This window comes from Bombyx mori, chromosome 5 (genome assembly GCF_030269925.1).
Source record: "Bombyx mori chromosome 5, ASM3026992v2".
NCBI lineage: Eukaryota > Metazoa > Arthropoda > Insecta > Lepidoptera > Bombycidae > Bombyx > Bombyx mori.
The window spans coordinates 6,868,469-7,356,055 of record NC_085111.1 but is presented as its reverse complement, the minus strand read 5'-3'; the positions used below and the strand labels follow the sequence as shown (position 1 = coordinate 7,356,055).

Here is a 487,587-nt window from a genome sequence, read left to right as displayed (position 1 = left end):
CAATAAAAATAAAAACATTACATACAAGCCATGCAACGTTATGTTGCAGTTGTTTTCGTTGGTAAAAGGAGTTATTTGTTCGTCGGGATAAGCTGAGCTCATACGTCTTAGCGCCGAACAACACACTGAGAATACTTAAGTTTTTTCGACTTCTCCAGCAGAACCGAAGTAGGGAGTTTATAGGATAAGTTTTCCGTTGCGGGGCTTGTGAAATATTCAACTAGTTAGCGAACTACCGATGAAGCCAGTGAAAAGAATCAATAAGCAACTGACTGTTAATTGAATTGAAGTTTTCCTTTCGTTATTGTAAGAGTTCACAGTTCGATTAATAAATACTATAAGGTAATGCAGGTCTCTGTGCTTCATGAAATACGTGCTATTCTTCAGTTTACTTACAAAAGATACCAAGTTATATCGTATTTAATTTGGTACAAAAAATAAAAATAACAAATCATTGCGCATTGTAACGTGTAGCACACGAAGGAGCTATACATACAAAAGATTCAAAAAATTCCATTAGCAATGTACACAATGTGTACGCAGCAATTCATTTGAAGTTCAAGGAAGAAAAAAAAACAATGTTGGAAATTGCAAAGATAACCACAGTTCCCGTCTTTTATGTTTCATCGTATCCCATACGTGTTTGACTAGGGAAAGTGCCGATTCAATCCATGTTCAATCAATTTGCATGTGCCCTACATCGCTGAGTTTCGACGACAAACTTCCGAAGGGATACCCTTTTTATTCGCAAGTTATGTGATTGAGCTCATTGGTATTCCTTTCGCTGTTTCTCAAGTTTTATACTTAATAAAGGACACGCACACGGCACAAACAATGAGGAGGCTATTTCCCTTAGCTATAATACTTTTTGCTTTCGACGAAAAAAAAAAAAAAGAACCCAAATGAAAAAAGGAAACAAGGGGCGCGTTTATAAATGAATGTCACGATTTATTATTATCAAACTTCCCGCTTTTTTGGACCGGTAATATCAGAATTATGAATATTATTTGAAACAAAACATAATAATAATTATAAACAGTATACTTCTCATGTTATAAATGATTTAGTGAAACAGAAGCGCAAAATGGGAGAGCTCTGTAATGATCCTTGTCGTGGTGTTGATTTTTGGTATTTGTATATTCAAAGATGGCCCTGACTGACGATGTCTATATTTAACTTCAATAAGCATGTCTTTATAGACGTTGTGCAATTATTTTATTTCTCAGTCAAAAACCTAATTAGCATTTTATCTTTTTCTCAGTCAACAGGGAAGCTGAATGCAAAAAAAAAACAGAAAATTAACTAAATTCAGCCTGATAATCATTTGCAATTTACTGACCAAAATACAAAGTCAAAAATACAAGGTAAGCTGAAGTAGAGAAACTGGGTATTGTTGCTTTTCAAAGTTATGCCTACAGCTATCGAACTTTAAGCCGACCTAGATAAACTCAAACAGCTCGGATTCAAGAGAGAAAATTTCATGCTTGTAAAATTCTAAACCAACATTCAGGAACATCCGTTGGAAAGTCGAGTATAAATTGTGTGCTGTTCGCAAAATGAGCAAAGAACTAATTTAAATTTCGAGGCTCTGTTACGCTGTAGAAAGATTTCTAGATGAGTTCTGTTTTTGCGCACGCGATACGTTCGAGCGTAAAAGAGAATTACATAGTAAAACGATGCTTACTCTTTTACGGTCCAAAGATCGGGAAAATAAAGTTCTTTTTATTGCCTCCTGTTTTACAGCTCTGGTAATAGGCGAATTCGAAAAATTCTTAGAGGTAATGCAATGCGAGTCAGGAAGCGTTTTGTCGGGTTTTGCGCGGTCCGGCGAGTTCTTTTTTTTTTCTTTACGTCCGTTTAATACTGTGCCATTTTTGTATTTATCTGATTTGTTATTCATAGAATTTTAACGGCAACCGCTTTTTTGGACTTCAGTTTCGCAATTTTCTACGAAAATTGCTCTTTAGTTTACTTAGCAAACGGCAGTAACACAATTTCAGTTTCAATTATAGTAATCAAATAAAGGGACCATTTGCGTAGTGAACCTAGGCTGTGTGCCGGTTAGTTATGAAATTTAATAACTGAGTGCTAGCAGCAAGTACATATGATTAATTAAAGTCGTAGCGAAAAGCAAACAGTGAGCCGATACAACGAAGCTATTTCAAATTATATTGAAGTTAGGTCAGAGCCCGGAGCGTCGTGTAGAAATTAAATTTAAGTACTCATTGGCTTGGAATGAGACTCACATAATCAATAGATTCACTAACAAGATTACAATAACAGTGTTCGATTTGAACATTGCTTTATGCCGGAGTAAAATATATTGATTGTATCGTAAACATGTATGTTTTAGGTTTTCTTGTTGTTCTGGAAAATCCGATATTTAGACATTGTGTACTTGTAATAAGGAAAACTTAAAAGTGAACTTTTTATGTTTTTTTTTTAATGATTCAACCGATTATCATGTTTCTGTTAGATGTAGTTTTTGGCCTGAAAATTGCTTATATCTCAAATATTTTCTATTATCTATATTAAAATGAGTGTAGCTAAAATTTTATTTTCTAAAATTATAAGATTCGATATTAATATTCAAAATAACTTTCTTAACACATATTGGCGTTTTTACTAACGTTATTACTTTAAAGCCTATTTCTGCGATGCATTTTGATTTTTTTTTGTATAAAAACCAGTTAGCAATTTATCTAAGACTTCAACCTCAAAGTAAGTGCTTTATTAAATTTTTTCAAAATATTCTATTCATAATGTATTCAGTTCTAAGGTATTTTGTTAGCATGACTAAAAACATGATATGTATATGCGTCTAACAAAAGAATATGCTGTCAAGTAGAAAAATGAGTTACCATCGAAATGTGAAGGAGCATGCTTGACGCGCTTTCAAGTATTTGCTTTTCGGATTAAATCAATCGGAAAACGTAAAAGGGTCAGAACATTCGAGATATTTGGACAGAATTTTGTGTAACAATCGATTCAAAGCGACTGTAATACAGTAGTTGTAACGCGTATCTCTTTCCACTTGATAAATAACATGTTATTGTACTCAAGTGTGTGTTACAGTAAGTTGCGATTAGTATATATGAGCTATTGAGGGTTTTCAATGATAAACATTCGCAATTATAAGGTCTAATTAAAAAAAAAATACATTCAAGTTGTAATGTCTATGGCCTCCGTAAGCATTTAAAATCAAGTGGGTCGTGGCTTACTTCTCTTGTCTATGCGTTACAAAAATCAGTCTTCCATGACCACGAAAACTGAAAAAGTATTCGAAACGTCGGTAATAATGCAATGATGATAAAAAACGAAAAACGAATCTGTAAAATTAGTTTTAGTTAAACATATATAAAAAGCTATAAGTAATCATCTGTATTTTGAAGAAATTGTGAATTCAGTATTCCTTGTTTAAAAATTTACGTCTTTGCCTTACGAAATACAAAAGGTTTGTTAGAATAAAAAAAAATGTGTGCGTGTACTAGTGTACACACGTAAGAAGTGAAACTTATTTATGGCCTTATTTTTCGAAAAATGATCTACATGCAACTTTCTAGAAATTGGTTAAATAAAGTTAAATTAGATAAAGTTTAAACAAAAGGATTTTATTATCATAGACATGAATACAAAAAAGTTAAATTAGATAAAGTTTAAACAAAAGGATTTTATTATCATAGACATGAATACAAAACAGATGGCGCGTAACGGAAAAATGTGACGCGTAACCGAAAAATGTGACGGTAAATTTTTTTCCAACGCCGATAAGGAAGTTTCACTTCAATAAATCTGCTATCGTTTTACCCGTGTACGTAATTTAGTTTAAGTATAATAGAAGTATGCTTAACAAATTAATAAGAAATCGTTCCTTGAACAAATTGCAAAACTTTCGAGAAGCTAATCTGAACCGCCGCTTCGTGTATCCCTGTGTAAATACAGTTTGAACAACTCATCTTAAAGAACAATTTAGTAACTTAAGAACGAAATTCGGCAACAAAAGTGCTACCTCTGATGCGCTGAATCTGTTAGTCTGTAATAAACTGTTACTAGATGATGACCGGTTTTTTTTTTTGATAACGCCATTTTGTTGTGTCTTTAAAGCGGTTAGTTGCCCTCAATTAAGAAAAATATTATTATTATTTGCCAATATATGTCGGGAAGAGTTGATTATTGAAAACACGAATAAAACAAAATTTTCTGAAAATAAATCGTAGCTAGATCGATTTATCGCCCCCGAAATCCCCTGTATACTAAATTTTATGAAAATTGTTGGAGTCGTTTCCGAGATTCAGATTATATATACCTAGTCAGGTCGTAAATTCTGTCACATGTAGGTCACTAGGTATATACCTAGTCAGGTCATAAATTCTGTTACATGTTTAATGTAAAATAATTGAAACAAGTTTATTCATTATGTAACCATTCATATACCAAAATGAACTTAACAAAACATAGATTCTTATGACACTAAAGTTTATTCAAAATGACCTCCGTGATTTTGAATACAGGCCTTCAATCTGCGCGGCCAGTCGTCTATCGCAGCACGAACGAGGTCCATGTCAATATCGGCGGCTGCCTTAATCAAGGATGTCTTGAGTGACTCCAAATTGGGATGAGGCTTTGAGCACGCCTTTTCCTCCAAGTGTTGCCATATCTTGTAATCTAACGGATTCAAATCTGGACTGGAGGAGGGCCAGTCTTCGTGCCGGATGAAGTCGATTTCACGCGCCGCCAGCCAGTCTTGTGTGCTCTTCGCTCTATGAGCTGGCGCCGAATCTTGTTGGAATACCCAGTGCCTGTTATTGAACATGGTATGAGAAACAGGTTCCACAAGGTTCGTCAGGACTGTATTTTGATACACAACTGCATTCGTTTTTACACCTTTCTCACAAAAATGTACCTCTGTTAAGCCCCAATAAGAAACTCCCAACCATACCATGAGCGAGGATGGAAAATGACCTCGTTAGACACGCGGAATACGGTTGCTCGCTTCTTCACTACTGTGTGCGTACACCTTATCATTTTGTTTGTTGTAGCTCTCTTCTACGGTAAACATTTTTTCATCCGAAAAAAGAATTTCTCAATATTTTTTTCCCGCGTACCGCTTCAACAAAGCGCGGTATTTCTTCAGTCTCAGGTCCATTAGACGAGCATTCAAACGATGTCCTGTTTTTCTTCGATATGCCTGAAGCCCTAAGTCTTCATTTAACACCCTTTTCACCGTGGTTCTGCTTAACCCCATCTGAAGGGCCAACAGTGTCTGCTTACGTTTGGGATTTCTTTGAATTCACGCCTTCACAGCTTTTATCACTGCTGGAGTCCTAACAGACCGAGGGCGACCACTTCTTGACCTGTCATCTACACTAAAGTCTTCATTGTATCGTTTGATGGTACGATAAACGAATCTTTTGGTTATATTCAAATTTTTCAGTATGTTAAAAATTTGAATTGGCGCGTAACCGCAACGATGCAACGCAATAACTGCAACACGGTCTTCTTTAAGCGTCTACTGCAGATTTAAAAATGAGTAAAATTCTAAAAGTATACATTTTTATTTTCATGAACAATTCGAAATTCGAATTCAATAAACTTTTTTGTGGCCAGCATTCTAAAAGAAAAGTTTTTACTGTGTGACAATACTTATGACCTGACGTTATAAATATACAAGAATTGCTCGTTTAAAGGTATAAGATAAGATAAGATTTAGATTAAGAACAACACTGGAATGAAGTTCTGTGATAAAGTCGTGAACTTAATCACCTTTTAAGTCAATCAAAAATATAATTCTGAAAAATTTTTGGTTAATCATTGTGCTCTGAGCGTCAAGGAAGTGCCCTGAGGAAATGTTTGAGATGATCTCGACATCTCATCTCATCGTTCATCTCATCCATACTATCTAGGATCACTGCGTTTATTCACAGCGCGTTTCCAGAGATCTCATTTGCCATGTACGACCTTGCGTTTGGAATGAAGTTCCCTCCACGAATTTACTTCCTGTTTCCTGAGCTCCAGGAAATATCCTTTTTCAAAAGAGGTTGGCGGAGAGTATTAAGGTAAGCAATAAATAAAAAATTATATGAAATTGTTACAAAATTGTCGTTACAAAAAACGTTCGATCTAAATGAGAACTACCTCTTCTTGTTTTAATTGGTAAATAATAATAATTTGAAACGATTTTTCTTGCAAAATTATTTAATAACGTGTTCCTTAGCAGCTTGAGTTGACGAAATCGACTTAATTTGAATGAAAGCGGTGCTGGGGCACCTTCTTTGATTTCCCCCGAGTCTTGACTAACAGGAAATCTTTTGGTTTATGACAAGTCCCGCTCATTTTTTGTAGATATAACTTATTTTAGTGCACCCATGACGAATTTTGAGTCAAGAAATAACAGCTCTCAACATGCTTGTTATATTTTTAAGACGAACAAAAGAATTTTAATTTGATGATCTCCGATGAACTTTCAAAAAATTACCATAGATTCTTACCAAACCTATTTCTTTAATTTGAAAACCAGTATTAATTTAAAAGTCGTCGTGGCCTAAAGGATAAGACGTCCGGTGCATTCGTATCGAGCGATGCACCGGTGTTCGAATCCCGCTGGCGGGAACCAATTTTTCTAATGAAATACGTACTCAACAAATGTTCACGATTGACTTCCACGGTGAAGGAATAACATCGTGCAATAAAAATCAAACCCGCAAACTTATAATTTACGTAATTACTGGTGGTAGGACCTCTTGTGAGTCTGCACGGGTAGGTACCACCGCCCCGCCTATTTCTGCCGTGAAGCAGTAATGCGTTTCGGTTTGAAGGGTGGGGCAGCCGTTGTGACTATACTGAGAACTTAGAACTGTTTCTCAAGGTGTGTGGCGCATTTACGTTGTAGATGTCTATGGGCTCCAGTAACCACTTAACACCGGGTGGGCTGTGAGCTCGTCCACAAATCTAAGCAATAAAAAAAAAAAAAAAACACCGTAATATGATCATCAAGTTTTTGATGTGATGTTAATTATCGGTAATAGAATCGGTAAAACTCGGTCACGTCCTACTGTGACAATTACGAAATGTTATGTTATTTAAGTTGAAACCACACTACAGGGCCAGTTTTTTTTCATTATCAATTAAATTATCTGGCATTCAAGCACCTGATGGAAAGTAGTCATCGCGAATGAACTATATCGTTGCCTACGTATAGTCTTCAATACTTTTAAGACAAAACAAAATTGTTACCCTCATTGTTCTCTTAACTTTATTCATAAATATTAAAATGTTTCCACGCAAGTGAGTCTAAATATAAAGATTGTTGAATCCACTTGAAACTTAAGTATCTCGGATGGTAGCAGAGATGGTGTGGTGTCTATAGGCTCCGATAATCAATTAATAAGAAATAGGTTGAATGTGCGTTCACATATCTACGCAATAAATAAACAACTTCGTTTAGAAAGCAGAAATAAGTCATGACTTCCAGGAAAAACTTGAGGGAGTTCATCTCACACTTTTAAGGTATGAGAAGAAAAACGTTTTGGGCTTATTTATAATTCAATCAATTCATACATACTTATTTATGACATTTTATGAATTGTTTCGCAGTAATTCGATTTGTTTCTATAAATGAAGGTGTAGTTGCTATAACCGACACAAAATGGCTAATTTTGTAAAAAACTAAGACGTGGCTCTTTGTAATAATAAAGCAATGTTAAGGTTTCATAGAATTGTGTTGTATTTTCATTGTAATAGATCTTATGTGTGAAAATCCTGGCGTACCGCCGACACGCACTTATGATTCCGCCGAGCAATATGCGCAACTATAGGGTTTTATATTTATTAGGATTTATATTATATATATGTAGTTTAAAATAGGCACACTTAGATATCAAACCGAACTAACAATGGATTTCGTATTTTTTATTTTATTCATACTGATCAGAATATTAGGGTGAAATTATAAAATTATTGGATTGACATCGATCTTTAATGCATGTGCAATTTTTTTACTTAATCTGACGTCTTGAAGCCGGGTGAAGATGGATGACCTATATACAACACATGTATGTACGTATCAAGCTAATGAAAGCATGGACATGAAAATATGGACAAGAACAATCCATTTTAGATTTTTCATGTCCACATTTTGTGCTACTAAGTACAAAGTATGTACATGAGATAGTACGCAGATGACTTTGGATTTAGTAAAAATAGGTGTACGCATTTCAAGTTCCGTACAATCGATTATGTTCACCTAGTTTAAGCTATGATTCGATTTAAGAGTTATTTTTAAAGTCGTATTTCTTCATATTTTTTAATTTCCCAAACCATTATACCATATTGAACCATCATATGCTTGAATTGCAAACGTAATCGCTCGTTCAGCACATTCGAATTCGAATTCAGCACGGATCCTTTGTGGGATTCTAAAGGCGGCAATTACCTGATGTCGCGATTTCTGTAATTGCAGTTTTCCGCTGTCGAGGGCTGCGAAGCCCGCTTATATTCAGTTCCGTGTAAATAGGAATTCTATATTGAAGTGAAGCCTCATTTGAATCATATCTTTTACTGGCGGTTGTAATATAGGTAACGAACAGCGGTGTATTATATAAAAACTGCGATCGGAAGGTGACTGTCATTTTGTCTATTACGGCCATGGAGCAGCCATGCGATCCGGTTTGAATGATCGGACAGCTGTTGTAGAAAACAATTTAGATTTCGACCTCAGGACAGTGACTTCGCGAAGCAGCTGCTCTTGAGTTGTTAGGTCTCCTATGGAGGCGCTCGGGTAGCTGTAAGCAAATCCCATCTCTCCTGTGTGAGCTTTTGCTCGCACACCTGTCCTGGTGAAACTAGAAAGGCCTTCGGGCTAACAATAATCCTCCCTTCCTAAAAAAAAGACAAACAGGTGACAGACATTTTGTGATTTACTAGTTTCAGTAACTATATAACAACAGGTGAGCTTGTTAACACATTCATTCTAATAAAAAATAATTGACAATATATTTTTGAGTTAAACCAATCAGTGCTCTTTTTACTTACTTACTAATAAATGACCTTTTTTTATTGCTTATTATTATTATAATTATATATTTATAATTATTGCTAGATGAGTGGACGAGCTCACAGCCCGCCTGGTGTTAAGCGGTTACTAGAGTCCATATACATTTGCGACGTAAATGCGCCACCCACCTTGAGATATAAGTTCTACGGTCTCAGTATAGTTACAACGGCTACCCCACCCTTCGAACCGAAACGCATTACTGCTTCACGGCAGAAATAGGCAGGGTGGTGGTATCCACCCGCGCGGACTTACAAGAGGTCCTACCACCAGTAAAGCTCAAGACAATATCGCAAATCTGCCTTCGACAATTGTGTTGAGGGTCAATTGAAAAAAGAAGAAAGACACCTCAGTCGTAGCGCTCCGGAAATACATTCAAGCCCATAGAAATAAGATTATCTTCGCCATCATCATTAGCAAGGAATGCTTTATTGATTCTTACCGAATAATATTTTAAATAAAACTCTTTGAATAATCTCATGATTTGTTTGGGTTTTAGTCGACCTTGCGTAGATCTAGACTACTTAAAGCTTTTAGGAATCTCCATTAGAATGTAAGGTTTACTGTTTTTTTTTCTGTCTAAAAATTAAGAAAGTAATACACTCAGACTTTAAGTTGTTGTTTAAATATAAGTACAGTGATACGTTTGTGCTTTACAAAACTCTATCACCTTTTTTTTAAATAGGAGCCCATAGGTATGCCAACTTAAACGACGCTACCTACATTGAGCCGTAAGATGTATGTTTCAAATTTATTGTCGTTAAGTTAAGCGATAGCCTGAGTACATAGAAAATGACGTCTATACTGATAATTATAATAGAACAGAAGATATTTGTGGAAAACATCATTCGCGTTAGAAAATTATCAAGAAAATCCTGCAAGTTACAGTCGGCCTACCGAGCATCAGAAGATCTTCCCTTTGTGGTTCTTAACAAGCTGGTTTATCTGATATAGCTACAGCCTTCATACTACAAAACTAATATGTCGTCTATATTAGCTATTTTAACTCCTCCATCGAGCAATTCAAATCAAGCCATCAACACGAGTCCTTTCACAGCAAATCAGCATTGCACCTTACTCACCGCTCTTCCTGATCCTACGATACGCTCACTTTCTGATTACACAGCTGCGGTCTATACTAATCTATGACCAGATTATCAGTGCTCATGACCCCAAGTTCCCGTGATCTTTCCTTTTTCGTACCTTATAAATTCAATGTTAAGAGAAGCGTGAACATTAAAACAATTCATTTAAATCGTACCAGTATCGCCTCAAACTGCGATATACGCACACATACATATACATACATATATACATATACATAAATGAAACCTACTATCCTCCACCCAACATTCAGATGCGTGAGTTAATCGAATTGTAGGAATGACTATACATGTAGGTATAGGTAGAATGGATAATCAATTTTACTGTAGTCATTTAAACCTGATTGATTCATGGAGTTTTAATTGATCCGGAATGTATTAAGATTTTTTTTTCTAATGATATGCGTACTTAACAAATGTTTGCGACTGACTTTTCCGGTGAAGGACATTATCGTGTAATAAAAATCAAACCCGCAAAATTATAATTTGCGTAATTACTGGTGGTAGGACGTCTTGTGAGTCCGCACTTATAGGTGCCTATTTCTGCCGTGAAGCAGAATGCGTTTCCGTTTGAAGGGTGAGGCAGTTGTTCTACTATTAAAACTGAGACCTTAGAAATCAAGTCTCAAGGTGGGTGGCGGCATTCACGTTGTAGATTTCTATGGGCTCCGGAAATCACTTAACACCAGGTGGGCCGAGAGCTCGTTCACTAATCTAAGCAATAAAAAAAAGATTTTCATTTAAGCAATAAATAACGACACTCGTGTTTTAATTTAATATTTATATTTGTATTAATGAACAGCATGCGCTCGGTGCACACCGCATAGAACAAAGGATGCAAAAGTTGCCTCAAAATTTAAATCATAAAGAAACTGTTATTTCGAGTATATACAATGAAAATGTGGGATTAGTTCCCGGTAGAATGTCGGCTTTTGTAGTCACTGTTGTTGTTCCATAGTAAATATTTTCACATTAACTACGTTTCAATGTTTATGATGACAAAAGGATTAGATGACAAATGTTTCCGACCGCACAATAAAATTCTTACTATCATTATATTTCAAAGGTCTTCGAACTTAGCCTTTTTCAATTAGATTTTGCCATTTTAATTCTGAACAGACGTTTGCTGAAGAAAAAATAAAATAAAAAAATGAGTGGTGTCGTGGCCGTGGGACACCGGATAGGAACAAAGTTCCTTATTATAAAAATATTAATTTTAAGTTCTATTCGAGGTATAATGAAAATAATTATTCGGGTATATATTTTTTATTATGATTTTTTTATTGATAAAAAAATGTTATTTTTTATACGTTATTAGAAAGTTAAGTCGTACACTGTGTCCATTACTAATTTGTACGTTATTACAAAGTTAAGTCATACACTGTGTGTATTACTAATAAAAATCTTACGTTACGGACGTTTTTTCCCGGTTAACCCCTCCGCATCGCCCCATAAGGAACTTCGTTCCAAAAAAAAAGTCGAAACTCCCTATTACATGCTTAATTAAGTAACCATGTAAAGCCTGATATTTGGTAGCTAAATCAGTGTTAGCAATGGTATTAACATTGTGCGGGGTAAAGCTTCTGCCCATTATTCTGTCACATTCGGAATTTATGATCAATGTTTGGCTACAGCAGCTACTTTGATGCAACACGGAAATTAATCTGCATAATTAGTTAATCGTGTTATTAGTTCGGTGATTATGTATTATTTAAATGGCTAGATTTCTAAATACTTAAAGAAAAATGACATGATGTATACAGGTATAGTATACATTTATAACTTTTTCTTTTTACCTTTGTCTGTGGACTTATACTCATTTTATTTGTAAGTTTTAGTTTTGTTCGTAATTTTCATGCCTATTTTTTCTTCTTGAATTTTATAATGGTGTGTATGAATACAAAATTTTATATTTTTTAAATCTAGTTAAACATATAACTTGAGTCTAATTCTAGAACTTTATTTTTGACAATAGGTCAATAATTAAAAAAATAATTAGAAAATGTACTGAAATAAGATACGTGGTAATTATATGGCATAACCCCTTGAGGGTAACAGCATATAGTAAAAAAAAGTATGTGTTTAGATATTTAACATTACAGAACCTTTTAAATCAGAATTAGTTGCTGAATTATCTGTCTTCCTGTTCTTTCTTCTCTTTTATAAAGTAGACATTTCTCTATTATAAAATATATGCCCAATTCCTTTCCTCCATCCAGTAATCCGCTAAGACGAGGAAAGTGAAACAATCCCATTTGCGACCCTAATAAAATGTGCCGGATAATAAATAATCGTGCGTCAGTTCTCGGACGGGACTGTAAATGCATTTTAATGCGACCACACGTACGTGGGTACGTTTTATGAGCGGTTTTTGTAGCGGTTTTAATGGGATTTCGTTGAAGCTACATCAATTTCATTTATCAATTCATGTGAACAGTACATACGTACACAGACATAGAACTTATAAGGCACGCCTTATCTTAAGATCTACGTAAATTAACGTACGTAAAATTTGCGGGTTGAATTGATGTTGTGAGTGAATTTTACGTCTAGGAGGCAATTCCTTTTAATTATCTTATTGACTTGCCTAAGAGTCTGTATTATGACAGAAGAGCAGAGGCCGGGCAAACATTTCACATGTTGTGACCGAAAGTTACGCGAATCCAACAACAAAATGAAATAGCAAAGTTTAAACACATCAAAAAAAGGTAGACACAAAAACTATATCCATTTAGTGTAACTGCCTCGTCAAGGCGAGGAAGCTAAGTAGTTAAGTCGTAGCTAAAGACTAAAAGAACAACCGAGAGGTCCCCCGAGTGTCCTCTACTTCGCGAAAAGTTGTGTCTATATACTTTTCATGCTGGAGGATTGATTGAGAGAGAATCGGGCCACGAGATCGTTCAATGGGGAATGCCGCTGGAACAATATAAAAATGCTGAAATAATCTATCGCGAAAAATTAATCATTTTCATTTGACGCAAGTCCAAACATTGTAAAAATATACTTAAATTTTGTTTTAGTCTTCTATTATAGTTAACACTATATATTCGAAGTATAATAAAAAAAAAAAACTTGTGGTAGGCCGGTTTGTGAGCACGGAAGACTAGGTACTACTTAGGTAGGGCTAGTATCCTACTATATTGCCTATTTCTGCAGCGAAGCAGTAATGAATTCAGGCTTGAAGGATGGGACAGCCGTTATGTTATACAAGTGAGACTCGAACCTGATATCGTTGTAATGTCTATAGGCTTTGGTACCGCTTAACACTAGTTAAACTGTGAGCTCAATAAGTCGTATTTGCAACATATGAATAAGTGAATATGAATAAAAATGTAGATTTATAGTCGACTCCAAAGTCGCATTTTTATATTGCTCCGTCTTTCCTTTTGTCTTTGTAGTTGTTTAACGTCCCACCAAAACTACTCAATCGACTGTTACCTGTGTTTAAAAGTGAGTGAGTGAAGTGAGTTTCTGGGAGTCTCGTACATTGCGCAACTCATTAATACAAGTTTTTTTATTGCTAAGTACCTAATAGTAATTTAAAATTCCTTTGATTACAAACCAAATGCTTATTTTAAATTTACCTAATGTTTTTTTATCACAATCACGCAGTTCATAAAACTTTTGAGGTACTTACGTCTAAGCAAATACAAACATTCGTCTCGTTAAAATATTTATAAACGTACTATAGGATTGTTGACACGTAAAGATGAATTTTGAGATAATAATATTAATTTTTGTTTGTTTTGTTGTTGCATGAATTATTTACTTTTCGTTGCTCCTCACATTTTAGTGATATAATAAAAAATGCAGTCCAATGAATAAATAAAAGAATCGAATCAAATTCATTCCGGCTCAAAGATGAGGTTCAGAAAATTAAGAATCAAGATGCTCGCACTGTGGAATTTTCAATAATGGGATACCTGACAACGTTAAGAAGTTCGGTAGGCTTTGAGTATTTGGTCTCATTTTGGGTTTATCCTAAAACCGGTCGGTTAGTTTCGTATCTTATCTTACAGTTGCGTAGTGGGGTGCGTAACGAGTAAACGCCACGCCTCCCACGGCGCCTTCAACGGGCCGGTTATTTAAGATGCGCGCGCAGTAGAAATTCTCTTGTAAAGGTGAGATCACAGTGATTGATCTTTTCAATGAGCTGCGTTTGAGCGAGCCACTTTCCAGAATGACGGAGTAGCATACATGTACACGTGTTCATTATCAATGTTAGACGATATTACAAATTTGAGAAGTATTTTAATCTTAAAACGATTACACAGAGTATGAAGTAACCTTTCTCGAAGCCAAAATGAAAAGAATCGATTACGCTCACATGATGAGAAAACCATAATTTTTTATTTAGTAAATCATAAATACTGTCGGTACTAAATGCTAAATTCAGTAAAAAGCAGATAAAATTGACGGATGGCTCCTCCGTCGCAGAAGACAGGGAATAGTTAATTTACGAAGAAAAAAAATTAAATTATTTCAATTAGGATCATATTTATTTCAGATATTTTTATGGATCATTGTGAGGATGCCTTTAGGAAATAAAGTTCGCGTGGTGCGTTGGAAAAATCTGTAGCGAGAATGAGCAGCGCAGCGCCACGATTCGGTCGCGGTAACCATACTGTACTGTACGTCACGCATGCGTCACCGCCATCTAGCGGCAAGCTCTGTAATCGTGTATCACCTGCCTGCCTCTGTCTGACTCGCACGACATTTCTCCGTCGCGCTCGCACCACTGGCACGTACAATTAACCTCAAAGCGCTCTTTGCGTACACCAAATCATAAAATACTGTCCTTCGATGCATTAATAACAGTGACATTGACTGTACAGACACAAAACTGAGTTGTGAACGTGACATAACCTCGGTTCAAGCAAAATTTTGCAGAACAGTGTCTAACAAAAGTGGTATTGTTAAAATCGAAAGTTTCCAGCGGACGAATGTCCCTTTTCGTGGGCTGTCAACGGGCAGCCCAAAATATTTGTGGCAAAATGTGGTGGTTTATATGTTTTTTATGTGTTATAAACGTTAAAACATTTGGAGCTGCAGCGTCTAACAATACCAACGTAGTATCTGAAAGTAAGTACTCAGATTTTGTTTTGATATATTTTTATAGTGTTTATAAAAGCAGATTAAAAAGAAACCAAAAATTTTAAAAAACATCGTCACAAATTAGTAAGTTTAAAATATATGCTGTGTTATTGTAAAGTATGTAAACAAATATAATAATAAGAATAATCGATAGATTTCATTCTATGCTTTTTAACAGCTGCGAACACCTGAGCGTGTTCCTATTAAGATTTTATTTATTCCTACACCCACCGAGAACTTGTTTGTTACGTGTTACGTAGTTCCAGTACCGTCATTCAACGAACGCACGTGTTTATACTGCTTCTCGTAAAATTCGTTGAAATGTTTACAATGTATGATTCTCGTTTACATTGTCGTATATGATAAAATAGTTATTTAATTATGGAATCGCCAGATCCAAATGGTCTGCATTTTGATAAAATACTACAAATGTTTGAGATTTATTGATGACGCATGATTATTTTTAAATAATGTCTACTCCTGTAATGATTAACATTTGGATGGTAATGATTGAATAGGTCATTTACATGTAACATCTAATGGAAAGTTTATGTGGATGAACTTACGTCGGCGAAGATGATAAGAACAAGGATCTTGCAAGGAAAATGTAATTGATGGGTTTGTTTTCAAATATATTGCAAGCCCAATATATTTCAAGGCTTCAATAAAAAAAAAATATAAAATAGATATCCAGGCAGTTCTTATTTTTTTGTATTACGGCGCAATTTTCACAAAATACTACCAAGCGTAATTTCATATTTGCTACGTCATATGGGGCCAAAATAAATGAGAAAACCTATCCATTAATACACAACGCTTAGCTACTACTACGACAATTAATACTACTGGTACTGTTAACCACTTTCTAGATAATTTTATTTTTTATTTTGCCTGCAAGGGTCAACTATACAAAATATTCTTATTTTTGAGGCAAATTGTTTGCCGCTTTTTAGATTGTTACCGTATATTTCACCACATGAATACCTCCCAAATTGTAACCTCGAATCTCAAGACACTTTGAAATTTGAGACTGAATCGGAGTCTCAATTATAATGTATATCGGTTGTCCTACCATTCAAACAGGAACTCATGACTTTCGCGGCAAAAATACGGCTGGACGTTGCGCTTACTTGTACGCCTTACCACAAGTAAATCAAATTGTAGTGTTACGCTTTTCAGTCTGAATTTTCAGTCAGAAACAGTTTCTTTTCATAGTAAAAATGATAAGAGTTTTTTCAGCAAATTATATTCACGCTTTATTACATTTTTATTACCAAATAACAAAACATCACATAAGTACTACTTAGTCTGGCCATAAATTCTGTTACAATTAAAAATATTTGACTTTGGAATCTGTCATTTTTATATGATTGCTCATTGGGTTTTCTCATTTTGGCGCCAATACATTGTACAATATTTTGCGATATTAAAATGTAGTGGGGTGATAAAGAGAACCGAATCGCTTTGATTGCATTACACAAAGTAGGTATGGAGCCAAATGCAATTTTTAAAATATCTCCATAATATCTCCATACGCTTGGTATTAGTAAAATGTTTGTGTACCGGGCTATAAATAGGTGCAATGAGACCTCCTCTGTTAGTGACAGAAAAAAATCTGGCCGTCCACGTAGTGTTCGTACGAAAAAGGTGGTCAAAGCAGTAAGGGAAAGAATTCGAAGAAATCCTGTCCGAAAGCAAAAGATTTTAGCTCGGGAGATGAAGATAGCACCTAGAACCATGTCGCGTATTTTAAAAGATGACTTAGGATTTGCAGCCTATAAGAGACGTACTGGTCATTTCTTAACAGATAATTTAAAAAAGAATAGGGTGGTAAAATCGAAACAACTACTGAAGCGGTACGCAAAGGGAGGTCATAGAAAAAATTTGTTTACGGATGAGAAATTTGTTACAATTGAGCAACATTTTAACAAACAAAATGACCGTATTTATGCTCAAAGCTCTAAGGAAGCTTCCCAATCAGTCGACAGAGTGCAACGTGGGCACTATCCGACTTCAGTGATGGTTTGGTGGGGTATTAGCTATGAAGGAGTGACTGAGCCATACTTTTGTGAAAAAGGTATCAAAACATCGGCACAAGTGTATCAAGATACCATTCTTGAGAAGGTAGTGAAGCCCCTTAACAAAACCATGTTCAATAATCAAAAATGGTCCTTCCAGAAAGACTCGGCGCCAGGTCATAAAGCTCGGTCTACGCAGTCTTGGTTGGAAACGAACGTTTCGGACTTCATCAGAGCTGAAGACTGGTCGTCGTCTAGTCCCGATCTTAATCCGCTGGATTATTAATTATGGTCAGTTTTAGAGAGTACGCCTTGCTCTAAACGCCATGATAATTTGGAGTCCCTAAAACAATCCGTACGATTGGCAGTGAAAATTTTTCCCATGGAGAGAGTGCGTGCTTCTATTGATAACTGGCCTCAACGTTTAAAGGACTGTATTGCAGCCAATGGAGACCACTTCGAATAAGCTTTTTATACTTTAAATTGCTTTATATTTATGTATTAAACTAACACACTAAAAGTAATAAATGTTATTGCAATAAATAAAAAATTCCTTTGTCTCAGTATCTGTCGCAAGACTAGTATATTGTTTAGGTGTAGTAATTAACTAAATTATCGGTTGTATCAGACTACTACTACTCTTCAATTTGTGACAATGTAGGACTTTGTACAATAAATGATGTATTCTATTTTTGTGAATAATTTTGAAAACATATTTCTGTTTATAGTTTATTGTAACTTATCAGATTGCTCAATGTTCGTCGTCGAATTTCAGCACAACATAAGTAATGACGTGTACGCCTGCAAATTCGATTTGTGCCAAGGTACAGAAATAGAGAAGAAACAAATAGCCGAAAGTGACCGAAGACGTTACTTTTCCTGAATCAGTACAAAGTTCAACTGTAGTGGCGGAAAGCCAATATACCGTACGGATATTTTCGCATAGTTGTTTACTCCTTTTTTTTCCGACGACACTGCCCCTTACGAGGTAAACGTTAACGCTCTTTACCGCACGAAGTGCCTGATTGCTGAAACAGTAAATTACAATGAAAGACAATACGATTTTTGGACCAACAAGCTGACGCGCCAAACGTCCCGCTGATGAAAGAGCACAATTACATTGTGAGGGCCACAAAACGACCATTGTGTTCGAAGGAACCATCATTATGTGGAAAATGAAAAACGAATCGCCCTTGTCATATTTCAGCTCAAATTAATTTGGGGCTATTTGATTTTATTCTCTTTGAACCTTTCTTTGAAATTGTCAATAGATCCAAGGGAATCAATCAATCATTCGTTTTAAAGAACAATAAATAAGTCAATTAACGTATCTTCAATTAATACAACTTTTTAGGTTTAATTTAGGACGTTTTATAAACATGAAATTCAAATAATACGAGAACGTAATAAAATAACTGGCTATCAGATAAAAATATCATTATCGAAGACAGCTGACGTACAACGGCCAGTTTTGAATTTTATCAATATATTATAACATTAATATAATATTAATAATTAATAATTAATTAAAGTATTAATAATATTAAGTAATAATATAATATTATTAAGTAATATATGTATCTAAATTTGACAAATTCACAACAGCTCGAAACTTGAACTCATACTAATTGTCCATGTTAGTATCATTTCACGCATACGTCGTTTAGCCTCAAATAAATGTCGGAAACTTGACTCCTTCATCCTCTTCCAACGTATGCAAATAAAAGGGAGATAGTGAGTTTCCGGTCTCTGTCGTAAGTACAGAGTTGCGTATTTGTTTAGTTTACAACAAAACAACTTCTGTCGCGCTATTTTCGTATCCAAACGAAATGCGCGTTTACTGCGGACGCCAAGTCGCTCTTGCGATGTCGTAAATTGGTGTTTAGAGACGATTACTATTAGATTTCCTGGTAAATGGTAACAGTTTACTATCATCCTGTGACATTACATCTTACCTGTGACAAGATTTCCGTATTCGATAGCAGTTATCTAACCTTTTACCCATGTTTAACTATTAAAACGAACTGCCGAGAATATTGATCACCATCTATTATGTAGGCTTTGATAGCTTTTATAATTAGGTTTACGTACTTAAAAATTAATCAGCTGAGTTCAACGTTTTGATTTTCAAAGTTTTTCTTTGCAGATCACGCAGTTTATCGACTTGAAGTTGGTCAAAATTACGTTTAAATATTCTTTTAAATAGACAGAAACAGGTTAAGATAATAAACATATTGTCTTAAAAATTAATCGAGCTAGTAGAACATGTTTTATTTCTAATTTGACTGGTTAAGACATGACGGTTACGTAAATGGATTTTTATTATGTTTTATTGAATGTATTGAAAGTAGTACAAGTTTTATATTAAAATGAGTTTTTTTTTATTGCTTAGATAGGTAGACGAGCTCACAGTCCACCTGTTGTTAAGTGGTTACCGGAGCCCATAGACATCTACAACGTAAATGCCACCACCCACCTTGAGATATGATAGGAGTTCTTCAAACCGAAACGCATTACTCCTTCACGGCTGAAATGCAGGGCGGCAGGGTGGTAGTGCCTACCCGTGAGGTCCTACCACAAGAGGTACTACCACCAGTAATTATGCAAATTATAATTTTCCGGGTTTGATTTTTATTACACGATGTTATTCCTTCACCGTAGTTTAGGTTAGTAAGCAGCGGCTTGGTTCTGCCCCTGGCATTGCTGAAATCCATGGGTGAGTGGTTACTCACCATCAGGTGGGCCGTATGCTCGTCTGCCTACAAAGGCAATAAAAAAAACCGTGGAAGGCAATCGTGGACATTTGTTAAGTACCTTTTTTATTAGAAAAATTGGTACTGGCCTGCGGGATTCGAACACCAGTGTATCGCTACGCGAACGTCTTATCCTTTAGGCCACGACGGCATCATGAGCGCATAATGGTACTTATTGGTAGAAAAACTAATTAACTATGTGCAGATTCAAAATACGCCCCACGATCAGCAAGCTACGATAACATTACAGATTCGATGACTAAATTGGTTGCAAATAATTTTGCTAAAGAAAATGTACTACTGTATAGGATAAAATATATTAAATAATTCACCCAAAAGCAATCACTAAGCGTTAAATACGCACCACATATTCAAGGGAAAGTTATTACAATGAAGTACCCTTATGTTATATATTCAGCATATGCTGTGGATTTAGGTAGAACAGTAAATAATGAAACTACCCAAACACTTACAGTTTAGTTACTCTCTCTCTTGTATTATTACAAAGTTGTTTACTAACTTTGTTTTCCGGTTTACTTGTATAAACGTGTCCGGTTTTAACAGCATTACTAAATTCTTTGTAATTAATTATTCTATTAAATCTACTACAGTAATGTAAGTGAGTACTATAATTTAATTATGGATGAGCTTCCTCTGCCTAGAGTACACTGTTAATCGTCTTATCAAAAGTATAAAATTATATTATCTACATCTTTAAATTATTAAAGCATATTTGTAAGTTCCGATTTTAATAAAATACGTCTATTACAAATTAATTTCTGTCTAACTGTGAAAACTACATGATAATTCCTTCAGTAGTCACAAAAAAAATATCTAAAAAAATGGTTATTCATGTTCTATTACCCTTCTTTACCCTTTCTATTTCCTTCTTCTATTCCTCTCCTCAATGTCCGGAGACATCGGATTCAACTGTTTTAATATTTTTTATTTATATATCGATTTACGATAATCAAATCGAATCATACGATGTTCATAAGATCAACGAATCATAATTTTAAATACAGAACCTTATGTAATAAAGTTTATGTACTCGTCATTATTATATAACCATCGACTCATGGAGATTATAATGTAAAAAGGTGTATATAGAAAATATATTATGTAGTTCAATACATGTTTTATTTGCCCAATTGGTAAATATTCTGTTCATACTATTTCCGTATTCATACATACATAGATCAGCGGTATTCTTACATCTTTATTGTGTGCTACTTCACAAAATAGGAGACTGCATCTACATTTTGGTGTTGGCAGTCTTCGGTTTCCATTCGAGACAGGGTCAGCCGAGATGGTTTTTTCTAATGAAAAAGAGTTAGTTGTATAGTTATATTTATTATAAATAAAAATCTCTCATGGCTGCAGTTGACAGGTCGTTTGAAAAGAAACCCGTCGTATTGATTGAAAATCTACATGTGGTTCCAATTTGAGGAATAATTCCATAGATTATCCATTGTACACTGGAATGCGTATGCAATAACGGCTCAATTAGGGTCCGCTGCCAAGTCCAATGCGACACTTACCGTTGACCTCGATCCTATTGAACCGTTGTCATTAAGCCTCACTGCTGCTGTATGCTATGTTGCTGATACAGACAGACGGCGTCCGATAAACGAGGGTTAGATCTCAGCCCTGGAATTCAATATCGAAACTCACATTTGAATTTGACCACTCACTTAAACGGTGTAAGATCTAATGTCCTTTGAAAGGGGATTTACTATATTTCGTTATGTGTGTGCGACACTTATTGGCTCGCAGCGAGTATTAATTGCGAATGCTGCGGATATGCAAGCGACCAGTGCCAATCGAATGTTATTGTTGTTTTTGTGCTGTTGTTTGTGTATTAATATTTCAATGTCTAGCCCGTTTTAGTTTATCAAAAGAATTAAAAAAATAAAATAAAAAACTGTGGCTAAAAGCAATGTCAGTGCTGGGACACAAAACTAATTTGGCACATTAACACATTTAGCATCTAAGAATTCATAGTCGCAAGGTTTTGTCGCATTTAATGTCGCATTTGATATTTCGTATTAAGTATGTCAATTAATTTTGGGTCTGTTTTCGTTCACTAATAATTAAATTTACTTCCAATAGTAACAGTTCTTAAATATGAATAAAGACCAAATAACAAAGTTTTATTCTGTGATACGTCTTTATTACAAAACTTTCTTCAATATTACTATTATTTGTTTAGTTCCTGAACTTTTCTGCTCTTTTGTCAATATCATTTAGATAGAGATCTAACTTGAAATTAATACCATTCATTTATTCTTTATATTTATTTTCCAGCTAAACGTGAATATTCTATTTGGTAATTAGTAATTAGTGGTCATAGAGGCACGTATCATTCTAAAATACACCTTTTTATTGAATTAAATCGCATCGCATTATGGTATGATACTACTAATATAACTAATGTACTGTGATAGAAATCTTACCTTGCAACTTGTGGGTCTTTTCTTTGAAAAAGCGGTGCGTCACGGTAATCGTGACCACAACGAATGTAGCCGCCTGCAACTACATATCCAACCCAAGCGACGGGGCAACGCAAAGCCGCCGTCGAACATAACATGTCTTGTCAGATCATTTAGGATCCACTCTCAGTGCTTGTAGGATCTCAAGTACCGGTCAATGTTCTCGTGGAACTCGTCGAATACGACGGAGAGTTCAACCTGAAGACTAGCCCATTGACACAACCCACTCTGTTTCTCGCCGTATGTTCTCAATGGGTCGCGATTCTGATCCGGTGGTAGATTCAGCGAAGCACTGCTCTTACTAGGGCAAGTGTTAAGAAATTCTCTGAAGTTGAACCCGTGAGCTCACTTACCCGCGCGTTCCTGGAATAGATCATAGACTAATAAATAGTGTAAAAAAATGTGGATCTGGAGGGGTTCTTTGATTATCCCTCAGTTTTATATCGTAATCGTGGCCGTCGTCGTCTCCCGGATGTCATTCGGAAGAGTAACCCGGTCGGCGGTGGATCGCGTTGTAATCCGGTCGATCTCGGATTAACACTGCGAGGCTGGTTGTGCCGCTGTCTGGAAGTGTTGACCGCGGAAACCCCCCTACTTTGACCGGATTTTGACTCGGGACGTAGATCGGACGTCTGAGAGAGAGTGCAAGGGGAGCCACTTAGTTGGTAGTGCCCTAAAAACCGTCTGCAAACCGTCAAGATCCACATACCCTGCGCCCCCTAGGCGCGGAAACCTCAAATGAGGATGGGCGCCCTGCCCGGAAAACAAATTATAATAATAATTTAGTTCTAGAATGAACTTCCCTCCACAGTGCTTCCCAAGAGCTATACCTTTTTAAAACGAGGTTTAAAAAGATCTAGATTGAAAAGAAAAGATCTATAAGGAATTAGGTATATATCTAATAAAGACAATGTCGTATACACTTCAAAATGATTGTTTCACGTAAAGTTACACATTCATAATGGTCTAATAGTATGACTCCCTCTGGGAAAGTTCTCGATTAACATATTCACACAAATTCAATGGGACAAATTTCCGGCACGCTTGTTCATATGTATAAGCAACAACACATCGGTTATATGTGAACAATGAAATGAGTTGTCAATTCATTGAAATCAATTATTGGTGTATTTCTGGGAATTTGTATTCATGCTGTAATATATATTATTATGAAGCCGTGCTTTATTTGTTTTGACTGATCTTGAAGGTATGGCTAGTTGTCACAAGAAGAAAATGTAGTTTATGTACATATTTGAAATGTATACGTCTACGTTAATCAATATACGAAATCTAACTTCTGACTTTGTAAACATAAATACAATGTACATGTAAATATAATATTGTAAGTAATTATGAGGGAGATTTGTAATTAGGTAACCTAGATTAGGTTCGTTCAAAAACCAGTGAGCGCAGTAGCTTTATTTATTTATTTCTTAGATCGCTGGACGAGCTCACAACCCACCTGGTGTTAACTGGTTACTGGAGCTCATAGACATTTACGTAAATGCGCCACCCAACTTGAGATATAATTTCTAAGGTATCAGTATAGTTACAACGGCTGCCGCACCCTTGAAACTGAAACGCATTACTGCTTCACGGCAGAAATAGGCGGGGCGGTGGTACCTACCCGTGCGGACTCACAAGACGTCCTACCACCAGCAATTACGCCAATTATAAGTTTGCGGGTTTGATTTTTATTACACGATTGTATTCCTTCACCGTGGAAGTCAATCGTGAACATTTGGTTAGTAGGCATTTCAATAGAAAAATTGGTACGCGCCTGCGGGATTCGAACACAGTTGCATAGCTAGATACGAATGCATCGAACGTCTTAGCCTTTAGACCACGACGACTACTATCCTACTATGCTAGATGAACAGAAGATTAAGATATTAACATTTTTGGCCCCGCCTATAACATCTTCGGCCACCGAATCCCGTATAAATCGTGGGCCACATATAGGAAAATAAAATAAAAGCATACCCAATTCTCTCACTAATAAAAGCGAGTAGAAGTTTTTCTCTAAGATTCATTCTAAATATCGTTTATCTAGGTACTGAAAGATAATCAAAGACAAGCAAAAACAGTCATAATGCGTCTGTCAGTAATAATACTAATAATGTACGTTACATAATTTTCCATACAATGTACACAACAAAACAGCGCATATAATCCTGCGCGTCTGTACCTCTGAAAGTATTATTTATATCTAAATTATGTTATTAATATATTAAATTATAAATATGTTTGTCTGACACGTTTTTATATCCAAAGTACAAATTTTTTTATGCCGCCCTCCCCAGTGAAGTAATTCATTACTGGAGTCTATAAAATGACTAAGTGAATTTGGCCACCCATCTTGGGTCATTAGTTTTTTTTTATTGCTTAGGTGGATGGACGAGCTCACAGCCCACCTGGTGTTAAGTGATTACTGGAGCCCATAGACATCTACAATGTAAATGCGCCACCCACCTTAAAGGACTTTACTGTATGATACAATGGCTATCTCACCTTTCCCACAGGAACGTACTATAGCTTTTCAACAGAGATAGTAACCTAGCCGTGTGAGCCCACAAGACGCCTTACTAAGAACAAAAAAAATTTTTACATGTTTAATTTTATACAAATAGTTTCAACCCTGAAACATAATATAAGTAACTTTTTCACGGTACTGCGGGGCACGGGTCTCCGTCTGTGCGATATAAATTGTACCTGTAGGCGGAGCTGCAGGGGAAAGCTAGTTCGTTAATAAAGGTAGATGAAAATAGAGTAAATAATGCAGAGCATATTAGTGGTTGCTATCGGTGTATGATATGTGATATGGAAGGAAATAAAGTTGGTTGCACAACAATAATTGAAATAAAATAGGAATAAGTTAAAACCCGATATAAATTTATGTCTTGCACACAATCAACTAAGCTAAGTGAGTATTCTGCAATTATTCTTGAAATGCTCCTAAGGGTAAGCCGCTTGACGGGAGAAGCATAGCTTAGCTTACGTAGCAACGGATTGGCATGCTTAGCTGACCCAAACTCATATCTTTCGGCTAATTCGCATAGCTTAGGTTACAAAATTTACGATCTGCATAAAAGTATGAAAAATTACCCCAGCCGTGCGAGTTAAGCTGTTAACTAACTTAACTTGCGTTATGCATTTTGTTTTCTAGAATACTAGTCCAAAGTTGATAGGGCAAACTATGTTACAACTTATTTAATATTTATTTAGTGCTCTTAACGCTAATATCGGGTAGCGGTACCTCGAGGTATTGGTTCGAAATCTCAATTAAATTCGATTACGGCTGTCCCACCCTAGAAAGTATATTGTGTACACTCTTATTCTGTATCTTTCTTAAACAAACGCTGGATGTTTATATTCGTTCGTAAACACGTACAATGTACTGTTGTGAGTAATAAAAAGTTACATTTAAATAAAACACATCCCATAATTCGTCTCTAACTTCGCAGCAATAAACTCTTCACCGACACATCTCCGTTGCTCATCACTAAGCTTACCTACTTTTTATGGAGTCTCATGAAATTTTGAACGTTGCTCGAGAGGCGCGTTGGCGTCTCTGATGCGGAAAGTTTGCGCATTAGCGCGACCGGAAAAAGGGGATGAAAAAGTTAAGGAAAGTTTTGCGTTCGTAGACACTAAAACCGGATTTCAACTTTCTGTGCTCGGTTAAAAATTTAACTCTTGAATCGGAGTAATGGACGCTGTTTCTAGGTTTTTGTTTGTAACGTAACGATCTTTATTATACTTACTGTATGATGGAACTAAGTGGGAAACTATTTCATCATCATCTTAGGCCTTACAGCGCAGGCTGGGTCTTAGCCTGGTCCAGTATGTTTCTCCAGATTGCTCTGTTCAAGGCTTTCTGCCTATTTATACCCAGTAAAATCAACATCCAACTACGTTTTATATCATTTTTAATAGCTGAGATTGAAAAACGGCTCAACTATTTTTGTAAAACATCTTTCTGACATAACATTATACACCGTCCTTAAGTAATGCTTAAAATTTTCGATACTTTCATAGAATCAATCTTGGGAATGCCTAAGCCAGTTTCAAAATTGATGAAAGACTGGATTACCGAAATACGATTAGCATTAAATCGATAGGATTAGTTTTTGAACAAACTGAAAATGCAGATATACCGAAAATGAGCAACTAACGAGAATAGTTAAACGGGTCTGTAATTTACATACAGATTGGCTTCAGGGATAAACGCTCGATTTGTATTCAAACAGAGGAACCCGGCTCAGTGGTCGAGGAGTATTTATCCAATCCAGGATTTAAATCGGCCTCACTATCATCTGCTTATCAAAGTCGCTTACTTTTATTATCATGGCTACAAGGGACACACATAAATACAGTATTGTTATCCTAGGTACTCAAAGCCTCATTTTTAACCCTCAGTATATTGACCACGTTTACATTTTTATCTTGGATAGATACATGTACGGCTCGTCAATATTTTCCGTAAGCTATAGGTAACATACTCCACCTTGCGAGATAAGGTTCAAGTTATAATTGCACGGTTTAATGGATTTCGTAACATTGAACTCTTTTTGGTTTAAATTTTTGAAATAAATGTTCATATGGTAAGGAATTCTCGTGAAAACCTTCTTGACAGCAGAATGAGTGTGTGTACAGAATACCAATTCAATAGGAGATCATGGAGTTGCGAATTAGACAGCTATGGAAGGAACCGATATCTTACAAGTATTAAGATCCGCTCATTGTTGTATTAAAAAACCCATGGATCCGCTAGTGAACAAACGTTTTCTGTTCTTAAGCGTGACAAAACTATAGTTTATAATATCTTCGTAAAGGGGACGGCCCATTTCAGGCCCAAAGCGGACAATAGATTAGAGAAAAAATACTTAGTGCATTAATTTTGTCATAAATAAATATGCATTTACTTTCTTCCAAATAAGCGCCACTACAGTTTACAATAAGTAGTTTAAAAAAAGTAACTCTGTTGAAAAAAACAAGATTTTTATTTTTGCGGGAAAAATATTGCCAGCATCAAAATCTTTTACGTATTAAGTAAACTTTTTAAGTATATAAAAAAAAAAACATAAATAAATTATTTTAAGTATTATCATTAATCAATCGATTTTAATCGATTATAAGCACATAAAATAACATCAAAGACATATCCATTGGACTATACTTGAGATATACTTGGGATCTAAGAACTTATATCTCAAGGTGGGTGGCGCATTTACGTTGTAGATGTTTGTGGGCTCCAGTAACCACTTAACACCAGGGTGGCTGTGAGATCGTCCACCCATCTAAGCAATAAAAAAAAAACTTAACTTGTATTGTTATTTAATTATGGACAACTACAACAAAAACATAAAAAAAAAATGTGTACTCGTAAAAAAAAGATTAAGAAATAAATCAATTATCGGTTATTTAAAAATAATCGATATATGAATTTCATGTAATTATTTTTCTTTATACTGACAACACTGACTTTAATCTGACTGACTGACACTTCGCTCGCTGCTTGTGCTTGCGTTCAAAATGGATGTGTTTTGATTTTTCTTCGATTTATTTTGCTTTTATCAATAACGTTTCATACTACGACTGAGAAATATTGTGTGAATTGTGATTTTAACCTGACCGAGATTTAAAACCGTGTATATGCTCTCCTGTGCTATTTTTAGATGATTTACTAATTTTGTATGAAGATGAAGTAAATATAGATATTTAAAGAAGTATGTGTGTTTTTTATACCTTAATAACTACAATTGGATAAAAATACATTAGGAACATCTTAAACATTATAAAAAGAAAAGTTCTTGAAGTATTTATATAGAAAATCAACCTCAAAATGAGTTTTTATTTTTATTTTATTTTTTATAATAGTGGCGTCAATTTCAATATATTTTTTAGATATCTAATACATTTAAGAATTTGAATCAGTCAATTTTTATAGTAATATTTGATGTCCACCTTGGGCCTAGCACACTATGGAGAGTGGTCATTCCCCTTTTACGGTAAGCACTTGAGATGAAGTCTGTTTGTTGAATTCTTGCTGCGGTTAAATGTGTACCGTGAATCGAAGGCATTGAAAATTAGTCATCATGGTTCATTCCTATTTGTGTTGCGCATGATGTATAGCGTTGACTCATTTACTGAATCTATGAATACATTCATGACACGGACAAAAACAGGTGACAATAAACACAGTTCATGTAATATCGGTACAGAGTGCTGCAGAAAAGTCATAGTTTATTCCAGAGAATTCGATTTGTGAGAGTATAGAATGCGATTATACGTTGTCTGGCTTCAAATTGTTTTGGATGGATCATATTCCGATGATGCAATGAAAACCGAGCACTCTTCTTAGAATTTACTAAAGAAACCTTTATGCAACAATCACACAACGCTTATTCTTAGAGTGATTTTGACAAATTTTACAAACACACAAAATATAGTGTCACAAGTAATTTTTGTCAACCTCAAGACATGAGGTCGAAGACTCATTTGTATAGGAGTAATTATTCTATTCTTCAAACCATATTGCTCATCGATAGTATCTTCTGGACGATTGAACCAACCAAACCTTCCCACAATCACACGACCACCAATAACAGCTTAATGAAAAAAAGCCGTAGCTTGAGGCATTACTAACTACAAAGTCACAACTTCAGTTAACATTAACTGTTTGTTACAGTGATATAATAATAAAGTTGATAAGTAAGATCAAAAATATTTCTGGCCTAGGCAAAAGTCAACAAGATAAAGGTTAAAATTATGACAGACGTGCAACTCACTCGCGATAGCGTAATTCTTGAGCGTTCGAGCCAAGACTCGCTTTCTTATTATCATATAATTTCAAACAACTTATAAAAGTGATTAAAGCACCAATATTGTGTTATGGAAAATCGTAATTGTCTGCTCATTTTAATTAAAAATTATTTAATATAAATTCTTGAGCGAGTCCCCTTTTGGAAAGCCAATAAGAACTTTCCGGGGATTAGTATTGTGCTCTGTGGAGAAACTTCGTGCCGATCAAAAGACGAATTCTTGTGAATTACTAATTATAAATCAAGATAATTTTCAGTTGAAATTATTGGATTCTAAAAAAGAAACATTGTCTTATTGACGTAACATTGTATTCACCAAAATACAGACAAGTCAAAAGGAGATCTACTTACTCGGTAGGCAGCGGCTTGGCTCGGCAGGCAGCGGCTTGGCTCTACCCCTGGCATTGCTGAAGTCCATGGGCGACGGTAACCACTCACCATCAGGTGGGCCGTATGCCCGTCTGCCTACAAAGGTATTAAAAAAAAAAAAATCAAAATTTTGCTTAACACCTGGCACTTGTGTGGAACAATTTTTTTTTTGCTTAACACCTGGCACTTGTGTGGAACAATTTTTTTTATTCTTTACGAAGTATTGATAATTTAGCGTGTGATTTGATTTACCGAATCTAGATTTGAGTATGATATTAAGGAATTAAATAAAGGTATTTTTCATCGCAGCCGAAAATACAAATAACAGTTTTACCATTGTTAGGTTACCATATCTCATGAGAGACTTCACTACAATTTTTGCGTTTAATAAAGACATCATAAGTTTTTTAATTGCCTAATCTACTATTTTTATTCAATATTGATTCCTCAATATTATTACCTTTAATTCATATTAATTACAAACATGTCGATATCGCGTAGAAGAGTGTGGTTCATGTAAACCCAACCTACAAATTCAGTCCAGTTCGGTCGATTCGCTCTCAATGAGACAGACATGAGAGCTCTGCACGCAGATTGGATGTCAGTCTGCTTTTAACGCAACAGCCCTCCAGATTAAAGTAATTACTGTCCTTTGGCTGGAACTAGACTATGTCATAAAGGTATTCTTGCTTTAAAATTCTGATACTGCATTTTCATTAAATTTTACGTAGAAATAAACCGTTCATGTTATAGAATATCACACATAATTACAACTATGGATTTAATACTTTTCTTACACATTAAGCGAGTTTTAGTCTTTGTAAAAAATAAGATTATTCCATAGAAACAGTGGCGAATTGTCAGTCTGCCATTGTTTATGTCCAAAAACGGTGTTTAACGTTTCGTATTAAGTGACTGGCACCACGCAGGTGCTCACTGGGCATGGTTGCTTCGGTGAGTTCTTGCACCGGATCGGAGCCGAGCCGACGGCAGAGTGCCACCATTGTGGTTGCGACTTGGACACGGCGGAGCACACGCTCGTTACCTGCCCCGCATGGGAGGGGTGGCGCTGTGTCCTCGTCGCAAAAACAGGAAACGACTTGTCGTTGCCGAGTGTTGTGGCATCGATGCTCGGCGACGACGAGTCGTGGAAGGCGATGCTCGACTTCTGCGAGTGCACCATCTCGCAGAAGGAGGCGGCGGGGCGCGTGAGAGACGCACAATCCCGCCGCCGTCGAGCGGGGGCCAGGGAGGCGGATCTCGCCCAAGCCCTGGCCCTCTAAGTGTTTCGGGTCCCCCTCACATGTCGGTCTGGGGACCGGCGAAGGGGGCCTAAGAAGACGACGTGCAAGCTGCTCTGCACGCGTTTTACGCACGAGCATCCGGGTGATGGAAGGCCGGCTATCCTCGACTCACGCTGGTTCTGGTCCAGCGGGGTATTCCGTAGGATAGCTCACTCTAACCGGCGCCATCTAGGCGGGCTTCGGATAGCCTGCCGACCGAGAGGGCTGGTGGTCGTGGCGCCGACGACCGCCGGTCCGGCGTCCCGAGGGGGAGGGTGATGGGAGAGATGTGCTCCGCACTAAACGCTTCACTTTCCCCCCTCTGCCTCTTCATGAGTTCTGTCTCATGCGAGGTTTGGACGTTGGTTGTTGAGCGACAGGAGGTTTTAGTCAGTTCGACTCTGACATGCCCCGCCCTCCATCCCCAGTGGAGGGCGGAAGTCCGGCGATTTCCTCCTGACAAAAAAAAAAAAAAAAAGTGACTGACACAATGATTTTTATTTTACTAACATTAACAAAAAGTACGTCTTAGTGGGGATCACCAGTTACCTGTTGACAAAGAAGTTAACTCAAGGTGTAGTTTTGGAATGAAGTAGGAAGCGATCTGTCGTTGCCGGCCGTAGTACGGAGGATGGTCGGCAGCGCAGAGTCGTGGGACGCGGTGATGTCCTTCTACGACGACGTGATGTCGCAGAAGGAAACTGCGGAACGGGAGAGGGAGATCTCGACTCCCTTCCCCGGCCGCAGAAGGCACACCGGGCGCAGGAGAAGGGCAGACAACGCCCTTTTCCGCCCCCCATGAATAGGTCCAGGGGCGAGGGACTTGGAAAAGCCCCCGCCCCCTATTTGATGGACCCGAGACGGAGGTGCGTGTGGGTATCGGCGCGTGCCTCTGAGGCGATGCACGGGGTAGCTGAACGCCTCACTACCCCGTGCAGGAGACGAGGTCTGAACAGACCGACCAGCACTGGTGTGGGGCTGCGGAAGAATTGCGATTCCCGCGGCCCCGCGTGTACGTGTGTGGAAACACCGGGGTGGTTTTAGCCGGTAGGAGTCCGTCATGCCCCTCCGCCTATCCCCAGGCGGAGGTAGTACATGAAGATTTCCCTCCGAAAAAAAAAAGATGTAGTTTTGGCAGCGCCGTTCGAGGAGGATACACAAATACATGAGATTTTTTTGTATGCCTCACAATAATTAAATGAAAAGAGACTATTGAATATACAAGGCTACATAATAGTTTAAGAAGTGATAATGGGTTCGAAACACTGCGCACTTAAATGAAATTATGTTTTAATTTCTACGCTACGAAACTGTGTTTCGGTCCAGTTATGTTCCAAGAGAGACCAAAGTTTGTTACGTTCATTAAGATTACGAGACTAATTCCACACGATGCAGTTCTGAGAGATAGCTGCGGTTGTGTAATGTTGGTACAATGTACTGTTTGAATGGTTTGCTTTCAATATGAGTTATAAACGCTAATTAGGTGTCGGGCAAAGTTTTTAGCACAATCAGCAAATACAAGATTAGTGCTGCTTTCATAGTTTTTCTTCTTGGTACAGTTAAGCATGAATGATCAGACTGGTTAACAGACTTTTTTAATATTTAATTTTTATTTATTTATTGCTTAGATGGGTGGACGAGCTCACAGCCCACCTGGTGTTAAGTGTTTACTGGAGCCCATAGACCTCTACAACGTAAATGCGCCACCCACCTTGAGATATAAGTTTTAAGGTCTCAGTATAGTTACAACGGCTGCCTACCCTTCAATCCGAAACGCATTACTGCTTCACGGCAGAAATAGACAGGGCGGTGGTACCTACCCGTGTGAACTCACAAGAGTAATTACGCAAATTATAATTTTGCGGGTTTGATTTTTATTACACGGTGTTATTCCTTCACCGTGGAAGTCAATCGTGAACATTTGTTAAGTGCGTATTTCATTAGAAAAATTGGTACCCGCCTGCGGGAGTCGAACACCGGTGCATCGCAAGATACTAATGCACTGGAGGTCTTATCCTGTTGTAAAGCCTTTATTTATTGAAATCTAATTAAGGGTATCCACTTTTCCCCCCTACATATTCCCTTGACATTTATTCACACGATTAGTTTGCGCTAAAAACAGGAAAAACCTATAGTCTTCATTAGTCCCGTTCATCGGTCACCTTTTTGAGGGCCTATGGTTGGGCCTATGGTTATCCTGAGTACTTTTTGGACCATCCCACCGTTCTATAATCAAGGTATTTTTCGATTGCTAATTCTCGTGAACCTCCTCATTTCTGAATCGATCTTGCAGGAAAATTCCAAACCATACTCTTAGTGTATATTTGTAGGTGCTATAAAACGAATTTCCTTGTTTTTGGAATATAATACTATCATTATAGTAAATGTTAACACCGCGGATGTTGCACACAATGTAAGCAAAATATGTAAAGGTAATAAAACAAAACATTTTTTTTTTTTTCTAAAAAAAAGCAGCCTATGACTTATATGCACAGCAAAAGATAGCCTGTATTGTGAATTGCTTATGGTAACGCTGAATGGTGTAGATGGGCTCTGACGGGTCAGAACTAGAACGGTACCTATTGCTACTAAGTACGGTCCGTCGGTCTACCGACCTATATCAACCGCTCGGTGGAAGATCTTCTTTTGCCCACGGAGTTTCTCGCCGGATCTTCTCAGTGGGTCGCGTTTCCGATCCGGTGGTAGATTCTGGTTAGCACTGCCACTGCTAGGGCCAGTGTTAGCAACACTCCCGGTTTGAGCCCCGTGAGCTGACCTACACGTCAAGGAGAAGCTGAAATAGGTTCTCAAGGCTATCAGCATAGGTAGGGAAACAAGTACTAACTCGAGTACGAGTAAACTGCTCTGTATACGTCAGCTATAGCCGACAGAGACCTGGTGGTCTTTGGGCCCAACGCCGTAGCGTCCTGTGGGTGTAAGTTGGCAATGAGAAATGTGCTCCGAGTGAAACTATTTAAATTATAATAATATGGGGTTTTAGTCAGATTAACCGCGTCATGGCCCGCTTATCGCCCACAACACGTGAGCAATAGGAAGTTTGGTGATTTCCTCCTCACCCAAAAAATAAGTCAATGTTATGGCTTCACCTGAATAATTTATAAAAGCAAACATGTATCTAAAGGGCAATGTTATTGAAAGCCAAAATAAACATGAAACAACTTTTAATCGTATTCAAAAGTAATTGTTGTGTCTCAGGTGTTTATTTTCTAATGCTTTACAAAACATGTAACTTGCTCGCGAAAATTAATAAAGTATTACCAAAAAGCAATTAGAAACACACATACACTACACACACTTTTTTTGTTTTTCTTTGGCTGAACCACTTACGTGTGTATAGCTTTTCTAGGAAATTCCGAGTCAAACTTGATCAACTAGTAGACGTTATGTAGCAATGTGATAATGTTTTTAATGCGTTTAAATATAACAACGAACTCATTATATGAATTCAGAATGCTTATACTCGTAGATATTACAAAATGTCGCATCAATCCTACTAAGATATAAGATCTAAGTTTCAACATAGAAAAAAGTTTAAGTCTGTCAGTGCAAGTGCTGGTCAGTATCTACGGCGAATGGCACAAAAATTCCATCCCAAGCTCTTGCAGCTTAGAGACCGTCTGTTGTGCTGAAGCAGCTGGGATGAGCGATTAACTAGGACTGGTCGGAGATTCACCACCGTCTCGCAACGTTGCGGCCAGTTCCTCATAGTACACTTAGACAGTAATGGTGCTGAAAACTGGTAGGACCCTGTGGTGAATTATACCACCGTTAGACCACCAAGCAGTGACCATGACTTCTTTAAGGTTTGTACGGGCCAGCGCGCACATCATATAGCATACCGATGCATTTTACATCAAAGTCATTCATTTTTCGAGTCAGTTCGTGTACCGCCATCAGCAAGGCGTCGCGTACTCGCATAATGCCATTTTTATCATATAAATAATCATAATCAGTGTAATCATACTCGTATCAATAAACAATTAATCAGTATTGGAGTTGTTATCATTATCACAGCGGAGGGTTGTGTGGACAAACCCGTACAAGGTTAGTTCTAGGGTCAAACCAACATGATGACTGCTTACGATTATCAAAAAGAATCCATTATTCATCGCAAGTGACAGTGCGGTTCAGAATCCTTTCGCTTGTGTGTCTGTTGAGCAATACAAGGCACACCAATGCGCATTGCTAACAGGAAGGAACTCTTATTCCATAATTACTAGTTTTTTTAATCGTGTTCATTAAAAAGGGTAAAATATAGTGAATACAAAACAATAATTAATAAACCAATAATTTAATTCGAAAATAGGATTACATTTTTTATTTCAATAAAATTCATTTAAATTTAGTATTTTGTTATAAATTACATTTCAAATGGCCAGTATTGTAAAGCGGCACCTTCATAGGTTTCTTCATAGCTTCATAGGTAGGTAAACATATTATTACTGAAGTTCTTTTTAGAAATTGTTTTTAAATCGAAAAACAACGATTAAAATCATTGACATAAATTTTATTTACGGCGACATCCGATAGCCCGTAGCATACAATTGGGACGGTCTTCTCGAAAATATTGCAGCATAAATCAAGGACGAACAGAGCAGCTCTGGCTATTGTATCGACCAGTCCAATTCCTTTCTGTCCATTACATAATGGACTTACAAAGACTGCTTAGGATCATGGAAATGTATGTCCGATCGCGTTCTCGACGTTACAGCCTCGTTTGAGTTATAAGCGAAGTTTTGATAGCCTATTTCCTTCTATTATGTTTTTTTATTATCAGTATGTACATTGGGCGTGTTCTGCTTTTAGGCTTCTGAATAGAAAGATTAATGTCTTAATTTTGCCTTTTTTTATTGTCGTCTTGAGAATTGATTCGGGTAAAGTGCAAACGATAATGCTATTTATCATTGTATTGATGGGTGTGCCAACTCACAGCCCACCTGATGTTAAGTGGTTACTGGAGCCCATAGACATCTACAACGTAAATGTCGCCACCCACATTGAGATATTAGTTCTAAGGTCTCAGTATAGTTACAACGGCTGCCCCACCCTACATACAAACCGAAACGCATTACTGCTTCACGCCCAAAATAGGCAGGGTGGTGTGGACCCGTGTGGACTCACAAGAGGTCCTACCACCAGTAATTACGCAAATTATAATTTTGCGAGTTCGATTTTTATTACACGGTGTTATTCCTTCACCGTGGCAATCAATCGTGAACGTTTGTTAAGTACGTATTTCATTAGAAAAATTGGTACCCGGCATCTCGTCTGGTCGTCTTGACCCCTTGTGGGGGGGGGGCACTGGTCGGGCCTCGGGAAAATTCCCTTTACGCGGACTGGCCATCATACCAACCACTCATATTTATTTATGCTACATACATAAGCGCTTGCTTATTTATATAAACAAAATTGAATCAATTTTACTGATCAACGCTTAAAACTGTCAATGCGATAAATTCATTCATTAAAGTGTTTAATTTCCTCATATTGTAATGATTGCAATGTTTGCTTCAGATGGCGCATGTCCAATGAAGCAATTCCAGTGCGCGAACGGGAAATGCATACCGATGACTTGGGTGTGCGAGGGAGACGACGACTGCGGCGATAACTCTGATGAAAGCATAGAGGAATGTAAAGGTATGTAGGTGTTCTCATTTTAACTCCCGTATTTGAGGATCTCTAATATGTCTTGTTTACAGTACCCGATCCCAATTCGCTGTTACTATCAAGAAACATGATACATTTGCAGATACATTTGTTGCAAATTCTCATCACTCGTCATGTCGGCAGTTATATGAGAAGTGTCAATCGCAATAACTAATTATACAATTTAAAAGAATAAATGATGAGCAAAAGCATGAAAATCAGATAAACAAAGATAATTTTTAACATAATCATCATTGGTAGTCGTCTAATGCTGGACATAAGTATCTCCCAATTTACATAATTGAGCCCGGTGTTCGGCTCTCTTCATTCATTTATTGGCAGTCAACCTTCGAAAGTCATCGCTCCATCTAGTTGGGGTACGTTACGTTTACCAAAGCGTGGTTTTTATTTTTTATTTGTTAAGTCAGTACAGGATCATCTACGTAGCACTATGACTAACGCAAAATATTATATCAAATCAAAGATCAAACTACATACAGTCATTTCTTGATACTATTCGCGCGCCATATTGTTTACAGCTAACCGTGAGAATACACACACATACACGAATTCTTTTGATTAGGTACATATATACAAACATTGGACTGGCGGCAGTCCTTATAAGCGGTCAGTATTCGAAAGTCGATCATGCCAGCTCAAGGTTCAGATTTGGTATATTATTATATTCACAAGAGAAGAGAAGAAGGCTCCGAAGTATTTTACCTGTTTTATTTATATATAAATTTTGTTTTGTTTTGCTGTCGTCGTATTATTGAGATTGTTGACAAAACATTATATTCATAAGTAATCAAGGTCAAATCAATTTAACTCTCAGTTATAAATCACAGTTGGCGCGCCTCCTGCTACCTTTATTGAACATAATACGTTTTCAGTGTAAGTTGATAAACAATTCATAGAATTTCGATTTTCAATTTTCAAAAGTTGCTTCTTGACTAAATATTTAATGAAGGGCAATAAATATTTGATACACAGAGTCTCTACAGAATATCCAGTTAGGTGAATCCGCTATTAAGATTCTCTAAACAAATTGTCCCAATATTCAAAGATCATTAGCGTTAAAATATGAAAAATACGGTTGAACGAAAAATATGTTTAGAATATTATCTATAACATATTTATAATATTCTCTAATTAAACAAGAGTATACTGGTAACAACGTATTCTACAAGCCAGCAAAAGGTACAGAACCAAAAAGTGACACATGTGTCTCAAGTTGTTGCTTAAAGAAGCAACTTTGAGCTAATTAATCCCGACACTTCATCATCATCATCATCATCATCATCAGCCTGCGGCAGTCCACTGCTGGACATAGGCCTCCCCCAAAGCTCTCCACTGAACCCGATCTTCGGTTCTACGCATCCAGTTACTGCCAGCTGCCCTGCGCAGGTCGTCGCTCCATCTAGCAGGAGGGCGTCCTACACTACGTTTGCCGGTTCTTTGTCTCCACTCCAGAACACGTCTACCCCAACGGTTATCGGTTCTGCGACATATGTGACCAGCCCACTGCCACTTCAGCTTACTAACTCTGCGAGCTATATCGATCACTTTGGTCTTTGTTTATTATTATTTTTAGCGATAGGTATATTTTCACTAGTATAAGTGAAAATATACCTATCGCTACTATTGTATCAAACTAAAATACGATAGTTAAATATATTAATAAAGTTCGAGGATTCTGAATAATAAGTGTACACGAGACGCAGATCAAAGACCTTTCGCGTCTACCACTAAGTAATATGAGACTGCCAAGTTTAATTACTAGGCGACAAAGATTCTCTCTCCGTACACACATAGTTATCGTAAAATACGGTATTGCAAATTATTCTGTGTGTGGTAAAGTATACACAAAGAGATTCCTCTTTACATAACAAAGGAGTCTTGTCAGCAAAAGATTACTGAAGTGAATGGTCTTTGTTATTAACAGAATTCCAATTGAAGACAAAATCGATAATCCAAATTTAGTAAAGAGGGTAGTTATTATATATAAAATAAACAATCAATTGTCAAACTTTTATGAACTTTTGTAGTTTAACGTCGGAAAGGCAAAAATTCATTAAGAAATTTCGTTGGTATAGAAGAGAAAAGAAATCGTTCGATTTATTAGAATCTACATTAAAAAAATGTTTTGTAGATTTGAAGTTTCTTTGTTGTTATACAAGATTGCGTTTGTTTGTGTTTTGTTTGTACGACTGAGTTGTTAAACTATGTGGTTGTTGTTGGCACTTCGGGGAGGTTTTATGGCGTAGTATGTTGACGAGTAAGGGTATGCGATTTGTCTCAACCGTACATATGTATGTAAGTATACATATAATTTAACGCTAGCGCTGTTTATAACAAAGTCTATTATTTGGAAACTTTACCAAGGATTTTTATTTTTTTATTTTCTACCTATTCTGATAGCCTTGAGAGGCTATTTCAGTTTCTACTTGACGTGTAGGTGAGCTCACGGGGCTCAAACCAGGAGTGTTGCTAACACTGGCCCTAGCAAGAGCAGTGCTACGCAGAATCTACCACCGGATCGGAAACGCGACCCACTGAGAAGATCCGGCGAGAAACTCACTGGGCTGTGTCTATGGGTTAATTTACTCGTCGTGCCCTCCGTGGCAAGCGACGGGTTCGGCGAGAACGGTGATCGGCCAAGAAATTACAGACCTAAGTTATATTTATATTAATTCGTCAGAAAAAAAATCGCTTTACATCACGGCCCACCTCGCATTAAATGGTGGGCACAGACACCAAAATATGAATGACGTCATTCGCCCTGAGACATGAATCGATCGAATGCTCAATCAACGGCTGTCCTACCGCTTGAATCGGAATGCATGACGCTTCGCAGTGGCAATAGGCAGCTTAACGGCCTGGCCACGGGGATCGGCGGTGCGAACAGCGAAGCGGTGGGCGAGGCGACCATTCGCGCAGCACCGTTTGCAGGCCACGGGTACTCACGTTCGCCGCCGCGACTAGTAAGGAAGTCCGACAGCGAAATGTCTATATCGAAATTATCTCGATATTGCTTACAAATTAATAGTTTTTTGGTTCAGGACCTATTATTTGGAAAAGATTGTGAAGTACATGATTTGAATAAGAATCGGAGTATACCTATAGATGGAGAATTCCACAAGAAGTACGAGAAATACTTTGGGTGGCTAGACTTCCAAATAGCTGGTCTAGCTAGTATTTCAGCTATTTTATTTTTTTATTGCTTAGATGGGTGGACGAGCTCACAGCCCACCTTGTGTTAAGTGGTTACTGGAGCCCATAGACATCCACAACGTAAATGCGCCACCCACCTTGAGATATAAGTTCTAAGGTCTCAAGTATAGTTATAATGGCTGCCTCACCCTTCAAACCGAAACGCATTACTACTTCACGGCAGAAATAGGCAGGGTGGTAGTACCCACCCGTGTAGACTCACAAGAGGTCCTACCACCAGTAATTACGCAAATTATTATTTTGAAGATTTCATTTTTATCACACGATGTTATTCCTTCACCGTGGAAATCAATCGTGAACGTTGAGTGTTGTTGAGTACGTATTTCATTACAAAAATTGGTACCCGCCTGATATTCGAACACCGGTGCATCGCTCAACACGATTGCACCGGACGTCCGTTAGGCCACGACGACTTTAAAAATATAAAATAAAAAATAAATAAAAAATATAAAAATTTCGGCGTTAATTTTTCGCGGCGAAAACAACTAAACTCATTTAATCACTGCACTATTCGCCGCGACTACCGCTCGACTCCGTGGCTCGCGCCGTCCGTATTCATGCATTTGTTTTGCTCGCCCGCCGCATCGCGCGATTCGCTCGGTACATTTCGCCGGTCGCTTCGCCGGTCGCCGGTGCGCGTGGCTTGTTAGGTACATTTCTATGCGCTTGTTTTAGTCGCTAGACGCTTCGCCGTTCGCACCGCGCGAATATTCGCATCGGCGAATGTCCCGTGGCCAGGCTGTAAGTTTCCATTCGTGCGGATACATAATATAAATACTATAAAATAACAGATTTATAAATTTTACTGGGCAAACTACACGATTTTATTCGTTGACCACGTGGACCACGACCAAATCATTTTCAATTCGTTAATTATTTTTTTATGCAGACTTACCACGGGGTTGGCATTATTGACATGTCAATTGTATTTAATATCGAGATACTTACATACTCGTCCAATAGTACTTTAGATATCGCGATAGACAACCGTTATATTCGCTATTCATTGAAGATTTGCTTCAGATGGCGCATGTCCAATGAAGCAATTCCAGTGCGCGAACGGGAAATGCATACCGATGACTTGGGTGTGCGAGGGAGACGACGACTGCGGCGATAACTCTGATGAAAGCATAGAGGAATGTAAAGGTATGTAGGTGTTCTCATTTTAACTCCCGTATTTGAGGATCTCTAATATGTCTTGTTTACAGTACCCGATCCCAATTCGCTGTTACTATCAAGAAACATGATACATTTGCAGATACATTTGTTGCAAATTCTCATCACTCGTCATGTCGGCAGTTATATGAGAAGTGTCAATCGCAATAACTAATTATACAATTTAAAAGAATAAATGATGAGCAAAAGCATGAAAATCAGATAAACAAAGATAATTTTTAACATAATCATCATTGGTAGTCGTCTAATGCTGGACATAAGTATCTCCCAATTTACATAATTGAGCCCGGTGTTCGGCTCTCTTCATTCATTTATTGGCAGTCAACCTTCGAAAGTCATCGCTCCATCTAGTTGGGGTACGTTACGTTTACCAAAGCGTGGTTTTTATTTTTTATTTGTTAAGTCAGTACAGGATCATCTACGTAGCACTATGACTAACGCAAAATATTATATCAAATCAAAGATCAAACTACATACAGTCATTTCTTGATACTATTCGCGCGCCATATTGTTTACAGCTAACCGTGAGAATACACACACATACACGAATTCTTTTGATTAGGTACATATATACAAACATTGGACTGGCGGCAGTCCTTATAAGCGGTCAGTATTCGAAAGTCGATCATGCCAGCTCAAGGTTCAGATTTGGTATATTATTATATTCACAAGAGAAGAGAAGAAGGCTCCGAAGTATTTTACCTGTTTTATTTATATATAAATTTTGTTTTGTTTTGCTGTCGTCGTATTATTGAGATTGTTGACAAAACATTATATTCATAAGTAATCAAGGTCAAATCAATTTAACTCTCAGTTATAAATCACAGTTGGCGCGCCTCCTGCTACCTTTATTGAACATAATACGTTTTCAGTGTAAGTTGATAAACAATTCATAGAATTTCGATTTTCAATTTTCAAAAGTTGCTTCTTGACTAAATATTTAATGAAGGGCAATAAATATTTGATACACAGAGTCTCTACAGAATATCCAGTTAGGTGAATCCGCTATTAAGATTCTCTAAACAAATTGTCCCAATATTCAAAGATCATTAGCGTTAAAATATGAAAAATACGGTTGAACGAAAAATATGTTTAGAATATTATCTATAACATATTTATAATATTCTCTAATTAAACAAGAGTATACTGGTAACAACGTATTCTACAAGCCAGCAAAAGGTACAGAACCAAAAAGTGACACATGTGTCTCAAGTTGTTGCTTAAAGAAGCAACTTTGAGCTAATTAATCCCGACACTTCATCATCATCATCATCATCATCATCAGCCTGCGGCAGTCCACTGCTGGACATAGGCCTCCCCCAAAGCTCTCCACTGAACCCGATCTTCGGTTCTACGCATCCAGTTACTGCCAGCTGCCCTGCGCAGGTCGTCGCTCCATCTAGCAGGAGGGCGTCCTACACTACGTTTGCCGGTTCTTTGTCTCCACTCCAGAACACGTCTACCCCAACGGTTATCGGTTCTGCGACATATGTGACCAGCCCACTGCCACTTCAGCTTACTAACTCTGCGAGCTATATCGATCACTTTGGTCTTTGTTTATTATTATTTTTAGCGATAGGTATATTTTCACTAGTATAAGTGAAAATATACCTATCGCTACTATTGTATCAAACTAAAATACGATAGTTAAATATATTAATAAAGTTCGAGGATTCTGAATAATAAGTGTACACGAGACGCAGATCAAAGACCTTTCGCGTCTACCACTAAGTAATATGAGACTGCCAAGTTTAATTACTAGGCGACAAAGATTCTCTCTCCGTACACACATAGTTATCGTAAAATACGGTATTGCAAATTATTCTGTGTGTGGTAAAGTATACACAAAGAGATTCCTCTTTACATAACAAAGGAGTCTTGTCAGCAAAAGATTACTGAAGTGAATGGTCTTTGTTATTAACAGAATTCCAATTGAAGACAAAATCGATAATCCAAATTTAGTAAAGAGGGTAGTTATTATATATAAAATAAACAATCAATTGTCAAACTTTTATGAACTTTTGTAGTTTAACGTCGGAAAGGCAAAAATTCATTAAGAAATTTCGTTGGTATAGAAGAGAAAAGAAATCGTTCGATTTATTAGAATCTACATTAAAAAAATGTTTTGTAGATTTGAAGTTTCTTTGTTGTTATACAAGATTGCGTTTGTTTGTGTTTTGTTTGTACGACTGAGTTGTTAAACTATGTGGTTGTTGTTGGCACTTCGGGGAGGTTTTATGGCGTAGTATGTTGACGAGTAAGGGTATGCGATTTGTCTCAACCGTACATATGTATGTAAGTATACATATAATTTAACGCTAGCGCTGTTTATAACAAAGTCTATTATTTGGAAACTTTACCAAGGATTTTTATTTTTTTATTTTCTACCTATTCTGATAGCCTTGAGAGGCTATTTCAGTTTCTACTTGACGTGTAGGTGAGCTCACGGGGCTCAAACCAGGAGTGTTGCTAACACTGGCCCTAGCAAGAGCAGTGCTACGCAGAATCTACCACCGGATCGGAAACGCGACCCACTGAGAAGATCCGGCGAGAAACTCACTGGGCTGTGTCTATGGGTTAATTTACTCGTCGTGCCCTCCGTGGCAAGCGACGGGTTCGGCGAGAACGGTGATCGGCCAAGAAATTACAGACCTAAGTTATATTTATATTAATTCGTCAGAAAAAAAATCGCTTTACATCACGGCCCACCTCGCATTAAATGGTGGGCACAGACACCAAAATATGAATGACGTCATTCGCCCTGAGACATGAATCGATCGAATGCTCAATCAACGGCTGTCCTACCGCTTGAATCGGAATGCATGACGCTTCGCAGTGGCAATAGGCAGCTTAACGGCCTGGCCACGGGGATCGGCGGTGCGAACAGCGAAGCGGTGGGCGAGGCGACCATTCGCGCAGCACCGTTTGCAGGCCACGGGTACTCACGTTCGCCGCCGCGACTAGTAAGGAAGTCCGACAGCGAAATGTCTATATCGAAATTATCTCGATATTGCTTACAAATTAATAGTTTTTTGGTTCAGGACCTATTATTTGGAAAAGATTGTGAAGTACATGATTTGAATAAGAATCGGAGTATACCTATAGATGGAGAATTCCACAAGAAGTACGAGAAATACTTTGGGTGGCTAGACTTCCAAATAGCTGGTCTAGCTAGTATTTCAGCTATTTTATTTTTTTATTGCTTAGATGGGTGGACGAGCTCACAGCCCACCTTGTGTTAAGTGGTTACTGGAGCCCATAGACATCCACAACGTAAATGCGCCACCCACCTTGAGATATAAGTTCTAAGGTCTCAAGTATAGTTATAATGGCTGCCTCACCCTTCAAACCGAAACGCATTACTACTTCACGGCAGAAATAGGCAGGGTGGTAGTACCCACCCGTGTAGACTCACAAGAGGTCCTACCACCAGTAATTACGCAAATTATTATTTTGAAGATTTCATTTTTATCACACGATGTTATTCCTTCACCGTGGAAATCAATCGTGAACGTTGAGTGTTGTTGAGTACGTATTTCATTACAAAAATTGGTACCCGCCTGATATTCGAACACCGGTGCATCGCTCAACACGATTGCACCGGACGTCCGTTAGGCCACGACGACTTTAAAAATATAAAATAAAAAATAAATAAAAAATATAAAAATTTCGGCGTTAATTTTTCGCGGCGAAAACAACTAAACTCATTTAATCACTGCACTATTCGCCGCGACTACCGCTCGACTCCGTGGCTCGCGCCGTCCGTATTCATGCATTTGTTTTGCTCGCCCGCCGCATCGCGCGATTCGCTCGGTACATTTCGCCGGTCGCTTCGCCGGTCGCCGGTGCGCGTGGCTTGTTAGGTACATTTCTATGCGCTTGTTTTAGTCGCTAGACGCTTCGCCGTTCGCACCGCGCGAATATTCGCATCGGCGAATGTCCCGTGGCCAGGCTGTAAGTTTCCATTCGTGCGGATACATAATATAAATACTATAAAATAACAGATTTATAAATTTTACTGGGCAAACTACACGATTTTATTCGTTGACCACGTGGACCACGACCAAATCATTTTCAATTCGTTAATTATTTTTTTATGCAGACTTACCACGGGGTTGGCATTATTGACATGTCAATTGTATTTAATATCGAGATACTTACATACTCGTCCAATAGTACTTTAGATATCGCGATAGACAACCGTTATATTCGCTATTCATTGAAGATTTATAAAAGGCCAAGAAAAAAATTGCGGTGTGCACGGTCTATTAGACGGAACTAAATTACTACCAGACCCATTGAACGATCAAAGATTTGGTCAAAATAATAAATGCGAAATACGCTCACGATGTGTGAAAATATATTATTTACGTATGTAAGCTTATCAATGTCGAATAAGCAATCACATTTGTCTTCATTAGAAGGAAAATGTTTCGATTTTTATCCTATGAAAATAGAGTCATGTTCACAGTATGTGGTTGCTGGTTTGATTGCTATTGGCTTTATTGACGCGAGATGACTGGCGACGACTGAGCGGCGCCTTCGCTATGCTCAGCGCATGCGTCAGAATTTTTAACATACCAGCTTATTAAATTGTCCTATAATAGTAACGAGCATACCATTAAATAGTTTGGTAATACACGTCAGTTTTCAATTTAAAATTTCGTTCGACTGATAGTATTACCTTGAACAGTAACAACGAAAGCGTTGCAGAATATCAGATTTTTTCACTGGTGGTAGCACCTTTTTCTACCTATTTCTATATCTGCCGTGAAGCAGTAATGCGTTTCGGTTTGAAGGGTGGGCCAGTCGCTGTAACTATACTTGAGACCTTAGAACTTATATCTCAAGGTGGGTGGCGCATTTACGTCGTAGATGTCTATGGGCTCCAGTAACCACTTAACACCAGGTGGGCTGTGAGCTCGTCGATTATCATAAAGAATCACGATTCTGTTTTAAATTTAGTGATTTGAACATTTTCCTTTCAATTTATCATGTTGTTAACCATTCGTTGCCAAGTACCAAATTGTAATTTGAAATCTGAACTCGGGTCACACTAAGCAAAACACTTCTACGGTTTCATCGGGAACGGCATGGCATTGAGCGAAAAGTTAAAAGATCCCGCTTAATCCGGTTCCGGGCGCGGTTAAAAGTTTCCGAAACAGATGCTTTCCTCGTCTTTCTGCCTTTCCGTTCATTCTCATTATCTTTATTCGCACACCGTAATTTGTGAAGACTGGAAACCGACGGTCCGAAGGAATCATTGTTCCACCCGTCCTTCTACATAATTGTGCTCGTAACTGCAAATAGGTTTCGTCTTTTTATTTCCTTTTACCTGTGAGCACTTTTGTCTTGCTGTTGTCTAACTTCTATATGAGTCGTCTATTATCAAAGGTGGCAATCTGTGCATTTGAACAAAAAAATGTTATTGATATGTCAATACAGATTGATTTGAATATAATCGTCTCCTTCAAAGAATACGGTTCAAAACCTGCATTAAATAAAGGTTAATACTTAACCTGTTATTTATCTAAGATGTCGTTCAGAAGAGTTTTGTGGCTGCCAATGGAATACAAAGTCAACAATTCGTTTTTCTGATTTACCAATAATTGTCCAAAAGTCACATTGCCGGCTTTGATACTAGTCGACTCATATGTCCTATTTGGGTATGATTCTGAACTGAATAAAGGTAAACAAACCACTATAATATCTGCTACAGCACAGCAATCAACATACATAATGTGAATTATCAAAACAATTTCGAAATAAAGTAAAAAATTAAAACTGCTTATTCAAATTTTTTAACACATTTAGATCTAGTCCATGTTTTAAGTAAAATAAAATATTTTAACTCATCCATCTTAGGTATTCCCCAAAGTAATTTACTAACTTTCCAAACAAATGAAATTACTGCCTTTGGAATAAATTCAGAAGCTGCCTAAGTCACGTTGTCTGGAATAATTTATTTATTATTCGACTTGATTTTCTAGACATCATATAATTTTACTGCAAAGTTTGTCTACCCCAAGGATGTGTTGAGAGTTGTTGATTAAAAAGAATAATAATAATAATAATTTTCCCTGAGCAAATATTAGAGAGATCATGGCATTTACTCTTGTTTCGGAGTATGAATTGTGTCTTGAAAATTATATTTATTGTATTTTGGTTACATTAGTAAACGCATTCATGGCTTACATGTTATTAAATGCTTATCATAATATTCCATAAACATCATGAAGTGAATAGTTCACCACGATACCCACACGAGCCGTAAATCCCATTAGTAAAACTTTATCCAAGTCTTCGGATTGGAACAGACGACTGTTTCATTACAGAGATACAGGCAGGTTATTAAAAAAATTGATTAGGGGAATGGGGAGAATTTGCGAGAAAGGAGGTAATTATAGAAGAAGATATTACTGCTACAGAAAAGGTAAGGAAAAGCTGTAATCAAGGTAGAGGTGTTTGGCCTTCGTATCTGTGTGGTTAACAGCTAGATAGACTTTTCAGTGGAAGATTCTTCCTCTTTAATTTTAATGTTCTTAAATAATTTATGAACAGATCAACATTATTCGATTTAATAGAACGTGGTTTACTGGATTTCAAAAGACATACGTTTCAATGGGCAGTCTGGTCAATATATTTGTATATATAAGTATTTTTGCCTACCTATTCGCTGGTAGCCTAGGGGGCTATTCCTGCTTCCCGCGGACGGTTAGGTGAAATCCCTGGATGGTCCTGAGAGAATTTACTAACACTAGTCCTAAATAGAGCAGTGCTTCGCAGAAACTAACACCGGATCGGAATCGCCACCCACTGAGATGATCCGGCGTGAAACTCAGTCGGCTGTCTCTGTAGGTTAGTTCACTGGTTGAACCCTTAACCGTAATCGACGATTTCGACGAGCACGGTGACCGGTGCTTGAAGAGCCTAAAAGCATCGGGAGGAAAAAAAAAAGCCCGCTGAGTTTGTTTCGCCGGTTCTTCTCAGGACTGTGGCTTTTTTGGAACCGGTGGTAGAGTTACCATTGTTATTTATATTTTGACATTCAACAAGTGTGTTATACTGACATCTAAGTTGAAATAAATGATTTTGAATTTGAATTTGAGTGGATCCAGGGGAACCGACAAGACATGTTTCGGGCGATGGCGGATTTACGTTGCCCAGTCGCCTGGGTCGGATTCGCGTTTATATCAGAAACGAAACGATTGATTGCTGAAGTCCATGGGCGACGGTAACCACTCACCATCAGGTGGGCCGTATGCTCGTCTGCCTACAAAGACAATAAAAAAAAAAAACGTAAAAACGATTTCATTATTGTCTTTTTTTATTAAAATACTAGCTGACCCGGCAGACTTCGTAGTGCATCAATCGATAAATAAAAGACCTAAACTTTTGTATAAAATAAACTTAAAACAAACAAAGGAATCCGTCCGACGGAGGACACATTAAAGTAAAAACAAAATTGTTATTTTTATTGAATTCCGAGCATTTTCATATATATTTACCTTTTAAACCTTCTTTGGACTTCCACAAATCATTTAAGACCAAATTTAGCCAAATCGGTCCAGCCATTCTCGAGTTTTAGCGAGACTAACGAACAGCAATTCATTTTTATATATGTATATAGATTTTTTATTAAAGCTTAGATGGGTGAACGAGCTCACAGCCCACCGGGTGTTAAGTGGTTACTGGAGCCCATAGACATCTACAAAAATGCGCCACCTACCTTGAGATATAAGTTTTAAGGTCTCAGTATAGTTACAACCGCTGCCCCGTCCTTCGAACCGAAACGCATTACCTCTTCACGGCAGAAGATTGCACAAAGTGGGAATGAGTTGCTCGCTCCGGGCATTTCAATATTGTAATAATTGTTATGTTATAATACTCATTATAAAAATAAAAATAAACTAATATTAAAAAAAAAAAGACATGCCCGCTGAGTTTCTTGCCAATTCTTCTCAGGACGGAGGCTAGTTCTTGTGAATTGGCGGTACTTCTTTTGACGTTCAACAAGTATGTACTTTCATTTATGTTGAATAATTTTTTTTTGATTTGATTTGATTTGATTAGAAATAGGCAGGGTGGTCGTACCTACCCGTGTGGAATAGCAAGTTTGTTATAACATAAACAAAATAACATTTACTTGCCTTATAACATGTGTACTTACACACCTGTTAAACATTTGTTTTGTAAAATGAATCGTTTATGAATTCCGCTTGTAAAACAGTAAACACAATTATTTGAATTATGACTTTAATTAAAAACTCGAACGAATGCTGAATAAATATGTCGATAACGACATTCCGATAGAGGCACCCGTCACGCGCGGACGTGCTCATCGACCACTCGATCGCCCGGCCTTTGTTCGCCCGGCTTTTGTTAGCCCGGCCATTGTTCGCGCGGCCTGTGTTCGTGGTACATCTGCCGACTAAGTGCTCTTCCTGGAAGTTTTTATTTGTTTTGTTTCCTTTTGTTATTTCTGTGTTCGTGGTACATCTGCCGACAAACTGTCTTCCTGGAAGTGTTTAATTGTTTTGTTTCTTTTTGTTATTTCCGTTTTGTTGTGATTTTTCTTTGTCCTGCAGTAATCGTGCCGCATCGCCACCTGTGTTCAATAGAACCGCTCAGGTCCGAGAAGTTGGGGCCTCGCCGCAAGGCGAGTGTTTTCTAAGACCCAGGGTAGCCCCACCTGGGCACGTAGACATCATGGACGCTGTATTTGCGGAATTTCTCCGGCTTCGCTACCCAAAGCTCACTTCCGAGTTTCAGGCCTTCAAGGCCGATCACACTGCGAGCCCTCTCGTGGACTCCACCGAGCTCGCTGCTCCTGCGTCGCCTGTACCTGCGTGCAAAGCTTCTGCATCGAGCACCGCAGCCTCCGTCGTGCCTGCCGTTCCCGCGTCGCCTATACTGGCGAGTAAAACTGCTGCGTCGTCCGCCGTGGTCACCGTTCCAGCAGCGCGATCATCCGCGGCCTCCGTCGCGCCGTCCAAAACACCTACTCGTAGGTCACCTGCGCCCGCCTCCTCGTCCTCCGACTCTGACTCGGAGATGGAGGTCGACCTCGCTCCCGCCTCATCGACGGATGGATTCACCCTGGTGCAAAAGGGTAAGAAGCGTGCCGCGGAGTCTCGAGCTCCCGCGGCCGCTAAAATTAGCAAAGCCGCGAACGCGTCGCGCCCCCGCCCTCAGACTCCCGTTGCGCCTCCAGCCCGTGCCACTCCGTCGCCGCGTCCGGTGGCACAAAATAAAGCCCAGACCCCTCCCCCGGTAATCCTTCAAGAGAAGGCAGCTTGGGAACGAGTTTCCCTGGCCCTTAAGGCCAAAAATATCAATTTTACGAATGCCCGTAACCTCGCGAACGGCATTCAAATTAAGGTTCGAACATCCGACGACCATAGGGCCCTCTCTTCTTACCTCCGTAAGGAGCGTATAAGTTTCCACACATATACGCTCCAGGAGGAGCGCGAACTCCGTGCCGTTATACGTGGCATCCCTAAAGAGTTGGATGCCGAGCTCGTCAAGGCCGACCTTCTCGAACAAGGCCTACCGGTTAACTCCGTACACCGCATGCACACAGGCCGCGGAAGGGAGCCATATAATATGGTTCTCGTCGCCCTCCAGCCTACCCCCGAGGGTAAGCAAATATTCAACATCCGAACGGTCTGTAGCCTTTCCGGAATCGCAGTCGAAACCCCACACAAGAAAGGCACACCTAGCCAGTGCCATAACTGCCAATTATACGGGCATTCTTCCCGTAACTGTCACGCGCGCCCCCGATGCGTCAAGTGCTTAGGCGATCACGCCACGGCCCTATGCACTCGCGATCAAAAAACCGCGACAGAACCGCCTAGCTGCGTCCTGTGTCGAACACAGGGTCACCCCGCAAATTACCGCGGATGCCCCCGAGCCCCGAAAATAAATCGCCGCGTCGCCCGCCAAAACCGCCTCCGAGCTTCCGGCCCAGACATCAAAGCCTCGGCACCCTCTGTGTCGCAGGCTAAGCCAGCGTTCGTTCCGGCGCCGGTGCCCAGTGTCTCGGCCTGGGCGAAACCGCTGCCGTACATAAACACGGCTACAACTCCCTCCTCCGCGATTCGTCCCGCCCCCGCGACTCGTCCCTCTCCCGCGACTTGCCCTCCGACCGCGTCCGACAATCTCGCTTTAGCGATCGACTTCTTTCAGTCGATCAACTTTGAGCGTGTTAACGCTTTGGGCGACGCCATTCGCTCTGCCTCCACTGCACAACACTTTATCGCCGTTGTGCAAGAATACGCCGACGTATACGCGTCATTAAATACGTACGTCCTCCCCTCACTCCGCCGGTAATCAATGGCGTATATAAGTAGAATAAAGCCCCTATCCGTAACGATAGGATTTTTTAACGCTTACGGTCTCGCAAATCAGCGTGATCAGGTTTCTGACTTTTTGCGTGACCATCAAATTGATATCTTTTTAGTGCAGGAGACCCTACTTAAGCCTGCGCGCCGTGACCCTAAAATCGCGAACTATAACATGGTCAGGAACGACAGGCTCTCTGCTCGTGGTGGTGGTACCGTCATTTACTATAGAAGAGCCCTGCATTGCGTCCCACTCGATCCTCCCGCGCTCGCTAATATCGAAGCATCAGTGTGCCGAATCTCACTGACGGGACACGCGCCGATCGTTATCGCGTCCGTTTATCTTCCACCGGATAAGATCGTTCTAAGCAGTGATATCGAGGCGCTGCTCGGCATGGGGAGCTCTGTCATTCTGGCGGGCGACCTAAATTGTAAACACATTAGGTGGAACTCACACACCACAACCCCGAATGGCAGGCGGCTTGACGCGTTAGTCGATAATCTCGCCTTCGATATCGTCGCTCCGCTAATCCCGACTCACTACCCGCTAAATATCGCGCATCGCCCGGATATACTCGACATAGCGTTATTAAAAAACGTAACTCTGCGCTTACACTCGATCGAAGTAGTTTCAGAGTTAGATTCAGACCACCGTCCCGTCGTTATGAAGCTCGGTCGCGCTCCCGATTCCGTTCCCGTCACGAGGACTGTGGTGGATTGGCACACGCTGGGCATCAGCCTGGCTGAATCTGATCCACCATCGCTACCGTTTAGCCCGGACTCTACCCCGTCTCCTCAGGATACCGCTGAAGCCATAGACATCTTAACGTCACACATCACCTCGACATTAGATAGGTCATCGAAACAAGTTGTAGCGGAGGACTTCCTTCACCGCTTCAAATTGTCCGACGATATTAGGGAACTCCTTAGAGCTAAGAACGCCTCGATACGCGCCTACGACAGGTATCCTACCGCGGAAAATCGTATTCGAATGCGTGCCCTACAACGCGACGTAAAGTCTCGCATCGCCGAAGTCCGAGATGCCAGATGGTCTGATTTCTTAGAAGGACTCGCGCCCTCCCAAAGGTCTTACTACCGCTTAGCTCGTACTCTCAAATCGGATACGGTAGTAACTATGCCCCCCCTCGTAGGCCCCTCAGGCCGACTCACGGCGTTCGATGATGACGAAAAAGCAGAGCTGCTGGCCGATACATTGCAAACCCAGTGCACGCCCAGCACTCAATCCGTGGACCCTGTGCATGTAGAATTAGTAGACAGTGAGGTAGAACGCAGAGCCTCCTTGCCACCCTCTGATGTGTTACCACCCGTCACCCCGATGGAAGTTAAAGACTTGATCAAAGACCTACGTCCTCGCAAGGCTCCCGGTTCCGACGGTATATCCAACCGCGTTATTAAACTTCTACCCGTCCAACTCATCGTGATGTTGGTATCTATTTTCAATGCCGCTATGGCGAACTGTATCTTTCCCGCGGTGTGGAAAGAAGCGGACGTTATCGGCATACATAAACCCGGTAAACCAAAAAATCATCCGACGAGCTACCGCCCGATTAGCCTCCTCATGTCTCTAGGCAAACTGTATGAGCGTCTGCTCTACAAACGCCTCAGAGACTTCGTCTCATCCAAGGGCATTCTCATCGATGAACAATTCGGATTCCGTACAAATCACTCATGCGTTCAACAGGTGCACCGCCTCACGGAGCACATTCTTGTGGGGCTTAATCGACCAAAACCGTTATACACGGGAGCTCTCTTCTTCGACGTCGCAAAAGCGTTCGACAAAGTCTGGCACAACGGTTTGATTTTCAAACTATTCAACATGGGTGTGCCGGATAGTCTCGTGCTCATCATACGGGACTTCTTGTCGAACCGCTCTTTTCGATATCGAGTCGAGGGAACCCGCTCCTCCCCACGACCTCTCACAGCTGGAGTCCCGCAAGGCTCTGTCCTCTCACCCCTCCTATTTAGCTTATTCGTTAACGATATTCCCCGGTCGCCGCCGACCCATTTAGCTTTATTCGCCGACGACACGACTGTTTACTATTCCAGTAGAAACAAGTCCCTAATCGCGAAGAAGCTTCAGAGCGCAGCCCTAGCCCTAGGACAGTGGTTCCGAAAATGGCGCATAGACATCAACCCAGCGAAAAGTACTGCGGTGCTCTTTCAGAGGGGAAGCCCCACACGGATTTCCTCCCGTATTAGGAGGAGGAATCTCACACCCCCGATTACTCTCTTTAGTCAATCCATACCCTGGGCCAGGAAGGTCAAGTACCTGGGCGTTACCCTGGATGCATCGATGACATTCCGCCCGCATATAAAATCAGTCCGTGACCGTGCCGCGTTTATTCTCGGTAGACTCTACCCCATGATTTGTAAGCGGAGTAAAATGTCCCTTCGGAACAAGGTGACACTTTACAAAACTTGCATAAGGCCCGTCATGACTTACGCGAGTGTGGTGTTCGCTCACGCGGCCCGCACGCACATAGACATCCTTCAATCTCTACAATCCCGCTTTTGCAGGTTAGCCGTCGGGGCTCCGTGGTTCGTGAGGAACGTTGACCTACACGACGACCTGGGCCTCGAATCAATTCGGAAATACATGAAGTCAGCGTCGGAACGATACTTCGATAAGGCTATGCGTCATGATAATCGCCTTATCGTAGCCGCCGCTGACTACTCCCCGAATCCTGATCATGCAGGAGCCAGTCACCGTCGACGCCCTAGACACGTCCTTACGGATCCATCAGATCCAATAACCTTCGCACTAGACGCCTTCAGCTCTAGGAGCAGGCTTAGGGACCTCGGTAACCGTACTCGTCGAACTCGACAAAGAGTTCGCCGTGCAACCTAACCCATGAATCAGCTCGCTGAGTTTCTCGCCGGATCTTCTCAGCGGGTCGCGATTCCGATCCGGTAGTAGATTCATTCGCGAAGCAGCTGCTCTTGAGCTGTTAGGTCTCCTTCGGAGGCGCTCGGGTAGCTGTTAGCAAATCCCACCCCTCCTGGCTGAGCCTTTGCTCGCCCACCTGTCCTGGTGAAACTGGAAAGGCCTCCGGGCCACCAGTAATCCTTCAATCATAAAAAAAAAAAAAAAAAAAAAAAAAAATGTCGATAACGAGCATTTTTATTGGAAATATCAAAAGCGTATTGTTGTATTGAACGATATAATGAATTTACTTTAAATTTTCACTACGTACTGCAGACAAACATAAAATTGACACGTCAAAATATACGTAGTTGAGGATTTCGCGATTGTGTAGTTCCGAATGATGATATTTTCATTGATGACGTAATAACCAAATGAAATTTCGACCTCACTTCTCAAGGAGAATGGCGGCTTTCACGTGATGTCTACGGACTACATTGACCAATTCTTATGAGGTGGCCTGTGCGCGTATGCCTATTAGTAATAAATAAAAGCTTGACCTCTTGTCTCAAGACAGGCGACGGCATTGTGTTATAGTGGCTTTGGGCTCCAATAACCGCTAGCTAGTCGTCACTTATCTAGATTAGAATATTTGGCCACCGGTAGGTACATCCATATCTATAGCGTACCTACTATGACATGTCTTTCTTCAAACGAGGCTTGTGGAGAGTACTTAATGGTAAGCCGCGGCTTGGCTCTGCCCCTGGCATTGCTGAAGTCTATGAGTGACGGTAACCACTCACCATCAGGTGGGCCGTATGCTCGTTTGCCAAAACGGGCAAAAAAAAAATATTACGTAAATTGAAACTTCACTCATAACACAGAGATGATGATGAACGCGACTTAAATAAAAAATAAATCATTGATCTATACTTGAGACCTTAGAACTTATAACTCAAGGTGGGTGGCGCATTAGCGTTGTGGATGTCTATGGGCTCCAGTAACCACTTAACACCAGGTGGGCTGTGAGCTATTCCACCCATCTAAGCAATAAAAAATATAAAGATAAAAATTTAAATTAAGATTACTTACATAGGCGAGCCAGCTCCGGCTGATGTAGAGTGGTTAGGTATATCAGAGTGTAGACATCAACATGTGAATGCCACTACCCACCATACTCTACATTTGGAATCAGAAAGCAATTCGGTGATACCCATCCGTGATAGCTTATATTACGCACTCACACTAGTAATAAATATCTAAAATACTGTTCTATCATTCAAATTGCTACTCATAGAAATAAGCCTAACATACTGTACCCTTTACTAGAAAGTTTAATGAAAACATTTTTTTTTGATAAAACCCTTTTTTTCATACTCGTGTGTGATTTTAATATTCAACACTATGGGTTCATCATAAAAGTTATTTATTATATGTTAGTCAATTTTGCTCATTGGAACGAAAATAAAGTTAGACAAATAACAACGTTTTTGACAATTCAATAATATTATGTTTTGTAATCTATTCAGTTCGATTGAAATTACATAATTATAAGTGCTTTGATTCTCCATTTTTGCTGCTCGTATAAGTTCATGAAATTCATTACTGTTTTCATTTACATCCTCAGTGGCAAGATTTTAAAAAATTTATTTCCCTCCACGGAAATTTGACCAATTATTGTAAGCAGGTTCGCATTTCGCCCGTTTTATCCGCTAAGCAGTTAGTTAGTTAGGCGTCATGATAATTGCCTTATCGTTGCCGCCGCTAACTACTCCCCGAATCCTGATCACGCAGGAGCCAGTCACCGTAGTCGCCCTAGACACGTCCTTACGGATCCATAAGATCCAATAACCCTTGCATTAGACGTCTTCCGCTCTAACACTAGGAGTAGGGACCCCGGTAACCGGACCCGGTACCGTCGAACTCGGCAAAAAACTCGAGGTGCAACCTAACCTAAACATCAGCCCGTTGAGTTTCTCGCCGGATCTTCTCGGCGGGTAGCGATTCTGATCCGGTAGTAGTTTCATTTGCGAAGCAGCTACCATTGAGTTGTTAGATCTCCCTTAAAGGCGCGCGGGTAGCTGTTAGCAAGTTAGGCCCCATCTGGCTGAGCCCTTGCTCGCCCACCTGTCTGTGAAACTGGAAAGGCCTCCGGGCTAACAGTAAACTCTCAATCACAAAAAAAGTTAGTTAGACTGTTAGATGATTCGGCGTGGGACAGTCCTTATGCCATGAAATAGAGACTTTGAATACCGGTCTCTTGTACCCCGGTCTACGGCATTCTGGTTGTGATATCTATCGGCTCTGGTAATCACTCAACATCAAGTGAGTCGTGATTTTGTCCCACCATAATACAGCAATAAAAAAATTGTTCGCCACACATCAGAGAAAATACCACCCATGGCGACACTTATTGATTGAGGTAAACATGTTACAACAGTATGTGGCGCGCCGATTCTGTTGCCAATACTTAGCAATTGTTCACGATTGACTTCCAAAGTGAAGGAAGAACATCGTGTAATAAAAAGCAAAATTATAGTTTGCGTACTTACTGGTACTAGGTCCTCCTGTGAGTCCGCATGGGTAGGTACCAGGTAGGTATGGGTAGGTAGGTAGTTTGAAGGGTGGGGCAGCCGTTGTAATTATACTGAGACCTTAGAACTCCTATCTCAAGGTGAGTGGCGGCATTTACGCTGTAGATGTCTATGGGCTTCAGTAACCACTTAACACCAGGTCGGCTGTGAGCTCGTGCACCCATTCAAGCGATAATAAAAAAAACATTATTAAGTCTTTAATATGTATTAATAGCAAGTATTTAATATATATTTGAATTGATTTGCGGCTTCTTTAAACTTTCAATTTGGCTGATTAATTAGCTTCTGTGCTGGTTTTTGTACTCAAAGACGAAATCGTTTCTTGGAAATCATGAACGTAACAGACGCACGAATACGTCAAATTTACAGACTCCACTGAAACGTAAAAACACTGCTTTGATAAAATTAATTATAGCGGAAATTTGATTGGAAAGTTATTCGCTAAGACTAATATTTTCGAGAAAAAGCTGTATGTTTAAAGAACTCTTAGAGAATTCGTTTAAATAATAATTGGGAACAAATCGCCCACGGTCATCCGGTCCCGATTTAGGATTCCCTGTGTTAGGGGTACCAGAGACTTATACCCCATACACGTTTAAATATCGACGCTCGAAAGGCAAACGTGACTAAGCGATAATGCGTGAACTTTACAGTAGACTAATTTAAAGCCTGAAAAAAATAATATTTTAATGAATCTAGCTGTAGGATTGAAATGATTTTAATAGACCTAGAAATATATTTTTTTTGCGCATCGAATATGGTTATGGCCTATCATTTATGTATTAAGCAATAATAGTCGCTTATTCACGTTTGCCTTTCAAGTGTCGATATATACATTTATAGATAACTAGCCGTACTCACCCGATTCGCTTGGCATTTAAAATTAACATTGTTATTAGGGAGTCCAACACTCATATAAATATTAGCCTATCCATTAAGTACTTGTATCTTCTACATAGATACGAAGTTTCAAGTCAATCGGATGCATGGTTCAGTAGTAAGTCAGATGTGGAAATCGACGACCCTCGGGTCGTGAATTTGAGGTGCACCAGTTAGGGGCGCTAACTATTGAACCACCGAATCAGTCAAATTGGCTTGAATTTGACAAAAGTGTTTTTGATGTTGATCACTAATTACGTGGATCTAAAATTTCAAGGGCATTCACTTAACGACGTTATCTGCCATTGGATCGGAATCGCTATCCGCTGAGATACGACGAGCAAATTGAGCGAGCACATGTCATGTCGAACGTATTCCTAACATCAGCTAGACCATGAGTCTGCGCATATAGTATGTCATTTTAAATTTCTCGAATTTCGAATTAATTGTAAATATTAACATATGAAAAAACAATTTTTTTGCTGTTAAAAGGTTTCTGTAAAAATATTTGTGAATTACAAGCCTATGTAAAAATATTGATGGTAAATAAAGGATAATGTAAATTTACATTTTGAACGAAAAACTCGAAAGTAAATACGAGTTACATAAAAATAAAAGTATAATAAATATGATTATACCTACTGTGTCAGGCTTACTGTGATTTTATGCCCCATTAACTGGCGTTTGCGGCCACGTCAGCTTTATATAAAGTGACAACCCTTTCCGAGGATATCCCTTGCTGTTACACAGAATATTGGCTCTAAATGCAAACGAGATAAAAACGTTTTTCGCTTGATGTATTTATTTAAATATATGAGTTGTTTTCTTCCAATAGGTTGGAATAAAGTGGGGTACAAGTAATGAGGCAGAAGGCAAGCACTTGATGATACAGCGAACATTTTACGAGTTACATCTAATTTTCGTGATACTTGGAAATGAAGTGTAACAACATTTACATTTTATGGCGTCATAAAATATGTTTTTTTTTGCATTTCACAATAATTCACATCATAGGCTCATTATATGTTTTTTTTACGTAAAAATATACCATTACATACCCTGAAAACAAAAATCTTAAATAATTTAAACTATTGATCAGAACAAAATAAGCTTTTGTTTTATTTAAATTTTGTTTAATTCTGATCTATAGACGGCGTATTTTCAGAAGTTAGTGGTAGCTATAATAATGTAATTTGCAAGAAGACGCTTTTCCGAAGTGACTGAGCACCAAGAGATTAATTCTGAAATCGTTACCGATATTTTTTATGACTTTAAAATCCTTAAAGAGTTTAATCAGGGAATGAAAATTGTGTTTTGATGTATTTGAAACACAATTACCACAGAAATATACAATAAACCTATTCCGAATTTTGAAAAACAGAAATTTTAATTTTATTAAAATGAATTTTCATATCTCATAACTTAAAAAGTCTATCAGTATTTCCAGAATCCAATGGAATGAAAAAATATGTGTATTGCTAATTGTGAAATAATTTATCACTTTTCTGATTACTAGAGTTATCTGGTGTCAAAGAATTATTGGAACTCGTAAGGGTAATGACGTCATTAACATTCTGTATTTTAGTTTTCTACTCGGAGAAACGAATGTGACTTGAACGATACATTATCTGCAGGGAGCATTTAATCTTTAATCTTCATTAAAGTAAATTTGTATTTATTTGAAGGACCGGCTGCTGTTTTCCTTATACTTATTTATTTATTGCCTATACTATCTCTTTATTATCTACTTTGCCAACCCTACGTATTATTTTACTCAGCTATGTGTATATAAATTTTTCTCAGGAAAAATTATTTGCAAAGTGACGGCCCTAATAATGTGCAAAGGACAAAGAAAAGGATTCCTCAAAAAAGAAATGGCAGTCTTTTTTAATTGTCTTTGGAGAAAATTGATATTATCTAATCGTAAATGATTATTCTCCATCATGACCACTAACTAGCCATGTGGTGGGCTCAGTTTAGTCGTTGTCTAAGGTAGTCATTCCAGTAAGTATGCACCGTTAGTATCATATCCTTTTTTCAATCGTGAAGAGGCGTGCTGGATGTGTGGGACCCCCCGTGTAGTGTGGAGTCACTACACTACTGAATTACGTCCTGAGTGAACACTCTTGCTATTATATGCTTGTCATCTCGTATTGAGTATAATAGGCAAAATATGAAAATGAAAAATACTAACCGATGTTATAAGTATCGATTTTCTCTAAAACGAGGGTGATGGAAATCAATAATATCAAGCTTTCCGTTTAACTGTCCTCATGATCGTAAAACTTTTCAAATAACTGTCGGTATGGTAAGAATTTTAAAGTTTCCATTGGAGAATAAAAGTAATGCTTTGCAATATTTGAGGCTCGTTCGGTTCGGCCCTATTCCCGAAAATCAATAAAAGGTAGCTCAATTTAAGAGCATTTCAAAGATGAAGGTTTAGTAAGGCTGTAACCAGGAGCGCTAATTTGGACGGACTTTATTGTTCCATGTTTATGTATATTACTTTGGCTGAAACGTAGTACCTGCCATTATAAAAAAGACGTATCTGTCTTTATTGAAATGTTTAAAATGTTATTGATTATAAAAAAAAATCATTAATACCATTAAATTATCTTTCGTTGGTAGTATCATTCAAATCTGGAATGTCTTTTGGATCATTCTTTGAGATACACAGTTCATTCAAATCTGGAATGTCTTTTGGATCATTCTTTGAGATACACAGTTGCGTCGTTACAATACGCTCACTAGATATTAATAGTAGTTCGACAAATAAATATACTAGATCACTTGGACGAAGATTTAAACCCCAAAACCGAATCCTAATACGACTCTGAAACGTAATTGCCGCCATAAACTGTGGTGTCCCAAGCACCGAGGTCGACATTAAATTTTAGTGGCTCCAAGTTTTCGGCCTTAAATCTTCCATTGATTGCTTTGTCCTTCTCGTTTATTTTTAAAGTGGGTTCAGTAGCCGTTATAGAGAAGATTTATTAATTTTCATAGTCAATGTTCGCTTGCAATTCTATATATCAGTATATGTTGTTCACCCAAAAATCGAATATTTGATTTAGAAAATCATTTTAATTTTATATCGTTCTGACGAAAGTAAAATTTTAGACTCCAAAAATTCCGTTTCATTTACGGGTTAAGACTATTAGACGGGCAAGTCATATGCGCTTTCTTCTTATAAATATTGTATACAAACAATATGTAATGATATCGTAAAAGTGACTTTTTCACGACAACATCTGAAGTATCTGTCGCCTGCAAAGTTATGAAAACTGTAGCAGTTAAGACACGTGTCTCATATCCCTGCCACAGGCACGCGTGTCACAAGATAGCGAATGGCTAGGGCTGGCTATTTTTTTTTCTGCTACTCTTGAATACAGTATTTTCTTCGATTTTCGCGAGTCGTCGTAATTGAAAAGTGTTGGTAAATACAAAGTATTTGTCAAAATAAAATGCAGTGCATTGCGTACTTGTTCTAAATGGAAATACTGCCTAAAATTCTTCTAAATTTTTTTTTATTTTACGAAGGGTTTTTAAAATTCCAACAATAAAATGTTAGATAAAAACCTGAATTTATTTTGTAGAAAAGTTTATGTTTTAAAATCTCATTGCCAGTACCGTCACGACTTACAAACGGTGTAGGGCTGATTAATTATTCTCCGCAAAATTATCACAATGTACCGTTTCACTACGATCCGGAAGTGAATAACGGGTATTTCATTGAATCAATTATGATCGCAATTGTCACGTGAAAGTAATAAAATTTGCCTGAGTTATTTGCCAACCCTAGTTGCTTATAACTTGCTTATTGTCAGTCGCGTCACGAACGCCGGCGGGCTGCAGTGCTGTAAAACTGTACGCAGCTGGATGATCGCGATGTACTATAACAAATTTAACGAAACTAGCTGTGGGGTTGACGGTTTTTTTTGGAAACATGGCTTTGTTGTCTACTGAAAACGACTGAAATGCATAGCGCACGAAATTTAAGGATCAACATAATATGACTCTTTTGGAAACTTACAACACCTCTTTGTTACATTCTTACATTTAATTAAAAATACTTGTTTTTTTTCTTCTTTTTATCTACATTTTATCAGGTTACCAGTATCAATCTGTCTCTGCCAACGATTGTGGCTCTATAGCAGCGGGTGGAAGTCGTTGTTTGAATTCCATTTCACAAAAGGAGGTTGTGATACATGTGGTCTTTTCGTTCCACACCGATCTACCACCAATATGTCGGGGGTAAAAGGTACTTCGCTCTGCTATTTCACCTTGAAACCGGACTCTCTAAATGCTGTTCTAGGGTCCATAAAGGCCAGAAAATCTTGCCATGTTAATACAACGTGTACTCGCATCGCGAGTTGTCACGTGGTCAAAAGATTCGCCGTTTTGTCTAAAGTTACTCATATTTGCCCAAAATTTGACAAGATGTCTGCTAATACGGATCGAAGTGATGTTATCTAAAAACTTGTGAATATGTATACAGTTGCGGATACAGTTCAGAATATTGCAGTTCGAATTAAGATTGATCCATGAGCCGCGTGATGAGCTCAACAAAACTAAATCAAACCTCGACTGGCTATTCTTTCCCAGACAACGTTTTCTTTCAACTTTCGAATGAACGGAGCGCTCCAATTCAACCCAGAAACAGACCTACCCTATTTTATTGTTCCAATTATTACCGCTAACGTTGCTCGGTAAATAAAAGCGCCAAGTTAAAAGGTTAACCGGTTCTGTTTTTTTTAACTGCAATGCTATCGATAATTTTTATTGGTAATTTATTTTTGCTCTATCATGTAGTTTGTAAATCTATAGTGTAGTATAATAAAGGTCGTCGTACAGACAATATGTGTTTCAATCAACAACATCTGCTCCCCACACCTCAATCAGTTTTCGGTGATTTTTTGGGTTTTTTAAATTAATTTATCCGGTTTTTTGAATAGTAATTTTTTTCGGGATTCCGTTTTATTTATGTTTGTGTGGCGATGCGAGTTCCGCGACAGGGGGAACTATGTCCCGGCGAAGAAAGGTTCCTCCACCCGGCTTATTTTTGCTGTGAAGCAGTAAGTAATGCGTTTCGATTTGTGGGGTGGAGCAGCCGTAGCCTAGTGTGACCAAAATCGTACCGAAATATTGTTTTTTTTTTCAACATGTAGTAATGTTTAAAATAACAATAATATTCATCAACATTCACAAAACAAGAAAAATATTTCTCATCATAATCCTAAATGATTGCGCCTCTCAAAGATAACATCGAGGAAGTCTCAGAAATGACAACGCCGAGAAGGTTCCAAATTAACTTTCCTCAGTAACGCAGATCGCAGTCTAAAGTGACAGTAAAATTGCGAGCACAACCCTACAATGAAATTTTAAGAAAGCAAAAAGACACAAGTACTCGTACAAATTTACATGAAATTTCCGTCATGAAGAATATTTCTTTCTTGCTGAGCGCCTTCAAATGGTAATGAGGGTCGGTTGCTAAATTACACGACCAGATTAAATTTTCTCTTCGGTATATTGTCAGTTCCGATGAGTGATGTTCGATATGTTGCTATACTATGAATGGGGAGCCGCTTCTTTGTTTTGCGATTATAATGTGGAGCTATTCTATACACCGAAGAATATTAGGGAAGATTAATTTCATTTATTAATAATTGGGCTGAGTTTGATTGAAATTCGATATCGCAGCGAGCATAAAATTTTTGACTTTGTTAGCTGTTTACGGTGTAATGCTAGTGAGAAAAACTTTGTGATGGTTTTTCTGTCTTCGTGATACCTGGATTGCAATGCAAAGCGATGGTATCTGTCCGAAGCATTCCGTGCGGGCCGTAAATTTTGCTCGTGTTTTTTTTAAATTTATGAGTGTAATTAATGTAAGCGTGTATTATTTTGAAATTTTTTGGACTCTATATACTTAGCATTGTCGTAATAAGAATCATTCACCCGAGGTTTGCGTGCGGGCTGTTGGACGACAGAGGGTTTTAGTCAGTTCAACTCTTACATCCTCCGTCTACTGCTCCCACCCTATAGGCGGAAGTCCAGCGATTTCCTCCTGACCCAAAAAAGGTGTAAGATAACCGCCGAAAATTTTCTATACAAAAGTTGGGTATATTTTTATTTTAAAGGGTCTCGCGTACCCAACGTTTTGTATAAATGGAAATAATATTAAATGCGAGATTACACTGTAAGTCGTTGTAATTATGTCTACGAGACGCGAAAGCCTAATAAAAACAAATAACAGTTTTAAATAACAGTTACACGTAAGTCGTGAAATACTCTAAACCTAAGTAGATAAACAAATCTATGAATATAATAAATACGCGCTAATTCCTACCAGTAACGAGAAATAGGGTTTGTAATTCAATCTTAAAATTATTACAATCGCGTAATCCATGTAATTAATTGAAGTCTTCAAACAACTATTTAAGTAGTTAGTTAAAAAAACTTTTCATTCTTTTCTGACGAAACCATCACCGGGCGGATTTTGTGTAATATTTACACAAAACTTGTAATAATTTATTATCACGACAGAGAACGCTTAACAGACCGCTGAACAATTTTGTAATTACAAAGTCCACTGTTTCATTATATTGCAACCGAAGAACGAGTTCAACTAAAAACGAACACAACCCCTAACTATATAAAGGTCATTTATGCATGTCCGTCATCGTATACAAATAATGTTTTGTCATAACGTGCACCACGCGATAAGTAGGGGCTTGATGATATTTGACTAGGTACTTTGCGTTGCCGATGAAAACTAATTAAAACACGCTGTAAACTGCCTGTAAATTGTTTAATTGAATAAACAGGCACGTCACTGATACGACGGAAATTAAATTTGTCGAAATTTAAAGATTGGGTATGATATTAATCACGCGATGTCGGAATGGTATTGTGAGAAGAAAAAAAGCCTTATTTTGTTTTTTGATGTATGTTCTAAGAGTCGCATGGAACTGGCGATCCAGTGTCCGATGATTTACATTACGATCGAACTCCCGTTCATCTTGAGAGATTATGTCGAATTACTCGGAACAGGACGACAGAAAGCCCCCAGTGATTAGTAACTACCAACACAACCAATAACTAACGTAGGTAACATACTTAGTACTCGCCCAAGTCGATAATCTGGGAATATAAGAGGTGTTCTTAATCTACATAGCCGATGAGCTTATGACCCATCCTATGCATACCGTCACGCACGAACATCATCAATGCCAAAAGCACAATTAAGCCACAGTAAAAGCATATCAAAGACCGGTTTTAATAGAGTGGTTACTCCCAACAGGAAGGGAACCATGGAGGAGAGAGAGAAGCAGAGAGAATGAGTAATCATGAAATTTATTAAATCGATTAATAAAAATGTACTATGATTGTGTAATTACTAATAATGTACTGTAACTGTCATTCTTATTAGGTTTTTTGATGCCAACTAACCAAATTTACCTCCGAAAAATAACGGATAGTCATTTGTTATTAACGACAATAAAATGAAGTTTTCTTAACGTTTTCTTAAAAAAATTGTAGACATAGACTGTATCATAAAGCCCAAAGGCATACTAACGTCTCCTAGTCATTTTAATCTTGTAAAAATCACATTCGCGCCTTCCGCTTTCTTCGAATCTTGATAAAGCAGTACCATTTAAATTCAACCCTCAATATATACATTCAGGCAATTAACCGTTCCGAGAACTCGTAAATTAAACGTCAGAATACTGGAACGTACTTCATAATGCGTTACGCGGTAAGGTACCCTTGGATTTCTCAAATCATTAACCGTAGCCGCGCTATACCGTTGTAGGGTTAACCTAAAACTGGAATTTTTCTTTCGAAATATCTTATTACAAACTAATCTGGTTTTGACGTGATAACATGTTATAAATCGATGAACAGCGGCTGCACGCACAAAAAAGTGTCACGTTCCGCCTGAGCCTGAGCTTGCAAGAGAGAACGCGGAACGAGCGATAGAGAGGCACGATCGGCCCGAGCGTTAATATATCGAAAAAATTGTAATTTTCAATTAACTACTTTGTATTGTATAAAATAATGATAATTCAGTATTAATTAAAACTATCGTACGTAAGCCGACTTTACAGACAACCAATTTTTGTTTTGTTTTATTTAGGCAAAACGGCCTTATACGATATTCTCGGTTTAAGTGGGCAGCGAAGACCAACATCCAAAGACGGGTGGATGTTCTCAATTCCATTATGACCACAGGTGCCAGCGGAGTCTATCACCATATTAATACCGCAATCCACCTTGAAAAAGCAGGTCGAAGTTTTAATTGTATGGCATAACTGTTACCCCGTCCTTCGAACCGGAACACACGATAGCTTCGCGGTAAAACTAGGCATTTCACCTATGCGGACTTAGAATACACCTTATCACGAATAAAATCTTTGTAGATGTAGACAAGCTAAATTAATTATTGATATTGTATAATATATTATATTATGTAATATATAATATAATAAAATTGTGTAATTACTGGTGGTAGGACCTCTTGTGAGTCCGCACGGGTAGGTACCACCGCCCCGCCTATTTCTGCCGTGAAGCAGTAATGCGTTTCGGTTTGAAGGGTGGGGCAGCCGTTGTAACTATACTGAGATCTTAGAACTTATATCTCAAGGTGGGTGGCGCATTTACGTTGTAGATGTCTATGGGCTCCAGTAACCACTTAATATCAGGTGGGCTGTCAGATCGTCCACCCATCTAAGCAATAAAAAAAAGCTAATAGGGAAATAAAACAGCGTGTTTCCAACAAAGTATGCCTAAAATATTATAACAAAAATACGGAACGGGTCTCCAAAAATACAAGTTTAAAATAATATTGTTGGATATCGGTAGCGTTTCTGTATATTTTCCACACCATTACCCGCTGCCGAGTGTTGAACGTTACAAAACTTCTCGGCTTTTGTTTCAGTTCGGAGTTAATACACCTGTTCTCATCCTTCGGCTGTTTCAGAAATCGGTAAATTATGCTTAAATTCAATTGTTTATGTAACAAAATCATTGCGAGGATTTATAATGATGGCCAGCGTGAGTGATATCGTAGTTTTTGCTTTTAAAAACGGTTTTATTTGTTAAGCGTCATCAGCAGTGTAGCAGTATAATGATTTGTATACGTAATACGAATGATTTTCGTTTGATGATACTACGAAAATGACATAAAAGCCACGAATAAATAATAATTATTTATTCGTAGCATTATAATGATTTGTATACATAATACGAATGATTTTCGTTTGATAATACTACGAAAATGACATAAAAGCCACGAATAAATAATAATTATTTATTTGTAGCATTATAATGATTTGTATACATAATACGAATGATTTTCGTTTGATAATACTACGAAAATGATATAAAAGCCACGAATAAATAATAATTATTTATTCGTAGCATTATAATGATTTGTATACATAATACGAATGATTTTCGTTTGATAATACTACGAAAATGATATAAAAGCCACGAATAAATAATAATTATTTATTCGTAGCATTATAATGATTTGTATACATAATACGAATGATTTTCGTTTGATGATACTACGAAAATGACATAAAAGCCACGAATAAATAATAATTATTTATTCGTAGCATTATAATGATTTGTATACATAATACGAATGATTTTCGTTTGATAATACTACGAAAATGACATAAAAGCCACGAATAAATAATAATTATTTATTCGTAGCATTATAATGATTTGTATACATAATACGAATGATTTTCGTTTGATAATACTACGAAAATGATATAAAAGCCACGAATAAATAATAATTATTTATTCGTAGCATTATAATGATTTGTATACATAATACGAATGATTTTCGTTTGATAATACTACGAAAATGATATAAAAGCCACGAATAAATAATAATTATTTATTCGTAGCATTATAATGATTTGTATACATAATACGAATGATTTTCGTTTGATGATACTACGAAAATGACATAAAAGCCACGAATAAATAATAATTATTTATTCGTAGCATTATAATGATTTGTATACATAATACGAATGATTTTCGTTTGATAATACTACGAAAATGACATAAAAGCCACGAATAAATAATAATTATTTATTCGTAGCATTATAATGATTTGTATACATAATACGAATGATTTTCGTTTGATAATACTACGAAAATGATATAAAAGCCACGAATAAATAATAATTATTTATTCGTAGCATTATAATGATTTGTATACATAATACGAATGATTTTCGTTTGATAATACTACGAAAATGATATAAAAGCCACGAATAAATAATAATTATTTATTCGTAGCATTATAATGATTTGTATACATAATACGAATGATTTTCGTTTGATGATACTACGAAAATAACATAAAAGTAGATGTCCGTGTAAATTTTTTCTCCTATTCAATCTGGGTACTGCTCTGTGGAATCGCTTGAGACGATGTTGTCATCTTGTTTTTATCATTGACTGAGCGTCAACAGACTAGAGTGCACTCATATTACTCATATTACTTAGAATTACTGTAATAAGCTACATTGCGCAGAATTGTCAATTGTGTCGTGTCATGAGTGCCCGTATGAAATACAAAACCAAAACATATGACTCCGTCGCGGCAGCCGCTACCCAAAGGTGCTCGCAATATTCCTTACCACCAGTAAAATGCGTAATAATAGTAATATTAATAAATAAAAAATAACCGGGAACAAATAATATACGGTTATCCGGCCCCAAATTAGGATTCCCTATGTTATGGGTACCAAAGACTGATATATGTACATACATAATATTTATATAAAACAATATACATATGTATGCATACATATCTAAATGTAAATATAGAAAATAAACACCCAGAGGAAGAGCAAACGAACCTGTTCATCACACAATGTTTGCCCTGTGATGGTGATGTGGGAATCGAACCTACGACCCTCGTTATAACAGTCAGGGCCGCTAACGACTGCACCGCCGCGCCGGGTCAGACGAAGGTAACAGTAATTTTCTATATTCAAAAATCACAGAGCAACGAAAAAGTTATCGGCAAATTATTAGTTTAGCCAAGTCGAAAACAGGTCGAGGGCTTAAGCCAGTTTCACAAAACAAATAACGATTGCTAAGCAATTAAGGAACGTAATTTTTGTGCTCTCTCCAAATATAAGTCGTCGATGTTTGAGTACTGTTCAGTTCATTACGAGGGGTACTACGTAAGCGTCCTCGATGATTTTCGGCTCACGTACCGCGAAACTCTCAGGGTTTTAGCAAAAAAAAAAAAAAAACGCTTGTCTACGTACGAACGTATTTCCGGAGGATACCGGTCGTGATTGGCTTTTACCGTGGCCGTATAAATTAACTTTTATATAGCCGAGGTAAAATTTCGGTGTATATTTTTTTTTCAAATAAAAGCGGGAGGCATTTAACATAACCTTGTTCCTGCAAACCTTCATAACAGATAAATTGATTGAAAATATGAATTGTAGTATAAAAATATGTTATAAAATTATATTCCGAAACACAATCGTACGTGTGAAACAAGCAAAACGGGTCCTCACTTAAGTCGAGGAAGCGCGAAATCTTATATTCAGGATATAAAAGTTTTATGAAGTAATAAATTACGTTTTCGTTAGGTGCGTCAAAAGTGTTTGCTTCTGCCGCGAAATTTGCGATTCAGTTTCGTACTCGCTACATAATTTATAAGTGGATGAGCTACGTTCGTTTCAATGGCAGGCAAAGGAGGTCTTCACTGTACAAGTTTTTCAGCTATTCACAACGAATCGCATGCTAATAAGGCGCTAGAGAACCAGCCTAAAGGAGCCTTTTAATCTATGTAAATCGAAATACTATTTATGAATAGTTTATTTATCTGAAGATCAAGTGCTCGGAGGTATCTTATACCTTTAAACGAGCAATTCTTGTATATCAATATATATATATAATCTGAATCTCGGAAACGGCTCCAACGATTTTCATAAAATTTTGTATACAGGGGATTTCGGGGGCGATAAATCGATCTAGCTACGATTTATTTTCAGAAAATGTTGTTTTATTCGTGTTTTCATTAATCAACTCTTCCTGACATCTATTGGCGAATAATAATACTATTTTTCTTAATTGAGGGCAACTAACCTCTTTAAAGACACAACAAGATGGCGTTATCAAAAAAAAAAATATCATCTAGTGTATATATAAAGACAAATAACAGGTTCAGTGGAAACTATATAGTCGTATTGTTAACTTAACGAAGAGAGAGCACAATAAGTTAGAGTAACTATGCCGAAGCTCATTGTTTCACATCATTTCGCGTTGTAAATGAACAAGGTCGCATGTTCGCATTACGTTCTCAACTTCACTAACAACGACAGACAGAACGTTTGTGACAACTGTCGCCACAATGAGACTTGCGTCTAATTGTACGTAAAATCACTCGTCTCGATATATATACGAATAATCGTGTTCGCGCAGATGTTAATTTGAAAGGGCATTCGTATTTGATGTAGCGTACTAGTTGAGAAATAATTAATTATCGCTTAACAAAAACTTAGTTTTGAATTGGGTTTTGTTTTAGCTGATTCAATTATGAAATTAATTAATTTCGTGAATAGGAAAATGTATTTAAGGATGGTTTTTGTACATGTTGCTACATGATCGAGAAACAAATATTTGTATACACATAAATCCGATTGTTACTTCGATTATAATATAAATTATAATTGAAGAATTAGAGTCTTAATTTTCCATATTTTTGTACAGGGTATATAAAAAAGCTAAGAACGAAAAGTAATTTTATACAGGAAGAACTGTAATGAAAACAAAACGACGCCATCGCAAATTGTATTTGAACACAATAATTACGCATGACGCAAACAAATTGTGACAATAACAAAATTCAAAAATGTTACTTGAATAGGAATTATTTCAATTGGAGTATGTATCTATTCTCATTAAACGTTATATTGTATTGTGACACTATACTATACTAATGAGGAATACTGTGATGACCATTTTAACACGTTTTAATTGAATCGCTCTGAGCAAATTTGGAGGAATTTTATGATTAATTGCGGATTCATTTCCTGACGAGCTAGAGATTTTAAATATTAGATTGTATCTTGGAACCATCGATATAATATCGATGCTTGGAACAGAACAAAGAGGGTAGAAAGAGATAAAACATTTACTTCTCAATTTAATTTTTTAAATTTGGAAGTTTTTATATGAAAATATTATTAAACACAGGATCCAATTTTGATTAAATCTTACAAGAAATGTTTTAAAACACATAAATAGGCAAATTTATTTTAATCCATCCCTATGGCCTTTTTGAGGGGTATTTAAAGTATTTTAACGAATTACAAAACATGAAGGCTGATTAAAATTTCAAAGAGCTGAAAATATTTGTCAAATCGTAAACAAATGGCGTCTCCCCAGAGAGTCGGCTTGAAGATATGAATGGAAGATAACAGTAGCAGTGAACCCAGAGCTGAATGAGCGACGTTTGTCGTTGTAATAGCGCTTATTTTGTCACATTCGCGTCGTATAAACGTGACGGAGCGAGCACAATAAGGCTTGGGCTATACCGTAATGGCCGTCGTCTCTGATTTATACGTATTTCTTTTATGTGCCAACCAAATGGCTTATTTCATAGAATGTTTCTTTTCGGGCGCGCCACAAGTCAGTGTCGCGGACGGCGCGTCTCTAAGTGAGTTACGGGCCAGCGACGCTTTTAGATTAAATTACCTTTAACCTTGCCGTTATGCCTCTACGAGCCATCCTAGAGAGGACGTTCCGGAGATAAGATTACTTTAACAGTCCTATCCGTTAAAGTACCTATCTAAATTTCATTTTACATAAATGAAATTTCGATACAATTCGATACGATACGATTCGATAATAAAATTAATAAAATAATTAATTAAAATCCACATCCACATAGGATTAACCAAAAATATAACCATTTGATGTTTCGTCGAGTTACTGAAGAAAAATGCTGGACGGAATTTTGCCACTAGAACAATCAAGAATAGAACTATTGTTACATAAATACAATTATACCGTTATCATTCTGAAAGACGAACGTAAAATTGCTTGACCTTTTCATTTTCTGTTAGTGTTAGTAAGACATTTTCACACATAGCTTTTTCTTTTTTTTTCACTTCAAATTACTAAATAATTTTCATCATGTTATTTACTAAACAAATTGTATACATTGTGCGTTGGTATGTGATGAAATCGGATGCGACGTAATATCCTAAGTGAATAATAGACAGGGGATCGCGTGCCTATCTTTCTTCGGTGACGTGGTGACACAATAAATCAAACGTGAATAGCACACGAAGATAAGGGACATGGAACAAAAGGGTTCCATAAATCGTTATTAACTACCGTTTTCGAGTTCCTTGTTCAATACGAGAGTGCCTAGTGAAATACGCTTATCGTGTGACATTCTTCAGAAATTTCATTCTTCAGATACTTGAGTGTAATATGGTATGTAAAAAAATTAGAAGATTTTCACTACTACAAGAGAAAGACGACCGAATGGCAAGATAATAGTTGTTGTTCAGGAACATCGGGAATGGAATGAAGTTGCCATCGCAGACCAAAATTAACAATAACGAAAAAAAAGCAGAATATAGATTAATGGTCAACTAGTTCCAACAAAGAAGCACGAGAAAATAGATGATAACAGTTCATACATATTCATAAGCAACTAAATTCCGTTATAGTTCGCTGAATTACTTTTCCATTTCTCAATAAAGATGAGAAAGTAAATGATTATGATTGACATAAGCGAATGGCCTGTAAAACAATTCCTAGCGTTACTGTCAAGCTTATAAATAGAATACAGCGTTTTGAAGTTACCAACATTATTTATTTATTTCTTGAACGTGTGTAACAAGATAAAGCATATATATGCGGTTTTTCTAAAAAAAAATTCACTTTAAACTTTATCAAACTGTCTTTTAGTATCAACCGAGATGTAAGATGACAATTAAATTAGTGTATTTGTACAAATATACCCTACAGTAAAACCAAAACGTGTTTTTACGACTTTGTTATTTGTGATATGTAAAACAGTATAAATACATATCGACATATGTACAAAAGGCATTTTTGTGTTGACGAACGCTCGCCTAGTGTTATAGGGTCACTCGAGCCTTAAAATAAAAATTTGAAGTCGTCGTGGCCTAAGGGATAAGACGTCCGGCGCATTCGTGTTAAGCGATGCACCGGTGTTCGAATCTCAGGCGGGTACCAATTTTTCTAATGAAATTCGTACTCAACAAATGTTCACGATTGATTTCCACGGTGAAGGAATAACATCGTGTAATAAAAATCAAACCCGCAAAATTATAATTTGCTTAATTACTGATGGTAGGACCTCTTGTGAGTCCGGAAGGGTAGGTACCACCGCCCTGCCTATTTCTGCCGTGAAGCAGTAATGCGTTTCGGTTTGAAGAGTGGGGCAGCCGTTGTAACTATACTTGAGACCTTAGAACTTATATCTCAAGGTGGGTGGCGCATTTACGTCGTAGATGTCTATGGGCTCCAACCACTTAACACCAGGTGGGCTGTGAGCTCGTCCACCAATCTAGCAATAAAAATATATATTCGAAAAAGCTACCTTCCTTGACTCGAGTTCACCAATTGCATCGTAATATTGGTAGTCTAAAGACAAACTAAGTTATATGTATGCGTAGAAGCAGGGAGGATCACACGCATGCGTTTAAAATACGCCTAAGAAACGCTTTATCCAAGACTCCAACAATAGGATTCTTTTAATCCAACGAGATAATTATAGCTAAATGGATTCAAACAATTTGGGCGAACTATTCATTTAGATTACATTTCTATAACGTCGATACTCAGATGTTGCGTTGCTGGATTTGAAATCAGAGCCTTGATATTTCTCAGAGATAAATAGCACTCTTGATTCCGTTCTTCGTATTGATGTAGTCTATGATCGACAATAAACGCTCTCGCCAGGTGAGCTCTTATTGATGGGCAAAAACTAACTTAAATAAATAGGAAATGTTTAAATGGGATAATAAAGTCCCAATAAAGTCCATTTAAAGCTTTATGCAAATTACGATAACGGCCACGTTTTATTGATTAACATGAGTTGAAATGCTTTTCGATTTCTCGTATACAAAATTCAAACATATTTCACGTTGAAAACCAACTTTCTGGGTCAAGCTGAGCAAGTTCGCGTTAATTCCAGGTAGGTAATTTGTTTGAATAAAACAAAGGAAAATTTACAGTGTGTTAATTTATTGTTTTAATTTGTTCAGTAATTAGTGCTTTACAAAATTTAATATGCTCTAATACGTTTATTGAATATTCACCTTCTATGTAAATATTATAATACGTAGATTGCATTGGTTTTAAACAGCTGTGCCAGATAGAAAGTATTGTTTTTCTTGTCCACGTGTCTCTGTTTCTATTGCAAGTTCTGTAGCTTAACTGGCTTCTCTATTAAATCTATTATTTGAATTGGAGTGTGGGTAGGTCCATTTTACAGAAAATGAAATAGGGTGTTTAAAATTATTAATTTAGAATCCCTAAATAAAAAAGTAAAGGATTCAACATCTTTGCATACAAAATATTCTTGTCGTAGAAAAGCAAAATAGTCAATTCAAACCATACTTTAAAATAAATACTAGATGATTAAGATGGGACGTGTTCTATTCTATAAATTATTTTATTTAAATCTGGGTATCAGATGGATGTTTTTATATTTTTGTGTGTTACTGTTTAGTTTGCTATTAACGCTAGGTTCGTGTGTTTTCTAGTGCATGGAATCCATCACCCACTTTGTTCTTACGAAGTCATCTATTTCTATCGAAAGTATTATTATATACATATTTTATGTTGATTTGAAGGGTAAAAATAGCCGTTACATATAATTACATTACATAAAATTACATTATATACAATATATCCCATTTTCCTAATAAATTAATCTTTTTGCAATATATGCAATGCAATCTATTTTGCAATATAAATCATAAACTGTTTATAAAACCGACGACACAATTTGGAGAAAAATCGTTTAGTCTACCATTTAACCGATTGATTGAAATCCGGATCAGGCGCTTGTTGAGACGATAAAATGGGTATTTCTGATATAATCCACGTAACGGAAAATTCGAAAGTGAGCATCAAAATATTTTCGGAGATAATTTTTAATCGTGAAAATTAATTGTTCTTATTTGTTTTAATCTTCGAGTAAATTACAGTACGATATTAGTAATACGATGCACTCTTGTAAAATTAGTAATCAAAAGCTTTTTTTTATAAATTACTATTGTTCTAAGTCTGGTCTCTTATCAATCAATCAAGATCTTCAAACTCCAGAATACTGTTTCTCCTAGGATTTAAAAATAACTCTCAGCTGTCTGTCGGCAATGGTTGTGCGCTGGAAACATTGGCATTAATTTGAAGATTGGGTGTAGTTTTGCAAGTTTTTAAAAAAAAAAGACTAAAACTCAGTGCTATCGCCAAAGAAACAGGGCTTTACATTTAAATCGAGTTAAAGCCCTATCCGTAAGCTCAGACGGTAAGCACATAAATAAATCATGCAAGAAAATCAAGTGCTGTTAGATTAGCATTAATATTAATGGGCATCTTAGAAACAGTGTATAAAAAAACTGCAAAAATTCAGTGCTGTAGCGAAAGAAACAGCTTTATATTCAAAAGCGAGTTAGAGCCCTATCCATAGGTTCTAATGGTATACGAAAATCGTAACCTCTGAGAAATACAGCTACATTGCTACGGCGTAGTACTTGTGCGGTATAGCTAACCGTTTTGAAGTTGTAAGATCGCCATCTCATCAGCAAGATACATTTCTTAAATGAAAAAGAAAACATGTTTGGTCTGGGTTAAATATTATTTAGTGTCAGTGAAAACGAATAAATGTAAATGTTTATTGTTGAAGCAATGTAGTCGGTAGACCAAGATGTAATCTTCGTATAATTTTATCATATTATCGAATACAGGCACAGCGTTTTAGAAATATAAGCATTTAATGGTTAGATTTTACATTCTTGCAGGTTCCCCTTGTTATTAGTCATAAGACGCACATTTTCATACACCTTTTCGCTCATGGGGATCGGCTTTGATAGAGGCAGACGCAACTTGCGGCTTCGCACTGAGGATACTGTTCAAAATTCCTTTAAAGAAAAAAAAATTTGGTGATGGTTAGAAAGTACTATGGACGCTCATTCCTAAGCTACGGATGAACACAGTAGTTCTAGGTAGTATGAATTCTGCTTCAATGTTGGGCGGTACGATGGTAAAAATGCGGTGATGGGATCATTTAAACTATTCCTTATGCACTCCTTAAGCACTCCCTATGGTGCATAAGGTATAAAACACAGAAAGAACCGAAATCCCTCCGTAGACTCAGAGATTCCAAACGTGATTGTTGAGAACGGGATTATCAATAATCCGGACGATCCTCTTCTGGAGATGGAGATGACGTCACATTAAAGTAGAGAACAATACAGAGATGTAACCAGTACTACACAGGAAGCTGAGCTTTTATTTTGCAAAGTAAAATAAAAGTCTTTATGCGGGTCTGAAGTACCGCTTCGCTTTGTAAAGTAGGTACTCCCAACATTTTAGATGCTGCCTTGGTTTTATCCTTTAAATGGCTCTGATACTTAATACTGCTCAAAACGTCCATGTCTCAGAAGATTACGGGGATACTCCTTGGAATTTTGGCATGACAAAAAGGTCCTTCTTCGCAGTCACTTAAACTTGTATTTTCAATGGGATGAATTGAACTAAATTCAATATATTGTATTGACGAGTTTTGAACGCATCTCGCTTCTAAAAGAGACTATGGTGACTAGTATATCGCACATTTCCCGTGCAATGTGGCAATGCATTCCATTAATGGATAGCATTCAGACGAAGGATGAATAGGGCAGACGAAGGATGAATACGGAGGTGGAGGAGGAGCAATTTAGTGGAACGCCAGTATTAATGCTGCGTCCATCTAAAAATATCGATTCACTATCGAATTCCTTCGGAATTCCCTAAGCAGTCTAATTATCAAACTTCTACCAGATCTTATATTTATAAGGTTAGTAGAAACAAATTTATTACAAACGGTCATTGACCGCACCTCAAGCCGCTGGTTCGTCTACCAAAGTAAGTTTATAAAGACATTGCTCAATTTAGTTGAGAATTTACCAGTATTGTCTTTTAATAGCAATTTAGAATCTAACTAACTACTCCGAGAGAGGAGATAAGGTCTAATGACCGAGGCTAAACGGCTATCACCCTTAAGAAGGAATACATTAATGTTTTACATTAAGATGGCGGCTTTATCCTTGCGAGGCACTATAACCATTTTGCACTCAAATATTACTAATTATATTAGTAACGTACCCTCGTATTACGTGGCTACGAACAAAATTATATCAACTAAAAACAGTGTCTCTTCAGAATCGCAACTAAGTTCAATTATATATTAAAACGGGGCTGTGTTAATTACAAATATGTAAGAACACGTGACTCGAACTAATGGGATTAAAGAGGAGAGCTCGTATGTGTACTCATGCAAATCACGAAATTAGAACTTTCGATAGGTGAGCCGGAAACTATTCCGAAATTAAGCGTTGAAATATCTTCACCTGATTGAATTATAACATATTCAATCAAGTGAAGGGAAGGCAAAGGACATGTATTTGTGATGTGTTTAATTATGAGTTGAGATTTTATGTCCACTGTGAACTTGATTAAAACTATTTTTCCGTACTTGTAAATAAGATGTACTAGCAGTGGGTAGCGGGAATAACTAATATAACCGATAATAACTATGATTTCATATCTAATTTATGGTTTTTAGTATATATAATTTATATATTTGAATTTTCTGTTCCTAAATTTATATCAATGCCATCGTGTTAATGTAAAATTTAAAACCGATCTCAGGGTTTCCAGTTTGAGTTGATTTTGCGCATCAGTGGTCATTATCAATTAAAACGTCATAATGAAAATGTCGGCTTCTTTAATTAGTATATATCACTACATAGTATAAAACTAAGTCGCTTTGTCTGGTCCCTATATCTGTCTGTTCCTATGTATGCTTAAATCTTTAAAACTACGCAACGGATTTTGATGCGGTTTTTTTAAATAGATAAAGTGATTGAAAAGAAAGGTTTATATGTATAATAACATCCATTAAATAGTGGAGAAATCAATAATAAATTACAGTTTCCGAAGCGAAGCGAGAGCGGGTCGCTAGTCTATGTATAAACTGGAGTTATCTTCTTAGAAATAAGCTACATCTAATTTCCGTTGAATTACCTCAAATAAACTTGGATGGCAGTACTATGGAATGACGTCACAACTCTTTATTTGAACCTGCAAAGTAAAATGTATCGAAAACGTATAAGGAAAAACATGAAAGCTCCAAACACGCGTATTTCAGAAGCATCTCAGGCTGCTAATGGTCAATTCGTTTTTATTATTATGTATAGGATCTCGTATTTGTTATACGATTACGAAATGCTAATGACTACCGATTTATACCGGTTTATATGAGAGAAATTGTGTTTTATTTAGATTGTTATATCGGTTGATTTAAGATCGAAATATAATTTAAAAAAAGCATTTAACGCCTTGAGCTTTACGACCGTAATAAATTATGTATAGAGCATTTTTTTTTTTTGCTTAGGTGGGTGGACGTGCTCACAGCCCACCTGGTGTTAAGTGGTTCCTGGGGCCCATAGACATCTACAACGTAAATGCGCCACCCACCTTGAGATATAAGTTCTAAGGTCTCAAGTATAGTTACAACGGTGCCCTACCCTTCAAACCGAAACGCATTAAGTACTGCTTCACGGCAGGAATAGGCGGGGTGGTGGTACCTACCCGCGTGGACTCACAAGAGGTCCTACCACCAGTAATTACGCAAATTATAATTTTGCGGGTTTGATTTTTATTACACGATGTTATTCCTTCACCGTGGAAGTCAATCGTGAACATTTGTTGAGTACGTATTTCATTAGAAAAATTGGTACCCGCCTGCGGGATTCGAACACCGGTGCATCGCTTCAACACGAATGCACCGAACGTCTTATCTTTTAGGCCACGACGACTTCAAAATCAATTATATTAATTGTTAACTTATAACTATTGCGTACAAATTAGTATTGCAATGATTGAAGTCAATAATAAATGCAGGCTATAAAAACAAACAAAAGAATGAATAAGTAGCTGTATTGCCATTGACATTGGTCTCGCACGCTTTGTCAATCAGCTCGAATAATAAATTCCACTCATAGCACAGGATTACGTAACAACATTAGCCAATTTATAATTATTTCGCAAACAACTATCAACTTGTAAACACTCGTCATCAAACACAATTCAAAACACAGAGTAAACCGAAGACCCTCCGTAAATCGAGAGGTTCTAAATAAACAATTATTACAGCTATCCTACCCTGAACTAAAACGTATGAAATACTGGTTGGTGGAACAGCTTCTTTGAACACATAATGCGCTCTATAAATAATCCTAAGGATAGTTCTATAGAAAAATTTGAAGGTGGTTATGTAAGGATAAAAATACTTCTCATCATTTGGTCTTGATTATGCCGCCTTTAAAAAAGAAACCAATGACGAGGTATTTGAAGAGACGTTTCATCACTCTATTGCTCAATGCACTCTCAAAATATTTTCCAGACAAATGCAGACCGGACTTCAATGCATTATTGATACCCAATAAAACTGGTCTTAACCAGACGCGTGTTTCGATTTCTAGTTGTAAATTTGATTTAATATTGAATAGTGCTACTGGGGTGGTGTTAGTTTAAAAAAGTTTTTATTAAGTAATTTTCATTTAAGGAGTCAATGTAAATGTTAAGTTATTTAAAACGTTTGACGGTTGATTCCTAAAACCTTTGTTATTATCACGGTACCAACAGTAATTAAAAAAATGGTTTACACGTTCAATGTTCAACCTATACATATACATATATATATTTGAAGGCTTATTAACTTACACTGCTGAGAGTTTCTTTACTGCAGAAAATATTTCTAATTTTTGAAGTTATTCTGAACAGTGTTACCGTTTGGCTAAATTAACTTTGGAGCAAAGCACGGAGGTGGTTTATTTATCTCTTTCTCCCACGTTAACGTATCCTTATTTGTTTCTCGCTCCCACTACTACCTTTGATCTATTATATGATTAGACAGCCCTAAGCAGAGCTATTTATAACTTGCCTGCTGTGATTCGTGAAATTATTGCACGATACGTACATTTTATGACGTCATATTGTGACGAGACTGAAAATATATGCTGTGTGATCCGTTTGCTGGGTTTGGATATACGACCTATAGTATCAACTCGCCTTTCATATCTCGAAGGTTTCGCGCAACAAGCGCGTATCTAAGCTAAATAGCTAAAATACATTCCCGATCCTGCGGACAGAATGGAAAGCAGTCGGCGTCGCTCCACTAACGATGCTTTTAGATATCTCGAGCACCGGTCATCGTTCTCGTCGAACCCGTCGCTTACGACGAAGGGCTCGACGAGTAAATTAACCCACAGACACAGCCCACTGAGTTTCTTGCCGGATCTTCTTAGTGGGTCGCGTTTCCGATCCGGGGTAGATTCTGCGAAGTACGGCTCTTGCTAGGGTTCGTGTTAGCAACGTCGTCAGATTTGAGCCCCGTGAGCTGACCTACTTACTATAGTTAAGGTTACGTTGATATGGTCTCTCTAGACCATCACCTTAGGTAAGATTTAAAAAAAAAAGCTAAAATTAGAACAAAATTAAAAACATCTAGTAGTGACTATTCGAATTCAGACATAAATATTGTTCTAAACGATAATGACAATTAAAAAATAAAATTGTAAGATGTTTTACTTAAAAAAACTGATATTTAATATTGTGTAATACGGCCATTTGTAATAGTAAATGTGGCTCTTTGTCGTTTTAAAGTTGTACAATTTACATAATAAACCCCAAGGCTCTCATTTCGCTGTTAGTATTTTATTTCTCTGTGTTTACTACACGCCGGGTAATACTATTTTGATGTCTGTGACGAGGTAATCAAAAATGAACTTTCCCTGGTACCTACGTTAACGAATGAAGTTGTAAAATGAATGTTATATACGCGCAATTACTCTTTTGTTTGTATTCTGCTTTATGTTGAATTTAAAGTGGTTCTTTGGAAATATAATATAATTTGGATGTAATATAAATTTTTTTTTTTCTTTCTACCTATGCTGATAGCCTTGAGAGGCTATTTCAGCTTCGCCCTAACATAACATGTACGTGAGCTCACGGGGCTCAAAACGGAGTTAAGCTAACACTGGCCCTAGCAAGAGCAGTGCTTCGCAGAATCTACCACCGGATCAGAAACACGACCCACTGAAAAGATCCAGCGAGAAACTCAGTGGGCTGCTCTGGTGGGCTGTGTCTATGGGTTAGTTCGCTCGTCGAGCTCTTCATCGCAAGCGACGGGTTCGACGAGGACGGTGACCGGTGCTTGTGGTACCTAAGCACCGTTAATGGATCAGGAGGATCCATAATGACGTGTGGAAATATATACGAGTATTTCGAAGTAGTAGAATTTTGGAAATTTCAAAGGAATTAAATTGTAGTTCAACTACTGAAAAATACAACAAGAATATCAACAAATTCGAATTATGTTTTTCAAATATATCTATCAATAATATGTACATATAATATTGATCAATCTATGTACATTTAATCTGTAGTTCCAAAGTTAAATTTTAAGCGCACAAACGACAGTGCGATGTCAAAGGAAGCTAAGAATCGTCAGAACCGACCGCAGCATTAAAACTGGCAACAAAAGTACGTAATACGTTTGCTAAAAACGTGTTCTGATGTTGTTATAGAAAACGACAAGGAAACTCAAATTTGGGGGGATGTTTCATCTGAACGCGGAAGGAAATGAGTTTCCGACTTTAAACATTCCTCGCAAACAGGGCAGGGCGCGGGGCTGTTTTGACAGTCATTAAAAACGTTTGCCTACTAAAATTACTTTTATTTCTCGCGAGGTTTTAAACTTTGACAATAAAATTACGACGCGGCTACGAAACTTATGTTGTTTACGTATGAATAATGAGAGTGTCTTCTGTAAGTTTAAGATTTATCTAGAACAAGTGTATAAATGCATTGTTTAAAAAACAAAAAAAAAATATTCTTTTTTTATTTTATTACATAGATGGGTGGACGAGCTCACAGCCCGGTGTAAAGTAGTTACTGGAGCCCATAGACATCTACAACGTAAATACGCCATCCACCTTGAGGTGTAATTTCTAAGGTCTCAGTATAGTTACAACGGCTACCCCACCCTTCAAACCGAAACGCATTACTGCTTCACGGCAGAAATAGGCAGGGTGGTGGTACCTACCCGTGCGGACTCACAAGAGGTCCTACCACCAGTAATTATGCAACCAGTATTCGTGTTCAACCTACATACAACCCCTTGGTAAAACAACTTTTTTGGATCACAGACGATTAAAAGCACTGAATATGATCTTAGTAAGAATGAACGAATGTAATCTGATCGATCATATTATTATGTTCACTAAAAACCTTATAAAAAACTGTTACCGTTCCTTATAATAAGGTTATTATAAAGTAAATGACGTCATTACGTCTAAGTACTCGACTTCCGGCGTCTGCATAACAAAATTAGATCAATACCGGACTTTGTTGGCTTCTTGTTTACCAGTCAGGTTTATCAACAATTATAAAGGCAAATTTCGATTTTGTTACATAAAATATGAATGAAAAGTTAATTAGATATATTTATGTTCAATGCATTATTTTATCTGTTTTACCCGTCATTAATAAAATCGTTTTTTATTATTCCGATTCGTTTTTCAATTGATTCAGATAAAGTAACAATAGGTCTCAGAGTTAAATGAAAAATAAATGTACATTACTTCATTCACCTTAACATATAAATTGATAAACAAAGAAATGATCGTGTATGTCTCGAAAAAAGCCAAGGTAATAACACCAGATCCTTTCTGCGACCCATTTAAAGACCTTTGACTATAGTAAGTATTTTTTAGGTGGACGAGCTAACAGCCCACCTAGTGTGGAGTGGTTACTGGAGCCCATAGACATTTACAACGTAAATGCGCCACCTACCTTGATATATTAGTTCTAAGGTCTCAAGTATAGTTACAACGGCTGCCCCACCCTTCAAACCGAAACGCATTACTGCTTCACGGCAGAAATAGGCGGGGCGGTGGTACCTACCCGCGCGGACTCACAAGAGGTCCTACCATCAGTAACCGTACTTTGACGTACCTTCGTCAAAAGAGATCTCCCACCTCCCTTATTTCTTATTCCGTTCACTGCAACAAAGCTAACAAATTTATTTCTGACGCTACTTAAATATCTATTTTTGTTTCCGTTCTGAAAATTAGGGCAATTTCGCGTCGATCGGTCGCACAGTCGATCGGCTCTTTGAGCCATCTTTGGGCCTTTCTTGGAAATGGCTGGTGGTTATTAAATTAGTACGGGGTTTGACTCCGAAATTTGCTTCATTATTGAAGTAGGTACCTAGCGAGATAACCATGTTTCTATTCCATGAAATATTGTTAAAATAAGTCGCTGTCTACCTTTATCGATTTCTAGGCTTAATTCTCTTAAACATAATAGATTTTGATTCGGTTTACAGTTAAAGAATGAGCGATAAACGATGAAGGTACATTTGTGTATTTATTTTGTTATAATTTTAGTTAAAAGGCTAAATTATGATGTTATATTACAAACCTATTTTTTATATATTTTATAGCTTAGTTGGGTGTACGAACTCATGGTCCATCTGGTGTTAAGTGGTTACAGGCGCTACATCAGTGGTTACATCAAAAAAATAAATGGCGTCACTCATCTTAAGACATGAGTTCTCAGTCTAAGTCTTGCAGTACAACAGTTGCCCCAGTCTTCAAATCGAAAGACATTACTTCATGGCATAAATAGGCAGACTGATGGGGTCTCACAAGACCATCACTACCACGTAATTATATAAAAAAACAGATTTCGACGATTAATGCTGGCCAAATGTTAAAAGACAGTGTTTGTTATTAACTAAATAAGATTTGTCCCGAGCTCCATAGGCGTTACTATGTATTTAGAATAAATTATATGAGATATGCTTATATTGTAAAGATAAGTTTTCATTTTATTTCCTATCTATTGCTAGTAATCTCGAGGGGTTATGCTAGCTTCACCGGACGTGTCTAATCATAGCAGTAAGATAAATGTATCAGTATTTAAATTAAATGGGTCAATATTTTGGGTTAGAACAATCAATAAACACAGAAAAACAATGTAGAAAAATAAATCGTAAACTTATTAACATATTTGTAGAATCATATAAAAACGCACAGAAACAATTCTGTTACAGTTCTAAAATAGTTAACAGATGTAGATAACATCTGACCGCGGGAACCCCCTTACTCTGAACTGGTTCTGATCCCGGACGGACATCGGACGTCGGGTGTAAGAGTGCAGGAGAGTCATTTAGTGCGGTAGGGCCTTAAAATTCCTTGGTCTCGCGGTCTGCTCACAACACCTGCAGATCGACAAGTCCCACATACCCCGCGCGCCCCCTAGGCGCGGCGACCACGTAGGAGGTTCGGCCACCGGCCCGAAAAAAAAAAGATAACGTCAATCAGAAAGAAGTGTAAGAAACTTTAATCTTATCCCTTTATGACGTAAAAATAAAACAATGCTCATTGCAAAAAAATCCATTAGATCCGTACATTCCCTTTCGTCTGTACGACTCACGTTCAACGGTTTGCTCACATTGCAATTATCATGATATAGCTGAACGGTAAATTCAACTCCCGAAAGTCTCGTTATACCGTCGAGCAAATACGACGATGTTAAGCAGCCAAAAGCGCGCGAACAGTTCATTAGCGTTCGTTTATTCAGCTGATTTTCTCATTTTAATGTTCGATCGAAACATCACCGGTTAATAACACATCCTTTTAATCGGATTTTTGGTATTTTAACACAAACTTTTGTTGATTTGCCGTTTCCTACGCAACAGTGAAGCTTCGACACTCAGTTGAGTGGCATCGTTAGGTCCCTGGTATTGCTGTGGTACTGTGGACCGTGTGCTCTTTTGTTTTCCAACAAATAATGTTTTTACATACAATTCTTAGACCATAAAGTGCCGCTTATTAAAAAAGGGTATTGCGGGGTAAACTAACACACTTAGTTTTGAATTGTGTACCTTTCCTGATATACCGACTAGAGTTGTGACTTCCCTCGGGTATCATTGGTGTAGAAAGAGACCGGATACTTACACACGAGGGCTTGGAACTTTTCTAATAAGCTCTTCCTTCAATTTGGAAGTAGTTTTGTGAACATGTAGTTAGGTATAACACATATTTACTGCAAAAATACCTGACCCAGAATTTGAAATTCAACGTGGTCCCGTCATTTGATATAAGCATGCATACTGGGATCTGACTTTTTGGGATACGGACGCTGCTTATTGGATTGGGCTACGACCATAATTGCATTTGAAAGACTTAGTTGTGGACGTCTTGAATAAAACAAATGGAAAAACTGAACTATGAAGGTTTACTGGTGCTAAGACCTCTTGTGAGTCCGCGTGGGTGGGTACCACCACCCTGCCTATATCTGCCGTGAAGCAGTAATGCGTTTCGGTTTGAAGGGGAGGGCAGCCGTTGTAACTATACTTGAGACCTTAGAACTTATATCTCAAGGTGGGTGGCGCATTTACGTTGTGCATGTCTATGGGCTGCAGTTACCACTTAACACCAGGTGGGCTGTGATCTCGTCCACCCAGCTAAATTAATAACAAAAAAAACAAAAGATCTCTGAAACTCTTGTCCACTTTAATTATGAGGACGCCATAAATAATAGTAATGTGTGCTAGCTCCGAGCCGAGTGTCATTCCACAGAGCAATTTGTCAGTGATTCAAATTGTGCGTTTGCATCTGTATACGAATGAGGGTTATTGTTCAAAGCCGTTGATGTAATGTCGGGTCGGTGGCCGGCTCAGGAGTCCGACATTGATAAATGTTTCATTTATTTTCCAGTATGCGCGATCCCGCTTTTTCAAATCTACCCCGTCGGAATTTCATTGTTTAATTTTATTGTGTCCAACAGTTATTTTGTGTACTTTGAAAAAGCATTCATGGAAAGCGTAAATTCTAGTTACATGTCTCAATATGTCAATAATGTTTCTGTACATACATATACTATTAATTGATATCACAACAGACTTTGACCTAAGGTAGTAAGCTAAAACTATAAAACTACTACAGTCTTGAGAAGAACGAGCGTTTTATTTTTAAAGAAAAACCAGAATTTAGAAATATTTTGTAGGGAATCATCGGGCCCTCGTCTTGCCTTTCGGAGGGCGCGGAGCGAACCTTGGGGCATGGGTCATTATTCTGGTCGAACCCGTCGCTTGCGACGAAGGGCTCGGCGAGTAAATTAACCCACAGACACAGCCCACTGAGTTTCTCGCCGGATCTTCTCAGTGGGTCGCGTTTCCGATCCGGTGGTAGATTCTGCGAAGCACAGCTCTTGTTAGGGTTCGTGTTAGCAACATCGTCAGGTTTGAGCCCCGTGAGCTCACCTACTAACCCGGTGACGCTGATATGGTCTCTCTAGACCATCAGCTTAGGTAGGAACGAAAAAAGAAAAAAAAAGGGGCAACCCCCTCTGCTCAGGCGTAGGGTCCCTGCCTAACAAGGTAGAGGTGATGTGTTTGCTGGTTTTCTATATGCGTTGATATGACTTCGGCTTCTTCTTTCTTTTCTTCTGTACTCCTTACGGACGGCAGCAGCTCTCCTCTGACTGTTTTTTTTTTCTTTATTTTCCTATACTATGAGAATTACGGACTGCTACGAACATACTTTTTTTGCCTATATGCGTGATTTAGCTCACAATATATCTGGTGTTAAGTGAATACCGGAGCTCGTACCGGGAATATCGCCCTTAAAACCGGAACGCATGATTGTTTCTTGGCAAAACTAGGTAAGAACGTGTGTTATTTACCAGTGTGGGTTCTCTATATGGCCTAATACCAGTAATCAGATGTAACAGTAATACACGATTAAATATAGATATAAAAACACCCAGACAAATACCAAACAAAGCATGTTCATCACACGAAGTAGGAATCGAACACCCGCGATCCTCGATCCAGCAGTCATAGACCCTAAGTACGGCGCCACCAAGTCTCTATTAAAAATTACACAAAATTTAATAAATAACAAATATGTGTGTTACAGGTGGATTAAACAAAAATAAAGTGTATTAATTTAAATTTATTTCACAACTGCATCTATTTTCTTACAGGTAAGCTTCGAACATCTCGTGAAAATCTTCAAGAATGGTAAGTTGAGGTGTTTCAGTAGTGAGCATCGATGGTCCCTGTCTTCAAAATTTCCACCTACACATGACAGAATACGTGAATATTATTAGATTGATTTTAGTACAATTAATTATCTTCGATTCCGTGTGCATACTCGTGATACTTTTAACTTTCTATAACTTTATAACAGAAGCGTAATGAAACATTTACTGACGGTAGGACCTCTTGTGAGTCCGCACGGGTAGGTACCACCACCCCGTCTATTTCTGCCGTGAAGAAGTAATGCGTTTTGTTTTGAAGGGCGGGGCAGCCGTTGTAACTATACTGAGAGCTTAGAACTTATATCTCAAGGTGGGTGGCGCATTCACGTTGAAGATATCTATGGGCTCCAGTAACCACTTAACACCAGGTGGGCTGTGAGCTCGTCCACCCATCTAAGCAATAAAAAAAAAACAGAACATAAATACCAACAAACTATCATCACTTGCATCTCTTGAGTATTATCAAACAATTTTCGGGTGCTTACGTTTAAAAAATTTGTCTCTTGTACTCAAGAAATTGGTGTAACATATTTCGTGTAACAAAATGTAAAGTGCTGGTGGCCATAAATAATGTGGCAAAAGCTAGGATAAACAGGCTCGAGCGATATGAGTGGTCGCACGGGACAGATATGCGCGAGAAAGCGTGTCCCTTCTCTGTTTTATTAGTTGTTTATTTTTGTTTGTTTATATTCAACACTCTTTTTTTTATGAAGCCTTATATTGTCTATAAATGGGTTTTCAGTATTATATACATGACTAAGTTGAAAACAACAAATCGAATAAAATAAAATTTTATACATTATTGTGTTGTTTTAGTGTTTGAAGTTATTGTTTGATAAACGAAGCTTCAAAACACTCTTTTTTTTTTTTTAACGCGAAATGTTATGAAATTCTGTGAATTTTTTTTCTTCTTATTATGAAATTTAAATTTTCTTTGTCAAAGAGCTCTATACTATGAACGTAGTTTACTGAGCCTAAATTAAATTTCACCCACACAAACACAGTTTGATATTTCAGCGTTTAGAAGAGAATGTTTCTATTTTGAAAATGATGTTTATGTAAGTAACGCAATATTGTTTCGTCATTTCTTTGCTAAGATTTTTTTAAGTATTCGTGCCTGTTTGCATTGTTATTCCACATTTGAGTCAATTTTGATCAATAAGATAAGATTGTAATATCTTATCTTATAAGGAAGGTCACAAGAACAAGGTCTGCACATAACAGAAATCGCAATTTCTATTATTAAACTACACACTGCTAAGACTATACACACTGACAGAGAAATTAATTCAAAATTGGTTCAACATGTATTTCTTTATACAATTTAAAATATGTGCATTACGAATCTATAGTTTGTTTGAAACATTAAAAGGGAGTTGACATAATAATATTACAGAAACATTTCCAATAATACATTGCTTTTGAAAAAATAATAGATCGCCGAACATTTTAATAATAAATTCGTATTGTAAATAATAAATAATAAAAGAAATCCGCTTTAAACCTTAAGATCAGAACTACTTAAAAATTCACTCACTCAATCACTGTTGGAATCTAGATGTATTCAATGATGAAGATAGAAATTAGGCACAGAACTAAAGTTAGTTGAGAAAAGGTGAGGAAGTTACTTTACCGTCCTCGCTGAATTTGTTGATTACAAGGAAGAGTTCGACGTGAGAAATAGTCCAAAGACACAACCCATTGATTTTCCCGCCGGATCTTCTCAGTGGGTCACGATTCCGATCCGGTGGTAGAGTCTCCGAAATACTTACTGCTCTTGGTAAGGTCAGTGTTATGATTTCTCTTAGGTTGGGCCCGTGAGCTCGAATTGCGGTCCGCGAGTAGTTGGAATATCTCCTTAGGCTACCAACGATTAGGTAAGGGAAAAAAATATATTACTGCAGATAAATGTGGAAGTAACAGCCATAAAAGGATTAAACCGTGTCCATACTGATTGACTAACGCGCCGATTGACTATTACTGTGCAATATCCGCTGACCATTTTTAATTAAAATATTATACCAAGAGATGAGGTACCATTGGCACGTGCCGGCAAACTATAGTATTCGTCTCACGACCAGCTCGAATGAAAATAAATATAACTGTACCTCGACGGAACTATCCGAAGGGATTAGCCGACGCCGTAAATACGGATAAATGAGGTTTAATTATATAGCCTTTTTACCTCTGTCCCGAACGGCTTAAGCCTTCGGGTCACGTTTGCAGAATCTGCCCTCAACCTCCGCTGAACAAATGAAGCCAACTGTGACCAAACTTCCCTCGATTGATCGAGTAATAAAGATTGCTCGGCTCCTTTTGTTTATCTTTACTTATGTACAGACTGTTAATTATATGAAATAACTTAATCTTGTTACCTTCCAAAAGTAAGCTCTGAATCGAATAAATTTTGACTAAAATTCGTTATTGTAGTAAAATTACTTGCAAAACATACATACCTCTTTGAGCGCAAAATAAGATAGATAATTCGAAGCAACACTGACATTTTATGATCTGATAACAGAAATATTTATCGACCGGTAATTGACGAAAAACTACCTTTATAATTAAAAGTTTTAGTTCAGAAACAGAACAAGTTTGAGTATACGGGAAACAGTTTCTTTCTAATTCTGTTCAGGGCTTAACAACTTTTTTATTTTCCTTCTACATTATTTGTAGTAATGATGGAATGTACATTCATTTTAACTTTCTAATATAATATTTATCTAAATAGGCAGAAAAAAGTTTTCTTTCAAATATGGTGAACATTCAGTAAGGACATTCTTTATGTCGGTTTTAAGAGGTTAATAATATTTAATAGTTAGCTAAGCCTTTTTTTGTGTTGCGGATAGCAGAAACCTATGGACAGCAAATACAAGTACACCCAAGTCCTGAAATAAAATATCAGTGATGAAAATGTTGATTGTGGCCTGGAATTGAACCCAAATCCTGTGATTCAGTAATCCGGTCCATGAGCCAATAGACCAACGGAGCGATTAATCGATCGATCAATTAAAGTTACGAGCACCGAATCTGGAAATTCGACCAAATTATCCGGAAATCGATTTTTTTCGGGATAGATGGGTAGCTAGATTCTGGCCCAGACACCAATGTTTCACCAGTCTTAATGGACACTGTAGACGTTTGATATGATAAACACTGAAAAAAATATTATACAATAAGGCCTATTATTTCATTATATTTTAGAAGTAGGTGCACGAGCTCACTCACTGCCTATTTGGTAACTGGTTACCGGAGCTCACCAACGTCACAATGTGAATGCTGCTATTCACCTTGGGCTTGAAGACTCAATTGCTTAAATGCTGTCTCATTCACCATTTAGACCGGAATGCATCTGCTTCACTGTAAAATGGGCAACATGATGGTTCCTACATGTGCGGGCCTAAAATATGCCTTAATACCCCTCTTTGCTGAGCCCGAGCTCGTTCACCTGTTTTGGTGAAACCTGAAATGCCTGCGGGACACAGTAATACCTCCTTCCAAAAAAAAATTCGTAGTAACAGTGCTTACATAGATAAATAGAGACGCACCATCTGAATCTGGGATCTCCTTGTTAAACTCGGCTTAAATAGATACTATCTTAAGAAAGCAATCCACAAAAACACATTTGCTTTTTAATTTTAATCGTATGAAAAATGATAACACGTTACGCCACTTAAAATGAAAGTAAAAGCAGATTTCGTTAAGTATTAATAAACTTCCACTTACGACTTGAAAGGCACTTGCCCTTTTTATTAAGATGCAGATTGACAAAGAATAGCGGATTAAAGGAGACTCGTTTTAGAATAAAAAGACCATTTTTCGATGTCTCCTTATCTTACTAACAATATTTGTAGTTTTGTTATACATTGGCTCTCAATATGTACTGAACATTGTAGATTAATTATTATTAGGTAGTTAGGTTAAGGTTCGCTACAGAGTTGTGTTATATTATTATGTGTAGTCAAGAGTCACTCTTATATATTTTTATTATGTTATATGCCTCAAAATTATAAGTTAAATAAAGTTACAATATAAAATAGAATTAGTTACGAATGTTTATTTATTTCTGAATTCATTTCCATTGAGATAATTACAGTTCGACATTCATTTAGTGGATCTAGATGTAAATGTAAATGTAAAGTAAATGAAATAGGATTTTCACATGAAAGCATTTTGCATGCCACATTTTCCGTATAAATTTAACGCCAGGTGGCGCTCTATCGTCCAGAATTGAGATGAGTGCTCCGTGAGTTTGTTTGAATAAAACTAAACTTTCAAGCTTTACGAAATATAAGTACCCCTGAAATTGCTTTTTTGGCAAGTTACTCTGTAAAAGTCACGGAAAAGAGTAAAGTATGGTAATGCGAGGAATGGGACTCTGAGAATACTAAATCCTTTATATCTATCTATAAAAGAATTTATGTTTCTGGAATAAGGATTACATACGTTCTTCTTTGATTTAAAAGTAAAGGGGGATTTTCTCGAGAAAATTTACAGGTTTTAAAATGATAGTGATATTCTAATACTTTTAATCATTTCAAATGGAACATATTTAAAGTTGAGCTTTTAATAATTAAACATTTACAACAAAAAATAGGTAATCTATACATATAAATAAAATTCGAGTGTCTGTTTGTAATATTGAAATAAGCGCGTTTTACTGCATGCATATCAATATAATAATATATACGGTACATACACCAAAATAACAGTTTTTACAATTTTTGTCTGTGTTTGTTCCGGCTATTCTCTGAAACGGCTGGACCGATTTTGACGAGACTTTTTTTTTTTTTTTTTTTTTTTATTGCCTTTGTAGGCAGACGGGCATACGGCCCACCTGATGGTGAGTGGTTACCGTCGCCCATGGACTTCAGCAATGCCAGGGGCAGAGCCAAGCCGCTGCCTACCGATAAGACTTTCACTAATATGTAGCTGATGATATAAAGAGTAACTTAGGCTTTTTTTAGACTAGCTTCGCCTCCCGGCGTCACTCGCGGTATGACAATAACCGCGGGTAACATCGTGGGACTCAGCTAGTGTAGAATAAAAATCCAGTTTTCAGAATCTTTATTGAAGAAATTATGGATTATTAGAGGTCCCGCCGTAGTCGAAATTCGACTATACATAATTAATTGGAATTGTAAGTTTGTACACTATTATGATTGTATTTTATACTTCTATAATCACAAATTTCGCCAAGACTAAACTATAAAAACTATTAACAAAGACAAACAATATTTAATCTCAGTTTGACAACAGACGTCAAGAACAAAAGTTTGACAATAAATAAGGTAGTATACATGCGTGTGTGCGTCAAATACATGGTATATAGTGTGTGTAATGTTTTCTTTATTAATTTAATGTATCTTTTATGCATTCTTTTAAAAAAATATTAGCATTGTGCACTTCTTCTCTATATTCTCTATAAGTGTGAAAAATTTCATACTCCTCCGTAGGCGCAATTTTCGTAAAAAGGGATACAAAGTTTTTGCTTCACGTATTAACTATGGATTATTGTAACTCTCATTTAGTGATACGTGGGCGTAAGCTTCTTTTACTTCTAAGTCCAGAATTTTGTTTTATCAATAAACAAGTTTACCTTTTCTATGCAAATTACAAAAAAGCAATAAAACGTCCAACTTTTTTAAATTGAATTCCGCTGATTCGATCTTTTTCATAAAATAAATTAGACGATTCTGGTTCGTGAAATCTCATTTATGATTCGACGAACTTTGGTAAAAAGGGTTAACCGCGATGCGGCATTCTTTCTTGACTGACAAAGTTCAAAGTGGGGATTCTGATGGGTCGGTTGGAATTAAAATCTGTGGTCGACATCTATTTATATTTTAAGCCCCGTTCCGATATATACCATACGGTAGCGCGACCTTTGACCCGAGGAGGGGTATTTTCATATACGTCGTGTTTTTTTAGATACGCTTATAGCGTTGTTTGATCAAAAAAGCTACGCAGTTGACGACTTTCACTATATCTATAAACTAATTTAATTTGAAAATGAATGAATATAGTTTTATAAATAATAGTGCGTCTCACAAACAATCTGGAATGTTTGGCGGGTTTTTGATACTAAGTAATAACTTTGTATGCTATTTTTGGAAATATTAATGATACGGCTATCAATGAAATAACTCGTCGGGATTCTTCTTTTTCTTAACCTTATCCCACTAGCTGGGGTCGGCACAGCTAATTTTTCTCTTCCATTCTCTTCTATCAGCCGTCATCTCAACACTCACTTATCTCTCTCTCTCTCATATCGTGATTCACACACTCCAGCCATCTCTTCTTCGGTTGACCTTTTCCCCCTCTACCTTGCACTACCATTTCCATACATTTCCTAGTTACATGCGTCTTCTCTCTACGCATATCATGTCCATATCACGATAACCGTCCGCTCTTTAATTTGTTAATTACCGGGGCTACTTTCACACTTCCTTTCATATACTCATTCCTTATCATGTCCATCCAAATAACTCGTCGGGATTAACTGATCAAACTCTAAGATATGCAGTAAATACTTTAATCGTCATGAGTAGTAGCCATTTCCCCGATGCCGTCTAGACAGATAAACACATGCATAAATTTATCACAAAAAGCGGCTATTCGATAAATATTTAGTGATAATAAATAACAAATACCTGTTGGTTATACGTACGTATATTTTAACGGAGGAGCGAAGACTACGGTCGTAATTGACCCACATACCTATTGTCCACTAATTTAGTCCTACCGCTCCGGTATTTGGGCAGTTCGTGATTAGGATCCAAGGGGCGGCTCGCATTCTGTGGGCCATCGGCGGAATCATTGGAATGCCAACCTGCATACCTCTGACCAGACTAAATAAATCATTTCTGAATAGTAAAGCCGTTCTAATGGGCTTTTTATTTACTTATTTCTAAGGCAAACGAGCGGTTTACTTCTGAAAATTGGTTTCAGCTTTTATTTGTATAATTGTTTGAATAAATAAAATAAGAGAGATCTGGCGAGAATATAATTTAATTAGCATAACAAGCGCCTGGAAACTTAAAAGCCACAAGCAGCAACTGCTTCATCCAAATATAACAAAAGACTTTTAAATTAGAACAGAGGACTTCCGAATTCCCAGAATATTTATATTTCAGATTTGTCGCCAGATAGAGGAAGCGTTTGTCTCTCATGCATAATTAAAATTATTTTTAACGTTTTTGTTTTTTTTTTTATTTTTTTTTAAAACATGGGCTATGAGCTTAGTGAAATTTATTTTGGGGGGCTGTTTTTGTTGTCATCGTTTATTATATTTGCATTCAATTTGTACTTCAATTTCTGTTCGCGTTGTCGTGAAATGACCAATTGAGACGGTTTGGTCCGCTACTGTTTTACTTAATTCGTAGAGTGCTCGTTGAACAAAAAAAACGATGTTTTAATAGAATATTTAGATTTTCACAGAAAATTCACAGAAAAAAAAAACACTACGTCTCTTTTCCTATACGGGATCTATTATTATCTAAGATTATATTTAAATAAGAATAAAATCTATTATTGCATAAAACAATTTTCAAATACGAAATTCGTCTACTTTTTGGTTTAGAATGTTTTTGATGTAACAATTGTTCTTTTGCTTACATAATACATAAACTTTGTGAATTTCCTGCTCAGCGAATATAAAGTTACGATATCAGACGAACGCTACATGATCTTAAACTCTGTTCGTGTAATGTATTCTGATGGAATTTCCTTCACAATTGTTTAGTTGAGGTCCCTTTAAGACCTTGGAACTAGAATCCAATCTAAATTCAGATTCGAAGTTATTGGTAAATCAGTATTTGTGTATATTACAGTTGGAAAGTACAGTACAGTATTTCAAACAGGAAAAAAGTTCAAATCGTTCCGCTAATTGAATTTTTTTATTGCTTTTATGGCAGAACGGGCTCACGGCCCACCTGGTGTTAAGTGGTAAGCGGCGACTTTAATAACGTGAATACCATAATCTATCTTGAGATATGACGTCAATGCTTAATTTATACAGTAGAACGGTTGCCCCACCTTTCAAACCAAAACGCATTACTGCTTCACGACCGAAATAGTCTGGTACCTACCCGCGGAATCACAAGGCGCCCTCTATTAAAATATATGAATAATATAAAATTCAAACAAAACCACTAAGACTTTTTAATCTCACGGTTCGTTTGATGCCTGTGGATCCACAGAATGTTGAGGTATCCAATGTTTTCCGTTGCGAGAGCTCTGAGGAATTGTTTGAGATGTTCTCGTCATTTTGTTTTTACTTTTACGCCACACATCATCGGAACAGTTTGTCCTTACTACCTCGAACCGCTGCGTTCATTTACAATTCGTTTCCAGATATCATTTTTGTCACGTATCCTCCAACTTCAGAATCAATTTTCTTTTACGTTTTTTTCTGTGCGCCACAATATGTCTTTGTTTGAATAAACGAAAAAAATACTCTCAGAAAAGAGCATATTATAGTATTCGAACGTCATATAAATATAATTCTAACTGTTTTCAACTATTATTAAGGTCTGACGAACCTATCCACATCCGTGTATCTGCATGATTAAAGTGCTTGTCCTGACATCATAAAAATTATTTATGTTACAGAAAACCACATTTTGGGGGTACACGGTATAATTATTGCTATATTTATTTAGTATCGATAATCCTTGCAGTATCATCGGTTCCGATTACCTAACACAGACACATGTCGGACCGCAACCGATGACCGAATATTGTCCAAACTCAATTTTAATTAACCCATGACCGCAAATGGTTGTTGTATTCAATACATATGTACATATATGCGCGAGTTAAATAGTGAAAAGTGCGCTTGAATTGTGAAAATATTTTTAGTAGTTGCTCTGTAGCTTGCGTGATGTTCTTTTGTCACATGCAGATGAAAGGTCCGTTCGTATTATCGGTAATCTCGGCTTCAGAAAACGTTTGGATTTACTAGAAATAAACAAAGTGACATCGATGTAACGGCTGTGATATTGTTAAAAGCGGAAGACATTTCTGCTTCGTAGGAGACAAAAGGCTGAATAGTTCGGGATTATAATACCTACGCCTTACCACTAGTAATTACGCAAAATACTTATTTATAAATTTTTCGGGTTTAATTTTTATTAAACGATATTATTCTTTCATCGTGGTAGTCGTGCGTGAAGCATGTGCTAAGAAAGTATTGACTTGGAAAAAAAGTACATGCTTGGTCGATTACAACACTAGCATCACTTGATGCGAGTACAAGTCTAGCTTCATTTAAAAACAGCCTTTATGTGTTAAATAATTTCATTTTCTAAACCTAAACAAATCACACAGAATTTTTCCGTTTCGACGCTTTTCGTGAAATTATAGGAGGCAAAATAAAAATCACGTTTCCGCCATGTTTCTGTTGAATTTAATGTACTAGTTTTACGAGGTGAATTTATCGATAAATTTTAAAGCCTCCGGCATTATCGCACCATTTCGGCCAAATGGTGGAATATAGCGAATGTGTGAAACTCGAGTGAACTACATAAATCAAAAACTTTAGGAAGTGTCGACTTTCGGAAGTAATCTACTTGGAAACAAAGGCAGCTGCCCAGATATAGCAAACAAAAAGGAAATTTAATTCTATTGACCTTGTAGCAAGCAACGTGACCCATTTTATTATTGTTACCTTGTTCATTCCATTTTTTTGATGGATTATAAATGTAAACCTATTTGTTGCAATATCTTCTTTTTATAATTGGTTTCGATAATCGATTTAGAATCAAACGTCGTAGTAACTAACCACTTTTTAATACTATATAACTAGATAATTTAACTGCTAAGTTTTTCCCGTCTCCAAGGCGTAATATATAATAGAAAAAGGTCATGTAAACGGCTTGCTTGAACAGAAGCAAAAAGGTTGTTCTTCTCCAAAGCAATGTTTTGAATAATGTCCTGTCTTACATAACAGCAATCTCACAGATCCGACTGAAAAGCACCTAAGATAAATCTTGCTTTGTCCAAGTGCATTATGTGTCCTAACATGCAATTCTCTACCTTAGTATGTTGCGACGTTGTCTCTTTCTGGAAGACTTACTACCTCCGCATTCCATTGTAAAAGTCTGAATTAGTTTTCCGGTACATTTTTGTTTTTTACATTTTTTAAAAATATAGTCATAATTTCTTCATAGTCATTAAATAAAGTACAAACATCGAAAGCAGCGCGCAATGAAATAATACTCAGATTTTTATTCTATACTAGCTGACCCAGCAGACTTCGTAGTGCCTTCGTAGTGGTCGATAAATAAAACACACAAACAGAAGGAATCCGTCTGACGGGGGACATAAAGGGAAAACAAAATTGTTATTTTTATTTAATTCCGAGCATTTTCATATTTATGTACCTTTTAAACCTTCTCTGGACTACCACAAATAATTCAAGACTAAAATTAGCCAAATCGGTTCAGCCGTTCTCGAGTTTTAGCGAGACTAATGAACAGCAATTCATTTTTATATATAGAGATCTGGATATTACGTAAAACTCTGAGTGAAGAGGAAATACATAATATAATAAAGCTAGATGAATTATTCCTTGAAATTCTTTTAAACCTAAATTTAGCAAGTAATGGATAGTTTGCAATACAAAATTAAGATTTTGTGGATCCAATGCAAAATGAAAATGTCGTGGAAAATAAATGAATCGTTCGCAAAAAACCAATTCGAGTATCTGATTTTGAAATTTTTTTATATATACACTGTTGGTCTCAGATTAAGTTCATTCGCATACACTGAATGTTGCTCTGAACTAGTAATTTAGTAGTTCGTCATGACATTTACTTTAACACGCTGTGGTTGAAACTTATGTTCATACGAGAGTACGTAATTTTAAAAACCTTATATCCAGTGGCTCTACCTACGTTACATTAACATTAACCGAATTAAATTTAATTTTCTTAAGTACACTTTTTTATATATTTTTAAATTCGGATAGACTGAAATTCACTTTTATATCTAAGAAAAATCAGTAATCTTAATACGTACACTAATACACTATTGTAAAGGGTCATTGGGTTCTTCGAAATTCAAATATGTCCAACAAGAAGATCACGATTCGTAAAACCAATAAGATTAATCTAAAAGTGAGTCTTGATATTCATGTACATTATACGGATGACTAATCGAGATCAAGCTATGTTACGTGGTACTGAGCTATGTAACCAACTCGCTCATTTTACACTTTTATTGGCAATAGCAGAAGCCAAGAAGATTCTGCATCGGCAAGTCTGCCATTTCATAACTTTCTTCCGTGTTGTACTATAGTTTGAATAGATGTGTCGATTTTATTAAACCAGGGTTATTTTCGGTGATTATCTGGTAGTGTCTATCAAAGCACTATATGCTAGGTGGACTGTTGGCTGAATTTTTTTTTATTGTTTAGATTGGTGGAAGAGCTACGAGCTCACAGCCCAACTGATTGTTAAGTGGTTACTGGAGCCTATAGACATCTACAACGTAAATGCGCCACCCACCTTAAGATATAAGTTCTAAGGTCTCAGAATAATTACAACGGCTGCCCCACCTTTCAAACCGAAACGCTTTACTGCTTCACTCACAGAGGTCCTACCACCAGTAAAAATCTACTGATCATCTACCGCAATATTAGAAATGTTTACATTTCCGACTCTCTTCGTTTTTCCATTTATTTCGCTCATACTGAGCTAGTAACCTGTACTAATCAATTTTCCTAGTATATCTTGCGTTGTTCAAAGTTGTTTATTTGTTGTACGAGAATGTATGCTTAGTGCAGTTTAGCATAGCGTAGTTAGAAGTTGTTCAGTCAGCACACGCAAGGACAGGCGGACGTTTATTGGCTGGGAAGGACAGCGACCGTCACCGACATTGACGAACGATCCGAATGAATGCGAAACGAGACTTATTCGCGACGATTTTTCAATGTCGACCGTTGCACGCCTTGGATTGCTTCCTCGTTTAACTAGTTTAGTGAGTTCTCTTTGTTTGTGTTTTTTTTAATTTTTGTTTTTGATGGCCTTAGGATTTTGTCGCAGAAAGCGCAACCAGTGGCAATCAATTTCTTTTTAAATGTGTTTCAATCCTTTTTTTAATATTGTAAATCTATACTTAATATTATAAAGCTGAAGAGTTTGTTTGTTTGAACGCGCTAATCTCAGGAACTACTGGTTCGATTTGAAAAATTCTTTCAGTGTTACATAGCTCATACAGGAAAAAGCTATATATCACGGTAAGGCCAAAACAAGCAATAAAGAATTTTTCAAAATAGGGGTTTAAATATTATTAACATTCATTAACATAACATATTATTAACTTAACATTCTATAATTCAAAAACATTTTCACTTTCTACGTAAATGAAGTGGGGGTAAAATATTGGTTTATGCCAAAGTAACTATTCTACGCGGACGGAGTCGCGGCGAAAAGCTGGTTTAATATAAAAAAAATGTTATATTGTAAATGAACGTCAAGATAAAAAATAGCTTAAGAAACACCCAGCAAAATAATAACAGCAATACAGAAAAAGTGAAGGTTTTAGAGTGTTTTATATTGGTTATAATATAAATGGGTCTTGAATGGACATTGAAAAGATGCTGAGATCATCCCGTGACTTCACAGAGATACCGTTTTACGGCCTATCACGCTATGGAGCCGGTCTATTAAATGTGCTATTACGCTTCGAAACTTCAGTTATAATACGATTATGTCTTAGAGTTGTAGTTATTGACCTTTGGTAAACGACTGAAAGCTAATTCACACGGAAAATGAAAAATTTTGACCGCCCGGTGCTGCAGATATATGTAGGTAGGTACGTAAGCAACGATCACCATCTACAATAAAATAAAAATGAATTGCTGTTCGTTAGTCTCGCTAAAACTCGAGAACGGCTGGACCGATTTGGCTAATTTTGATCTTGAATTATTTAGTGGAAGTCCAGAGAAGGTTTAAAAGGTTGATAAATATGAAAATGCTCGGAATTAAATAAAAATAACAATTTTGTTTTTCCTTTGATGTGTCCCCCGTCGGACGGATTCCTTTTGTTTGTTTTAAGTTTATTTTATACTAAAGTTAGGTGTTTTATTTATCGATTGCGGCACTACGAAGTCTGCCAGGTCAGCAGCAATAAAATGGGATACTAACAATCAAAAATAGTTTAAAATTTTCGAAGTAAAAGTTAACAACAATTCTTGCTTTGATTAAATCACCGCTCCGTTTGTTGGCGGGGTTACTACTATGTATGCATGATGTTTCGTCGGCTTAAAGGCCGTCGGTTCTCTCAGTCAGCGCGTTGTCCGAATACCGTCCGCTAAATCCACTAGGCCGAAAACATCGTGGTCGGAGAGTCAAACAGTCGGAGTGCATCGCTCTCTGCTAACCTGCAACCGCATTTGTTCTTTTAGAAACGGACTATTTAAAAAAATATGATAATATGTGAGTATTTTCACTATCAGTAGAAAAACAAAAATAACTGCACACACACTGGTGGTAGGACCTCTTGTGAGTCCGCGCGGGTAGGTACCACCACCCTACTTATTTCTACCGTGAAGTAGTAATGCGTTTCGGTTTGAAGGGTGGGGCAGCCGCTGTAACTATACTTGAGACCTTAGAACTTATATCTCAAGGGGGGTGTCCATTTACTTAACACCAGGTGGGCTGTGAGCTCGTCCACCCACCTAAGTAATAAGAAAAACACACACACACACACATTATGCATGTGATTAGGAGATCTATAGAAATGGTAGTGCAAGTTAGAGGGGGAAGAGGTCGACCGAAGAAGACATGGATGGAGTGTGTGAATGACGATATGAGAGAGAGAGAGAGAAGTAAGTGTTGAGATGACGGCTGATAGAAGAGAATGGAATAGTAAAATTCGCTGTGCCGACTCCATCTAGTGTGATGGAGAAAAAGAAGAAGACACATTATGTTTACTAATTTGATTAGGTACTGTGGGGACAACGGTGCGTGCTTAGGGTCTCATTTGTTATGAACGAAACCTGAAAGATATGTTTTGAAATTTCCCAAAAATCTATCAAAGCCTATTGATGTAGATCAAAGTGATATATGTACTAAGTAAGCGCGGGGCGCCATTTGTCGAGTCATCTGACGTCGCGCGTGTCTTTCTCGTGCTTTAAGAGGATATAATAGTGCGGGTGACCATGATTATGCAAGGAAACGAGACGACGTTTTTTTTAATATACTTTTCATTAAAATGAATTTAGGTGTTTCGGCTTTGGTAGAAACCATATATGTTTGTGCGGATGATGTTACATACTTGAACTGTTGTACGTGAATATTCCATGGATGTTGAAATATAATTGAGTTGTTCAAAAATTCATTTTTATTTACTCGTGTTATTTTTCTCGAGTAAAAGCTGCCTCTTAAATTCGTTGTAAAGTTCAGAGTGTACCGAATTTGTTAAACGGTTTTCGTTAAAAAACATTACCGATTATATTAATGTTACTTTCTACTTTTTGTCTCGATCAGATAAATCACGTTTGTGAATCGATTCGAACCGAAGAATTCCCTTTTTCAAGTCTGTCAATGCTAATAAAAAGTATGTTTTTACGCCACCGCCGAGATTTTCGCAGACTTTCTTCCTCGTCTAATAAAAATCTCACAAAGGAAATCAAAAGAGAACAACGTTCTCAAGGGGATTAACAAGTAGTGAGTTTTCGGTTTGATGCTCTCCGTAATAAAATACAAAACAAGAAGCTGTAGGTATGTCTTTTAGGTTACAGGGTTTACTGCCTTTTACCCTCTGTTCTATTCTACGACATAAACTTAGCTTTCCTGAGACATGAAGGTTTATGGCTGCGAGTCCTGCGGTCGCACTAAATTTTACACTGTACTGTTGAGAACCGTAATGTTAACAGTCGTAATTTTTTACTGTAATATAAATGTTGAGTGTCGATACTTATATCTGCATATAAACAGAAATAAATACATAGTGCGATTTGATGCATAAATTAAACTTTTTAAGCAGATACGATAAATAGAGAAATAGTTTCAGCTAATATTAAACTATTTACAGTAGAAAAGTTGCCTTTTTTGATTTCTTCTCTTTTTGTATATTTTATACGATAAATTAGTTATGTATACATCTAATGTCAAACATTTTTGATATTTATTTTGAAATTGGAATTTTTGCGAACCATGCATTGTCTGTATGAGTTCGTTCAATAACGTTTTTCATAATATATGGGTACGTACAATAGCTATACATAATCACAAATGGTTTCAGAGTTAAAGAAAAAGTCATGTAAACAAATGTAGCTGAAGAAGAAACATGTGTAACATTGATATGTAACTAAAGATATAAGAAGAAAACATAATATGGTATTTTTAAACATCACTTGGAATTTTTGCGAACCATGCTTTGTCTCTATATGTTCGTTCAATATTATTTCACGAAATTTATCATTTAATTTTAAACTATTTACTGAAGAAAATTTGCTTTTTTCTTTTCTTCTCTTTTTGTATATTTTATACGATAAATTAGTTATGTACATATCTAATGTCAATTTTTTTTGATATTTATTATAAAATTGGAATTTTCGCGATCCATGCTTTGTCTGTATGTGTTCGTTCAACCCGTGCCCAAGTTCAAACTTCGCAGACAAGTGCAAATTTTTCATAATGTGTGGGTATGTAAATAGCGACACTTATTCACGAATGGTTTCAGAGTTAAAGAAAAAGTCATCAAAAAAAATGTAACTGAAGAAAAAGTTATGTAAAAAAATGTAACTGAAGAAAAAACACGTTTAACATTGGTATGTGATTAAAAAGAAAAGATAATATCGTCTTTTTTAAACATCACACCGTTCCCATCTTTAATTTCGCGTCTCGTATTCAGGACCCCTCCGTTCCCGATATCCGGGACGAGTAATTAAACTGTAAATTACCGCTAAGTGCAGAACCAGCTCGAAGGTCGTATCGGTACACCCTCGAAAGAATACAAATGAACCCGCGACCGTAATCAAAAATTTATTCGACTTTTCGTATAGGTTAAGGTACGTATCGAGATTGCTCCCCACAAGTTGCCCTCGTGTTCCTGGGAATCCGAAATTATTCATGCAATTACACAAAGCTGTAATGCTGGCTTTATTTGGGAGGTGGAAAACGGAACTCAAAAAGATCGATGCCTTTGAATTGCTGGAGAAAGCTACTATGCATTCCTTGGACAGCTATGATAACCAATGTCTCCATCCTCGAAGAGCTGTAGGTCACCAAACGCCTGCTGACTATGTGCCAGGAAAGGATCCGGACTTTCTTTGGGCACATAATGCGATCCCCATTGCACAGCCTGGAGAAACTCATCATTCTCGCACAAATGCAGGGGAAGCGCGCTAGAGGAAGAGCGCCAATTAGATGGGTGGACCAACTCAAGGAGGTGACTGGAGGCCAGATACATGGAGCGGTACATATGGCGCAAAACCGGACCGAGTGGAGAAGATTGACATACAGTCACGATCCTCAGCATTGAGGGAACGATCAGAAAGAAAAAAGATTGTTCGTTTAGTGACATGTGAAGAAATCACCGGATACTTCACCTAATAACAGCAGTGCATATTGACTTCAGACAACTGAAAAAAATTTAATTTAAATAAGATACTAGTAACAAATATCCCGAACATTTAAAGTTCTTCTTCTTTTTTTAAGTATGGCAATTGGCTTCTTCGAGGGCATTATCGCCATCTCTATCTAGCTTATAAAAAATTATATACCTATTAAAATATAATATACATATTTTCTGTTAAATAAAAATAATATGGAACTAAATGATGAATGATATGAAGCGAAAAAAGTTGATTAATCTGAGACTTTAATCAATTGGGATAAAAATAGGTGAGCCGAGTTGGGATGGGATGAAATAAAGTCTCAGTAAAATAGTGGTTATTTACTGAGCATTTTTCAGTGGTGTTTTGTAAGAACTCTAGAAGCTCTCTCCAGCGGCTTTGTTTCATTTTGCCACAAATGTGAACTTTCACAGAATGTAAGGAGTTAATGAACCACTCTTATTACATATTTAAACGCGAAGGAAAACTAAATTAACAAAATAAAACAATTCATCCAACTTCATTCTTCGCGTTCTCCCCAAAATTAAACATTTAGACTTGAAATATATAGAGAGGTAAGACTATTTATTCGGCTTAAGCGACATTTGTGCATGAGAACTTTACATGAGAGCCGTTTAAAGTTTAAAATTTGGAAAAAATATTTTAACAAAAAAAACTTCTTCAGCTATTTGAATGGAGTAAACTTAACGGTAGTTCAATTAAAACATTTAACCGTTGATGCTAATACCAAATAAAAATCACCTTTAATTACAAAGATAAATGTCGGGTATTAAGCGAAATGTCTCTTAAACGACATAGCCTTTTACCCTTCGATATCATAATGTAATTCCATTTTCAGCGCCATCTTTTAACAACGCTTGCAAAAGGTTTTGTAACTATAAATCCTATGTGAGTTACATGTGTAGTTTGTGAACAATATATAATTACCACCAAGAAGAAATAAAAAAAATTAAGTGTAAAAAATCCTGCATTACTTAAATAAACTTAATTAATTCTCAAATAAGAAGTTCTCGTTACTCGCATGTTCAAAAGTCAACTACATAATTGCCAACCGCATTATGTTTCACAATCACTTCCGTCTCCGGGAATTGTCGAGTGGTGAATAAGGACGCAAACTGAAACTGAAACCCACGTTTGAAGTCGTCGTACCCTAAAGGATAAGACGCCCGGTGCATTTGTATGTAGCGATGAATCAGTGTTCGAATCCCGCCGGCAGGTAGCAATTTTTCCAAAGAAATACGTACTTAATAAATGTTCAAGTTTGACTTCCACGGTGAAAGAATAACATCGTGTAATAAAAATCGAACCTGCAAAAATTATAATTGGTGTAATTACTGGTGGTAGGGATGTCTTGTGAGTCCGCACGGGTAGGTACCACGTGCCTATTTCTGCCGTGAAGCAGTAATACGTTTCGGTTTGAAGGGCGGGGCAGCCGTTGTACTGTTAGCAGTGAGACCTCACAACGCATGTCTCAAGGGGGGTGGCGGCATATACGTTGTAGATGTCTATGGGATCCGGTAACCACTTTACACCAGGTGGGCCGTGAGCTCGTCCAGATACGTTTCGGTTTGAAGGGCGGGGCAGCCGTTGTACTGTTAGCAGTGAGACCTTACAACGCATGTCTCAAGGGGGGTGGCGGCATATACGTTGTAGATGTCTATGGGATTCGGTAACCACTTTACACCAGGTGGGCCGTGAGCTCGTCCAGCCATCTAAGCAATAAAAAAAAAGTTCTATGATGAAGCTAATGAACAATTCAGTGCACGATCTTTTCATCCCTCATCTCAAAATTCTTCTAATTGATAGATACCGCAATCAATCTGCTTAAAATAAGGTTTTAAGGATTTACGCAAGCATCCATTTAAAACATGAAAATAAATATCGGACATCAGGTCCTGTCCAATCTATTAACATTTGATACAAAAATTGGTTTTACTCGTAAAATGTGCTTCTTTCCAACGGAAGATTATGACAATGACAAATGGGGGACATCCGGACAAACACGGGCGGAATTTGCGCCACAATTTGTCATTTATCGTGTTGTTTTACTCACCTTGTTTTGTTTTGTTCCATATTTGAAATGAAAATGGAATACAGTTGAGCAAAAGTTTCAATATTGGGATCGGAATCGAAATTGAAAAATACGGTTTTTTGATTAAAAACTCCATGTAAATAATACGAACTGTATTTATGGGTTTATTACTTTGACAACAATAATAGATTGTTTCTCCAGTTCACCTTTAATTTTTTTTACTTCAGACCTTACATGTTGAAATTGTTCGTTGAGTGAAGGCTAGCAGTAATGTTTGGAAATTTCGATCAATATTAGTTCGGATAACTTTTTGACCTCGTGAACGTCAGCCAAGATATTTAGTTATATTTTTTGGTGCACATTACCATCGTTTCGAATTCCTTGATGTCATGACCAGTCTCAATTCGCAATGGTTACGATTTTTGTATGCAAATCTAAGGCGTCCTGCATTATTAAAAATTCATCCATAAAAGCTAATCAAGATTAGCGACTCGTAGTCAGTACTACTAACTCGTAGTAACAATTGCCTTATGTCAAATAGCCTATCACGTTGGATGAGGCTGGGTCCAAATGTATTACCCTAATAAGCCTAAAGGTTATAGAATTAGTATAGTTTGAGTGTATTTTATTTTTGTATCCTAATGGAACTGAGACTAGCATGTATACCGAAAAAAGTACGTTAATTATCAAGATTAATGCCTTAATTCTGGAATTGTGGAGAGAGCAACGCATCTACAAACAAAACGAGCAGACTTAAAAGCTTTGTGGTGTCATTTCGAACTTATACAACTCAAAGTAACATATGTACCGTATAAATGTATACGCCCATCGTCGACGAACAATTAAGTCCCGGTTCAAATGTTTCCGAAGATATTAGCGAAGTTGTGACAAGAAAGCGTGAAGCGATCTCGCTACTAAACTTCCTTTAGCTCGTAAAAGAACGTAACTGCCGTCGTGAATAGATAACCAGGATTTTATTAAAATTCCTTGTCCTTGTTTTGCCATTCGTAGGGTACGCCTCCAAGGACCTCCTTTGTTTTGGTGGCATGCGAGTCAAAGCCTTCTCGAATTCTCTCATCGCAGTCTTCAATGAAATTTCGGTGCTTCATTTATAGGGCTTTTGTGTTTATTTTTATAAGTTTACTCGTAGAGATAAGCAATACTGCTTTATCTGCGTACTTTATCTGTTTTTAATTAAAAACATTTAATAGGTATCGTTCCATTTTCAACAGAAAACGTGGATGTTGCTAATTTTGAGTCAAATTATTTATTCCAAAATTGGAATGTTTTGAAGCATAAAGCGTAAATCTCTGAGAGATCCATTCTAGGATCGTATAGTATTGATGACCGCAGCTTTTTAATTAATCTCCCCGAGTGAAACAAGGCAGATTCAATTTTCTACTCGAATGGTTCGGTGCAAAACGCACGGCCACGAAATTTTATTATCACTGTAAAACAAGTGAAAACGTCTTTCTCTTTAAAATCTATGAAAGATTCATTGTGATAGCGTTTCCGTTTAATGACCTCACTCTCGCGTTAACTCTTGTGATGATAGCTACCGTTAGCACGTACATAAGATACATAAACAATTAAGTCCAAGACATGTATGTCAAATATCTTAAATATATATTGATTTCGATCGTGAATCCGGAAAACGAACCCGGAATCCGATTTACAGTAGTTAAAATATGTTGCTTTACTGAAATTGATTTTCATGCAGATTTGGCTTTTAAAATTTTAGTTTTATTTTCATTCATTGAAAAATCATATTTAAGATTATACTAGCTGATTATAAAAAGTCAGCTTTGAACAAAAACCACTTTTACTATCGAATGTTTTTTTTATTATTTTCAAACGACATAATCTTTTACTTTATTTATCTACCATACTCACTATTGCTATTTCCTACCATTATTTTTTAGGTCAGGAGGAAATCGTCGGACTTCCACCCTCCACTGGGGATTTGGAGGTGGGGCATGTCGGAGTCGAACCGACCAAAAACCTCCTGTCGCTCAACAACCCACGTCCGAACCTCGCATGAGAGACAGAGTTCATGAAAAGGCAAAGGGGGAAAAGCGAATCGTTTAATGCGGAGCACATCTCCAACCCCCCCCCCCCCCCCACTCGGGATACCCCCCCCCGGGTCAGAACCAGCGTGGGTCGGGGATAGTCGGCCTTCCATCACCCGGATGTTCTTGCGTAAAACGCATGTAGAGCAGCTTGCACGTCGTCTTCTTAGGCCCCTCTCGCCGGTCCCCAGACCGAAAGGGGGACGCAAAACACTTAGAGGGCCGGGGCTTGGGCGAGATCCGCTTCCCTGGCCCCCGCTCGATGGCGGCGGGCTTGTGCGGCTCTCACGCACCCCGCCACTTCCTGCGAGATGGTGCATTCGCCTAAGTCGGGTATGGCCTTCCACGACTCCTTGCCGCCAAGCATCGATGCCACGACACTAGACAAAGACAAGTCGTTTCCTATTTTTGCGACGAGGTCACGGCGCCACCCCTCCCATGTGGGGCAGACGACGAGCGTGTGCTCGACCGTGTCCATTGCCTACCATACTCATACTTAATTAGGTATTTAAATTACACAAATTACTTAAAATTACACATTTGTAACCCAATGTATGTTTCATTAAATATTACTTACTTACTTTCTGGTGGTAGAACGTCTTATGAGTCCGCACGGGTAGGTACCACCATCCTGCCTATTTTGACCGTGAAGTAGTAATGAATTTCGGATTGAAGGGCGGGCAGCCGTTTTATTGTAAAACTGAGACCTTAGATCATCATATCTCAAGGTAAGTGGCGGCATTTACGTTGTAGACGTTTATGGGCTCCGGTAGCTACTTAACACTAGGTGGGCCGTGACCTCGTCCATCCATCTAAGCAGTAATAAAATAAAGTACTGGTTTTTTTTATTAAATAAACAGCTTAACATCACAATTCAATAAGATAACTTATAATTGAACCAACAACGCATTTGAATCGTTCCTTTATCAACACCAGCAGCCCTTTGATCCGTAATATCCATTTGATTGATTTTAGAATGATTCCATTCAATGTGGGTAGGATAGTTCCAAAGTCATTCCAAAACTATGTTCCGATGCCCATAAGTGCGTTGCGTTCAGACCCCGCTAAGTTTTGGATTAATCGATTGCTACGGCCAAGATTGGCCAAGTTTAAGCGTCTTTCAGACTGATAAACTTACCCCATTTGTCTATTACATATCCAACTTTAGACCTGACGAGAAAGATTTTGACAGCTCCGATACCGCTTGATCCGACCAAACTTCATCTAGTTATCCATCTACACATACATATAAGGTTAAAATATGATATATTATAGCCGATGAATTATAAAGTTTAAAAAAAAAGTGGTTACAATATCGTATTTAGTTGTGCGTGGTTTGATTGTCTCGAGGGCCCGTTCGCCGCTTTATGGGCCGTCTAAGCGACTGAGGTCATCTTACCTTCGGGCTGACGCGGGTTTTTTCGGAATATGGCTGCTTCAGCTGTTGATAAGGCGTTTCGGACGCGGCGGAGCGTACACTCGCCGCCTGTCCCACCTGTGCAGCACAGTATGATAGGACCCAGGGCAGAAGGACAGTTTATGTCCAACTCCAGCCCCTGTAGAATTTCGGCTTCGACAATCAGGTTAGGGGCGACGGAAGAGTTTAAATGTGATGTACCGAACGCTGGTGAAGTTGCTTAGTTTCTGTAGTACCTGAGGATATTTGCAAAGTTCGCACCGAATGTTTTAATTCAGACGTCTTTACGAAAATAAAGATGGAATGCGCTTCTCTGGTGTACAGGGTGCATGTTTCAACAGTATTCTGTATATGACGTCCAGAAGCCTGGGCTTTTCATATGTTACTCATTGCAGCAAGGCACAACTGCGCCGGTCGCTTTGAGGCAATAAATATTCTTATTGTGTTTGAACAGTATAAGTTCAGTTTCCGTTTTCATCAAATTCTTATTTTCCATACCAAATTTAACGAAGTTGAAACCGCATTACACATTGAGTGAGATGACATTTGAATAAACTGAATATTATATTTAGTTAAAAGTATGTGCATCACATACAATAGACTAATTTACATATATTTAGCCAAGGATTTTTTTGAAATAATTTGGTGACATTTTTAAGTTCTACAAATTTAACTTTTAAGACTAGTAATGATATTTTAAAATGATGTTTGATTCTAAATTGAAGTTAATAGTAAATTTCATCGAAAGCTCCGCAAACTTTTAATGTATGTTACATTAAAAGTTTGCGGAGTTTACCTAATGTTTACCATACATCGTGTGAAGCTATGATCACTAATAACAAAAAGTAGCAAAACCGAATATTTCCTAGAATAATACTATTTTAACGAACTCTAATTCATACGAGAAGGAATCAATCTTGTTTTAATGAAATTCAGTTCAAATTTTGTGGAAAAAGATGTTATATTCTCATTAAATAATACTAAATAATACTAAAATCTCATTAAATAATACTAACTAGAGGTCCCGCAGTAGTCGAAATTCGACTATAATTAATTAGAATTGTAAGTTTGTACACTATTATGATTGTATTTTATACTTCTATAATCACAAATTTCGCCAAGACAAACAATATTTAATCTATTCTCAATTTGACCACAGACGTCAAGAACAAAAGTTTGACAATAAATAGTATGCATGCATATGTGCGTCAAATACATGGTATGTAGTGTGTGTAATGTTTTCTTTATTGATTTAATGTATCTTCTATGCATTATTTTAAAAAAATATTAGCATTGTGCACTTCTTCTCTATTTTCTCTCTAACTGTGGAAAATTTCATACTCCTCCGTCCGCGCAATTTTCGTAAAAAGGGATACAAAGTTTTTGCTTCACGTATTAATATAATACTAATAATACCTAATAATAACTTGTAATCAAAATATTCAAAAATAGAATAAAAGACGTTGCCGATGACGTCATTAATCTTTATAAATGAAAATGATATGTGTTGCAGGAAATCAATTTTCCGGTTCGCAGCGTCGAGTGTTCGGCCATATTTGCGATTTGACATTTCGATATTCCTCTATGGAAATAATAAATCTTATTACGTGGCCATTCGATATTATGATTTGGAGTGGAACTCCAACGAGAATGTGCTGGTTAATCATTTTTAGTTTAATGACTAGAGCTAGGTGTCATTTCAATTTTTTTAATTTAAGTATCTTGCTGAAATTTGCTTCCGAAATATAATATCGACTGGTCATATTTCGCGTAATACGCGGCATTTATCTTTGTAATCAAAGGTCCCTTTTATTTGGTATTAGCATCAACAATAAGATGTTTTTAATTGAACTTCAATTAAATTTACCCCATTAAAATAGCTGAAGAAGTTTTTTTCTATGAGTTTTTTTCCAGATTCTAACCTTTAAATGGTTCTCCTTTAAAGTTGCAAAAATGTCGATCAAACCAAATAGCCTTTTATCGTTGATATATAGACGTTCATTTCATAAATGCGGCAATTTTTTGGAAACAGTTTGTATCTTAATCTGGATGCTATTATTTTATTTAATGAACCCCTTCTTATTCAATTTTTCATCTATAGTTTCCGTGATATAATATCTACTCTATAACTACGACTGTATTTTTTAAAATGCATTTCCAAAAATAAATAAGGCATTGATTTGGCAATGAGCTTTTCATTGTTAAAGTTCATGAACAACAGTGACTACTTACTATCAAATAGGCCATATGCATGTTTGCCAACAAAGGGAATAAAACAGATGCTTTGTACGACTTACCATAAATGATGTATATTTAAGTATATTTAAATGTTATATATATGTATATATGTTCGGATCTACTTCGGAATAAATACCCTCACCACTGCAACATACCCGTTTACGTCATAAAAGGTAAGTATCTCATAAAAATGAAAGTTCAAAATATTATTTATAAGTTGAATGCACGTCCTCGAAGGTCTTGAGAAGGGTACGATGACAACATACGACGAAGGTTAGCTTTTATTCCCGATTATAAAGGATTTGATCCCCTTACTTTTTTTATTCAAAGTCTAATAGATCTTACCTGCCGATACGTAAATATTTACATCAATATTTCAAGATGCAGGCTATAATAGAATGTAATCCTCTCAATACCCACGACCCTTTTATATTTGCTTAAATTCACTATAGCTTATCATTATTTATAAAGTTTTGTCATTATCGTCTATGTGATATAAATACCATATGATTTAAAAATATAAGAAATTTCTTAAGTCTCGAAGATAGTGAAAATGACATCGCAAAATTCCTGAGATAATTATTTCACGATCCGCATATCTCTGGTATGAACTCATCTACACAATGCTTCTGCAGACTTAAGAAATGCTATTTTTCAAACCAGATTTGAAAATAACCCTTAATAACGACTTAGCTATGTTTGTGGTATTACTAAATTTCAATAAACAAACTGTACCAGGTGGTAAATATGCTCATCTAGGTTTTGTGACAGTAAAAACTCCCACAAATCCTCAATACTAATCGTTAAGTTTAAAACCACAATTTTTCACAAAGCAAGAAAGTTCAAGAGTCGTGGAACAGAGCAAGATGTCGGATCTGAGTGGAGTTCGGAATGACTTGGAAATTGTACTTGAAGTTTATTTCTTGTACAGTTGTAACGTCTTGAACTACTCGCTCGATTCGCGTTAGTACTTCTATAGCTTTGTTTGTAAAAAATATAAGATAGGTACTATGGAAAAAGTCATACAGTTCTGTTGGGCTCATTGTGAAATTGATTCTATGTGTTGATCTATTCTATTCTATGACTGTGGGCTGTTGATGATGATGATGATGATCATGAATAAATTAATTTATTCTAATACCTATCTACTAATAATAGCCAATATAGATACCAAATGAATGGCCCATTTTTTTTTTTCATTGCTTATTTGGGTGGATGAGCTCACAGCCCACCTGGTGTTAAGTGGTTACTGGAGCCCATAGACGTCTACAAAGTAAATGCGCCACCCACCTTGGGATATAAGTTCTAAGGTCTCAAGTACAGTTACAACGGCTGCCCCACCCTTCAAACCGAAACGCATTACTGCTTCTCGACAAAAATAGGTAGGGTGATGGTACCTACCCGCGCGGACTCACAAGAGTTCCTACCAACAGTAAAAAACAACAAAAACAAGTCGAAGTCTTAATTAAGCCTGTTGAAATATTTCTGTGGAAAGCAAACGTAATATTTACCTAGAACGCTCAAATGATACCGCACAAGAGTAACAAATAACACAGTAACGTACATTTAACGTACACGTCTATTATTAATTACAATAACGTTGGGATTCGTTTTCGGAACGCACGCAACCTTCGTGGGAAACCACTCATTAATATCAACTTGTACTGGGCAGAGTTTATACTTCATTTCGCTTTTACCACAAAAATTGCTTGTTGTTGCATTGTTTTGTTGCCCAAAGCCTTTTTTTGGGAATTTTTGACATCGTTTTCCCTTTTACTTAATCATGGCCTTTTAGGGGTGGGAGGGGTCTGACGGTAGGTAATCAGACAATCAGATAAAGCAGACACATATAATGCTACGGAAATATTATAGTATCTACTTATATACCTACAGCATATAAATATAAAGCATTTTAAATCATGTCTAAACAAAAAGTTAGGATTTATTCATGGCGAAATTGCGTAGATGAGGTTTTTAAAATTTCGTCTACCGTTAGAACGTTTTTGTTCATATTCAAAATCAACGATCGATTCTTAATTTTGTTTAAGCATTTTCTACGTGATTAATTAGTCATTTAGCTCTATAGACCATAAATTATGGACGTATACTATATCAAATTCAAAATTATGCATTTTAATGAGAAGATTTACATTTTTTTACATACTAGCGTAATCAAATTTTCACACATTTTTAGGTACCTATATTATGAGCCTCGTCAAAAGCTACGCATGAACTGTGCGTATGTAATCTAAAAAGCAGGTATTTGGTAACAACACAAAGCTACATCAAAACGAAGGTAAAATTTATGTGTATGATAATAATACCTAATAATGAAATACGGTCTTAATGCAGACTACCTGCAAAAGTAGTGTAAGTATTTTACTAGCCTAGTTATGTTGCTTATGACTAGTTTATCATAATTTAAGTACGAAAGCCTAAGAGTAAAATATCTTTAACATTAATGTCGTATGAAAAATATTCAACTTGTTCATTCATTATCGTTGGCTATAATATTTCTAAATTGTGATGCTGTTTATCACATTCAATTATTTTTGAGTTCATTTCTCTTTCTCTTGTTTATAGGTAAGTTTTGTAGGCTTCTGAGCGTTTTAGGTCGACTAACAAATAACTTTGTTGTGAGGATAAACGGACGGGGAACTTGGGAGCCCCGGGGGCCACTTAAAACTTATGTGGCTTCGTTAACCATAGTCCTATATTTACGTCGAGAATAATATAACGGGCTCTTGTTCTAGTGTACCACTCCTAACTTTGATGTAAATCCGCGAACTTGATGCATGTTTGGTAAAGGCTATAGATATACCTCAGTTCGATGTTATTGTTTAGATGGGTAAACGAGCTCACGGCCCACCTAATGTAAAGTGGTCAACGCGAATGCCGCCATCCTCCTTGAAGTTGGATCACGGTTGTCATCATCTTAAAAGCTGACAAAAAAAATGTATAAACGGGTAAAAAAGGCAAGCAATAAATAAATAAAAGCCAAAAACTGACCACGGGCTTAAGTTTTATATTATATAAGTACTTTATTCGCTAATAAACTCATACATCATACGTTTATTAATCGCTCGAAGTTTGCTAATAATTTTTATTTTTATTAAAGTTTGCTTCGGAGCTCAAACAAAATTAGCTCTGAAAAGAAATTTCTAAATTACTTTTACCGTACGATAATTTTGTTTGAGAAAACCCTGAGCGAGTTTTGTTTGTCCTTCTTCATCTAATCCCTTGACCCGAGAAGCTTAAAGTCGTCTCAGTCCCTCGCCGAATTAATATTTAATAGAAGAAACTTAATTTCTTATCTTAACTTTATTTCTAAACGTAAAATGATAATTTAACAAACAAAAGAATACTGTCATTTTATTATGTCATTTTATTATGTAGCTTTTAATTTCACTCAATGATTATGAACTTAAAATATTTGAAATCTATTTTTGTATATGCATGAAGTATACCAATTTATTCCGAACAAGCGACCCGCCCTCGCTTCGCTTCGGAAACATTAAAACACACATGAAACCAAAAAAAAAATAAAAAAAAAATAAAAAAAGTAGCCTATGTTCACCAGGGACAATGTCGGCTTCTAATGGAAAAAGAATTTTTCAAATCGGTCCAGTAGTTTCGGAGCCTATTCGAAACAAACAAACAAACAAATCTTTCCTCTTTATAATATTAGTATAGACTAGCGGCCCGCTCCGGCTTCGTTTGAGTAGTAGCGCACGCGATGTAATTTTAGGTGATTTTTTTATACATTGGGCTACATTATAGGAATTTCAGCAGAGATCCCTAATTTTTTTGAAAATATAATAAATATAGCCTATGTCACCCGGAGAAAGTGTAGCATGCAAACAGCGAAAGAATTTTTTAAATCGGTTCAGTAGTTTCGGAGCCAATTCAATACAAACAAACAATCAAATTTTTCCTCTTTATAATATTATATAAGTATAGATAATACATGTAGTATGTATTCTAACAACTCGTAGCTGTACTTACATACATATAGCTCGGAAATTTATTTAGCTTGTATGTTTCGTTCAAACAAACTTTGCACCTGCACTGTACGGGTCCGCGTAGGAAACGAGTTCTGAATATTTTAGGAATTCGTTTGTACCAACAATCTGGGCGCAGTTCTCAGGGCGAACTAACATTGTTTCAAGGATCCGCTCAGAGAGTCCGTTTGTTTACTGATCAATTTTGTTAGCTGCTTGAACTACCTAGTTAGTACATTACCCGAGTACATTATTGTATTGTAGAATTACACGAATTAAATTTTGTATTTAATTTCTGTCTGCAGTATTTTATTTTTAGTAAAAAGTCAAATATCGTAGACAGTTGTATGATCGCACGGCCAACCTGATTTTGATTGGCCACTGGAGCTCATAAACATCGAAAAGTGAACGCAACAATCCATCTTTAGATATAAGGTCTAAATTTCATTTTTTTTTATAACGCGTGTTCCCCTTCATATCGGAACGTGTTAAGACATTACGGCATCAGTGGTCAGTGCCAGGTACAACTGTGGGGGCTCACAATGCTCTGTACAATCAGTTATTATTTAAACATATAATTTTGAGATGAAAATGTTCCTGTCTCCAGGATGAACCTTAGCATAGTGGTATTACGCCATGATAACAACTAGTATCTTATCTGTTAGTCCACGGACTTTTCTAATTTTAGTGTTTAAATTCCAAATAAATCCATTTTAAAATTCCAATGCAACTTTCACGAAATAATTTCATTTAAAATTCAAGCAATGTTTTTATTATGCATAGATTTTTATCTGAACTTAAAGCTAGCCAGACCAGACATGATCGATGTACTGAACACAAAAAACTTTGAATTCACCTAACAAAAATACACATTTATTTTCGAAATATTTTTACTCAAATGTTTTTTACGCTTAGTTAATTTAATTGGACCTGCCCTAAAACAGAATTCATTTTAAAAATATACTGTATTTGTCTACTAAAATGTAAAGAATATCATGCATTTACAATAAATGTCCAAGTGAAACAATTTGGTTTCTTTCGGTCAAAAGCCAACAAAGATGCCCAATTTCCAACACTGAATGCTAAATTTACTTTACACACAATTCCGAGTATAACTATGGAGCCACTTTATTATTGATCTAGCTAGTTGTAGGTAAATTAATTTGTGGCTTCGTACAATCAAAATTATAGAAACGGGGAAGCCTGACGGGAACATTGTTTGCACGTTGCAACGTTGCAACATAACTATGCGAACTTCCAGGCGTTTCGAATGCTTCATACAGAAATTAGTTTGAATATGTTTTACTCAAACAGTACGTTATTTAAATATTTAATGTGATTTTACCTGACATTATATTAGCTTTAGTTTTCGTAATAAATAATAGGTTGGGGAAAAAGTCTTTTCGCATTATAATATGTATGAACTTGTAATAAAATCTCTTTGGCTATACTATTTGTATCTGGCTGGTTTTGGTATCATTAAAAGTTTAATTTTAAAGAAGATAATTCCAAATTCAAATTAGGAAAATGTGTGATTTTTATTTATTTTTCGTACTGTCAAAATTGTAAATCATGATTGTTTGGTACCATCATTCCGTCGAATAACGGATATTTCGCCCGACAGCACTTAAGTATCTCCTCCTACCATTGCTGATGACCATAAGCGGCCACTCACCACCAGACTTATAATATATAAAAATAGTTTTAACCTTTGCCATACAGTGATCATACACGCAAAAAAAAAACATATAAATACATAGCAATCAGGTCAATAGATACTCGTGCACAAGCTAATTAATATGTTGTTTGGCTTACTATTGATTTCCCGAGAGGTGTGCTCAGTTGGAAATTAAAGAATACGCAAACAAATTCATACACTAGGAAGGGTAGCGGTGGACATAAAAGTTTTATGCTCTGTTATATCCGGCCTTTTTCCCACGTTGTTTTAATCCTGGTCTAAATAATTAGAGATCTTGACGCCAAAAGCGGGTGCTTGCTATCTTTTATCACCCTTTTTTTCTGGACTTTTGGACTGTATTTTTTTTGGGCCACGTTGGAATCTCTGACTAAACAGAGGGCTAGAACCAAAGTCACTCATTAAACAACTTCCCGCATTCGCGCCTGATTATGCCATCTTCCGACTGTCCGGGCAGAACTCTGTAAACACTACGACTAGACATAATTATACAATGGCTCCTGACTTTGGCAATGTATTTGACAAAAACGATTCCACGTCCTTCATCGCGGTTGGCGGTCCATCAGACTTGCATCCCACCGGACCCAACTCAAGTAACTATACTGAGACCTTAGAACTTATATCTCAAGGTGGGTGGCGCATTTGCGTTGTAAATGTCTATTGGCTCCAATAACCACTTAACACCAGGTGGACTGTGAGCTCGTCCACCCATCTAAGCAATAAAAAAAATACCAAGAAACCAGCCTGTCGGATCGGACAGCAGTGCACCGCTATCCGATCGCTTATTAATATTAACTCAACGATGCGCTACAGTGCTGTTGGCACCCGTGGTAGTGTAGTGAGAAACACTTACAATAATGCAACTAAGTGTATCTATTGAACTATATAGTAAATGTATTAAAAAACATTCGTGTATACTATAATACCACTTGCCAAAAACGTTCCCCGCAACGTCAACAACAAACTGTATACACGTTTTCATCACGATCGATTATAATCGACGTGCAAACAAGTTAAACAAACATAACATATAAATACAGGTATTGTCCAAACATATAACCTACTAGCTTTTGCCCGCGACTTCGTCCGCGTGGAATAGTTAGTTACTTTGGCATAACGCTAAATTTTACTCGCGACTACATTTACAGCACTCAGGATTGGAACTTCATTACTGAACCGGTAGTTGGTGTTGAAGAAGCTAGACTGAGATTTTTTGACAAACAAATTTTTTAATTTTCGTAAAAAAAAAAATTTTTTTCTTAATAAAAAGTATCCTATGTTTCTTCTAATACCTCCAAGAATATGTGTACAAAGTTTCATGATGATCGGTTGAGTAGTTTTCGCGTGAAAGCGTAACAAACAAACTTACATTCACATTTATATATTAGTAGGGATTTATGTAAATTGGAATTTAAGGCTTCATTTTGTATCACCAACTAATAAAATATACAATCCGTTCAATTGGCTATCGCCTGATTCTTACTATAAGCGCTCGACAGCATTTATTTTGGATTTGCAATACAAATGTTTGAATGAAGAATTTACTGGTGGTAGGACCTCTTGTGAGTCCGCGCGGGTAGGTATCACCGCCCTGCCTATTTCTGCCGTGAAGCAGTAATACGTTTCGGTTTGAAGGGTGGGGCAGCCGTTGTAACTATACTGAGATCTTAAAACTTATATCTTAAGATGGGTGGCGCATTCACGTTGTAGATATCTATGGGCTCCAGAAACCACTTAACACCAGGTGGGCTGTGAGCTCGTCCACCCATCTAAGCAATAAAAAAATAATAATAATAAAAAGTTTTTTTATTCGCCTCCAGTATTGTTTATAGCAAGCAAAATTACTTTCGTTAAGTTGTCATCTTCTCCAACGAACTCGTATAACTGCAGGCCATTTCTTACAAATTAATTTCAGCCAGTTGTTGGATGCAAAATTTCCCTTTCCACTTACAAATTTAATAATGAGTCGTCGGGAGGATGCTACGTAATTATTAATTATTGTGAGTTACCCATCCGTTAAAGCTCTTCGGTCTTTCCTGATGCTTGCTTGATTTTGAACCCTAACTCGTTTTGGATTAAACTTATTTCGCTTTGACATGGCAGCAATGAGGTTTGCATAAAATAATTCAAATTTCAATGAAACTACACGGTCCGTATTTCGTGTCAACAAGCTATTCACTTACCCTTATAACGGCCCTCGGTCAACAATGATATTTGATAGCTCCGATAAATTAGGTTCTTTGAGCAAAATTTCGGTTTCTTACACAATAAAATGTTATTCAGGAATCAACTAAGATTAGTAAGTCTTACGTATAGTATAGTATATACCTTCTACTCATGGATTCGTTGTAATTGGTTGTAAATTTAAATTCTGCTTACGTTTGCACATCAAAATTATTACGAGTAGTTACTGGTGGTAGGACCTCTTGGGAGTCCGCACGGGTAGGTGCCACCACCCCGCCTATTTCCGCCGTGAAGCAGTAATGCGTTTCGGTTCGAAGGGTGGGGTAGCCGTTGTAACTATACTGAGACCTTAGAACTTATATCTCGAGGTGGGTGGCGCATTTACGTTGTAGATGTCTATGGGCTCCAGTAACCACTTAACACCAGGTGAGCTGTGAGCTCGTCCACCCATCTAAGCAATAAAAAAAAAGAGTAATAACAGAACACTAAAGGCTATATAGGATTACCTACAGAATGTAAAATCACAAAATCAACTTCAAGGATATTTATTATAGGTCATTAGAATTTTCTCCCTCTTTTCGCTTTTTTAATAATAATTCCTATGAAGTTTCTGTAAATTAGAGTATGTTCTGGCTATTGTACTTTTTCGTAATGAACTAATTCTGATATTTACGGTCTGACCGCATACGATCCTATTCAAATTTAACGCAAATGAAACGATCCAAGAATATTGGAATATTTAATCTGTTGTAAATTTATTCGTTAAAGGCTTTGTACCGAAACTATCCACTGCCATAACAAGGCCGTTTCTATACTAGCTAGTTGAAATTTGTTGTTGGAGCTCAAACTGTTGGGAAAGTCCGACCAGTCTCGGTTTTCTCGTTATAATAATAATATCGCAAAACAGAAGCATTACGCTATTGTGAATACTCATCAAACATGTTAAAGGTGAGCGTTTATAAAGTGTATTATTTAACAATGTTTCAGTTAAAAATCAAACCCGCAAAATAATAATTTGCGTAATTACTGGTGGTAGGACCTCTTGTGAGTCCGCACGGGTAGGTACCACCGCCCCGCCTATTTCTGCCGTAAAGCAGCAATGCGTTTCGGTTTGAAGGGTGGGGCAGCCGTTGTAACTATACTGAGATCTTAGAACTTATATCTCAAGGTCGGTGGCGCATTTTCGTTGTAGATGTCTATGGGCTCCAGTAACCACTTAATGTCAGGTGGGCTGTGAGCTCGTCCACCCATCTAAGCAATAAAAAAAAAGTTTCTTGAAACCATACTCTGTGGTTCCAAACCTTAAACGCTATTTATTGTATTATTGCCTCTGGTTTCCCTAAGTCGTAGAGAGAATTAAAACTTCTTTTGCGGTTTAATCTCGTAAAAAGTTTCGTGTGATTTACATTTTTCGTGGTTACGGACAACTGGTCAGATGTCGTCATGACCACGTCAACCAGATTAAACCGTAGTAAAAAAGTAGTTTTAATTACCATTTATTGTCTTTATTTCTTCACGCGTATTTCAAATTGTTACTGGGTATTTTGTAACATAAGTAGGTTCTGTAAATCATGAAATAAGATGTCTTTTCTCGTGTGCTGTTTTAATAATAATTATTATGTATTATTATGTATTAATATTATTAAGTATTATTAAAACAAGCAGCAGAGTGCTTTTGTTTCTAGTCGTTGGTACATCGACAGTCAAAAAGTGTTTAGTGCTTATCGTACAAAATGTAGATTTCTTAAAATTATATTAATCGTACTTCCCTATTTAAAAGATATTTTAGATTTTCGTTTCACGCATAAACAGTTCCCATACAAATTTTTAACCTAAACACTGGAATATTTATTATAAGTAAGAATAAATTTATCTATTGAAAATATTTTAAAATCTTAGAATGGTGTCCCTTAAGATAACTTCAACAAGAGATAAATTAGTAGCCAGTACAAGTCTTTTTCGTTATACTGAACAATATTCGCTTCGGTGAAGATAGCATACAAGTTAACTTCATTCTGTTAACGCGGGACTGTGGATCTCAAAGTAAGTTAAGATTTGATAAACCGAAGCTAGACGTAGATAGTCTATTATACTTGAAAGTTCTGATTTATGACGTCCTAACTTCCAACGATTCACATTAAGAAGGGATTAAATTACTTTGCATAATACAGACTATATGAGATATTAATACATATATAATAAGAATGAATTTACCTTAAATTGTATTTTTAATTGTAACTCAATTATTTCTGGCAATTATTAAAATAGTATACTGAAACGATTTGACGTCATGTTTGTATTTCTTAATAAAATTTGTAAATAGAATTTCGCGGTAAAATTTGTAAAATACTAGTGCTGTTATTACCTACTGATGTTACTAATTTTAACTCACAATTGTTTCGTTTTTTTGGATTGTGTTTGAAGCTGTGTATAAATAAAGACGTGCTATAGTTTTCCTAGATAACAACGTTAGTTATTGAAGCCTTATTAATAACCATTAATAATAATAAATTTATGCCTACTTACAAGGGTATCTTAATTCTATTGGCTGGCATAACTATTTAAATTTGGTATCCGTTTCTTACTATGTGTGTGTTATTGCCTATCGCATAATGTACCTACTTCTAAGACGTTCAATAGAGTAGCTAGAACTCGAGTAGAGGGAACTACAGGAAATTGACGTCACTGCGACGGCATTATTGAATTTCAACGTTATTATGCTCTACAGAAAGCTCTTTCATAGCGCCTCAGGGTTCAAATGCAAAGTTTGGAATATTGGAATAAGCGCATTTACTATGTACGACTTCGGTGTATGGTTTAATCGTTAAGCTCCTTTTTCTTTTTTTTTTTTCTTTTTTTCACCAAATATAAAGTTAAATGACATCAGTCAAAAATAATTTATTCAGTTACCGATCTAAGTAAATCTAAAACTTTAAATTCACGGTGATTTTCCAAGATCTTCAGCAAAAAACAGCAGAGCAGAGCATGAGCGGACTTACTTACCCGGTAGGCAGCGGCTTGGCTATGCCCCTAGCATTGCTGAAATCCATGGACGACGGTAACCACTCACCATCAGGTGGGCCGTATGCTCGTGTGTCTGTCTACAAGGGCAAGAAAAAAACACTTAATGAGTATTTTATTCGATAAGTGGTTAAATGAGACTTCGGCTTTTAGTGCTTACGGGTTGTTATAGACTTCACAAGTTGAATGCTACATTGAGATATGAGGCCATTAATTTGTATTTTGGTACCTAATGGTTGTCCCATCCTTAACAGTAAAACATGTCTGCTTCGCACCAGACGAACCGATCTCGGGTCAAAATACACTTTATCCCAAAGAAATCAGCTAAATAAATAAAGTACTGTTTATTTATTTCTGACTTAAAATAATATCTAAAATTTCTAGTATTATAATATATTTGGGTTAGTACAAAAAAAAACTATGAAGCAATAAACGTACTGTGTGAACACTTTATTACATGTTTTACGTGACTTGTATTTAAGATACGAAAAAAAAACTAAGAGAAAATACATACGAAATTGTACAAAAATAGGTAGTGAATGTAATTTATTTCGTTGAGGGCCACCAACGTATAGTGTTAAAGGATAAAGAAAAAGAATTGAACTGGTTACAATACTAGGTAGTTACAAATTTAAAAAAAAAAAAAAAAAAAAACTTACAAATTTGTATTGTATGTATTAAGTGGTAACCGGACTATAGACTTAGTAACTTGAATGTCGCCATTAACTCATTTTAAACTCACGAAAAAAGGATTATTAATACTTAATTTTATTGTATAACGTATTTTATAACTATCCCACTGTATTGCAATAGAATTACCCAATATGGTGATGTACACCAGTGCTTGTACTCAATACGTCCAACTACAAGTAGCTACAGTTAAATTTAAAAGGTTGGCGGAGTGCGTTATTGTTACACGATGAAGATAATATTATAACGTGACAATTGTTCGTTACTATATTTTAAGCGCGTATTTACTTTCATAAATAGTACTAAGACTTTGGTTTGATCATAGAAACGTGTTCTTTGCTTTCTGGATCATCGCCAATGTTCAGATAATGTTGTGAGATTTTATTGCCAGAATTACCGACACGCCGCATTCGTAGATGTAAATATGGCGTAACAGCTTCATCGAAGTCAGCTTGAAAATCATATTACCTGATTTGGTTCGTTTTGATTGAAATTGTTGGTACTATAACATAGATACACTTTATTGCACATTCAAAACACAATCAACAAAAAAAAACCAAGCAGATAAATTCTGAAAAAGATACAACAGGTATGTTGCAATGTAACCATTATTAACAATATTCCACAGTGATTTAATAAAAATATACCAAACTTTTACGAACATTATATTATAAATTAATGAAGAAGAAATACATAGAATATTACATACAACAAATAATTGTTGTTATGAATAAATTAAAAGAAAAATTTAAACGCTTCTCATGCACGAGTCACAGCTAATATTTTGTTTGTTCTTTGTCAAAATGCCGGGAACAGACCCCGAATGCCAAACACTTATGAGAAACGTAATGGCCCCGTGCAGAAATAAGAATTAAAAAGTACTAGATCAGCGATGCCAATTACATTCAAATCGTCGACCATATTCGGGTTGTTTTCAATTTTGCGGCCAAAAAAGTAACGGTTTCATGAATTTAATCTTTCTCTAATTTTCCATTTTTTTGCATTTAGGCATGTTCAGAATAAAAAATGCTTCATCACTATCAAGTCAATCATTCATTTATTGATATTATTATATAATATTCAACAAATTTACTATATTTATAATTACGGCAACAGTAAGTATGAGAATTAAATCAAATAACTCGCTCTTGGCCCCAAATTTACAAACGACCCATTCAATAAACGATCAGAATACAATACGAATACTTATATGCACTCAATTGGTCGTTGGCAGGATTTGGTTGAATTTTCACAGTTTATATTTTCAAAAGAACCGTTCTATTCGGTTCCTTTCTGAATAGTACACGTATCTTTCTAACAAAACAATGTATTAATTATGCAAACGTATCTTAATATAACCATACTATAAAATTTTGCATAAAACTGGGCGAAACTATATTCTGTTTTAAAGCTTACAGACAAATTAACTTACTTCTATTTGTGGACAATTTTTAGTTTTAAATTCAACGTATTCCGAGCTAAAGTTTAACTTTAGATCTAACATGAAGCTTTTGTTGTTGGTATATTGTTATTTTTTCGTCACCTATTGATTACACACCAGACTATAATGTTAATTTTATGATATAGAATTGATGGATTTTAATTTTCATAATCGGTTATACCGATGTGTACCGATGCAGTTGATACTTCGATCTTACTGTTTAGATGTATGGGCGAGCTCACGGCCTTCTATTGTTAAGTCGTTACCGGAGCCCGTCGACTTCAACAACGTAAAGCCGTCATCTACCTTGAGACATGAGTTACCAGTCTCAGTTTTACAGTACAACGGCTGCCTTACCATTTAAACCGAAACGCATTACCGCTTCACGGCAGAAAGAGGCATCGCGGTGGTACCTATCTGTGCGGATGCACACGAGGCCCTACTTACTACCAGTAAACCGGAATTGGCGATTTAAACGCTATGCGACCCGGTAACCGCTTTACATAGCTCGATAAGCTTCCTTGCTTATCGACGCTAACAATATGTAAAATATTTACTATTTTATTCTTTATTGTTTTAAAGCAAATTATAACAAAAGGTAGCTTAAATAGTATTTATAAATGGCATGACAATTAGTCAATTAGACATATATGAAGTCACAAAGTAATTTGAAATGTATGAAAAAAAAGTCGAAATTTAATTTTATTAAAGTGTTCGCTCAATGATTGAAATACAACCAAAATCTCTGACGGCTCAAAATTTAGATTCGTTTTATGTTTCGACGTGGGCATAATGAAAAAAATATATATGTGTATGTCGGAGAGGCCGCAATTATTAAAACACCATCGTCAGACATCGTAGGGGCGAATAGGGCGATCGAGCTCGAATCGAGAACAATTCACTTTTTAATTGTAGCAATGCAAACACACATACAGAGTTGGTGGCAAGTTTTTTGAATCAATCAATTGATTTTGAAGATTTTAAATCTTATCTTATCTTATCTTATACCTTTAAATGAGCAATTCTTGTATATTAATATATATATAATCTGAATCTCGGAAACGGCTCCAACGATTTTCATAAAATTTAGTATACAGGGGATTTCAGGGGCGATAAATCGATCTAGCTACGATTTATTTTCAGAAAATGTTGTTTTATTTGTGTTTTCAATAATCAACTCTTCCCGAGATCTATTGGCGAATAATAATACTATTTTTCTTAATTGTGGGCAACTAACCGCTTTAAAGACACAACAAGATGGCGTTATAAAAAAAAACCGAACACGAAACCGAAAAAGCTCAGTCATCATCTAGTTTGTTGCTAATGTTTGCCACCATACACACAAACTTTGACTTTTGTTCTCAAGGTGAGTGATTCATGTTGTGATGATAATTAAAATAAAGGCGGCCCGTCAGAGAAATCTATATACTACTAAACTAATTAATAACATTAATAAAAAAACTAAAACATTCAGCACCTAATTTGTTTCAGGATACCCGTACATAATTAAGAACCAAGTAATAAGATACGTTCTTGGCATGACTAAAAAACAAAGTTACATTTTCCATGAAGCACAAATTACCAAGAGTGTAATAAATATTTTCTTGCAACATTACCTTCGGAGCGGCCGTGCAACTGATGTGCTTGTTCCCTCTTATTTCCAGAATTAGCATGAGATTTCCACCTTCGAGACTTTTCCTCGTGAATAATGGCTCGCTTCCATGCTTTATTTGCAACATTTTATTTATGTAGGGGACGTAACGATGTAATTTTCGGGATACGATGTTATGGATTTCACCGTGTCAAGGAGACTGCCGAAACATGAAGGTGATTCGTTCTCAAAGGTATATTCGATTAATTAGTGGAATGCTTTAAAATACGTCATGACAAATAACAATTTGTAATACAGTGTGCTTAGTGCGAGTGTTTTAACGCTCTCGATAGCGTAAAAGTTAGCTCATATTTGTATGGAATGGGATCGTTTGCCTACGTTTGCCGCTAGGGGCTCTATTCCGACTGCATACAAAATTGGACTAACTTTTACGCTATCGAGAACGTCAAAAAACTCGCACTAAGCACACTGGTGTACGCATTCTGAACCCGTCCGGGAGGTAGCATCTAACATCATCTTGTTTACATCTGCGGCAATCGAATCCTGCATTCTGTTTGAAAAGTGAGTCAGCCGATATACAAAACAAACAGACCTCGATCTTCTGTTTTAAGTGGCCAAATTCATGTGGTGAGCTCGTCTATTCGTCTAGTGCCATAAAATAATTAAGACAGGATGGCTGGCTACCGATGTATGTGGCTCCAACAAAGGTAATGTAATCCCTACGTTGTATTTTCACACAAGTTCATTTAAATTCGCTTAAATTTGCTTAAATTAACAAAGCTTCGTTTAAATTTGCCTGAAACATGTAAGAGCTATAAAACCAGAAACTAAATAAAAATATACAACAAAGTATATTGTTCACACAATTGATGTCCCGTAAAAAAAGGATTTTGTTTATACTAATATTGTACACAAAAAATAGATTTAAATGAACATTTATATAAGTTAAAAGTACAGTTTTAAATTTTTTATGAATAAAATAATTCACTAAAGTTAATTCTGGGCCGGTACGGATTATAATTATCTCGTTGGATGTTTTTTTAATTAGTAAATTAAATTTAGACGCTAATAGTTTGCTAATAGTCGGTCCAGCTTGGCCGGAGTAACTTTAATACAGAGATTGAGAGACGCACGCATACGACTGGGTTGGTCGGCATTTGAGAAATTCCGTGAAATCCTCACATCGAAAATTCCTCAATGCCTATAGACAAAGGTCTTTAAACAGTGCGTTCTCCCCGCGATATTCTACGGCGCGGAAACCTGAACACTGACGGCGGGGTTGACCCATAAGTTAAGAATCGCACCACGGGCGATGGAGAGAGCTATGCTCGGTAGTTCTCTAAGGGACAAAATCCGGAACGAAGAAATTCGACGGGGAACCAAAGTCGTCGACATAGCTCTCAAAGTTAGCAGGCTAAAGTGACAATGGGCCGGTCACGTCTATCGAACCAGCGACGCCAGGTGGGGAAGGAAAGTCCTCGAATGGAGGCCACGGATGGGTACCAGGAGCGTGGGGCGTCCCCGAATCAGGTGGACCGACGATTTAGTGCGCACGGCGAGAAGTCGTTGGATGCGGAAGGCGGAGGACCGCATTCTGTGGAAGACTTTGGGGAAGGCCTATGTTCAGCAGTGGGCAGATAAAGGCTGATGATGATGATGATGACGAAAAGTTTACCATGTAGCAGCTTAAGAAATGAGACATTTGTTTGCCTATTATTTAACAGTTGTTAATGAACTGATTCTTAAATATTTAAGATTAGACAAAACAAAACTGATTAAGTCCTTAGACAGTATTTGAAAAACGAGTCTTGAAAATGAGAAAATACTAAGTATATAATGTTAGTTTGGCACATGAGAAGCAAATTGAAGTGTCACATCTGCTTTAAGTATTAGAATATGCATAAAGTGCTATGCGTACTTAATGCCTTCTTTAAAATGCATCGACTAAATTCACAGAGCGTAACACCACTGCTTCAGCTCGTGAGTATACTAAAAATTTAACAGAATACTGATTTATTCGAATACTGTTTTATTTATTAACTTATATTGGCATACAAGTAGACGGCTTGTGTTACCTACGCCGCGCCATTGACAATGTAAATATATTTCTAAAAGTATACCAATCGCGAGCGCTCGGTAATTAATCCACACGAGGTTCATGATCTAAAAAATACATTTCTAAAATAAAATAAAATATATTTGTTCTGTGTGAAACGAAACGTGTAGAAACATTTTTTTATAGAGAAGTAGACGGCAGTTAGCACAATATTCAAATGCCCGATCTTAGTCTAACCTTAGGCTTACCACAAAAACTGCAAAGTATTTTAAAAATAACTATAAATAACACAAAATGAAACCGTAAAAGTAGCTTAAATTAGTTCTGGAACTTCGGAAAACGAAGATACAAAAAAATACAGTTCAACGTACTAGCTTCAAATGGAAGGGATACAGGTGCTATCATTATTAGGAACATCGTTCTCTTGATAAGGCCATTGCTACATTTACGAGTAGCTTGCCACTCACTGTTTGTGCTGACTTTAGTGTCTTCAGCGAGAACTCCGATTGTATTATTAAAAGTGATATATGAATAACTCCGATTTTAAAGGTGATATATGAATCTTGGACCTTAAGTCTGAAGGGGAACAGCGAAATCCACATTGTGGCTGTGTAATTACTTTCAATGTGATTTTCAAGAATATTTAGTAGAACGTTTTCAACCCCTTGTCGGTTACCTAATAAAAAAAACTGTTTTTATGTGTTCCGGTTTGAAAAGTAGAAAAGCCGTTACTGCAATCCGAGTACAAGTGAGAAGTCTCGAGTCTCAAGGTTTGTGACGGTATTTACGTTTTGATGTCTACAGACTTCCGTAATTTAATACAACTAAGCTGATCGTATGCTTATCTTCTCATCTATATCTCTAAATCAAACCCGCAAAATTATAATTTGCGTAATCACTGGTGGTAGGACCTCTTGTGAGTCCGCACGGGTAGGTACCACCACCCCGCCTATTTCCGCCGTGAAGCAGTAATGCGTTTCGGTTCGAAGGGTGGGGTAGCCGTTGTAACTATACTGAGACCTTAGAACTTATATCTCGAGGTGGGTGGCGCATTTACGTTGTAGATGTCTCCAGTATCCATTTAACACCAGGTGGGCTGTGAGCTCGTCCATCCATCTAAGCAATAAAAAATAAAAAAGTAAATAGTTCAATATTGAGTTTCCGATAATTTTATTGTACTTATTAATTATAGTACTTTGATAGTTGTTTTTAGTGTAATACGCTCAAACATTTCTGGACTCCAAAAACGTGCTAATTAATTAAGAAGGAAAAAAAAACAAGGAAAGGTTAATCACATAAAAGAGTAAATTGTTATTTTACTGACTGCATCATTAAAAGTTATACCTTTGAAATAATTAAGCTCATTATAATCTAAATTCGGTCGGAATATAAAGTACATAAAAGCGAAATCCATGTTAACTTGAACAAAGTATTTCAGTTGATCACTCAGATTGCTCTTTTATACTAGATTATGATAATACCGACCTCGTTATTTACATAATCTGTGTAATAATAAAATTTGCACTAGCCCCAGTTTAATATTCACGGGAGGTTTATCGCGTCAACACCCGCAGAGCCTCTTATTACGGGCACCCAATGTTTTCGGTGTAACACTCCCGGATTTCGTTTCACAGGAATGTCTCATAACTCCCTTTTTATCTTTGTTTCTTTAATATTATCTTGGAGAAAATAATAATGAAAATGTCGTTTTTGTGTATTTCGATATTATATGTTTAAGGAGGAAACTTGGTTATATAAATGTACTGTTATACAAATGAGTAATGTTTTTTTGTTGCTCATTCTCACTTACCTACTCACTCTGTTTATTGTAAAATTATTATATACTACGGAGCCACTCTTTATATTTGAATACTAAATGGGTTTCGGCAAAAACGAGATGGAAACGCTGTCGAGGAATCCTAAAGCCGTTGAGAAAAAAATTGAAACGAGTTCAGCGGAATAATTTAAGGAGCTTTGTGAATGTCACTGAAGTACCCTCATATTATATTAAAATATGTATATTGAGTCAATGCCTATTTTCTATATAGATATATCAAGAAACATTAGACAGTTTTCATTATAGATTTAATGTGAACAATATGATTTAGTTTTAATATTTTTTGTACTTTTAACTGCGAATTCACCGAAGAATCACCAAAAATCAAGGAACCAGTTGAACCCTGCCACTGTCCGATGCGCATTTATTGCTCTTTTCTTAGTAGGTAGGTAGATAGGTAGGCAGCGGCTTGACTGCGATAGGCAGCGGCTTGGCTCTGCCCCTGGCATTGCTGAAGTCCATGGGCGACGGTAACCACTCACCATCAAGTGGACCGTATGCTCGTCTGCCTACAAGGGCAATAAAAAAATTAATAAAAAATAGTAAATTTATTTAATCATTATAAAAGTGAAATTTATTGTTATCTTTCATAATAAAGGTCACGAAATTGCTAAACAATTTTCATTCTTTTTAGGATTTGCCCTAGAGACATTTTAGCTGCCTTATTCTTCCTCATACATTTTAAAAATAGCAAAAAGGCCCTTAATACTTTTTAAAAACACAATATTGTTTTGTTTCTTCGTATTATTTTAAAGCTACGCGAATGGACCCGTACTGCTCTTGTCACATCCGACACGACAGTACTTAGAGTTGTCAAAGAGTTAGTACCTAAAACGGCCCGATAAAGTTTTAGGGTTGCCCAAAAAAAGGTTGACTCTTATTGTGACATCCAAAATTTATGGCGCACTTCGCACGGGCCCTTTACGTGACATCTCCCGAAAGCACTTGAATAATTACACATTTGGATTCTAAAAACATGTGCCGAATAATGATACTATGTAATTCTCACTGCGTTCATCATAACATTTTTTCTTAGTAAATATTAACATATCCGATACGTAATACCACGTGTGAAAAAATCAACGACTGCACACAAAATGAATACAATTGCGTAGTTTGAGACATTAGATTGAAGCTCCAATTGTATTTGTAAAATGGAAGTCGTTCATACGTTTTTGGTTTGTACGAACAAGTGCCTAATAAATAACAATTTAGTTAATAAAACTGATGATTTTGAGGACCGGCATTGTCGCATTAATATGCGTCTACTGGGCGTCTTACTACGGTATTACTCTCAGACACAGCCCACTGAGTTTCTCGCCGGATCTTCTCAGTGGGTCGCGTTTCCGATCCGGTGGTAGATTTTGCGAAGCACGGCTCTTGCTAGGGTTCGTGTTAGCAACGTCATCAGGTTTGAGCCCCGTGAGCTCACCTACAAAAGTTAGGGTTACGCTGAAATAGCCTCTCAAGGCTCTCAGCTTAGGTAGGAAAAAAAAAAAAAAAAAAAAACTACGGTACTTCACGAACGTTTTGTCATCTTTCAAACAAACTTATTTATTCTGACGGCTTTAGCAGTACACAAAAAAGTTTACATCATGACACACGGAGGCATTTAAAATGTATACCGTAGTCCGTACGCACCGTCTCTTTGTACGTTCACGTGTCGGCTCGCAGTGAGCACTTGAGAAGTTATTGTTTTCGCATGTCACGCGGGAGATATATGGTTTCCAGTTGAAAAATGAAATCCGGGACCGTTTCCATGCTCACCCGCGTTCTGAGTTTTTGCGTTTTGCAGAATTATCGCTATTTCTGGTATATACTCAGTTAAATTTGTATGTATAATTATGTGTGGGATAAGTGCGGTTTTATTTGCCGTTCACTTTTCTTTTGTTTATAGAAATTTTAATACTGCCAAAGGCCAAGAGAGTTACGGGAACAATCATTTGCATTGAAATCGATTCGAATGTGTAATGCTATGTGGTGTCCAAGAATATGACCACTCCGTCTATTTTCGTGGGTGTAGTCGAAGGCTGAGGGAGAACGGGAAGCAGCGTGATTTAAATATAGCATACCGCGCTCCCCATTCTGCATTTACTTACCAATGGCTTTGGCTGTTACTGCCACAGAGCAATCGGCGGTGACACAGCTATTGTAAGAATGGCTTTCTTAGTAAAGTCTTAATAAAAATATAATACTCCGACTGCCGTTGACAAAAGAAGGGAACAAAAAAAATTGTTTTTAAGCTGTAATCAAAGGCTTCTAACTCGGCATAGCCACGATACGAAGTTTCTTTTGACAGATTCATTTCAACTGATAGATAAGTAAAGCAATGGAATGAACAAAGTAATTTTATCACGAATATCTTAGCTATCCGAAATTTCAAACATTAAATCTCTTTATACAGCTTAGTTAAGTAATTAATTAGTAAGTACGTTATTATTAATAACGGGATGAAAGATTTTCCGATGTTCATAATTAGTAAACAGGTGTAGGGCCTACGCTTTCTTCGGATGTTTTCTCGTCAAATTAATAATTAATACTTTAGGTGGATTGCTTATATACCGTTTAATGTTCTGTTAAAACTAATTAGAGTGTTACAAGTATTACAATTTATTTACATCCTGTCTTTTATTCACTTAGGTATATCGCAAAGCAAATCTGGCTTATGACTTCATATATATACATTGGCTTCCACGGTGAAGGAATAACATCGTGTAATAAAAATCAAGCCCGCAAAATTATAATTTGCGTAATTACTGGTGGTAGGACCACTTGTGAGTCCGCGCGGATAGGTACAACCGCCCTGCTTATTTCTGCCGTGAAGCAGTAATGCGTTTCGGTTTGAAGGGTGGGGCAGCCGTTGTAACTATATTGAGACCTTAGAACTTGTATCTCAAGGTGGGTGGCGCATTTACGTTGTAGATGTCTATGGGCTCTAGTAACCACTTAACACCAGGTGGGCTGTGAGCTCGTCCACCCGTGTAAGCAAAAAAAAAAAGAAACCGGTGTTGACTTTTATGTACTGAAAAATTACTTTAGCGTTCAAATCGAAAAGGATGGTTACTTCACCGCAACGATAAACAACTCGGTAGTACGAACACGTATAGGCTGCCGATATGCTCTAGTAAGAAAAGAAAAAAAAGATATTCTGTTAATGACAGAAAAATAAAATCAGACAAATTTCGTTATTCATTATGAAGAACGAAAAGCGAAAAACAAGTTTAACGAATACCATATACCAAATATTATGGCCTATGTTGCTCCCAAAAATGAGAAGAATGCAATGAAACTACATATGTACACATGTAGAAGTCTATTACAAGTTTTAGATTGTAAAGCGCGCCAAACAATTAGATATCTAAACATACACACGTTTGACAAACATAATGGGAGCATGCACTGACAAACTTCAGCTTTTATAAAATAACGAAGGTCTGGGGTTCATGGGCTCTTACTCTATAACCTTTACGTCTTCAAGTGCCTAAAAATCCTACTCATTTATTGTACACTAGCTGACCCGGCAGACTTAGTATTGCCTCAATCGATAAATAAAAGACCTAAACTTTTGTATAAAATAAACTTAAAACAAACAAAAGGAATCCGTCCGACGTGGGACACAACAAAGGAAAAAACAAAATTGTCATTTTTATTTAATTCCGAGCATTTTCATATTTATCTACCTTTTAAACCTCTGGACTTCCACAAATAATTCAAGACCAAAATTAGCCAAATCGGTCCAGTCGTTCTCGAGTTTTAGGGAGACTAACGAACAGCAATTCATTTTTATATAATAATATGTAAGATAGATTTATGCATACGTTTTTTAGATATTGGTTTACTCGTATCGAGCGATATGAATGTACCCACGTTCGGATCCCGTCGGGAGAAAAATTTACGATTCTATCCAGTATAATTTATAAATGTGCTTAATTACTCATGATAGGGCTTAACGTGAGCTCAAACGGGTCGGTATCGCCATCCAGCCTGCTTCTACCGCGAATTAATTATGAGTGCCGGCTTGGTCTCAAATCTAAAGGCGTGGGTGACGGCTCCACGTCATGACGTCTACGGGCTTTGGCTAGTTACCAAATTACCTCACGTCGGGTCAGGAGTTCGTTTACACGTGTAGAGAATTAAAAAAAAACTTTTTTAATCAAGGCCTTCGCCAAATTCCGAAAGATGTAACTCTGTATATTAATTAATCTTCGAAAAGCAATATTAAACACGCATCTACGCTTATTAAATACCTTGTATAATTACTCGAGAACGTATTTACTTTTGTACGAAAGTAAATTAGTAGCCTTGGCTTTTTATCGTCAAAGGAAGACGAAGATCGAGGGAAACTGAAGTGGTTGTGGTTGCAAAGCGGGGAGGAAATTAGGTAAACGCACGATGCCTTTTTATATATATGTATATTATGTACATATAGCGTTCTCAGTTACAACTCATAATTTTAACAGGAGCCCTAAGATATTACAATGTTAATGTCGCCTTTATCTATGCTAATATTATAAAGCTGAAGAGTTTGTTTGTTTGAACGCGCTAATCTCAGGAACTACTGGTCCGATTTGAAGAATTCTTTCAGTGTTAGATAGCCCATTTATCGAGAAAGGCTATAAGCTATATTATGGCGTCTCGCTAAGACCAATGCAAGCAGAGTATCAATAAAGAATGTTTCAAAATCGGGGTTTTGTTTCCCTTTTGAGAGCTTCCACTGCGTGCGCTGCGGAAACGGTTAAAGTTTCGCTAAAATAATGTATGAGAGAATTGTTTCCCTTTAAAATATCTAAAGAAAGTCCGCGACAGCATATGTCTATATGTTAAGGTTGGCTCTCTATAACGTTTTTTATGCTAACCAAATTTTGTTCTAAAATAAAGCATTATTTGTGAAGGTGCTTTTATAAGATGATATTTTACGTAAATGAAGAGGCGGGTAAAATTTAGCGTTATGCCAAACTAACTATTCTACGCGGACGAAGTCGCGGGCATAAGCTAGTTTTAGATACGAATAACGTGTTATATTTAAAAAAGTAAAATATAATTATTGTTTAAGAGTAGATTTATACAGTTATCACTTGAAAAATGTTTTTTCGCGTCGCATATTATGTTCTTTTGGGTTAAATTTTGGTGTCGAATACAAAATTCGTTGTTGTTCAACGGAAGCCAGAGTCGTGTTTACGTCTTAGCGAATAACCGCCTCATAAATTTTACGAACTTTCCTGTAATATTGTTTCGTTATTACGGCACGTCGTTTGCTGCTGAAACTAGCAGCGGCGGGTATCACCGCCCGCCGTGAGATATTTGCATATTTTAAATTTCTAATTGAGTTATAACGAAGTAGAATTTTTGCGTAAAAAAATTACTACTTTTTTTAGGCATACCATAAAAATCATTATGATCTATCTATCTGATCGTATATAATACAAGTTACAGCGTTTGCGAGAACGAATTCGAATGTTAACTTAATATTGTTCTTCAATTGTAATTTGAATCGAGTGATATGTCACTCATGTGTGTCATGATGTCGAGAAATCCTAGCTATAAAACTATAATTATTTTTAAAACGAAATTCGAGTTGAGATAAGCATGTCAGTTACGGTTGTCATCAGTCATAAATACTTTAGGAGTCACTTTTGCCGCAAGCATGGACGCGTTTCTAAAAAAACCACCAATATAATTGGGAATTCGAGCCGTGAATTGGGAAAGCTGGGTTTGGAAATTAAGTTTGAATCAAACTTCCAACATGCTCATGAGTGAATAACGAATATGTCTCCACAAGACTGGTAGTATAAAATGTATTGGAATAACTATAAGTATTTCACCAATGAATAAATTCGCCAATGAATTGTTTTGTTTTTCTGGCAAGAGAGTGCTCTGGTAGACCATTTACAAGCATGTAAACCCTTTCAAAATGCACCCACGCTTCACGGTAAGGGCGCGTCTAAACCCTTTGTATTTAATTGCCATTTGGATTCGTTTACTATGTTCGACAATAGTAGTCTTAGGTTTATTTTTTTATTTGAACGAACAGTCGTACGATCTCATTTACCTCGATTGAGCACCAGTAAAGCCTGCAGCAAGCTCGTGAAATGGCATGCCATTCGGATTCTGGCATCGTCCCAAAACACTCCAATATAGTGATCACTCGTGTAAACTATAAAAAGCTAAGCCCTTTATCCGTTCGTACTCCGGTTGTTTTTTAAAGTGGTCCGGACTCTGCTCTGTGTGCAGGTAAAATAAATCGATAGATGTAATAATATCTTGGATAATTGAAGAGTAGCCGGTGGGGAATTGAAAAAATATTATCCTCTTCTGTTTAGTTTTAAAAACAATTGAAAATGACTACCGATTATATAACATGTCAGGTCATCTTTTGATAAGACTCACCGAGAATTTGTATTTGTGAGAATCTTTGGAGTTACTTGAATTTGTTTTCTCCGTTTCATATCTCTATTTGAGATTATTCATTTATTTTATTTATATTATATTTCGATTTAGAACCATAAATTTTGGTTTCATTGAAATAGTCACGCTTATTAAATTAAATACTTATACTTATTTATCATATTACGATCTATATTGAAATGTAAGGAAAATTCTTCGCTGAATTCCGAAATGCTTTTGCGGTAAAATTAGACAAGTTGTCTAGGTGGTATCTATGAATGGAGCTCAAATGAACCCTTACAACTGCAAAACAAAGATAGTAATTAATTAATTAAGTATTCTCTCGGTGTTTACCTAAGTCTAAACATAACAATAGGTCATCGTTATGTAAACTGATATTAACATACGTACATACATAACATAACATACACACATACACGGCATAGGTAATTATGCTCAAGGATATTCTTTGTATTAAACAAATAAATACATAAATAACTGCGAACTAATCACGCACGAAAATTCGGCCCTAAATTAGGATTCGTCGTGTTATTGATATCAGAGACTGATATACATACTTATATACGTTTAAAATTGTATATGCATACTTATATAGATAATAAACACCCAGACAAACAGCAAACAAACTTGTTCATCACACCGATGTTTGATCGATGTGGGAATCGAACCCACGACCCTCGGCGCAATAGTCAGGGCCTCTACCTACTGCACCACCGAGTCAGTCAGAGTGCATCAAAAGGGATACATTAACAGGAAAACGAATTTCACTGTATGTTGTAGTTTGTAAAGAGCGGATGGTTAGCGTGATATGGACATGTGATGCGTAGAGAGGGGATGCACGTTACTAGGAGATGTATGGAAATGGTAGTGCAAAGTGGAGGGAGAAGAGGTCGACCGAAGAAGATATGGATGGAGTGTGTGAATGACGATATGAGAGAGAAAGGAGTGAGTGTTGGAATGACGGCTGATAGAAGAGAATAGAATAGAAAAATTCGCTGTGTCGACCCTACCTAGTGGGATAAGGTGGACACAAAGAATAAGAAGAAGTTATGGTTTGTTACATAACTCGTGACAAAACCTGTATGTAATTTAACCATGCCCTTATAAATTTGTCAAATAAACGTATTTTTCGTATGAATGTATTTAGTCCGTAGTATTCAACTATCCCCTTTATGGTTTCGTAGAATTAGTGGAGAGGATACGTATTTTGTTAAGAGTAATTAGTTGAAATTAAATTTCTCCCTAATTTTTTAAGATGGGCCACTGCATTCGCATTATAATTAATACCAGTGAGCTTCGTTAAGTAGTTTGTTTACCAGGTGAATCGTGAGCTTTACTCAACAAATGCAATTTTAATAAAAACAGTACAGTTTTGGTTTGTTTTTATTGCTCAGACGGCTGAATGAACTCTCGCCATAAACTTTATTACAGTTATTACTTAGATCCTTAGGCAACCTCACGGCCCGCCTAGTGTTAGATGGTTACCGGGGCCTATAGACATCAACAACATAAATTCCGCCACCCACCTTCAGACATGAGTTCTAAGTCTTAGTTTTACAATTCAACGGCTGCCTCGTTCTACAAACCGGAACTCATCATTGTTTCATAGATAGGTAGGATGTTACTTACTCGTGTAGGCTCACAAGACGTCCTACCACCGGGAAAGATCGAGATTGTAGCACCGTCAGCGCGCATCTTTAAGCATCACTATCACACTATCTCATATCTCAGGGTAAACGGAGGTATTAACTTTGTGGCAGCTATGGACCGGTAAACAATACTCAAGACAAGGTTGGTCGTCAGCACATTGAAATGCACAGAAAATACGATCCCTCAATCTATTGTAATGGAAAATTTACTTGTAACTCGTAAAGGAAAACGGCAAAAGAATCTTGCGGACCTATTAAATTTTGATGAAAATTTAAACGAGGAAGCGACTATAAATCTGCGTTGTAACGGCGGGATACCTCGTTTCGGGTATTTACTTTTTGTTGCTCGCAATACTGACGGGGGTCGACACACAATTTCCTGCCTATGGCTACTCTGACCACTGCTCTTTCCCGAGAGGCTTGGTCCGCACTGACAACGTGGAAATGCTCTCCGGATATACGATGTCAAGGCGGCCAACCCTCGCTCGAGGGCCATCGAAATTGCTTCCGACGAATGCTTACTACGGTTTGTACAATAGCCGAAAATGTCACCGACACATTTTTATCGTGATTGTACATGGGAGGGTTGGTTGGTTGGTTATCTTTGAGTAAATTGGGTGAAGAAATTTGTGTATTTTCTACGATAATTCATTTTATTTGTTTCGAGTTGTCTGATTAGTATTCGAAATTGTAATGTCTTTTTTTATTTCGCGAATAAAATTGTTTTGAAATAATATTCAATAATATTGTCACGGGAAAGTGTCGACCGACTCTATGAAAATTAAATTACTTAACTTATTCATAGATGGGTAAATGAAATCGACCAATTGCGATCTTACGGGAAATAAATAGAATTAATATTTAGTTATAACTTTTATAACTAACAGCGATAAATATTAGACGCACTGTTCGTTGGCTTTGAAAAACAACAGCAAAGATTAGAAGCCGATTTTTTTTTTATTTATCTCTCGGTCCTACGCATCATACAAGCATCGATCGGGAGTCATTATTTAGGATCAGCAAGAAACTCAGAGGTGGTTCGAATTTTGTAAATAAAATTCTGAATTTCATATTCGCAAATCAAAGGCTTAATAAATATGTATGCGTCACATATTCACATGAATTTTGTATTTGCCTCACTTCGCCTCATGTACAGAGCTGAGGTCTACATAAAGTGCTTTTTTATGTTGCCTAAAGCGTTCGCGCCGAACATTTGCGTTTCCGATAGGCGAACGCATCAGTGGAAATGCGACATAAATAATTCAGTGGAAAAACGATCAGGCACTGAAATTGTGAGGTTTAGGTGCGCAGCTCGAAGTAGGCAGCAACACTAAAGTTGTTTTCCTTACGGGAACAAAATTCATCTACGCATTCAACTACACATCTAAAATTCAGATGCGCAACATAAAAGTGAAATAAATTAACTAATTGTAACTGAAATGCGGTTGAAAGCACTAGAAGTACTTTTTATACTAAATACATAATCCGGAACAAATCACACACGGTAATCTAGCCCTATAATAGGATAATATAATAATATAATGGGAACCAGAGAATTATATACATACAGACTTGTGTATATTTTTGATATTTATAGTAAATATAATAAATAAAATAACGAAGTTATATTTTAGAGCCTTGGTCCACAAAAGGAAAAACCAGAAGTGATTGTTGACATCGTAATGATCGGTCATCGCTGAGCATCTAAATGTCTATGTTCGTGCTTCTGGGAGGAGATTGACGTTGAGCCTGTTATGCAATCTCTCTGATAGGTTTCCGGCTGCGGACTGAAGAGCTTTTGCAATCCCTTGATTTTTCGGTTCGGTCTTATTGGAGTAGTAAGCAAATAGTATTATCTAATTGTTCGACGGTGACTGGCGATACCATTAATATAAAAAACTGAACAGAAACGGGGATATGACGGAGCCTTGCAGAACTTCGGCTGAAATTGTACAGTGATAGGAACGAATTCCCTCGACCTGATATCGAAACGCAATTTGACAGTAAGTCTCTTAAGTTAAGGACGTGATTGTCTTATACGATTATGATAAACAGTTTTATAAATCCATTGTGTCTGATTTTGTAGCACGGTCTCGTATAGAAATGAAGTACCCGACTTATACCCGATTTAATCATTCCATATGTATTCTCGTTGTACAGGGAAGCGTTGATGGTACAAGACCGCGCGGGAGGCCACCAATGCGGTGGACCGACCAAATTAAAACTGCAGTAGGAGGTCCCCTAAATGAGTGCAGTAGAATGGCCTCGAGCAGGGAGAGATGGCGCGACATCGTGAGACGCATCAAGTCTGCCCCTTCCAACACTACATGACGCTCACGACCATTCTGTCAAGAGTGACACGTCTGAGAAGAAGAAGAAGAATGTATTCACACACTTCACAATCAGAATAGTTTTCGAAGTCTCACCCTATTCGTTCACATACCTATTTCCAAAACATGGATATCACCCGAATTCCGCCCTGATTGAGTTAAGCCGGTGCGCTTTGATACGATCAATACTCAATCAAATCACATAATATACTGAATATGTTTCGCTCACTTGATACACTAATTGATGTTTCGGTACGCAAATTTGACCGCAACATATTACATTCTGGAAAGCCCAGCGTCTAATGAGATTATCGGGAATCAGGGATTAAGTTACTATTGGTACGTAATTTCGCAAAATCACATTAATTAATAATAATTGCTTCGTTTTTTTCTGGTCTAGTTAACAGTCTTCAAATTTATCTGCAGAATTCGTGAACTGTTTTTTTTATTATATTTAATTTGCTTTGGTCATTTCAACGAAGTTCTCGTTAGCAATATGTGAATTTACGGCATGAAACCTAACAAATACGTATTTATTTTCGAATTACGTCAAACATTTTTATCAAGTTTTGTTCATATTTTCATTAATTTTGTGCATAATTCAAAAACAACAAAAACTATATTATGTAAATTAAATTATTCATTCAGGGAATTTACTTTCATCGGGGAAAACCGAATTTATATCTATCTACCTACCTAATATATCTTAAAAAGGAGGGAGCCTGTAGATCAGTAATACAGGTCTTTGAACCTAGTATAAGGTTAATTTCCATACAGCTCATATCACTTCTATGGACATCAGTAAAAACAAAACCTTTATAAAAAAGTGAAATGTTCATGATTAGCCCAATAAAAATCACGGGAAACGTGTTGATGTCGCTCTGCCATGAAGATTTTTAATAAAACCAGATAAAGAATTTTAAAAAATCACGTCAGATCTAATCAAATACTGTGTCAGATGATACCAACTGGCATACGCTAAATGCAAAATTAGATATGTCTAATACTTGTACAATATTTCAACAAAAAACGAAAACAAAGCTTCAACAAAATAAAATGAGAATATCATTAATGTAGTAATTTTGCCGGTGGTAAGACCTCTTGTGAGTCCGCACGGATAGGTACCACCACCCTGCCTATTTCTGCCGTTAAGCAGTAATGCGTTTCGATTTGAAGGGTGGGGCAGCCGTTGTAACTATACTTGAGACTTTAGAACTTATATCTCAAGGTGGGTGGCACATTTACGTTGTAGATGTCTATGGACTCCAGTAACACCAGGTGGGCTGCGAGCTTGTCCACCCATCTAAGAAAAAAAAAGTCCAATACAATAAAATATGCATTAAAACTAAAAATTACAATTCAGATCTTGACAAAATTTAAATGGGATCATACGAGAAGCCCCAGCTGTGAAATAAAAACATAATCATCAAAATCTGTTCACTTATCAAAAAGTTCTGATGTAACTGACATAAAAAAATGCCACTCGACTGGAGAACCTTCTTTTTTTAAAGGGTTAAAAATTAAAGCGACACACACAATTAAAATGACATGCACATATTAACATATGTACATACACTATATATGAACATTATGTTCGATTTAATAACTTACAATATTTTCCTTTCGTAACTGAGATAAACGGTGCTGACGTTAATGTCGGTAGAACGAAAAAGACATAAATTAATACCAGGGAGCTTCAGGTCGTAAGTCTGGCTTTTGTTGAATAATGGCCTTGTATTGGTACAAATGAGTGGTGTTGGCACGACGATATTTCATGATGTTCTTTGAGACATTAAGTAGGATTTTAACGTCAACATTTACTTTTTTATTAATATACGGTCGCAAACCACTTGTAACTATACTTGAGACCTTAGAACTTATATCTCAAGGTGGGTGGCGCATTTACGTTGTGGACATCTATGGGCTCCAGTAACCACTTAACACCAGGTGGGCTGTGAGTTCGTCCACCCATCAAACCAATAAAAAAAAACGGTTCTTTTCTCTATCTAAATTGATCGGTAACTCTCTCTTTGATTCGATTTTACTTTTGTCACGCCTTTTGTAGGCAGACCTTAACTACGTTCTTATCCACACTGCTTTAGAACTACGATAAAGCATTCGTCGAATGACAGTACAGAAGTAATGAAGTTCAGCTTAAATTTAATTGCCGATGCTCTGAATGCAAAGAAATGGAAAGGAATGTAATGCCGTAAAACAGGTTTTTTTTGTAATAGTTTTATAATAGAAGTCCCTAAACATGTCTACAGATACCATATTAACAATTGGAAATAAATTTTTCCCCGAAACGTGGCTATATATGGTAATTTCTCTCTTCGGCCACTCAGAGGATGTTAAAAGATAATAATGTCTACGGATATTAATCAAAAGGTACGAGATTGAACTAGACTACCCCTCACCCACCACTCACCTTTTTTCCTTTGATTAATTATTTAATTTCTTTATTGCATAAGTGGATGAACGAGCATACGGGCCAGGCAGCGGCTTGGCTTGGCTCTGCCCCTGGCATTGCTGACGTCCATGAGCGACGGTAACCACTCACCATCAGGTGGGCCGTATCCTCGTCTGCCTATACGGCAATAAAAAAAGATCTGGTGTAGAAATTATTACCGGAGCTCATACACATCACAAACTAAATGCCATCATCCAGCTTAAGAAACGAACTTTCAGTTTTACTGTACCACGGCTGTCTTACGCTTCGAAACAAAACGCATGACTGCCATGAGTAAATGCCTGTTCAAGAGTATACTATATACACAGAATACTAATATAACACTCAGAAAATGTTGCCACCCATCCTGTGGTGGGATAGGGCCCTACCCTATTCTAGATCTCACAGGTAAACTCACACACATTTCTTTACTGTAAAAACTATGTTGTGTTTTTATTTCAAACATTCTTAAATTACTTAATTTTAATCTTTCTTTTTACGCCTAAGTAATATTTCTTGTTTTTGTTTTTCAGGTAAGCAGCGCTTGGATATCATGAAGAAATGTCGCAATAGAGTAAGTAGGTAATTCAGCCAAGGTTAAATATCGTTCAAACGGAGACCTCTAAACAAAGAGACAAAAGCAAATGTATAAAGCAAACGATAAGTAATTGGGTCAGACGTGGGTTAAGTCTGGTCATAGCGATTACTGATGATAACCCAACGCGCGTACTTCGTCGCATCTTGATAACTATGCCGGATGATGGAGAGCTGTTTGAGTTAGACATCACATTTAAAGGAATTAATCACGTGGCTACGAATTACGCCGTATTCAAACTAAGTGACCTTGAGTGGAATTAATTAACTGTGTAGCCTAGAATACTGGATCGAGCGAGATTTGAATTTTTTATACTTCAGAAATACGAAATAGGCTAATTCCCAATTAGTACGTTGTTTATAGCGTTCAATCGCAATGAGGAAATTTATCATTTATTAACATTTTCCCATGTTTTCGCAAAACCGAAGAAGAACGAGGAAACACAACTTAATTAGTGATAAAATTATCATTTATTCATTTTGTTACACTATCTTTGTTATTTCGACAAGGTTTTTTATTCAATATTTTCTTATCGTTGATATAAATTTTCGTTTCATGTTGTAATTATTTTGTTATTAATCTTAGCTTTTAGTCGTTATTCATCTTGAGGTTCCCACTCGTGCCTTACTTCATTTACCACCACCATCAAGTGGGCTTTACGATCGTCTACCTACAAGGGCAATAAAAAAGCCAGAAAACCGTTTCAGTTCAGAGTGAGAAGGTATAAGTTTTTTTTTTTTTTTTTTTTTTTTTTTTTCCTACCTATGCTGATAGCCTTGAGAGGCTATTTCAGCTTCACCCTAACGTTAGTAGGTGAGCTCGCGGGGCTCAACCGGAGAGTTGCTAACACTGACCCTAGCAAGAGCAGTGCTTCGCAGAATCTACCACCGGATCGGAAACGCGACCCACTGAGAAGATCCGGCGAGAAACTCAGTGGGCTGTGTCTATGGGTTAGTTCGCTCGTCGAGCCCTTCGTCGCAAGCGACGGGTTCGACGAGGACGGTGACCGGTGCTTGTGGTGCCTAAAAGCACCGTTAATGGATCAGGAGGATCCGTAATGACGTGCTTTGGGCGACGTCGACGGTTTACCATTCGGTCTACTGGGTCGGGTATGTAATTTCCAGCGGCTACGATGAGAGGGTTCTCATGTCGTGCCGCCTTCTCAAAATGGCGCAGCGATGCCGACTGTAGATACTTACTAAGAGAGTCGAGCTCCAGGTCGTCGTGGAGATCCACATTCCTAAGGAACCAAGGCGCTCCGACGGCTATCCTGCAGAATCGTGATTGAATAACCTGAAGGGATTTCAAGTGGGTGCGGGCTGCGTGAGCGAACACTACGCTTGCATACGTCATGACGGGGCGTATGCAAGTTTTGTAGAGAGTTACCTTATTGCGGAGGGACAGTTTGCTTCGACTACAAAGCATTGGATAGAGTCGTCCTAGAATAAACGCGGCGCGGTCGCGTACCGTTTTTATATGGGGACGGAATGTCATCCCTCTGTCGAGGGTGACGCCTAGATATTTGACCTTCGAGACCCACGGAATGGGCTGGCCAAAGAGAGTGATGGGACTAACGGCGGAGGTGTTTGCGCGCCTACTACGGAGTGGGATGCTCGAAGTGATGTTCGGAGGGCGACCCCTTTTGAAGAGCACCGCTGCGCTTTTCGTGGGGTTAATGTCTATTCGCCACTTCCGGAACCACTGTCCCATGGTGGCTACTGCGATCTGGAGTCGCCGATGAAGCAGCGACATCTTCCTACACGAGTAGTAGATAGCCGTGTCATCGGCGAAGAGCGCTAGATGGGTCTCCGGAGACCGGGGTATATCATTGATATACAAACTAAATAATAACGGGGAGAGCGCGGAGCCTTGCGGGACTCCGGCAGTCAGTTGACGGGGACGAGAACGAGTTCCCTCTACTCGATATCGAAACGAACGGTTCGACAAGAAGTCTCGTATGATGAGCACGAGTCTGTCTGGCACTCCCATGTTGTACAGTTTGTAAATTAAACCGTTGTGCCAGACTTTGTCGAACGCCTTCGCGATGTCGAAGAAGAGGGCGCCGGTCGGGATTTGTTTACGCCTATTTAGCCCTATCAGAATGTGCTCCGTGAGGCGGTGCACTTGTTGTACGCACGAGTGTTTTGAGCGGAATCCGAACTGTTCGTCTATGAGAATTTTGTTCGCGGTAACAAAATCCCAGAGGCGTTTTCTAAGGAGACGTTCGTAAATTTTTCCTATCGTCGAGAGGAGACTAATCGGACGGTAACTAGAAGTTTCGTTTCTCGGTTTGCCCGGCTTATGTATACCGATAACGTCCGCTTCTTTCCACACCGCGGGAAAGATGCAGTGCGTCATAGCGGCATTTAAAATTGTAGCCAACATTGCTATCAGTTGGACTGGCAAAAATTTTAGCGCGCGGTTGTGGATGCCGTCGGAGCCTGGTGCCTTCCTAGGTTGGAGGTTGTGGATCGCGTCTCTAACTTCGTCCGTGGTAATGGGGGGTAACGCGTCCGAGGGCGGCAGGGAAGCTCTGCGCTCGACCTCCCTGTCGACTAACTCGGTGTGTTCGGGGTCCGCGTGTTGAGTGCTGGTGGTGCACTGCTCTTGCAGTGCATCGGCCAGCAGCTCAGCCTTGTCATCGTCATCGAATGCCGGTGGTTGGCCTGAAGGGCGTAAGAGGGGAGGCATAGTAGCGGTAGTTTCGGATTTGAGAGTCCTAGCTAGTCGCCAGTATGCTTGGTGGGAGGGCGCGAGTTGTTCTAAATAACTATGCCAATTATCGTTACGCGCGTCGCTTAAGCGGGAGTGGACTTCGCGTTGTAGCCGACGCATCTGAATCCGGTTTGAATGCGTGGGAAGACGATCGTAGGCCCGGATTGCCGCGTTCCTAACTCTTAAGAGATTCCTAAGATCGGGGGACAGTCTGATGCGGTGGAAGCTGTCCTCCACATCGACTTCTTTAGAAGATCTAATGATCGCGGAAGAGATGTGATCGGTAATGATGTTTATGGATTCGACGGTGTCCTCGGGGGATGGATTCGAATCCGGGCCGTAAGGGAGGATTGGCGGAGCGGCGTCGGCTAGGCACGTGCCCAGCTTATTCCAATCCACCATGGTCCTCGTAACAGTGACTGGGTTGTGAGGGCGACCGAGCTGCATAACGACAGGTCGGTGGTCTGAGTCGAGCTCTGACATTGCTTCGATGGAACGCAAGCGCAGAGTTACGTTCCTAAGCAATGCCAGGTCTATAGTGCTCGGACGGAGCGCGATGTTATACGGATAACATGTTGGAGTTGGGGGGCCGACTATTTCAAAGGTGAGGTCGTCTATAAACGCGTCGAGACGCCTACCGTTAACGTTTGTACGATGGCAGTTCCACCTAGTGTGGTGGCAATTTAAATCGCCTGCCAGGATGACGGAGTCTCCCATGCCGAACAGTGACTCGATGTCACTGCTCAGAAGGGGCTTGTCCGGGGGGAGATAAACGGATGCGATGACGATCGGCTGGTGTCCCGTCAGCGAGATACGGCACACTGACGCCTCGATATGTGAGAGCGAGGGAGTATCGAGAGGGACAACGTGCAGGGCCCGCCTATAGTAAATGGCAGTCCCGCCTTTGGAGGCGGTGAGTCTGTCATTCCTAACCATGACGTAGTTCGCGACTTTCGGGTCGCGACGCGAGGGCTTCAGACAGGTTTCCTGCACTAATAGAATATCTACAAGATTATCGCGGAGGAATTCAAAAATTTGATCGCGTTGCCGCGCGAGTCCGTTAGCATTATAGAATGCTAACGTAAGGGAATACGGTTTTTCTCTACCTTTTTGCGCCATTGATTACCGGTAAAGATTTTATAACGTACGCGACACGGACTCGTAAACGTCCATGTGATCGAACGCGGCCGCGAGCCGCTGTTCGGGGGTTGTCGACCTACGGATAGCGTCAGCGAACGATCGCAGACGGTCGAAGTTCACCGCGGTGACGAAGTCGCGCACGAGCGCGAAGTCGTTGGCGGCAGAGGGTTGCGGGGGACGGAACGCGGGCGCGGGGCGAGGTGCGAGCAGGGGCTGAGGCGCGGGGCGTGTCGCGAGCGGGGGCGGGGGTGCGGTTTGTGTTCCCGCCTTCGTATACGGCAGCGGCTTTTTCCACGCTGAAACCGTGGGAACTGCAGCCGGCACGAAGGCAGGTTTCGGCACTGAGGGTGCCGAAGTCTTTGGGCCGACGGTTCGCGGAGCTGGGAGGGTTGAACGCTTGCGCGGAGCCCTAGGACATCCACGGTAGTTCGCGGGGTGCCCTTGCTTAAGGCATAGGACACAGCTTGGGGGTTCGGTCGCGGTTTCCCTAACACGCGAGCAATCTAGTGTGGCGTGGTCGCCGAGGCACTTTACGCAGCGGGGGCGCGCGTGGCAATTGCGAGCCGAGTGGCCGTAAAGCTGACATCTGTAGCACTGCCCGGGAGTGCCACGCTTGTGGGGGGCTTCGATTGAGATCCCGGATAGGCCGCAAATTGTCGTGAGACATGCGATCTTCTTTTTGGCCTCCGGGGTGGGTTCTAACGCCACGAGTATCATATTATAGGGCTGTTTGCCCCGCCGGGGTATAAGCCGTACGTGCATTATCTTGTAAGAATTTATCTTCGGGATCCTTAACCGTTCCGCACTTGACTTTCTATTTCCGGTGGATTGCAATGTACTATCTATCCGGGATCTCCGCGACGATAAATGAGGAAACTTGCTTTCCTTCGGCTTTGTCTTGGTTTTAAATGAGAGGTTGGTTGATTGTAACTACAGACAGAAATCCTCATTTGAACTCTTTCGTTTTGTCATTGGTTTGTCTGGTCTAAGCACTCCAACTGTGATTCCTCATTGTTTAATTTTTTTATTTGACAAATTAAATAAGGTATACTAAAAAAAAAAAAAAATGTTCACATTATTTTCAGTAGAAGTTTCATTCGAAGTAACTCAACTTTCACAAATTTGATGTTTGACAAGCTCACAGGTAGGCCTCACCATCTCTTAAATGACCAAAGTCATGACCATCTGAACTGTCATCATTTGAGCGATCGAGTCTGACACTTTAGTTGATCGTTTTGCGCGTCCCAAACCTAATACATCATATGGAAAGGTGGAAAAGGAAATTTTATACGTTGATCTTTTCATGGCAAATATCAGTCACCATGGAAGTTTTATGTTTACGTTTTATTTCGTTTGCCAGTAAAATTACTGTCGTTTTCAGTTCGTATAGAGCTATGCGAAAAACGCAATACTGTATTGTGCTCAAAGAAATATTGCAATAACGTTTCTCGCGCAACTGCGCTGGGATCGCATTTTCATATGGAGCATATTCCGTTCATTTGTTCCGCTTTTTGTAGGTCGTTCTCTTGAATATGTACGAGTTATATGGCCGGGCCGGGCCATATGTGGTGTCAATGGAAATCTTTGTGTGTAGTCAAACACTGCATAAATAAGCACGTGCAGGTGTCAGGTTGGTTTCAAGCTTCAGTGCTTTCATTAACTTAACTAGTGTGACCAAATAGTTGAGAAGGATGCAATTTCAAATCATTTTGCGAAAAAAAGAAACAGTGACCCAATACAAAAATAATATGTATATTGATATGGCAGTGACACTGGGCTTGTTTAATAAATATTTAAATCTTCTGTTTAACGAATTGAAAATTTGGTAATAAAGTTGAGTTTAGAATTGCGGAATGCTTGATGGCTTCGCTACAAGAATAAGCAGAGTGTTGGTCTACACATCTGTACAATACTTCCACCACCAGGATTTTTATTAGTAGTAAATTAATCCCAAAATAAAAATTGAATTATAAAAAACAATTCAGAAACTCAAAAGATGTCAGGTTTCTGCATATGTTCAGACTTCAGAATAGTGCGAAGGCAAATTCAATGTAACTTTATCGTTGCACCTGCGGCCAGATTTTGGAATTTAGATTATTGCATCAAAACTTTACGGAAAGGCGAAAGTCTCATGAGGTTTTCTCTCGCGAAAATCGTATAAATGTTAATGAAATTCAGACGTCTGATGTTCCTAATGAGATTACCGCTCCTGTGAAATTGGATTCGCGTGGAACTCCTAATTTTCATTCAAAGTGAAAATTAGGGGGAACTAATAATGAGAGAGAGAAAGAGAGATGTCGTATTCAGAGGTGTATGATCTACGTTCAATCGTACAATAAAAAAAAACATTGATTGAAACAATTTTAATTTTATTAAATATAATTATGAGTATAAGTATGAGGTGGTAGGACCTCTTGTGAGTTCGCGGGGGTCGGTACAACCACCTTGCCTATTTCTGCCGTGAAGCAGTAATGCGTTTCGGTTTGAAGGGGGGGGCAGCCGTTGTAACTATACTGAGACCTTAAAACTTATCTCAAGGTGGGTGGCGCATTTACGTTGTAGATATCTATGGGCTCCAGTTACCACTTAACACCAGGTGGGCTGTGAGCTCGTCCACCCATCTAAGCAATAAATAAATAAAAAAGAGTGGAAATATAAAAATAAAATAATATCGTTTTCCGATCCATCTCATCCATCAATTGAAGATCCATCCATAAATTGAAGATCATTCAAAATTTGTTGCCAATCTATTGATTTCACTCATTTATTGGCAGCGAATATGAAATGGAATAAATACATTTCTTATTATCTCAGTCACATCGACTATACATACGACTGCCAACATACGTACGAGCTCAATCAGTCAGTATTCCCGGCACACGTCATGAATTTCACAGTAGGCAGGTTCTGCAATATTCACCCCTATCTGTCGCTGTATGCCTACTAGTTTATGAATTCAGCTGAAATGTATATCTATGCTGGTTGACGAGATATAAAAATCATATTGTTATATATATATTACACACCGACATACACAGGTCGTGTCAAAGCGCGAACGTGTGTTTGTAAATATTCATGAATTCAAACCAATTTAAAAACGAAGCCCGGATTTTCCTCGCCGTCCATAATCATTATTTGGAAACGATTTAGATACATGTGCTCGGATTTAGATGTCAATCGTAGGATTATCAGAAATTGGTGTACATTCAAGGCTTGGGGGACGAGCGGTCAGAAGCGTCACGCAACGGGCCGATTTTCGTATGCCACAAATCGAGAGGCGAGCGGTTCAGTGCAAATTGAAAGCGCTCCCAAATTACTCCAGACCTTTGTATTTGTAACCATGGCCGAAGCAACGAAAATCAATCAGGGTAATGGGGGTTTGTCCGAATCTGCTTGGATTAGTCGCGGTGAACTGAGCGCACTGCTCCCAAACGAATATCCAATTGATGGCGACCTTGGTTGAATTGATTGGTTTTTGATCTGTACGCTTGCTTTTATTTATAGCACTTGTACCCAGAATAGAAATTGAAGTATTCAATTTAAGTATGGTCAATATTTTCTTTTGGCATTTTCTGGCCTCAAAAAATCGCCAACGAACGCCTATGGGAGGCGAATCGGAAAATGCCAATTAACAAGCAGCTTTTGCGTCACAAATGGGCATGGACAGGTGATACTCTCAGGAGACACACGACCTGAGACAAACCTTGGAGTGAACCCCCTAGGGCAAGTGGAAAATAGGCCGTTCTAACCAACCTGGCGGTGCACTGTGGCAGCAGAGATAAAGAAAATAGAGCTAACTGGCGTGTAAAGCGGCCCAAGACCGTTCGCGATAGCGAAATACTGTCGAAGCCCTCTTACCCATCCGCGGGCCATAGGACCTTATACAAACAATAACAGATTAAGAGTTATTTTAACAGATTAAGAGTTATTTTAACAATTCTTTTAACAGATTAAGAGTTATTTAGACATTCAACCGAAACGATTTTCTAAGCATTTCGTCCAAAAATTTATGGTTTGAATACAATCACTGTTAGTTGAAAACAGTTGACCATAAAATCTAAGTGTTAATACGACAGAAGCCATAACTGTCGAACAATAATGTCTAGCATCGGAATTAATTCATGGCTTAATGTGCCATATAAAGTCTAACCTTGCTATAGAACATATATTGCTATATTCACGTGCGTTTATTAGCAGTAATTATCCAGTCCAGAGAGTGCAATAGCAGGTAGGATACGTAAGCCCTGTGACCCGCACAAAGCATTTAGATTGCTAGCGAGTCTGCGAAACACACCGCCATGAAACAGGAATGTGAAACGTTTGAGAAACGTTCCTGCTCACTCGACCAATTAGCTTAGGAAACTATTAGCCGATATTAAATTCGGAATTAAATAAAATATAAATTTAATAATAAACAAAACCGATACATCGACTAGTAAATTAAAAATTATATCATTAAGGATTGTTAACAACGAATCAAACATCATTGAAATTGGCTTCCCTAGAAAAAGAAATAAGGTAACATACATAAAACGGCTGATTTGACTTTTTTAAGAAACCATCATAAATGATACGGTACGAAAGAAGATAAAAAAAACTCGCTTTGCACCAGATTACATTCAGCCCAGAGATGCAACAAGATTATTCTAGCGCAGCCCTCAACTATAATAAGTGCTAAGAAAAAGTAGACGGATGGCAGACGCGGCTTTATAACGAAGTAGCAGCGTAATTGCACCGCGGAACCGTCGAACTTTTCTTTGCAACTCTCTCAGACAATAAGTTCTATAATGCTTTGTTGAATACAGAAAGACGTGGCAGCTCAGACGTAAAAGAGTACTTGTATATAAATGAGGGATTGGATACTGGAAAATTCACGTAATCATCACTACTATTAAACAATGCAATGGAAACTCAGTACAGCTATTTTAGATAATTTAATACGCGGAATTTTATAAAACTGTATTTCTCTCACCAATGGTTAATGTCTAGTTTTCAGAGTTCAACTGAAGTGCTTATTTTAGTCGGGAGAGATTTTTTTCTTAAATGTTAATCATTAATTTTTAATTAGTGGGCAGATAGATAATTGGGACAAGATGATGTATATGATCCACCTGATATTTAACTATTTATCGCAGATTTTAGTAAAGAAGAGTTCTTCCACGGGTTTCAGTTTTAGTCAGTTTCAATATTTTAATGCTGTTGCAAGAGCCATGATCACGGATAGACTGAGGTCTGCAGGTAGGTTGTCAATGGCAACAAAATCTGTCTTCTTTTTACTCCGCTTTTGGCTGACAATACATCAACGGACTCACCACATACACTGTCGATACGATGAGTTCACCACGGTGTGTCAAGCAGCTCTGGAATGTCGAAAACGGAGTAAATCTAAAATATCGTGGTAAAAATCCACTCAAAAATAGTATATATTTTAGTCTTTTATTATTAGTCATAGTACACCGTTACATACCTGCCATATATTTTCAGAATTTCCCTCTATGAAAACAAAGATATCTGAAAGAAATAAGATATTTTTTTTCCGGGAGTCGAACCACCTACGATGTAAATTGTATTTTTGTAGTAAAGTTTTCTCCATTTCTCGCTCTCTCAGTCTCTCTCTTACACAGACAATATGGATGGCAGCATTTATCATGAAAAATGAATTCGAAGTTCCAAATGTATGCCCGTTACCGCGTCCTTCAAGCCGGAAGACATGGCTGATTCGTCATATAATAATATGTAAAACGGCGATGTTGCTAACTGCCCAACTATACATCTTAATCTAATATATAAAATTCTCGTGTCACAATGTTCGTTCCCATACTCCTCCGAAACCGCTTGACCGATTCTCATCTCGATTCTCTCTCGAAATTTTTTATGCATATTCAGTAAGCCTGAGAATCGGCTACTATCTATTTTTCATACCCCTAAGTGATTAGACAACCCCTTAACAATTTTTTTTATTTGGACTTTTTTTTTGTTATAATGAAGTATTATGTGGTTGAATGAGGTTTTGTTATTTTTATTATATATTCCCTCATCGTTCACAGCACTACATACCTCTTTCACTCATTTACCACATCCTTACACACTTACAATAAGTTATTTTTTTTTTCTACACTAGAAATTCCCTAGAAATCTTATATATGGCAAAACAATGTTTGCCGGGTCAGCTAGTATGTTATATAAATTACGTGTCACGTTGTTTGTCCGCGATGGACACCTAAACTACTGAACCGATTTTAACTTTTTTTTTTAATATGTGTTTTGTTCCAACTTAGGCCATAAGATGGTTTTTATTTCGATTAATGGTCGCAATATTTATTAATTAACAATAAAATGATTTCTTATGTTGATTAGTTTCATAAGTCTTAAATAGATGGCACCTTAAATTCGTTTTTTCAGACATTAATATCTCATAGATGACGCTGTGTTAAAAGTACCAACGTTTCACATAAGCTACAACATAATGGCATAAACACCACGTGTTACTGAGGCTAAAGTATAAGTGAAATTTATTTCGTAGTAAACGCAATACAGTGAAATCCAATTGTTCTTACTTTGTTAATTTTTGGTATTAGCATAGCCGGCCACGTATTATTTAGAAACAAAAACCTTAGCCACAACAACGTGTGGCCGGGTTTGCTAGTAACTCATAGATTAAAGGCGTAATATTGTATAATAATTTTTACTGGTGGTAGGACCTCTTGTGAGTCCGCGCGGGTAGGTACCACCGCCCTGCTTATTTCTGCCGTGAAGCAGTAATGCGTTTCGGTTTGAAGGGTGGGGCAGCCGTTGCAACTATACTTGAGACCTTAGAACTTATATCTCAAGGTGGGTGGCGCATTTACGTTGTAGATGTCCATGGGCTCCAGTAACCACTTAACACCAGGTGGGCTGTGAGCTCGTCCAAACATCTAAGCAATAAAAAAAAAGAAATATACGGCGATGAACAGACATATATTCGTACATCTTTATAGAATGGCCCGTCGCCATGGAAGTCGTCTGTGTACATGTGTCAGAAACGGTTGTGTTGAAAAATTCAAAACCCATCAGATTATCCGTTTCGCTTGAACACCGACCGTCAGTGACATCAGTCGATGCAATGCGTTAGACGTTTTACCGATTAGGTCACGGACGTTGTGGCCTAAGTTATATGATGTTATATATCGCGTATTCTGCTGTTAAAATAAACGTCAATCTTATGTAAGCAGAGTACATCTAGAAAAGAAGGAAAACAGACTTCACTCACAGAACTCAACTTTTCAAAACTGTTAAGTAAGCGTTACAAATAAACAAAGATCCATAATGTACACCGGACACTAATTTACAAATACTTTGTGTCAGGACCGTCGGAGAAAATTTGTCAAGAGTCCTCTTAAATTGCATGATATTACTTTTTAAGTGTAAAGTAATGAACCATTTCTCTTTTGTATTTTTAGTATACACAAAAAAAAAAAAACAAGACCAGAAAATGGAAAACAGCGTTCTATGATTAATTACATATTATACTAGTGTACTACGATCACGAACTCGCATTATGTGGTTGTAGGCCGCATTATAAGCCCGCACCGGGAGGCATCAGCCATTTTGTCTATTTCTGCGAAAAAGCAATTATGCGTTCTGTTTTGAAGGGTGTGACAGGGGTTGTACAACACAATTAAGACTTAGTGGAGACTTGGTGAATGTTGGCATCCAAGATGTCATATCTATGGATTCCGGTAACCACCAAATACTAGGTGGGTCTTGAGCTCGTTCATCCATCAACGTTATGAAAGTAAAAAATAGAAACCTATTAGGAGATAGGCAAGAATTACCAGAAACTTCGATTACCGGGATCTTAAGTCATACCCCTGACTTCTAATCTTCACTTTTGTAGCGATGTTTCGAGATAAGAGCTTATCAGCAACTTTGTTGGGTTATCTGATGGGTAAATGTCCATTTTCGTCTTTGCCAGCTTGTCAATCACAGAGTGAGTTTCATACATCTACAAGTCACATCTTTAGCCAGATTGTAGGTAGGTGGACTAGGTGGTCTCCAGTAGCAAAACTCCCTGTAAGGACTCGATTCGAATATTATTTTTATTTAGAAAGTCCATGATATGTTTTAACCCCAAGATTTTGTTTGTGGATTTGGTTTTTAGAAGTGCCTTCGTGCATTATAGACCACCATCGTAGTAAATACATACATGGTTCACGTCCTAACTAAGACTTTTTAGCACCCTTATTCGCTAAACCGGCTTTTCTAGTGAATGAACACTAACACCTACCCTGAACACCTACACATTCAGGTCCCGAAACTAGATTGACGTTGCGCGAAGAGCCCTGTACGTGTGCGAAGTTTACTCTGTAAGCCATCACTACTTTAAGGGCAGCTTAGTTCGCCAAGGATGTATTTTATTTTTACACTCACCCAACTGTATTAGCAGCACGAAAATTGATGGTATCGAACATTTATAAACTACTTCAAGTTTACCGATTACATTCACTTGGTAAAATTAAATAAGATTTTCTCTGCATTGGCGTTAAAGAAATGAAAAGTAGAACAACGTTGGCTGAACGTTTTTAATCAATTCAGTCTAGTGACGTAGCATGTGGTTCGTGTTGTTTTGCAACAAGGTTTTCGCAACAAACTTTTCAGGTTGTTTTCATTTCGACGCCTTACACAAACGTTTGTAACAAAACAATAACACAGAATTTAACGTCGAATTTCAGCCGTTTATTTCAATTACCATGTTGTAAATGTCAGCGGGTAACATTATATGAATTTGAAAAATAAAATGAGTCGAAATATGTATAAGAATAAGCCTCAGCCGAATTGTATGTACCTACTGTTTGCGTCGACCCCGTCGAACACGTACTGCGTTGTCATTTTTGTGGCGAATTATTGATTGATCTAGTTTACTCGAGACAAAATTCAATTTACGTTATGACAGGCTTATCCTATATTATGTTACTGTACGTATTCTAAGCTTTTTATTCGCCGAATTTTTGGTAAAAACGGGTACCTACCTCGACGACTCTTGTATGGATTTAATATTCAAAATGGATAACGCCGCATTTCCTTGCTTTAAGATCTGTTTTATACAACTATGATATGGTGAGCTCATCTAATTGTAAACAAACAAACATTAATAATGATCATATTATTGATAAAAGACAGTTTAAATAAATTGTAGTGACTGTTTTAATACCAGGCGAGCATCAGCTTATCTTCACCATGGAGAAAAAGAGCCGTAGATGACTGACTACATGCAAATGACGGTTTATGTTAAAAATATATTGTATTATTTTTCTTATGACCAATAACGAAATTTCACTTGCGTTCACCATTCATTGGGGACAAAAGGCCGAGATATTGTGTGAATCTTGTTTTTACAGAATTGTACTTAGCCTTTATGAAAACAGAAATAAATTACAAGAGATTTTGTAGAAAGGTTTAATTTATTCAAGAGTGCTTCAGAAAAATATGGAGTAAGTGGAAATACGTTGTGAATTTCTGAAAACAAAAAAAGTCTTAATCATTCAACGTTCTTTGCTTCGACAAAAGTTGTAAAAAAACGATGCAGTTTCATAAAATTACTGACGCAAACGAAATTAAGCTTTTGTTTGTCTCAAAAATTATTTTTGCGGCAAGATCTCAAGTATCATTGAATTAGATACTAACATGTTTGCAACGAATCTAGCTAAATGAAAAATATAAGAAAAATAAAAGAAAATAGAAGTTGTAAAGAAGACTTTGTTCCCGACAAATGACGTAGACGATGCAACTAAAAGCTCGGCACCCAGGGCTGATTCACATGGTAGTGGCCAATTTATTTGTGGTTAAGTGCGCACAATAAATTTCTCAAACGGCCCGTGCTTAGAGCGACGAAGGCTGCCCGCTATTTATTTGCTAAGTCAGAGGTTTATCGCCCGACAACCTGCCCACAGATAAGTATTGTACCAGACAAAGACGCAGGGGTGCTTAGATTTGTCCCGTGATGTGATAATAAAAACAACACACTGTGAGCTCTTTTTGGGACTGCAATATGACTTTTATAGGGCTTTTTATTTGCGGACGTAAAAATAAAGATCTCTTCGAGTAAGAAAATCTTTCCGTGCCTTTAATATAATGAGAAAAGAGAAAATAAAATTTCGTCTTATCACCGAGTTTCTTAGCGGGCATAAAAATTACTGAAGAGCAAATTTGATTAAAGATACCTTAAATCTTTTCACGTTGGACTCGAAGGGTTGTTTTGGAATATAATGGTCGGATCCTATGAAGACATGATAAATAAACAACGACTACGGAGAAACAAGTTAAAATACAACAAACATTACGGACCGTTTTCTAAGAAATTAATATTAATTTATGATACGATTATGTTTTATTTTTATTGTTTTTAACATAATAAAGTTACTATTAAACAAATCGATTATTGCAGAAAAATCACGCCATTCCGTAACTTTTATATCACAGGAACATATTAAAATAGCAATAAAACGGGAGTTAAAGACGTAAAATAGCCTGAAAGAAGTGAATTCATTCTTATTACGCTCAGGTAATAAAAATGAGGGTGTTTGTGGATCGTTAATGGCCGACGGTAGCACCGGTGTTTATGCACGCGCACGGCATCAACGTAGCATAACCCTGTGCAACACAAACTTTGTACATAAGACTTTGTCATTAAAGTTTTAAAATTTAACCACAGTGTATGCTTTAAAGTAGAGAGTTTAATACGAACAACGGAGACTGGTAGCTACTAATTTCATCATCATCATCATCATTCTTTCCTATTACCCTCTGCTGGGGTGTAGGGCTCGATTCAATTTTTTCCATTTACATCAGTCTTGGGCAGTCTGTTCTAGCTTCTTCCACGTCTTGCCCAAGACCCCTAGCTCCTGCTCCACCGAGCGACGCCAAGTTGTTCTGGGGCGGCCTCTCTTCCTTTTTGCTACTACTAATTTGCTACTAATTTGTTCTGTACAATAAATTTGGGATACTCTTAAATTTGATGTAGTAATCCAGTTACGATAGTCTGTTTTTCTACTTAGGGTTTTTTATTTATGTTATTCGATTCTTATGATGTTGATTCAATAATACAAAGAAGCTTGTTTTTTTTTTTATTGAAAGGAATAAAAAATACAATTTCAATATTATAATGATAACACGTGCGTTCGACGACTCTTTTATTATTTAGTCTATAAACATTGTGTTATATCAATTAAAACAATTAACTATAATATAATAAAGTTTGATGAACTCGGTATCAACTATTCATTATTCACCTATCAAGTATTTAATGAAAATTAATGTTTTTATATTTGTATTTTAGATAAAGCTTTGTATTGTTGGCATTTAAGGATTTTTTTGTCATGTACCGTCAGGTACCGTCAAGGTACGATATATGGCAATTAGTTTAATGAAATATATTATGATTACACAAAATTAGCGACTGTCACATTGGAGTCCGACCGGAAACACTAGTAAGTACACAAATAAAAACAAATTTAATGTATCTTAATTTTTCTTTTGTCTACGAATGGGTGTTTTTTTATGGTTTACGTATATTTAGCAATCGTCACGTTTCAGTCAGTCACAGCGTAACAGGGTTTCACTATATAAAACAAAATATTCATGTATCGTATCTTTGAATTTTCGAGAAACAGTCTCTTGGGGTTCCATTTATCGCACACTTCATCAGAACTAGGTTACGTAGGTAATTTAAAAGAATTTTTTTTTCGAAAACTTATAATCTTGATTTCAATTCATTGTCATGACAATGAATTGCCCGTTCACTGTTTCTCATCTGACATTGCCTTTGTGAAGATGTCGCTCTGTTTACCAGTCGAGCAACAAAAATGGGTTGAATTACGAATTTGTTAATAAGCACCTTCAAAACGAATGCTTCTTCTACGTTTACATCATCAGTGCAACCACAACCGCTCTGACTAAGTAGAAGATTGGCGGAAGAATGGTGTACCCACCATGAGACATGAGGTCCGAGTCTTAACTGCCACTCCAAATCTAGTTAGGCTTTCAAAGGCCCAATAGAATGTGACGTGAATTTTCCAAATCACGTTATTTGAGTAGACAAATGAAGGGACGAACTTGTATTTTCTTAGTTAGAGAAATAACATTTCACCTTCTTGAGCTTAAGGCTGATTTTCACGTGTACCTTGCAGATTTTGGGGATCGATATTTTATAGCTCTTCAGGGTCCAATCTGAAAATCGTAATAATAATGACGTCATGTGGATCCGCACTCCACTTCCCTGGCGTCGAATTCTAAGGTCCGCATTATAGGTACCCGAGGGAGTCTTTTGGACGGCAAATTGCTATTCAATGCGGCCTGCCCTCGACTAGATATGCCTGTCAGATGTACATAAGGCCTTAGCTTCATACTATTCGTCTAGTTTGACGCGTAAGCATGTATTTATTCCCTTAAGCCGTATAGGGGTCTTAGCATTTTCAGAGCCAGGCTGTGTAAACTTTATAGGCCTTGCGTAATAATATAATCTATAATATAACGTATAAACCGGTATAATGTTGACATTACGTTTTTTAAGACAATAGAAAATAAGGGATAAAAATAAAACACCTTTTTAAGTTTTAAAAACGTTTTTTTTTTTTTAGAAAAAAACAAATATTGCTGTGACCCAAATTAAACCAATCATTTATAAGCTTTAGCACCGCGACGTCAACCTGTGTCCAGTAAATGCAAAACTTTTTACGACACAGCCTTCATTATTTTGAATTTCATTAATTTGTCTAAGTTCGGCGTCCATTACAGACCACGACGTTGGGTAATTGCTGCCTTTCACGTAAAATATGGGACAAGTTTTTGGATCCTAATGGAAAATCAAGTAAGCTGAACAAGGGAACGATATCGCGGTGCCGCAAATATCCGACAGCCTTCTGAACCAGCCCCATTTATTAACAGATGGTGGATTATATAGTACCTACTATAGTACTACGTTTGGTTAATTAATTTTTATATCTTGGTGAGTTGCGCATTAATACGCCCGCGCAAGTGGATTCCGCCATCCTGCTTATTTCTGCCTCAAAGGAATCATACGTTAGTTTAAATGACGAATACAACCGTTATGAATACAATACAATACAATATATATTTCACTCTAAGGTGACACTTTAAGGTGTGTGTTGACAATGCCTTAAATGAGCAAAGGAGTAAAAGTTAGGTGTGGTGAAAAAACTTTATCCCTAAGTGAGGTAAGTGGGCTGAAAAATAATAAACAAAAAGAAAACACAAAGTTCATATTGAAGTCGAAGGTATCAATTTTAAAGTGTTCTGTAAACTTAGTTTATAGATTTCGGGAACGAATAAGTCTGGTATTGATATTGGTAATTGCCATTGCCAGTAGTAGTACGATTCTATTATTACTGTAGTTTTCATCAAGGCCAATTTATTTTTGAATTTGAAAATGTGAGACTTTGTAATCATCGTCAATGTTATTCGTCAGCATGTAGCAGTAACAGGTACTAAAGTCTGCCTGGAGATTTGAACCAAAGTGAAATCGTTTAAATCAATTCGAGAATAGCACTGGGTGGGTGTCTTCTTACCTTATAGTAAGTAGGTTTGTGCACGCTTCAACGGTTAATAAAACATAATCTGTTACATTTCTACCTATCTTCATAGTATACATTAAGTATATTATGAAGATATGTATTCAACGGTCGTCTGGTGTAGTGGTAAGTGACATGGTCACTACACAAACGGGTCGCGGGTTCGAATCCCGCCAAGGGATAATAAATATATATGTCTTTTCCAGGGTTATGGATGTATATTAAATATTAAATATATGTACGTGTACAATAAAAATCTTACATTTATTTCCGTTATCTGGTACCTGTAATCCAAGTTCTTTACGAACTTAGCACGGGACCAGCTGACGTGGCGTGATTGTTATAAAATATTTTATTTAATTATTGAAAATTTCACAAATTTTCGATCAGTCTATAATTTTCACAATACACATAATTTCATAATTGATTTCAACAAAACTGTTTTTTTTTTCCTTTGCGATAAACCAATGCGTCTCACAGGTTAAATTTTACAAACAAGCAACATTTAAATTGATAAAAAAAAATAGAATGTCTTTTATTCTGGATAATTGAATTGAATAATTGAATGTCTGAAACGAGAAAACTTAATTTGATGTAGACTTAAAAGCGAAAGAAAAGTAGAGTTGACAATTGAAATAAACAGGATGGGACAGAAACGAAGCGGGTGCGACACTTTATAGGGTATCGTTGTAAAACTGTTTTCTGTAGACCAAACCTTACTTCAAGAAAGGCTACTTTCCTTGTACTGTTAGGAAGTAGCCACATAAAATATATTTGGCTCCTTCGAAGTGTTTAAATGCAGTTATTTTAAAGAATTAAAAGTATTCATAAAACTTTTTCCGTCAAATTTGGTTGGTTTGCTCGACGTACCGAGCACACGTTAAAGTTTAGATACCCAAAACTAAAAAAAAACTTTATAATAGCGCAGTGTAGAACTTTGGTTAGTGGACTTAATTAGTATATGTATGGGCTATGGGTAAAACTACATTTGTTTGCAGAAGATATGGTCCCACTGAAGGTATTTATTAATTTAATCTACGTCACAAATTCTCTTTTTACGACTTTGTGAATTTTCATATGTCAAATTTTAGACCACCTCTCAAATTTATGTATAAGGCGAAAGTCGAGGATTTCAGGATTGCGTAGTTATTTTGATCATACTTACAAAAAGGACGGCATTAACACTAAGTACGCCAGAAAAGTCATTGTAATATTACAAAAATATTGTGCTGAACATAATGGATAGTACACAACAAAAGCGGGTGGTTGCCGGCTCAACAAGTGCCCCGGGGCGTGAGCCTTCTCTACTACCCGTTATTTATTACAGGAGTACTGAGAGCTACTGATGAAATTACACAAATGCTAATGAAAACCGAGCTGCAAGAGCGAGATTAGCGTCTTCGCTGTGAAATTGGACTTATTTAGACGCCAATTTCACTGTGAACCAGGTATTTGCATGGTAACTCTCTTGCCTACCTCCTCTGGGATGATACTCGGTTACGGCTTTGTTTAAATTTAGATTATAGCTTTAAATAAAATTAATTAATATTACATTCATTTTCTTTCGTTTCGAAGTAATAATATATCCGTATTACAAAATAATATGGTACTAAGGTAAACCGAGAAATGGCAATTGTTTTTTTGCCTCAGCAGGAATGCGATCGGTCTTTGTTCAAAACGAATTTATGTATGATATATTACAGTGCTATCCCTTACCGAACATTGCAGATGTAATTTGTTATATAAATAAGTTTTCCTGAAACTGGTATATTCTGGAAAACTAGTTATATTTATTCGGTATTCTATTAAGTATGATTCAAAGGCAACCTTAACGAGAGCTGAAATATCCTTCACCATACTTCAAGATATAATGTATTTCAGCACTTTACGTTCGCATTCTGTTTTCTAAATTTACTGCACATTCAGATTCTAGTGGCAATATTTAGAATTCAATTTCAAAATTCAAAATTATATCATCATTATATCATCATATAATTTGATTCGATTTGCTAACTACATTAAAAATCTTGCGAACTTAAATGCGACTATAATGTCGAATTGGTTTGGATAATTTGTAAATTTTTTTTCAATAACACACGTCCTCACGTCGTCCTTGTTCTAATAAATATTTTTTATATCTGAATATCCGCTTCCCGATTTTGAGTCTAAAGCAATTTAATTGGTTTTGATAATATTTCTAACTCTCAAAAAACTCAAGCAAATTTTATCCAAAGGCTACTTATAGTGTACCAAGTTAACACAAAAGCGTAACACTAATTCGTGAGCAAAATACATTTAATGGATTCAGTCACGTTGTCGACACTAAATTAATTTCTACCTGATCCGAATATAGCCCATAGCATTTTCAACTCCTTCGATAACTTTAAGGTGGAAAACGGGAAGACTAGTATGATTTATTTCTTGATCAATTTATAAGAAGTCGAAACTGTAAAAGTGCCAAACTTTTGGCCCAAAACTGATATATTTTCCTTATATTTATGATCATATATTATTATTATATATTTTCCTTTCCTTTCGTAACTTCCCAATACACATTAGCGCCTTTGAAACACAATATCTTGAATGATCAAACGTTAAGATTATTGTTATAACAACCGGAGCGATAGTTCGGTTTCACTCTTGTAACTTAACAACGATTTGTTTATAACATTGGAATTTTTAGTATTTCTTTATTTTAATTTTCGTTTACATTATTTTTTATGTTCTATTTTTTTTTTAAATTAAACTCTTGATTATATATATTCGTGCATTATTACAAGTACTTTTTCAATTTGCTCTGTATTAGAAAGTAGATGTAATTTACCGAAATAACCACGCGTGATAGTAAGTACTCTGGCATCAATATTTGCCTACACTTATACTTCCATTTAGCCCAAATATACATATTATTTGTTTGTGTTTTATTAGTATAGTGCTACCTTGTCTATGTGTTAAGTAATATCGGATCGTATAAAAAAATATTCCAATCTTTTTGTCTGCTTCACGATTATTTGGAACAGGTTATTTTAATGAAATAAGTCTTTGTATTTATCTACATGCAAAAAACAACAATATAGTTTAATGGGAAAATTTCTGTTTATTTGTTTCTCTGAAATCTCTTTGAGCAAAATCTGCGAACTGAGAATAATCATTTTATTTTTATGAACTTAATAGTGCTCTGTACTCTATAACAATGTTTTTTTTTGTTTCAATTAAACTCTGGTGTTTTAGGAAAAGTTGAATCTAAGAGATAAAATAGCTGCTATAAATGTGTAGAAATAATTTACTAATAAAAATCGAAGTATCAGTAAGGTGAATTACTGAGTTTAGAAAAAAAAGTGTTTTAATTAACCATGGTATGATGACCATGTAATGATCGAGGACAGATGCCACGCTTCTAATTTTATATTATATAACAACACACACTGTCTCCTACAATAACGCTTGTCCCTAGTTTATTAGACAAAGATTAATGATAGACATAAATATTTGTAGGATGCATGTTAGCTTGGAAAAGTCTATTTACATAAATAATTATTTGACTCTTCTCTTTAATCTTCATTCGTAACGTTTTGTAGCTGGTGGTTTCCTCCTTTAAAGCCTTTGATATTTTTCATCACGATCTCTCTATTTTTATAGAACCATTCTTATTAATTGCTTTTCCTCAAACATCAATACAACTCGTTCGAATTTTCAAGAACTGAGTATTTATTAAGTCGTTTTTTGTTTAAGTATACTTGATGATTGCTTTTTATATAAATCAGAAACTATTTATTCAACGCGTTTATAACAGCCAAGTTTCAACTACCGCTGATGTCAGCCGTGTAAGCCCTTAATATATTACTGAGGGTACCTCAGTACATGTCCGTCCTTAATCTCGGGTTACATATCGCGAAAATTTCTAAGCCAACTTTAGTAAATGTTGCTACTGTTTTACCGTTGAGGGATGATTAGGATTTACCATATTACCCTTCGGCGGTTTGTTGTATTATTGGTTAGTTAGTACACCCGTGGTTATATCATTTTGTAAGATTTTCGTAAATATTTAATAAATAGTTCAGAAAGCAAATACTATTTGCACTTAAGTTACTGTGTGAATTTCGAAATCTATTCTCTTGATGTGACATTTTTTCTACTTGCCCACTCTTTACCAGTGGGAATACAAATAGTACTAGATACTCTGAGGAACGAAAATATTAATAATGGAATCGCAAAAATAACAGAAACTTTTTTATAATAACAGCACGACGAAGTCTAAAAAATATTATTGTTGGATTAAACAAAGTCGAAAGGTGACCCTATTCATTCCTCAATTTAGCACCCACCCAGCCTAATCCGAGGTTCATGAGGGCTTATTTCATATTTACCCCACTTGACTCCCCTTGGCGTTAATGAAACTTTTCCTGGTATTTTCTTTATCACGTGCCAATATTATGATATTATGTTGTTTAAAATTGGATTTCAGAATGGTACACACGGAAATTGTAATTGCGTTTTCCTTATATTTTTGCAGGGCTTATTAAGTTAAATGTATGAATTAATATCCGTAGATATTATAATGGGCCGAAAAATAAACGAATTATACTTATTGAATAAGTCTAGTTATTTTCAAGGTCGAAAAATCATTACGTTTCTAACACATTTAGTGGGCACTGGAAAACGTATATATGAATAAATTATGTTTTACATTATTTATTTTATTTATTTATTTATTTATTGATGCACAAAACAGCCACAATGATAACATTACATATTAACTAAGACGTACAAATGTTACCTAAATCTGATCTGGATTGTTATCTAAATGACATGTGAACTTAGCAAACCCATATTAGTGTACATAGCAAGCGAGCATCCGAAATTGGTTATTGAAAATAAAATTACAAATAAAATTACAAGTTCCAGTGCAAAAAAAAAAACAAAAAAAAAACCAAGAAGTATCCACATATGTAGATAACTATAATACAATTAACACAACTAATCCGTGACCTAGCTGCAGCTATACATACTTTACATTATTGTATATGCAACACTTTAAATATTTATCCTCATAATTAAGCTGCTCTCAGACTCCGCTATACTATAGTGCCATATAGTACAGCAGCCTATATTTAGCCAATAATATATAGTACAGTACAGTGTGAACGTGTCCATAACAATGTATGGTGCGCGATATTGTTGTGCTATGAGCTATATGCCGATACTATATGCTATTATATTATAGTGTAGTTTGAAATCAGCTTTAGTAACAAGACCTGCTTATTCATCACTATCTAGACGAAATTTCTTGTGAGTTTACTGGTGGTAGGACCTCTTGTGAGTCCGCGCGGGCAGGTACCACGGCCCTGCCTATTTCTACCGTGAAGCAGTAATGCGCTTCGGCTTGAAGGGTAGGGCAGCCGTTGTAACTATACTGAGATCTTAGAACTTATATCTCAAGGTGGGTCGCGCATTTACGTTGTAGATGTCCATGGGCTCCAGTAACCACTTAACACCAGGTGGGCTGTGAGCTCGTCCACCCATCTAAGCAATAAAAAAATAATAATAAAACTTAGTTTTCGAAATACTGATTCACAATCTGATCTTGAAAATTTTATATGAATCCTAAATGACTCATAATTTTCTTTAAATGATTGTATTTTAGGGATGAAAAGTTCAAAAACCTAGATCGCACTGTGCCCGAGACGATTCATTCGAAAAGTGCGATCTTAAAAATGGATAATCTTTTGGTGAGCTGGTTTGATAACTCGAACAATAATGCTGCGAAAGGGAGGAGTGTTTTATGAGAAAATCGATGATACGTAGGTCGAGGGACGAATCACAGAAAAAAGAAATTTAGCGTTCAGGTTTCTTACCTATTTCAGTTTATAGGGTCTACTGGAACGGGCACTGTTACGGTTTTATACCAATTAAAAGGGTATCTCATCTGGAGTAAAGATGTCGTGGGGTCGTCGCGTCCCCTTGCGGGGGCGCGGAGCGGGCCTCGGGGAAACCCCTCTACCCGGACTTGTAGCTCCCTGCCTAATAAGGCAGGGGTGATGCGCTGCTGGATGGACTGTATACAGGCTCGAGGTAAGTGGTTGGACGATTTCTGTCTTCACTTCTTCATCTTCTTTCTTCCTTCTTCTTTCTTCCTTTCTTCTTTCTTCCCTTCTTCTTCCGGGGGCGGCTGCTGCTCTCCTCAATATTTTTTTTTTTTTTTTATTTTTTTATTATTATTTTTTTTTTTTTTTTTAATTTAATTTTTTTTTTTTTTTTTTTTTTTTTTTCTTTTTTTTTTTTTTTACAATTTTATCTTATCCTAGCTTAACCTAAAGTACACCTAACTTAATCTAACTTACATCTAAGCGACGACAGCGCGCCGTTCCTGCACTCCGTGGAGTGCCGGGACAGCGCGCGCCGTCACACCTAAACCTAATCCTAATCTAACTTAACCTAATATGGGGGAGAGAGCAAATCCGCACTCCACGCTACAGTCCTCTCCCCCTCTCCCCATCGTTATACAATATTGATGGGGGGGAGGATTGTAGCGGGTAAGAACACCCCATCCCAAAAGGGGGTGGGGGGTGGGGTCAAAGCCCCTCATGGAAATGAGGCTGCACCTACGGGGTGCAGCCGCGGTCCCCATACGGGGGACCCGCCAAACGGGCAAGAGGCGTGGGGCTAGAGGCTGATGAAACTCAGCTCCGAGAGGGGCGCTCATAGGTCCTCCCCGGCCTCACAGCCGGCGAGGAGCTTTATCTCCGAACGATCGTCGGGGGTACCAATAGCTCCCGCGGCAACGCCGTACCATCCGGTGGTCTGGCGTGCAGCGGGGCTATGTTGTGGAGATGCTCATGGGGCCCGTTTTCGGCTCGCTCGTACATATTACGGGCGAGCCTAGTCACAAACTCCACGAGCGACTCCACCCCTAGGTCCCGGGCAATAACGTCATTTCTGACGTACTGCCCGGCCCCGACGATAATGCGGAGGGAAAGACTCAGCTGGGCCTGCAACCTAGATCGCTGGGACGGCGACAACAGGTGATACCAGGCCACAGCAGCGTATGTGAGGCGGGAACGGACGTATGTCTTGTAAATGGCGAGTTTGGTCCTGGTCGGAAGCCCGGACGCAAACACCGGCCGCAACAAGAACATGGCCGCGCGAGCCTGACCGATGACTCGGTTGACGTGCGCGACCATGCTCAAAGAGCGGTCGATGTCGCATCCGAGATACCGGACCGTGGTCCTGAACTCGACATTCACACCTCGGAGGCTGAGTTTCTTTGGGACGACTCTGATACGGACCGGACCGTAGAGTAAGGCCGCGGTCTTTCCCACATTGACCGCGACTCTCCAACGGTCCAGCCACTGGGGCAGTAAATCCAAAAGCCTCTGCATCCTCATAATGGCTGCAGAGGGGAACGGAGAGGACGAGAAGTAGGCCGAGTCGTCAGCGAACAAGGCCAACCTCACGTCCTCCTCCCACGCCCGAAGGTGACCCTCCAGGGTGGGGATGTCATTGGTGTAGAGGGCGTATAGGATAGGAGATAGGACACTACCCTGGGGAACCCCGGCCGTAATGGGACGCACGGAAGACCGTGCGCCCTCGACCGCGACAAAGAAGGTTCTGCCCTCCAGGTACGACCCGAGCAGTCGCACGTGAGCGTGCGGTAGGCCCGCGTCCCGCAGCTTGTGGACCAGCCCCTCGTGCCACACACGGTCGAAGGCCTTCTCGATATCGAGAAGGACCGCGACCGTGTATTGGCCCGAGTTTCGCCGGTCCGCCAAGTGATGCAGGACACGGGTCAGTTGCAGAGTCGTCGAGTGGCCGCTTCTAAAGCCGAATTGCTCCGGCCTGAGGAGAATATACGGCGATATTCTCCTCAGGAGCAGCCGCTCGAACAACTTGCCCACGTGCGAGAGCAAGGTAATCGGTCGGTAACTGGAGGGCTTTCTCCTGTCCTTGCCGGGTTTGGGCAAGACGATAATCTTGCCCAATTTCCAAGTTCCAGGGAAGTGTCCTACCCGGAGAATGGAATTGAACAATCGTGTCATTGCTGACACGATTGAGGGAGGGAGGTTTTGCAAGGCGAGGGGAGGAATACCGTCCTCGCCGGGGGCTTTGCGCCTCTTCATCAACTTGATGAGGAGGCGCACCTCGCTGGGAGTGACTAAGTCGTCATCTCCCAGCTCGACTCCCGGCGATTCCGGTTTGAGGAATTGGATTACGCCCTCTGTCACCTCGCGATGGAATGCAGCCATCGAGGGTGCAGAGACATTCGGAGTGAACTGCCGCTCCAGCGAGTTGGCCAGGACTTCAGCACGAGCCAACGGTGTAAAACACCGTCTTCCCCCCTCGTCCTCCAAGGGGCAAGTGGGGGAAGGCTTGTTGGTGAGCCGGCGACAGATGCGGTGAAGGGGGGCCATCGTACGGTCGTCGGACGCGTCCAACAGTCCCCCCTCCCAGGAATCACCCCGGTAAGTCCGCATCTTAGTCGCCAGCTCACCCTCAAGTCGGTTGAGCTCGCGCTTAATCCTGGGACACCTAGATGTCGCCCAGAGCCTCCTCAGTGCCCTCTTCCGACGAATTAACGTCTTGAGGTGCACCGGGAGTTCCGCTCTGGGCCCCCCGCTGGGTACCAGAGTCGTCACTTGGTCCAGGGCTCCCCTGATGGTGTCGACGAGACGGGAAGCCGCCGTGTCGACCTCATCAGGGGTAGACGGGTCTTGAAACAAGGATTGGTCGGCCAGCAGTCCCGTAAAGGACTGCCAGTCGACCCTAGGCCTGAGAGGGGATGTCGCGACCCGAGTGAGCCCCAAACCCACCGTGACCAAGATCGGTAGGTGAGGGGTACTCAGGTCGTACAGTGCCTCTATCGCTAGAGGGCACTGTAGCCCCTTGTGAACACACACGTCCAATACGTCCGGTTGGTACCGGGCCAACGTTGGAACGTGTGTGGGTTCGTTGGGGCCGACCACGCAGTAGTCCCCCCTTTCGGCATCCTCGTACAATCGCCTTCCGGGCGGCGTGATGATTCGGGAGCCCCAAGCGACATGTTTCGCATTGAGGTCCCCGACCACCAAGGCCGGATGGCGATCATGGTTCAAGGCCCGTCTAATATCGTCCTCGACAAAATCAGGACCCGGGGGTCGATACGCGGCATAAATCCGCAATTCGGCCCCCGGTACGTGGACCCTCACCCCGACCGTTCTGGTAGAGGCGAAGGTCAGTAGCTCAAGCTCCTCGTGCACCACGTCCCTCCTGACGAGCGCCGCAGTGCCCCTGAACGGGCGCCCGCTGGAGGTCAGTTCGTCCCGTCGGTACACGAAGTAGTTGGGCATCCTAAAATCTTGTCGAGGTTTGAGCTTGGTCTCGCCCAGGAGGATAACCTGCGGGTCATACTCCTGGGCGAGTCGGATCAGTTCCGACCTCCGGGACCCTATCCCGTCGGGGTTCCAATAGATGATGCGCAGCTCCTGGCTAGCCATTGAGCTGCGCAATCATCCGGTAGAACCCCGCGAGCAAGGCCCCGAAGGGACTGGCTCCCGAGGCGATCTCTCGGATTACTCCGGAGATCACCTCGGACAATTTCTCCCACAGGGAGAGAAGCCAGGCAGCGAAGCCGGCAGGCTGCGTGTCCTGTCGGCCACTGCGCCGCTCTCTCTGCGGGCGGGGTGGTAATGGGGGCTGTGAGTCGCCCAGAGTGATGTTATCGTTCTGGAGCGGGTCGCTGGCTGTCGTCTCCATTGGGCATGGAGGTTCGGTAGCTGGCTCAATTTGGCCTTCTCCCAGGGCAGCTGCTTCTTCCATTGCTTTTTTTATTTTTTTTTCTTTGGCCTTTATTTTTTTTTTCTTATTTTTTTTTTGAGTTTTTGTTGTAGTTGTAGTTAAGGCAGCTTGTAAGTTGAATGCTGCCTTATTACTGGAACGAGGGGCAGGTCGCGGCTTTATAGCTTTTCGCTGCGGGTTTGCTTCTGCCATCAGGGTGGCCGCTGTTGGGTTGGCCTCCACAGTGGCAGGTTGCTCTATAACCGGAGGGAGAGTGGGGGGTTGAGAAGTCTTCCCCTTGCCCTTACCCTTCAGAGATGGGCGTGGACCGAGACGTGGAGCGGGGGTAGGGGCTTGGCTGGCACGCGTCGCTGCTTGCGGTACGGGGGGAGGAATAGCGACCCCCATCATCCGCGCCCTCCTGCGGTAGACCACACACCGCTTATCAATAGCGGCGTGGCCCTTCCCGCAGTTGGCGCAGGTGAGGGGTCCCTCCCTTGGCCTCGGGCAGTCCGCCACGATGTGCTCGCCCGCACATCGCACACAGCGGACCGCTCGGTGGCAGTTGGTGGAGGCGTGTCCGAAGGCCTGGCAGCGATGGCACTGCGCCGGTCCTCGGTTCGGACGCCATCCCTCAACTGACACCCCCGGCAGGTACAGCAGTTCTTCAACTGCGTACAAGCGGGCGAGGCCTTCCTTGGAGAGGTGGTCAAGGGTTACGAAAAATACGCAACCCGGCCTCCCTCTCTTTGCCCTTATGCACCGGGCGTAGCGGGCCGGGAACCCCAGCTCCTTTAGGGCGTTAATGATTTCTGCCGCGTCGGTGTCAGCGGGCAGGCCTCGAATCGCCACCCTCGCGGGGATGTCCTCCTCTAACGCATAACAGTACCACTTTACGGCGCTGTCCGCGGAGGAGGCCCCCGCGAGGTAGGCTTGAACCACCCTGTATTCTTCTGCCGACGCGGGCAGAAATCTAAACCCTGTTCCATAGGGTCGCACAGACGGGACCCGCCCCAAGCGCTCCCTTATGGCCGCCATGTGGCGAGACCAGTTCGGGAGCGCTTCCACCATAATAGGTGGGTGGCGGCGGGGTGCCTCGTTAGCACGGATCCCTCCTGGAGCAGGGGACTTGGTTAACTCTGGTCTATGAGTCGTGGTCGATGGCTTTTGTGTTGCTGCTATTGCAGCATAGGAGGTGGAAGGTACTGGAGATGGAATGGGATTGGGTGTAATTTTAGGGTGGGAGGCGGTAGACTCAAGGTCCATATATCTAGTTGATTCTAGATTGCCCACCGTGCTGCTTAAGGTGGGGGCACCCCTACGTCTAACCGACGGAATGGGAGAAATGGCTGGAGAAGGGGACCGAGGAGGAGTACGCAGCTGTTTTACTGGGTGGACCTCCACCATCCCTAGACTCCTCCTAGGTTTAGGAATTGGTTTCTTTTTTGGGGAGGTTCTTTCCACACTCTTAGAGGTGGAGTGGGACGAGCCCGAGGATTCGCTGTCGTAAGAGGACGAGTCCTCGGACGAGGTTGTGTCCTCGTTGTCCTCAGCCTCGTCCCCCTCCATCTCGCTTAAGGATTTAGATGACGGTCCTATCCGGGGGCGCTTATCTTTTGCCTCGGAAGAGCTCCGGTCGGACTCGGACCTCGCCTTCTTGCGCGGCCGAAGGGACCCCGAGCAATCTGCCGGTAAGGGAAAGAAACTTTCCCCCGGACCGATCCTCGGTGACCCTCGGGCCGCGCCCGAAGGACCGGGCCGGTCGTCCGTTCCGGTGCCTAGTTCCGGGCGAGCAGGTAGGGAGCAAAAAGCGGGTGAACCCGCTATTGCCTGATGTCCCTTTCGGGACGGACCGGGTGTGCTGATATTGGGGGGAGGTGACCCCCCAGACATGATGTTGCTAACTTATTAACTGGTTGTTTTTATCATCAGGTCCCAGTCGGTCCAGTTGCAGTGTTAAAGGAGAGTTTTTTTTTTTTTTTTTGATTGTGATAGCCGAATCCGGCAGTGGACACAAAAGCAGTAATACTATGAATATATGAATAGAATTAACTTAGAAATTTAATAAAATTTTACTACTTGCCTAAAATTAGTTAACTACTTTCTAATGCTACCACCCCCACCGTCGTTCTTCACCTTCTGTCCACGTCCATGGCCCGTCAGCGGACTTGGTGGTTAAAAATAACAAAGTTAAATAAAAATAAAAATAAGATAAAAGAATAAAATAAAATGGATTGAAACGATTGAAGATGGTAGTTAATGTTAAGCAAATGATTTGGTGTGAATAGTTACTAATGTATTTTATTCAAAAGCATGATATCGTTCCATGTGGAATAACACTATTCCTGGATCGATAGAGGTCACTTTATCCTAGTTGTGATAAATACTTGGACGCCTAACTTAATGAGTAATTTTGTAATAGTGAATTTATAAATTGCAATTAAAAACAAAGCCGCAATATTGGCCAAAGACGGCGACAGAACGATTAAGAAAAACAAAAACAACAAGTATATACAGATACTAGCAACTATCTTCAAATAACCTAAATGAATGCTACTGAAACTATAACTAATATAAAGAGAAAATAAGCAAATAAAAATTTACAATCAATTATTAGGTGGAGGTTTACCACTGTGGGTGCCGTCTATCGGTACCACAATATCAAATAATCTAATAATATTTACAATTAAAGACATAGAAAAAATTAAGGCAAATGAGGGTAGAACTAAAAAAAATATTAACTAGGCTATTGTAAAAATTTTGTAGAAAGAACAACGCTTCCTATTGGTTGACGGACTAGCGTCACTATTGTATTAAGAAGTTTTGAAGAAACTACTTGCGGACTTTATTAATTAAAACTAAGAAAAAATACAGAGTTACAAGCTAATTTAAAACGTTAATATACTATTATGTACAGGCAAACTAACTAAACACTACTTACCGCTCCCGACTAGTTCCCGACACTACCGTTCCCTTGCGGGGCTAATAATCAGCAAATCGGGTTTAGCTTCGGTCCCGCCTAACCCCAAGGGGCAGGACAGGACTGGGAATAAACACAGGGGGCCAGACTCTGGTGGCGCTAACGTCCGCCAATTTTATCAACAAATAAAATGGTGACGCAGCTACACAGGCTGGACGACACCTACCCGTATTAGACTAATGTCTAGGAATAAAAAGTGTCAATCCACTTACCTGTTCCCGGGTCCTGTGTACTGTTGTCCGGAACGTCTCCGCGCCGTAACAACTACACTAGATAGCACACTCTCACGATTTGGGTTCAACAAATTGTACAGCACAACCAATTTGGATCCTCTGCGCACTGGTGTCAGTAAAGATGATGACTAAAAATTAATTAAAAAAGTAGGGGCAGCGCGGCCGACCCGCGAATCTAGTTTGCCAACCGAGAAGTGTCAAAAATCTAATCACGAATGCCCGCGTCAACTCGCGTCCAGTGCTGCCGTGATAAAAAATTCAAAACTTACCGATTGGTTTCGAACAATCAGTAAAAATATCTTTTTGGATGTTATAGCGTAATTTTTTTTTATTGCTTATATGGGTGGACGAGCTCACAGCCCACCTGATGTTAAGTGGTTACTGGAGCCCTTAGACATTTACGACGTAAATGCGCCACCCACCTTGAGATATAAGTTCTAAGGTATAGTTACAACGGCTACCCCACCCTTCAAACCGAAACGCATTACTGCTTCACGGCAGAAATAGGCAAGGCGGTGGTACCTACCCGTCCGGACTCACAAGAGGTCCTACCACCAGTAATTACGCAAATTATAATTTTGCGGGTTTGATTTTCATTACACGATGTTATTCCTTCACCGTGGAAGTCAATCGTGAACATTTGTTAAGTACGTATTTCATTAGAAAAATTGGTACCCGCCTGCGGGATTCGAACATTGGTGCATCGCTAGATACGAATACACCGGACGTCTTATCCTTTAGGCCACGACGACTTCAAAATAATGTATTCACAGTCACAAGCCCTAATCTATCTTCATATTTAATTTATGTGTTTTTCATCGAATCATAATTGACTAATGTATTGGACATTAACACAAGAGTTGTTGGAACATTACAATGTTGCAATTATAAGAACTATTAAGATTAAATGTTAAGGGTCACACTCTAAATTGTTTTGTTGCTGGCGTACAAATCGTTACGGAGTAATCAATAATGGCCAGTTTTTTTTAATGATACATTACAAAGTAATAATATTGAAATAAAATTTCTTTCGAGTGCCCAATTAAAATTTAAAAATTTGACATAATCAAAATTTTTAACAAATCAATGTGGCGCCAAAGTTGATGAAAGCTGTAGTGAATAAATTATAATTTTGTTGATAAGCTTTCCATTAGTAATATCTAAAACGTATAATGTATAGCGCCCATTATATCGATGTGTAATGAGAAATTTCATCGCGAGTCTGCCATATAAAGTAGTCGTGTATGAACTAAATAACACCATGAATTAAGTCTGAAAAGGCTTTAATTGAAGTAAAAATGGAATAGAGAATACATTATATCAGTACATCATACATCATCAGCATATGACGCTGCTTAAATAGTTCAATATTACGCTCGAACGATATCAAAGGGCAAAATCAAGTTCAGAATACGTTACAGATAAATGCGAAACCGCAACAACAGCATAATGTGTGTAATTAAATATTAATAGTTACCATAAATCAACTGTAATGTTTATTGTAGCCGGTCTCATTGAATAAATGGTTCAATAAATTAATTATTACCGATGTGTGGCTTTGAATATTTACTTCCCTATCTACACGAACATTGAATTGTATGCGTGCTAATGCAGGAGTCGAATACATTGTAAGTATGAAAATATAAACTGCAGACTGTCTTTAAAGCATGTTTTATTGCTTCCGATAATTAGGGAGCAACCACATATTCACAGCCACAATCCATTTTACCGGTGAGGACTTTATTCTAAAGAGGGACACGTGAAGCACTCCGGTAACACCGTAAGGGGGGTTCGGTCGAGAACTATGGTCTGCGAACAAAAATGATTTCAAAAACGGATTAACTGATTAACTGATTAACTGATAAACTGATAAACGGATTAACTGTGGTGCATGGTGTAAGGATAAAAAGGAGCGGCCAAGACCATCTCGCGCAACACGAAAACCCTTTTGTCGTGGCCGCCGGTAACTACATACCCGATCCTGCGGACTGAATGGTAAACAGTCGACGTCGCCCTAAACACGTTATTTCGGATCCACGATCGGTGCTTCACCGTCACCGTTCTTGTCGAACCCATCGCTTGCGACGAAGGGTTCGGCGAGTATATTAACCCACAGACACAGCCCACTGAGCTTTTCGCCGGATCTTCTCAGTGGGTCGCGCTTCCGATCCGGTGGTAGATTCTGCGAAGCACTGCTCTTGCTAGGGCTAGTGTTAGCAACGTCTGCAGGTTAGAGTCTTGTGAGCTCATCTACTCGCCCGGTAACGCTGGCATAGCCCTCTAGGCTACCAAATTGGGTAGGAAAAAAAAAAACATCTCGCCCAATTCCCCAGAGTACTCTTCATCGATCATATGATATAAAACACAGAGCTAGCCAAAGTTCTTCCATAGATCCAGAAATTTCAATATGCAGCAACAATATGTAAAAATCGCTACTGGCTAACGCCACTGATCCGTATCTATGCATTTTCTATTCTTTAGGAATATTACTACTTTTAAAGTATTGGATACTATCAATAATATTGATGTGAAATAATTTGTTCAGTAAATTGTAGTTTTATAGTATAAAAATACATGTTCTTACAATTTAATTTTAAATAAGGTAAAAAAAGGTAAATGAGGTTTATATCCACACCGTCAGTTCACCATGAAGAGCTCCGAATTAATTCCATGAAACCAGATATTTGAATAATAGCAAGCTCTTTGAATTAATACCATTAAATAAATTTGTGTAAACTGGTTATAAATACTCGGGGTATCAAAGCAAACTTAAATATTTGCTCGTGTTCCAAATTATTATTAAAGTACAACAAAGACAAAACTTTAGGCTGTTTCATTTATCTTAGTTGCGGTTTTTGTTCTTTCAAATTCAACTTAATGAACCTCACGATGAAATACTTAACGTTTTGTTCACTGTTTAAACATTAAAAGTAAGGCTTCGTCACTACATAGCATAAAACAAAGTCGCTTTCTCTGTCCCTATATCTGTCTGTCCCTATATCTGTCTGTCCCTATGTATGCTTAAATCTTTAAAACTGCGCAACGGATTTTGATGCGGTTTTTTTAATAGATAGAGTGATTCAAGAGAAAGGTTTATATGTATAATAACATCCATTAAATAGTGGACAAATCGGTAATAAATTACAGTTTCCTAAGCGAAGCGAGGGCGGGTCGCTAGTATATTAATATAATAGAATTATTGACAGTCTATTGATTTGGTAATCTAAGCATGTTTAAATTTTTTATTTTTCTCATGTTCTATTTGGTTGTCAATGACCGTACAAATTAAAAAAAAGTGAATGACATCGAGAAATGAGGGGCAAGTCTCGCATGTATGAGAATGCTTTGCATAAGAAAATAACTTTGTAGTTGTACTTAGACAAGTCACGTGTGATACCTCTGAAACAGAAGTGCACTTATAGTTCTAATTAATTTAACGTCATTCAATAAATAGAATAAAAATAGAACATTTTGCTGGTGATAGGACCCCTTGTGAGTCCACACGGGTAGGTACTACCGCACCGCCCTGTCTATTTCTGCCGTGAAACAGTAATTCGTTTCGGTTTGAATGATGGGGCAGCCGTTGTAACTATACTGAGACCTTATAACTTATATCTCAAGGTGGGTAGCGCATTTGCGTTATAGATGTCTTTGGGCTCCAGTAACCACTTAACACCAGGTGGGCTGTGAGTTCCTCCACCCATCTAAGCAATAATAAAAAAACATCGCTACTTTTGGATTGCGATTGGCTAAGAAAGGTAAATTTGTATAAATCATTACTCGTCCTACGCTAGGGATCATTAAATTGCATATTGAACGTAATTGAAATGGAGTCGTGAAAGGTGAGACAGATATAAATTCATTAGAGACAACAAAGGACGACCAAGCACGGCTAATGAAGAAGGACGTCTTGTTTAATTACCTTTTGTAATTTTTCTGCTAAGCGAGCCAGCGTATAAATTAATTTTCCTTCAGTGGCCCCCGTCCATGAGCGTCATTATGAGGCACTAAGTGAACCCTCTTTGTGTCTAATATAACCCACGAAGATTGTTCAAGACCCTTTAAAAACCTTACTAACAAGACTAATTTTCAAACGATGCTCTTTCAACATTTACTGTCATCATTCATAGCGGCTCTTTTAACATTTTTTTTTTAAAGTAGTCATTGTTTTCGTGGATACCCATTTATTTTGAAGTAGTAAAACTGTTTCATTTATTGAAAAGAATTTTTTTGCTACTAATGTTAAAGTAGATTAAGTATATTTTTTTTATTGCTTAGATGGGTGGACGAGCTCACAGCTTAAGTTAAGTGTCACAGTTAAGTAGTTACTGGAGCCCATAGGCATCTACGACGTAAATGCGCCATCCCCCATGAGATATAAGTTCTAAGGTCTCCAGTATAGTTACAACGGCTGCCCCACCCTTCAATTGAATTCTATTAAAGTATGTATCTTTTAATGAAACCTCATTGAACACGAGGCTTCGGTTTACAGAGCTCTGGCGGGAAACTTTTCCAATATTTTTTTCATCACGTTTGTCAACTTCCACGGTTTGAGTATCACGTCAACCAACAAACAATATTTCCCTGGGTGACGCGAGTTTACCAAACTCATTTCCATTCGTGAGTGTGTCGCAAAGAATTTATTGGCTCCTGGAACTTATCGTGCCAGTTAATCTTTTACAACTAGTTCAGTTCGTTCCGTCTTAGTTAGCGCCGCATCGCTTTTCCTTACCTTATACTTTTACACGGCGAATGGTGTATTCTTCGACTGTGACATCTTGAAACTTTCGCGGAGATCTTTTTCGTCAGAAGAATTTTTTGATGATTATTTGTAAAATTAAGAAAACGAACTGTCGGTACATTATTTGTGTATTCTAAAACAAAAGTCGAGGTTTCATAATAGCAACGTGTTTAGCAATGATAAAAAAGCGATAAAAATACGTTCTGTGCTTGCATTTGCCTTATAAGTATTTGAAGATTCATAAAATGTTTTTTTTTATTAGATCACATACTATTTAGCCTTTACTAATTAATAAAAAACTGACTATTTAAATAAAGAAACATTGGCGAATGTTATGCTCGTAAATAGCTACAAAAAAAAGAATGCCATTTGAGAGGAGAAAACAATTTATACTTATCTGTTTTGTCTTTGCCGACTGATACAAATATTAAACATAAATTGCTTGGAAATAAGCAATAATATTATAATCCGATATTGATCTTTACCACATTAGGCGACATATAATGTTTCATCATGCTTATACTTGATAACATTGACGCTGATGGGAGTAAATAATCTATTTTCAATTGCGTTCCATTAACATCAACTGTATTTTATCTGATTATTTATCGTATTTAACACGATCTCGAGTATTGATTCCCTTCCCATTTCATGAGAACTCCCGTGGCGTCTCGGCAATTTTTACTTCGAAGTAAATTAAATCAAAACTCAACAGTGCAAATATTTTCCGTGAAAACGTAATCATTCGACAAGGACGTTCGAACCTTCATTTATAGTTCACAACCTTCTATTTGTAGGTCTGTATAAATCTACTGGGAGTAGTCGTATCGACGGAATGCTATTCCTGAAATATACCGTAAAACTGACATTTGATATCGTGTTTGCCCTATTTCAGTATTTATTTCAGAACGTTGTCAATAATCTTTAATCTGTGAGTGTCTGGCGGTACATTTTCGATTTTTGAACAAAGATCCTATGTCGCGGCATGATGCAATAGTCCTTAAAACCCATATCTAGCTAAACCGCAGTGAAATAACTAAATAAATAGCTTATTCAGGCCACATGACCTGAAACAAACTTAAGATCAGGTGGGCTGTGAGCTCGTCCACACAGCTAAGCAATAAAAAAAAAAAAAAAAAAAAAAAAAACAATACTGAACATAACACTCATTAAAATACTTCAAACAAAAATATGTTCCGATATAGAAATTCCGTGTCTATATCTCTGAACAATACCTAAGGAGAGTATTCTATGACAGGCAACGGTTGTTGTATCTCAGTTGAACCAAAAATAAAATAAATTCTAGGAAATAAACACTTTTGTTCAGGTAAATAACATTAAGTCCCAATAGAAACTGTCACATCCAGTTTACTAAATCCACGTTTACAGTCTTATTACATACTTTTATCTTTAAAGAAAACAAGAGGCAATAATCGTTCCCGGGTTTTGGAATAGCACTAGGTAATATTTCTTTTAGGCCACTCTCCTCGTTTTATATCTTAGTATTTCAGTCGACATTACCTCTGTGTTTTTAGTTAATCTACTAACCGAAGTCAAAACTATATTATTTTAGAAATAAAGTCATTTTGTATTTCGTCACTGATTAAATAAGCATAAAATCAAAATGCCGACATGCATATGTACACTAAACATATTTTCAAGACTTATCTCGGGTTTATTATTGTCGTTTTGCGATATATTTTTTTTATCTGTTATACTTTTAATATAATTAAGTTTTATTTACGTATTCGTCATCGGAAAGTTTTGATGACATATTATTATGTTAAATTTTAATTAACTCGATTTAAAAACATTGTTAGGCAACCACGACGAAAATAATTTAATATGAGTAAGCTACTTCAAATATTTCACCCTGTTGTTCAACAGATAAATGTTTTAAGAATGCATATAACAATATCTCAACAATTATTGTATTCGTTTCGAAGCAGCCATGTTTTATTCGTTTTGATGTTTTTTTTATTATTTTTTTATTGCTTAGATGGGTGGACGAGCTGACAGCCCACCTGGTGTTAAGTGGTTATTGGAACCTATATACATCTACAACATAAATTCACCACCCATCTTGAGATATAAGTTCTATTACTGCTTTACGGCAGAAATAGGCAGTGTGGTGGTAACCTACCCGTGCGTACTCACAAGAGGTCCTACCACCAGTATGTATGTACTAGGGAGTATTTCACCATACGTTGTCCGACACGCACTTGCCTGTTTTTATAATTGATTGAAATTGATAAAGGAACAATCACAGAAAACAATAAAACGTCGAATTTATTTTCACATGCTTGTCATTAATATCACATGCGATATGGATATATTTTATACAAGTTTCTGAGGTATACGTTTCTGTTACAAATTAACGAGTCAGTCAGTCAAGTGTCATGTGTTCAGGTGTCATTGCTCGAGCTCCATAAGTATGTTCTTGACACCGCCCTTGATGCCTCGAGTTCGTGTGTCAAAACACCTCATTTGATTTAGTCTGGAATTCTGTTTAATATATCTGACAGTTAAACATTAACTATTCTATGTATTTTTGAGTCGTCGTGGCCTAAAGGATAAGACGTCCGGTGCATTCGTGTTGAGCGATGCACCGGTATTCGAATCCCAGGTGGGTGGGTACCAATCTTTCTTAATGAAATACGTACTCAACAACTGTTCACAATTGACTTCCATGGCGAAGGAATAACATCGTGTAACAAAAATCTAATCCGCAAAATTATAATTTGTGTAATTACTGATGGTAGCGCCTCTTGTGAGTCCGCACAGGTAGCTACCAACCTTGCCTATTTCTGCCGAGAAGCAGTTTATGTACAGCCGTAAATTATTTACAATATATTTTTTTATTGCCGTATAAGCAGACGAGCATACGGCCCACCTGATGGTGAGTGGTTACCGTCGCTCATGGACGTCAGCAATGCCAGGGGCAGAGCCAAGCCGCTGCCTACAAGTACCGATTTTTCTTCATCAGTCAAGGACAGTAAATACCGGGTTACCAAGGTGTTGGCACATACTCACCATACGATCGGCCACGAGGCTAGCTATGCAAATTTATTTTCCGGGTCTGATTGTTCGAAGTTATCCCTACGTCTCGAAAGTGAATCGCGCACACGTGTTCATTTCCATTCACTTATAATTTTTGTGTTTTACAAGTTTTGAAGTTTCGAATATTTTCCAAGTCTACTTACTCTATGTACAACCTTAAATACGGGACAAAATGGAAGGAAGGTACATTGCTTTTAATGATTTTTAGGATTCGCAAAAACCGAAGAGAAGTAATTTGCTTAAAAGCTTTAGGTTTTATCTTGACCTAAATTAAGAAGACTACTCAACTTTACCTTACGCCAAACATCATATCATAACATAACGAATAACGGGAGTCCTCAACAGAGCGAAGCGGTACTTCACGCCTGGACAAAGGCTTTTGCTTTACAAAGCACAAGTACGGCCTCGCGTGGAGTACTACTCCCATCTCTGGGCTGGGGCTCCCAAATACCAGCTTCTTTCATTTGAGCCCATACAGAGGAGGGCCGTTCGAATTGTCGATAATTATAATCCCATTCTCACGGATCGGTTGGAACCTCTGGGTCTGCGGAGGGACTTCGGTTCCCTCTATATTTTGTACCGTATGTTCCATGGGGAGTGCTCTCAGGAATTATTCGAGATGATACCGGCATCTCGTTTTTACCATCGCACCGCCCGCCACCGGAGTAGAGTTCATCCATACTACTTGGAGCTACTGCGGTCATCCACAGTGCGTTTCCAGAGGTCTTATTTGCCACGTACCATCCGGCTATGGAATGAGCTCCCCTCCACGATGTTTCCCGAGCGCTATGACATGTCCTTCTTCAAACGAGGCTTGTGGAGAGTATTGAGCGGTAGGCAGCGGCTTGGCTCTGCCCCTGGCATTGCTGAAGTCCATGGGCGACGGTAACCACTCACCATCAGGTGGGCCGTATGCTCGTATGCCTACAAGGGCAATAAAAAAATATAAAAAAATTAAAAAAACTCATGGTATTCAAAGTAAACGATAGAGACAAGAAAATAACCAGTAGGGTATATACGACGCCGCCGACAAGAAATCCATATAAAAAAATAACCATTTTCCACTTTTAATACCGTTAAAATACGAGAACGCTGCTAATTGCTTTGCGCTTACAAGTAGCTCTCAAGTACCGCTCAGCTATATGCCTCATGAAATCCGCACTGCCGCCAATAAGAGACCGAACCTGTATAAATCATTTTTTTTATTGCTTAGATGGGTGGACGAGCTTACAGCCCACCTGATGTTAAGTGGTTACTGGAGCCCATAGACATCTACAACATAAATGCGCCACCCACCTTGATATATGTTCTAAGGTCTCAGTATAGTTACAACGGCTGCCCCGCCCTTCAAACCGAAACGCATTACTGCCGTATAATCTACCGCATAACTTCTGCCGTATAATCATTTATGAATGTAATTTTACTTTCATGTTAGGACTTATTAATTGCTGCATGCAAAAAATGTGCATGGGCACCACTATTCTGCCTATTAATTACTATTAGGCATCTGCCTCTTACTGTTACAGCCGTTACGCAACAAAATTTGATCTTCAATTCCATGTCTTGGGATGGATGGGTGAATTCATAACAATATACAGAGTAAAGTATGCTTTATTGTATCCCAAAATGCAAACAATTTTAATAGAAAAGTACAATGTGGGCGGTCTCATAGCTAAGAGCGGTCTCTTCTAGACAAGTTTTTATAAAAATATAGTTATTAGTTATTACATTGTCATAGAATAGTATAGAATTCGTATAACGCTCTTGAACTTCAACGTTAATGTTACAAATGATTGACTCTCTGTCTAATATGAAATTAAATCTCTTATCTCTTCTTGTTCTACTGCTGTACTGTCTGTTCTTGTAGAAGTACAACTTGTTCTTTTACTTATTTTTTAACAGATTTAAATTTTCTTTTCTCTGCTTGACCGTATTTATACCGACCACGATAATACCACCACCAGATTTTTCGTAAATATAATTCACAAAACATTATATTCATATTAGTCTTCTGTACAAATTCTTTGTTGTCTTGAAACCTGCTTACTGAAAACTTGTTTTTCGGATACTCTTCTTAGCGGTTCTTTTACCATTGTGTTTACTTCTTCGAGTTATACGACTTCTATAGAACTTAATAATTAACTGCAAACTTTAAATAATAATTTAAGTTTTATATATTTAATAATAGTTTTAGTTTAATTTAATATTATATTTAATATGTAATATATTATTAAATTATTATATATTTAATATATTATTGTATTAATATATATTATTATTAATAGTTTTAGTTTAATTTAATAATATATTTAATATGTAATATATTAGTTAAGGAAAATAATAGTTTTATCTTCTGTTTCTTAACCGATTTTCTTTGTAGCAATTAACGAGCGAGATATTGTTATCAACAAACAAAAATGGGATCAGTTAATTTTTTAGTTTTTCCCGAAAAAAATTTATTCTGTATGAAGTGAAAACAATTTTTATGTTTCCCTGTCTAGATCATATCCATGCTTGTATTGGTTATGCTTTTAGAAGCTTGCGAAACAATATTTGTGCGTCGCATTTTTATTCCTGTACTATGTCTAAGAACAACAAATTCCACTTTAGTACACGAGGCGGATACTATAAAACGAATTGGAGCGTACAAGAATAAAGGCCTATGCCTCAGAAAAGAAACTCTCGACTTTGTAGCAATGAAAAGGGTTTTATTACCGCAAAACGTAACAGGGCTGCCTTTACAAAACCTTTAGTACGCAACACTTTCTACGCCACAACACGTGTTTAGTTTGCAACACCAAATCGACTATGAACCATCGATTTTCGCACATAACGACGTTAAAGACGTAACATCGACCCCTTTTCAATAAAATCCACATTTTCTTTCACAGGCGTCTTGGTGCCTTGGTAACATTCATGATGGAGTTTAGTGACTTCCCAAGTAGCAGGTTATCAGATGTGGGGGCGTAGAGGGGAGTAGTGGGGTGGGAGGGGTAGAAAAGCTCTATGTTAGTGGAGGATTCCCGCCCCCGCGTTCAGAGTAGCACTTGCGTCCCGACACTCGGCGCGCCCGATCGTGTGCCATCCGCGGTTCCCACAAAGGGTCCCTTTACGCGCTACAAATTAATTAAATATCAAAAGTTGCTTTTAAATTGTGCCAAAAGGTTTGTTGTGAATACTCAGAGTGTTAAATACGTGTGTTTTTACGATTCTTTTCCAAGGTGATCGTTAAAAAAATCCAAAGTGAAAATTTTAGGATATTAAAAATATAAATTTCGAATTAATTAACTTCACAATAATATTTAATTAAAATGAAATAGGACTCGGAATAATTATTTCTACTTATTTTCTTCTTTCTTTTATTATATGATAGTACGATATTGATGCTGATAAGCTTGTACCTTCGGAAATATTAAAATTGAAAGCTATTTGTGGCGCGGGTATAAAGTCCTCATAGCTATCCACCATTTTTCTTATTTTTGGTTTAAAGAAAACTTGGAGTCTAGTTTGAAGGGAAACAGTTTAAAGTTTGAGCTCATGTTGGCTCGCCTTTAATTATTGGGCTGCATATAATGATGTCTATAGGCTCACGATTGCTTAGAGCCAATAATAATTAATAGGTCACCTAATATACACACAAGATTCATTGTTCCCGACGAATTCGGACACAACTTGCCAAGTCAAATGAATAAGTTCGATCGATAAATCTATTCATGTTTCACTTTAAACTTTCTCCAGACAGACTAGACAACAAATTTGCATTGGAAAACAAAGAAACAACAAAAGTAATTGTTTGTTTCGATCTTGTTTTAGAAAATAATGTGACGATTTCGTTGGCTTAGAAACTTTATAGGTTTAAATTTTTTGTCTTAATATAAAATAATAATATAAATAAAATAAAAATAATAATATATATAAAAAAAAAATACCTATAATTTTAGTCAAAATAAGGTATGCACCATACTCGTAAGTGAATTTTTTAAATTAGCGCTAATTTATTCTAAATCTTACTAATATATGTTAAATAAATCTTAATGAGTTTAATGTTGTTTTCGGTAATTAATTTACGTACACAATTAATTTAAGTACATACTAATTACGAATAGGGTTTATTACAAATGAGAATTTACTTTTTTTTTGATAAATTTTTGCTAAATAACGCCAGTCACTTATCCAGAGAAGATGGAACTTTGTACTGTAGATAGTGAGTGCCGTGGGTGTAACAATTTGCATGCACGCAAATACAATTCCTTAAATTTTATATATGAAATGAAAAAAGCATCCGCTCTTGTTTTTACTTCATAATTTTTTTAATTTTTTTATTGCCTTTGTAGGCAGACGAACATACGGCCCACCTGATGGTGAGTGGTTACCGTCGCCCATGGACTTCAGCAATGCCAAGGGCAGAGCCAAGCCGCTGCATACCGCAATATCGCAATAAATACTGTTGTTGTACCAACGACCTGTTAACACAAATAGAAAATTAGGTTTCCAGCACAAAATAAGCTAATCAAGATAATGAATATATTCATGACCCAAATGTATCAAAACGCCGATAAATCGTTCAACTCTGTACAAAAGTTAAAATTGACACTTGACCTTTCTGTTGCTTCGATTTTATATCATTCGTAACTGTTGTCAATTATTGTCATTAATATCAAATTATCGCTCTAATTACTCAAGTCTGTATGATTTTGAATCGTATAACTTTCGTGATTAGGCGTGAACTTTGAATGTCGAACTAAATTTGTTTACTAATAATATCAACTAAATGATTCATGGTCAATAAAAAGTTCAAGGGAAATAAAACAAAAATATTATCATCCGTATCATACATGTATTGAAGAATGCTTAATAATGATTAGGAATACTTTTTTATTGTTCTATAGGGACAGACTTCGCTGTTGTTACGGCTACTTTTTTTTTAAATTAATTGCTGAATGGATGAACGAGCTCACAGCCCACCTGGTTTTAAGTGGTTACTGGAGCCCATAGACATCTACAACGTAAATGCGCCACCCACCTTGAGATATAAGTTCTAAGGTCTCAAGTATAGTTACAATGGCTGCCCCACCCTTGAAACAGAAACGCATTACTGCATCACGGCAGAAATAGGCAGGGCGGTGGTACCTACCCGCGCGGACTCACAAGACGTCCTACTGCCAGTAATTACGCAAATTATAATTTTGCGGGTTACCACAAAACGAAGTCCCAGCGGAATTATTTGGCTTGGCTATCTAACTTCACCACCGGAATAGACGAAAGCTTCCTAGCAATAATCGGTAAGATGATGGTATACACGCGTATGGTAGATCAGTGTCATCATCATTTTCCTGCCTTTCTCCCAGTCACCTGGGGTCGGCGCAACATGTTTTCTCCCTCCATACTTTTCTATCATATACCATTTCTTCGCTCACACCCTTCTTACACATATCGTCTTACACGCAATGCATCCATTTCTTTTAAGGTCTACCTCTTCCTCTATATCCTTCCACATTCATAGTTAACACTCTCTTACCAACCTCATTTTCATTTCGTCTCACCGCATGTCCATACCATCCAAATCAGCTGCTCTTGAGTTGTTAGGTCTCCTTCGGAGGCGCTCGGGCAGCTGTTAGCAAATCCCACCCCTCCTGACTGAGCCTTTGCTCGCCCACCTGTCCTGGTGAAACTGTAAAGGCCTCCGGGCCCCAAGTAATCCTTCAATCCTAAAAAAAACCCATCCCAAACGCGTACTTCGCAACTTCTCTGTCACAGGTCTTTCAGACTTCCTCTAAGATATTCATTCCGTCAGTGTATCACCGTAGATAGACATTCAGTGTATGAGGTTTAATAAATGCTTAATTCCATGTGAGCCCGAGTTGGTCTTCGCATGTATATCAATAAAAAACGAAGTGTGTGCCACTTACCTTATTGGGAAATAGAAATGAAGTCTCGTGTCTCTAGTAAGATGAAACCTCGCTGTCGACCTAGATCTCGATTGAGTTTTTTTATTTTCAATTAAAGTCGTGTACTTTCTTCTAGCGAATGATTTTCACTCGTTCCACAAATGTTACTTATCTAACGGCGGTAAGGCGTCTATTGAGCTTGCATCAATAATTATCACCATCCTGCCTATTTTTGCCGCACAGCAGTAATGCGGACCGGTTTCAAAGGTAGGGCAGCCTTTATACTATAACAAAACTTGAAAATATGTCTCAAGGTGGGTGTCGGTATTTACGTTGTTGATGTCAATGGGCTCTGGTAGCCATTATCATCAGTTGAGCCGTGGGCTAGCAATAAACAGATGTCACAAAAAATGTTTTCTAACTGATTCTTATTATCATTACTGTCGAACCTCAATATTGAATTGAATAGACCAGAACTGTATAAGAAATTACGATCGAATTCCATCGCTTTGAACGCCAAAAATTCATTTCCGATTTTTAGCATGGACTTATATTGTAATTTTTCTATATTTATCTCTCTCTAATGCAAACATCATAAGAGAATGAGCGATCTATCAAGTCTCAGGGAGTCTGCGAGGAATAGTGAAAATATTTGATCAGAAAGACTTCTTATGATGTAATTCTACTTTCTATTTTATTGTAAGAAATTAAATAAAAAACAAAGCATAATATCTCACCCCAAAAACCTAAATAGTCGATTTCTTTTAAAGCAATCCAAAATAAAATTATAATTATATTTAAATACATTTTATTTTATTTTAATTTTTTGTGTTATCTCCACTATCCTCCAAAAATGATGAGTTCTTATTTTTCAATTAGGAGAAAGCTAATCATTGTTCTAACGTATAAAATATAAAATAAAGCTATGTATCTAAAGGCCTTGAAGCAGTTTCGGTTTGAAGGATGGAGCAGCAATTGTACTATGAGCTCTATTAATAGCCACTTAATAATACCAGGTGAGTTCGTCCCCCAATCTAAGGAAGAAAAAAAAGGAAAAAAAAAATTATTACGATATAGTGTAATATTTATATTATTACATGACAAAGTACATCAATGAAAACATAGTCATGTACATAACATATATAGAATAAATAAATAAACGAAGTCGTAACAAACAGACAGTTACTTTTGTATCATATAATGTTTACTATATTAGTGTAGATATTACCCGATTTCGGATTTCAGATATCCTAGAAGATTTACCGTCGTAATAGGTTCGAAGATAACTACAATTTACTGCGACCGTTCCAACGAAGTTATCGTATGATATATAGCTATTTTTGTACGTACATGTGACATGATTTATTACCTATTCAGTATAAAAAAGATCGAACACGTGAACACTTTATTTGGTCATGAAAACAAAATTAAACAATATTTCCTTCGCGAAGATGGAAAAGTTTTAATTTCTTTATAATTAAATTACCTCGGTTTCTTTTGAATACTTCCTTGCAATAACATGTGTATATATGAGTGTTGACGGTTGTTTGTTGTTTTACTTTAATTACTATGAGTTCTTTTACGAGTATCAGTAAAATTGTATTCATAGATTATTCATTGAAATAATTCGTACAATAAGAACACATAAAATATAGCGCGTATTTATATACATACTCCCAAAAACATTCATTGCCTCGTGTCTGTATAAAGCCGTTGAAGGGATTCTTATTTAGAAAAAGTTGGAAATACAAAGGAACTTCTTGTAATACACAACCTCGAACGCAAGATAAAAAAATTGAACTGTACTTACTGTAAAGATCTCGCGAAATGTCTGAGTAAGTACAAAGCTGGTTGATGTAAGTGGAGTACTTAAAAATATAGAATGACTTAATTTTATACCGAATAACAAAAGTACTGCTGGTTTGGGAATTAATCTATATATATAAAAATGAATTGCTGTTAGTTAGTCTCGCTAAAACTCGAGAACGGCTGGACCGATTTGGCTAATTTTGGTCTTGAATTATTTGTGGAAGTCCAGAGAAGCTTTAAAAGGTACATAAATACGAAAATGCTCGGAATTAAATAAAAATAACAATTTTGTTTTTCCTGTGATGTGTCCCCCGTCGGACGGATTCCTTTTGTTTGTTTTAGGTTTATTTTATACAAAAGTTTAGGTCTTTTATTTGTCGATTGAGGCACTACGAAGTCTGCCGGGTCAGCTAATTTTCCTATAAATTTTTAAATACCCTCGTTTTGAACGAACGGTTCGCTTTTATTTATTTAGGTTTTCCAACAAAATACATGCACAATACAACTTGATTTTTCTAAATCTTTGTACCGTCACTGACAAAATCGACAAATATTTCTTGTGGAATGTTCTCGAAGAAAACAAGAATGTTCTGACTGAGAGAGATTAGAAATTATTAAAAATATTAGAGTTGATTATCGTTCTATTTTCCGTTTTTACTCTAAGCACGTTTGATAATAATCAATTAGTTTGACAGCTATATACCTACATATAAACAGAAACACATATAATAACGTCATATTAAGAAATAAACATAAACAATTAAAATGGCGTATCTTTTTCAGTGTCGATTGTAAAATAAAAGTAAAAAAAAATCCAGTATAAGCAATTAAAAAAATTGTATTATAAATGGGCACAAAAATTTGTACAATTTGGCTGTAGGAAATGCACGTAAAAGAAAAACAAATTAACCGTGCACAATAAAATATTTTTATTGTAATAAAAAAAATTGTGATAGGGTATTATTGATTTAAAACAAATGCAAATCATTCCTACATCCATTATTGTATTGGAAGCGCAGTCACTGTACCTTTTTGTTTGTTCTTTCATTGGAAATTTCAATTACTGAGGGAACTGAGCGAGCACCTGACACAGTTACATACAAGTCTTCACTGATTAATACAGCTTCAATCTTTGTATATGTAACACTAACGTGTCAAACGTTAATTTACCTTTGTAATATTTAAGCTATTTCTTTTAGAATATTAAAATAAATAAATAGAGATAATCCTAAAACGTATAATATGTACGTATATATATATATATATATACATCAGTAAGCAGCGGCTTGGCTCTGTCCCTGGCATTGCTGAAGTCCATGGGTGACGATAACCACTCACCATCAGGTGGGCCATATGCCCGTCTGTCTGCCTACAAAGGCAATAAAAAAAACTTGTACAAATGCAAAAAAAAGCTTCGTTTTTTTTACGACGTAAAATGTAATAACAATTCGATATGTTCTTAAACGAGATATGCAGTTTTCGCATTATCCATATAAAAACAGACTTCCGTATTTCTCGATCTTTAACATTTAAATAAAAAATATTTTCTGCACCGCTAAATATTCGAATTTAGCTTTATCCATGGCATGTATGGTATCGTGGAGATCTCCAGCTGATCAGTGACCGATAATACGATTTTCGTCATGGTCGCTCAGCCGACGATCTTCGTATGTACTTCAGACACCGGTAGGCGGAAGCCATAGAGAACAGAGGCTCTCACTATAAGCTCTGATGTCGTAAAGACAAAGTGTTTAAGATGATTGAGAGAGGGAGTTTTTATTGCATTTACGGGGTAATGAGCTCAGAGTCCATCAGTGATTTACGACCTTAGACTTGAAACTAGCAATCGGTCATATTTTAAAAATATAGATAGATAAAATTGCACGGACCGCATTTCATTCAAAGTTTTGATTCATTATTGAAAATTTCATTCAAATTTCACGGCCGGCGTTCCCTATAACTTCGATTTGAAACTTCGAATATTCCTTGGGAACATATCGGAGGCTAGCATGTAAAAAGTCGCCCCTCGTTGGTTCCTATTCATCTGAGGATTTACACTGCAGAGGGTGGAATCTGCGGGGGAGAGATCGCTGTAAATTTGTCAGACGCTGTTAATTGTATAGCTGTCGGCGTCGATCGGGGAGCTCGTGGTTTGAAGGAAAATTACGACAGTCAATGCCTCGTTTAACATGCGCACTGCTTAACGATGCCCCAAAATGAAATTCGAATATATTCGACGAACATTTTTCTTTCCTCATCAAAACGCCGATTTTTTCCACCCCTAAAATCTGCTAAGTCTTGTAACTTTAAAATAAAGATTAGTAGAGCCGGTGAAACTCTGGTTTCTTTTCATAGTAAAATCACTAGATGATGACTGAGCTTTGCTCGGTTTTTTTTTTGATAACGCCATCTTGTTGTGTCTTTAAAGCGGTTAGTTGCCCTCAATTAAGTAAAATAGTATTATTATTCGCCAATAGATGTCGGGAAGAGTTAACACGAATAAAACAACATTTTCTGAAAATAAATCGTAGCTAGATCGATTTAACGCCCCCGAAATCCCCTGTATACTACATTTTATAAAAATCGTTGGAGTCATTTCCGAGATTCAGATTATATATATTAATATACAAGAATTGCTCGCTTAAAGGTATAATATACTGTTGGGAGAATTACACATATAATATTTTTGTAGTTTTGGTTTAGACTATTGAGTGATGTGAGCACAAACATAATTAGGCTATTGTTAAAAAAAAATATTTTACGTAGCGCTACAACTGAATACAAATGTTAAGGTCAAATGTTATTTATTATATTTCACATTTTCCTTCGAAGTCGAAGAAATGTAATTTTATTAAGTGTCTCTAGTTATTTCTTCGAAACTGTTTGAACGGAATGACATTGTCCGAAAGTTATTAAGTTAGTTGTTGTTTCACACTTGACAGCGAAACTTATAAAATGAACACGAACTTAGTATATAATACAGACCGCATTACAGTAATGTTTGTTTTGTTAAAACCTTCATTTGCGAGATCCACTGTAGTTAATAAATAGCCTTGTTGTGTGTTTATTCTCAAGAAAGATGTACTCAATAGAAGCATAGAATTACATTTGTCTAGGTTTGAAATTTTCTCTATAACTTCTTCAATACATGAGGCCGTCAGTGCAAAAGCGGCCTAACCCACAATTTTTCATATCCATGCTTATGTATTACATTATTTAAAACATAATACATTTTGATGCAAAACCGGCCTATCCCTAGTTTTACCCATAGATAACAGATGGCTTTGTAAACGTTATGTTTGCGTGTATTGTTTTTGCCTGCGAAGCAGTGTAAAAATAAGTCCACGCCTTGTTATTTCCATACTAAAGCTTAAGCCACTTTTGCGCTGACGGCCTCATATATAGCCTTTAATCGATAAACAAATATTTGAGTAAATCAAGGATACATAATATTGTAATTTTTAGATGCTGATGAAAAATTTATCTAGATTTAGTTAAAATCTATTATTTATATTTCATGCAATCGATAAAATTCTAATAGGCGAATAATAAGTGCTTAATATCGAATTTTTATTATTATAAGTCACAGATTGGGGGCTATCTGTGTTATAAGTACTATATTTATTTATATAAATAGTAAGATAAATGAGCTAACAGATTAAGGATTGTCAATTGGCTACAGGATCCCATAGTGCTCACGAATTCGATCACAGCTATCCGCCGTTTAAACGCGGTAACACTTGCATCAAGAAAAAAAAAATCCTTCGGGAATATTACTCCTTTCTGAATGAAAGTGTACGAAAAATGTTGCGATTATCAATAGAGCAGTTAAGATGTGAAAGCAAACTCAATTTCGTATTTATATTTATTAGTATGGATAGATAGATAACAGGTGTATTCTTTTTTTTTTTTTATTGCCTTTGTAGGCAGACGGGCATACGGCCCACCTGATGGTGAGTGGTTACCGTCGCCCATGGACTTCAGCAATGCCAGGGGCAGAGCCAAGCCGCTGCCGCTCCCTTCATTCTGCCTTCCAGCATGACTATTTCGCAGCAAAAATAGCAGTGACCACTACTAACTAATACTAATTCTTCACTTGCCGATTCAAATACATTTTATTCGAATAGTTTAAGATTAAATACACGGATTGCAAGGAATAAAAACTAAAAAAAGATGACATTGTTTCTTAAAAAGTATTTTTAGAAAATATCTCTGATTGAATAATATATTATTTCGGTTATATGGCCATTGTTGCGTGTCTGAGTCGAATGTAGACGCGACGTAACTGACGGGTCCCCGAAGCTCTAGGTAATTAATTTTTTACTCGATCCAATATATCGGAATTTACGTGGGATTTATAAAGATTCGTATTTGGCGCGTAGTTCTGACTACTGTAAATGCCAATTAAAAAAAAAGATTTATTTGTTTGTTTAATATTTAAGTTTGTTTTAATGTTCTAGTCCAAAATTTAGGTAGCACAATCAAGCGAAGCTACCATGATTGGTTTGATTGGAATGGAATGGTAGTGGCTAAGCTTACTAATATAACAGTACTCAATGAAAGCGAGAAAATGCGTATGATAAGTGTGTACAATGAATAGTTTGGTAGTTACGTCACTTTTCGGCGTTGTACCTTTTAATATTTAAACTAGACTAAATCATTACGGATAGCATTCCGCATCAGAACAGTAGGTAGATCTAACACAACCCAAAACGCCCATTAAATATAAATAATGTGTAGGATTTTCATCAGAAACACGACCTAGTATAAACATGGAAGAGATAAGTATCTCAATATAATTTTCCTAAAACTAAATACACTGTCACATAAATGCTTGCTAACACCACATTTAACGAGTGGCTCGAAAACAAACAAGTCCCGTATTCACATGCGCCTATCGGAGTTGCAATCTAAATTAAATTGGGCATGGCGTGTCGGTTCAAGAGATCCCAGAAGATTTGTGTTGGCAATACAATATGATTCCTGGTTTCAATTTCCGAACCACCCAGGCATTCTGAATGAATCGATTCGAATGATTACTTGTGATTGCTTCCGTTTTTTGATAGTTCTTACTACAAAATTGAAATTCCGTTCCGTGTTCAGAATAGTCGTAATACATGGCACTTGGTTATTACATATATTCAAAATTTATATTTCAGGGCCAGTGAAGTCCGCGAAAGTGTGTAACTCAATCCTGGCAATATATAGCGCGAGCCAGTCATACGAATATTTTTGTTCTTTATTGTCACTTAAAGTAATCATAAAAAGATGTGTGGTGTCGTGGGACACCGGATAGGAACGAAGTTCCTTATTATAAAAATATTGATTTTAATTTCTATTCGAGGTATAAAGAAAATAAAACTGGGCTTCGCAACAACCCACGGTCATACGGTAACGTGCGAACTTATTGTGGTACACTTCATTCACGGTTATTACAAAGTTAAGCCGTACCCTGTGTGCATTACTAATTTGTACGTTGTTACACAGTTAAGTCGTACACTGTGTGCATTACTAATTTGTACGTTATTACAAAGTTAAGTCGTACACTGTGTGCATTACTAATAAAAATCTTACGTTACGGACGTTTTTTCCCAGTTAGAGTACCCCTTTACATCGTCCAATAAGGAACTTCGTTCCAATTATTTCTGCCAACCTATAGTGGTTGTTTTGGAACGTAAGGTCTGCCTATAGATACAGTTTTCGATAAACTAACCTTAATGTATATCGATAAAACCAAGCTATTGCGAGTTGCCCATCGATTTAAAACGTTCACAGGAATGTGGGATAATTTTACCAAAGGTTACCCTCGAATAGTTACCTTAATAACAGTATGTAAAGCGAAATCGATAACGCGCACTAACTTAGGATTATGTTATAGAATAGCAGTAATCGTATATGTACCTATTAATGTTTCTGAACCCCAATGATAAGATAAAATTACGATCGTATATACCGAAGTAGAATTTAAAAAAATCACAATTTAGTTTATTCGCGAATAACTGTACCGAATTTTCATGTTTGGTATTCACGGAGTTTAGTAAAGTAAGGATTGAATAAAATGAATACCAGCAAAAGCTTTTATCGTATCCATAAAACGTGCATTCACTATTTTTGTAGTTAATGTATTTCCTATGGGCTATCGTTTTCCGTAAAGTAATGATATAATGAAATATTTTTACGCGGACCGTATTATTTATTGTGTACTTTGCCTATCCCAATCAAAGAACGTTGTTTTTTTTTTCTACAAAGTTTTTTCTTACAAATCAACTTGCATCATATTTCTATATTATATCTCAGTTATTATGGAAAAACATTTACTAATACAAACATGGGAGTTAAGAGAAGTAGCCCTAAGCGCTGTTATATTCCATCGTGCATTTGCTGAGATATATTTACTTAAGGATTAAGCTTAATCCAATTGAAAATAGTAAAAAAATTGGCTGTTGCAAGTCAATTAATCATGACGCTGTTTAATAAAATGCTCCTGCTATAATCACTGACCCATTTAAGGCCCTCGCCCTGAAATCATAAATTAAGGTGGTTTGTTCACGTATCAATCACGTATCAATCACGTATCGTTCAAATATCACGTGGTTTGTTCAATCATGACGTGAATGAAGAAATTTATAGCAGATAGATAAAGGAAAATTAGTTAGGAGTGGTTGTGTTCCGAAGACAGCTAGCTATCAGTTTAAGTCGGAAAGCTCTTGTGTATTTCGTGAATATTTAGTAATAAGTGGATCATAAACCAAATGTGTTGTTATTGTGAATAACTATTACTGATTTGTTGATTAATCAATTAGTTGTAGGTAAGTAATAAATTCAGGGTTAGAAGTGTGTTGACACGGCGCAATGGTTAGTTTAAATTAAAATCCAATCTAATTTCACTATAAACATTAAAAAATCGTCATTACAAAACATTAAAAAGAAGTCGTCGTGGCCTAAAAGATAAGACAACCGGTGCATTCGGGTTGAAGCGATGCACTGGTGTTCGAATCCCGCAGGCGGGTACCAATTTTTCTAATGAAATACGTACTCAACAAATGTTCACGATTGACTTCCACGGTGAAGGAATCACATCGTGTAACAAAAGTGAAACCCGCAAAATTATAATTTGCGTAATTACTGGTGGTAGGACCTCTTGTGAGTCCGCGCTGGTAGGTACCCAAGGTGGGTGGCGCATTTACCTTGTAGATGTCTATGGGCTCCAGTAACCACTTAACACCAAGTGGGCTGTGAGCTCGTCCACCCATCGAAGCAATAAAAAAAAAAAATTTATATATACGGTTTTAACTTCCCCGTCTAAATAAACACGAATTCTCACAATATTTATAGCTGCAAAAGTTTAGGATTACATCTATGAGAGACAAAGGGTTCAAGGGATAATCCTGGCTACCTGTGTAATGCAGAGTATTCCCAGTAGATTCATAATTTAACTTCGGACGACTGATACACTACTGCGTTCTCTCACTAAACTAGCTTAGTAAATAATATGTAGTTTTTTTCTAGAAATTAAAAAATATTTTTTTTGTTTATTTTATTTACTTATTGATTACGTTATTATTTAGGAAAAACGTGTTTCTTTTATGTAAACGTATGCTCGCCAATGCAAGGAATCGTAAAAACACATTAGAAAATTTAACAATGGAATTTGTTCAATGAATTTCTATCTTTTTTTTGCCAGTCACGACTGATGTTGAAACGTTTCAAACGTTTCGAATAAGGTTGTTGTTTACGAGGCCGAAAACTCGATACAGAATGTATCTACGGGTGTGTATCCTGATTTTTACATTCATCGTTATCACGGAAGCGACGTTTTACGATGACGATTACGACAGCTACACCAAGGCTTACGACTACAAAAGTGCAGGTAAAGTTGAAACCAAATACATTTTATTGACAATCCAAACATTTTATTGTGAGTCCAATTTTATTTCTATTGTCGTGACTTCGGAACGTAGTCAATTGAGTCCCGTCTCGAATTGAGTTTTGTAACGAAGCCTCCAAGGCAATAGTTATCGAAGCTCGAAACTAGATTTTAGTTAGGCACTTCTTAGTGTGTGAGTTGGTTCAGTTCTTGTGAAATAACGTTTTGTGTAGTTAACGATCCATTTAAAAGTAACATTTATTACGTAGTCAAATATATTGTCTTGTTTAAATTAATAACGAGAAAATAATATATTTTGATTTATAAAATTGATTTTTGTATGTATATGGATGAAATTTGTACCCATTGTCGTTTTTGGCACTTCGAAGACCTGAAAACTGAATTATTTTCGTGAATCGTATCTCTTTAAATATTGTAAGTGGCTAATAAGTAAGTAGCTAAAGTAATCCTTGGAAGAATTTATCAAACTCGTCTTAATTTCTTGTTTATCAGACTAATAACTCATCAAATAATACGTAAATACCAAAGTGCGTTTCCTAATCAGAGTTTGACGGCGATTTTTCAATTTTTACTCAGTAAGGTCTTACCGAATATATTCCACTAGTATAAAGTGTAGCGACGACTACTTTTACTATATTATTTTTCATTTAAAAAAATATATATCTTTTTTACGATATAACCATAAATATATTTTAACAGACTTAAAGATGCTGATATCAATTGGCATCACGTTTTTTATTGTTGTTATCGTTTTATATATGACTCACGAAAATCTAACTAATCACTAAATACCGAGTACCCTAATGATTAATTGTAAAATAATAAATGATTAATTTGCAACATAATCATATCATTGAAGTTGATTGAGGTAAATTTAACATTTTCGATATACAGTCATAATGCCCAAATTATAGAGTTGGTACGAGTCTCTGGTTACATCTGTAACAGTCCTCGAAAGCATACACTTACGGCCGTAATGGATGCACTAGTCGCCATCGCATGCAAGTAAGACTCGGTAATACAATTTCCTGCTGCTCTCACGATACTACAATCTTGGGGCCAATTTGGCCTAATGCTTGTGCATCTAGCGCTTTCAACAGTTCTTTAAGAATATTTTGTGGAAACGGAACTGATATTATGGAGTAAATATTGATTAATAGGCTTTGGTAAACTGTTTGACATTTGTACCTAATTATTCAATACTTAATGGCGGATACTATACACTCAATCAAGAACAAAACTGTTTAAATAACAAAAAGTCTGTAGAGTTGAAAATTGATGAGAACGAAAAGAAGAATAAGGGTATTTTTACTGAAAGTGGATCAAAAATAAAACTGAGACTAGCCCGTTTTGAATACGACCCGTATCGACCGCCGCAAAGTCCCTTTGAAACACAAAACCCCGGTTCGTTCGTTTTTATTATTCGAAATGATCTCGTATGTTACAAGGAAAAAGAGAATGGGTTAATATATTTATGAATTAATAAGTTCGAGACAACACTTTTGTGATGTTGAAAATATATACCCTTTAATCAATATTAAATGCATTCACGATTTGGATCGGAAGTAACAAGCTAGAAGGAAATTACCCATTCACTGGTGGTAGGACCTCTTGTGAATCCGCGCGGGTACCGGTACCACCGCCCTGCCTATTTCTGCCGTGAAGCAGTAATGCGTTTCGGTTTGAATGGTGGGGCAGCCGTTGTAACTATACTTGAGACCTAAGAACTTTATCCCAAGGTGGGTGGCACATTTACCTTGTAGATGTCCATGGGCTCCAGTAACCACTTAACACCAGGTGAGTTGTGAGCTCGTCCACCCATATAAGCAATAAAAAAAAATCACCATAAATAAAATCGAATGAAGATGTTTTATATTCAATACACACTTATGTTACGAATATAAGTGTTTGAAATACACAGATCAAGAAAGTACCACATGTGGCAGGTAGCTAACATAGAACGCAAGATATTTGAAAAATGTCTGAATGTCACTAACGAAATTTTCAAGATAAGCTTGTATTTATAAAAATTTCGAATAACAACATAAGGACCGTCGGTCTACCGAGTAATTTTACTAGATAAATAAGTATTTGTGTGTTTTTTAATGAATTCGACAGCACAAAAATTTATGTTATTGATCAAATTGATGGTTGTAAATGTGTTTACTTTTTGTAAAATAAGGTAATTTTTTTGATGCTTTAGATTGTTGGAAATCGCCATGTTAATTTAATATGCCTCGAGATTCTTAAAACGTATTATTCAATATACACTTGTATAATACATTCTATCTAGAACTAGATAGCTAGATAGATATTACTCGGACGAGGGTGGGTACCTATCTAAACTTAAGACATTCAGTCTTCCGAGTTTCGATAGAAATCCAAAGTCGAAGGGCCTCAGAAGCAATTTCGCGGACGACAATTTTTGTCGCCATTTCACGTCAGACCGATTTCATTCCACAAAAGACATATTCATCGGACTAGCTTATCGGGCTGGCACAGCGTCTCCAATCATCGATTTACTTTAATTCGTTTCTAGCACTCGTTGTTTAACTCTCTTGCATCTTTTTTAATTCTACTTGATATATCGACGCTTGAAAGGCAAACGTGACTAAGCGACAATAACTGCTTTGTACATAAATGATAGGCAATAACCACATTCGATGCGCAAAGAAATATATTTCTAGGTCTATTAAAATCATTTCAATCCTACAGCTAGATTCGTTAAAATAAAATTTTTTTCAGGTACCTATATTTTAAATTAATTTCAACTTTAAATTAGTCTTCTGTAAAGTTCACGCATTGTCTCTTAGTCACGTTTGCCTTTCAAGCGTCGATTTTTTTTTTTTTAATCTGCCGTCAATATACACGCAGATAAGCTTAGACAATAGACTCGCCACGGGGATCACTTCTCTTGCCCAATGACAAAATCTAAATTGAATTAACCAGTGATCTTTGATTTAGTGCAATTTTATTGTTGTATGTGGGTTCGGTTGTCCTTTGTAGCTTTATAGATTTGTGTATCGTTTGATTTAGATGATTCGCCTTGTTTCGCATTTGGAAGGAAACTTTCCTATATCATTTCTCATCGTACATATTATTATGTAGAGTTCTTCAATTTTAATTTGTATTAAAACAAGGAGATACTGAAATAATTTTTCATATTGAAATTATAAGCTCAACTCCATAGTTGAATGTCATAAGTCAAAGTTACCTCTACACGAAATCTAAATTCAAGCGCTTCCACATAATGCAGTTGACCGTCAACTAATAGGACCGTATCCTAGGGATTAATTAACTGCGATCGCGAGTAATCTCTTTGTTCCGCAGATACTGCTTGAGTTATGTAGGGTTGTGAATGGAGGCGATATTAGATATCTGTATAAAATTGTGACATGCTGTTGTGATGGTTATTATAAATTAAATTATGTGATTCTTGTACCTGTACTTACCATTAAGAGGGATTAAATTTATCTATCTATTATTCCTATTATTTTTGCATACAAAGATAAAAAAGGAATCCACAACTGGAAACCCTAATTATTTCGGAACGTTTTAACGTAATGATCAAGACTAAACATTATAATCTTAATGTTAAATATCGAAAACCAATAGAAAGGCTGTTTTGAATAAAATCTCTTAAAAGAAAAAAGTGAAGAGGTATCAAATAGAGTTTCCTTCGTCGTGAAAGGTAGATCGATTTCAAAACACATAATGATGCACTTTTATGAATTCACCATCAAATTTATGGAATAAAGGCGACAACGAATTCATAGATTCAGATTCGCCAGAGAGGGTTTTGTTCCACATGACTGTTAAGTTCTTTTTAGAATAGCATGATCATAACGGCACTTTAATTTAAATATTAGGCTTGCTGTCACACCGTCCCATTTTTGGTGATCGTATTTAAAACACGAAAATAAAACTTTCTATTTCAAATTCTTGAAACACTTCATCAATCTCTAATATTTTTGTTATATTAACGGTCGAGTTACATTGAAAGGTCTTCGTACTCGTCGCTAGGGTTGTATTGTTGTTCAACGGGGGTGCTTTTTGTTTGCAAATTGCTCGGTTGCGCGTGCCTCGGCTTGAATCACCTCGAGATAAAGCTGGCTGCTGCTACCCACCGATAATTTTCTTCAACCCTGTTTTATGCGCAACTTGAACGGCTATTTCGGACGTAAATGGATTGATCCTGTTTATAGCTTGCCCTTCTGGCTGCGATGATGAAAAATTCGTATTCTGAAATGAGAAAAACGAAAAGCAACAAGAAATTGATGAATACGATCCTTTGTTTTAGAATTGAGTACCTTATCCTTGTATGGATCTTGTTTTATTCCTTTTTGTTTAGTTTCTAGTATTTAACTTATAGTAGTTTTAGTAGATGTACCTACTTCTTTAATTTTCTTTTTATGAAAGTTTGACATCAAGGTAAGTTTGATAATTACAGTTACAATTTTAAAAATAAAGTACCTATACAATTTTATTTTGAATCTATCATTAATTAATTCTCTCCATCTGATTAGTATTAGACCAGTGTTCCGGAATATTGATGGGATAGCAGTGCCTTTGTACATAATTTTCCAATTACTCTGTACTATGTCTTCTTTTTTGTGTGTACATAAATAAATAAATAGGTATAAACTTCTTTTGTTTTCACAGAAAAAGATCAGGCTCTTCACGTAATATTCGTATTAAAAAGCCGATTCGTATTAAAACAATGAAGGAAAGATCCCGCCGAAATTGTGTTCGAAAGTAAAACAATATATTTAGTGTTATACATTTTAATATTACATAATTAACAGAATTTGTAACTTGTACTGATCTACTAATTTGAACTTGGACTGACTAAAATTGGGTCGTAAAAGTTAAATAGCTTCTGAGGCAATGCGTAATGGGAGGGGATTAATTTTCAGGAGCCAATTCACAAACAAAATTTAGTGACTTTTAGTGATTTTAATTTTCATAACAGCATACAATATTTTTAAAAGTAAAATAACCGGATTTAATTTAAAGCTTTTTAATTTGTTAATGGAATACAACATCAATATCCGGTTTCAGCGAATGAAAGAATGACTGAGTCGTATTTTTGTGAAAAACTATTAAGACACAGATCCAGGTGTAACAAGATACGATTCTTGAGAAGGTAGTTAAGTCTCTTAACAATTCTTCTGCATTCACGGCGAAATTTATTTAATACGAATGCCAAAGAGCATCTAATTTAAAATGTTTTTTAAGTTCTTTTTAGATTGGCCTAATAATGAAGGCACTTTATTTGAAATATTGACCTCGCTGTCGCAACGTCTCATTTTTTGGTGACGGTATTTAAAATGCAAAAATTTCTACTTCTCATTCTGGATACACTTCATAAATCCCTAATAATGTTTTTATATTATCAGGCGAGTTACATTGAATGACCATGTTCTATTATAGAGCCGAGAATGATCCTTTCAGCAAGACTTAACATCGGGTCATAATTCTCGTTCCACGCACGCGTGGCTGTAACAATACATTTATTGACTTCATTTGAACTGAAGAGTCGTATAGTTCAGATCTTAATGCGCTTGATTGTGCCATGTGGCTTCTCTTTCAAAACGCCATGATAATTCGAAAGTACCTTCAACATTTTATACTGGCAGTAATTTTTTCATTGAGCGTGTATTAATTGAAAATTCGCCGCGTTTAAAATATTATATTAAAGCTTCTTCTTAGTCGCATACTTCATTGCTGATGGTCGTGTCCCTGAAAGCCCTTCTTGGCTCTTTAAAGCTAAAGGATATTTATTTATTTATTTTATTTAATATATTTTGTACACCGCTCTTAGAAGAAACACGACAATAAGGATACAGAGTACAAGGGCAGAGTAAAAAGGAGTATAGCAATGGCAAGGGAGTTCATATTGATATATAAATTAACACAAACGGTAGTAATAAATTTGCTGTGTCGTGTCGGCCAAAAATAGTAACACCTCATCCCATCCCCTGGGTGTCATGAAAGGCGACTAAGTGATTCGCTGGAGAATAGGCAGCAACATTTTTTTAGTATTATACCAAAGTACTGTGAGCATCAACCTGATTTTTCTGCGGAAAAACAGTCCTGGTTCGGGGTTTGAAGGGTAGGACAGACGCTATGTAGTACATGCAATTGATACTTCATCTCGTGTCTCAAAATGGGCGGTGACGATCACGCTGTGATATCTATGGGCTCCGGTAATCACTTAACACCAGGTGAGCCGTGAACTTGTTGGTCCAAGTACACAATCGTAAAATGTTTTATTTAATAGAAGAAAAACAATGTTTTCCCCGTAATAATATTTATGCAGAGAGTAAAAGAAAATAACATCGTTCATATTTATTTTTTTTTGTTTTCAGAGAGCCGCACTTGCACGTCCTCCGAGTTCCGTTGCAAAACTGGAAGATGCATACCATTATCGTGGAAATGTGACAACGAAAAAGATTGTTCGGATAGTTCTGACGAGGACCCTACCGTCTGCAGTAAGTTTTCTTGTGGTTTCTCATAAATAAGATATAAACTCAAAAAGATGTCCATTTCAGGTGAAGTTAGTATTGATCCTAAAGTTTTAGTCGAAACTTGGTGAATTTAAAGTAAACTGTTTTCGGTATTTTATAATGGTTCAATATTTAAATTTAAATTACGAACAAAAAGTTCAAGAAAGGACAGATAAGTTTTTATCTTTTTAAAACAAAAACCAACATTTATATAAGTTGTTATTACATGAAGGTCCACGTGATAATTTTCGGATGAACAATACATGTATTGTAGAAGTAGTAGATTAACGTGGGACGACTATAAAGACAAAAAAAATAAACGGACATTGTTACCTTAGCAAATTTACTCAAGAGCGAGTTGGCAGCCTGTTCCTATTGTGTTTATACGTTGCAAAATGAAAAAAAAAAAAACAAGGTCGCGAAACGACAAAGCCGGATTTCACGGCAGAGTCGGACAATACTAATGTAAACCCACCCCAAGGGTTGTGTTCGTTGTTAACGAAAGATCTACTTATGTACGTAAGTTGTTTCTCTATTTTAAGAAGATTCGACTAGTGTTTCATTTACTAAACATAAGTGTTTATCGAATTCACTAATCTTTTTTCTTAAAACTGGTATTTGCAGTTACGTTTAATCGAAAAGTTAAAAAGTAAAATTTACAGTAAAAGTTTCCAAGTAATCGGAACATACATTTCGTTACAGAATCTTCCGGGCGAGATTTAAATCTTAATTATAACAAACTTTTTGGATAAATGTTTGGCTTCCTCCGTTTTTCCTTTGAAGCGTTAAATTTTAAATTTCTTCGTTTTGATTACCTTAAAGCGGCTGCTGAAGCCTTTAGCCTAGCAATTATTGTATATCGCCGTCCACACTATTTATTTAGACACCAAGGTGAAGCATATTAATAGGAGTATCGTACCTGCTTCTGACCGGGTCACAGGTTCGCAGCAGAAATAGTCAAGCCGGTGGGCGTGCAAAAAAAGATATATTTTAACAATATAAGGTACATTTATTATGGTATGGCACTGAGAATTATAATATTATTTTTCCTGATTGCCCTTGCTTGAAAGTTTTGAAACAACATCGTTTGTTTATCGCGCTCTTTTATGAATAAAAAATCCACAGATAACCCAGATGGGTGTTATCTGTGAAAATACCTAAAGTATAGGTACTCATTTAAAAACGTCATGATTCGTTAAAAATATTCTTTCCAATGAAGAATGCTATGTATAATATACTTCTGTTAATCCGAACAAAGCCTTTTTTCACTGGTGGTAGGACCTCTTGGGAGTCCGCACGGGTAGGTACCACCACCTCGCCTATTTCCGCCATGAAGCAGTAATGCGTTTCGGTTCGAAGGGTGGGGTAGCCGTTGTAACTATACTGAGACCTTAGAATTTATATCTCGAGGTGGATGGCGCATTTACGTTGTAGATGTCTATGGGCTCCAGTAATCACTTAACACCAGGTGGGCTGTGAGCTCGTCCATCCATCTAAGGAATAAAAAAAACAAAGTCTGAGTATAAATTATTCAAAGTTTAAACCAATACTCAAATCGATGAAAGTTCGTAATTTACGTTAACGTTAATAAATGTCTACTTAAACAGCGTTCATTTGAGATTAGTTGTTGAATTACACATTGATTCGACATGTTCTCGATAAATGAACACATAATGTAAAGTAGAAAACGGCGACGTTGGAAGACATGAAAATAATAAATTTCCCCCAAAGTTCGCGGTTATTTAAATACCCGACACATCGTACGAATTTGAACATTCCGCAGGGTGTTTCGAAGGGCGTAATTCATTTATTGTACATATATGGAATAACGGAGCGGTTCGTGCGGTGAATTGCACGGAGAGTCATAATTCGCATTCGAAACAAACGAATTGATAAATTGCGTTCCACCCTAAATGAACTGAACATTTGTTGGTGCTCCGATCATAGCTGTTCCAATTTCGTTACGTAAAATGAGACCATTACGTTAAAGTAAAATGCAATATTTTACTTTTTATTGCTTAGATGGGTGGACGAGCTCACAGCCCACCTGGTGTTAAGTGGTTACTGGAGCCCATAGACATACACAACGTAAATGCGCCACCCACCTTGAGATATAAGTTCTAAGGTCTCAAGTATAGTTACAACGGCTGCCCCACCCTTCAAACCGAAACGCATTACTGCTTCACGGCAGAAATAGGCGGGGTGGTGGTACCTACCCGTGCGGACTCACAAGAGGTCCTACCACCAGTAAAAACTAGTCGTGACTAGTCGTCGTTTTCATGGGTGGGCCGAATGCTCGTCAGCATACAAAGTAAATAAAAAAGTCCGGGACAAATCTGAACCCAGCGTAAGGTTTCCTGTGTAAAACAGATATTGTTATACATGCTTATATGTGCCAAATATATTATACATTTATGTTAAAAGTATAGATATTAAAAAAATCTAGACACAGAGCAAACAAACCGGTTCGTTACACTAATGTTTTCCAAAAGTAAGAACCAAATTCACGAGCTGCTTCTCGGGGGTAGGGGTACTAAATACTGGTAAATTGAAATGTTTTCTCAATCACAAAACAAATTAGGTACGGTCTTCTTCGAAATTGTAACCAACAAGTCACTAAATATAATTTTTATGCGAATATTAGAAAGGTGGCGTCGTGATTGGAGGCAAGTGATTTGTGAAATGTTGACGTCAGAACTATTATCCATAAACGAGCCTGACATAAATAAATTGTTGGAATTTGAATTGACAATTGAATTTATTATATTAGTAGTGACTTTGATTTCGCGCAAGGCCTCAGAAGTACCTTGAACGACTTTTTCATGCGAAGACCAAAAAAATAATAATGATAAACAAGTCCTGTGTTCTAAATTTTTCTTCTTTTGGGGATCACATGTTAAGCGTTTTTTACTGTTTACTGTTTTAATGTATTTTTCCTGGTGGTAGGACCTGTTGTGAGTCCGCGCGGGTAGGTACCACCACCACGCCTATTTCTGCCGTGAAGCAGTAATGCGTTTCGGTTTGAAGGGCGGGGGCAGCCGTTGTAACTATACCGAGACCTTAGAACTTATACCTCAAGGTGGGTGGCGCATTTACATTGTAGATGTCTATGGGCTCCAGTAACCGCTTAATACCAGGTGGGCTGTGAGCTCGTCCACCCATCTAAGCGATAAAAAAAAAAGAATTTATGAGTGTCTACATACCGCAGAGAACAGAACTATGTGGAAGATAATGGGTTCGTGATAAAATTATACCTGGAGGTCACGACCCTCAGTTCTAAGGACATCGAAGCGCGAAGGAGGGTAAACTTAAAAGGTTTATTAAACCCTTCGTAACTAACTACGTTTAACGTCTACAAAATGAAAGCTTTAATAAAGTTTTTTTTTTTTTTGCGGAATCTATTTTGGATTATTTTTAGCATTCAATGGATCCACACAAGGGTCTCACCATAAATCCTGAATTTTATCGCATACACTTTTCAACATAAGTGACCCGTAAAATTAGCTTGCCTTTTACGATTCCGACCCAAAATGTGTGGATTTTCTGCCAACAAATATTATAATCGATTAAATTTTGTAAGTGGATTATCATCGGAAGCATGAGGAAAATTGATTCTAAATATTTATAAGACTCGTTCCCCAGTTGAAAATTTTTACAACAAACAATCTCAACTACTAAACAACACGTTTACCACATTTTGACGTAAATAAATGGCAAAATATAATAGTCATAAGCCCAAATAAATAAGAACCTGGCTACGTAAGTAATTTTAATGATTTTTTTGTTGCTTATATCAAAATTTCATACAAATAATTGAAATTTTAAAAACTCTTGCACTCCCGTTATTAAAAACTAGCTTTTGCCCGCGACTTCGTCTTCTTGGAATCGGTACATTATCTGACACTGAAATTTTTCAAATCGGACCAGTAGTTCCTGAGATTAGCGCGTTCAAACAAACAAACTCTTCAGCTTAATAATATTAGTATAGATAATGTAATCGACACTTCAAGTGTAAAACCTATCAAACTGGCAATAAAAAGTGCCAATTAACGAGAATAAGGCACAAACGAAAAACATGAGAATCGAATCATTAAGCAGCGTTTTTATGAGATTTTTTTTATATCAATGAAAAGAAATAAAACTGTAGAGTATAACTAGTCAGTCATAACTAGTCCTACTATTAGGATTGAATACTCGACAGATCGGCTATTCAATTTATTTAAAGCCAACCTTTTACCACTCAATTCAACTTGTTCAATTTGAAATTTAGAATTCTGACCTTTCCGTCTTAATATCAAAAATGTTCACCGGAATATATTTTTGTTCATTGGAGACGCGTAGCTTGGGCTATTACAGTTTACGTAGGCTTGGGATGTAGGCGCTGATATCTCTAAGTGGGTGGCGGCATTTATGTTGTAGATGTCTATGGGCTCCGGTCACCACTTAACACCACGTGGGCTCGTCCACTCATCTATGCAATAAAATAAAAATAAACAAGGCGCACGACAAAATCAAATACGTTTGTTGTTTAACTTAATTTAATGTTATGCACTTGTGGTACCCTACCTTTGAATGAATTATGAACGTTGCATGGGTGAGATAAAATTATTACATCAGACAAAAAAAAAATTTTTTTTATTGCTTAGATGAGTGGACGAGCTCACAGCCCACCTGAAATTAAGTGGTTACTGAAGCCCATAGACATCCACAATGTAAATGCGCCACCCACCTTGAGATATAAGTTCTAAGGTCTCAAGTATAGTTACAACGGCTGCCTCGCCCTTCAAACCGAAACGCATTACTTACTTCACGGCAGAAACAGGCAAGGTGGTGGTACCCACCCGCGCGGACTCACAAGAGGTCCTACCACCAGTAATTTTGCATTGATCGAGATTTAAAGCATTTAGTATTGCTTTTTAACTCACAGGCCACAGTGGTGACCAGAGCCCATAAGATGTCTTAGCAAAAATGCTGCCCACATCGAGATGTTCATTATTTTTGTAAACAGTTGACCTATCAACGACTTTAAGCTGGAACGAATCAAAGCCCATGACAGAAATAGACAAGAGTGGGCGGACTTACTTATCCATGTGGGCTGATAATACAAGCTACTACCTCAGCTGGCCACCAGTAATTCTTCATTCATATCAAAAAATTAACACATATTCACTTGCACTACTTATGTTATCCACTGATCGCAAAAATCGCGAATTAAATTAGGAATTAGTCTTTTTTTTTAAAACTGTGGATTAAAAGGAAGGTATAGAATAGTTTTTTTTTTTTTTTTGTCAGGAGGAAATCGCCGGACTTCCGCCCTCCACTGGGGATGGAGGGCGGGGCATGTCAGAGTCGAACTGACTAAAACCTCCTGTCGCTCAACAACCAACGTCCAAACCTCGCATGAGACAGAACTCATGAAGAGGCAGAGGGGGGAAAGTGAAGCGTTTAGTGCGGAGCACATCTCTCCCATCACCCTCCCCCTCGGGACGCCGGACCGGCGGTCGTCGGCGCCACGACTACCAGCCCTCTCGGTCGGCAGGCTATCCGAAGCCCGCCTAGATGGCGCCGGATAGAGTGAGCTATCCTACGGAATACCCCGCTGGACCAGAACCAGCGTGAGTCGAGGATAGCCGGCCTTCCATCACCCGGATGCTCTTGCGTAAAACGCGTGCAGAGCAGCTTGCACGTCGTCTTCTTAGGCCCCCCTCGCCGGTCCCCAGACCGACATGTGAGGGGGACCCGAAACACTTAGAGGGCCAGGGCTTGGGCGAGATCCGCCTCCCTGGCCCCCGCTCGACGGCGGCGGGATTGTGCGTCTCTCACGCGCCCCGCCGCCTCCTTCTGCGAGATGGTGCACTCGCAGAAGTCGAGCATCGCCTTCCACGACTCGTCGTCGCCGAGCATCGATGCCACGACACTCGGCAACGACAAGTCGTTTCCTGTTTTTGCGACGAGGACACGGCGCCACCCCTCCCATGCGGGGCAGGCAACGAGCGTGTGCTCCGCCGTGTCCAAATCGCAACCACAATGGTGGCACTCTGCCGTCGGCTCGGCTCCGATCCGGTGCAGGAACTCACCGAAGCAACCATGCCCAGTGAGCACCTGCGTGAGCCGGAAAGTGAGGCGTCCTCTGTCACGATTCACCCAATCCACAAGGACCGGGCGAATCGCCTCGACGGTCCTACGACCGGCCGAAGGATCAGCCAGCCGTCTGGACCATGACTCCAGCACGGACCGCCGAGATTGGGCCCTCCGCGCTCTGACCACACAGGGGCTGGGACGCGCCACGCCCCGGGCACGAAGGTCAGCCCGCCACTGATAGTCAGCAGCGAGCACCTCCGCTTCCAGAATCCAAGGCGGCGTCCCAGCCAGTACACACGCCGCCTCAAAGGAGATGGTGCGATAACCACGGATGACCCTGACCGCGATGGTGCGTTGCGGCCGTTGCAGCAGCTTCGCCACCCCCGCGGCCAGGGACTGGCCCCACACAGGTGCCCCGTATAGGGCCATTGATCGCACCACCCCCGTATAGAGACGGCGCGTCACCTGGTCAGGCCCCCCGACGTTGGGCAGAAGCCGGCTTAACGCGCCGGCCACCCCCAACAAACGAGGGACCAGGTTCTGAAAGTGAGCACGGAAGGTCCAACGACTGTCCAGGATGAGGCCGAGGTACTTCAACTGCACCCCGACCCCGATACGGACGCCTCCAACCACAATATGGGCATCGACAGGTGGCACTCTCCGGGGCCCGTGGAACCACATGGCCTCGGATTTACTGAGCGCCACGTCGAGGCCCAATCTCCTGATTTTGCCGACGACATGCGCCACCCCAGCGGTAGCAAGACGGGCAGACTCAGCAAGGTATAGAATAGTAGCGCCATGCTATGGTTTGAAAGGTGGGACATGTTATACGTATAATTTAAATTTCCTTACCTTATTGTATCTGTGGACGCCAGTAATCACTTAGCTCTGGACGGGCCGTCATTCGTTTATACGCTAATTATAAAAGTACACAGAGTATAATTTTACCTATGCAAGTATTAAAGGCTCCTTATTCTTCGTTTCCTAACGCCATTACTGAATTTGTAAAATATTTGTGTTGTTACTACCACGAACGTTAAACCTATATAAGAAACAGGCTGCCAACTTCACGAAGTAATTTTAAAAAGCTCACGTTTTGACGAGCTCTGAAATTGTTTATCTTGATCTCGTTCTATTCTGTGCTATGCTCAAATTATCAAGCTCCCAGCTTATTAGGAAGTTGATTAAAAGTGTTTTAGTAAAAGTTATTGAGCAAGTGAGTTTACATAATTAAAACTTCTCGATTATAGGTGACCACAAAAACGGTAAATTAATTAGAAATATCGGAAATAGTAACATGATAATGTCTGACCGTACCCCGAGGGTCGTGGGTTCAATTCCCACATCGGGCAAACATTCGTGTGATGAGCATGTTTGTTTGCTCTTTGTCTTTGTGTTTATTATCTATCTATATGTTTATATTTAATTGTATATAAGATGTATATATAAGAAGGTATGTCAGCCTCTGGTACCCATAACACAGGGAATACAAATTTTGGGCCAAATGACCGTGAGTAATTATGTTCCCAGTTATAGAGTTATAGTTACAGACAATAATAAACCTGTAAAAGTAGTTTTAATTATGTATGCGACTCGCAAAAACGTAGGTATTACTAAAACAAATCTATTATTTTTTATTAAAACGATAATAATATATATATGTTAAGAATAACGTAATGAATACATATTATTATTATTATTATAGTTCCTAACTATGAAATGAAAATTATTTACAGCTACAGTCTAAAAACTTGCAAACTTCAGTTGTAAATCTCGGTTCATGTTTATTTAATTTGTTACGTACACAGCTAAACAACATTATACTGTAATAAAAGACTGTTTAGAATCATTAATTACGGTTTAGTCGTGCCTGAGCTGAACATTAGCATTTATTATTTTGCGGGGCGCCCGACTAGAATTTTAAGCGTGCTTGTCAACTTCAGAGAATTCGCTTGCTAATGGTAAAGTCAAGATTAATTATATGAATGTAATGTAATTATCTTCCGTTCCATACCTGTGATGTTCCTGTCTTAGAATATAATTCATTATATTATATGTAGTATTTAATATAATTTAAATTCTTTTCTAATTATCCATGCAATTTAATATTGGGAAATAGCTAAAAACGTTTATCGTTTATTAAAATGAAATGGGACAAAAAGATGATAAGTTATTTCAAAATTAAATACACAGCGGCGACTAAAATGGTGTGCCAGGAATACAGATTTGAGTGTCTAAGTGACGGTCTATGTATTCCTCGTTCGTGGCGTTGCGACGCCACTGCTGATTGCCCCGATGGCTCAGATGAACACCAATGCGGTAAGAGTTTGTTCAACAATTGGGAAGTTCAACATTAGCATGGACCGGAAATATCGCACGCGGATTGTGGGATTGATAATATGTTATTTTATTTTTCAGGAACATTCATTGCGTTTCATATACATTATAAACCTAAAATCATAAACCTTTTTTTTTATAATATATGATTTTTAAAAGAAAAACCTTATACTTACGTACTACAATTTAAAGTTATACTTTCTGTTTAATACCGAAAAATGAGACAAAACTTAAATATTAAAGATACAACTTTGCGCCGGATGAGATAAAACTTGATAAAAATATTCCTAGCAACGGAAGTTCTTTGTCCGATGCTGTTTTATAACCATCGTTAACGTTATATTCAGCATGTGCATGAATTGGGTTGACAGAAGTGGAAGCTTGCGGCCCGGAGGAGTTCACGTGCAGGGGAAAGCCTGGTGAATGTGTCCCACTCACTTGGATGTGCGACGACAATCCCGATTGCTCCGATGGATCAGATGAAAAAGCATGCAGTAAGGGAATTCGGCAATTGAATTAACATTTACCACAATTCAGAATCCGGACACGAGTCAAAACTACTAACAAACTAATTTAATGCTTAATGCAATTATGCAGATAGCGCATAAGTAGATACGTCACTATAATTAATATCTATTCTTTTCACTGTAAGAATAACTTTTGTAACACCATCCAGATTAAAATAATGCGAGTTATTTAATTAGTCCTTACGCAAATATATTTCAGTTTGTGTAAACGTTTATGTGACATTAGAGTTCCTTACGTGTTTGAATTTTGTAATTGATTATCACACGCACGTTTCACGCACATCTTAAGGAAATTTTGCATTTTAGGCCACATTTAGCATGAAACCTTGTTATGCTTTATAGTATTTACTGCTAAAGATATTTATGGCTAAAGTTTACATATTGGTTGTAGCTTCTTGCATACGTATCATCTCGCATACTGTTCGTTGGTACCATATTCAATAAACTTTCACTAAGGTGGCAATATCAACTGTACAAGTTAATTTAAAACACAATGTGGAAGACAAATCATAAAAATTTCATCGAACGTTTTTTTATCAAACTGCGCAATTCATTATTTCAATATTCCTGGAAACTACATGATGCCGACCTACATACTACCACTTTATCTTGCTTAGTGCAAAGACCAGTACAAAGATCATTAACCAGATGCGTATCTGAAAATTTCATTGGTTTAATTAATTCGTGTCTATGTTATGTTATGTCTGTGTATTCACGCGATTGGAAAACATTTCTTGCGTGAGAAAGCAAGAACGTTTCACTATTGGCCTGGCATTGGAGGGATCAATCAATCATTAGGGTCGAACCCCGAAGCAAACTCTGTATTCTATCAGCGCCCGGCTCATCCGTCTATAAATTCTTATCTACCCGCACCGGACTCGCTTTGAAGCATGAGCGATGACGTTGCGTATGTACTCCAACATCGATAAGCTTTTCTTATGCGCTGAAAGCCTTACCAAGATTACTTATGCGTACCATCCCTTTGGCCTCTTCACGTTTTGAATATTGGCATTAGTTTTTTATTTATTCAAAAGTTCAGTTCAGTTCAGATAATGAGTATCAACATGCAAAATGGCGTAAATGGATGTAACTAGGTTGTTAACGGTTATCCGTTATGTGTCGCTTTATCACTAACTGTTTTTGACCTTCCCCTCATAACCGCGTTCTTTGAGTACACATTATAAAGCAAAACATCGACACGATCTCTAAAACAACATTAGTCTAAAAATAAACACGAATATGTTGACGCAGACGAGACTTGTCGTTCCGATGAGTTCACCTGTGGGAATGGGAAGTGCATTCAAATGCGATGGGTGTGCGATGGTGACGACGATTGCGGCGATGACAGCGACGAAGTGAAATGTCCAACCCCAACTTGCCAGCCGCAGTCGCACTTCTCATGTACAGATGGTCAGTGTATATCAGCGTGGTGGCACTGTGATGGTGACGTCGACTGTGCCGATGGAAGCGATGAAGTGGTAATTTTTTTTCTATTTCAGTTCCTCACATTGTTTTGCAGGCCGAGTATTTTTTGAATAGTTCTAATATTTCATTATATTTATACAGCTTAAGCCCTGTCCTTATGTTAAATGAGGACTGAATTCCCAAACAAGACTACCTGAACGTTTACCTTGAGACATCATGGCAAGCATTCTTACAACGGCTGTTATAACTTTTAAACCAGAATAAGTGATTACTTCGCTTTTAAAATAGACACATTGAGGGTATGTAACCGTGCAGATTTGCAATATGCCGTATGACCAGTTTGGTGGATGTTATAAAACTATAATAAATAACGTTTTTAATTAAAATACACCGCGATATACCTACAATGATCTTTTAAATGATATCTCGATACTGAAACAGAGAAAATAAAGAATTCAGACCGCTTTGATGATGAAATATTATCATCAGGTTCGTTTCCTTCACTGCCTAGACGCAGGTTTTTAAAATATCCTGCTTCTGGATAATTTTTGAGTATTTTATTGTTTTTTTTATTTAATTAATTGTGGCTTCGAGAGCCGTAAAGTTTTTTTGAGCGTACTTAACTTACAGTCCCTCATTTTGACAGAATACACGGTGCGATGTGGACGGTGGAATAAAATATAAAAGATAATATCTATAATAGTATTTTTCATCTATAAATTACGCCGCAATACTAAATTGATAATAGTATTGAAATTAATAACTAAAAAATTATTGTAGAGAATACAGTGATAATTTATAATCTATAAAAATATGTATATATAATCTATTATAGTTTGTAATTTTGCTACTCAACAATACAAAAATGGTAAAATAGATTTGGATGAAATTTCGCACAAAGATAGTTGCAATTTGATTAAATAAAGGGGTACTCTTTTACCATAGTAATGAAATGACCCTGGAAACGTAGGCTATATCTACTATACATCATAAATACGACACTGTGCTACTGTGCTCGCTGATTCGTGATTTTACATACGGTGACACAAACAACTTTCCCGAAAAAAATGTAATGTATTTTATTATTTCTGAATCATAAATTTAATTCGGGTGAAACTGTGGACATTTCTAGTATGTGTAATTTAATTCACTGCGTAGTAGTTACTTCATTCTTATCTCTGAGATACTATCCGCTAAGATTTATAAGACGGTGATATAATCCAAGCGTATAATAAATTGTATATCGATACCTATTAATTTGGCTTATATGGTTCAGTGTTAAATTATAACAACAGGAATAACTCTTATTATCTTGCCAAGTGAAATATTTGATGGCATTTACATAACTGCCTATATGTAGTCGAAGTTTTTTATGTTGTAGAATAGAAATACGTATTTAATCGCGTAATTTCTGGTGGTAGGACCTCTCGTGAGTCCGCGCGGGTAGGTACCACCGCCCTGCCTATTTCTGCCGTGAAGCAGTAATGCGTTTCGGTCTAAAGGGTAGGGCAGCTGTTGTAACTATACTGAGATCTTAGAACTTATATCTCAAGGTGGTTGGCGCATTTACGTTGTAGATGTCTATGGGCTCCAGTAACCACTTAACACCAGGTGGGCTGTGAGCTCGTCCACCAATCTAAGCAATAAAAAAAATATATGTTATGCAACTGTTTTAACAACATAAATCAGAACAACAATGAACCAATTTTGTACTATTAACGTTTTCAGGGATGCGTCTCCACACCTAAAGTCAGATCTCCGTGTATTTCTACCGAGTTCGAATGCAACGATCGCATAACCTGTGTGCACCGGGCCTGGGTCTGTGACGGTGACCACGATTGTCCCGATGGTGGTGACGAAGCTCTTGAACTATGTCGGGGCAATGTCACTTGCAGACTAGATCAATTCCAATGCAAGGACCATAGCTGTATTCCGGGAGCCCTCTATTGTAACGGGGTTAAGGACTGCCCTGATGGCAGCGATGAGTACAACTGCAGTAAGTATAATTTTAGAAAACAAAGACCCGTAGTCGTGATAGCGAAAAAACATACGAACATACGAGACGAAGATAGCAACACTCTCTCTTTTCATATTCATTAGAAAGCCCAAGAAAAATGAGAGCGAAAAAGAAACCCGATGTTTCGTGGTATTAAGTATTGATCTCTTTTTCATCTTTTTCTCCACCTTATCCCACTAGGTGGGGTCGGCACATCTAATTTTTCTCTTCCAATATCTTCATCCATCATCTCAACACTCACTCCTCTCTCTCACTCCTCTCTCTCTCTCATATCGTCATTCACACACTCCATCCATGTCTTCTTCGTTCGACCTCTTCCCCCTCTACCTTGCACTACCATTCACGAACTCGCTTCTTATTAATTAGATATTATTCTTATTAATTCTCGGTATTAATATTAATGATAAAACAACAAAAACACATAACAATCTTGATCATTCTATATTTTAGCCCGACAAAAAACTATTTGCGACAAAAGAACAGAATTTGACTGCGGAGGCGGTATGTGCATCCCATTGTCCAAAGTTTGTGATAAACATGTGGACTGCCCCAACTTTGAGGACGAGCCAAGAGACAGATGCGGTGAGAACGAATGTGAGAAGAACAACGGTGGATGCTCTCAACGTTGTGTGGATACACCAATTGGATACTATTGTGATTGTGAAAAGGGCTACAAGCTTATCGACAACAGGACTTGTGAAGGTATGGAAACAACGTAAAATTTAATGTTAATGAAGACTACATACACCTAAAAATTTAGTAGAGGCTGTCTTTGTGAAGTTATAAAGTAGTTGGGATAGTTCATATTTAATTATTAGTTTTATTTCTTTCTGGTTACTTGAATTGGTTACTTGGTTACTTGATGACTGTGTTAAATTTACATTTACTTCATACTCTCTGTGGTCAACTTAAAGTACCGTTTTCGCTATAGATATCTATCACTCCCCCTCAATCATCCCTCTATCATCTTTTTATTGCTGAATATCGAACGAGAACTGAAACTTTTGAATCACTTAGATACTTGTCTCTCTGTAACTGTTATTGGCTCAATGGAGAGCTTCGCTGAGAGGTAATTCTATTTCTATTTCGTCAATTTGATCAAGAAAACCCATAGCTATTTTCACCATGAAAATTAAATTTATTAGTATCGGATGAAAGTAATAATAATTCGATTTTTTTTTTAATTCCAGATATAGACGAATGCGCGGACCCTGGATCTTGCTCACAAATATGCATTAACGAAAAAGGCACCTTCAAATGCGAATGTCATACCGGCTACGCCAGAGACCCTCGTGACAGAACCAGGTGCAAAGCAACGGAGGGGCACCCATCATTACTGTTCGCAAGAAAACACGACATTCGTAAGATAAGCCTGGACCATCATGAAATGGTGGCGATTGTGAACGACACAAAATCAGCAACGGCACTCGACTATGTCTTCAGAACCGGAATGATCTTTTGGAGCGATGTCAATGACGAGAAGATTTACAAGTTAGTACATCTTTCAAAATTTTGATGTTATTTCTATTAATTAAATAAGCTAAGACTTTCTGGTGTTCTCACAGCCGGCCTGGTGTTAAGCGTTTACCACAGCTTTTACGATCTAGATACATACAGGTTATTGACTGACATCACAACGCATATCTATGCCTTAAACCCACCATCATAAGGTCGATGTCTCAATTATATTTTATAATGGGTGCCCCAATTTTTAAACAGGAACGCAGAACTATACTTGGCGGAGATGAAGAGATAGGTGAGACAGTGGTATCCAACCGAGCAGGTCCACAATATGCGGGCCCTTCCCACCAGTGATTCCGAAACTTTTGCGTATTTTATTTTACGATGTTTTTCTTCGGCTAAATAGCACTTGGCCTAAATGGCACCTGTCTGCGGGATTAGAACACCGACGTAGCCGTATCGCTTGATACGCAGTACATCGTATGTCATATCTTTTATGCTTAAATGACTTCATTATAGCATTTCATTCTCTTCTTTATAGAGCACCAATTGATGAAGGCACTCAACGTACAGTCGTCATCGGTGAACAGCTGATTACATCCGACGGCCTCGCAGTCGACTGGGTCTATAATCATCTGTATTGGACCGACACCGGGCACAACCACATCGAGCTCTCCGATTTACAAGGGAACATGAGAAAAATACTGATCAGAGATCGCCTGGAAGAACCACGTGCAATTGCACTGAATCCTTTAGAAGGGTATGGCAGCATTATTTTTAGATTTAATTCACAATAATTATCCTTGCTAATGCGGTTTTACTAAGCTTGACGGAAAGGTCGATAAGATCTGTTTCTTATCGGCAGTAGACGAAGATTTTTAATTAGACATTTCGTAGACAACAAAACAAATATTATAATATAGTGGATTGTGACGTGGGTGCGGCGCGATTATACTCGTAGATAATTTTCGATAATTTCGCAGAGCAAGATTTGATAAAAAAATTATGTAAGATAACATCGATAACTAATCAAAATTAACACAAAAAAATTGTGATATTTTGTTTGAATTTTTTTAAAGCAACTAGACCTAGAAATGTAGTTACAGATTTTTTGCAATCTAAGGTATTCAAATAAAAAAATAAATTGGCTTAGTCCACAAATAAGGGTCTTGTGATTAGTTGTTTTATTTATTTTGTATCTATAATGTTCTTCAGACACATAACAAACAAAAAATCCTAAGTGTTGAGTGTTAACGTCTTACAATTTATCGACGTTTTTGTTTCAAAACAAAAAAAAAATCCAAAGAAAAAACATGTCGAAATTAAAGCATTTTCAAATTGTGTATTTTTGGTAGTTGGATGTTCTGGACCGACTGGGGTCAAGTGCCGAAGATCGAACGTGCTGGCATGGACGGTTCACATCGGAGCACCATTGTGTCTTACGACGTAAAATGGCCCAACGGTCTGACTCTGGACCTTGTACGCCAACGAGTTTACTGGGTGAGTTTTTTTTTTCCTCCCTAAGCTTTAAGCCTTGAGAGGCTATCTCTGCGTAACCTTAACTAGTAGGTGAGCTCACGGGGCTCAAACCAGAGTGGTGTTAACACTGACCCTAGCAAGAGCAGTGCTTCGCAGAATCTACTACCGCTGCACCGGATCGTAAACGCGACCCACTGAGAAGATCCGGCGAGAAACTCAGTGGGCTTGGGTGAGTTTTACTACATAGATGCTAAACACATTTACTGAAAAATAGCATTCTATATTTATTTCTTTATGTTGTTTGCATTCACCAGTCGTTTATGTGTAATCCTGTGTTTTTCTGGGTGCTTTGGGAAATATTTTTTTGACCATTGCACTCTAGGATCGTAGCATACGTTGTGCGCGAGTTATAGCGCACAAGGATTATATCGACATTTTTCAAAAAAATTTAAGCGCATCCAATACATTTAAAAATCTAAGAGAAAATACTATGTTACTGTTTTATAATTAGTTTACTATAAAAACATCCAGCTTTCTAAATCCGTACATCAGTCCGCTGAGTTTCTAGCCTGATCTTCTCAGCGGGTCGCGATTCCGATCCGGTAGTAGATTCATCCGCGAAGCAGCTACTTTTGAGTTGTTAAGTCTTCTTTGGAGGCGCTCGGGCAACTATTAGCAAATCCCAACCCTTTTGGCTGAGCATTTGCTCGCCCACCTCTCCTGGTGAAACTGAAATCTTTCCTTCCTTAAAAAAAAACTTACTTTATTTTTTTATGGCCTACAATATGAGTCGACTATTATCAAAGCCGGCAATCTGACTTTTGGACAATGATTGGTAAATCAGAAAAACGAATTATTGACTTTGTATTCCATCGGCAGTCACAAAACTCTTCGGAACGACATCTTAGATAAATAACAGGTTAACTATTAACCTTTATTTAATGCAGGTTTTGAACCGTATTCTTTGAAGGAGACGATTATATTCAAATCAATCTGTATTGACATATCAATAATTTTTTTTTGTCCAAATGCACAGATTGCCACCTTTGATAATTAATAGACGACTCATATATAAGTTACTTGTTATGATATTCATAACACTCATGGCAAAATAAACTTTTAAAAACGTTAAATACCGGTCAATAATTAACGAAATCGCTCTAAATACAAAAGGTGGATGCGAAAATGAATACAATCTCATCGTGCAACTACGACGGGTCCGGGCGCCGGCTCATTCTCCATTCGACCGAAGTGTTGAGACACCCGTTCTCGATAACCACATTCGAAGACTGGGTCTACTGGACTGATTGGGACAAGACAGCCGTGTACCGAGCGAATAAATTCAACGGTAAAGACGTGGAAGCAATCACATCTACACACACGGTGAGTATTTAAAAACAATAAAATTGTTCTTCTTTTTTTATTTATTGCTTAGATGTGTGGACGAGCTCACAGTCCACCTAGTGTTAAGTGGTTACTGGAACCCATAGGCATCTATAATGTAAATGCGCCACCCACCTTGAGATATAAGTTCTAAGATCTCAGGAAAGTTACAACGGCTGCCCCACCCTTCAAACCGAAACGCATTACTGCTTCACGGCAGAAATAGGCAGGGTGGTGGTACCTACCCGTGCGGACTCTCAAGAGGTCCTACCACCAGTAAATATTCACTATTCTTATTATTTTATATTCTAACTATTCTAACTAATTCATAATTATCTGTTATTCTAACTAACATTTAACTGTTAAAGGAAGACAAAGAGCATAAAAGATACATTCTACTCGTCAATAAAGAAATAAAAGTATTATAAAGTAATAGTGTCAAAGTTTTTAATAATTGCGTGTTTTTTTTTTGTTTTTTATTTATCAATGCGGCTTTTATCGCCACAGCGCGTTTATAATTAAAATCAGTCTGTCTTTTAAATTGATTGTGATCGATCGAATTATCAACTTTTGTAATTTCATTATAGTCTATCTTTTAGTTTTAGTTTGATTCTCGAGCGAACAAACAAATCTACTACATCATTTAAACGCTGTTGTGATGAAATCTCTATATTATTTCGGCCCTCGGGAAACACCGTCTAGGGAGATTCAATCTAAACCCGTACGTACTATTGACGTGGTAAAAAAAATGGTTGTCTGTAAAGTCGGTTTTTTTTTTTATTATTGCTTAGATTGGTGGACGAGCTCACAGCCCACCTGATGTTAAGTGGTTACTGGAGCCCATAGACATCCACAACGTAAATGCGCCACCCACCTTGAGATACAAGTTCTAAGGTCTCAAGTATAGTAACTTACGGACGATAGTTTTACGTGATAACGTCATAAAGAAACATTGATGAAAAATTGCATACTTTATGAATTAGATAACAGATTCGAGATTTACGGAGCTTATTGTAGAAGTTCTCGAAGAAGTTCGCGTGGCGGCGTTCCAGTAGCAGAATTATTCGAACTGCTAGGTGTGACGTCACTTGAGAAGAGAGATAAATATGTCACAAGCCAACGCTTGGGCCGATCGTGCCTCTCTATCACTAGTTCCGCGCTCTCGCTTGCAAATTCAGGCTCAGGCGGAACGTGACACTTTTTTCGTGCGTGGAACTGATGTTCATCAATTTATAACACGTCATCACGTTAAAAGAAATCTGAAAACTAACTGTGACCATAGCAGTGGGTTCATCCAGATAATATGGATGAACTCTGCTCCGGTAATGGGCCATGCGGAAGGGATTACCTCGAACCTCGAACAAATTTTCAGAGCGCACCCAACGGGACATCACTACATAGTATAAAACAAAGTCGCTTTCTCTGTCCCTATATCTGTCCCGATGTATGATTAAATCTTTAAAACTACGCAACGGATTTTGATGCGGTTTTTTTTAATAGATAGAGTGACTGAAGAGGAAGGTTTATATGTATAATAACATCCATTAAATGGTGGAGAAATCAATAATAAATTACAGTTTCCGAAGCGAAGTGAGGGCGGGTCGCTAGTACAGTACAGAACAACCGACGATGGGTGTCATCGTTATCTACTCGAGTTTCACAACGTAAATAAAAGTCATCTTGAGTCTTGAAGTTGAGATACGATTCCGTCGGAATATCGGCTATCATATTCTTAGAATCGGAACGACTGTTACGTCCTAGAAATACGCAATGTTATTTAAAGATCTGTGCAGTTTCAGGTGCCTTAGCCAGAATTAACAATTAAAGACCAAATATTAAAAAAAAATGCGAGTTAATTTCATTGTTTCATGAAGGTGATAATTGTGGGAGTCGGTCGTGATTTTGTGCTAGATAACAATGTAGATATTATGTAAAATAATATTAAACACAAGAAAATCTGAAAAAATCTCAAGGTTAAATTATGATATTTTCTTACGTATTCATGAACATATTTTTTTCAAAAAATACGTTCTTCTTGGTAATAAAGTATGTTTTTATCATACAAGCATTATATTCACTTATTTTTTATTTGGGTTTCGAAGGAAATTGAGTCTTCTGAGCTACAACAATGCTCAACGTTTCTATTCGCCATACTGAACCGTCTTTTATTCAATGCGTTAAAAAATAGATCTAAGGCTTGTTTCTCTCCATTATTTAATAGCTAAATTTTGGTTAATTTTTCTTTCACTGCTACTTATTGAAGATTTAAACAATTGGTAAATACATTAACCATTACAAAAAATGGGAAAATTACAGAAGTGTACGAACATAAATTTTAAATAATAGGTACTTCATAATATGGTACTCAAACATGCGTCAATGGCGCATTGTCAAAGGTGCGAAGTTGTGAAAACAATAAAAAAAATTTGCTTAGAGATATAACACTTTAACAATATCGAATTATGAAAACAATTGTCGAAGTGTTAACGTGAAATAATTCGAGGTGCTTATTTTTTATCGACTTTTGTGTATGACGTTTGTAATGGCGCATTAAAATTATAAAATCACCTCAAACGCTTCGTCAAAAATATATATGTCTGAAATGTAAATTTATGTTGAAATATGTCCTGTTACTGAAATTTTAGTATAGGTACCAAATTTATTGAATGGTATATTTTTTTCATTGTTTTATTAAGTCATAATAGTTCTGGAGAGTTTATTCGGTAGATGTTGGTACAGTATTTATGTACCAATTAATTTTTAGGATTGTTCATGTTACAGTAATACAGTGTTATTCTAGTGAGTAATTAGAAATTTGCTTTAGTTGCAGAATTGATTACACGTACGTGAATGTTGAACAGTAAATATTTAATTACATGCGAAAATGTTCGTCCACAATTGCCACATTGAATACGAAATCAACATAAGTTTTATTGGTTGCGAATGTGACGTTAAGCTCACGGTTTTTCCCCAACCAGGGTTGTCTGGAAGAGATTTGTTTTAAGAATAACAAAGTCCATTGTAATCATGTAACTATACTGAGATCTAAGAACTTATATCTCAAGGTGGGTGGCGCATTTACGTTGTAGATGTCTATGGGTTCCAGTAACCACTTAATACCAGGTGGGCTGTGAGCTCGTCCACCCATCTAAGCAAAAAATAAAAAAAATGTATAGTCTATTTTATTCACGTCATTCTAATATTTAAAATTTAGAGCTCAACTTTTACACTGGTGGTAGGACCTCTTGTGAGTCCGCACGGGTAGGTACCACCACCCTGCCTATTTCTGCCGTGAAGCAGTAATGCGTTTCGGTTTGAAGGGTGGGGCAGCCGTAAACTATACTTGAGACCTTAGAACTTGTATCTCAAGGTGGGTGGCGCATTTACGTCGTAGATGTCTATGGGGTCCAGTAACCACTTAACACTTGGTGGGCTGTGAGCTCGTCCACCCATCTAACCAATAAAAAAAAACTATTTTGTTCACGTAATTCTAATATTAAAAAATTTAGAGTTCAATGATTCATCGCATTATATCGTTCAAGGTCTGCATTAAATTCGTGCTTTAGTCTGAGCCGTGATCTAATACAATATGCTATCATCATCAGCTCCAAAACCCGATGGTGATTCACGTGTATCACCCGTACCGGCAACCCGATGGTGTGAATCACTGCGCTGCTGTCAACGGTCACTGCTCTCACCTGTGCCTGCCCGCCCCGAGGTTCGGTCCCAACTCGCCTCGCGTGTCCTGCGCCTGTCCCAATGGGTTAAAGCTCCTGCCTGATGACCAGATGTGCGTCGAAGACAGTAAGTACCATTTCCTTCCGTTTTATAATAATTTCAGGAGCATCGGGGATTAGTCAACGCGATTTGCATACGATATTGTATTGTAAAACCTAATAGCAGATTTGTAAGCACGGAGCTCATACACTTTTTTGGTTAATGAAAAAAAAAAGTGTTTGAAATCATTCGACTCACTATCTGCTAAGTGGACGAAGTCTAGAGGTCAAACACTATGAAGAGTCAAATAAACGTCATAACTTTAGAACTAAACCGTTTTTATTTCTATTTAAACGCGAATTTTAGAGCTCTGACGTTTTCAAGTTAATCGTACAACTTAGGAATAAATTTATGTATTGTTTTAAATAATAAAACGTAAAAATGCATTGCAACCACGAAGCATTTCGTGAACACTTTTCTTTTTTCGTTTAAGGATACAACGTTAATTACAATATGTAAATTCAATTTGGCTTGTTCGTCACGAGGCTACAGCAGTCGTGCGTTAGTTGTAGCCTTGATTGAAGTTTGAATTTTTTGAATCTTTCTAATCATAAGCTTACAATAAAACCAATTGTAAACGTTTGAAGTTATATTGTCATTTATGTTTTGTGGTTTATAATTGATTTTCAATGTTACTTTAAAAATACAACAACAGTTTTTTATAGTGGGCTATTTAGTACTTTTTTGGCAGCCTTATTTACTTATGATCTCACAACTTATTAGGGTCCTGTCACAATCAGACACTTCATTATGAATTTTAAGCATATACGTTTTTATCAATCGAAGTAAGGAAGCGGTTAGTGCGACGATACAAAATAAGAATATTATTTGTTTGAAATTTTTTATTTATTGCTTAGATGGGTGAACGAGCTCACACACCTGGTGTTAAGTGGTTACCGGAGCTCATAGACATCTACAATGAGCCACCCACCTTGAGATACGAGTTCTAAGGTTTCAGTATAGTTAGAACGGCTGCCCCACCCTTTAAATCGAAACGCTTTACTGCTTCACGACTGAAATAGGCAGGGTGGTGGTACCTACCCGTGTGGTCTCACAAGAGGTCCTACCACCAATAATCAAAAGAGGTCCTATCACCAGTAAAGATGTAAGTTTGTGTACGGTATTGTGAGCTTGTTTGCCTGTATTAGCCATACCTTGAATTTTGAAGTAGTCAATAAACAATATATGTATATTGTTATATTATCTATATATTAATACGTGAAGCAAAAACTTTGTATCCCTTTTTACGAAAATTTCGCGGACGGAGGTGTATGAAATTTTGCACACTTATAGAGAAAATAGAGAAGAAGTGCACAGTGCTAATATTTTTTAAAAATAATGCATAAAAGATACATTAAATCAATAATGAAAACATTACACACACTACATACCATGTATTTGACGCACACACGCATACATACTATTTATTGTCAAACTTTTGTTCTTGACGTCTGTTGTCAAATTGAGAATAAATTAAATATTGTTTGTCTTTATTAATTTTTTTTTTTATAGTGTGGCCTTGGCGAAATTTGTGATTATAGAAGTATAAAATACAATCATAATAGTGTACAAACTTACAATTCCAATTATAGTAGAATTTCGACTACTGCGGGACCTCTAGTATATTATAATTATGTAATTGAGAATTAGACCTCGTGACTGAAGATGATAAGCGGCACTCGCGCTGCGTACACGAAAACTTCGATCACAAACTTTTCCAACGAAAAACACTGAAAAAACACATTGTTTCTTGAAGATAGCCTTGTAATATGCCGGAAATTTAAACCGTCTTAATTGATGTTAGTTATGATTGATTAGTTTTTTTGTTAGTATGTACATCGGTTATCAAGCAGGCTAGTCATTAAATCAATAAGCTCGAATTATTTGATTATAATATGTATTATATTTCATAAGCTAGTCTTTATTCTGAAACTAGATTCGACTGGATATTCGCTACACTCAATCTTATCGTACTCATTTATTCAGAACCGCGATAATAAAAACAGTGAGTACGGCTTTATTTCAGGCCAACATAAATTTTTGTTTATGATTTCAACTGTCTTAGTCGTATTAAAATGATTCAAACATGTTTTAAGAAAGAATATCTTTCGATTAACCTTACTCATGAAGTAAGTAGTAGTACATGGGTGGATTGAAAAGAAAATGAATTTTATACCATATTTCGATCTGTAATTTTCCTAAACTGCAAATGTTCAATTAATAATCCTAAATAGATCTAGTTTTATGACCAATCCCAATATATGTATGGACCTAATTATCAATATTGGAGACATCGGAAAATCGTACTTTAGTTAATTAGCTCATATTAGTTTTTAATAAAAATTATTAACACCTGATTAGATTTAAAGCCAAGCAAACAACACCAAGGGAATTTGCTGTTTTATACGACTGGGGGTTGCAGATTGTACCTACCAATAATGGGTTGCACAATTTAAAAGTAAACGAGATAATATCGAGGGTGATTTGTTTTTTTTAGGGTACTAATCTGATAGATAATCATTATTTTAGGACAATGAATCTAAGTTTACCACTATATTCTAAGGTCAAAACAAGAAACAAAATGCTACAAAAGACTAGGGCCATGACCCCAATTAAGGCAAATTAAATAAGGTGCAGATAAGGTGATGCTATATCAATTCTTTTGGAATGCCAAGGATATTATTACGTTAGATCAAATTCTAAATATCGAAAGAAGAAACTTTATTGCACAATTTTGCGTCTTTTACTTAAATGAAATTAAATAGAACAGTGCAGGACAGGAAATAATTGTTGTAACATCAAATCGTTCACACGTCAGCCGAGTTGATGATTCAAACACGCGACTGTGGTTTCGAATTACTACTGACCACCAAGCTTATTCATCTGATTTGGAAACTTTTAACTCCCATGTCCCCAAAATCTAAAAACAAAAGCTTAGGCCAGGAATATTCATGGAATGCAGATGTTTAGGCCGCAGTAGACTTGTATTTCGAAGAGGAACATTCGCTGTGAAAGCTTTGAGAAGCAATTGGAATTTTTATTAATTTTTCGACATTTTTGTCGAAAAATTGTTGCGCTATTTTGTTTTTGTGATTCATTATCATTATCCTGCCCTTCTCTCAGTCACCTGGGGTCGGCGCAACATGTTTTCCCCTTCCATATTCTTCTATACCATTTCTTCGCTCACTTCCATCTTACCCATATCGTCTTTCACGCAGTCCATCCATTTCTTCTTAGGTAGATATAGATCTTCCTCTATATCCTTCCACATTCATAGTTAACATTCTCTGACCAACCTCATTTTCATTTCGTCTCATCACACGTCCATACCATCCCAAGCACTTCATTAAGCTGCAATTAAGCTGCATAATTTCTCCCAGTTAGTATTGAGCGGGGGGGCCTCTGTCAATCAAACAGAAAAGTTACCGACGCGCATCTGGAAAATACTCTTCGCATACATTTTATATTAGAAAAAGAAAATAGGTGGATCATTCGTCGTCTTCTAATCTTTACGTTAGCGTGTTTACTTGTCTCAAAAGACAGGCATTGACAGCCAAAATGCCGTCGGACCACAATGTGCGTCCGAACTTATAATTCGTGGACCATGGTAGTGATTAGGTCATTTTTTATTCACAAACACGTGCTTCAAGAATTTATGTCTATTTATTTCCGTTCAATTTGATGAAGGTCTTATCAAGGCACCTAGGAAATGTTAGCAAAATAGACCTACGTCGTTTCATTTAATTCTTTCAATTGTATTAAGTTAAAAGAATAAGATTTCTGTAAAATACGAAAGTTATATCAGCAGATCGGTAAAATTTGTTTAATATTTTTAATTACAATGTGTAACGAGCTATTTGAACAAAAATTTCATAAAGCCTTTGAATGAATCTGATTCAAGACGCATTTAAGATAAAAAACCAATAAAAAATTAAGATATACTATTGAAGCATCCACTGTGATACAATTGACCGGGTCAACAAAATACAAATTTAGAATCATTGAATCAATGATTGATCGATTAAGATTTCAATGAGTTCTTTGTTGGGCCATTACGGTACATGGGTTTATTTAAACTTTTCAATTTGAATTCTTAAAATAATTCGATAATCTAATTTTAATAATAATGCATTAACTGATATGATTTTATTTCAGTGTACATACTATAATGTTATATTAGAGTAGACCTTAATATATTTTTTATATAACTCATTTCCTGTATCAACAACGACGGAACCAGCAAAAACCATGAATCTAACTTGAAGTTCTTGATTGGATTCTGGAAAAGACCTTCTAGCTGTTTGTGAATGATGAGCAATTTCGGAACTGGAGTTCCTTGACAGTTAAAAAAAAAACAGGAAATTTAAAACAAGTTTAGCAATGTCATTTAGTATATTTATTTACTATTGAAGATACAAGTTTACGAAACCATTTGAATGTTAGTATAGTGTATACCCACTAAAGTGTTATATCTGGTATATCTGGTGTATATCTATATATAAGTGTTCTTACTGGTGGTAGGACCTCTTGTGAGTCCGCACGGGTAGGTACCACCACTCAACCTATTTCTGCCGTGAAGCAGTAATGCGTTTCGGTTTGAAGGGTGGGGCAGCCGTTGTAACTATATTTGAGACCTTAGAACTTATATCTCAAGGTGGGTGGCGCGTTTACATTGTAGATGTCTATGGGCTCCAGTAACCATTTAACACCAGGTGGGCTAGTCCACTCATCTAAGCAATAAAAAATAAAAACATTAAGTTGATTGTTAATTTAATTAAAATGTTTTTAATTGATAATATCATACTGGATCTATGTCGCCATTAATGCATTTCTTTAGTAATTTTTTTCGAAACCCGACTTCAATGCCGTATATCAAATACAGCCACACACACGGTCGACACGTAACGCTCCACGTCACTCGATTGCGTCATATCGTACGATGTATTTTTTTTATCGTCGGAAAACATTTTTACAACATTGATACACGTTCATACCTAGAATTCCATGTACAAGATTGGAAATAAACCACGCCTTCCATACGTTTTCTTATCACACGTTAATGATTATAGTAAGTAACAATTAGTCATCATATTGTTTATGTATGTCATTATCGTTCAGAATGTGGGTGAATTTACGAGTAGACATAATAATGTATACAAATGATAATAATATGTATTAAGCAAAACGTAACCTTCAGTGGGAATTAGCAGACTGACAGAGATAAAAGTAATTCTAAATCCATCATTACATTATTAAGTAGACATCTAAATCCTTCGGAGGTGCTAAGTGAATATTAATAAATCGTAATTAATCCGTAATAAAAGCAATTTAAAGAATGTATAATAAAAGTGTTGAATGAGAAACATTCAACCGCCAATTGTACTTTCTTGTTAATTTTAATGTATCGCACTGTTTATTTGTTTTTTTGGGTACAATAACGAATACTCTCTCTCTCTCTCTCTCTTTCTTTCTCTCTCAATATTCACTCTACAGGTGTGTCACGCGCCGTGTGAATGTGAGAGGTGAATAGAGGCCTAGTATCGAACGAAATGTTGAAATGAAGCGCCGTACGCCCAATAACCCACCGGCTGGCGAATAAGGCGACGTGACGTCACGACATCACGCCACCTTTTGTTTAGTCAGTGCGTTCAAAACCCAGAACGCCGTCTACCTATATATAAAAAAAAAGGTTGTATGTCAGTCTGTATCTTCTAAAAATTATATAGGTTAAACTTATACAACAATATTATATATTAAGAAGCAATGTTAAGGTTGATAGTGTTCGATTTGAAACAACAATATTTCCACGTTAAAGCTGCTAAAAAGCTGTTTGTAAACTGTAAATTTTTGTTTGCCACGCCGTTGTTTTACTATTTGAGAACTTTAAAAAAATATAACACTTAATTAGAAGTACACACAAACTATTACGGTTTAATCTTGCCTTTTTTATTGTTATTTCCAACTATTATGACTGAAGTGTTTCAAAATAAAAAATAGTTTAATAATAAAAAATCGAAATTAAACCGTCGATAGTTAGTTTGGATTATGTCGTATGTCTAAGAAAATATAATTATAGATTTACATTCCTCGTTACGTAAATCAAAGAATTCGACAACACACACACACACACAAAATGAATAAGCAAAGTCGCGGGACAGCGATAAATATATAACACGTCGACCGAGAACCGAGCCGTGGCTGCTGTTAGCCGGCTGCACGAAATTGTAGGGGGGACGCGACGTCAGTGTAGTAACGCGCGGCCAGTAACTCCGACCTGTCCGATCCCTCATTCGGTTTCATGATTTGAATCGACTACAACGTGTAGTGCGGTGTTAACAATTTTTTTTTTTAAAACCAACCATCCAAATACCGACAACAAACACATATTTACGATCCGCACATTGAAATCATCAGTTAAAACAAAGTTTGTTTTATTTTCGCAATATCTACAGATGCAATAAAAGGAGATGCAGAGTTACATAAAACGAGTAACAGTTCAAATGGAACAGTAGTTGAGAAAAAACCTATAAGCAGTGAGTATTTTAAACCTAATTCCCGATTATGATTTGAATCCTCTCCTCATCCACGTCTTCATTCACTATCGACTAATAGCTATTTGCGGCGATTGACGCTGGCCCAAATTTTAATAAATGATTTGCAGTAATTTTCTCTGAATATAATAAGTTAATGAGTAAAGTTTATTTTGAAGCCAGAAGTAAAGATTCAAACGCCGCAATTACAAATTCGTTTTTTATTTTTCATTTTTTTTATCGTAACAAATTCATATTGATCATGTTTTTATCAAGATAACGTCAATTGAAAGTTTCTGGTGTGAGGCTTGTCTCTTGAACTAATCAGTAAGGTTTATCACACTTTTACTAACCGAGCTAGAACTATACTGTGAATGTATGAATTGAATATCTGTGTGTCTTCAATATGGGATTTCATTGACTGATTTGCAGGGCATGCCAAACTGCTAAATTCAAAAGTGGTCATACGGTTTTGTACGTGATCGGTTAAACGGAAGTTTTAAACCATATGTTGAAAATACTCCGAGAAGGAATCGTCCTTCTCGCAAAGGAAGCACACGAAGCCTGGAAAACAGAGCAAGCCGAGACCGCTGAAGAGACTGAGACCGTAACGGAAAAAGATCCAACGACCGATTCAGAAAAAACTGAACCAATGCCGGTCTACTGGGAAAGCGATAAGAAGGAACTGAACAACAATAATCAGCAGTTTATCGATTTATATTTGGAAGACGCATCTCTGGGCCGAATACCGGACACAACTGAGAAACCAGTCATAGAATCTCATTTTAAATATGCCAAAGTATTTCAGTTGCCACTGAAAAATATAATTTTTGATGGTAACGTATTATTCAATGCAATTTCATAAATTAATTTAAACTATGTAGTCATTGAAAAGAAGACACACAGATTAATTCTGGGTGCATGTTTGTAATTCGTTTTAACTAATAACATTTTATTGTGATGTAAGGTTGTTGGGAATACGTATAAAATATCCGAGTTCGGCACGTACTGACATTATGATAAAGAAATGAAAACTAGTGTAACTAGTAGAAGAATATTTCATTCATTAACAATTCACAGTTTGTTCAATCATGAATAATTGCGAAACTGTGATTGCATGCGAAGGGTCCATCCCATTGTAAAGAATTCTAATCGCGAGATAAACATCCCATCTGATAACTCCTTCCTTCCTGTCCGTTTTTTGTTTTTTTTTGTTTCTATACTCCTGTTAACATTGTGACTAAATATTTTAACAAAACGCAAATATAAAAGCTAATAAAGTATAGACTAAGATATTTTAGTTAAATAGTCTTAGTTGGCACGTTACATTGACGACATCTGTAAATAGAACGCCTAATGCTATCCGGTAAGAACGCCTACGCGACATGAAACTTTACGGTTTAAATATCGTCGACAGTTAGTCATTGCGATTTCGTGTGTCTTGTACCAGTTTTCACTACTGATCCATTGAAGTACACTAATCATTGTCAAGTTGTAGCATTCTGTGTCTTTGTCGAGTGTGTCTGAGTGTGGTTCGACTGATCATTTCTTTGGTGGAGGAATTTGCTTCAATACTAATATTATTCAAACATTTTATACGTGTATCTAACTTTTAATTTCAAATAAACTATCGAATTAACATGTTACAGCTTCTGCTCTCAGTGAAATTTAAAATAACATACGTTTTTAAAACTAAATAGGTACATTCGACTGTATTTTGATAACATTGGTACATATTTTCATGAAGGAGTCGACGCAATCATTAAATTAGGCTCCAAAAAATCAATATTAAATATATTTTTTCTTTATTCTAGGTGTACCAGAAACACCAAAAGTCGGAACAGAAATCTCAAACAGCGGTCGCGATGCCGGAGTGGTCGCCGGTATCGTGGTAGCAGTGATATCTGGAGTTTTATTATTGGCTGCAGTGGTAAGGATTCTTTTGTAAATCACTAGCTTTTGCCCGCGACTCCGTCCGCGTGGAATAATTAGCTACTTTGGCAGAACGCTAAATTTTATCCCCGCTACATTTACATAGAAAGTGAAAATACATTTGAATTATAGAATGTTAAGGAACTATTTAAACCCCCTATTTTAAAACATTCTTTATTGGTGCTACACTTGTATTGGTCTTACCGTGATGTTATATAGCCTTCCTCAATAAATGGGCTATCTAACACTGAAATAATTTTCGGACCAGTAGTTCCTGAGATTAGCGCGTTCTAACAAACAAACTCTTTAGCTTTTTTTAATATTAGTGTAGATTCATTTTACACTTTAGTAATTATTTAAAGAAACTTCCTTCTTTTTTTGTAAACAAATCAAACCAATCCCGATACTGCTTCAATTGTTTACCTTTCGACCTCATTAATTCAGTATTGTCCTTACGATGAGTTACTTATTTCATCGACCGACGTGCCATGTGTGCGATTACCATTGAGAAATTACGAAACTCTTTTCTGCGACACGTTTCTACGTCAACGAAATCATCAAGGACAACCTTAAATAGCTAAGCAACTTTAATGTATCTTTGTTTTAATGTTTTAAATGGAATAAATATTGTACAAAACTCAGCACGGAAGCAAATATGGCCGCGCCGCACGACTCTCCCATAAAATAATTTAGCACGAATATCTATATATTAATACGTGAAGCAAAAACTTTGTATCCCTTTTTACGAAAATTGCGCGGACGGAGGAGTATGAAATTTTCCACACTTAAAGAGAATATAGAGAAGAAGTGCACAATTCTAATATTTTTTTAAAATAATGCATAAAAGATATATTAAATCAATAAAGAAAACATTACACACACTACATACCACGTATTTGACGCACACACGCATGCATACTATTTATTGTCAAACTGTTGTTCTTGACGTTTGTGGTCACATTGAGAATAGATTAAATATTGTTTGTCTTTATTAATATTTTTTTGTAGTGTAGCCTTGGCGAAATTTGTGATTATAGGAGTATAAAATACAATCATAGTAGTGTACAAACTTACAACTCCAATTAATTATTATAGTCTCTAGTACTTATAAATATCGATCACGCACCTGTTCTAATTAAATATGCACACGAAAAAATATTATAATTACCGAAATTAAACGACCTTAACTTTTCAACAAAGAATGCGATCGTATCGCAAACTTATGTTTCAATCATTCTTAATTGCATTACGTTACGGCATACCCACCAGCCGGCGAAACATTAATTGGCGGCAATTGTTCTATTAGCTTTGACGCATTCGACGAGTTTAGTAGTATTTGAAATAATTGTTCGTTACATAGTATATAATTACTGGGCCATATAAAACGCATTCAAACAATACGGGGTATTTATGCTTAGTAAATGAATATTGATTTCCTGAAAGTAGTACATCATTCCGTTTTCTGTTTCATAAACAGTTAAATTACAATGTTTCAAATTTATTATAATATAAAAAAAATATGAAAATAGGTATATAATAGATATAATTGGTGATTCCAAACACGATACAACCAAACACGATAAAAAAATTACATTTCATAAATGAGTTTGCATTGCCGGTAATGTAAGACAAATTAAAATTATCTCCCAAAAAAATATTAATTATAAAGTATTAATTCCTTCTTGTAACACGTTGACTGCCATGTTGGTTACCGGTACCCTACGCGGCGCACTGAAGTAATTATGTCGATTTCGGTTACTAAGCGTCTGGATTGCCTAACTTTTCCTCCTTTTGTTGGTTTTAATGTTAGGTACATTGTTTTAATATTTTAGGTCTCTTAGAAATAGATTCGTTCTCGGTATCTTCAGATATGTCTTTCCCAGAGCCTACTAGATAAATCCGGTACCTTAGTAAGAAGATCGAAGAGAGAAATCGGGATAATTACTTCAGTTCGCCTACATGGCAGTCAACGTGTTAAGTAAATGAATAATAGTATTAAAATATACGTTAGTTGCAGCGGTCGCTGATCGATTTTGGGTTACAGTCCCCCCTCACATTGTGTATGCAAAAGGAAGCACTTGTAAAATTAAAGATGACTACTTTTTACAGATCGCAGGTGTTATGTACAGACACTACGTACATCATAACGTTACATCGATGAACTTCGACAACCCGGTCTACCGTAAGACAACAGAAGACCAATTCGCTTTGGAGAAAAATGGCTACGCACCGGGAAGCAAGCTGTACCCGAGCACCGTGGGGGAAGAGGTGAGGGCTCTTACCGCTATGGAGTGCACGTTAAACATACAAAACAGTCTTAGATAAGTCGCGCGAACATCTCAGCGATCCAAAAATAAGCCAATTAAAATGTGTTACGGGTTTATCGATAAATTAAACCATTAAAAAAATATAATAACCACTCTTTTAGTTTAGCAAAATAATTCTTTTGACATTAGAGACCCCCGTACGCGGCCAATGTAAATATCAGATTTAGGTCTATTCTGTTTAAGTATAAACTAAGGTCTGCCTAAGACGTTTTTAAAAACTTGATGTATTTATTATGTATTTAGAATTGTATTAACTAAAATTTATTTAAGATAGAAGATATTTTCGTTTAGATTAATCGTGGCGAAATTTATAAATGTGCCAACATTTTTACCGCATCAGTATTAATATGTAGTTGCCAAATTATTAATTCTAAATGGTAGTTGATACGCTGTAAATAGTCCCTTTTGAGAGCTATTTTGTTATTGTTTGACTAAGTTAATTACTTACATATAAAATGTTTTCATGTTGACACACTTTTATTCGCAAAAACAAATTGTTTTTCATGCATTATCGTACGAGGGCTTTTTACGGTGAGTTCTTTGTAACTATTGAAACCAAAAATACTTCATAAAGTATTGTGAACTACCTATATATATATATATATATTCTTTGGTCTAATGATTCAACATATTATTAATTCTAGTTCAGTATCTTTGTGAATATTTACACGTTAATGACATTTGTAGAATTATCGAAATTTGAGTTTAAAGAAGACTTACTAGTTACTTTTACTGGTGGTAGGACGTCTTATGAGTCCGCACGGGTAGGAACCGCCACCCCGCCTATTTCTGCCGTGAAGCGGTAATGCGTTTCGTTTTGAAACGTGGGGCAGCCGTTTTACTGTTAAAACTGAAATCTTACAACTCTTGCCATAAGATGGGTGGCGGCATTTAGGTTGTAGATGTCTTTAGGGTCCGGTAACCATTTCACCTTAGGTGGGCTATGCGCTCGTCCACCCATCTAAGCAATAAATAAAAATAGAAGACAAGAAATTGCCTCCGAATTGGTTACCGTCTCTGATGGGTATGTACGCGATATTAGATTTATAGATAAGTTAACAAACCCTGGAAACCTCATATAATATCTAAAGAAACTGTGTATAATAGTTCATAAATATAATTCATTTATTTTTTCTTCAACAGGCCCAAGAACCACTCAATAAGCCGAATACAGAATTCGTATAGTGTCCGTGTCGGCAGTAAATACGTTTCAATATCATTGAATGTGAAAAGAAAAAGAAGGAGATGTGATACATGACGTGAATAGTTCTAACCAGTGAACGGGACTAAGCTACTGTAGTGTACTCTAGATGGCGTTAGTGCAGTGTTAAGTGTAACGCTTCGGAACAAAGTTCTTTTCGCGCTCTTTCATACGTCAAGCCGAGGAGGGATCTCATTTAAGGTTATATTTGGTTTGCTATCATGTCTTGTAATGAATATAAATCACGGGGAGGCTATTGTATCACACGTTCGCTTAGAGAAGATCGGTTTTTCCTATAAGTAAAATTTCTCATTAGACTGAATAGTATAGAGATTTTTTAAAATATTTAATTATTTAACGAAATTACGCTTTAATGGCGAACTGTTCCATCACTTTTCAGCTTTGTTGTTAATTTACTATACATATTTTATTTTAGTTAGATATTATGATCACGTAGTAATGTCGTGCTTCGAACAAATAAAATGTTTTTGTATTAGAAAATAGAAAAATATATTAATTTAAAATCCTTTTTGTTTTGTAAAAGATACAAATGTACTGATTATACAACTTTCAAAGTATAACATTAGGAAAAATATTAAGTCTCTCCTGTAGATTTTTTAACATAAATTGTAATTATTTATTGGAATTAATATGAAATATAGACTAATGATTACGGTAGTCTACAATTTTTGTGCCAATCCCTGATACACACTGTGTAATTAAATTAATTTCATTAGATAAATTTTATTATCAATTTAAATGTTTGTTATCTAATATTTATTTGTAAAACAATTGTTATTTATTACAGTTTAACGTAATATATAAAATATTTTATGTAAAAGTTGTTTTTGAATCACACGTTCGTGCTATGTGATTTGAAAATAGGAAGGAAATTTGGAATTTGTATTTGTCAAGCGAAATCCTGCCAAATGCCGTAAATAAGTTTATAAAAACATAATTACTCTTTACATAATTAATGTAATTCAATTACATTGTAATAACTTGTTGCACGATTCATACAATATCTACGCCTAGCTGAATAAGTGTGGTCACCTAAACATTTGTAAATATTATCAGTAAAATATATGTAAAAGGTGTTTAAAATATCGTGTTTTATTAAAATGAATACCTAACGCTGCTAAAATTATTTAAGAACCCCTGCATTTTTAGGTTCTGGTCTGCAAATGAAAAAAAAAATTTAGAATTGCTCTCAGAAAAAAAAGACGTTTCCTCAAATAATCAAATTACCTATAAAGTTAAGTTTATGAAGCGTATTTTATACATAGCGTCAAACAAATGACAAGCAATCAAATGATTCAATTTAAACATTTTAAAGGAACAGAATTTTGACACACTAACAAAAACTTTCATAGTTATTTATTTTGTTTGTTTAGTTATGGTAAAGGGAAATGAGCATTATATATTGTACAATTTGCCATGGAGCCAATGTAGTTTAGCCATCTATCGTATTTGTGAAAAATGTGTTTTTATGCTCGCGTTTTTATTCACACACTTACACAAGTCGACTTTTATACCGTCTGAGGTCGGTTCAGTGGGTAGGAATTTTTTTCGCAGAAATAAATCATTAAATGTCTTAATAGAACGAGAATCTAAACTCTTTTACTTATAAACTTCGACAATATTAATCGAACTTTTCCAAGGTTTTTTTCTATAAAACAGCCGACATCACAGTTGTACAAACAGTTTTAATTTTAATACACTCTGCAAATACTTAATTTCTCGATTAAATACAGAAACAGACATAAATAACTCTCCAATTAAACAGTTAGGTAGTTATTGAAACTTGTTTGATTTATTTTCGCCTTTTTGTTTTTGACTGTCTTTGAACTGTCAGCGAAGTTTTAATCTATGAAGCAGAACGTATTTTTTTAAACTTGATTATAATTCAAGTTTAAAGGGTACAAATACGCCGTAGCTTGCGTGCTCTCAGTACTCTTTACTCTTTGTTGCACTCCCCAAATCCACCTGCTTATTTAACTACTTCCTTTCAATACTTAGGGTCTGACCACAGTCGAAATCTTCGTTCATCTCACAATCTTCTTTTTCGCTGTCCTCCACATAGTTCTGACTTTTTACATTCTTCATTCACTATTCAGTCTATTCTTCTATGGAATGCGCTCCCACTCAAAATAAGATCGGTCACTACACGTGAATCGTTTAAGACGAAGGTTCGAGAACTGTTTCTCAAAGAGTTAGCAGAGTCATCTAATTGATAATATTTGTTTATATCTATATATTTATGTATATGTATTTAAGTACGAGTATTTGTATCTATAAATATTATGTATGTTATATATACACATAAGTATGTTTAAGTAATATCACCTTCACATTACACCTACCAAGGTTCATCTCTGCACTCCCCTAAGGTAGACTGTTAGAGAATGCCTGTGGCATTAAGTCCTCCGTTATACTTTCTAGTATATGAAGTTACAAATAAATTAAATAAAATAAATCCAACTTATGTATTCGTACGACTGAGCAACCTTTAATCATTCCTAGAGGTTAAATCTTAACCGATGCAGTAACAAAACCTGTTGCAAGTCATTTAACCTTGGGATTTTAAATTAAAGATTGCATTCTTTTGGTTAAAATGTATGCGTAGGTAGGAACACAATTCACATTCGGCGGCTCGTTCGAATATATTTCAAACAACGCACACAGCTTTATATACACCGTATAGAAACAGGAAAAGTACAACTCTTGATATTTTTTTTGTGGACAAGCTCACACTTCTGTATGTACCTAGTCGTCGTTGGAACCCTTACAACATTAGAACATGAATATTGTCAATCTTCAGACACGAGGCCGAACTATTAGTTGTAATGTATCACCTTTCAATTGGAAACAAGGTAATGCTTAGGGTCTGAAATAGGCAGAATAATAGTACCGTCGTTACAGTAGTCTGACTGGCAGTAGGTATGTACGGAAATTTATAAATTTTCCGATTTTAGCGTTTATTACTTATTTGGTGTAATTTACTGTCAACGGGCAACCGAACTTAAATTCAATCTAGTGTTAAATGCTTACAGGAAACCATATATCATGATACACCTAAATGTCATTGTTCGCTGTTGTGTCCAATTAACAAATTTGTTTCAAAAACAGGAAATGCGAGGGATTATTTTAAATAATTTCTCAGAGAACTTCCTCGTACATAGACCACAGTATAAAATAGATGTGCACTAGGAATAATAAACGCAAAAATCATAATTTAATTTATTTTGTGTTTTACAACTTAATTCCAATAATAAGGGTCTTTTTTTTCTTTTCCTACCTAAGCTGAGAGCCTTGAGAGGCTATTTCAGCGTAACCTTAACTAGTAGGTGAGCTCACGGGGCTCAAACCTGACGATGTTGCTAACACGAACCCTAGCAAGAGCTGTGCTTCGCAGAATCTACCACCGGATCGGAAACGCGACCCACTGAGAAGATCCGGCGAGAAACACAGTGGGCTGTTAACCCTCAGGTTAATTTACTCGTCGAGCCCTTCGTCGCGAGCGACGGGTTCGACGAGAACGATGACCAGTGCTTGAGGTACCTAAAAGCACCGTTAGTGGATCGTGAGGATCTAAAATGACGTGATGGGGCGACGTAGACTGCTTTCCATTCTGTCCGGGTCATTCGTTCGTTGGTCCTCTAATCTCTAGCGTTGGTTAGGTTTTTACTAGACAATAGTCACTAGTGACCTTCATCGTCAGTATTTGGCATTAATAAATAAAGTTGCTAAAAATATTATTACCCACTATACGACACGGGGTCGACACGAAATCGACAACCGTGTTCTATTTAAAATTATTTATTTTCAACGACCAGGCCTATGTAATATTCGTTCCATGTGATGTGTTCCAGGTACCTACCATTCCGTAGCACATGTATTAGTTACAATACCAGGCTCTCAAAGATAAATAATCTTAATTCAGTTAAATATTGATCACCCTGAAATACAAAAAAAGAAGGGTCGAAAAGAATAGGTAGGTATTTTTAAAATAAAAAGACGTTTGTGAAGATTTGAACTAATATATTTCTTTTTGTGCATTCAGAGAACTGACTGCCTTTATTTTTAATCAGCAAGTCCTTATCACAGTTCGGTGATTACAGCCTATTTGCTGAAAGAGCTGGACGAATAAATATTCATAGAAAAAAAGAAGTAGGTACTTATTACCTACTTTTTTTATTTATTGCTTAGGTGGGTGGACGAGCGCACGACCCACCTGGTGTTAAGTGATTACCGGAGCCCATTGACGTTTACAGCGTAAATGCCATCATCTACCTTAAGATATGAGTTCTAAGGTCTCAGTAGGTATAGTTACAATGGCTGCCCCATCCTTCAAACCGAAACGCATTACTGCTTCACGGCAGAAATAGGCGGCTCGAGCGGACTCACAAGACGTCCTACCACCACTACTTAGAAAATATGTTGTATTATGTAAAAATATATCTATAGCAAACTGGAATTCCGACCGCGCGGACTGCATTTTATATTGCATAGGCAGCAGTGAGATGAACCTTAGCATAAATAACATCCAAAGTTCGAACTACTACGAGATTTTTTTAAAACGTAATATATACATAGTTGCATTCACTCGTAGTTATAATATCAGTATGAATTAGTAGCTTATTAATATTTTTTTACGTTTATCAAAAATTTAACACACCCAGAAAATACATAAATCAAGACGATAAATCAATTTTCTTAAGCCGTTGTTGGAGGTTGTTCTCAATGTTTCATGACGTCACCGTATTTTGATACATCCTTTTAGAACTATTTTCGAAACATTTTTTTTTAATTAAACCCAATCCTGTCGTTTCTATGAAAGTAAACATCTTTATGGTAGATGAAAACCAGGTAAATTACGTGCGATTTCGAGGGCGATCATATCAACTTTTAATGAAGATAGGTCCAAAAATAATACAAAAAAATGGACTTTAAATTTTATTATTCCAAATTAAAAGCTAAACATCGATTGGTATTAAATCATCAAATCAAATGGAAGGTGTTTCAAATTTTTTATTATATCATAAAAAAACGCAGGTTTTACATTCATAGGTTTGCCATAAAATTGTGATAAATAAATTGATAAACAATAAATCAAATTATTTAATTTGCACAATTGTTATACGATAGGTACCTATTGGATCAGACAAAAAAAAAACACACACTTGTGCATATTTAATGTAAATTCTTTGCACAATGTTTTTGGTCTGTATTTAATTTAATTGCCTTTTTCCTACCTATTCGTTACGCCCTGGCGGGTTTAATATGTTCTATACTATTTATTGAACATTCATGATGAAGAACGTAACCGGGACTTATACAGGAATCTGTATATTTTATTGTAAACCATAATTTTTATCGTAACATATCCAATATCCAAACAAAGCATTTGAATTGCAAATCAATTGAAAGCTGAATTTACTCGTTGTAACCGTAAAATGTCCGGCGTCGACCCAAAATAGTATAAATAAAGTGATCATTTTAAACATGGCTGTCTTCAAGTCGTATGGTTATCGTAAATAATAACTCGGAGTTCTGGTAATTTTAATTTAAATCTTCCTCAATCACAAAACAACGATTCAATTCGCCGCAATGTTCTTTTGTGAATATCTTTTTATATTAATTTTATATTTAGGATTCCAGTCAGTAGTGGATTTACACTAGGGGCAGTCGGGACAAGTGCCCAGGGCGGCAAAATGTTGAAAGTATTTTTTTTTTCAGTTTTATCAAGATTGCTCAATATAATTAATTAATTCTATTAAGTTATAATTTTTTGTTTTATTGATAATTCAACAAATTCAATTCATCCATTATTTGTGAATTATAATTTTGGCACTTTTAGTAAAAATTAATAATCAAAATGATTTAATCAATTTTATTTCCTTGGACATTTAAAATGATAATCGATTTTGCCATTTTCTGGAATTAAAGAAATTCAGTCAGATTTTTTTTTTCGATGTAATATAATTATGAGTCACCTTTAGTGCAAAATTTATAATTGTTAGAAAAAAAAAACAAATAATTATTTATGTTTTTGGAATATATAACATATTATAATAAAGTTTCTGCAATAAATTAGTTATTTTAATTTTGAAAAATAAAATATATAAACTATAAGTTTAGTTAAAATTCCAGTATTGGGGCAGTTTTTTTTCCGGTGCCCAGAAGCGGCATTTAGTCTAAATCCGGCTCTGATTCTAGCAACACTGCTCGTTTATTCGATTAATGTTTACAGTTTCAGGAATTTTTGTGTACTTATTTACAACCGCTGAGCGATGTTTTGTTTTTTTTTCGAATTCGTCGCTAAGGTTTATGGTATGTTAGCCTTAAGGCGATTGAACTTTCTTCTGACATCAGGTCATAGCTTGAGGAATTTTATTATGGGGTTATTTATTATGGGAGGTAGTTAAATAAATAAACTACCACATGAAAGGTTATTTATATTGATTTTTAATATCTTGAAACGTTCTTTGTTTTAACAAGAATACATTGTTGCTTTCTGAACAGCATGGTTGTTTAGTATAAAACTTAATACCAAAGACTTAAGATAAACATTTTGTTTCAAAAAGTAACACTACCAGGCTTTCTATTAAGTAAAATGGCTTTACTGATTAACAGTGATATTATTATTTGCGAAATTACTAGTGGTATGGCTCCTCACGGGTAGATACTACCATCCTGCCTATTTTTGCCTATACAATCGTATCTTAGAAATCGTATAACTGGGTGGCAGAATTCACATTGTGACATCTATGGGTTCCGGTAATATCCACCGGGTTGGCTATGAGTTCATGTATATCTAAAGTAAAAACGATTCTTAGGCGGTTTTCCTAAATATTATCACAATCCATTGCGGTTTTCCTGAATATTATCACAATCCATTGGGATTCAACAACATTAATCAGGAAATTTCTATGGTAAAAATTTGTTTATGCTGGACGCAGGAAATCGTATTCCCAATAACCTGACCTCGAATTATTTCTAAGTACTCAATTTAAAAATATATATCACAGGGAATTTGTAAACTTGTTTTTAAACATAAAATTTTGGTCTTTTTACCCAGTTTTTTGGTTAAGTATCGCTAGAACAAAACATTTAATTTAATCTTAGTTAATAAATAATAAGTATGTGATGCAAATGAACTCTTAATTTATATATTTGGTTACTAAATACTCAATCACTAAATATGAAGTTAATTTTAGATAAGCAGTACGCACGGAATTATACAATCAGAGCGTCATAAAAAAACACTAAAGAAAAAATAAACAACTCAATATTAAAACTTGATGGACGAAAACTTATTGTAACAAAAATACATCATAAATATTTACCAGAAGCATTTCGCTGTGATGTATGCATTTGATAATAATATCAAAAAGTATTTTTTTAATGTTTACAGTAATCGTGTCAAAATAAAACTCTCAATCCACTCACTGCAACTATTTAAAACGTTCCGAACGAATAAATTTGATACTATACATAATGTGTAAATTATATTTATTTTTTAAATGGCACTAAAAGCTTAGACCATTAAGTTTATTTCGTTAGTCCTTCTCAGAACTTTTGCATGTTGAATTTGTTTAGCTTACATTCCACACAAGAATTATGGAAACATCCAAAAACAAACACAGTTTGATTGACTATTAATTTTGAAATAAATTATCAATAACAGTATCAAGTGGAGAACAAACAATCTCTATCCGCACCCTTAACCATAAAAAAACTATAAAACCTATAAATCAGTTGGTGGAAAGTTTGTCTCTATTAAAAAAAAAACAACAACAGTTTTACTTTTAAACTGTTTTCGTGTAAATTCTTTAAAGAAATCTTATCCTACAATTGGTCGCTTGGGGATCTCTAATACTATTAAAACCGCTGAAATTGTTGATATTCATTATGCCTTCAGTGTCAATATACAAATCTGACCGTTATTGCTATTCAACAACAGAGTCATCTTAATCACAAGCAACATAAGATGACTAAACCAATATTAATAATTTTCGAATAGAAAACATTTTTTTTTCAATGTTATTCGATAAGATGTTTGCACCGAATTTGACATTAGAAAGAATGTCGTCTTCCTAATATCACATTTATGAAGGTGTATTTAACAAACTATATATTATATACTTGCTGCTTTGAAAAAACTATTCGAAAATCGCGTTGTCCGGGTGATGTATTTGCAACGTCTATAATTTGTTACCTCTTCGGTTTTACGTATTTCTTGATTTTAAGTCATCAAAAACTGGTTCCAATTTCAAACAAAAAAAAAATTGTTGACATTTTTGACTTTTTCAAAAGTTCTAATTACAAATTGTGAACCACTTTTCAATTTTCAATACTTATACGTACATGGAATGTTTTAGAACATACGAGAACGCATCTACAATGGATCACATTAAATATGTGTCATTTACTACAACTAGTATCCTACTAATTACTGCTAATGTCTTATTAGCGTGCCCCGAACAAGCAGCCAAACGAAACTTCTTTCTCCTCCTTAAGAAGAACAAACGTTAGAGGGCACGCGTGACGTTCTTTGTAGATACTCTTGTTATAACATTATTTCAAATTAAATTAATAATAGGCATAATAATTAACACGTAACATTTAATGGAAATTAGATCTAAATTAGTTTAGGCCAATGCCTTAACCAATTTTGATCTAATTTCCATTCCATTTCTAATCAATATTAGGCATGCGCAAAAGTCACAGACAGACAAGTCTATTCACGTTATATTTGTCGATTTAAATTTTCTAAGAAATTGTTTTTTATAACTTTTTATAATAAGATACCTACTCAAAGAATTCTTCGACTGAATAGATGGCTCTTTCGTTAAATTAAAATACGCTACATATGAATTCTAATATGTTTCTCTAAGATTGTTGTACCACACATAACCTAGTTATTATGCAAACTCGACAAATATTCTAATATAGAAAAAAAAGATGTGTGGTGTCGTGGGACACCGGATAGGAACGAAGTTCCTTATTATAAAAATATTAATTTTAAGTTCTATTCGAGGTATAAAGAAAATAAAACTGGAGGTTTAGCAACAGCCCACGATCATTCGGTAACGTGCGAACTTATTGTGGTACACTTCATTCACGGTTGTTTGCATAAGAGTTAGTGTATTGCGCAAACGAACGCTGTGAGATCGTGGTCAATGAATGATAAAAAAAAATGTTATTTTTTGTACGTTATTACAAAGTTAAGTCGTACACTGTGTGCATTACTAATAAAAAATCTTACGTTATGGACGTTTTTTTCCGGTTGGGGTACCCCTCCGAATCGTCCCGTAAGGAACTTCGTTCCAAAATAGATTTCATTATTTTACAGATATTTAGCTAGATGACAAAAAAATCATAATGGCAAATATACATTAGAAGTTTTTAAGTTGGGTTGAAACAAAATTATACATTTACGCAAATTTTACATTTTGCTGTCATCACACTGAACTAAGACAAAATTTGTTTCAATCTATTCTAGAATATTAATCTATCCATAATTACATAATACTATCTATGTTTAGTTACTAACTCCACTTACAAATACAAACTACTTTATAATTGTACCATTAACTTCAGTCTTGACATTATCACCAATTCTCACTTTAATTTTCTTTTTATCCTGCACAAGAGTTGGAGCTGTCTTGTCTTCTTCATTATCCAATTTCGGATTTATATTTTCATATTGTGTTATAATGTGTTTCTTGTAAATATTGAACGTAGAGGCGCTGATGTGTAGACGAGCTTGCACGAAGAATTCATTGAAATGATGTAGATTGTGTCTGAAAATACAAATTATCTTTTTAGATGTTGGTTGGCGGGAAAAATCAGCTGTGGCTTTTTTTCCAAATAAAATTTGTAAAGACAAAATTGAGTGACTGAAAATTACAGTGTAAATATTGATATTGTGTTTTGAATTTCTATAAAGTGTTTGTTTGTTATGTAAAATGTGTTTGTTGTATTTCTCTAATCAGCATGATAATAATTGTGGACGATTTTTATAAATTTACAGTGCCTCCATTTCCAGTGATAAATTAAAAATTTATGGTACACGCCGGTGGTAGAGAAGAGATTACATATTTAGAAACATCCAGCGAGGAAACAAAAGAATATATTTATTTTGACATAACATAATAAATATCGATGCTTGAAAGGCAAACGTGACTAAGCGACAATGCGTGAACTTTACGGTAGACTAATTTAAAGTTGAAATACATGAAAACAAAATTTATTTTGACGAATCTAGCTGTAGTAGAATCTAGCTTACTAGATAGTAGTAGATTCTACTACTATCTAGCTACTGCGGTAGGATTGAAATAATTTTAATAGACTTAGAAATATAATTTTTTTGGGCATCGAATATGGTTATTGCCTATCATTTATGTACAAAGCAGTTATTGTCGCTTAGTAACGTTTGCCTTTCAAGCATCGATATGTAAATATTAAATTAAAATTTAAAACTGGAGTTCTGAATCGAATATTATTAACCATGTAACAATACATTCATAACTTACATGCTCAACAAAACAGATGCCAGCATCTCTCTTGTATTTAAAAGATGCCTAATATATGCACGTGTGTGTTTTTTACATGTCAAACATTCGCATCCTTCCAGTATAGGTTTGAAATCTTCATTATACCTGAAATTATTGTGAGAAAACTTTCATTTTGTGCATTTTTTATTAGTAGAGTTAATAAAACAAGTCAAAATAGAAAGCAGCATTGTAACTCGTTTCTAACCATAGCAACTAGTGAACAATAGCATTATACACAAATTGTAGAAACAATTTTATATTAGTTTCAATTCATAATATGTAATATCTAAGAAAATACTAAATGTTTTTTCAAAGGGACAGTAATTGGAAGTATTTTTATGCTCTAGATGGGCGGAGCTGACGGTTTACCTGAGCGATGGTGGACATCATGACGTTTTATTCGATATTTTTGTTAATTTTTCACGTTTTCTTTAATAATGTGATCTTCTTTATCATGGAAGTTATTCATGAGCATGTGTTAAATATTTACTTTAAAAATTGGTATCTGTTATGGGATTTGGAAGTACAGTTATAGTAATCGGCAAACTTCTTGAGCAAATGACCTTGACTGCGCAGAACCGAATTTTAGATCACTTTGGTGGTGAGGGTGAGGCGCGACGGCAGGGGAATCGTATCGAGCGCGTTATTGGTAGATCAGTCGAACCTTGCGTCCCGCACCGCGCCCTCATTCCGCTTGCTCCCAAAAGTACGCTTGCGTACAGTGGAAAGTCTATCGTTATTAATCGTTAAGTTATTTGTTATAATTGCTTGTGGACTTTGTTGCCATTGCTATTTGTTGAGTGTTTGTTGATTTTTTATAAAACATACACTATGCCGTGACAAAGTGGTGTAGTACTTAAAAGAAAGGGTAGAAAATTTGTGTACGACGTATATTGCTTCATTATAAAACAGGGGAAGAATGATATGGAAAAATTAAAACAGACTTCGGAAGCAACAAAAACATCAGTGAGTACTGTTAGGTGCATTATTAACGAATCTAAAGGCTCTGGCTTGCTCGCCGTGTTTCGGACTCCGGGTAAGAAAAGATCAGGGAAGAAGAAAGTTACCGGAATGGATAGTTTCGTTCAATCTGTAATCATAATAACTACATAACAAGCAGCGAAACTCCGTACCGTAGAAAGGCTTCGAAAAATTTTAAGAAGATATACATTTTAATGGCTCGGAATGAAGTTTACGACGAATTATGAAAGAGCTAGGCTTCAGATGAAAAAAAAAAAACAGAAAATAATCGGAAGCCGATAATTGAAAAAAGTAACATTCGATTACTACGAATCGAATATCTTCAAAAAATAATTAATTATAGACAAAAAAGAAGACCGTGTCGACCGAGTTGTAAACTACGCCGATGAGCCCTATGTCGACTCATCACGATGATAGCGATTCGGGTGATGAAAACAGTGATGATGATGATGGTCAAGATTATGATAACGAAAAAAAATATACAAATACCAGCTTCGCTTCAACTGAACCAAGACCTGGCAACAGCTCTAGTTTTGACTTAATAGAAGGAATATCTATTTTACCCCAAGATTAAATTATTACAATTATTAAGCTATATGTTTTGTTGATGTTCTAATAAATATATAAATAAATACATATGTTGATTTTAATAATTTAATTGCATTATGACGCAGAGTAAGTAATGTTTTTGCACGTGAGTGTACCATGCGCAAACTTACCCCCACTACGTCAACAAATGCTCAAGAAGTTTGCCGGTTATTATAATAAGGTAACAAATAAGATTAATTTGTACTAACTTGAATGCTAGGTACATATTCAAATATAATGAAGACTTGAAGCTACTTTATTATGTATTACAATCACCGGTATCAGCACCAAGTTTTTAAGGTCTACAGGCTTCAGTTACCTCTTAATATCATGCGAGCTGCTTGTCTAAATCTTAAATATCTATCATACCTAATGTCATTAAGGTCCATGATACATGGATCTCCACTATATCGATACACATCAAAATTTAAAGACAATGCATGTCCCTTATTTGTGAGTTTTATTGGATATGAACCATCAAACACATCCCAACCATGCTCTATTGCTGTTACTATGACTGCAGGATTCCAAGAACCTTCAACAATACGAAGTAGATCATTTGGTAGTGAGCCCTGAAACCCAAAAAACAATTTCAAAACACATCATAAAGTAATAATAAGGATTACAATATTATAATCTATAATTTATTGATATTGTTGTTGTCTATAATTTTAAATGTGTCTATTGTCTTAAGAAAAATACGTAAGTGTAAACAGTCCTTATTCAATTATTAATATTTTACTTACACCAACTCTACTGAATATTTCTTTCAGCTTATCAAGAGAAACTTCATATGACTCCTTGCTTCCATCAGTAAGACCAGCTAATGCAACTCCAACTAATGTTTCTTTGTATTTCAGGATATGTCGGATGCATTCCTCACATTTATGTGGTATGTTCGCAGCAACTATCACACCTATCAATATATTTAATTAGGTTTCTTCACATGTTACATTATTTTGCATAATTTATTGTATATCCTATACATATACATTTTACATGTATGGACTTTACTTCTTTAGCGTATCTTTAATCCTCAGTATTGAATTCTATCTGACAAAAATTAAACAAAAACAATGTTAGGTTTATGATAAAATTACAAACCTACAAGTGAGCTTTGTTGAAGTTCTTCAGAAGCTTTATATTTATTTATGCATGAATCAAGCAAAGCCATTGTCCTCTCTACAGACTTGACAATTCTTTTTGGTTTTTCATTTAGAGAGATACGTCCATCTGAAGCAGCTAAAATTATATCAGGTTTAAATGTCTCCATTAAATCCATATATCTGAAAATTTAAATTTTGTAATTCTTATATTTTTTTAGTTCATCACTTTTTATAGCAGAGGATGTAATTTTTCAACTATCTATGGCTATCAAAATAATTAATGAGAGATTGATGGTGCTCATAAAATTCCTTCTAACCACAAGGCGCATTTGGGGAGATCGATTTGTAGAGAAGTATCAGCAGCTATCCCACTATATTGGTGGACCTATAAATATATAGTGTTGGTTGATAGTGATCTAATCAGCAAAGATTTTACATGAAAAGTAAATCTCTACATATGATGAGCAGACAATAAGTTGGACTTGTATACATGAATTTTAAAAATAATTTGTTCCAAATACCACTTTTCAATTCAATGTGTACTGAGTGGAGTGATATATTTTTCTATTATTAAACAGGAGAAAACTGGAAAAGCCTGAATCCCAGAATTTGGATGACAAGTTAACAGATATTACTATCTAAAAATGACACTTCCTAGCTGGAAGAGTGAGGTATGGTCAGGTGACTGCAATATGAAGTTATTTATATGAGTTTTTTGATGTGATTAAAAGTTTGTTAACAAATCAACATTCCACTTTGTTTGCAGTGGTTAATAAACCTGATTATTGAACAAGTATTTCACTATAATATATCAGAGTTAGATTTTCAGATTAATGATTTGGATTCAATATTTTATTAAGGATTTCAGTTTCAGGTTCAAGGACTTTTATGTGTTATGTATTTAAAGAAATTAAATAGATAATTAATATATAGTCTTAAGTCTACTCAACAAGATAACACCATATTGCCTATTTCTGCTGCAAAGCAGTTAAGGCTTTTATGTGAAACAGATGTGACAATATTTATACTCTACAGTCAAGATTGTGACCTCATTTTCTGCAGTAGGTGACAGCAAGTATTATTGTTTGATGCTTATGAGTTAATAGTAGCCACTATAAACTGAGGTGGTGGTGAGCTGTTCACCCAAATGTGTAACAAATCGATGCCTCCAATGAGCACTACGCTAACTCCAGCTCCAAATTCGTAGATTTACAGGAGGAGAGTTTAAACGAAAAAAGTTGATAAAATCTTTATTATTGCAGATATATTTATGTTTTTTTTTTTGTGTAACTAGCTGATTTACTCTTGCTTCGAACCCCATCAATAATGATTTGTAATACTTTTAAAATAGCGAAGCGATTTGCGTGAAAAACGAAAATTTCAAAATTTTAAGCTAGAGTAGTGTTCATTGGAGGCATCGAAATAAAAGTTATTTTTAATAATATAAAACTAATTACTAAATAAAAGCAAATTCATACTTATCTGCAGTTATCATTTTCTTTCCATTCTTAGTCCAAAGTGGCAATTTGCCTAGTTCAAAATGCCCAGGTGGAACTATTTCATTTATGTTATATAAAGTCGCACATATTACATGTTTCGGTAATCCAGCAAACTTTGCAACACCTTCTCCTTGGGCTTTTACTCCATTTTCTAATTGAACTGAGTTGGATAGTGGGAGCCATAGTAATTGTGTATCAGGGAATACTTTAGCTAACACTTCAGCTGTCAGATGAACTACACTGCACCCCTGAAACAATAAATTTTAAATAATACCATTAAATATTGACGCTTGAAAGGCAAATGTGACTAAGCATCAATGCGTGAACTTTCATCATCATCATCAACATCAACAGCCCACAGTCGTCCACTGCTGGACATAGGCCTCTCCAAATCTACACCACTGAGCCCGGTCTGCGGCTCTCCTCATCATCATGCGTGAACTTTACAGTAGACTAATTTAAAGTTGAAATACCTGAAAACAAAATTTATTTTAACGAATTTAGCTGTAGTAGAATCTAGCTAGTAGCTGTAGGATTGAAATGATTTTAATAGACCTAGAAATATTTTTTTTTTGCGCATCAAATATGGTTATTTCCTATAATTTATGTACAAAACAGTTATTGTCACTTAGTCATGTTTGCCTTTCAAGCGTCCATATTTTTACTAGCCGTACTCACCCGCTTCACTGGGCATTTAAAATTAACATTATTATTAAGGAGTCCAACTCTCATATAAATATTAGCCTATCCATTAAGTATATGTATTTTCTACATGGATACATGTTTCAAGTCAATCTGTTTTATGACATCATTTCTATGCAAGTTTTGTTTGACATGAAAAAATATTTGAATTATTTATAGAATTTAAAACTGTAATCATTATTAACATATCACACAAACAGTTTTAACATGTTTTTATTTTTAAATATTTAATTATTGCTGGTTATCTATTGAATATGGTATGTATTTTGTATTTGTGATCTGTTTTGAGGATTTTAATATATCACAAATAAATGCCACTACTGCACTAAAATTTAGATATGGAAATTTAACATAAATGAAACCTGCCGAAAAGATTTCCGAATGAAAAATTTAATTCTTTGATTGTGATATAGACGATGCCTTCAAAGGTTAGAATAAAATTTGTAATGTAGGAATTTCTTTTGAGCAAAGCATTATATAAGTTATTTTCTAGCTAAATAAAAGTGGTCCTAATAGTAATTCAGAAAAGTAATAATCTCAGCCACGCGTTTTTTTTATGTTTTAACTATTTGAAAACAAACCTGAGTCAATAAGGCGGCAGTTGGAGTTTCAATAATAGTTTTAGATGATTTAATAAATCCTGTTAAAGAGCCAATGCGTTCACTACCACAGTTTACTTGTTTAATATTAAAGCGCATCTTGATTAATGTTTCTTAGAGAACTCCACATATATAATATACAATATTAGTTTTTGTATTGTTTTTAATCGATTTTAAACTCGATCACATGTGGATTGTGGATGTGGATGTGAATTTTTGTTTATTTATTATAATAACTCACTGTCGACGGCTTTCAGAATATACAGCCTAGCTTAATAAAATTAATACCAGTTCTAATAATTTGAGTCCTTGCGAATTATCTGTCATTAGTGTTGTCATATTTCGAAAGACAGGTATCAAAATTTATTAAACAAAACATTATAGAATACCCAGACTTGCGATTCAAATATACCACCACTTTGGATCAAGAAGTATGCTTATCCTGCTTAGCTTTGAGACATCTGCATAGAATTATATCCCTCGATTTCTTTGAAGATACACTTTTGCGTAAAACTACCTGTTAATCGACAAGGAGATAAACATGCCAACATTGAAACTTGGCGGGAACGTAAAGAAAATATGAACAATTTTATTTTCCGATAACGATAACTTAATAAGCGGAGCTTGTAAGTAGGAATTGTGAAGTACAGAAAACGAAAACCAAGAAAATCTCATCGCTCCGTTTCATTAATTAATAAAATCATGGCTTCAGTCTTACATTACAATAAACGTAATTGTTTTTTTTTATGATTGAAGGATTACTGGTGGCCCGGAGGCCTTTCTAGCTTCACCAGGACAGGAAACGTAATTGTGTGGGTTACACTAAATATAATGTTTCAATAAGATGGTGGGAACGTATTGAAGCATTTGGGAAGAACTCTAGAAGACGTGCTTAACGATTTTATTTTTATAATATTGGAACGACCTTCCATAGGGTACGATTTGGAGGGGTACCCTAACAGGGAAAAAACGTCCGTAACGTAAGATTTTTATTAGTAATGCACACAGTGTACGACTTAACTTTGTAGTCAGGTACAAAGAATAACATATTTTTATTATATATTTTTTATAAATCATTGTGAATAAAATAAAGTTGTTACTTCGATAAAGCGGCACGACACGAGAACCCTCTCATCGTGGCCGCCGGTAACTACATTCCCGATCTTGCGGAAAGAATGGAAAGCAGACGACGTCGCCCCAAACACGTCATTACGGATCCTCCCGACCCACTAACGGTGCTTTTACGTACCTCAAACACCGGTCACCGTTCTCGTCGAACCCGTCGCTTGTGACGAAGGGTTCGATGCGTAAATTAACTCTCAGACACAGCCCACTGAGTTTCTCGCCGGATCTTCTCAGTGGGTCGCGTTTTCGATCCAGTGGTAGATTCTGCGAAGCACGGCTCTTGCTAGGGTTCGTGTTAGCAACGTCGTCAGGTTTGAGCCCCGTGAGCCTACCTACAAACGTTAGGGTGAAGCTGAAATAGCCTCTCAAGGCTATCAGCATAGGTAGGAAAAAAAAAAGACCAAAGCTATGTTATGTACTCACCGTTGATGTTGAAGTCTAGCCTTTTCCAGTCTAAAATTTGGCAAAAATCACAGTTTTGGAGAAATTACCTCTCTCTGCATCACGCCACCCTGCACAAAAGTAGGTCCCGAAGCCCAGTCCTGTGATCGGACTGACATAGTGACGTTTTCATACAAACACTTCAGTACTTCGATGTACTGATAATCGACTTGACACCGTGAGAGAGCTACCAGTATTATACGTTTAAACTGGAACATAAATTAAATTAACAAAATAAATGTATGCGTAACCTCAGTCTGTCCAATGGACGAGTCAAATAAAAAAAAATACCCCTACAGTAAGTTTGCCATGCAAAAACATAAAACAAAACTGTGTATTATTTTTGTTGTTAGTTTATGTACTAGGTATGTGTTTTATGTGCATACATAGCAGACTACAGCTGTTCTAGTATTAAGCCCTGTGACACACAAGAAGGTTTGCCTCCTAAATACAATACTGTGAATTTTCATCTTGGTGATTTGAAACCAGCGACCCGATTCGTCCTAACATCTTTTAAAAATAATATTAGGTATGCTTTGTTATTAGAAATACGTAACGTCTGGGTACAAGATTAGGCAGGTAACTACATACATCAAACTATTACAATTTTCATATTTTTTAGATCTATATCAGATAGTAAAATAATAATAGAATTTTAAAAGCCATGTCAACTTACGCCTGTTGCCAAAATAATAGTTAATATTTTATGTTCCCCCTTACAGTAAGCAAGGGTTGTATTTTCTCCCTATACATTTTATTGTTTCAGAGAACACTTTCCTGCTCAGGCTAATGATGAAATTAATTAACTTTGCTTGGTTTAATAGACGGGGTGTATTTACTAACGTTGCCATTTTGAATAACCCGCGGCTAGGAACTCTGCTATATTCGATTAGAATGAATTGACTTTAAATTCTTAAGCTTTTAAATCATCTTTAATGAAATGAGAATAAAACACTTTGAAGAATTAAGCTGTACAAAATTAATGTTCAACAATACCAGAGCGCAGTGAGCCGGCTGCAATGGACCTATTGTTTTTATTTTTCCCTACCTAATCCTTGATAGTTTAAGGGACTATTCCATCTAGGCAGGTGAGGTCATGGACCCAACTTGAGAGAATTGTTAATACTGGTCTTAGCAAGAGCGGTGCCTCCCATAATTGATCATCCGATCGGAATCGCTATAAAATTAAATTGACTATGATACTCTTTTAATGTAGACGGCATGTGTTTAGAACGTCTCTAATATAGTTCACAAAAATGCTAGTGACGAATTTTCTCTTAAAAATGTACGTCTTACACTCAAAAACTGGCTTGGCTAGAACGTTTAAAGGATTTTAATATTATTGTAAATTGAGATCAGTTTGAATGAGATTCACATTTTGTAACGCCAGTATGCATGGAATGACCACGTATAAGATACAATATAACTAGTCAGGTCATAAGTATTGTCACACAGTAAAAACTTTTCTTTTAGAATGCTGGCCACAAAAAAGTTTATTGAATTCGAATTTCGAATTGTTCATGAAAATAAAAATGTATACTTTTAGAATTTTACTCATTTTTAAATATGGAGTGGACGCTTAAAGAAGACCGTGTTGCAGTTATTGCGTTGCATCGTTGCGGTTACGCGCCAATTCAAATTTTTAACATACTGAAAATTTTGAATATAACCAAAAGATTCGTTTATCGTACCATCAAACGATACAATGAAGACTCTAGTGTAGATGACAGGTCAAGAAGTGGTCAGCCTCGGTCTGTTAGGACTCCAGCAGTTATAAAAGCTGTGAAGGCGCGAATTCAAAGAAATCCCAAACGTAAGCAGAAACTGTTGGCCCTTCAGATGGGGTTAAGCAGAACGACGGTGAAAAGGGTGTTAAATGAAGACTTAGGGCTTCGGGCACATCGAAGAAAAACAGGACATCGTTTGAATGCTCGTCTAATGGACCTGAGACTGAAGAGATGCCGCGCTTTGTTGAAGCGGTACGCGGGAAAAAAATATCGGGAAATTCTTTTTTCGGATGAAAAAATTTTTACCGTAGAAGAGAGCTACAACAAACAAAATGATAAGGTGTACGCACACAGTAGTGAAGAAGCCAGCAACCGTATTCCGCGTGTCCAACGAGGTCATTTTCCATCCTCGCTCATGGTATGGTTGGGAGTTTTTTATTGGGGCTTAACAGAGGTACATTTTTGTGAGAAAGGTGTAAAAACGAATGCAGTAGTGTATCAAAATACAGTCCTGACGAACCTTGTGGAACCTGTTTCTCATACCATGTTCAATAACAGGCACTGGGTATTCCAACAAGATTCGGCGCCAGCTCATAGAGCGAAGAGCACACAAGACTGGCTGGCGGCGCGTGAAATCGACTTCATCCGGCACGAAGACTGGCCCTCCTCCAGTCCAGATTTGAATCCGTTAGATTACAAGATATGGCAACACTTGGAGGAAAAGGCGTGCTCAAAGCCTCATCCCAATTTGGAGTCACTCAAGACATCCTTGATTAAGGCAGCCGCCGATATTGACATGGACCTCGTTCGTGCTGCGATAGACGACTGGCCGCGCAGATTGAAGGCCTGTATTCAAAATCACGGAGGTCATTTTGAATAAATTTTAGTGTTATAAGAATCTATGCTTTGTTAAGTTCATTTTGGTATATGAATGGTTACATAATGAATAAACTTGTTTCAATTATTTTACATTAAACATGTGACAGAATTTATGACCTGACTAGGTAGAAGGAAGGGATGTGTGCAAGAAATTTGATGAAAATTTTAAAAATTTTGAAATAAGTTACCCGTGGGCAGGCGTAGTCATGCGCCGTGGCGCGTCTGTGCATTAATGCCTTACAACTTAAATGCGAGCTTGCATGTGGACCACTCGCTTATAACGAGTTTCGTCACAGAGCATGCCTATGGAAAAGTAGAGCAGTCAAATCTCTTTAAGATTGTTAATTAGACTTTTCAGTCTCAGTTAGTTTTTCAACTAACGTTTTTTTATTCAGAATATTAACCGTTTATTTAAAATTTTTATATGTAACTAAAGGTAATTAAGTAAGGCTTTTAATATGAAGTGTAAAGGTCATAATATGTGCTAGGTATATATGAGGCCGTCAGTGCAAAAGTGGCTTAAACTTACTATAGTTGGAATAGTAGTATGGAAATAGGTAACAAGGCGTGGATATATTTTTACACTGCTTCGCAGGTAAAAACAATGCGGGCAAACATAATGTTTACAAAGCCGTCTGTTATCTATGGGTGAAACTAGGGATAGGCCGGTTTTGCATCCAAATTTATTATGTTTTAAATAATGTAATACATAAGCACGAATATGAAAAATTGTGGGTTAGGCCAATTTTGCGCTGACGGCCTCATATAATAGATAATAATATAATAAATGGTTCTCTAGCTACCATGCTTCGCATCGAATTTGAATTAGGTACCTACCAATTTTGTATGTAATTTTGTGCCGGAACAATTTTGATGTAATATCGTGTAAAACAAATTAGCCATAATTATGTACTGAATGTATCTACATAATAAACTGGAAATGTTATTCTGTCCGTATTTGCAGTATTTAGTATTTGTGAATTCCGGTTTTAAGGATAAGACTTCGATCTAAAGTCAAAGAGGGGCAGTGGGCGATAGACGTCTATGGGTTCAGAAAATAGCTTAGTACTAGGTTAACCATGGGGTAGTAATGGACGACAAAAACAGAAATATATTTTTGAATTCAAACATTACCTTTGTTGGCTAAATTATTACATAAATGTCTTAATGTATCTATGATTCTAAAAAAAACAAATTTTAATAGAAAGGCGATGTGAACTATCACAGCGTGTCTCATCTACAATATTAATATTTTCATCTGTTGTAACTCTTCAAGCTTCTGTTGCTAAAAGTCTGGAAGCCTTTGTGTTGGCGCTGAAATCCAGAGCCACTTCTAGTTCTAGTACACCCATATAAAACTTTGTTTACACATCTACAACATTGTTTTGTATTTTATTAATTAGGTACAGATTTTTACGTCTTACTTAATTTGAAGAAAAAAAATATATATACATATATGCGTATAGCTTTCGTTTACCTATTCAATAACGTGTCGTCTTATTTACAAATTTAATATTCAACATCTTTCCACAGCGGCTTCATACGCCATATTTAAATTACTTCTCTCAAAGCGAGATTATGTTTAGCGGGGTTAAAAGGGAAATTTCACTTAATGTTCACTCCACATCCCGTAATTTCTTTAACTCAACCGACACTCGGCATTTTACTGCATAAATATCTCGTTATTTCAATTTAGATGTCGCATTTGTGTAACGAAGACACCTTTTTGCAGATATTTTTATTTCGAAGGATCTTCTAATGTTCATTAATTTTTTTAATTTCATGATTCCCTCAAAATAACTAGTCAGCAGATTATTTCCCTAATACCGATTTTATGACTCAATACATTTGGTTTGTAATACTGTAACTTTTTATTCGTTATTTTTTTTATTGGTCTAGATGGGTTATTATTATTAGCTTATGACTTATCTGGCGTTTAGAGGTTAACGAAGCACATATACATAATGTAGGATCACGCTGTGGTCTTGATCTACGCTGATGACATTATGACCAACTCTAACGGTCTACTACTGGTAGGTAAATACTATTGATCTTCTTATCTAATGTCATTGTGTCTTCATCATGAAAGTCGTTCAGCTAATATTTTATGATAGGCATAATTAGTTGGAGTCGTTATGCCGGCACGTGTAACGCCATCTGTTGTCAAATAGCGAACACGAATATTGAAACGACTAGTACCTACTGTAGGAAATATTCTGGAACATTATATTTTTTAAATTTTTATATTCATACTTTTACAGTTGTGTCGACTATAAAACGTTGCTTAGACATTATGAAAGCAATTTCATTCGAAACGAAACGAAGAAGGGATCACCTGAAGCGAAGCGAAGAAGTGAACTGTGATTTGAAAGTCTATTTCAAGTGTCGTAATAATTAAATTCGTATTTTGTATATTTTTCCTGAGCCCCAGCGCGTAACAATATTAAAACCTGTCGAGGAAAAACGGCGGCATGAGCAATAAACCCTTAGATTAGGCCACGAGCACTTTATTAAAACACAATATTTTTAAAGCAAAATACAAATTCTCTTAATTAAGTGGTAGCAAAAATTTGACAAATATTTCAAAAAGCTCTAAAATAGTTTGCCTTGCGGAATAAGAAAAGCTATGAGATGAAATGAAAACGTGTATAGTCTATTGTGCGCTCCAATTCTTATATATTCATTGTGTTTCCATAGGAAGTTGCCAAATTTCCTTTGTATTCAGTTCTATAAAAAGGTAATAAATATTGGGAGCATTATGTAAATTGTATTTCGATTCATGCTCTGGCAAATGTAAACGAAATACTCGAGTCGCTTTTGATATGAGTATAAAGATTTTCTAGACTGTAATACTGAGAATTCGCATGAAAAGACATGCCGAGATAGTCAAAGTAGCTGTTCTGGAGATTAAATTAAAGATTTTTCAGGATAATAATTTTCTTCTTAGTAGCGTTTTGCCTCCAACGCTCACTTTTTTGGTTTGGTAAAGACAACAGAATTATTATCCGACTACCGAAGTAAGAAAGTTTTGTTAACAAAATTATCTTTTGCTTAATAATATGTATGCATGGATGTAAGCCTATTTTTGGCACATTCTACTGCGTAAGCCTTTCGACCCATATAATTACAATAAGCAAAAAAAGTAACTTAAACATGAAATTACGAACAAGAGAAAAATAAATATATTATTAGATTTATAAAAAATCCGGGCCGCATTATTTTAGCAATCGGGTATTATTTACTTTATTATTATTATTTATATTATTTCTTATTTTTATATCTTGTGTGTGTGTGTGTTGTCCTAGGGTACCCCGCTGGTACATAGGGCCCTCACAAGTTGTCTCCACTTTACTCTGTCTTGCGCTTGCTTCTTGACATCACTCCAGGTCATGTTGGCAGTCCTCATCTCACTCTCTACGGTGCGTCGCCAAGTGTGTACAGGGCGACCAGGTCTTCTCCTGCCAAGCGGTTGCCACTCAAACGCGATTGATGCTGCGTTGACTCCGCTGCGCCGTAGAGTGTGTCCTATCCAACGCCATTTCCGATGAGCAATGTCTTGCGCGATGGGATTTTGGTCGCATTTAGTCCAAAGGTCTTTATTAGAGATAGTGACTGGCCAGTATATGCGGAGTATCGACCTCAAGCACTTATTTACAAATACCTGCAGTCGGTTCGTGAGTGTCTTGGTTACTCTCCAGGTCTCACATCCGAACAGGAGAACACTCTTGACAATGGAGTCGAACAGGGTCAGCTTGATCCGACGAGTCATGACACTTGACTCCCAGACTGGTTTCAACTGCGCGAAAGCACCCCTGGCTTTCCTAATTCGTATCTCTGTATCTTCGTCCGAACCACCCCGATTTGATATGGAGCTCCCCAGATATGTAAACTTCTGTGCTGACTTCAACACACAGTCTTGGAGCTTTAGGGGAGTAGTGTTTTTTGACATTACTCGCATGTCGACAGTTTTGTTGGTGTTGATACGCAAGCCTCTTTTCTCCGCAGATATACGGAGGTCTTCAAGTTTTGCTTGCATTTGATCCAAAGTTGGCGTCATCAACACTATGTCATCTGCATAGTCAAGGTCTTCCAAGATATTTTCGCTCCATTCAATGCCCCGCGGTGTCGTCACCACTTCCCGCATTATGTCATCCAGTAACATAATGAATAGTAGCGGAGACAGGAGGCAGCCCTGCTTAACACCCGCTGTCATCTCAATAGGGGCTCCCAGGACTTGGTCATGCACGACTCTACATGTACTACCTCTGTATAAGGCCTGGATTATACCAATGATTTTATTTGGTATACCTCTTTGTTTTAAGCAGGTCCACATTTTGCTCCACTGTACAGTGTCAAACGCTTTCTCAAAGTCTACAAACGTAAGAATCATTTCAGTCTGCCATTCGACACTTTGTTCTATGAGGATGCGAAGAGTGTTTGTATGGTCTGTGCATGATCGGCCCGGTAAGAAACCTGCTTGCTCCTCCCGAAGAGTTCCAGTGATCTTTTTGGACATCCGGTTTAGAAGTAATCTAGCCAAGACCTTTGCTGCGCAAGGAAGAAGTGTAATGCCTCTCCAGTTGTCACAAGAAGACAAATCGCCCTTCTTCGGAACTTTCACGAGTAGTCCCTGCTTCCATTGAGACGGTATTTGCTCAGTCTCCCAAATCCTTACGATGAGCGGATATAGCAAGCTTGCAGATCTCGGTGCATCAGCCTTCAGCATTTCGGCATTGATATTGTCAATACCGGGGGCCTTACCTGGTTTCAGCTGTTTAATTGCCTTTACTATTTCATTAAAGGTGGGCGGTGCAATAGGTATATCCAAAGGCAAGTCGGGTACTGATATTCCGTCTGTGGGTTGGGACTGACATTTGGACAGCAACTTAGTAAAGTGCTCCGTCCAGCGCACGAGCTGCTCTTCCGTGGTACATAGTAGCTGACCCGAGCAGTCTTTCAGTGGTTTTTTCCGTGGATGATGTTTTTTGTTTATTATCCGCTTGGTGACATCGTAAAGCTCTTTCATATCTTGCCTCTTGGCTGCCAATTTTGCTCGGTCTGCTAGCTCATCGATTGCATTTCGCTGATCTCTCCTAGCCAGCTTTCTAATTACTAATCGCGTGGATGAGTATTCCCGACGCAACATAGCATCTGAAGGGGAGCCTAAAATCTGAGTGTTCAAAAGTTGTCTCTTCTCGATGGCTGCCCAAAGCTCTGCTGACATCCAAGGTTCTTGCTTTGTATTGGTATACCCCAATACTTCCTTAGCAGCTTTATTATAGCACCACGTATGCGGTCCCACGTCTCGTCCATCTGCTCATCCTCTATTTCCTTAAGCAGCTCGAAACTATTTTTGAGAGATAAGCTGAACTTCTCTCGGCAATTGCTATCTTCCAGTTTTCGGATATAAAATTTTCTAGCTGCTTTATCTGGCTTTCTGTGGGGAACTGCTATTTTAAGACGAACTTCTGCTACCACCAGATGGTGATCACTGTCAATGTCTGCGCCGCGCTTATTTCGCACATCAAGAAGAGAAGAGCGCCATGTCTTACTGATAGCTACGTGATCGATTTGGTTCTTTGTCTTTCCGTCCGGTGATATCCAAGTAACTTTATGACATTCCTTATGCTTAAATAGGGTACCTCCAATAACTAGACCATGTGTGGAACATAGATCACCGAAAAGTTCTCCGTTTTCGTTAATAGTTCCGGTTGCCCCATATTGTCCCATGTAATATTCGCGGTCTACATTGTCATTTCCCATCTTCGCATTTATGTCGCCCATGAGAATCACGATATCTTGTTTCTTGATGCCTTTGAGTGTATGCCCCAGCTGTTCGTAGAATTGTGACTTTACATCGGTCGAAGCAGAGTTAGTGGGAGCGTAGCATTGTATCACTGTCACCTTCCGTACTCGTGTCGAGTCGTGACCGTATCTGGCGCATATTATTCGTTCCGAGACTGGCTTCCAAGAGAGTAAGCTACTTTTAGCGCTGCGACTTAGCAGCAAACCCACGCCATACTCTCGGGTCGCATCCTCTTCCTTACCACTGTACAATAACGAGTATCCAAAATCACATTGCGTTTCTCCAAAACCGTTCCATCTCGTCTCACTCAATCCAAGAATGTGAATGTTGTATTCTTGCATGACTTTAGCCACTTAGGGTAGCCGTTCAAGTCGAGTCATGGTCCTTACATTCCAACACCCAATTCGTGTCCGTAATTTCGCGCCAAAAGTCGTTGTTAAAGGGTTCCGGTTATTACTTGCTTTGGGTTTCATAAACTATTTAAATTTAAGAACTTGCAGGTGTTTAGCCCACAGAGTCCCGATCACGGTGATGGGGCTGCCATCATTGTGTCCGTGCCCATAGAGCCAGACTTTCTGAACGAATGGTTCACGGCTCCTGGTAGCCTTACTGCGCGTGTTAGCTCATATTGGTTTTACGGTCAATACTCTCTGGACTAACCCTCCTCCTTTTGCATCCGGGCTTGGGACCGGCTTAATATATATAAATCACGTGTCACGTTGTTTGTCCGCGATGGACTCCTAAGCTACTTAATCGATTTAAAATTAAATTTGCACACCGTGTGCAGTTTGATCCAACTTGAACGATAGGATGGTTTTTATTTCGATTAATGGTCGCGATATTTATTAATTAAAATAAAATGATTTCTTATGTTGATTTTTGTTATTAATTGTAAGTTTCATAAGTCTAAAACAGATGGCGCCTTAAATTAGTTTTTACAGACAATTGTAATGCTGTTTGACATTAATATCTCATAGATGACGCTGTGTTAAAAATAGCAACGTTTCACATAAGCTACAATTTAATGGCATAAACACCACGTGTTGCTGAGGCTAAAGTATCAGTGAAATTTATTTCGTAGTAAACGCAATACAGTGAAATTCAATTGTTCTTACTTTGTCAATTTTTGGTATTAGCATAGCCGGCTGCGTGTTATTTAGAAACAAAAACCTTAGCCACAGCAACGCGTGGTCGGGTCTGCTAGTTATTGTTTATATTAGATGGCCGCTGGGGCCGAAAAGTTCTTGGAAAGCGCAGCGTGGGTAGGTCCTACGAAGTGTATCGACAAAAGTCGCGGGAGTCCGTGGGATGTAAGCTGCACAAGACCGGTTATTGTGGCGAACCTTGAGGTAGACCTATGTCCAGCAATGGACGTTATTGGGTTAACCAAAAAAATATGTTTCAAAGATATGCGACATCTCAAGTTACGAATTCATGCCTATTACATAGGTAGTAGTGGTATAGTGTGGTGACGGAGTAAGAATACAATCACCACCCCTATACTATCCCAGGGAATCGTAAGAACCGACTAAGGGAATATGCACAAGACATCAGTGCAAGTGAAGGAAAATGCCAAATTAAGCCCTATACCAACCTGTCGAGCCAGCGTGGTACAGTAGGCTAAATACCTCCATGGGACCATGATGAGACCACGTACTGGCAAACGCAGTGTGGGACGGCTATCAACCAGATGGACCGACGACCTAGTGTGCATCGCTGGGTCACGTTGGATGCAGGTGGCAACGGATCGGCCGCACTGGAGATCACTTGGAGAGGCCTATGTTCAGTAGTGGACAGTAGACAGGCTGAGATGATGAGATGAGTGGTATACACCCTTTTATTTCTTGATTAAATAGGCAGCGTAGCCAACGTACTTAATAGTGCCACTAGACTCAGTTTCTGATTGGTCATTTAAGAATCACCAAGAAGGGTCATTCAGGTACTTTAGACTGAGGCGGGATATGAAATATTTAAATGTCAAAAGAAAACATAAAAATCCATTTTCAGCTCTATTTGTATTTTGTTTGTTTAATATAAAAGTTATGAAAAGTCAATTTCAGTTCTCAAAATGTCAAGGACAAAACAAAAGTGGAAATGTGATACATGGAATGAATCTAAATCTATGGTTCATCAAAGAATACGGCTGAAGATTGATCATTAGCTGAACATTAGAATAGATTCGTATGTTGTGACGAGTCTCTGAATAATAATGATGAATGATGATGATGATGAATGATTGTATTAGAGTAACCACAAGTAGTACAATATAATTCTTAGATTTGGTATCAATTTCTTAAAAGGTTCAAATAATATCCAGTTTATCTTTAAGTCAACTTTAACAAAACTGCTTACCCCTGAAATTCGCACGATTAAAACGAATATACTATTTACCTATACAATATATATAGACTATAAAAATTATGTGTGGAAGCCACCATAACGGTAACACGTAGGTATGAAGTGGGTCAGGATCAATGAATAAATCTAGATTGAGCGTAATATGTGCCGACATTACGGTCCTGGGGGACCACCTCCCGGGACCCAAAGACCAGTTGCTACACCGATAGATAACATTACTGTTCGGTCGACGAAAATAAATCTGATAATGGCTACCCCCAGCGACGATTGGGCGTATTGAGATTTGGAGTCATGGCCGGTTAGCGCGTGGCAGTTGTTTTTAATAAGTTTACTATTCGAATAAGTAGAGAGCTAAGTGACCAGCCTAAACCTAAAATATTTCTATACCTTTATTAACATGTAAATACACATATACTAACTGTGTGCAACTACAATACAAGTAAAACATTCCTTATACAGGGTGTTACGATTAATGGAATTTTTATATTAAACGATAAACAAACGTCATATGCGAAGTCCAGCAGAAATAATGATGGTTTTGGTAAGTTTGAATTCTGTGAATTCGTTATCAAGGTTAAATGTATCTGGCGGAAACTACCTCAAACGGAACCTTTCATTCCTCGCATAATACATTGCGGAGCCTTGCGTAAAAATGCATTGCGTTGTAGGTTACCGTTGTAGTCTAAAACTGACACTGCGAACGCATGTCTAGGGACGGCTGACGGTGTTTACATCGTGGGTAACCACTAAACACTAGCTTAGCCGTGAGCTCATCCGACTATCTACGCAACAAATAAAAAAAATTAAAAAAAATGTGTGCAATTCACACGTGGTAGAAGTGAAACCTTCCAAAATTAAAATACAAGTATCCTAAACGTCTTAAGTATATGTAAAATTTTGTCATTAGTAAATAATTGTAAGGTAGCGCCCTCTGTGAATTGATATTTTAATTTCACGTATAATCCTAAATTAAAATTCACTACAAGAGCTTTCATACACACGTTAGTATTCAAAAATCTCACAGATGGCGCTGTATTAAATAGTATGTATATTTCTGTCTCGTTCTTTGCTGGCTTCATCCTACACATTTTTGTATTTGTGTCTCTTACCTGTCGTTTTTTCCGTTGCATCCGGTTTGAAATCACAACGATTCTAAAGAATTTTTCACTTCAATAATAAAGAAAATCGAATAAGTCTCCCATACATCCGGTACAAAAAAAACCTCCTCAATTTTCTCTTGTAATTCTTAAAAATAGCCCATCCTAAAAAGGCTATAAATTTTATTGTGATTTATGCGAAAGTTAGAAAGTGATAAATAGCAGAATTAAACTTGTCAAAATTTTGAACTGTATGATTAACAAATCACGTTTAGTCAATAAAAAAAATAACTTTTTGATTGATGGGTAAATGTTAATCCAGGCAAGAGAGAGTATTCTGTCACATCCATCAGTAAAAAATACAAAATCACAACACGTTGCTCATGAGTTATACTCGTACGGTACCTATTTGTCATAAAAAACATATGATCATTATTTTAGCTGATGTTGCTACGAGGCAACGTTTTTATAGCATTTTAAACAGAAGAATAAGGCATATTAAGGCAGAAGGCAGATTAAGTAAGAAACACACAAAAACTACAACACAATCAACATTCACGTTTGTTCGAATGAATTAATTGTTCAAGATATTTATTTTACAGGCTTCGTTTGCTACATCTGATTTTTTTAAAACTATTGATGTACATTAGAAATAACATTCTTCAGGACTCGTTTGCTACATTTTACTTTCTTATAACAAGTATGTGTACGTTTTGAAATAAAATTATTAATAAAAAGAATGATATGGCGTGAACTGTTACTCGCGGCCATGTTTCCAAATCTAAGTCCCGCTAAGTGCATAACGCATTAGCGATGCGACGCCGGCGGACGTCCGCCTTGCGGCTGCCGCGACACCACTTCACGCTTTCAGTTATGTAAACATAACAGGCTTAATGTTAGACTGCCGCAAGCCCGTAGGAAGACACTTCGAAAAACTACTTTAAAATTTAATTTCGTTTTGAAAACCGTTGTGCTTTGAAGATTAAAATGCCCTGTTTACTCGTTTCAAGCGATGAGCACTGTGCCGGTGCTAAAATCCCGGAGACGGGACCATTTTTAACAGACTTTAAGAAAGGAAGACGTTCTCAATTCGAATACACGTGTTAGATCAGAACTTTTTTCTAGGTAAACGGAATTTGGTGATATTTTTTTTTTTAAAGCTGGCCAGTAGTTAGTATAAATTATCCTTCAGAATACTTAATTTAAATTACTACGACTACAGTCTGATGACATTCTCATTTTATATTGTAGTCATTTTCTTTTCTTTTCTAATTTTGTATAAAGAATCTATTTGAACTAAAACAAAAAATCTTTGAGCTGTCAATAGCTTTATTTAAAATTAATTTGATAGTTATAATATATTGGGTATTAAAGATTTTACCGATTATTATAAACTATGGATTAGTGTAAACATGAAATACGGAATACAATAATATTTATCGCAGCACATAGTAAGCAACAACGTCACGAACGCAACACATAGAAGTGAATCATTCTTACGAATTAAGAATACAAAATTGTTCTTGTAATTCGGTAACATATTATATACGGCCCGAAAAAAAGTTACTGACCGAAACGGTTTCTAATACGCAAAAGCAGAATATGAATGAAAAAGTTAATATGGAAGACCGCGCGCGCGCGTGAGCCCAAGAAAAAAAAGATGGATGTTCGTGAATAATGCTCGGTCGCGAACTGTAGTAATGGACAGCACTAAATATTGCACCAAGGGAAAATAAATTACGCCTCTTTTTCAGGGACAAAAAAAGTTTTCTTCGTTTTCTCTTTCACTGCTCTTCGGTTCTTGTGTGGAAAAACTTTCATATCGACCTCAGTAGACATTCTTAGGCCTAGTGATTCGCATGCTTATATCCAATTCCTATAATTATTGACGTAAAAATAGGAATCGAGGAAAGAAAATTATATTAATTTTCTACATAAAATATTGTCTTAAATTTTAATGAAACCGTCTATTTTCGCTACCAGTTAATTCCCAGTTTTGTAAACAAACTAATTCAGCTCTAATTAGATTACAGACAGCTGCATATAAGGTGAAACTTTAAATTGGTGTTCGGACTTACTGCCGCTTTGGTTTTTGCAGTGAAAATCACCACTCCCTTCAGCGCTAAATGGATTTATTAGCCTCCAACGTTTCACGTGGATACTCGTAATTAGTGTTATTGTACGGTACCGTTGAGCGAATTGTTTATTGTTTTGCAGTTCGGAAATTGCTTTCTGAAATGTACTTTATTTCTGATTTGATTTTAAAGGTTATGAGTTTTTCTAATTTATCACCTAGTATACCATAGATATGTAGCCTTGAATTTTTTGGTGAACTACGATTGGAAAAGTACTTGAAAATCAGGCTGTGGTTTCTCAATCTGTTAAATTAGAATCAGTTTTATCAAATTGTTTTTATATAATTACGATTACCTGAATGTAGTAACGGAGTCCTAAATGATATACTATTTTATTACTTTCGAATGATAATTATTGTTTAAAAGTAAAAAAATCATTAGGGTTTTGCGTGAATTTGGTTTGAAATACTCAATTTATAATTCAGAGAACTGTTATTTACTCAACCTAGCATAAAGCAATCTAAATATTAAATTGAAATCGAGAACCCGTCCGATTACATATACCGACCACTTTAAAAATAGGTTGAAATCCTTCTGTATTCCACGTGTTCTGATTTAAATAACCTAATCCACGGTGTAGTGGTGCTGCGGACAGTAATCAGTCGACAGTAAAGCGTCGTCCTAAGGGATTTAGTTTCAATCACGCCGGTGGTCGCCGGATCGTGATTAATGCATACTAAACAGGGCACACATAGTCACTTTCCGGATAATTTACTTTCTAGTACAGTGTCCGTAGCTTCGTCTGAAGTCGTCTCGGGCGATAAAGTTTCTCGTACAAGGATTTCTGATTAAATCGCGTTTGAAATTCAAATTTAGAAATCAATTTCATTGATTCTGCTGTAAATTCTCTATCGTTCTAGTGTATTCTTTGTGGTTTCATATATGTTTAAGTTTCAACACTTGTTATCAGTCAATTGTAGGAACTTTTGTGAGTCCGCGCGGGTAAATACCACCACCCTGCCTATTTCTGCCGTGAAGCAGTAATGCGTTTCGGTTTGAAGGGTAGGCCAGCCGTTGTATACTGAGATCTTAGAACTTATATCTCAAGGTGGGTGGCGCATTTACGTTGTAGATGTCTATGGGCTCCAGTAACCACTTAACACCAGGTGGGCTGTGAGATCGTCCGCCCATCTAAGCAATAAAAAAAAAGAGTAGCTGACACTACTAGATGTTTGTATGATTATTTTTCCTTAGTTGTTCACACTTGACAGAACGGTCGTGGCTTTTTATAATGCATTTTCATTGACTAACTTGTCCAAAATATTTGAGGGTTCGTACTTTGTTTGATTTTTAGTACATTGTATGATTATACTTGTAGCTTAACACATTATCTGGTCCAGATTATCAGGACCAGCGTCCTCGTTTCGAATGAGATCGAAGTCATTTCAGATGAGTCATTTGCAGGCTGGAGGCAAGATGTCTCGTTTCACGCAGAGTGAATCGCGGTCCTCCATCACCTGTTTGCTATTTTGCAAGATTCATGTACATCAGCTTATAGGACACGTTCTTGGTTTAATTCAACGATCTCCAAATTGGCGTGCGGAGGAGACCCGAAATAATTAGGGGAGTAAGATTCGGGTGAGAGCCTTTTCTGCGCATCCGGCTCGACGGTGACGAGTTGATGTGGAGAGAGGTAGACGCTCTTTCTCACGCCCTGTCGCCTGCTTCTACAATATGGTGCACTCATAGGAGGCAGCGACAAGAGTGTACCGATTTATGCGATGAGGACACAGTCTCACCCACGCGGAGCAGACCACAAAATTGATCTGCCGTGTCAATTAGCAAACCCAGTCGTGGAATTCCACCGTTCATCTCAGGTGCAAGTACTTCCCAAAGTAATCGTCTTCGTCTCGTCGACTCACAAGAACTCGACTCAGTCGCAATTCACTTAATCACTGAGGTCCGACCCTCAAAATCTGATTGGATTTGAGAAATTTAAGCAGCAAGTCAAACAAACTTCTAGTTAGCTAAATGTTTTATTAATTTTTATTATAATAGAAGATAGATAAATTTTCACCAACTTTTTGTTAGCTACTATGAAAACTCTGTGATACTCGGAACGTCACTAACTTTAAATTAATTAATAAAATAAGAGTACCGAAACAAAAAATAATTTTTGAATTTGTATTTGAAAGTTTCAACGATGCTGATTTCAAGATCTTGAGGCAGCAAAAGTTTTACCAAATTTTATAGCACTTGTGATCCCATTTTCAACGTCGATGATCCAAGACAAAATTACAATTTTGCAAAACTTCAAGAAATGCACATTCATCTGCCTAACTAGCTAGAAACCATTCATCTATTATGAATGTTTAAGATTTGCCCTTTTAAGCACAAGTGGGCAAATAAAGCGTTGCCGGTGACAGGTGACTGACTGGCGGGCAATTAGCGAGCGCGGCCTGTCTGTGGAAACAAAAGGGCCTCTTAGTTTCACTTAATTAAAAAACAGGAAGCCGACGTGCCGCAGAGAGAAATTGCTGTAGAGCAACATAGCCCGGGTACTATGTTAAAAATATCAAAATCATAAGGACATTCCTTTCTATAAGAATAATTCTTACCTAAGGTCTTTACTTGAACTTAATATTTCACTTACGTATTCGCGTAAAACCATGATATGGATTTTTGCTGACCGAGCTCTCTGTTTATTATTGGGCCAATAAACGTATACATACATTATTGGAGCACATAGACATCTACAACATAAATGCCGCACCCACCTTGAGGTATGAGTTCTAAGGTGTCAGTATAGTTATAACGGCTGACCCACTCTTCAAACCAAAGCGCATTACTGCTTTACGGCAGAAATAGGCAGGGTGGTACCTACCCGTGCGGACCCACAAGACGTCCTATCACTAGTAAAAAAACCTGCTCATGAAATTGCATCTGTTCTTGTATTAATACACTTAAACGTTAAATTTTTAATCTAGTTTTTGTGTTTAACTTTAACATTTTTAAAGACTGCATACATATAAGATTGTTCTAAAATTGTTAGCATTGAAATATGGATAAGGCACTAAAGCAAAAATTTGTTTTGAAATCTTTCAATTTCGAAAGATGAAATCAACGATTACATTGACTGATATTGATAAAGGAATACAGATTTACACATACTATTACTCACATAATTTTTAACAAAGTCCAATTTGTTTCGTAATTTAAGCATGTCTTCGTTGACTTCGTTACAAAATTATTATAAAGTAGATTTTATCAATACAAGTCTACGCAGATGAAAACTTTTTTAGTCCCAACCGAACTAGGGACTCTCGTATACATTTAGTTTTATAATTTTCCGGAGTTCATGAGAGTTGCTTTTCACAATAGGTCGCCTGGAGCCATAATTAAGGTAGGTCTCGCCTTCTTTCAAATCCCTCGCAAACTTTGCATGTGTGAATGGAGTTCAGTACATTCAAATTTGATTTAAGCAGTCATTATCGGGTTATTATAATCTGTGCCAAGTCTATTGATACGTTGAAGATTAAAAGGATAAAATGATATTCATACGTAATAAATATTACTAGAGGTCCCGCAGTAGTCGAAATTCGACTAATTGGAATTCCAAGTTTGTATACTATTATGATTGTATTTTATAATTCTATAATCACAAATTTCGCCAAGGCTACACTATAAAAAAATATTAATAAAGACAAACAATATTGAATCTATTCTCAATTTGACCACAGACGTCAAGAACAAAAGTTTGACAATAAATAGTATGCATGCGTGTGTGCGTCAAATACATTGTCATGGTATGTAGGTGTGTAATGTTTTCTTTATTGATTTAATGTATCTTTTATGCATTATTTAAAAAAAAATATTAGCATGGTGCACTTCTTCTCTATATTCTCTATAAGTGTGAAAATTTCATACTCCTCCGTCCGCGCAATTTTCGTAAAAAGGGATACAAAGTTTTTACTTCACGTATTAATATATAGATTAAATGAAATACACGTATAACTGTCGAAGGTCATCCGGTCATGTCATTCGGTCATCAACGGTATTCGTTATGGCTATTTTCGTCTATATCATTGATTTTTTTATAGACTTTGAAGAAGCTTCTCTGATATCGATTATAGGAGATGTTCAGATAATTCGTAAATTTGCCCCAGGCGAAAGATGGCTCGATTCTACCATCATTAAAAATGAATGTACTCAGTGCTTATTATTTGTTGATGTATATACTGCGTCTCATTTTGGACAAGGCTAAGTTTATATGGAGTTAATTGTGCTATCTCTGCGTAGAGATTTGTCTATGACTCCTATGAGGATGATAGCTGTAGATATTATTCATGGACTTGTTACTTCTCGTTCGAATGGATGCTGTTTACTTCATTTTTCTTTTTTCTTTACTCCTACGTTAAATCATTATATTATTATCTCATCGTACTGTGGCTTGTGGGTATGAGTTATGTATTATTTTCTGCTTCCTTAATAATAATAATAATAAATGTTACTGTAGAGCTTATATCTCTATCTAGAGGATACGATCTTAATTCAAGCGTATTATCAATAAAATTCAGAATATTACCATTTACAAAATTTTAAGCATTTAATTTAACGCGCGAACTACGCAAGTCGAAAATCGGTACACTAGTGTATGTATTTGAAAAGAGCCTAAATTATTTTTTTAAAGGGTAAATTTACAGCCAGTAATTAGCAAAACTCGGCGCCTTAGGATTCGCCTTGGAGGAATGAATTTCTACATAAAGCGGGCTATTTCCTTTTATTGTTATTAGTACACGGGTAAATGAATTTTAAGTGCTGAACGAGAATTGTTGGCAAATGAAGAGTGTACTTCATATTTTAATGTTTATCCACTCAAAATTATCATGGAATGTTACTATACTACTAATATTAATGTCGATGAAAAAATTACTTGATTGTTTATGTTTTTAAATGACATTGTTATGACTTTCTTTTTTTAAATGTACCTATTTATTCTATGTGGCATCAATACTAGATTGTGAAGTATGTCATCGAATTTTTGAGGATCTGGTACAAACAGCATTGTTTATGTTAAACTCAGTTCTAAGTTCTTAATATCATTGTTAAATATAACGCATCATCGAAACTCATTAAAATTTGTCATACTAATATGAGTAACGACATCACAATGCCCCGAGAAATGAAACGTTGAAGATTTTAGTAGAATCATTAATCCCCAAGTTTCCGACCCCTTCAATTAAAACGCACCCGAAGGGCTGCACCGTTTTCCAAATTGCAAACACGTCCATTGCATTAATCTACTTGGCGCTTTAAGTATAGGGTCTAATATTAAATATTGTAATTTTCCTGTTTTACTTAGCCTTTCCGAATTTACTATCCGTCTTAAAATTTTTGTGAATCTTAATCGAGGATATTTTTACACTAGCTCACTCGTCGAATCCAAATTTGCGAGCGTATGCTCTGTATAATTTATTATTCTTATTTTCATTTAAATTAAGTAAGCTCGCACTTATCGCCATAAATTTTGTGTGTGTGTTTTTTTTTATTGGTTAGGTGATTGGACGAGCTTGAGATATAAGTTCTAAGGCTTTGGTATAGTTACAACGGCTGCTCCACCCTTTTTTTTATTGCTTAGATGGGTGGGCGAGCTTACAGCCCTCCTGGTGTTAAGTGGTTACTGGAGCCCATAGACATCTACAACGTAAATGCGCCACAAATCTTGAGATATAAGTTCTAAGGGTCTCAGTATAGTTACAACGGCTGTTCCACCCTTCAAACCGAAACGCATTACTTCTTCACGGCAGAAATAGGCAGGGTGGTGGTACCTATCCGCGCGGACTCACAAGAGGTCCTACCACCCTTCAAACCGAAACGCATTACTGCTTCACGGCAGAAATAGGCAGGGTATACTAACTACCCGTGCGGAATCACAAGAGATCCTACCGCCAGTAATTACGCAAATTATAATTTTGTGGGCTTGATTTTTACTACAGGATTCCATCACCGTGGAAGACAATCATGGAAGACAAACATTTGTAGAAAAGTGTGAATCTAGAAAATAAACAATGAATACTACAAAACAATTCTACAAAGAGTGACCTTATTGTATTGCCAATTATGAGATCATTAAAAAAGGCGGCAGTATTGCTATAGTGTTTAATTAAATTCTTTTTGCATCAGAATAATTTACAGCTAATTAACACCTTTAATCCGAGTGAAGGTGTATTTCGAGTTTAATGTTCAGGGAACTGCTGTAAGAATGATGACGCTCGTTTATCAAACAGACATTTTCAAACCAAATGTATTTTTCTGGAAAATGTTTGGGATATGGGCCGACAGGAAATCTTCGAAAACTTACAAATATTATTCGTTTGTTTTTTTATTTATAACTTTAATTATGTATAACTCGCTCCTTGCTATTAATCTGCTGTACACCCCTCTTAAAATTGAGTTATTAATCCGGGAAGTTATATTTTGTTTTACAGAAATAACAGTCACAACTAAAGTTTTAATGATTTTATTCAAGCGAAATAAAATTTTGGACGCCTTCGATTTGTTGAATAAAAACGAATTCCGAGGAAACAGCGAAGAAAGCTCTGCTATTATCCAAAAAAATAATTCCGCTTACAAAACATACTGGAAACTGTACGCCATATTATCTAATTTCGCTTATTCGTCCCAGGTTCTTGGACCTCTAATAGTGAAACTGATATGGAAAACAAAACTAGAACTACCAATATGTAACTATTATTTTTTGAACGAAGAGCTTCGTCACGATTTTTTTTCTGGCTGGTATATTTATCAATCTTTTGGTATGTACGGTCACATGATGTACAACGTCAACATTGATACTTTCATTTCGGGACTTCTTATGATGGCGGTGACGCAGCTAAAGATAATACAAACTAAGCTTTTAAGCCTGAAGCTAAATCCAAGGGAACGAAAAATGGACAGGGGTCTTATGAACATAACGGAAGTATTAAAATTAAACGAGATCTTAAAGCACTATGAGCTCGTATTGAAGTAAATGTTAAATTAGAAATTTTGTATTTTCGTTTTAGTTCTAACGGAGAACGTCATTGAAATATTAACTTTAATGTTTCAGATATTGTTCAACGGTGCAAAGTATATTGGATGTTGCGATGTTTGTGCAGTTCGGGGTGGCTTCAGCGATTATATGCGTTGCTATGTGTGGTTTGATAATGGTGGTAAGATGAGATATTATGTTATTGACTGTATAACATTCCACTTGATATAAATTAAAGTTTCATTAACACTTAGTTTTAGTAATTTTCGCTAAATGGAGACATAATCAATACTACTTTTAAGGTTAAAATTCGGTAAATCATCATTGAATCATCTTACTGTTTCCGACGTTGCAAATACTTTATTGGTGTTAGTTTGAAAAAGCGTGACACGATATCCCTTTTGTCGTGGCTGTCGTCAGTTACATAACAATAATATAGCTCGAGAAGGCAATTCGGTATGTCTGTTTCCCATTTTTATTTATTTATCATTTAATTTGCAGCGTTCTTCTACTGAAACCTTATTATTCATGGTAACTTACCTATTTGCCATGACCTTACAAATATTCGTACCGGCGTGGATGGGAACTCAATTACATTTCCAAGTAAGTAGTTTTTTTTTATTGCTTAGATGGACGAGCTCACAGCCCACCTGGTGTTAAGTGGTTACTGGAGCCCATAGACACACACACAACGTAAATGCGCCACCCACCTTGAGATACAAGCTCTAAGATCTCAAGTATAGTTACAACGGCTGCCCCACCCTTCAAACCGAAACGCATTACTGCTTCACGGCAGAAATAGGCAGGGTGGTGGTACCCACCCGCGCGGACTCACAAGAGGTCCTACCACCAGTAATTACGCAAATTACAATTTTGCGAGTTTCATTTTTATTACACGATGTTATTCCTTCACCGTGGAAGTCAATCGTGAACATTCATTGAGTACGTATTTCATTAGAAAAATTGGTATCCGCCTGCGGGATTCGAACACCGGTGCATCGCTTCAACTCGAATGCACCGGACATCTTATCCATTAGGCCACGACGACTTCTAATGAACGTGACGTAATGATTTCCAGAGTCAAGAACTAGTGTTTGCTGCTTACAATAGCGAATGGATACCACGGTGTCAGTCTTTTAAACGAAGCATCATTATTTTCGTGGAGCGTGCGAAAATTCCTATTACTATAACGGGATTGAAAATGTTTCCGCTTTCTTTAGCAACATTTACTTCGGTAAGGAATCGGGGTAAATTTGTAATACTCGTATTTAGGTTAAAAGATTTTTACCGGATATTGAATAAGGATTTTCAGACTAATTATAAGCAAATTCAGAACTTAAATAGTAGTAAGTTTAGGACTATATTTTTTATCGATATCGAATCCTGTATACCTCATAATGGGAATACCACTGCTAATCATGAAGTTGAAATCTTAATTTTATTTTAGAACTGTAGAAATGCCATGCCGTTTTCGAACTGTAAGATGAAAATAAATAAATGAATATGTGTATAGTTAGCACTACAAGCAGTAATGGCGCAAGTTTGTATGTTGTTTGGACTTGGTTTAATTTTATGAAGGTTCATCGTGATAATTAGGGACGTTGAGTAGATGCATAAAAACTAAAAGTAATATTCATAAAATGGAATACAATTTTATCTCTTCAGAAGTTATTACTTCATTTGAATTTATGAATTTCAAAAGGTTCCAAAAATTCAAAAGAGAGCTTCGAAGAGAGCTTCGATAACAATACACCCTGTATTGTATACATATTGATAACAATACACCCTGTATTGTTATACTATCTAATTTGTCAATACATTTATTGAAATTTTTATTAGAGGCTTTCAGCTCTAACGCTAGGAGCAGGCTTAGCGACCCCGGTAACCGTACTCGTTAAACTCGGCAAAGAGTTCGACGTGCAACCTACCCCATGCATCAGCCCGCTGAGTTTCTCGCCGGATTTTCCCAGCGGGTCCCGATTCCGATCCGGTAGTAGATTCAATCGCGAAGCAGCTACTCTTGAGTTATTAGGTCTTCTTTGGAGGCGCTCGGGTAGCTGTCAGCTAATCCCACCCCTCTTGGCTGAATTTTTGTTCGCCCACCTGTCTTAGTGAAACTGGAAAGGACTCCAAGTCACCAATCATAAAAAATCATAAAAAAAGTATTTATTGATTATATTTAATTCCTTTTAGATAATGAAGACTGCGTATTCGTTCTTCACACTTATCCGGAATATGCAGACTCTCCAAGAAGAATAATAGTAAAATGAAGCTGAGAAATTAAGAGAGAAATTAATTAATTAATTTAATTTATTATTATTATTAATTTAATTAATTAATTTAATTTATTATTATTATTAATTTAATTTATTATTTATTTATATTTATTTAAAATCTTATTAATTACATAATATTTTTTTAAAAAAATATTAAAAATACAATTTTTAAAAAACACTATATAAAAATAGATTGCCGCTGATGGCGGTGTCTACGACACAAGCCACCAGTGGTTAGGACTCCAGAGTGAGAAACCTCCTCACAATGCGTGCAGTATCGAGGATAACTGCTTTCTGTATTAGGCCCTTAACCCAGCTGGATAACGAAAGTTTCTTAAGATGTTGATCGAAACTTTTCGCTATCAAGCCGTGTACCGATACAACTATTGGAACAATGATGGTTGAATTAACATGCCACATGGCGGTAGTCTCGTGGGCCAGGTCTAAATATTTTATTAATTTGTCCTTTTCTGCCTTCACGAGGTTCTCGTCATGAGGAATGGTGACATCAACCAACACTGCTCGACGCGCAGATCGATCTATTATCACAATATCAGGTTTATTGGCAACAATATACCTATCCGTGATAATAGATCGGTCCCAGTAGAGCGTAACATGACCATTATCAAGAACTGGTTGAGGTTGGTATTGGTAATAAGGTACAGCAGAATCAAGAAAACCATATTTCAGAGCAAGTTGTTGATGGATAATCCTAGCCACTTGGTTATGTCTATGCAAGTACTCGCCGTTAGCAAACCGAGAACAGCCAGAAACAATATGTCTAATAGACTCTCCCGGACGGTGGCATGCCCGACAAATGTCGACCGTCCCATCCTTTAGTATATATTTCCGGTAGTTGTTTGTCATGATAACTTCGTCCATAATTGCAAAGATAAAACCTTCAGTTTCCCCAAAGAGGTTACTGAATCGTAACCAGGCCACAGAAGCTAATTGGTCTACATCAGGCCCTGTGAGAGCCCGGTAGAACCTACCGTGTAACTCCTTGCTCCTCCATACGGTTATGCGATCTGAAATACCCTCTACCTTCAGCCTCTTCCAATTCCCGTTAGCTAAGGATAGCGGAGTTAGCCCCTTATCGACTGCAACGACATCCCGATACATATTCACGTTCATCTTAAGGAAATATTCCCTAAGGTTGTATATCTCTCGGTTATGTAGATCCTTGGCATTCAAAATACCACGACCCCCACATTTCCGAGGAATATACAACCTCATTACAGACGAACGTGGATGATGCATTCTGTATGCCGTTAACAATCGCCTGACTTTTCTGTCCAGTACGTCCAGCTCTGATTGCGTCCACCTTAATATGCCAAAGGAATATGTTAACATAGGCATGACCCAACCATTAAACGCTCGGATTTTGTTTCCGCCTGATAAATGGCTTTTTAAGACCTTTATAAGACGACCAAAAAACCGATCTCTAAACGATTGTTTCATATCTGCGTCAACAATATTCAGCACTTCAAACATACCAAGGTACTTGTAAGTTTCCGATTCACAAAGAGACCTGAGGACCACACTATGGTTAAGTAGTAAGCAATCTGAGCTTACAACTTTACCTCTCTGTACATCTATCAACACCAAATTCCATCCCAATGGCTTTACTAAAACTGTCGGTTATTTTTAGTAAACTCACTAAGTCTGGTTTTTTGGAAGCAAATAATTTGAGATCATCCATGAACAAGAGATGTGATATAGCCTCAGCTCCTCTGCGAAGTCGGTAGCCTAGCGTTGAATCTTTAAGTAATGTACTTAAAGGATTAAGCGCCAAACAAAACCACAAAGGACTCAGACTGTCGCCCTGAAAGATACCCCGCTTAATCCTTATTAAATTCGGGGCAGCAGAAGAAGTCATCTGACCTGGTTGACTAAGAAACGTAGACCATTGACCCATGCATGAGCTAAGAAAGGAGCATAGTATGGGATTTATTTTATATAGCTCTAAAACTCTCATTAGCCATGTATGAGGCACAGAGTCATACGCTTTCTTATAATCAATCCAAGCCATATGAACGTTCCTCTTACCCCGCCGAACTTGTTGAGTAATGGTCATGTCAATGAGTAGCAAATCTTTTGTACCTCGAGACCCAGCCTTACATCCATTCTGATTAGGTGATAAAATGTTATTATTAAAAATGTGGTTTTGAATTTTGATTCTCAAAATGGATGTAAGTAGCTTATAGATGGTAGGTAAGCATGTAATTGGTCTGTAATTCTTGGGATCCGAGGTATTGCCAGATTTATAAATCAAATAAGTGATACCAGATGTCATGAAATCTGGGAGTGATCCCATCTCAAGGGCCTGTTGGAATTGAGCTGCCAGGCGTTCATGTGAACTTCGGATCCACTTGATCCAGTAACTGTGCAGTCCGTCCGGTCCCGGACTTTTCCAATTTGGCATTGAACGTACTGCACGAGAAACATCAATGGCGGATATTGTTATTGGATCCATCTCTTTATACGATTCACATTCCCGCCTGACAGTTTGTATCCATTCCCCTTCAGAGTGACCAATGGGTATCGACCAAATATTTTTCCAAAATGTTGACATGTCCTCTTCATTGACATTGTATGGCTCATCGGTCACTTGGGATTGAGACGACTCCCAGTTTCTGTATACACTTCTTTGATCTCTTTGGAAAACTCTATTCAAATGGTATCGCTCAGATCTTAGACGATACCGACGAATACGGCTTGCCCAAGCATAAACTTTTTGCTTCCAGAAGTCTATGCGCTCAATAATACAGGTCATGTATTCGTTTGAGCTTATTCCAGTTCCGGCAAAAGCCTGATCGACGAAACACATAACCCGTGGACGAGTATTTCCTTTCTGGAAGCACATAAGCTTTGCTATAAGAATCCTGGCCCTATCAATTCGCTTCTCAATTCTGCACTGCCATTGTGGTTTAGTAGGGGGTCGATAGGCTGTCTGGGTTAAATTTGGAGACTTAACCTCAGCTACACGACAAACCGCTACCGCACCGCAGTACAGAAGTGAGTGCGTATCAATTAGATCCGTACTTGATTCTAAATAGGGTTTTAGAATAGAGTCCAGGGGTACAAGCGAAACATTACGTCTATGCATAGGCAAACGTGGTAATCGTGGTCTAGAGCAGGAGGAAACTAACCTATATTCTTGAATAGAATCCTCCAAAGCACTACTCAAACGCTCATAGTCCTGGTTACTTGCACAAACCTGTTCTTGAATTTCCTCATCGTGTTGTATTATTGGGGCGACGGTGTCAGTTACCACATGGTTTTCTTGTGGTTCGATGGGAACAGGTAGCGCTTCGTAGCGTAGTCGATCAAGAAGAGACTGGTCCAACAGCCTAAGCCGCTGGATAGCCCTCACCTGATCTGACAGTCGTTGTGTCGAAACATTCACGGTCGGGCACAATGTCTGAAACACAGAGAACATTTTTGAGCGATACGCAGAAAGGTTGGTTTCTCCCTCCGTAGCTTCATAGTACGCTCGCATGACATTCATATTTATATTTTGGTTCCAACGCATGCGAGAGCGCACTACACCACTGGTAGCGGGGACCGTAGACGGGGCATTTCGCCTCGTTGATCCCAAGCGTGCCAATGGTGGGCGGCCCCGGCGCACAGGTCTTGGCGGCGCAGAGGACGGCTGTGTTTCGTCGCTGGATAAATTTTCAATTCTCGTCGGACTTGGAGAGCCATCCGACGAACACGACGGAATACATGGTGATGTTCTTCGTGCGCCACAGGTCACCTGTCTACACTGTCGACTTGGATTTTTCCTTAATGCAGTTGTCGTCGACATGGACGTGTCACATTGCAGTTTTCTTTAAATTCTTTATTTTCGTTTTTGCATCCAACTTTACACTTTCTCTTTTTGTTTTTATCATTTTTAAAATTTAATTATTTGTATTTTTTCTATAAATATTTGTAAAAATTTAGGTAAAATTAAATAAATTTGAATTTTGCAATTTTTGACACGTCTGTTGTTGTAGACGGTTTCCATGGTTATATTATTATTAATTTAATTAATTAATTTAATTTAATTATTTCTGAGAAATTAAAGCAAAATCGTATAAGTCTTTGGAGCAAGTTTAAATTAAAAAATATTCACTTTTTATTGCTTTTAGAAGTTGACGAGCGAAAAGCCTTTCTAATGGTGAGTGATCACCGTGCCTCATGGATATAAGCGATACGAGAAACACAATCAAGCTGCCTAGTGAAGCCATCGCTATCACTGTTTACATTTAACCAATTATTATAAATTGAAATTTCACGCTTTGAGGTCTTTTTTATAAACACCAGTACGAGTGACCGAAAAAAAAATTTACTCAAGACCCTAGGGGTTTGGATTGTCGATCGCGTAGTTATAATCCGCTAGCGTATAAAATGAATAATTTAGTGCCACCATTAAAAATACAAGCATTTTTTAAAGGCTTTATTGCTAATACGTACGTAACCCCTTTCCACATGTATTATTACTTCATACATAAGTAATAAACGTCAATTAGATGAAACAAGTAATTTGTGAAAAGAAGAAATTTTATTGTCTTTAAATTTTAATTTCTATTATTTAAAAGGTATAAAACCGCTACGACATTTCAATAAAATAGTTAAATTGAAATGGCCCGAATAACGGACGTTTTCAGATTGAACTTCATATTTTGGAAATTTCTTGGAATATGGGGTAAATCTGCACCATCGAAATACAATATGGCTTACACAGCTCTTTATCTTTCTGCCAGTTTATTTGTATACGACATTTTCTTGACACTCAATCTCATTCACACTCCTCGCAAGCTGGAAACCTTACTTCGAGAGACAATGTTCTATTTCAACCATTTAGTCGCAATGACCAAAATTCTAAAGATGTTTATTAGGAGAAAGAAAATTTTGGTGATATTCGATCTGTTAGATTGCGAAGAGTTCAAGCCTAGTGATGAAGATAGCCAAGAGATAATGAAACGAAAGAACGAATTTTACTACATTTATTGGAGAATTGTTGCAGTGACATCTAATTTATCATGTTTTATGCAGGTTGTTGGTCCGTTGATAAAAATGTTAATCTGGAAAAGCGAATTAGGGTTGCCTGTATGCAAATATTACTTTATGAGTGATGAATTCAGAAATAAATATTTTGTCATCTGGTACATTTATCAGTCGTTCGGAATTTACAATCAAATGGTGAACAATCTTAACCTCGATACATTCAACTGCGGAATGTTGTGGATGGCTGTGGGTCAACTACAGATTTTGAAGACGAAATTTGTTAATTTTAAGCTAAATGACATTGAAAACAGCTTGGACTTAAAGACGAGGGATGATATGCAGACAGAAAGGCTGAGAAAATATCTGACGCATTACGAGATTATTCTAAAGTGAGTACCTAAAAACTGGTATTTTAATTGAAAATCGCAAGTAATTAATACACTCTATATGGAAAAAAAAGATAGGTTGCATTTTTTGTTACTGATTCTCAACAAAATAGTCCTGAAATAAATACGTGCCAAAGTGTGTATTTTGCTCTGTTATTGGTTTTACACGCATACTAATTGGATATACTGTTTCAATCCCATATTTAAAGAGGAACAGATGGAAGGAGAAGGCTAGATGTGACCTTAAGAATATGGCTTTAAATAGTAAATGAAAATTGTATTCCGTTTACTAATGTTCGCTCCGTTTTAAAAATTCGATTATATTTATAAATCACCGATATTTACACCTTAAGTGAACACTTACATTTAATTGTATATATTCGTATTACATTTTCTCTTCCCTTGTTTTTGTAGTTGTTGTTTTCTTTAAAAAACTACATTGCTTGACATTCAGAGGGAAAAAAACTCCAGTGAACTCCAGTCTTTGCCTGCTTAAGTTTGGTTTGGTTTAGTGTTGGTCGTTAATGCTTGTTTAACTTCAGAACCGGATACAAAGGGTCAATACACCCTGTAAACAAATTATGCTAAATATAGCGAAGGAGGAGGAAAATTTATGCCAAATATTATTAACAGGTACTGCGCCACTGTCCAGGATATACTAAACATAACGATATTTGTACAATTAGGAATGTCGTCAATTGTAATCTGCGTCGGATTATGTGGATTTGTTGCAATGGTAAAATTTTATGAATATTTTACTATTATTAAATTTTTATATATAAATTAAATTAAATTAACGTGTCTTTGATTCTGGTAGTAGTTTTATGAATCATAATATGATTAACATTTATAAGTCCCGATGGGTGAATATCATAACTCGGACTCTTTTTGCGCCAAGCAGTAATGCGATCCTACTCGAAAGGTGGGATGGCCTATAATGACATTGCAATACATACGATAATTCGACATCATATCTCAAGATGAGTAGCGGCATTCCTATTGTCATTGATGCCTATAGGAATCAATGACAATAGAATCAAAATGCTCCGTTACCAGGTGGATCATGAGCAACATTCATGTCTAACAATAATATTTTCGATGAAATAGATCAACTCGCTACTCGTTTTTGTTACTAATACGCCATACTACCATTGCATGTAGGTTTTCTTTTGTTGCTTAGATGGGTGGACGAACTCCAAGCCCACCTGGTGTTAAGTGGTTCCTGGAGCCCATAGACATCTACAACGTAAATTCCGCCACCCACCTTGAGATTTGGGTTCTAAGGTCTCAGTATAGTTACGACGGCTTTCGATCCCCCCCAAACCGAACCGCATTACTGCTTCACGGCAGAAACAGGTAGGGTGGTGGTACCTACCCGTGTGGACTCACAAGAGGTCCTACCACCAGTAAATTCTCAGTTGAAATTCTCTGTCTATAGTATAACACTCAGTTGTATTTACTATCGACAGAGACGCAATGGCGAAATAGCGCATACACTGGAGATTACGCCACAATTACGCCAATTTTTTTTATAGCCTTCGAATACCGAAACAGCGATTTTCATGTCCAGCTATTTAATAACAATGACAATGCAAATTTTTGTACCGTCTTGGATGGGAACTCAAATCAGTTTTGAGGTAGGTACATTTTTTTCAATTTCTACTTGTAGGATCCCAAAAGTTCTCGAGTGGCGACCGCGTACCGGAAAGCGCAACGTGGGTATTCCTCCCAAGAGGCGGACCTGTTAAAATTCCCCGGAATCCGTTGAGTACAGGCTGCACAAGGCTGGTTATTATAGGAAACCTTGGAGGAGGCCTTGTCCAGCAGTGCACGTCCATGGGCTGAAAAAAAACTAGGATCTCGAATTTTCTTATTTGTATAGCACTTTTTCCATAAGTATAGGATTCCTTAAATATAGTGAATACAATCACAGTTAGCGGTAACTTTGTTTTGTTTATTAAAATTATTAATATATAAAATCATCATTGGGACATTGTGGTTCGTAGTATGAACCACAATTTAAATATTTAGAATAATCAAATTTTGCTTAAAAGTAGTGGAAAAAGCGTTCAATTTATTTAATGGCCAAGCAGATGATTTGTCATTCTTAATTATATAGTACCACCATTTGAAAAAGCAGAACGAAGGAAGCAAAATTTCGTCGAGATTCGTCTCCTGATAAAAGTCACTATCTTGTGAATATGTTTAGTGTTAATTGTTTGATTATGCTCCTATATAAGTGTATTAGTATTGCTTGCAGTGTATATTTGTAGTACTTTTATTGCACATACGAGCATATATGCTGAACAAGCTCACGGCTCAGAAGCTGTTTCGTTGCCGACGCCCATAGACATCATAATGTGAATGCTACCCGCCACTTTTAGACATGAGGTCAAAGTATCAATTGTATAATATGTAAAGTAACGTTATTACATGAAATCACCTTTCGTTCTGAATTTACTTATGTAAAAGTCTACAGAAATTACATTAGATTACAAGTTTAGGGTTAAAACGAATAAAATGAAAAAAGGTCACAAAGAAGTATATTTTTTTACCAGATACACATGTAATCGGAGTATTCAATATCAATGAGCCTTTCAACAAAGTCCACATTATATTTTTTTAGTGTGGTGAACTAATGTCAGCGGCTTATTGCTGCGAATGGATACCAAGATCAAAATTGTTTAAGCGCAGCTTGATACTGTTCGTCGAGAGAGCCAAAACACCAGTCAGAATAACAGGTCTCAAAATATTCACATTGAGTTTGGACACTTTTACTTCGGCAAGTTCTACACTTTTTCATATAGTGATTCTAGTTTTATTTAATTTTGATACAGTGTCAAAATTATCCTAGTCTTTTAATTTCAGATTATGAAGACAACTTATTCATTCTTTACTCTCATTAGACAATTGCAAGTTGACGAAGTAAACTGAAAAAAGAGGTCTACAAAATATTTTTATTTCTGTTTTTAATGGCCTCGATTGTAAGCCTTTAACCCAACAAAGAAACACTTGAACAGTAGTTATAGCGGACCTTATTCAAATGAACACTAAATCATTATTTTTGTGAAAAGTTAATGATTTAAAATTTTAAATAAAAAAGTAATAATAATAATCCTGCACTTTTCACGTCACACGCATGATGTGGGTAATTTAGCCGGTCACCGTCCTCGTCGAACCCGTCGCTTGCGACGAAGGACTCGACGAGCGAATTAACCCATAGACACAGTCCACTGAGTTTCTCGCCGGATCTTCTCAGTGGGTCGCGTTTCCGATCCGGTGGTAGATTCTGCGAAGCACTGCTCTTGCTAGGGCCAGTCTTAGTAACACTCCCGGTTTGAGCCCCATGAGCTCACCTACACGTCAAGGAGAAGCTGATATAGCCTCTCAAGGCTATCAGCATAGGAAGAAAGAAAAAAAAGTAATAGTATGATCTATGGTTGGTTTATCGCAGATTTTGCTTCTAAATGGCGTCATATAATGAAAATTTTGAAAATTAAGAACTTATCGTGTTCTGTATTCACAGGTGAATTAGTGTAGTTGCATTGTGGCTAATAAATACTAATTTATTTTGTAACATGTACTTTGTTTCTGTTTCTTTAGTATTAAGACAAATTGTAAGCTTCAAGTTAGCGCTGTAATCTGAAACATAGGCATTAGACCTTAAACAAATGTAGCGTAAAAAGAAATGTTTTTAATGCTGAATACATATTTTTGTTCTGGGAATGATTTAATGTTTTTATAATGAAATCAGTAAATTAATTACGCGAAACCGCTTGAATGTACTAATCGCTAATCACCTGAATATACTATATTTATTATAAATAAATCAATTAAATAGCACTAAGTGATGGAAAAAATAATCGAGTGTTTATTATTTCTGTTCATTTTCCTTATTCCTATTTAATTATTCTACACATAGCTATTCTTATACCTGTTATTACTACGATCTTATGGCTCCTCTTCACAATCGGCCATGATGGGCCAACAAATGATCGTCCATCATCGCAGCCATGATCGCGCAACTCTCCACACAATCGTGAACGTTCATTTACTGACTGTCTACTGATATGTTAAGACGTCTAGGTATCGATGATGGAAATCGAGGAGAGCGCGGCTGCCGCAATATTTTTAGTTAGCTCAAATATAGTCATTTAGTTAATGTGCGCGAAAAAATAATCGTGAAAACTTTTTTTATTCCCCTTGTAGACAGAAGAGCATACGGCCCACCTGATGATAAGTGGTTACCGTCGCCCATGGACTTCAGCAATGCTAAGAGCAGAGCCAATCCGCTGCCTACCGATAACGATAAACAAGATGGAGGAAGAGAAGGTGGTGGGTGGTGGCTATCAATCGGAAGAAAACAAGGTCCACGCAACCGTAGTTTTGTAGTCGACACAATTGACACACACTTGAGACAACTACATCCTGACTAATCGGCGATGGTGTGGACGCTCACACAATCATGGGTCATCATTCCTTTGATCTACCGACACAACGCCGATTGAGCACGATCATACGCGATGATGGCCGATCACACACATTTATGCCCTCTACACTATCGTGAGTTTCTATAATCGCCCATCATGGCCGATTGTGAAGAAGAGCCTTTACAGAGAGCTCGTTGTATTCATTCCCGCTCGCAACGCCGTCGAGTGCAGACGTGTTTCCCGAGTTGTCGACAAGCCTACGCGCGCACGCCGCTGCCGTGGCATCTAACGCCCTCTCCTACCCTGCGCCCGCGTCGCTCACATCGAATTCGTCCATCGCAACTTAATCGCGGCTAGTTAGGCTCCGATACCGAATCGGAGATGGACTTTGGGTCCGCGTCGAGCCCACGACCCGAAACCTCTGATTCGCACACTCGCGCCGTCGAGTCCCGGAATTCCACCATAAAACAGTAAAAAACCGAGAACGCCTAACGACTGAAAGTAGTCGTAACGCCGGAATTCGACTCTGCCCGCCGCGACCAAAACGCGTGACCGCGCCAAAAATCGCTGCAATCGTTCGCGGACGCAATTCGTAGGTCGGACACCCCCGAGCAGCGTATTCGATCATATGGACGTCTATGAGTCCGTATCCCGCAAGTTGTAAATTTAAATCGATAATCAATGGCACAAAATGGACGTGAAAAACCTTTTCTCTTAAGTTAGTATTTTACAATGCTAACGGACTCGCGTTGCAACGCGATCAAATATACGAATTCCTCCGCGCCAATCTGATAGACATTCTACTAGTGCAGGAGACCTGTTTTATGCCCTCGCCTCGTGACCCAAAGTGACGCGAGTTACGTCATGGTTAGGAATGACAGACTCACCGCCCCTAAGGGTGGGACTGCCATTTACGATAGGCGTGCCCTGCACTGCGTCCCTTTCGATAGTCCCACTCTCTCACATATCGAGGCGTCAGTGTGCCGCATCGCACTGACGGGACACCCGCCGATCTTCATCGCATCCGTTTATCTCCCCTCCAACAAACCCCTCCTGAGCAGTGACATCGAGACAATGCTCGGTATGGGAGACTCTGTCATCCTGACAGGTGATTTAAATTGCTACCACACTAGGTGAAACTGTTATTGAACAAACTTAAGCGGTAGATGCCTCGACGCATTTAAAGACGACCTCACATTCGACATAGTCGGCCCTCCAACCTCAACATGTTATCCGTATGACATCGCACTCCGTCCGAGTACAATAGACCTGGCACTGCTTAGGAACATAACTCTGCGCTTAGGCTCCATCGATGCATTTTCAGAGCTCGAATTAGACCACCGACCTGTCGTTATGCAGCACGGTCGCCCCCACAACCCAGACCAAGTCACGAGGACCATGGTGGATTGGAAGAAACTGTGCACCGACTTAGCTGATGCCGCTCCACCAATCTTCCACTACGGCCCGGATTCAAACCTATCCCCCGAGGACACCGTAGAATCCATTAATATTCTGACAGAACACATATCTTCTACGATCATAAGATTTTCCAAAAAAGTCGATGTGGAGGACTGCTTCCACCGCATCAAACTCTACCCCGAGCTTAGAAATCTCTTAAGAGAAACGCGGCAATCCGGGCCTACGATCGATATCCCACGGAATCAAACCGCATTCGGGTGCGTCGTCTACAGTGGGAAGTCAAATCCCGGCTAAACGACGTCCAAAATGAGAAATGGGATAGTTATTTAATAAAAACTCGCGCCCAAGCATACTAGCGACTAGCTAGGACCCTCAAGTCCGAAACTATTGTTACTATGCCTCCTCTCGTACGCCCTTCAGGCCAACCGCCGGCATACGATGACGATGACAAGGCAGAGTTACTGGCTGTTACACTGCAAGAGCAGTGCACCACCAGTACACGCGGACCCGAAACACACCAAGTTATTCGATAAGGAGGTCGAGCGCCGAGTTTCCCTGCCACCCTCGGACGTGTTACGCCCCATTCTCACAAACGAAGTAGAAGAAGCGATCTACAACTTTTTTTTTTTTTTCGGGCGGGGGCCGAACATCCTGCGAGGTCCCGGCGCCTAGGCGGCGCGCGGGGTATATGGGACTCAGCGGTCTGCAAGGTGTGGGAAGCAGACAGCGGGCCCAAGGAATTTTAGGGCCCACCCACTAAACGACTCCCCTGCACTCTTAGACCCGACGTCCGATCCCCTCCGAGGCTAGAACCCGGATGAGGTAGAGGGGTTACCGCGGACAACACTGCAACCAGACAGCGCAGCTCACCCCAAGGACGCCCGGCCGACGGAGCCTTCGAGGCGAATCGAAGGCTCTGAAACGTCGGCCGTCTCGGTACGGCAGCCCGTCAGGCCGCCCAGACGGTGCCGCTGTAGCCTGCCGGGTCGGGACGCGATACACCGACAACCGGTTTCTCGATTATAGATACTCCTTGGCAGCGCGCTAGAGTGCTGAGCTAGTAGCGCGGACGCGCGGCCACTACCACCTTAGGTTGCCCCTTGATCTTCACCGGGGGGAGTTCGCCTCTTACAGGGGCCGGAGTCGGGCAAAAGCCCTTCTACGGCCCCCGGCTCAGCAGTGACGGATAGGTGCGGAGAGGGATGAGCTCTCCCTCTCTCGTTTCGCCGCCTCCTTCTGCGAGATGGTATACTCGCAGAAGTCGAGCATCGCCTTCCAGGACTCATCGCTGCCGAGCATCGTAGCCACGACAGTTGGCAACGATAAGTTCGGTCCTATTTGCGAGACAAAGACACGGCGTTGCTCCAGTCATGCGGGGCAATGTGAGAGCGTATGCTCGACCGTGTCCTCGTCGCAGTCACAGTGGTGACACTCCATCGTCGGTTCCCTCCAGGCAATGCAATGCAGGTACTGGCCGAAACACCCATGACCGGTAAGCATTTACGACATTTGTGGTCGTCGTGGCCTAACGGATAAGACGTCCGGTGCATTCGTGTTGAAGCGATGCACCGGTGTTCGAATCCCGCAGGCGGGTACCAATTTTTCTAATGAAATACGTACTCAACAAATGTTCACGATTGACTTCCACGGTGAAGGAATAACATCGTGTAATAAAAATGAAACCCGCAAAATTATAATTTGCGTAATTACTGGTGGTAGGACCTCTTGTGAGTCCGCACGGGTAGGTACCACCGCTCCGCCTATTTCTGCCGTGAAGCAGTAATGCGTTTCGGTTTGAAGGGTGGGGCAGCCGTTGTGACTATACTGAGACCTTAGAACTGTGTCTCAGGGTGTGTGGCGCATTTACGTTGTAGATGTCTATGGGCTCCAGTAACCACTTAACATCAGGTGGGATGTGAGCTCGTCCACACATCTAAGCAATAAAAAAAAAAAAAAAAAAAAAAAACGTCAACCGGAAGGTGAGTCGCCCTTGGTCACGGTTCGCCCATTCCGCGAGGACCAGGCGCACCGCCTCGACGGTCCGGAGGCCGGCCGACGGGTTCGCCAAGGAGTGAACCACGCCTCCAACACAGACCGCCGAGATTGGAGCCTCCGCGCTCTAATTGCTCCTTCTCCGGGACGTGGTTCCCCCCTATCGCGAAGGTCACATCGCCACGTATAATCGGCGGCGAGTGCCTCCGCCTCCAGGTCCCGAAGCGATCTACAACCTACAACCTACTACTACTACTACTTTTAACTAAACTACCTTTAAAGTCGTCGTGGCCTAAAGGATAAGACGTCCGGTGCATTCGTATCTAGCGATGCACCGGCGTTCGAATCCCGCAGGCGGGTACCAATTTTTCTAATGAAATACGTACTTAACAAATGTTCACGATTGATTTCCACGGTGAAGGAATAACATCGTGTAATAAAAATCAAACCCGCAAAATTATAATTTGCGTAATTACTGGTGGTAGGACCTCTTGGGAGTCCGCACGGGTAGGTACCACCGCCCCGCCTATTTCTGCCGTGAAGCAGTAATGCGTTTCGGTTGGAAGGGTGGGGCAACCGTTGTAACTATACTGAGACTTTAGAACTTATATCTCAAGGTGTGTGGCGCATTTACGCTGTATATGTCTATGGGCTCCAGTAGCCACTTAACAGCAGATGGGCTGTGAGCTCGTCCACACATCTAAGCAATAAAAAAAAAAACCTAGAAAAGCAAATCAAACCCGCAAAATTATAATTTGCGTAATTATTGGTGGTAGGTCCTCTTGTGAGTCCACACGGGTAGGTACCACCTCCCTGCATATTTCAGCCGTGAAGCAGTAATGCGTTTCGGTTTGAACGGTTTTTTTTTTATTGACGGGCATACGGGCATACGGCCCACCTGATGGTGAGTGGTTACCGTCGCCCATGAACTTCAGCAATGCCAGGGGCAGAGCCAAGCCGCTGCCTACCGCTTAATACTCTCCACAAGCCTCGTTTGAAGAAGGACATGTCATAGCGCTCGGGAAACACCGTGGAGGGGAGCTCATTCCATAGCCGGATGGTACGTGGCAAAAAAGATCTCTGGAAACGCACTGTGGATGACCGCAGTGGCTCCAGGTAGTATGGATGAACTCTACTCCGGTGGCGGGCGGTGCGATGGTAAAAACGAGATGCTGGTATCATCTCGAACAATTCCTCAGAGCACTCCCCATGGAACATACGGTACAAAATACAGAGGGAACCGAAGTCCCTCCGCAGACCCAGAGGCTCCAAACGATCCGAGAGAATGGGATTATCGACAATCCGAACGGCCCTCCTCTGTATGGAGTCAAATGGAAGAAGCTGGTATTTGGGAGCACCGGCCCAGAGATGGGAGCAGTACTCCACGCGAGGCCGGACTTGTGCTTTATAAAGTAAAAGCCTTTGTCCAGGCGTGAAGTACCGCTTCGCTCTGTTGAGGACTCCCAGCATTTTGGACGCCAGCTTGGCTTTGCTTTCCAAACGACTCCGAAACTGGACATCGCTCGAAATGTTGACCCCAAGTATCCCAATACTCTCGGAAGGTTTCAGGGATACTCCTTGGAATTGCGGCGCCATGACAAAGGGGTCCTTCTTCGCAGTGAACGCGCAAACTTGTGTCTTTATCTAAGTCTAAGTTTTGATCGTCTCTCTTGCACCACGCTCCGAGAGAGACTCTGATGGCCGATATATCGCGCACCCCCCGTGCTGTCATCTGCATAGCAATGCATGCCATCAATAGACAGCATGTCTATACTATAGGTATTTAAGCTCTATTCTGTACAACAAGATAAATAAATTACTAAATATTTACCCACTTATTTCTAAAGAAGTTAAAATTATCATTGATATATGGCTTTTCTCCCTTACATACGAAGATATAGAAGAATTACTGGAGTAGATTACACATTTTTACACATTTTTGGTAATGAGCAATTTATATATTAGGTATTAACACGCATCTACACATACACTCAGCATACACACACACACACACACACACACACACATACACTAATTGTACTTCTAGATTTTGAATTAATATAGTATAAATTTGATAATTGTATCTAAAATTAATTATTATAATGTGTTTATGAAATATTTAAATTTATATGTTATTGTTCGTTGTGTGTAGGGGTTGGCGTTGTTATCTGCAACACAGTCTATGACTACAGCAGATAACATCGTTTCAATATTTGTTATTATGATTAAAATTGTATGTTTTTGTAATAAATAAATAAATAAATAAAAAAATACTAATATTATAAAGAGGAAAGATTTGTTTGTTTGTTTCGAATAGGCTCCGAAACTACTGGACCGATTTGAAAAATTCTTTTTCCATTAGAAGCTGACATTGTCCCTGATGAACATAGGCTACTTTTTAAATTTTTGAAGTGAAACTTCTTTATCGGCGTTGGAAAAAAATTTACCGTCACATTTTTCGGTTACGCGTCACATTTTTCCGTTACGCGCCATCTGTTTTGTATTCATGTCTATGATAATAAAATCCTTTTGTTTAAACTTTATCTAATTTAACTTTTTTGTATTCATGTCTATGATAATAAAATCCTTTTGTTTAAACTTTATCTAATTTAACTTTATTTAACCAATTTCTAGAAAGTTGCATGTAGATCATTTTTCGAAAAATAAGGCCATAAAGAAGTTTCACTTCTTACGTGTGTACACTAGTACACGCACACATTTTTTTATAAAGAGGAAAGATTTGTTTATTTGTTTGCTTCGAATAGGCTCCGAAACTACTGGACCGATTTGAAAAATTCTTTTTCCATTAGAAGCCGACATTGTCCTTGATGAACATAGGCTACTTTTTAAATTTTTTTATAAAGAGGAAAGATTTGTTTGTTTGTTTGCTTCGAATAGGCTCCGAAACTACTGGACCGATTTGAAAAATTCTTTTTCCATTAGAAGCCGACATTGTCCTTGATGAACATAGGCTACTTTTTTATTTTTTTTTTATTTTTATTTTTTGGTTTCATGTGTGTTTTAATGTTTCCGAAGCGAAGCGAGGGCGGGTCGCTAGTCATTGATATACAGGATGAAAAGGCAGGTGGGGCAGCCATTGTAACTATACTGAGACCTTAGAACTTATAGTGGTGGTATATATATTTTTTTATTGCTTAGATGGGTGTACAAGCTCACAGCCCACTCACCTGGTGTTAAGTGGTTACTGGAGCCCATAGACATCTACAACGTAAATACGCCACCCACCTTGACATATCTCAAGCTATATCTCAGCAAGCTATTTAAGTCAAATGTGGTCGTTGTTATAATATATGATAGGCGGTGCTTATCAATAAAATTACGCTGCAAGTCTAGCTCTAAACTTATCTTTCGCACATCATAATAGTATTAGCAAGCTGGATGGATGCCTCCTGAACGTTTCTGTGTAATCGAGGCCACAATGCTGCCGCTGTCACAAAAAATAGTTTTTGTTTTATGTAACGTTTTATTTATACGATGTGACATTATAGTGGACGTGTCTGGATGACAACAGCGGTATAGTTGTCCATTCTTCAATTTTACAACGAAATCGTACAATATTACATTGTTAATATACTTATGTGTTTTTGTTTGTTTTCCGTCAAGAAAATGTATTGTAAATAAAAATATATTGAAACTCTTGCATAAGAGACCTTCAGCTCTAACGTTACGAGCGGGCTTAGGGACCCCGGTAACCGTTCTCGTCAAACAAATCAATGCTTTCAGTCCGCTGAGTTTCTCAGCGGGTCGCGATTGCGATCCAGTAATAGACTCATTCGCGAAGCAGCTGCTCTTGAGTCGTTAGGTCTCCTTCGGAGGTGCTCGGGCAGCTACTAGCAAATCCTACCCCTCCTGGCTGAGCCTTTGCTCGTTCACCTGACCTAATGAGACTGGAAAGGCCTCCGGGTCACCAGTACTAATTCAATAATAATTAAAAAAAACCTCTAGCGTATAAAATGAATAATTTAGTGCCACCATTCAAAATTCCAACATTTTTGAAAGGTTCTATTACTAATACGTGCGTAACCCCTTTTCAGATGTGTTATTACTTCATACATAAGTAAAAAACAACAATTAGTTGAAACAAGTAATTTGTGAAAAGAAGAAATTTTATTGTCCTTAAATTTTAATTTCTATTCTTTAAAAGGTATAAAGCCGCTGGCTAATACATTTCAATGAAATAGTTAAATTGAAATGACACGAATAACGGACGTTTTCAGTTTGAATTTCATATTTTGGAAATTTCTTGGATTATGGGGTAAATCTGCACCATCCAAATATAACATGGCTTACACAGTTTTTTATCTTTTTGCCAGTTTATTTGTATACGACATTTTCTTGACACTCAATCTCATTCACACTCCTCGCAAGCTGGAAACTTTAGTTCGAGAGACAATGTTCTATTTCAACCATTTAGTCGCAGTGACCAAAATTCTAATGATGTTTATTATGAGAAAGAAAATTTTGGTGATATTCGATCTGTTAGATTGCGAAGAGTTCAAGCCTAATGATGAAAATAGCCAAGAGATAATGAAACGAAAAACCGATTTTTACTACATTTATTGGAGAATTGTTGCAGTGACATCTAATTTGTCATGTTTCATGCTGGTTATTGGTCCGTTGATAAAAATGTTAATCTGGAAAATCGAATTAGGGCTGCCTGTATGCAAATTTTACTTTATGAGTGATGAATTGAGAAATAAATATTTTGTCATCTGGTACATTTATCAGTCGTTCGGAATTTACAATCAAATGGTGAACAATCTTAACCTCGATACATTCAACTGCGGAATGTTGTGGATGGCTGTGGGCCAACTACAGATTTTGAAGACGAAGTTTGTTAATCTTAAGCTAAATGACTTTGAAAATGGCTTGGACTTAAAGTCGAGGGATGATATGCAGATAGAAAGGCTGAGAAAGTATCTGACGCATTACGAGATCATTCTAAAGTGAGTACATAAAATCTGATATTTTAATTGAAAACCGCAAGTAATTAATACTCTATATGGAAAAAAAGGAAGATAGGTTGCGTTTTTTGTTACTGATTCTCAACAAAATAGTCCTGAAATAAATACGTGCCAAAATGTGTATTTTACTAATTGGATATAGTGTTTCAATCCCATATTTAAAAAGGAAAAGATGGAAGAAGAAGGCTACAAAAATTCGATTATAAATAACCGATAATTACACTTTAACTTAACATTTGCAATTAATTGTATGTATTACATTTTCTCTACCCTTGGTTTTGTAGTTTTCTTTTTCTTTAAAAAAAAAAACAGACAAACAGACAACTTGACAAACAGAGGAAAAAAAGGCAATGAGCTGTTGTCTTTGCCTGCTTAAATAGATTTAGTGTTGGTCGTTAATGCTTGTTTAACTTCGGAAACGGATACAAATGGTCAATACCATGTAAACAAATTATGCTAAATATTAGGAAGGAGGAGGAAAGTTTATACCAAATATTATTAACAGGTACTGCGCCATTGTCCAGGATATACTAAACATAACGATATTTGTACAATTAGGAATGTCGTCAATTGTAATCTGCGTCGGATTATGTGGATTTGTTGCAATGGTAAAATTTTATGAATAATTTAGTATTATTGAATATTTACAGATAAAACGTGTATTGGATTCTTGTAGTAGCTATTATGAATTATTATCATTTATAAGTCACGACGGGTAAACATCATAACTCGGACTATTTTTGCGCCAAGCAATCCTACTCGAAAGATGGGATGGCCTATAATGAAATTGCAATAGAATCTATACTTGATCTCAAATCACAAGATGGGTAGCGGCATTTTTATTGTCATTGATGCCGATAGGCTCCGTTACCACCTTAAGAGGTGAGTCAGGAGCAACAATAATATGTAACAATAATATTTTCAATGAAATAGATCAACTCGTAACTCATTCGTATTTATTACTAATACGCCATACTACCATTGAAATTCTCTGTCTATAGTATAACACTCAGTTGTATGTACTATAGACAGAGACGTAATGGCGAAATACCGCATACACTGGAGAAGAGAGTGGGCCTTTCGAGGCCACAATTACATCATTTTTTTTATAGCCTTCAAATACGGAAACAGCAATTTTCATGTTCAGCTACTTAACAACAATGACTATGCAAATTTTTGTACCGTCTTGGATGGGAACTCAAATCAGTTTTGAGGTAACTACATTTTTTTTTTCAATTTTTACTTGTAGGACCTCAAAAGTTCTCAAGTGGCGACCTCGTACCGGAAAGCGCAACGTGGGTATTCCTCCCAAGAGGCGGACCTGCTAAAAGTCGCGGGAAGACTGCTTATTATGGCGATTCTTGGAGAAGTCCTTTGTCCAGCAGTACGCGTCGGTGGATTGAAAAAAAACTGTAGGATCTCGATGTTTCTTATTTGTCTAGCACTTTCTCCAAAAGTATACGATTCTTTAAAGATAGTGAGTACAGTCACGGCTAACGACAAATTTGTTTTGTTTATTAAAACCATTTTATATAAAATCATCATTGGGACATTGATGGTTCATACTTTAAAGCTTTTGAATAATCTATATTGGCTTAAACTTTGTTGCTAAAATCTTCAATTTATTTAATGGCCAAGAAGATGATTTTTTATTCTGAATTGAATAAGCAGAACGAACGAAGCAGAATTTAGTAGAGTCGTACATTTTATTTCCTTACTTTAGTCACTTCGTCAGTCGAGTAGTTGCTGATCCTCATTACAGGAGAAACTCCGCAGGTTCGACTCCTGGTAAGAGTCACTATCTTGTAAAATATTTTTGGTGTTAATTGTTTGATTATGCTCCTAAGTGCATAAGTATTGCTTGCAGTGTATATTTGTAGTACTTTTATTGCATATACGTATGCTGAACGAGCCCACGGCTCAGAAGCTGTTTCCTTGTCGATGCCCATAGATACCATAATGTGAATGCTGCCCTCCACCTTTAGACACGAGGTTAAAGTATCAATTGTAATGTAAAATGTTATTATTACATGAAATCACCTTTCGTTCTGAATTTACTTAAGTAAAAGTCTACAGAAATTATATTAGATTACAAGTTTAGGGTTAAAACGAATAAAATGAAAAACGGTCACAAAGAAGTATATTTTTTTACCACATACACATGTAATCGGAGTATTCAATATCAATGAGCCTTTCAACAAAGTACACATTAATTTTTTTTAGTGTGGTGAACTAATGTCAGCGGCTTACAGCTGCGAATGGATACCAAGATCAAAATTGTTTAAGCGCAGCTTGATACTGTTCGTCGAGAGAGCCAAAACACCAGTCAGAATAACAGGTCTCAAAATATTCACATTGAGCTTGGACACTTTTACTTCGGCAAGTTCTACACTTTTTCAAATAGTGATTCTAGTTTAATTAATTATGGTACAGGGTCAAAATTATTCTAATCTTTTAATTTCAGATTATGAAGACAACTTATTCATTCTTTACTCTCATTAGACAATTGCAAGTTGACGAAGTAAACTGAAAAAAGCTGTCTACAAAATATATATTTTTCTGTTTTTTTAATGGCCTCGATTGTAAGCCTTTAAGCCAACAAAGAGACACTTGAAAATTATGTAGATATAGCGAATCTTATTCAAATTAACTTAAATCATTATTTTTGTGACAAGTAAATGATTTAAACATTTATATTAAAAAAAAGTAATAATAATAATCCTGCACTTCTCACGACACAGCTTATGAGGTGGATAATCTATGTATCTATACTGTATTTTATGATCTATGGTTGGTTTGTCGCAGATTTTACTTCTAAATGGCGTCATATAGGTAATGAAAATTTTGAAAATTAAGAACTTAGTGTGTTCTGTATTCACAGGTGAATTAGTGTAGTTGCACTTTGGCTAATAAACACTAATTTATTTTGTAACATATACTTTGTTTCTGTTTCTTTAGTATTAAGACAAATTGTAAGCTTCAAGTTAGCGCTGTAATCTGAAACATAGGCATTAGAACTTAAACAAATGTAGCGTAAAAAAATGTTTTTAATGCTGAATACATATTTTTGTTATGGGAATGATTTCATGTTTTTATTATGAAATCAAGTAAATCAGTTACGCGAAACCGCTTGAATGTACTAATCGCTAATCACTTGAATTTACTATATTTATTATAAATAAATCAATTAAATAGCACTAGGTGATGAAAAAATTAATTGAGTATTTATTATTTCTGTTCATTTATTCAATTCCTATTTAATTATTCTACACATAGCCATTTTATTCCTGTAGTTATGACTACCATCTTACAGAGAGCTCGTTAAATGTGGCGCCACCTGCTGTAAAATGTCGTTAACAGGTCAAATTCAAATAGTCGTCAATTAAAATAACTAATGGGGTTATATCGACGCCAGTCATACTGTGCTTCGATAATTATATCCTCTATATGTTGATGAATTATTCGTGTGTGAAAACGTGTTAATGAGTTTTAAATTATTTGTAGGCTGATTATAAATTATTTGTTTATCATTCATCATTGCCTAGTTAATTGAAATATTTTATAAATCTCTTTCAATTAAGATATCTTAATTTACATACGATACTGATGGTAGGACCTCTTGTGAGTCCGCACGGGTAGGTACCACCACCCTGCATATTTATGTCGTAAAGCAGTAATGCGTTTCGGTTTGAAGGGTGGGGCAGCCGTTGTAACTATACTGAGACCGTAGAACTTATATCTCAAGGTGGATGGCGCATTTACGTAATAAATGTCTATGGGCTCCAGTAACCACTTAACACCAGGTGGGCTGTGAGCTCGTCCACCCATCTAAGCAATAAAAAAAAAAATCGTAATTTGTGGTGTTGTATGTATTTGTGTGTGAATATGATAAAAATATTATGATTTTAACATAGTAATTTTAAGTACCCGGAAGTCTTAACATGAGTTCGATACTAGATTTAGTGCTTGTAGATCTGACTAATTTTTGCCTGACTGCATACATGTAAAAAAATGTTTCTTAGTATTCCATGTGGTATGTGTTGTCAATACAATCTGGCAAGATTAAGTGATTAGGTAGAGTTTTGTTTTAAAAAACTTAATTCTATTTACTGGTGATTTAAAGAAATCATCCGTTAAATCATCATTCGGTGAAGCTAGTATAACCTCTTAGGGTTACTAGAAGAAGGTAGGAAAAAAAAAACTATATCACTTATTCTCTTGGAGGCTAAGTCCTATAGATATGTCTTTTTTAAATGTTTTTTCCCTTCATCGAGTTACAAATCAAAAATTTCATAGAAATACAATTAATAGCCTGAATTAATAAATATGATAATTTTAATCATGGCAAATGACGTTTTTTTTTATATCTTAGATGGGTGGACGGCTCACGGCCCACCTGGTGTTAAGTGGTTACCGGAACCCATAGACATCTCCAACGTAAATGCCGCCACCCACCTTGAGACGTGAGTTGTAAGGTCTCAGTTTTAACAGTACAACGGCTGCCCCACCCTTCAAACCGAAACGCATTACTGCTTCATAGCAGAAACTTTGTAGGCACCAACTTGGCTCTGCCCCTGGCTGATTGCTGAATTCCATATCCATTGACAACGATAACCACTCACCATCAGGTGGGCCATATGCTCGTTTGCTTACAAGGGAAATAAAAAAAGAAATGAAATAGGCGGGGTGGTGGTACCTACCCTTGTGGACGCACAAGACGTCCTACCACCAGTAAATGTCCGGTTTATCTGAGCAATGTCCGGTATATCTGAGCAATGTCCGGTATATCTGTCATAATAAATACGACAGTGTGTTTTACTGGTTCCTGATTTTACATATCAACGGCTTTACAAAGCAGAAGGCTGCTTATGAACTAGCGAGTATTTATTTATCCCGGGAAAATACTTCAAGGATTAATTAAACATTTTAGATCTTTGACAGTGTAGAAAGGATATAATTTGTGTGTATGTATTTAGAGCTCAGAAAACGGTATATATAATCGTATAACTGTGCAAAGCTACAGTACAGTACAGAGTAAAAACAATGGTGAAACTTTAACTATTTGCATAGTTAAGCAAAGGGATGTTGGCGCATCGTCACTCCGGGAATACGTTGACTGTAAAACGTTGTTGCTAATGACCACGCTCATTACACGGAACTGGTGCTTAGTGCCAAAGAAAAAACAATTAGCATTAGCAGTGCTAAATAGAGTTTTACGACAAACAATAGGAGAATAGAGCTGGCCAGGGAGTAATGTTAAATAGTAATAGAATGAATGAATTTATTTATTATTTTGTATTTTAATATAGCTTTCTAAATATTGTAGTCTTAATTGAAACTATTTCGTTTCTTTCTTGTAAGTACTGTAATTGCTGTTTTCTTCCAGTTTCTTATTATTATTCTAAACTAGCTGACCCGGCAGACTTCGTAGTGCCTCACTCGATAAATAAAAGACACATCAAGGGGACACATCAAAGGAAAAACAAAATTGTTTGTTTTTATATAATTCCGAGCTTTTTTATATTTTCTCACCTTTTAAATCTTCTCTGGACTTCAACGAATAATTCAAGACCAAAATTTGCTAAATCGGTACAGCCGTTCTCGAGTTTTAGCGAGGCTAACGAACAGCAATTCATTTTTATATAATATATAGATTGCTATATGAGAGATTATAAGCTTGGTATAAAGTACAGAATCTTGTTCCTAAAGAATTCTGAAAAGAGTAGTAAAGCCGTTGTCCCGATCATGGGAGAGGACCTGTCGCTGCTGAACATCGTGGCGACGATGCTCGGCAGCAACATAGCATTAAACAGTAACTTTCCTGTTTCTCTGGCATTGCTAATATCCATAAGAGAGGGTAATTAGTCACCGACATCAGGTGAACCATAAGTTCACGTATCATCAATGGTAAAAAAGGAGTCCCAACTATCCGTTTAATAATTTTAATCCATTTTAATAATTTGGGTAGCAAAAGACTTCAAATCACCGATTTATCGTTGTTTTTTGTAGTCCTAGGGCTTATTGATTAATTTATCGTAAAGAAAATATTCCCAAAATCTGAACAACGTACTGAGAAAGTGTATTATTTAATGCTCCTAATTCCTTTTCTCGAAAAAAAGGAGAACAATTTTCAAGCAAAATATCTTTGTACCTATTTTATTAACAGTTAGACAAGAGCTCTGAGTTACTTGTACTGTTAATGAGCTTCGTCATTACCAGAGTGTGCGTGCTCCGGAAATATCTTTCTTCAAAGAACCTCAAATACTAAACACTATCTGTGGGAAAATGTCGAGATTGCTAAGAATAAAATGATGTTGACCTATATTAGTAATAAAAAACCGATGTACATTTATGTTTAAGGATGAATCAACTAGAAATCTTTACTTGTCGCAGATAAAATCAGAAGTATGTTTTTGCGGGTTGATTTGTTCAACTTATAATAACATTTCTCAAAGCTAAGTCCTGGTTGAGCATTATGATGCTCGGAAATTGTATAGTGATAAGTGATTAGTTTGATATTAATAAAGTTTGACTTAGGTATGAAATTGACAAATAAAATCGTAATTGGGTCTGCGGAGGGACTTCGCTTCTCTCTGTATTTTGTACAGTATGTTCCATGGGGAGTGCTGTGAGGAATTGGTTGAGATGATCCCTTCATCTCGTTTTTACCATCTCACCGCTCGCCACCGGAGTAGAGTATATCCACACTACCAGGAGCCACTGCGTTCATCCACAGTGCGTTTCTTGGTGCGATCTTTTTTACCACGTACCATCCGGATTTTTTTTTATTGCCCTTGTAGGCAGACGAGGATACGACCCACCTAATGGTGAGTGATTACAATCGCCCATGGACTTCAGCAATGTCAGGGGCAGAGCCAAGCCGCTGCCTACAATGGGAATGAGCTCCCCTCCACGGTGCTTCCTGAGCGCTAAGACATGTCCTTCTTCAAACGAGGCTTGTGGAGAGTACTTAACGGTAGGCAGCGGCTTGGCTCTGCCCCTGGCATTGCTGAAGTCCATGGGCGATTGTAATCACTCACCATTAGGTGGGTCGTATGCTCGTTTGCCTACAAGGGCAATAAAAAAAACCATTTAAAGCCTACAGCGGCTTCACAAATAAATACTTCGCTCCTGTATAAAAGTCTTAATTTAACAGAAAACAATTCAAGCTCCGAACAAGCTCTAAACAGAAAACAAACAGGAGATCGTTTATTTATATTTGCTACTAATGATTTCAAAATACTGTTTTCCACAAAGTACCGTTATTCCGTGTGTAATTAACGCGTGCTGTCAATTAAACTTCGTTTGTGCGGATTCATCAAATTAATGTTTCAGCGATGGTAGCGTTACAAAATTTTTGATTCAATATTTATGATATGTTTTGTTTAGTAAGTTTGATTACTCGTAATTTACTAATTTCAAAACAACAGCTGACAAACAGATTTTGACAGTCGTCGTAGAATTATTCGTTCTATTCGAAACAGTTGAATGCGAAACAAAGGAGTTTTGAATGAAAAGACTTTCCTCAATTAACGCTCAGAAATTACAAGTTGAATTGCATATTGAAACGTTTATTATGGCTAGCGAAATTCCCGGAGGCCGTGCCGGATTAATCAGCATCTACGGGCTGTTTAAAAATTCAAATTGTCTGTTCAACGTGGCTACTTTCCCAATTCGGATAAACAAGAATGATTAATATTTAAAATTTAAGCACCCACTTAACAATGCTCGACTTCGAATAGAAAGTTTTAAAGTTAGTTTCAGCTTCAGAATTATGTAACAATCGTCGGGAATTTATTTCCAAATCTTTACCAAGAACTTCCTTCTGTAATTATTTTTGCTATAACATGTTAATTTGAACTTGTAGCATATTTACCCGACTAATAGAAAAAAACGTAATGTTTTGTCTGTATTTTTATTATTTAAATGTAATTGGGGCATACTCTGTCACTTATGTTTGAGAAATTTTAGAATGTATAGTTTGAGCTTCGTCAGATTTGGCTTAATTGTTGGAATAATATTGAGTTTGTTTTTTGTGTTAATTTATGAGTTTCAAATTTAAGCTAGTAAATAGGAAATTTTTAAGGTATTAAGTATTAATTTTGAAGTCAGTATTTATAAGGTATGTGTGTTCGTACAGCACTAACGTTAAATTTTAGAAAAACTTTTCGATATTTTCAAGTTTTTTTTAAATTTTTTTATTGCTTAGATGTGTGGACGAGCTCACAGCCCACCTGGTGTTAAATGGTTACTGGAGCCCATAGACATCTACAACGTAAATGCGCCACACACCTTGAGATATAAGTTCTAAGGTCTCAGTATAGTCACAAATATTGTAAATTGTATATCAAGAAATAAAACAAAAGTGTTAGACTCCATAGGGAACGAGGGTTGATCTGAACTACGTAACGAACCCTCGGGGGCATACATCATCAACAGAATAAAATTCTCTATACACACTATTGACGCTACCTGCAAGGTTTCAGAATGCAAGGGCTCTGTTATTTTCACCACTTTATTATGTTTCTGTATACACTCGAAATGTCTGACTCGAAAAAAAAAAAAATTATACTAATGCGAGAACGTAGAAGAGTATTTGTTTGTAAATACTTTTTGCTTCTGGTACATATTTTCTGAATATCATTTCACATATGAGCCAGTGAATCGTAATTAAAATTTGTGCTTGTCAATTTGAAATGATAGATGTGCTTAAAAATATGTCGAAAATCATTATACCTCTTTTTTATAACGTCACTGGTAATGTGTATATTTATGTATAATATTTTATTTATAGTTTCTGAATGCTACCCGCGGTATGAGATAGCTTTCTTCAAAAAAAGTGCTAGAATAATCCTTGTGAATAGGCAAAGGTTTAACTATGCCTATGCCATGGCAGCTCCCTCTGTTTTATTGCTATTATAGACAGAAGAGCGTACGGCCAGCCTTATGGTATGTGGTCACCGTCAGCCATGAACATCGTAAAGGCCAGGAGCATAGTCAAGCCGCTGCCTACATTTTTTGGATATTTTTTTATTGCTTAGATGGCTGGACGAGCTCACAGCCTACCTGGTGTTAAGTGGTCACTGGAGCCCATAGACAACTAACAAGGTAAATGCGCCACCCACCTTGAGATATAAATTCTAAGGTCTCAGAATGGTTACAATGGCTGCCCCACCCTTCAAACCGAAACGCATTACTGCGTCACGGTAGAAATAGGCGGGGTGGTGGTACCTACCTGTGTGGACTCACAAGAGGTCCTACCACCAGTTACATCGAGATAGGTGACCCGCTGAAAGGTCGAACAAGACTTTTGCATCTATAAATTTACTAGTTTATCCCGTGCTTTCATTCATCATTATCATTCGGGATATTATAATATTATTATCTGCAAAATTGATAATCGGTTGAATAGTCAATACTCGAAAGCGCAACAAACAAACGTACTTACTTTCGCATTAAAATACTAGTGTGGATTGTTTACTAATATTCTCCATGTCTACATAAATCACTAAAGGTGTACTGATATTATTTTATGTTTTTCTTGTAAAGCAAGTAATTGTTGAACCATCAAAAGGAACTAATATCATGAAAATTGATACTAATAACTGGTGCTGTGTCTAATTGTTTTCTTTGCAAAAGAAAATTATCTGTCTTTATGTCTCTTTGATATTTCAGCGTAATTTCAATCGTTTAAGGCATAGCCGGTACCTTCACTGTGAGGCATTTCCTAACCAATTTGATTTTTGTAACAAACAGAATCACGTAATGTAGTTATCGCCGTAAGTAAGTAATCACATAATCATGTTATGTACGGCACTGTACTTGTAGCAGATATTGGAATTTTTTTGTCAATAATTAACATATTCTGAGTAAGAGCTCAAATGCTATAACATATTTAATGTATGCATCTAATGCTATCTATATATTAATACGTGAAGCAAAAACTTTGTATCCCTTTTTACGAAAATTGCGCGGACGTAGGAGTATGAAATTTTCCACATTTAGGTATAGAGAATACAGAGAACAAGTGCACAATGCTAATATTTTTTTAAAATAATGCATAAAAGATACATTAAATCAATAAAGAAAACATTACACACACTACATACCATGTATTGAACGCACACACGTATGCATACTATTTATTGTCAAACTTTTGTTCTTGACGTCTGTGGTCAAATTGAGAATAGATTAAATATTGTTTGTAGTCTTGGCGAAATTTGTGTTCTCTTCTCCATCGCTCCCTCATTGCTGAGGATCGTGACTCCGTTTTAGCTTGTCTACTGTCAGCCTCCATCGGTTCCGGTCAGTTGCCTGGTGTAGTGCAGCGCTAAGTGGTCCGCTGGTTTGCTCGGAGATCTGGTCGGACCAACGTTTGGGGCTCCGGCCTCTAGGACGTTTTCCTTCTACTTTCCCAGTGACCATCAGACGTTCCAAGTTGTCTACACCTCTGCGGGCAACGTGGCCAAAGTAGCGCATTATGCGTTGCAGACAGGTGGCAGACAGGCGTTGAGCGTTCTCCATTTTAAGCTGATGTAGGACCGAGATGTTCGTACGGTGGGCTGTCCATGGAATCCTTAATAGGCGGCGCCAGCACCACATTTCAAAAGCATCAACTCTGTTTCGGTCAGCAGCTTTTATGGTCCATGTTTCTGCTCCATAGAGAGCGATTGGAAAGACCAGTGAGTGCACAAGATGTATTTTAGTCCTATTCGAAATATTACGATCTTTCCAAACTTTGCTCAACTGCGTCATAGCTGTTTTAGCCATTCCAATTCGTCGGCGTATTTCAGGCTCACAGCTCCCCTTATCCGTGATCACAGAACCAAGGTAGACGAACTGGTCCACGGCCTCGTATTCTGCCAAAAGGTCCGTACGCTGAGTGGACGAGAAGCGGTCTACGACTAGCAGCTTGGTCTTGCTTTTGTTAATTGCTAGTCCCATGTTTAGGCTTATAGCCTCTAATCTGTCCAGAAGCTCCTTCATCTCCGCCTCAGATGAAGCAAGAAGTGTGGTGTCGTCGGCATATCTCAGGTTCGTTATCTGAACCCCCCCTATTCTAACGCCTCCTTCCCAGTTTTCTAAAGTCTGGCGCATTATATATTCCCCATATATATTGAAGAGAATAGGTGAGATAACACATCCTTGCCGGACTCCTTTTTGGAAGCGAAATTCACTTGAAGTGGCATTTTCGATAGAGACAGACCCAAACCCCGACTCGTACAGGTTGCGAATCAACATAACAAGATGACTCGGAACTCCTGTTTCACTTAGGATCTCCCACAGTTTCTCCCATTTCACGCAATCAAAGGCCTTCTGATAATCTACAAAGCACATAAAGACAGGTGTGTTGTACTCGTAGCATTTCTCTACAATGAGTCGCAAGTTAAGAATTTGCTCTCTTGTGCCCCTCCCCCTAACAAAACCTGCCTGCTCCTGAGGTATCTGCCAGTCAAGGAACGATTTTAGTCTGCTGTTTATGACGTGGAGCAGGATCTTGCTAGCGTGCGACACAAGGGCTATCGTTCGGTAGTTGCTACAATTGCGCACTGAGCCCTTTTTGTGGAGAGGCAATATAGACGAGTGCATCCAGTCTTTAGACCAGTGTCCTGTTTGCCAGATTGTGTTGCAGATATTATGCAGGTTTGACACTCCATTTGGACCCAGGCCTTTCAATACTTCTGCTGTGATTTGGTCAGGACCTGGAGCTTTGTCTCTCTTGAGTTTCCTAATAGCTTCTTCTATTTCAGAGCGAAGTATACCTGGTTCTGGGTCTTTTACGGGATCATGGATGATACCACAACTAGCGTCCTCGTCCTGATATAGTTCTTCACAGTACTCCCTCCATCTTTCTGTGACTTTTGCAATATCGTGGATGGGATTGCCTTCTCTGTCGTCTATCACCCATGAGGATGGTTTGAACTTACGGGTTATTTGTTTAATTTTTCTGAAGAGATCGCCGGTCTGATATTGATCCGCATGGTGTTCTATTTCGGTGCATATGTTCTCGAGGTAGTAATTTTTGTGTCTTCTACATTGTCGTTGGATTAGTTTGGAGAGCGTAGTATACTCGTCCACATTATCGACTGATCTCACGCCTTTCTTCAACTCTTTCCGCTTTCCTATATTAATCCATGTTTCATCTGAAATCCAGTCTTTCCTTGGCTGTGACTTTATATTCATAGATTCCAGGGCCTTTACGATCTTAGATTTAAATGACTCCCATTGTGCCTCTGAACTTGTATTCTTTATTTCAGTGGGGGTAAGTTCTGGTTCGGTTTTATTCTGGAAATATTCATATTCAGGCTGAGTTAGTCTTCGCGTCGGTTTTGAGTTTTTTTGTTATAGAAATTTGTGTGTTACGGAAATTTGTGTTATAGAAGTATAAAATACAATCATAATAGTGTACAAACTTATTATTATACAATTCCAATTAATTATAGTTGAATTTCGACAACTGCGGGACCTCTAGTATATATAATTATACCTGACAGCTTTCAACGTTTTATTTTTGAGATAAGGCTTAAAGAGTTCGAATAGAGATGTATCAGTAGTTTGATTTTGTGTTAGATATAATCTCCGACATTGACGAATTTCATAACATTGAAGTAATAATAATAATTCGTGTTGCAAGGTTCTTTACAAAATGAAATGAGAAAAAGAGCATTTGTTTCTATTTCCACTATAGTTTCATGGGCGAAACATACTGTCCACAACGTTACCACAAAATATGCGTGATAAATTTGTGAAAACAGCAAAACTATATCGACAAAATTCAGTATTCAATTTATGAGTGAATATTTACATACGAGGCGGCGACTGTGGGCAATTGATTGCGGCTGGAAAAGGTAAACTAGCATCGTAACCAGAAAAAAAACTAAGGCACAGAATACAATTTTGATTATGAAAAGTGGTATTTTTTTTCTTTTTGATGTCTTTGCGTTTCAGATTTGACAGTTTGAAAGTTCACTAACCTATACATATAAATAAAATTGGAGTGTCCGTTTGTAATATTGAAATAACCGCTTTTTACTACATGCATATGAATATATTAATATATACGGTACATACACCAAAATAACATTTTTTACAATTTTTGTCTGTCTGTCTGTCTGTCTGTTTGTTCCGGCTAATCTCTGGAACAACTGGACCGATTTTGACGGGACTTTCACTGACAGGTAGCTGATGATATGAGTAACTTAGGCTACTTTTTTCAGACTAGCTTCGCCCCGCGGCGTCACCCGCGGTACGACAATAACCGCGGGTAACATCGCGGGACTCAACTATTTATAATAAAATTTCATGTTTCCGAAGCGAAGCGAGGGTGGGTCGCTAGTTTAAAATAAAGATAGAAAGGAGAAGCGAAAGTAGCTAAGTCTATAGACTTTATAAACATCAGTGATAATGAAATTATAATAAAAATTAAAACTTTTTAGAAATGACGTATCATGTATTTTCGCTGATATTTTTATTGTTTAGATGTGTGGACGAGCTCACAGCCCACCTGATGTTAAGTGGTTACTGGAGCCTATAGACATCTACAACGTAAATGCGCCACCCACCTTGAGATATAAGTTCTAAAGTCTCAGTTACAACGGTTGCCCCGCCCTTCAAGCCGAGCATTACTACTGCTTCATGGCAGAAATCATTACAAAAATGATTACAGTGATCCATAAATTAACTTCATGTAATGGCCTATAACTATCGTAATAATTCAATATATCGTGAAAATTTTATTATTAATAAATATAAAGTTAAATTTTGTAGAATCATGTACGAATTCAAAAGTGTTTTAATGGCTTCTGTACCGAGCCTGTTAATTAGAAAAGATTCCTCGGTCATTTTGTGGTTGGGCGAGCGTCACCTCCACTAATTGCGCCCTATTTAATAAAAAAAACGGTTCCTGCAATTAACCTACATCCAAGCTTAAGGAGTATTCATGTTGATATTCATTCGCGTCCAAAAATGAGCCGAGTCTTCTTTTTTTTTTTAATACTATAGACGGGCTGACGAACTTCGTGAGATGAGAATGAAAACACATGAAAATAGAAATTTTATACTTTAATATTTAATATTTTCTGCAATTGTTTCTAATTTTTTTTTGCTTCGATGGATGGACGAGCTTTCAGCACACCTGGTGTTAATTCGTTACTGGAGCCCATAGACATCCACAACGTAAATGCGTCACCCACTTTGAGATATAAGTTCTAAGGTCTCAAGTATAGTTACAGTTAATTAAATGGGCTAATCTTCTTAAGTTGACTGACTCAGTGGTGCAGTAATTAGAGCCCCTGACTATTGCGCCGAGGATCGTGGGTTCGATTCTCACATCGGGAAAACATTCGTGTGAGGAACGGATTTGTTTGTCTGGGTATGTATTTTCTATATATGAATATATTTAAATATATGTAAGTATGTATGTCCCTTTCTGATACTGATACTGGTACCCATAACACAGCAATTCCTAATTTGGGGTCAATTTCCCAGTCATTTATTTAGCATAAATTATTAGTAACACTTGATATTGCAATCACCTGAATTTCAAATTACCATTATTTTTGAAAATTTGTGCCTATATTTAAATACGGTAATTACATTCAGAATTTCAGGATGGATGTAACTCATACAATATAATATTATTATAGATTGATAAAGAAGAAATAATAATGTGGAATGCGGTCTTTAAGGAGTTGTTGCCAATTTTAATACAATTATAGGACGATGTAATGAAAGGGTAGCTTTGATTCCACTTTATACAGTTTCTTTTAAAATTTGAATTTAATAAAAAACCAAATAAACATTTTTATACATTCCTTATCTTGGCGGCAAAAGAACTAGTCGCCCATATAAATTTTTCAATATTTTGCGTCTGTGTACGATGGCTCCAAAACAAATAGATTGTTTTGAAATTAATTGGAAGTTTTGGAAATTCTTAGGTATTTGGTCCGAAAATAAGCCGCATCGATATTACAAATACTACTCCAAAATTTTTATAACATTCTTCGTAATACTTTACGATGTTCTATATACGATAAATTTTTATTTTGTGCCCAGACAACTGGATCTAATTATCGGGGAAATGTTATTTTACTTAACAGAATTGTCTGTATTGTCTAAAGTATTCACGTTTATAATTATGAGGCACAAACTTAAAATCATTTTTGAAATATTAGAAAGTGACGCATTTCAGACGGATACAGAGGAAGAATTAAAAATATTGCACAGGGCAAAAGTTTTCATTAAAAGATATTGGAAGATTGTGGCTTTGGTTTCTATAACAGCGAATCTAACACATATCTCCTCACCTTTGCTTAAGAACTTGATCTTTAAAGTTGAACTGGTTTTACCCGTTTGTAGCTACTCGTTTCTGTCAGAGTCATTTTTAAAAACTTTCGAGTACCCGTTATATTTTTACCAAATCGTCGGGATACATTTTCATATGTTGTATAATTTGAATATTGATACATATTTTTTGGGTCTAATGATTTTGATCATAGCACAACTAGATATTCTTAACGTCAAATTCCGTAATCTAAAAAGCGGAAAAGACCACACTCAACTAAATGAATCAATTATGGGTCTTAATAAAAATTTAGATCACTATAATGAAATTGAAAGGTGTGTACTAAAACACGATTATTATTATAATCCTATCCCATTTTACTTTAATAAAAAAAGTTATTTTTTCTTTATGCTTTTTTATTCATTCGACATAATTTTTATTTCAGATTTTGCAGTCTTGTCCAAAATATTTTCAGTTTCACACTGTTTGTACAGTTTAGTATGGCTTCGTGCATTATCTGTGTTTGTTTATTTAGTTTTACACTGGTAAGTTTGACTACGGATTTAAAAAAAGGTTAAATCTTTATACATAGAATTACTATTATGATCATCCGATGACACTAGTTGAGAAATGTTAATTGAATCTTTTCAAAGACCAGAACTTCATTCATTACAAAAATTAAGCTAGACCTCACTTATTTTCTAATTTTTATTTTACAGTCAGTCCCGGTTGAGTACTATATTTTTTTAGCAACCTACATGTTCATTATGATAATACAAATAATGGTCCCATGCTGGTTTGGTAGTCGGATAATGGACAAGGTAAAAAAAAATCCAACTTAGATATAATGTCCCATAAATTAAATTTAGGTTTTTAACTAGAAGATTAGATTTAAGCTACATTTATTGGCGTCTTAATTTAAAATTAATTAACAAATTCAAAGAGAGTTGAAAGATTTACCATTTACTTTCACCATTTAACTCAAAAGATAGACACTCAAATCGATAGGACGATTCATGATTAAAAAAATAATAATTTCAGAGTATTTTGCTATCATCGGCAATTTATAACTGTGATTGGACATCCAATTCTAAAGATTTTAAAATAAACATGCGTCTTTTCGTTGAAAGAGCCAATAAGCCACTGTCGATTACAGGTGGAAAGATGTTCTCACTTTCACTGGCCACTTTTACATCTGTGAGTATGTTATGAATATATTTTATAAAAGGCATATTTTTTCGATTGAGAATAATTTTTAACTGGTGCAAGATTGAGATTTAGAGCTGTAGCCAGAGTTTATATAATTGAATAGTACAGACCACTTGTACAAGTACTATATGAGATAATCTTAATTACATTGGAGAAAGGCTGATTACCATTCTAATGGAAATTTAATACGACCATTTCTTCGTAGAAATAGACAGCCTAGTGCTTTACCAACTGAAGCAGGCTCATAGCATCGGTTAACATACAATGTACATATTTGGTGGTTGGAAGCTATTTTGTATTAGAGGCCTGCTTAAAAAAATATGGAGGTTTGGGCACTTTTGTATGTTCCATAGGAACATGAAGTAGTACTTTTTGGTTATAAGGGTGAAATAGCATTTATACAATGAAACTGAGACTGTGGCTACGTGAGTTACTTTACGTAATTGACTTTGCCATGTCTATAGGTTCTGGCATTCACCTCATAATTTTATTTTAAAAAATGTGTCTTCTTTCTCTATTTCCAAATCAATGGCGCTGTATGCTGAAGGCACTGATTTACAATAAATAATTTAATATACCTATATCCTTCAATGGTTTTAGTAAACACTCATTTGTCTATTTTATTTTCAGATTATGAATTCTGCGTATTCTTTCTTTACGCTTCTTCGGTACATACAAACACGTGAATAATAATAGCACTTAAGAAATGTTAATAGATTATTTACCTATTTGTGAATTACCTGCTTCTGAATTGAACCAAATTAAGGGGCTTAATAAAAGCGCAATACAGAAATAATTGTGTCTTCGTCGTTAAAAATTCGGAGTAGTTTCATATCAAAGCTTTTTTTGTGCATCGGTTTGTATTTTGTGCATTTTAAATAGAGTTATTTCCAAATTTCTTCTTTATCTATTGTATAACATTTGTTTGTGCTTGGTCCTATGATTTACTCGTGTAGATAGATATAAGCAATCAAAAGTATTAATTTATATTCATTTTAATAAGGCATATTCCTAAAATGTAGATGATATAGTGCAAATATGAGAATTTTAATGAGCACTTAAGAAAGAATATTAAGAATATTTCACAAAATGGTAATAAAATATTTTCTCATTATAAATTCAATTAGTCACTTAAATAAGTAGGTAATTTATTCAAATGAATCCTTAACGAGAATGCTTTCTGAAATGTTCATGTTATAAACCTGTAAAGTTTAAAGGTTTCTGCGTAGCTTTTGCTGTTTGAAGGCTAAATGTGGAAAGCTCATGAATAAATAAAAGTTGTTTCGACTTGGTTACGTAAGTTTTTGTGAGTCTGCGTGGAACGAACGTCACACACAAAGTTCCGGACAATAAGACCGTTCAGTAGTTCATCTGTTAGCCGGTGGTAGTAATAAGACCTGTTTTTGCTCGAACATACAACGAAAAGGAAACAATGATTTGCCCGTGACTAGATAAATAAGATGTCCGGACGTGACGAGGGTACCATTACAGTTTTTATGGATTCTTTCAGTGGGCATAGCATCCACCTGGTGTTCTTTGTTTAGGCATCTGAATACATTGTTAATGTTACGGCTACAGGAAAACTACGCGTGAAAATATCCTTGATTTGCTGCGATCTTGTTTTGTTTTTAGCAGAAACGCTGCAGGGAAAACAGATTAACGTTCGAATGAAAAACAAATAATCATCGAACGCGATTGCAATATATCCATTTGTTTCGAACCAAAAAGGATAAAAATTGCGCTCGCACACGTCCTTCCGTAACGTGCAAACGATGATTTAGTGGCGATCCCTAGATTTATAGAGGCCCACCCCACCCAGCGACTTCAATGAATAATAAATTGAAGATCTTTTCGGATATTATTGATACTTCGGGTTTCTTCGGGTGATGTATGTTCGGGTGAGAATTGAAACCCTTTTATTAAAACATATATTACAGGACACGTCCCGACAGTGACACTGAATAATATGCTCCTTGTAGCGTCTGTTCTTTGCGCTCCACTCCTTTATTTCGGCTTTTATTACTGTAATATTATTTATTGATATACCTATGTATGTAATTTTGCAGCGCTCTTTAACTTATAAATCTCACTAATAAAACGCTTTTGTACTTTCAACTTTTATACTACTAAATACTATAGTACAGTACTAATACAGTACTATACAGTACTAATAAAATTTTACTTTACACACTAATGATCAAAGTTTTTTATTATTATTAACACGTTGACTGCCATGTAGGTAACCGGTGCCCTAAGTGACGTACTGAAGTAATTGTGTCGATTTCTCTTTTCGATCTTAATACTAAGAGGCCGGAATATCTAGTAGATTCAGAGAAAGATGAATCCAAAGATACTGGGAATGAATCTATTCCTAAGAGACATAAAAGACTAAGACATACATTAAAACAAAAGAACGCAATGTTAGTCAATCCAAGCGCTTAGTAAGAGAAATCGACATACTTACTTCAGTGCGCTACGCAGGGCACAGGTGTTTATCATAGCAGTCAACGTGTGAATAATCATCCCCAACATTATTAGACTGAATATTTATCAACATTGTCCATTTCAAGTTTAATTTGCTTTTTTGAAGTGAAACTTCTTTAGAATCGTTGTGATTTCAAACTCGATGAAACGAAATGAAACGAAACGAAAAAATAAGTGTGCTGCGATTGGCTTGTCGAAGCGGCTCCGAGCGGCGCCGACAGATCACGAAGCGCTCCACACTGTTTGGCGTCCCCGACTATTTCAGTGTGCTTTTGACGTCCGTGCACGCTGTCGTGGCTCTCGGAGCGCCCTGAGACACTTTTATTTCTATTTAGTTTGTTATCAACAAATGTCGCTGCACGTAAATTTAACAATTCCTGAATCGAGGTGACAAGATGTTACACAGTTTATAGACGTTCTCGTATTTCTCTTGTTAAACCATACTTACCTGGCGTACGGATACCGTGATCATGCAGGCGGTACCCCAGCGTGAGGCTGCTCCATTGTACTGCGGAGTAGTTGATCCTTGCGATTATTCTTATTTTTATAAGTTTCACTTCTACCGTGTGTGATTTGCACACATACACTTTTAAAGTATTGTCTACGCACGATAACCCAATTATGCCTATTTGACAAGCAAAAGTAAGGAAATCGATGTATTTATCTTTTAAACTATGTACTAATCTGAAACGTTATTGTTTCTCATTAATTACTTAGATATCTGTAACAAACTTTGAATTCGAATCGTACTACGAGTTCAGCATTTGATTTTGCAGAGTTAAATTCAAAGACCTTGCGTACAAGAAGACGCTTCGTCGAGTCGAAATTCGCTTCGCCAAGATGTTCTCGTGACAGCGGCAAAGCAAACAAATGGTTGCGGGTTTTAAACTTGTCCCGCATGTAAAATTAGTTAAATAACTCCCTTGGAATCTTCACTTTGCATATGGAAACACGTCTTCGTCTCAAACCTTTCAAATTGGACCAGAATTTGAGAAGATTAGGGCTTTTTTCCATTTACCTAAAAAAACAAATCGATTTTTAAGTGACGAGACGATGTCATTGAATTTAAAAAAAGCACTTTGATTTTAAAAGAGGAGACGATGAATGCTTACCTAATCCCGATATACCGACCTGTAGACCGAATGGTAAACTGTCGACGGCGCCCTAAACACGTCATTACGGATCCTACCGATCCATTAACGGTGCTTTTAGGTACCACAAGCACTGGTCACCGTCCTCGTCGAACCCGTCGCTTGCGACGAAGGGCTCGACGAGTGAATTAACCCCAGCCCACTGAGTTTTTCGCCGAATCTTCTCAGTGGGTCGCATTTCCGATCCGGCGGTAGATTCTGCGAAGCACTGCTCTTGCTAGGGCTAGTGCTAGCAACACTTCCAGTTTGAGGCTCATCTACACGTTAGGGTGAAGCTGAAATAGCCTCTCAAGGTTATCAGCATAGGTAGGGAAAAAAATGTAATAGATTACAAATTACTGGGTGATTTTATTATAAGTTAAAACACATATTCAGGGACTTCGATATAGTGTTTTCTCATAGCTAAAGTGGAAGTTAAGCCAAGGTAAAGCAAACATTATAAAGATCGGTATCCTTTGTCGCGACTTTGCGGTGAGTCGAGCCGAGCGCTGCGGAAATGTATTTTTGTTATTAAGCATAGCTTTTACAGATTGAAAGTGAATAACAATATACCTAATCTGTTTTTATATATTTTGTTGAATATATTTATAAAAAAAAAACGATATTATAGACCTGCATCATGACAGTTAGAAAATGATTATTTCTTTGAAAATTTTGCAACACCGGCTTACGCCTTTGGGATTAAATTTATGAAGAATATTAATTATTGCATCTGTTTGAAGCTCAGGAAATCGCTCCAAGAGGCATGTCTCTACGACAGTCAACATTTGTTGGTCAGTCAGTGACGATACTTAAAAAAAAGTTTATGAAACTACTTCCCGAATTTATCACTCTCACCGATATAACCAGGGAGAATGAGTTTTTCATTTGTCTAAGCGTTCACTAACGAAAACGATAAAAAAACGTAATAGAAATAAAAATAAAAATGGCAATAAAAATGTTTCTGTTTAAAATGAACGAGAACTTTTTCTTACAAATTTAAAAACAATTTCATTAGGCTCTGTATCGGCATAATAATTTCAAGCGTCTTATTTTACTTATTTCTAACAACGTGATATATAAAATTCAAAAAGTTTATCTAACTTTACCGTTTTTCAACCAACAACAAACAGAGACAAGATACCGAACAAGTAAAGCCACTAAGGTGAACTCTCAACAAGGCCACTCACTCAATATTTTAAAGAAGTAGTCTCGAAACCTTGGAGTATAAGAAAGGTCCCGGGTTGGTCGTCGTCTAAAAGTTCTGAACAACAATCCAAACAGTTTGCGGTGCGACATACATCGTTCCGCTTTCAATGCGGGCACACTGGTTCAGTATTAGGGTGATGGTTTTACGGTCAACGGTTTTGGATCACGATTTTGAAAATCTCCGTAAGTGTTTCACACAGTCGTCACCGCATTAGAATTTTCGAGAATTAGCATTGTCCTAAGTACATTTTCAGTCTGGAGCTGATTATGCGGATTGGTGGCCCAATAGCTTAATTAGCAAAATCATCACGATTTTGCTAATTAATTTGTGTTTCTAAAAGGTGTCAAAACGTTTTCCGAGCTCTAAAAATTGGTCTGAATTCGTAAACTTATCAAAACGTTGAAATTTCATTGAAATAACAAAATTCCTTAAAACGAAAGTCACGGCAGTAGGAAAAGTAAATGCTGTAACATTGTCAAGAGATGGAGATTTCCTCATACTAAATTAATTGCGAAGACGGACTAAGAAGCGACAAGCAAAATTAACTCTTAACAGTTCGAAATTAAACTTACAATCTGATTATGAATCAAGTTGACCTAAAATATTTGGACCCTTTTATTTCGGATGTAGTTACGTCGTGAATGCTAATAATGTGGAGGGTGGTTGTTGAAATTTATAGAATAATTAAAGTTAATTTTAGGTACTAAATTATGCAAGACGCGATTTTGTTTATTGTTATTGGTATTTTGGATATTCTCTAATCGCCTCTTCATTTTAGAGTCAAGCTATTTTGTGATGTAATCATTAAATTTTAACACTCTCACATTTAAGAAACTAGAGTTCTCCATTGAATTAATTATTATCATCAAACTTGCCTATGTTTTCCTTTCAGTATAAGTTATTCAAGTGTGCATACTGAGCCTACCTTAAGCTTAAGGGCCATTACAGTCATCGACAAGACAAGAAGGGTCGTCGTACCCCCTTTCGGGGGCACGGAACGGGCCTCGGGGCAAACCCCACTACCCGGGACGGGGCTCCCTACCACAGGGCAGGGGTGATATAAATGCAGGACGAGACGGGGAAGGACTGTTCGCAGCGCGCATACGGTTGCATAGCATCGACAAAATATATATACTTATACATAATACGATGGGCTTGGTTCTGTTGGGCGGAGTGATGCCCGCGGAGGAGTCACCCCGGCGCCGGCCGCTGTCCTCTGCTTGATTTTTTTTTTTTTTTTTTTTTTTTTTTTTTTTTTTTTTTTTTTTTTTTTTTTTTTTTTTTTTTTTTTTTTTTTTTTTTTTTTCTACTTACTACTAACTAACTAACTAAAATTAAACTACTATACTAACTATTAACTAGACTATTTACATTATGTACAAAGCGGGACAACAGTCAGCACCGTGGGGCCCGCCACCGGCCCCATGCCGCGGCCCCACCTCTACAAATCAGAGGGGGAGCCGCGGCACTAGTTTGGCGCTCACCCACTAAGGGCTCCCCAGAAGGGGAAGACCGTCGCGGGGAGGGACCGACGTAAATCACTCCCCTTAAGGGGGAGTGGTTCACCCAAGTGGGTGGTAGAAATGGGTCCCCATAGGGGGGCACCCCAACAGTGTGGGGGGAGATGAAGAGTGTGGACAGCTCAGTCCCATGGGGGCACTCATTATGAGCACTCCCATATCACTCCGGTTAAGCCGACTATCTTACCATAGCCGGGGGTTCCAGTAGCTCCCTTGGTAGCGCCTGACCATCAGGTGGTCTGGCGTGCAAGGGAGCTATATTGTGGAGATGCTCGTGGGGTCCACCGTCAGCCCGCTCGTACATATTACGAGCTAGCCTCCGAATGAACTCCTCGAGCGACTCCACATCTAGATCCCGGGCGATTACGTCATTTCTGACGTAACGCCCTGCTCCGACTATCGTGCGAAGAGCCAGATTCTGCTGGGCCTGTAACTTCACCCGCATAATCTACGGGATGAGGTGATACCAGGCCGCAGCTGCGTACGTGATACGGGAACGAACATACGTCTTGTAAATGCCGAGTCTAGTCCTGGTCGGCAACCTGGAGGCCAACACCGGCCGGAGGAGAAACCTCGCATAGCGGGCGGCCGCCAACGCCGACTTGGCGTGGGCGGTCATCCTCAAACTCCGGTCGATATTGACTCCCAGGTATCGGACACTGGGCCTAAACTCGACATTGACTCCACGGAGACTGAGCTGTCCTGGGACGGCTCTTGTGCGGACCGGACCGAAGAGGATAGCCGCGGTCTTCCCCACGTTGACCGCGACCCTCCATCGGTCCAGCCACTGGGGCAATAGGTCCAACAGCCTCTGCATCCTCGAAATGGCCGCAGAGGGGAAATTAGAGGACGAGAAGTAGGCGCTGTCGTCGGCAAACAGCGCCAACTTCACGTCGGCTTCCCACGCTTGGAGGTTGCCCTCAAGCGTGGGAATGTCGTTGGTGTAGAGAGCGTAGAGGACTGGTGCCAGGACGCTTCCCTGGGGAACTCCGGCCGTGACTGGGCGCACCGACGACTTTGCGCCCTCGACCGCGACAAGGAAGGATCTTCCCTCCAGGTACGACCCCAGCAGTCGCACATAGGCGTGCTGGAGGTCCGTGTTCTGCAACAGCTTGTAGATCAGTCCCGCATGCCAGACACGGTCGAAGGCCTTCTCGATATCGAGAAAGACTGCGGCCGTGTACTGGCGCGCGTTGGACCGATCCGCCAAGTGGTGCATAACGCGGACCAATTGCAGCGTTGTCGAGTGACCGCTGCGAAACCCGAATTGCTCGGGTCTGAGAAGGATGTGCGGCGACACCCTTCTCAGCAGCAGCCGCTCGAACAACTTGCCCATATGCGACAGCAGAGTGATCGGACGATAACTGGAGGGATTTCTCCTATCCTTGCCGGGTTTGGGCAGGGCAATAACCTTGCCCAATTTCCAAGTTCCCGGGAAGTGTCCTGTGGACAGAATGGAATTGAACAGTCGTGTCATGAATGACACGACCGTTTCGGGGAAGTGGAAAAATGCGAGGGAGGGAATACCGTCCTCGCCCGGCGCCTTGCGCCTCTTCATCCGCTTGATGGAGAGGCGCAATTCACTGGGAGTGATGAAATCACCATCTCCCAACGGTGGCACCGGGGAGGAGAGTAGGCTTGCTACGCTCTCTTCCACCGATTGGTGGAATGCGGCCTCTGAGGGTGCAGAGTTATTTGGAGCGAACTGCCGCTCCAGCATTACGGCCAGGACATCGGCGCGGGCCTGAGCCGAGAAGCATCGGTTGCCCCTCTCGTCCACGAGTGGACAAGTCGGGGCAGGCCGATTTGAGAGCTGGCGGCAAAGTCGGTGGAGGGACACGGACGAGGGGTCCTCGCGGGCCTCCTCGATCCGTTCCTCCCACGCATAGCCCCGATAGGAGCTAATCTTCGCCGCCAACTCCGCTTCCAGCTCATTAAGCTCGCGCTTGATCCTGGGACAACGAGTTGTCGCCCAGAGCCTCCTCAGGCCCCTCTTCCGGCGAATAATCGCTTTCAGATGGGCCGGGAGTATACCTCTGGGCCCGCCGCTGGGCACAAGAGTCGTCGCCTGGTCGATCGCTCCCCTGATGGAGTCGACAAGGCGGACTGCCGCGTCGTCGACCCCCTCAGGGGTGTTGGGGTCCTGAATTACGGGAAGGTCGACTAGGAGTCTCTTAAAGAGCTCCCAGTCGACCTTCGGTCGTAGGGGCGAGGTCGCAACCCGGGTAAGCCCCATTCCCAGTGTGACCAGGATAGGGAGATGGGGGGTACCCAGGTCGTACAGTGCCTCAATAGTTAAGGGGCACCGTAGCCCCTTATGAACGCACACATCCAACACGTTGGGCTGGAGTTGCGCGGCGGTCGGAATGTGCGTGGGTTCGTCGGGGCCGACCACAGAGTAGTCGCCCCTATCGGCATCTTCTAACAGCCGCCTGCCCACCGCTGAGTTCAGTCGGGAGCCCCACGCGACGTGCTTCGCGTTGAGGTCCCCGACCAGCAGAGCTGGGCGGCTGTCGCAATTCAGGACCCGTCTTATGTCCCCGGGGTGGAAATCAGGCCCCGGGGGTCTATACGCGGCATAAACCCGCATATCTCCCCCCGAGGTGTGGATCCTCACACCGATCGACCTTGTCGATGTGAAGGCCAGCAAATCCAACTGATCATGCACCACGTCTCGCCTGACGAGCGCCGCAGTGCCCCTGAACGGCGTCCCGGCAGGACTCACCTCGTCACGTCGGTACATGAAGTAGTTTGGAATCCTGAACACATCCCGAGGACGTAGCTTGGTCTCGCCCAGGAGGACAACCTCAGGGTTGTACTCCCGGGCGAGGACCAAGAGATCGTTCTTGCGGGGTTTTACCCCACAGTCATCGAAAAAATAAATAAACGTATTTTAACATTTGACCAGCGGCAATAGCTTTTTCAGTGAGTAAATAGGAGTGGCCCGCGCCCGTGGGAGTGATTCATCACACAGAACTGCTCGCGCATCCAGAACTAACTTCCCACTGGACGACCGGATAAATGTACTAGTGAGAGCCAATGATTTTATATCAGTGTCGTAAAATCTCGTGGAGTGTATTGAATAGGGTGGAGGTGAATTTTGATTAGGGCGTTTATGATGAATTTTTTTCTTTAATTTGAATCAAAATCTACTAGCGATCATCTTTATATTTAAGTAGGTTTTTTCGTTTTAGATATTTCATCGATTAAGTAGACTATCTCAAGACCTATTTGATGCTAAGGAGTTACTGGATTCGATGACACACAACACGATTAGCATTGCCTACCGTAGCTCTTTCCTGAATTGGTACGGCGGCCGTCATACTCTCCAAACCGGATTACGCGATCCACTCGTGCGGAATTACAACATATCCTACCACCAATACCTAAAATAGATGAATAGTAATTAGGGAACAATAAAAACGGTTAAGAATTTTACCAAAAATCTATATTTAACACAACCAAGTCTGTGTCTGTTTACATTGATTATTGACTTAAGCATTTAAATGCCAAATTTACCTTACAATAACTGAAAAATAAATTAGCTTTGGTAAATTTGTGCAATAATTAGATTAAGTTCTCTGAATTATTTAAATTCTTGTACGTTTCTTGTAAGTTTTATGGTTTCTGGTTTTTTCTCCAGAAATCCAGAAACTTTACAAAATATTATTAAACAACTTGTATATCAAAGTAAAAAAGTTGGTCTATCACTGAACACAAGTAATAACATAGCTTATGACAAATTACAATAAAGCTCACCGTCAAACCGTCAACGTCAATCAAACCTAACAACGTAGCTAAATAGAATACGTAAATAAGTATCCCTCGTACAAATCATATCCCCAAAATACTTCACAACAAAAGAAGTCAATAACAGAATAAATATAGGATGGAAAAGGTACTGGGCATTAAAAGATGTCATGAAGAATTCAGAAATAAACATTAAGGCAAAGGAGAAAATATTTAATTGCTTGCATTCTCCCAAGTATGGCCCATGGATACCAAACATGGGAAGTGACAAATAAGAAGATAAAACCTTTAGAAATTTGTCAACTCCGAATGGGCAGAAGTATATTACTTAAACATGAAATTAGAATATATAATATGGTTAACAAAAGTAAGAAACCAAATAAATGCCACAGTAATAAAATACCGAATACAACAACTAAAATGGAAATGGGCTGGACATATAATTCGAGATAAAACAGAAAAATGGGCCAAAGGAGTGACAGAACGGTGTCCAAAAATATAAAAACCAAAATAGAGGAGACAATGTAAATACATCAAAAAAGTAGCAGGAACGACTTGGATGAGAAAAACGCAGGATAGAACATTATGGAAAACCCTTGGGAAGCTTATGCTGTACAGCAAGACGATCAAGAAACCGGTGTCAAATAATAAAACCAGATAATAAGTGTATATATTTAATATTATGTATGTATTTAAATTTTTAAATACCTACATGTATCGCGCTATTAACCTAGTTATTAAAATAAATAAAAATTTAACTTACATTAGATTGTCAATAAATCTTAATCTTAATCTTAAGTTTTATGTTGAAGGCAATAAAACGTATTCTTTTGTGAAAGCTCCTGTTTGTTTCACCAGCCTTAGCGTAACTACAAAAACTTCGAAGCAATCGTAAAACAGAGTATTTTACAGAAACGAGTCCCAACAGAGCAGAGCTAACGTAAAACCGGAGTCTGGAACGAAAAGTGTCCGTCCTAATGAAATGCAATTGTTTCCACCGCACCTGATGCCACTTTTTATGTACTTGAAGGGAGATAGATACCTGAAGGACGTGAAGTATTTTGAAATTTTGATAGATTCATTATTGATTCTTATGAATTGTTTGTCATGATAACGTTTTTTTCCATGTTAAATTACAATAAACAGTCTCTCATTAAAAATGACGTTTTATCGGTGAAGATGAATTTGCCATTTTCCACACACCTTTTATATAATTTAATCATTTATTCTTTTAAATCTTTTTTTTATTTTTTATTGCCCTTGTAGGCATACGAGGGGCAAACCCAAGCTGCTGCCTACCGTTATCATCTGTTCTTGTAATCAATATATGTAATTAAGAAAAGAAATATATGTAATTAAGAAAAGAAGAAATATGTAAGAAGAAAGGGGAGTAAGGGGAGAACGGAGCATAACATCTATCCGGCCTTAGTGTCAACCTCACCTGCCCGCGCTGGTCGTTCTTCTCAGAATAACTAGCGGCGCCAACCCCTGGGATGGCGTGGTGCTCCCTGCTAGACAACGAACGAGGCTCTGGCGACCGAGCAATGGCGGTATACCCATACTCCTGATCAGGAAACTGGTTGGAAGAGGCCTCAGCAGCCTTGAGATCTAAATAATCTCAAAAAGGTCTGGTGCAGAAGGCAACGGGAAACCACTGCACTAAATTCCCTAGTAGTTAGCTTCATGGAAAAGTCAAATATAGCCACGGCCCCGAGTACCCGGCGTCCCTTAAATGGGACAGGGGTGCTAAGAATCTCCGGGTGGAAAACTCTTAGAATAGGAACTTGGAACGTGAGAAGTTTAAAACAAGATGGAAAGCTCCCCAATGTTATAAAAGAAATTAAACGGTTGCATGTCGACATACTTGGCATAAGTGATACCAAATGGCCAGACCAAGGCACAAATTTTGTATCGGATGATTACGTCCTGTATTATTCAGGAGGAGACCAACGATTGGAAAGATATGGTGTGGGAATTCTTCTCACAAAGGAAATTTCCAAATCAGTCATAAATTTTGTTCCCCTCTCAAACCGGGCCATGTTGATTAAATTAGAAGCCAAACCATTTAACATCAACATTGTCCAAGTTTATGCGCCTACAGGGGATAAACCAATGGGCCAGATAGAGGACTTATATAGGGCTATTGATACCTTATTAAAATCTACTAAGAATCACGAGTTAGTTATCGTTATGGGTGACATGAATGCGAAGGTGGGTTCGACCATTACTCCTGGAGTGACTGGTGCTTATGGCCTTGGAAACAGAAACGATAGAGGTGATACGCTTATTGAGTTTTGCCAGGATAATAACCTCATAATTGCGAACACCTTCTTTAAGCTACCACCACGTCGGCTATACACATGGACATCACCAATGCACACAGTAGACCGCGTAGTCAGAAACCAAATTGACTATGTTATGATCAACAGAAGGTATAGAAATTGTATCAAGAAGGCGCAAACCTACCCCGGTGCAGACATTGGGTCAGATCATAACCCAGTGGTGGTAGACGTAGCATGCAAGCTGAAGAAGTTGCAGCCAAAGAGAATGGATGGAAGGCCAAACGTACGGAAGCTTGCTGAGCCCGACACACGAGCGAAGACCCACACCGCTATTAATCAATGGGCCAACGATCGTCGCACTGAAACCACTGCCTCTGACCTCGACACGTGGACTAGTCTAAAGCGAAGTGTAAAAGATATATGTCACCAATACCTCCAACCATCACAACTGGTCAAAAAACAAGATTGGATGACAGATTCAATTTTGCAGCTTATGGAAGACAGGAGGCAATTTAAGGGTACAAATCCGGATTTCGATCTGGTGTTGGCACCAGAGAAGCTCTTTTCGCTCTCAACGTTCTCGTACAGAAATGCAGAGACATGCAAACTGATGTCTTTTTGTGCTTCATAGACTATGAAAAGGCATTTGACCGAGTTAAACATCATCAACTTTTTAGCCTTTTATGTGATATTGGTCTAGATGGTAAGGACGTCAGAATCATCCGCAACCTGTACGAGAAGCAGGTGGCTACGATAAGAGTCGAAAACGAGGAAACCGACCAAGTTGAGATCTGTCGTGGGGTCCGGCAGGGGTGTGTCTTATCCCCGTTGCTTTTTAACATCTACTCAGAGGCTGTGATGTCAAAAGCTCTTGAAAATCTTGAAGTGGGAATAGGAATCAACGGCAGGGTCGTTAACAACTTGCGTTATGCGGACGACACTATCCTTATTGCAGCATCGGAAGCCGATTTGCAAGCAATTGTGAATAAGGTTAATGAGTGCAGCGAAGAAGCCGGGTTGTCGATAAACATAAGCAAGACCAAGTTCATGGTAGTCTCAAGAAACCCGGATTTGAGTTCAAGCGTATCTGTAGCTGGGAAACAACTAGAGCGGGTACGACAGTACAAGTATTTAGGGGCTTGGGTAAACGAAGCATGGGAATCTGATCAAGAAATCAAGACCCGGATAGAAACTGCTCGAGCCTCTTTTAATAAAATGAGGAAAGTTCTTTGCTGTCGTCAACTGAATATAAAGCTCCGAGTCAGGCTACTCATGTGCTATATCTGGCCTATCGTCATGTATGGTTGCGAAACGTGGACCCTGAAAGAGGACACTACAAGACGCCTACAGGCATTCGAGATGTGGTGCTACCGTCGCATGTTACGCATTGGTTGGACGCAGAGGGTCAGGAACGAAACCGTGCTTCAGCGCGTTCATATGTCCCGGAAAATGCTGCCTGCTATCAAAAAGCGCAAGATAGAGTATCTCGGCCACGTGCTCAGGAACGATCGATACATGCTGCTCCAGCTGATAATTATGGGCAAAGTGGACGGAAAGAGACGTGCTGGGCGAAGAAAGAAATCATGGCTCCGGAATATTCGGGAGTGGACCGGTATTGCCTCCGTCGAACAGCTGTTCCGGCTGGCTGCAGATAAAAACGAATATAGAAAGCTAACGCCCAACCTTCATGATTGAAGAGGCACTGGAAGAAGAAGAAGAATTAAGAAACCATTCATTTTAAAAATCGAGATGACAAGATGAGTGTTAGTGAAAAATAAAAGTGTTTTTAAAAATAATGAAATCTGATATTTTACAAACTTGTTGAATTCTAAACAGAAAATAACGAACAGCGTCACTTAAATTTGTTTTAAATCATAGAAATATTTAAACTGAATGTTATACGAGATTAAAACCTCAAACGGAACCACACTGCCACAGCATAATCCAATAAACAGTACACAAAATAAACCTTATAAACAAACATAGTATCAACGATACAAATTTAGTTTTAGAACATCATTTTGAAACGGGTATACCGTAATTAGATTATGCAAACCGAATGAGAATTATATTCGTTTGCGAACTCACGGTCAGTATCAGTATCTATTCATGAAATAATAGTCATTGTTAATATTAAGATCGATACATTTGAATAGAAAAAAAAATAGGTAGTAAATACTAGAGTATCTTAAAGTTAAATTTTATTAATATTTACAGAAAATCGCTTGAAATGTTTACGGTATTTTAAAATAAGGAGTTTCCTAAGTTATGCAACATCACTTTTTTTACTCAAGATTTGTTCACCAACACCCGTCTTTAATTAGGTTGAAACTAAGATACAGATATTAAGATCATATTAAGATACAGATAATGCGCTACTTTGGCCACGTTGTCAGCAGAGGTGTAGACTTGGAACGTTTGATGGTCGCTGGAAAAGTAGAAGGAAAACGTCCTAAAGGCCGGAGCCCCAAACGTTTGTCCGACCAGATCTCCGAGCAAACCAGCGGACCACTTAGCGCTGCACTACACCAGGCAACTGACCGGAACCGATGGAGGCTGGCAGTCGACAAGCTAAAATGGAGTCACGATCCTCAGCCATGAGGAAGCGATGGAGAAGAAGAAGAAGATACAGATACAGATATTAAGATTGAAGTTTCAATTGTAACAACGGTATCAATCTTTGAAGCGGAACACATGGCTGCTTTGCCGTAGACCGGTAATTAGGCTTGAAACTTTCTTACCTTAACCAACGATGTGTTAACAGCATTATTAATGTAAGTGCTCAATTTGTTTTCAATTTTATTCGTCGGACAGGATCGTGTGTGGGTTACGCTTGCACCATTTTCCCCACAATACTAAATAAAGTACCGCACGCGAGTCACGCATAACATCAAATAGATTTATAACCCACACTTCTGTCCGAATTTAGATTTAGTGTTATGTTTTGCTATAATTCACAAATGGACCCCTGTGTTCGTTTGTGGTGCGATGCGGTGCACTTATTGGGTCTGTGGTTTGTGTTCATAATCACTAACTACTGGCCGTATTATTTTGTATTCTCCTTCGCTTTTCGAAATATTTTTTATTTATTTATTAGGCAGACAAACAGTGAACTTCAACTATATATTTATTTACCTTACAACTAAACACCATTTAAATGTCTCCGCATTTAAATAACTACAAACGATTGGGGCGTCACATCACCTAGAATTAAAGTAAAACGTAAAATAAAAACAAAAATAAAACAATTTGAGAAAGAAAAAAAAAACTTCAAAGGTGTCAAGGGACACCTGCATGGAACGAAGTTCCTTTCGATTAATTAGTGAAGGAATTATAATTTTTTTTTTTAAGTTATAATTATAACGTAATTTATTGAATTGAATTATTGCATTATGAAGAAGAAAAAAACAATACTATGAACTAAATTACTATTGTTGAAACGCTATCTCGAGAAACTGTACTCATTACGCGGACCAATTGGATACGAGCAATGTCACGCGATAAGCGCCTACACGTTGATTGGTCAGAATGACGGATCTAAAAAGTGTCGTGACAACTTTTCGTAAGAATTTTTTCCGTCTAGCCCCCTTTCACAACGCGCGATAAGGAACTTCGTTCCAAAAACACAAAAACGTAGTAAATAGAAAATAATTAATTATATATTTGCATTCAACCATCGACTGACTAATGTTCTCCTAATACTTTTAGTAGAAGTGTTGAAAATGTCCAGTTCAGGGCAGTCAGCTAGATCATTGAAACTGTTAGCAGCTCTTATAAAGTATGCATTACGTCTGTAATTTGTACCACCACGAGGTATTCCGAGACGAGATGATTGACGGCTCTCACGCATTATGGATCTCGGGGGCACCCGTAAACATAACAACGATAGAAGATAAGACGAGTCCACCTTAGACTGAGCTATTTTGCTATAAAGAACAATCGCGGCTATAATGAATTTTTAATTATCACCGTAATTAATCAAGGAAATAAATTAGTACTCGCAGATACACTCAACGTTAAAGTAAAAACTGAAACGGTTACTGATTAATATAGACGAATGAAATGGATAAGAAGCTGAAATGTAAAATATTTTTTTCTTATATAATTGGGTAAGCAACCGAACTCACGAACCACGATGTGTTAAGTAGTTAACGGAGCCCATAGCCGTCAACCCATGAATGTCGCTCAAACGTATTGTTTGTCGGAAAAGATTGATAGGTGATAGAAATATTTCTTCAACACTCTCCTTCGTTAGTCGTGATTTCTGATATATTTATCAATGTCATTTTTTTGAATCGGTTTGATTTTCTTAGTGTGAGTATAAATACAAAAGTCTGTGTATCGCTTCACAGTATTTATTAAAACTAGAGGTCCCGCAGTAGTCGTAATTCGACTATAATTAATTGAAATTGTAAGTTTGTACACTATTATGATTGTATTTTATACTTCTATAATCACTAATTTCGCCAAGACTACACTATAACAAATATTAACAAAGACAAACAATATTTAATCTATTCTCAATTTGACAACAGACGTCAAGAACAAAAGTTTGACAATAAATAGTATGCATGCGTGTGTGCGTCAAATACATGGTATGTAGTGTGTGTAATGTTTTCTTTATTGATTTAATGTATCTTTTACGCATTATTTAAAAAAAATATTAATATTGTGCACTTCTTCTCTATATTCTCTATAAGTGTGGAAAATTTCATACTCCTCCGGCCGCGCAATTTTCGTAAAAAGGGATACAAAGTTTTTGCTTCACGTATTAATATATAGATGTAATTTATTCAGTCGTTACAAATTTAGAGGAGACCATTATGTGTCCGCGTGTTGAAAGAAATCTGTGCGGAAAATTAATTATGATATCATATTATCCCACTCACACTTTTGCTTCAACAGCGCAGGCATACACTCCGTCAGCTCGCATATGAGTTTCACATCATTCCAGCCTTAATTTTTTTTCAAATTAAAATATTTTTTTCCCCGAAACGAGCAGTCTGGCCCGGTTTAAATAGCACTCGTTAACTTTTCCGCACTGTAACGGGGTAAGCGATTATTTTTCGAGAATGCGATTTTTTTTAACGGCTTGATTAAAACGAACGCGTTTTTTTTCTCGTCTGAAACGCGAGTAATTTTTCACGTTAACGCACGACTGAGCGGAATAGTGAATAGTAGAATAGTAATAAGTGTATTATGTAAACGGAATTACCGCCGATATTGTTACAAACGAAATACGCAGTTTCATATTTACTTGTATATATATATATTTTTTGTAGTAGTAGAAAAATGGCAAAATATTTTTCTAGTTGTATTTTTTTGAGTAGTCGTATGTCTGTTGTATGCTAGATGAATAAAAATAAGTATTGAACAAAAACAATCATTTACGTGTTTTGATTATGGAACAACACTGAAATAATCGTTGAGAAATTTCGTTGTGGCACGGTAGGAAGATATTTTCCTTACATACGAATACTAGGTGCATTTTTTAAATATTCAAAGCTTAATATTATATATAAGACCGAAGACTGACTCATACTTTACAGCTATACCAGTTCTTATGTCATTTGGTACGTCTACCAATTTATTTGTGTAACTGTTTTTATGGACGACTTCCACTTTGATAGAATAACGTTTTTTTTTGTAAAACTTACACCCGCAAATTTACTTAAATATTATTAAAATACATATTTTAATTGATAACAATGACGCATTCCAGTATGAAAAGTGAGACAGCCATCATAGAATCAAACTGAAAATTCGACATAACATCCCAAAGTAGGTGGCAGCATTAGCTACGAGAATGCTCCAAATAACTATTGAGCATCAAGTGGCCGTGGCTTGTTGTTCTCATTCTATTTCCACAACTGACAATCTGTGATCTACAAACATTCTGAATGATATTGACATAAAGAAATAACATAGCTGAAAAGCAATGTCTGCAGCGACAGAGTTATCCCAAAAAATTTGCCAAATGATAAAGTCTTATCTTATCTTATACCTTTAAACGAGCAATTCTTGTATATTAATATATATGTATATAATCTGAATCTCGGAAACGGCTTCAACGATTTTCATAAAATTTAGTATACAGGGGATTTCGGGGGCGATAAATCGATCTAGCTACGATTTATTTTCAGAAAATGTTGTTTTATTCGTATTTCAATAATCAACTTTATCGATAATCAACTTTATGACTCTTCCCGACATCTATTGGCGAATAATAATACTATTTTTCTTAATTGAGAGCAACTAACTGCTTTAAAGACACAACAAGATGGCGTTATAAAAAAAAAACATAGGTCATCATCTAGTTAATTAAAAACGTACTTATTAGTTTCATATTTAAGTATGTTTAAATTTGTAGTTCCGTATGCCTTCTTTGATTGTGACTACGTAGAATATTTAATTCATTGCTAGCAAATTTATATGCATACCGCGACTGCAGTTTATTAAGAATGCACCGTCTACCCCCGTCCCTGAAATAAAACGGTCAGCTCCATTTCATCCGACCGAATCTACTAAATTAAGGTGAAAATTCAACGTTCCTACACAAAAATTCTTTAGCATAATATGACGAGTCGTGATCCGAATATCAAATCACAGTTTGAATTTAATTCAATTTCGGATAACTCAGTTTTTCGTTTGAAATTTTTGTTGTGAATCAAAATGGCCAGAGCAAATACATTATTTCTTCATTGAAATAATTACGTTTTTAAAATACGTATTTTCTTGAATTATTTTCTTTAATAGCTATTCTTCTTTCTTTATTCTTCTATTTTTTAATAGCTAGCTTTCTTTAATAGCTGTACAGGGCGTAACATAATAGACGGAATGTTTCTTCTGAAGAAAAATACCAATGTAAAGAACTGTTAAAAAGGTCTTCAATCATGAATACGAAGAATAAAAATTAAATATTATATTCAATACACATCTGTTATATTATAGCCTTGAAAAAAGGTAAAGCCTAGGTATATGTGGGGGTAACTATTTATACATTTATGCATATGCAACGCTTAAGCCACTTCGCCTTCTCACATTTCTATTAACAGTCAGCTACAAACAGGATTGATACAGAAAAAATATCATGTATCCTGGGATTAGCCTTGTTGAAAAATGAGCTCAATACAAACGAAGCATTCAAAGCTTCGTGAAATTGAAATTGATTTAAAAATAACAAACTTAGAACTGAAAATCTCTTAAAAGAGCAATGTAGTCTTTGAGCGTCAAAAAAAAAATCAACTGCTGTACATAACGGTGGAGCCACTCAGACGCCAAGAGAAGTTGCTTTATCCGATCTCTTACAAAGTAAACGTCGGCGTCTCCATGAAATATGCATTAAATATTTACAGAGCCCGTAGGCAAGCCATTCCCTTGAAGTCGACTGAACCGAAAAGATTTGCAATTCAGTGAACATCCTGCTCAAAAAAAGCAAACGAACAAAGACTTCCCCAGTTGGGGAAATCGAAATGAGTCGTTAAATACTGACCTACATAGAATTGAGGCAATGATTCGACTTTCATGTTGCAATTTCCCTGTTATTCTGGATATAGCTTGGAATTCACTGAAAATTTTAAGCATAACGAAACGGTATGTGATAACATTTATCTGTAACTATTAAAAAAAAAAAGACGTATGGCACTCGGGGACTGCCGCGGTAAAGCTATTGCAAAACATTTTTTATCAAATTATGCAATTACAATTAGACAATAATAATTTAATATTAAAACAATAATAAAAATAAGCCCACGCTATATATAAAAACATTAACAAAAGCAAATCATTAACTGTCCCCTTCACACTCATAAGCTAGACCGCGTGAGAGAGAGATGGGCAGACTTTTCATGATGCTCATGCAGTGCGACGTCACGCCGCGCGCTTATTCACAAACACTACACCAGCGCAACGTGTGAATGTGTTGAACGCGAGCTACATAGTAGGCGTAGTGGGGGTGTCAGGTTATTTTCGTTACGGAATTTCTTGATTCAGTCGCCGCGCTCAAGGCCCGCGATAGAAGCTATGCAATAGCTTAAAAATTCTCCTTATATCGACAAACATACAAACAAATTTTACTAATCTTGGCAGTTTTCAATGACCAAACCAGACGAGAATCGTGTTGCATACAATCATAGCTCTTGATTTTTCATATTGTGAAAGGGAATCCTTCACGGGGGTCGATAGACTGGGACATTAAAGAATTGCTAGTCGACTGTAACGTCACCGCAGGCATTCTAATAGACTTTGCTGCTCGTCGAGGTCACAGATAAAGATCTTACTAAATGAGCCACGCTGTTATCAAATATCTCGTGAGTGTATTAGTTCTCAAAGTACGCCTATAACTATTAATTATGAATTAAAAAGCTACTTTTACGGCTTAATCTAGCGTTTTTTTATTGTCATTATATTATTTCCGTCGTCCGTGACCACAGAACTGTTAACCACTCGAAAAGTGCGAAAAACTTAAACGTGAGTAACGCGTTAAAACGCGAGATTAAACGTTAAAAGTGGTTTTAGATATAACTTGTTTGAACTAAAGAAAATATTATATTTAAAAAAATATATATCCTAAATTTAAACTATTTTGCGCCGAAAAATTAGTAGGCAGCGAATATTAGGTACATGTGTTTGTTTTAGCACTATTCGCTTCTCTTGATAGTTTAATTATTCATATAATATTTGAAGTATAATAAACTAGGCACTAAGCTAGATCGATGATTAAGTAGTCCGATTGTCAACCGTGTTCTGCTGATTGCGACGCTCAATGCTAAATACAAGCACATCACCACTACGTATTATTTATAGCAAAACTCGCTTTGAGGAAAGAGGAAGGAGTATCTTCTTTCAGCGACGCACTCCACCGGGCTCTAGGGCGGGATCGATGGAGACAGCTGGTTGACGGAATCGGACGGAGTCACGATCCTCAGCAGTGAGGGACCGATCGAAGTGAGAGAGAGAGAGAGATCTTCTCTCAATCTCCATCAAAGAAATTATATGCTGAAATTCAGTGGATTTTCGGCTGCAATTAAAGCGTTTAATAAAAGCGTGAAATCAATTTCTTACTATGGTACGCTATAAATATTCTTTCTGCGAATTAACTTATCAATCACGTATCATTTATTATTGGCCGTAATTTTTTTTTGTTAATTTCACAAAAGACGTATCCAGCACATGTAATTCCTACTAAAGCGTTTCCGTTATTAAACGCATCAATTCGAAGCTCGACGCGGAGATAAGGCGTGCACTCACGATCTCGAGCGACAGATATTACCCCCCGATGTAATACCAGTTCGGCACATACCACATTAGCGTTACAGCTTAACTATTCGCTAATAAACTGCGAATTCTGTTTACGTTATCCGATACAGTAAATCGCGTTGCAGAAACTACTAACTCTGTAATCTGATTGCGTAATTTATGTAGCTGATAAGACATGTAACAAAAACAAACATTGACTATTGATTTTGGCGCGAACGGCTTCGAGGTTTTTTTAGGTTATAATATAGAAGTACTAACTATGTTTTTTGTACTACATATTAAAACTTGTCTTGTCTATTTAAGCAAGTATTTTTATCTCACACCTAATAACGGAATATATATGCAACAACTTGAATGTGAGAGAGAGAACGATACATAAAGTCGAAGACCTGGTTTCATTATGTAACGTGATCCCATCCTTCAGACACTGCCTCATTAGTGCTTTGCGGCAGAAATAGGGGCCATAATGGTAATCACCCGTGCATGGTCACAATCGATACAACGATTCTGAGCCTTTTTGACGATTTTTTACTGGTGGCAGGACATCTTGTGAGTCCGCCAATTTTGTGAGTCGTCTAACCACCTAAGCTATAACAAAAACCTCGGATTGTCAATGAACAAAAACAAACCCCAGCGGTGGAATCGGCGTGTACTGGCACACATAGTTTCTAATATTACTAGGCCAATAATCTGGTGTAAATGAAAACTAACTAACTATCCAGCTTATAACTAGCCGTCGTATTGTAGAACTTAATTAATTTCGACAAAGACATATAAGCGAATATAACGTGATTACAACGTGCAAGAAGATAAGGAGGGTCAAAAGAGTGTTGGATTAAAAGCTATTGGCTCTCTGCCCATCCAATTTTCTTTGTTGACGTCTCTCGGGAGCCACACCAAGATTATCTTAACAAAGCGAATGCCGGCGTTAAGTTTCGAGACTCAGAAACAATGTTATCCGCGCGTCTTACAACAAATAATTACGGAGTTTTTTGCCGTCCATATTTTGGGTCAGATCCTTAGATTAACAATACGTTGAAAAAAAAAATTGTTAATATCCAAAATGCTATCTCAGGAGCGTCTTCACGTTGAAGTTACAGTTTATAATTGACTACCTCATCATTTTATCCTCTTGTCGGTTCTTTTTAGACGCTATCACCTATTGGAACTAAAATTTGTTTTGAAAGAAAATTGTACAACATGATGGGTTTTACTAAAAAAATTGTTACTAGTGAATCTCGACACGTCCTGTTGAAGCAAATTCTAAGATAAAAATCATCCGTTAAATGTTATAAATTCGGTTAAATTTATCACATTATTTGTACACCAATAATATTTAATACATATAAACATCTAATTTATATAAGTCTTCGCGAAAACTATTTGAAATGTAATTTTAAATATCAATACCGCAAACGATTACAACTTTAATTATTATTAATAATAAAAACATTTATTCTGATATCTTCTTACAATTTTTATATTTAATTATTAATAAAAATCGCCGCCGTAGGTGGGCCTCCCCATCAGACTATAAAATCAAAATTAATACCAGAGACAAAATCGATATGATTCCTTTATAAATACTATTACTAAAATCACAAAGAAATTGACGCATCATTGACGTTCAAAGGAATAATTTTCTCAAATTCGAAAGCGCTCTGTAATCTCGCAACGTTTTCGGCTCATCTTAGGTTCCACAATTAAGTTGATCTGGCAAGTTCTAAGTCACACAAAGTGAAGACCGCTAATTTAATTACAACGTTAGAATTCCCATTCGACTCCAACATTTCAAAGTTGGTCTAGCAATCTAACGCACTATTCGCCTTTCTAACTGTAATGACCGTCCGAAAATTCTATGTAATGTGATTGAACTAATTCTGGGGGCTTCGATATTTTAGCAGTTTTTTTTTTAATGAAGCTCATGTCTTTATAAGTCGTTACTAGAGCATGTAAGCTGTTGGGATAACAGCATCGCCACTTAAGTTAAGACAGAAGGTGATGAAATTTCAAATTTATTGTGAAAAAGGGCTCCCTCGGCAAAGGGCAAAAGAAAATGTTTGTTTACTTATAAATTAATAACGAAGAGAAAATTTAAACATGAGTTTCCATTAGTAATATCTATATTGTAGCAAAGAGAGCTTAATGGATAATTTTATAGAATAATTTGATCTAAACGCATTCAAAAAGATATTAGATAGATTTTATCTCGCAATGGTAAGGTGGAAACAGTACACATAAAACTTCAATATATAATAGCTGAAAGATGAATATCGAAACATCAAGAATTAACCAGTAAAGCCTTAACGACCGTCGCCGCGTCGCTGCTATTCCAATAGACCTAATGCCCGGTTATATCGCTGAGGAAACTATTCCGACATCTCTGAACGGTTGTTAGCGATTACACATAAATGTGTTATGACGTCACAAAACAGAAAAATGGTATATGGTCGACTTATTGGTTTATATATAGACAGTATGTGCAACATTGGAGACTTCAAAAGATGGTAGAGAGCAAGAGTGAAAAACACAATTATGTCTATTTTTGTCGTAATATGTTCTGTTTTGAATGGCAACAATGCCCGATTAGACCATTCCAGTTTTTCGCTTCAAGAGTTAAGCTGATGGCGACATTCAGTTTATCTTCATTAAGAGTTCAATGAGCGATAACCATAGACACAGCCCACTGAGTTTCTCGCCGGGTCTTCTGACTTTCTTCGTGATTCCGATCGAGTGGTAGATTCTGCGAACCACTGCTCTTGCTAGGGCTAGTGTTAGCAATTTCATCCAGATTGAGCTCGTGAGCTCATCTACCCATTCGGGCGGAATTAGGCTACCAGCGAATAGGTAGGTTAAAAAAACAGTTTATGATATCTTTGGGCTGCTGTAGGTAGCCATTGAACACGAGGTGGATAGGAAACGAGTTCAGCAATCTTCAGCATTAACAATTGTAGCAGTTAAGAGTAGTGAAAACTGACCAAAAAGCATAAACTATACCTAAGTGGTCGTGACGTTTTAAGGTTGTTTCTAAAATATATTACGGCAGCATAATTCTAATTCAGTTACCATCAATTTCGCATTACCTATATTACATACCTATATATTATCTGTTCTGGCAGTGCCTTAATTTAATATAATGCGTAACGAAATCAACTTGTCGTTGACAAACTTAGATATTTCCTTTCATAAATCCACTAACAATTTCTGTACAACCAAGCTGTACCTAAATTATCGTTTAATTTCCCGTTTTCGACAATCACAATAAACAGTGAGAGCAATGCCGAATTATTCGCGCCCGATAAATATCGGTTCCCGATTCAATAGATGTCTTGAAACCGGTTTCTGGTATCCTGAAATTGATGCTCCAGATATCGACACATCCTGTAGATTTCCGACCGTTTGCCGCCGCTGAGTAATGCGTTGGCCTTAACGACTTTGACTGTGGATAGTTTGAGGTTATGTTTTGGCGGATTTATGAAGGCATGTTTGGATAAACCTATGCAGGCAAGTGGTTATAGAGTACTACATTTGTCTACGTTGATCTCTACGTCTGAATCAAATGCTTTTATTTGGGGGTGGGGTGGGGACGAAAGATTCGCCTTAAATCCAGCCATATCCAAACATAATTCAAAGGTGCTCAATTGCTTTAATACACGATCATGTTTCCGAGAAGGTAGGAAACGATTTATCTTTAAAAATACTACTGAAATCAAACAAGTCTTAAGCCAATGACAGTTTTCATTCTGTTTTGAGGAATGGCTGTATTTTTTTCAGATGTAACCAAAATTTTAATTTATTTCATTTACATAATGCAATTATTTACAAATGGATATTAAATGGATACAAAGCCTATGACGTTTCTGGTCCTAACTAATTATTGGAATTCAGACTGTCCAAATCGCTATCCACCTTGAGAGGTTGAATTTTGAATCTTTTCGGACTGTCACACCGTATAGGTAAGATTATTGATTAAGTGAATATAGGTATAGGTACTTATTTACATTTCCAATGACTTTATAGACGATTTCTATTCGATGTACGGTTTAAAATAAACTTTAGATATAAGAACGCAAATGTAAAAATATAGACTGTACGAGAGAATATTAATCGACCAAATAAAAAGCAGAATTATGAAACATAGTCCTTAATGTAGCGATATTACAACAAATGTCACTCGTCTGGTGACAATTAATTTATCACGTGATCTAATAATAACGCTTCGTCTTGTCGATTCGCAGATGTTACAGACAACGTGGCCAGAGGGCGTTACGTCTACAAGCATTTATTAAATAATGTAATATAATTATTGATACTTGCCTGAATGAGAAGCTCTTTGGGTATAATTTTTAGATGTAGGTAAGTATGTTCCTATAAATTACACGTTATATTTTACTAAAATGGATAAGCTAGATCGAGGATCATCGGTGAACCGGTTACAGGTGCTTCTAGAAATAATGGCGTAATTTCCACAAGTAAATGGACGAAGTTAGGAACTGTAGATACGGTTGAAAATTTGACCAACAATATAAGTCAACATAAACTACTACGAACAAGTGATAGAGACACAATAACAGTACCATTAACAGTTCGACAGACAATTATCATTTTGATCGTGTGACTTAAAATTAAATACTCAGGTTGTGAAGTGGTTATTGGAAAAGTAATCACCGCATTTAAAAAAAAAGTCATTAATTAGTCTATAATTTAGAAGTCAAAGTGAAGTTCATGTTTTCGTTGGACCTTGACACTTTCGCGATTATAAATATTTTTTTTAGGAAGGCAGTATTACTGTTGGCCCGGAGGCCTTTCCAATATTATGTAGTGACTACACACATTATTTGTGAATATCGCCCATTTGTATAGTAAATATGTACTGTATGGTTTTTCCTACCTACTACAAGTTACAATAAAAGAAATGCAAAATGGCAGCTAATTGAGAACCATGTATTAATTCGACGTCAATTAAAAACAACACAGGATAACTATGGCGAAAAACATGCTATAGTATGTTGAGTGTTTTTATAACAGTTTTTAGTAAATTCAAAACAGAATCGTTAAAATAAGTAACGATTTATTTGTTTGTTTGTAGGTGTTTTCATGTATTTTTCCTTAGAACGGTAATTATGTACATATTATTAAATGCGGTAAGTAATGATCATTTGCATACTACCCTGTCTGCCTACGGATGGCGGCTTTCGAGCCCTTCCATTACAGATGTTGCAGTCCCTTTTGTAAACACGGTGATTCTCAATCTTAGAATTATAAGTTAAGCTAAACAATTTCCATAACAAATGTATGGTTTTGTATTACACTTATGTGTGCGTTCAAGCGTTAATAAATGCCTATAAGATCTAAAATATATGACTACCTTTGATCTGTGAGGAAGGAAAACTCTTCCCAAGATACGAGTTTGTATGAGTTAAAATAAATCATAAACAATAGTTTAACTATAACTTTTCGGTAGGTAGCGGCTTGGCTTTGCCCCTGGCATTGCTGCAGTCCATGGGCGACGGTAACCACTTACCATCAGGTGGGCTGTATGCTCGTCTGCCTACAAGGGCAATAAAAAAAACTTCCTTAACACTTTAATAACCTGTCCTATAAAATATTTTTTATCGAGAAAGTGTAAATACATAATTCGATGTATTTGAATGGTGATCTAGAATAGATGCATTTACTAAAAATATCTTTTGGCTTGTGATAGATAGAGTGTTTAAAAACAAATAAACAAAAAAGCCATCTAAGGTTAATCTTCATAATCTTTGAGAGCCACCGCTTGTGCCGTAGTTCTACCCCAGTTTTTCGAACTTTACAAATATGTGAGTCAGATAAGGGTCGCCACCTGCATCAGTGACGTCCTAATGGCACATTAAGGAAGACAGTTGGCTAGGGTTCACCGGGTCAAGCCGCAAAATGTCGCGAGCCTAAGTGATATGAACAAAACTGCATTTTCAATTAATGTTCTAGAATTTGTTAATTAGTTTTGAATTTAAATTTTTGGTGTCATTAACTAGCGAAAATAAAACTTTAATCATTTTAAATCCCTCAAAGGAAAATGAGGAGCTGAACTTGTTTAAATGGAATTATATTATAAGTAGAAGTTAGATGTTGTATTTTAGCTCAAAGCGAAAGCCTCTGTTAATTGATTGAGCTAATGATTTGAAATGCATCATAGTCGATTTCTTGTAAATATTATTCTAGCTATATTTTAATTATGAATTAACATCTAATTTTAAATAGTAAAACGATTTTTAGCAAAGACGATCTAACGTGAATAGGAGCTATTGCCAATTGGATATATTTTCATTTATGAGCACAATGGATTCATCAAATAGAACATTCTAGATATTAATATTCTGGATTTTGAATATAATTATTCAAAGTCGCTTTGTACTAATAATTCAGTCATTTACAAATTTATTTGAGGATTGAAACAATTAAAATAGATCGTGTTATACTTACGAATTCTAGGTGGCAGGTGTGCGTGACAAACGGGCGTCCCTCCTAATTTGTTAGGTTTAGCTTGAGATATCCCTCGTCACGTGTCCAAATATGGGCTGGCTATGTTGCCGTCGAGAAATTTTACAGTAAATATACGCGATAAAACGCGTGCTTTTATCTCGAAACACGAAAACAAGCTGCTATGTAAACATAAATTAATAATCCAAAAGATTAATTTTCAAAATTTTAATGAGTTCCCCAAATCTGACATAATATGATATCTTATTTCGTTTAATGCTGAATGTCGAACGAAAAATAGACGACTACGAAAAAAAAGGCAATTAAGTGTTTTTTATTAATTTCAGTCGCGCCATTTCTTGTAGATAGATCGCTTGTAGAGCATTAACTACATGCATTTCTGTTGACTCTAATTTGGAGAATAAGACAGCTCTTGTTTCAAAGCGGATCGACATTGGTTTTATTATTGCACTGGATGGGTAGATGCGCTCACGGCTCGCTTTTTGCACTAGATGGGTGGACGCGTTCGCTTGCAATTAAGCGCTTACCCGAGTCCATCACCACCACAACGTGAATATCTGGGAATTCTCAGAATCACACCCTTAAAACCGGAGTCGGTGACTGGTTTGCGGTAAAACTATAATAGCTAATATAGTATTTATAGATGTCGATACCCCAACCCAATAACAAGTTAGGTCACGAATTAAACTGTTTATTTACGTCTATTTGTCTATCAATAAAAAAAAGTGTCAACGTATCTAGCAGCGTGGTTTGGTTGATTCAGTGACTTTACGAAGCAATTCTATATGTTTAAGTCGGGTGATGATTACCCCGGGGCGACATTCATCAAGAGAGAGAGCTCTTATTTTTATTTATCGTTTACCGATAAGGATATATCGTGATACGTGATATTTGATATAACAAGATTAGAGTGTAGCTTAATTCTTTTTGCTTTTATAACGAAAAAAGGAAACGAAAAATCTGTGAAACTCAGCTCAAAAGAGTTGCAATAAATTAAACACAGTAAGCACTTCACAATAAATTTCTTAATATTCTCTTGACATTAAAAAGAAAATTCATATTTTTAATACATATGCACGAAGTCAGGCAGACCGTTTTCTTGTTGTCGGATGATGACCCGAAGCTCTTAATTAATAGTTGTTACGGCGTGAGCGACGTCCTGCGGCCGCTGTGGTCCTGGTACACGACGAGATGAGATACTGCCACGGAATGAGTATGCTTGTGTGGCTTGATGAACTCGAACGACCTGAATTCACTCCAAATTGAAATGCTGCGCCGACATCGCTTTAGGGAGACGTTCTAAAATCAAAACATAATTTAGATGTGTCACTTGCACCGATTTCTGTTTTCCTATTTATTCCTAGTACCTGGAGAATTTCTGTATTGGCTTAATACTCGTAATAATTGAAATACAAATGTTAAAATAAACAACTTTCAAATATTGGTACGACGACTACCACTTTATACCACTTTAGTAATGTTTTTATTTATGTAATTATTATTTAAAAAGTTTTCATCACAATTTTCACATTTTATGGGTTTCCGACATTTCAAGCCGACCGATATGATTCCGCGAAGACTTAAAATTGCGGGTGGGATGTTAGAAGCAGAGTAATCTGTCCACCCTATTTCTAATCCGTTTTTTTTTATGTCATACCTGAAAATGTCACAATCGTGGTAAGACCCTGTTAAATAACGTGTGTGTAATGACGATGAGCCTCGAATGTATAAAGCATTTCGTAATGTTATTTTGATCAGTTTCTTTATTAAAAATTAAACAATAAACGAAAAAGAAGATATTCCACAATAATACGCTAACACAAATTCCCTGAAATCTGATACAAAGAAAAACATTAACCAAAATTAAACGCTTCGATTTAAATATTTCGGAAGCAAAATGTTTGACGCAAAGAAACAAAGCCTCTTGATCGCTCCCGGTATCACATGTGACGCTCCGAATTTCCCGAAAACATCACAAGACATCTCGCATCACGTGTACGTGTTATGACGGTATAGGGGTCTATTCTCGGAACTGGGATATAGTAGGAAAAGGAAATTATTAGAAATTTATTGAACCCATATTTTTACATTGCCGCTGCAAAAAATTCTAGCCTGAAAGGAGAATAACTTAATTAAAAAAACGCTGTTTAGATTTCCACCTCGACATGTCTCAGGTAGGGCGTATCGTGATTTCACTGGGCTTCTGTCACAATTCGAGACTTCTGTTTCTATCTAACAGTAGTTTTTTATTGCTTAGTTAGATAATTGAGCTCATAGCGAACCAGGTATTAAGTGTAAACTGGAGCGCATAGTCATCAGCACTAAAATACTACTATGCATATTGAAAAATAATGTTGAAATTCAATTTTATTTTATTAATGCTGGTCACACATATACATAAATTGGGATACTTGACTGGTTTGTGACAGGAATATGCGGAATTATTGCACCCATCCATTTTGATGTACAATATGTTCTATCACAGCTTTTATCATCGATTGGCAACTATCAAACATTTCTGCCGATTTTCAGGTGAATCTCTTAGCCGTCTTTTATAACACCCACAGGCAAAGATGAGGTGATGAACACAACACATCCACGCCACGTAGACAGTAGATAAGCTATTGAATGCCAAGAAATAAATAAATTTTATGAAAACTAGAAATAAATAATGTTAAAATAAACACTACACATCGTGCAACAAGGCGATCCAAAAACGTATTGTTACCAATGAAAAATAATAATTAAAAGCTCACTACTATTTATAAACAGGCCTTTTCGTTAATTGGAAAATAAATTTCAAATTAAATTCCATGGAAAGCGATATCTTTCAAAACCGGTCATTCACTGCATCGCGTGACGATCCAAAGAGTACATTCTTATAACAGAAATAGAATGAATAAATCGTCACGAAGGAACAAATTGCGTGCACAAATTACAGATTAAACGTGGAAACGAGATAAGAGGTACCTTTGATTGATCGCTACGTAATGGAATAAATGGAAACATTTTGGATAATACATCAAAGAAAACTACACTGGAACTGACGTCACGTAATTAAGATGAGCGTCGAGCAGTTAATTTGCTTTATTTTTTAATTATTGTTATCATAAATGTAGCCTATTTAGTATACTAGATGTATGGCATTATTTCGGCATAAGAGACCAAGGGCGACTCGTTTTAATTTATTTATTTATTTCGTCTGCAACGGTCTCGTGAGTAGTTTTTGAACTTATACTTCTTTGGCGCATTTCGGATTATTGTGTTTATTTTATGAGAGTGACGAAGTTGTACGTGCTCAGCACATAATTTATTTAATTGTAAAGTTTGTATATCAAGATATCTTTATCTATTAAGTACAAATCAATTTTTAAATACGCTTTTAACCCACCCCCGATTACTCTCTATAGACAACGCATACCCTGGGCCAGGAAGGTTAAGTACCTGGGCGTTACCCTGGATGCATCGATGACATTCCGCCCGCATATAAAATCAGTCCGTGACCGTGCCGCGTTTATTCTCGGTAGACTTTACCCCATGATCTGTAAGCGGAGTAAAATGTCCCTTCGGAACAAGGTGACACTTTACAAAACTTGCATAAGGCCTATCATGACTTACGCGAGTGTGGTGTTCACTCACGCGGCCCGCAAACACATAGACACCGTCCAATCTCTACAATCCCGCTTTTGCAGGTTAGCCGTCGGGGCTCCGTGGTTCGTGAAGAATGTTGACCTACACGACGACCTGGGTCTCGAATCTACCCAGAAATACATAAAGTCAGCGTCGGAACGGTACTTCGATAAGGCTATGCGTCATGATAATCGCCTTATCGTTGCCGCCGCTGACTATTCCCCGAATCCTGATCACGCAGGAGCCAGTCACCGTCGACGCCCTAGACACGTCCTTACGGATCCATCAGATCCAATAACCTTTGCATTAGACGCTCTAACACTAGGAGCAGGCTTAGGGATCCCGGTAACCGTACTCGTCGAGCTCGACAAAGAGTTCGCCGTGTAACCTAACCCATGAATCAGCCCGCTGAGTTTCTCGCCGGATCTTCTCAGCAGGTCACGATTCCGATCCGGTAGTAGATTCATTCGCGAAGCAGCTGCTCTTGAGTTGTTAGGTCTCCTTCGGAGGCGCTCGGGTAGCTGTTAGCAAATCCCACCTCTCCTGGCTGAGCCTTTGCTCGCCCACCTGTCCTGTTGAAACTGGAAAGGCCTCCGGGCCACCAGTAATCCTTCAATCATACGCTTTTAACTTCCCATTTCAGAAATTATTTTAAAATAAGAATAGGGAAGTACGTTTTCATTTTTCTTTAATCAAGTTTTAAGATAATAAAGAACGTACGGCTTATCTATAATCATCCGTCAATAGTAAAATTACTTTGCAATAGTACTTAAGAAACAGAGATAATATGTGCTGTGGTTTGGCATCAATAAACCTATTACGACTTTTATAGCTCAGACAAGTCGAACGTCTTCGATGATCGGACACCAAGGTGCCTCGTCAGGTGCTCCTGAATCGCGCGAATTGCTTGTTTAACATATTTTTTTCGTTTCTGTCCCGTTTACGTTTAACGTAACGACTTGTACGGCTGTACGCGTTATGTATTCAGAGTGGATTTCGAAAGGGCTTACGCTGTGTTGTTTGTTTTTTCCTAGAGCTACATTAAGATAGGCGGGGTCAAAAAATGGAATTTGTCAAACATAACGAATTGATGAGAACTGATGGTACTCTAAGTTATTTGGTATGGTGTATTAAACATTTACACGGGTATCTACCACCAGCCTGACTATTTCTGCCTGGAAAGCAGTCATGCGTTTCGGCTTGAAGGGAGTCAAACCCGTTATTGAGTAAGACTTCGTGTCATGTTCACGTGTATAGTTATACATATATGTATATAATTCACCCATTATTTATCACTCCCATTTTCAGTTTTCCAATGTAATTATGATGAATTTTCATCAAAATTTATGTTATTTGTAAAACCTTGTTTTTAAATTCAAAACTATCGATTCTTTGTTTCATTTTAAGACAAACTCATTCACACAGTAGTATATTTGAGCTATCCTTTTTAATAAGAAAGGCCACTTGTGTCAGAAAACTCTGTTATTTTTCAAAAACATTTTGCAGAATGAATTTTCTTATCAACGAGATATGAGAAAAACAAGAAGTACACAATTTAAAAGAAATGTAAAAAAAAGGGTAACATAAAAAAATATACAAATAAAAAAATCAGAATTAATCAAAAAGAAAACATTTTTTCCCGGACCAATTCTAATAAGCTCGAGGGGTTATACTAGATTCGCAGAACGAGTAGGTGAGCTCATGGGGTTCAAGTCTGACGAAGGAAACAGAATTGTTTTTAATATTATAAAAACTTTTCCTACATATTGATACTTTATTTTAATGAAACTCCCTAAATAGTAAGACAGCAAGTAATATTGAAACAGATTGCGCTAGTGATTTAAATATCATATCAAATAAATTAGGTGTAGAGAATGAGGCTTAATATGCAGTAGAACTTAAGACGAGGAGTGTTAAAACTAAAACAAAGGTGAGCCTAACAGAACACTAATTCACTTCTCACATTCAATGCCCACTTGGTTAGGTTTATTATGGTCGGATTTCAAACAATGCCTTTTCGTGGCTCGCCCATTTCCTCGGTCTAGTACTTTTGCTCTTTTATTTATTGCTCGCTCACTGAACATGCTCAGCGCGAATTTGTTTTCATAATATTTCTCGCAAGCTTCGCATTATATGTTCAGGGAATGCAAAGAAAATGCAACCTTATTCCTTTGTTCATGTGTTTTGATTTATGGTTGTTAGAAATGGAAGTGTGTATGTGCATTTGTCTCTCTATTTACTTTATTGTGACATTTTATAATATTGCAAGAGCTACGTTTTGCAATTTTTAAAAGAATATACTGAATTCAAAATCTTTGGCATTATTATGTTGAAATTTATGTTCAATGCGAAAGTCAATTCTAGCTGTCGTGAGTATTTTTATATTACTGTAGTTTTTATTTACAGCCAAATTCGGTAAGTTTTATTAAGTCGATTAAATGTCCAGAACCATTACATAATTGAAATGAAAACTACATTCATAATTTAGTTTTTCGGAAATGTATGAAGTGTAACTGATGTTAAATGGACCAATTAGTAAAATTGCGTAATAATAATTATAGAACGCTTGATTTGATTTCTCGTATGCTCGTTTAAGAATCAAAATTTTGTAGAAGAAAATATTTGTGTAAGTTTATGCGTACCGACTGGTGTAATAAGGTGTAGCCAAATATCATGCCTATTTGACAGCGAAACAGTCATGTGATGAAGGATGTGACAGCGGTTATTCATGGCCGACCGAGAGGGCTGGTGGTCGTAGCACCGACGACCACCGGTCCGGCGTCTCGAGGGGGAGGGTGATGGGAGAGATGTGCTCCGCACTAAGCGCTTTACTTTCCCCCCTTTGCCTTTTCATGAGTTCTGTCTCATGCGAGGTTTGGACGTTGGTTGTTGAGCGACAGGAGGTTTTAGTCAGTTCGACTCTAACATGCCCCAAGTGCAGCGATTTCCTCCTGAACAAAAAAAAACGGTTATTCAAAAAATTTAGATTTCGACTTCACGTCTGATGAAGTCGAAATCTAAATCGTCGAAATCAATGGGACGGTAACTTTTTAAATTCAGGTAATCTGTCAGCTCGTTCAATCACTTAGTTCAATAAAAAAGACATAGGCAATAACAGTGTTAATCAAGATTCAATTTCTGAAAACAGTCACCAGCGCTTCCATAAAACTTTTCAAAGTTTACAATAAAACCGGACACCGGTTTGTTCATTGAACTCCCGCACCTGGGATGTCGCGTCTGCAGCCAAACTTTCCTTTTCAATGATTGTTCGGAAGTCGTTTGCTTCTGTTATTGTTTTCAATTGCTCAAGTTCAGGGACCAGGATGATTTTATTTTTGGTGCCATTTCGCAGTTTTCTAAGACCAAAAGGGCTCCATAATACACTATTCTTTTCTAGCATTAGTTTGGTGGGTATAGACACCATCCCACTAGTTGTTAATTGATTTCAGGAGCCCATGATCTTCAAAACATAAACGAGGGTACTTTTAAAGGCACCTTTTTGATATAGATGAATTATGATTCAAAAACTTGCGCGACCCACTTAATGTTTCATTAACAGTAATTCATAACTAACAATCTCAATCTTGTGTAAACAAGAGAAAATAATTAAACGAGCCAACGGTCGCGCCAACGTACTATAAATTCTACTGAAAATATGAACGTTGTCGCTGTATTTCAAAAGGCTATTACTTATTAAGGAATTATGCATACAGTGTGGGGGACTTTCGGCGGTCTTAAGCCTGCTTAGAAAAGGAATTTAATAATAATGATCGCGTGTTTTTATTCACAGCCATATCATTAAACTGTAGTCTTTACAACCTCGAATCGTGATCATATTCATATTTGCTCTCGAACATATGTACATACATATAAGAAATAATAAGGATACACTAGTCAAATAATTAGGAACTCGTTGCGGAGTAGTATCGTTGATATCACAATGAATTTGAATTTTGTGGCCTAAAAGATAAAACTCATTGTTCAGCAGAATTTCAACTAAACGAATGTTCAATTACAGCTACCAATTTTTCTTGGTACGTACTTGACAAATGTTCACGATCTATTTGCATATTGAATAGCACTGTGTAATAAAAATAAATCCGCAAAGATTTTACAGCCAACAACAATAAAATTGAAGCTTCGATCTCATGTCTCAAGACGAGTTACGGCATTTATGTTGTGATATTTGTGGTCTGCGATAATATTATGAATTAAAGGAAATTTACGAAATTAAGCAATTAGTTACTGTTGCTTTTAATAACCGTCCTTATTTCATTTTTTCTTTTTAAATAATCTGTTACCAGATCTGGTTATAGATTTGAAAGTCGTAAAGAGAAATTTGCTGTAATTCTTGTTGAAAATCTGTCATATAGATCCAAAACAACTCTAGATCGTTTTTTGTCACAGTTTATTTTTGTAATAAAAACAAAACTGTAGAAGTTCGAATCAGGAATAACCTCGTCAAAGATCCTTGTCACCTGGATTAATTCTGTTAAACAAACGTCGAAGTTGCCAGCAGGTTGAACTAGATAAGGGCTCCGGAAATTGCCTTAGAGTAGAGCCGAGTGGCTATTGCTAGTGGCATGGGCGAAAAGGCTGATGGATTGCTCGCTCGCATGACCCAGTAATTGTTACTTCAGCTCGGACTCAATGCTTTGCGTGATAACGCGGCCTTTCTTTAAAACGTAATCCAAGGCGCTTTTACAGTGACACAAGGCGTTTTTTTATCAAACTTAGTGTAGCGCTTTTATTTGCGTTCGAATTGTGGCTTTGTGTCTTGTGATTTGGAATGTCGTTTTATTTGGAAGGCAGATAAGTTCAGAGCTCATGTGGTGCTAAAAAGCTACAAACACAAAGCTACTACAAACAACAACTTACTGGTGGCAGGACCTCTTGTGAGTCCGCACGGGTAGGTACCACCACCCCGCCTATTTCTGCGTGAAGCAGTAATGTGTTTCGGTTTGAAGGGTGGGGCAGCCGTTGTAACTATACTTGAGACCTTAGAACTTATATCTCAAGGTGGTTGGCACATTTACGTTGTAGATGTCCTTGGGCTCCAGAAGGCACTTAACACCAGGTGGGCTGTGAGCTCGTGCACCCATCCAAGCAATAAAAAAAAACAGAATATTAAACAAAAACCAAAAGTTAAATGTTTTATATTAGAGCAAAAGAACCAGATGCCCGAATATTTTTAACAGGGACGAAATCCCATCGGGAATCTGATTTGGGCCCTCATATAGCAAAGTCACTAACCTCTAGATCAAAGAGACGATCTAGATCCATCGATCACCGATTGTGAAAGAAACATAGCTATTAATGTCAACCATGTTTTTACTCGACACGAAAGTAAGCGTATAAATTTACCATTAAATCATAATGATTCGTCTTTGCTGTTATTGTCCAAATAAATTTATTCGAATGAGAGCTCGCATTATATGGAATATTTCGACGATGCGATTTTGAGTGTAGGTAGTTTGTTTTTGATTTCGGCCAACAAAGCGAAATCTGTTGGCCGTGTCCTCGTGGAGAATTAGTAACGCATGGTTGATTACATATCGAAGTAATAAATTCTATAGTATCACATTAAACATTTAACTTTCATTTTTGATGTTCATATCCAATTGTAGCAGAATTTTACCGTACTTCAATTGATATTGTATATATTATATAACTGTGATGTCCTATATATTTTTATGCTATTCTTTTTGAATTAGTTATAGCTTGATAAATAAATTCAAAGCAGAAAACAATTATTGCTGATTTATAATTAAGAACATGAGCTTCCAATGTGACAGCAATTAGGTACTAGAAAATTACTGATTCGAAAGCTCCGCAATAAAACGAAAATCGATCATAATTCAAATCATAGCCAGCAAGCTGATATCAGTAGACTGAATTCAGGATACAATAAAACAAATAAATATAAAATCACTAATATACCTTTTTTTAACAATTACTTTTTTTTCTATTTAATTTTTATCATCTTTAAGACATTCAGTTAATTAAAACAGACACCTGACTGATCTAAACTGATCACATAAGGGATTCTCCTACCTATTCACTGATAGTCTAAAAAGCTATTCCGGCTACATACTGGCTGGTAGATGAGCTCTCGGGCTTAACCTAAGAGAGTTGCTAGCACTGGCCCCAGCCCAGTTGTGACTATTGGAATTTAATTTTATTACAATCTAATCTATACACTATAACCTGACTAGGATTAACATGATAAAAGAAAATATTTTGGTTTGCAATAGCAATTAGGATAGTTTCTGTAAATTTAAATTATACTCAGATAAATAAATTTCATTGATGTGTGACTCTGACAAAACCGATCAATTAATCATAAATACACCGTCGATTTTGGACATTAATGAAAATTCCATCGCATTAATACAAGAGACTCAAAATAACGAACATATTAAATGCGCATTTTTACATCACACCAACAGTGTTAGTGGCGATACGATAACTTCATCCGTGTCCATAATTGCATGGTGGAAGCACGCGAGCCAACAGACCGTCCAGCTGACAACTTCAATCGGCATGAATGATTATCGCGCGACGTTGTTATGTTGTTTCATAGCTTTTATTCAATCCTGATCGCTGTTTGATCTTTTAAAAGAATTGATGTCAAAGAGCTCAGTAGATTTATTTTCTCTGTCGATCGATCAAAACGCATTCGTTGTAGATATTACTGGTGGTAACGCGTTTTGTGAGGCCGCATGGATAGTTTTTTTTTTTAATTTTTTTGTTATAAGATAAGATATAAGTTGTAAGGTCTCAGTATACCTACAACGGCTGCCCCACCCTTCGAACCGAAACGCATTACTGCTTCACGGCAGAAATAGGCAGGGCGGTGGTACCTACCCGCGCGGACTCACAACAGGTCCTACCACCAGTAAAATTTACTTAAAACCAGATAAATGGAGAGCTAGTTCACCTGTCTGGGCAATAAAAAATGAAATAAACAGGATGATGATACCTATCTGCGAGGATTCGTAATAAGTGCTACTACATACACAAATGCGTCAGCAATGTTATTCAATTGATATTATCAAAATTAAACATAATATACATGATAGTAGACTTTCTTAATAAAGCTGATCATTTTATCCTGATTGATGGCGATTACTCGCAATAAAGCCACAAGCTACGTCAGCATAAATAAACAGAATCAAATATTCCTTGTTGAGCTTTTGCCAGATTATGACTAACATCACGCATGTATTATTCATAGTTGTCCGTACATATAAAGACTGTAATTTTTCACGAGACCCCTTCTTACAGCATGTTATCTTTAACGAGATAAGGACTTATAGTAAGTAATGCCGCGCGATAAATCCCTCAATTCCTTCTTACTTAATAACATCAAGTATGCGTAGCGTTATATTATTATGATCTAATGAAGTCTAGCAGTTTTTGTATACAATAGGCTCAAATTTATTGAAGAACTTTATTTCAGAACAATCTCCTAAGCACATAGTAAATTTCAATTTTTTAAATAGCATTTTATATTCTGAAATATATTGAGAATTATTTCGCAGTTTCCGCTGGTATATCAGTATCGTTCAATTAACTATTCCAAATTTGAGTTTTTTGCTTTTCTTTTTAAATGTCTAAAATTGATGTGAAATTCATTGTTTTAAAAGCAATATATAAACAGATATTTGTATTGTATAAACAAATTAAGTTTTAAATGCTTTTCAGCGAAATCTTTTTTTTTTCGTTATACTAATATGAATAATATTTTTGTTAAGTTGAAGTTGAGTCTGTTGATAAATAGTTGGCCATATATACAAAAAAAAAATCCTTCATTAAGTTTCATTCAACGTTTCTTAGTAGGAAGGAGCCTTAGGTCGATTTTTTTCTTTTTTTCCTTTATTTATGCACAAAACCAATTACAACCACAGAAATTAGACTTAACCTTTCTTAAAATATAAGATTTTAATACTTCGAGCGAAACAAAATGTAAAAGAGCTTAACGCCTCAATACAACAGAGTATAAAAAGAAACAATTTTAAGTTTTGAAATTTAATATACACATGCTAAATAACATAAGCAGCAGCAATTTTTTTAAAAGAAAATTGTTGGCGCGAAATCAAAAGACTGTACACGAAGATTAGCTTAAAAGAAGCATTTGTTTTCGAATGCATGACACAAACGAAAATAAAATGTATTCTCAAGTAAAATTAAATTGCGATTTGTACTGCTCTCGCCGACAGCCACTCTAATGAACGTACGAACAAGCGGTTATCGCACGATGTTGCTTCTATTAAACGCGACTTTGCGCGGTGAGTGATAAATTAAACCTTGTCTTATATGAATTCACTCTTTGAATAGTTCGAATACAACTAAAGCGAATATTCTGAAAGAAAGTGTACCATGATAAATTCTATTAATAGACTAGCTGACCCGGCAGACTTCATAGTGCCTCAATCGATAAATAAAAGACCTAAACTTTTGTATAAAATAAACTTAAAAGAAACAAAAGGAATCCGTCCGACAGGGGACGCATCAAAGGAAAAACAAAATTGTTTGTTTTTATATAATTCGGAGCATTTTCATATTTTTTCACCTTTTAAACCTTCTCTGGACTTTCACAAACAATTCAAGACCAAAATTAGCCAAATCGGTCCAGCCGTTCTCGAGTTTTAGCGAGACTAACGAACAGAAATTCATTTTTATATATAGAGATAAAACAGAAATTATAAGCACTTAGTAATACCACAGTCCTGCTTATTTCTGTCGTGAATAAGTGACGGGTTTCAGTTTGAGTCGTACTTCAAAATGACGTGATCAACGTAATGAAATTCATACTGCGTGTCTCAAGGTTGATCGCGGCTTTCAATTTCTAATAACCATTGGCTTCAGTAACCAGTAAACACAGTCGTATGCAAAAAACGGTGGTGGAAAAAATTAAATAATTTAATTCAAAATACGTACACAGTTTTTTTTTTATTGCTTAGATGGGTGGACGACCTCACAGCCCACCTGGTGTTAAGTGGTTACTGGAACCCATAGACATCTACAACGTACATGCGCCACCCACCTTGAGATATAAGTTCTAAGATCTCAGTATAGTTGCAACGGCTGCCCCACCCTTCAAACCGAAACGCATTACTGCTTTACGGCAGAAATAGGCAAGGCGGTGGTACCTACCCGCGCGGACTCACAAGAGGTCCTACCACCAGTAAGATGTAAGTATTATATGTTTACACGTTTACTTACTAAATTAAAGAGTGGAAAACTTTATTATGCAATTGATTTGAAGACTGTTCAGTCATTTTCGGGAAAACAAGACAAATATCTTCACTTGGTATGCAATATTTGCGGGGAATTTAATAAGCGTTGCTATGTTGCGAAACAATGGATGTAAAATAACGTCATGGATCGTGCATCTGTCTTTGATTGGAGTTCTTAAAAACGTTTTTTAAATAAGCAATTCCGCTACGTTTTTATAAGTCAACTTTTCTACTAGAACATTCTCCGTCCATGGAAGTCACCAAGACTGTGGTCGCGAGCTCTTTTCGTAATCTTATCACTGGACGCTAAATAACTAACGTCAAGATAATTTATTAATAATTTGAGTTTGAAATGGAATTGAGCGTTTCAATCACGCTATAGTTTTCATATTATGAAACTTATTAATATATCTAAATTAATTAAGTCTGTATAAATTGAAATAAACTTAATTGTAGATTCAGTCGTCTTTGTTACTTAAGTTTAGATAATTAAGTCAAACACAAATAAGTAATTGAGATTTGAGTAATTAAGTTTTGTTATGTCTACAGTGATTTAGAAACAATAACATAGTTAGTATTTTATGTCTACAGTGATTTAGGAACAATAACATATTATTATTAACACACCTGCATATATAAATATAAATATTTACTAATAATCACGCCACATTAACTGGTCCCGTGATAAGTTCGTAAAGAACTTGTGTTACAGGTACCAGATAACGGAAATAAATGTAAGATTTTTATTATACACATACATATATTTAATATACATCCATAACTCTGGAAAAGACATTTATATTTATCATAAAAATATCTTCCCTTGGCGGGATTCGAACCCGCGACCCCCTTGTGTAGTGACCATGTCACTTACCACTACACCAGACGGCCGTTTGAATATGAAAGCGTTATGACGCGGGTGTTAGCATACAATTTACACTCTGCCGATTAAATGTAGGGAACACCTATGTATGCACTTTGCTTAATTGTTCGCGTGCGCTATCATTAGGGAAAAAAGTCTGTTATTATGTTAAAAGATACGTCGTGCCCACAAATTGAAATCTACGAAATGCAGTTATAACGCGTGGCCTTTTCATATTAATCATTCTTAATTTAAAAATAATAGTACGTAATACTCCCCTCGCCGCACGACCCTTGAAGCACACGCGAGCCTTCAGCTTGTCATTGACTGGGATTTTATTTACTTTTGTTTGAAAATTAGTTTTGAAGTTATACTTCTTCAGGCGCGTTATGAAAAATTTATGAGAGTGAAATTTTACGATGCACGCGCACCGTGACACAAAATTACCAGAATGAAGTTGCCCACTAAATCGCTCATTACAATACGACCGACTTAACTTGGCGAGTCTGAATATAGCCGCAGGTGAACTTTCGCGCATGTACACTCGTAAAAAAATGTGTTATTAGCATTAATTTTTTAGTAATATAAATGACAAAATTATTATTTAATACAATTCATACTAAATATTATTAAATTATTAATGTAAAATATTTATTATTAATTATTTAATATTAAAAAAAAAGAAATAAATTTAATAAAAATAAAGTATAACTTCTTACGCGCGTACATAAGTACATGCACCCTTTTTTATTGCTTAGATGGGTGGACAAGCCATCTGCCGAAAACTGTGCCAATTAACGCCCGTCTACTTAATATTAAATTTATAAGTAATCATTCGTTCTTGTTCATTGTCCTGATATTTTTAAAGTCAATCATATCAAGACTAATGTCATTTATTATCAGTTAGTTCGAAAACCTAACTTTTCATTTTTATGCTTTAAAAGCATTCAAAGTCGCCGGCTTAGACGCTCATGTGGAGTGATGAAAGTAGTGATTTAAAACTAGATCAAACTGAAATTAACCTTTTTTTTATTGCTTAGTTGGGTGGACGAACTCACAGTACACCTGGTTGTTAAGTGGTTACTGGAGCCCATAGACATCTACAGCGTAAATGCGCCACCCACCATGAGATATACGTTTTAAGGTCTCAGTATAGTTACAACGGCTGCGCCATCCTTCAAACCGAAACGCATTACTGCTGGCACGGTGGTGGTACCTATCCGTGCGGACTCACAATAGGTCCTACCACCATTAAAAACTCTTACTACTAGTTTTCTTATACGATACATAATTTAAGCAATGTATTTTACTTTCACGTGCCGCACGTTACTCAGCTAATAAGAATAAGTTATTAGTTGATTAAAAAATCTACAAAGCCGTTAACGCCCGACGAAGAGCGAACAACAATGGAGGATTAACAAAATATTTTTGTCGCATAAATTAAGCGAGAAGAAATGTTAGTAAAAACTGAATTCCAATAACGACAGCAAAAACACAGCAAGGATTCATAAAAAAAAAATGTTAATGCACGAAAAATTCAGTGTAATAATCGCGGCTCTAAAGATGAAAAGCGACGATGGGCGGCATATTTTTAAAATATGTGCGTGCAATTTCACGGGCCAAGACCACTGGTTCTCGTTAAAGCGCCAACAGCGCACTGATGAATTATTACAAACCGCAATTTCTTTGGTTCAAAATGAATCTTCGTCGTGTTCGAGCTGTCGCGGACAATGAGTTTTCGGGAGAATATTTTCAACCTTGAATTTACATGTTCCGTTCAAAGTACCTATTACATCGACACCTCCATGCAACAACATCGTAACTCATTTTTTTACAAATTTTGAGTTACAATGCTATTCTTATACAAAAAGAAAAAGGATTTTTTCTGTGTAATAATTGTAACTCTACGCCTATTCAATTTGATTTTATGAAAGAGGTAAAAGCATTGTAAATCCCCAAAAAAAACAGATTAACCTGCAAGGTTATTGTAACTTTATTTACAATACACAAAATATTACGAATATCTAATCAATGACATACAACAAAATTGTAACTTTATTCACAATCTTTGCACAGCATGACTCTGGAGTTTATGAACACAAAATACCATACTACTGCATTGTAACCTGAGTTACAATGTTTTTGCACGGACTTTGATATTAGTTTTTGTGTGGGCCTGACCCCTAAGATGCATTACGATCTTGTCGCCCGAGTTTACTTGCATTGTGTGTGCGGTTTACATGATTAAAAATTGTAAAGAAAGGATATCGGAAACGGCGAGATATGCGATTTTTAAAGATTTTTGGTGTCTGAGTCAAGGCAAGTAAATTTTGTATGTAGATGTGTAGACAGAGTTTAACGAAAATAAATAACAACATCAGTTATTTGTCACTCACGACGTCATTGGTCCTTTAATTACTATTTATATGCTGATGGCGACAAGAAAAGGTTTTGTAAAAATATGATTTTCGACACTCTCTGTATTACCGACATGTGGTTGCAAACTATTTACAAGGAGATAGATGCAGGAGGGACAGGAATTATAACAAGGGATTTGAGAGGAAGACATAATAGTCGAACAAATCTGATCACAGATGCAGTGAAAGATTCTGTCAGAAATTATTATCATTAAGTAACCCCTAGAATTGATTCCCATACCGTAAGAAAAAGAACTTTCAAATTATACTTTACAAATTATACTTTTTAACATACTGTAAATTATATGGACTTTATGTTGATCGGATGAAAGTTAATTGTCCAACAGAACAAGTGTCAAATTCTTGACAGTATAAAGATATGTTTTATAAAGAATACAACATAGAATTTCATAAGCCAAAACCTCTGTATCTGACTTACAAGTTTCAATCCAAAAGAAATCCAAGCATAGTCACAGCCATTTATGACTTACATGATGTTTTGACAACACCCCGGTCCGAAGTTTCATTATTTTACTATAGAAGGTTTGCTGTATATAATTTTACCATCTTAAATTTAGGAAAGTCCAAAGGATATTCGTACGTATGGAACGAGACAACAGGCTGTGTTTCTTTTTATTAAACAGAAATATGAAGAAGGCTTTCGCATATTTAACTTTTTTTCTAATTGCTGTGGCGAACAAAACCATAACCGAATAATAATAGCTATGTTTCCTATGCGTGTAAAATATTTGGCATATCGATTATACATAACTATTTTGAAGTTGGACATTCGCAATCTGAAGGATATGCCATGCATGCATTGACTGAACTACGGAACAAAAATCAAAATTATTTGCGTACTAGAGCAATGGATCACTTTAATTAGATGTGCTATAACAACATGCGAGCCTTAGTCGTAGCTGAATTAGATCAGAATGTAATTCTAGATTTTAAAGGCTTCTGACGGATAAAAACAACTTGGATAGTTATGAGAAAAAGTAATGTGGTCTAAATTAAAACGAATTAAAATAGAAACAGAAAACCAAGATTTAATATATTTCCAATATGATTATTTAAGCAGCCAATATCTAACTATTAACCTTGCTTGGAAACGCATTAAAAATCGACAAGAATTAAAGAAACAACTCATGTGAACAGCCAGAGGAAGAAAGTATTCCGTTACCCGTTTTAGTGGGTGGCGCACTTACGATTTACGTTGTAGATATCTATGGGCTCCAGTAACCACTTAACATCAGGTGGGCTGTGAGCTCGTCCACCCGTCTAAGCAATAAAAAAAATATTACTCAACGATAAAATACTCCCAATTTCCACAGGAAATTTTAAAGATCTCGTAAGTTTATGCAAGTGCAACGCGATTCCAGAATTTTACTTAAATCTTCCACATTCAACTCAATTAGCTGAAGATAACAAAAGTGATGATGAACATTAATTGTTATTGAGTTCTATTTTATTAATGTTACCAAACAAGAAAATGGAGTTGATTTTTTTTGTTATTCCTGTCATTAGCGGCTGATTTTAAATGGTAGGTAGGTACTGCGTGCGATGCTTTAATAAGTGTTTGTTCTAATTAACTTTTAATAAATTTTGTCAGTAAGCTGCAGTTTTAGTCTTACAATCAAATATTTTAATTAATATTAATCCTGTAATAGTGATTTATGTCCATTATGATAGGATTCTTAAGAAATTTGCAATTATTTGTATGAAAAACAATTGAACGTTTACATACAATTTTCATGCAATAAAATTGTAACTCAGAGTTACAATTGTTTGAAAAGATAAAAAACATAATAAGTAAAAAAATAAAGGACGTAACTCAGACATACAATGTTTGTCACTGTAACTCAAGTGACTTGACTAGGCATTGTTTTTCACGTAAGTCATGAAAAGCCATGAAAACAACTTTTTTTTTATAATCTTAAAGTACATGACAATAGTGCACATTAAAAACATAGGATAACAACACTTTCGAAGATTGTAGAGTGAAACCTTGAATAGCTATGATATTTGGAATTTTCATTTTACTCTCACCAAAAATCTCAAAAAATGAGTTACTATTTTATTGCATGGAGGTGTTGACATCAAGCTACATCAGAACGACTGGTTGATTGATGTGTTTAGTTAGTTATAGAATCATTTAGATAGTAAATATTTTCCACTAGCTGACCCGGCAGACTTCGTCGTGCCTCAATCGATAAATAAAATACCTAAACTTTTGTATAAAATAAACTTAAAACAAAAGGAATCCGTCTGACGGGGGACACATCAAAGGAAAAACAAAATTGTTATTTTTATTTGATTTCGAGCATATTTTTCTACCTTTTAAACCTTCTCTGGATTTCCATAAATAATTCAAGATCAAAATTAGCTAAATCGGTCCAGCCGTTCTCGAGTTTTAGCGAGACTAACGAACAGCAATTCATTTTTATATATAGAGATAGTTAATCCGTGTTTGTCAGAATACACGTCAAAGCACGCCCATCTTCATTATTCACTTCGTGCCTTCGTTCTTCGCAAGTTCTCACTCCACCAGGATAAGGTTATATACCGCCTTCGTCCTTGGTCTTAAATCCATAAGATTCCTGAATTCGTTCAGTACTCAAGAATTTGTTTGTCTCAATTAATGTTTCAAAATGTGTGACCAGACCGCCACCACATCCACCGCATTCTAATTATGTGAGATATATCGGTAACTACCTAACTTTGGTATTCTTGTCCCGTGGTAAAGTTTTAACTTCGTGAATAATGTGAATAATAATACACGTGAGACGCTGAAGCCACGTAAAGACTCAGTATAATTTCACTGACTTTCAACTTTCACCCTTCCATTTCTGCACTATTTTTGCACTATATTTAGTATCATAACATGCATAAAATTCAAGGCATGACTTATTAAGACAATGACAACTTGTTTCGTATACCTGTGAATACACTTACACAAAACGGTTTGCAGAAATCAGTTCATGATTTCGATTTCTAATTCCACTTTTATACAGATATATCGATAGATTTATATAGATTTCTTCAATATTTCAAAAGCATTGCTTATCATATAAAACGATTTTTAACATAAAGTAAGGATAGAACCTTATTCGCTGTAGCGGAAAATGGAACTAGTCTGGTAGTATAGTGTTTAACAAGGGTTGTTAACCCCTCCAGGGCGGGAACGCCCTGTAACTTTGTGCTCTATTATTAACGACAAGCCCTTACTCCCTTCCAGGCAAGTGTAATGCAAATTATTGCGTTTCGCGATATTTTGTTTGTACTGTAGCGGAAGGTACACTGCTAGTTGGTAGGTAATCACGCAAAGTTAAGGGATCGTTCACTTTGTTGAAATAAACGCGATGTTGGTATAAATTCGTTTTACCGTCAAATTTGTAGATATACGGTTTTAGCGGTAGGCAGCGGCTTGGCTCTGCCCCTGGCATTGCTGAAGTCCATGAGCGACGGTAACCACTCACCATCAGGTGGGCCGTATGCTCGTCTGCCTACAAGGGCAATAAAAAAAATATATATAATAATATATATATATATACGTTACGGATATACGGATTTACGGTAGGCAAAAATATCAGAAATTGTTAGGTTCTGTGGCAAATTATTATAATATTAATGACGAAGCCAAATACTATGTATAACATTTCGTCACACCGAATTGTCCCAAGCATTTCGAATTTAATATATAAACATTTATTTCTATCGAGATGTAATAAATACCAAGTCATTGAAATTTAACTGGAACACCAAACATAAAAATATTTTATTACTAGTTTTAAGAAATTTTTTAGTTCATTGTGTCTTTGGTTTTGTAGAGTCGGCGAGTCAATTGCTTTTTTTGGTACTGTACAATGTTCTATTAGCTCATTCTTTATTGCTGAGGACTCGCACGTGAGCTTACTGTCTATCAAATATTTCTGTGTAGTCGGAGTCCGTATCCGACTTAGCAACGTAGCCCGACAAAAATGAAAGGTCCAGTTTAAATTACAGCTTATTTCTCAGTGGATAAAGTTGTTTTTTGTAGCACTATCGGTAAACAGAAGAAAATTCCAAAAAAAGAAGACTAACAAAAACGTTAAACAAAATTTAAGCTTACATATTATTATAAGTTTTGAAAAGCAACAATTTTCGGACCTATAAAGATATTCTCTTTTAGAAGAGCTTACATCTTACATTATCAGCCCGTTTATGTTCAAAACTGTTTAATGCAACCTTTTTGAAATTATCGTTAACACATTTAATTTTCAGGTTTTTGTTCCAAAAATTTCAGGGTATAATAAACAAAAATTAATTTTCATCCAGCTGTTGTTCATATTATTAATTGCGAAAACTCATAACAAGTAGAGCGGCAATCTAAGTCTTTCAAAATCTTGAAGTTAACATGATTTTTTTTAAGCTTATGATTTATCTGCAAATCGATACCCCTTCGCGTTTTTATGAAAAGGCGCACCCGCCTGACGGTTTTTCGTAATTCTTTAATATGTGTAATAACAATTTCAAATTTTACCATAGTACATCATTTCCCTTTGCAGATTGTAAACTCTTTGATGAATCATCTTGATTCGTTAAAACGTTAAAAAAGTATCAAATAAAAAAGTTAATTATAATAATATTTTTAATACATCAACGAAAAATATTCGATGATATGTTTACATTGTACACACGTCTCTATTCTCCAAGGATGTTATTACAATGTAGCATTGTTAGGAGGCAATGGAGTGATTTGCATACGCATTCAGTAATTATATCGTTTGAACGAGTCACGAATATGTGCATGCTTTATTAATTCTTCAGTTTAATCTTTGTATCATAATTTATTACGTTTATGTGGTAGCTCGAAAATTATTTTGTTGTTTAACCTAGGTACATATACGTAATTGATTGATACATATTATGCTGTGACGTTTTTGCCAATTTCATAAAAAAAATCTGTTTATTGAAAATTCGTATTTTAATTTCAGTAAAAAAATATTAATAACTAGCGGACCCGGCAGACTTCGTAGCGCCTCAGTCGATAAATAAAAGACCTAAACTTTTGTATAAAATAAACTTAAAACAAACAAAAGGAATCCGTCCGACGGGGGACACATCAAAGGGAAAACAAAATTGTTATCTTTATTTAATTCCGAGCATTTTCATATTTATCTACCTTTTAAACCTTCTCTGAACTTCCACAAATAATTCAAGACCAAAATTTGCCAAATCGGTCTAGCCGTTCTCGAGTTTTAGCGAGACTAAGGAACAGTAATTCATTTTTATACATATAGATAAGCGCTTAAGTTGTATCACGGAATTGTTGTCATACGTATCTTCTTAAGTTTATCTTCTTATATCTAGATATATACTGTTTATAAGTCGATGTATCCAGAGATCAGCCAACAAAGAGGGCCGTTGTTGAATGTTATTACTATATAATAATATATGGTATTACGTTATTGGACCTATTGTAACTTTTTTGTTCCAAATTATTTTGGAGAGAAAAAGATAACGAAAAAAAAACCACATATATTTACATTTATTTAGCACGCAATTTTTGGTTCTATATCACTATTTCAACATCACTGATACTCCACGTTTGCATACGCTAAACTGATTTTCACGTGGTCTTTTGTAGTTTGAGCTCAGCGAAATAGAGTGGCTTTATCCGAAAATAAGCCGTCCTATTGATATTCATATTTCATAAAAACACAAACGACGCAGAGAAACGGAAAGTTTGAAACAAGCGCTTGTTTCCCCATATATTCGTTAATCAAATAGAGGCGACAAAATTAATCTGTTTCACTCAGGACTCGCCCCTCATAGTCCGATCTCAACCAATTTCATACAATAACACATCACGTATTTGTGATTCCATAATGGAAACCTATACATGTTTTGTTTGTTCTTGTTATTAATTCAACGCATTCTATAACAGAAAGGGTTGAAATTCAAAGCAAATTTACGGTGATTTTGATTGGTTTTTATTGACGGTTCCGTTTTTCTGACTCCTGTCTGATTCAATAACCATTCGAATTCGACTTTGATTTTATACGAATGAAATTTTATCGTTCGTTTACGTGAGATTAAATTTTATTTTCTTTGTGAAAGTATATTCCTTTTTTTTTATTGCTTAGATGTGTGGACGAGCTCACAGCCCATCTGGTGTTACTGGTACTTAAGTGGTTACTGGAGCTCATAAGCATCTACAACGTAAATGCGCCACACACCTTGAGATATAAGTTCTAAGGTCTCAGTATAGTTACAACGGCTGCCCCACCCTTCAAACCGAAACGCATTACTGCTTCACGGCAGAAATAGGCGGGGCGGTGGTACCTACCCGTGCAGACTCACAAGAGGTCCCACCACCAGTAAACTAAAGGTACATACACACATTTGAAGTGAAAAAAGTTTTGTGAGATTTCTTCGAAATTAGTAAAGTGTTGTAAGTCATTAAAAGTGTCAACGAAGCGTAAGAATGAAGCTGAGTCGAGTAAGTGGTCGAATCCAGTAAGAGTCGGTTCTTATCGAAGACTTGAAACTAGTATGGTTCCATCCGACGAATACTTATTAAACTTCTCTTCGCTTTAACGAGTCGAACGTCAAATTTGTGGAATAGTTAAAAACTTCATAATTAATGAATTTGAAACGTTCAATGTTCCCGAATTCGACTTCTGTTTTTATAATACCACTACTAGCGATCCGCCCCAGCTTCAGATGGGTGTGAATCAGGATAATGTACTAAAAGCAAAATTTGGTAATCGCGTACCTATGTATTATATAGAATAAGCTGTATAATTTCAAAAGTGACGAACTTCCATACAATCTTTTGTTTCTTGTGTGAACAGGGGTGAATATTTTTAAAACCCTTCCTCAAAGCCTAAATTTCATGTTTGTAACTTCAACAACTTAAGCTCTGGATGAATCAGTCACGGCTTGTATCTATACAAAAATACACATGTGCATGGACACATTGAAGAAATAACACTGTAAATTATATTTAGCTAAAACTGAGTTACAATGCTATTCCTTGTACCTGTTGTTTTAACAATTTTTTGAGAAAGTTATCAAAAATTATTATTTATTATATAATTTAGAATGTTGGCTTATCTGACGAAATTACAAATTACTCGTAATCTACTAATTACTACAAAATTGAAAACTAGACCCGAGAAAACACACAAAAAAACCTATAAATATGTGTGGCTAAGCCTAGTAGTTCCAATATTAAAATTAACTACAAAAGAAACGCACGTACAAATTCGGATGTATAAAAAGAAAGAACATTCTAGTAACTAGCTGAACAACAATTGTAAAACTTAGATCACAAGTAACAATAGTAAAAAGAGTGGTTCAATTCGAATCCTTTGCACAGTAGCGGGTGGACTTAAAATGTCACAGCGAGCAGATAAAACCAGATTGGAAGCGAGTTTTTTTCATTCCCAACGTGTAATGAGTCGTCTCAGTGCTTCGATTGACCGCCCCTTCCATCCGCCAGCCAATTCACTTGCCTTTTATATTATTATTATTTATTATGAATTATTTTCGAAATACAAAATCAGAGTTTTATGCGTTCTTCTAATAAGTTCGTTATAATAAGTGTGACGTGTAATCGATCTTTGATTGTTTGATTGATGTCTAAGCACACACACACAGAAAATAATTACTTTTACGGAGGTTCGTTCTTATTTGCATAGTAATTAATGTGTATTGTTCACAGTGGCTTATGTTCGGCTCCTAGACCTTAGTGATATAATAATATCAGCATTGGTGGAGTAATAGAAAAAAAATCGTACAATTTAAAAGATTTATAAATTAACAGATTAATTTTGTGCTAGCGTCCAACATTAAGTGTATATTGATAGTACTAGAATATTGGACCGGAAAATTCCGTTGTGTTGAAAGAATTTTATTTGTCATTAGTACATAATCATGCATCGTAACAACAATTCACACTGTCAGCGAGCTACCAGCTATAATTTTGTTTAAATGAAAATCCTATTTCTTGTTAAGTATTTCTTCTTAAGCTACTAAAAGATGTCATGTCATAAAACATGTCTTCGTTCAAAGTATTGAAAAGTGTCCTCCGATATGGGTAGCTGCTTGACTGTTCCTATGTCATTGCCGGTATCCATTAGTGACGTTGACCCTCATAAACAGTATGTTCAGATGCCCTCGAACGAAATTAAAAACAAACACGCCCTAAACTCTTTTTCATAGCTTTATTACATAAATTAATAGGTAACTTACATATGTATAAGTATTATACATGATTTGAGCTATCATTGCTATACATTAATTAGCCCACCCAAATGTAATACAAAGTCAGCGACATTTTAATTTTGTTTTATTTATTATTAACTGCACTAAATTATTACGCATTAAGGGGTAGGCTAATAACGCCAACTGCCTCGCTTATGGCTGCTGTCGAAATTAATAGCGGGCCTAGTGATGTTATAAGTTCAAACTATCGATAAACTATAACAATTGCATTTCAAGTTCTGAACAGTAGTTACTGAATGGGAATATTGGCCGTAAAATTTGATTGTTTAATTTAGTTTGCCAGCCAAACTATATTGCTTAAAGAAAATTTTTTGATTTTTAATTTTTCTACACTACAATAGTATTTGATGTAAAAATTGATTTTATCAAACTCTGAAGTGAGTGATTCAGAAAAAAGGTGAATTTAAATATCATGAAATGTTTTTCGTCGTCGATAAGATGCTCGAGCAGCCCTATGCATGCGGGCGTTCTTTAGAGACGAGGTATATCGTAGGGGGAATTTCCGGCTCTTCAGCTGGGTCGCTAATATAGCTATCCTCCGTCGGGTGCGGGTCGGCAAAAGCGCGAAACTCATTAAAATTACACACAGGCACAAAAGCGCACGCCCCGTACCGTGACGAGAGGCCGTCCTGTCTATTTGCTGTTTTAATTATTGTATAATTGTTTTTATGGCTGTGTCCATCCCGTGTAAATAGCCAAAGTATTTAACAGACTTGCTAGTTTTATTTAGGCTCACACTTGAATGCGTTTTATATGTAGATAGATCGTGAATTCACTGAGTCGTGTTGAGTAATAGATCGTATAAGATCGTTTCTCATTTAACGATTTTTTAAAGGCACCAAAATTAGATGACTGTTAAATTTTTTACGAAGCTTCACTCAGCCGCAATGGCAATAAAGCTCAGGCGATCCCGAGAGTATTTCACGGTGTCTTGAAGCCTGCTATGAATTCATTCTGAAGAATTTATAATTCCAGCCAGGCTTCGATGAACGGTTATGTTTCTTGAATAAGCATTATTTTTCATAACTTCAGTATTTTATTGATCCACTTTAGCATCAATGTAGTAAAGTGAAAGAGGAGTGATATTAATGTAAAATTGCTTTAAATATTGCTGAATGTTTTTTTTTAAATGATATTTTTTTAAATAATAAAAAATTCACTCACACCGTACTTTTTTAATCTTAGTTTATAAAGATGTTACCGAATGTGGATTTGCTCGTAAATTTTCCTCAGGATCTCACAAAACATGTCAGCAATAAATATGAAAATTACTGATTTAAACAAAACTACTTATTACATCAACTTTGTTTAATTCAAAATTAGAAATCTAAATCTGTAAATTATTCATTATGTTATAAAACCTCGCAATTCTGATCGTTATATAAATATAACCGATGTGCCTACCTCTTTATGTACATTTTATGTAATTGAAACTTAAATACGCATAATGTTTAAGTAAGAATGTTATTTCAGTTTAATCGGCTTACCGCGGCTATTGCTATATTTAATACGATTAAATATTGTTCTTTCTACAGCGATCACTAGTTTACAACTATATACTAATGCTCGTTCGCAATTCTACCCATCAATCACGCAAGTTGTCCACTTGTCAGCTGATTGTGCCCGAGCCAATAGGGCGGCCATCCTAAACATTGACCCATTGTTCAAACCGCCTATTGCACTGGACACTACATGTTAATTATGGGTCGAATAGTGCTCACACAGATTATATAAAGCTTGTGTGGATATGCTATTTTATTGGATTGCTTACCTTTTTTTTTGGTTAGAACGACAGGTGAATGAACTCTCTTCGTCGATCGGTCGTCTCATTTTGTCTATTGAGACATGAGGTCAAGGTCCTATATATATATTGTATAACACTGAACTACCTATCCAAAAAAAATGCTCAGGGATATTAGTTGTTTATTAAAATGCATTAGCTCTGAGCGTAGTGTATTAAATCATTTTAGCATAGAGCGGCATCCGCCCATTTCTTCCCGTGGGTATCATAAAAGCGACTGGGGGATTCAGTGAAGTTTGTGCAGCAAGGTTTTCCTGTATTATATCAGCGTACTGCGATCGTATTTACGGTAGGGTGTATAGAAAGCTTGCACGGGTAGACATATTTTTTTGATATATTTATTACTTAGATAGGCGCAATATCTCACGGCCCATTTATTTTATTGCTCCTGTAGACAGACGAGCATACAGCCCACCTGATGGTGAGTGGTTACCGTCGCCCATAGACTTCAGCAATGCCAGGGGCAGAACGAAGCCGCTGTCTACCATGAGTGTTTAGTTAGTGTTAGTGTTTAACGGAGGTTGTAGGAGCAATGCCGGTTTGAAAAGTGAGACATCCGATATACATACAATCAAGATGGATCAATGGCATTAAAATTATGATATTTATGGTCTTCGATATGTAATAGTCGCAATTAAAAGTCATAAATAAAAAAAAACATCTTTTGCAAGGCTTCTTTCAGACTCCTCTTTTTTATTTGTAAAACAATTTGAGAGTGGCGGAGTACCAGGGTACCAGCAGTCCGCAGGCCGCAGCGATATTGCAAACTTAATAAACCGCTCCACAGCAGAGATTATTTCCACTTGAACCAATACGTAGAGGTTCTACGAGATTTCTCGGCGCCGATCGTAAGCTGTTACATTTCATTCCAAACGTGAAAATAAATTGTATTTGCACCAATGGATGAAAAGAATTTAATTTAACATGGATTGAGTTTTTATTGAATATTCGAAAATAATGTGATGTGAGCCTTTGATTGTACTGGTGCGATTTTCTTCGATAAAATTTGGTAGATCTGTCGGTGCGGATATCCAAAAGCTACGGCTAAACTATTTCATTATTTCAGTACTAAGCGCCGGTGAAGCGATTCTCGGTTAACTAACTATCTTAAATCTATCTATATATATAAAAATGAATTGCTGTTCGTTAGTCTCGCTAAAACTCTAGAACGGCTGGACCGATTTGGCTAATTTTGGTCTTGAATTATTTGTGGAAGTCCAGAGAAGGTTTAAAAGATAGATAAATATAAAAATGCTCGGAATTAAATAAAAATAACAATTTTGTTTTTCCTCTGATGTGTCCCCCGTCGGACGGATTAATTTTGTTTGTTTTAAGTTTATTTTACACAAAAGTTTAGGTCTTTTATTTATCGATTGAGGCACTACGAAGTCTGCCGGGTCAGCTAGTAATATATAAAACCTAGTTACTTCCGCTCAGTCTGAAACCAGAAAATTAAAAAAAAAATCTTACCAAAGATAATATTTGTTTAAAGATTTCATAAAAAAATAATTCCCTAGAGAATTATTCCTATTCAATCCACTCTAATCAGTGGTCATCAGGTAGACATTCACTCTAATTTAAAATACAGTACGATTTAGACGTCAAAAGTATCATGTACCTACAGGGGGAAACTCTTTAACAAAATATGAATTTCTATTCACAGAAACACTTCTTTATTCTCTTACCGTATAATATTTCCTTTCTCAGAACTACGGAAACGTTTTACCACGATGTATTCTATTCAAGGCGCCACACACGAAGTCAATGAACGAGCGAATGAATGAAGTTTCAAGTGTGTAAACAGCTTGGGAACGAACGCTGGTGTTGCGAACGTGTAAATAGTGGTACAAACTTCAGGGACCACTAATTGAAGAAAAAGTTTATCTATCACTCGTTAACAAAGCGAAATGATCTAGGGTGCTGCTGTAAAATGTGGGTTTGTGTTAAAGTAGCAACTTGATTAGATAGAGTTTTTTTTTTTCAAAGTATCTTTTAATATTACAAAATTGCTTTTTTATTCTTTTTTTTTCCTACCTAGCTGAGAGCCTTGAGAGGCTATTTCAGCGTAACCTTAACTAGTAGGTGAGCTCACGGAGCTCAAACCTGACGACGTTGCTAACACGAACCTTAGAAACAGCCGTGATTCGCAGAATCTACCACCGGATCGAAAACGCGACCCATTGAGAAGATCCGGCGAGAAACTCAGTGGGCTGTTGCTGAGGGTTAAACAAAATTGCTTTGATTTTTGCAGATATTAAATATGAGAAAAGATTTTGAAGCCATTAGCTTGGCTGTATGTAACCTGATTTTGCTAAAGTAACAACTTACAGTAATAAAAAAAAAAAACTTCTGGTCAGTTGGATAGAAATTTCTGAACTTATAACTTCTGTCAACAAAATGAAATGAAATTAAACAGTATTAACTTTTGATGTAAGTGATCAAAGCACCTAATTTATACACAGTATGAACTTCATCATAATCTGGAACTTCTAGTTATCACTAACTCTAAAAACATTAGGTATTTGTTTAACATCAATTAAGATCAAGATTATCGAAAAAATGAAAAAGTTTCATACCTAACTCTAAATTAAGTTTCAGAGAATGGACGAAAAATTCAAAAATATGCTACGCCGACTCTAATCAATATGTAAGCACCAATATAAAGTATGAACAAATTAGATTTTGATGTCGATGAAATTTAGAAAAATGAGATGATTTTAATGTGATCGACTAAATAATTATTAAGTATAAGGTTATTCTAAATTGTGTATTAGCGAAGGTTTCGTAATCTAAAATATCAGATGCCCATTGTATTCCAACCAGATAGATACCTAATACCAAGCGACGCGTTTACGCAAGTCTTCAAATTTCGCATGTAGCCACTATTTTTTCTGCAAACATAATCTGCATTATAGTTTGTATTGGTTCATTATAAACAACTTCTGTGTAAAATTTTTATCTCGTTTATTAACAAAAAGTCAAATCAAAATAATTTAACATAACTCAACCCACACAGTAGAACAGATCTTCCAACGCGCTTGAAGGAGGCACAGTCCCCAAGATACTGGCTACGTTGCCTCGTTGGACAGCCAGACTCACTCTCTGTGCAAAGTACTCTTTGTAAAATAAAGAGCATCGCGTAGTACGATTAAACGCGGAAACAGTCACGTATGCTCATTTGAAGGGCAGAACGGTAGTTATACATAATAATTATAATTATTATTGTAACATTGTCTCCATTGTCTTTCGTACCAATGTGTCAATCCTATAATTGATTTGACACTAAAATTAGACTTTTCACCATATGCCTTCGTAAGGTGTTTAGATGGGCAGACGAGCTCACAGACCACCTGGTGTTAAGTGGCCCATAGACATCTACAAGGTAAATGCGCCACCCACCTTGAGATATAAATTCTAAGGTCTCAGTATAGTTATAACGGCTGCCTCACCCTTCAAACCGAAACGCATTACTGCTTCACGGCAGAAATAGGCTGGGTGGTGGTACCTACCCGTGCGGACTCACAAGAGGTCCCACTACCAGTAATTACGCAAATTATAATTTTGCGGATTTGATGTTATTCCTTCACCGTGGAAGTCAATCGTGAACATTTGTCAAGTACGTATTTTATTAGAAACATTGGTACCCGCCTACGGGATTCGAACACCGTAGCATCGCTAGATACGAACGCAACGGACGTCTTATCCTTTAGGCCACGACGATTTAAAACTTATTGGTGGCGGAATCCCGTTGTGATGCCATGTCTATGGGCTCCGGTATTAACTTAACATTAGACGGGACGTGAATTCGTTCACCCGTCTGCGTCTAGAATAAAATGTCCTAGTGTTGCCTCGTGGGTATCTACTCCATATTTTCAATTACATTCCAAAAAGTACTTTTCACTTACTTTTCACTTCAGTATATTCTTCTTCTAACCAGCCCACAGACGGTATTTCTTAGTAGTTCCTAACAGCAACGACTCGGATATAGAATTTACCAATACATACTTCTTATCAGCCCATAGACGTCCATGCTGGACATAGGCCTCTCCCAAGCCTCGCCACAAAGACCGGTCTTGCTTCAGTATCGTTTTAATTTAATTATTTACGTGAATAAATCTCGTTACAATGCTTGTTAGTATTCAAGTACTGTAATTGTCCGAGTCAAAATCCAAATTCCTTAAATTATTCAGTCTTGTTCTCACATGCTACTACTTCAACATTTTAGAACAATCACACCGTTTCTGCTTTCGATATTAAGTTTTCAATGAATGCACGAACTTTGACCTGGATTCTCCACATTAAATATTCAAGCAATCATTTTGGATAGCTACGTTCGAAATGCATTAAATGCTCTCTGAAATCGATATGAATATTTTAGTTGGAGAATAGTCGTTGCGGCACCCACTGCGTATTCAATGAGGCACTCGCGATTCAAACTGAAGTATTTCATATTGTGCAATCTCTTTCAGTCGGCAGACAATGCGGAACCCGCGGGAACGCATCACTCAACGTCACAGCTCCACGTATATTTTTACATTCACACAATACTTAGAGGGGAATAATTTCTATTGTCAGTAAATACACGCCAACGCTTTGAGCCGCCTCTACGTATAATCAACTAGCCTTTGTTTATTTTTTCTTTTTTTTTTGGTACGCGAATTCCCTGGTATTCCTTAATAGTTCATAACAGCAACGACTCTGATATAGAATTTACCAATACATACTTCTTATCAGCCCATAGACGTCCACTGCTGGACATAGGCCTCCCCCAAGCCACGCCACAAAGACCGGTACATAATAATACGTGCACAAATACATAAATGTTTCATTGAAGGCAATCTATTGCCAAATACGATTTTTCAATATCAATCATTTGCGAAGTATAAAGGAAGCGTGGTAGAAATAAAATATCGTAGTTCGTGGACCGTAGCACTGCTCTGTCAACTGTGATGATGTATTTGAGCGTTTTCATGGGAATCGACGAACTGTTTGTCAACGTCCAGCGTGAGAGCTCTTCGTTTACTAAGGGTAAAATAGATGGATCGTACGAAGTATCGAAAACATATTAATTTAAATACGAAGAATAAGAAAATGTACAAGTTCAGATGGATTCGGTATTTGCTATTGAACAGTCAGCCTTCAACTATTACTAGTTGTAGAATACGCTGCATAGTTTGTTGTCTGAGCATCTCAAAGTTACGACGCGTGGCGAAATTTTGAAATTTTTATGAAGCCTTTACAAATAAATTTAATGTTGATATCGATTTCTTGATTGTCGCTGTTAATTTATTATTTGTTCGACAATAAGGTGATTATTATACTTAGACAAGAACAAAGATCCACACTTCCTGTTTCAATGTAATTATTTTCGTCATCGTAACGAAAATGAAACGAGAATTAGCTAGCGTAACTCGCACGACAGATGGCAGGAGCACCTGGCGTTTGCAACTTTCCTTTTCAATAAACTCTGACGTCATTATTCTGCCAGAATAATATTTGAATTACGATAGAAAAATTCTGAAACGCCAATGTCGATTTTGAATTTTTAAACGGGACTTTTTCCATGTTCTACATGAACCAGTGAACAAGATTTCGTGAAAATATACCAATATTTACTTTTAATTTATTGTCTGTTTGGTTTTCTATAATTATAAACTTGTGGAATAGGTATTGAAATGGTAGCACGTGCATGTTGCGTTTGATTTTTTGTTTAAAAAAATATGGTTTAAAGGGAAAGTTCGATCTACATTAATCACGTAACTTTTTTTGCATGTTTTGCGTTTGAGTATTTTACTACAGAGCTACTGTATAAGGTCATAATAAAGTATCTAAAGTGTTAATAGCATTACTGGTTGAATGTATTATTTGATATGGCCTAAATGGTTGGTCGTACATTCAAAGCCCGAAGAAAATCTTCAGCTTCTATTATATTAATATTTTTCAACCTAGTTACGTCTGTCTCGAAAAAAACGAAAGTATCTCACCGGCCTTCTTTAAAATCTTTAATAGAATGCCAATTAGTAAAAACATTGAATCTAGTCTGTTAATTGAACAAGAATTTCGTAATGGTACTATATTGTATAGTTGATTTAAAAACTTTTAAAATAACTATATTTAAGATCTATTATTGTGAAAAAATATCCCTCAACATCGGCCAACATTATTAAAAATATTGTTACTCGAAATAAAAAATGATAAAAGCCGAGTAATACTAAATTTATATTAAAAATATAAAATTGTACACTCTATATTAATTAATTATACCGGAGCATCATAAATACAGATTGTAGCTACTCTCAATAAGAATTGAGCGAACGACGCTAGTGGGGCAGGAATAACATCGGTTATATAATCGGTATCGATTATTCATCGATATTATAAAGACTGAAACAATGAATTTAAAACAAAAATGTATGCGGAAGCATATTCTGTATCTTAGACGTATACAGGTAAACAATAGTACACACAAAGCCGTAACAACGATCAAATGAAACATAATAAATATAAATATTTCATAATTAAAACTGAAACTTTTAGGTTATCAGCTAACGTTTTTTTCTTTACCTATGAAATTGCTGTTTTACGATACTGGCCATTTCAAATGTAACTTATGACAATAAATTCTAAATTCAAATTAATTTTATTAAAAAAATATGGAATTCTATTTTAAAATTCTGTCATTTGTTTATTGTTTAGTGTTTCGTTTTCACTAAACTTGTATATTTTGTGGTAGCAACGTTACGTAAACGGTTTAGAACATTAATAACACGTACGTAGTGAACACTACAAGCGAATGCACGTCTCGTTATTGGTAAGAAACGCTTCCGACGTGGAAGTTTTGATCTAAAAAAAAATAGCTTAAATTCTTTATATGCTAAATGAAAATTTCGTAGGCAAAGACCTAACATATATTTTATTTTTTTTATTGATAAATACACCGTTGATTTTTGTTTTCCTTAGAAGATTCTTATCCGTCTTATCCGATTAGACCGTCATTGCATTTTTGTATTTAATGTTTTGCATCGGTTTATTTTATATTCGTGTTCAATAAAGCACACTCTTCTTTAAGATAATTAATTTTGTAATTTCTTTTCTTAGAGTACAATTGCGGAACCTGCTAACCCCACATCAGGACTAAAAGGCGCATCACTTGGAGAAAGTAAAAACATTTACTACTCATAATTGAGCCGCGGAGTACAATAGAAAAGTTTATTAGAGCACCCATGGGTGAAGTCAGGTTTCTCGCTAAGAAGTAAATATTTGTAGAGAGAAGCAACGCGTTAGCTAAAGTAAATAATGGAGAACCATTCGCACCGGCGTTAAATACTGCTCGTACTCTCAAATCGGATACGGTAATAACTATGCCCCCCCTCGTAGGCCCCTCAGGCCGACTCACGGCGTTCGATGATGACGAAAAAGCAGAGCTGCTGGCCGATACATTGCAAACCCAGTGCACGCCCAGCACTCAATCCGTGGACCCTGTGCATGTAGAATTAGTAGACAGTGAGGTAGAACGCAGAGCTTCCTTGCCACCCTCTGATGTGTTACCACCCGTCACCCCGATGGAAGTTAAAGACTTGATCAAAGACCTACGTCCTCGCAAGGCTCCCGGTTCCGACGGTATATCCAACCGCGTTATTAAACTTCTACCCGTCCAACTCATCGTGATGTTGGCATCTATTTTCAATGCCGCTATGGCGAACTGTATCTTTCCCGCGGTGTGGAAAGAAGCGGACGTTATCGGCATACATAAACCCGGTAAACCAAAAAATCATCCGACGAGCTACCGCCCGATTAGCCTCCTCATGTCTCTAGGCAAGCTGTATGAGCGTCTGCTCTACAAACGCCTCAGAGACTTCGTCTCATCCAAGGGCATTCTCATCGATGAACAATTCGGATTCCGTACAAATCACTCATGCGTTCAACAGGTGCACCGCCTCACGGAGCACATTCTTGTGGGGCTTAATCGACCAAAACCGTTATACACGGGAGCTCTCTTCTTCGACGTCGCAAAAGCGTTCGACAAAGTCTGGCACAATGGTTTGATTTTCAAACTATTCAACATGGGCGTGCCGGATAGTCTCGTGCTCATCATACGGGACTTCTTGTCGAACCGCTCTTTTCGATATCGAGTCGAGGGAACCCGCTCCTCCCCACGACCTCTCACAGCTGGAGTCCCGCAAGGCTCTGTCCTCTCACCCCTCCTATTTAGCTTATTCGTTAACGATATTCCCCGGTCGCCGCCGACCCATTTAGCTTTATTCGCCGACGACACGACTGTTTACTATTCCAGTAGAAACAAGTCCCTAATCGCGAAGAAGCTTCAGAGCGCAGCCCTAGCCCTAGGACAGTGGTTCCGAAAATGGCGCATAGACATCAACCCAGCGAAAAGTACTGCGGTGCTCTTTCAGAGGGGAAGCTCCACACGGATTTCCTCCCGTATTAGGAGGAGGAATCTCACACCCCCGATTACTCTCTTTAGTCAATCCATACCCTGGGCCAGGAAGGTCAAGTACCTGGGCGTTACCCTGGATGCATCGATGACATTCCGCCCGCATATAAAATCAGTCCGTGACCGTGCCGCGTTTATTCTCGGTAGACTCTACCCCATGATTTGTAAGCGGAGTAAAATGTCCCTTCGGAACAAGGTGACACTTTACAAAACTTGCATAAGGCCCGTCATGACTTACGCGAGTGTGGTGTTCGCTCACGCGGCCCGCACGCACATAGACACCCTTCAATCTCTACAATCCCGCTTTTGCAGGTTAGCCGTCGGAGCTCCGTGGTTCGTGAGGAACGTTGACCTACACGACGACCTGGGCCTCGAATCTATACAGAAATACATGAAGTCAGCGTCGGAACGGTACTTCGATAAGGCTATGCGTCATGATAATCGCCTTATCGTAGCCGCCGCTGACTACTCCCCGAATCCTGATCATGCAGGAGCCAGTCACCGTCGACGCCCTAGACACGTCCTTACGGATCCATCAGATCCAATAACCTTCGCACTAGACGCCTTCAGCTCTAGGAGCAGGCTTAGGGACCTCGGTAACCGTACTCGTCGAACTCGACAAAGAGTTCGCCGTGCAACCTAACCCATGAATCAGCTCGCTGAGTTTCTCGCCGGATCTTCTCAGCGGGTCGCGATTCCGATCCGGTAGTAGATTCATTCGCGAAGCAGCTGCTCTTGAGCTGTTAGGTCTCCTTCGGAGGCGCTCGGGTAGCTGTTAGCAAATCCCACCCCTCCTGGCTGAGCCTTTGCTCGCCCACCTGTCCTGGTGAAACTGGAAAGGCCTCCGGGCCACCAGTAATCCTTCAATCATAAAAAAAAAAAAAAAAAAAAAAAATAAATACTGCTCTGCGAAAAGATTTATGTAAATGTATAGTAGCCTTCCTTATTCTTGAGATTACCGTCGGCTGCGGTTGAAATTTTACTAATGAATGCTTTGATTTTTATTCAAAACAACATATATATAACTAGTCAGGTCATAAGTATTGTCACACAGTAAATACTTTTCTTTTAGAATGCTGGCCACAAAAAAGTTTATTGAATTCGAATTTCGAATTGTTCATGAAAATAAAAATGTATACTTTTAGAATTTTACTCATTTTTAAATATGGAGTGGACGCTTAAAGAAGAGCGTGTTGCAGTTATTGGATTGCATCGTTGCGGTTACGCGCCAATTCAAATTTTTAACATACTGAAAAATTTTAATATAACCAAAAGATTCGTTTATCGTACCATCAAACGATATAATGAAGACTCTAGTGTAGATGACAGGTCAAGAAGTGGTCGCCCTCGGTCTGTTAGGACTCCAGCAGTGATAAAAGCTGTGAAGGCGCGAATTCAAAGAAATCCCAAACGTAAGCAGAAACTGTTGGCCCTTCAGATGGGGTTAAGCAGAACCACGGTGAAAAGGGTGTTAAATGAAGACTGAGGGCTTCGGGCATATCGAAGAAAAACAGGACATCGTTTGAATGCTCGTCTAATGGACATGAGACTGAAGAGATGCCGCGCTTTGTTGAAGCGGTACGCGGGAAAAATATATCGGGAAATTCTTTTTTCGGATGAAAAAATATTTACCGTAGAAGAGAGCTACAACAAACAAAATGATAAGGTGTACGCACACAGTAGTGAAGAAGCGAGCAACCGTATTCCGTGTGTCCAACGGGGTCATTTTCCATCCTCGCTCATGGTATGGCTAGGTATATATATACCTAGTCAGGTCATAAATTCTGTCACATGTTTAATGTAAAATAATTGAAACAAGTTTATTCATTATGTAACCATTCATATACCAAAATGAACTTAACAAAACATAGATTCTTATGACACTAAAGTTTATTCAAAATGACCTCCGTGATTTTGAATACAGGCCTTCAATCTGCGCGGCCAGTCGTCTATCGCAGCACGAACGAGGTCCATGTCAATATCGGCGGCTGCCTTAATCAAGGATGTCTTGAGTGACTCCAAATTGGGATGAGGCTTTGAGCACGCCTTTTCCTCCAATTGTCGCCATATCTTGTAATCTAACGGATTCAAATCTGGACTGGAGGAGGGCCAGTCTTCGTGCCGGATGAAGTCGATTTCACGCGCCGCCAGCCAGTCTTTAACCAACCAAGCTTTCACGATGTCAGCTCCGAATATTTGACTAGTGATGTGCTACGTTTTTATAATCACGTGCGAATACGACAGTCCGCTTTTTGTAATGAGATGAATGTTTGCGGACCACCAACGGAAGTTATTAAGAGTTTAGCAAGCTTTGCCGAATGAGACAGTTTTAAAAAAAACTTTTCTTGTAGCTTTAGACTCTAATTCAGGTGTGGGAATAATTGGTTTGCTGGAACAACTAATGGATACTTGTGTACTTTGAATGTGATTTCTAAAAATTCCTTAAGGCATAACCGTTTTTTAATCAATTATTCAACTAATGTTGAGAATTGCCTGAACTACGTTCCGAAGAAATGCATATATTTTAAGAGAACTATAGAGTACGTATACATTGTGTACTGCAATATTTCGGTTGCATAGCACGCAGGAACTCTGATAATTAGGAAAGGCTTGTCGTTACCGGCTAAAGAAACGGCAAAAGCCTGGAAACCGAAGTCCAAAGCGATCAGGCTACTCTGAAGCTAGAAATGCCGGTCAGTGGAGCTCTCCATCAGACAAACGATAGGAATAGGTGGACATAAATAATGAGAGAGAGAATACTGGAGAAGAGATCCTCAATAATGAGGGCACCTCTGAGAAGTGATTAGGGATAAGGGAAGGGAAGTAAATTGAACTCTCAAAATAGCGTACCTACTCCGCAGACGGTCGTGCCCAATATAGGTACTACCAGTAGTAAATCTTACCTATATAGTATTATTGACATGATTGACAATATGAATAAATTGCTAAGAAAAGTAATACGGATAATTTTGAAGTCGTCGTGGCCTAAAGGATAAGACGTCCGGCGCATTCGTGTTGAGCGATGCACCGGCGTTCGAATCTCAGGCGGGTACCAATTTTCCTAATGAAATACGTACTCCACAAATGTTCACGATTGACTTCCACGGTGAAGGAATAACATCGTGTAATAAAAATGAAACCCGCAAAATTATAATTTGCGTAATTACTGGTGGTAAGACCTCTTGCGAGTCCGCGCGGGTGGGTACCACCACCCTGCCTATTTCTACTGTGAAGCAGTAATGCGTTTCGGTTTGAAGGGTGGGGCAGCCGTTGTAACTACACTTGAAACCTTAGAACTTATATCTCAAGGTGGGTGGCGCATTTACGTTATGGATGGCTATGGGCTCCAGTAACCACTTAACACCAGGTGGGCTGTGAGCTCGCCCACCCATCTAAGCAATAAAAAAAAACATGAAAGTAAATGAAGCATTTTTCATCAGTAACGGCGCATAATAAATATGAAAACTATTGTAGTTTAATAGGTTTTTAAAAGTAAATAAAAACTCAGGTAAACGTAATGTAAAATAAATCAAAAGGATTCAAGGAATTTGTATATAAAGAAATCAGAATATTATTGCATGGCAGAAAAAAATGGTTAAACAAACTAAATTACCTACAATAAAGGACAGAGCTATTCATATGGAAAATTAAATAAAAAGGTTCTTTGGCCTTTTCACTTTAACTGCTGTGATTGGGGTACACAGTTCTGAGCTTTGTTATTTTGACCGAAATAATTTAACCGTAGTTTCTACTAATATACATTTTTTGCTTCGTAAATATATTTTTACGAGGTCGTTTAATTAAAATTGTTTTATTTAAAAATAATATACTTGTATTGGCAGACATAATAACTTAATAAGTAGTCGCAAATACACTTGTATTCTAATTATACATAAATTACGAAATTCATGGTAACTTAGGCTTAGACTGTCTACTAGTCAATTTGTTTAATATTAAGCGTATGTTTATTATTGTTTATTATTTATTGAACTGCCAGTAGGTATTAAGTTACTTTCCCTTGTAATAATTCGGCTCAAATAATAGTTATTTAAGATCCTTAAACAGATAAGCTTAATAATGTACCTTTGAAGATTTTTAAAGCTTTCAACAAGCTCATAAAATTAATAATAAAACGAAGAGAACGGTTTTAAATAAATGCGCGTCTGAGTTCATGAATTCTCAAATTACCACTGCAGCGATGTGTGCTCCACACAGCTTTCAGGCGCCAAAACAAAATTAAAATGATTTCTCTATTTTTAAGTCGTTTTCAAACTTTTATTATACATTAATAGTTTAATATCGTTTTTGATTATCTTATATTTTTATTGCTTTGGATGGACGAATGAGGTCAGAGCCCACGTGATGTTTAGTAGTTACTTTAGCCCGTAGGCATCATAACTTGAATGCTGACACTCAACTTGAGACCGCAGACCCGAGTTCCACTGAATGGATGACAGTGCAGTTATAAAGATAGTGATAACAGATTCACAGTGCGCCTTCTTATTTTGTGATTAATATTAACGCTTCTTGTGAGCAATTAAAGCAATGATTTGTGCCAATAGTAGGACAGAATTCGAAACCTCTTTGAAATTTATACCGTTTCTAGTAATTGCTTAGCATCATGTGGATTACAATCTTTATTTTCATGCCAGAAAAACTAACTAATGAGCGGAACAGCCACTGAAAATGAGTAATAAACAACGAATAATAATAACTCGTAACTAGAACACAAATCTATTATTGACTAAAATTTGTGTCTTATACTTTACCCTTAGTCAATCTGCCTTCCTGGATATATCTACGAGATTTTTAGCGAAAAATGTCCTGAACATTTATCTCGACGAAAGGATACCGCTGGCCTGGCCGATAGAATAATCCGAAGCGACCCACACTTCGTCACTGTCCTTTCGATGGAAACACACATCGGATTAACAAACATGTTCCAATTTAAGGCTTTGGGTGAACGTTGTGGTCAATGCCGACCATTGCTTAATTCTCGGTTGAGCCGAACAAAAGATTGCAGTAAACAAGCGTTGATTAAGATTGGATATTTTTGCTGCGATTTTTTTAGTAGCCAAATGAGATCATTTTATTTCAAAATTTGATTGCAAACCCTGAATCTTAGATGTCACCACCTTCCATATGTTAATGTTATTAATGAAATGGTGACATCGATGACATCGACTATCTGATACTATCGACTATCTATAAAAAACTAGAGGTCCCGCAGTAGTCGAAATTCGACTATAATTAATTGGAATTGTAAGTTTCTACACTATTATGATTGTATTTTATACTTCTATAATCACAAATTTCGCTAAGACTACACTATAAAAAATATTAACAAAGACAAACAATATTTAATCTATTCGCAATTTGCCAACAGACTCAAGAACAAAAGTTTGACAATAAATAGTATGCAATGCGTGTGTGCGTCAAATACATGGTATGTAGCGTGTGTAATGTTTTCTTTATTGATTTAATGTATCTTTTATGCATTATTTTAAAAAAATATTAGCATTGTGCACTTCTTCTCTATATTCTCTATAAGTGTGGAAAATTTTTATACTCCTCCGTCCGCGCAATTTTCGTAAAAAGGGATACAAAGTTTTTGCTTCACGTATTAATATATAGATATATTTGTGAAACATAAATGTTCTCCTGTTACCGATCATCAGTTATCCCATTTGTGTTGAATTTAGGAAACTTGACATCGCTTGCAGCTGAAAGTAAGTATTGTACTTTTTGACGAAGCATGTTGCTGATAACTCTATTTCTGTAATTTGACGAAGCATGTTGCTGATAATAACATGTACTTTTAGGTTAGGAATATTGTGTTCTTTTTTTTAATAATAAATAAAGTAAATTATTTAGGAAACATTCAAATACACATTGCAAGGTGCAAGGTTTTTCGACAAGATATTCATCATTCTTTAACACATTTATTTTCCGAAGGAAATTTCGTGTGTTTATCGACGTACGTTTGTGCGTTGAAAATGCGTGTCTATTTGTCTTAATAAAGCGAAATCGGTCGGGTTCGGGCATCCGATAGACTAATCCTGGTCAGGTTCTCAGTCAATGTCGTGACCGCACGCTCCGCCAGAGCTCGCTATGTTTATCTCACACATGTCCGCTTTAACCGCTGAAAAATACATTGCACAACATTGAAATGTGATCTTTGAGTGTGACATATAAATGACTTCGGAATGTTCTATTCTTTTGCTATTTGACGAGTTGCAATACATACTTTGTAATACATGTCAACTATGCTTATTCAATTTGGAAAATTTCTTGGGTGATAGCTTAGTGGCAAAAAATTTATAGTCAGACAATATGTGTCTGTACTTTTAACGGTAGGCAGCCGCTTGGCTCTGCCCTTGGCATTGCTGACGTCCATGAGTGACCACTCACCATCAGGTGGGCCATATGCTCGTCTGCCTACAGGGGCAATAAAAAAAAAGTCTAGTTTTTGAAATGCACCATCTATTCGTGTCAGAAATATGCAGGATATCGGTACTTGTATGGGTCTACAATACTTTTAATAGGTACATTTACGTCAGATTTAGATTTATAGTTTCGTTTAAAGTCTGATTGGTCTATTGTGTTTCTTTAAAATCCTATTGTGAAATATTCTTGTCACATAAATCATTACAGGAGTCAATAATTAAAGCAGTTGAACGGAAAGTTCTATAATACTGCATGCGGATGATATTTTATGCAAAAAACCGTCAAAAAGTACAAAAACGAACACATAATTTACTGGTGGGAGGACCTCTTGTGAGTCCGCACGCGTAGGTACCACTGCCCCGCCTATTTCTGCCATGAAGCAGTAATGCGTTTCGGTTTGAAGGGTGAGGCAGCCGTTGTAACTATACTGAGGCCCTAGAACTTATATCTCAAGGTGTGTGGCATGTTTACGTTATAGATGTCTATGCGTTCCAGTAAACACTTAACACCAGGTGAGCTGTGAGCTCTGTTATAGGGATTTGGCCGAAGGCCTTTTTAAAAAAATGAAATTAATAAAGAATAGATTTATTTAAATAAATTGGGCTCAATTTAGGGCAAGTGTCACGCGCGCGGATGATGGTTTCAAACTGACTTGAATTATACGAGTAATTATAAAGAGATTATAAAACTGCTGACTTTGTGATTTGTAATGGGGTTCCTTAGCACTATTGTATACGGGAACCATTTATAACAGCCCCGGGGCCGAGAGTAAACTTACCCCAAAAGGGTTAAGTTTAGGAAAAAGATGTACGGAGTTTTGGCACACTAAGGGAGACGGCGGCGACTTCCGATAATTCTTCGGTTTTTTCAATATTTAATTTAGTTTTGAATTTTAAAAGACGGTGACAAGTGCCCGATTTTACAACATTATAAAAAAGAGCTAAAATAAAAATAATAACTATAATAGAAATAATTATGGTTGTATATGAATAATATTCGCCGTATAGAACAATATGCGGCTTTTCATTAATCGTATCTAAACTTTTTATAATATTATTTATCTGTGTATGTTGTTGTGAGGTGATAGAATCAAGGTTAAAATTAGATAAATTTAATAAAGGCAATTTAGTTTTGTATAGAGTTACAGAATTACAGCAAGAGTCGTTTAAAAGGTTGAAATTTACAATAATTGGTTGAAATTTTATTATCTTTGAATATTTTGGTATTAACCTTGAATCTTTATAAAATGCTACACAATGTATGGGAAGGTTAATGATGCCTGTACCTACTATTATTATCTCTGTACTGGGTTGGTCTTGACAATCTATGGAGAGTTTATAAGGTTCTGTAATTACAAAGACCCACCTATTATTGGACAGTGGTTGCAAAATATCTAAATGACCTCCAAGAAAATTAGTTTTACAAACATTAGGTACAGAGTTTAAGGCTTTAGAAATAATTTCCGATTCGCAGATCGGGGATCTAGAACTGGAATAGGCATCTATGTTTTCACAAATGTAGTTTAAATTATATATTACCTTACAACTAATTAAACTATTCAACTTACAATAATGATTTCTATTTCTAGTGATGGCGATATATTTAGTTGATGGAATGATAGTTGCGTATGTTTTGTTAGAAATAATGACTGGATATGGAATACTATGGTATAAGTGATAATCTTTTGAATCGACAAGTGGTACTTTTAGAACAAATACAATTTTATTGTTATTATAATAGGTAGCGATTTCAGATACATTCATTAGTGTATAAATATTATCTAATGACAAACTTATGGGGAATTGGTGATAATCAGCCAAAAATCTATAATTGTCTACAAGCTCTGAAAACAATTGTTTCGGGGTTATTATAGACGGATATAAAATATTTGACTTGCTGAACATAATTGCGTTAATAATATCTTGTAATTTAAACGATAGTGTTAACAAACTGCTCTCTAGAACGTTCAATATTTCGTTAAGTTTTGACCTTTGAAGTAGATTGTCGGAAAGTAATGTGGAGTTTTGTTGTGCATGCATTAGAGTATCAATTGCACTGTTTAGCTGTTGTTCATTGATATTGATTTTATTTAAAGTATCTTTAAAAGAAGAGATGGTTGATGTAGTTACCAAAATATTTTGTTTGATTAATTTAGATAATTTAGTTTGGTCTTTTTCTATAACTTGAATGGCATTACTATAACGTATGGCATCGTTTTCGTCCATTGTACCGAACAGATGTTTGGACAAAGTACCGACTCCACCAAACCAGGCCGACCTTTTAGTTCTAATTTCGATTAAGTGTGATATTGATTCAAAGTCGCGAACTATGTCATTATATCTTATTGATAACGGCTGGTGTAAGTTTAAACATTCGACATTGGAGTAGAGAGCACTTTGCCTACACAGAAATTTTGAACTGCCTATCACACCGTTCAGATTTATAATGTGTGGTTGTATGTAAGAAATATCTACAGGAACTATTACACTAAGATGTCCGTCTATTATTTTGAGTGACCCGATAGGGTCAAAGTATATACCAGATGTATTCATTGAGGGTTCAATGAATGTTTCGTGTGCTGAAGACAAGGAACTGTAAAGGAATAATAACTATACTAAATCTTAATATACGTATCTTACTATAGTTATGTATTAAATATAGTTATATATTAAACACTTATTAAACATATATAATAATAATTTCATGCATTACATCGGCGTGCTAGTTTTATTTCATCATAGTGATGAATTACATGACGCCTATTTATTAATAAGGTTAAACTATTCCTACCGTTTAATTTAATTATTTTATAAGGACCCTTCCAGATAGGTGAAAGAGCCTTGCGCATTCTGAGGTGATTTTTCAAATAAACGTAGTCGCCAACATGATAAGTTACTGGGCGAGTGTGGGCGTCGTAGCGGGCCTTGGAAGACTCTTTAGATTTCAGTGTATGTTTAGTAGCTTGTTCTCTAGTGACTTTAAGGCGATGTTGCAGCATTCGAATATAATCAGGGTAAGTTGCATTTGGAGCTGGTTCATAAATGGAGTTTGGAAGAACGGGTTTGTGACCGAAAATTAACTCGTAAGGCGTATAATTTGTTGTTGAATGGGTTGCAGTATTATATGCCAACATGGCTGTATATACATATCTTGGCCAGTTGTCCTGGTTTTCGGATACGTAGGATTTCAAATACTCTTTCAATGTAGAGTGGCTCCTTTCTAATGCACCTTGCGTCTGTGGGTGATAGGGAGACGACCAGAGCTGTTTAATTTTTAAGAATTTGCATGTTTCTTTAAACATTTCAGAAGTAAAATTTGAACCCTGGTCGGTTAAGATGGTTTTGGGAATGCCAAATAAGGAAATAAAGTGAATCAGACAATCGCTGGTTTCTTCAGCGGTAGTACTGCGAATGGGATATGCTACAGAATATTTAGTCAGATCGTCTTGAAGGGTAAGGATGTATTTAATTTTTGCTGTACCGGATTCGGGGAGAGGACCAACTATATCTAGGGACAATCTTTCGAAGGGAGCTGTTGAGGTGGTCGTTATCTGCATTGGTGCACGGTTGATTTTCCTGAGCGCTTTATTAGTTTGACATTGATTACAGTTTTTAACATAATTTTCTATTTCACTACGCATGTTCTTCCAATAGAATTGTTCCCGGATTTTATTGAACATTCTACTAGAACCGAGGTGTCCGGCGACAGGTAAGTCATGATTTTCGCGGAGAATTTTTTGGACTTCGGTAGGGCAAGGATAGTATATTTTATTCCTATAAATGTGTATTTGGATACCGGTATTATGGAATAAGTGAGCAAGTATGTTGTAGATTTTTACATAAATATGTTTATCGAACGGGTTCTTGAAGTCAGTGATGCTTATTTTATCGATAGTTTCATTCATGGATATTAAATGGTTTCTAAGGGCTTTTAATGACTCAAAAATGTCACTGTAGGTGCAATTATCAAAGTGATGTACCTTTATAAATAGAAAGTAATAGTTTTTATCATTAAGTAAAAGGTTTTTGTAGGAAAGTAAGGTTTTCTCTGAATTCGTGAATGATTCTGAATCTGGTGAATTTAATAAGATTTCTTGAACATAGGGAATTGACTCATCTAAATCAAGGGATGCAGGTATTACGATAGTTTTGTGTTGGCTTTTTATTATACTATCATTATGTTCAAAAATGGCTGTATCGTATTTAAAGCTTGAAGGAGTTTTTAAGAATTTAGTATAGGTGTCGTCGAGATCAGGTAAGTTATGGGGGCTTATTAAAGTATTAGGTTGTTGTAGAATAGGAGCTTGACTACTAGAAGGTTGGGGTTCATTTTCTATTATTGGATTTTGATCAGTGATTTCAGGTACAATTTCTGGTTGGAGCAGAGTATCAGGTAAATTGTTAGGACTTGGACTTAGAGGCGTAAAATCAGGGACTTCGTCATTAAAGGGACTGATGTCTAATGGACCCAGATCAATCAGTTCATTTTCATTTAAGTTTTCAGGATTTTCGGTATAGACAGGATTAACGGGATAACGAGATAGAGCGTCAGCTGCTGAATTTAATTTGCCTTTTCTATATATAATTTCGTATTCAAATTCTTGTAGTTGGAGACGCCAACGTTGTAGTTTGCTACTTGGATCAGTATGGTTAAATAGCCATTTTAGTGGACGATGATCTGTTACTATGGTGAACTTACGACCAAATAAATACGGTCTAAAAGAATTGCAGCCCCAAACTATAGCTAGCAACTCCTTTTCGGTTGTGCTATAGTTAATTTCACATTTATTTAGTGTTCTGGATGCATAGGCTACAGGGCGGTCTTTACCTATAGGACCTTGCGAAAGGATAGCTGATATTGCATAGTTCGATGCATCGCAAGTAAGGTTGAATGGTTTAGTAAAATCTGGGTATATTAATACAGGAGAGGTAATGAGTTTATCTTTGAGCGTTTCGAAAGCTAATTGTTGTTCATTGGTCCAAAGAAAAGATGCATCCTTTTTCAAGAGGGATGTGAGTGGTTTTGATAGTTTGGAGAACTCTGGGATAAAGCGTCTATAGTATGATATTAGTCCTAAAAAGGATTTAATGTCCTTGGGGGATTTTGGGATTGGAAACTCTTTAACGGATTTTATTTTATTAGGGTCTGGTTTTAGTCCTTCCTCGCTAATTATATGACCTAGGTAGCCGACTTCTTTTCGTAGAAATTCACATTTGTCTGGCTGTAATTTTAGGTTAAATTTACGTAGTCTATCGAATATTGCACCGAGGTTTTCAATGTGAGTTTTAAGGTCATGAGAATAAGACACAATATCGTCTAAATACACAAAACAGCGCTCACCTTGTAGGCCAGTGAGCACATTGTTCATTAAGCGCTGAAAAGTTGATGGGGCATTTTTTAGGCCAAAGGGCATCCTTGTAAATTCAAAGTGTCCTTGAGGGACACTAAACGCGGTTTTGCAAGCGTCTTTTTGAGTCATTGTTATCTGATGAAAGCCGGAAGCGAGATCTAATGTTGTGAAGTACTTTGAGTTTCCTAATTGGTCAAGAATTTCGACAATGTTAGGTATGGGGTAAGTCTCACCAATAGTAATATCGTTAAGTTTCCTATAGTCAATTACAATCCGCCATTTCTTTTGACCAGAGGCATCGGTCTTTTTTGGGACAATCCATATAGGCGAGGACCAAGGAGATAGAGAAGGTTGTATGATTTTTTGGTCGAGCATTTTTTGTATTTGTGAGTTTACTTCTTGTTTATGAATCTCAGGAAATCGATAGGATTTGACATTAATAGGTTGATCGGAAGAAGTTCTAATCTCATGTTGGATGGCGTCAGTCGAGGTGAGTAAGTCATCAGGGAGGTGAAATATATCAGAATATTTAGAGCACATATCGTAAAGGGCTTCACTTTCTTCGCTATTTAAATGTGATACGCGTAATAATTTAAGGACATCATTAGTTCTATCTAAGCAGGTTTTAGTTGTGATTTGCGATTTACAGAGTTCATAGTCAACTGGAAGTAGAGTAAGTTGAAGTTTAGAATTTATAATAGCAGGTTTTTCAGAGGTATTTAAGACAGTAAGATTTACACGATTGTTATTTTTTACCTTCACTAAGCAATTAGCAATATAAAGTGTATCACTTACGTGTTGATCAAGAATGAGACCTTCTCTTAGCTCAGGATTTGTAACTGAGCACTCAACAGTTACCTCTGAGCGAGGCGGAATTTGGTAAGTGGGATCCGTGAAATTGAGTTTAATTTTATTTTTATTTAAGTAGAGAATTTGGCGATTGTAATCTATAGAGCACTGAAAACGGGTGAGTAAATCTGTGCCTATTATTCCGTCATAGGGTAAATCTATTTTGTCTATTACGTGAAAAGTGAAAGGAATTGATTCTTTTCCAAATATAAGTTTAAGATCAAAACTACCCAAAGTAGGTACGGGGTCTTCCGTACTATCTATACCTTTTAATTTAATTATATTATTTATGAGATTTATGTGTGAAAATGATTGAATAGATGTTTTTTTTATGAGGCATACGGAGGATCCAGTGTCAACAAGGAAAGTGAGCGGCTTGAAGGATATAGATGTCGAAACAAGTACATGGGGTAAGGATATTTTACTAGAAATACAAGATAGTTCATAAATTTTACTTTCGTTTTGTTTTGTAATTGTATTTTCAATGATATTGCGTTTGTGTTTTGATATTGGATGAATGTAGACACTTGCTTGGGGCTGGTTACCCGTGTGGTCTTTGGAAATTGAATTACGGACACTTGTTTGGGGCTGGTTACCCGTGTGTTCCTTGGGAATTGAATTATGGACACTTGTTTGGGGCTGGTTACCCGTGTGGTCCTTGGGAATTGAATTATGGACACTTGCTCGGGGCTGATTACCCATGTGGTCCTTGGATATAGAAAAGGTGTCTTTATCGTTACAGTTAGCTTGAAGTTGCGGTTTGGGCCTCACGAGACACCTTCGTGAGTCCCTTATTCGTTTAAATTCTGATTAAGATTATCTTGTGCATAATCTGTGCTAGATGATGGTTGCGGCTCGAAATCATCGTAGGTATAATTTTCGTCAACTAAACAGTTTACGCGAGCAGGATTAGGTTTAAAGTTTTCTTGAATTGGACGTTGTTGAAAATAGGGTTGAGGTATTTTGAATCGATTATTATTGTATTCACGTTTTTTACAGGTTTCGATTGTGTGGCCTTGGGTTTTGCAGTAACGACAGTACAGACCTTGGTTGCTTTGATTGTAAGGTCTCTGTATTTGAGGTTGAGGCCTAAGATTTCCGTTGAAGTTGGGAGGTTTGGAGATTTGGAAGGGTTTTGGGGACTGGCGTTGTGGCATGGAAGGGTTACGTTTGTTAAATAAATTTAATATTTTCTCCTCGGCAATTGCTAAATTAATAGCTTCGTTGAGGTTTAATGGATTTTTACCTCTGACTAAATTAGAAATTTCAGGCTTAAGGCCGAGTAAAAATGTATGAAGAGCTAAGTCTTCCATGGCTGCTACGCGGCCGCTAAGCTCAGACTTCTTTTTATTGGATAAGGTTACTTCTGTTAATAATTTTGAGAGGCAAGTTTCTAGGCGTAGAGAAAATTGGCTGACGGGTTCACTAATGCCTTGACGGCATTCTTGCAAATCGGTTAATAAATGGGCGTAATGCTTTCTTTCCCCAAATTGTGTCTTTAGAAAATCACGTAACTGGTCCCAGCTACTGAATTCTTTTATTGAACAGGCTATTTCGGCTTTTCCCTCTAGTTGTGATAATATAAATTTAAAAAGAATTTCTTGTTGTGGTTCTGACGCTAATTCAATGGCATTACTACAGTTAGAAAGAAACGAATTTAATTTCTCGCGTGTTCCGTCAAATGGTTTAATAAATTTAAATAATATAGCAATCGTTACGTTATCGGTTTTTTCTAGTTTAAATTGAGACTCCTTTTGAGACATAGCTAAAAGTAATTAATACACACAAATGAAATAGAATAAAATATAGTGAACAATGATACTATACGGTGTAATAGGCAGCCACCTAAGTAATTTGATACACAGATAGCGTTGAGTAGTTAATGCAGGTGTGGTGAGTGACAAGTATAATTCTAAGAATTGACCCGTGAGAATATAATGTTAAAAACAATATTGGCAACTTATGATTAATATTATTAAAATTATTTTCTTTTATATTATTTCTAATTCTTCAATTCGTCAAACACAGATTTTCAGTCACGATGATTCACTTTAATTACGCACTTGATTATTTTCAACTGATATTGATATGCACTTTCACTATGGAGTAAATTGGTAAATAAATTCACTTACAGGATCACGCAGCAACAGAGGTATAGGAACATGACTGGTTCACCTTGTTTTCTTTCAGGAAACGCCACACGCCTTAGGACTCGCAGATTTTCCACAGGAACAACAGGTAGGTTTGATAATTATTTTCTTTTCAGGAGCGTAACGCGTAACAAGACGAAAGCAAGCTACTTTCGTTTTTAAATAATACGTTTTTCAGGAAACTGGTATATTTTATTTTTTCAGGGTCGAGACTAAGTGTTCGCCAGGATAATGCGGCGTATTTGAGCACGAAATTCTTCTTAATTATTGGAATTGAGATGGATATGAGTTTGATGCACTTCTTGACACTCGCGGCAAAGTCACTTTAGTTTTCACTTTTAGTTTTTCACTAATTAATGAGCCCGGACGGAGACGTCCCAGGGATACCTTAACCTTCGGTATCCCACCGCTGCCACCAAATTGTTATAGGGATTTGGCCGAAGGCCTTTTTAAAAAAATGAAATTAATAAAGAATAGATTTATTTAAATAAATTGGGCTCAATTTAGGGCAAGTGTCACGCGCGCGGATGATGGTTTCAAACTGACTTGAATTATACGAGTAATTATAAAGAGATTATAAAACTGCTGACTTTGTGATTTGTAATGGGGTTCCTTAGCACTATTGTATACGGGAACCATTTATAACAGCTCGTCCACGCATCTAGGTAATAAATAAAAAAAAACATAACTGTACTCAGCCGAAAGCCAGCTCCTGGAGTATTGGTACATGCTGGATACAAATATATTTAATAAAAATAATACACACAAACATAACAACTGAATTGAAACAGAAAAAGAGATTCAAACGAACATAAAATCGTTCCTTTCGAATATTCCCCAAGGCCAAATTGATGCCATACTAGCTATCCAAGTTCCAAGTAACTTTCTTGTAACTGCGGCGTAAGTTTTATATATATAAAATACCTTCGTCAATTTCGAAATAAAACAATTTGTTTATAAGGAACCGTCGGTGCGCGCGGTCGACTCCGTCGCCGGAGGTTAGGCGACCGTAAGTAATGGAGAGGTCGAATATTTGCCCACCGACCCGACACTCTGCGAAATCCTTAACGCATGAAATTTTCATCGACAGAAACCTTCTATTGTGCTCAAACTCGAGAGGTGTTACTCCCTATTGACATTTAAACCCATGTAATGTACATAACCGTTTTCTCACGATCTCGCTTCCTGTATTTGCTCGCCTTGATTAGGGCTACGTGTCAAATTCTGTTCACAAAGCGCATTTTTCAGAAATGTACTCTTTTTTGGCAAAGCTAACACATTTTGTTCGTACACAGGCTTAAAAATCTGGTGTAGTTGAAAAGCAACGCATTAAGCAAAACTTTCTTAAATCCAAAAGGTTGATCCCCTCTAACAAATCAAAACGAAATAGTCCAATAAAACGAAAGCAGTCGAAGAAAATCTAAATACGAAAGCCTCCCCTTATTCATTCCGAAAAAGTTGACTTCATGCACCTGGATGCGAGGCGGAAAAGCGACTTGAATTAGGGAAAAGAATGAAATGATTCTAGTCATAAATTCAACTTTTATAACGTTGGAGCGTAGTTACTGCGGTCTCCGGGATCCATTCCGAGACGGTAAATCGACATAATTTAACTTTTTCCTATTATCTTTATGCTGACGTCGTTAAGTGGCTCTACACATATTGCGGAGTTAGCGTTTTTTATAATTCAGAACTCATTTAACGTTTCAAGGAATTTCAGTTCTTACGTAATCTCTTTGAAGCTGAATGCCTAACAACGTAATGTGTTTTTTTATGATTGAAGGATTACTGGTGGCCCGGAGACCTTTCCAATTTCACCAGGACAGGTGGCCAAGAAAAGCTCAGCCAGGAGGGGTGGGATTTGCTCACAGCTGCCCGAGCGCCTCCGAAGGAGACCTAACAACTCAAGAGCAACTGCTTCGCGAATGACTCTACTACCGGATCGGAAAACCGCTGAGAAGATCCGGCGAGAAACTCAGCGGGCTGATGCATGGGTTAGGTATAATGTGTTCTGTGACATGTTTTACCACGTTGAACGCCACATGAAAAATCGAGTATTTTCATTTAGACCACGGTAATCACCGTTGAGCTTTGTGTTACTTCCTACAAGTCACAAATTGCAGCTATCCAACAAAAAGGGTATGGAAGTGAGCCGCGTGGTCCTTTAGCCGAAACAAGCAGCCTGGTTTTCAAATTCAATAGAAGCTTGTGTTTTTTTTTAAATAAGCCTTAAAATACCTAAAAAACTAGATATAAGTCGCTAATTTTTATCTTCCGTGCAAATTATCGCTTTTTATAAATTTTAGAACGAAAATCTCAAGTTGTTAAAAATTACTGATTCCCTGATTTTGGCTTGGCCCGAATGGTATAAGTACGCTAGGCCCACCGGTGGGAATTACTGATTCCCTGATTTTGGGTTGGCCCGAATGGTATAATATAATGGTACGCTAATGACCGGTGGGTCAAGAAGTGTTCAACGTGTTAAGAATATCTCATAAAAATATTGTTTCACTATTTCACTGATAAAAGATTTGTTTCAATCTTATATCATCGTATCTGTCTCGATATGCAATCTTAGATTATTGGAGTTCCTTGGACATATTGCTCGAAAGGAGAGTCACAATCTTGAGCAGCTGATGGTGACAGGGAAGAGGGAGGGCAAACGTCCTAGAGGACGGAGTCCCACGAGATAGTCGGACGATATTCGGTCTTGTCTGGACATCAAATTCTACAATGCCCTACACAAGGCCAAGGATAACAGCAGATGGAGAACAAGCGTACAAGAGAGATTCATGCAGCGGAAGAGTCACGACCTTCAGTAATGAGGAGAGCGACCCAAGGAGGAGGGGATCTATCACTGAATGGAGGAACCAGCGATCCTCCCTATTACAACCGATTCGCACTTTTACTCTCTCTCATCACGACATCATCATCAATACTCCGAATTACATTACCACTGGTGGTAGGACCTCTTGTGAGTCCGCACGGGTAGGTACCACCGCCCCGCCTATTTCTGCCGTGAAGCAGTAATGCGTTTCGGTTTGAAGGGTGGGGCAGCCGTTGTAACTATACTGAGATCTTAGAACTTATATCTGGCGTGTGTGGCGCATTTAGGTTGTAGATGTCTATGGGTTCCAGTAACCACTTAACACCAGGTGGGCTGTGAGCTCGTCCACACATCTAGGCAATAAAAAACATTTAGTAATGTATGTATCGGCTCAGTAAAATTTCTTCCCTAAGTAGTCGTTACATATATATTTGTAGTTTAATAAAGTCTTGCGTATATTAAATAATAAAAAATTAAATAATTTTTTTTTATTTAATATACTATTAATGATTATAGCATTTTAATTAAGGTAAATTAATGCAATACAACAATTAAAATTTACTTTTATAATCGCTCGGTTGATTCTTGTACGGTCAATAAATAACTATGCAGGTTCTATTTATTGCATTAATCTTTCTAGATGTATTCCATTTTTTATTTATATTAAATACGCAAAGAATATTATTAAAGTTCTAATGTTTATTATCTAACTAGGTTTTATATACAAAAGCAGTAATGAAACGCAGACTTCGATTTCTTAAACAGTTTATAAGTAAAGCTTTAAGCTCTCGAAGCGATAGAATTTACATCCTCGTCGCGCGTTGTTCGTACATCGTTTTGCTCTCAAACAGCTCGTATCGCTTGCGACTCGCCGAGTTGGTAACCGAGTCCAAGTCAAAGTTCCCTCGGGCCAAATCTATAAGAGTGTTTTGCCGCATGATCGGTTCTGCGATTTGCCAAGAAAATAATGTAGGAACGGGGAAACTATTTTTAACCACAACTCGCACGAAGTCGATAAAATTCTGTACTTTCCATCGGGCTTTATAGTAAAGTGTACCTATGTTTTATTTAGAAAAAGCATAGTTGAAAAAAATTATGGTTGACTTGTGGCTGGCTAAAAAAAATTTTTGCAATAGAAATAATATGTACAAAAGCCCCTCAAGAATTTCGTAACTAATTTGAATTCAATGTTAATCATGAGTCGTTGCAAGTACTGAATATTTCCAATTCTTCTATGTCTTTTTAATTTATTTACTGGTGGCAGGACCTCTTGTGAGTCCGCGTGGGTTGGTACCACCACCCCGCCTATTTCTGTCGTGAAGCAGTAATGCGTTTCGGTTTCCAGGGTGGGGCCGTCGTAACTATACTTGAGACTTTAGAACTTATATCTCAAGGTGGTTGGCGCATTTACGTTGTAAATGTCCTTGGGCTCCAGTAAGCACTTACACCAGGTGGGCCTCATCTAAGCAATAAATAAATAAAAAGACTCCATTTATTTTAGCATGCTGCATTGATAATATACTAAGACACAGTGAGCCAGGTGCCAGAACCCCATATCCCATATATCCTGCGTACGTGCTTCGAGAACAGTCTCCTCACTTTACCCCTTTGTCTTAGATATTTTCCAACATATATACCGGACATGGTACAATTATTATTTTGAACAATTTATTAATATGAAATACAACATTATTTTTAGTAAAAAAATGGCCTGGGTTGTGGAAAATTACAACTTTTTAATGCTGTTTTCGCGTGTTTTCGTATTGTGGATTCGATAAAGCATTATTATTTCTCAACCCTGCATTTGGAATACAACCAAGATATTCACAATTGAAGATAGAATTACTGTACTACACAATATTTAATTAGTTGTAGCATTTAAGACCGATAATTCAAAAAAATTTTGACAAGTTAGTAATCTATACTTTAATATTATAAAGCTGAAGAGTTTGTTTGTTTGAGCGCGCTAATCTCAGGAACTACTGATCCGATTTGAAAATTCTTTCAGTGTTAGATACCCATTTATTGAGGAATCACGGAATAACATCACGGTAAGGCCAATACAAGTGGAGCACCAATAATGAAAGTTTCAAAATGGGGGTTTTAATAGCTCCTTAACATTCTGTAATTCAAAAATATTTTCACTTTCCACGTAAATGAGTGGGGGTAAAATTTAGCGTTGCCAAAGTAACTATACCACACGGACGGAGTCGTGGGCAAAAGCTAATCTATAAATATGTAACATTAAATTGCGACATTAACATTAAAGTAACAATTATTAAATGTTTTAATATTTCTTATTAAATTTTATAGAAAATTAACTGTATATCAGGAAAACTGTACGATGGATAGAAAGCGGACGAGCTAATTGATTACGTCAGTGGGGAGCAGATGGAACCTGTGAGATTTTTCATAAATATGATTCTCTGAACTCTGCAGTTTTGAAATTGAGAAAGAACATCATTCTAACTCTTTTGTTTTTAGGTAGACCGGGCGTTTTGGTACTGCAGTGTCAGTTCAGTGACAGAATAGCCGCCCTTTCATTTATCAAGGTTTTTGCATATTGTAAACTTGATTACTATTTAGCAGCAGATGTGCTGTGTGTGATCCAAACGCCATTTAGATCTAAAGAGCCTTAATAAGCTCAACACAAACAATAAAATACCTTTAGATCAAATTTTATCACATCCGTTTAATATTCCCTTCACAATCTCGCGAACGAAAAACAAATGTATGATTTAGAGGGAAAATTCGCTTTCGCTATCTGTGCCCGGGGGGCGGTTGATTTACACGCCGCCTGATCGAGATTCTAGAACCTTCAAACTGACAGCTCAGATAATAATACTGCGCGATAAGCTTGAAACCGATTAAATGAGTGTTTATGTTACCTACCGCTAGGAGTTTCGTTTTTACGTGGGTCAATGTCAATTCTGAATATTGTAGTACTAGACTCTAGTTTATTGCCTACTAGCGACCCGCCCTCGCTTCGCTTCGGAAACTTTAATTTAATATTGATTTCTCCACTATTTAAGGGATGTTATTATACATGTAAACCTTCCTCTTCAATCACTCTATCTATTAAAAAAACCCGCATCAAAATCCGTTGCGTAGTTTTAAAGATTTAAGCATACATAGGGATATAGGGACAGAGAAAGCGACTTTGTTTTATACTATGTAGTAATATAGATTTACTCTGGTTACTACCAATATGCGTCATCAATTTGAATCACTAAAGTAATGATAGATAGACCAAATTTACTGCATGTTTTTTTTTGTTTTGTTTTGTTTTTCATCGATCGCTGAAGGAACTCACGGCTTATCTACATAGTTTGAAAGTTCCGGAGTAATATTATTTCGCTGCAAGAATGGGAAAGATAGTGACAAGTACCCATGCGGGCTTACAATGCTTCTACCGCGAATACAAATATTTGAATATTTGCCGAGTTAATTTTTATTATACTATGTTATTTATTCCTGCATCGTGAAGGCGTATAATTGCATGTGCCTAAAGTATGTTTTTGGCAAAAAATGGGATTAGAACACCGGCACTGTCAAATCACTTGATACGAGCTCACACGACGTCCTTTAGATTACTACGACTTAAATTGTAACGTGAATCAATTAGTTACGATAATTAATAATTATAAAATATAAATTTACAAATGTTTCACTAAGCTATTTATTTGTACGCAGATATTGTGTTTGCTTGTTACTCAATTACATCGTTCCGGAAAAATCGCTTACAGCATTTTAATTTCGTACAAAAACAAAACACAATTCTAACAGAAAAACCGATTTCGATTACGTATAAGAAAATTAACAATGTTCCTTAAAAACAAAAAGGACAATTCAATTTCGTCATAAAAACATCTTTTAAAATACCGCTCCGGAGTAATTATGAATGTAGATGATAATATAACTTAGTCGGGAAAACTGTCTTTTCCCATTAATCTTTCTTTACAGAAATTGAAAATCAAGGATGGCAGGTCGAGGAAAAAAATAAACGTTTCAGTACGAATTAATTAGTAAGACCGCGGGTGGCTTGTTTTATTGAATTATACTGTGGCCTTTCAATTCACTGACGGAATTCAAATGGATTTATTTATTAAGGAACGGAAAGATGATTTGGGGAGTGATTAAATGGGAATTATTAAAAAGGGGAAATGCAGGCTTTAGGATCAATCAATTCTAATTTAGACGTTATGACGCCTGTACAGGTTATACATAGTAATTTGGCTTTGAAATAACCGTGTTTTTTGTAGTAAGTACTGGTATTTTAGTGTTCCTTTTCATTGGAACAAGACTTCGTAGCATGTTTGGTGTTGAGCAGTTCCCGGTGCCCAAAGAAAGCAATAGTTTAGTCTTTATTACTTTGTGATAACAACAATTCTGTCTTTAAAATCAAAGCGGATGATTGTGTTACTGCAGTAATTAGGCAGAACGAACAGCATGCGAACTCATAATCTACTTTGCCACGGTGTTCAAGATTACGCGATTGTAACAAAGGGAATTAGGGTGGTTACCGAAAAGGCTAATACAAATGATGGATAGTGAACACGTACTAAGTGGATAATACACATAGACCAAACTTCAATTATTACAGCTAAATAAAGTATAATATATGTAGAATAATAATAATAAAAGATGTACGGTACTATTTTAAACTAACGAAGCTTTAGAAGCTTGAGCTAGAAGCTAATAAGCACTTGAATAGTCCAGATTTTTTTTTTAATTGTTGGAATCTGATTCCTGCCAGAGTCCGTCATTGTAAATGTCGCCACTTGAGGTACAAGTTTATGTTAATATTTTAGGTAATACATCAAAAGGGTTATTACAATGATACGCACATAATTACGATGGTCATTAGACGTAATGCACTGTGAAACTCAATCCTATTTGCAATTCGTAAGACATTTCATTAATTACCGTATAAATAGGATTTTTATTTTCTTCAAAACGTATTTATTTTTGGGCAATTTTAGCTACAAACGAAAACTGGAGTAAGCAGTGATGAATGTCAACAATATTTTATTGTACGTAGGGCCGATCGCGAAATTAATGCTTTACTTTATCAATACGCGTTTCGGGTTTCCGTTGGCGGGTAGTCGTACATTCATCAATCAGGGAACCGCTGATCTAGTTACCGAGTTTCCGACTAAACGGTGACACAAGCCAGTCGAGAACAGAGTATTCAACATTATTATTTTTTCTAGTGTAGTTATTTTTATCAGCTACCACCAGTAAAGTTTCTTTTAGTCAACGTGTTAATAATCTTTTCTCGTTCAGCCAGGGTAGTAGTTTATCGAACTTTCAGTTTTGGCAATTGATTTTTAACACGTGTTTATAGATCTATGATTAGTTCGATTCATATTTGAATCTAAAAGTATTTATGGTGAAAAAAATCGGAATATCTGATAGCTTTATGTTATCACAGAATCACAGAGTAATCTCACTACTCGATTGTGTTTGAAGCGAATCCAGCAAACCGTTCTTTTCTAATTTCTATTTTGTGTCGTAAATGAGCCGGTGCACAGTATGTCTGCAAAAACTTTTCAGATCATTCACTTTCACCCGAAAAGGTCCATCTACTAGAACTTTCTGAACTATCCACATAGGATGCGTAACTAGCTTTATACGTGATTTTTGTGTAACAAAGCTTAAGGTTCAGCTTTAGCTTGATTATCTATGGGTCCATTTGCGGAAACCCAAAGTTTCTTCCAAAAGATAATTTTTCGCGTTATCTTATCTTATCATAATGTCAACTTTTGACAAATATTATTGTATTTATGAATTATTATAGTTTTATATTTCAGTATGTATTATGTTTATGAAATTCTGACGTTTTTTTTTAAACAGTTTCGTTTTGCACATTGTTCGTCCAATGATTTAAATTCGACTGACACCGAAAAATTTACATTCATTTCATGTATTTTTTCTTTCTTTACGTTTTGCAGTTTTTTACTATTATGTTTTCATAAAAGTTCTGACTTTAAATCTAAATTTGTAACATAAAAGCTTGAAACTAGTAACCGACGACGTAACTAGTAAAATACGATAAGCGGAGCTTTACTGGTGGTAGGACCTCTTGTGAGTCCGCATGGGTAAGTACCATCACCCCGCCTAGAAGAAGAAGAAGGGTCATCGTACCCCTTTACGGGCACGGAGCGGGCCTCGGGGCAAACCCCTCTGCCCGGGCAGAAGCTACCTGCCACACAGGGCAGGGGTGAAATGTATGCAGGATGAGATAGAGGGGAGGCTGTTCGTTGTGTGCTCGGCGCACTCACATCGACAATACATACATAAATATAATACGAGGGCTTAAATAGGTCAAGGGATGACGCCCGGCGGCAAGGTCCCTCCGGCGTCGTGCTGTTCTCTGCTTGATTTTTTTTCTTTTTTTCACCTCTACAAAACAGAGGTGGAACCGCGGCACTAACTTAGGCGCTCACCCGTTCCGGGCTCCCCAGAAGGAGAAGACCGATTTAAAACCACACCCCCGACGGGGAGTGGTCCACCCATGGGGGTGGGAAATGGGTCCCCATAGGGGGGCACCCCAACAATGTGGGGGAACGATGTGTGTGGACAGCTAAGTCCCATGGGGGCACTCATTATGAGCACTCCCATATCACTCCGGTTAAGCAGACTATCTTGCAGCAGGAAGCAGGGGGTTCCAGTAGCTCCCTTCTAGGCATGCAAGATATATTGTGGGGATGCTCGGGGGGTCCACCGTCAGCCCGCTCGTAAAGATTACGAGCTAGCCTCCGGATGAAGTCCTCAAGCGACTTCACATCTAGATCCCGAGCTATTACATAATTTCGGACGTAACGGCCTGCTCCTACTGTCGCGCGAAGAGCCAGATTTTGCTGGGCCTGCAACCTCATCCGCATACGCTGCGGGATGAGGCGATGGGTGGATAAGGTGATGCTCGCGGCACTGAGGCAGTAAGTGCAATAACCTCTGCATCCTCGAAATGGCCGCATAGGGGAAGTTAGATGACGCGAAGTAGGCGCTGTCGTCGGCAAACAGCGCCAACTTCACGTCGGCTTCCCATGCTCGGCGGTTGCCCTCAAGCGTGGGAATTTCGTTAGTGGAGAGAGCGTAGAGGAGTGGAGCCAGGATGCTTCCCTGAGAAACCCCGGCCGTAGCTGGGCGCACCGACGACTTGGCGCCCTCTACCGCGACAAGGAAGGATCTTCCCTCCAGGTACGACCCCAGCAGTCGCACGTAAGTGTGCTGGAGATCCGTGTTCTGCAACAGCTTATAGATCAGTCCCGCATGCCAGAGTCGGTCGAAGGCTTTCTCGATATCGAGAAAGACTGCGGCCGTTGACTGTCTGGCGCGCGTTGGACCGATCCGCCAAGTGGTGCAGAGCGCGGACCAATTGTAGCGTTGTCGAGTGACCGCTGCGAAGTCCGAATTGCTCGGATCTGAGAAGGATGTGCGGCGACACTCTTCTCAGCAGCAGCCGCTCGAACCACTTGCCCATGTGCGACAGCAGACACCCCGCCTATTTCTGCCGTGAAGCGATAATGCGTTTCGGTTGGAAGAGTGGGGCAGCCGTTGTAACTATACTGAGACCTTAGAACTTATATCTCTAAGTGGGTGCGCATTTACGTTGTAAATGTCTATGGGCTCCAACACTTAACATCAGGTGGGCTGTGAGCTCGTCGATACATCTAAGCAATAAAAAGAATAAAAAGAAAGCTGTCATTGTAAATAAACAAATATTTTGATTGCTCTGTAAAAAAAGCTATTTACATTTTTTTAAATAGATACAGTACCTATCTAGTAAGATACAATAAATATATTTTAAGCAAAACGAAATAAAGTTGGTTCAGAAACTGACGAAGCAAATTATATTAATTAACTGTTCAGACGAAACAGTTTGTATGTAATTAATATCTTGAAACATGATCACTGTTACATAAAATTAAGCACATTCACTTTGATACTTAAGTGAAATAATTCGCATTGTATTTTAGTTACAAAAAAAATATTTCTTTTACCTCGTATTTCATTTCGGAAGGTTAATGAAACATAAGCAACATTGTTACACAATTTACGTAGGTACGAATTTGTTTTGTTGGGACTTTGTTAAATTTTATTCTACTTTTGAAGAAATTTATTGTATTATATTATATTATTATTCATTTTGGCATACATCAAATCAAAAATTAGTGGATATAAAACCGTTAGAAATCGTTATAAAATTAACCTAATAAAATAAGTGAATATTAAGACCACATCAACTACATATCTATTAAGCTCAAATATTACATAATATTATTATACTGATAATTTAAAGCTTAAAGATTTTGCTAACAGACTTTTTTTTCATGTCAGTTAAGGATCGGCACAAAATTATAATAATATCAGCACGTTGAGTTTTATAGTACATACAGTTGACAGGCGGCTGAAAATTGACATCGGTCGTCAACTTTTCATGCGTATAGAATCATACGATTGAGAATTAAGCACATATATCAATTAGAAGGCTAAGTTAGAAAACAGTAATTGTAATAAATAGTAAAATAATAGTGCTTAAGATCAAATTCCTGATATAGTTTTATTTAGTATGATTCTGATTGGATATGGCTATCCAGGCGATTTAAATGTACATCCTGTGTATGTTTTGTCTGTAGCAGTATAGAAGGATCAAAAATAAAGAATACAGGAGTAGATTAAAAAGAATCAAGGTCTGATTACTTAATAATAACAACCTTATGAGATTTTAAAAAGGAAGTCTATATCAGTAGAGTATCACCATCAGACTTATGCCTTTTATTTTCGAGTTTTATTGACTTTGAAATTATCTGTTTCCAAATTTAAAATATTAGTTAACATATAGGCCTATTAAATTACGATATATAACAGCATAATTTCACGTAGCATCCAACGGAGATTTTTCTCTGTCTTTTTTATGACATAGATGTACATGTTTATGGCCTATACCTGGTGGTAAGGCAATAGGCATTATAACGCGAATGCCGCCACCTAACTTGAGACATACAGACTAAAATTTAATTGTATATAGTGCAATGATTGTCCGAACCCTTTGAACCGGATCGCGAGAATGCCTAACGATGAAATAGGCAGGCAGGCAGAAATAGTCAGTGCCTAATCGGGCTTTGAATGTACATTGTACACTCTACCACAATGTTAAGAAGCTCTCATAATCTGTAGACACTAATTAAAACTATTATCGCCATCAACAGGCTTGACAACGTCAGCATTCCAAGTCTTCAACTACACAAGGTGTTTGGGAATTTCAAATATTCCATCAACTCATTAATTATTCCAGCACAACGGGGCGCGGTGCGTGTCGGTATTCTGGCTTCTTCTTATAAATTTATGATACCAATATAAATACTTGAGCTAAGTTGAACATGATCAAGTGCTCATCGCCCCACTTGACGTGGTAGGTTAATAAACAATATTGTATCGGTAACAACTTCGGAAGTTTCAAAGTTTGCTGGTAATTTACGGGGTAAGGTGAGTAAATTATAAATTTTCATTATTCAATCATTTTACGTTCATATCCATTATATGGCAGAACCAAAGTATACTAACCAATACAACAACGACAAGGTCTTCCTATGGCAGATGTACATCGCATTTTTGCTAATTTTATATTGATTTCGTTTCATATGAAAAATATAGTATATACATATTATTATATAAATATAATATATAATATTTTTCGCGGCTTGTCGCGTTGCATTTTTACCTTTTTTGTAGTAAAATTTTAAAATGTATCGAATTTCTTCATTAGATTTACTCATCTTGACAGTACGAAAAAAAAAAAACACATTTTCCTAATTTGAATTTGGAATTATCCTCTTTATAATTTAAACCAGCCAGATATAAATAATATAGCCAAAGAGATTTTATACAAGTTTATACATACAATGCGAAAAAACTTTTTCCCCAACCCAACATATTTTTCCATTTTGTCCCTTTGTTCCATATTTTTAAAGTAAAACCGATCTTCAAAATCGGAAGTTATTCCTAAAAAAACTGTAGATAAATCTCAACGAACAGATAGATAAATAAAGCAATGGCGAAATTCTATACAGGCTCACTCTAACAAGCACGAGATAACTGACCATCGTTGCGTCCAGTACGATGCGAGTCTAACAATACATCCGTTTCGATGATCATTCAACCTAACCAAAGCTGCTTATGCCGCGTAGTCCGGCTTTTCTTGACTAAAATTTGCAGCTACAATTGCAAACAGTGTATAAGCTTTAATCTGGACTGGGCTCAAACAATGAGCAATCATCAGAGGACTCATTAACATTGAAAAAAAAAATAATAAAATCAAAATTAAATCTGGAACGCGCACAGTTCGTTCTTTTAGAATTTTAATCATGAAATTACATAAATTGATGGTAAATTTAATCGAAATTCAAACAGGATCTTGGAAAAGGTGTCCGCACATTGACCCTGTATTGTTTACGTTAATTTATTTTGCTACACATTAGTAAACTCGCTTCGTATCAAAAAAAAAATTAGAATAAGGAATGTTGTTGTGATGATTTTCCTACACAAATACGGTTTGTATAGTTAAATTAGATAATGAAATGACTCATTGGCTATGCCCACGCCGGCCATGCCAATGGTACATTTTATGGAACAATACTGTAATTTTGTGTTAGTTACGCAAAAAACACTATATATTACAGATATTTTTTCAATTTTGTTTAGATAAAATTCTCTTCTAATCTTGTATCGCAAATTATCCGATATTAACTTTAGAAAAATCCCATAAATATGTTCAGGTCAACTTGTAACAAAGTAAAATTTTATTGATTAATAAATATCGTATAACAATACATTACTTTTTGATAACATACAATATAATACAATAAATTACGGTCTGATGATCGACAAAAATAACTAACATAGTGGTATCAGTGAGTGGGCTGATAATACGCTATACAACAAAAAATTACTTCTCCCACTTACACTGAATTAAGTTTAAAATATGTTATATCAAGTTAATGAAAATACTCATTGCTCAAATTTATTAGTTAGGATACTTAGTAGTTTAAAATCTAACACATACATACACAATTATAATAAAGCTAGCTAGCTAGCTACGTCGTAACTACTGATATGCCGATCTTGCTCCACTTTTTCAAAAATGGCATCCATTTTATCCGTAATAGGGCGACCAAAGCGACGTGCATTTTTGACATCAAAATTTCTGGATTGAAAATGCTTAAACCAAATTTGTGCTACTCTCACAGATATTACACTAGGTCCATAAACATCGCATATTTTTTTCGCGGCTTGCGTGGCATTTTTACCTTTTTTGTAGTAAAATTTTAAAAGGTATCGAATTTCTTCATTGGGTTCATCTTGACAGTACAAAAATAAATAAAAATTACACATTTTCCTAAATTGAATTTGAAATTATCTTCTTTAAAATTTAATCTTCTAATGATACCAAAACCAGCCAGATACAAATAGTATAGCCCGAGAGATTTTATTACAAGTTCATACATACTATAACGCGAAAAGACTTTCTCCCCAACCTATTATATTATACAAACAAAATGAAATGATGAAATGTGTAAACATCTATAATGAATATTTTTGTCTAATTCATTGATAAAACTCACAAATAAGACGTTTAAGAGTCTCCAATATTGTGTGTATTGTAGTGACAGTGAATAAATGAACGTGACGTTCAAATTTTAAAATTGTTAAATATTAATTTTTACGAACTGGATATGTAAAGTAAACGAAGACGTAGCCCAAAGAACCGTAAACATCGGCAAACCTAAAGGGTATTCCATATTAATTAACGTCTGAACCGAAGGCGACGAAGACAAATGTTTGAGCCCTCGCGTAATGTATTTTTCCGGACCCTACTCGGCCTCGGGATAAAACAAATGATAATCGGGAAAGAATGAAGTCAACATTAATGACTTCTAATTAATTATAGTGGTTGGCGTAGGTCTAATGGATTGTGAGAACTGATACGCGGCTCGGTCGGCTTTTATCTAGAATGAGTTGGTGCTTTTTTTTTGTTGAAATTTCAAGGCTGGAAAAAGCTCATCGATGTTGATGATTTCGAAATGGATATTTTAAAGTATGGAGCTTAATGAAACCAGGCGGACTTCCGAGATGTGATTATAAACTACCTCTTTCGTGTCACTAAAGTTAACCCAACTCAAACTTTTCGGGGACTTTGTAATTTTTTTGTATCTATCGCTGTTCAAGATTGTGGTAGGGATCTTAAAATAATTACGAGCATCATTACTTCCATTAACTGGTTTCTTTGGGACGGAAATATAACAAAATGTTTTCTATTATAATTAGAATCCACAAAATGATCTGCAGTTTTTTCATGGGTAGAACATATTGTTCTAAATTTAAATAAGATGTGTGTGTTAGTGGTATGATTTTAGTATAATAGTAGTAACCATGATGATGGTAATAGATGACAAAAAATACGATTTAAAGTGGAAATTAGAAGGAACCACACTCAGAAAGATCGGCATAATAATAATAATAGGTCGATCATAATTTTTTGGGGATGAAGATATTATGACGACATCAAGGTAAACAAAGTACGTGCTTAAATCAAAATCTGCGGCAAAAGTTTCCGACGGACAGCTACAGACTGCCAACGTGATGGATAGCCACAGGGAATGCGGATGACGTCATCCGGGAATATCTTATTGTGTAGTCCGCCTTATCTCAGTTCCATTCCTTTAATCCGGAGTGAAATCGACTGAAGGATTAGCGATAAAATACTTTATTGTTATAGAAACTTTAGTGGATTAGGCTGTTCCGCAAATCAATCTTAGATCCCTTTAGTATTACTTAATTACTTAGATAATTGATGCGTAACACGAAAATGTTATTTCGTTCCTATTGTAGTATTGATTATAAATAATTTCAATTGCAGCCGAAATTACATTTTTTGCAACTGTGTTTCAGTTGCCGTAACGTCCAGGCGCAAGCTGAAGCTGTTGGATGGGTTTATGAAAATCGAACCCATTGAACTCTGTATTCTTTTAATTAATCGTTCGATTCCCGCTGAGATAGTTCCAAAATCTTCACAAAAATATTTTTCATGTACAACTGCACTTAAAATATTTGCGATCCCAAAAGGATGCTTACATTCCAAAATTCATAGGTCCTACTTATTTGTTATTCTTTTGCGTTTTTATTTTTACATACAACAGTATTCATTGCATTAATTCTTAAATGAAAAATCAATGACTAATAAATCTTAAAGTTCATAAGAATATTGGAACAAGATCGTTGATATTGTAAGTAACATGGAGTTTGGCAGTTCGCTGAATTCTGTAAATTTACGTTCGGTAAGTTATTTTGATTATCCAACCGGCTATTGCTTGATTTGATCAAAACAGCTATTACTCGTTTAATTAAATGAAGAACAGCAGAATATAACGTAACAAAAAAATAAGTGGTAATGTACTCGTAATTGCATTATTCTGCCCAATATCGAAAAGGTAAAAAGAGGTTTTTTTTATTGCTTAGATGTGTGGACGAGCTCACAGCCCACCTGGTGTTAAGTGGTTACTGGAGCCCATAGACATCTACAACGTAAATGCGCCACACACCTTGAGATATAGTTCTAAGGTCTCAGTATACTCACAACGGGGCGAACTATAACATGGTCAGGAACGACAGGCTCTCTGCCCGTGGTGGTGGTACCGTCATTTACTATAGAAGAGCCCTGCATTGCGTCCCGCTCGATCCTCCCGCGCTCGCTAATATCGAAGCATCAGTGTGCCGAATCTCACTGACGGGACACGCGCCGATCGTTATCGCGTCCGTTTATCTTCCACCGGATAAGATCGTTCTAAGCAGTGATATCGAGGCGCTGCTCGGTATGGGGAGCTCTGTCATTCTGGCGGGCGACCTAAATTGTAAACACATCAGGTGGAACTCACACACCACAACCCCGAATGGCAGGCGGCTTGACGCGTTAGTCGATGATCTCGCCTTCGATATCGTCGCTCCGCTAACCCCGACTCACTACCCGCTAAATATCGCGCATCGCCCGGATATACTCGACATAGCGTTATTAAAAAACGTAACTCTGCGCTTACACTCGATCGAAGTAGTTTCAGAGTTAGATTCAGACCACCGTCCCGTCGTTATGAAGCTCGGTCGCGCTCCCGATTCCGTTCCCGTCATGAGGACTGTGGTGGATTGGCACACGCTGGGCATCAGCCTGGCTGAATCTGATCCACCATCGCTCCCGTCTAACCCGGACTCTATCCCGTCTCCTCAGGATACCGCTGAAGCCATAGACATCTTAACGTCACACATCACCTCGACATTAGATAGGTCATCGAAACAAGTTGTAGCGGAGGACTTCCTTCACCGCTTCAAATTGTCCGACGATATTAGGGAACTCCTTAGAGCTAAGAACGCCTCGATACGCGCCTACGACAGGTATCCTACCGCGGAAAATCGTATTCGAATGCGTGCCCTACAACGCGACGTAAAGTCTCGCATCGCCGAAGTCCGAGATGCCAGATGGTCTGATTTCTTAGAAGGACTCGCGCCCTCCCAAAGGTCTTACTACCGCTTAGCTCGTACTCTCAAATCGGATACGGTAGTAACTATGCCCCCCCTCGTAGGCCCCTCAGGCCGACTCGCGGCGTTCGATGATGACGAAAAAGCAGAACTGCTGGCCGATACATTGCAAACCCAGTGCACGCCCAGCACTCAATCCGTGGACCCTGTTCATGTAGAATTAGTAGACAGTGAGGTAGAACGCAGAGCCTCCTTGCCACCCTCCGATGCGTTACCACCCGTCACCCCGATGGAAGTTAAAGACTTGATCAAAGACCTACGTCCTCGCAAGGCTCCCGGTTCCGACGGTATATCCAACCGCGTTATTAAACTTCTACCCGTCCAACTCATCGTGATGTTGGCATCTATTTTCAATGCCGCTATGGCGAACTGTATCTTTCCCGCGGTGTGGAAAGAAGCGGACGTTATCGGCATACATAAACCCGGTAAACCAAAAAATCATCCGACGAGCTACCGCCCGATTAGCCTCCTCATGTCTCTAGGCAAACTGTATGAGCGTCTGCTCTACAAACGCCTCAGAGACTTCGTCTCATCCAAGGGCATTCTTATCGATGAACAATTCGGATTCCGTACAAATCACTCATGCGTTCAACAGGTGCACCGCCTCACGGAGCACATTCTTGTGGGGCTTAATCGACCAAAACCGTTATACACGGGAGCTCTCTTCTTCGACGTCGCAAAAGCGTTCGACAAAGTCTGGCACAATGGTTTGATTTTCAAACTATTCAACATGGGCGTGCCGGATAGTCTCGTGCTCATCATACGGGACTTCTTGTCGAACCGCTCTTTTCGATATCGAGTCGAGGGAACCCGCTCCTCCCCACGACCTCTCACAGCTGGAGTCCCGCAAGGCTCTGTCCTCTCACCCCTCCTATTTAGCTTATTCGTCAACGATATTCCCCGGTCGCCGCCGACCCATTTAGCTTTATTCGCCGACGACACGACTGTTTACTATTCTAGTAGAAATAAGTCCCTAATCGCGAAGAAGCTTCAGAGCGCAGCCCTAGCCCTAGGACAGTGGTTCCGAAAATGGCGCATAGACATCAACCCAGCGAAAAGTACTGCGGTGCTATTTCAGAGGGGAAGCTCCACACGGATTTCCTCCCGGATTAGGAGGAGGAATCTCACACCCCCGATTACTCTCTTTAGTCAATCCATACCCTGGGCCAGGAAGGTCAAGTACCTGGGCGTTACCCTGGATGCATCGATGACATTCCGCCCGCATATAAAATCAGTCCGTGACCGTGCCGCGTTTATTCTCGGTAGACTCTACCCCATGATCTGTAAGCGGAGTAAAATGTCCCTTCGGAACAAGGTGACACTTTACAAAACTTGCATAAGGCCCGTCATGACTTACGCGAGTGTGGTGTTCGCTCACGCGGCCCGCACACACATAGACACCCTCCAATCCCTACAATCCCGCTTTTGCAGGTTAGCTGTCGGGGCTCCGTGGTTCGTGAGGAACGTTGACCTACACGACGACCTGGGCCTCGAATCAATTCGGAAATACATGAAGTCAGCGTCGGAACGATACTTCGATAAGGCTATGCGTCATGATAATCGCCTTATCGTTGCCGCCGCTGACTACTCCCCGAATCCTGATCATGCAGGAGCCAGTCACCGTCGACGCCCTAGACACGTCCTTACGGATCCATCAGATCCAATAACCTTTGCATTAGATGCCTTCAGCTCTAATACTAGGGGCAGGCTTAGGGACCCCGGTAACCGTACTCGTCGAACTCGACAAAGAGGTCGACGTGCAACCTAACCCATGCATCAGCCCGCTGAGTTTCTCGCCGGATCTTCTCAGCGGGTCGCGATTCCGATCCGGTAGTAGATTCATTCGCGAAACAATTGCTCTTGAGTTGTTAGGTCTCCTTCGGAGGCGCTCGGGCAGTTGTTAGCAAATCCCACCCCTCTTGGCTGAGCCTTTGCTCGCCCACCTGTCCTGGTGAAACTGGAAAGGCCTTCGGGCCACCAGTAAACTTTCAATCATAAAAAAAAAAAAAAAAAAAAAAAAAAAACTCACAACTGCTGCCCCACCCTTCAAACCGAAACGCATTACTACTTCATGACAGAAATAGGCGGGGCGGTGGTACCTACCCGTGCGGACTCACAAGAGGTCCTACCACCAGTAATTACGCAAATTATAATTTTGCGGGTTTGATTTTTATTGCACGATGTTATTCCTTCACCGTGGAAGTCAATCGTGAACATTAATTGTTAAGTACGTATTTCATTAGAAAAATTGGTACCCGCCGGCGAGATTCGAACACCGGTGCATCGCTCAAATACGAATGCACCGGACGTCTTATCCTTTAGGCCACGATGACTAAAAAGGTATTTAAGTTTCTGAAAGTTTTTTTTTTTTTTTTACTAATTACACGTAACTGTTCCCCACAAATGCGATGAAATTCCCATATGGGACGTGAAAAAACCCATTTCTTTTCTCCTTAGTCCGTTAATTTCCTAATTACAGTTTCAAAATAAAAACGTTTTTTGTGCCGGCCCGTCCCGTCCCCTCTGCGCACGAAATCCTGTGCAGAAGTTAATGGAAGAAAAAATACGCTGTACAAATTTGCATAACATTTTTCTCTGTCTGCCGCCAAAATTAAGTCGTCTGCCCCTGCATCCATGGCCTTGTTTAAGTTACCGAAGTGAATTTCGTGATTCGCTTGTAATATTCAATTTTATGTTTGCCGTTTTTTCGGCTTGTTCGTATCTAGTATATAATTGAAAGGTTTTAGGTCCATTTATTAAGTATCTCATATGTATTAAAAATAGAATAAAGAGCTGTTACAAAAAAATAAAATAAATTAAAATGTCAATCAAATTAAATTCGTTCGTATTTCAAGCTGAATAAATAATGGTTTGAAAAACCAAAAAACCATAATTTATTCGAACAATTATTATCTTTTTCTGTTCTGTCTCACAGGTATCGTTGACCGAAAGAGGGCTTAAATCAGTTCAAATTCGATATACCCCTCTTACCACTCCTGACGTAAAAAAGCCGCCCGGTAGAGTGGTAAACTTTAAATTTCGTTAAATCTAGCAGAATTTTATTTGATATCATCGTAACTTTTAAAATCCAATACGCAATTTGAAGATGGTGATAAATAACTAAGCGAGTGTCAGAGGAAGTTATCGATATAGTCTAGCAAGTTGAAACTGGCTTAAGTCCTGGGGGAAATCTACAATCTTGGCCTTCCGCTAACAAAGTTTTCAACTTAAATCCTATTGTGTGTTGTGTCCTGGGGAATCCAGTACATTCCATTGGTAAAACACTCTACAGTAATTAGTTTGACGATACTGTGTCAAATCAATAAAAAATCTATGTTTGGTTCAAAATCAGCTATATGTCATTGTATTAAATGCGTTTCATTATCTTTACAGTTCTTATTAAGTGTAGAATTAGAACAGTTAACCAAGTATGGCCATAGGGGTAGGGGTTATTGTCTTTCTTGTATTTTTGTAACATTGTAGTTTTGTGTTACTGTTTAAATCAAGTCTCAAGGTGAGTTTTAATGTTTATTGTCTTGTCTGTTCGCTCTGGTCACCAAGTAACACCTGAATGGTGAGTTCGTTTAACCATATTTATACCAACAATTTACTTCTCAATTCAATTTCAATTTTTCTAATGAAATACGTACTCAACAAATGTTCACGATTGACTTCCACGGTGAAGGAATAACATCGTGTAATAAAAATCAAACCCGCAAAATTATAATTTGCGTTACTGGTGGTAGGACCTCTTGGGAGTCCGCACGGGTAGGTACCACCACCCTGCCTATTTCTGCCGTGAAGCAGTAATGCGTTTCGGTTCGAAGGGTGGGGTAGCCGTTGTAACTATACTGAGACCTTAGAACTTATATCTCAAGGTGGGTGGCGCATTTACGTTGTAGATGTCTATGGGCTCCAGTAACCACTTAACACCAGGTGGGCTGTGAGCTCGTCCACCCATCTAAGCAATAAAAAAAAAAAAAAACTTCTTTTTTCAACAATGCTCATACCAAAAGCTTAATTCTATTTTTATCTGTTTAAATAAAAGTCAATGTGCGTTTGTCCTCTACGTGTTCCTAAATCGTTCATCCGATTGTGATGAAACTTGTTACAATTTTGTTTGCACTTGGGGAAACGTTTCTGTGGTGGTACCATAAACGCTCGCAATTCATTCATTCAATATGCATTTCAGTTTGAAAAGTTACAACAGATACTGTATCACTAAACTATAACTAAACAGTAATTGACATATCAATCATGCATCTAAGTTGGGTAGTGGCATTAATCTTGGGTTGTCTATAGGTTTTTAGTAATCGCATAACGCCAGATGAGCTGTGAATCTATTTAAGTTAAATGCTGACTAAAGCACTTCTATTCTTAAACCAAACACAGAATTACATGAAAACATTAGAAACACGGTAGACGGACCAGTTATAAAATCCACCTGCAAACCTATCCGAGTGTAATTACTGTAGATACAGATCTACCTCGTTGAACAAAAGAAAGGCTATAGATAAGAAACCGTAATAAATGCAGAGGGTTTCATTTTTACAAGGGCCAAGAGGATAAAAATTCTCAACATAGACGTTCGAAATACGTAGTATTCCAGAATGAATCTTTGACTTGGTTACAAAAACGTAAGAGAAATGATATCTTTCTAATTCTGATCATTATATTATTACAATTTTAATTTGATTTGCAGTTTTAAATCGATTTGAAATTTTACTATTGTGAGCCCACATGAGTATATATACAATATATGTGTATATAAGTATATACAATACCGTATACAAGTACCAAGAATACGATTGCAGTACTTCTTTACATTCAAGCCTAGCATTCGTCGTCGGGTGTCTATTGGTTTCGATGACCAAAACCACATGGACCGTGAGGTGGTTAAACATTTTTCAGCCTTAAAATTGTTCTCTAAAAAATTTTTGGTATCGTAGAATATCTGCCATATCCGAATATTGTAGATCCGAAATATCGCGGAGTACCAACCAAGATAAGTCGGCTCGATAAGATTGTGCCAAATCAAACGTACCCTCAGTGGAGAAACCAAGAAGCGATCCGGCTTGTCCCGAACGAAAATATGGCACTGAATCGAGGAATAAGTTTAGAGTTCGCTAGGGAATTTCTCTTGTTAGCTATCAGAACTGACTTGATCGGTGTTTTTATTTTTAGGGCCGAATATGAAAATTTATCACCTAAAATACGAATTAAACAAATCGAATCTTAGATAAAATAATAAATGTACATAATGCAATGTTTGCAAAAGTATTGTGTACATTAATAAAAACACTAAATGGACCTAAATATTCCGACAGGTGAAAGAGGAAATAGTAGCTAACAGCAAAAAAGATCAAGTCAGGTTATCGACACACGTCAATAAATTGGCGTCGGACCTAGGAGGCACAGGAGCAGTGCATTTTACTACAGAAGAGAAATTAAATCTTACAATAAAAGATAAAGATGTCTCTGGACATCTGGTTCTGTTTATATTACTATTAAGATTAAAATCAGATAAAGGAATAAATAGCTCATTGTTAACTGAAACAGATCGCTACGAGACATTAAAACAAAAGAGAAAAAAAAACACAACCATATTTCAAGTAAAAAAAATATTAAAATACTATATATAGCTTCCGTGTGACAACTTCCCTGTTTAAAATTTGATTTAATTTATAAACTCGACTTCGCCAAAATGGGAAGATCGTTAAATAAAACAGCAAATATAATTCTCACAGTCCATAAAGGAGGCGTTGGCATAAGAAACAGACTCGATTTTAATACAAATATTAGCAACAGAGAAATTCAGTAGACGAGTTATTGGAATTATAAAAAAAAAACAAATTACATATTAAAATATGGTGCTCCATCGTAACAACACGGAACCAGTGAGCTTTGCGTCCAGCTGACTTATTTTTTCGGAATTCCAAGGGTCACGGAATAGGTCAGCGCATTATTGACAAACTGGAATTTCTGCAAAATACTATGGCAGTGACTCATAGCTTTTATGAAATGGATGACGTTTGCTGGGAGTATATCTTTTGTGTAAATTGTACTTTTAAAAATTTATTCAAGACAATTTTTCTTTGTTTGGGTATAAGAATTAAAATATTAAATACATAATATATGTAGTAATTACAGAAGGTTCATAATCATTGTTTTCGTGTAACATAATATATCATATTATCAGTTAAATGTAGTATAAGCAATACTTACTCTCTGTGTGCAGATTAATTACGTAAAATTTTAGTTCGGTGCTGAGCGCTCACAGAATAGTAAGCGGTCTCTCGTGTTTTTTACATACAGCAACAATGTATTCATAAATATGACAACATTTTTTGTGGACTATGTACATTTTAATAGATATGACAATAATGAGTGTGAAAACCTCTCCAGCTATTTTAAAAAACTTGTATTACCTAACGACGATATAATTAAAATAAATTGAAAATTTTTTCACAGTTAAAAAGGCGATGATTTATCGAGTATTTTTTAACTTATATGACATAATCATAAAATTAAGCAACTATCGAACTTTGTAATATCGCATTTAAGAATTCAATTATTTGTCTTAATGTGGGCAGCGATTGTCTCGTGGAAAATGTTCTCCATCAGATGGGTTGTGTATTCGTCTTTTACATTAGTAAAAATAATGCGATTGCAAAAAAAACATTCAAAGTAAGCATAATGTTTAATAATTGTAACCTGTAAAATATTCTTAACATTCCCGGTGAATATGCCATGGTTTTTTGAGAAACGTTACTCGAAAATACACAAGAACCATACTGATCATACCCATTATTACTACACAAACTAGTCTGTCGTCTAAATAGAGTGTTCAAATGACAAAGGCTGTTATAATAGTGAATTTATGTTCGCTGTCACTAAATACAGTGATAATAGTGCATACCTGAGAGACGCCTGTGATAATTATGCATCTAAATATCTATTTACTGAACACCTTCAGTAGTGATAGTGAGGCGAGTATTATTTTGGAGCTGAATAACTAATTTTAGAATGACTATTATTATTAGTATGTATTATTTACTATTAGTAAGTACCAACGGTTTTATTATATGAAAATATCGTAATGGGAAAACCTACGATGATAAACTTTAAGTCAAAATTAGGTCATCAACTAGACTGCAATTATAAAATAAGAAAAGTAACTTATACTTTACTAAATAAAAACATATTATTAACTACCTTGAATAAACCTAACATAATCAGTGTTTCCTTATGCTACAAATAAAGAAACCAATTTAACATCAATTATTCTTTGGTGATCTAAAACGGATAAAACTAGTTTGGCTTAATACTAATGCAAAAAGCTATCAATTAAAATTTTTATTGAATTAAAAAATTGACCTGACCTCTGTGGGAATTAGGCATAGTCAATTAAGTGAATATCGTTATATGCAGTGTAAAAATATTTTTCGAACACAAAAGAACATTGAATTATCAAACATAGTTAGTTATAAATCAAAATAGCTGATACTTTTAACTCCATCAGTGAATTTTTTTTAATTATTAATAGGATTTTTTTTTTTTCAATTTGTATTCAATATTCGTTTTTTTTCAATAATCGTATTAATTGATCCCATATCGATTATCTGCTCAATCATTCGGGTAATTAACAAATAAAGTAATTAAAATACTTTGAATTCTTAGATCATAGACTAGTATTTATATGTCATAAATAACTTTTTTTTTGGTCAGGAGGAAATCGCCGGACTTCCGCCCTCCACTGGGGAAGGAGGGGGGGTCATGTCAGAGTCGAACTGACTAAAAACTCCTGTCGCTCAACAACCAACGTCCAAACCTCGCATGAGACAAAACTCATGAAGAGGCAGAGGGGGGAAAGTGAAGCGTTTAGTGCGGAGCACATCTCTCTCATCACCCTCCCCCCGACCGGCGGTCGTCGGCGCCACGACCACCAGCCCTCTCAGTCGGCAGGCTATCCGAAGCCCGCCTAGATGGCGCCGGTTAGAGTGAGCTATCCTACGGAATACCTCGCTGGACCAGAACCAGCGTGGGTCGAGGATAGCCGGCCTTCCATCACCCGGATGCTCTTGCGTAAAACGCGTGCAGAGCAGCTTGCACGTCGTCTTCTTAGGCCCCCCTCGCCGGTCCCCATACCGACATGTGAGGGGGACCCGAAACACTTAGAGGGCCAGGGCTTGGCCGAGGTCCGCCTCCCTGGCCCCCGCTCGACGGCGGCGGGATTGTGCGTCTGTCACGCGCCCCGCCGACTCCTTCTGCGAGATGGTGCACTCACAGAAGTCGAGCATCGCCTTCCACGACTCGTCGTCGCCGAGCATCGATGCCACAACACTCGGCAACGACAAGTTGTTTCCTATTTTTGCGACGAGGACACGGCGCCACCCCTCCCATGTGGGGCAGGCAACGAGCGTGTGTTCCGCCGTGTCCAAGTCGCAACCACAATGGTGGCACTCTGCCGTCGGCTCGGCTGTGATCCAGTGCAGGAACTCACCGAAGCAACCATGCCCAGTGAGCACCTGCCTGAGCCGGAAAGTGAGGCGTCCTCTGTCACGATTCACCCAATCCACAAGGACCGGGTGAATCGCCTCGACGGTCCTACGACCGGCCGAAGGATCAGCCAGCCGTCTGGATCATGACTCCAGCACGGACCGCCAAGATTGGGCTCTCCGCGCTCTGACTACACTGGGGCTGGAACGCGCTACACCCCGGGCACGAAGGTCAGCCCGCCACTGATAGTCAGCGGCGAGCGCCTCCGCTTCCAGAACCCAAAGCGGCGTCCCAGCCAGTACACACGCCGCCTCAAAGGAGATGGTGCGATAACCACGGATGACCCTGACCGCGATGGTGCGTTGCGGCCGTTGCAGCAGCTTCATCACCCCGGCGGCCAGGGATTGGCCCCACACAGATGCCCCGTATAGGGCCATTGATCGCACCACCCCCGTATAGAGACGGCGAGGCCTCCCGACGTTGGGCCGAAGCTGGCTTAACGCGCCGGCCACCCCCAACAAACGAGGGACCAGGTTCTGAAAGTGGGACCAGGTTCTGAGAGTGTCATAGATTACTAACATGTTTTAATACCTATTATTTTTCTAGAATACTGCGCAACACTAGTCTGGCAAATTGTCGCATTGTATAATATCATTACGGCCTTATGGTAATGAATACATAAATAATTAAGTCTCTATTGCACTAACTCTGTCTGGAATGGAATTACAACTAGCGATGAATGACAAAGGCTGCTATTGTGGGAGGATTGTGGAAAACAGGATATTGAATGTTCTGTTTTCTTGTAATATGTGACACATAATTATTAGATTATTTTATTTGTACGAAAATTGTATTAATTTAAAATCGAAAAGTCATTTCGATTCTTTGAATATTTTTTTTTATTGCCTCGATGTGTGGACGAGCTCACAGCCCACCTGGTGTTAAGTGGTTACTGGAACCCATAGACATCTACAACGTAAATGCGCCACACACCTTGAGATATAAGTTCTAAGGTCTCAGTATAGTTACAACGGCTGGCCCACCCTTCAAACCGAAACGCATTACTGCTTCACGGCAGAAATAGGCGGGGCGGTGGTACCTACCCGTGTGGACTCACAAGAGGTCCTACCACCAGTAATTATGCAAATTATAATTTTGCGGGTTTGATTTTTTATTACACGATGTTATTCCTTCACCGTGGAAGTCAATCGTGAACAATTGATAAGTACGTTGCATCGCTATATTCGAATGCACCGGACGTCTTATCCTTTAGGCCACGACGAAACTTTTTCAAATCTAATTAAAATGTAATATAGAAATAAAGCTAAAGATATATGCTAGCTCACAGTCTAACTAGGGCTGAGCTGGTCATTGAGGTCTCAGTGTGAGTACTGTACTCTGTAATCACTATACTGGTGTTCAATGCGGTCATAGACCTGTGCACATACGTCACTATCCTATCTTATGGTTATGAGTACTCTGGGCCTATTTCACTCAAACGCTGCTGGGTAAGTATTCAAATCTATTAGCATTAGAACCATCAGTTGCCATCAAACTTTGTTTACTAAAAAGGCCTTTTTAGAGCAGCTGTTGCTGTAAATATAAACTCTAGACTTAGACCTCAGAGCTTAAGGCTGCTAGTGGAATTCACATAGTGATGCCAATGGACTTCAATAATCAGTCCACTCACGAGGTGGACCGTCAGCCCATTCATCTATCACCTTGAGCAAAGGTTGAAGGCCTTGTAGGTGAATTGGAAGGAGGTTAGATAAGCTATAGACAGCGACTAGTCTGTGCCCTTCTGCCAATACTGACGTTCATGAGTGATTAGCGCATATCAAGGCATTTTTTTTTGCTTAGGTGGTGGACGAGCTACGGCCCACCTGATGGTTAGTGGTTATCGGAGCCCATAGAAATCTGCAATGTTAATGCCGCCACCTATATGAGCTCTAAGGTCTGAGTTTTTACAGTACAACGGCTGCCACTCCCTTCAAATCGAAACGCATTACTGCTTTACGACAGAAATAGGCAGGATGGTAGTACCTACTCGTGCGGACCCACAAGGCGTCCTACCGTCAGTAATTACGCAAATTATAATTTTGCGAGTTTGATTTTTATTATACGATGTTATTCCTTCAGAGTGGAAGTCAATCGTGAACATTTGTTAAGTACGTATTTTATTAGATAAATTGGTACCCGCTTGCGGGATTCGAAACCCATGCATCGCTAGATACGAATGCACCGGGGACGTCTTATCCTTTTAGCCACGATAACTTCAAACTTCGAATTTTCCCAAACGTGCCCAAATAATATTTATGTATTACGAAAACGAACTGTGCCTAAAATTGATAACACTAAAACAATTGACAAACATAGGGAAATGAGATACATGAACAGTTTTCTCTTTATATTTAGATAAAATTTCTACAGAAAATTTCAACATAAAGTTTTTAGCGTTAAAATGATTATTAAATTATATAAACACTAACAGTTCACGTTATATTCGAGCCAGTGGATCGAATTTACTTAGCTTATTGTCTGTTGGCTACAACTGATTCAAGCCCGCAGGCGATTATCCCACCCGTCCGAACCAATTGTTCCCAAACTGTTCGTACACTGCGCGTCCACAAATACAGCGAGACTGTCACAAAAAGACTAGGAATTTATCCAAGAATATGTATCGTGAGCCTTGACATTCGATTTAATTTAAATGTCGTATTTTAATGAATACAATTTCAGTGGATTTCAATTCTAAACAAGCTATTAAGACCGCTCGTCTTTCAATTTAGAACATTCCCCAACTTATTAAATAATAGTCGATGTAAGCATGAAATATAATAATATATTGTTTGTTCGAACCGTTTTCCTGATCTTTAATTCTTAGTATAACCATAATACGCTTAGATTCTACATATATGAGCATATTTATATTAATTGTAGGACGACGTCCTTTGTCGACTGACCACGAATGTAATTTAAATTTTAAATTGTATTTCAACGGTAGAAAATAAGTGATTAGTTTGTTTGCATGTATAATAGATTCGATGTTTTTAACAAAAATCTTGTATTTTTTCTTTATTGACCTTATAATCTAGATGTGTGACGAAAGGCAATGCGACACTGAGTATTTATTACGACATAAAACTACAAGCGTTTTGGGGTATGATGAGATGTTAGTTTATTGCTGCTCGGAAGATTACACAGCGTTGGTATTCAACAACATTTATTATTGCAATACTTAATCTGTTGAACGTCAACAGCATAAACTCAGAATGAAATCTGACGCTGAACTTTGAAAAAAAATTGTAAAAAAAATCGCAAGATTTTTGTACCGTTGTATCATTTGTCGTCACTATTGTGTAGTTTAAAACTAATTATTTTATTTAAAAGATTTCCCAGAATTTAATTTGTAGGTCTTGAGTTAACTTTTCAGTTGGCACTATATTTTAGAAATATCTCGTGGCCTAAAAATAAATGAGATTTCGTATTTGTCGGATCGTCGCGTCCCCTCTTATGGGGACGCGGGACGGGCCTCAGGAATCCCCCTCTGCTCGGGCTTGAAACTCCCTGCCTAACGAGGCAGGGGTGATGAATTGCTGGCTTGGGCCATATGTGCTGGCTGGATGATGATAGTAGGGTCGGCTTCTTTTCTTCTCTTCGTCTTTTTTCTTCATTCTTCTTTCTTCGGGGTGGCCGTTGCTGTCCTCCATTTGTTTCTTTTTTTTTTAATACGCTTTTATTAGCTTTAGACGTATGTATGTATGTTTGTAATGGTATCATTGAACATAATTTTGACCCCCTTCAAAACGTCGGATTAATTCGAAATTTGGTATATCTATTCTTATTCGATATATTTTGTATCTCTTTTTGTGTATTTTTTCGCATCACGTCGCTTTGACGTAGTTGTCACTCATGTAGCACAAATTCCTTTGCGATATGAATTATGCGTCTGTTTATCCATTGCACTGCTCTATCTTCTTTGCCTAGTGTATAGTCAAAGACAGCTAACAATGACATCACAGCGTTATCAACCTTTGAGATATGGGGTCCAAATCTCAATTGTGTAGTTATTCCATTCCAATTCGAAGCCATAACGCGTGTATTGGTGAAGAAATGAGGAGATCGATAGCGCAGGCTATCCATGAGGCTTACTGTTTATTAGTTGATGTTAAAGTTATTATTGAAAATTCTTTATGAGCACGTGTTTGATATGTACATAAATTTTCATGTATAATCTTGAATAGTTGACCAAAAAAATTGCCTATATAAAGTAATAATTCTTAAAAGTGGCCTATACCTATGTTCATACAATTAATACGAATACACTTGGCATTTTACATTGAGCCACAGCCGCAAATAAAATAAGGTAACATCAAAACTAAAATGGAGCTGCTAGACCTTATCAAGCCACTATGACATAATTCAAGACATTTTCGGAGACTCACCGATCGCATATTTTATATAAAACAAGATTAGAAAACACGTGTGGATATTTTTATTACAAGGTCATCTGATAAAACATAAATACTCACTATTCAAAAATTTTCAAGCTCTCAGTCACTGTCTTTCGTATATTCATTTTAAATTATTATAATGCTTAATTGCATTACAATACATAAAGCAGTTAAAAATTATTTCTTTTACAAAAAAAATGGTTAAGTAAGAAAAGTTATTGATTTGTAAGGCTGTGAACTTTGTAAAGTATGTCAGTACGCCTTTTCACATGCTGAATTTTTTGTTAAGGGTTTGTATGATAAAATACATATTTCGAAGCAGGAATTAAAATAATTTAATTTTTATTTACTGCTTAGTCCCATACGGATCGGTATCACCATCCTTTCTGTTTCGACGGCGAAGTCATCATGCATTTGCATCAGCATCATATCTCAAGGTGGGTACCATCATTCATGTCACAACATCTATGGCCTCCGGTGATCACTTAATAACTGATGGTGAGATTGTATAACTTTGACCATTTATAGAAGAAATAAAGAAACCGAAGGCATTACATAAGATAGTGATATCGGATGGTGAGTGACAACACCGACCATAGACAACAGCAATGCTTTATTTACGCCAATAAAAAACGCTTATCAACACACTTCACATTCTATACATTCCAAACGAATCTTAATAACACTTCGAAATTTAATAACACTTTTCAGTGGTGTTGATGCGTCAAAAAATATTAAAACTATTGATGTGTTCCCCCTTCATAATTCAGAAATGCAATTTGTCTATGTACAGCAACATTACAGTATTAAGATTGCATCTTAGAACTATAAATCAAATTCAAACCGAAAGGAAACTGCTTATATACCAGTCTTCACTTGACAGCATCGTCTAGTTCCTCAGTGGAATAGGAAGCGGTGTTAATTGGATATGTCAGATGCCAGTGGGTTTCACGCCCCGGAGATAGTTCCTGGCTTGTGCTTTACAAGACATTAATTATTTGGAACTAGTCTTAAATCCTGTCACACACGGAATGCTTTGCTTTGGTATAAGACTGTGAGTGAAAATTTTAATTGGATTCAGAGTTGCGTATATCGTTATACCATTCAAATTCAAATTCAAATTCAAAATCATTTATTTCAACTTAGATGTCAGTATGACACACTTGTTGAATGTCAAAATACAAATAACAATGTTAACTCTACCACCGGTTCCAAAAAAAGCCACAGTCCTGAGAAGAACCGGCGAAACAAACTCAGCGGGCTTTTTTTTTGTTTTTTCTCAAATATTTTCTTTTTTTTAAATAAATAGAAATATTCACAATAAAAGAAAAAACAAGTCAAAAAAAATACAATTAAAAAAAAAAAAAAAAAATGCAAAATGAAAAGGCCAGGAGCGAGCGCCTCATTCCCACGTAGTGCCATTTAGTAAATAATCCTTAACTTTATAATATGCCTTGTTGCACAAACGTTCCTTAACAGTTTTCTTAAATCTATGAACAGGTTGTTCTTATTGGCTTCAACTTATTTCTTTTTAAGGCTAGTTGCTTTCATAGGAATAGCTCGTTTTATCTCATCAATACTTAGATTGCAGTAAAGAAACTGATTTACAAAGTCAGTGCCGGATTCCGCTTAGAGAAAAAAGTTTATAGTCCCATTTGGAATGATGCAATAGCCATTCAACACTTTAAAGTTTATGTGGATTGTAAAAAATGTTGGTAACAAAATATCATAAAAACTGTCCATGGTATTTGAGAGGATGATAAATAAATCTTACAAAATGGGGATGAAATTTTTAACTTAAGGCTTTTTCGGAGAGCAATATGAAATATTGAGAGAATATAGAAAACAATATGAAGGCTCTGCTGACTATACTTTGTATGCATAAAAAAAGGAAAATAAACACTTCCAAATTTTGAAAACAGTAACTTTATTTAGAATCGTTTTTCAAACAAAAATGAAATCCATCGCCGAAGTTGGAGTTTTGATAAAGCAGCAACGGAAACCTGAAAACTGCACTAACAAGGCGCATAAGTTCGTACAAACTCTACCGTCGGTGCCACGTCGTGTGTGTGGTTTTACTGTCTAAATAAAGTGAAAGGTATATTGCCACCAACTTTACCCAAATTTAAAAAAAATATTTGTTAATAGTACTTTATTTTAAAAGAAAATTGGCGGTTCGATGGTATTTTTTTTTATTTTTTTGCATAGTTGGGTGGACAAGCTCATAGCCCACCTGGTGTTAAGTGGTTACTGGAGCCCATAGACATCTACAACGTAAATGCCGCCAACCACCTTGAGTTATGAGTTCTAAGGTCTAGGTATAGTTACAGCGGCTGCCCCACTTTTCAAACCGAAACGCATTACTGCTTCACGGCAGAAATAGGCGGGGTGGTGGTACCTACCCGTGCGGACTCACAAGAGGTCCTGCCACCAGTAAATTACTTTCCGTTGTAATAATTCGGCTCAAATAACAGTTATTTAAGATCCTTAAACAGATAAACTTAATAATGTACCTTTGAAGATTTTTAAAGCTTTATAGTTACAATGGCTGCCCCGGGTCACCGTCCTCGTCAAACTCGTCGCTTGCAACGAAGGGCTCGACGAGCGAATTAACCCACAGACACGACCCAGTCAGAAGATCCGGCGAGAAACCCATCGCCGGATCTCACATGTGAAACTTGAAGGACTCAATCCTATTGGATTTTCGTTATTCAAGGGGAATGATCAGTGGGATGAACCACAGTGGGCTTAAACTCACCAAACAACTCATTAAAGCTTATTAATGAAAAAATCTTTAAAGTTTCTAAAAATGTATAACAAGAACTTTAATTTAAAAATTAGAAAATTATCAATGAACGGTATCGGAAGTTTTATATTTGATGTACGTGTTTTAATATTATTTATGCTTAAATAATAGATGATTTTTTCTCCATGTTAACATCTATACAACTGGATTCAGTCCTCGACTATGTTAAGGCTCTTAAAGATATTCCAGAAAGCCACGTTTACTTATCTCAGATGAAGTTTGCACACATATGGTAGTAATAAGCTTCAAAGACTCCGTTTCTCTTTATCGTTCTAGTCGGTCGATGACCTAAGATAGTTGTACATCTTCCTGTTTTTGGCAACAAACACAATAACGTACAACGTAAAATTATTATAACACGAAACTATAATGCGCACAAATTGCATAATATAACGTGTTATTGACCTCTTTTTTAGTCTCTAGTTTAATATTTTTAGTCTCATCACGTCCGTGAACCGTTTAAAATGAATCTCGTTAACGTAAAGCAATATTTTAGGGCTAATATCTCAAAGAAACATCTAAAGATGTACGTAAAAGTAATACCGTCGCTTAAGAGTTGCGACTGGCAGAATTGATTGATGGCAGTGCCACCAACAAATTCACTGCGGAATACGCTCTCGTGAAAATCTTGTCGGCGAAATTTTACTTTTATTGTTCAGGGAATTTCGTGGCTTAATGTGGTTGTTTGACGAATGAGAGTTTATGGCGGGCTCTTAATCTCTGTAACTATGTGTGTATTCTGCTGCTTTTGTCAGTATCGTTTACAATGTAGCATAATGTGAGATTTATCGTTTTGACATTGTGGTCCATAAATAAAATAATTATTCGCAAGCTTTTTTCCTTCACCTGATTTTATATTAGCCATTGAATTAAACAATATAAATAAGCTATTAATTTTCACTAAACCAAAAATCTAAATTTGGGCTCATCATCAGATGGATTTACTGGTGGTAGGAATCAAGGTAGTTGCAATCTGTCACTTAGACACTCAGTAAGGCTGGAAATAGGTCACTTGTGAAATGAATTGCTTATAGTTTAAAGGGAAATCTTCTCTGTAACCTGGGCAGTGACACATACCATGTGAACGTCGTATACTTTAATCTACGTTAGTTAGTGTAATGAAAGGCCGTTGTTTTTTTTTATTGCTTAGATGGGTAGACGAGCCCACTTGGTGTTAAGACCTCTTGTGAGACCACGCGGGTAGGCACTACCAATCTATTTATTTCTGCCGTGAAGCAGTAATGCGTTTCGATTTGAAGGGTGGGGCAGCCGCTGTAACTATACTGAGACCTTAGAACTTATATATCAAAGGTGGGTGGCGCATTTCCGTCGTAGATGTCTATGGGCTCCAGTAACCAATTAACAGCAGGTGGGCTGTGAGCTCGCTCATCCAACTAAGCAATAAAAAAAAAAAGATTCCTGTCATTCGGCGGCACAGTATGAATAATATTAGAAAATAAGTGACAATGTGACAGAATCTTAAGGAGGACCGTACCTACTTTATGGAATCCGTCTAAGTTGAATCATTAGGTTGAACGTGAGCTGGTCTGTCTTTTTTTTCCTACCCTTAGGTACTGATAGCCTTGAGAGGCTATTTCAGCGGAACCTTAACTAGTAGGTTAGCCACGGGGCTCAAACCTGACGACGTTGCTAACACGAACCCTAGCAAGAGCCGTGCTTCGCAGAATCTACCACCGGATCGAAAACGCGACCCACTGAGAAGATCCGGCGAGAAACTCAGTGGGCTGTGTCTGAGGGTTTATTTACTCGTCGAGCCCTAAGTCGCAAGCGAATGGTTCGACGAGAACGGTGACCGCTGGTCTGTCAATTAAAATTGCTGCTTATAAACTTGTGTTATCGAGACAGTGTGTGACACCAAGATTCGTTGACATACTTCACAAATCAGAAAATATATAAACGCCAAGTTTAGTTTTGAGCATCTTTGTGTATCGACACAAGTGTGTTGTTACTATTATAATCTTAACAGTATTATTAAAATTTAAAGATTCCGTGCACGATGGTAATTGAAATTCATCGTTGAGGGTCTCACGGTCAATGATGAGGGAACATAGCACCAGTCCAAACAAGTGTTATAAATGTTTTACTGAAACCCGAGTACAGCGATTTTATCGACAATGAATTTTGAGTGTCAGTTTTTTTTTAGCCGTGGGAAAGGCAGAGAAAGGATAAGAACAGCTTAATGTAATTCACTAACATAATTTTTTTCTCGCAAGAGGCCTCTTTTGCGCGTTTGCGTACATTACTGTCTATTTAAATTCATGTAAAGATCTAATTTCCAGATCTTTACATGAATTTAAATAGACAATAATGCAGAATTGTTATAAATTATTAATTAAAGCAAAGTCTTAAAATGCTTAAAGTATTGTACCGCCTGTTCATCTGTCTTTTAAAGTCATAGAATGTTTTAAATACAGCAACTAACGTGAAGCAATATTTATTCATCCAAAAATTTAAGCTTAACTTTAGTAATTATAGTTTGAGCTGTTTTGATTTAAAGTCCTATTTTTACAAAATTGTGGCCAAAATAGATAGAAGAAACAGCTAAACATGTGACCAAATTCATAGACTTTCATCAATGAGGGCACAATGCAATCAATTTAAATTATTGCAATAATCCGTTAAAGTAAAACTATAAAAAGGCATTAGTTTTCTATTTTGGTTCTAATCAAAAATTTATGTCAATTTGAATATGAGTCATAACTTATATTTAAACTTCTGATGGAAAACTCTATGTTGAGAAATACTTGAGAAATATCTTTCGAATTACATACAACATCCTCCGTTGATTTTAATAAACGTTTAGTCATAGATAGGTGCTACAATTTAATTAGCATTACCACAATAATGATCAGTAGTGTTTGCATACTGGTAATATTAGATTTCCCATTTGTCATGTGATTTAAGAATTGTCTCGTCTTATAAAGTACTACGCCTACGTGAGTAGATGTCACTATTCCGAATCATTATTACACAATTTTAATAGTACATTTTTAAAAGTTCCTTATGACATTAAAACGCCGGTGTGCTGCGATAGAACACTTACACTCGACGAAGAGGTAGCGTAAAATTAAGTAAGATATTTGACTAGGAAACCTTCTTCTTATCAGCCCACAGACGTCCACTGCTGGACATAGCCCCCCCCCCAAGCCTCGCCACAAAGACCGGTCCTGTACTGCCTGCATCCAGCGGATCCCCACGAACCTCAATAGATCGTCGGTCTATCTTGTGGGAGGCCTACCCACGCTACGTATTCCGGTACGCGGTCGCCACTCAAGAACTTTCTGGACCCAACGACCATTCGTTCTACGAGCAATGTGTCCTGCCCACTGCCACTTCAATTTCTAGGAAACCTAGAAGTAGTCTTTTAGAAAAACTGTATTGAATGTGTTTTTTTTTTTCAATTAACGCAATCAAATACGCGCAAATATGACGCGCAATATTCTCAATGTCGTATGATGGGGACATCCACAAGTTGAATTAATTCGACGTCGTGGCTTTTCAAAACGTATTCATTAAAATAATAATTAAAAAAAATGCTTAAATGTAATTTAGTTAAGTAAATAAATGCACATATTTTGATTAGTACCCATATATTATTCTAATTATATGACAACACCTCGACAAACATCAGCCATAATTTATGCCTTTGAGACTAACAAATAATAATGTAATAACTATGCGAATAATAACAAAAAAAAAGCTCTTTTGTTTCTATAGATATTAAATTGATTATATGCATTAAAAAAAAAAATAGAGGTCTACAATTGTGCGCGCAAGACGCCAAATTATATTATTTCGTATTTCGATAATTATCTTCAGTTTTCTTGATTGACTTTAGGTCCCTACGAAAATAAAATCAAAATAATTTTATTTTCATTCAGTAACTCCATAAAAGGAAACTGTTGTGGGAGAGGTCTTTGGACTCCCCAAAACTTGAACATCACACTCAAACAACTTACAAATAATTTTGTATTTTCCATAATTTACAATAAAAAAACATGGCTTCCGAACGTTCCGAAATGCTACAAATCTCTTTCAGTCTGTAATTTTCAATGGTTATTAAAATTTTACTTTTAATTTAAAGAGATTTTAATATTTTTGTTGCATTAAATAGAAGAGCTTATGGTCAATCTGATGTTAAGTGGTCACTGTATCCCGTGGACATTTCAGTATTAATCGCGTCATCTATCGTCAGCATCATAGGCAATAAATTGCCAACAACATCAGAATCTTTATGATTAAAGAAGTCACATTTTAATGTGTAAATTATTCATTGAGCAGTTATATGCACCACACAATATATTATCGCATTCCGGTAAAACTAGATTTTAAGAATTTCTAAGTAGGTACCTATCGTTGTATAATTTCCAACTAAGCATATTACGTCTTATTACGTGATCATGCTAATGATTCATTAACTGGGAAACATCTTAATAGGACTGGCCTAGACCTCATTTTCTCAAGTAAAGCAATGATTAAACCAAATTGGATTTATTTGCAGAAAGAAGATTAGGTAAAAAATTCAGAACAGTGAAAATAATTTAAAGGTAATTGTAACAGTAGTATCAATTTTATGACAAATCAAAAGAATTTTAACTCCTCAAGCCGCTGTTAAAAAAGAGGATAAAAGACTCTATTTAGGACCTGTTAAATAATATGCCATATTTTTAATAAGTAAATTCAAAATTGTACTTTTTAAAACGCTTATTAGTTTCAGACGTATGTATGATAGTATGCAACGGAATTTTTTAATATGATTTTGACCCCCTTCAAAACGTCGGATTAACTCGAAATTTGGTATACATACTTTTAAGGACCGATGAGAATTGAATATTAAAAAAAAATTGCAAAAATTGAAATTCAACTAAAAATGAAAAATAAATAATAGTTTAAAAAAACTAACAAAATACGCTTTTATAGAAAATCCAACTAAAACAGATAGAAAATAAATTTTAATAAATTTGAATTAAAAATAGTATTAGAAAAAAATATTTTATTGTAAAAAAACCGTGGGGTGCATGGTATCAGTAGTTATAAATATTTTATGAACAGATATGAGTAGAAGGGTTATATTGATAATATCATGAAAAGCACCCAACGCTTTTTTACAATAAAATCATTTTTTCTCATACTATTTTTAATTCAAATTTATTAAAATTTATTTTCTATTTTTTAGTTGGATTTTCTATAAAAGCGTATTTTGTTAGCGTTTTTTAAACTATCTATTATTTGTTCAGTAGGAGTATTAAAACGGACTCCGTTTAGACCCCGACGCAGATTCTCCGATCAGAAAAGCATTCGGATTTCGAATACCTGTTTGAGATGCGCGGACAATGTGACGTGTTCACACTGAAACTGTTGGTTAAATGATCGTATTTTGCTGGCGAATGGAATGTAGGCACGTGTGATGATCGACAATCCGGCATTTGTAAATAGGGCATTCGTAGCTTAACATACCTAAGAGTGGCTACGAATTTAGGCAAATTCACTTTGCTCAAAATTGTACATTATGATCAGAAAAAAAAAAATATTTGGAGTATTACCCCAAAACCTTGTAGCTAGGATTGTATCACATCAAATAAAAATGTCTCTAGTCATTTCTTCTATCTCATGTATATCATATTAATGAACTGTGTACTAACAGAGCAGGGAATTCTTAGGGTTCCAAATAATTCATTACATCTTTTCTATAAAATTTGAATTTGATTTGATAACAATAGTCTTGTTTAGACTTGCATCGGTACCTCTCTGTGTCACTGCACAAACTGATATATTAACTAAGACTAATACTTGAGACTAAGACTTGAGCTTTGAGGAGCTGCCCGTCTGAAGCCCAGTGTGAGCTTAGCTTCGTGCACTAAAATCATAAATCACGCATTTATTTCGTGAGGCACGGACCGTTGCGGCCGCGGTACGTGCTTATCTGTTATTTGCAGAACGCAACGTTGCGCCGGCGGTTTTCACTAACATGTTGATAAATATTGGAGCACGATCTGCACTAGTAATAAATTATACTAGAAACATGCCCTGATTTTTTTTAAATAAAGAACACGAATTAAAATAGCGCGGTATACGGTAATCGAATTTTGTGAAAAACTGATTCCAAATTCTCGCTGATAACAGCGAGAATTGTTCCTAAATAATTGGGGATATTGAAAATGTACAGTCAAGCCATAGTGGCTTGCTGCTAGTGATTTGTTCTGACTATCTTCGAAGAAAAATATATCAAAGTTGTGTTAAAATATCCGACTCAAGAGATGGCAATCGATACAATAATATATAGGAGAAGGTTTTGTCATCACAAAGAAATAAAATCACGTGTGGGACTCGCGGACTGCCGCGGTAAAGCTATTGCATAGCATTTTTTATCAACTTATGCAATTATAATTAGACAATAATAATAGGCGGAGTGGGGGGTGACAGGTTTTATTTTCGTTACGGAATTTCTTGATTCGGACGCCGCACTCAAAGCCCGCGATAAAAGCTATGCAATATCTTAAGACATATCAGTTAGCATTAAACACAACTTACATTGCACAGACTTTCCAGACCAAGTCTTTCAATTTGAAGCCGAAGTTTATGGATGATGCTGATCGGCTATGTTCACAAATTATTGCTCTCTCGACTGTAACTACGGTGGCTCCCGGCTTGTTACACGGAAGTGATTGATTGAACTCCTGATACTCGACTGGACGAATATTAGGTTGTTAGGTTCTGTTTATGTCAAGTAGACCGCATTATTGCACTTTACTTCAATTATGAAATTGTTCCTGAATCGGAGCTTCTACAACTGCTATTTCATCATTTTCATGCGATTAAACATTTCTGAAGCCTTAAATATTTTCTGTAAATTTCACGAATTTTTTAATTAATTAAAAAAATTACATATTACGTCAATAATAGGGCTTTACCTATAAAGTTGCCGTTTTACAATACAGGCCATATAAAACGTAATTTATATATGGCTGACAATGAATTACGAAAATTTTAATGAATTCTATTTTAAAAACTAGCTGACCCGGCAGGCTTCGTAGTGCCTCAATCGATAAATAAAAGACTTAAACTTTTGTATAAAAAAAAACAAAATTGTTATTTTTTATTTAATTCCGAGCATTTTCATATTTATCTAACCTTTTAAACCTTCTCTGGACTTCCACTAATTATTTAAGACCAAAATTAGCCAAATCGGTCCAGCCGTTCTCGAGTTTTAGCGAGACTAACGAACAGCAATTCATTTATATATATATATAGATATTGGTCCATATGCGTCAAATTGGTAATGTAAAAAACTTGATAAGTGGGTGCCGTACGAACTAAACAATGGCCACTGCAACGAATGCGTTAAGATATGCATTGCGTTCTTTAAAAATACGGAAACAAATTGATTTTGAACCGTCACTTGCGATGAAAAATTCCTTTCGGTAATCGTAAGCGATCATCGTATTGATTAGTTCCACTGCTTAGGAAATCCTCCTAACGAAAACTTACCTTAAAAAAGTCATGGCCACTACATGGTGAATTTTGGAAATTAAAAATACTTAAACTTAAACTCAACTTAAACTTTCTGTGCACTATACGGCAATTTCATAAGTAAAGACGAATATTTTATGTATTTATATAATATGTATATAATTATATATGTAGGTCTAGAATTTGTAATTTATAATTTTTCTAGTGTTCTAGAAAACTATTAAAAACATACCAGTATCTTTATATTTTCATAAAATGGTAAATGATATTTTTTATAAAATACATTCCAAATAAACACCATTCAGTATCAATAACAACTCTAGTTTAGATAAATTTTCAATCGCATTCATTTATGAAATAAAATTAATCTATATCTATACTAATATTATAAAGAGGAAAGATTTGTTTGTTTGTTTGTTTCGAATAGGCTCCGAAACTACTGGACCGATTTGAAAAATTCTTTTTCCATTAGAAGCCGACATTATCCCTGATGAACATAGGCTACTTTTTTTTATTTTTTTTATTTATTTTTTGTTTTCATGTGTGTTTTAATGTTTCCGAAGCGAAGCGAGGGCGGGTCGCTATCGTTCATAAAGTAACATCATTCCACCGTTGATAAATTAACACTATATGGATTTATCGAACCCTTGTATTCAATATAAACCGATCAGCTTGAAGCGCTTCAGCATTACATTATAATTACATAGCCTAACCGTGGCGGGATTAAGTGCTTCTGTAAACAAGGAACACATCGATCAACAAGCTAACTACATTGCTTATCAAAATCAATTTTAAATTTTAAGAAAGTTTAATTTTAAAATACTCGTACAATCTAAGCAGTGCTCATAATAGTTATTTTTTTTCATTGATGGGTGGACGAGTCAACAGACCACCTTTGGTGTTAAATGGTTACCGGAGCCCATAGACATCTATAACGTAATGCGCCACCCATCTTGAGATATAAGATCTGAGGTCTCACTATAGTTACAACGGCTGCCCCGCCCTTCAAACCGAAACGCATTACTGCTTCACGACAGAAATAGGCGGGGTGGTGGTACCTACCCGTGCGGATTCACAAGAGGTCTTAACACCAGGTGGGCTCTTCCACCCACCTAAGCAATAAATAAATAAAAACGGCTTTCATTACACTAACCTAGATTAAAGTATACGAGGTTCACATGGTATGTGTCACTGCCCAGGTTACAGCGAAGATTTCCCTTTAAACATACTATAAGCAATTCATTTTACAAGTGACCCATTTCCGGCCTTACTGGGTGTCTAAGTGACAGATTGCAAACCCATCGCCCTTATTTGAACAATAAATTTCTTGTCAGCGATCCAAAATGATCACGAACCTTGCATTAGGAAGCAACATTAGATAAATGCTATGATATAATTTAAGATGGGTAGTTTTAATAATAATAGCCTTCAGATTAGAACAATATTTGTGACTACGGCTTCAAAGCAAATTTTCCGGGCACTTTCAAATTGTCATAAATTTACCACTGGTTCGGAGTGCAGTATCACTGTGAGAAGAATTGCTAAGAAATGTAGAAGTTTCTGTTGAAAGAGTTCAAGAGAGAATATATAAGAATTTAAAGAATAAACATGATTAATATATTGCAAAAGAGAAAGATCCACACAAAAATTGACATCATTAATTAAATTACTCATAAAATAAACCATGTTTATGGAAACTATTGCACCCCTATCACCTATTAATTCATTGTAATAATTTATTAACCAGCCTAGTCCATAACTTCCCAATTCCTATTTCATATCGTCAGTATAATATTTTGAAAACCCGTTAGCGACGTAATGTAATTATTCGCTCTGGCGTGATGGGTAGAAAAGCCGCTGTATGACCGATTTTGAGATTTCGATCGGGAAGATGGGCAGCTAATGATCTATGGGGTGGAATAGCTGGAATGGGTTAGCCTTGATCTATGAAAAAGTAAATGTGGAATTATGAGCTAACTAGCGACCCGCCCTCGCTTCGCTTCGGAAACATTAAAATACACAAGAAACCAAAAAAAATAAAAAAAAAATAAAAAAAGTAGCCTATGTTCATCAGGGACAATGTCGGCTTCTAATGCAAAAGATTTTTTCAAATCGGTCCAGTAGTTTCGGAGCCTATTTGAAACAAACAAACAAACAAATCTTTCCTCTTTATAATATTAGTATAGATATAGATATTAGTATAGAAATTTGCAGTAACATTCAATTACATTTTTAAAGAATTATTAAATTTTAATATTTAATTTTCGTAAAAATTAAACAAAAATACCACACAGTTGGCGTATAACGTTAAGATCCAACATGAAAATCATTTAACATATGTAGCCTACATTTACCTTTCTTAAATGACATCTTATTAGTGACACTAATTCACTTAATGCCTTTATAAGTACTCTTGTCTTCTAAAATCAAGTACAAAAAATATCTTAAATCACAAGAGCTCTTAGCAACTGTTGACTAAAATAACAATTCGATAAATGTGTCAGTCAGTAATCACTATGTTGTAAGTTGGTAAACTGTCGGATGCAGAGCTGCTGAATGTTTATCAACTCGTGATCAAAGTTAATGATGCTTTACATCCTGTTGAAGATCATTTATTTCATTTGTAGGTGGCTCTATTTAGTTCATTTAATATGTTTAGCATATGAAAGGAGTTTTAACAACTTTTTTGATATTTTGTCACTCAAGTAAGGCTTTAGATTTAATTTTATACTGTAGCTCATGCTTTATATAGAGTAAACAGGCTTTGGTGGAACCAGAAAATATGAAAGTAAAGAGAATCGACCATAATAATATTATTTTCTAGAATAATCTTTCATTGAACACATTACAAATTTTCAAATACACTGACGCGCGGAAACTTAGATATCGATGGAATTCCGGTTGCAGCTGCTTCATATTACATTTTTGGATTCACAAAATGTGCATGCTACAATTTTATTTCATGCTTAGTTTAGTAAAGGATTGTTTTCTGTTCACGTTAGAAATCCAGATCATTAGTGTTATGGAAACCGGGTTTTTACTATCTCACTATTTATTTTCGGTAATTTTCGAATTAACATGGATAGCAAGTAAGCGCAATTTTGGAACATAATTACGAACGTCGTACATAGGTACAAATTTTTCCTACGATGAATGGCTTAGGACGTATAATTAAAAGAAACATTATCCTAAATCTGTTCCATAGCAGCTCCAGTTCGAAAAGTGGGAGAACCGCTATTTAGTCATATTAGAATTTTTTACTTCATGTGGGTAGAAATATAGTGATGTTAGTAGGTAGTACGCTAAACAACTAAAGTATTCAGAAGAATTGGAATAGTTCCCAGTATCGAACAATGCTATAGTAATATGCCCACTAGTGCACCGGGTGCCTTATCTATTCGGTTAAAGTTGCTTCTGTACCAGTGACATGAGAAGCCGACTAAGTGAGATCTATTTTTTTCCATAGACGAAGACCATATTGATAGTTATAGAAACAAGGAAAAGAGAAGAATAGATAATCATGTTTCAGAACAATGAATTCTGATATCTACGGCGAAATATTATCTCCCAGTGGGAGTTTAATGGAGTGGTCTTTAAAATAGTTTACTAAAACTACTTGATTAACTGATAAATTTTGCTAACTAATCAATTACTAACTAATTATATGTGACGTGATTACATTTTTGAGGATTTTCGTAATTTTTCAGGCATTTTCAACATCTTAAGATGTTTGTATGTAAATTTTAAATTAAGTTCTACAAAAAATCAGATATTCTTTTGAAATGCATCCAATAAGGAAATGTAGCATTTTATTGTTCTTTATATGGCACATGTCGTACCCATCAATTTGCATTCTACGTTAAACTATAATTTGAATACGACAAAGTATCAACTGTCAGTTTGAAATATCTTCCTTGATTGTTTGATAAATCGAACCAGATATAAATTTTTGCAAATAACGATACAAGCAAATACGTAACGTTGGAATTTGATAATTAAAATAAATGACTCACCGATCGACTCTTAAAATCAATAAATGCACGGAAATTAACTGGATATTAGAATTTTAATTAATTTTTTTCTACAGATGAAGTAAGTGGATCAACAACGTTGACCCGAATCCGTAATATAGTTTTGTAACGTCTTTACTAATTTTATAAATATGATAATCTCTGTCTGTTTGTTGTGTTTTCACGCCCGAGCCAGTAAACCTATATGAAAATAATTTGAGCCCTGGGAAAGAATAAAGCTACTCTTCATTTTACTGCTGGGCATGGATCGCCGCTCATGCGGTAATCATAACCACGTGGACGAAGTTACGAGGGAACATCTAGGAACAAATAAATCTAGATCAATTTTATAAGTTTTTGTTAACTAAATGAAAGCGAATGAAGTAAATCCTAATAATTGAAATAGATGATTAAAGAATTCACATTTAGCTTTTGATAAGTTTGAAGCTCACTAGAAAAATACAGTTATTCTATAATAAAATCATGAATTGTGAATCAGACGGAATTTTTAGAAAAACATAACTCCCACGCAGAATAACAAATTGAATTGTTCTGATACATGCTCCAGTTTTTTTTTATGTTTTATTGATATAAGCTTTGTTTTTTTTCCGTTTTCTTTAAAATGCGGATTATATCTTTTTAGACGAAGTTTCTCGAATACAATAATAAAACCAGGGTCGGGCGGATACTGATCAACATCTTGCAAAACATAATATGTGTGTAAATTTGGAATCTTAGATCAAACTTGAAACAGACGACACATCAATAAAAATACCTGAATATTTTTAGCAACTTAACAAAATTTTAATGTGGCAAATTACTCAATTAAATTTGATTAACACTGTTCAATAGCGCCTGTCATAAAACGTAGCATTGTGAGACTCAATGCTACTGTTAAAAGTCAATAAATTTATAAACAGTCAGTCCGCTCTTAAATTTAATTTTAAATATACAAAAAAAAAATTGCGTGTCACCGTCGTCGACTTCATTATTCACGGCAACAATAATACTATAATCTCCGAGTAATTTTTGTATCAAGGTAACATCTTTTCGCAAGTCCAAAAGCTTATCTTGATTACTCACATTTCTTCGTTCATCCACGTCTGGTATGAGGTCATCGTAATGCGACGGCCTTGCGCGGTCGCCGACCAAAGATGACACTGCGACCCACGACATTTACAAAATCCACTTATCGATTTTGTCGGACCATTAAAAAGCAAATGAAAATGTGATCTATGAGGAAGTGATTAAAGCTTATTTTCGTGCTTTAATCTGAATTATGTTTATGTCTCTGATCTGTGAGTCGAATTTATAGCGTCACTTGATATGAACAAAAGTAGGTAAAATAGAGCAGTTTATTTTAAAAAGTTGTGTGTCTGGTTTTTGCACTTAAAACAAATTATAACAGTAGAAAGGTAATTTAAAATACCAATTTAACGGAAACATAGCTAGATAAAAGGGGCTAGATAAAGTTAACATCATTTAGTTACAGTTTAATGTTCAAACAATTTAATATAGTTCCAGTTTCAATATAATAAATAACGTTTGAGTATTCAATTCCTATTTCGGAAATATATAAATACGTATGAGCAAAAATACCAGCTTTGCTTCTTTGCTATCCCTATGAACCCTACCAACGGTCTGCCCAGTAATAATCGTCATTATTCTAACGCCATCATATTTAGATCTGTTTTATTTCAAGACCTCATTTTTTTTATTGCCCGTGTAGGCCAACGAGCATACGGCCTCACCTGATGGTGAGTGGTTCACATCGTCCATGGACTTTAGCGATGCCAGAGTCAGAGCCAAGCTGCTGCCTACCTAACTGCTTAACCCGAAAAAAATAAGTTTGAAAATGTAGGACGAAACATTTCTATTCAAATTTATCAAGACGCGGCGCCAATGAATCTAGGTAACGTAAATGAAAAATATTAATAACAAATACCATAAAGCTTGGAAGTCATTAGTCAACGTTTTGTGTATATCATTGATCTGAGTCTTTTTTTGTCATGAATAGTATGTTCTAACGGGTGCTTTCACACCATTTCGATTCTCATAAATAATACTGGCGTTTTATTATTTAATTTGTTAGACAAAAGCCTATTAATTTAAAACTTCGAATATCATTCATCAAACATTAATTCTAATACATTTGTTAGGCTACCGTTTTATTGAGTTTAAAAATAAAACCCGCAAAACAATATGTACAACGCACATAAATCATCCAAATATTCTTTCAATTAGCGCTTGCCTAAAAATAAATGATTGATATATCGATTTCGGTCAAATAACTGTTAGATACGTTGAACTGCACAAAAAAGAATCTCACTCGAACAATACAGGGTCAAAGCTGAGATAGTAATTAATGTATTTTATGATGGGGATCACAAAGATTTATCGAATGCATTAATTTTGTTTGTTCCCAAAAAGAAACTGTATTGTTTATCTTGACACTAATTTCGGTGCTACTTACCGTTATGTTGTCGACTCGAGTACACTCAATAGTTGCTTATACAACTAATTTGTGATAAATCTACACCGTTATTGAGTAGCATTTTTTTGTTAATGTAAAAAATAATATTCTTGAGGCGCGTATCAAATCTAAACCGAAAACGGTCTAAATTAATGTCATTAGGACGTACTACATTAAGCAGTACTGGGAACGTCTGGTACATTTAAGATTTCATCATCATCATCTTAGGCCTTACAGCCCAGGTCGGGCCTTAGCCTGGTCCAGTATGTCTCTCTAGACTGCTCTGTTCAGAGCTTTCTCCTTCCAGTTTCTGACACCGATAACTTTGGGGTCGTGCTCTACGCCATCCAACTTTTACTTCTACGGCCCTATGGTTTGCCATAGAGCAGTTGTCTTGGCATTCTGGTCTTCTCCATTCGAACCACATGTCATGCCCATCGTAGGCGTCCAATTTTTATTCATTTAAGATTTGATGTTTCGATAATAATGAATACAAATTAAAATAAATATTAATTAAAATTTCAAAACAGGTGTCAGATATCGAAAGGCAGAACGATATTGACACAAAACGACGAGTGTTAGAAACTTCAGGAAGGACGGTGCACACGCTGGCGCCGTTCTCAATAAAAGTCCAGTCCATTACCGAAAACAGGAACCTGCAAGAATGTATGGAATGCGCAAGGCTATTAATTTTATTTTTGCGGGCGGATGTCGTGAAGCCGACGCTGGCGACACCCGCGCTGCGCAGGCGACGCGGCGTCGGGCTGTGGTGATACAACGCGCGCGCATAAATATTATAGCTCGGGCTCCAACGAAAGGTACACCGATAAAAAATACTCTTTTAATAAGAACTTAAGACGAGACCCAAAATTTAAAATAAATAAACAAAGTGAACGAAATTGTACGCTTGAAACATTTCGAGAATCTTCAAAAAGTATCACACAAATTGTTGTATAATCAGGAAGTGTGCTATTCATCTAATAACCTTTACCGCATCAATCGACCAGTCATCATAATAAAAACAATTTTGATGAGTTTTTTGGTGTGACATATCGATTAAAATTATCCACATTCCAATCGAGCCAGTCTACTTCGATCACATAAATTCATAAAATTTGCATTTTCCGGCGTCATTGATTTAGATATCCATATATAAATGATTTATGATGATAACATCATAGTTTGCCAAAATATTTTTAATCGTTTAGTTATGATGGTATTCAAATCATGCTTTATCTAAATTGTTAGTTTACTATTGACATTGGCACGAGGAAGCTCCACTGTCCTACTTATTCCTGTCACAAAGCAATAATGTGTTTTCATTTGGTGTGCGGGATAGCCTTTAGATAAGATAAATGATGCTTCGACTATATAACTTAGCGTAGATGCTACCAGAGCAGCAGTCATTCCTACTAGCTGGAATATCTGTTTGCAGTCATAATAGCATATAAAGAGAATTCGCAGTCAGACTCTGTCCATATCATTGGCATTGTTGATCAATAGTGACGATACAAGATAGTCGGATTTATAAATAAGAAGTAATGGCAAAAAAAATATCCTCCATGTTTTAACGCCAAAGTAACTTCATCAGAAAACTAGATTAAAAACAAGAAATATCACCGAAAAAGCTATACAAGAATACGAGTTAATTACGATAAACATGTGGCTTAAGAAACGGAAAACCAACATTATGTTTTGAATCAAAAGTCGTAAAGACCAAATTTTTTTTTTTTTGTAAGCGAGTTCTGCCCATAGTATAATCAAGAAACAATTCAGTTCTTTTGCCAAGATCATCGAAAACAAGTAATGCGATCCAATAAAATTTCAAACTGAACCGGATATTCTTCAGAACATTCTATTTATAAAAAAAAGAACAGCATTTGACCAAACCTTTAAATAACAAACAATGCTGTGACAGTTCATCAAGATAATCTATCTTCTGCAAGTAAATTCCCGAATAATTATTTATGCAATCGTTTCAGTATTAATTAATGATTCTATTTAGCTAGCAATCCAAATTAAACAAGAGTAGAGGTCGTTGACTGGGCGCATCAAACGACTTTAATTGCGCTGTGTAAAAAGCATTGGTAAAAGAATTAATAAAGATTCGATCGTGATTTTTTCAATGTTATCGCGTCAGAAATTTCACAGCATTACCATTTGTCTTCGTTTTCGAGAAAGGTTCCTTGGTCTCCATTATAAAATTAAAGGAAGTTTTTTTTATTTGCAATTTAAATCGACATTTAATGACAATGTTGTGTTATATAACTTTTTCAAAAGTATTCACTAAGACGACACACATCGAACTTTTCAGTCAAGTAAAGTTATCAGTAAAGTTTTTTAGTCAAGTAGCCCTTTATATGCGTTTTCGAGTGGGACATGACTATGGTACCTGAATAAATAAGCTTTCCAATCCGTCTATAATTACTAGTGTAAATAGACTTTTTAGCTTTTGTGTACACCCGAATTGACATTTCCTCTAACGTGTATCTATCTTACAGTACCTATAGGGTTCCGTCTCTGTGGAAGACCGTCCACGTCCGTAGGGACGGTAGGTATCCGTCGGGGGACACATTAAAGGAAAAACAAATTCTTATTTTTATTTAACTGCGAGCATTTTCATATTTATCTACCTTTTAAACCTTTTCTGGACTTCCACAAATAATTTAAGACCAAAATTAGCTAAATCAGCCCAGCCGTTCTCGAGTTTTAGTGAGACTAACCAACAGCAATTTTTTTTTTTTTTTTCCTACCTATGCTGATAGCCTTGAGAGGCTATTTCAGCTTCACCCTAACGTTAGTAGGTGAGCTCGCGGGGCTCAACCGGAGAGTTGCTAACACTGACCCTAGCAAGAGCAGTGCTTCGCTGAATCTACCACCGGATCGGAAACGCGACCCACTGAGAAGATCCGGCGAGAAACTCAGTGGGCTGTGTCTATGGGTTAGTTCGCTCGTCGAGCCCTTCGTCGCAAGCGACGGGTTCGACGAGGACGGTGACCGGTGCTTGTGGTGCCTAAAAGCACCGTTAATGGATCAGGAGGATCCGTAATGACGTGCTTTGGGCGACGTCGACGGTTTACCATTCGGTCTACTGGGTCGGGTATGTAATTTCCAGCGGCTACGATGAGAGGGTTCTCATGTCGTGCCGCCTTCTCAAAATGGCGCAGCGATGCCGACTGTAGATACTTACTAAAAGAGTCGAGCTCCAGGTCGTCGTGGAGATCCACATTCCTAAGGAACCAAGGCGCTCCGACGGCTATCCTGCAGAATCGTGATTGAATAACCTGAAGGGATTTCAAGTTGGTGCGGGCTGCGTGAGCGAACACTACGCTTGCATACGTCATGACGGGGCGTATACAAGTTTTGTAGAGAGTTACCTTATTACGGAGGGACAGTTTGCTTCGACTACAAAGCATTGGATAGAGTCGTCCTAGAATAAACGCGGCGCGGTCGCGTACCGTTTTTATATGGGGACGGAATGTCATCCCTCTGTCGAGGGTGACGCCTAGATATTTGACCTTCGAGACCCACGGTATGGGCTGGCCAAAGAGAGTGATGGGACTAACGGCGGAGGTGTTTGCGCGCCTACTACGGAGTGGGATGCTCGAAGTGATGTTCGGAGGGCGACCCCTTTTGAAGAGCACCGCTGCGCTTTTCGTGGGGTTGATGTCTATTCGCCACTTCCGGAACCACTGTCCCATGGTGGCTACTGCGATCTGGAGTCGCCGATGAAGCAGCGACATCTTCCTACACGAGTAGTAGATAGCCGTGTCATCGGCGAAGAGCGCTAGATGGGTCTCCGGAGACCGGGGTATATCATTGATATACAAACTAAATAATAACGGGGAGAGCGCGGAGCCTTGCGGGACTCCGGCGGTCAGTTGACGGGGACGAGAACGAGTTCCCTCTACTCGATATCGAAACGAACGGTTCGACAAGAAGTCTCGTATGATGAGCACGAGTCTGTCTGGCACTCCCATGTTGTACAGTTTATAAATTAAACCGTTGTGCCAGACTTTGTCGAACGCCTTCGCGATGTCGAAGAAGAGGGCGCCGGTCGGGATTTGTTTACGCCTATTTAGTCCTATCAGAATGTGCTCCGTGAGGCGGTGCACTTGTTGTACGCACGAGTGTTTAGAGCGGAATCCGAACTGTTCGTCTATGAGAATTTTGTTCGCGGTAACAAAATCCCAGAGGCGTTTCCTAAGGAGCCGTTCGTAGATTTTTCCTATCGTCGAGAGGAGACTAATCGGACGGTAACTAGAAGTTTCGTTTGTCGGTTTGCCCGGCTTATGTATACCGATAACGTCCGCTTCTTTCCACACCGCGGGAAAGATGCAGTGCGTCATAGCGGCATTTAAAATTGTAGCCAACATTGCTATCAGTTGGACTGGCAAAAATTTTAGCGCGCGGTTGTGGATGCCGTCGGAGCCTGGTGCCTTCCTAGGTTGGAGGTTGTGGATCGCGTCTCTAACTTCGTCAGCGGTAATGGGGGGTAACGCGTCCGAGGGCGGCAGGGAAGCTCTGCGCTCGACCTCCCTGTCGACTAACTCGGTGTGTTCGGGGTCCGCGTGTTGAGTGCTGGTGGTGCACTGCTCTTGCAGTGCATCGGCCAGCAGCTCAGCCTTGTCATCGTCATCGAATGCCGGTGGTTGGCCTGAAGGGCGTAAGAGGGGAGGCATAGTAGCGGTAGTTTCGGATTTGAGAGTCCTAGCTAGTCGCCAGTATGCTTGGTGGGAGGGCGCGAGTTGTTCTAAATAACTATGCCAATTATCGTTACGCGCGTCGCTTAAGCGGGAGTGGACTTCGCGTTGTAGACGACGCATCTGAATCCGGTTTGAATGCGTGGGAAGACGATCGTAGGCCCGGATTGCCGCGTTCCTAACTCTTAAGAGATTCCTAAGATCGGGGGACAGTCTGATGCGGTGGAAGCTGTCCTCCACATCGACTTCTTTTGAAGATCTAATGATCGCGGAAGAGATGTGATCGGTAATGATGTTTATGGATTCGACGGTGTCCTCGGGGGATGGATTCGAATCCGGGCCGTAAGGGAGGATTGGCGGAGCGGCGTCGGCTAGGCACGTGCCCAGCTTGTTCCAATCCACCATGGTCCTCGTAACAGTGACTGGGTTGTGAGGGCGACCGAGCTGCATAACCACAGGTCGGTGGTCTGAGTCGAGCTCTGACATTGCTTCGATGGAACGCAAGCGCAGAGTTACGTTCCTAAGCAATGCCAGGTCTATAGTGCTCGGACGGAGCGCGATGTTATACGGATAACATGTTGGAGTTGGGGGACCGACTATTTCAAAGGTGAGGTCGTCTATAAACGCGTCGAGACGCCTACCGTTAACGTTTGTACGACGGCAGTTCCACCTAGTGTGGTGGCAATTTAAATCGCCTGCCAGGATGACAGAGTCTCCCATGCCGAACAGTGACTCGATGTCACTGCTCAGAAGGGGCTTGTCCGGGGGGAGATAAACGGATGCGATGACGATCGGCTGGTGTCCCGTCAGCGAGATACGGCACACTGACGCCTCGATATGTGAGAGCGAGGGAGTATCGAGAGGGACAACGTGCAGGGCCCGCCTATAGTAAATGGCAGTCCCGCCTTTGGAGGCGGTGAGTCTGTCATTCCTAACCATGACGTAATTCGCGACTTTAGGGTCGCGACGCGAGGGCTTCAGACAGGTTTCCTGCACTAATAGAATATCTACAAGATTATCGCGGAGGAATTCAAAAATTTGATCGCGTTGCCGCGCGAGTCCGTTAGCATTATAGAATGCTAACGTAAGGGAATACGGTTTTTCTCTACCTTTTTGCGCCATTGGTTACCGGTAAAGATTTTATAACGTACGCGACACGGACTCGTAGACGTCCATGTGATCGAAAGCGGCCGCGAGCCGCTGTTCGGGGGTTACCGACCTACGTATCGCGTCTGCGAATGATCGCAGACGGTCGAAGTTGACCGCGGTGACGAAGTCACGCACGAGCGCGAAGTCGTTGACGGCAGAGGGTTGCGGGGGACGGAACGCGGGCGCGGGGCGAGGTGCGAGCAGGGGCTGGGGCGCGGGGCGTGTCACGAGCGGGGGCGGGGGTGCGGTTTCCGTTCCCGCCTTCGTATACGGCAGCGGCTTTTTCCACGCCGAGACCGTGGGAACTGCAGCCGGCACGAAGGCGGGTTTCGGCACTGAAGGTGCCGAAGTCTTTGGGCCGACGGTTCGCGGAGCTGGGTGGGTTGGACGTTTCCGCGGAGCCCTGGGACATCCACGGTAGTTCGCGGGGTGCCCTTGCTTAAGGCATAGGACACAGCTGGGAGGTTCGGTCGCGGTTTCCCTATCTCTAACGCAATCTAACGTAGCGTGATCGCCGAGGCATTTCACGCAGCGGGGGCGCGCGTGGCAATTACGCGCTGAGTGGCCATAGAGTTGGCACCTGTAGCACTGCCCGGGAGTGCCACGCTTATGGGGGGCTTCGATCGAGATCCCGGATAGGCCGCAAATTGTCGTGAGACATGCGATCTTCTTTTTGGCCTCCGGGGTGGGTTCTAACGCCACGAGTATCATATTATAGGGCTGTTTGCCCCGCCCGCTGTGCATCCGGTGCACACTAACTATCGGGAGGGCCTGAACGGTCAGATCCTCCTTAATATAGTCTATTTCTAGCTCCTTAGGGACTCCGCGTATTACTACGCGGAGCTCGCGGTCCTCCTGAAGAGCATAGGTGTGGAAACCTATGTTCTCCTTTCGGAGGTATGCTGAGAGGGCCCTATGGTCGCCCGGCGTTGCGACCTTGATCTGAATCCCATGCGCGACGTTACGCGCATGGGTGTAGTTGATTTTATTTGCCTGAAGGGCCTGGGAAACGCGGTTCCACGCAGTTTTTTCCTGGAGAATCAGCGGGGGCGGGGCAGCTGCTTTAGGAGCGGGCGCGGGCTTGGGACGCGGCGGCGGGGTTACGCGGCGAGCGGAGTCCGACTCCGTTGTCACGACTACCTGCGGGCGGGAGGCGGTCGCGGATTTTGTCTGCTTCGTCGTGGAGCTCCGGGACTCCACGGCGCGAGTACGCTTTTTACCGCGCGTTACGGTTTGGAACCCATCCGAAGTTCCAGGCTGAGGGCTTGACGCGGATTCGAAATCCATCTCCGATTCGGTATCGGAGCCTGAACTCGAAACGATCGAGGTCGCGACGGACGAGACGCGCGATGACGTAGTCGACGCGGGCGCGGGGGTGGGGGTAGCGCTAGGCGCTTCGTGAGTCGCATCGTCGGAACGTGCGCTCGAACTTAACGCGGCGGCGGGGGGCACGCGGCGTGCCTCCGAGGCACGTTTGAGATACGCGGCGACGGACGCGGGGGGGGAGGGATTGCCACGGGCGGCCCTATACTCTAGGTACTCGGCCCTAATTGACGGGTACCTATCCCGGAGGAACCCGACAATATCCCTAACATCTTCTTGCTCCATTTCTTCGGTCTTCTTGCCCGGGGGGGGCGGCCCCGGGACTTTTGTTGAACTCGCCGAAAGGCGAGGCCCCGGATAGGATTTGTAACCCCCCTGTGCTGCAGGACAGCAAGGAGCAGGGGGGGGAATGCCTATGCCGTGAAAACGGCAATCGGCGGGGAAAAGGAAAGGAACCCGCTCGGGCTGTATAGTGCTACAGCAGGCAGAATCGCGAGCGGGGGTCTAGTCTTGAAAAAGACTGTTGTTTTGGGAAGGGTTAGGAAATCGCTAGCCTATGAGTGCCACAGGAAGCCTGATCGTAGCGATTGGTTGCCTTGAAAAAGACAGTTGGTATGAGGTGGGTATTCACGGTCACAACACTATCACGCACAAATGTGTATTCCGATGCGTAGGTCGCAAGCGACCAACGGATTGGAAGGCACGTTCACACACAACCGAGTCGTAAACGAGAATGTATTCACGGTCACTAAACTGTCGAGCACAACTGTGAGTTCAGAGACGTAGCTCGCAAGCGGGCCACGGATCGGAAAGCACGTCCACGCACGACCGAGTCGTGAGCGAGAATGCCAACAGCAATTCATTTTTATTTATATATATAGATTGTTCAGATAGATGGACGAGCTCGAGGCCGGAGCTCATAGACATCTACAACATAAATTACCTACCCGTGCGAACTCACAAGACGTCCTACCATCAGTTGAGTACCACCACATCTGTCGATATTGTTCATATTATAGATAATGTCGATCTTCGATCTCACCAACAGTTTGTGACCTCTTACGGAAGAACTCCGGTATTTCTGTACTTTATACCGTCTGTTTCAAGAGGAATGCTCTGAAGAATCAGGTGAGTCGTATGCTCGTTGGTCTACAAAGGCAATAAAAAATATTAGCTTGCTATTATATATAACTCTAGGTATCCGATCTGTTATGTCACGAAAGCTTCTAATGTTCACGTAGCCAGCAAATTCACAAATTTCCAGTTTAAAATTTATTAATTCAAAAAACTAATTAAATACCTTGACGTGGAGCCGGGATTCTTGAAAAAAATATTTTTCCTGTTTATATGACGTTTGAATACCAATGATTCGATTGATGAGCTTATGACTCATTTCTGTCTAAGAATCTCTTATGTAGATAGGTACTATAATAAAAATGAAACCGAGGTTCGTCAATTGAAGTCGTCGTCGTGGTGCATTCGTATGTAGCGATGCACCGGTGTTCGAATCCCGCAGGCGGGTACCAATTTTTCTAATTGTACTTAACAAATGTTCACGATTGACTTCCACGGTGAAGGAATAACATCGTGTAATAAAAATCAAACCCGCAAAATTATAATTTGCGTAATAAGTGGTGGTAGGACCTCTTGTGAGTCCGCACGGGTAGGTACCACCACCCCGCCTATTTCTGCCGTGAAGCAGTAATGCGTTTCGGTCTGAAGGGTGGGGTAGTCGTTGTAACTATACTGAGACCTTAGAACTTATATCTCAAGGTGGGTGGCGCATTTACGTTGTGGATGTCTATGGGCTCCGGTAACCACTTGACACCAGGTGGGCTGTGAACTCGTCCATCCATCTAAGCAATAAAAAAAAAAAAATCATTGAAGACATTTACAAAAGCAAAACGTTAAATGATATTGATGGGGTTTAGGGGCATAGTTCAGAATGGTCTGAAATCTAATAATAATACCACTGATCTCCTATTTCTTAAACATTTGTATCATTTACCTACTCAACCGAACGAAGCACAGTTAAAACTGCGAGACACAGTTCTCGATAAACTGTCAATTATGTATTAGTTGACATTTAAATTGCTGCGCGTAGCCTTGTGATGGGAATATATCCGCAAACTATTCTATTGAAAGATGCAACCTCGACGTCAGACACGGGATAAGTCTTAATTCAAAGAAAATAGTGTTCTGTGAACACACAAGAACGAATATTAATATAACCAGTCTCGTTTGTTTCTGATTAAGTACTGATAATTTAATAATCCGGGTTACATTAATGTTAGTGTAATAGCAATTAGATTTCAATGACACACATCCTAAATTATGTTGGAACAAATTTATCTTATTATAGCAAAGAAAGGAACAGTTAAATTAATTCTGAAATCAAATAACAGAGTGCACAAATAATTTAGTCATGTTATTAAAACTTTATTCTATATTTTATATTCTATATTCTTAAATGAAATAAATTATCTGAGAGCTAGTCATCAATTGTGTCTCATTTCAAGCATAATCTTTTGTCATTTAAATATGAGACAAGAGATATGGCCCTCCCTTCTTGAAGTAGTTTCAAGCAAATTTAACCTTCTTTGATCCTGAATAGCTCTCGTGGTTGTTGCTATCTGGCTACTGCGTCGGGTTGTTGCAGACAGTTTTCACCAGACACCTATAATGTAAGTGAAAACCCTAGCTTCAGGACGTAAAGTGTAGGGACGTTTTACTTTTATTTAAACAGGTAAAACTGTTCTTTCATATTATCAAGTGATACTGTTATGCTGGGATTCGAATTTGCCGGCATGTTTAATTTTTCTAGGAACCTAACAGAAATTCACGAATAGATAATGGACAAGACACATAAACTAGTTATAGATAAGCAACTCAAGCACTCAACAAAAATGTTTACGGGCGTCGGCCACTAGATGGCTCTGCTTCGATTAGTTCTCATTGCTCCTATAGATGGCAGTAACATATTCTATCCTATATTTAATTTTTAATGAAGGATTTTGTAAATTTTCAGAAACTACAAATTGATAGATTTGTATGATTTTTTAATTTTTTATTTTCCTAGTTTAGTTGTACAAAAATTAAATGCCTTAACTTTAACAATATATAAGTTTGGGAGCATCCGCTGCAAGATGTCGCTAGTTTCCATACAGAAAAAAACATTTAATTTTGTCTTAAAGGGCCCTGATCAAGATAAAGAAAAACTAAGAATAAACTACCCACAAATTTCATTTTCCTAGTTACTGATAGTAGGTCGAATAGTTTATTTACTAAAGTAGAAACAACCATCTTGACTATTTGTGTAGGGTAGCAAAACTTGACACTTCTATCTTCTAGGACAACATAGTTAATAGTAAATAAATTATGAAATTCTCTGATTATTAATACGGAAAGAATGCTCATCCAATTGAATCTTTATGTCTGGGAATACCTAAATGATTTATTCGTGAACTGTATTGGAACAGGGCATGGATCTTTAAGTCGTTTAAAATTATATAAACCACAAAATCGTGACTGTGACGCGGAAGTTGAATACCAAAATGATCCTAAAATACAACAATAAAGAGCAGATAAATAATAACAAGCAACAGAAAAGAACATAGCTTAAAACACAATTCCACTGCACTTCCTGGTGTATGGAGAAATATTAATAAATGGCAGTTATTAAATAAAGGAGACTAATATAATTTTAATATTCAGTGTGTTCTCCATAAAATTTGGTAACTATGCCCTATCAAAAGAGATTGTATCCTGCAAAAATAAATCGTATAATATTATTATCCCAGTTATAATAAAACAATGAATATTTTTATATTTGTTGAAATACACCCATTGGTTAGGCGATTGTATCCAACTACAACTTAATGCAAAGTCAAAATAAATGGCGTACGAAAGCATGGACACGACCAAAGAGATACACAACATAGAAACAAATAAAAAACCTTTTAAAAGTATTATAGAGATTATACTATTCATTATAGGCCACGTGTATGATAACTGTGGAATCAGAGATAAACTTCAGTTTTTATTCCAATTTTGTAGCTGCCAGAAATTATAAGCCAAAGGTTATTTTATCATTGCTATTGCATACTTGTTTTTATCCAACTTATAATAAACATCATGGAGCCAGAAATATTAAATAATTATGTGCAATTCTCTAAAAAATACCAACTGATAATATATATTTTTTAAATACTTTAATAAATAAAATGATCAAATTCAATAGACAATCCAACAAACAAATTAAAACGAACGTAAATGCTGCAGCGATGATATATATTTAAACTTTTACGACTGCACCAATAAAAGTATATTGGGTCTAATTATCAATTTATTATGACATTGAAGACGGAATTTCGCCGCAAAATAAATAAAAATCAAAGTGTTAAAGTGCTCAGTGATTAGAATGAATGCATCAGATTTTGAGTTATATGATCGTCGGTGTCGTAAAATTCTGTCAGATAATTAAAATCATGCATTTTCCTTTCTAATTATACTGTTTTTTGACGTTAGTCATCGATCAGAAAAAGAAAAAAGGATGAGATTTATCACCTTAAGCTTTCTAAAGAGTAAGTAATTAGGAATGATCGGCAGTAATATTAAGTATTATCCTGCCATAGTTTTTAATTGGATTTTTGCGAACACAAAATTCAATTGCATAAATGAAAAATCTATTTCAGAAATTTAACTTTATATGATTCCCTGCATGTACTATAAAGCCAAAATTGCATTTCGGCGCCATATTTTTTTATGACTGTGACAGAACCAAAAAAATGTCGGCCTACCTACAATAAAAAAGATGTGTGGTGTCGTTGGATACCAGATAGGAACGAAGTTCCTTATTATAAATATATTAATTTTTAGTTCCATTCGAGGTATAAAGAAAGTAATTATTTGGATATACATTCTTTATCATGATCTTTTATTGATAAAAAAAACTGCTTTACAAAGTTATCAACTCTATTTTATTCACAATGATTTATAAAAAATATATAATAATAATATATAAAGAAACAGCTATTTGAGTGAATAATAATAATTGCTGTCGTCAGGTAAAAATCTTACGTTACGGACATTTTTTCCCGGTTAAGATACCCCTCCTCCGCATCGTCCCATAAGGAACTTCGTTCCAAAAAGAATTCTACTAAATATCAAAACATTATATTATTATGCATCTTTTTAAAGGTACCTGTTATCTCAAAAGGTTTGAAAATAGATTGGTGTACATATCAAACGGATTTTACAAATAAATTACACAATGAAACAATATAACTAGTCAAGCCGAACATTAAGTTGTTATTTGTTGCTGCAAAGCGCAATGTATTGAGGTTCTATGAATTTAATTATATTCTACATTGCCTTTTCCATTTTATTTAAAAATAAAATCTAAAGTCACAAAGACACAAGAACAAATGTAACTAATACAATAATTACTTTCGATTTCAATCAAGTACATTCTGCGACTTTTGCAAGACGTGTAATGTATTCAAATCATCAGAATGTTTTAAATTAATGGAAATAATAAACACGACATTTCGGTATCAGATCTTCTGTACCAATTTTACTTTGCAAGGTAGCTATTTGAATATAAAATATTTGTCTATAGCAATAGTTTGTAAACAATTATAATTGTGTTTCGATTTGCAGTACCTAACATAAGAATAAATAACTTATTTATGTTCAATTAATAATATTTTGTACTAATGATGCGTTCGCAGAATACATCCCGGATGATTAGAGCAAGAATCGGTTTTATTTTAATAAAACGAGCTCTCGTTAAATGAATGTCATGGTTGGTGGGCGTACGGTGCCAAAATCTCGAGTAAGGACGGCGGAGAAGGTCACATTCCATTGTTTTTTAATATTCTTTTTTTGTGACGATTCAACGCACCCTGATACAGCATTAGTTAAGGGGTCAATTGCTGGTTCGACCTCCGGATAATTTCTTAGTCCCGCGTGTTGTTGGGATTTTCCTTATAATTTGACTATTCTATTTACATTTAGTTTTATATTAAGAAATAAACTGCTCAAATTTACTATTTATAATTTATTGTGGGTTTTTTTTTTACTATACAGTGTTATTCTTTAATTTTAACAAAATAATTATAATTATCTCTGTGGTGTTATCTTGGGTCGACACGCTCAACATAAGCACTACAGTGATGTTCATTTCTGTGTAGCATCATGCGATGTGCTGTGAAGGGCGGGAAAGTCGTCTTACAATACAATTCAATCTTCGACCTCATGCCTTTAAATGGGTGACTCTTCTAACGCTGAAAAGTCTGTGGACTCCTGTAATATGAACACAATGCCACTCCCTGAGCTCCTTCTTTAAACGTAGATAGCCATTTGGCATTGCTGACGCTTGTGAGTTACTGCAATCGCGGACAATCATGTGGGCCGTATGCTCGCCTGCCTACTAGAAACCCAACAGAGTCCTCATTACATAAGTAAGATTAAAAATATATTTTATAGTTATCGAAACTCACTAAGATTTGCTGATGCTATCGCAAAATTTTAAATGAGATAACCATCGGATTTTTAATTATTTTGTTAAATAAATTTAATTATAATATGTCCATAATAATATAACACTTCGCATTCACTTCATAGATATCTATAATTTATATTAACATACCACAAAACACTGAATTTTCTTATTTTTATTCCAAAAATAACAAAGTAAATTTAATATTTTTGATTACACAGAATGCCTTGATTGCACAACGATGCTTGTCAAATTATCCTGACAAATGTTCCATGAGTTGCATTTTAAAGGAGTAACCATTAAAGTGCATTAATATTATTTCGAGAGGTTCGTTCACCCTCCTTGAAAACCTAAAACCTTTTAAATATGAAATAAATTTATCATCCTTACTCATCATTATTAAACTATAAGAAAACAAATGAGTTGGGAGTTTTTTTTTGCCCTTGTAGACAGACGAGCGTACGGCCCGCTTGATGGTGAGTGCTTACCGTCGCCCATGAACGTCAGCAATGCCAGGAGCAGAGTCAAGCAGCTGCCTATCGTTAAATAATTTCATAAATCATCATAATAATTAATAATTTTGATAAATAATAACACACATTTTCAAATCAGTAATTCCTATGGCTTTCACCAGTTCTTGACTTTACCACAGACAGTTTGTATGTTCGCGTTTTTATTATTCATTTCTAGATGACCCTTTTTCAATACGTGTAAGCATTTTTAGTAGTCACGAAAACGAGTGTAACACTGAGACAAACCGAAAAATGTTTTAAAAAAGAATCTGAATTAATTTATGATTTAGTTACATCCGATCTGTCTTCTACAAATTACTGTATTAAGCTAATTCCTAGAATTTATCAACAAATTATATTAAATAATACAACATTCTGAATGCATTTACGAAAACCCTGGCATTTTATTGATAAAAGAACCTATAAATTAATCACGATTACATTTTGATGTTCTACGACGTTTTAAAAACAATTGACCTACATTTTGACATATTTGTGAGTTATTGTGACCTTTGACATAGTTTTTACCATCAAAAATACCGCTTTCAACACTCAAACTTAGTTTATTTTGTCCAACCGAATAAGCTTAAGAAAAAATATCTTCATAACAATCTGTTTAAGTGTGTTATTTTAAATCGTCAAACTTCAGCCAAACAATATGAAAACATAGAGGTATGTAATGGATGTTTATAAATAAAAATAGCTATCTCTTTGCCTTTGACGGCCGAGATTTAAATTATTTATTCATAAACAATGATCGTCATAATCGAATCCTGTTATTTATTGTAGATTTAATTATATATATTATTCTCAAACTACATATTTACGTTCCGAAGCCCCTCCCCAAATGAACAAAAAAATAATTGAGAAATGTGTTAATGTTTGAAGCAAAATTATGAATGAACATTTTACGATACGGAATATTTAATTAAAAAAACAGTAATATTGATAGCAAATTTAATAAATCTTTGGAAGATTATAGGGCTGAAACAAATAAAAACTGTTAGTTTCTTGCTAAATAGGTGTTATTTAATTCTGGTTCTCATCTATTGACAATTCAATTTAGGCACGTTTTAGTAATTATACTTATAAGAAATCAATAAACATAACGGTACCGTTAAATCGAAAAGGACAAGTTTATATTTATATAACTTTAAATTTAAGGAAATTTAAAATTTAATTTAAATTATTTAAGGTAATTTAATTTTCTGTCCTTATCAATCAATCAGATCAAATCTAATATATTTTTTATCGTTTGTATGCAATACTAGTAATGTTTTGTCTATACTAATATTATAAAGAGGAAAGATTTGTTTGTTTGTTTGTTTCGAATAGGCTCCGAAACTACTGGACCGATTTGAAAAATTATTTTTCCATTAGAAGCCGACATTGTCCCTGATGAACATAGGCTACTTTTTTTAATTTTTTTTTATTTTATTTTTTGTTTTCATGTGTGTTTTAATGTTTCCGAAGCGAAGCGAGGGCGGGTCGCTAGTTATGATAGAAAAGTCGCAAATGTAAAAAGCGTGAGCATTGTGTAGGTTTGTGTAGCATTGTTTTCAGTAGGCAGCGGCTTGGCTCTGCTCCTGGTATTGCTGAAGTCCATGGGCGACGGTAACCACTTACCATCAGGTGGGCCGTACGCTCGTCTGCCTACAAAGGCAATAAAAAAAAAGGTAAACTTAGCCCCGAACTCTTTTCCTTTGAAATGGGTGCCGGCACCAATACATAAAACATTGGTATACTTAGAACTGAAGAACGAAATAGATCTCGAACCCATTATTATAAAAGTCAATAATAGTGGTACCACCACTATGTTATACCACTACCACTAGTATACCAATTTATGTCGCAAACGGCATTGCTTTGGCCATTCGTGGGCCTCAGTTTAGAGGATGGGACAATCTTCGAGCTCAAGGTAGATAGTGGCATTGATGTTCTGATGTCCATAAGCTCTGATAGCCACTTCATACCAGATGGGTCGTGAGCTCGTTTATCCTTCCACATAAAAAAAATGACATGGTCACGTATCCAAAAATGAGAATATTAAATTAACCCATAATAATATTAGCGTAGTATTTGGATCTGCTTTTGAATGCTATGGTATGAATTCTCAGTTAAAATACAAATAAACATATGGTAATATTAAGTGCAAGCACCAAGGTAGTGCTTGTTATCTTAACCGCTTTATCAACGATTAAATCGACATACGCCTACAAATTACTGATCATCCGATAATTACTGCTGAAATTATTTAACGATACGTAATTAACGCAATGACCTCGTCTTATTTTATAAAAGAAATGGAACACAACAACACATAAATAAGACGGTTAATACATATTGAGGCTATGATCGCAAGGTAAGTCAGCGTCGGTTGCAAAATGAACTTGAACAGAGTTGACAACAACGATTTTATTTAAGACGAACGTAATGTCGTAGTAAATTAAGATTAAGCGAATATTGATTTAAAGCTTCTTTCCAAGGACACGAAGGTCTATATTTAAATAAGCTGAAATTATCTTGTTTTGATTTAAAAAAAATAACTCACTACAGCTGGCTAGGTCGAAACAAATTTTTGCGCTCATCATATTTTATGTCATTTGATAGAGCTTGAAGTAATCGGTCAATAAAAAGTTTTAATATTATAAGGCCACCTAAAGTTTGTATACACACACATTAACGTTTTTGTTAGATCTATATCGATTGACTATAGCATCTCAAACAACATGCTCCTCAATATAAATGCCAATATTCACTGAACAACTGAAAATGGATGGTCGGATTACGGTTGCAGCGAATATAATTAATATGGTTTTGCATCATAACATGTTAATAACTTTTGCGGGGGAGGTTTATGTGTGGTTCCGATATTGATTGTGAAGCACGATCGATTACAAACAGACTCAGTATCGCGGCATTAATGAATTATTTGCACGTACAAATAAGATGGATTATATTTACCTATATAATGATCTGAATGCAGTCGGAATTAACGGAAGTATAATTAAATATAGAGATGAATAGAACAGTGAGACATGTTTCGCTGACCGCGGAAAAAGTGATAAGGTGATTGTGATGCTGTTGATTATCATCATGTAGACTAAAACTTTACTTTACCTTGTAGTTTGTATACTTTATAGTCAAAATTAAATTTAATATATAATGTATTTTCTTCGTCTGCAGATAACAATGAATGTTTCAATGGACGGCCCGAAGTTAAGATTTTTGTCTTGCTATTGTACTTTGGAAAGACATACAAGACAAAAACAAGTTTGCCCAGACCCGGAATACCAATTCTCTTCGACAAGGATATTGATACGTGTCACTGTATTCAGGAATAATTCGACAAACAAAACGACAAGATCACCTCAAAAATGTATTTTTATACGTAAATTACTGGTTTATGCTATAGGTGTTTCAAACCGTAATTCATGAATGTTTCGTCATAGTAGTAGTATACAGAATGTTATTAGTTCCTGTTTTTGGGTCAGGAGGAAATCCATCTCCAACATAAATGCGCCACCCCCCTTGAGATATAACCCACCCATTTTAAGACCACCCATTTTAAGACATGAGTTCTAAGGTCTCAATGTAGTTATAACGGCTGCCCCACTCTTCAAGCCGAAATGCATTACTGCTTTACGACAGAAATAGGTATAGCGGTGGTACCTACCCATGCGGACTCACAAGAGGTCCCACCACCAGTAAATGAAAATAAAAAAACATAATTCAAAAGAAGAGTAAGATTTGCCTAGCTTTTTGGTAAGAGTAGCTACTAAGATTCGGATAATGAAAATAGGCCTCCCCACTGCTCTACGCCCAGTCTAACCAGAGCCAACGTGGATCAGGGATCTCATCCTTCTATTATCCGGATGTTAATACTCCTGTCGGTTCAAAATATGTTATACAAACCTGTAAAAGCAGACGTACAACAATAAAGACGTACATGTAAAAATTCAAGTATACCAAACCAGAATCCAAACCAGCCTTTAGGTTAAGGTAGTTTTGATGTTAATTTTGAATTTTTGTTTTATTATTATTATTATTATTTGATTTTTTGTTTTTATTATTATTATTATTGATTTTGTTTTAGTCCGAGATTGTAGTTATTATTTTTATTTAATTCTAGTAAAAATGAAATGTTAATGAGTGTAATATGGATGCAAAATCTGAAGTAAATGAAAAAAATAAAATAAAAATATAAGTTGAATAAATAAAAAAAAGTAACATATTTTTTGTGAACATGGATGAAGTGAAGCAATATACATTCTAATGACACGAAAATTTGCATTTTAAAAAAAAAGTGTTAACTTTAATTTTTTTATTTAAAAATAAAATTTCCTCAACAATTAGCGAAACGATGTTAACTTAATGTAATCATTTTCAAAGAAGGCAGTTTGCATTTTTATTGGCACAGGCAGCCGAGAAATTAATCAGTCTACGTGATTGGTAGCACATCGTCTTATAAAAATAACTAAACGTAATTCTTAGAAATAATTGGAAAGAAGGAAACGATGCCATTTTAATGACAGTGAAACATAAATTTACAGATATTGTTTGGCACAGCAGTAAATAGTTTAGTTGCAAAGCAACAGAGCTGTCATTTATATTTCTATAATTTTTAAATTTTGTTTCTAATGTCAGTAGGAATAAACTGTCAGCCATGAAAGTCGCATCATAATTTTTATTTTGTTTTATTGTAAAAATCTTCCTCCTCACAAATATAAATATCTAAATAAGAAACCGTCCGCTACATGGTCCATCGAGCCGAGATACCCAGGAAATAAGGGAAGTGATCAAAGTTTGATATTCAGGACATATTAGTGATGTGTAACCCATTACTCTGTTTTTTGTTTAGATTATTTATATTTATCATATTACAAGCTGGGTTAACTATGTGGTTTGTTTAATGTGTTTTTGTTGGCATTTTTTTGGTAATAGTCCTTCACAATGTCTTTCACACTTGTAAAATTATTATTTATTTATTAATTATAGGTGCGTACATAATAGTGTGACTGTATAGTTCATTTTAGTTGTCATTATAGTTCAATTTTTCAATTATAACTTCTATCAATGCCAGATTAACTAGCCCGCTTCTGCCCAAATACTTCCAAAATGAGTGAGAAAGAAGAAAAGGAGTTAGTTAAAAAACGAGCTAGTCTAAAAGGCCGATTGACTACATTCAAAAAGTACATCGAGGAATTGAGCGGTACGTTGAATCAGCAACAAGTAAATGAATTGCAATTAAGAATCGGTAAGATCGAATTATTATTTGAACAATATGACGTAGTACAAACTAAAATAGAATGCCTCGCTGACGATTTCAGCTCGCAAAGCACAGAGAGAGAAGATTTCGAATCAATTTATTACAAATCCCTTTCACAGGCTCAGGAGATTCTTTCTCGTAATTCTAAATTGTTACAAACCCAAGTGCATAGTTTTGAGGGTTGCTCTCATGTGAGTAATCATAGCCTGGTTAAATTGCCCACCATTAGTCTACCCAAATTTAATGGTTCATATAGCAACTGGCTGGAATTCCATGACACATTCAGTAGTCTTATACATTCGAACGAGGCGATAGGAGAAATTAATAAATTCCACTACCTCAGGGCCTCGCTAGAAGGCTCTGCTGCTGTACTACTTCAGGAGATTCAGTTCTCTGCCAGCAACTATTCTGTGGCGTGGAAACTGTTATGTGAGAGGTACGATAATAAGCGCCTATTAATTCAAACACATGTTAATAATTTATTTAATATAGACGCAATAAAGAATGAATCTTCGTTTAATTTAAGACGTTTCATAGATCAGCTGAATAAAAGCCTGAGAGCTTTAGAGTCGCTGGGCGAACCGACTGATCATTGGGACACTCTTCTCATCCACATGATGAGTCGTAAAATCGAACAGAAGACGCTGCGTGAATGGGAAGAGTGCAAAGGTCGTCTTGATAAAGAAAAGCCCATTTCTTTGTCCATATTTCTCGATTTCATTCGTAACCGAGCCGATCTATTAGAAACGATGGAATTTACTCGCCCTAACCTTCCTCACACACAAGATCAGCCACCACAGTCACCTAAAGGTCAGAAAATTAAAACATTAGTTTCTGTCTCCGGAACGCAGCCGTCGTCGAGTGGCGGCGCTAGTATTTTTTTTGGTTCCGGTACAACATCATGCCCACACTGTAAGGGTGAGCATTATCTTTATAATTGCGATAAATTTCTGAGCCTTAATAGTGAGCAGAGATGGGAATTAATTCCTCAGTTCAAGGTGTGTTACAACTGCTTTCGTAGTTGGTCACTATTCGAATCGCTGCAAAAAAGGTGGTTGTACTTTATGTAAGCGTAGGCATAATACGCTGCTGCACACCTATTCTAATAATAAACAGGGAATTAATCACCCCGCTCCTAAGCGTGACACCGCGGCAATCGCCTCCGCCATCCAGCCTGAACCTCCTGGTAACCACGGCCTAACGTTAGCCACGTATTCTGCCGCCGCACCTTCAGAGATTAGTAAAGATGGTATGTTTGCGACGGCTCTCGTTAAAGTTGTCGATAGTAATGGTCACGAGCACATCATACGTGCTCTTCTGGATTGTGCGAGTTCGTCTTGCATAATTAGTGAGAAAACTGGTCGCTTATTGAATGCCAAGTATATTGATATAGATAAACCTATTTTCGGCATCGATAAGACTAGAACTAACACTTCAAAAATGTGTTATGTTTCTTTCAGTTCACGCACTGAAAATTATTCCAAATGTCTTCTTTGTTATGTATTGCCGTCCATTACTGACGACGTGCCTTGCCATTCATTTGATGTTTCGCATTTAAATATTCCCGCTAATATTATTTTAGCCAATCCCCAATTTTATAGGGCGTCAGAAATTGACATGATAATTGGATCTAATATCTTTTGGGATCTGCTCGGGACGCGAAAGATCAATCTGGGAGATAACATCTCGATCCTCTGGGAAACTCGACTTGGCTGGTTGGTGGTTTCCGGGAATCTAAGTGATGGTCATGAATATGCTCCCCTAATGTGCAACTTTACAAAACTTACAGACATTTCTCAAGATCTTGATCTCGGCGTTGATGACACTCAGAACTTGCTGTCGCGCTTCTGGCAGCCGAAGGAAGTCGGCCTTAAGTCATCATACTCCGAGGAGGAACGAAAATGTGAAGAACATTTCGTTAAAAATACGAAGCGTCTAGCTGATGGTTGTTTTCGTGTGCGTGTACCCTTAAAACAATCTGCGGACTGCTTAAGTGACGGACAACTCTAGTTACCTTGCCGTAATGTCTTAAGCAGATCGGCCTTAAGTGCAGTGATAAGAACATCTCAGAGATCATCATTCACGACTTCTACGTGAATGATCTGCTCACGGGGTCTGACTCATTTCAGGAGGCGTTGGACATTAAGAAGAAAGATGCCGCCGCAGAGCTCGCCTCCGCCAGGATGCCTCTGCGCAAGTGGAAGTCCAACGATCCTCTACTCTGTCTTACTAGTGATCCGTGCGACGATAGTTCGTCCCTCAGTTTAAATATCGGATCCCTTGAGTCGTGTAAGACATTAGGCCTCAATTGGCAGACAGCCACAGATGAGTTTTCTTTCTCTGTCGATTCGTGTGAAACCTCGCCTTCTACGAAACGCTCTATGCTTTCTGTCACTGCACGCATTTTTGATCCCATGGGGTTAGTTTCTCCCTGCATTGTTCCTATTAAAATACTATTGCAGCGGCTATGGGTTCATAAGTTATCATGGGACGAACAGCTCCTATTTGAAATAGCCAAAATTTGGGCTAATTTAATTAAAAGCCTTCCGCTTTTAAATAATTTGTGCATCCCTCGCCTTATTGTTTGCGAGGCTTATACTTACGTGGATCTCCACATGTTTACAGATGCGTCGCAAAACGCATATGGTGCTTGCCTTTACGTGCGAAGCGCAGACGTGTATGGACGAATCAAGGTCTCGTTACTTATTGCCAAAAGTAAAGTGGCTCCATTAAAGCTAACGACGATCCCTCGGTTGGAGCTCTGCGGGGCTCTGGTAGGAGTGCGTCTCTATGAGAAGGCTATTGATTCACTCCGGGTTCAGGTCAGGCATACTACTTTTTGGACTGACTCGACGATTGTGTTAGGCTGGCTTAAAATGTTGCCTAGTAAATTACAGCCTTTCGTTCGCAATCGTATGGTGGAGATCATGGAGAAAACCGTGAACTGTACCTGGCGTCATGTTCCCACTGATGAAAACCCTGTTAATCATATTTCTCGCGGCGTCGAAGTCGTAAATTTGCAGGTTCTAGATCTGTGGTGGTCAGGTCCTCAATTTCTGCAGCAAGACTGCTCTCAGTGGCCTTCCAATTCAGGCCGGTACAGAGACTCCAAACTCCCTGAAGTTCGTCCTGAAGTCTCGTTGCACCTTTCAGTTCCACGTGATGATTCATTTATTGATTTCAGCCGATTCTCAAACCTATCTCGACTAAAACGTGCTGTAGCCTATACATTGAGATTCATAAATGTATGCAGAAAGCTATATCCATAAATCAGTCATTTAAGCTCTAAAGAGTTACAGAACGCTTTGAACTTGATTATTAGGAAAGCTCAGTCTGATTCGTTTGTCGAATACAAGCTCCTAACTCAGGGACATTCGTTTTCTCCTAAAAGTCCCCTCAACAAGTTCAATGTCTTTCTTGATGACGCTCAAATTATGCGGGTTGGTGGCAGGCTTGGAAACGCGTCGGAGTTTTCGTATGAGAAAAAATATCCTATAATCCTACAGTCCACTCACATTCTCACAAATTTCGTATTCAAGGCTGAACATATTAAGCTTATGCACGCTGGACCCCAACTATTATTAGCTTCTATAAGAGAAGTCTACTGGCCTATTGGCGGTCGCAATTTGGCCAAGGCCACTTACCATAATTGTATAAGATGTATTCGCATGCGAGCACAAACAGTTACTCCTCTTATGGGAAATTTACCTGTGCACCGCCTCACTCCTGGTCGCCCGTTCGAGTGTGTAGGCATCGACTACGCTGGACCCATCTCGTCCGCTAACCGCCTTGGTCGAGGTTGTAGAATCGTTAAGGTCTACATCGCGATTTTTGTATGTTTCAAAACAAAGGCGATCCATATCGAATTAGTAGGTGATTTAACCAGCAATAGTTTTCTCTCTGCGCTACGCCGGTTTGTATCGCGGAGAGGTAAGCCTACTCATATATATTCGGACAATGGTACGTCATTCGTCGGTGCGTATAAACAAATCGGTACATTCTTAAAATCCAATTGCAATTCTTTGCCTGATGCTTTGATCGAAGAAGGTATTAACTTCCACCTGTGTCTTCCGCCTTACTCTCCTCATTTTGGGGGTCTTTGGGAGGCGGGGGTTAAATATATTAAATTCCATATGCACAGAGTATTGGGAAATTGTAATTTAACTTATGAGGAATTGATCACTGTCCTAACGCAAATCGAAGCAATATTGAATTCTCGGCCGCTGACTCCACTATCAAGCGATCCCGATGACATGATGCCGCTTACTCTTGGGCATTTTCTCATTGGCCAGCCCCTTACTGCAATGCCTGCTGCTGAGTACAAGGACTGCCGGCTAAGCAATCTCACCAGGTTCCAGCGGTTAGAGCTTATGCGACAACATTTTTGGGCCAGATGGTCAAAGGAATACATTAGTGAGCTGCAGCAAAGAACAAAATGGCGCACCAACCAGTCATCGCTGAAGCTTCACAGCCTGGTTGTGGTGAAGGAAGACAATCTCCCGCCACTTAAATGGAGACTGGGCCGCATAGTAGCTGTCTATTCAGGGTCCGACGGAGTCAACCGGGTCGCAGACATTCGTACCTCAAGCGGAGTCATCAAGAGGTCTTTTAATAAGATTTGTCCCCTGATTGCGGATTAGTTTTGGGTTGAAAGGAAACCTTTCAACATCCGGGGGCATGTTTGGCACCGCAGTAAATAGTTTAGTTGCAAAGCAACAGAGCTGTCATTTATATTTCTATAATTTTTAAATTTTGTTTCTAATGTCAGTAGGAATAAACTGTCAGCCATGAAAGTCGCATCATAATTTTTATTTTGTTTTATTGTAAAAATCTTCCTCCTCACAAATATAAATATCTAAATAAGAAACCGTCCGCTACAGATATTCTATTATATTTGTGTGAAGTTTTTATTAAAGCCAGTACTGGAATAATCGACACGTTCTCTACGGTATGCGGTTATATTTATCTATGTAGAACGTTAATACAAACTGTTGAAAAGCAGTATTATAACACTCGTTTCGTGGGAATACCCACTGAGTTTCTCGTTGGATCTTTTTAGTGCGTCGCGATTCCAATCCAGTGGTAGATTATGCGAAGCACTGCTCTTGCTAGAGCCAGTGAAGTTGAGGCCCGTGAGCTCATCTATCTGTTACAGCGTAGCTGGAATGTTCCATTAGGCTACTAGCAAATAGGTAGAGAAATTATTTTCTCATTTTAACCATAAAATGCAATCAGACATTTTTATGTAAAAGGAGAGTATTTTAAACTAACATTATCTTATGGCCAAATCCACCTTATAGCAGCTGCAATATGTGACCGCATATCACACTGCCTGAAACAGTGGGTCCAACGTGTAAAATCATTTATAGCCAATACGGACAAATATTACTATGTGGTTTAAAAAAATGAAATTATTTTATTTGGCTCCACAAACCAAAACAACAGTTACACGCCGTTAAGCAAAACGACCAAATATTACGAAACCCGATATTTCCTTACGACAATTTAAACATCATTTGTACATGTCCCTGGTTTCATTTTGAGATCTCGGTCTTTGAGTCAAAGGGATCCAGTCATCGAGTTTACCGTTATTTTTATTTATTCGCATAATACTAATTCGATTGCAAGAAATATTTAGATGATTCACCAATCATTCGCGATCAAAAGCCTTTTAGTCTTTGCACTTTGTAAATGACGTGTGTGATATTATTATAGCGGACATTGAGCATTAAAAATGAATGATAAAGAGTGGCATTGCCTATTAGGCAAATAACGTAATCTAAGATAGTAAAATACTGAACATCTAATAGTTGTTTTAACTTTTAAGAAAAGTGATTATTGTTTGCGGTATAGAGCACCCGCGCAAATGTTTTCTTTTGAAATGGAATAAAATAAAATTATTTTTAAATTTGAAGTATTAACTGACCAAAAAATTGACACTTTTTTTTCCTACCTAAGCTGATAGCCTTGAGAGGCTATGTCAGCGTAACCGGGCGAATAGGTGAGCGAGCTCACGGGGCCCAAGCCGGTACTGTTACTAACACTGGCCCTAGCAAAAGTAGTGCTTCGCAGAATCTACCACTGGATCGAAAACGCGACCCACTGAGACCCACACAAGATTCGGCGAGAAACTCGGTGTCTATGGGTTAGTTTACTCGTAGAGGCGTACGTCGCGAGCGACGGATTCAGCGAGGACGGCGTTATTGTTACTAGAGGCGTATTGTGAGCTCTTTCATGTGGTACCACCATCCTGCTTATTGCTCCAGCCGTGTATTTTGGTTTGAAAGGTAGAATGGCTGTTATACAATAAAATATAATCTTCGATCTCGTGTCTCTTCTTACGAATAATTTATAAATGTAGAAAAAAATGTGTCTGTGTCAGGCTTGCAAAAAAACCCAATATATTTATTATGGTATTTCGATGTTTTTGGCTCTGACCTAAAACAGACTTTGTACTCCCACGCAATAAAGTACCGCTAGTATACATCTTACTTATCCAAAGCAGCAAGCAAAACATATCCATACATCACGAATTAGCTTTCAGTGAGCGTGGAAAGTTGCTAATTGAAATAGGTATTAGTGACTTAAAAGTTTATTATATTGTGACCATAAAGTCATCGAGGATTTTATCACCAAGCCTTTTCAACATTGTGAAATTGATGTGGATTTTTTAGACGAAATAAAAAAATGTCAAATTATGTTAAAATACTTTCTAAAACAAGGAAAGGCTCTTCCGCGTTTGTGATGCTTGTGAAAAGGAACTTGTTGAGGTATTTGATTTACGATTGATTCGATGAGGATTCAAATACATTTTATTTTGAGTAATCAAATTTTGAAATGACAGTTATAGACATAATTTGATTACAAATAATAATTATTGTTTTAATGTCTAAGAATATGTTACTATTTTTTTTACCAAGTTGAATAGGGATCAAATTTCATAACCGAAAATACAATACGTTGAATATTGTAACCATAGTAAATGAGGCCCTAATCGAATATAGAGTAATCGATCTACAAAAGACTGTCAAATCCATTCCTTGAATTCCTCGAGCTTATAACACCCATCTTTTTGCGTGGGGATTAGTACAAAGGGGACGGCCCATTTCAGGCCCAAAGCGGACAATAGATTAGAGAAAAAATACTTAGTGCATTAATTTTGTCATAAATAAATATGCATTTACTTTCTTCCAAATAAGCGCCACTACAGTTTACAATAAGTAGTTTAAAAAAAGTAACTCTATTGAAAAAAACAAGAATTTTATTTTTGCGAGAAAAATATTGCCAACTTCAAAACCTTTTACGTATTAAGTAAACATTTTAAGTATATAAAAAAACATATAAATAAATCATTTTAAATATTATCATTAATCAATCGATTTTAATCGATTTTAAGCACATAAAATAACATCAAAGACATACCCATTGGACTTAAACTTGTTACTATACTTGAGACCTTAGAACTTATATCTCAAGGTGGGTGGCGCATTTACGTTGTGGATGTTTGTGGGCTCCAGTAACCACTTAACACCAGGGTGGCTGTGAGATCGTCCACCCATCTAAGCAATAAAAAAAAACTTAACTTGTATTGTTATTTAAATATGTACAACTAAAACAAAAACATAAAAAATAAAATGTAATGTGTACTCGTAAAAAAAAGATTAAGAAATAAATCCAATATCGGTTATTTAAAAAAATTATCGATATATGAATTTCATGAAATTATTTTTCTTTTTACTGACAACACTGATTTTAATCTGACTGACTGACACTTCGCTTGCTGCTTGTGATTGCGTTCAAAATGGATGTGTTTTGATTTTTCTTCGATTTATTTTGCTTTTATCAATAACGTTTCATACTACGGCTGAAAACCATTGTGTGAATTGTGGTTTTAACCTGACCGAGATTTAAAACCGTGTATATGCTCTCCTGTGCTATTTTTAGATGATTTACTAATTGTGTATGAAGATGAAGAAAATATAGAATAGTATAGATATTTAAAGAAGTATGTGTGTTTTTTATACCCTAATAACTACAATTGGATAAAAATACATTAGGAACATCTTAAACATTAAAAAAAGAAAAGTTCTTGAGGTATTTATATAGAAAATTAACCTCAAAACGAGTTTTTTATTTTTATTATATTTTTTATAATAGTGGCGTCGATTTCAATATATTTTTTAGATATCTAATACATTTAAGAATTTGAATCAGTCCATTTTTATAGTAATATTTAATGTCCACCTTGGGCCTAGCACACTATGGAGAGTGGGCAATCCCCTTTGAGTCAATAATCATAGCTGTTACGTACAATTCGTTAATTGACTTACAAAAAAACAATGCTTACAATATTATGATTAGGCGGTACACAGGTAACGGCATTTTAACCCAGAGCATTAAAGAACGCCAAAAAACTATCAATAAGCATTTAACATTAACGGTACAAGCAAATTTATAAATAAGCACAGAGAACTTCGCCAGGAATTCTTAATTCAGGTTTCAAACTTATTTCCTGGATATATGTATTACAGTATCAGCGGCCAGTGAACCTAACCGTTTAAGTTAAGAGTCACATAAACATCAAAAGGATTTAAAGCATTCAAGATTTGTATATGACGCTAATATATTTACGACCATTTGGACGTAAAGTGTGGCAAACCTTTCCAGTTTCAAAAGTATGAAATAAATCTTCAAAATTCAATATTTCGAACAAAGAAATAAAGTGAGAAGTATGTTCATCTTAACTTTTATATGTATACCAGTAGACAGCAATTAGTCAGAAAATAGACAGCAGAACAAAATATTAACAATAATAATAATACACGAAACATGGGTTAGGTACATAAAATTTACGAATCTCTGTGATTCCGACCGACCTCCAAAGTACTTTGGATTTGAGCTACCAACTTAATTGAATAAATACTTTAATTGAATAAATAAATTTTAATCTAATTTAATAACATGAATGTTTTATCTGTTCAGTAGAAATTTTGAAAAGCCGTTGCCATCAACGCCATCGCTTCAAGAAATATGGGGAAACACCGGGTGGGGAATTCATGCCAAAGTTGGATGTTTCGGAGAAAAAATCTCTGGAAGTGCACTGTGGAGGACTCAGTGGTTCCAAGTGTTATAGATTAATTCTACTTTAGTGACATACAGTGCGATGGTGAAAACGAAATAATGGAATAATCTCGAGCAATTTCTCAAAGCACTCCTCATGGAAGATACGGTACAAAACGCAGAGAGAACCAAAGTCCCTCCGTATTATCGATCCGTAATTATCAATGATATCAATAAAAGTACCAACGGTACGGGTAGGTACCACCAATTCGCCTATTTCTGAGGTGAAGAGCTACTGCTGGCCGGAGGTCTTTCCAATTTCATCTGGACTGGTGGGCGAGCACGAGAGGGGTAAAATTTGCTGACAGGTGCCCTTGCGTCTACGAAGGAGGCCTATAAACTCAAGGACGGCTGCTTCGTGAATGCTTCTACTACCAAATCCTTCGTTCGACATTCGAGCTAGACGACTACGGTTACCAGGATTCCTAAGCCTCCTCCTAGTGCTAGAACTACAGGGGCCTAATTAAAGTATTGGGGGATCGGTTGGATCTGTAAGGGTGAGCCTAGAGCGTTGACGGCTTCTACGTGAGCCAGTGTTGAGGAATAATCAGAGTTGATAACGATTAACTGATTTCCGTGACGCATGGCCTTATCGGAATACCGTTCCGACGCTTCTGATGTATTCAAGGCCCAGATCTTCGTATAGGTGGGCTTTCCTCACGAACCATGGTGCTCCGACGGATAACCTGCAAAAACGGGACTGGAAGGTGTCTATATGGGAGCGCGTGGGTCATGATGGGTTGTATGCAAATTTTGTAAAGCGTCACCTTGTTCCGAAGGGACATTTTGCTCCGTTTATAAATCATGGGATAAAGTCTGCCGAGATTAAATGTCGCGCGGTCGCGGATAGACTTTATGTGTGGGCGGATTGTTATGGATGCATCCAGAATGACTCCCAGATACTTGACCTTCCCAGCCGATAGTATGGTTCCGTCGAAGAGGGCGACAGTGAGTGCATCATACTGCTTCATGCTGCTTCATATTCGGTGCTTAAATAGAATACAAATGAAACTGCCTATTTTTATTCTTGAATTACATTGATACAATCATTATAGCACAACTCAAAATATTATTTGATTAAAAAATCCACAGCGAATTCTTGGAAGGTGCGTTTAACGTGTTGATACAAAGAGTTAAGTAAAAAATAGATTTTTCTTTGTCCGCACCTGAATAAAATTCTAGGTATAATTATGGTCGAAGATGTTATAAAAGTATAACTTCCGGATGAAGTAATTATATAATACAGCCTTTTTTTGATGGCCTAATCATATTTTTTTTCATGAAGAGGTAAGCGGTCTCATGCCCTTCTTGGTATTAATTACTTACTGGAACTCCGAGGTATTATAACGTAAACATCGCCATCCACCTTGTGATTTGAGGTCGAAGTTTCGATGATATTATTATGGTATCTGCTTCTGAGTCGGTATCTTCATTGCTGAAGATCGTGTCTAAAATGAAATGTGAATCACTCGATGCACAATGCTTCCCCACGTCTTCCTGTCCTCGGCGGTCTTTATAGCCTCGATTAATGGCAGGCCAGTGAGTCTCTTAACCAGATCAGACGAGCAGGCAGGTAGGTGAGCGTCGGCGTGATCTTCTCCCGTCAACTTGACCAACTACCATCAGTTTCTCTAAGTTATCGGAGCCTCTACGAGCGATGTGGCCGAAGTACGTGAGAATACGTTGGAAGCAGATAGTGGACAGCATTGTGGCAATGCCGAGTTCCTTCAGAATGAATAGGTTGGTCCGGCGTGCTGTCCATGGAATTCGCAACATCCGTCTCCAACACCACATTCCAAAAGCGTCGATCTTTGCTCTCTAACTTCGTCTTATCGTCCAGGATTCGGCGCCATAAAGAAAAATTGAGAAGACCAATTTACGTACCAGCCTCACTTTACTTATTCTGGTATATGTTCATCGAATCCTCCAAATTGAAACAGAGGACTGTTTGGTGGAAATTGTAAGAATAATTGTACTCACCCGTGCGGCTTTAATACACCGTATCACCAATAAAATCCAAAATTATTGAGATAATAATTATTAAGCTTTAATAATCCGTAAATGGTTAATACTAAATTGCTTAGTGTTTTTGTATAAGTTTTTAGGGTTAGGTTCGAAACCGAATGTTTTTGTTTACGAGTTACCCTCCCATATCGGAATTATGTTTCAAGGAATTTCGATTCTCACTTCATTGCGTAGGCGCATGACAATATGCTTGTTGTTCATGTTAAACAAATACCTTGAGGTAAATACGAAGTAAATGACTGAAGGTAGAGTTCAACAAATGTATACGGATATCGTTAAAGCTTTTCATTGTTCATTGTCATTTATAAGTATTTTTAAATAACTTGGTTTGGAGTAATTTTAGTTATAGTTGGTGATGATAGTTTGTTCTGGAGGTATATGATATTTTTATGACATGATATTTTTAAGTAATCGAAGAGCTGAATCAATGAAATACTTAATTATTTTATTAAAACTTCTTGATTGATTTATGCGGGCAGCAAATTATGAAAATAGTTGCCATTATCTCATCTTTCTTCATCTCTCTCTCTCTCTCTCTCTGCTATTGATCTATCTTCATCTATGAATACCATTAATATGAGCTTAGTATTCATACTAAGAAATAAAATTCTATAGACATATTGGTCTGGATATTCATAAGCATTTCGACTTTAATCTTGAAATAACAGATCGTTTAAAATATTTTAAAACAATCGATTTTAGTTCATTCAGTAAATTTTATGGTTAAGTATATCGCCTATTTAACAGCGAAAACCCACTGGTTTATGTCCAGATCGATAATATTCGAAAATCGTATTTTAGAACAAACTCCATAACACAACCTTAAGAAAAAACATAATTAATTAAACGCATTGGTCTGTATACGTTACCACAATTCTTAGGCAGTTACAATTAATACACGCAGCTCAGGACATGCGTGCAAATTTATTAACACAATATGTGGGCAGTGTAAAAACGACTTTCTTCGAGTCGTTCTAAAGTTAGCGTTTCCGGCACAAGCATTAAGTGTTACACAAAACTCAACTTGTTGAAAATACAGTTAAGCATTTAACAACATTTTTATTTTGTGTGTTTTCTTACGAGTAAGTAGATGTTACGAGTGTTTTTAGCGAACATCAGGGCTCAGGATTCTCTAGTTGTTGAGTGGTCACTGGGGCTTGACACGTCATTACGAATCCGGATATTAACGGTGCTTTTAGGTACCACAAGCACCGGTAACTCCTGGTCGAACCCGTTGCTTGCGACGAAGGGCTCGACGAGCAAATAAACCCATAGGCACAGCCCACTGAGCTTCTCGCCGGATCTTCTCAGTGGGTCGCGTTTCCGATCCGGTGGTAGATTCTGCGAAGCACGGCTCTTGCTAGGGTCAGTTTAGGCATCACTCCGGTTTGAGCCCCGTGAGCTCACCTACTAGCTAAGGTTACACTGAAATAACCTCCCAAGACTATCAGCTGAGGTAGGACAAAAATAAAAATAAAATAAAAAAAAGTGTGTGTGTCCGCTCCGACGCACGACTGGAGTTTACTGGATATAAAAAATTAAACGAAACAATACGAGAAATAGTTCTATATTACGACAACACGATACACTACAGATTATTAACAAATTAACGAGACACAAAACAAACGACTAACAAATATATGAAAATACAATAATGAGAGAAACGCGCGATCAGTACGAGGCTTTGTGGCGGACTGCCGGCGCAGCAGCCAGGCGTCACCTGCGATGACGCATTTCGTGTGACATGCGCAATCAGGCGCATAACGCATTTCGTGTGACATGCTAGTACGATTTTGGTCCCCATAATTTTCATACCCCGGGCCTATATATGTAAATCGATTCTAAAGGAGTAAACTCCAAAAGGGGCTTACAGGAATGAAGTGAAGAAAAGTCTTTAGCACGGAGACTGCCAAAACAAGAAAGCATTATTGCTTTGTATAAAAGGAAGAGTAGTTGTACCTATTATTAATAGAGAAAATACAAGTAAGGACGCTATTGTTATAGAATTCAGGTTTCGTTAGGCCTAACTAGACGCTTAAAGCAGATACTCACACGGACCATTTATGCTAACTAGTAACTTAGTAACTACTAAGGAAGTTTAAGGAAGTTTCTACAAATATATCATGTGTTTGAAAAGTAGCATTTCTTAGCTAGTCAATGAATCACACTATACAGCAAGGTGTCATTAATTGCAATTTCTCTGTTCCAAACATGTTTGGATGTGATTCCATGCTGTATTCGATACCATAAAGATTCACGATATGATTGGTTTCGTGAATGCATAAAAAAAATGTGTTAATTTTGTTTGTTTAATTCACACCGATACTAAAATTATAAATTGGTACTTATCAATCCGGTAAAGGTTCGATATTCCGATGAATTTGGTGTGATCATTTCGTCATACTATTATGTACCATAAAAATACAAGAATGCCTTTCCTTTGAAACTTATAACGTAAACGAAGCGAATAAAAAAATATTTGAAGTCTTCGAATCTGAGTCAGTATATTGAAATTTGAACACAGCTTTGTTATTCATGCGTTTTGGGGAAACAATTATTTGCGCAATATTAAATTATAGTTTAATATTGAAAATTATGTTATTTGAGGAATTTTACCGAGAAACGATACGGTGACGAACAGGTAAAATAAGTTCTTGAACTTCGACGGTTAGTTAAAATTTTGCGGTTTCAATTATTTTGTTTGTAACTTCAACATAACAAGAGCTATGCCCGATAAGAATTTACAGTGTTATTTTGCATATTATAATATTTTAATTCATGATGTAACTTTAATGCTAACATGTTTAATGATCGACTGTATTGTTTTAATATAAACTAGAGGTCCCGCAGTAGTCGAAATTCGACTATAATTAATTGGAGTTGTATAATAAGTTTGTACACCATTATGATTGTATTTTATACTTCTATAATCATAAATTTCGCCAAGGCTACACTATAAAAAATATTAATAAAGACAAACAATATTTAATCTATTCTCAATTTGACAACAGACGTCAAGAACAAAAGTTTGACAATAAATAGTATGCATGCGTGTATGCGTCAAATACATGGTATGTAGTATGTGTAATGTTTTCTTTATTGATATAATGTATACTTTATGCATTATTTAAAAAAAAATTAGCTATGTGCACTTCTTCTCTATAAGTCTGGAAAATTTTATACTCCTCCGTCCGCGCAATTTTCATAAAAAGGGATACAAAGTTTTTGCTTCACGTACTAATATATATACTGTTGTAACATATTCTGGTCCGTTGCCATTTTACCCAAGATAGGTCTAAGTAGGCTAGGCTGCTCTCCAAGCTCATGGTCACCCCAAGATCGGCGCCCACCTTGAAACAATTCGAAGCAAATTCACTCAGTTGCATTCAAATAACGTCTCTCTCAAACTGACTAAAGCAGGATTGATTCACGGCGAAATAGTCAGGTTTTTTTCAAATAATACTCAGAAATGGCAACATGATTTTTTCTTAATGAAGAGTACTACGTAATATGTAGTTTGAGCTAAGTTTAAGATACCGATGAGTCACATTATTGGCGTTCGTGGCTTATAGAAACAGTTAGAGTGAATTTGTTTATCTCTGACCATGAACTATGATTATCATCTACGGTCATGTGTGTGCAATATTAATCCAATTTACACAGTTGCATTCACATTACGACTTTTTCAAACTGATATAAAGCAGGATTCATTCACGGCGAAATAGGCAGGTTTTTTCAATTAATAGCCAGGAATGGCAATGTATTTTTATCTTAATAAAGAGTACTACGTAAGTATAACCATGAGTCACATTATTAGCGTTCGTGGCTTATAGAAACAGTTATGATCAACAGTTAGAGCGAATTTCTTTACCTCTGACTATGAACTATGATTATCATGTATGATCATGTTTGTGCAATATTAATCCAATTTTGGCCCATCCTTTATATATTAATAAAGCTAAATTCGAATTGGTTCAGCAGTTGTGGAGGCTAGTGTGTAAAAAATCACATGCAAAACTGTTTTGTTAATGTTCCACCATTATTTTGGTACAAATAATGGAGAGAATTTAGTGTCGAATTTGGACAACGATAATTCCAGGAGCACATCTCTTGTGTACTTATCCAACTAAGATGCCAATTTTATAACAGTATCAGAGATGATATTGTGTTTTTCCTTACTTGTTTTGTCTATTGTGTTGATCAGTATTTTATAAATAAAAAAATGACATTTATTGGTGGTAAAGTTTATCGAGAGCCCATGCGGGTAGGTACCAACCACTATACTGCTTATTTCTGCCGTAAAAGAGTGACAGGCAGCATCGCTGGCATGTGTTAGTAGACAGCAGCTGCTTATTTACCCAATGTATGCTATGTAATAAAAAAAAAAGCTTAAATTAATTGAGAAAATGTAAAATCCTAAATTTAATTATTATTATCTCTTTGGTTTCTCATATTTTTAATTAGATTATCTACGTGACATCTAGCTTGCGAATACATAAGTAATTTTCAATTACAATTACAAATTACATAAGTAAAAGTCAGCCATAGAATAACACAAATAAATTGAAATTTTAAAACGTAAGGTTTCCCTCGTGGTTCTATTTAATGTTGGTGCCTCGATAAATTTTAAATGTTGCCAATTTGTTTTTGTATAGTTAGATGATTATAAAAAATGTTGTATGCTTCTTTTGAAGTGTTTTAAATAACTTTTAATTATTATTTGCCGTGAAGAAACACTTCACACATAAAAATTACGGCTACAAATTATTCACAACACAAATTTTTTTAGCAGAACATTGAACATTGTTAACTTGTATTGGATTTTTACTAAAACGGCGCTTATACTATATTTATTTAGATTTTAAAATATATATTCATGCTAAATACATTGAAATAATAGTCTATACACACCTTTCATTGGTTTCAAGACATTAAGTCTTTTTAATCAACCTGATTCTGAGGTATGTATGATTTTCAGATATTTTAGCGTGTTAGCATTTTAGAAGAGCTAAGGGGCTGTCTCCGTTTAAGATTCCTATAGACCTGCATAATTTAAATATATGTTATTGCTGTTATGGTGTACCGTGGAGGCGTTTTCGTGCCAAAAACGGAAGATACGTTGGAAACATGATATTTTTTAAAACGCATTGTGGCTGCATTGGTTCTAAGAAGAAGGGATAATTCTAATCCGACGACGAATGGTGCAATAAAAGGAAGACAATGTAATTGTCTCAAGGATCTTGGAACATTTCCCATTAAAAATCTGTATGAACATATAGAGAAATCAAAGTAGGAATCTAGTTTAATAGAATAACTTTGATTAGTTATCACCTAAAAACTTAGAAATAATCACATTATGTATGTTATGAATGCAAACATATTTTATTTTATTATTATATTTCACTGGTGGTAGGATCTCTTGGGAGTCCGCACGGGTAGGTACAACCACCCCGCCTATTTCCGCCGTGAAGCAGTAATGCGTTTCGGTTCGAAGGGTGGGGCAGCCGTTGTAACTATACTGAGACCTTAGAACTTATATCTCGAGATGGGTGACGCATTTACGTTGTAGATGTCTTTGGGCTCCAGTAACCACTTAACACCAGGTGGGTTGTGAGCTCGTCCATCCATCTAAGCAATAAAAAATAAACTTTAAAATAGATGGCAAACGTACGCCAAAATATCGAGAAAACAAGAAAGGTTTGGCGTGTCGTTTTTAGGTGACAAACACGTTAACAAAATCAAAACTTTTTGTTTATTTTCTGATGCTAATCCGGCGGAGACGCGTTGTATACCTACAGACTCGAACGGCGCCAAATATCTCAGAATCTTGATAGATTTAGTAACGTTTAAGATTTTATTGGTCTGATGTTTAATCGTTACGGCAAGTTGTAATTAATTCCCCGGCTTTGAATATATGCTGCATATTGACTAGAATTTGTTTGTCACTATTTGATACGATGAACTCAAGTAAAATGTGATTTGTGTATGTACGGATCGGTAAGATAACTTAATATACGCACTGTTGAACATTAATTTGGAGCAATATAAAGATAAATATAAATAATGAGTTATTGATTCTACAACGATTTTTTTTAGTTTTCAGTAATAAATAGTATTGGTTTGGTTTTCTAGTTTATATTCAACTAATGAAATTAACTTGGAATTACCGTGGTGAATAATTTTAGTAAATCGTTTTAATTGGCTTTTTTCTCAGAAAAAATATATTGCGAAACAACATTGTGACTAACAATTTCAGATTAAATCGATTTTATATGCTAGCACGCAACACAGTCAAAACATAAGAAAAAAGGATGGACTTATCTAGCTTTGTATAGTTTACTAGCTTTTTTTCCAGCGGTTTCACCGTCCTTAAATTCACCGTCTTAACCCATAGACATCTACTGGTGGTAGGACCTCTTGTCAGTCCGCGCGGGTAGGTACCACCGCCCCGCCTATTTCTGCCGTGAAGCAGTAATGGGTTTCGGCTTGAAGGGTGGAGCAGCCGTTGTAACTATACTGAGATCTTAGAACTTATATCTCAAGGTGGGTGGCGCATTTACGTTATAGATGTCCATGGGCTCCAGTAACCACTTAACAACAGGTGGGCTGTGAGCTCGTCCACCCATCTAAGCAAAAAAAAAGTAGGCCCGACAATTTTAATTTGATCGTATGTGGTCAGCTTATTGATACGAATGATTAAAAGACACGGATGTGTGACTTTAGCCTTATTGAGCTTTAGCTTTAGCTTTTTTTCTACTTATCTTACCTATATACTTATTCTCAATACTCGGATAAGGCCGTCACAAATAAATATGTTAACAAGTACACTGAGAAACAACCTGTTGATTAGGATTTTTTTTTTATTGCCCTTGTAGGCAGACGAGCATACGGCCCACCTGATGGTGAGTGGTTACCGTCGCTCATGGACTTCAGCAATGCCAGGGGCAGAGCCAAGCCGCTGCCTACCGGAATTGGATTGTGTATTCGTATTTTTGTCTACGTACCAACATTTCTGTTACAGCTTATCTTAGGTATACCTTTAAATGAGCAATTCTTGTATATTAATATATATATGTATATTATCTGAATCTCGGAAACGGCTCCAACGATTTTTATAAAATTTAGTATGCAGGGGATTTCGGGGGCGATATATCGATCTAGCTACGATTTATTTTCAGAAAATGTTGTTTTATTCGTTTTTCAATAATCAACTCTCCAATAATAATACTATTTTTCTCAATCGAGGGCAACTAACCGCTTTAAAGACACAACAAGATGACGTTATCAAAAATAAATTAAAATGTGTGCAATTCACACGTGGTAGAAGTGAAACCTTCCAAAATTAAAATACAATTATCCTAAACGATATCAATAATCAACTCTCCAATAATAATACTATTTTTCTCAATCGAGGGCAACTAACCGCTTTAAAGACACAACAAGATGGCGTTATCAAAAATAAATTAAAATGTGTGCAATTCACACGTGGTAGAAGTGAAACCTTCCAAAATTAAAATACAATTATCCTAAACGTCTTAAGTATATGTAAAATTTTGTCATTAGTAAATAATTGTAAGGTAGCGCCCTCTGTGAATTGATATTTTAATTTCACGTATAATCCTAAATTAAAATTCACTACAAGAGCTTTCATACACGTTAGTATTAAAAAATCTCACAGATGGCGCTGTATTAAATAGTATGTATATTTCTGTCTCATTCTTTGCTGGCTTCATCCTACACATTTTTGTATTTGTGTCTCTTACCTGTCGTTTTTCCGTTGCATCCGGTTTGAAATCACAACGATTCTAAAGAAGTTTTCACTTCAAAAAACCGGTCATCATCTAGTAATAATAATATGATGTAGATACCAAATATAATGTAATTACCAATATGAATCGTTACGAATAAAATATTATTTGGAATGCAGGCAAATGCAAATAAAGGTAGATTACGAAATCTGCACGTTTTATTAATACAATTAAGAATTTCACGGTTAGGGACTTATAATTGATTTCGTAAACAATAAAATCTTTTATGTTAATTTTTATTGCCTTGGAATCTGACAGTTTAGCCTATTGTCAATATTTTAATTTATTGTGGAGACGGAAGTACATATCCGAAGAGGGGACTTTTATTATTTTATTTTACTGTGTATTGCATTGTATTTTAGTTACATGATGACCTCATTGTCTGGTTTTAACTATAGCAGATACTGGTTAGATGTTGTGAATGTCGACGCCCATCTTTAGACATGAAATCAAAGTTTTGAATTGTGTTATATGAGCGCTAAGTAACGTGCGTTATATGAATTGGTAGATCTATACTGATATTATAAAGAGGAAAAATTTGTTTGTTTGTTTGTATTGAATAGGCTTCGAAACTACTGAACAGATTTAAAAAAATCTTTCACTGTTGGAAAGCTACGCTATCCCGGGTGACATAGGCTATGTTTATTATATTTTCAGAAAAAATAGGAATCCTTACTGAAACTCCCATAATGTAACCCAATGTGTACAAAAATTACCTAAAATTCTTTACATCGCGTGCGCTACTTTCCAAGCGAAGCCGGGGCGGGCCGCTAGTATATCATATTTCAATTAATTAACTGCGTTATTGCATGCTTTGACAACATGTAAAACTAAACACTTATTACGTTCTTAAAACTCTACCATGCACTCTTTTGTGAAAAGCACTGATGATGCACAACCTGTAAAGCTAGTGTTGTTTATCTGATCAACAAAGCCGTTCTCGCAAGAAAGCTAAAAACAGCAAGAATGCTAAGTTCGTTTGGAAATAAACAAGACGTGTTACAATCGGGCGGGCGGCGGGAATTGTTGTGTTGTATAAAATCAAACGAAGAATAAACTTAACGAAGAAATATCTTACGATTACAGCATGTAGCGTGCAAGCACACGAGTGAGACGAAAAAATGTAAAGCACTCACTCTTATAACTAACTATCTTTAAAATATTCACTACAACATCCCTTTACAAATTATTTCTACATATTATATTTAAAACTCTATCAAAATGAAATGTTTATTTATTTATTTATTTATTATACTTCATGTAAAGTTTACATTGGCAGACTTATTGCCTAAGGCATTCTCCACCAGTCAACCAAAGGTAGTGCAGAGTGAATAGTAGTAGGTGCAATGAAATTTATATTAATTTACAAATACATACACACAATACACAAATACATACATACATACATACACAAATACATACATACATACATATAATAGTTTATACGGTATTAAATATATATTAATAAATTGAATAAAAAATTAAATGTTATTAAAAGTAACAAGCTGTACCCGTCCGATTCGCTGGGCATTTAAAATTAACATTATTACTTCTCATTCCCACAAAGATTCTCATCATTAACGCCCCCGCAACTGGTGTAGGGAGTCCAACACTCATATAAATAATAGCCTATCCATTAAGTACATGTATTTTCTACATGGATACCAAGTTTCAAGTCAATCGGATACATGGTTCAGTTGTTATAACGGAACATCCGTAAAAACCACTGTAGATTTATATATTTATAGATTAATTGATATTCATTTGGAGAAATTAGGGAAGGGTGCAAAAATGTCAATCTGCAAAATGTCTAATAAGCAGCTGTTATATTACCTCTGACCATTACAGCCAACAACATAATAATATTATAATGACATAAGCCGCTTGGAGCACTTATAAATATTGAGCCAGAATGAAAAAGAAGAACTAAAATTTAGTATTATTGTTTAATATTTCGATCTTTTGGTGTCACGGTCCTCGAGAATAGCATCACCATCTTAAATGACATACAAATCGATTAAACAAATCACACCGGCGACACGACATTATATTTTTTTAGTAACATACTAGACGTGCCCTGCGGCATGCTCTGCATTCAATTTCTAATACAGAGTGATTAATGCACATTACATTTTTCCGCTTTAAGGAGCTTATGTCACTCTCCAGTCCCTAAGCGGTTCTTAGATCCGTTAGAAATCAAAATTAGAAAAAAAAAGTGAACTGTCGTCTTTATTTAGCAGCTATAACATACCCAGAATTGGCGGGTCAAGTCGTTAGCCATACTAAAATTATTCTATGTTTTAATCTGCAAAATGGTAATCGTTGCGTGGATTTTTGTTCTAATCATTTCAGATATTTTTGCATTATTGAATAACAAACTTTCAACACACTTTATTTTAAGTAGATACGGGATTCCCTAGCGCATATTACCAGCCAAGTCGAAGTCTTAATCGAATAGTAATATTGGCTATTCCACCCTTCAAATTGGGACGATTCATTGCTCGTCGAGATAAAGAGATAACTTCGAGTTCAAGTTCGGAAATGTGTCGTAACACCAAATCATGCGATAGGAATGAAATGATTATTAGTTAATCTTATATGTTTAAAAATTACAGTTCATTTTAGCAATATATTTTTGTTGTTTTATTTTATTGAATTTATTTATCAACTCTCAATATAAAATATTCTAAAGCGTAAATTTTAATATAAATAAAATACTTCTAGAAATAAAAATAAAATCGCGTCCGACGCTACTATGATACGCAGTATTAAATTTAAATAATGATATCTAGCGTTTTGAAAAACAAGTATTTACGTTTCCAAATAACTCAATAATACATATTACCGTAAATTTCACACGTAGTTTAGGGACACTGAAAGTGCGGGTGAGCTGAAAATATCTTGCTTAAAAATCTGTGAGAGGAATATGCCTAAGTCGTCGTGGCCTAAAGGATAAGACGACCGGTGCATTCGTGTTGAGCGATGCACCCGGTGTTCGAATCCCAGGCGAGTACCAATTTTTCTAATGAAATACGTACTTAACAAATGTTCACGATTGACTTCCACGGTGAAGGAATAACATTGTGTTATAAAAATCAAACCCGCAAAATTATAATTTGCGTAGTTACTGGTGGTAGAACGTATTGTGAGTCCGCGCGGGTAGGTACCACCATCCTGCCCGTTTCTGCGGTGAAGCAGTAATGCGTCTCAATTTGAAGGGTGGGGCAGCCGTTTCTTGAGACTTTAGAACTTATTTCAAGGTGGGTGGCGCGTTTACGTCGTAGATGTCTATGGGCTCCAGTAACCACTTAACACCAGGTAGGCTGTGAACTCGTCCACCCATCTAAGAAATAAAAAATAAATAAAAAAGTACCCCTTTGGTTGTTTGGAACAGGGGATTGGGCATAGGATATTTTCTTTATCATTTATTATCTTGATAGACAATAAAGTTCTTATGTTCTGACTGAATTTCTACTCTACATAAAAGATATGATCGAGACGTTTTTTGTGGCCGACGATCCTGTATCCGAAATTGGAGCAAGACTGAACCGTCGGTCTGAGATGTCTGAGGAGTCGGTAGAGCGCCTGTATTCTAGGAAGAATACTCGGAGTCTACTAGTCAGACGCGAGAGGTTTCACTGTGGCACTTTGACTTGACTGATTTGACGCTGCCGACCATCGTGGCTGCTATGCTTTGTTGTTTGACGAGTTGTGGGAGATGACGCTCTACTTCTGCGAGTGCAGCATCTTGAAAAAAACGGCGAGCGGGACGCAAGAGAGATTGCTTTATTCTCTTCACACCAAAACGTCTCCGTCGATCTGGACCCCGCGATTAGAATCTCACTTAAATCCTGATCCGGAAACGATTTCATTATTTCCAGTTTCTTTCGTATGTTGGTTTGAGAACCGGCAAGGGAGACCAAGAATATACTATGTCAGCTGCTCTACACGCGTAAGAAAATATTGACGTTTTTTGTTTTTTCGCATAGATTTTAGTAAAATCAAATGCACGCCGTTATTTATTACACACTACTGCAAAGTATCAGAAACGTCTATGGTTAATTTATTAAATAAAGTATTTTATTTCTTTTTTATTTATTGAGCCCAATTTGTCTATTGAGAAAGTATTCTTGAACGTTCTTCTACTAAAATCCGTATTTGTATATCCGTAGTTTTTTAAATTTAGTTTGATCTTTATCTATGAAGTTGATGGAGTTTTCAATTTAAGTTTTTTTTTAATTTTTTTATTGCTTAGATGGGTGGACGAGCTCACAGCCCACCTGGTGTTGTTAAGTGGTTACTGGAGCCCATAGACATCCACAACGTAAATGCGCCACCCACCTTGAGATACAAGTTATAAGGTCTCAAGTATATATTTGTTATTTGATTAGCTTTTTGCTTTGTGGGGGATACAATAATGGCCCACCAGCCGGCCAATGGACGGACAGCTTTAGTTAATTGCTCGGCCTCGCTGCTCTTGTACGATATTGCTCGACCTCATACTTCACAACAGACGGCCTCTAAGTTACAAGAGCTAGGGTCTAGGGTTTTAAGCTTAGGGGTTTAAGTTACAAGAACTCACCAGAACCTGCCGCACCAGACTCCTATTTTTTCCAATGGTTATTTTCTTCTATTTTTTCCTACTTCTTGGCAGGGAAAGAATTCGGAGGTAAGGAGCGAACCTCGATGCGAATCTTTACCCGGGCATGGGCTCCCTGCTCCTCAAGCAGGGACGAATATAAAGCGGGATAGATTTAGGGGGATCTGGAGTGCGTCCAGACGGCCGCAGCCTCGCCCACAGATATACATATATAGGTATACAATATTGTGATATGGTATATGCTTGATTGCTAGAATACAATACTGAGACCTTAGGACTCATAACTCAAGCGGCATTTACGTTGTAGATGTCTATGGGCTCCAGTAAACACTTAAGACCAGGTGGGCTGTGAGCTTGTCTATTCATGTAAGCAATTAAAAAAAATTAAAAAAATACCCGAGAGGCAGTATAAAATGCCTTTGAAGAGAGTTTGTTGGCTCCCATAATCCTAACTTCTTCAAGAAGGGCATTAAAAAACACCACTGCGCTTGCAAAGATGCGTCGATACCATGGGTGCATATTTTGTTTGATAGAAATAACAAATATTTAAAAAAAATACTTTGATTTCTTATATACTAAACGACAATTTTGTATCAATTACATTAACTAATCTTTTTTTTTAACTTTTGTACAAGAAAGTTGTGGTTACACTATTGTTGCTTAAATAATATTTTCAATCATATTATTGTAATAAAGTTTAAGAGTGGGTATCACAATCTGCTTATTTTTTCCGCCGAGTAGTTATGCATTACAATTCTAAGGGTACGACAGACTTTATTTTTATTTTTTTATTATTTTAAAAGACTTTATTTATTTAAAATATAGCTGAGACTTCTGTTTACGCTTGTGCACTTTCATCCAAGCGTCTTTCGTCTTTGATTTTAACGTCTTTAATTTACTGGTGGTAGGACCTCTTGTGAGTCCGCACGGGTAGGTACCACCACCCTGCCTATTTCTGCCGTGAAGCAGTAATGCGTTTCGGTTTGAAGGGCGGGGCAGCCGTTGTAACTATAATTGAGACCTTAGAACTTATATCTCAAGATGGGTGGCGCATTTACGTTGTAGATGTCTATGGGCTCCAGTAACCACTTAACACCAGGTGGACTGTGAGCTCGTCCACTCATCTAAGCAATAAAAAAAAAAAAAAAAAAAACCTCTAAATATTTGATTCAACTATCTCTTTACCAAAACAGGTTAATAAAATGTAATAATAATGCATACATAGTACAACGTAGAAATAGTATCACTATATTTTGTCGCTTTTGGTGGGTAAACAATTGGAAGGCTCAAAACACTTCACTATAGACATACAAAATTAAATTTTAATGAATAATAACTTTGAATTGCTAGATTACTAATTGTTTTTTTTTTTAATGGCAGTTTTTTTATATACCTAATACAAAGGTTTTTGTAACCACCCAATTTGTTCAAAATATAAGTGTTTAAAAATAATATCATGAACAAAAGTTCAAAGTCTTGCCAAGAAGGAGCTCGATAAGGAAATGTGAAGTTGAAAGACGGGAAAATAGCTAATATTTAATTAAAAAATGTATTGATTTTAAAAAAATTCGCGATCTTCAAATACTTTGTTCCAAAAGCTTATAAATCCATTGGGCAGTATGTATATATTAATTACTACAAAACTAACACCTGGATGTGTCATGTTAAAGACATCAATGTTAACGGCCGCTGTATTTTATAGGAAATTAATTCAGTATTTTACGAACTGATTCATTAATTCAAATTTTTGCGTACGCGCCTCCGGTTCATATTAGAGACCGATAAAAATATTGACGTTTTCTTCAACGAATTTATCCTGTTTATTTGATAGAATAATTCCAGCTATTTTAATGCTACATTCCTGGATGGAAAACATTGTATCATGCAGTGACGCACTGGTGTTTTTTTTTTAATGAAAAAAATTTTTTTTTTCTTATTTAGATGGGTGGACGAGCTCACAGCCCACCTGGTGTTACATGGTTACTGGAGCCCATAGACATCTACAACGTAAATGCGCCACTCACCTTGAGATATAAGTTCTAAGGTTTCAGTATAGTTACAACGGCTGCCCCACCCTTCAAGCCGAAAGGCATTACTGCTCCACGACAGAAATAGGCGGGGTGGTGGTACCTACTCGTGCGGACTCACAAGAGGTCCTACCACCAGTAATAATAATGAGATCTTTTTTTTTCTTTTACTCAAAAGTACGATTGGTTAGTGTCGGTTGTATAAATACATAGTTGTCATCATAAATTCATTCCTTTTCTCTTTGAGAAATTAGTACATAATATTTCAAAGTATTGCTTGCTACCTTAATGACCCTATCTATATATTAATACATGAAGTAAAAACTTTGTACCCTTTTTTACGAAAATTCCGCGGATGAAGGAGTATGAAATTTCCCACACTTAAAGAGAATGTAGAGAAAGAGTGCAGAATGTTAATTTTTTTTTTATTATGCATAAAAAATACATTCAATCAATAAAACAAATATTTGAACAATTGAAGTATAGTATAGTCTTTGACAATAGAATCATAAGTGTCCAAACTTATAATTTCAATAAATTATAGTCGAATTTCGACGGTACCGCGGGACCACTAGTTTCGATAAATAACAATGACAAAACATATTCTTATAAAAATAATCCAGCCGTGCCTGTAAAAAAAAAGAAAGTATTCAAGATTTATTTTACATTTCTATATTATATAAATAAAGAACATATTGAAAACAAGGGTTGAATTGACGAGCAGTTTTATTTTTAAAATTTTGGAGAAGCTCGCGTTTATTCCAAATATATCACAAAGTGAGTGGGCTACTTTTTATGTCACGAGGTTGAGTCTAATTTGGCTTTCCTATCTTCAAACCGCAACGTTTAACTGCTTCCCTAGGAATAGGCTAAATAATGGTAGGAATCTGTGCGGACTTACAGAATGCTACACAATAAACTAATTAAAATATAGCATTGTTGTTACCACTAAAACTGATCCCATATTTGTGCTTGAAACAATTTGGCTCTAGTCTTTAGTGATAAATAAAGTTGTAAATGATAAGGAAAGGCTAAAGTTGTAAAAATTTACAATAACATACGCCTTTAAAATAATTAGAAGTAACTAACACGTCAATAACAACTAATTCAATAACTATCAGAATACACCTCAGAACCGTGTCACTAAATGACAATCAAATGTAATCGAGTCCACCCAACGTAAACAGTTATGAAAATAAGTAATACTTATGAGTAGGTTAACAAGTGTGCACTTAAAATGAGATATCTAAACACAGTGGCAGCAAAAGTGTTTCAAATTAACCTGTTCGGGGCTTTTTATATTTAATTAAACACTAGTATGTGCATACTGGTTTGCATGTGACAAATAATGGTTTTCGACATTAAATGAAATGTATGTTTTAACGTGTAATAACAGAGGAATATGTGGCAGTTCGAATTAAGTATTTTTGCCCTGAAATATGTAAAGGAAATTAGGTGAAAATTGATATTTCAATGGATGACAAAAGATCTTCAACAGTCAAACGTCGGCCCAATATTCGCCAGTTACAAAGTTAAGGTAATCTATATATTAATACGTGAAGCAAAAACTTTGTATCCCTTTTTACGAAAATTGCGCGAACGGAGGAGTATGAAGTTTTCCACACTTATAGAGAATATAGTGAAGAAGTGCACAATGCTAATATTTTTTTAAAAGAATGCATAAAAGATACATTAAATCAATAAAGAAAATATTACACATACTACCATGTATATTTGACACACACACGCATGCATACTATTTGTTTATTGTCAAACTTTTCTTTGCAATCTGTCAGTTATATTCTGTCAAATTGAGAATAGATTAAATATTGTTTTATCTTTATTAATATTTGTCTAAAGTGTAGACGTGACGAAATCTGTGATTAAAGAAGTATAATAGTCTTTGACAATCGAATCATAATAGTGTACAAACTTATAATTTCCATTAGTTATTAGTTATTATAAAATAGTTTTGTGAATTTGTACGAAATGAAAAACTGTTTTTTTTTATAATTATTATTATTTGTCCCCTTTTTACGCAGCAAAGAAACAATAGTTCGATGTCATTTTCGGGCTCTAGTAAATATCTCACTTTTTTAGGAAAGTACTATAATGGGTCAAATTGTTTATGAAATGAATATTTTATTATTTTCGTTTTGCAATTTCCTATATTTCAAATAAGTACTTTTCAATTTTCATGATCACGAACTACCCTGGTATTAGTAATAGAATTGAAACATTAATATTTAGAACTAACATATGCTTCACTTTCTATTTTTATTATTGAAGTACAAGATAAATAAAGTTTGAAATTTTAGCTTAATTTAAATGCCAATCCAGTACTAAAAGAAAGAAAAAAACTCTTTTTAATAAAACAAATATTATTAAGAATAAAAATTTATATTATACTAAACATCATTACTCTCAATAAATCTTTGTTGTAAATTCAATAAGCTACAAAATATAAAAAAAAAGCAAACAAAGAATTAAATTAAACAAACAAACACAATGACAGACTGATTTTTTATTTAACCCGTTCATAAATATAAGAAAGTAAATCTCATTCAAAGAGACAAATCGGTATTGTAGCAAAAGACGAAATCGAACAATTAATCACATGATTTAATAAGGCCAGGCCTGTTTGGAATGCGAATTTAGAAATATTCAGGTTTTCCTCAGAATTTCTTACGTTGCTAACAAACATCCTATTCGACTTATGACGCGATTAAGGTCGTTTAATGAGAAAAAGTAATATTAGAGAACAAATTCCAAACGATATTTTTTTTAATTGGCGTAGTAGTATTGTGAACTTGTTCGGGTTTGTACCATCAGTCGTTATTTCAACAAAACAAATATATCTGGTCTCAAATCAGGTCGTAAAATTCATGATTGTAATGACTAAAACTACCTAAAGACTCTGATAACATCTTAACCCTAACTAGGCAACCTGTCGACTCCAATAAAAATGAATATAAATTAAAAATGGCCTATATTATAATAACAACTAATCTAAGAATCATGACCTTCAAAACGTCATGCTCATTTCGGTTTTAATAAACGCGTGGAATGCCTGCGGATTTGATTAACAGGATTTTAACTGACCGGGAATTATGAAAGATAACATGTATCTTCATCCTGGATATCTGCTTCATTAGTGCATCATCTGCGAATTTACATTATTGAAACGCAATTGTGACTTTGACAATGTGTCCCAAACTGGTTGATGGCAATCGCGTTGGTCATGACAGTGGAACTGGCAGCCGTTCAGATAAAGAAGCTGTGAAGTTAATATTCTGAACTTCAGTGTACTTGTTCTTGTCTTGGTTATATCTTTAGGCCAAACACAGGAAATAATCCAAGCATCGGTTAATTATATTATTTGTATAAAGTGAAATTTAAGAAGTTAAGTTTTGAGGTAAATAATATATATGTCTAATTCTCTAAAAGGATACCTTAATCACTTAGGCTACTTACTTCATCATTGCTTCACTTTGAGGCGTGATCTCAAAGTGATCATTGGTAGGTAAAAGATACGAATTAGAGCAAAAGCAATTCTAACAAGAAAATTACACAATTGATAGTTACAAAAATTCGACTATAAATTTGAAATGTTCCAATCAGTAGCTATATTATTAACGTAAAACAAATTCAATTTCACATTTCAAATAAATTCTAAAACAGATACCCTCATAAATGATACATGACAGACGAATCTAACAATCACATTCGGTCTTAAAGTATCTGCAAATAAAAAATAAAAAAAATATTGTATTTCTCAAATGCCAGTATCGCATTAGCTTTTGCGATACTTACCTACAGCATTAGTATCGAGATCATGTTTTTGAACTTTGAATAAATATAATAATATAACGACCACTAATGATCGTTATTTTAATAAATGATATTGTTTATCGTAAGTACTCATTTTTAGCTTAATGGAAATAATAATTACGAAAATATTATTTCTCTGATCTCGAATAAGGTTATAAACAGGTTGTATATTTGTTTTGGACTAAGAAAATATTGGTGGTTTTGCTAAGAGAATCTTTCTCAAAATATTATCTAGTTTATCACAAAGCTAGTGCTTCGAGATTTATTTTTATTTTTTATTGCTTTAATGGGTGGACAAGCTGACGGCCCACCTGGTGTTGAGCGGTTACCGTAGCCCATAGACATCTACAACCTAAATTCCAACACCCACCTTAATACGTGAGTTGAAAGGTCTCATTTTTAACAGTACAATGGTTGCCCCGCCCTTCAAACCGAAACGAATTATTGCCCCACGGCAGAAATAAGCAGGGTGGTGGTACCTACCCATGCGGACTCACAAGAGGTCCTACCATCAGTAAAAAATCAAGTAACTATATACAAATCTGATTTATCCCGTAGCTCTGTTGGGGTTGCGAATAACCAAAACCATCGAAAGCAATTGATCCTATAAAGTGACTCACATAATTTAAGAGCATTTCCTTTGTAATAATAATAATTAAAAAAGTCGCCAGCTTCCTGACCTCATATGGCTGCAATAATTTTGCTTAAAGCAGCAATTTATCAAGTGGATTTGCAGTCCTGAATAGTTCATGTACTTTAAGTGCCAACGCGAAAATTTTGCGTGACACTAATACTCCAATAAAGTGCTTGGCCAACAATTGTAACTATACTTGAGACCTTAGAACTTATATCTCAAGGTGGGTGGCGCATTTACGTTGTGGATGTCTATGGGCTCCAGTAACCACTTAACACCAGGTGGGCTGTGAGCTCGTCCACCCATCTAAGCAAAAAAAAATAATTGGATCCACGATGGAATAAAGACGCAAAGACGCGTGAACGTGTGACGCACGCGGGGCTCGCACGCCTTCGTTATTCCCGCAGAAGTGATGAGTTGATGTTGCAAATGTATAAAAGCGTGGCGTCGATTTCGAAATCAACACAAGCATTTCAAATCTTCTAAGGAGTGTACACACCGGCGGAGTTGTGACCGTGAACGAGTTTCCGCATAGTGATCTCGCGTCTTGCAGTGCTTGCTTACCAGTGCCCCGGACAACTGTAACAAGGAGTTGTTGTTGTTGGAACCGAAACTATAAACAAAGTGCATTAAGGATGAATTCGTTCAAGGTTAATTTTTAGTTTTCTTGTTTTTTTTTTTTTTTTCAAAAGCAATTAAGTTTAATTTTTACTCAAAAATAATTTAATAAATTTATTTTTTTGTTCATAAATCAATGTTATTGTTCAGGTGCAGTATGTCATTGCGTTATGCGTCGTAGCCGCGGTGGGTGTACCTGTTGAGGATGGAAAATGGCATCCTTACCATTACGGCGATTCTGGCAAGTAAGTTAATGTCAATGCAACTTGTATTTGTATTAATTTCAATATTTGCCCGATACAAGACTTTAGTAAATACATCATAATATTATTTTACGTAATTACATGTATGTTATATCTGTAATATGAAAAAAAGGTTAGACACAACCCTTTAAAATAAAATCTAAAAATTTTCTTCCGTATCTAAATAATTCGTAATTTCTTCCAGATACATCCCCACAGACGAAGGAAAATATATTCACATTCCCAACCCTTACATTCACATTGATAACCCTTACGATGGTGGCTTTGGACCATATGCACACGACTATGAACCTTATGTTGGCGAGGCTACAGTTCAAGATCAATACAGGCTGATTTTGACGCCACCCAAAGACATCCCCTTCTATAAGGACGGCTACTACAAAAACAATGGCATCAAAATCATCAAGCAGAAGCATAACTACGACGAGGACAAATACGATTTTGAGTAAGTAATTTTTTTCAAAATAAGTAGCCAGTTTTTATTTTTATAATATTTCGAGATCGTTGATAAATATTGCAACGGTCAACAATTCAAGATCACGGTTTTAGTATTTTAACGATAACAATAAAACTTATTTACGTTCGAACTCCTAAAGATAAGGGCGGTCCTGGGCCTTCTTATCAGAAATTTCCAGGGCTCCCGACAATTTCGCTAAACGAAGGCTGATTTA

At 37.2% G+C, this 487,587-nt stretch overlaps 8 protein-coding genes and 5 long non-coding RNA genes across 24 annotated transcripts in view; 10 read left to right on the top strand and 3 right to left on the bottom strand.

The window, feature by feature from the left end:
- Nucleotides 1-14,733: 14,733 nt before the first annotated feature.
- On the top strand, nt 14,734-237,349 carry Lpr (lipophorin receptor). 11 transcript variants are annotated; one of them, XM_012695609.4, is made up of 18 exons: nt 14,734-15,234; nt 36,521-36,643; nt 40,910-41,032; nt 203,631-203,753; nt 212,043-212,168; nt 212,558-212,680; nt 213,965-214,191; nt 215,867-216,134; nt 216,606-216,857; nt 217,346-217,646; nt 218,158-218,376; nt 218,972-219,116; nt 220,269-220,478; nt 224,084-224,282; nt 230,708-230,788; nt 232,600-232,715; nt 234,827-234,985; nt 236,188-237,349. In XM_012695609.4, the coding sequence occupies exons 1-18, from the start codon at nt 15,096-15,098 to the stop codon at nt 236,227-236,229; spliced, it is 2,976 nt and encodes a 991-aa protein (XP_012551063.2). In that variant the 5' UTR covers nt 14,734-15,095; the 3' UTR covers nt 236,230-237,349.
- Nucleotides 21,139-21,810, bottom strand: LOC134198898 (uncharacterized). The gene is made up of 2 exons (XR_009973173.1): nt 21,559-21,810; nt 21,139-21,336 (listed from the first exon to the last, which is right to left on the bottom strand). It is a non-coding gene; the product is annotated as an uncharacterized LOC134198898 (long non-coding RNA).
- Nucleotides 114,530-115,874, bottom strand: LOC105842462 (uncharacterized). The gene is made up of 2 exons (XR_001140085.4): nt 115,530-115,874; nt 114,530-114,671 (listed from the first exon to the last, which is right to left on the bottom strand). It is a non-coding gene; the product is annotated as an uncharacterized LOC105842462 (long non-coding RNA).
- Nucleotides 237,350-241,188: 3,839 nt separating the features above from the next.
- Nucleotides 241,189-252,513, bottom strand: LOC101735398 (queuine tRNA-ribosyltransferase accessory subunit 2). Its single transcript, XM_004932281.5, has 7 exons — nt 252,265-252,513; nt 250,961-251,229; nt 249,481-249,662; nt 249,123-249,292; nt 248,746-248,948; nt 246,787-246,912; nt 241,189-246,054 (listed from the first exon to the last, which is right to left on the bottom strand). The coding sequence occupies exons 1-7, from the start codon at nt 252,379-252,381 to the stop codon at nt 245,823-245,825; spliced, it is 1,299 nt and encodes a 432-aa protein (XP_004932338.1). The 5' UTR covers nt 252,382-252,513; the 3' UTR covers nt 241,189-245,822.
- Nucleotides 252,514-266,032: 13,519 nt separating this feature from the next.
- LOC134198982 (uncharacterized) lies at nt 266,033-266,455 on the top strand. The gene is made up of 2 exons (XR_009973292.1): nt 266,033-266,234; nt 266,318-266,455. It is a non-coding gene; the product is annotated as an uncharacterized LOC134198982 (long non-coding RNA).
- Nucleotides 266,456-274,028: 7,573 nt separating this feature from the next.
- Or-15 (olfactory receptor 15) lies at nt 274,029-277,109 on the top strand. Its single transcript, NM_001098319.2, is given in 5 exon segments — nt 274,029-274,816; nt 274,899-275,001; nt 275,322-275,423; nt 275,899-276,054; nt 277,014-277,109. Coding segments are annotated over 5 exon segments (1,191 nt in total). The 5' UTR covers nt 274,029-274,052; the 3' UTR covers nt 277,080-277,109.
- Nucleotides 277,110-281,713: 4,604 nt separating this feature from the next.
- Nucleotides 281,714-285,572, top strand: LOC100037435 (odorant receptor 12). Its single transcript, NM_001123334.1, is given in 5 exon segments — nt 281,714-282,480; nt 283,111-283,213; nt 284,013-284,114; nt 285,104-285,259; nt 285,346-285,572. Coding segments are annotated over 5 exon segments (1,182 nt in total). The 5' UTR covers nt 281,714-281,725; the 3' UTR covers nt 285,412-285,572.
- Nucleotides 285,573-294,530: 8,958 nt separating this feature from the next.
- On the top strand, nt 294,531-297,833 carry Or-12 (olfactory receptor 12). The gene is given in 5 exon segments (NM_001111359.1): nt 294,531-295,285; nt 295,809-295,911; nt 296,416-296,517; nt 297,527-297,682; nt 297,768-297,833. Coding segments are annotated over 5 exon segments (1,182 nt in total).
- A 12,348-nt stretch (nt 297,834-310,181) lies between these two features.
- On the top strand, nt 310,182-312,485 carry Or-13 (olfactory receptor 13). The gene is made up of 5 exons (NM_001173132.1): nt 310,182-310,921; nt 311,032-311,131; nt 311,306-311,407; nt 311,628-311,783; nt 312,426-312,485. The coding sequence occupies exons 1-5, from the start codon at nt 310,182-310,184 to the stop codon at nt 312,483-312,485; spliced, it is 1,158 nt and encodes a 385-aa protein (NP_001166603.1).
- Nucleotides 312,486-380,221: 67,736 nt separating this feature from the next.
- On the top strand, nt 380,222-392,240 carry LOC134198899 (uncharacterized). Its single transcript, XR_009973174.1, has 3 exons — nt 380,222-380,316; nt 390,741-390,977; nt 391,167-392,240. It is a non-coding gene; the product is annotated as an uncharacterized LOC134198899 (long non-coding RNA).
- A 56,895-nt stretch (nt 392,241-449,135) lies between these two features.
- Nucleotides 449,136-449,771, top strand: LOC134198981 (uncharacterized). The gene is made up of 2 exons (XR_009973291.1): nt 449,136-449,294; nt 449,440-449,771. It is a non-coding gene; the product is annotated as an uncharacterized LOC134198981 (long non-coding RNA).
- Nucleotides 449,772-453,201: 3,430 nt separating this feature from the next.
- Nucleotides 453,202-460,795, top strand: LOC134198897 (uncharacterized). 2 transcript variants are annotated; one of them, XM_062668601.1, is made up of 2 exons: nt 453,202-453,790; nt 453,908-460,795. In XM_062668601.1, the coding sequence occupies exon 2, from the start codon at nt 455,840-455,842 to the stop codon at nt 457,058-457,060; it is 1,221 nt and encodes a 406-aa protein (XP_062524585.1). In that variant the 5' UTR covers nt 453,202-453,790; nt 453,908-455,839; the 3' UTR covers nt 457,061-460,795. Both variants share the same exon structure in this region, with proteins under 2 accessions (XP_062524585.1, XP_062524586.1).
- Nucleotides 460,796-486,521: 25,726 nt separating this feature from the next.
- Nucleotides 486,522-487,587, top strand: part of CPR1 (cuticular protein RR-1 motif 1) — a 2,259-nt gene continuing 1,193 nt past the window's right edge. Inside the window, 3 exon segments of the mRNA NM_001046647.1 lie at nt 486,522-486,685; nt 486,804-486,898; nt 487,101-487,361. Of these exon segments, the coding sequence (NP_001040112.1) occupies nt 486,671-486,685; nt 486,804-486,898; nt 487,101-487,361 (371 nt within the window). The 5' untranslated portion in view covers nt 486,522-486,670.

What these genes read in the sequence shown, in the direction of transcription:
- LOC134198897 (XM_062668601.1), top strand. Translation starts at nt 455,840, where the DNA reads ATGAGTGAGAAAGAAGAAAAGGAGTTAGTTAAAAAACGAGCTAGTCTA.
- LOC101735398 (XM_004932281.5), bottom strand. Translation starts at nt 252,381, where the DNA reads ATGCGCTTTAATATTAAACAAGTAAACTGTGGTAGTGAACGCATTGGC. An exon ending in AAATATTCAGTAGAGTTGGT is followed by an intron (nt 248,949 to 249,122) that starts GTAAGTAAAATA and finishes TTTGGGTTTCAG; the next exon opens with GGCTCACTACCAAATGATCT. An exon ending in ATGGACCTTAATGACATTAG is followed by an intron (nt 246,913 to 248,745) that starts GTATGATAGATA and finishes CAATAATTTCAG; the next exon opens with GTATAATGAAGATTTCAAAC.
- Or-13 (NM_001173132.1), top strand. Translation starts at nt 310,182, where the DNA reads ATGGCTCCAAAACAAATAGATTGTTTTGAAATTAATTGGAAGTTTTGG. An exon ending in GTTTATTTAGTTTTACACTG is followed by an intron (nt 311,132 to 311,305) that starts GTAAGTTTGACT and finishes TTTATTTTACAG; the next exon opens with TCAGTCCCGGTTGAGTACTA. An exon ending in GTAGTCGGATAATGGACAAG is followed by an intron (nt 311,408 to 311,627) that starts GTAAAAAAAAAT and finishes TAATAATTTCAG; the next exon opens with AGTATTTTGCTATCATCGGC.
- Lpr (XM_012695609.4), top strand. Translation starts at nt 15,096, where the DNA reads ATGTCCCTTTTCGTGGGCTGTCAACGGGCAGCCCAAAATATTTGTGGC. An exon ending in TACGCCAACGAGTTTACTGG is followed by an intron (nt 219,117 to 220,268) that starts GTGAGTTTTTTT and finishes TAAATACAAAAG; the next exon opens with GTGGATGCGAAAATGAATAC. An exon ending in TGAGAAAAAACCTATAAGCA is followed by an intron (nt 230,789 to 232,599) that starts GTGAGTATTTTA and finishes TCTTTATTCTAG; the next exon opens with GTGTACCAGAAACACCAAAA.